Source organism: Triturus cristatus, chromosome 8 (assembly GCF_964204655.1).
Source record: "Triturus cristatus chromosome 8, aTriCri1.1, whole genome shotgun sequence".
In the NCBI taxonomy this organism is placed as follows: domain Eukaryota; kingdom Metazoa; phylum Chordata; class Amphibia; order Caudata; family Salamandridae; genus Triturus; species Triturus cristatus.
The window spans coordinates 495,484,042-496,060,757 of record NC_140591.1 but is presented as its reverse complement, the minus strand read 5'-3'; positions in this window follow the sequence as shown (position 1 = coordinate 496,060,757).

The following is a 576,716-nucleotide window of genomic DNA, read 5'->3' as shown; positions in this document are numbered from 1 at the left end:
GGCTTGCACTTTGTCCCGGCATCTCAGAAGCGGCTTCAATAAATGAAAAAAGTTTTATCTGGCAAACACCTTACGCAGCAAAATAATGCATCCTCTCTCCCCGTTTGGCGTTCCAACTCAGGTGAGTGTCCTTTCAATACGGGGGGGCGCCGTGCTGTAGTTTCATACAGTACCAAGTTCTAGCAAGTCTGCGCGGAGCTCCAAACCGGGAGGGCGTGCCGGAAAGCGGTGCTTGCTATACCCCTATAACAAGGACTCCAATCCCCTAATTTTCCCCACAGAGAAAACGGGGCCGTCACATGCTCGGAGTTATCAGCTGCTTTTTATTTCAAAGATTCAAGCGCTCGAGTTAGATGTGAGATGACATGCTAGCAGACGCGTTTCAGCCTGTCGGCTTTCCTCCGTGCCATGTTCCATCAAGTGATTGTTGTTACACCTGGGGGCCGGTTTAAAAAAAGAGAATAGTCCACTCTGATTGGTGTTGAGTGTAAACCAGCCTCCCCAGTCACTTTAGCGCTGCTCCCACCTGGTCCATGTCGGGTTTTCATGCAATCCATAGCGAGTGAAAAATACAGTGAATCTTCACTCAAAAAGCCAAGTGGCTTCACAGTCCTGCTGGTGGTGGCTTGCAATTTGTCCCGGCATCTCAGAAGCAGGTTCAATAAATGAAAAAAAGTCTCATCTGGCAAACACCTTACGCAGCAAAATACTGCATCCTCTCTCCCCATTTGGCATTCCAACTCAGGTGAGTGTCCTTTCCATACGGGGTGGCGCCGCGCTGTAGTTTCATACAGTACCAAGTTCTAGCAAGTCTGCGCGGAGCTCCAAACCGGGAGGGCGTGCCTTAAAGCGGTGCTTGCTATACTGCTATAACAAAGACTCCAATCCCCTAATTTTCCCCACAGAGAAAACGGGGCCGACACATGCTGGCAGTTGTCAGATGCTTTTTATTTCAAAGATTCAAGCGCTCGAGTTAAATGTGAGATGAAACGCTAGGCAGACGCGTTTCAGCCGGTCGGCTTTTCTCAGTCCCATGTTCCATCAAGTGATTGTTGTTCCACCTGGGGGCCGGTTTAAAAAAAGAGAATAGTCCACTCTGATTGGTGTTGAGTGTAAACCAGCCTCCCCAGTCACTTTAGCGCTGCTCCCACCTGGTCCATGTCGGGTTTTCAAAATACTGCATCCTCTCTCCCCGTTTGGCGTTCCAACTCAGGTGAGTGTCCTTTCCATACGGGGGGGCGCAAACCGGGAGGGCGTGCCAGAAAGCGGTGCTTGCTATACCGCTATAATTGGCATTTAAAAAACCTTTGAAATTCACTGAAAAAACCATAGGTTTCAGGGGTGTTACAGTTAGGAATTGGCATTTAAAAAACCCTAGAAATTCACTGTAAAAAACATAGGTTTCAGGGGCGTTATAGTTAGCTGGACATTTCCCTCATACAAAACCCTAGAAATTCCCCCGTTATAGTTAGTTCGGCTAACTAAAACTCGCACCCCCGCAATGCACTACTGATGACGTCACATATTACATGACACATGACATGGACAGTGACATCACTGATGACATCACTGATGACATCTCAAATGACATCACCAGTAGATAATATATATATCTCTCTCTCTCTATATATATATATTATCTACTGGCGGTCGCCAGTAGATAGTTATAGTTAGGACCGTGTTTCCATAGGAAATCCGCAACATTCTATTTGGAATAACTTTTGCGTCGATTGACGAATCCTCGCGAAATTTTCAGAATAGGTGGGGCGCTCCGCTCCGCTCCTTCCCTGAAAGTCTCGGGGGGATTCGTCAAGCGGGGGCTGAGAAAAAGGGGGGGTCCCAAAACACGTTTTCCCCATGCATTTTCCCATAGGACCTTTAGTCCGCGCTACAGCCCGAACGGCTGAACAGAAAACCTTGAAATTTGGCAGAGAGGTAGTCCTCAGGTCAGGGATGTGCCTTTTGCAGGTCTGGTGTAAATCTGTTCAGTATTTTCTGAGAAAATAGCATTTAAAAGCATATATATATCTATAGGCGCGCACCGTGCGCGTACGGTAAGCGCACCCTGCCGTGCACGAGCGCAATTCTGATTGGTTGTTAGATCTTAGTAAACATTCGAATCAGTCGAAACCAGGAAGTGTCGGCCGCCATTTTGTCTCTCGCAGTCCGAGGGAGGTGAAAAATAAAGGTGGAGAACATCAAAAGGGGGCAGGGTGGACAGTTCCTGACCCCCTAGCCATTGTCAGGGGGTCCCCAAAGGACCCCCAAGGGCCATAAATGTTTTTAAAATTTTTACGAAGAATCGCAGAGTGCGCTTACCGTGCGGGCATGCTAGAAACGTGAAAATTATGCGAACGGCATAACGTGGCGCGGTACGTGCACGGTGAAAAACCTTAAAAAAAAAATAATTCAAGAATAATTACATAACTTAGCATTTAAAAAACCGTACAAATTCACTGAAAAAACCATAGGTTTCACACACGTTATAGTTAGGAATTAGCATTTAAAAAACCTTGCAAATTCACTTAAAAAACCATAGGTTTCACACATGTTATAGTTAGCTGGACATTTCCCTCGTAAAAAACCAATGAAATTCCTCCATTATAGTTAGTAAAGGGAACTATAACTCACGCGACCGCAATCCACTGCTGATGACGTCAGATATTACATCACTGATGGCATATGTGTCTTTCTGTAAAATAAATATTTATTAAATATGTATAGCTAAAGGTTAAAGGAAAGAAAAATGGGTAAATAAGTGAATAAATACAGTGATGTAATATCTGACGTCATCAGCAGTGGATTGCAGTCGTGTGAGTTATAGTTCCCTTTACTAACTATAACGGGGGAATTTCATTGGTTTTTTACGAGGGAAATGTTCAGCTAACTATAACGCCCCTGAAACCTATATCCTAAGTCCCGTGCACAAGCTTCACTGCGTTTGGCTGTCAACACTCCAAACCAGGAAGTGTTGGCAGTCATCTTCTAACTCGGTAGAAGTGAGTCACCAGAAAACAGAGAAACAAAGGTATAAAACAAGAGAAGGGGGCAGGGTACATGTACAGCCATGTCATGTCATCGCTGGACAATTTTTGAATCACAGCGTGCAAGACAAAAAGAAAGATAAGATGATGTGTCATGTGTCCAGCAAAGGAGAAAGAGAAACATAGAAAGAGTGAGAGAGAGGAAGACAAAGAAAGAGAGAAAGAGTGAGAGAGAGAAAGAGTGAGATACAAGGAAGAGAGAAAGAGAGAAACAGTGTGAGAGAGAGGAAGAGATAGAGAGAAAGAGTGAGAGAGAAGAAGAGAGACAGAAAGAGTGAGAGAGAGGAAAGAAAGAGTGAGAGAGAAGAAGATAGAGAAAGAGTGAGAGGAAGACAGAGAAAGAGTGAGAGAGAGAAAGAGTAAGATACAAGGAAAAGAGAGAGAGAGAAACAGTGTGAGAGAGAGGAAGAGAGAGAGAGAAAGAGTGAGAGAGAGGAAGAGAGAGAGAGAGAAAGAAAGAATGAGAGAAAGGAAGAGACAGAGAAAGAGAGAAAGTGTAAGAGAGAAAAAGGAACGATGGAGAGGGAGAGGGAGTGTTGACACTGGGGAAAATCTTCGCAGTTCACCTTTGTGCCACCGTTGTGTCTCCAACCACATGCCGGGACATGGTGCATGCTTAAGTTTAGTCATCTGAAAGATAGTATAGAATTAGTAATTGCAGAGTACATACAACTGCACACGCCTAATTCTCTGTTTCGGCAATGTGCACTAAGAATGCTGCAGCCCATCCACTCCCACTGCTCGGAGGTGTCTGTGTGCTCTTGTGCGCCCAGGCTGCTGCACACTATCCACTCCCAACGCCCAGAGGTGACTGCACACTGCAGGGGAAAGAAGCCTCTCTGCTCACCTTCTGCCACCGGCATGTGTGTAAGAGGGTGCACCATGTGTCGAAGCAACTTTCTCAGGTGTTGTCAGGATGGCCACGCATCATTGCAGGTTCTACACGCGTTCAGCTGTGGTGGTGTTGGGGGGGAGGTCGATTCGTAAATCACAGCCTGTTGGATAAAAAGCAAGATATGATTGTGCGTCATACGTCCATCAAAGGAGAGAGAGAGAGAGAAAGAAATAGTGAGAGGAAGACAGAGAGAAAATAAAGAAAGAGTGAGAGGAAGATAGTGGGAAATAGAGAAACAGTGGGAGTGAGAGGAAGAGAGAGAGAAAAAAAAGAAAGAGGGAGTGAGAGGAAGACAGGGAGAAAGAGTGAGAGAGATGAAGAGAGAGAGAAACAGTGAGAGAGAGGAAGAGAGAGAAAGAAAGAATGAGGTAGAGGAAGAGAGAGAGAGAAAGAGTGAGAGAAAGGAAGAGAGTGAGAGAGAGAAAGAGTGAGAGAGAAGAAGACAGAGAAAGATAGAAAGAGTGAGATACAAGGAAGAGAGAACGAGAGAAACAGTGTAATACAGGAAGAGAGAGACAAAAAGTGTGAGAGAGAGGAAGAGAGAGAGATAAAGACAGAGAGATAGGAAGAGAGAGAAAGAAAGAATGAGAGAGAGAGGAAGAGACAGAGAAAGACAGAAAGAGTGTGAGAGAGAGAAAGGAATAGATAAAGAGTGAGAGAGAGAGCAAGAGTGTGCGTGACAGAAAGGATGAGATGGAGAGGGAGAGTGAGTGTTGACACTGTGGAGAAAATCCACACAGCTCACCTTTCTGCCACCGGTGTGTCTCCAACCATATGCCGGTATATAGGGCAGCCTTCAAGCTTAGTCATCTGAAACATAGTATGGAATCAGTAATGGATGAGTACATACAACTGCGCATGCCTAAATCGCTGTCTCGCCTTTGTGTATCCAAGCTTTTGTACCCCATCCACTTCCACTGCCCAGAGGTGTCTACCCCCTGCTGTACACCCAGGCTGCTACACCCCATCCACTCCCACTGTCCATAGGTGTTTGCCCGCCTCTACACACCCAGGCTGCTGCACCCCATCGATTCCCACTGCCCAGAGGTGTATGACAGCCACTGCGCACCCAGGCTGCTGCACCCCATGCACTCCCACTGCCCGGAGGTGACTGCCTGCCGCTGTGTACCCAGCCTGCTGCACCCTATCCACTCCCGCTGCCCAGAGGTGACTGCCTGCCACTGCGCAAACAAGCCTCTCTGCTCACCTTCCGCCACTGGTGTGTGTCAAAGAGAGTCCACCACGTCTTGAAGAAACCTCCTCACCGATTGTGTACATGCGGCGCTGCATAGCTTACAATTCAGGTTGAGTGTTGATTGCAGGATGGCACGCATCATTGCAGGCCTGCTAGACAAAAAGCAAGACAAGATTGTGCGTCATGTGTCCATCAAAGGAGAGAGATAGAGAAAGAAAGAAAGAGTTAGAGGAAGACAGAGAGAAAAATAAAGAAAGAGTGAGAGGAATAAAGTGAGGAAGAGAGAAACAGTTAGAGTGAGAGGAAGAGAGAGAGAGAGAGAAAAAGAAAGAGTGAGAGGAAGACAGAGAGAAAGAGAGAAAGAGTGAGAGAGCCAAAGAGAGAGAGAAACAGTGAGAGAGAGGAAGAGAGAGGGAGAAAGAGTATGAGAAAGAGAAAGAGAGCAAGAAAGAGAGAAACAGTGTGAGAGGAAGAGAGAGACAAAGAGTGTGAAGGAGAGAAAGGAAGAGATGAAGAGGGACGGTGAGTGCTCATACTGTGGAAAAACCTCACAGCTCACCTTTACGCCACCGCTGTGTCTCCAACCATGTGTCGGGACCTAGTGGAGCCCTAAAGCTTCCACATCTGAAACATAGTACAGAATTAGTAATGGCAGAGTACGTACGACCGCGTACGCCTAAATCACTGTGCCTCCTTTGTGCATCCAGGCTGCAGCAACCCATCCACTCTCGCTGCCCAGACGTATTTGCCCACTGCTATGCACCCAGGCCTCACTGCTCACCTTTTCGTGGGCAGGGCACCCTCCATATCATGCAGCCGCGCTCTGCAAGCCTACAAGTCTTACATTTGATGCTGCGGCTTGGTTTTTCCATGGCAGAGGAGATACTAGTTCACCTATCATCATTGCAGCTTGCACAACCGCTCAGTCCTTGTGGTGCCACTAACTCAGTGACCAGTGAGGCCACACACGTGGCGGTAGGCCCCCCTGTTCGATGACTCAGGCCTACATGAGGTGTCTGGACCACCGGGACGGGCCATCACAGTGCATGTGGTGGGAACAACTCCAAAATGGCCCAGAGCACGAGCGCCCGGTCTTTTTTATTGGTAGAGTCACATGTCCTGTGACGCCTGTGCTGGATGGGTGTGGTGTGGGTGTATACTAGCCATGAGGGAGCGGCTGTGGCATACTGACAACTAGACCTGTGACCAGCAGATCGCTACAATGAAAATCTGGGCCATGTAGCATTGTTGTCCTTTCCTGTAAGCGTAAGCAGAGTGGGCCGGCCTGGCGTATGCCAGTCCTGCGTGAGGCTGTGAATAATGACTCTGGAGCTATGGGCATGGCTCCATCGTGAGCTGTATGAGAAATCAACTGATGTGGCACTGTTGGCATATTGGGCTAGATCACGCTCAATTGGGCTATATTTTTCCCGGTTGTGTGGTAAAATTTTGGTTTGTGCTAGTTGCCAGATTATAAATATATATACAGCGCTCCAGCAAAGTAGAATGTTATAGCACTTTATAAGACAAATATTTACTTGGCAGCCTCCTGCAACATTAATTCCAATACATTCACCGCCTGCTTGACGATGTACCTGCCCCTCCTTCCTTAAAGTAGCCATATTGGGCTACTTTGGGCTACTTTTGGTTGGCTTTGGGCTGGAGAATGCTTAGAAAATCTGGCAGTCACTGCGGGTGTTCTTGTTGTAGTACTTCCGTCACCTGGGTCGCAAGCGGCAACGTGTCACTCTGTGAGCCAAGTCCCACAACATGGCCATCATGGAAGGTACGGGGAATCACTGACCCTGCATTCATCCATAGTTCCACACAAGAAAGATGGTGGACATGACACATCTGTGTGGATGTGAACGAGTATTGCAGCTGTAGCAATACAGGGCCATGCAAAGCCCAAATTTTTTTGGGACATGGAGGGCAGCCAATTAGAGACAAGCTCGTTGTCGGAGTTAGGCTGCGCCAACATATGTACTTATACAATCACTCCGCCAATTCCCACGCACTTATAAATTCACTATACACTCTCCTTGCAGTACTCTAATCATCCAGTCTCAACATGTGTACTTGTACAATGACCAAGACAAAGTTACATAACCAAAGTTTTCTCCCACTGTCAAAGGTAAGTTGGTTGCATACGCTGTCCAGAGCACAATGTAATATGGTAGGGCCCAGGGGCAGCATGTTGCATACATAATGAACACACAGACACAGATAGATAGTGGAACTGGGTATGGGCACGTGCGCTCGACTCCTTTTTATTACCAGGGTCACATGTCCAGTGACTTCTGTGCTGGATGTGTGTGGGGTGAGTGTAAGCCAGCCCTCCAGGAATGGTTGGTGCTGGCAACAAGTACAACAGCAATCATTGGATCAGACACAGAGATTCAATCATAAAGGGTCAAGATATGTGCTGCACTAAGGTAGGGGCATCAGGTGTGAAATAATACACAAAAGATTCTATCGTAAAGGGTCCATGACTTGTGGTACACTGAGGTAGGGGCACCAGATGTGAAATTATGCACAAAATATTGTATCATAAAGGGTCCATGAGTTGTGCTGCATTGAGATAGAGGCATTAGAAGCATTCAGCATGTGTGCAGCCAGCGTTGATGTGTGGTCTGGGTGGGGCGCACTGGAAGCAATGTCTCTTGCCTACTGGACTGCGTCATCTGCAATTGCGACTCGATCTGAATAGTGAGCCCTGCAGTCCGCAATGTAGATGGAAGGCAGTAGTCAGCACAGACATCGAGGTATGCTTTTTGTCACTTCCTCTTGACTAAATCCGAGAACATAGAGTACAATTCTGTCTGTAATTAATAAATCATGTCTCAATGTAAGTTGTGAGCTCTGCTGACCACAGTGTAGGTAACAAAAGATGAAATATGTATGCAATACATTGTCGAAATGTGTAGGTTTTGGGGACGTTATATTTAGCTGCCTACAGGACTCTGAAATGAATGAATCAAGACTCAATTCGAACTGTGAGCTCTGCTGGCCACAGTGTAGACTGCCATTCAGTGTTCCTTTGGACTTGCAAGATGAATTTGGTCATTGTACTAAAGCTATAATTGATTTCAAAAAAGTTCTTGAAGCAAGGATATTATTTAGGTTTCAAAGACATTGTAGTTAGTTGCATACTGGACTCTGTAATTAATGAATCCAGACTCAATTTTAATTGTGAGCCCTGTTGACCACAGTGTAGGCAGGAGGCAGCGGTCCGCAAGAGCCCACAAGCAGGTGGCGTTGAGTTGAGCTGCACACTTAGTGGCACCTGACGCAACCAGCATGTGCGGAGCCTGCAATGATGCGTGGTCCGGGCGGGCCGCACTGGTAGCAATGTCTTTTGTCTAATTATTTCTGCCTTAATAAGGCTTTTTGGCGATGACTTGTGGTGCAGTGAGTTAGTGGCACCTGAAGCAACCAGATTGTGCGTACCCTGCGATGATGTGTGGTCCGGGCAGGCCGCACTGGTAGCAATGTCTTTTGTCTAATGAATTTTGCCACAGTAAGGCCATGTGGCAGTGACTTGTGGTGCACTGAGTTAGTGGCACCTGAAGCACTCAGCGTGTGCGTACCCTGCGATGATGCGTGGTCCCGGCGGGCTGCACTGGTAGCAATGTCTTTTGTCTAATGAATTCTGCCTTAATAAGGCTATGTGGTGATGACTTGTGGTGCAGTGAGTTAGTGGCACCTGAAGCAACCAGAGTGTGCGTACCCTGCGATGATGCATGGTCTGGGCGGGCCGCACCGGTTAGCATTGTCTCTTTTCTAATGAAATCTGCCTCAGTAAGGCCATGTGGCGATGACTTGTGGTGCACTGAGTTAGTGGTACCTCTGGCGCTCAGCGTATACGCAGCCTGCGATGATGCGTGGTCTGGGCGGGCCGCACTGGGAGCAATGTATCTTGCCTACTGGACCGCATCATCTGCAATCGCGACTCCATCTGAATTATGAGTCCTGCTGTTCGCAGTGTAGATCGAAAGCAGTAGTGTGTACAGAAGTAACTCTGCCGTGCTGTGCCGCTGTGTTCACAGGTGGCCTGTGTCGAGGAGGCCGCCGCTCTGGCAGACGCATTGGCCTTCACACAAGTGAACCATTCCCAGAGCCCCGGCCTAATTATTCACACTTCTATGCTGGAGTGGCATACGTTAGACCAGCCCACTGCCCTTCCGCTTACAGGGGACGATGGCACAGGTACATGACCGAGATCTTCCCCATTGCCGGAGATAACATGGCTGCGTCCACTGTCCACAACACTACAAGCATCAGCAGTATATGTACACATGGAGAGGTTTGTGCTCTGCATAGTGAGGTGTGTCCAGCACATCACCGCTACACTTGGTATTTCTTGCATTATTATTGGTGGGTGACTTGCGTCCTTCACACATGTTTGGTTGCCACATATCGCAACATTCAGCTATTGCGTGACTGAGGGGCCCTGCCGTTTTTGGACGGTTTGCTGTCCTGTTGTGCACTGCCTCGGTGGTAGTAGGGGGGGTGGACCGAGGGGGAGGTCCTGAGTGTGATGGCAGCGGGTTTTGTGGCCTTCTTGGGTGTGGGAGGTGCATGATCAGTAGCTCTATGACATGAGTTGGTCTTCAGATGTGATTCTGGGCTGGGCTCCCTTTCACACTGTAGGTAGTCGTCCTACTTTACACCAGAAAAAGGCAGATGTTACATTCCTACTGCTAACGCAACTCATCGCCTGCTTTATTATTATTATTAGCGTTACTTGTTGCTCTCATTTGTGGCGATTTTTTGGGGGGTAAGCTATTGCTGGAAAACTGGCGATATTGTCCGTTTTCACCAGGTCGAGAATAGAATGATAATTTAAAAACACTGAAAAAACTATAGCTTTAAGGAACATTATAATTGGAAATTAGGATTTAAAAAACCTTTGAAATTCACAAAAAAAAACATAGGTTTCAGGGACGTTATAGTTACAAATTATCATTTAAAAAACCTTTGAAATTCTCTGAAAAAACCATAGGTTTCAGGGACGTTATAGTTACAAATTAGCATATAAAAAACCTTAGAAATTCAATGAAAAAAACATAGGTTTCAGGGATGTTATAGTTAGTTGCACATTTCACTCGTACAAAACCATAGAAATTTGGCCATTATAGTTAGTTGAGCTAACTATAACTCACGCCCCCGCAATGCACTGATGATGACGTCACATATTACATCATTCATGACACGGTCAGTGACATCACTGATGACATCTCAAATGACATCACTGATGACATCAGCCACATGAAAATATGATGCACCTCCTCATACCTTCGTAAAACCTTTGATACACCCATTTTAAAATACAGACTACCATTTTTGAAATAATAGAGACACCAATGCCAGTTACTACGTATGCACGCACTGATTCCTAGGTCTACGCACGCATCCACTCATTCACCCATACAGTCACTCATACATGCAGTGACTCATCAATACAACACTATTATAGAAATTCATGCACCTATACAAACACTCACACACCGCCACTCATCCAGAGTTACTCACACATCTAGTTAGTCATGCAAAGAATCAATCACACTTCTATTTACTCAGCTATACAGTTATACACACACAACCTGACCTATTCATAGTGATACTAACATATACTTACTCTCTTATACAATCAATGATACAAGTACACACTCATCCATAGATCACTCTCACAATCACTGACTCTCATGTATAGTCATTTATGTACTCCAACTCTCTCATGCACTGCATTTTCCATATGTAGTTACTTGGACATGTACCACTGAGATGTCTATTCACTCACCAACACACTCATACACACACTCACCCACCCATACAGCTGTTTCCACATGCAGTCTTGAACCCATACACCCCGTGAATAAAGTACTTGCACATCTATGCACAAAGTCACACGCCTCCCACCCACCCACACACACACTCAGGCACCCATACAAATACTCAGGCAACCATTCAATTACCCATATAGACACTCATGTATCTACTCATCAACCAATGCAGCATCTTACACAGCAATAGACAGACTGATACAGACATTCACACAGTTTAGTCACTAACCCATGAATTCAGTAAGACACATTTATTCACTCACTTATACAGTCAGTCACGCACCTACTAAATCCTTTATCCACACACTTATACACCCACTCATTCTTCAATATACCTTGGCCAATATATTTATAAAACTTATTTAAACTTTACAGAAACACACAGTCACTGGATGATGTCATCAGTGATGTCATTTGAGATGTCATCAGTGATGTCACTGACCATGTCATGAATGATGTAATATGTGACATCATCAGCAGTGCATTGCGGGGGCTTGAGTTATAGTTAGCTCAACTAACTATAACGGCTGAACTTCTATGGTTTTGTACGAGTGAAATGTGCAACTAACTATAATGTCCCTGAAACCTATGTTTTTTTCAGTGAATATATATATATATTCACTGAAAAAACATAGGTTTCAGGGACGTTATAGTTAGTTGCACATTTCACTTGTACAAAACCATAGAAATTCGGCCGTTATATATATATAATATATATAATATATATATATATATTATAATATATATGAAATGAAATGAAACGGACATTTGTAGAGCGCATTGCTACCAGAAGGCCTCCCTATTGACTATTGGAACGGCTGGACGAGGCAGAATGATTAATTTAAAGGAATAGAAAGGTTTTGAGTTGTTTCCTGAAGGCACAATGACTAGACTCTTTTCGGAGGTGGAGCGGCAGGGTGTTGCAAAGTCTGCCTGCATTCAAGGAGATGAGTCTACCGCCACTTCGGGCTCGTTTGATTCTGGGGGTCTCGATGAAGTGGAGGTCATCCAAGCAAAGCTTTCTCCTTGCTTTGTATGGATGAATTATGGCCGAGATCAAGGGAGGGCCTATCCCCTGTAGTGATTTATGGACAATGCAAAGCGATTTAAAGCTAATTCGCTCTTTCACTGACAGCCAATGTAGGAGATGGAGGACGGGTTTTGCAGAAAGAAATGTGGGTGTTCCAGTCAACAGTCTGGCTGCATAGTTCTGGCTGAGCTGTAGTTTGCTGATTACTGAGGTAGGGGCTCCCAGATAGAGCACATTGCCATAATCCAATCTAGAAAGCAGAATAGACTGGACCATGATTTTCTTGGCTTGAGGAGGGAGCAGGGGAAGCACTTTCCTTGCCATTCTGATCAGGCCAAAGCAAATTGCTACTGTCTTGCTGGCCTGCGCTTGAAATGCCAGGTTGTGGTCTAGCCAGATGCCCAGACTCTTTATTTCGGGCTTAGGCGTTGGAACTCGCCCATGCATGCTGGCCATATGGTTCTGAGTGACGTGTTGTCAAAATTGCCCAGGATCATGAGCTCTGTCTTTTCTCCATTTAGTTTCAGGTGGGAAGACCCCATCCATTTCACGACGTCCATCAGACGTTCTTTCAGGCTCATGGAGTATTGTGTGGATTGATTTAGGGCTACGACTAGTTGGGTGTCGTCGACATAGGTGACCATATGGATCCCAAACGGGGCCACGATTGTGGCCAAAGGGACCATGTACGCGTTAAAATGCATAGGGCTCAGTGATGAGCCCTGTTGTACGCCACACCGGAGAGGCCGAGGTTTGGTGCTCATGCCCTCTTCAAAAACCTGAAATGAGCGTCCTTTCAGAAAGGAGCACAGCCATCTCAGGGCAGTTCCGACTACTCCCACATTGCCGAGACAGTGTATCAAGACCTGGTGATTCACCGTATCGAAGGCTGCGCTCAAATCCAAAAGTATGATGGCTGCCGCGCCTCCTGCATCTAGAATTTTCCTGTTTTTCTCTACAACCACCAGCAGAGCAGTATCCGTACTCTGCAGAGGCCACAAACCTATTTGAGATGGATGTAGCAGGTTGGAGGTTTCCAGGAAGTTGGAGAGGGTGTGGTTGACATCTTTTTTGGTGATTTTTGAGATCCCAGGTAGAAAAGAGATAGGGCGATAGTTGCCCAGATCTGCAGGATCAAGGTGTCGCTTCTTAAGAAGGGTCTTAACCATTGCTTCCTTCCAAAGTGGGGGGACTACTCCAGTGCTGAGTGAGGCGTTGATAGTATGGGTGATTATGGGTCCGATAATGGATGCAGCATTAATTAGGATGTTCATTAGAGCTGGGTCTCTTGGTAATCCGCTTTTTACTGTGGGCATAAGGGTCAGGAACATTTCCAGAGGGAGAGGGGGAAACTGTTCCAGACGGTGAATGGTGGCAGGGCAGTCTGCTGGGAAGCTCATCAGTACAGGGTCGATTTGATGGAGCGTTTTTATAATGTTCTGAATTTTATTATCATATAAAGCAGCCTGGTTTTCGGAGCTAGTTCCATAGGGGTCCATAGGAACGGGAGGAACTGGGCTTTTAAGGATCCTTTTTATGATGGAAAAGGTTTCTCTGGGGGAATTGGCGGCGAGCCAAATTCTTTCCTCGTAATAGGCTGCCTGAGCTTTCCTCTCTGTATTTGCGTACAGCCTTTCTATAGATAAGTTTGCTATCAGCTGCAAAGTCTTTCCTCCAACTCCTTTCTGAGATTTTACAGCTCTGTTTCAAAATACGCAATTCAGCTGAGTACCAAGGCGATCTAAGTGAGCCGTGCTTTTTAGTGATCCGGACTTTAGGGAGGACCTGATTCAATGAGTCATCTATCCAACTGCAGAAATTGTTATACATTGTGATTGGGCAGGGAGCCAACTGAGGTCTATTATTTTCCAGTTCATGGATCCAATTCTACTGGGGGAGCTTGGACCAGGGACGAATGAGGGTCAGAGAAGGATGGACTGGGGGGCAGGGGTATATATCTACATATCTTTGGCACCGTTTGACAAAGCTTTGTGACATTTTCAAAACTAATGGGGCTCTCCGATCAGCTCCTGTCCTGCGGGTTACGGAGTGATTTGTCAAGCGGAGGCCGAGAAAAAAGGGAGGTCCCAAAACACTTTTTCTCCAAGTTAATTTCCATAGGAAACATTAGACAAAGCTACAGCCCGAACTGCTGATCGGAATTACACCAAATTTATCAAAAAGGTAGCTCTTCATTCAGAAAGCTCTGGATCCACAAACCCTCTCGAGCACGAGCTTGATTCTGATCGGCTGCCAACATTCTAAATCAAAAAGTGTTGGCAGCCATCTTGTGATTTGGTTGAACTGAGTCACAAGAAAAAAGGTCATAATACAAGAAAAGGGGGCAGGGTAGAAACACCCTGACCCCCTAGGCCTAGTCATGAGTTCCCACAGGGATCCCCAGGGCCCAAAAAGCATAGGGTCTGCGAATCCGGCTGAAAATCAAAAAATAAAATGAAGCGCCGGCTCCCGCGCTTCGTTTGGTTTAAGACCCCGGGTGGAACAAGTCTCAGGGGAAATGCTTTACTGTGTAGCGGGGGGCTGTGGGGGCCCCCGCAGCCACCTCCCCAGGGCTTTGTTAATTATGTGTGGGGGCACACGGCCCACCCGCAGTCCGGGGGCCCGCATTTACCAGGGGCTTATACAAAAAAATGAATGGGGATGGCTTTACCCCCCCCCACACTACCTCTGGGACTGCCACCTCCCCAGGGCTTCAATTTATTAGGGGCAGGGGGCATAAGGGGCCCCACAAGCCCCATGGACAGCCGCCTCCTTGGGACTCTGTTAATTATGTGTAAGGGAATGCCACCTCCCCGGATCTTGTACAAAGAAGTGTGGGTGGGCTCCTTCAACTCCACGCTGCCCCTCGGACTGCCACTTTACTTTATTTAGGGCAGTGGGGCCTCATGGCTCCCCCAAGCCCCAGGGACTGCCACCTCCCTGGGGCCACTTGTAATACTAAACGCCACCTCCCCGGGGGTACCAACCGCCACCTCCCCCGGGCTACTTGTAATCCTAAGTGTGGGGGGCTAAAGCCCCCGCACACTTCCCTGTGGACCACCATTTCCCTGGGGCACTTATTATTCAAATATGGGGTCCGTTGCTGAACTCAGGCCCCGGGACCGCCACCTCCCTGGGGCACTTAATATTCAAATATGGGATCCTTTGCGGAACCCAGGCCCCGGGGACCGCCACCTCCCCGGGGCTTTAAATCAGTTGAGAGGGGGGCCATGCGGCCCCCATCCTGTAGCCTGGCGATCCCCAAGGCTGGCTCCAGCAATGTCCCAGTGTGCCTACCCCTGGCACATTGCAGTGTTCCCGCCCTGTCATTGCAAACTTTTGCTTCGCTTCATGGAAGCGAGAGCAGAAAAACTGCTCTTACTTCCATGAAGTGAAGCAGAATTGCTTTTGGACAAAGGGAACTGCATGTTTGCAGCTCCCCTTGTCCAAAAGCAATACCAGCTCCTGCAGGAGGTATGGAGCCGGCAGGCACCACAGGGGCACTGGGGCTCCCCTGCAGTCCCCAACATGAGGCCAGGCCCCGGGGGATGGGGTCCCTGGGGCCAAAAGAGAACCAGGAGGGGGGCCACTCAGTCCCCTCCCTTTTCCTTTTTTTTTTTAAACGGAAGGCCGACCCCGGGGATGGGGTCTCCGGGCCATAATTGGCCTCCTTGGGGGCAATAGGCATACCTGTTACCTCCGGTAAGGCCCACACAGTGGGATTGCTGAGAGGTGGACACAGGACACGCCCCCTTTCTTCACCACTCTGTAAATGCACCTTCTGGCAAGTTCTTGGTTGAAAATGAACTAAACTTTACTCCTGAGGGACTTTGGGGCCCAAGAAGCCCTCCTGGAACCTCCTGTAGGTCCTACACAGCAGAATTCATGAGCGCTGGTCGGATGCCCAGCCCCCTTTATCCACCACTCTGCAAACGTGACTACCAGTTAAAGAAGCATTTGTAATGTAATAGCTTTCGCATTTGCAAGAGTTAGAGCTATTGGCAGTGTAAATGTAAATATTTTTTACTAATGTTTTTGGGAGTGGAGTGGATTTAGGGTTGTGTGTAGTAGAATTATGTGGCATGTTGTGCAGTGAAATTATGTGGATAAAAGGTCTGTGGTGTTTACTGTATAGGCATTATGTAGAGTGGGCTTATGTGTTATGGAGAGTAATTATGTGGTATGGTAGTCTGTGTTGTGGAGTGATAACCTCAGGTTTAGTCTTCCTCATTGCCATAAAATCTAAACTATAAACTTAATGAGACAAAAACCACTGAGGAGCACTTCTGGACCTAGTCAGAGGTATGAGCAGGGCCACTGAAATTATGCGACTGTCTGGCTGCACCGACTTTTTTACAGTTATACATTTTCCGCATTTGCCACATAATCCATTATCAGCTGCATAATCAGCAGATTTGAACAAAAAACCTTGTTTCTAGCTTAAACGGATCAAACGTAACCAAAAATGCAGTGACAAGTGTTACAGCATGGGGGAAGGCCCTTTGCAAACCTAGACTGGTCACCTGTTTCCTATTGCTAAATGTGGGTGTTAAATTGGTACTAATGGTGTGCAAACCACTCTTCCTTCTTTCTGCACCTCGCTTGCCTCTTTCTGCCCCTCTGCTTTTTTCTGCACTTCTCTTTCTTCTTTCTGTACCACTCTTGCCTCTTTCTGCACCTCTGTTGGTTCTTTCTGCACTTCTCTTGCTTTTTTCTGCACCTCTCTTGCTTCTTCCTGCACCGCTCTTTCTTCATTCTGCACTGCTCTTGCCTCTTTCTGCAGTTCTCTTGCCTCTTTCTGTACCCCTCTTGCCTGTTTCTGCAACTCACTTGCCTCTTTCTGCACCTCTCTTGTCTGTTTCTGCACTTTTCTTGACTCTTTCCGTACCTCACTTACCTCTTTCTGCACTTCTCTTGCTTTATTCTGCACCTCTGTTGCCTTTTTCTGCACCTCACTTGCTTCTTTCTGTACCCGTCTTGCCTCTTTCTGTACCCCTTTTCCCTCTTGCTGTACCTCTCTTGCCTCTTTCTGCATCCCTCTTCCCTCTTTCTGCATCTCTCCTGCCTGTTTCTGCACTTCTCTTGTTTCTTTAAGCAACTCAATTGCCTCTTTCCTTACTTCTCTTGCTTCTTTCTACACCTCTGTTGCTTCTTTCAGCATGTCTGTTGCCTGTTTCTGCATTTCTCTTGCCTCTTTGTGCACCTCGGTTGCCTCTTTCTGCACTTCACTTGCTTCTTTCTGCACCCGTCTTGCCTCTTTTTGAACCCTGCTTCCCTCTTGTTGTACCTCTCTTGCCTCTTTCTGTACCCCTGTTCCCTCTTTCTGCACCTTTCCTGCCTGTTTCTGCACCTCCACTGCTTCTTTTAGCTCCTTTCTTACTCTTTCTGGACTTCTGCTGGCTCTTTATGCATTTTTCTTTCTTCTTTCTGCACCTTTCTTCCTTTTTCTGTACATGTCCTACCTACTATATCTCTTGCCTCCACAATTATCTGCTTATGATCCCATATATTACATCACTCTTAACATGATCAGTGACATCACTGATGACGTTTTTTAAATTCTATTTCCTAATTCTAATTCCTAACTATAATGCCCATGTAACCTTTGTTTTTTTCAGTGACTTTCTAACATGTTTTTAATTCTATTTTGGAACTATATGGTCACTGTATGGTTTTTTTTTCTGTAGGTACATATTGAACATTTCATCTGCATGGGTTACCACTTGTGTTATATTTGTCATCTATTTATTTAAAGAGTACTTTAATCATCATATTTCAAGACATTTTGGATTTTTAAGATAATATCGTGATTGCCAAGGACACTCTGTAAATACTGTGTGTTTTTGAGAAAGTGTAACCTAGGGTATGGCTGAGTTGTGGCGATTTGGACAAAGGGGGCATCACAATTGAATATAAACATAATATGACATAAATGACAGAAAAATGAAATAGATTGTGCACACCTATTTCTAAAAACCATTCCTAATCATGCAATTTCCAAGAACACCTTAACTGTATATCCTGCCTGAATTCCCAAAAATGTAACCGATCCACCATTCCGACCCATAGTGTCGGGATGTGAGTCTTTGTCTGAAGCTCTCGGCAAATATTCAGATGCATTCCTTCAACCTTTTGTGCAAACATGGCATATATATATTCAAGACACCACAGATTTTCTACTGTGATAGGTGATCTACCACTTGTAGGAAATGAAAAATGGTTTTTGTGCACCATTGACGTAGTATCGTTATATACATCCATACCACACTCAGAAGGCATTGAGGCAACAGAATGAGCACTCTAACAGCAACTGAAAATAGGAGCAAACCAAGTTCTTTCTGCTAGAAATGCTCCATTTTTGCCGACATCACAGTATATTTGAAAATAACTACAAGATTTACCTCCAACTAATTGGAACTTCGATGGGTAATGCTGGAGCTCCGGCATACGCAAATACTTTCATGGCCAAATTTGAGCACGATCATGATCTGTGTGATCCTCAGTGGAAGGAGAACACACTGTTCTTGTGTCGTTATATTGACAACATATTTTTACTGTGGAGAAACACAGAAGAAAATCTCCTGGAGTAAATCAGGAGATTCAATTCAAAGACCCTGCAGATTCAATTCACTATTACCATCAGTGAATCTGAGTTGTCATATTTGGACGTACAGATAGAATTGACAAAAAATGAAATTAAAACAACTGTTTTAAAAAAAAGAAACAGATAGAAATAATGCTCTACTTTTTCAAAGTTTCCATCCACGAGTCTTATTCACAATCTGCCCTACTCACAATTTTTAAGAACAAGGTGGATCTCTTCAAACTTGGAGTTGAGCAAACAAACACTGTCAGAACAGAAAGAAAAGTACTTGAAATGAGGTTACCCCACAGAACTACTGGAGGAACATGAATATCAGGCATTATCGACAGACAGAGATAAACTGTTAATGAAAAAATCGAAAGACTCCACTAATAGGATGGTGTTCCTATCCGCGTATTGCACAAAATCCAGGATGATCAAAAATATCATTTTAAAAAACGGTGGGACATGTTACAAGAAGAACCGGATTTCCGTGGTCTCTTTAACCAGAAACCTATCTGTGCATACACAAGGACACGGAATTTGAAGGAGATTTTGTCCAAAAACCTCAAGTGTTAAACCTGTCTACAGCACTAAAAAATGCCACAACTGTGAGCACTGCAATAATGTCATAACTGGAAATATCATAATACACCCACGGACAGGAGAAAAGATCAAGCTAAATCATTCATTTGATTGCAATGCAAATAACTTAATGTATGTCATAAAATACCTTTGTGATTTAATGTAAGTTGGGAAAACCAAAAACTGTAAGAAAAATTAAGGTCAGACTGTCTGAGCATAAAAGCAACATACGCAATAAATACATGAACTTGAATTTGTCCGCACACTGGTATTGAATACAGGCATTCTATAGCACAGATCAGGTTTTAAATTATCGAGGTTGTGAAAAAAACAGGGGACAGAGATAATACCAAAATATTACGTATTGGATTAAAAAATTAGACACACAAAATCCAAAAGAATTAAATGATAAATTGGAGATGGGATGTTTCCTGTAGGGGAATATCTCTTTCTTTAATTGATGAAGTCTTTTTTAGGAGTGGCCGCAAAATATTTCAGATTGTTAACACTGGCATTGAAAATAATTTTCTGCTTTCAAAACACCCCCATGACATGACTGCCAATCACACTTACTGACATCACATTTTGTGTTCATTCATCCACAAACAATTATGATGTCTGCTGTTCAATGCTATCAGTGCATACAGGATCATTGATTGCAGTAGGCCATTGTAGATCCAAACTGTGGAACATTGGTAGATGGTTGATGATTTGCAAATTCACCAAAGCGGTGACTGGAGTGTACTGGGTACGCCACATTGTGTGAGAATCGAGGCACACAATTTGTGACGGTGTGGTTAGCAGCGGGCACGATACAAATGAGGGGAATTGGGTGATTGTTGGTGTAATGTGCCAGGCCAGCAGTGTGGTTCATTGAGGTGTTAAGATAGCATTCATACTTACATCTATACAGTGGAATGCAGTAGTGACGTGATACATATTGCACGCAATGGGATTTTTACGGGACACAGTTTTCACTTCCTGAGCATGGAACGGCTTTCATGCAGGCATCTGCACACGAAATCGATGATGATGGTAAGCAATGGCAGTATGTGGGTTAGTGGAAATCTCTAGAGGGTAATATTGAATTGACACTAGATTTTAATGTTATAGTGATGGTGTCCGGAGGTGTTCGAAGGAGAAATTTAGACAGTACCAGACACTGTTACCATGGCGGGTGTAAAAAGTAGAATTGCATGTGTAACGAAGAGTGTGGCGTTTTAAGGTATGAGCAACTGAACCTATGAGTGGCTTAGACTTGTTAGTGGATTATGATAGATTCCTGATTCTAATTCAGGCTTCTTGTAGGTTGTTTTTTCAGACTGATTGTTGGTCCTCACCATAGTGTGTACAGTGGTATTGACGCAGTGAGTATATGTTGAGATGGATGCATGCGGTTTTAAAGTCTCACGGGTTGGTTGCTTCAAGTTAATACAGTGCACATCGAAAAACCGGGAGCCACACCAATTTAAGTAATATCACACAGAGACTTGTGACAGGGGGTCCAACAGACTTGACAGCAATACCTCTCTCTGCACATTCACTATTCTTCTCTACAGTTGTGTTTTCATGGAATTTGAAACGATCACCACGTAGGGAAGAATGTGTGATAACGCCAGACACCACAGTGATTTGAACACAATTTATGTATTTAAAAATGTATTGTTTTTTGGCCATTTTGTACATTACAACAAATTCTGTTTGTATTTCATATTTCCCCTGAAGAAGGGACACACAGTCCTGAAATGCATTGGGCGCAATGTATACTCTTCGAAAGTGTTTCTGCATATATGTTTTTTTGGTTACTGTCATGACTTTGTGTGATCGAACATGTATATATGAATGTACCATAATATTGTTTGCTGCTGAAGATAAGTGTTCGGTATATATAAAGAAAATACAGGAAATTGCAATTTGTAGAGTGATCAATTCAAAAGATATCTTGTCATATTGTGTTTATATTCAATTGTGATGCAGACCTTGTCTAAGTCGCTACAACTCCGCCACACTCAGAGTTATTGATTAAGTGACAGGCAGTGCCCAGAATTGTAGTACACAGATTGAATACAATTGTTGATCCAGCTTTTAACAATCTAGAAATAGGAGTGCACAATTTACTTCATTTTTATGAGAAAGTTTAAAACACATATATAGACATATTTTAGATAATGTTTCAGTGTAGCTGTTTAGTAAGATACTAATATGACTTTGGCCTTTGTATTAAGTCTGTCTGTCCAAAGTTTGTCTTAAGTTTGTCTTAAGACTGTCTTAAGTCTGTCTTAAGTCTGTCTTTAGTGAAACTGAAGACAAAATCCTAACTTTACTACAACTGAATGCCTTCTGTGAGTACCAAAATTAGTAAGTTTAGGGTTTTGTCTTAAGTTAGTTCTGTGAATTGGGCCCTATCACATTAGTAGTCACAAATACAAATGAAAAAGTGTAAAGCAGATATATAGACATACCTTACACAAAGCGTGAGTCTAGCTGTTTAGTAACATAGTGGTTTATCCTTATTTTAACCTCACATTTGTAAAAAAACAACAGTGTCAAGAAATAAATTTCAACATCGGAACTCACGATTAGAACATAACTACCGAACATACATCAAACTGCCTATTGTCACCCAAACTGATTTCGAAAATTGTGCTGGGTTTTAATTTTTTTAAAACTATTTCTACAATATAAAATGGCTTCAGGCAAACCAGATGAAGACCTACAACTGGTTGAAGCTGTTGAACACCAGCAGGACTCAGCTGCACATGAACAGTCTTCTGATGGAGAATCAGAAATGAACAAACAAAGCACATCTTGTTTTTCTCTATTATATCTGGTAAATCAAAAACCACAACTAAATTGGTGAGGTGCAGCAGACGTAAGAAGTCATTATCTCAGGTCAAAAAAATATTGATGTGGTGCAACAAGTATGTTGTACCAGTTGAAAACATACCAGAAGGATAAATCTAAAATTCCGCAGAGAAACAAAGGAGAGGTATCATCACTCTCCAGATCTTCAGCCCCTGCTCCTGAAAACAAAGTGTCAGCTTAAGTAGAGAGAAGATGCAGTGAAATGTCACCAGAACTAAAGCGTTTTGCTACCTTCTGCATGAACTATAACACCATTGTAACTGTGGATAGCCGTCTGTGGATGTAAGTTTGCAGAATGTGAAAAACCATCCTTGTTCATATTCATTCCTTTTTATTGCTGCAGTTCAATCACTATGAACAAATCTAAACAAGGAAAAATGTATTAAGCTTTCATTTCAAACATTATGCAACCAAAACATGATACAATGGTGAAGTAGAGAAGAAACTACTTAGATGCAAGGTGAGGCTCCTGGTATTATCGTACCTCCATTCAGCATTTATCTGTAGTAACATAATGTAATCCTGTAATGTTTTGTAAATTCCTTTACTCCAGGTAAAAAGAGGCTTTCCTTGTCAAAACTTGTTTTAGACAATACCCCTAATAGGCCAAATAATGTCTCAGAAACTCATAACTCATATACATGTCTACATAATACCACATTTTGTGATCCTAAATTCTCCTTAGAACTTAGGTTCTAGAAATAGAAGATACAAGTTTGTTAACTTTTTGCGTAGTCTTGATTTGAATGCCATTTTCCATATTATTGCACTCTGTCCATCCTCTTTGATATCTTTAACATATTGTGTAGTGTGAAATGGTTATATTAACTCCTTCATGTAATATGTTTGCTATAGTAGTGAAACTTCTTTCTGAAATGGAAAGGTGTCCAGTTGTAAAGTCTATAATTTCAGTTTCTAATTTAGTACCATACATGCTCCATCTTTGTAGCATGAGTATGACATATTTCCCATACGTTTGTAGTAACAACGTACAACTATATTCTAATCTGTAGTTTGGCCAGGTCATATCTTGATGGGTTTTTTCTGTTAGCTTTTTAAAGGCCACAGCTTTACAATCTGGTCAAGTAGAGGAATCATTCCAAATTAATTTCAGTTCTAGAGGTGAATTCACAATCATCACAATTATTGTTCCATTTATAACTCAAACCAAATACTTCATTGATATTCACATCCTCTTCCTCTAATGGTCCTAGCATTGCCATCAAAAATGCTTGAGCATCTTGCTGAACATCTTAACAAAATGCTAGTAATCCAGTACACTACTCTACCTTTTTTACCTTTCTACTGCTCTGTCGGTCGTAACATGCCTGTCTTTGGCTCCATACTATAGCCTAAAATTGAAGTACACTTTGGAAAAGAATTCACTCATGAACATTGAAATCTTGAAGGGGTTCTGGAATGGCAACTAGTACTAACTTGTTATGCACAGCTCTGGGAGGCATTTTATCAAATTATTTTTGCAACAGTACTTACATATAAATTACTGTGTGGACAAGATAAAGCGTTCCTCTACAATAAGTACACAGCAACATTTTCTCAGTTATCATCATTTTCCTTTTCACTTTATAAATACAAGTCAACAGTCTGTGTTTGAATCTTGTATCGGGTGTGCCGACTACATATACAAACAAACCTTGATTTTTAAGAGCACACTGTTAAGTTTTTTTGTTTCTTCTTCAAAGCTATCAACTATAATACCTGTGTCCTGTTCTGCAACTCCTCCTGTTATCAACTCTCAATATTTCATGGAGTCCTGTTCTGAACAAAAACAGAACTGTACATCATCACACACCTTTTGTACCTCTGCCACAGTGCCATAAAAAAACACTCTATTCATTTCTCCGAAACATAAAGCAGGGATTTTTACATAGTGCAACCTCCTAACTTATCTTAAGGTGCACAGCTTATATCCTGAAATAAAGGCAGGTGCTTTAGAGAAGCTTCTTTGATAAACAAGGTAGTGAATGTCCCTCCAAATGTGTTTGCTTTCTAATCTTGCAAGGATCCAATCCTTGTTAAGTACTTAATTTGTGTTTTAAACTTTGCCTTGGAAAGATATGTGGTAATTTTCTGAGTACATCAATTGATTACTGCAATGCCATTTGTATACAGTCGCTGACTACGCCTTCCCTATATCTCTTATGCAATAACTTGTTGTACATTTGTAGACACCATCACCTCTTTTGATATAGGAGGGCTATTTTTCATTTCATTACACCGTCCTTTTTCATCAAAAGCGTCAAATAATGTGCTATCCTGGAGATAGCTTTCTTTATTAAAGTAAGGCTCAATAGTAGAAGTATGTATTTATTTTTCTCCAGTAAATACTGTGCAAAAGTTATTTTCATTGACTAATCTTTTCTTTTGGTTTTGTCTCCTCATGTACAACACAATTTTGTCAAGAGTATTCATTCCATTTATAATCAAATTAAATAGCTTCCCCTTCAAAGCAAATGGCTTATCAATTACTCCCTCAACCTGTTCTTTTTGTTTCAGTGCCTCTCTACTTCTTCTATACTTCTTCATATTTTGCAGTAGATTTACAACCACTCTACTAAGAAGCATCCCAGCTTCGATTTCCTTCAACTGTTTCTTTCTCTTGGTTAAGGTGTGTCCATCTTTTTTACATTGTTTCCTCTTCTTGTGAAAATCATATTATCCACTCTTATCCTTTTTCCTAGTTTGGTGTTTACTTTTCATTATGTTGTAATTTTTGCAGCTGTCCATATATATTTTTAAGAAATGACTTTGTCCTCTTACCAGTGGCTCCTTTTCTTTCACCACTTTTTCTGCATTTTCCCTCTTTTGTGTCTCAGTTCTGCAGAGATATTTTAGTTGATTCTGTTGCTTTTTCCTCCAAACTTTGTTAGGCATTCAAACTGTCTGTAGTTATGTAGATATTATTCTATAAAAAAACGTGTATTTTAATTATTACTCTAGCCAGTTTATTTACTACTTTCCTACTGACTTATACATAATATTAAAACAGTGTTTATGTAATGTTGCAGTTTTAAATCTACAGATGGACCTAGCTATATAACTACATGCACATACTTCAATATATCAAACCCAAAGCAAAACACAAAACATTATTTTATTAGCTACCTTATAACATTATAGCACCCTCTCCTACAACAGAGCTGCACCATATTTCACTTCTCACTCATACATGGTGAAAGACCAGTTTACTTCTTCTGTAGTAAATTTTAAAATAAGCATCAAACAAAGTGTAGAAATGCATACAGTGCCTCAACACTGTTAATCTATAAAGACAACAAAAGAGCTATTTGTGTACCTCTCTACCACTGTGTCAGTGTTGTATTTAGTATCTCAGCACTTTTACTTTTGGGAAACGGTGCATATAATAATCTGCACATTAATCACCAACAGGGCATATAGCTCTCCAATTCTTCCGAGTCCATGAAAAGAGTGTGTAACAGCTTGTGTATATAATTCACCAGAAGACTCTAAAGACTTCATATTCCTCATTAAATCTTGTGAATACAAGTGTTTGTGTCTGAATACACGAATAATTGCTAGATGATTGAATAAGTACACAGAAAGTGCCTATGTGATTCCCTGAGGATACAGGTAGTATCTGGATGATTCCCTGAGTATGTGAGAACTCCATGGGTCATTCCATATCTGCAGAGTTACTGCCTGCGTGTTTGCATGAGAATGTCACTACTATCTGGGTGTTTGGATGAGTGTATGAGTGGTGCTTGAATGATTAGATAAGTGCATGACTAATGCCTCAATAATTCAATACATGCATATATTGTGGTTGGATGATTAAATAAGTGCAACTCTAGTGCCTGGATGATTACAGGAGTGCATGCAGAGTGTATAGGTGATTTATAGAGTGCATGGCTAGTCCATACATGATTGTTTAAGTGTATACATTGCACCTGGCAAATTGGATGAGTACATGAGTAGTGTTTTAGTGATTGGATGAGTACATGGCTGCTGCCCATGTATTTTTGGTTGAGTGAAAACGTAGTGCCTGTGTCTTTATATAAGTACATGGGTAGTGTCTGAATAATTGAATGTGTGCGTCAGTAGTGCCTGGCTGATTAGATGAGTGCATGATTAGTGTCTGAGGGATTGCATGAGTCCATTGTTAAAGCTTGAGTGATTGGATGAAAGCAAGTGTAGTACTGGGGTGATTATATTATTGCAACTGAATGAGTGCATAGGTACTGGATAGGTGATATGTTCACTGCAATGGTACTGCCTGTGTAATTAGAAGAGAACTTGGGTTGTGATTCTGTATTTTAATGAGGGCATGGGTTGTAAATAGGTGTTTGGATGGGTGCATGGGTTGTGCAAGGATGTTTGAATGAATGCATAGGTACAGCCTTGGTGATTGTAGAAGTGAATGGTTAGTGCCTGGGTGATTGGATGAATTATGGGCAGTACCTACATAGTTCAATGACTACATAATTAGTGATTGCAAGAGTGCATATTTAGTGTTTGGGTAATTAAATAAGTGTGCAGATAGTGCATGAGTGATTCTATTAATGCCTAAATAGTGGCTGGGTGATTGGATGAGAGTCTGAGTAGCGCCTGGCTTACTGTGAAAATACCGCCATTGCTGTTAGATACATAACAGTTGTGACTATAACTATGGCTTGTTGTGTAAGTCCTTCTGTCAGTATGAAACTACTTGTTTTAATGTATCTATCCTTTTCTACTGAGCTATGTGTGAGTAAACTCTCGATATCAAACTTGATATATGTTTGGATACATGGCTCTCTAGGAGTTTACATTGCTTGGTTACTCAGCGTGCACATGCATGAGTAACTTTCTAGAACTGAAAACAACAATTCTCACTTGGTCAATTAACAAAAACTTTTATTAATGACATACCTACATCATATTTTAAATATTTGTTTTGTCTTTAAAACATATATTTAACATTTCTCATAGGAAGAATACACACAGGTGAAGCTAGCACAAGAATGTTTAAGAGACATTATGCACTATTAACCATCCTCAATTTTAAACAAAGCATGTTTAAAGAAATGTACACTCTCGCCATATCCATTAAATTTTCAACAGGTGGAGAAGTGTGGCTCAATGATTAGAGCGGCAGACCCTGATGCAGAGGTCTAGCCCGGGACCAGAGTTCAATTCCCCGCCTCGGCGGGTCTTGGGCTAAAAAATTCCACGGACCTGATAATTCTCACCTCGGTGCCTATTCCAATCATGGAGTCCCACTCTGCAACTCTGGGCAATAGCTTGCTTAATCTCCACAACGGTCCCCACAACGCTAAGGATGCCTGGCCTCCACCTTGGGGGTGCCCAGGAGTGGACGCCTCACAGGGAAAGCCAGGATGGGTTCCACAGCGGTATTCGTACAAGCGCCTTGAGACCCTTGCGGGTGAGTAGTGCGCTATACAAGTATCAAATTTACATTTAACACAGCCTTATGGAACATAGATCACCATTTAAACGTATATGTGATTTCATAATCAATATATGTCTTCAGGCCATCTTTCCAAATTTTCATAATCAATATATGTCTTCAGGCCATCTTTCCAAATATATATAGTTCTCTACATCTTTAAGTAAACTCAAGAGTCTCATCGTACATATAACTATCTACAACCCGAAAAAACATATCTCACCATCTAAACATACTGTGATTAAGAGTACTACAATCCCCAGAATGCAAATAACATATATCTGTCTGTTCTGTATATAATGCTTAGACATTTAAAACATTGTCATTTTTAAAGGCATTGCTCATGGTAAGTTTCAGCAGTACTAAGGGGCATATCAACAAGGGCTTTATCTCTGCTTTTTTGTCTTTAAAAGCCAAAAAAGCAGAGATAAAACTAGCGCCCTATCAACAACAGGGTGCTAACACGCAAATTTGCATGTTAGCACCCTTTTACTCTACGCTTCCCCTTGCATCTCTAATGAGATGCAAAGGGGGCGTTCCTTAGTAAAATTATAGGAGAAATGTCGCTAAGCGACATTTCTCCTATTATCAAGAATGTTGCTAACCCTGTTAGAGACAAAAAAAGCAGCGCTAACCGCGGTTAACGCTGCTTTTTTACGTCTACTAATTTTCAGACTTAGCCATGATATCCTATGGAAGGAGGATATCATGGCTAAGTTTGCCTGTCCCTATCAACAAGCTAACGTGTGATTATCGCTGGGTTTCCAGCGATAATCTCACATTAGCCTGTTAGCGTGTAGATTTTTATCGCTATTGAGATAAGCGTTGCTAATAGCACGTTATCTCAGCGATAAAAATCCACGCTAGCCGGCGATAATTATGCCAGCGCTAAGTGCGCTTTGCGATAATTATCGCCGGTTGTTGTTGATATGCCCCATAATCCTTAAACGTGTTCCCTGTGCCACAAACAGTTCATCTGATATACATTTTTTCATATCACAGTGATACTCCTTTTTATCAAACTCCCATATACATCTTAATTTCTAATGTACATTTTTTAAATATATAAAAAGTTATATACATACCAGTGAATTAAGTTTGTAGATTAGATTGTTGTTTTAGCTCTTTCTGGATAGTTTTGACACTGTTAGGATTTGTATAAACTAAGCCCAAGAATGGCACACCACTCTTATGCAAAGCAACTGTGAAATGGAAACCTCTTCAACTTTCCACTCTGTGATCATGAGAGAGGTAGCAAATCAAATAATGTCTTTCATTTTAGACTACTCTATCTCCACTTGTAAATGGTTAGCATCTGTTACACCTTTCCCTCTCTTTCAAAAATAGATTGCTGTCTATGCATGTTTGCGATGTTTTTGCGATCATCGCAGAACCGTTTTGAAAAAACATGAGAGTCCAAACCGATATGTAGCTCCAGTTTTTTTAAATGTAAATACTGCACAAGAGTTTATTGCATACTCCTCAAATGGAAATTAAAGTTTATCATTACTTATATTGTGTTAAATTGCTCAACTTTCTAAAAAATGTTATGTCTCTTCAACACTTTTCGACCCCTATACACTCTTAGCGCAGTGAATCTATGAACCCAGTGGAACCAATAGGTCACTAGTTCAGAGCACATTCTAGGAGGAACATGCTACTTCCAAATGAAATACAGCAGGTGTGGTTTGCGCCACCGTTTCATAAGCATATCCATGTCTATATTACATTTCTTCTTTTAAACAACAGCCAATAATAGGCCTGCTAATGCATCCAACACATTACCTAAATGTATTGACTTAAAGGCTGAAAGCATTAAATTAAACATATATTTTTTTCTAAAAGAGAAAGCACCTCCATTTTAACTGCTTTTCATTTGGAAAAGTACCTAATTCAGCTCTAGCCTTGTCCTGACTGCTATTGCTCCTGCACTTCAAACTCCTTAGAGTGTTGATTGTTGGCCACATCTATTTCTATTGGCTAAAGAGGCTGCTAAAAAGACTTATTGACAAGGACTTGGGTCAACCGAATGTGGAACTTACTTGATTTGGCCGGACAGGGCTAACGCCTAAGCAGTTTCTGGCTTTAGTTAAAACCATTGTGGATTGCCGAGCTCCTCACCTCATGATTGTGCACTATGGCGGCAATGACTTAGGCACATTGACTGGGGTAGGACTGGAAATCCCAATGAATGATAGCTTTGCAGGACTAATGCAATGTTGGATTCCTTCCCCCCTCTCCCTCAAGAAATCCTTTTGACCCTGTTCTCTTGGGTGAAAAGTGGCTCACCCAGGTACCCGGCTCCCATGAACATTTTGGCAAAGGCGGTATTTACAGTCACCCCTGTTGTTGCAGATGTGATTAATTCCTCACTTAACACAGGAGTAGTGCCCCCTAAATGGAAAAGGGCAATGGTAAAGTCTTTGTTGAAAAAACCTAACCTGGACCCGGTGGAGTTAGGTAACTATCGCCCCATCTCCATCCTTCCTGGGATCGCCAAAGTGGCAGAGAAACATGTGAACTCTATACTTTCCAAATTTTTGGAATCTCATAGTGTTCTGCACCCCTCTTAGACCGGATTCCGTCCACGACAGAGCAGGGAGACCGCTCTGGTAGTTGTAGTAGAGGAAGGTAGAAAGATTGTGGACACTGGAGGGTCGGCAGCCATCATCCTTCTAGACCTAAGCGCAGCATTTGATACGGTAAACCATCGTACTCTTATCCACCGTCTCAAAAAAATCGGAATAGCTGGTACGGCCCTGAAATGGCTTTGTTCCTTTTTAGAGGGTCGCTCCTTTAAGGTCTTTGAAGGAGATGTGAGTTCACTACCTCAACCTCTGCTATGTGGCATCCCCCAAGGCTCGTCATTAAGCCCGACTCTTTTTAAATATATATATGGCCCCCTTGGCAGCAATCATTGCATCATTCGGAATTCAAATGGTAACCTACGCCAACGACACCCAATTAGTCGTGGCTCTTAACCAAGCAACCCACCAGACTAAGGCCCTTTTCTTATGCTTAACTGAGGTTTCTAAATGGATGAATGCCTCCCAGTTGAAGCTGAACGGGGATAAGACAGAGATTATGATTTTGGGCAACCCCGCCCCAGCTATATTGGAGTCCTTGTGGCCAGTATGCATGGGCCCTCTTCCAGTTTTTAAAACTGAAATAAAGAGCCTGGGCATCTGGCTCGATCAGGATCTGTCATTTAAGGTTCAGGCAAGAAAGACAGTGGCCACCTGTTTCGGCCTGCTCAGAATGGCTAGGAAAGTGCTTCCTCTTCTTCCTCCTCTAGCCAAGAAAGTCCTGGTCCAGTCCTTGATATTTTCAAGGATTGACTATGGCAATGCCCTTTTTTTAGGTGCCCCAGCAGCAGTCATGACTAAATTACAAAAGATTCAAAACTTTGCAGCCAGACTACTGCTGGGTGTAGCCAATCGTACCTCATCTAAACCATCCATTCGTTCACTGCATTGGCTGCCGGTGAAGGAAAGGGTACATTTTAAAGCCCTTTGTATTGTTCATAAATCCCTTCGAGGGAATGGTCCTCCATTATTGGTACCTATGATTCGCCCACATAAAGCTAACAGTAATCGACGATCCAATGACCTCCACTTGGTGTCGGCCCCTAAAGTCAAGAGGGCAAGAAGTGGTGGCCGTCTTTTTTATCTTAATGCAGCCAAACTCTGGAATGCACTGCCCCTCCAGTTACGGAGGGAACCTAACCACTTAGTCTTCCCAAGACAATTAAAAACCTTCCTGTTTCCCTAATCCTCCTCAGCCCTATCCGATCAGTCACGCTCAGCATTGGGAGGCCTCCGATTAGCCATGCGCTATTCAAATGTCCTTTCATTCATTCATTCATGTCACTTTCCCTCACAATATCTCAGTATACTGTAATAAATACAAAAGGCAAAAATGGGAGCAGTTGCGACTGCTACCTGGAAGCAGCAGTGGAACGGGTGGGGGGCAAGGGGCAGGGCGATCGGGTTAAAAATAAAAAAACGCTTACCTCCCTGCGGCTGCCTCTCCTGCCTCCTCTTCCTGGCTTCTTGGAAGAAATAGGAAGCAGGAGCACCAGGGCTTCCACGCTCCATGCAGCCAATCACAATGCTGAAATGCAGCACAGTGATTGGTCTGAGCACAGTGCCAGGGGCAGGAGGGGTGGGTATTTTCTCCATGCAGACTCTAATGCAGACTGCATGGAGAACAGGGAAAGTGTGCATGACGGTTTTGGGTGGCCCGAGATTGCTGGCCAAACATTCTTTGCACATTCAGGAGGTTTCTACCACTCCCACTGTGCTCTGCAGCCTCGCCCTGCCCCCTCAAGCAAGCTGCCGCAGCAGGAGATCAATATAAAATGAAAATAACATTACGTTATTATCATTTTATATTTTCCTTTCTTTAGCTGCTCCAAGGCAGTGGGGCGACACTCCTCCCCTTTAGCAAAAAAGGAAAATAGGTCTTAAAGATAGTTTTTAAAGAAACGTTTTAAAGAAACGCTTTAGCGGAGGAGCCGCCACTGAATGGTAGTAGTCAATTCCATTCAGTCCACAGATTGTCAAAGCCAAATTTTTTTTTAATAAACCTATTTCGCATTCATCAGAGACCATGACATGGGCTCAATCTATAACAACAACCTGTGTTTTAACATGCATGGAAGGTATAGAAATGAAGGAGTTCACTTTACAGATGAGGGCAACAGGGTGTTTCTAAGTAACCTAAGTAACCTGAAACTCTGCATTCCGATCGTATGTGTGACTGTGATATACACACAATCAACACAATGGTTCTTCTCAGAGCCACCCTAGTACCCAAAATATGTTTTTCTTTTTCAAAAGATCCCTTTTTTTAGTTGTTGGGAAACTTCACAACAACGTCACAATGGTCGTAAATAAATCGCAAAATTGCAAAAAAAAGCAGCCATTCAATAACCACCAGTCAAAGCAGAAATAATAACAAAAGATATCTCTTCTAAACATTGCTCTACACATTGCTCTACTATATACACGCTTCTTTAAAAACATGTTAAAACTCATGTTTTTTTTACTACGTATTTTTAAAACTATCTTTAAGACCGATTTTCCTTTTTTGTGGTTATTCAAGGCATCGCATTGACATCGTTAACCAAGACAAATGCACCTTTTTTATAAAATGTAAAACACATATATGCACACATTACAGTATTTTACACACTAGGGGTTTATTATTGTATTCTCTAAAGTTATGTTTTTCTTGTGAGTTTCTATAAAAACTATCTTTAAATCCTTTCTTCAATTTCTACGGTGACATCAGGAGTCGCGATGATGTCAGTGCCTGCGATAACTGAGGGTACGTCATAAAAATGCAAAGCAAAAGCAGGAATTCAATAGCCACCACCACATAAAAAAATTATAACTATATAATTTATTCTAACCATCACACTAGATAATTCGCTATCAAAATAGCTCTATAAAAACATGTATTAGTCTCGCAATAACTCTATTCCAGTGTGTATTCATGATTCACTGGTTAATGTGAGTGGTTGCATAAGTCTCCAAGTGGATCTGTGACTGGCTGCATGAGTCCTTTAGAAGGTCTATAAGTCTCTGAGTGGCTATATGAATGGGCACATGAGTCTCTGAGTGAGTTTGTGAGTAGGTAAAAAATTCTCTGACTAGGTATGTGAGTGGTTCAGTTAGTGTCTGAGGGCTTATGTGAATAGGTACATATTGTGACTAGATCTATGAATGGGTGCAAAAGTGTCCAAGCGGGTCTGTGAGTGGGTGTTTCACTCTTTGACTGGGTCTGTACCTGGGTGCATAAGTCTCTGAGTGGATCTTTGAGTGGTGCATCAATCTATCTAGTGGGTGTGTGAGTGGAAGCATAGGTCTCTCAGTGGGTATGTGAGTCAGTATGTGAGTGTCTGAGGGGGTCTGTGACTGGGTGCATGTGTCTTTGAGCTGTTCTGTGAGTAGTGTGGTAAATATTTAATTACCTGTACTATTTTTGATGCGGTAAAATCTAGTAAGAATAACTCAGTAAAATAAGAGGCAGAATCCGTGGTATTAGAGGTTCTGAAAGGCTTTATTCCTCTACAAAGGAATTATGATTCGAATCATAGGCATCATATTCCATCACCACGAGGGTTCAGGAAGGGAAGGCAATACATTATTGACAGGTAATCATATATATACGAAATAAATTGCAGTAAGACAGATGCAGGAGGCGTAACAGCTGATAAGACAGATAGGAATACACATACGTAACTAAAAAAGGCGTACATATAGGCGTAACTAGAAACGTCATTATACATGATGTCACAAGTGGGTGGATCCATAAGAGAATCCTGCAATGTCAGCAGAAATACTTGGCAGAGATGCGCGCGCAGCCGCATGACGTGTGATTGACGTGCAACTAGAGGGTGAAGGGGACTTGACATTTAGCTCTACATGTGGAGACAGAAGTCTGGGGGGTCAAGTCAACCTAAATCCCAAATCATATCTAATATCTTATGTTTAAAGAACTGTATTATCCAAAAGGAAAGGTCTCTCGGACGGAATCTATTCTATACTGACTGTTAGTGCGTGTACAAGCGTCTAAGTGTCTACATGAGATGCGAGGGGGCAGGAATCTTCCATGGTAACAGGGGCTATGAATTACTTGCATGAGGACAGTGAAGCCGGGCCCTTTGCTTGGTAGCAGGAAGAATGTTTACCTAAACTACTAGACAGGAATGCATTGGATGAGGAGCGGAGCAGATAATCTTGAAGGTGAAATACAGTTTTTGGCAGGCAACAGGCCGAGTCAGGCACCGTTAGCCGCGCAGGGAGTAGGACAAAGTTCATGGATACAGATGCAAGCTCAGACTGGAGCTGTCAAAGGTAGAAGGCAGGAAAAGGCTTGATGGCAGAAATCAGGGCCTACTCGCCTGAACTGCAAAATGGTGAAAGTGAACCACATAAAGTCGGTGGCCTTTCATACTTAGGAACGGAATATCTGACCCATTCATGGCGGATCTGAAAGAGGACATGTTAACGGTGGACGCACATGTGTTTGCGTCTTCATAACTGGAACTGGAGGGAACATACATGTACTTGTAGCATATACATGGAGCCGTTGGGGTCTAAGATAGGGGACATAACTGATCATAAAATTCATAGTTCCTCATTCCCTCCTTGTCCCCTACGGACCCTCAGGAGATATCGATCTTCATCAATCCATCAATCTGTTCATATAGCATCATTTGTTCTTCTTTCTTCTTCCGGGATCTTGAGCGAAAACTTGGATGTGGAATACACGATGTGGCACACAGACCACAAATCGCTGGCCCACATTGTAGACATAAGCAGCAACTGAATAGTATGAGAAAGCCAATACCTAGGAAGGATAGGATCCTCCATCCCCAGGCTGACAACACGCTCCAGAACCAACCGGACCAAGTCCAGGTGCCTGGACTCTGGTGTATCTGGCTTACAATCTTATGAAGGCGAGTTATGGCTTTATATACGGACGGCGAGTTTTCTGGTATGAAAACACAGCAACTTGATCCGATGACCCTACAAGCTCCGCCCCTATCGGCCAGGATAACGTCAAGGACAAGACGATTTTGAAGAACAACAATCCGCATCGCAGACTGCTCCTCTGTTAAGTTGCCTAAGGCGGAAGTAGTTTAATTTACTACTGCTTGAAGGGTTCCAGTTAATCTACGTATCAGCTTACTATTAGTGACTGTACCTATATAGGGAAAGAAACCTTTATTGAAATCTGTATATTGTTCCCATGCCGTTTCAGTGTAATCGACAATCGGGAGATCTCTCTGTTGTCTATTGTGTACTAAATGGGTATTTCTGTGATAATCAGGAGGGGCTAGGAAAACAGGTGGCAGAAGGAATGCGATGTAACAGGTACCATCCCAATCTAGAGGTAAACGTATATATGCAGTCTGGCCACATATGAAGTAGGAATGACGAGAAGCTCTAAATGTAGACTTGCCTTGATCATTGAATTCTACTACAGTGGTACATTTACTATGGCCCATGTGTATTGAACCATTCTTTCTTACACATAATTCACCTTTGACTGGAAATACTGACATAGCGGGCAAGATTGGTGTAGCTTCAGATTCAACATTCAGAATCATGAGGTTAAGTGTAAAATTACCTAATCCATATACTTCATTTTCTAGATCAGTACCTGTTCTTTTGGGAAGTCCCTTCTTGTTAGGATAACAGACTTTAAGTAAAACTAGGTTCAGGTTTCCCCATACCCAGTTGTCTTGATAAACTACTGAATTTGAATCTAGGGAATTAATCAAACTAAACCATGCTCCACAGGAGCCATTGTGTGTGAACGGATACGGAAAGAGAGGCAGAACTCCCTTATAGTTCTGATAGGGAGGGAGTCGGCCACATATCCAACAGTTGGTAGCATTGCTGGTCTGATGGGAATGATGTAGCATACTAATGAAAGTGTTGTTGCGCAGCGCAAATCTATAAGACAACTCATGCGGGGGTAATTCACTAAAAGAATGTTCAGCAGTAGCATTGTAAACACGCTTAGAAATAGGGTAATACATATGTAGCAATACACTGGTGATGATGATCAGAAGACTTAGAAAAAACAAAACTAATAATGTCACTATGCAGTGGCTACGAAGTGATTTACAATACGCATGCTTTTTAAGCTGTATCTGTCTATTTCTCTCTCTATTTCGGTCTAGAGGATACATGTCAGAGACAAATTCAACCGATTCACCTTGGAGAGGACTTAAACAATCAAATTGTCTGACTTGCTAGACCTTAGTTTCAGTTTATAGAGTTCGTTTTCCGTTTGTTCAACCAAGGGGAGCTTTGAATCAATCTGTGAAGGAATGCAGGGCTGAGTGTTCACATCGGACGGTAGTCCATAAAATTTCTTGATATGACTCGAGTGCAACCACCCTTTTCGTCCCTCGATCTTCACGGCTGTCCTTGTTGTTAGCAAGACGAGTTTGGGCGACTGCCACCTAGGCTCCAGCTGGGTCTTCCGGTCGAAATTCCTCACAAGAACCAGGTCACCTGGAACCACGTCATGGGGTTTCACCTCAGTGTTATCGGGAAAAGTTGCAGCTACCTGTGAACGACAAGATTGTAGTGCAGACATCAAGGAAGCCAGGTAATCTGTTAGCATATTACAGTCAACATCAGTGATTTTACGAGGTATAGGCGTCCCCCACATATTTGGTGGTCTACCAAAGATCACCTCATACGGGGATAGCCCTGTTCGAGAATGTGCTACCATTCTCATGTAAAAGAGTGCAACTGGTAAGGCTACTATCCAATCGACACCTTTTTCTCTACATACTTTGGACAATCTAATTTTCAGAGTTTGATTATGACGTTCCACGAGACCTGCTGCCTCGGGATGTCGGACACAGTGGAATTTCCATTGGTAACCTAATAAAAGTGAAACGTATTTCATCAGTTCGGATGAGAATGGCTGGCCGTTATCTGAGTATACAACACGTGGTAAACCGTACCGTGGGAAGAATTCTCGAACTAACTGTTTGGCAGTAGTAGGAGCAGTGTAATCTGAAACCGGGTAGGCTTCTGTCCAACGGGAAAGAGCACAGACAACTACGAGAACATATTTGAATCCTCGACATCGTTCCATCTGGATATAATCCATCTGGAGGACTTCAAAAGGGTGATCAGGAGGTTGAAATCCACCCTGTTCTACGGGAATACATTTACCTGGGTTAAATTGACAACATATCATACAGGTACGAACTTTTTGTTTAGCTGCTGCTCGTAAATGTTTGTTGAACCAAATGTGTTGAATGCTGTCTAGCATAGCTTTCTCTCCTAGGTGTGCTGGACTATGTATTGTGTTAATGATGACTTGAACCATAGAGTCGGGAAGAAACCATACAGATTTTTCCTTCGTCATCCATCCTTGATCCGTTTGGATCCCTCCTAATTCAGTCCATTTCTTTATTTCTTCTGGTGTAGCATGTGTCTGTATGTCAATTACATCAAAAGCGGGATCCTTAACTGTCATGCAATGTGTTGGTGTCGGGACTATTGTCTTTGTCATGTCAGTTGTGTGAGTTTGAGCAGTCTGTTTAGCTGTTCTGTCAGCTAGGTCATTACCCTGAGAAATGATATTGGTAACTTTCGTATGGGCTTTGCATTTCATAATCGATATTGCAGTAGGTAGATGTATTGCGTCTAATAAAGCTTGAATGAGAGGTCCGTGTTGGATGTGGGCACCGTGAGAAGTTAAATAACCTCTCTCTCGCCACAACACGCCGAAGTCATGGACGACTCCGAATGCATAACGTGAATCTGTGTATATGTTGACTTTCTTATTTGTGGCTTGGATACAGGCTTGTGTCAGAGCGATGAGCTCTGCTGCTTGAGCTGACAAAGTGTTAATACAATTTGTTTCGATGACTTCAGTGTCTGTTGTGACTGCATAAGCGGCCACTAACTCTCCTGTATTTGTTCTCATGCATGAACCATCTACATACAACGTCACGTCTGGATCTGACAATGGGATATCTGTCAAGTCTTGTCTGGGCTTCGTCGTGATAGTAATAACTTCAATACAATCATGTGCTAATGGGTCTGTTCCGTTTACTGGCAAAAGTGTAGCAGGATTTAATGTACTACAACGTCTGATTTCTATGTGTGGCTGAAACAATGTCAATTCATAACCAGTAAGTCTTGCTATAGTCAAGTGTTGTGTTTGCGTTCGGTTCAGAAGAACCTCTACTGCATGTGGTACTTGTACTGTCAATTGATGTCCTAATACTATGGCATCGCTTTGTCTAATTGCTAAAGCTGTTGCTGCCACTGATTTCAGGCACGCAGGAAGAGCTTGAGCTACAGGATCTAATGTACTAGAGAAATAAGCACATGGTTTGTGTGATTCTGCTTGTTCCTGAGTGAGTACTGACAAGGCAGTACCTTCGCGTTCTGTAACAAAGAGTGTAAAATGTTTATTGTAACATGGTGTTGCTAAAACAGGTGCTTGACATAAAGCTTTCTTTAAGCTTTCAAAGGCATGTGTATGTTCTTGAGTCCAAGGGAGGACAGTCGATGTGGCTGCCTCCTGTGTTGTCAACTGAATGAGTGGTTTTGCTAGAAATGCGTATTGAGGGATCCACTGCCTACAGTACGAAGTGAGGCCTATGAAAGCCTGCACCTCCTTTTGTGTCTTGGGTGGTGGCATGTTAGCAATTAACTGGATGCGGTCGGGTGTAAGCTGTCTTCCCTCCTTGGACAGCAAGTGCCCAAGATAAACAACTTGCTGGACACAGAATTGCAGCTTAGAAGGGGACACCTTGTGCCCCTTTTCGGCTAGAAATTGTAAAACCGTCAGTGAGGCTTTTTCACATTCAGGTTCGCTTCGAGCGGTGATCAGCAGATCATCGACATATTGAAGCAAGGCAGTGTTAACTGGCATGTGGATACTGTCAAGTTCTCGTTTTAGTGCTTGGCTATAGATGCTGGGGCTTTCTGTGAATCCTTGAGGTGCGCGTGTGAATTTAAAACTTTATCCATTTAAACTGAACCCGAACAAGTATTGACTTTCCGGATCTATTGGGACACTAAAGAAGGCATTCTTGAGGTCGATTACAGTAAAGAACGTTGCTCCTGAATCAATAGCTGTTAGTAATGAAGAGATATCCGGGACCACGGGGTATTGTGATACAATGCATTTATTTAATTCGCGCAGATCAATAACTAATCGATATACTGGCGGAGCTTTTGGATCCGTTCTTTTGAGAATCGGAATTATCGGGGAATTACATATATTTGAGTCGGTTTCCACAACCACTCCTTGTGCAATGAGCTCGTCAATGATTTGCAGTAAAGCCACTACAGCATCTGGTGGTAACTTGTATTGTCGCATTCGTGGTAGTACCACTCCTGTTTTTAGTGTGACTCGATATGGTGTAATGTTCATACAACCAACATCAGTGGGGCCTTGTGCCCATAAATGTGTAGGTAAATTCTGCAGCCGGTGATCCATGTCTCTGGACACGTAGTGACCTTTGAAGTCACGTAAAAATAATCTTACTCCTTCCGGAGAACAACATATTATAGCTCCTAGAGCCTTCAAAGTTTTTATACCTAACAGGTTTTCTGGACATGATTTAGTAAGCAATAGATCTGTAGTTCGTGTCAATGCACCAACCGTGAGTGGAAGGGGTTGCGATACTTCATTAATGATAGGCTTTCCTGAGAATCCAAGGGAAATATTCTGTGAGCCTGAGAGGGGTGCCCCTGGAACTTCACTGCGTCGTATAGTTGTTCTGCTTGCCCCTGTATCAAGTAAAAACTTTCTGTCTTGGCCTAATAGTTCACTATGTACATAAGGTCCCTCTTGATCTACAGGAACCTCGATAAGGGGTAAGCCAACTTCCCTCTCTAGGCTATTTCATGTGTATCGCTGATAATCGGGATAATCTGCTTGTGCATACTGGTACATCTGTTGTGTTTTTGCTTGTGTGGCAGCAATAGGCTGCTGCTGTGATGTGACTACGATCTGTTGTGGAGCTGCCTGTTGCGGAGCTGGCCTAGATTGTGCATGCTGAGGGATTTGTTGTTGGTTCTGATCCTGTCTAGGTGGACGTGGTCTCTCCTGGGTTTTACCTGTGGCGATATTATGTTTCAGAACTGCACAATCGTGTATATAATGACCAGACTGTTTACAATAGTTGCATGTCCCTTTTACAGGACCTGCGGAATCACCCTTGTTATGACCGTCAGCTGGGACTGACTGAGCCACAAGCATTTTCATTTTCGTGTCTTTCATACGTCTGTGTTCATGTTCTTGTTCCTCTCTAATTCTATTGTGGTGATATTGTAACATTTGTAACATCTGTGACGGGGTGTTACCTTGCCAGGTACTCTCGAATTTCAATACTCTATTCTTAACTTGGGGCAGGGAATTTTCAACTAATTTTGTCACAAACAGATGTGGGTATGACTCGCTACTTGCTTTTATGCCACTATTTATACCAAAACATTTTTCAAATCGGGAATAGTAATCACTAGTGTCTTCATCTTGCTTTTGTTTACAGGCTGAAATTGCACCCCAGTCTTCCTTTTTCGTACTTAATAAACGTGGCAGTACCTGCACTAGTAATCCTGGTAGTGCTGTAGTCTTTTCCCCAAGCCCTGAACCTGGAGCTCGGGCCTTTTCTTCAGTTTCTAACGCTGTCCAATCTATCTTTTGGTCTCCCACCTCCCAATCCTTTTCTTTGAGTTTTTCGTAGACACCAGCAGGCATTAGTACTTTTAATATTTTCATAATGTCAGGGTAGGTATACTCTCCCATGAGTAACATGTCTTTGATCTCACGGTGGAAACCCGCTGGGTCTTTGTCATGGCTAGGTACTACTTTCTTCATTTCTAATAATTCAATTTTAGTTATGGGCGTGTACAAAAACACTCGTTGGAAATTATCGTCATCAACTCTGATAGGGTGTACTTCGCGTAAGGGATTCTGTCTGTCCATGTAATACGTCGTTCTTTCCTTGATGGGAACTGAGACATGTTCTGGGCATACGAAAACAATATACTGGTTTCGAAATTCTAGAATTTCTTTAATTAAATCAGTACCTGAACCTCTCCATCTATTCGTGAGTAATTCTGTCAATATGTCAGGTAGGGGACCAGGATCGGAGTGTTGGCTTTTATATAATATAAGGAGGTGTTGTATCATGTATTTACCAGCTAAACGCTGTTCGTCTGGGGTAAGGTTCAAGAACGTGTGTGCTAGTACATTATCACTGTATTTTCCGGGACTGTCAGCCCATAGGACTGCTGACCTGGCTAATTCTTGTTCATCCATAGAATCGAGCATATGATACCCCCTTCGGTCTCGGAGTAATTTATCAGCAGCCTGGAATAAGTGTTCAGGAGACCTTATATTTAATATAGGGGTTTGGACATTTCTGTTACATTCTGGGCGTATCGGACGTATCGGATCATTAAAGCCTCTAGTATTATTACGGGGTCGTCCTCTACCTACATAAGCCATCGTTTCTAATTGTCCTGCGGCCATCTCTGATTCTTGCTCCACCTCTCCCTCTGATTCAGTTCTGTCTGCCTCTAATCTTTCTTTATGTATTCATTCTACTTCCTTGCGGATCTTTCGGTACATGGCGACTATACACGCCTGTCTATCATGTTTCCCCTCTGATATATTCTGACCCCATTTGGCGAGCTTCTGCATGGTATCATGATCTACCTCAGGCCTGTCTTGGTTCCTGATCACGCAGTTTATAAAAAAACGTAACAGTTGTCTCTGTACATCCACTTTCTGGTATTCCATGGCTTCGTTAATACTTTCAGGGCCTCGCCCTGATTGGACAAAGTGATATATATTGTCTAGATGCTCAACCATTCCTGGTATCGTCGTTAAATACATTGTAGCTCGTCGTATACGTAATGATGACAGTAGCAGTCTGTCCTGTTTACCAGGCACTGGATCATATCTACAATCCACAAGATGGTCTTTAAACATGTCGGAAGTTGCTAGTTGGGGTGTACGTTGGAGTGCTAAATCTCTAAGGGTCAATTTATTTCCTCGCGGCGGCGTGGCAAAAATGTCTGTCGTACCTCCTGTAGCACCGTCTGAGGTGCAGGGCAAGAAAGGATTTGTTGGATGTAAGATCGAAATTGTAGATGCGGGAAAAACGGTAGAAACGGACGGACCTGTGGGAATATGCGTAAGAGTTTGTTGTTGCGGGGATACAAACGGATGATCTTGGCGTTGAACACCATCGGTAAGCGGTGTGTGTGGTGTGGTATTAGCATATTCGGGAGCTACATCGTCTAAATAGGAGGAAAGGAAAACATCTTTTGCTGTTTTGGGATGTGCTTTGGGATGTGCTTTTATCGGGAGCAATGGAGGTGGCAAGTCTTTCGGTATTTCCGGGGTAGCCTTAGGTAACCCTTCGGCCAGAAGAGGATACATACCATTCATAAGGGTATTTCTTTGTCTGTCTACTTGTTCTGCTTTTACTCGGGTACCTTCCTCAACTAATATATTTTCTCGGGCTTTATTTGAATTCTCCTTACTTTTCTCTTTCTGTCTGAGCGCTTTTTCTGTACGTCTATATGATTCTTTACGCCATAATTCAATGGCATCTTTCTGTGACTGTCTGGCTTTATTTTTCCATAATTCTTCTTCTACTCTCATGATGCAATCTGCATCCCAGGTCCCAGCTGCGGGCCACCTCTGATTTTCTGGTAAATCCTTGGTGTAGTCCACCCATAAATCAAGAAATAATACGGCGTCTAGGCCATGCTTATGATACATAAAATACCCTGGAGTGTCCCTAGGTGGAATGGGAACAGCTTCTTCGAGTACCCCTTTTCTAGTTTTGATCTGTCTTAATTTCGAAAAGAGCGGCATTCTTAGACCTGGTTACTTAATCTTGAACACACTTAATACAATAAACCACAATAATGAACAGTCATTCACACCACAAAATGTAGAACGTATTAAACATTTAACATTTAACATTTAACGAACAATGATAACTAATAGGAAACTAGTTACTGGCATAATACTAACACTGGATGATACTTAATTTTATATACAAGACATACTAGATATACTGCTAAACAGTACAGATACACTGCTGAAACAGTGCAGACCGGATTTGTGTACCCAAACCCGTCTTGACCGGCACAAACTATGTGCACGTCTAAATGCCTCCCCGGCAACGGTACTCACCGGGTAGCACGGAACGGAAGGCCTCGGAACTGAACTGGACTGGACCGGACTGGACTCGACTCGACGCGGAACTTCGGAACCTGGTGGGCCTCTGTATACCTCGGATCTTGCTCTCTCAGCTAGGCTCTGGTCGGGATACTTCGCACTTCTCACCGCCTCGTCTGGGTGTTGATCGCAGCCTCAGTCACCCCCGCTTGGCCGGAGGGAGATACAGGAAATCCTGCGGGTACGCGTTGTTGTCCGTCCAGCTGTGCCAGGAGACCGGGCCTGCAACGCACCTCCGGCGCGTGAGATGAGAAAGTGTCCCTGTTCGGGCGCCAATTTATGTGGTAAATATTTAATTACCTGTACTATTTTTGATGCGGTAAAATCTAGTAAGAATAACTCAGTAAAATAAGAGGCAGAATCCGTGGTATTAGAGGTTCTGAAAGGCTTTATTCCTCTACAAAGGAATTATGATTCGAATCATAGGCATCATATTCCATCACCACGAGGGTTCAGGAAGGGAAGGCAATACATTATTGACAGGTAATCATATATATACGAAATAAATTGCAGTAAGACAGATGCAGGAGGCGTAACAGCTGATAAGACAGATAGGAATACACATACGTAACTAAAAAAGGCGTACATATAGGCGTAACTAGAAACGTCATTATACATGATGTCACAAGTGGGTGGATCCATAAGAGAATCCTGCAATGTCAGCAGAAATACTTGGCAGAGATGCGCGCGCAGCCGCATGACGTGTGATTGACGTGCAACTAGAGGGTGAAGGGGACTTGACATTTAGCTCTACATGTGGAGACAGAAGTCTGGGGGGTCAAGTCAACCTAAATCCCAAATCATATCTAATATCTTATGTTTAAAGAACTGTATTATCCAAAAGGAAAGGTCTCTCGGACGGAATCTATTCTATACTGACTGTTAGTGCGTGTACAAGCGTCTAAGTGTCTACATGAGATGCGAGGGGGCAGGAATCTTCCATGGTAACAGGGGCTATGAATTACTTGCATGAGGACAGTGAAGCCGGGCCCTTTGCTTGGTAGCAGGAAGAATGTTTACCTAAACTACTAGACAGGAATGCATTGGATGAGGAGCGGAGCAGATAATCTTGAAGGTGAAATACAGTTTTTGGCAGGCAACAGGCCGAGTCAGGCACCGTTAGCCGCGCAGGGAGTAGGACAAAGTTCATGGATACAGATGCAAGCTCAGACTGGAGCTGTCAAAGGTAGAAGGCAGGAAAAGGCTTGATGGCAGAAATCAGGGCCTACTCGCCTGAACTGCAAAATGGTGAAAGTGAACCACATAAAGTCGGTGGCCTTTCATACTTAGGAACGGAATATCTGACCCATTCATGGCGGATCTGAAAGAGGACATGTTAACGGTGGACGCACATGTGTTTGCGTCTTCATAACTGGAACTGGAGGGAACATACATGTACTTGTAGCATATACATGGAGCCGTTGGGGTCTAAGATAGGGGACATAACTGATCATAAAATTCATATTTCCTCAGTAGGTGCATCAATCTCTCAGTGCATGTGTGAGTTGAAACCTAAGCCTCTCATTGGGTTTATGAGTGGGTGTGTGAGTGTCTGAGTGGGTCTGTGAGTGAGTGTATGAGTCTCTGAGTGGGTCTGTGACTGGGTGTATAATTCTCTGACTATGTATGTGAGTGGGCACATGAGTCTCTGAAGGCTTACTACTCCCTTACCGGAGGATTTAGTTAAAATTTGCAGATCTGTCAAATCTGGCTCCCCTCGAGATCCTGCATCCCCAAAAAGGCTGAGTGACAGTCTGGAGACACTTGAACCCTACATCAGGCATCTGCTAGATGTCTCCTTTCGATCCAGTTCTATACCTGAGGACTGGAAGCAGGCTGTGGCGCTCCCCCTCCGCAAGAAGCCCAACATTGGCTCCGAGAAGCTAGACAATCTACGCCCCATTTCTCTGCTGCCTTATTTTTCTAAGGTAGCGGAGAAGGTGGTAGACAAGCAGCTAATGAAATATATGGAGGAAAGCAACCTTCTTCACCCCACCCAATTTGGGTTTCGGCCCCGTCATTCTACGGAGTCTGCCCTTCTTAGGGCTACCAAAACCCTCAGGCAGGGTGCTGACGAGGGACAAACCATGGCTTTGATCCTCTTAGACCTCAGCGCGGCGTTCGACACTGTAGCACATTCCATCTTGCTACAGTGTCTGAACAAAGGTGGAGTGAGAGGGGCAGCGTTGAAATGGATTTATTCATTTCTTGCAGGTCGAGGCTTCCAAGTGAGGCAAGGTGATCATTACTCTGAGCGTATTGCTTTGGACCAGGGAGTGCCACAGGGCTCGTCCTTGAGTCCTACACTTTTTCACCTCTATGTTGCCCCGATTGCCACCCTAGTAGAGAATCACGGCCTCCAAATGGTGTCTTACGCCGACGACACGCAGTTGGTGATCTCCCTGTCGCGTGCACCCGATCTTTCGGCGGACATCTTCAGAGCTTGCATGCAGGATCTAGCCGCCTGGATGTCCGCCAATTGTCTCAAGCTTAACGGAGGCAAGACCGAGGTGCTGGTTGTGGGGGGAGGCCGATCGGCATGGACGTCGGCATGGTGGCCACCATGCCTAGGTCCAACACCTATCCCGTGCCAGAAAGCAAAGAACTTGGGCATCTGGTTCGATACTGACCTGACCTTTGGCCCCCAGATCAATCGGGTGGTCGGTTCATGCTTCGGGACCCTCAAAAGTCTTAGGAAGGCACTGAAGTTTTTACCTGTAGGAGCTCGTCAAACCCTGGTGCATGCACTAGTCACATCGAAGATGGACTATGGCAATCTTCTCTATTTAGGGACTTTGGAGAAGAACTTGAGCCGCCTACAGGTCCTACAGAACGCCGCTGCCCGACTAGTGCTCAGATTACCTAGGAGAGCCGCATCCTCAGTGGCCCTCCGGTCTTGGCATTGGCTCCTGATTAAAAGCAGGGTAGAATTTAAAGCACTATGCACATGCCATCGGATCATCAACGAGAGGTCTCCTCTCCCTTTGAAAGGACTGCTGACGCCTTATGAGCCGTCCCGCTCCCTGAGATCTTCCGGCTCAGGACTGCTGGTTTTCCGGAAGGTGTCCAGAGCACGGATGGGCGGAAGATCTTTCAGGTACCTTGCAGCTTCTAGATGGAACACACTACCTACAGCATTGCAACTAGAACCATCAGTATCAATCTTTAGAGCCAAGGTTAAAACTGCACTATTTGAACAGTAGGGTATTCCTCCTTGTAGGTTCCAGTGAGTATCTGCTCTTTAGCGCGGGGACACGCCGCTGGGCGTCACCAAGCGCTTTATAAAAACCCCTAAATAGAAATAGAAATAGAAATGAGTACACACTTGGGTCTATGAATGAGTCTGTGACTGGGTGCATTAGTATCTGAGGGGGTATGTGAGTGGGTGTATAAGTGTCTGAGTGGATATATGAGTAGGTACATGAGTCTGTGACCAGCAAGGGTGTGTAAATAAATATAGATACTTTTTGTTATATATTTCAGTCATGATGTCCCTGCGATGGTACACGGGATGCCACGCTGATGGTCGCATCGTCATCACGAAAATCACGCATGATTAAAAAAATCAACTTAGGACACATAACTTGTGTCACTAGCACCCCTATTTCTCAAACATAGGGTCAGAGTACCTCCACCCTCTGACCCCTGATGTAAGCTTCACAGAAATATTCAGCCCCGTGAATCATTCCTGATCAAAATGGCGGGTGCAACTTTCTGTTCAGGTTGCTTCCAGCCAATCGGAGCATTCCCGCTTGTGCACGCATTTGCGATTGCCAGTAAACACGTAGCGATTTAACCGCAATCACACCAAACCCATTGCAAAGTATCCAGGGCCAGAGATATCATTCTATTGTTCAGATTTATTTTCACAAAATCTACTGAGCAGATTTGCACCAAATACCAAAAAGCACAATCTACGTGACAACACCAACCTTTCTGCTAAATTTGGTGTAGTTTCCATCCAGGGGATTGGGCTGTAGGTTCAACAACGTGTTCCTTTGGGAATTTACATTATAAATGCACTCTTAGTTTGTGCCCCCCTATTTCTCGGTCCCCACAGCACAGATCACCTTCAACTTTCCATGACACACAACACCTACTTTGACACTGGTTTGGGAAGATTTCATGAGGATTGGTCAGACGATACCAAAGTTACAGGTAAGTCAAAAAATGCTTTGACTATGGAAACTAGGTCCTAACTAGGCCTGGGTGGTAAATTTCGTTTTGCTGGTGGAATTTGGGTAATGGGTAATTTCGTGTTCCGCGGAGAACGCGGAATTTCTTGCTTGTTCGCGGTCTCAAAATGCGTGTTCGCAAGATATTCCCCCCGAGCACGCAAACAGCACTCGCGAACAGGAAAAAAGCATCAGGAACAAGCAATTCCGCGTGTTCGCGGAATTTCTGCGTGCTTGCGGAGATTTTTTACTGTTTCGCTGAGGTTTGCGTAGCGCAACTACGCAAATTCCGCCCACCCCTAGTCCTAACTATAACCAGGCCTGGGCGTAGTGGGCGTAGTGGGGCTACGTGAAGCAACACGTAGTGTGCCCAAATCTATGCACACTCGCACGCTCCGCATAGCCCCACTACGCGCTGCCCGCCTCCCACCCTCCTTTTAAAATAATATCAAGTATAATAAAAACATTAAATAGAATCACTTACCTGCAGCGCGGCGTCTCCGGGGCTCCCTCTTCCTCGTTCCCAACTTCTTTACACAAATGCGCATGCGTGGACGACCACGCATGCGCATTTCTCGCGAGAAATGCGCATGCACATGCGCGGGCATCCACGCAATGCATCGCCGTGCTTGATAATATGCCCCTCTGTAGGTGTATTCTTTGATTGCCACTGCCGGGTATTTGTCCCCTGGCTTGCAACTTCTTTGGCATTTGCAGACCCAATATGAAAATTCGAATGTAATGCACGCCTTAGCCAACGTTTTGAGAACGTAGATCTGGATTTCGATTGGCATGTGCCTGTTTTTAAAATAGAGAGAGAAAATGCATGAAATGTGTTAGTCCCGTAAGGATTTATTGTATACATTCTTCGTCCCCTTTCCGGCTTTTAGGAACATGGCCCATTTCTCTTTCAACAAGAAAAGTTAAATAATTATTTAAAAATGAAGCCAGACTCCAATTTCTACTTTTCTTGGATGCCATTAAAGGACAATGCTTAACGCAACAGCCACGGTCTCGAAGAATGGAAGGTATTATGGGCAAGAATGTGCTCTGGACCAGTGCCGCCAGAAATATCACTTCAGAGCACAGGAAAGAACAAGACCAGGTAAGTTGTCAATCTGCTTCGCTTTTCATGTCTCTACTTTTGAAGCGATTGGATTTGAAATGATGAAATGGACATGTTTTACATTTCATAAAATTCCTTCTTCATTATGCAACTTTGAGTTTTGGGCAGCAAATGCAACATTTCTTCTAGACAGGCATATGAACTCTGGTCTTTGAGTACCTTTTAGGATGCATCGGGAAGCCGATGTCGGACAGAACAATGATTACAAGTAAGTGACAGAAGGGGTGATGAAATCCTGTCCATTAAAATATTCGATAATAGTGAAATTTATATTTTGAAATGCTGCAGAGTACAATGCGATGCCACAACTTAATGAGACGGCACCTTTTGAGCTTCAAGTCTAGACCTTGAGTGATCTTTCAGCATCATGAATAACACCCAGGTAAAATCACAGAATAGATTAAACAAAAAATGATTCTGATCTACTCTTACAAATTGTGCCAGTCTTCACCAGGGCATGGATAATCTTAAGGAAGTATAAATCGTTGTCAGCGCAGAGCAGACAGAAGTTACAGTATGTCCCAGATCATATATGCCCTTTATGTTTCTGGGTGTTTGAATTTGTGAACGGTGCTGCTCGTGTTACATACACAGATCTGTGGCTGTAGTAGTTAAAAGAAGCAGGGATATTGGTGAAAGCTCGTAAGCAGTTCTGTATCTGCGACAATTTATAAATCAGTGATACATGTTTTAGCAATATTTGAATGAGTAGTTAATAAAATGAGTAGAAGTTCATGTTAGCGTAGCACCCTCCCCAGCTCGATAGCATGCAGATCACTTTGCCACTCACGCAGCTCTGTCGAGAACATCTTTATTCTTCAGAGTGCAACGGTCAACTAACTGTCCGCACTGCCTTGTGAATTTATTGACCACACCCAAACGATTATGTCATTATTCTATGGAGTCCATCAGAGACCAGAAGATTCCACACTGTACGCATTTACAAGACACTGCATCTCCTCCTCTGTGAAGTAAAAAGTACAAATATTACACATATACATCATAATTCCTCAATCAGTCCTCAAGATGCTTGCATCTGTCTTCCAGACCTAGTAGTGTGAGGTTGATAAGGCGGAGGAGTGGGGCGTCCTCCAGGCACTGAGGAGGCAAAGGTAGGCGTAGGAGGGACGTTGAGCGCTCACTACATGTCCTTCCCTTGTCACTACCCACGGGGTTTTAGTATCAAATGGAGCATCAGTCCTGCATTTCCATTTTTGTTTGACCAGGACTCGGTCTTCTTCTTTGAAAACCGTGTCCCGAGCACATCAGTGTTTATCAGCATAGGTCTTCATTCTGGACTTGGGCAAGGAATCCATCATACGGATCTGGTCCGCTTCTGCCAAACTATGAGTGGTCCATTGCTGCAATTTGATTCCCATGGCTCTCCCAAACATCAAGGTGGCAGGGATTTCACCTGTAGTGGAATGGTTAGTTTATCTATAGGCATGAAGTGCTGAACATAGAGCCACTTTGAGATCACTTCCTGAACTACTCTCTTTAGGGTTCCCATGAAGGGTTTGAAAATGCAGTTGGCCTGTGGCCAGAAAGGGGAAATTTTCTGATGTGTGACATTAATTTAATGTTAGTGAGAAACTCTTTAAATAGTGGGCCTATATCGGACTTAAGAATTGAGGGGGCACTCCATGTTGCAACAAGTCCATTCAATGTCCCTATGACTTTGTCATGTGTGGTTGACGACCAGTCTTCCACCAGGAACAATTATGAGTACTCATGAACTACTTCCATTCGATCATGTCCATTGTTAAGGGGTCAAAAGAAATCCATAGCGATCCCCTCCAACACCTGCTTTGGGAGGTCAGACATAATTAATGGATGCTGCACAGTTTTGGAAGACAAGCAGTTGTACAAATGACAGACCTTTAATTATCTTTCAATTCTTTTGTTAAGGTGAGGAAAGCACACTGGGCCTCGAAGAGCTCTCTTGATGGCGAGAATATCATGATGACCCTCATCGGCTAGTTCAATGACTTGTTGATAGAAACTCTCTGGAATGACAATTCTAGAACATCATAATATACTGCCTTCTTGAGTGACTGGGAGTTCCTCGCTTACATTTTTAACTTTTCTCATTCATAGTCATCAATAAGAGATCAAGTGTGTTTCTTCTAGGATTGCTGGACAATAGTGTCGTTGAGAACACACTGATCTCTATCTTTATTTGTAGCAGCAAGAATTTGCTCTACTGAAAGGGCTGAAGGTATGCTTAACTTGACTATAAAGTTAACATAGGCCTCAGCCACTTCAGACATTGTACTGTGATACTGTACTGGCACTTGTGATAAGTAGTCAGTGCGATTCTTATCTTTTCATGTGCCTATGCACAATAGTGCACTCAAGTTCAGTTAACTGTGCACTCATACTCTTGCAAATGCAACCCCATGTCTCGTAGCGAGGGGTCATCTTGGTTGATGGATTCCCAAAAATAGTAAGCAAAGCTTGGTGGTCAATGACAAGGATGAAGTGTTTTCTGTATAGAAACACATGGACGTGTTCGCAAGCCCACACCGCAGCACTTTCTTTCTCAGGTTGGGAATAAGCACGTTCAGTCTGTGGCAGACTCAGTTTCTCATACACCACTGTGTGCCTTTCTGCCTTGTCATGTCCACTGTGCTGAGCAAGGATTGCACCCAACCCCACTGAGCTAGCATGTACTACAAACGCAGTGTGACATTTTGAATCAAAATCGGCCATTTCAGTAGTGTTCTCAAATGCATGTTTGATTTTCTTAAAACTTTGGTTGCATTCAGGTGGACATAGCATTATTTTTTGTCAAGTCTCTCAATAAAGCTATAACTGTGGCAAAATCATGAATGTACATGGAACAGTAACTGGTCATGCTAAGAATGGATTCCAGCATGGTCAAACCTTGTGGACATTAAAGCTTGTACTGTAGCTTGATCTGTGGTCATACCTTTTTCAGAGAAAATATGTCCAAATAATTTGCGTTTTGTTTTGTGAAACTCACACTTTTTCTGCATTCAAATTGAGACTGACATCAGCCAACAAGCAGCATACTTGTGTAACGGCTTTGTTATGTTCCTTTTGATTGACCCCAAATATGAGTCCATCATCACTATAATTAAAAGCATGTATGACAGGCTGTATTATGCTGTGAATGACACCCCGAACAAGTTCTGCAGCTGACGATTCCCTAAAACATAGTCTTTTATATCTGAACAAACCAATATGGGTCAAAAAGGGGGTACTGTACCTGCAGTTTTCTTCTAGTTCAAGTTGATGATACTCCTTATTCAGATCAAGAAAAGACTTTGGCTCTGTTAAACTGTGTAATCATATCTTCAATATGTTGCCCAGGATGTTGTTCTCTCAATTGCCTTGTTAGCTTGGAGCATGTCAACACAGGTGCTCGAAGCACTTCCACTGTCCTTTTTTGGCACTACCACTAAGGGTGAAACTCATGGGGTCGGACCAGTAGAGCCTTCATTGATATCATGCTTTAACTGCTCTTCAAGTTCTTTCTCAACAGCTTCTTGTAACTGAAAAGCAATTCTACGATGTCTTTGAGCAACACGGAGAGTGTCCTCATTGATATGAAGCAACACTTCCATGTGCTTAAGCTTTCCTAGACCATGGAACAAATGACAAGAATTGACTTACTATGTCAGCATGTGTATTTATGTTAAAGTTGATGGAAATCAGATCAATGTCTGCAGCAGTACTGTAACTGAGTAAACACGCAATTGACAAAGTACCTTTAAAAACATGAATCGATGCTTGTATCTTCGTATTCTTGTGTCGATCGCAGGGTTGCTACAAATGATCCTTGACTGCGCAATGGTATTTAGGCACCCCATGTGTATACCTTTGCCTTCGAAGGTGTGAGACAGGGCATTAGTGACAGTTCATTGTACTTCTCAGCCCATATTATGTTTATTGATGCATCACTGTTGATGTTAAGAGGTATGAAACAAGCATTCACCTTTAGTGTGGTCTTGTGACTATGTACAAAAGAACATGGTTCTTTCCTGTGGCGATCTCACTTGGGCTTGGACTCTTCTTTGCATGAGGTCAAACCTATGCTCACGACATTTACCAGTGAACACCATCATCGCAGAGCCATCTTTTTCACTGTCTTTAAAAAATTACATTGAAGAACCTTCGGAAGATGAATTTGATGATGATCGACAAGTTTTCACTTGCCTCAATTATTGTCCCTGTTTGGTCTTGTGGGCGTGGCTAGTGGATTTCTGGAACTTTCTGGAGTCCCTTTTCTCTTCTCAATGGGATGTACTTGGTTTCTCTTTTGCTTTGCAAACCATTACAAAATAGTAATCTTTTCAGCGGACTTGCATACTTGTCAAAAGGCGGAACATTTACCTTTGTGTGGAAAGGAACATCTGTATCAAAAACACAATTTCCTTTTCTTCTGAGACGTCACTTTATAGTCCTCGACCTTGTGTCTCTGCTTACTTTTTATGAACATTGCTGATTCACCCTGGACCATTCCAGATTCCATATCATCAGCTTGTTGATCTGCATGTTCTGCTCTCACAGTTATAAGCACTCTTTCCAGACGGAGTGTCTCGCACAGCATACATCACCAGAACAAGTTTGAAAGGCAACCATTGATGACTCTGAGATGTATGGCTTCTTTATCATTTAATTCATTGAAGTTGCAATGCTTGGTGAGTGCCTCAAGTCTTTCAGCAAACTCATCCATCGTTTTCCCAGATTTCTGCCTGCCTTGGTTGAAGATGCACCTTCCATAGTTGACGTTTAGCATTGGATTGAACTTGATTCCTAATGCCGCCCTAATCTGATGGTAAGATGTTTCATCAACTTGTGGTATTTTCTTTATTGCTTCTTTCACTCTGTCACCTGCAAGGTTCTTTAAGTATTTCTTCTTGTCATCTTTTTCTTCTAGCGTGTTTATGAAATCATCACATGTTTGATCCAGACATTCCCTCTGACGCCAAAATTCCGCTTTTTGGAGGCATCAAATGGAAGCAGCAGTTTCGAGAAAATGGCAGCCTCATAGCCAGTTGAGGCCCTTACTGATGTTCAGAGTAGGGCCCTTTCTGATGCTGTTTGCTGCTTGGTGGGACCTGCTCCATTCATACCATTTCTAAGCCCCAGCTGCTGGCTTGCATCAACGTTGTTGCGGCCGATCTGATGTCGTATGGCCTTTTTTAATCTTTACAACAAACAAATGATGGACGGAATGCTGACAATGCAGACATTCTCCCCCAGTCAAGAGATCTGGGTTAAATCCATCGTTCTTTTGCCCACTACGCCACCCCAGTTTAGACATGGCCATATGCAAATCGGTCTTGACCCTGTGCCTCATGGGAACAGTCCAGCCCGAACTGCCAAGCCATGTCTTCCCTGGACCAGAATCAAGCATCCTAGGACCGGTTTCTGGCTATCAGCCGTCATCAGCCAGGATAGCTTGACTCCAGTGGGGTAGTGAGCACGGGTCCCACGTCTGGGAATACCCATCCCACTTAGGGCGAAAAGCGTTACAACAAACAAATGATGGACGGAATGCTGACAATGCAGACATTCTCCCCCAGTCAAGAGATCTGGGTTAAATCCATCGTTCTTTTGCCCACTACGCCACCCCAGTTTAGACATGGCCATATGCAAATCAGTCTTGACCCTGTGCCTCATGGGAACAGTCCAGCCCGAACTGCCAAGCCATGTCTTCCCTGGACCAGAATCAAGCATCCTAGGACCGGTTTCTGGCTATCAGCCGTCATCAGCCAGGATAGCTTGACTCCAGTGGCGTAGTGAGCACGGGTCCCACGTCTGGGAATACCCATCCCACTTAGGGCGAAAAGCGTTACAACAAACAAATGATGGACGGAATGCTGACAATGCAGACATTCTCCCCCAGTCAAGAGATCTGGGTTAAATCCATCGTTCTTTTGCCCACTACGCCACCCCAGTTTAGACATGGCCATATGCAAATCAGTCTTGACCCTGTGCCTCATGGGAACAGTCCAGCCCGAACTGCCAAGCCATGTCTTCCCTGGACCAGAATCAAGCATCCTAGGACCGGTTTCTGGCTGTCAGCCGTCATCAGCCAGGATAGCTTGACTCCAGTGGCGTAGTGAGCACGGGTCCCACGTCTGGGAATACCCATCCCACTTAGGGCGAAAAGCGTTACAACAAACAAATGATGGACGGAATGCTGACAATGCAGACATTCTCCCCCAGTCAAGAGATCTGGGTTAAATCCATCGTTCTTTTGCCCACTACGCCACCCCAGTTTAGACATGGCCATATGCAAATCAGTCTTGACCCTGTGCCTCATGGGAACAGTCCAGCCCGAACTGCCAAGCCATGTCTTCCCTGGACCAGAATCAAGCATCCTAGGACCGGTTTCTGGCTATCAGCCGTCATCAGCCAGGATAGCTTGACTCCAGTGGCGTAGTGAGCACGGGTCCCACGTCTGGGAATACCCATCCCACTTAGGGCGAAAAGCGTTACAACAAACAAATGATGGACAGAATGCTGACAATGCAGACATTCTCCCCCAGTCAAGAGATCTGGGTTAAATCCATCGTTCTTTTGCCCACTACGCCACCCCAGTTTAGACATGGCCATATGCAAATCAGTCTTGACACTGTGCCTCATGGGAACAGTCCAGCCCGAACTGCCAAGCCATGTCTTCCCTGGACCAGAATCAAGCATCTTAGGACCGGTTTCTGGCTATCAGCCGTCATCAGCCAGGATAGCTTGACTCCAGTGGCGTAGTGAGCACGGGTCCCACGTCTGGGAATACCCATCCCACTTAGGGCGAAAAGCGTTACAACAAACAAATGATGGACGGAATGCTGACAATGCAGACATTCTCCCCCAGTCAAGAGATCTGGGTTAAATCCATCGTTCTTTTGCCCACTACGCCACCCCAGTTTAGACATGGCCATATGCAAATCAGTCTTGACCCTGTGCCTCATGGGAACAGTCCAGCCCGAACTGCCAAGCCATGTCTTCCCTGGACCACAATCAAGCATCCTAGGACCGGTTTCTGGCTATCAGCCGTCATCAGCCAGGATAGCTTGACTCCAGTGGCGTAGTGAGCACGGGTCCCACGTCTGGGAATACCCATCCCACTTAGGGCGAAAAGCGTTACAAAAAACAAATGATGGACAGAATGCTGACAATGCAGACATTCTCCCCCAGTCAAGAGATCTGGGTTAAATCCATCGTTCTTTTGCCCACTACGCCACCCCAGTTTAGACATGGCCATATGCAAATCAGTCTTGACCCTGTGCCTCATGGGAACAGTCCAGCCCGAACTGCCAAGCCATGTCTTCCCTGGACCAGAATCAAGCATCCTAGGACCGGTTTCTGGCTATCAGCCGTCATCAGCCAGGATAGCTTGACTCCAGTGGCGTAGTGAGCACGGGTCCCACGTCTGGGAATACCCATCCCACTTAGGGCGAAAAGCGTTACAACAAACAAATGATGGACGGAATGCTGACAATGCAGACATTCTCCCCCAGTCAAGAGATCTGGGTTAAATCCATCGTTCTTTTGCCCACTACGCCACCCCAGTTTAGACATGGCCATATGCAAATCAGTCTTGACCCTGTGCCTCATGGGAACAGTCCAGCCCGAACTGCCAAGCCATGTCTTCCCTGGACCAGAATCAAGCATCCTAGGACCGGTTTCTGGCTATCAGCCGTCATCAGCCAGGATAGCTTGACTCCAGTGGCGATAACGATGGATTTAGGCCCAGATCTCTGTACTGGGGTGAATGTATGACATTGTTCTGCATTCTGTCCATCAATTGTTGTTTTTGCATTTGTCACCCCGAGTGGGAAGGGTATGCTCAGACGTGAGTCCCTTGCTCTCCATGCCACTGGAATCAAGCTATCCTCGCTGACGAGGGCTGAAAGCCCGAAACCGGTCCTAGGATGCTTGTTTCCAGTCCAGGGAGGACCTGGCTTGGCAATTCGGGCTGGACTGTTCCCATGGGGCACAGGGTCAAGACTGATTTGCATATGGCTGGGTTCAAACTGGAATGGCATGGTGAGCAAAAAAACGATGGATTTAGGCCCAGATCTCTGTACTGGGGTGAATGTATGACATTGTTCTGCATTCTGTCCATCAATTGTTGTTTTTGCATTTGTCACCCCGAGTGGGAAGGGTATGCTCAGACGTGAGTCCCTTGCTCTCCATGCCACTGGAATCAAGCTATCCTGGCTGACGAGGGCTGAAAGCCCGAAACCGGTCCTAGGATGCTTGTTTCCAGTCCAGGGAGGACCTGGCTTGGCAGTTCGGGCTGGACTGTTCCCATGGGGCACAGGGTCAAGACTGATTTGCATATGGCTGGGTTCAAACTGGAATGGCATGGTGAGCAAAAAAAGATGGATTTAGGCCCAGATCTCTGTACTGGGGTGAATGTATGACATTGTTCTGCATTCTGTTCATCAATTGTTGTTTTTGCATTTGTCACCCCGAGTGGGAAGGGTATGCTCAGACGTGAGTCCCTTGCTCTCCATGCCACTGGAATCAAGCTATCCTGGCTGATGAGGGCTGAAAGCCCGAAACCGGTCCTGGGATGCTTGTTTCCAGTCCAGGGAGGACCTGGCTTGGCAGTTCGGGCTGGACTGTTCCCATGGGGCACAGGGTCAAAACTGATTTGCATATGGCTGGGTTCAAACTGGAATGGCATGGTGAGCAAAAAAACGATGGATTTAGGCCCAGATCTCTGTACTGGGGTGAATGTATGACATTGTTCTGCATTCTGTCCATCAATTGTTGTTTTTGCATTTTTTAATCTTTGGCAGTGAGTAACTGTTTCATTTCCTGTACATGGTGATCACCACTCTCACCTTCTGCATCATTCCTGGGTTTCATTGCCTCTAGTATTTAGTGGTGCCTGGCTTATTCTGCTTTTAGTGTGCTTTTCTGCACCTAGCTATCGTGGCTTCTCAGTACCTGGTTGTCGCCGCCTTTGGCGTTATCGCACTGTATGTATGCTGGCTCTGTGTTATGTTGCTACGCATTACCTCTTCTTTTAAAATTACCAGCAGGTTCCGGGCTGACGGTGACTTAACTTCCTGTAGGACCTTTGCCTTCTTCAAAAGCCTTTCACTGGCTGTAGTACCAAATTGACTCCATATACTCCAACCATCTACTCATTCACTTTAACTGCTGCGCATGTGGTGCTCATGAGCAGTTTGCAGGACCCCGGCAAACCCGCAGGGAGAGAACTCTCATTACTTTGGGCTGCAAGTTCCCCAACTCGTCACCAGTTATAATGTCCACCACAGGCCAGTAGCATGCAAATGACTACGGCACACAGGTAGCTCTGTAGTGCAATTCTTCAGAGTGAAGCCGCTAACTCGCTGCATGCACTGCATCATGAACTTAATTAACCACAAACAGACACACCCAAAGGATTATGTCATTCTTCTATGGAGTCCATTAGGGACCATAATGGTCCAGCTATACATATTTACAAGATAATACAGTTAGTCCCACATCACACACCAAATTCCATTTTTATCTTTCCCTGTGGAGCTTTAAAAAGAACATTTTGAACACTTATAAGAAAATGCACAGCTTATGAAGTGGTAGGAAGGTGCATTGTACTTGCACAATATTTGATCTTTTATATTTATAGCCAGTCTCTTTATAGTGTCAGAATGAAAACCTTTTTTCAGTAGTGACTTGGGTGCAGGAGCTTTTGTATTTAATGGGTTATTGTTTCTTATACTTTGTTTAAATGTTTTCAGCCTTGAATCAGAACATAAACAAGGAAATGCTAATCAACAATTCCAACAGGCTTGCCCTTTTAATGCACATAGTTTTATTTGTGTTTATTGAACCTTTTAATGTGTACTTCTGTTAATTATAAAGTAGCTTTAGTGAAACTGAAAGTGACATTTTCGTTTACTTATATGATTGTTCACTTCTTGGATGTGCTTCCAATGTGACACAGGCTGTTGTTTTATGCTGTGTGGTGCAAACAAGAGATTTTGTTGTATAGCATTGCTGTTTTTGGGGTGTTAGTGCTGCTTTTAGTCAGCTTAAGCAGTGTTCTATAATTTCGCAACTACTGTTGTTACCTCCACTGTGACCTTCAATATTTATCTGTACTTGGAATTGAAAGCTTAGATGGAGCTGTTAGTTTGGAGCAAATTAGACATGAATTGCAATTGTCCCATTCTGTGTTGCTGCCTTAACCATGACCTTTACTGTTACTGTGTAAATGGTGTTGCAGCTGGCTTAGTGAAGGCTGTGTTGTTGCCTCTATTGTGAGCTGGATTGCTGTTTGAGGATGTAATAGGTGAGGCATAGATTTGTTATATACATGGAGGTATTGAATATTTATGTGCACGTTATAATGTTCTCAATGTGCTATGCATATTGTGCTAGGGACGCTGAACCCCATGGTGTCCCTTTATATCACTCTGTGATGTAGTAAGACTGTGATACCGGAAAATTGAAATGTAGGCTGCAGAACTGCACACACTGCAGAACTAAGACCCAATCCGACTTAGACAGCCACTGACCAGCAAATCAGTGGAGAAGGAGGGGAGGCACCTGTCCATGACTGTCAGTGTTAAATGAGCATGAGAAAGAACTCAAAGCACCAGTGACATAGAATAGTCGTGAATTTGAGGACATAAACTTTAATATGTTCTGTGAGACAATGGAAAGAGGTGTAAGATGAGCTTTGGGAAGGATAAAGCATTGAAAATAGGATTGTAAGCTGTAAAAAGGCCAGAAGAGCTGTGCTGACATCCTTACTGTATATAGGTTCTGAGTTATTGTATTTTCAATGGTAGAAAATGACAGCTTTTCTAACTCAGAACACTTTCAGATCAGGCGCACAATGGAGATTACATAGAATTTTAGATGGGTAACAATGAATTACAGGTATTTTTACTGAGGGCTTCTAAGTGACATCAAATAGACAACAAGCAAAGATCGAATTAAGTCACTCAGATCCCTGAGGTGGTAGTTTCGTTTTACCTATCCATAATTTTGTGTTATCCATTCCCTGCAAAATCATCTGCCTCTGCTTTCAACTGCAACATAATGGCAGAGGAGTAATCGTGGAGCCATGCATAACACCAGGGGTAGACGGAATTTGTGTAGTCGCGCTATGCAAAGCTCCGCAAAACGGTAAAAAATCTCCGCGAGCATGCAGGGTTCCGCGAACACGCAGAATTGCTTGTTCCGCCTGTTCGTGATGCTTTTTTCCTGTTTGCGAATGCTGTTTGCGTCCTCGGGTGAAAATATTTTGCGAACACACATTTTCAAAGCACAAACAAGCAAAACATTCCACGAAGCCGCGGATCGCGGAATGTTTGGCAATTCCGCGTTCTCCGCAGAACGCAAAATTACCCAAATTTCACAAATTGTGCGAGCGGAACGGAATTTACAGACCAGGCCTATTCATGACCAACACCAACCACCTTCCCTGTCTTCCTTCCCCTTCCCTTCCCCCTCATGCATCTGTGTTTTCTGTGCTTTCATTCAAAGAAGACAGAGCTGCATTCTCAGAAAGCCCTGTCAGCCTGGCCTGGAAGGACTTTATGATGTAGAAACTGTGGATAACCACATTTGTTATCAACTATTGCAACTATTGGAAACTGATATACATGATTGAGGTTCTTTGAGAGCTATACATAACATTGCAATGAATATTTTAGTATGGTTATTGATTTACATAGAGAGACAGGGATTCAGAATGATCAGGGCCCCCATTACCTAAGAATAAAAATTTGGTAGCAGAAATAGAATTACTGAACATCTGTCTATGGATCTGAACCCAACTAATTTATTTTTCTCTATTTTGTACACAAATAAATTGAGAGATTTGTTACTTTGAGCCAACAAAAACTTTCTACCTATATAAGAAAAGAGCTTAATATTTATTTAGGGCGAAGATAGGTTAATTTATGTTTATAAAGTGTATATATGAATGTATGTATGTGATGCTTTATTGTATAGTTCGACAAATCAAACACAATAAAGATATAGAACTATACATGACCTACAATAAGACAGCGCATTTCATAAATATAGAAGATTAGCATTTGCAACTAATCTATTTGCAAAGATATGCTTATAGTAAATTCCTAGCAAAACCAAAGGGGGTGATGGATGGAGTGTTGAACATTGCAAGCACTCACCCCCAGTCAACAGATCTGGGTCTAATACATCATCATTCTTTAGCTCACTCCGCCACCCCAGTTCATACATGGCCATGTGCAAATCAGTCTGACCCTATGCCTCATGGGAACAGTCCAGCCCGAACTGCCTAGCCATGTCTTTCCTGGACTGGAAACAAGCATTCTGGGACCGGTTTCTGGTTGATTAGCCATCATCAGCCAGGCTAGCTTGAATGCAGTGGCAAAGTGAGCAAGGGACCCACGTCTGGGCATACCCTGACAACTTAGAGCGAACAAAGCAAAATCAAAGCGGATGATGGACGGAGTGTTGAACATTGCAAGCACTCACCCCCAGTCAACTGATCTGGGTTTAATCCATCATCATTCTTTAGCTCACTCCGCCACCCCAGTTCAGACATGGCCCTATGCAAATCAGTCTTGACCCTGTTCCTTATAGAAATCCAGGCTTTGACAGGTGCTTTGTGTGGTAGGATCTTTGGGTATACACTCATGTCGAGCCGACAGTTGACTATTTGTCCAGGAGAGGCATGATGACTGAGATACCTTAATGTACCAAAATATCCAAAAAACATAACGGAAAAGTGTGATTTGATTTGAATTCATTTTGATACTATTTTGTTATGCTTTGTGTTTTTAGATACAATAAACTACATGTAGCATTGACATATATAGAATGAGTCCTCATTTTCAATCTAAACATTAATTGTTTGATAAAAAATGTGTAATTAAGTTAAGCAAATGTATGTTTTACTGCCAGTCTGAAAAGTATTTTCCATCCGGGGATTTTCTTGCACACAGATATAGATACCCAGTCTCCTGTGGAGTTACTGGGTTGACCTATTGCAGTTTGTTTAACCTTAAAAATAAATGGCACATTATTTACAAATTGTGCAGAAAATAAGGGTAACAATACAATTGTTTTGCAAGTGATTGTATTCTCATCTAAGTATATTATTGTGACATTCTTTTATGTGTTGCTATTGCCAAGACTGTTGTCAAGGCAATGACTACAAGTAAAATATAATTATATTCTATGTTCCCACTGGAGTTCTTTTAATCAGCACCCAGAGTCCTTTTTGAAGTGCACACACCGAACACACACCAAGAGAAACTTCGCTAAGTGCTCGTTTAAAGCGATCAGCAGCATGAATGCGTATTCCTCTTGGAGCGCGCCAGTACTGACTGATTGCTCTGAAAGTGATCTCGGGAGAATGGTGAGGGCACTCAGGGCAGTTCCAAGCAGAAACAGGCTGTCTGTTCCCCTTCATTTACCCAGGAACGGTGCCCTCAAGGGCTTTTCACAGAAGGTGGCTTTGGTACATGCTGCCTGCTCCGTATTTTGTGTCTGCTTGGTGGGGGGCGGGAAGGCTGTATTGTTATGCGAATAATTAAGTTGACACGCGACCGCACAGTATAGTTGCTGCTCTCCTGTAGACATGAGCAAGGTATCAACCCTACAGTAACACCATGGGGACTACAACTAGCACTGTGCTCGTATCTCATGCTGTTGCCATTTTTGTTCTAGTCTCTTAATTATAAAAGTGTAGCACCTCCTGGCCTGGAAGAAATTATAAACTAACTTTGGAAAGGGTCTATATTCATGTACTTAACTTTATAAGGACAAAAGTAGTGATTGCTTATCAGTGACTCTAGATAACCCTTTTTTTAATGCTTTGATAATACCAAGGGCAATTGCTTTACTTCACCGTTAACTCCTTAGGTGCAGTTCATGTTCTTAGATGTTGTGTTTCTGTTATTTTTTCATGTCATACAACCCTCTCACATAGTGCACACTGTGAACTAAGCCACCTCTAGGTGTTATAGCTGTCGAAATGTGTACACTACCAAGAGGAAAGAAAATGCAATGTTTACAGGCAATATGGTGAGGTTGTGTGTGTCTGTGTGTAGGATGTAGTAATGGAAGAGATGAAAGGAAGTACATACAGATAGATATAGTGAAAACAAGGTGATGAAAGGGAAAGATCATGCGTGATATGCAGACAGAGGGTTTCAGAAAGAAGCAGGAAGAACAAGCATTGGCAATGCCATTAGGTCACGCCTTTGAGTCCTATCAGCTCTGCCATTAACTTTTCATGCTTTACCGCATCAGCTGGATAGCAAAACAAAAGTGAAAATAAATGTGTTGCATCATTTTGTAAGTGTGCTTGCATCATCATGTATGCGTGTAAATAATATCAAAATGAAGGACCATGAAATCGCTTTTATTTAGAAAGCACAAGGAGTAGCAGCAATTTGCATCCCAGACCTCCCAAAAAACAACCTTAAAATAAAAGTTAAAATTTAAAAAATTATATGCAGAAGGTCAACAGAGGAGTGGTTGCAAGCACAAAACAATGGGGTATTGGTGGTGGAAAAGCAGGACACGGGGAGAGAAACACCAGGACAGTGAGATGCACGCAAGTGGGACACAGCAATAAGGAGAACGATGATATGGAAAGAAGCACACCGGAGATTGATAGCAAGAGGCAGGTGAAGGAAGGTACCAAGCAGATGGGAAAGAACAACATGGAGTGCATGAGGGGAGAAGCCCAATAGAAAGACAATTGGAAAAAAATGCTCTCTCTAGGAGTGCTTAAGCATAGAAAAAAATAATTGACTAAAATTTAGAAATGGAATGTCACAAGTAAAGAACTAGGCTACATGGGAGAGATAAACGCAAGATTGACAATTAAAGCGATCTGATAAGATTGGTCAGGATTTAAGCACACTGTAAGTCCTTGGCAAACTTGCAATATGTTGCTTTCAGCCAGACAGCTAACAGGTAGGCTGGACTGAAAAAGTACTAACTAGCCATCAAGTAAGAGACTGCAGAGAAAAGTGGTGTGAAAGAGTGAATAGGAAGACACTCTGAAGACCACTACCCTGTCCATAGCCCTTAGTGATGTCCAATGAAGTCTTATAATTTCAGAAACATCTTCAATTCTAATTACTTGATACTTCTAACAAGTATAAGCAAAGTTAAGAGGCCTAGCTTGTTTTTAGACACAGTTTGTTGTTTCATAATATGTCTGGATGCAAAAGGGAAAACTCGGAGACGGAACAAAGTACTGGTCACGTGGCAAGTACTGTGAAGAACATGATTTTAGCTACATGCCCCACACATTCCCTTTGCCGTCTTGCCACCAGGATTGACATGTCTGAGAATATTTGGAAGTATAAGTTCTGCTGTACCAAAATTATTTTTCTCAATAGCCTGAGATAAGATCTGTTCTTTAATTCTAGCATTTCCACAATTAACCAGAATCATGTGGGCTTATCTGGCATTTGAGGCTAGCTCTACGGGAACCCTATGGGCCTGAGCTTGGTGAAATCTCTCCCTTCTGGCAGCTTATCAAGCAACACTTATTTAGAAACCAAATCGGAGAACCATTTCTTTATGGACTGTCCTGACTGCTCATCCTCTGATACACCTATAAGTCTTAGATTGGTACGTCATGCTTTGTTTTCAACATCATCTATCTTAAACTTAAGATCTAATTCTGCTTGCATTCCGAAAAGGGCCACTGCAGTGACACAGTCAAAATGATGGAGCAAGAGTCGTGTCACATTTAATTACAGGGTTTCTTGGCCACAGTGTCCGCAGTCGGCAGCAACTGACACAACTAGCACTGACCAGAACCAAAGCCCCACACCACATTCCACATTCCAGGAATACATTTCTGGAATGTGGAATGTGTTAGCAGAGACGTTACCACAATATCTCCCTTCCTTACAAATGGTACAAAGAAACGCAATCAAAGCAATTACATTTTTAACGGCAGAGAACAAAAGAAACCAAGGCAAAAGAGCAAAATAATAAAACATAACAAGCAACAAAGTAAGAGAACTGATACTGTCTAGCCCTGCAAAGCATGCAGGGAAAAAATAGACTAATCATGAAACCTAATGGACCTAGTGATAGTACGAATACTATTCCTCTGTTTGAAAGATTGAGTAACTACAGTAGGAACAGTATCCCTGCAAGATTTAGAATGTGATATCCGAACCTTAGACTTATCACCTGAGGGACCTGAGACCCCAGCGTCAAACTTATAACCTGAAGGAACTGCACGATCCCTTTGTTCAGAGGATGTATTGTCTTAGTTCACCTTCACCACCCTGCTCCTGTTACACTATTCATCACCCACAGTGCGGACAGCATTTCTAGTGACAACTTCCACTCTGATAGGTGCAGTGAACTTAGACTTCCCTTTGGCAATATGAGTGGGATCTTTCACGCGCATCCAATCACCCACACAAATGTTAGGACTATTAGGTTTGACTTTGTGCACGGTATCATACAGGGCTTTCATTTTTGCTTGAAAAGTTTCAACTCTAGGTCTTACAATCTTATCCACACAAAATATTCAATAATTTTTTGTTTGACACTCTCTTCACCATGCAGGACATAACATTGATGCAGGCACATGCCCCCTCATGATTTTGAAAGGAGAAAAACCAGATAAAGCATTTGATCAAGTCAGGTGAGACCACAATATATCCTCCACAGCTTGGCACAACTCTACCTTGTTTTGCAAGGCCCACTGAATGCATTCCAACAGAGTACGGTTCATTTTTTTCTATGAGTACGTTAGCTTGGGGGTGATATAAAACTACACATTTGTGTCTTATGGCATTGCAGTCCAAGAAAGCTTTCATTTCTTTCGACACAAACTGGACTCCATTGTCAGAAACAATCTCCTTCGGACACCCCTCTCTTAAGAACAATTTTAAAAAAAATGTCTTAACACCTGAGGTGTTGTTTTTCTCTACAAACTTGATCTCCCACCATTTGCTAAAGTAATCTACAACAACAATGGCGACCCTAAACCTACATGGCAAAGTTCTGAAAGGACCAATAAAATCAATTCACAGTTTGGACCATACACTCTCAGGAAAACACAGAGGTTGGAGGGGCACAGCTTCAGTTTTGAGCCCTGTATCGCTGGTAGCACACATGACACATGTAAGAACACTTGCTAAGATTGTAGCATCGATCCCAGACCATCAATAATTGTCCATGGTCTTTCCCTTGGTGATGGTCTGTCTTAAATGATCCTCATGACCACAAAAAATGCTCTTATATTTCAACTCAACAAGGTGCACAAATTTGTCACATCGCACCAGCATCCATTTTTTCTTGATAGAAAGCTTGTCAGCAACTTTGAACTAAGCTTGCAAACCATAAGGCAACACTTTCTTCTTAAGCCATACCTCCATAACGAATTTCCTCCCACTTTCCAGTTCTTCATCCTTCACTAATTCATCAATCCACTCTTGTTCCGTGAAAGTGGTATCATGACACACAAGAATGCTTGCAATTAACCATTCCTCATAGTCTTCCTCTCCATTGTCTGGATAGGCAGAAACAATGAAAGGAGAACGAGATAAATAGTCCGCCCTCATGTTTTTCCCACCTGGGATCCACTCCCCATTGAAATTGTACTGTAACAGTTTTTAACGTAATCTAGCCAATCTGGGTGTATGATCTTTGATGACAGTACCCTCAAGAATGCTGACTAAAGGTTTGTGGTCAGTTCTGAGAGTAAACTTTCTCCTACAAATGAAACTTTTGAAGCATTCCCCTGCCCAACAAAAACCCAACTATTTCAATGACTGAGAATTATTTTTTATTTACACCCAAAGACCTGGACGCAAACCCAACCATCAATTCTGAAATTCCTTTTAGTTGAGCAATGGTGGCACCCAAACCATCATTGCTGGCATTTACAGTGATAATACACTCTCTGCGAGGATCAAATGGTGTTAAAAAACCGGCAGAAACAATGTAATTTTTAGTTTTTGAAATTCATCTTGGCACAAGTTGCCCCACTCAAAAGTTTTGTTCTTCTTTAAAAGTTCTCTCAAATGAACAAATTTTGCAGAAAGGTTTTTGATTAATTTTGCATGAAACTCACAAAGCCCCAGGAAGGACGCCACATATTCCTTCACTTGGGCGTAGGTGCTTTAGTAATACCTTCTGGCCTGGGTTCCACTTCTTTGTAGAAAAGGTGGAGGCTATTTACCGCTCTTTGCCTGGCTCATCTGTACCCCAGGAGAAGCTGAAATCCAGCCCGAAGACCTTTATGTCTTTGTGCTCTCTCCCAGAGCTATCAATGGAGGAGTTTAACAGAATTGCTGCGAAAGTCAAATCAGGCTCGCCAATGGACCCTCTTCGACCTGCCCAATTTAGAGAATCTGCGTTACTGTGTCTTCCTCCTCTACGTGACCTCGTCAATCTATCTCTGACGTCAGGTTCTGTTCCTGGCAGCTGAAAACAAGCCCAGGTGATGCCTATTTTAAAAAAAACCTGCCCTGTATCCATTAAAGCTAGAGAACTACCGTCCCATATCTCTTCTTCCGTGGGTGGCAAAGTTGACTGAGGCCCATGTCAATGCTATCCTGTCCACTCATCTCCACTCTGCTAATATTTTAGATCCTTCACAGAACGGCTTTCGATCTGGCCACAGTACTGAGACTGCCCTGCTTTTAATGGTCGATCATCTACGCACTCTGGTCGACTCCGGTCAAACGGCGGCTTTGGTGCTTTTGGATCTCAGCGCCGCGTTCGACACCGTCTCCCACGCCATTTTATTAAATCGTCTGGTTGAGGCTGGTGTCGACAACATGGCTCTTGAATGGTTTCGATCGTTTCTATCTGGTCGTACTTTTAGGGTTGTTACTCCTCCTTTTCAATCTAAACCCTATCCTATTGCACAGGGTGTTCCACAGGGGTCGGCTCTCAGCCCCACACTTTTCAATCTCTATGTGCTGCCGCTGTCTGCTGTCGCCAAGCGCTGGAACCTGACTATGGTGTCCAACGCTGACGACACGCAGCTGGCGGTTGCAATAAGTGGGGCTTCCGACCTTGAGGCTGCTAAGTTTCGTGAGGGAATTAGCTCAGTGGCCCGTTGGATGACTGATAACTGCCTACAATTGAATGCCAAAAAAACTGAGGTTCTCATTGTTGGCAGGCAGAGTCATCTCTGGGGCGATCATTGGTGGCCGTCTGAGCTTGATCCAACTCCTCTTCCTGTCACCGAGGTAAAAAATCTAGGGGTTTGGCTGGATTCAAAACTTAGTTTTGTCTCCCACACGAAGAAAACCGCTGCCATGTGTTTTGGGACTCTTCGTAGACTTAGACCCATTTTCAAATTTTTTGATGCTCCAACCAGCTTATTGTACAAGCCACAATCTTGTCTAGGTTGGATTATGCGAGTTCTCTTTTGCTGGGAGCCAATGTGGCCGAACTTTCCAGACTCCAACGTGTTCAAAACGCTGCCGCCAGGGCTCTGGTTGGTATGCCGAGATTTTGTTCGGCCAAAAAACCTATCCATAAACTTCACTGGCTCCCCGTTGTTCAGAGGATTCAGTTCAAATCTCTTTGTCTTTCGTTTAAAATCTTGAAGCATTCTTCTCCCCAGATATTGGATCATTTTATTTTACCGTATGTACCTCCATGGCCTCTAAGATCTTCAGGGCTTCACCTGGTCATAGTTCCGCGTTTTAAGAGGGCCAGGGCCGGTGGGCGCTCTTTTAGAGTACTTGCTGCTAGGCTATGGAACTCTCTTCCTGTTCATATCCGTGCCATTGATGAACTGATAGTCTTCAGGAAGGCCATCAAAACCTTCCTCTTTCCTTTGGACTTGTAAGAGCTGTTATGGCCGTGTTCCCTGATACTGCTTGTTGTCCGGTTTCTTTTGTCCATTATAGCGCCGGGACGCCCCTTTGCTGGGGCAGCTGTGAGCTCTACAAATCCGGATAACATAACATAACTTTTTCAGAGATTATGTGTCCCAAATATTCAATATTTTATTTCGCAAATTCTTATGTTTTTAGATTGGCTACAACTCCAAATTTTTGCAAGCTCTCCAAAACTGCATGCTTGTGTTTGTCATGACTGACAACATCTTCACCAGCAATGAGTATAACTTCTTGGAAATTCATAACCCCTTCAATCCCTTTCAAAACATTCTCAGGCACAAGTTGGAAAACGGAAGCAGCTGATGCCAAGCCAAAAGGCATTCTCTTGAACTGAAACATTCCAACTGACGACACAAAAGCCATAAGGTGTTGTGATGATTCATCAAGCTCAATCTGATGATAGGTGGATGACAGGTCTATTTTAGAGAATACCTTGGTGCCTGCAAAAGTGCTAATGATGTCATCTATATGGGGTAAGTGGTGGGAATATACCCAGATGGCTTTGTTGAAGCTCCTAAGGTCTTTGCAAACTCTCAATTGACCATTCTTTTTCTTGCTATCACCAAAGGAGATAACCACAGGGATGATTCAATGGGCTCAATCCCACCATCAACACACATTTGTTTGAGTATGTCTGCTAATCCATCACAAACACTGAATAGTACGTTCCTTAATATATGCTTGACTGAGGTGATGTCACTTTGGACCTTGAGTCTATGCTTGAATCTCCCTATTCTTCCCAACTTATCACCAAAAACTGTTCCAAACAAACTAGTCCACTTCCCCTTGGGGTAAACTTCACCAGGAAATTTGTCAGTTGGAAACCTATCAGTGACCAGAGCGACATGAACTTTCCTGCCAGCCCTTAGTGTCATCCTGAACAAACCCTGATGATACCATCCAAGAATATTCAAACCTTTCATGGCAAAATATACTTTACCAAAAATTGTTCTGGTTTAAAATTCAAATGACTCTCAATATACCCAGTCAGTTCAGTCTTCCTCCCATCATAAGTTACAGGATTTCTATCTGATGGGCGTACTTCCCTTTCTCCCCATACTTCCTGGAACAATTCATTATTCACCATCCTCATCCTGACACCGGAATCAATTAGTAGTCTCAACACCTTACAGTCAACAATAATATCTTCCTATGGATCAACACAATTGGATTTACCACCTTGGACAACCAGTACCAAGTCTTTCCCCATGATCTGTTCTTCCTCAGAGCTGTCATACAACTCACCGTCCGGTAAAGCGTTGACCTTATCCTTGGTTGACTGACAAACTTTAGCAAAATGCCCTACTTTACCACAGGTGCTGCACTTAGCATTCCTTGCTGGACATAGTCGACCATTTGGACCATGATTAGAAAACCCACTCCAGAAACACATTTTTGGGGGCTAAAGACTCTCACTTTAAACTCTTTCTTCTTGGTTGTATTCTTTAAATGGTCATTTTGTTTATTACTGCCATGTTCATTCACTACTGATATGTACTGGGTTCCCTATGCGTTAATTCTTTGCTAGACTTGCGAGACACCTCAATGCTTTTCACAACATCAATAGTCTCTGTTAAACTCGGATTTCTCATGGTTAGTAGTCTCTCCTGAACTTTTTTATCTCGACAGCTTACCACTAACTTCTTACGAATCAGTTGTGACTTAAAATTCCCAAGCTCACTTTGAGCGGATAGCATACGTAAATCTGCTACATACGGGTCAATGGATTCATCCTGCAGTTGCTCTCTTGTAAATAAATTGTGTTTGTTAACTATTAAACTGGGTTGTACATCAAATTGTTTTTCTAGGTTCTTCACAGCCAACTGGTACTCATCAATCTCATCATCATCCTCTTGCAATTGGAAGGGTGGCAAATGCTCATAAATGGATTGACCCTCAAAACCCAGATTATGTTCCAACAAACAAAAACCTTTTCCGTTCTAGGCAATACCTATTTCTTCCACTGGCTCCCAAGTATTTGGTGAAAGCCCTGTACCAATTACTCCAAGGAATGGGTGGGTCCCTAGTGATTGCAGGAAAGAAGGTGGAGCATTAGCACTTTGCATGGTGGAACACACTTTTAACGTACAAGTGTGATGTTAGATACAGAAATGAACTTTCTTTATGATGAGTTAAACATACTCAAAACTGTAATAACAAATAAGCTTGCTTGACTTGGAGATTTTTTACACTGTCTGTGTGTGAATCACAGATGTGGAAAAACAGCTGCATAAAATGTCCTCCAATTTCCCATAAAGGAGGCTGTACTACGTATGGTAGTCACGGATGCGCTGCTCTTTGCTCACTGAAGAAGCTGGACTGCTCGTGTGTGTCACAGATGTGCTCCTCTTCGCTCACAGTAAAACGTACAAAATGTGTGTGCATCACAGATGCTTCTTTAGATGGTGATCCGATAGGAACAATAGTGTGTTAGATGAGGACTGTCCCCAAAGCAATCTGGATGCCGTGCAGATGCTGGTTTCCTGGATCTGTATATGCTGTAAATTTGTACAAAGGAAAACTGCACCATACCAAGCCGCCGATGTTCCGTACATCACAGAGAGCCTTGGAGATACTGGTATGCTCCCCGCGCATGCGCTGTGACATCGAGACAGCAAAAGACAAAGGAGCTGAGTCGGGTAACGAACACACCGGAATGCTGGTCAGAATGCCAGGCACGCGTGGGGGATGTCCAACAGAAGTGCTCAAGCTTTTTTTTACAAAAATTGTGCTCACTCTAACTGCTGCTCTTTGACTTAAGCACAGCGTGCAATGAAAGTACATACACTATTTTGCACCCCCAGCCTTCAGCATACGCTCATGCCCCCAGTCTTAACTTAAATTCCCAAAACACTTTCTTTCATGCTAGCGAGAATTTTTCTTTCCAAAGTCAATGCGGCAGTTCCACAAACACACTCATGACTGGCCTGATCGTTTCTTTGCCCATGACGTTTCCTATTCGTTTTCTGCCTCCAGAAGTGAGTGGGTTCCTTACTGTGGCCAAAACATCGCCAAATTGTAGTGACACGGTCACAATGATGAGGCAAGAGTTGTGTCAAATTCAAGTGCAGGGTCCATTAGCCACAGTGTCCGCAGTCCAGCAGCAACTGTCACAATCAGCACTGACCTGAACCATAACCCCACACCACATTCCACATTCCAGGAATACAGTTCTGGAATATGTTAGCAGAGACATCACCACAGCCACATCCTGTTTTATGCTACTGCCCTCCAGCACTGAGACTTAATTCTACCTCTGACATCCGAGAGGAAAGTAGTTGGACTTTTTTAGTTTATCTGCCCCAGCAGCTTGTTAGTAGTTCTGTCGGCATCGTCCTGAGATATCTTCATCTCTCACAATTTCTTTAATATCTGACTGTCTTGATTGAAGTTGATACTGATTGACTGGAGCTTTTAAGGGGAGATCTAAGACTCTAGAGTGGCTTAATGTCAGACTTAATATTGGTTCTTTATCCGCTGTCTCCACAACCCCATCATTGCTCTCTTGTGCCATTTTCGTTTGAACCAGAGTCATTATTGTCACACTAGCTTTCATTCCTCACTTGATCCCTCCCAGCATAAAAAGGGGATATGAAAATTGTAATATTGTCCATCAATCTTCTGAGGTGCTTAAGCCTGTGACCGTAGCATTGGCAATGGGAGGGGAGGCGTCCAGGCTGGAGGCAGAGTCCATTTTATCCCCCGTTTTCTTTATGAAACTGTCAGGGAATGTATCGAGCTGAGCTACCTTCCTTTGCGTTTTACTGCTTTGATCCTTTGATTGCTGGTATTTCCCTTTATCTCCTATCAGTTTCTTACTGTGTGCATGGGCTTTCATTGAGGAATCCCTAGATAGGCGTTCCATTTATAGGTCCGACGGTAGTTTACTGAAAAAACACTGATATTAACAGAGACTGCTATTAGGTGGGGGGTTGACGCCTGATTTCTCAGGGGGCAAAATTGTCACGAAAGCAGGAGTTTGTGAGAGGAATGCCGGAGTAGGTCACAGATGAGCTGCAAGTTGTGCCAGTGCTACGCTGACCGCTTCTGACACACATCCGCTACCCCTCCACCTGGGTGATAGTTCCACCTCAGGCTGCTTTAACTTCCAGATACCTTGGTACTTCAACCAGGTTATAGAAATATTCAGATTTTCTGCCTCTCATAATCTCTGTGGTCCAAGCAGGCCTCCACAGATCCTGGCTTGGCACTTGGACCTCACTGATGGCCCCCTTTTCTTTTTTCCTTTTTTTTCCTTTGCTACCTTCTTTCTCCTGATTTGTCCTTTTCACCTTACTTCTTCCCTTCTCCTCACCCATCCTTTCTCCACCACTCAGGGGCCTGTTGAGTGTATCATTAAAGTAGCATGTGTCTGTTTGCATCTACTCACTGCTTTACAGGGAAATGGTGAGTTTGTGGACTTGCCTCCTTCTTTCTTTTTCCTCAGAATATTGGTGAGGCTCTGATCAGCCAATCCTCCTCTTAATTTGGTGCTAGTCCAATGCCTGAAATAGCTCCAAATCTACCAAACTGCACCAAATTGCTCCAAGCCCCTTTTTCTTTGGGTCACGTAACTATCTTTTCTCATTCTCATTCTTGTTTTACGTTCTCTTTCCCCTCCTCGAGAGTACAGCCACTGCTCATATGCTTATCGGCCTTAGTTCATTGTCTGTCTCCACTCACTTCTATTGTCAAGTGTGAGGAGACAGAAGCATAAAAGGCAGTCTCTCATTTCTGTATCTCTAAATACTGCTGCCCATGCTGTATTCAATACAGGTAGCCTCTCAACGGTCTCAGTCTCAGTTGATTGGGCCACACACCCCGCTAGCTCTGACCGCTTTCCATCTTGCAGACTCTCCCTAAAATTGACTCAGCCATGGACCATGACGGGTTTTCATGTGCCTTACTTTTTTTGGCGAGGGGAGAATGACACAGCCGAGAAGTGTGGAGCATGGGTAGGGGAGAGTAGAAAACAGTAGTGAAAAAGGGGGGAGCACAGAGGATTGACAAAGAAGCAGAAGAGAGAGACACCTGGTAAACACATGCACTCTCATGGAGTGCTTCACAAAAAGAAAAAAATTGTTTCTAAAAAGCTTACACTGGTGAAAGACTAGAAACAGCCAGTCAGAGAAGTAGTAAACAAGCTAAGTTTCAAGGCTAAGGACAAACAAAAGATGGGATGATAAAGCAAATTAAACCATCAAATAGAAATCAAGCAAATAATCAAGACAAAGCAGAAAGTCAATGCTAAACAGTGGGTGGAATTGTGTTTCAACTCAGCTCATGCCATATCCCCAAGAGGACTGCTTTGCTGTCTGGTAGGTCTTGGCCTAAACAACTACATGACATTATTTAATTGTATAGCTTTACATTTTTTGCAGTTCCGAGTAGTGCAGTTACTGGGAGGTGCAGCTAGTTTTCCTGGGAAGTTTGGGGTGTGTATTTCAGATTGAGAAGAGAGTTGTGGATATTAAGAGTAGGCCTGGGCGAAGCACTACGCTACGCTCGCGTAGTTTGCGAAGTTCGCGCTACTTCGCACTACGCGAACTGCACGTAGCACAGTGCGAACACGCGTAGCGTAGTGTTGCGTAGTGCTGCGGTCATTTTTTGCTTGCTCGCGGTCCTCAACGTCAAGTTGGCGACCGCGAGCAAGCAAAATGACATCCCGGCGAGACTTTTTCCTTGTTCGCGATCGCGAGCATGGAAAATAAACCTCCCGGCGAGATTCCCAACGCGAGGAGGTCAGGTTTCTCATTGCGAGGGGTCGCGTATGCTCGCGACCGCTCGCGATGAGAAACTACCAGTTCGCGTTGAGAAAGCTGCCGCTCAAATAAAAATCTACTCGAGCAGCAGAAAACTACAGCTCGCACTGTGCACGATGCCATTTTCAATGATTGCACAGTGCCGGTTGCTTGTCCGCACTGTGCAATCATTGAAAACAACATCTTGCACAGTGCGAACATGTTACTACGCAGTTCGCGAAGTGCTACGCGTAGCTCGCGTAGTGCGAACTTCACTTTGCGTAGCTTCGCGAAGTGCTACTTCGCGAACTACGCCCACCCTTAATTAAGAGCCACTATCGTTGGGAAGATAACGATACTCTGCAAACAGTGGCATATAGTTTCAGTGAAGATACTGCAGTAAGTGAGTGGTTCTGTGTTAAGCCTTGCCACTGTTTATATAGCCTGAAGCAAATGTGTACTATTAATAGTTAATTAACAAAGCACATATATTATTACATGTGCAAAATACATTTTAAAAAGCATATGTTTCATATTAGTGGCACTTCTTGGAAGGTAATATATAGAACTTGATCATTGGTCTTTGGAAACAGTGATTGAGTCACATAGAAATGTTGAGCACAGACTACTAGGCAGTGCTGTGCTTTGTGAGTATGTGCTACACCCTCATTTGATGCAGGTGATGAGTAAATGCCATGCAGGGGGAAATGAAGGTGCTGCAGCAATGGTGCAGGACTGGCTGATGAGAGTGCTCTCTAGCCCTCAAATGGAAACACATGCACAGTACTATTGTGGTGAGCAGGAAGTCTCTGTAGTGTAGGGAAACTGGGGTGTGAATGAGTTCAATAGTAGGGAGAAGGATGTTTGCAGGGAGTCTGGCTGAAGAAACCAGGCCCCCTCCTCTTTGCAGAGTCTGTCCAAAGTATACAGGGACAGCCATGAAAACTGTAACTGATTCAGGGATTATCCTCATGGAATTGGAAAAGCAGAGAAGTGGCAGGTGCAGCCTCTGGGTAAAGAGGGGAGATCCAGTGTAGGCAGAAGAGGATCTGGTATGTTGTGTATGTTGTTTGGAGTTTTGTGTTGTGTTTTATTGGCAAGAGGTCGGTCACACAGCTAAAGATCTTTGTAGTCAGACAAAAAAATATGTGTGCTTGGTAATCCTGCATTCATGAACTCTGAAGAATCAAAGGTAGGTCTCCTATTCAGAGACAGACAGCACACACACTAGTACTAAGATTGTGTTGGCTGGCAAATAGTGCAATAAACCTGAATTTAACTCTGCCCTTCCAATAAGGCTTTCACACATGTTCTCTTTTGGTATGCAGATGAGTATGGAGAAACTTGCTCGGTTCAAAATATTCATCATTTTCCTACCTGGTTTTGTTTATTTTGCATGGCAGTAGTGAAATACAAATAATGCATAGAAAGTCACATTATTTTGTATTTTTTCTAGTGCTTCCTGTGTTTTGTTTAGATATAGTCTGTAAATAAATGCTCACACTTTGATCATCACTCAGTTCTCTCCAGGAAATAGTTAGACTTTCAAGCTTGAGTAGAAGGGCAAATCTTTCTGTGCTCTGCTAGCAGAGGTAATGATGGGGCAATGGATCCTTGGGGTATGTACATTAACACAAATACCAGAGTACTGGTCTCATTCCATAAAAATAATCTACGTAGTACATGGTGAAAGTATAGAAGCCCCCAAGGTCTCTTTGTCCCCACCAACATCTCTGCTTGCTGCCAGTTGCAGATCTCTACATACTGTATCTCATGGTGCAGCAAAAAAATATGTGCTGTTCGTGCAAATGAAACATGCCAAACATGATTGTTTGAAAAGAAAGGGCTACCATCGTATTCAGTCAGATATGACACATGATTAACATCAGTTCCCTTTCTTTTAATCAATGTTTGGTGTTGCATGGAAACAAGTAGTAGATGCCTACTAAAGTAAGATGACTCGCACCTCTGAACTGTGTTATCATCCTATCAAGAAGGTAGAGCAAGTGAAGACACAAACTCCATCAACATAAGAACAGAGTAATTAGGTGAATTGTGCTTTGTTACCAGGGAGATCAAAAGCACTAATACCAGGCAGACCAAAGTTAACATGATTTTAACTGTGCCTGTACTTTCCTCATAAACCTGCGCTAGTAGAACAGCCATTAAACAAAGCAGACAGGCAGCAAAGATAAATAGTCAGCAGTGCAAAAGTAAGACAATAGCAGATATTCTCATTTTACCTTCATGGTGGCAATCACCATGTGGCTGCACTATTCTGGTGCCAGAGACCCTGGCAGAGTAGATAGAGTGCCCAAATTCCAGAAACAAAGAGGAAAAAGCAGCAAGTTTCAGTGTTGTCTGAACATAAGGTGCTTAACAGTCATGCACCCCATAACCTGTGCTTAATTTAAGCAGTTGGTTGCAAGTGGGGTCCACCAACATTCATTTTTGGGCGCAAGCACTTGCTTTCCCTCATTAGAATTTTGCCTGAGGGCAAGAGAGGGAAAAACACAATATGTGAAAAAAAAGAGGAAGGGGAAATCAAGGTTTACAAAACCTGCAAGAGGGAAATAACAGAGCAAGGCATGTTGGTTGGTGGATGGTAGGAGTCATAATAGCAAAGCTGAACTACTCAAATTCCAACACTTTTCCCAATGTAGTTTAGTTTGAAAAGGGAAGAGTAAATATAGTGTCCTCACGATCCAACATTTCTAACATTTTCCTCAAGGTGGTTAAATTAGAGGTAAAAAAAAGAAATATGACCCCACTATGCATGTCAAACACTTTCTCCAATATGGTTATGTTTTGAGTGGGAATAGTTAGTAAATCTGGGCTCCCCAGTGTTTCCCAATGTGGTTATGCTTGGAGTGAGAACAGTAAAACTATAGAACCCCCCCCCTCCAAAGTCCAACACTTTATTTATTTATGAAGTTTTGTATAGCAGATGGGTGTCAGAGCACTTCACACTTTGGAAGGGAAGGAAATAATAAAGGGAAAAACCAGTGTCAATTAAGAATGCAGGCAAGAACAATGACAAAGGGGGTAACAAGGAACATCACATTTAGCTAATACCATGGCATACTGGGAAAGGAAAAAACATTACTTAAAAGAGTATAGCAGATGACTCTGAGCTTCACAGGTGTTAGACCAATACTTGTGACCATTTAAGACAAGAACCTGTTCATTAGGATTATTTTTACTTCCTATTTGAAAGAAGCCATGGAGAAGATTCTGTGGACTTCCAGATCTTCGGGCGGAGCCGGAGAAATCTCGGTGCCTCATTCTCTTTTTGCGAAAAATCTGTGATTTCAAGAGGAAAGAGGATGCCCTTCTTGATAGTCTACCCCCACCAGTAAAATCTAGCTTTTGAGTCAGGTAACCAAAGGGTTTTGAAATGGAGGGCTTTGTGAGTCAAGCAGGCAATCTTTAGCTACATTCTTGCTTTGTAGTGCAACCAATTTAGAGATCTTAGGGCTGTGGATATGTGAGCATTTCTTTTTGTACCTGTAATCAATCGTGCAGCGGCATTCAAGGAACCCTTAGTGGGGCCAAGGTGTATTTTGGGAGGCCACAGAGCGTAGCACTGCCATTGTCTAGCCTTGGCAAAACAATTGCTTGAAGTCATCTTGTGGAAGGAATGGTTTGAAATTTCTAAGTATCCTCATCTGGTGGTTAGCACCCTTTCACACCTTACTAATGTGGTTCTTCATGTACAAGTGCATGTCCAGGGTGATTCCGAGAGATTTAGCTGAATCAGTAATGTGAGGAGAGCAGTTGAAGGCAGTGAGATGTTTCATCCAGAGGTCTATTTTGCGGGTGTGATTAGAAGGAGAAATGAGAAGGAATTATGTTTTAGAGGTGTTGACCAGGAGGTGGCTCTCAGTTAGCCAGTGTTGAGTATTCATCAGGGTAGAGTTGAGTGAAGTGAAGTCCTCAGAGGAAGTAATTGTGAGAAGTTAGCCTGGTATATGCTGTCCACTAATTAAAGTTGGCACCTTGCCACAAGTTCAAACAACCCTTATGGTGATTTAAGAGGTCAAAGATAACCTTAGAAAGCTATCCAAGTGGTAGCTGTGGAGAGCAGCCTTCAGGCTTAGTCTTGAAGGAATGTTGAGCAGCTTGTTTTACCAGAATGCAAACTTATAGTATTGGATAAATGAAAGAAGAACCACACAGTAGTTATAAAAATATGTATTCATTAATATAACACTCTCTAGTATGACATAGTATCTCCTACATGGAGATAATTACAAAGCACACAATACTGTAGCACAGAAACAATAGTAAATATCACTAATATACAGTGGGCTTCCGGGGGAGACCAAACCATATACTTAAATAGTAGTATAAGAACCACGACTCGAGTCAAGACAGTGTCTAGAGGTTGCAGAATCGCTGGGGCCCCAAGGAACCACCCAAGGTGAGTAAGTAGGGACCGCACAGAGGACAGGTGCAGTGTGGGAACACAGCTGTGTGCTCCGTTCAATTATATGAGGAAGTCACGGTTGAAGTTTTAAAGTTTAAGTACCCTTCCCAGAGGACTTCGAAGAAACCCTGTGGAAGTTAGGAGGTTGAAGAGCCACCCCACCTGGGGATGCCAAAGTACCAGAGTTACCTATCCAGGCAAGTTGGGTGCATAGTTCTGAAGTGGCTTCGGAAACCGCAGTTGATCTCAATGGAGGACTTCAAAGAAGAGTCACTGCTGGAAGGAAGAAAAGTGTTGGTTGGAATCCAAAGGTTGATTCTGGTCAAAGAGTACCCGAAAGCAGAGGGAACAGAGTCTGGGTCCCTCAGGAGTGATCAGGGGCTTGGTAGATGAATGCCCACCGACATTGGGTGCTTCAGGTACATTGAGGGGGTTCTTGACTCTGCAGCCACAGGGACCAGGAGACCTCGAGGACAACTAGGAGCCAGACATGAGATGTCCCATGAAGGATGTTGAGTGCTGGTGATCGGTGTCTGGTGGGAGCACCAACAAGCCGTGGCAAAGTCAACCCACATAGAAGGTCAAGGAAGGTTACGGTTTGGACCAGCAAGGTCCAGGAGACTCACAAAAGCAAGGGGAGTCAGGGCAGGAATGGAACAACCAGAGGAGCCCAAGAAAATCAAAGTTGATCCTCAAGTGGACTCACAGGCCGGAGGCACATGAGTCACAAGGGGACCTCGGGCGATTTCACCAAAAGGCAGCCCATGGAGCACTCGGTGTGAGGAGGCCAGTGTTCTTGGTAGGAAATAGTGCTAGAGGATGGGGCTACTGGGAGCCCAATGCACTTCCTCAGGAAATGCCAACAACCATATGCAACTGCAAATGAACACGGTGCACAGGGGTACAGGTATTGCAGACCCCAGGAGGTATTCTGGCCTCAAACTTGGTAAGAAGGCAGCTCAGACATCACTGGACATAGAAATCCACCTCCTGTGTTGCTGGACCCTTTGGAGTCTGCAGAGGAACTAGTCCTTCACCCCAAGGGAGATATCTTTGGTTGTCCTTGATGCTCCACAGGTCCTGAACAAAACCTGTATTATGCACATGCACAGACGATGCTTCTGACTGAGAGAGATACGAAGTCGGGCCCAAACGAAGTCCTACAAAGTCCAGAGTGTCTGGACGGTCAAAGTTCAGTGGTTTCTGGTTCAAAATCTTGTCCACATCGAATCTAGTGTCCTACAGCCACGTACATTTTTATGTACCCACGGGAGAGGGTTGGACAGATTCAGGGGAGGGTCTGGACAGTAGGGAGGTTACTCCCATTTCTTTTGTCCAGTTTTTTGCCAGAACAGGAGCCAATGACTCCCAGGACTGGTTTGAACTGGACTATGCACAGGGACACCAAATGTGCCCCTCATGCAGACTTTCTATCACGGGCAAGTGCACCCACCAAGCCCAAATACACTAAATCCTGTCAGAGAGGTGGTCACACCTCCCTGTGACAGGATGCCTATTGTTCCACCTTCCTCTGCTCAAGCTTGGCTCAGCAGCAGGAGGGCAGAAATGTGTCTCTGGTCGTGATCAACCATTTTGTGCTGCCCGGGACTAGAAGGCTGGTACCAGGAGCACCAGAGACCCAACGAAGCTCGCTTCTGAGGGGTGGAACCACACCTCCCACACGGTTACCGGTGTGGGGGTATGATTCCAGAATGTTTGACACCAAACATGATAGGGTTACTTTCAACCATTTTAGAGTTGGTCATCACGCCGTCGCATATGCCACTCTATATGTCGTAAATGGCTGCTGCACTAACAACCCGGGAGAATGGACTCCGTAGGCTGCAGGGGAATCCTACTCATGCAGTGGCACCCTCTCACTTAGAACCAAGCACCCTGTCTTCAGGATTGTTAATGCTTGCTATAGGGGTGACATAGGTTTTAAGTGTAGTGACACTTTGATATAGTAAACCTATATCTTAAGTAAGTGGTGCATTCACCATCTTACACAGGCTGCAATGGCAGGCCTGTAGTTCCATTTTGCATGGCCTCTCATTGGTGGCATAATACATGCTTCAGCCCATGGGAGGCCTCTAGGGTACCTATGCCCTGGGTACATGGTTAACATATACTAGGGCCTGACAAGGGTACCCCAGTATCCAATCTAGACTGTACCTAAGTACATAACATAACAGATTAGAGAGAAAGCACATAGACTGGGGTCCTGATTAGCAGGATCCCAGTCAGACTAGTCAAAAATGGTATCACATTTAGCAAAAAGTGGACGTAACAATAAGAAGTAGATCCAACTTTCCTACAGTGATTTTCAGGTAAGGTTGCGTGTCATCTGCATACATATGAAAAAGAATGTTCGTGGAGTTTAGTGCATCTGCTAACAGTTCCAAGAATATGTTAAAGAGTATGGGAGATAAGGCAGACCCTTGTGGGACCCCCATGGAGACTGTGAGGGCTGGGAGAGGGATTGATTCACCTTGACTCTTTGCTATCTGTTGTGAAGGAAGGACGAAAACCATTGCAATACCAGTCCAGAAAAGCCCATCCTGTGCTCAAGAATGGATAAGAGGTTGTCATGATTAACAGTGTTGAATGCAGAAGAAAGGTCAAGGAGGATTGGGAGGAAGGATTTGTTTTGGTCTAGCATTTTTAAAATGTCATCCGTAATGTGAGTACAGCACACATTCTGTGATTTGACCACTCCAAAAACAAGATTGATGTTGATCCAGGAGTTGGAAATTCTCTGTGTGAGTGCAAAGTTGCGATTGCATGCATTTTTCTAGGAGCTTAGCCAGAGTGGGGATGTTGGAGATAGGGCGGAAGTTGTTAAGTTCTGTTCTGTCTTCATTTTTTTTTTTTAGAATGGACATTCGGGGATCATGCCTTGTGACAATGAAGGGTTGGCAATCCTTGTCCAAAGGGGGATGAAGGCATCCTTAATTTCTTTGAAGACAGGCGGTGGCAGCGGGGTCGCTGAAGTGATTAGATGGGTTGCTACTAAGAAGGGTTTTGAAAATGTCCCTTTCCCTGAGGGGAGTAAAAGTACACCATGAGGCATCGTTCTTGGTGCTAAGACTAAGTGGCTCGAGCCTCTCAAAGTGAGCCGGAGGAGATGCAATCTCGTGGGATAAAAGAAGAGCCTTCTTAGATTCAAGATCAATACTGATGAGACTTGTTGGAGTGGGCAATGTTGAATTTGGAGTTGGAAAGACAATCTAGCCCCTACAATGACCAAACATTTCCCCGCCAATGTTCACCACTTTCTCCATTGTGACTACATTTGGAGTGTAAAGAAGAGATCTAACTCTCCAAGGTCTAACACTTTTTAGAAAGTGGTTATCTTTGGAGTAGGAATAATACATCTAACCCCTCCACAATCTAACACATACCCCAATGTGTTTCTATTTGGAATGGGAATAGTAATCACCTTCCCCCAAGTTTAACACTTTCTCCAATGTGGTGATGTTTGGAGAGGGAATAGTAAATCTAACCACTTTCCCCAAGTCTAACACATTCACCAACGTGGTAATATTGGAGTGGGAATAATAAATCTGCCCCTCCTGCCCCCAATATCTAAGACTTTCTTCAATGTAGTTAAGTTTGGAGTGGGAATAGTAATCCTGATACTATGAATGTCCAACACTTTCCCTAATGTGGCTACGTTTTGAATGAGAATAGTAAATGTATTACCGTCAAAGTGCATCACTTTCCCCAGTGTGGTTAAGTTTTCAGTGGGAATAGTAAATCTAGCTCCCTAAACACCAACACTTTCTTGAGTTTTCTTAGATTTGGAGTGGTAATAGTTATTTCTTCTCTTCTTGAAGGCCATAGACTGGATCATGAAGATATCCACAGCAAGGAGAAGAAATGGGATCCAGTGGACACCTTGGACACAGCTGGACTACCTGGACTTTGCAGATGAATTGACCTTGCTCTCTCAGACCCATAATCAGATGCAAGAGAAGACATCAGCACAACCTGAGGTTAATATCCACAGGGGAAAGACCAAGATCCTGATGGCCAGCATGGCCAGTACAGCTGAAGTCACTCTTGCAGATGATGCACTGAAAGAGATTGAGGCCTTCCTCTATCTGGGCAGTGCCATAGAGAAGCAGGGTGGAATAGACACCAAGGTCAAGGCAAGAATCTGCAGGACAAGAGATGCCTTCATTCAGCTAAAGAAGATCTAGGGCTCCAAGGACCAAACGCGGCAAACCTAGATAAAATCAGTCCTTCTGTCTGGAGCAGAATCTTAAAGGACAACAGTGACCAACACAAACAAAGTTCAGACCATCATCAACACTTGTTTGAGGAAAATCATCCAAATCCACTGACCAAGCACCATCAGTAACACTGACCTATTGCAGAAAACTTCCCAACTTCCTGCTCATGAAGAAATCATGAAAAGATGCTGGGGTTGGATGGGTCACACCCTCCACACGCCTGCATCTAAAACCTTCAGGCAAGCCCTGACCTAAAACCCTCAATGGAAAAGCAAAAGAGTAAGGCCAAGCTACACTTGGCACTGAGGCCTTGAGGCTGACTGCAAAGAGATGGGCTACACATGGAGTCAGATTGAAAGATAAGCCCAAAAAAGAGCTGGCTGGAGAGTCCTCGTTGATGGCTTATGCCCCAGAAGTGGTAGTAGGCATACTTAAGTAAGCAAGTTTCATCAAAATATATTTCCGCATTTCATATCACTTGTTGTCATTCACTTCTTTTTCAGGCTGTCTGGGCCTCATTCACAAAGGTATACTTACTCTTGGTATTACGTTTACTACTTTATTGTAATTCACAAACTATCTGCAGAGTTTTATGACTCTGCACTCACTATACTTATGTGTGTGAGTTCTCCACTCCAGTAAAGGCGCAGAACTCTGTACACATGAGTATAGGGAGTGTAGCATTGTAAAAATCATCATGTAGTTTGTGAATTGCATTTTGTAGTATGATTTGTAGTGCTACAAATCATACTACAAAGTGCAGTTCAGAAATCAGGATCTCAGTTTGGAAGAAATAGTCACTCTTTATCCTGCCCACCCCATCTATAACATTTTCCTTGGTTACCTCTCTCATTCAGACTATGCTCCCCATTTCTAAGAAACTCTACCTCTTCACTTAGGGCCTGATTATGAGTTTGGTGGGTCTGCGCCAGATCTGTCCTGCTTTTGCACTAGCAAACCTGTGGTCGAACAGCCCACCAGATAATAAGTGTAACTCATGTCTGGCGGGCATTTTTTGAACATTCCCAACACGGTGCCCTCAAAACCGTCTGAAAAGTCCATGCAGTACAGGAAGTGGGGTACATGCACACAGAGGTTGACCATGTTGTGCCCCCCTACATGCACCCTATAACATAGAGACACAAGAGGGCTATATAGGGCCCCGTTTGTTTCCTCTCTGCCAGGGAGCAGGAACTGCCATGAAAACCATGACGGAGAGGAAACTTGTAAAGTTCTTGGTGGGGCTGGTGATATCTCCTGACCGCTGCGACACTGGCGGCTGCAGCAGGGCAATGGTGGTCCAACCGCCCTAATTGTATAGGGTATTCAGGGACCGCCACCACCGTCGACCGCCAGACTCACAATTGAGCCCTTGGTCAAATCCTCCTCTCTCTCTAGCTCATATTCTGCCCTTTGTTTCTTGCAGGCCACCATTCCTATACCTCTTTATAATTTTGCAATTTGTCTACCCTCGTAATGATGGTTTAGTGGGGTCGGGGTACTAAATCCCCGATTCCCCATTTTTAGTTTTTAATACCAAGTGGCAGTTTGTAACATATGAAGGTTAGACTGGATTGCCACGTTTGGTTTTTAAATGCATATATATTTTCACTGATCAGTAGTTAGTAATAAGTGCCTCCCTGATTTCAGGGCGCAGGCCAGCTCTTCATCAAACTGAGATTTGAAGAGCATGGGGAGTCCTATGATGAAGCGTGACACCTAGTGGTGTGTGAGGACCTCCCGTCACATTTTTGTGTGTGTCTAGGAGCAGGCTGGTATGACATAAATACACTGCATAATGAAACAGATTAGAATATTTAATTTAAAAAATCACTCAGGTGGCTTTTTTGTGTTTAACAAAACCCTCATTAAATCACGGTTTTGTTTCTCCTCCTTCAGAAATTGAATTTGGTTAAATTCTGACAAGGTCCCAATGTTCATTGTTTTCCTGGCCTTAAATAACATATCCTTGTCAATCTTTAAATAAGGCTTCATTTGTAGTTTTCTCACAAAAAACAAAAGCGACCCATATGTCCTTGCGAACTGGGTAATGCTAAGAAGCAGAGACAATGTTCACAAGAAACTCATTTTTCAGTACAATGATTAGTTATCGCAGCAACGAATGTATCCTGCTTGACTGAAACTAAATAAACAGATATAGAATAAAGCCTTATTTCAATAAAGCATATCAATATTTAAATAGTTTTAATGCATTACAACCCACAGGACAAAATGTTTTCCTCCTCACTTTGGCCAAAGTGAGTGTTATTTATTTTTGCATAGCAGTTTTTTATACACAAAAAGAGCATAAGAAAGATGTTTCCTGTCTGTGTATATACATTATATACATTTGTATATTTGAAAGTGAATAGTAAACCCCAGTAAAATAACCATAACAGAACCCGCGATGCATGAAAAGCTCAATTGAAAACTTGTAGTGGTGGTTATTGGTACTTAAAAGAGGAGCCAATTGAAAATATAACACAATCAATACTTTAGAGACAACTATATGATTAGTTGAGGGCTCTCAATTTTTAAACGCCGACGACGTTTCGATTCTCACGTGGTACGGGATCTCTTCAGGACAAGAATTCTGGGGACTAAAGACAGGACAAGATTCAGTATAGTGAAAAGGGAGTACAAACTGTGGGCCAAGGGACAGAATATCAAGCAGGCTTACCAAGTGACTGAATCAGGATGCCTGAATAGTAATTTCCTTCTGGTATGTTGCCGGGTACTTCCACGGTAAGGATAATTAGTTCCTATCAATGACATGGTGGAATACAATTTACCACCTGCAGGAAACCAGTTTATAGTGGCTATTCCCAACATGTAGTGAAATTAACAGTGCAATATAATTGCAATTGATTTAGAGTCTGCAGTTAAATTATAAGGTGGTGTCAGGCATTGCGTGCTACTACATGAATAACCAATTGATTCAATTTCAGTAGAGACTCACCTTACTACTCAATTAGTAGGTGAGGTTCTGTTTTATTACCAAGAGGCATGAGGCATAGAACCGATAAGACACAAACCGCCAAGGAACTGAATCAAAAATAGTCAAGGTTAGAGTGGCAATCCGCTACAATGTCGGAATGCGGCTTGCTTACCTAATCTCTCGCCGAGAGATTAGGTAAACCAGCCAATCCCACATTCGGAAGCTAATTGTAGTATCATCCTTTGCCGCTCCACTTGCGAGCTGCATTCTGACATTGTAGCGGGTTGACGCCCTCAACTTGACCATTTTTGACAACCCAAACGATACTGCAACCCTCAGAGCCATCATGCGCAGCCCCAGTGGAGCGTGATCAGAATGCTTCAAAACAAGCCCTATCACCCACAGTCTGCACGTTGTCCAGCACATCATGAGCGGCCTTTTGTTCCTGTCCTTGCCTTTGTTCCCAACATCGGAAACAATATTTATACAGCTGTCGGCCATCTTCAATCGGTTTGGGAGCAGTACTTTATAGTGGCCCAGCGAGTCATTCATTGGTGACTCTCACACCATTCTCTTGTTACAATAATCTTTACAAGGAAGAAATCAACACCTGTGTGAATTATCCTTCTGGCGATTCTCATTCCTTTGCCTCTGCATTCATTAATTAAGGATTTGCACACCTTTGACTCTGTATCCTTTAAATAAACAGCTCACTGTAGTTTACAGCTTAAACAGCTCAAAGTAAAAAAAAAAAGGAAATCATCTTTATCCATAATCTTGTCATGCAGTCCCTTGGGGCTATCATGTCTCCTCTATTATTTCTTGCTTATCCAGGTCCTCTTTCCACAGAATTGGAAGATTGGGTATCTATATTTGAAACCTACCTATTGCATTTCTCGCAAGGAGGCCCTACTCTTAAATAACTTGGGCAAAGAGGGCCAACTCATATTTAAATATTTACCTTAAGCTACTCAGCCCAATGGAGACCCTATCAAAGATGTTCATCTTGAGGCAAAAAAAAAAGTTTGGAAGATAGATTTGCAAAGGAGGTCAATTTAGTTATGAATCGCTACATGTTCTACACTTATCAACAAGAAGAAAGTCAATTAAAAGATGACTTGGCTTCTACGCTGAGGAAGATTTCTCTGAAATGGAAATTTGCAGGCATGACTGATGAACTAATACGTGGCCAATTGATTGTCCATTGTAGTTGCAAGAAAACTCAAGAACGACTTTAGGCTGCAAAAAATACTTCACTCGAAGATGCTATTGACATTTCTAAAATGGTTGAAAAATCACAACGCTGTATGCAAGAAATGGATAAGAAAGGGGATAGTAACAATGATGAAGTTTCTACCATGGTCAAGTATGATTCTGAGGTAGCTACTGTCTTGAAGTCCGGTCGCAATGTGTCAAGACACAAACAACTTACTAAGCTTTGTTATAGGTGTGGTAGCACCTTCCATACTGCTGATTATCGTAGATGTTTGGCTGTGGATAACATTTGCAGGAAGTGTTGCCGTAAAGGGCAATTTGCAGCAGTATGTGAACAAATGGGCAAACCTAGAGGCGCTATGGTAGAAGACACTTAAATCGCTGCAGGACAAGAGGATAGAGTTTTGAGTGTAACTGAAACTGAATAAGAAATGGTTAAGAAAACTAGACCCAAGGCTGATTTTATTGTCAATGGGAAGGAAATACTACACATGGTCAATTCTGGCTCCATGTACACTATTATTCCCAGGGTGATGTCTGAGAAAGTGTGGTCAGAAGTGAGTTTGTCCCCTAAAGATGTTAATCCTGGGGGGCACCAAGGTAAAGTTATAGACTTGTTGGGTTACTTGACACCCACTATAAAGTTCAGTGGAAGAACAATAAAAGGGAAAGTTTATGTGGCAGAAGATGGGACACCTATTTTAGGTCGGATGCACCAATATGGCGTCCGAATTGTTGTTAATCCCAGAGCTCCAATTCAGGTTATAGCCATTGAAGACTTATGTTTGAAAGATATCTTAGAAGAAGCCAAGGAGGTTTTTAGAGAGCAGTTAGAATGCCTGGAAGGTTATATACAGAAATTCATATTGAAGCCTGATGCAGTGCCTGTACAACACAAACTATGTCAAATTCCTTTAGTAGCTCAAGTAGCTGTCAAAGAAATGCTCAAGGAAATCATTTTGTCTGGAGTGATAGAACCTGGTGAGAGTTCCATGTGGGTTTCTTCGGAGGTTATTACTGAAAATTCTGATGGTAAGCTCAGATTTTGTACTGATTTGAGGTCCTTGAACTGGAACATAGTAGTAGATGCCTATCCATTGCCGAACATAAATAGGCTTATTTTGACTTTGAGGTGTGGGACATATTTTTTCAAATTGGACTTAACCCCTTCGATGCTGCGCAGATTCCGCCGCTGTGCTGGCGGAATCTTGCGCGGGCGTGGTCATGACGGAATGGTTCCGTCATGAGCACAGCTCAACCGTGGGTCATGACGGAACCATTCCGTCATGAGCACCGAAGGGGTTAAAGAATGCTTATCACCAAATCAAACTGCATGATCAATCTAAATGCCTTACTGCATTCATTGTAATGGAGGGAATCTTTCAATGTACAAGGATGCCATTTGTGGTATGTTGAGCTGCAAACGTTTTTCAACGTATGATAAATGAGCTTTTCAAAGACATGTCCAATATTTTTTGTTTTCAAGATGACATTCTTGTCTTTGGTAGTACATGTTGATCAGCAGAACCTAGTACTCATATAAGCCTTGCAAAATATAAAAGAAGCGGGATTATCTCTCAGGTATGAGAAGTGCAAATTTCTGGTTGACTGGTGGATTATTTGGGTTAAGACATTTCTACTAAAGGGGTTAGACCTAAGCAAAATCTTTTGTTTGCCATTAAGTTAGCCTCCATACCTGATGATAAAGATAAATTGAGGTCTCATTTTGAGCCTCATTGAGTACTACTCAAAATTTGTGCAAGGGTTCTCTAAGAAAACTGAGGTGTTAAAGTTGTTGTTGAAAAATGGCTCTATTTTCAATTGAAAAGAACAACATCAACGTTGTTTTGATTTCATTAAGGAGGAAGTTTGTGGAGTGGGCATCTGCATTACTTTTGACACCACGCTGAAGTCTTTCCTTACTGTGGATGTTAGTGCTACTGGTCTTGGAGCTGTGCCTGCACAGCTCCGTAGAGGAAAGAGAAAACAGACATTTACCAAATGTGAGAGAAATTATTCCGTTATTGAATGGGAAATCCTAGCAGCAGCTTGGGGTTGTGAATATTTCAGAACATACTTGTGGGGTGCCAAGTTTCTCTTATGGTATGCCCACAAGCCCCTAACAAAAGTTCTGTTGCCAGGTGGAACAGACAAATGCTCAGCCAGGCTTGCTAGGTTGACTGCCGGTTTAGAAGAGTATTGCTGTAAGGTGTAACACATCCAAGGTTGGCAAAACATTCAAGCACATTGTTTATCAATGCTTTCCTCAGAATGGCAAAAGGTGAATGGACCTTCCATACTAAAGAAAGTAAATGAAGGAGTTGTTGCTTCTGTCCATGATGTGATGAATGTGGTAGACATGAAATCACGAAACAGGAGTGCCATAAGGAAATGGAGTTAGATCTCACCCTGTGCAATGTGAAGCGTGTTATATTGCACGGCAGTAGGAGAAAGAGTAATGTGTCTCTCTCTGTCAGGCTTTACTTGAAGGTCCTGGATGAATTATCTGTACATGAGGATGCTTTAGTGATGAGGGGTGAGTGGTTTATTCCTTCTCTGAGAAGCAAACTTATTGAGATAGTGTATGAAGGACATTTGGGTCAAACCAGAATAAAGAAAAGATTGAGAGTGGATTGGTGGTGGACTGGAATGGACACGGAAGTTGATCTGTGGGTCGATGGATATATTGTGTGCAAAGAGAGTGAGGAGCATTTGAATGTAGGGTCACTGGTTGATTCAGGACATATAGTTAATCCTGGGGGACCTTTGCATACCATCTGTTTTGATTTTATTGGTCCCATGCACAAAACTACAATGTGATTTGAGATTTGCTATAGTGCTGATTGACATATGTTCCAAATGGTTGATTGTGAGGCTCATGAAGGAAATCACCAGCAAATTGACAGTGAATGTGTTGAGAGGGGTTTAGTGTGAGGAAGGTACACCTTATGTAGTTGTTACTGATATTGGCAAGCAGTTGAAGCCTCTGGAAATTCAAGAATTTCTGGAGGCTGGTGGAATTTGGCAGATTCGTACTTCACTTTATAACCCCTAGGGGAATGTAATGGTGGAGAGGGCAGATCGGTTGGTCAAGTGTACCATCAAGATGGCGCTAGCTGGAGGAAGTGATGTGAGTGCGATGGTTTCCAAAATGTTGTGAGCGTATGCTCAAGTGTACATGGAGTGACTGGTAAAATACCTTTTGAGGTTATGCATGAGCGATTGCCTGGAACTAAATTAGTTCCCACTCGGATCAAGGAAATCGTACAGTGTTCTGGTGATAGACCTATGGTGTGTGGAGGCAATTCGCTTAATCGCATCTCTCAGGGCTTAGGTCTGGCAAGTGTGTGACTGGCTAATTCAAGTTGTAAGGGCAGTTTAGAGCCATTCTGTGGTATTTGAGACTGGTGAGAGATGGAACTATAGATGTGTTGCTTTGAAGTAGAATGGAGGAAAGTGTGATATCAGGGTGAAAAACAAAGTATCACCTTCCAACAGTGCCTTTATGTTGATGACAGATGGTGACTTAACCCCTCCTTCATGTGTGAGTGCAAATATGAGGATGTCTTCCCATGACAGAGGTGATGCTGATGTTGATGTTGCGCTCAGTGATGCATTGGTGATAGGATGAGGAGTATCAGAACTAATTTTCCCACCAGGGTATTTGGATAATTACGTGTGGTCTTAAAAATCCTACCATGTTAACTCACTATTCACTCCTGGAACTATTAATTGTCTTATTCCAACTCTGTTCCATAACAAATTTCAAATGATAATTTATGCCATTTTTGATTTATTACCTTGTTATTCTTTTTTCTTTTGTTCCCCTGTTTTGTTGTTCTGTAACCAATTGCTGTCTGGTTGTGGTAAGGAGAGGGGATGTGTTGTACTTGGTTTCTGCCATAATCTATCACCTTAGCAGTGTGGAACAGGGTCTCCACTCGGGTTCCATATTCCTGTTGTGGTGTTCCAAGAAAAATAGTTGAATACTGGCTGGCAAAGGTGGAGCAGCTATCCTGCTTCAGGGAGACACTGATCTTGAATAAACCTTACATTTCTTTCCTCAAGTCTTGCCTGTGTATTTAACTACACTACAAGATTTGTCAATGATTGGACCCAGTGACCACATTGCAAAGAAAAATTACCTATTTCAGTTCCTACCTGTGCCAGATGTCTCAAGCCCTCTGGCTCTACTACCAGCATAGTTACATCGTTCCTCATCATCCATACTGATCAAGCCTATGACTTGTTTTACTCACTTTTTCTTCATCTTTTCCTCCCTCTGAGTTTGTTGCCTCCTTACTAGTTTTGGAACGCTGTGGTATCCCAGTAGACCCATCATATGCATATTCCTTATTGAGCACGGCTGATGTAAATGTAAATGGTGAATTTTAACAGACATTTCAAAAATACTTACTACAAATCTTTGGAACACGATTGGTGCAGTTGATGCATGTTATGGCACAAATGGCAAGAAACTGACAAACACATACCTACGATCGTTTCTCTGAGCCTGCCCTCCAGGTTCACATTTTGGCTTCATATCTCTGACCCCTGTCCTATCCTTCATTATCATCTCTACACCTATAACGGTGGAAACAGTGCATCTATTAGTTACCTGCGGCTAAGACTAAACCAAGCGTTGCACCCATTACTTGTTTTTTTTAAGACACCATAAGTAAGAATGGTTACCCCAAGCATGGGCCTCTTAGTTCGCCGTGCCACAAGTCTCAAGGTGTTTTTCATTAATGAAGTCCAGCAAGCCCAAAACAAGTCTGTGACTACATGTGCTCCTTTATAAAGGGGATATAGCTTCGTAACATGGGTTGGACTGTTCCCATTGGGGTAGGGCCCAGACTGATTGCATAACGTTGATTCCTGTTAAAAGTCGCACAGTGAGTTAAAAACGATGGAATGGAATGCATGTCAGAGTGCTGATCAGTATCTGCAAAAAATGTAAGTGTTTTATCCATCACATTTTGTTTTCCCTATCTCTGCACACTTTACTACTGCAAATCAGTGGTAAAGTGCTGTGCTCTCCATTTAAATGCACTGACATTGGCATATATCTGAATGACACATTTCAATTTACTTACAAGTTCCTAATATATAGTTCTACATGTATCCATGGCCTGTACATACATTCTACTAGAGGGCTGCATCATTCATTGTGCCACCCACTACAGTGTTCAGTGAAAAGCATGCTTCAAAGCCTGCCAATGCAGCCTGGCTATACAGTTTTTAAACTGCTAAATTTACTGTCAAAATCACCCTTTTAACAAGTCTAAAACACTCTTCTAAATATTTATGTCACCCTAAAGGTAGGTATTATTTTTGATTTAAGGCAGGGTGCATGGTATGTAAACGTAAGGCAAGTAGGCATTAATGTTACACATCTTATGACTGTGAAAAACCTGCCAATTCCCGATTCACTGTAGCAAGCTTAGCAGCCTCACAGGAAGACATCAGATTACATAATAACAGCGTATAATTATAATTTCAGATTGGAAGCAGCTAAAAATATAACTGTAGGACTCATTTTAATAGTTATTCAAAATCCAACCTAATGGTGAAATCGAATTTTGGTCTACCATGTTGGAAAATGTACTTTTAGAAAAGTTACCTCTCCCTGCCTAAACCTCCAGAGGTATCTCTTTCACTATTCAACTGTCACCTGACTGCTGTTGACACCTCTGTGGTTACATGTGGATTGCTCCCAGACAGGATGGCCATGGGGGCTGCGACCATTGAGCAGTTAGATTCCAAAGAGGCCTAACCTGTCACAAACAGATGATCCTGACACCAGGCTTCCCCCTTCCTTTTTTCCATTAGTCTGCTTGGCTTCAAACCCAGTCAGCGGCAGAAGTGCCAAAGATCTGGTGTGGAGTGATCCCAAGGGAGGGTTTGCCCATAATCATGGGCACACCTCTGGGTGTGCCCTGGGAGTTCTAACAGAGGAAAGATTACTCCTGTAATTTTGGAGAGGGCCACTGTGTTAGTGTTTACTGTAAAACAAACAGGAAATGTTGTAAAAGTGGGTAGGGCTATCTCTGGGAACTCTTACCTCATTGGCTAGCGTGTGGCCAATGATTATCCCCAACGAAAGACAGGTTTGGGGCATAAATGTGGTATCCCCAGTCCCCTTCTCCGCATGCTCCTGGATCTGAGAAAAATTAAAAGAATCACTGCTCTGCAGTATGAATAGCCAGATGGGAGATGGGACCTGCTTGTCATGAAGTCAGAATCTCAGAAAATTACTCCAAGGGTCTGTTTTGCTGTTGTCCTGTTTAGGCTACTATAATCTTCCAAAATGTGTTTCTGTTTTCCAGTAAACCTGTCCCACCTGGACCTGACCTGATCTCCTCTGCTGGCCTCTGTGGGAGTGAGTCTTAACACCACAGTATTGTAATCAAGATTCTGGACCCTTGGCTTTGTTCAGAGTGCACTCTTCCCAGTCTAACTGAAAGCATCACAGGACTCATATCTAGTGTCAATGCAACTTCACCGGATCTGACACGAGAAGTACCTGATCAATGGCTCCCCAGCACTCTGAGCCGAACAACTTCTCTTCTATACATCAGCCAAATTTAAGGTATGCACTTCCAGGCCCTATGGACATTCCTTATTAGTATGTAAAAATACTTTATAAATATTCCCAAAATGAGCAGAATAGTGTGCACCATTTTAAGAATGGTTATGATCATACTGAGATTTGAAATGGGTCAGATATACATTCGACATTGTACGACAATGTATGTCTCTGAATTTCTAGTGAGCTTTTGTAAATAAATACATTCAATGCAATTTTTATCAAAAAATGTCTGTAGCACATCATGCACAAATCCTTCTCATCAGAAGCAAAAAGCAAAAAAACAGGATGATGCGAAGGAATAGATCAAAAAATCATTTTCAAAATGTGAAGGACACCATAAATTATTCCTTCACCACAAACTTATTTTTACGCAGAAATCAATCATTTATCTACCATATCATTGTTTGGACACAGTAATGTTTGGATAAGCTTTTTTTATCAATATTCAAAAAACAATTTCACACATTCATTTTACATATAATTGAATGAACATCCGTCCATTATACAAAACAAAAGAAAAAATACAGACATATACAAATATGGACTAAACGTCCATTCCTTATGTCCCTATACAATGGATGTTATCTCTATTATCATGAGCATTCCATTATTTCAAAATCGCCCCATTAGATAGTACTGTGAGGGTGAAAGTAATTACACCCTTGACGCACTTTATGAGTACTATGTATCTCTCAAATGCACCAATGATTTAGATTTGTCCGGGGCTCTTGATATTCAACAAAAGTCGACGCGTTTCAGCCCAACTTGCTTAGGGGCCTCATCAGGACTAGGGATTATAAGGAAATAACTCCTGGAACACCATCAATTGTGCCGTAGCGACAACAGAATCCATCCAAAGCTGTTAACCCAGAAAAATGGGCGATTCCTAAAGCGAGAAATCTATTGAGCAACTGAATAACGGGTCAAGTGAATACGCGCTGGACCAAATGTCTCCTATCGCTGTAAGCTCTTCCGATATTTCTTTACGGATCTTGTGAGCTAAGTAATCTCCTCGTGGAAGCTCCGGCTCTCCTAACGGTTCCACACAGGACTCATATCTAGTGTCAATGCAACTTCACCGGATCTGACACGAGAAGTACCTGATCAATGGCTCCCCAGCACTCTGAGCCGAACAACTTCTCTTCTATACATCAGCCAAATTTAAGGTATGCACTTCCAGGCCCTATGGACATTCCTTCTTAGTATGTAAAAATACTTTATAAATATTCCCAAAATGAGCAGAATAGTGTGCACCATTTTAAGAATGGTTATGATCATACTGAGATTTGAAATGGGTCAGATATACATTCGACATTGTACGACAATGTATGTCTCTGAATTTCTAGTGAGCTTTTGTAAATAAATACATTCAATGCAATTTTTATCAAAAAATGTCTGTAGCACATCATGCACAAATCCTTCTCATCAGCACGTACACAGACATCCACAAGATAATTTTGTGTGCGAAGAAGAAACTTTTGTTTTTCTGACATTTCTTTCGTAACAGCCCTTTGAAATAAGGCACAACCTGTTTGTAAGGTATGACTGCAACTCACACTAGGTATGTTTAGTCTCTATCTTGTTTTAATCAAGTACTGCTTGATCTTAAAGATTCACTAGTAGCTAAAGTGTGCCCCACATAATTGGTACTCTACTCAATGAGACTTGTATCCGGTACTACACAGTTTCTATTAGCGGAGCAGTAGCTTGAATGATATCATCAGTGATGTAATCAGTAATGCAATTAATAATGTTATTTGAGATGCCATCAGTGATGTCATCAATAATGTCATTTAACCTGTCATGAGTGATGTATCATGTGAAGTCATAAGTGGGGCAGGGCAGGGGTGGAAGTTATAGTTAGCTCAGTAAACTAAAACTTATGGGAATTCTAATGTTTTTTGGATTTCGTTTTTAGAATATTACAACACCTAACCATGACATCATTTTATCCTTTGGTTTATTCAGTGAATATATGTGTGTGTGTGTGTGTGTGTGTGTTCATAGTTAACGTTGTTACCATCACATGAGTGTTCCTGATGCGTTTTACCTTTCCTTTATATTTTTGTGTTATAGACAAAATTGCAAAGGTAATAATTCACGTTTCTCATCTGTATGCGTTGTGGAAACAAAATCTGACAAACCTTCTGTGCCCTGAAGCAAAACCAACAATGTGCTTGTTCCATCTTTATTATGCTTGAGTGCCCCAAGGGAAGAATTCTTTATTTGAGTCTCCCTGAGGTCACCCCTTGTGTGCACTGAAAGCAATGGGCATAAGTAAAACGCAGCAGAAACCTACAATTGTAAATATATGCAGAATTTTAATAGAAATTTACTTTGGCAACTACATTTGAACACTGAATTACTTTTTCAGTATTAAGACCTTGATTCATATTTTGCAGACGCGATTCCATGCCTGCTTGGAAACAGAAAGTCCGCGGCTCGGACAGAAAATATATTACCATTTTGAGAGTTAATTTAAAAACATGGACGCTATTTAAAATTCATTAGCTGGTTTGCAAACAGAGCTGGTGTCCAGCTGACAGTGTTTGATTGCAGTACTCTTGGTTTTGATATGAAATGCAGTGGGCGAATATTTGTTGTTTGGCAGGGTTGCAAATAAGTAAATAAACAGCAATGCAAGCTCATAGAAAAGTGGAAGAATGCAAAAATCTAAAAAGAACGGCTATTATCTTCGTAATACAGCAGTTCAATCCTCTGTATAACAAAGAAGTTTTCTTCACGCAAAATTTATAAGGAACTTGTATTCAATCACTTCACTGTTCAAAACCAATCTCCATGTGCATTCTATTCCAACTGGGCAATCACATATATGTGTAACTACTTGAATATGCTGTGTTTCTCCCCCAAAGCAGGGTAGATAGAACAAATCAGAACCAACTGTACCTCACAATTTAGAATTGTTCAATTGTAGATTTGGTATATATTAAATACACCATCCCAATTGAATTTCAAAATTATGCTAAATTTTTTGTCTCCCCTGTTTTATTAGCCTCCTTAAAATGACACCGTGCTGAGTTTGTCTTTCATATTATTCCACAATAATGTGAAGAATTAAAGTATTTTCCAAACTTTTTCAGAGAAAACTATAAAGGAATGAATTGAATGATGCAACAAAGACATTGTGCATGGTTTACATTAAAACACATGTGCATAGAGTACATTTTATTTTAAGCAACCAATTCTCAAGGATGTCAAGCTCGTTAGAAGCTGCTAGAGCATTCCCTTGTATAGCTAAAAATCTATCTTGGATAAGAATATGGTGTGGATTTGCAATTTTTGTCGACAGGTCAAATCTATGTTCTCAAAACGTGGAGTTTGTGACTGGAAATTGCAGAAAAAAAATCATAGAATTGGTATTTGCCAAAATGCCGTGTAGCACTTGTCATTGTAGAAATGTACAGATTGTTCAGTCTATTTACAACATTGTGAGCATGATTCACAAATTGCACAATGTGGTGCGATAAAACGTGCTGCAAAGTACTATTCACAAATGTTTCTTTTGTAGTAACTTACACTTTTGAGTTAGTTTACTACTTTCCTGCCTTCATAAACTGCACATTTATAGTAACTTACAATTTTGTAGTAATGTAACTATTGTTCTAACTTCCTACCTTCATTATGTTTCATGGCAGGGTGTTGCTGTACCAGTAGTTTGCCATGTGTAGTGCTGGACTCACTACACAAGTGTAAGTTACTACAAAAGTGCAGGTATGAATATCAAAAAGTAGTTAACGTACTCAAAAGTGTAAACCTACTCAAAAATGTAAGTTACCTGTGTGCATCAGACCCTACGTTTTTACTGCCCAACTGATAATCACAGGTCCCCACATCAAATTCAGAGTCAACTGTAAATGTGGGTGTATTGGTGAGTCCCTTAAGCTTTACTCAGAAAAGCCCCAAATTATTGTGTTAGTTTAAAAAGTATTTGTGCAATTATGCTGGTAAGAGAAAAAGGTTCCCAAATGTATGCATTGAATCACCGTCTTCTCTTTTATCTCTTCTGCAATACTAAGCCCTATCTCACCATAGCTACGAGCTTGACCCAGGCACCTTATCACTACTGGCTATTTGAAGTTCAAATTGTAGTAAATGAGGAAGAAAAGCGGGAGGGCGTATACATAGTTGTGTAGGATCCAGCATCCCACCATGAAGTAGTTAAACAATTCTTGATAATAATGTCTAAATATAAATCTAACAAACTTGGAATGCCAAACTTAGTAAAGTTCAGCTGCTCTTTTTACCAATATATAATCTGCAATTTGTGGTGCTCTGCTTATACTTACTACATGTAAGTTTAAGCAGTACAGCAGTAAATTTTGAAAGGTGCCCATCCCAAAAACTCCAATTTGTCAAAGCATCAAATGAGATGGAGTTTCTCACATAAAAACGGAGGCAATATGAAAGTAACCATTTACTCTAAGCGTACAACTGAGGATTGTATGCTTGGCTAATGATGATAACAGTTCATCAAAGAAACAAGTAACCATTTCCATTCAATGTCACCAGGGGACATATTATGGAATGTGCCCCAGGGGTGAAAGTGCATGTGAATCCCTAGGCCACATTGACATAGCCAAATGGACCGCAGACGCTTGCATAGTGCCTCCTATAGTAAAGATTGTAATGCCGGTACATGCAGGATGCTTTACTGTTTGCACTGTGAATACAGACCAGCTGCTTCAACAGCTGATATACTTTTCACTAATGTGATTACCCCAGGGGAGGCATGAGTTACAGCTTCCGTACGAACAGCACATCAATTGTAATATGGTGCAGTGCCTCAGTCAACGGAACCCACATAAAGTTGCACTATCGCACAGACAAGGGTAATGTACTCTGTACATTATACAAGCCTTGGGGTTGTTTTTGTGGCAGAAATACAGAATCTATGCAAATAGTAGCCTCTCATGTGAGCACTTCCATATTTTTTCATGAATAGCCTCATTTGACACGGCCTTTTTCAAACTGGCATGCGAAACAGCTTAAACTTTCCTAAAATAAGTCAAATGACTTGCATCTCAATTATTACAGCCAATAATAGTTGCCACTGGGAGTCGTGGCTTGATGCTGGACCGGAATGACCTTCACTTTGTGAGCACCGGTACGCCGACAGGAGGAAAATAGGCTGATACACACACATGTAGAATGTTCCATGAAGCTACAAGAATATTGTTGTTGAGGGAATGAGTACTGCCTCATAAGGTGCATCACAAAGGCTATTTAAAGCATATTTATTGACTGTAAGTTGGGAAATTCGGTGGGAACGTTAACAGGACAGCAGCACCCAACATTTTGTTCTTATTCCCACTTCAGAAGTCATCGTTGATGTTCTCACTCTCTCCCTTCATGGCACTGACATTCCAGTAAATCTAATGAGAAATTGATATTTTCATCCTGGTTACTTACTAAGTAACACTTGCATGATTGTATCTATTACAATGATGCAGGCGCTCTGAAGAGATGGTCACAACTGCCATTTTGACTTCAAATATAATAAAACCTTTGCAGTTGCTCCTATCTGTTACAGCATTTATAGAGGAATTATAGGGGCATGTGTTTCTTCACTCTCATTAAACTTTACATTGATACTATCAATTTTAGATGTATATCTGCATTCAACTGGAATTTTCTTTTTTTTCCCCAAAAATCCACTGGCTTCCACATACTCACCGCTTTTCAGCATTTGAATGTTGTGTGCAATTGGTTAATTTCTGTTAAGTTCCCTTTATGGGGAAGACTAGACACATTGAGCTTCATGTTAATACATCGCCAACCACCGTAGCATCTCTAAACACTTCTACCTCCTTCTCTGTATTGTATATGGAGTACACTGTGGGCACCGGACAAGATTTATGCTTGGTCTATTCTAATTTGGTTGGCGTTGTCTCCTCAACTACTGACAAAATGTTTGCCTAGCTCCTTTTAGTATCCAATGCCTTGTCTAATAAAAGAGTTAAAAAAGATCCAACTTCGCCCATCAAAATTGCTAATGCAATCTCAATGGTACTTCTTCTTGATGAAATCAGGGTGTTCAAGCCTCACATGGTGGACACTAATAAACAAACTCAACTATTGGACAATAAATGGTCCCTTTAGAGGACGGAGTTACACAACTGGAGCAGAAGGTTGAGGTTCTTGAAGATACTGCACAGTCTATACACATGTTACAATCTGATGAGTTTAAAAAAACAGGCTGAAGACATGGAGAATTGCAGCAGAAGTAATAATCTACACATTTACGGTCTGGATGAAGGAGTAGAATGCTTAGATCCCACGTCATTCTTTCAATCATTTCTTCCCAAAATCTTGTGTCTTCATCCAGCCCCTGTATTAAACTTCCAAAGGACACACTTGGCCATTACTCACAATTGTCAATATCTTCACGTAAGCCAAGAGGAGTTATTATTTATTTAGAATATCTAGAACTGCCCACGGTTATCAAAACAAATTGATAGTGGACAGAAGCAAGAAATTTCTTGACATGCAACCAGCTCTTTGCTTTCTAAATGCCAGCTTTGGTTTATTCCACCCTTGTTTATTCAAAGTAAATGAGAATAATAAGACAACTACTTATGAAGATCCTTCTCTTCTCCAGAACCTTATTGATAGACGCCTTTAGATTTAATGCTACTTGATTTTCCTGATTCTAATTGTTTGTTAATAGACTTTGTCAGATGCTTTAATTTGCTAGCACCTCTTACTAAATTGTTTCAATGCTTTATATTAAATGTTACCTACTTTATTGTTAATATTTTTTATTTACCTTTTTTTGTTTTTTCTGTGTGTCTGCAAAAATGCATGGATCTCATTCCATATGGTCTGGTTTTTCCCCCCTGTGTTGACTGCCTCGGAGTTTGGTTGTGTTTTTCCCCTTATTTGGATTCACCACCCTCAAGTATTTGTTTGTTGTAGAGGTATATTTCTTGTCATTACTCTCTTCAGGTTATCTGTTGCTCCGTCTTCACTCTTTTCTTCCATTTTCTTTTTATTGTTTTCACATTATCTTTCTTCCCTTTATTCCTTTGGACTCCTTTAAAACTCCTTATATTATCCTTGCATATTTTCTCATCATTGCTTTCTTTTCACATTTTTTAGTCTATTTACTTTGTTAATGCATTTGCAATGTTACCATTTTATACAAAAGTTTATAGATTTTTTACTACACCATAAATGTCTTTAAGAACTATCGCATGGAATATTAAAGGTTTGGGTACTCCTATAAAAATGTCAAAGAGTATTAATGCACCTCGCTAAACTAAAAGGTAACATAGCTTGCTGCCACAGAAATTGTCAAACTTAAAAAGCAATGGGTTGGACATATTATTTCTTCCCCTGGTTCAGGGAAGCCTACCAGAGTGGCTATACTCTGAAAAAAAGCCATAAATATTCAAATTATTTCCCAAGATTCAGATTCTTTGGGCAGGTGGGTTATTGCATCCCTTATTATCAATAAAATAACCGCAACAATATTCAACGTTTATGCACTCACACAGCTAGAATAATCTTTTTGGTCTGATTTTTATCTAAATTAATGAATCTCACTGATACTTATTTAATCTTTGGATTTGATTACAACAGTTATAGATCCTTTTATTGATCGCCATTCCAAATCCAAGCTCATCCCATCATCCATGCATTTACAATTCACCTCTACTATAAAAACAAAGAGCATTAAATTGAAGCGGTACCCAAAACTCCATGATCTCTTCTCTCTGTCATATATTTCGATATTACTTTACATTTATTTCCTGTATTTTAGCAATGATAATGTACCTACTTATTATTCATAGGATATTTGATCTTTTCCAATTTTTCTTTTCTGATTTAATAATGATCGTTATCTTTCAAACTTAAACATTTTAGTTGCCGCTGATTCTGATACTTCTAGGCAGTTTTTTCAAGCAGCCTGCTTGCCGGTTCAGACTCCACACAAATATACAGATTTGTTTAGGAAAAAGCTTTGACAATGGAGACAATATGCACACACATTTTTATTACAGGCTTGCATTTCATTTCATGTTCAGCACAACACAATATTTAAATGACCAATATTTGCCTTGTCACATTTCCTGATCAATTTTCATAAAAAAAAATTCTGTTGACAATAAACTTTTATTTTCTTCTTATCATATTACAAATATCTGTTGAAATAGCAGCTTGGCTTACCAAATATGATAGGATCTATGCTCTTCTTAGTGGGAATTAAGGACAGTGGAAAATGACAAAAGGTACTTCTGTTTTTAGGCAAATGTGCAAATGAAAATGCTTTGTGCAAGCTGCCACCATGCTCCAAATTGTGAAATAAAACAGGTGCCCCTATGCCCAAAAGGATTGTCTTCTTGAACAGTGGAGAAAGTACTGTGCATTTTCATAAAGTGGGTCATTTGAATGTCGCTCTGCCAGGGTCTGTCACAGACTACCCTGACATTTATGATGTGTCCTAAAGCCCTTCTTTAAATGCCAAACGTTCAGGATCACAGTGACATGTTGTACCAACAGTTATCACTGGATACGCTTTGAAAATGTGCAAGAGGTAGAAGGGTTTAGACTTACCAAAAAATGCATACAGATGCTGTTTCTGGAAGGTGGTGGTCACAATGCCTGTCACAGGCAGCATACATTGCTGACAGTCACCATGCAATCCTCCTGCTCCACTAGTACATCTGGCTTGTACTTTTTCTAGTGCTGTATGTTGTGAAAAAATACATGGTTCTCACATGAACTTTGAGTTTTAAGTGCATGTGTGCAGAGAGTGTACAAAGCATTTTTTGAAACAGTGTTTTTGGGTGATAAAAGACCATGAGTACTAACGTACATGAAATGAGTATGTAGTCACATGATATGGGTGTCATACATAGAAGAGCAATCAAGAATTGGCCCGACCCGTCCATTCTAGCAAGAGAAGAAACGGTGCACAAACCAGCATGCCAGCTGTGGTATAAGCAGTATGAGAAGAGAGACTACATGGAGCAGACTATGGAGCGACAGAAGCCCCTCAGGAACATTTGTTGAATCACATCATGCTAGGGTTAGGGGATGTTCAGAATAGAGCAGTGGGGTCTAAATGAAGGGTTCCAAGGGCAGAGGGCCCAGAACAAAGGAATGGGCTAGGCAAATGACGGTGAGGGAGAGGGTGACTCATCCAATTCCATTATGGGAAACAAGCTTGGTCGGCAGCCTGTTTGGCCTGGTGATTCATGGAAGGTAGGGGCAAATGAGTACATTTGGACCTATTCGGGTCCATAGGACCAGATTGAAAGGAGGAAGAGGAGAGGGCCCCAGGAGGAGTCACCAAGGTTCAGCAATGGGGACCATGTAGCTTTGAACAGTTCATCTTTATCTTGGAGTCAATAAATAATGTGCTCATTTTATGCTACTTTATAGATCTCAGTGAGCTAGTCATTGTGTGTAGGTATGAGTTGCGAGATCCACTGACAGATGGCTGTGGTCAAGACTATTGCCAAAAGTCGTTGTGTATGGGTGTTGAGATCAGGAAGTTCTGCAACATCTTGGAGCATAATCAGGGAATGCGTGGAGGGATGGGCAATCACAAAACTGAGAATGGTTCCTAGGCAGGATAACAATCGGGCAATCATGCAAGATATGCACAAATCACATTGAGGATGGGGGTATCTCCAGCATTTCAAGTGGGAAACAAGGCCCGCTGTTGTGAGTTTTTGAGGGGTCTAGTACAAGTTTTGGATAATTTTGAAGAGGCAGAACTTCATCCTAGCATCACTCACCCCTCCACCAAGTTCTGGCATCAGGTTTTTCCAGTCCTCGTCCCTGTATTGGAGGACTATAGCATTTTGCCCAGATGTGCCGTGAGAGATCACGAGACAACAGGAGTAGAGGTGGTCGAGCAACATGTTGTAAAGTCTAGACGCAACCACTTTGTAAGGCTCCCCAAAGGTACACGAATTGGCGGATGCCCTATGTACACAGTGTTGCAGTTGGGAGTTCACCCATAGCGGTGTGGGAGGGAAGTGAAGGTTGTCAGTTAGCCATTACGAACAATGTCCTCAAGGGTCAGCACCCCCTCTGTCTTCCAGCCAATCCATCTTAGGAGTCATCCCCTTACTTGTTCATCTGCATTATTTCACAAGGGGGCCTGTGCGTGGAGTTGGACAGTGCTACTTGTGAGTTTATGGGCATGGTTCCAGACCAGCACCATTGTTTGCACCATAGGATTAGGCAGTAGTGTAGTAGGTACTTTATGTGAGGAATGTTGAGGCCTGGGCCACTGCCTATTATGGGGTGTTCCAGGCGGACCCAGAAAGGGGGGTAAGGCCCCCCATGTCTCAGGTAGGAAAGTTGTGCTAGATGTAGGGTGTAATAGTAGAGTTCTATACAAGGCACACCCTGCCATCTGCATTTCCTGTGTGCTACCAATTTGGAGAAGGAATGTCGAGGTCTCACATCAACCCAAATAAAGAAAGGAATAGCCTGATCTATTAGCCTTAGGTTGGAGGTCCGGACAAGGAGGGGCTACATTCCGAGGACATATGTAAAATGGCGGACAACCACCATCTTGACCGCTTTTGTTCTCCTCCATAGCGATAGATTAAGGTGATTCCATTTGATGTATTCAAGGTTAGTTTTAGCAATGATGCGGTCAAGGATGACTTAGATCATATTGCCTAGACCCCTATTGACCAGGATACCAAAATATTCAAGGTGGTGTTTTTCCAATGAAATGGGAATCCAGTAATGGAAGCTTTCATCGTGATACAGTAAATCAGAAGTGCTTCACTTTTGTCCCAGTTGATTCTGCATCCTGAGATTCTAAGCAAAGGATGAGATAAGGGACAGTAAGCTCAGTATCAAGTTATCTAGGTCAGCAAGCATGTGCAGGATGTCATTTGCAAAGAGCATGATTTTGGCCACGCCATCATCCGTGGATATGGATTTAATCCGAGGTGTTTGCCGTATGACCACCGTCAGGGGTTCCAAGGCCACTAGGAGCAACAGGTGTCAGAGAGGCTACCCTTGCCTGGTTTCTATGTGGAATGGGAAGGTGGGTGATAAAAACCTGCCATAGTTGACCTGGGCTGTAGGCTCAGTTTAGTGCCACCGAATTTTAGAGATAAAGTCATCCCTAAAACCCAATTGACTGAGGTCCTTGAACATGTACCACCATTAAATACTGTTGAATGTCTTCTCAGCATTTAAAGAGAGGGATATAGTGGCTTCTGGACATCCTTAGAAAGCCTCAAGGGATCAGCTAGCATCTGGGGATGATTGTGGGAGGATCTGTCTGGGACAAATCCTATCTAGTTGTCAAGAATCAGACTTTCCGGACTCATTAGGATGTCCGGCGGACTCATATCCGCCCGACAACGACTCAGTCATGGGACCGACCGAAACCCGGTCGGGTGTCCTGACCACCCCATTAGGATGTGACTTAATTCCTATATTTCACTATGGGAGCATGCCTTATGGCTGTAAAGCGACCGTAAAGCATGATCCCAAAGTGAAATGGGAGGTGTAGTTCATCCCTGACACAAGGTGCAGGGATCAACAGAGGGCACAATAGGTACCCCACATGGAGGCCATGCACCAACACGCTTTCTGACATGGTTTTCAAAGCGCGCATTGTAATCTCAAGGGCGCAAAGAGATGCCCTTGAGATTACATGCCACATTCTGACTGGCGGATGGGACGTCCGAACCCATCCGAAGCCAGCGGGAAACACCAGCCGGTTTCCTTTCCAACCGCCTACGTCAAAATGAGGCGGTCGGAAAGAAAACCGACTTGCTCATTACGATGCGGCCCTAAAGGTTCAGAACAAACATTGGCGTGTTTATGGGCCATATCATAATTGGCCCCTTAGTATGACCTGCTTAAGTGGGATGGTCAACATACCCGCTATGATTTTTGTGTCAGTGTTTTGGAAGACATTTGGGTGGTAGCTGCTACATGTAAGTGGGTTTTTCTGAGGTTTCGGTAGGACTGTAATCACCACCTTATTTGATATACCTGATAACGAGCCAGTGCCCTCTTCTCTCTGGAGTACAACATGTGGTCCAAGTCATCTGCTTTCAGTCAGCTGAAGAATTCCCTGGGGAATCATCTTCGCCTGGACCTTATTACTGGGAGATGGATTGCGCAACCTCCTATATTGTAATATTACCCCTCTAGCAGGACCCTGCCCTCATCATTGAGACAGGGGAGATTAATGGTGGATAAGAAGGCAGCAATCTGGTCCATATAATCATGTGATTTCAGGACTGTAAAGCGAGGTGTAGAAGGTGTCAAATGTGTTGGCTGTGCCTTACAAGTTATGTACTAGGGTGCCTGAGGGGTCCCTGAAGGTAGGGATAGCCATTCTGGCTTCTCGTTGTCAAAGCTGGGCTGCCAGAAACCTGTGCGCCTTCTCCCCCTGTTCAAAGTGTTGGGTCTTCAGTTTATGTAGTGCGTATTCTGCCTTGGGATGTTTATACTAAGTTGAGGTCCATCGTTGCCTTTTCAAGCACACATTTGACAGCCACGGTTGGTGTTGCCATGTACTCTTGGGTGTACCTTCCGGTGTCGTGTTCTTATTGAAGTTGCTGTTGTGCCCGTTGTTTGTTGTCCAATGCAGTGTCCCTCATAAACTGACCTTGTAAGTTGGCTCTAGCCGCAGCCCATAAGGATTGGGCAGAGGACAGAGAGCCCGTTTTATCTGAAAGATACATGGGCATATGTGATTGAAGTATCTCATTTTATTGAGGCAACATTGAAGCACCAGGGTTTCTCGGTGGGGACCTGCAGGTTCAGATCCAGGTCAAAATGGGCTGGGGCATAGTCTGAGAGGAAGCCCTCTAGAATAGAGCTATATCGAGACATCAGCAAGATTGGACGCAACACAAGGTAGTAGTCTAGGTTTGTTTGGGTACAATGGACTGCTGAGAAGACTTATACGTTTTCGGCTGGAGGATGGCGAAGACGCCAGATATCACATAATCGATGATTGATGCATAGGTCTTGCGTTCAGTTAATGGCCTGTGGAAAGGAGTGAGATATGGGAGTTTTGGGCTAGTAGGAGCATAGACGGAACCCACCGCGAGTAACGTGGAGTCCTCTAGGAGGTTCACAAGAGTTTAGCGACCATTATAATCCTCCCACATCTGGACAACAGTATAGGGGAGGGCCTTGTAGATGAGAATGGCCATGCCGCTCTTCTGGGGAGAAGACGTTGAGGAGTGAGACCCAGTGCTAGCAGGGTCAAAGGTGGGCTTGTAACTATATGCAACCTTTCTCACCCAATCCCTCCAAAGTTTATCTCTATGCTAGTGGAGGGATAGGTCTCTCTTGTAGAAGGGCAATTACTGCTTTACGGGGGCAAGATAGGACAGAATCGTACTACATTAGATTTAGTTAGTGAACCCATTCACATTAAGTGATATAATGGTGAGGGGGCGGGTCACTATGGTGTCAGAGCAGACTTTGTGGTGGTGAGGGACTAGTGGTGGTATGGATGTGTGCTGTCTATTCCACCTGTGGGGAGAGGGAGGGTGATGCGTGTAATTGGGTGGGCCTGAGAATCTAGAGGGACTAAGGGGAGGGAGGGTGTGTAATGAGAGTAGTACAGGGAATACAAGATCAGAGGGAGAGGTATATGTTGTGTGCTGTGGTCGTGAACTATCAACTTCACGTCTAGACCTACCCCAGAGTCCTTATCCACCGTGGGGAACGGATGGCAGCCAACTGGAAGACAGAGGGTCAGTAAATGCCAAGCCCATAGGAGTATAAGCAGTCCGCTGCTTGGTGAGCACAGCAAGTGGGACCGGATGGGGGATAGCCAAGTGCACTAAGGAAGCCCAGTCTGTAAGGCAAAGGCTAGAATGGCTATGTGCAATTCTAGGGACGTCATAACATAGGCAGGGAGCCAGTGTATATGCAAGTTGGTTGAATCACCAGATCTTTGCAGACCAAGCAATGTGGCAGGTTAACATGGTCTAACAATGAAGAACTCTACGATAACCAGGCAGTAACCAAAACAAGTTTAATAGCAAGCTATTTTCATTGAATGCTCAAAAGTAGCAGGAGAGAGGAGAAATATGGAAAGTGTAATGTGTGCTGAAGAAAGACAATAGTGAGAGGAGAGGTGGCAGGCATGGTGATGTAGCCAAGGATAGAGCCAAAGGAATGGGAGAATCAAGGATCAGTAAACTTCATTCCCCCTCCTACCCTCATGAAAACCAGTTGTGGGGAAGAATTGCTGAATGCTATGTCAGTGGGGGGCACATAGTAAAGGTGACGACAAAGTGAGAGCAGGGGGCATGAGAGGGGATATCTCAGTAAAGGATTAGACCGACGACCTTGAGAGAGCAGTCAGCAGAGATTATTAGGATGCCGTGATGGAGGGCAGTCTGGGTTCCACCATGGGAGCTGTTCCAGACAGGAGCAATGAAGAAATCCTGACAGGGCTGTCAACAAGAGTGGCAGCTTCAAGGAACTGTAATGGACTTTGTGATTCCAGTGCCCACTGTGGTGATACCATGATGGACCAGGGCAAACCGGCTGAAGCAGTCTGTGTTTGTCCAGAGGGTATGAATCAAGGAAACAGTTGGGGATAACCCCTCTGCACCAGTGCCAGGACAGGTACTCAGTTTATCAGGGAAGAAGCATCCAAGTAGGTTGGGGCACTCCAGTTAAGCCCTAGAAGTCTATGGTTGTACTGGGGGTGCAGCCTCAGAGTCCTCACTTAATGCGGCCCTCCAGAGGATGAACAGGCCCAGTTGCACCCAGAAATGAGTCCTCCTGGCATTGGAAAAGACCACAGTAGGGCCTAGTAGGATTGGGTTCCCATGGGCCTGCAGCAACAGAGAATGCTACTGCGATTCCCAGTAGTGCTGCAGTACACCAGCTGCCTCCTGGTGAGCCACTGGTGGTAAGAAATGGCTGCAGTAAGGCTTCTATGCAAGCAGTAGGCCACTGTGAGTACAGGCCCCAGCTGTAGCAGTGTATTTGGCATGCTCAGCTGCCAGGATTTCAAATTCTCCAGTCTGAGTCGGGGGTCTTCATTAGGGTCCTCAAATGGGCAGCAGTAGACGCCCTAGGAGACAAGGAAGAGTCCCCATCATTTGGCTTGGGTCAAGTCAGCTGGAAAGATGATAGAGTTGCGCATCTTCCCCAGTGGTAGAAGAGTTCAGGAGAAAGCGGCCATCTTGGATGACGACAAGACTCCACCCCTATAAAATGCATTTTGATGCATTGGATGGTTCATTTGTCACTCTGCCAGGCTCTGTGACAAGCTATCCATAGTAGACATCTAAAGGCCTTCGTTAAATGTCCAGCATGCCGAATCTAAGTGATATAGATTTACAAATTGTCATCAATGGATACACTTTGATAGTGGGTCAGATGTAAAGATTTTAGGCCTTACTATGTTTGCATACAGTAGTGATCGCTGGTAGGAGGTTAACAAAATTTCTACAACCACATTTGGGGTAGACATTCAGCATGTGATCTGAGAGAGTATTAACACTCGTGTGTTCTAATGCATTCTCCTGTAATAAGAGTATGTACTCTATATATTGCAATTTCAAATGGCATGCCCAAAGGAAATGAGACAACAACTAGTTTGAGCTAGTTCATCCTTCTGTAATAGGAGTGTGCACCCATTATATTCTTACTTCCAGAGGTCATGCCCTAAAGGAAATGAGGCAACAACATGATAGCAATGCACATTGACCATAAGTATTTATTTTAAAACATTTATTTACCGATTTCTTATTTGAGATAATTATCAAATCGTAATTCAGTAATTTATATTTTGGAATATTTATCTGTCTCTATTTGGACTTGCAAATAATGAATCAATAATAGTGATTCAGAATTAGTCACAAATAGAGAATTGCTAATTTTGAATGTTGCACAGACTGCATTAGATGACTTGATAACTAGTAATCAGAAGGTAATCTACCTACTTCACATTGCATGCGTAGCACCTAGATGGCACACATCTTGAGGAGCAGAAGAAGATTGGTGAGTAATGAAAATGTCCGGGCAGCAAAAAGGCATGGATGATGGTAGGCGCAAATGAAAACAGAGGTTTTCACATATTGAGTTAGAGATTTAGGTTGAAGAATGTGGCTCTTACAATAAACAATTTCCCAAAAAATATTTAGGAGCAGATTTACAAGGAAAGTGACTCAGTGCGTGCCGCAAGCCATTTGAGTGTGCCGCACTGAGTCACTTTCAAAGCACAGGGATGCAACATATTTACAACAATACGTTGCATCTCTGTGCTTCCCCTTGCACTGGCACATAAACTGCTGCCTTGCGCCAGCACTGGCACCCTTGCACAATGGTGCAAGGATGCCTGCGTTGTGGGGAGATTGCTTAGGGTTTCCTTCCTGCACATAAACAGTCAGAAATAGCGTTTTTCAACTTCTATGTGTGCTGCACTAGCACACATAGTACTTGCAAAACATCATAATTTTACTGATTGTTTTTAAGTGCAGGAAGGGACACTTTCCTGTACATAAACAATCACCAGAGCTGGTTTCCCCTTTCTATGTGTGCTGTAGAATGCAGCACACATTGAAAGAGGAAGAAAACGAGGAGAAATGAATACATTTCTCCACGTTGCGCCTCCCTAAGTCTCCCCTGGGGAGGCGTAGCATTCAGACGCATTTCCAGATTGACGATTTCTTGCAAATCTGGAAATCTGGAAATGTGTCTGGTTCCATGGGTGTTCCGTGGAAAAACCCATAGCAGCACCCATGGAACGCCCCTTTCATGCAAAGTGCTACATGCAAAAGGGCCATATTTACAAGAACAGGAAAAGTCACGCAGGTTGACTTTTCATGTCTTTGTAAATATGGGGCACTAAAATGCGCCACCGGCGCATCACAAAAAGTGACGCACAGGTGGCGCAAGGGGCTCGTAAATCTGCCCCTTAAAGTGCTAGAGTCCACCAAAAACAAATATGCGTGAAAATACAAATGCTGTTGGTGACTCCAAGTGCACCATTGATGAAATACAAAAGCTCTGCTTTGACTTATGTTCTCATGCAAAAGAGAAGTTGACACAAAGAATGTCTGATGCTCGGTGTACAAGAGGTAGCTCATCCCTGCAAATCCAATGGAAGAAATGATAGAAAGCACTTTTTCATCGGAGGCAGTTTCCAGAATTAGAAACTTCAAGACGTCCTTCTTCCAATACAGGTTAGAAAGTATATTTTTTAAAAGCAAACACATTATTTAATGTTGGTTAAGTCCTGAAGTTTATTTAAATTTGCTAACATACAAAAACTACATACATGTACTAAATGTTACTTTTCCCTTTGTGAACCAACATTCAGAACTACAAATCACAAAATAAAATGCAATCTTAAAGTAATCACGTTTGTACCAAGAAGCATATTATCATTTTATTATAAAAATATAAATATGTGCTTACATGATTTCAAGTGTTGTACTTGTAATTAAAGTCAATCTGTTGTGTATGGCCTACACAGCAATGGTTTCTGGGTCATGTAGCATGAATAGTTTACTATAAATCAAAATATGTGATTTCTCAACAGAAAGCACTGCCTAACAAGACTGTTTGGAACACAAAGGTGAAATTGAGATATCCATTGATCATGATGAGGAAGGAATGGGCGAAACATTTGATGGCCAACAATTGAGCTCCAATGCCGGAACTGAAGAACATTCTGAATTAAGAGATGTAGTCCATGCACCAACTCAAACAAGTGCAGTTATGCACACTTTTAGCAATATTTTTTTTCCAACCAGGTGCATTCTGTGAAGCAGATTGACAGTGAATTGGAGAGCACATATAAGGTCTAAGGCAACCAAGTCCCTTAATTTAGTGTCAGAATTACAATCCGATAGAGTTGTTAAAAATAGTGAGAAGTATATATTGCAAGTTCAGAAACAGCAGCTAAGGGAAATATGTTATTTGTGTACAAAAATCAATTCCCTAGAGAAAACCATAACATCAGGTTCTGATATCATTTGTGATTCTCATGAAGCTATGTGTCAGAAATCAGTGCAATAACTACGACAGTATCCACACTGTGTGGATTAATAAATGCTGATAGATTTGATAGGCAAAATTGCTATAAGCAATGAACTAATGGACTACAAGGCTTTGGTAAATCTGTAGATCGCCTTGCGACTTCTATCTCAAAGTTCTGTGAATCTACAAATAGAACTTTGGTAATTTTTGCGGGGATGTGCCAAAGGGCTAGAACAAATAACCAATGTGTTAGATTAGATGGAAAATGCACATCTAGGAAGGGCTGATGGAGGTGGCATAGAAGAGAGTGAAGAGGCATACATCCACAGCAGTTTGTCTGTTCAAAAGCAGGGTATTTTAATGTCCAGTACTAGACAAACTCCAGATATGGATCAATGATGGAATATCGATGGACCAAATATCGACCTACAAGATTATCGAGTCTAGAATATCGATGGACAGAATATCGACATCCTATCTTTAAAAAAGTAAGTACAAAAATATCGAAACCCAAAAAATCGTTGTTTGAAATATCGTTGTATAAAATATCGTTTTTATTAATTGTCTTATAAATAATATAAAATTAAGTAAATACTAAATATAATTAATACAAACTAAGGGGCCTATTAAGATCATGGGCGGATCACCACCGCTGGGCCCCACCGCCGGCCTGGCGGTGGCGATCCGCCCGCCAAATGTCCCTGTGACACCCCCGTCATATTTGTATGGCGAGGGGCACCGCGGCAGACGGAAAGACTGTCCACCGCTTTTTTTGCCAGTCGGATTGCCGGCTGGGCAAAAAATGCAGGTAATATGGTGGCGGTGCCTTGCAGGCACCGCCATCCATATTATGATGCATGCAGAAAAAGGCCTTTAATCGCCGCCATGGAAAGGCAGGCGGTCTTTGACATTGGGGGCCTGTTGCGGGCCCCCAGGGTGTTGGGGGGTGCACTTCGGGAGTACCCCTTGTACCCCACTTCATTGGCATACACAAGGTGGCAGGCACAACATGCATATTGTGTATTGCGGCGGGTGCTGCCGACAGCACCACCCGCCGCAATGCATAAAATGCAGGTATGTCCGCCAGGGTGGCAGGCGCATCCTGATTGGCATAGCGGGACCTCCGCACCTCTGGTGGTCAGTCCCGTTTATCGTTACAGTGGTGGGCGGACAAAGTCTGCCCGCCATCATAATGGGCCCCATAGTTAGAATTTTTTTAAATGTTAATAATAAATAATAAATGTAACATTAAAAAAAATTAAACATACATATTAAAAATATACAAATATATATATATATTAACTTAATAATATTAATAAATAATTATTGTATTTAATTAAAATGTTAGAAACATAATAAACATTATAAATACATATAAATATACATAAACCTGTCATTTAAATATAAATATAATATATATATATATATATTATATATATATATAATAAATAAAAATATTTAAATTAATAATCATTTGTAAAAAAAATATTTTACACTGCATTAACTATAACAGTAAATAAAATGTTGGATAGCGTAGGGAATAAAATGACTATTCCCACTCCAGAGAGTGCAACAGTAGGGAATGTGTTGGATAGCGAAGGGGGATAATGTACTATTCCCACTCCAGCAATTGCAACAGTAGGGAAAGTGTTGGATAGCGGGGAGGAAAAATTTACTATTTCCACTCCTCGGGGTGTAACAGTAGGGAAAGTGTTGGATAGCAGAGGGGTTAAAATTATAATTCCCACTCCACTGAGTGCACCAGTAGTAAAAGTGTTGGATACCAGGTGGGTAAAAATTACTGTTTCCACTCCAGCGAGTGCAACAGTAGGGAAAGTGTTGGATAGTGAGTGGATAACAATTACTATTCCCACTCCAGTGAGTGCAACAGTAGGGAAAGTATTGGATGGCTGGGAGGTAAAAATGTATATTCTCACTCCAACAAGTGGAACAGTAGGGAAAGTGTTGGATAGCGGGTGGGTAAAAATTACTATTCCCACTCCAACGAATGGTACAGTAGGGAACATGGTGGATAGCAGAGGGGTAAACATTAATATTTCCACTCCAGTAATTGCAACAGTAGGGAAAGTGTTGGATAGCAGGGAGGTAAAAATGTATATTCCCACTCCAGCAAGTGCAACAGTAGGGAAAGTGTTGGATAGCGGGTGGGTAAAAATTAACATTCCCACTCCAGCCAATGCAACAGTAGGGAAAGTGTTGAATAGCGGGTGAGAATAATTTACTATTACTATTACTATCACAAGGTGTGTTTCTATTGCGATATTTGGGAGTGATATTTCAGCATTAGTGGTAGCAAAGCATACATTTTTGGGAAGGCTTTTATGCCTTCGTCAGAGTTCCAAAACTGATGCTTAGACTGTAACAGGCAAAGACATTTGCTATATTTTTAGAACAACTCAATGACTGTCAAACCTAAATATGTATACTTCTGCTATGTATTTGTATGTTATTGATGCACTGGTAATACTGCTTTAACGACCGGACAGTCTGCTCCCCTACCCTATCTCACTGTAACCCATCACTCCGGTACATTACACTGCACCTCTTTATATTTATTCATTTTACCACTTTCCAAATACTTTAAATTAAAAAAGAATCACTCAATAATGCACTGCTGAATGGATGTGTTGTGGATGTACAGCAAAAGGTTCTTGATATTCAGTTTATGTATTTTGGTAGGCTGCAAACAAAATAAATTCAGACAGTGAACTTAGAACAGAAAACACATTCAGTTTACCCCAGATTTTAGAAACACTTTGAAAGTATTTAAAATACAAAGGGCTGAAATTCCCACACATCTGTGTATGTTGTTGTTACAGTTAGTACAAAAAATAACATTAGATATAAATTAAAAAGATTCAAGCTAACAGAAGTAGTCATTGGTTTAAATAAGTGTGGCGGTTTGTAGCTAAAGATCTGTTTAATATAAGGGACTTGCAAGTGATATGCAACCCTCTGGGCAAAATGAATGACAACATTATGCCAATAAGATCTATTCTGAATGGAATGGAATTAGTATTAAACCATTTGCTGAAGAAAAATGCAACAAGAATGTGGACAAAAGCATAATAATTTGGACAGCAAATTCCTTTCAAGGATGTATCTGAATGCATCTAGAAATTGCAACGCTTCCCCCAAATAAATTGTTAAAAGGGCTAAAAAGGATGGTGGTCTATTTGCCCTTAGATCTGAAAGAAAAGATATACACACTAGGCATTTTTCAACAGATAGCAGGTCCAATTGTTGTTCCTATAAATGGTGTGCCAAGAAAGGATTACAAAAATATCAGGAACCAGTTAGTTTGAAAAATCCAAAATAGCTGTGCAATCATTAACAGAAAAAACAACTATTGTGCAAACATAGATATAAACATTATATTATCTGGAGTTGGGAGTCAAGGCACTACTCTTGCAGGACAGTTGGAAAGAATAGAAGAAAGAAGAAATATAGAGAAGCAATGGGAGGTATGATTGAAATGTACCAGATGCAACAAACATACACTGATATTTTAGGAGTGTAGGGCACATCAATGGACACTATGAGTTTCCTTATAGTGTTTCCTTTGGGATTAACAGGACAATGTGATGATTGTCCCATTGAAATATCTGCATCCGTCTGCCAAGCAATTTGTTTAGAGCAGATGCATACTACAGAAAGAGCATTGGATATATATTTTACCTTGTGTTTGAATGTAAGATCTGTAATGTCGCCTACTCAGTTGGCCACTTGCTAAATGTAAGTGTATGCTCTAGAAGCAGCCCTATGAGGAACCCACTCAAGGTGGCTAACCCCAATGAGCAGGCCTTTGGCTATGGTAGGTCACAATATATGTTGTTTTAGAGGGTACCAAGAATTCCACCTGCTCCTGCCACTTGAGTGCACTGCTAACACATACATTGTTGCTCCAACTTCTGTCTTCCAGGTCAACCATATTCTTTTAGATGTTCCAAATTTCCTGGCTACAGACCAGATCTTTGTATATCAGTTTCAAGTATTGATTTACATCCTCTACCCTATGGTTCAATTTATAAATATGGTCTGGAAAGTTAATATCTTAATTCTGATCCATTTCACCTGTGCAGCCATTTACCATCATTGCCTTTTAGGGAGCTAATTTAAATTTTAATTAAGATGAGTTTGCACATCAGGGTGTTCAGTGTAACTACCTCCATATCTAAGGTAGATATAGACGATGGGCCAGTCAATCCCTGCCACAGCCTCAAAGAACAGTGGTTGTCATAATGTCTTGGGACAAGACATATGAAGAACGCTTAATGAAAAGTTTCCCAGATTATCTTCCGCCATGTGCACTGTATGGGTCTTACAATGAAGGGAAAAACATCTATGATGTTCAAATGGGCAGGGTAGGTGTTGAGTAATATGCAATAGATACATGTGGTGCAAGCTTTCAAAGAGAATCAATGCATTGTTAGACTTATAATCTTGCTGAGGTGCCCCTAAATGGCCAGAAGTGGTGGGCCTTATTACTTATCATTAGGATGGTATGATACATTCTCCTGTGACACAGTGGCTTCAGTTGCTCATGGAAACATCTACCAAATCTTTTGAAAACATATTTTACTTCCTGTTTGCACATGTATAGATAGATCCCAGCCATTTATTGGTACCTGTCTGAGTTGATTTATGTGTTATATAATGACTTTGGGGCAATAGAAAAGCTGCTGCTTTCTCAGGTGAAGGCCATTCGCTACTGGAATTTCTCGCAAGACCCAGAGATATATTTCTAGGTGGATTTCAGTTCTCATCTCCAACAAGGAAGGCAGGAGGAATGGAGGTAGTATTCCAGTGCAGCACAACAGCTATTTACTAATTGTTCAGTGTGCCTCTCCCTTCCATGGAAAGTCTATCCTTTCTTCTGAAGGCTGCCTTGCAGTTCACTGGGGAAATGAACAGCAGTGGTCAATACAATACCACTGTCCTTCTGAACACCCACTGATCTTTGATTTTGGTCAGAGAGGCCACCAACAACTCATTAGTGGAAGAGTGAAAGGAAAGTCACAAGTGACGCAAAGATTTTTATCAGACGTCACAAGCATCTTTACTGTGTGCAAAGGAGTGAATAATACTTCTCAGGGTAAATCTCTGATAGCTTCTTAACTTTCTAACATCAAGTATATTAGCTCACCCCTGTGTTCTGGTGTTTCCATATTTGTAATAGTAAATACTAGCTTGGCATTTCAGGCTGGTCTGTTCCCTTGAGGAACACGGCCAAGACTGATTTGCATATGGCTGGGTCTGAACTGGGGTGGGGAAGTGAGCTAAAAAGCGATGATGGATTCAATCAGAAAAGTTAAAGCGCTCCGTCCATCATCTCCTTGTGTTTTTTTTGTTCACCCTAAGTTGGCAGGCTCTGCCCAGACATGGATCCCTTGCTCACTTTGCAAATGGACTCAAGCTAGCCTGGCTGATTAGGGGGTGTTACCCTGAAACCAGTCCCAGAATACTTGTTTCCGGTACAGAAAAGACCTGGCTTGGCAGTTCGGGCTGGACTGTTCCCATGAGGAACAGTGTTAAGACTGACATTAACAATTTACAGAAGTAGTAAAGGAAGAATGACACCTAAAAAAGAGGACATAAGCAAATACCCCCATCCCTCACAAAAAGAATACTCTGAGACATAATTATTTGCATTTTGTGCTAGCCAATCCATTCAACATGTATGACTACAGAGAGCTCCGGCATGAAATTAAAAGTGTGTCCACTGGAAACTTGCTTACCACTGCCAAGGTGTCAATAATAGAGGCCCAACTTGCCTGTTGTTGCTGATGTCCTGAAAGAAAACAGTTAAGGAACTAAATAATATATGCGATCCATTGCTTAGTTTAGAACAGAGTGCGTGCTGGTGCCATAGTCTGTTCAGAAGCCCATGGCCAGTGCATTTAAATGCCATCTGGTTGAATACCAAGGCTGCGTAGTCCTGAATTGACTGACCTTATGGCTCTTCCATTCACATTGGACATTCCCTTCCCCATTATTAATGCTCATGCAGGTTTTCGCCCTTTGTGACGGTTCATGCTTCCTTCCACTTTTTCCCCTCCCTTGCTGGCAGTCGACATCTGAGTGCTGGTGGGCCCCACAGCATCCACCGGGTCAAATTAAGTAAGCACATATGCAACCTCCAGAAAGCAGGAGATATAGACAACAGCAGAAACTTAGTAGCATATACCTACAACATGACAAGTATAACAGGTTTTGCAGTGGTGTGTGAATGTACTGTGGTGTATTGGACGTATTTTTATTCATAAATTATGTTTTCCTATTTTTTTGATCCATCAATAAAAATTGCAGAAATCATTTATGGAACATTGTACAAAACAAATATACCTGAAAGGGCAGATATTATTGAATAGATACAAAATATATTTAGAAAAATAAATTAGGATGTGGGTTTAAGGCCACAACATTTCTAGAACGTGGAAGAAAGGGCACAAGATATATAAGGATGATTTTTTTTCATTTGCAAAGATTGGACAAATCAGAAAGCACACATAGGGGTATATGTCCAAGAACTGCCACTAACTAACCCTGTTAGCGATGTAATTACAATACATCACTACATGGTGATAGTTTCCGGCAGCCCTGGTAAAAACTGCTGCTAACACTAGCGTGAAGGCAATACAAATTCTGACGTTAGTGAGCAAAAACTGACGAAAGGCCCATTAGCGACAAAAAGTCATGTTAATCAGCCAAACGTGACTTTTTTTGCCTCTAGAATCAAAAATAGCCTATACGTTCACCAGAAGACTGCCTGGTGCCACTTGGAGCTTGCAACGGTAGAGGCACTCCTGCACATCAACATAGGGAGGTCTGCATTGCATACCACGCGCCACCACTACACCTGGGTATCACATACCAGAGGATGTTGTGCTGGCCGGACGCATTGGAGGGGGAGGCCCCTGAGCTGCACCGAACGTGTGTGGTGGGAGCGCTGCAACTTCACGCCTAAGGGGGCCCTGTTGCATCACCTGCACCAGGAGGTTCCCCGGTGGACTTGGTGGTGACTGCTGTACTAAGGCTTTTGAAATCCCGCCTGGCTGAGGCACAGTTTTGGAGAAAGTACAGCGAATCGCGAAACAGTGTCAATGTCCAGGTGAGGAGAAGGTGGTACGTGTAGCAGAACGAGGCCCAGGGAGTCGAGTCGGGCCCAGGCCTAGAACCAGATTTCACTGTAAAAATTGTAGGACTCCACTGTGTCAGTACCTTACGCATGCCTAATGGCAGGCAAAAGAGTGACGCAGTGCCACAGGGATAGTATGCCTCCATGCATTGCTGGAGTTGCATCATGCTTGTGACATAACTGCAGCAATGCTTGACTTTAGCACTGACAGATACGTCAGGATTCCAGACATATCTGTCATTAATTGCGACATGGAGTACCATACAGTGAACACAGGGCATCCATGGTGTTATCATAGTGAAAAGTGTTGCAACGCTGTTTTGTCGCTGTGATGCAACACTTTTCATGAATAAAGCCCAGGAATGAGCCCTATCTTATTGATGGTGTGCATTCCTGCCGGATGTATGACGTTACAACGCATGCTATTACAACGCATACCTTTACATCGCATTTTTTACAACGCTAGTACTATTACAACGCATTACTTTACAACGAATTCTGTTACAACGGCAAACCTATTACAATACTGAAAAGTGCTGTTACAACGAAGTATATTGCAACGCATACCATTACAACGCGATTTTTTTTTTTTTAAAATAAAAAGTACAATAAAATCTGGCACGGGATGCAGGGAAATTAGGGGTTTTAGGGTGGGGAAGTGTATTAAAACGTGGAGAAGAACTGTACGTAAATCGACCAAAATGCAGTAACAAATTAATACTCGGGTATTAAAATTAATACTCGAGTATTAAAATCAATACTCATAATTCCCCATAAAAATCCGTTTTAAGTCATTTGTAAGTTTTTTAAATAATATGGAAAAAATAAATTACAGTACATACACATTTTTAACACTAAAAGATCGCAAACTAAGTAAAGTTACGAAAACATAACACACATACACATAGGCGCCATTTTAACCATCTCACTTATAAAACTTGTCCTACCACAGTTTCTATGTAAACAATACCAAAAGACATGTTCCAAAATGGATGCCAAAACGGAGCAAATGAATGAAAACAATATTTCTTTAAAAGCATTTTTAAAATATCATTTTCCACAGTAAAACTAAGCATTAAAAAAAACACAACGAACGCAGTTTTTAAAAAAATTAATAGTGACACACAGTAAAACTTATAAATACAAGTGAGACACCATTTTGCACTCAGTTGATTATCAACTAGCAGAGAGAGCAGACGTAATAACCTGACCCTCTGTCACCTGCACTGCGACCTCCTCAGAGAGAGAACGGAATTCACAACAGAGCAACTACTAGTAAGTTATTAATATATATGTAAACGATAGTTTTTAGAAAAATATCTTTTCTTAAACCACAAAAAAATTATTATCACTTAATAAAAAAAACTTAAGAAATGAACTGTTTCCAATATATTATCAATAAAATATAACACAAAATTAATACAAGTAATTTATTTCCCTCATCCAGAAAATCGGAAGATTTTAACATTCCACAGCAGCTCAACCTATTTGGACATCCCCACCACGTAAACGACTGACAAACTCAATTGTTTAGGTAAATGTAATTTTTGAGTCATGGTTTTACTTGTAAAAATTTTTTGTTAAAACTTCTTAAAGTCATGTATGCCAATGGTGTTTTTTTTTAATACTCAATCACACCGCATAAAAATCAAAATTTTCTTTTTATAACCAACGTTGACAAAGGAACAATTTTTTTTTTTTTTCTCCAACAGTGAACATCTTTTCCCAAAAACCTTTCAACCTGAAGCAAACATCAGGATAAAGTCACGTTATCAAAAAACCTACTAGATAAGGTATGTTTTCTTTTCAATTTTATTATAACGATACATTATTAATCCTTTCTTTTGCAATTATTCCTCCTGTATCGTACCTAATTTGAAAAATAAAGAATAGTTTTGAGAAACAATATTCAATTTCTTCTGTAGGAAAGAGCACCATCAGTGATATTTTTGTGTAGGGTAGGGGTACATATCTCTATTTCTAATACACTAATGTGTTTTAATTAGGACAGTATCATATAGTACTAGTTATATTGTATGTCTGTTTAATTTTAACGATACTCAAGTAGTACATTTCTACCCACCGTTAATTATCTTTTCATCGCCTTTTTTCCAGAACTGAAAAGTTTTTTTTTCTCAAAACTAAAAATTTGAGCCAACAAAGTAAAACATCCTCTACCACCTCATCCACAAAAGCGAATTCTCAAAAACAAGGTATTTTTTAACAGCACGGATTCTTTACCTTCAAAATATTTGACTAACTATCACATAGCTAAATTTCAAAGAAATAATCAATGTAATTATGATTACATTTTCAAATTTTAGATTTATATTTCATGTCTAAAGAATGGCTTTTCATTACGGAAATATTTATGTACAGCAACTTATATCACATGTGCAATTTTTGTGGAATAATTTTACTAAACACATTTCTCAACATCGTTCTGTTTTAAAATTTTTTTCTTTTTTCACTTTTCCAGACATTGATTTATCCATTCCCAAACAAATCACCTCAAAAATCTCTACACAAACCGACTCACCAATACCACCGAACAAAACTCTGCCAGAAAACCAATTCGCAAAAAAAGGTAATTTAGACCAACATTGTAAGTTGCAACAATTTTTAAAATGTACCATGCTGTAGAGGTAAAAATTTTCTTTTTCAAAATCTTGAAGGTGCAGCAGAAGGGTAAGTGTTGGATAGTGTAGGGGTATTAATTTACTATTCTAACTCCATGAAGGTACATCAGTAGGGAAAGTATTGGATAGTGTAGGGGTATCAATTTACTATTCTAACTCCAGGAAGGTGCATCAGTAGGGCAAGTGTGGGATAGTGTAGGGGTATTAATTTACTATTCTAACTCCAGGAAGGTGCAGCAGTAGGGAAAGTGTTGGATAGTGTTGGAGTATTAATTTACTATTCTAACTCCAGGAAGGTGCATCAGTAGGGAAAGTGTTGGATAGTGTAGGGGTATCAATTTACTATTCTAACTCCAGGAAGGTGCCTCAGTAGGGAAAGTGTGGGATAGTGTAGGGGTATTAATTTACTATTCTAACTCCAGTAAGGTGCATCAGTAGGGAAAGTGTTGGATAGTGTAGGGGTATCAATTTACTATTCTAACTCCAGTAAGGTGCATCAGTAGGGAAAGTATTGGATAGTGTAGGGGTATCAATTTACTATTCTAACTCCAGGAAGTTGCATCAGTAGGGAAAGTGTTGGATAGTGTTGGGGTATTAATTTACTATTCTAACTCCAGGAAGGTGCATCAGTAGGGAAAGTGTTGGATAGTGTAGGGGTATCAATTTACTATTCTAACTCCAGGAAGGTGCATCAGTAGGGAAAGTGTTGGATAGTGTAGGGGTAACAATTTACTATTCTAACTCCAGGAAGGTGCATCAGTTGGGAAAGTGTTGGATAGTGTAGGGGTATTAATTTACTATTCTAACTCCAGGAATGTGCATCAGTAGGGAAATTATTGGATAGTGTAGGGGTATCAATTTACTATTCTAACTCCAGGAAGGTGCAGCAGTAGGGCAAGTGTGGGATAGTGTAGGGGTATCAATTTACTATTCTAACTCCAGGAAGGTGCATCAGTAGGGAAAGTGTTGGATAGTGTAGGGGTATCAATTTACTATTGTAACTCCAGGAAGGTGCAGCTGTAGGGTAAGTGTTGGATAGTGTTGGAGTATTAATTTACTATACTAACTCCAGGAAGGTGCATCAGTAGGGCAAGTGTGGGATAGTGTAGGGGTATTAATCTACTATTCTAACTCCAGGAAGTTGCATCAGTAGGGAAAGTGTTGGATAGTGTTGGGGTATTAATTTACTATTCTAACTCCAGGAAGGTGCATCAGTAGGGAAAGTGTTGGATAGTGTAGGGGTATCAATTTACTATTCTAACTCCAGGAAGGTGCATCAGTAGGGAAAGTGTTGGATAGTGTAGGGGTAACAATTTACTATTCTAACTCCAGGAAGGTGCATCAGTTGGGAAAGTGTTGGATAGTGTAGGGGTATTAATTTACTATTCTAACTCCAGGAAGGTGCATCAGTAGGGAAATTATTGGATAGTGTAGGGGTATCAATTTACTATTCTAACTCCAGGAAGGTGCAGCAGTAGGGCAAGTGTGGGATAGTGTAGGGGTATCAATTTACTATTCTAACTCCAGGAAGGTGCATCAGTAGGGAAAGTGTTGGATAGTGTAGGGGTATCAATTTACTATTGTAACTCCAGGAAGGTGCAGCTGTAGGGTAAGTGTTGGATAGTGTTGGAGTATTAATTTACTATACTAACTCCAGGAAGGTGCATCAGTAGGGCAAGTGTGGGATAGTGTAGGGGTATTAATTTACTATTCTAACTCCAGGAAGGTGCAGCAGTAGGGTAAGTGTTGGATAGTGTTGGAGTATTAATTTACTATTCTAACTCCAGGAAGGTGCATCAGTAGGGAAAGTGTTGGATAGTGTAGGGGTATCAATTTACTATTCTAACTCCAGTAAGGTACAGCAGTAGGGAAAGTATTGGATAGTGTAGGGGTATCAATTTACTATTCTAACTCCAGGAAGTTGCATCAGTAGGGAAAGTGTTGGATAGTGTTGGGGTATTAATTTACTATTCTAACTCCAGGAAGGTGCATCAGTAGGGAAAGTGTTGGATAGTGTAGGGGTATCAATTTACTATTCTAACTCCAGGAAGGTGCATCAGTAGGGAAAGTGTTGGATAGTGTAGGGGTAATAATTTACTATTCTAACTCCTGGATGGTGCATCAGTTGGGAAAGTGTTGGATAGTGTAGGGGTATTAATTTACTATTCTAACTCCAGGAAGGTGCATCAGTAGGGAAAGTGTGGGATAGTGTAGGGGTATCAATTTACTAATCTAACTCCAGGAAGGTGCAGCAGTAGGGTAAGTGTTGGATAGTGTAGGGATAACAATTTGCTATTCTTAGTCCATGAAGATGCATCAGTATGCAAAAAAAAGGATTGAGTACATGTTATGTTTTGTATACAAATATTTAAAAATATCAAGCTAAATGTTTTATCTTTTCTCCTTTTTTCAGATAATGTCTAGCCTTGGAGAAGCCAACTTCATTAAATCAAGGAAGGGCAAAAATCTGTTAAACCATGGTGGATACATATATAGTAAGGAAAGAATAAGTTTAACTAGAAATCATTGGAGGTGCGTGCAATACTACACTACCCATTGCAGTGGCAGAGCGGTTACTGTTGATAATTTGGTTGTGAAAACCACAGAACATAACCACTCTGCCTCTGCAATGGATGTAGAAATCAGAGAGACAATTAATGAGATGAAAGCTATTGCAAGCACCTCCAATGATTCTACAGGATCCATTTTAAGGGAGGTTGCACAGCATGTCCCCAGTCATGTTGCTAGCAACATGCCTATAATACCCAATTTGAGAAGAATTATTCAGAGACAAAAGCAGGCAAGTAATATTCAATTGTCTACACCACATACATTCTCTGACATTAGAATACCTCATGATCTTTCTATTTCTTTTTCTGATGAACCTTTCCTTCTGCATGACAACGAAAACCCTCAGAAACGTATTTTAATTTTTAGTACCCCCCGTAACCTTGCTAAGTTAGAAAGTAGTGAAATTTGGATGATGGATGGGACGTTTAAAAGTACACCCCATCCTTTCACTCAAATTTACACTATACATGCTAAGATTAACAATAGTGTAATTCCCTTAGTGTATAGTTTGCTACCCGATAAGACTTCTGCAACATACACTGAACTTTTATCAGTGATTAAAAGTAAAACATCTGCAAGTCCTCGAAAAATAATAATCGATTTCGAATTGAGCATGATCAATGTGATCACCAAAACGTACACGGATACCCAAATTCAGGGATGTTTCTTCCATTTTTCGCAGGCATTTTGGCGTAAACTACAAAAAACATCCCTAGTTGCAGAATATTCTCGGGATAGCAAATTACAGTTTGAACTAAAAAAATTAACTGCACTTTGTTTTGTTCCTCCCGAAAGTGTGGACGAGTACTACACTGCAATTATAGAATCTGTTTATTATACGAGTAACGAGGAAAAATTGGCACCCATTCTAAATTATTTTGAGGACACATGGATTGGACACCTAAGCAGATCGGGTCGCAGGAGGAAGCCACGATTCCATGTGGAGTGGTGGAACTGCTACACGAGTTGTTTAGAGGGAGAGGCCAAAACAAACAATGCCATTGAGGGGTGGCATAACTCCTTCAATCATACAATTGGAAAACCACATCCTAACTTCTACTCATTTTTGGAAACTTTGAAGAAGGAGCAAAGTTTCCAAGAAATGAGAATAGCACAAACACTCGCAGGTAGTCTAAACCCACGAGTAACAGTCAAAACAAGGGAAATGTCTGAAAGACTATTGGCAATTTTACAACAGTTTTCGTTGTGTGTGGCTATAGACTACCTCGAAAATCTTTCTAACATTCTTTCTTTTTAAAACAATGAATTTGCTTACTTTCCTGCTTTGCTTAAAATTATAGTAATTACAATGATTCAATTGGCATACAAAGTTTTTTTTTTAAAAAAAATTTTTTTAAATTAACAAGTCGGGTTTTTTCCTTTTTTTCAAACAATTCTTCATTTCATCAAAAATAAACCAATGCTGCAAAATTTACTGTTCCATAGTATTCGAACGATTTATCATTAACAGTACGCCATTTTTCTAATTCTCGAAAAAATCCAATATAAATTCCGTCAAAACCAATCACCAAAACTCAATCCGAACAATAAAGTAGAAATAAAACCTTATTCCTTAATACACATTGCAGCTGAATTTTCATTTGTATTTCAATTTTAGATTTACTAAATATTATCGTACGCACAATTTTTGTACAAAGAAATGAAGATCGACAGTACATCTTTATCTTCTAAAACAAAGAAAACAACTGTCAGAACCGTAACTTTTTATTTAGAAAGAGTTACATACTTTTTTAAAATAACTAACTTAAATTCAGCGACCCGACATAGGCATGTATTAATGACATTAATGTGGACATGTTTAACAACTTTTAAAACATCTATTAGTTTTCCAGCAACCTCCCCTTATTCTTTCCTTACTATATATGTATCCCTTACAAAGGTTTAATCTACAATATCAACAGAAAATATATCCTACCTGGACGCAGATCAGCTTCCTGCTGCTTCCTCCTCCGATGCTCTGCAAAATGGCGTATTACGTCGACGCACACGCCCTTACGTCATCGCGTGCTTCTCTATTTATGGCGGACTACTTTTTTACATTCAACTGTAAATAAATGTTAATATATGTAAATAAAATATTTATATTTTGTTTAAAAAATAAAACTTACTTTGAAAAATTATTGAAAAATATGTTTTTTTTTTTCATGTTTTATAAATCAAATAAAATTGAGAAATAAATAATTGTTTCCTGTCATTATTTTTAATTAAGTTTTTAAATCTCCAATATTGTAATTTAATAAATGTAAAATTACTTAATATGTTCCTTACCTTGGCTCTATTATCTTTTCCTTTCAAAACTTCCTCTTACTTCACTTTCTGTACCTTCTTTTCTTGTTCCGCGGGCTGTATATGCTGAGGCTGCCAAAATAAATAAAGGACAAACACACTCATAGACTTCAATGGAAAACCGTGGGAAATAAATTCAAATAGTAAGTTATAATTGTTATTTCTGATTTCTAAATTTTAAAAAAGTGTATTTTGTATAATTATTAAAGTAAATATTTTTTAATGTTGATATTAATATTTTAAAAATATTATTAATTTATTAATATAATAAATTAATCATAAATACACTTCCTTTTTTTTATAAAAGGACACTTTCTTTTAAACATATAAATACTCTTGTATTTTCATATGTGATAAAAATACTCTAGTATTTAAAAATAGGTACTCAATCATTTTTCTATATCTTTAAATATTATATACTCTTTAATGTTTAAGAAAACTTATTTTTAAGTAGATAAATACTCAACATTTAAAATAAGTTTTTACTAAGTATCTATTTTTTATATTTTAAAACACTAAACTAAATGTTCAAATATTAAATTTTAAAAAACTCAAGTATTAAACATTTCTACATAATAAAATACACATGCATTAATATTTTGATTATCTACTCACTTTTTTATAACTACTACAGAAACTAAAAATACTAAAGTATTATTTTATCACCAAACAAACCAAACTTTTCTACTAGTCACAATACTCAAGTATTATTATTTATATAAACTACTCTCTTATTTCAAATCAATATTTCATTTTTTTAAATTATTTTAATACTCAAGTATTTATTTTACTGCTAACCAACCAAACATTTCTACCAGAAAAAATACTCAAGTATTTATTTTACTGCTAACCAATCAAACATTTCTTCCTGAAAAAATACTCAAGTATTTATTTTTGTATTAACTACTGCCCTTTTTTTAATTAGAATTGCTATATTTTTAAAAAAAAATACTCAAGTATTAATTTTAATGCTACCCAAGTAATAATATTTAGAAAAACAAACAAGATAAATATTTTGCAAAAAAAAATGCGTTGTAACAGTATATGCGTTGTAAAAGTACTTACAATATAACATCTTGCGTTGTAAACACATGCATTGTAAATACATGCGTTGTAAAAGCATTAACACAAAATGCGTTGTAAAGGTATACGCATTGTAAAGGTACTTACCATATAATGGAACGCGTTGTAAAAGCATGCGTTGTAAAAGTTTTAGCGTTGTAAAAAAAGCGTTGTAATAGCACAGCGTTGTAAAAGTTGCGTTGTAAAGGTAGTTCCCCATTCCTGCCCTGTAGTTTTGTTGCTTGGCAGTGCAGCAAAAATCCTTGCAGCGCTGTCCAGCACCAAAACCTTCTGAAATGAGGCCCCAAGTACTTGCACCATTTTTAAGACCAGCTATTTTCTGGTTTTAAAAAAACTGCCTCCAGCTGCAATTGGAGGCAGTTTTTTTGTTTTTGTACCATACAAGGGATTCCTTGTAAATATCGCAAAGTGGGGTAAGCTGCAGTTTTTGTACATGAACGCCTACCTTGCATTAGGCCTGGGCGGTAAAATCCGTTCTGTTCGCGGAATTTGCGGAATTTGCGTAATTTCGCGTTCCGCGGAGAAAGCGAAATTACCCAAAAATCTGCGTTCCGCGACTTCGCGAAATTTTTTGCTTGTTCGCGTTCTCAATATGCGTGTTCGCGAGATATTTGACCCCGAGCACGCAAACAGCGATCGCAAACAGGAAAAAAGTATCGCGAACAAGCAATTCCGCGTGTTCGCGGAATTTCTGCGTGTTCGCGGAGATTTTTTACCGTTTCGCGGAGATTTGCGTAACGCGATTACGCAAATTCCGCCCACCCCTACCTTGCATCTCATTTTCGTTAAGCCCTAACAGAAGTGGCGATCCTAAAAATTCACCTCAACGCCAGAAAACTGTTGCTGACTGCAATTAGCAGCAACTTGTAAATACAGTGATAAAAAAAGCAGCCGTAATGTCAAAAAAATAACGCTACAGCAGCGTTAACTCTTTGCACATATGCCCCAGAGTTCAAGAGGGTTGAACACTTGTCCTGGGTCATAAGATTATGTTATGTTATGTTATGTTATATGTTATGCTATGTTATGTTATATTATGTTATGTTAACAGGGATTGGGATTCTGCTGCATTGCGATGAGCATGTGTGAGAAAATGCCCTTTTTGTGTGGCGACTCCCATTTTTGCTGAATTATATTACTGGTTTTCATCCCAACACACAGGGACACTTCTGTACAGTGATCAATGTATGTGCTCTAACCCTTAAAACATGCAGAAATTGGCTAATCCCTTATTTAACGTTTTTATAGGCCATAGAATATGATGCATAAAATATACCCCTGGCATAAACAGTTAAATGTCACCCTTGAACTGCTGCACTAATTGTGCCATCCCCTACTGTGACAAAGAAAATATGCCTTTCGGTTTGCTTTGAAGCCTGACTGCTGCAGTCTAACCTTGCAGCCAGACCTCTCAAAATAACCATTTTGATGTGGAGAAACCTTCCTTTCAAATACTAAAGTCAACCCTCCTTTTTTGTGTAGCCCACACATTATGGAGCATAGTATTAAAATGATATATGTAGACATTCAAGGTCACCATGCCCCTCTAGCAATTTGCCTCAAAAACCTGCTTTCCCTATGAGGGACCTTGCTGGCCTATGAGAAAAATACAGTTCAGAATAAAACAATAATTCTTGGATTTGGATCCCTGTAGAAAATTAATTCAACCACTCTTTTTAATATTTATTAAAAGCCCAATTCAATGGTGAAGCTAGCTATTTGATATTCAATTAATATTTAGGAAAAGTAGCATCTTGAGGGGGCAGGAGGCAAAATGGCGACCGACTGACATCACCGTGAGGAAGCTCCGCTGAGTCTCTCCTAATGAAGCGGATTTGAGTTGCTGTAGATCACGCTCCTAATAGCAGTATTTGTGGGGGGGAAAAATTAAATAAACGGAATATAGGCCCCCAATGGTAAAGTGAAAACTGGAAGGAAAGTATGCTACCGGAGACCGAGATCGGGCAAAACCCACCTTTGTTGCTCATTGTTGCAATCTGTCTCGGCATAAAGGGCGCGGTGACCGCTCGGAATTCATGGATCAGCGTTGGCCTGCGTGATTCTCTCCCGGTACAGCTGGATAGCGGAAGGCTGGCAGGCAAGCGATCAGAACGCAGCGTGGAGCGGAGAAGACTGCACTGTGTTTCCTGGAACAAAGACGGCTACGGACAAAGGAGTGGAAGCCGCGTGGAGTTACATTGTTGCTTCAAGCGCACCAAAGGTATTTTTCGTCAATTGACGCACGTAAGGATGACCTGTAAGGGGGCGAGAGGTGGTAAGGGCAAGCCTGGACAGATACCCTTAAACTTAAACACTGTGCCGGCAAATACATCATCGGCACTCACGTGCATGGAAAAAAAATGATTTTGCGATTGCAAGCGGCAAAGGTGGGGGTGAAAAGGGTGAAAAGGGCGATGCTAGGAGCAAGGGCTTGCAGGAAAAGGTCTCAGCTTCTAGTTCTACGGGCAGGAGAAGCAACCTGCGCTCACTCAAAGAAGCTGATGGCTCACAACCCCTAATTTCTAGTAGCTTTGCGGTAGCAAGTGAATCCGTGATAAACGCATCGGGCGGCCCTACTGGTGATCTGGATACAAGAGAGGTGATGGGCCCAGATTTTCTCGCACCTGATGCACCATATGAAACCCCTGCTACCATCTCAGTGGCAGATGACAACCTCAATACCAATGACTCTATGACTAACAGTCACATTACTCCCCTTACTTTGACGAATAATTTAAATAGTTTGACTACTACCAATGTTACTATCGGTACTAAGGACAGTGGTGATCTTCCTCCATCTGCAACACATAATGCTTGTGCACTTATAGATCTGAATAAAAAAACACCAGATAATCAGGATAAGTTCTACTCGCTGACAGATGATTCTGAAATATCCAACATCAGTATTTCACTGTCAAGTGGGGAGGAAGGCAAAAAGTGGTATAGCAGCCCTAACACTGATGTCCAGAGAACTAAAATAGCCGCTAAAAAACTATTCAAAAAGAGAGGTAAAAATGGGGTACAAAGACATGATGACTTGTCGGAGAATGTGAGCGTGCGAGAGTTGAAATGGGATTATAACAATACCCCTCTTACATTAGTCCCAAAATCCTCCACAGCTACTGGGCTCACTCCAACCAACAACAATCCAACAAGCAGTGGCAGAGACAGCAGCAACACGGGAGATCACGGTGCCTCAAGCAATGAAATCACTTTGGCAGTTATTCTGCAGTCGATCCAAAGATTCCAGCATGAAGTCAAGGCTGACAATCGAAGATCCCGCATGGCGGCTTAAAAACGCCAAGGGGCAGTCAGTAAGGTCGGTAAAACCAGTGCCGATATAGCGGATCGGATGACTATGGTGGAAGGACGAACCGAACAGCTTGAAAAAGATGGGGCAACACTTCAAACACAGCATGATGAACAACATGGGGGGGTAAAGGATTTGATGTGGAGGAACAGGAAAACCGGCAGAGACGTAACAACCTTAGTTTCTTTGGAATTCCGGAAGGAATCGAAAAGGATGACCCCAGGAAATTTATGAACAACTTCCTAAAAGGGGCGTTCTCAGAAATACATTCATGGGACTTGGATCGGGAAATACAAAGAGCCCACAGATTTCCCTTGTTTCCTGGCAAACATACATCAATGTTTCTTCTGTGAATACCGAAAGTCTTCAAATTAGGATTTTTCTCAGTTTAGTAGTAGTATAGTTAGGACTCCTAACTTTAGGATTCCTAAATGCCTTCTGTGAATACCGAAAGTCTTAAAATTAGGATTTTTCTCAATTTAGTAGTAGTAAAGTTAGGACTCCTAACTTTAGGACTCCTAAATGCCTTCTGTGAATACCGAAAGTCTTAAAATTAGGATTTTTCTCAATTTAGTAGTAGTAAAGTTAGGACTCCTAACTTTAGGACTCCTAAATGCCTTCTGTGAATACCGAAAGCCTTAAAATTAGGATTTTTCTCAGTTTAGTAGTAGTAAAGTTAGGACTCCTAACTTTAGGACTCCTAAACTGAGAAAAATCCTAATTTTAAGACTTTCGGTATTCACAGAAGGCATTTAGGAGTCCAAAAGTTAGGACTCCTAACTTCTGTGAATACTGAAGTGAGTAAGTGTCTTCTGTGAATACCAAAATGAGTAAGTGCCTTCTGTGAATACGAAAATGGTAGTAAGTTTAGGATTTTGTCTTAAGTTAGTTCTGTGAATCGGGCCCGATTAATTTAGAGATTGGAAAATTCTTATCTACAATTTTACATAGTACAACAGTGCGATCCAGCGGGGTTATCCTACTAGGGGCTGTAGAGCCCGAAAATTCTAGTGTAGGACATGAACTTATTTGTATTGCAATGGCTGTCTTTAGGTTATGCATTGCCTCTGCATGGAGGGATATTGCCGCCCCCACTTTCCAACAATGGTTGTCCAGATTTCTTAATATAGCTAACATCGAAATTGCCATCTATAAACGCAAGGGCAGAAGGCGACGGAAAAGAGGCTTAAAAATATGGTCCCCATTAATAGAATGGCGCCAAACTGTAGGCCAGGAATGAGCTTTAAAGTTTAAAAGTATAACCAGTTTTTCCTCTCTTTGTGTTCTGATTATGTTGATTTTTGTTATATAACCGTATGTATAATTTTCTCTCCGGGTGGGAGGGGGATCGGGGGAAGGGTATAAAAAACAGCTCACTGTTAAAAATTGGTCTGAATAAAGATATATATTAAAAAAAAAGGAAAAGTTGCATCTGGAAAGATACCTTTTACTAGCCTGAAGCTCTTGCAGGTCAGTTTACCTAGCTGTCCAACAGCTGCCAATCAAGTGCTTGGCTTTAATGAGGCGTAAAAACTGTTCCCAATGCAGGGACAATGGGTTCGGAGTGAGGAGGTGTGTTATTCTCCTAGCAGGAAGAGTTGCTGGGTGGGACCAGGAATTATATTAACTTCAAATATGCTGCTCTGAAATATGTAAATGTCAGGTGACTTCTGGATAAGGCTCACCTTTGTCACCATACTCACAGTGACACCAAATCCAGTGGGATGAAAGCTACTGCCAGAACTATTTTTGAGTGACCACAGAGGAGGGGACTCCCTATTTCCCTGCATACCCTCTGTGTGGGCATCGGGCTCACACAAGGGAAGAGGGTTTTTTTCCATTTTAGATTTTGGGAATATGGTGCACTGTGGTATTCTTTGCAACAGGCAAGGCAGGAACTGCTATAAAAGTGGTTAAGAATGCCCCTGGGAACCATTCCTCATTGGTGAGGGTGAAGCCAAAAGTCATTCCAACCCACTATCTGGTGCCAGGTACAAACATGGCTCCCAAAGGCACCATGCTCAAAATACTCTCTGTAGAAGATTTACTACCACTTCTGTTATAGACCTGTGAGGAGACCTGAAGGGATAGACCTGCTCCAACATACACCAAGGATGAAGAAGTGGACTCAAATGGTCAATTGGTTGACCTCCTGTGTGGCTATAGGGATACAGAAAACTACAAGAGGTATTTTTCCTAAAGTGCCTAGCTGACCATTAGCAACTGGACCTGGAATGAACTCTGCTGTTGGCCTCTGACTTACACCCTGGAAGTCTCTCTCTGTGCTTCCTAGAGGATCCTGGGGACCCTAGAGGTCTACACATGTATTTTTGGGGGGCCCTAGAAGTTTACTCCAGGGCACACCAGACAGAGGTTTTGGAAAATTTTCAAAACATTTTCATTCAGAACTACAGTGGGAGCCAGCGAAAAAGTACCCAACTGGCAGTTTCACAGCTTTGTAATGTATTTTTAGCTTCATCCCACTTAGGGATCCCTGCACCTCGAAATAAAAAGACTAAGGACCTGATTACGATGCTGGCAGATGGGATATTCAGTCACAAATGAGACAGATATCCCGTCTGATGAATTACAAGTGCTATAGGAAATAATGGAATTGTAAATTGGCTGACGGGATATCCGTCACGTTTGTGATGGAGTAACCCTGTCTGCCAAGATCGTAATCAGGCCCTAAGACCCATTGTGCGTTGGGACCGAGAAAAGTTTGAGCAATACATCTATAAAGCTCCAGAGCGTCAGAGAAATCAATCTGCTTTAAGTATGCAGCCTTTAGTTCCATGGCAGCAGCTACAGTTTTAGCAGCAACCAGCAAGGGGAGAATTTATTTTTCGTCTGTAAAATCAACTAAGTCCCATTCTACGTTGGGACTGCAAGTCCTTTTTGACTTCAAGACCAATCCATTAGTTGTATTCGACCCAGGCTCCATTGCAGTTGGGCTGAAATTGTACCTTGATCCCATTCTGCTGCGACCAGTGATATACATTGGGCAGTTTATTTTTATTTTCACTTTTACCACTCAAGTCTTTAAATATTCATAGCTACGGGTACACATATTGGATTTTTGCCATTTCGGTATCATTTAGTGCATTACATTGCTCTCTTTTTTTAATAAATTATAGTGGGATTTGTAAAGTGTTGTGTCTTTGACCTTTTAACTGCTTTGATACTTCTAAATGATTTGATAAAATGTCTCAAATGTATGATTCTGTGCTCTGTTCTATACCTTCCAGGGGTTGTGCTGAACATTAAAATGTAGAAACCTTTTACCTTACCCAGCAGGCCTGTATTTTTACCACTTGTAGTAAACTATCATCCACCCCAACTATAATTAACTTTCTAACACTGGTGTTTAGCAGTGGGATCCAAAACGTGTGTTTTGCTGTGTCCCTCTGTTTTTAATTTGGAATTAAAAATCCATAAATTTAGTACCAAAGTTTTCTTTTTGAATTTTTAATTGACATAATATCTTTTATTGGGTCATGTGTGAGTTTTCTAAATTATTTTAGTCGAATATTTGTCCTTTTTTATAGAGCTGAGGAGACTGAGCAAGCAGAGAGGTTGAAGTTAAGCATGAACTCCAAGACGTCTGCCAGTTAAAGACCATCGTTATGGAGGATGAAGTGATTGTGAAAACCCAACAAGAGGAGGCAAATGATGTTCTTTCGCAAAGACGTTTCTCATGTGCACCTTCTAGGGTAGAAAGTGAGGGTATGCAAAGCCTGAACACCTCACAGCTAGCATCCCGCCAGATGGAGTACAATGACAAACAGCTAGAGAAGGATCATCCAGGCAAACTGATAACCCTAGAGGAATTGAGGATTATACTAGAGTAGAAGAAACTGGTCTTAGAACAGATGAGAGAAACCAGTCCTAGGATGCTTGTTGCCCTCAGTGTGCCGGGTATGCTCAGATATGGGTCCAGGGCTCACTGTGCCACTAGAATCAAGCTATCCTGGCTGATGAGGGGTGAAATCCCGAAACCGGTCCTAGGATTCTTGTTTCCAGTCGAGGGAGGACCTGGCTTGGCAGTTCGGGCTGGACCGTTCCCATGAGGCACAGGGTCAAGACTGATTTGCATATGGCCAGGTCTAAACTGGGTGGCATGGTGAGCAAAATAATGATGGATTTAACCCAGATCTCTTGACTGGGGGTGAATGCTTTGATTTGTTTTGCATTCCGTCCATCAATTGTGTGTCTTTTGCTTTCTAGAACAGAGGAAGGCCAGACTGGGACTGATGTGCAATGAATATGGTTGAAGCAATGATGAGGTGTATATAGGGAGGCCACACAACAGGCTATAGTGCCTAGTGTTCGTGGTCGAGGATGGCATAGATACATATTTTGTCTCCTATGAGAGCATTAAGAATGGATTAGTTGGATCAGCATCCATGGGGAGGCTTATTGCCTGGGTTAGTACCTGGGGAGTGATATACTCATGACTTTAGAGGATGTGGTAGATGGCACATACACCCAATTGAAGGTTGTCATAGTGCAAAGGTTTGGTCTTACACCTGAGAAGTACAAAAAGTCCAGAAACACCCACAAAATGTCATAGCAAACTTAGCCAGCTTTTTAGACAGCTCATTAAAAGCAACACAGGCTGGGTGAATATCAACATAGTAGATAATGATGCTGGGCTATATAATTTGATTAGGAAGGAGCCCATCTTGAGTAACTGTTCTTCAGAATTGCACCAGCATCTAATGTACTCCAAGCTGACTGAGCCCAGAAAGTTAAGAAGGGCTGCTGATTAATTATGAGAAGTCCAAGGCCCTGAACACAATCTTCTTGAAAGAAGTGCTATAGAATGAGAACATTCACTACTGTTTTGATCAACCTTGAAATACATCAACGATCTTGGGGTGAAGATTACCCAATCTCCTAAAGACCTATTTGACACCAATTATCCCTCGCTATTAGCTGCTATAAAATGAATAGGGATTGGAAGTAGGAGGGAAGCGGATGATTTCCTAGATCAAAGGATTAACACTCAAAATAAATGTTCTCTCTAGTCTTTTCCAACAGGATCTTTTTCTTTCGGTATATAGATTTTATTTAAAGCACATTTAGCAGGTTCTTTACATGTTTGATTGGAGCGGAAAAAAGATTAACATTTTCTCAGAAGCTCCTCCTCCAAGCAAAAAGGTGGGATTATCCATCCTAGCATTCTCCTTTACTAGGATATGGCCCAACTGAGCGCAGCCATAGAATGGCTTAAGGCAGAATCTGAAAAGAAAAATATCCATATGGACTATGTAATTCTTCACAGGCCTTTATGGTATGTAATTTGGATTGAGAATAAGTACACTGCCCATATGACTGTGTCAGTCAATTCCACAATGTGGGTTGGAAACAGATTTGGTGAGGCCAGGCCTTTTAGCATATCCCTCTCCCTACACCCTTATACACTTGAATGGAGAATTTAACTCCACACTAAAGCGTTCCAGCACTAGAGGAATGGAGTATGTAATATCTGCACTAATTTCCCTGATGTTCAACTGACCAAAAGGGAGCGCATGCCTTATGGGAAAATTTGGCAAGGCATTGCTCAGCCACCATCCATCAAACAACCACTCAAGACAAGTGAAATACTCTTCCCTAAATTAATAGGCACCAGAGGTAATATGTCAAACTGATGCAGGGTATTAGTTGCAAATAAGGCAACACTATTTTGGAGACACACTAAGGAAAAGGAACCAGTGCTGGATAGATAGGTCTCAGATAAGTAGTGGAAGGGAATTAGCAGGGACATTCATTAATCATTCACTTCTGTGGTAGGCAGAGACATTTCACTAATGCTAAGCCTATATGCTGGACGGGTTGTAAGGCTATAAGGATTTTTTTTAACAAATGGTGGCAATGTTCAAAATATGATCCTTTAGGAGAAGTTGTAAAACATATTTGGGGAAATATTGGGGTACCGAATTCCAACTTCCCCAGAAGTAATGCTCCTGGGTCATAAGCTGGATGCCCTTTAGCTTAGTGTATGTGGCACATGGTATTGCAATGTCTGAAGGCAGCAAAGCTAACTATGGAATTTAATTGGAAGAAAAACGTCCGCTCTCTGTGTGTTCATGGACTCTGATGCTTTTTAGCACTTGACAGGTTAACTTATTATATGGACAGGACATACTTGGAGTTTGAGGCTAAATGGAAGTCAGCATATTGAGACAATGTGCAGAGGTTTCCCTCATCATTTGGCTCCAGCACAATAGAGAGCGAGGGAGATTTTGACTGAGCATGATGGTATAATTGTCTTCTGTGTTGAAGGTGCCAAAACAGTTATGGTGCTGGGCTGTCAGGCAAGAATTGCAATGTTCAAATTGACTATTATAAGCAGGGCTGTTTTTACTTCTTATCAGTGTGGGTTGGGGTAGATATATTTGTTGGGGAAGGTAAATCCAGGTCATTTGGTATTCTTCTTGTATGTTGCTTCCTAATGCGTTCATCATTTAAATCTAAATGACATGTTTGTTTCTTTGAAAATGAATGTCAGAATAAGAATTTACTATTTTAGAATGACCTGTCCAGGAAAAAAGAGTTTTAGATGTCACTGGGAGATAACTAATTAACAATGCCTTTTCCCAATACGTAGCATTTCTGCACTTAGAAGATCCTTACTGCCCAACTCACCTATACACTGAAATGGAAATGTTTTCAGCCAGATGACTATAAGTGTTTTGAAGTGTTCAAGTTCTGAAAGGAGATAGCTGCAGCTGTTTGTTAACACAGCAGAGCATGGCCAGTATTAAGTCTGATGTCTCATACGGCATTCTGCATGGCTTTGTGTAGTGTAGGGCTGAAAATCATTATTTGTTGCAGGTTTGTGATAGAGTGCCAAACAGTCCTCTGTGGCAATTTAGTAGTGCCTTGTTGCATGATTGTGGGCATGTTATGAATATATCTGTGTGGGTAAGAACACAAAATATTTAATTTAATATAAAACTAGAAATATATTATACACTAAGAAAGAAATCTATTTCAGTTATTTCTGCAAAGGAAAACACATGAGGGAAAACATGCATGTAGAAAGGTTTCTTTCACAAAACAATGAATTGTGCATTCTCTTCAGCAGCTTTTAATGAATGTCAGTGCATGCAGGCTGAGGCCTAGTTATGCTAACTTGAGGCTAGTTATTTTAATTTTGGACTACTGATGTTAACCCAAACACATTGAGACAAGCATTTTTAATGATCAAAAACACTCTAACAACAGTGTTCATTTATCCTTTTCACAGAAAGAATTGTCTGGATTTTATGATTTTCCCTACTTATGCAGTGATCAAAGTAAGTAATCCAAGGAATGCGAAGAACTCTTCGTGATCCCAATCCACTTTGAAGCAAAACATTTTTTAAATTGGTTACATTTTGTCTAACATTAACGAGATGGATTTGTATTGAAGATTGGATCATTAGCAATAACATCATAAATAATGCATAGTAACATCAACATTTTTCGATTGCTTGGATTTAAGGTGAATGTTGTGACTTTCAGGCATTGATGTTCATATTTTGCAATGGGTTGTGTTTGGGTGTCTGTAGACGTCCTAATAAAGTTATGTGTAATCTAGATTTGATGAATTGTGGCTTCCAGGCTCAACTTCATTTCCCTGAAATATGGCATCTACAGGTTGTATAGACCTGGAAGAGCTCATCAACTATGAACTTATCCCACACCTACCATTCCAGTCCAAAGTAATGAAGAAAGAGATCAACAGGCAATTCTCTGCCTAGAACAGCACCACCTCCTGTACATAACTCAGTTAGTGTTGCACAGCAACCACAGCATGGAACTCACGGTCTGGCAGCAACAGATGATATCCGGACCATCATGGACAGAGGGGAACTGCCACTAACATCTTCCTTGACCTCTCAGCGACTATTGACATCATAACCCACAGCACCCACATCTCAAGACTTCATGACTCAGGAATTGAAGGATCCATCCACAACACAGTGAGTGAGAGTCCCCCCACACACCTCTAAACCCAAAATGCTCATCTGCGAGCCCCCAAGTACACGTCCTCAGTTCAACTCTATTCAAGGTGTATATGGCACCCCTAACCCACAATATAAGAGCTCTTGACATCAACATTGTTTCTTACGCCGACAACACACAGCTCATATGCTCCCTAACCAACAAGAACAACACCACCAGTACCAATGTTACAACCTATATGACCAACCTGGCCAACTGGATGAAAGAGGACTGCCTACAACTCAACACAGACAAAATGGAGCTCCTGATCTTTGAAAACAAGAACTTCCCATGGGACTCTTCCTGGTGGCCAGTGGAACTGGGACCCACGCCAGCCCCCACAGACCATGCCAGAAACCTCAATATCATTCTGAACGACAAACTCTTGATGACTCAACAGGTGAACGCATTGGGCTCATCCTGCTTCTTCATATTCAGAATGCTCCAAAAGATCTTAAATGGATGCCTACATACATGAGACGCATTGTTACCCAGGCCCATAGCCATCAGACTGGACTACGGCAACGCACTCTATGCTATCATCTCCATCCAGCTAACTCACCTACTAAAACACTGCCACCAGACTCCTCCTAAAGATCTCCTGAAACACTCACAGCATTTATGTCTCACAGAACTATACTGCTTACCCATCCAGAAACTATGCCAATTCAAACTGATCATCCACGCGTATAAAGTCCTTCTCCAAGCTGGACCTGTGTACCTCAATGATCGACTGCACCATCCAACCAGACATCTACGCTCAGCCGCACTGGCCCTTGCACACATCCCCTGCATCAGCCGAAGCTATCCAGGAGAATGCTCCTTCTCCTCCAACACCACCAAGAGCTGGAATGAAATCCTGCAACACCAGAACCACCGCTTCACTACTGAACTTCCACAAGAAACTGAAGATCTAGCTGTTCAAGTAGGAGCTTCACCCGACCTTCGCTTCTGCTCCAGAACCTGGACACCCTAACGGGTGATATGTTGCTTCATACAAATTGACATAACATAGCAAAACTGTTGGACTTGGCCCTTTTTGCAGGGTCATCCCTAAACTTTTTGCCTTCCTCCTGTATATTTTCTGACCTGTTGTTGGCTGTTTTATGACTCTGGGCACCTTACCACTGCTGACCAGTGCTAAGGTGCATATGCTCTCCCTATGGTAAAATGTATACATTGATTGGTGTCCATGTTTGGCTTATTCGGTTTACTATCAGCCCCTAGTAAAGTGCACCAGGAGTGCCAGGGCTTGTAAATGCGAATGCTGCTGGTGGGCCTGCAGCGCTGGTTGCGCCACCCACAGAAAGCGGCTTTGTAAAATGTGTCTAGGGTCTGCCACCGCAGACCCTGTGCACGGTCCGGGACCGTCGCGCTGACTGCGCAAGTGCCCCCACTTGCCAGTCCCTAAACCTTCCCTTACCTACATATTAGCCACCCCTCTGGTAGGCCCAAGGGCAGGGTGCATTGTAGGCATAAGGTAAGACATGCCCTGGTGTGTGTGGCATGTCTTAGTAGTGAATTACCGCCCTTCCCGTTCTTCACTATTGAAGGCTACCTGCTCTCCATAGGCCAGAATGGGCTGCTGGGATCACGCCAACGCTGTGACCCCAGTGGACTCAGAGAGCATGGTAGAGTGTCAAGTTTAGTATGCCTGAACTCAGGATAATAAAATACTTCTTGTAGTCAAGTTTATTTTAATATCCTGGGTTTGTAAATACTACTTTTAGAAAGTTAGTATTTACTGACCTGACCATCTCAGTCTGCCTCTGCTGTGTGTGTGTGTGTGTGTTCTGCCTAGCAACAGTAAGGAGCAGGGTGGGGGGATCCCCAGAGACAGGTTGGCTGCCAGGTGGTGGGTAGAGAGATCACACCAGGATGGGTGGGAGGAGTACACCTTGACTCTTGAATAGACCTGTGCTCTGCCACCACAAAGCCGGCGCCGCCCCCTGTGGGGCGGCTGATGTCTCTGCCCTGCTGCTGAAAGGAAAGAGCAGAGTCACCATAACAAAGTGCTCCAGAACTGGACTGAGCCAGGCCTAGGCCCCCTGGCGCTAAAGAACAAAAGAATCATGGTATAAAAGTAGGAGCCTGGCTCCTAAGAAATCAGAATCCTGTTTACCACAAAGAACCTCTGCCCGACTAGAAGGAGAAGGAGACGCTGGAGGAGCTGGCCTGCTGCCTGCCTTGCTGAGAAAGGAGAGGAAGAGACTATTGAAAAGACTTTGCTACTTTGTGCTTGAACATTCTCCAAGGGCTTGATCTGAGCTTGCCCCCTGAACTGAACCCCAGGACCAGTGGGTTCTCTGTGCTTCTTGCTCGTCCTCCAATTCGAGCCGTGTGTGCATCCCGCTGGAAAAGAGACTGCGCCCCTCATCGCCCCTCCTAGGGCCGTGACACTCAGGAGCTCGCCTGCCGCAACCCCGTGAGAGCCCCGCTCAGTCCGGAGCCGCTCTCTGTCCCCGGGCCAGGCCGCCTGCACCCCTCCCGCCGGAAGCCGTCCGACGACTGCGATCTACGCCGGGTCATCCAGCTGCACTGACTGTGCCCTGTGACCCCGCTTCGCTATCCCCGGACATCTCAGGCCGCGCCGCCCCCGCTGTGGAGACCCTCCTGCACCGCCGTGCCAAAGGGTCGCGGGCCGCGCCTGCCTACTTGCCCACACCTGCTGATTGAGGACCCAAGAACACTTCCCAAGCTGAGAGTCGCACCGACCTGTGCCGACTCTCCCCATCACGAAAGAAGTTCCAGTATCGGGCTCGGGGCCCGCAACGCCTTATTTCCCCGTTCGCAGGAGCCGATCTCTGTGAGTACTGGAACCACAAGTAACATTTGCGAAGAGACTACAAAGTCTCCATTTGAAGCTACGAACAAAGAACATTTGCCTGCTTTACAACCTGGTGGCCTAGCGAAAACGTTATTGGTCTTGTGATAAGTCTGCTGAGATATATATACCTTATTTTTACATAAAGAAACGTATTTTTATATATATCCAAGTCTGGTGTCCGTTTCTGGGGGGATTGATGTATTTACTGTGTGTATGATTGTAAGTGCTTAACCAACAACGCCTGAGGAATCGCCTTGGCTGCTCACGCCACGCACCTAGAGGGTGAGCAAGGGTCATTCAAAAGGGGTTATCCTGCGCCCTGACGTGGAGGAGAGGGTTCCTGCTTGACACAAGGGCAACCTTGCGCCAACCAGAGATCCCCGACTCTAACATTGTTGGCAGCGGGTGGGATTTCGGATTTGCATTTGTAATTTGCATACAGTGAATTATTAATCACCAGATAGTGAGAGCAGACCAAGTAACGCAGCCACAGGTTTTCATTTTTGAACTTTGTTGAGACATCTGCCATTACTGCAACCATGCCTGGCTCACTCTCCGCTGGAAGAGCACTCTCTGTGATTTCTGGAATGGATGAGGTGGATTGGGAGAGACTGAAAGGCTACAGTGTAAAATTCCGAGTTCCCCATGCTGGATTCAAGAGGAGGGTCCAGTACACCAAGGCGTTGAGAGCCTGGAAGGAGTCACGAGACCCACGGAACGCAGGGGACATCGTTCCACCCGACAACCTTGGGGAGCCCAGCAGAGTCCTGTCGCCAGAGGAGCTGTCAGACAGGGCAGCAGACAGGGCGCATGCAATGGAGATGGCAAAGTTGGCAGGACAAATGGAAATGGAGAAGCAGAAGTTGGCCTTGGAGGCACAACGACGCCAAATGGATCATGATCTAAAAATGAGGGAGTTGGATCGCAAGATCACGAGTTTAGACCGTTCTCCCTCTGGTGGCAGCAATATTGAGTTTTACAGTGCTGAGAGAGTAGTACGCACACCCAGAGATGTGGCGCCTGACTTGAAGGAGGGGGTTAACATACACCAGGAGGTTCAAGGGCATGAGGTAGCTCCAGTAGTGCGCAGTATCCCTGAAGGGAATAGGGTAACTGGCGCAGGGGTTCATGGTCCTAGTGGAGGGAGGGACACTCTACTGACTCAAGCTGAGAGGTACAGGGAGAGGTGTTCCCCCAAAATTGAAGTCCTGGTGGGTGAATGTGAAGACCGCCCAGAAGAGTGTGGGTTGTGGGACAGAGACAGTCCGATACTGTCTTGCCAGTCTCAGGAGAGTGGTGTGGAGTACGTGTGTGAGGCACTGGATGGTAAGGTGAAGGATAGTTTGGTTAACCCTGCTAGGGGGCTGTGTGATCCAATTGTGGGAGAGCATATTTTAAGTCCCTGTTTTCCAGAGCTATGCCAACACCTGTTGGAGAGTGAGTTCTCTGACCGCAGAGAACTCACATTGGAGGCAGACCTGTTGGTGGATTCCAGAGGGTCTGGAGAGGCATTGGGGAGTGACCCTGTGGGGAGTGGCTCAGGTATCTTCCAACCCAGAGTGGTGGAAGTGGTGCAGAGTAGCCCAGCTATGTCCCATGATAGTGGGAGGGGTGTAGGGACTCACGTCCTGTCTCAGTGGAGAAGGAGTGAGTGTGGGGCTGCGTGCCCCCAGGTGCCCGAAACCCAGTCTCAGAGCCTGGATGGTTCTTTAAGGGAACACCAGGCGGGGAGCCTAGGCTGTCCTGATGGGCCGCCCGTTGAGGGGGATCACCTAGTGTCTAGTGAGCTGGGAGTGTCTGTAAGCAGGCCTCCATCAGTTCTGGTGTCTGGCAGTACCGCTCCAGTTGGGAGGGTGCAGAGGTCCAGATTGAGGGGTGAGAGGGGGAAAGAGTCCCCAGTGGAAGAACCAGTGGGTCAGGGGCCAGCCAGAATGGCCGCGTCCCCCGTGAGTGACCATGGTGACACCACTTCTGGCCTGGGGGATCTTCAGGCACTGTCAGATGGACAGGGGTCGGGAGATCAGCGCCAGGCAGACTGTCACACGACACATGAGTTATGTGTCACCCTCAGGGGGGGCATGCGTGCTCCCCGGGAAGTTCTGGTGCGCCAGGCGAGCGTTCAACCGCATGGGTTGGTCCCAGGGTTGGGAAGCCAGGTTCAGGTGTTGTCTGAACTGGAGGGTGGGACTACTGTAATCAGTGTCCTTACCCATGTTGCTTCTGGGGGTACCACGCCAGTTGGGAGTGGGCAGTACTCTGGAAGGGGGTGCAGAGGGAGGGAGTCCTCGCCTCTGACCCCGGCTCAACTGAAGGGTTTAGACCCTAGGTTGGAGGGCCAGGTTCAGGGTGTCCCCCCTGACCTGGACGCCCAGTTGCAGGATAGAACACCTGAACTGGTGGGCGAATTGCGCAGGACACCTGCCCCAGGTGCCCTGGCAATTCTGGAAGGGGGTACCACTCCAGGTGGGAGGGTACAGAGCCCCAAGGAGAAGGACCGGGTGTGGGAGAAGCCACCCCAGTCTTGGGTCCAGCTGCCGGGTACAGTCCTGGGGCTGGTGGGTCAGTGCCAGGATGTCATACCTGACCTGACAAGGGGGAGAATGGACAAAGGGTGCCAAGCACCTGGGGCTACTGCCCCCCGCTCCCTGGTGCCACAGAGGATTGAGAGCCCTGAGAGGCATACGGCCTGGGTCTCATCCCTGCCTACTTTCAGTGGCCACTGTAGCATTTTGCTGTCTGTCTGTTGGGACACACCTGTGGGCCAGTTAAGGTTAGGTGCTGCACAGGTGGTGTCCACAGGTGAGGAGAAGGGTTCCCCATGGATTGGCTTGGTGGGCCCTGAGAGTATGGACAGAGGGAGTCCAATAGGTTCAGATTGGCGTAGAAATGGAGTCTGCCCCTGCAGTTGCGGGCCAGGTCCTTGTTCTATCGCCCCAAGCAGGGAAGACCATCACGGTGGTGATTGTTCTACCCTGCGTTTTGGCTGGAAGGGGGTTGTGTTGGACTTGGCCCTTTTTGCAGGGTCATCCCTAAACTTTTTGCCTTCCTCCTGTATATTTTCTGACCTGTTGTTGGCTGTTTTATGACTCTGGGCACCTTACCACTGCTGACCAGTGCTAAGGTGCATATGCTCTCCCTATGGTAAAATGTATACATTGATTGGTGTCCATGTTTGGCTTATTCGGTTTACTATCAGCCCCTAGTAAAGTGCACCAGGAGTGCCAGGGCTTGTAAATGCGAATGCTGCTGGTGGGCCTGCAGCGCTGGTTGCGCCACCCACAGAAAGCGGCTTTGTAAAATGTGTCTAGGGTCTGCCACCGCAGACCCTGTGCACGGTCCGGGACCGTCGCGCTGACTGTGCAAGTGCCCCCACTTGCCAGTCCCTAAACCTTCCCTTACCTACATATTAGCCACCCCTCTGGTAGGCCCAAGGGCAGGGTGCATTGTAGGCATAAGGTAAGACATGCCCTGGTGTGTGTGGCATGTCTTAGTAGTGAATTACCGCCCTTCCCGTTCTTCACTATTGAAGGCTACCTGCTCTCCATAGGCCAGAATGGGCTGCTGGGATCACGCCAACGCTGTGACCCCAGTGGACTCAGAGAGCATGGTAGAGTGTCAAGTTTAGTATGCCTGAACTCAGGATAATAAAATACTTCTTGTAGTCAAGTTTATTTTAATATCCTGGGTTTGTAAATACTACTTTTAGAAAGTTAGTATTTACTGACCTGACCATCTCAGTCCGCCTCTGCTGTGTGTGTGTGTGTGTGTTCTGCCTAGCAACAGTAAGGAGCAGGGTGGGGGGATCCCCAGAGACAGGTTGGCTGCCAGGTGGTGGGTAGAGAGATCACACCAGGATGGGTGGGAGGAGTACACCTTGACTCTTGAATAGACCTGTGCTCTGCCACCACAAAGCCGGCGCCGTCCCCTGTGGGGCGGCTGATGTCTCTGCCCTGCTGCTGAAAGGAAAGAGCAGAGTCACCATAACAAAGTGCTCCAGAACTGGACTGAGCCAGGCCTAGGCCCCCTGGCGCTAAAGAACAAAAGAATCATGGTATAAAAGTAGGAGCCTGGCTCCTAAGAAATCAGAATCCTGTTTACCACAAAGAACCTCTGCCCGACTAGAAGGAGACGCTGGAGGAGCTGGCCTGCTGCCTGCCTTGCTGAGAAAGGAGAGGAAGAGACTATTGAAAAGACTTTGCTACTTTGTGCTTGAACATTCTCCAAGGGCTTGATCTGAGCTTGCCCCCTGAACTGAACCCCAGGACCAGTGGGTTCTCTGTGCTTCTTGCTCGTCCTCCAATTCGAGCCGTGTGTGCATCCCGCTGGAAAAGAGACTGCGCCCCTCATCGCCCCTCCTAGGGCCGTGACACTCAGGAGCTCGCCTGCCGCAACCCCGTGAGAGCCCCGCTCCGTCCGGAGCCGCTCTCTGTCCCCGGGCCAGGCCGCCTGCACCCCTGTCACCGCCTGCCATTGGAGCGCGCTGAACGCGCTATCACCCCTCCCGCCGGAAGCCGTCCGACGACTGCGATCTACGCCGGGTCATCCAGCTGCACTGACTGTGCCCTGTGACCCCGCTTCGCTATCCCCGGACATCTCAGGCCGCGCCGCCCCCGCTGTGGAGACCCTCCTGCACCGCCGTGCCAAAGGGTCGCGGGCCGCGCCTGCCTACTTGCCCACACCTGCTGATTGAGGACCCAAGAACACTTCCCAAGCTGAGAGTCGCACCGACCTGTGCCGACTCTCCCCATCACGAAAGAAGTTCCAGTATCGGGCTCGGGGCCCGCAACGCCTTATTTCCCCGTTCGCAGGAGCCGATCTCTGTGAGTACTGGAACCACAAGTAACATTTGCGAAGAGACTACAAAGTCTCCATTTGAAGCTACGAACAAAGAACATTTGCCTGCTTTACAACCTGGTGGCCTAGCGAAAACGTTATTGGTCTTGTGATAAGTCTGCTGAGATATATATACCTTATTTTTACATAAAGAAACGTATTTTTATATATATCCAAGTCTGGTGTCCGTTTCTGGGGGGATTGATGTATTTACTGTGTGTATGATTGTAAGTGCTTAACCAACAACGCCTGAGGAATGGCCTTGGCTGCTCACGCCACGCACCTAGAGGGTGAGCAAGGGTCATTCAAAAGGGGTTATCCTGCACCCTGACGTGGAGGAGAGGGTTCCTGCTTGACACAAGGGCAACCTTGCGCCAACCAGAGATCCCCGACTCTAACAAAAACGCATATCTACATCCCCATATTAATTCTAAGTGATGGAGTAGCAATATTTTCAAGACTAAAGGTAATAGCCTTTACTTAGAAATTGATTGGAATTTAAATACTGCTAAAAATCTAGTACATAGAGTGCAGCAGATTAGTCTTTTTCTGGAATTTTTTTTACAAACCTACTTTTCAGTAGTTGTTCAAAGCAGCACTTATTAGATAATAACCAAATTACCAATAGTCAAAGGTTTACATCAATTATATTTCATCCTGCTACAATTTGGCTTTGTAGGAATCATTTCTTATTCCTTACTAATATTCCATTGTTTGGGTAGTGTGCTGTGTAGTCTATGCAAAAGCATTCACAGTTAGAGTGAAAAGAGGAGGTATATTTTTTCAGTTATGTGTGTGTTTATGCAGACGCTGGTATGGTCACCTGCAACCCTCAGAGTAATTATTGGTGCAGTATTCTAACAGGGGAAGTTCCTGTTTAGAATATAAAGAGGAAGAGAAGCAGTTTTCAAACACTCACTAAAGTAGACTAAAGTGACTACCTGTCATGATATCCCTAGTTTCAATGTAAAAAACATACTTGCTGATGTGAAGTTGAAGATTCTGCTTAGAAATGGACTACATTGAGAACAAGACTTCAGCATTAGCTCCACTCTTAAATGCTGGTTCCATTCTCAACAAAAACATTGCTACGTTCCTGGAGTGATGTCCAATCTGCTGACCAAGATGTAGAGCTGCATTTCTGACCTCACTGGCTTTGAAAGGTCCAACATTGATGTAAACAGTGGATAGCCCACATCTTCTCTCAAAAGAGGGTAACATCTGTGAGTACTGGCTATGTATTAGCATTTACTTGCATAGTCTGCATGCTGTTACGGACACATGCATTGCCAATTACTTCTGAGACGGATAATCACCTGTATGCTCGTTAGAATATAATCAGGTCTTACTGAATTAATAATTGATATATTGAAAAATGAATGAGTCATATACGAGGATGCTTAATTTGCCTTAGTCATTTTGTTTTGGGGTCACTCAATATGGAGAAGACTATTGCTGCAAAAAAGAAATGTGCACAAGTATATTTGCGTTTATTTTTCAAATTATTTGAAGTACATTGTTATTGCATTTAATTGACTCACATATATTTGCTGCCTATAATTGACTTCAATGTTCAATTTACTGAGGTAAAAATGATTTTGCAAGTACAGCAACTGTGAGAATAATGACTGTATTAGCATAAAAGTGTAGTGAAAACAGGTTTAAAAGTAAGATAATATCATTACACTGACAAAGATAAGACAAAATTACAGTTTATCAACAGCAATCAGCCAGCCTGTTTAGTGGAGTTATAGACAAGTAGCACAAGGTTGTAACAATGACTACATAATTGTCAAGAAATATGCTGTACAGGATCGGCAATTTGGAGTTGTTTACCTACTGACTGAACCGCTCTGCAGTCGACTCAAAGCACTTACAAGAACAAGAATGGATGAAGCTGCCGAAGGAGCCAGGAGTGCATGCACATAGCAAAGAGTTTCAAACTGTGTCCTTTATTGTACCAGGCACCAGAAGGGTGATTTTGGACGTTCCATAGATTCGAGTGGCTTTGCAAGGCATAAGTGGAAGTGCAGTACTGTAGCTGGAGCATTACCATAATTAGGAGCAGAATGAGACTGTGATGCAAGGTGAGTTGCAAAAGATCATGCACATGATACAATAGTGGCTGAAGATAAACTACAAATTGTTTGCTGCCAACATGTAATAAATCTCCAACGTGGTGAACTTTCAGCACAGTCGGAGGGAATGTTCACTGCATGGAAGGACTTTTCTGTCTGACGGGCCCGTGGAAATAAAGATAGTCTTGAAAGTATTAAGACAAAGCAAGTTCTTATTAGCCCTCTGCTAAGGATGTGACAAGGAGGCAACTTCTTTGAAGCAAAGTTGAACTTAAAGCCGCTTCAATATTTAGCATTTCCAATTGTTCGTTCTCAAGGATCCACTTTTACTCTGGTACTCAGAGACTATGCACAAAAATCTCCTTATGTACATTTCGTAGACGTTACTGTTTATAGGAAATGTGCGTTTTCTGCAGGTTCACCCTTTTTGCCTTTTTTGTGACGCTATTATTGCTGATTTTTGAAGTATGTGCATTTTACCCCTGCTAACCTGAACTAAAGTGCTCGGGTCCTTATTTAAAGAAGGTTAAATTGGCTTATTTCCATTTGACACACTTAACTTGTCTGTATGCCCCTGGTATATGATGTAGAAAATGCATCCAGGGACTGGAAGTTACACGCTACTTGTTGACTGCAGCACCAATTGTGCCAACACTTGAGTGACCCTACAAAACATGGCTTCCAGTTTACCATCGTAGCTTGACCGCTGCAGTGTAAAACCTATAGGTTGAGCTATCAAAATATCAATTTTGGGGGGAATTACCTCCCCTTTAAAATATTAATAAGTCATCCCTTTGTAGGTATTGTAGACCATAAGGTAGGTTTCATGGTATTTAAAAGTGGAACATGTAGAAAATGAATGTCACAATGTTCCTACAGTGACAAGGCCCTAAAATATATTTTCTCTATGGCAGGCCTGGCCATCCCATACAGAAACCATAGTATAGATTAAAATATTAATCATGTAACTAGGGTTTGGGACCAGCTAGGAAAAAAATATCCAGTCTTTTTAACATTTCTTAAAAACACAATTTAATGCTGGAGTTTGATTTTTAATAGATATTTGGAGAAAGTATTTTTTAGAGTTACCTTTTCCTTTACTGAAGTTCCTGGAGGCTGATTTACATTAGCTCTCTAGCTGCAGTCAATCAAGTATTTAACCTTAACGAGGTGTGAAGTTTCTTCGAGGAGCCACACAATTGACTTCTATGATTGACAGGCCAACCTGAATGGGCAAGGATGATTCACGTGAGCTCAGCTGGACATTCAAGATGAAGACTACTGCCCTTCGTAAATGCACTGCAGTGTCTAATCATAACTGAAATACCTGTCTGAGTCTCAAGTACAATGTTTGACCTCTTGAAAAGAATCAAACAGAAGCAGAACATAAATCTTGTGTACTGCCTGTTTTGTTGCTGAAGGACCCAACATTGTCTCTGTTTTTTGTTGTGAATAGGGGGCCTGATTCCACCTGAATGTGGGAAGATACAGGTAATTTCCATAGTGCCCTCCCCTATACATCCCCAGTTATTAGAGCCCAAGTTTATTGTGGCTGAAGGTTTTGGTCATCTTGGAATTTTCCTGACTCATTACATTTTGAATCTGTTTGTAGCAATGCAAAAAAGAACTACTGAAAAAGTAGGTAGGCTATGTCTCAGAATGTTGCATTGGTTAGGAAGTAACCAGAAGTTACCTTCACCCACAATGTAGTGACAGCTATAGATGTGGCATGCCAGCACATGCTATCAGAACACTTTCTGGACCTCTGGAAAATCAGCAGATGACTGTACCTGCTGTCTGTGACCAGATAAGAGCCCTAAAAGACTGGACCCACTTCCTCTTGTATCCAGGACAAAGAACAGGACCCCAAGGATCAATTGGCTGACCTTCTGTATGGCTTCAGCAACACAAAAATTTGCAAGAAGACTTTTCCCGGAAGTTCCCAACTAACCAGTAACAAATGGACTTGGACAAAACTTTACTGATGGCTACTGCCTGACATCCTGAGCGTCTTTACATGCCTTCCTCTGAGATCTTGTGGGCCTTATAAACAAACTAGTTTGGTTATTTGGCACCAGAAGAAAGCTTGGAAACTTTTGAAAACTAGTGCTACCGAGGTTCTCTGGCGCCCGTCGGGAAAAGTATCCAACGGCAGTTCCACATTGTGGAATTGAATTTGACCTTTGTACTTCAAGGAGGTATCTGTATCTCCAAAAACAATATAATTTCTCAGTCTCCTCCAGACTGGATCCATTATGGATCAAAAAAGTGATGAAGAGAGACTGAGGACCTAGTCCAAATGTTGGAAGGTCATAGTTAGTAAAAGTTCAGAATAAATCATAATTTGACAGATTAAAAATTAAGATTTACACAAAACCACTGACTCATTGTCAGTGAAATTGCTCTCCCCCTCGCAGCTCCACCATGAAGTGAGGCCTGCCCCTGCACTACCAAGTGTTGGTTTGAGGCCCTCCTCCACCTGCAGGTTTCTCTGTGCCTCATCCCTGGTGGTTCAGTGGACCTCTGTCTCCATGCTCTTGCTCTGCTTTTTCTCTCCTCTTTCACTCATTTTTCCCCTCACTTCTATCTCCCCCTTCACTCTCCTTCTGTGTCTTCCCTCTGTTTTTCACTCGTTTTTTACCCTCATCTCAATCTCCCCCTTTCACTCTCCTGTGTCCTCTGTGTCTTTCCTCCACTCTTTCTTGTTCTTTTGCTGCCTTATTTTCACTTTTCTCTCTCTTTTTCCCTTTTTCCTTTTGCCTTTTTCTTCCCATTTTTCCCCGCCGCTGATGCCCCCACGGCCCCTCCCCACCCAGCACGACCAGTGCGACCAGCCAAATCCAGCTCCTCTCCCCGCTCCCGCCTCCCAGCTGTCCAGCCCTCCCCGACCCCTACTTATTGGCGGCCGCTGCGGGGACAGGCGAGCAAGACCACTGACTCATTGTCAGTGAATTTGCTCTCCCTCCCTCGGAGCTCCACCATTAAGTGAGGCCTGCCCCTGCACTATCAAGTGTTGGTTTGAGGCCCTCCTCCACCCACAGGTTTCCCTGCACCTCATCCCTGGTGGTCCAGTGGACCTCTGTCTTCATTCACTTGCTCTGCTTTTTCTCTCCTCTTTCGCTCGTTTTTTTTTCTCACTTCTATCTTCCCCCTTCACTCTCCTTCTGGGTCTTTCCTCCATTTTCTGTCGTTTTCCCCTCATATCAAGCTCCCCCTTCGCTCTCCTTCTGTGTCTTCCCTCCGTTTTTCACTCATTCTTTACCCTCATCTCAATCTCCTCCTTTTACTCTCCTGTGTCCTCTGTGTCTTTAATCCACTCTTTCTTGCACTTTTTCTGTCGTTTTCCCCATTTCAAGCTCCCCCTTTCACTCTCTTTCTGTGTCTTTCCTCCGTTTTCACTCGTTTTTTACCCTCATCTCAATCTCCCCCTTTCACTCTCTGTCTTTCCTCCACTCTTTCTTGTATTTTTGCTGCCTTATTTGCACTTTTCTCTCTCTTTTTGCCTTTTTCCTTTTGCCTTTTTCAGCCTGTTTTTCCCCACCTCTGCTGCCCCACGCGGCCCATCCCCCCAGCACGACCAGTGCGCCCAGCCAAATCTAGCTCCCCTCCCTGCTCCCACCTCCCAGCTGTCCAGCCCTACCCGACCCCTAATTAATGGCGGCCCTTGCGCGCCCGCTGTGCAGCCGCGCCACCGGGGCACCAAAGGCAAGCCTGTCTACGTCCGTCCGCGACCCGAATGCAACCAGCGCCAGGAACCCTGGATCTCTGCACCGCCAACGCTACAACCCAGCGGCACTCCACGCTCTCAACCCAGGCCGCAGCAACAACTGCAAGCTAGCATCACCAGCCGACACTCACGGAAACTTCAGCTGTCACCGCTGCCGGCACACCTGCAGCACTGCCAAGACCACTGACCCAGCGCAATCCGCCCGCAAGAACACAACCAAACCGAAGACCCTGCAATGCATCCTCCTCAAAGTCCGATCCCTCCACAAACACGCCACTGAAATCTGGGACCTCCTCGACAGCACTATCCCGGACATAGCATTATTTACCGAAATCTGGACCAACACCACCTCGGGACCGGACATCGCCCTCGCCATTCCCTAGGATACAAGATTTCCAGGAAGGACCGCCCCACCCACCCGGTAGGAGGAATCACCATTGTCCACAAATCCACCCTCTGCCTGAGCACACTCCCCGACGAGTCCACAGACCTGATGGAACACTTTCACTTCAAGATACTGGCCAGCCCTACCTCCACCCTCCGAGGAACCCTCATCTACCGACCCCCTGGACCCCAAGGACTTTTCCAACTCCATCACGGACATCATCTCTCCGCATGCCATCGTGTCCACCAACTACACCCTACTGGGAGACCTCAACTTCCTCCTCGACAACCAACTGGACCCCAGCACCACATCCCTCCTGGACAACCTCCACAACATTGGACTCCACCAGATCGTGACCGAACCCACGCACTCAGAAGGACACACCCTCGACCCCCTCTTCACAACAGAACACTCCATCACCTTCAGCCACACCACCAAACTCCCATGGACTGACCATCAATGCATCCACTTCCCCTTCAGAACACCCACCATCCACAGACACCAGCACCTGCTCCCACGAAGAAACTGGACCAGAATCACCGAAGACCAGCTAACTTCATCACTCAGCAACTCCACCACAAACATCGCCGAAAACGACACCACCAACACCGCAGCCCAAACCCTGCACAGATGGCTCTCCGACAGCGCCAACACCATAGCCCCCCTCAAGAAAAACAACAACACCCGCGCCAAGAAAGCTAGATGGTTCACCACTGAACTTCGAGAGTTCAGACGCACTTTCTGCCGCCTCGAAAAGGCCTGGAGGAAAACCAAATCCACAGAAGCCCACAACAACTTCAGAGACGCCACCAACGCTCACCACCAACTCATCAGAAAAACGAGGAAAAAAGCGATTGAAGACAGAATCTCCACTCAGGCACACAACAGCAAAGAACTCTTCAACATCATCAAGGAGTTCGCCCAACCCACCAGCGAGTCCACCGACATCCCTCCCTCACAAGACCTCTGTAACAAACTCAGCACCTTTTTCCACCACAAAATCAAGAGCATCTACGACAACTTCGACGAAGACAACCAACACACTGAACCCTCACCAACCACCCCCGACACCCTGAAGCCAGCGATCGACAACTGAACATCCCTCACCACCGAAGACACACTGAAGACAATGAAGTCAATCCACTCCGAGGCCCCCATGGACCCATGCCCCCACCACATTTTCAACAGAGCCCCGACACCATCGCACCCATGCTCTGCCACACCATCACTGCTCCCTGGCAACTGCCTAATTCCCTGATGACTGAAAACACGCTGAGATCAACCCCCTCTTGAAGAAACCCTCGGTGGACCCCACCGACCTCAAAAACTACAGACCCATCTCCCTGCTCCTGTTCCCAGCGAAGGTCATCGAGAAAGCCATCAACAGCCAACTCACCACATTCATCGAAGAGCACAACATCCTCGACTCCTCCCAATCCGGCTTCAGAAAAAAACACAGTACGGAAACCGCCCTCCTCGCTGCAACAGACGACATCCATACCTTACTGGACAAAGGAGAAACAGCAGCCCTCATCCTCCTCGACCTCTCAGCGGCATTCGACACAGTCTCTCACCGTACCCTAATACCTAGACTCCACGATGCAGGGATCCAAGACAAGGCCCTCGACTGGATCCGCTGCTTCCTCTCCAGCAGAACACAGCGGGTCAGACTCCCCCCTTTCTTCTCAGACCCTACACCTACCACCTGCGGAGTCCCCTAGGGGTCCTCTCTCAGCCCTACGCTCTTCTACATCTACATATTTCCGCTCGCCCCTATCGTCAGAACCTACGGACTCAACATTGTGTCATACGCAGACGACACCCAACTCATCCTCTCCCTATCCAACGAACCCAACACCACCAGATACATCTTTCGAGAAGGCATGGAAGCCGTCGCCAAATGGATGAAAAACAGCTGCCTACAACTAAACACCAACAAAACGGAAGTACTCATCATGGGCCCAAACCCAGATGCCTGGAATGACAACTGGTGGCCCCCCGCCCTCGGAAGCCCACCTACCCCCACGGACCATGCACGCAACCTGGGAATCATCCTGGACTCAGAACTCAAAATGGACCACCAGATCAACTCCGTCTCGTCCTCCTGCTTCCACACCCTCCGCCTCCTACGTAAGACCTTCAAATGGATCCCCCTCAAACACAGAAACACCGTCACTCATGCCCTGGTCACCAGCAGGCTCGACTACGGCAATGCACTCCATGCCGGAATAAACAAAAACCTCACCTGCAAGCTACAGAACATCCAAAATGCCGCCGCAAGACTGGTCCTCAACCTGCCAAGACACTGCCACATCTCCCAGCACCTGCGAACACTCCACTGGCTCCCCATCGAAGCTAGAGTCACCTTCAAGATGCTAACCAATGCTCACAAGGCCCTCCATGACACCGGACCAGCATACCTGAACAGCCGACTCAAATTCCACTCACCCAAAAGGACCCTACGATCAGCCCAGCTCTCCTAGGCAGTGGTCCCCCGCACCAGAAAGATCAGATCGGGAGGCCGCTCATTCTCTTTCCTCGCGGCCAGAGCCTGGATTGACCTTCCGCTCCACCTCAGACAGATAACATCGCTCCCCGTCTTCGCAAGCAACCTCAAAACCTGGCTCTTCGACAGACCCCCTCCTCCTTGATGGACTGGAACCTGCGAACCCCCCCCCCACACCCCCAGTGCCTTGAGACCCTTACGGGTGAGTAGTCACGCTTAACAAGCACCTGATTTGATTTTGATTTGTAAAGTCAGATGTGAATGAACGGTCTGAATCAACAAGCCAGTAACAGACCCTTGATCATGTTGCAATGATGAAGAATATGTCGCAAACTGCAACCACAAGATGTTCTTTATTCATGTTTTCAGAAGATTTAACTAAACTGATCCTTCATAACTGAATTGCTACTTTACAAATTAGTCATGGAATTGTTTACCAGTATCTTGTGTGAATAAGCAATGCTAACATCAATTTCTAATTCCCTGAAGATTAAGAGCTGCATTTAGAGACTGGTGTGTGGAATGTCAGCTCACAAGACTAGCAGAGGATATAGGTTCCACTCCTATTATGAAGGATTGCTTGCAATATGTAGAAATCCCCTGCTGGCTGTTGGGGAGCTCTATGCCTTTACATGTGGTAAGGAGATTTCTCCAAGCGTTGTCATTTTCCTATCTGTTGGCTCTTTGGCTTGCATGGTTGTCCAGGGTAGGGAAAACAAGTGACATTGGCCCTGCATAAACAGTGTACACCAACAATCAAAGTTACCTAATGGCCTGTGGCAGACTGGCTATTAAGTCACAGGTTTTCAGGCAAGGCATCGGCTCAGAAGCCATAACAGAAATCTTTCAGCTTCCTCAAATCTAATGAGTGGGTGAACTGCAAGTTGAGTGGAATGATGCACTATTCTGTCAAATTCTAAATGACATCAAAAGTCATGTAGGGAGTCTAGGGTAGAAGTGTAATTACTAAAACAATAATGCAAAATTTAAGCATGTACACAGAAACTCAAACCAACCAAATCTAATTTGAGTCAGAGAGTTTCTGGTCAGTAAATAACTGCAAAGAGACAGAAGTCTACTCTCAAGTCAAATGTAAACCCTTCACCTGTCTACCTTCTATGTCAACAAGCACAATATGTTTTGCCCCAGCACGCATTCAGCAGGCTTTTGGTTACGCTCCTCCGAGCTATTAGCTTGCCTTTTTTAATCCACATTCTTCCCTGATCAATTTGAGTTTCTTAATTTTGTAAGGGTATTGGTCAACCATCTTTAATACTAAGGAAAGTTGTTTCTTTTTAGCTGCAATAGTTATTGTTTTACAACGCTCGATTCAGACTTACATAGAAATTGTAAAATGTGTATATTTTAATCACAGAACAAGAAATATAACAAATGCATATGTAAAATTATTTAAATTGCCCAAATAGACAACTATTGCATTTTTTTATACAAAACTCTTCCCGGCCACCATCTTAAATAAACAATATTACTGAAATTCCAGTTACAGTTATCTCAAGTAACTATAACTTGTGTCCCAAAGTAATATATCTCACGCCTTCACCATGCACAGTCTTGTCATCAATAACGTCATTTCAGATGTTGCAGTAATGTCACGTCATGAGCGACATAATATATGTGGCTATGAGCACTGCATATTGACATTGTGGTTTATAGCTACTTTAGGCCACCAGTTGAGACAACTATAACTGGCAAATTTCAGTGTTTTTTTCTTTCAAATTATGTGATTTAAGTTACATTTTCACCTGGCCATAACCTCTTGTTAGCTTTTGTTTTTTCAGTGAAACTGTAAGGTTCTTGGTGGTTTCCATTGTTGGGAAGCAAGATGGCTACAGCGTGATCACTGCAGCAGCTCCTCTCCCTCGTTCCGCTCCGTGCTCCGTCAAGCATAGCAGAGTACACTGACCTGTGGCTCGGGGACTCGCGGATTCCGTCCAGGGTTTCGTTTGGGTCTGACCCATCACCGCCCAGAGTTTACGTGGATGACCGGGCTGGGACTGAGCAGGCGATCTGAGATCATAACGCCGGCTGAGGCATTGGACTTTCCCATGCAGAGAAGCTGCAAGGGCGGTGGTGGGAAGCCGGTAGATGCGCTGGTGAGAGCAGTGAGATCACTGCGCTCTACCAGGTGGGTGTTGGCGAGAATTGCAGCTAAAGTGGGACATAGGTTGTCTCTGCAGAATTTCCGCATTACAACAAGCTACAATCTGTTTTTTGGTAGGATGCCGCCCAAATCGACAAAGCAAGTGAAAGAAGCTGTGAACAGAAACTTACCACAGACACATCTGTTTCAAGGAAACAGTCTGGACTCTCCCATTAGTACCAGTGCTTTGGCAGGTAAACCCAATGAGCCTCACAAAGCTAAAAAGCAAGTAGAGATAGGAGGGGTAGGGAGACGGAGGAATCAGAAGGAGCGCACAGTAGGGGCTGCCTCTGAAGGGGATAAGTCAAACACACTCTCTTTACCACCTCATCCTACTATTACTGATTTTTTTATAAAGACTGTAGATGGTACTCTGGAACATATAACAGAACCCCTTGGCAATCCAGAACCAGAGTTGGTTGTTCATAACCTGAGCGCAGATCCGGTGGATGTTATGGGTGAAAATCTTGTAAATATGGAAGCTCAGGATGAGACTGCCAGGAATAGTAAGGATGTCCAGAAAGAAAAGGAAACAGAACTTGGTGATAACAGGGAGGATGATAATGGAACTATGCCTGACCAGCAAACCTGCAGGCCAATATCTGACGGGGGCTTCCGGGGAGGTTGGAGATGACATATGTCCCGAAGAACTCTAGCAATAGGAGATATTATCTCTGATGGAACAGATAAGTTTTACTCACTTACTGAAGAGTCACTATCAGGTGCATGTGACTCAGACCATAGTGAGCTCGATGATAGCTTGTCCTCGTCAGGCTCCAGCACTCTGGAAGCACCGGAGACAGCACTGAAGTGACAGACATCTCGGACGAATCCTAAGAGAGCCAAAGGCCATCGCGAGATTCACATATATAAAGGAAGGTGTTCAGGTGGCCCTTGGTTTCAAGAGGGACTGCTCACACACAAGGATAACCGGCCAACAGTATCGATAACCGAACAGACGGTATCTCCCCCTGGTGCATCTCAGGCAAAGGGAATAACAGATATGAACTCTGCACTAAGTGTGATATTGGATGCTATAAAAGAACATTGTGCTGAGACTCTGGCAGAAGAAAAGAAGGCAAGACAGGCTTCTAAAAAACTGGAGGGGGTAGTACGGAAAGTTGGTAAAACCTCTGCAGAGATCGGGACGGAAGAACTATCTGGAAGAAAGAACAACGGTGGTTGAAAGGGAGCTGTCTGATGTTAAAGAAGATACTAAAACCCATGATGTTCAGCTCACCAATGCTATGTGGAAACTGAAAGACATGGAGAACCGTATGAGGAGGAATAACCTTCACTTCTTAGGGATAAAAGAAGGCTTGGAAGGGGAGGACATTCGTTCCTTCATCGTAAATCTCCTTAAAGAATCCTTCCCTGAGCTTCCAGGGTGGGAATGGGAACGGGAAGTCCAGAGGATCCACCGGATCCCCTTCACTAGATATGTAAACTCTTGTAGAGACCTAAACCAACCAAGGGCTATTTTAGTCTTCTTTGGTAATTACATGCTAAGGCAAGCTATTTTTGAAAAAGCCCGACCCGAAGCAGGACAGCAATATAAAGAGTCCTCTTTTTTTGTACGCCCAGATTTTTGTCATGTTACCGTAGAGCGCAGATGGCGACTTCGGCAACTGATTAAGCCCTTTCAGGATGCTGGGTTTGAGGTCTTTTTTCTAGCCCCTGCTAGGCTAAAGACGATTGTAAGAGGGGTGGTCAAGTTTTTTACCTCAGAAATCCACGCTAGAGAGTATCTAGATCAAACGCGGTTGGATAAAAGAAATGTCTGAGGTTTCAATGTATCTGTGGGGTTAAATTAAATACGATTTTTTTGTCATAAGGAAAAGGTCATATATATGTATATATGCAGTGGGGTTTCTCTTATTATTTGTTCCTTTTCTCTCCCTTTTTTTTTTTTCTATATGACGCTTTGGCTTGATTAAGTGCGGAGGGAGTCTTGGGACGAGGGGCGACGTGATGCTCTTTCCTGTCTCCATACACTCAGACCTTCCGTGTTCTGGCTGCTTCTAAGGGGAGGGGAGGGAGGGGGGGTTGGAGAAGGGGTGGTGAAGGAGATGGGGCGGGGGAGGCACGGCGGTATTGTGAAGTTCAAATTGCAGCAGTAGCATGAAGCTAATTATGGGTATCATTTTATGTAGTTACTAATGGTTAGAGAGCAGTTTGGAAGGAAGACTGTACATGGCGGTCTGCAGGACCAGTACAGTATTTGTATTAATTCAGATATGGTAATAATCGTGTTTTTTAATTATGGCTAATGTTAGAACTAGGGCTCTCCGGTTGGCAGAGGAAGGTACCTTTGACCAAATAGGGACCCTTGCTTCTAGTCAGGGTAAGGGGGTACACTCCCAAAATAACCCCTGCTCACCCCCTTGGTAGCTTGGCACGAGCAGACAGGCTTATCTCAGAGGCAGTGTGTAAAGCATTTGTGAACACATACAGTAACCCAGTGACAACACTACAGATGGACACCACACAAGTTGTAGTATAAAAAGAAGTATTTTTATATATACAAGACCACAAACAACAAAAATCTACAATACTGTACTTTAAAAATGGTAGAAATAGCTTAGTTCTCTTAAAATGTAAAATGCGACACTTTGAGTTCAATGTACCCTAAGATGCATAACGCTATTCAACGAAAGTGGTGCAGGGAAGGTGATACGTCGGATCCTTACACGCAAGAACGGTGATGCGTCAGGTCACTACTGAAGCGTAGGGGGTGCGTCAGTCCTTCTCTGCAAAGGGAAGGTGATGCGTCGGTTTCTTACTGCGCTTTCGTGGCGATACGACCCACAACGCCGTGATGCGATGAAGATCCGGTGCGATGAAACAAAGAAGGCATCTTCTTCTTGATGCGACAAGATGCGTGCATGCCCGACGGCAGTGCGGCGACTCAACGGTTCTTCTGAGCGGCGACAGGCCCTGCAGCATGCTTCCCGGTGATGTGGCGGCGTCTGATGCGACGTCGATCCTCTTCTCTAGCGATGCGAGGTGCTTCGGCAACGATGCGACAACTGCAGCTGTGACACGCTTTCCCAGCGAGGCGACAACAGCAGCTGTGGCTGCGACACTCTTCTCCGATGATGCGGCGGTGTCTGGCGCGACGTCAATCCTCTTCTCCAGCAAAGCGACAGCGGCAGTTTGGCGACACGCTTCTTCTTCATGTGTTGCGCTTCCAGCTCCTTGCGACATGCAGTCCCGCAGAAAACTCAACACAACTGCAGGCACTTCCAAAGAACTCTTGGGGGGCTGGTGGGTAATATCTGTTGTCCCTGAGACTTCAACAGGAGGCAAGCTCTTTCTCAAGCCCTTGGAGATACTTCACAAGTTGAATAAAGTGCACTCAAAGTTCATTTCTCCTCTCTTTGGCAGTGAGGCAACCACTGCAGGCCAATCGCTCAAGCTTAGGGATAGTCTATCCTCAGTCTCTCTGGTTCCTCTCCTCAGCAAAGGTTTCTTCTTGTTTCCCAAAAGTGATCTAAAGTTCTGGGATCTGGATCCTCCTTTTTATACACAGTTGCTCTTTGATCTCTGAAGGCAGAGAGACCTTTGCCTAGTCCAAACCAGCTCTGGTCAGTCCTGGAGCATTTTGCTAACAAGACTCCTTCTTTCCTTTCACAATGCAGGGCAGGGACATCAGACGCACCACAGGAGGTGGAGCCAGCATTGTGGAGGGAAGACACAGCCCTATTCAGGTCCCAGGTGCAACTTCTCCCACCCATCTACATGCAGATCTCTCTATTCAGCCCTGTGCTGACTCACCCTGTCTCCTGGAATCCCCCAGCCCCTGTCACTCAAACTCCATTCAAGGAATACACAACCTAGCAGAGGCAGGCTTGGATGGTTAGACAAGACAATACCTTCTTTCTAAAAGTGTTTTTTTCAAACACAGAATGTTAAAACCAACTTCACTAAAAGATGCATTTTATCATTCTGAGTTTAGGCATACTAAACTCAAATGTCTTCCTTGTTCCCTGAGTTAGTTAGGATTATAAGATGTAATAATCAAACTGCCCATTCTCGCCTATGGGGAACAGGTAGCCTTGCAATAGTGAAATACAAAAATGGCTGTAATTCACTATTAAGACATGCCACATACATCAGGGCTTGTCCTACCTTTTACCTACTATGCACCCTGCCCTTGGGCCTAACATAGGGGTGACTAATATGCAGAAAATGGAAGGTTCAGGGACTGGCAAGTGGGTGCACTTACCCAGTCAATATGGCAGTATCAGACTGCACACAGGCTCTGCATTGGCAGACCTGAGACACACTTTTACAGGCTGCTTCTGTGGGTGGCACAACCAGTGCTGCAAGCCCACCAGCAGCATTTGGTTTACAAGCCCTTGGCACACTCAGTGCACTGTGCTAGGGTCTGACAAGTAAACCAAATCAGCCAATCATGAAATCACTAATCCATACATCAATTTACTATAGGGAGAGAATATGCACTTTAGCACTGATCAGCAGTGGTAAAGTGCCCAGAGTCATAAAACCAACCAAAACAGGTCAGACAAAATACAGAAGGAAGGCAAAAAGTTCAGGGATGACCCTGCAAAAAGGGCCAAGTCCAACAGCTAAGGTTCATATTGCATCTATTAATATATGTGGGCTCAATGATATGGCTAAGAGGAGGAGAATCCAGGAAGATCTCAAGGTAATAAAGGCAGATATCTGTTGTCTGCAGGAGACCCACAATGTCAGGAATGATAGCAACCTACTTAATTCCCTGGGGCTGAAGGTAGCAGCTTATACCACACAAGATGTGAAGACTAAGGGAGTAGCACTTCTTATAAAAGGCAATGTTATCAACCCTGGTAGGAAAGCTGTTGATAGGAATGGTAGATGGGTATTATTTGAATGCAGGCATATAGCCGGCTCCTTCACATTATATACAGTCTATGCCCCTGTGCTAGATGACCCAGGGCTATTCTGTTTCTTGGCCAATTAATTACCAGCTCTGTTTGTGCTGTGTGGGGACCTGAATCTTAATGGGTTCAGAGACACTCCGGGAGCAATAGGAACTTCCAGTAAAGGGCGGAAGTCACATTCGATGAGGGTGTTTAAAAATCTTGTAATTGAAATTGGCTTGGTAGATCCTTGGCCTAAACTTAAAACTACGGAGCCCGGTTATACTTTTTATTCAGCTCCACATGGCAAGTTTGCTAGATTGGATTACTTTTTAACCTCGTCATATATACTCCAAGAGCCACGAATAGAGCTCTTCCCCAGAGTAGTGCTAGAGTTTTCAGTGAAAGGCATAAGAAAGGAGTATTCTAGATGGACTTTTGAGAGGGTTCTCCTTTCAGGTCAAAAATGTATTGAATATATGAAGGATTGGATCAGGTAATTCTTTGATAATAATAGTGATAGTGCCCCCCCCTGGTATGTTCTGGGATGCTTTTAAAGCGGCAGCGAGGGGTGAGATCCTGCAATACTGTATGAGTGAAGGAAAAAAAGAGACAGAACAGATTAAACAGTTTTATCAAAAGCTTGCCCGACTGGAAACAGAATTGTACAGTACCGTGTCTCGTGGTGGGGAGGTGGTTAGAATCCTGAGCTCACATTAATATTACTAAAGCCTGCCTGAATGATTTTATCGTTAAGAGACTCGCGGGAAAATACTTAGCCAAGAAACAGGAATTCTATGAATATAGTGAGACGGTGGGCAGATTACTGGCAATCAGGGCCAAACAGCAGGTGGCAGCAGGATATCTTGATAGGATTAGCACTCATTGGATGCTCCCTGTTCCTACCCAAAAGACTGTAGTCGAGGCACTTGTAACATCCCGACTGGACTATGGGCACATCCTCTTTTTGGGCGCTAATAGGGATGTGTTGCGTAAGCTTCAGGTGGTACAGAATTCTGCAGCGAGACTGCTCTGCAGAATCCCAAGAATGTCCCCTACCTCTAATGCCTAGAGAGACTTGCATTGGCTCAGGGTGGAAAATTGAACAAAATTTAAAGCCCTGAGCTATATGTTTAAGATCAAGACCGGCACTGCACCTAAATACCTGCAAAATTTGGTACGCCCCTATCAACCTTCTCATTTGCTACGCTCTTCTATTCAAGAAAAATTTCAGATTCCTAGGATCAAACTTGTAAGAATGGGTGGCCGCTCCTTTTCCTACCTCGGTCCGCTCCTGTGGAATTCTGTCCCCTCTTTGATTTGCAAAGAAACACTGTATTTATATTTTCACAAACAACTAAAAACTTGGCTGATTAATCAATCATCTTTATCTTTTTCAGAGGCTCCTTCCAGGCTTGCGCTGGGAAACCCTTTTTGGGTAGCTGTGTGCATTATAAAAATAAATTAACATAACATAACATAGGATTAGAAATATGCAGGGCATAGTCGTGACAGAGCCTGCCAATATTAGAGAGGCCTTTAGAGAATTTTATGAAGACCTGTACTCAGCTCCATCTTGTGATGGTTATCTGTCAAATTCTGAAGTACAGGAGTTTGAAGCGGTTGGAAGGGCTCCACAGGAGGAGGGTGCCCAGCTAGGGGCAGAGATTACACAGGAGGAACTATTTAATGCTCTTCAAGCCCTTCCATTGGGCAAGGCATCAGGAACTGACAGCATCCCTATAGAGTTCTCTAAAGTCTTCGTTAGTGATATCTATCGTCCTATGCTTAGTTTATTTCAGGAGATCAAGGAAGGGGCCTCACCACCGGGATCTTGGGGTATCACGAATATTGTCATCTTTTTATGGCAAAGATCCTACAAATTTAGGCTATAACGCTGTTAAACAGTGATGCTAAGCTTTATTCTAAGATCTTTGCCTCACGTTTGAACTCTGTGATTCACCATCTTGTTTCAGTATGGCAGCACGGTTTGATACAAGGAAGAGGGACAGTCGATCACGTTAGGAGGCTAATTACCCTCTTTGATGCTACCGAGATTGCTGCTAAACCTATGGGGGTAGCTTTTTTAGATGCAGAGAAGGCCTTTGACAGGGTGTCATGGAGTTTCCTATGGCAGACCCTCAAGGCTCAAGGCCTATGGGATTCATTTGTGAAAGCAGTACACGTCTTGTATGTCAACCCTGTAGCAAGATTACGAATTATGGGGGAAGAGACGGCTCCTTTTTCAATCGGCAGGGTAACGAGACAGGGTTGCCCTGCCTCTCCCCTACTGTTCGCCCTGTACCATGACCCCCTTCTTAGGCATCTGGAGGCCTCCACAGAAATTATTCTGGTTAGTTTGCAAGACGGGGACACCAAACTACTGGCCTACGCTGATGATGTGGCTATTATTTCATCTGACCCTGACCGTGCAATGTCAGCGGTTGAAAGTATTGCTGATAGCTTTTGGACTCAATCGTATTTTTTATGAAATAAAGCTAAAACGCAGATTGTGACAAATAGATTGTTACAGGTGTCGAGAATAGAACTGTGGAAAAAGCGGTTTACCTAGGCATTATCATCACGGCTAAGGTTGATGATATAGTGGATATAATATTACCACTATCATGGGGAAAATTAAAATTGATCTCCAATGATGGGATAATTTCAAACTGTCAATAGTAGGGAGATGTAATCTTATTAAAATGATGATACTGCCAAAACTTTTGTATATTTTCTGTGCGATTCCCTTGGAAATTCATAATTTTTGGTTTAAGCAAATAGAGAAGGAGGTAGCTAGGTTTCAGTGGTGCTACCAGAGGACCTGGAGAGCGAATGTACTCCTTTCCCTTCCAAGGGATAGAGGAGGATGGGGGATTCCGCCTATTAAGATATATTATTTAGCGGCTTCAGTCCAATATTATTGGCCTCTCTTTGGAGTGGAGGAAAAGGACAGGGGGGATCCTGGTCAAGTACCAACAATATATGAACTATTGATAGGCGCCCGGGCTAATGGCTGTCTTATGAAATTCTATGTGTACATTTGTCTTTTGAACCATATCTGACGTATTTCTCTACATCCTCATGGGGTTGGAAAAGCAAGTGCATGATCTTGTTATCAGTGCCCTTCTCCAACATCCTCCTCCATAACTTACCTCTGCCAACATTGTCGAATGCAGAACTGAAGGCAAGATGTAGGCCCCCCTTGACAAGCAAATATTTGCAGATCAGGAGATGGAGGTTCAGGCACTGATCTATTGCTCCCAATCCCTGCCTGTACCCATACTGTACTGCACTTAGAATAACCTTCTCAGTGGCCCAAGTCTCCTGACAACCTAGCAATATTCTGCCTAACACTTTAGCTGTCGAGTCTATCAGGAAGATTGGACAGTAGCAATGTGGGTTCCCTTGGACCCCTTTCTTGAATATGGGGACAATAATTTACATTCAAACATGACTTGGTGGGGTCAACAAGAATTGCACTGCACAGTGCATTTACTAAACGTGCGGCCCAGAGTACAAAGTTGCTTTTAAAAAGATCAATGGGGGTCCTATTTGGACCTGGGACGGTATTGCTTGGACACTGTTACACTGCTCAAATGAACTCTTTTGGTGCAATCAGTGGGAAGCCTTTGCCCCCAGAACTAGCTGGGCTTTCCACTGAGTTATTTGTCACATCTTCCAAAGTGTTTGATTTGTAAATCTTAGTGGAGTGAGTCACCCAGATATGAGATGTTATACTCACATCAATGCTAGTATTGAGGCTATTCTCAAAGAGGTGGGAATTCACTATTCTCCAGAATAGAGAAACATTGCTGGCAACACTCGCCTTCTGTAGTTGCTCACCGACCTCCTCTCTTATTGAGTCCTCCCTAGCCTTGTACATCATCCTTATATAGCTTTCTACATGATCTTGCTTCTTCACTATCTCTAGGTAACCTTTTTACCGCCCTTAATATGCTACTGTGTGCTTGCAAGCAGGGCCTGTCAAACCATTTCTTTTGCCTAGGGTTGCCCCATGGCTGTGGTGCTGTCAAACGATCTGCTACACCTATACAGATTTCACTATAGGCCCCCAGTTTAACTAGTCGTTTAGCTTCATACCCTAATTCGACCGTAAAGTGTTCCATACATCTCCAGACTAAAGATGTCATTAATTCCCCAGTGTAGATATTCTGCCATTTAAGGTGAATGTTTCTGTTCCTAGTATGCTCAACTTGGAGGACCATGTGGTTTTCCTGAGGTGAAGGCAAGCCAAAAAAATAGATTCATGACTAGCGGGATGTGATCGCCCATACAGCTTTGGGCAAAGATAGATACATTTTTGCGCCATTCTTTGGATATGGCAATAAAGTCAATCATGCTACCTGGACCCTTCCCCATAAAGTGCCCTGTCTAATAACCACCGACCAGTCTAAGAACAAGATTCTGACTTGTCATTACTCTTTTTAATGTGTTGCTACATGGATTATGTTCAAAATTAGAGTGGTCTGTGGTCGTTTTATCCCCCCAAGCCATGCACTAAATTATTAGAAATGGGCACAGTCGAAAATTTAAATCCCCTCTCTATAATATAACATGATCCCCCTTTAATCCATCTTAGACTCTACTAAGCACTAGATCAAGAGACTCCACTATTGAAAAGTTCCTGGCATTAAAATGCTTATGCTATATATTAATCAATACTATAAGTAGAGGCACAACAAGTAGCAGACAATGTTTCTGGAAATAAGATGAATTAAAAAGGTTTTGGTTATCTTGACCACCAAGACCACAGTAACAGTCCACTGCTATTGTGTCCAGATGTTGACGGATAGCCGGCATTGTGGCAGAATAGAACCTGTTATAATAATGCTACAATACCACGTCTCCCGTAAACAGACAATCTAGTAATCAGATATAATGTTAACCCAGTCAGCTTCATGCAGCTTGTTAGAAATGCCAGCAATATTCCAAAACAGCAAGTTCAGATCAGAAACGGCTATGGTGGTATGTGGTATGTTGCACATGAGGAGTAGAAACTCAAACTTGTACTGTAGAGGTAGATGTAGGGTGAAGACGGTGAGTCCTGGGATTGGGGCCTGCATCCATATGGCTTCTTCTAGCCCCATATGATTTCAGCCCAGATTGTTGTTTGCCTGAAACCTCCTTTCCTGCTTTAGACATTGGCGTATTGCAACCCTGTCAGTCAACCTCTGATATGGGGTAGAATTTCTTTTGAGTTGGGATGGTGAATTGCCTGGAAGCTAAAGGTATCGGGGGGGGGCAAAGTTAGGCAACATAATTGAAGTTGGCCTATTGATGTAGCCCAGGGGGACATCCTGTACGTTACACTTAGAGTGCTCAAAGCCAGACAACGTATGTAATATAAATCCCACCAGTTGTGCTCCACAGACATTGATGACTATGCAGTCCCCTTACTCCCTCAAAGGGCTATTCAATAGCTGCTATTGCCTATCTAGGACACCCTGCAGACAGCAATTGGATCTCTATAGAGCACATTGAATCTGAAGTTCTTAAGCGATGTACTCAGCCAGTAGGTGACTGAGTTCTTCAGTTGCAACTCATCTTCGATTTCGGTTGGTCATTAGAGGTGGAACAATTTTTATCATGACCATCAAGGAGCATGCCAAAGGTTGTTGCAAAATTGTAGGGCTCAGGATTACTTGAATAGCCACTGTTTTTATAGCAACTTAATGATCCCAGATGATATTTTAGAGCAGTGTTTTCCTAGTGAGCATTGCCTTTTTTCCTTTTCATCCTCAGGGATCCAACAGCATACTTACCAGAGTCCTTACCAAGTGTCTTGCCAGTATTCGATGTGCTCTCAGACATGATTTCCAGATTCCCCCCAAAATCACTTGGATTACTAGGTGCCAGACTATCAGCCCCCTTTGCGCCCCCCGGTGAGTGCTCTAAGACTGAATGAGCTGGCAATGTTTCTGTGGCAGGGTGTCCAGCTAGGGCCATTCACAGAGATTACTTAGTGGCTCCCAGTTTCCCTTCAATATTTCTATTTCAGAATGTATTGCACCCATTGCAGTAGACCGAAAGCTAGTATGGTGCCAAATGCAAGTCATTCTTTACTTGACACGGATAAAGCAGAGGATTTTCTCTTACGCATGGTCATCAGTAAGGTGATGCCATCCTTCGTGGTGTGGTGCATGATTGTGAGGTAAAGGGCCAAGAAAGGTGGCCCAGACTTGTACGGCCATAGATAGGCACAGACGGGCTTTTGAAGCATCCACCAGCACAATGAAATTAGGCCCCACCAGGCAGGAGCAATGAGCCTTGGGGCTTTGAGTCCTGCCCCACTGATCTCCACACAATGCGTCTTGTGCTGTGGGGAAGTGATGCGACTTTTGAAGTGACACCAGTGCAATTAATTTAGGCCCTGCATTGCAGGAGCAGGGCGCTCTGGGGCTTCGAGTCCTGCTCCACGGGTCTCCACCTTAGGTGGGTGTTTGATGTGCTTTGTGGCAATACAAATGGATATCAAAGTGCTTCATATATCAGACTATTAATGGTCCCAATATCCTTCTAACTGTCTTGGATTTCAAGGATTGCAGCATCTAATTTATCCTTAAACATGACTATTTGAACTGTCAGACTTAGGGTGGGCTTCCCCCAAACCTTTCTCCTTACTCCTACATATTTTTCTGATTTCTTTTTTGTTGGTTTTAAGACTCAGTTTACTTTATCACTGCTAACCAGTGCTGAAGTGTGTGTGCTCACTCCTTAAAAAATGGTAACATTTGCTTGTCCCCAGTTGTTATTTCTAATTTACTGATACTCCCCTAGTAGTGGTACTGCAGGTACCCAGACATGCAAATTAAATGTGACTAGTGGGTTTGCAGGTCTGATTGTTTCACGCACTTAAGTAGACTTGCAAAGCTGTCTCAGGCCTGCCATTGTAGCCTTTGTGTGCAGTGTTAAACTGCCATTTTAACTTGGCAAAATAGACCATATACCGTTTTCTAAGCTGAATCCAGTTTTCGGAGTGCAAAGCTTGAGTGCGTCGAAAAGGGAAATTGAAAACCCCTGAGATGTTATCATTCTCCAGAGAGTATTCTGTGTCTGCTAACTCTGTCATGTGAACCAGAGTAATCCAACAAATTGAAATAAAGTTGCATTCCTGCTGAACACAGGGCTCATTGGCTAATCATTACAACTATCCATTGTGTCAATTCTCTTTCAGGAGATGGTGTGATACACAGGTAAAAGCAGCTTCTATTTAACTCAGGCTTATAGGAGTATCAATATCATCTTAGAAAAGATTTTAGAATCCCTATCTAAAAGGACAATGCATCTGAAATTTTTCAGATTTATAGGATTAATTTTTTGAATATTGGATGCAATAATGAGCCTTCCCACAAATTAGGTATGGACCCTTAGTACAACACAATGGAATAAATAACTTTGACCAAAATTTGGAATCTTGTTTATACAAATTAGGTGAAACGTCTTGTTTCATTCCATTTACCTCCGGCATTATAGTGTTATATTTGAAGGTATCATGTTGCTTGCCTTTAAGCAATTCTCAATTTTTAACAGTTGTTGCTAGTCACAGTAAAGATTGATAGTATGATCAATCCAGCTGTTGGACAGCAATAGATTCACGCGGTATCTAGATGGTCCCAGTTCTAGTGTGGTAAGGAAGGAACAGAACTTTCCACAGTCTTTACTTTGAGTTACTGCCATTAAATGTAGGCAACTGGAATCAGTACATTTGTGTTTAAACTTCCAAAAGTATTTTAAATTAAATTTTTTATTGTTTTTCACTTCCGTTTTTTTTCTGACTTGATTAAAATATCTCAATTTTTAAAAAGTCCTGTCTTTTGAGTTTCATTCCTAAACTAAACAATTGCTTTAATTGGGGTACCAATATGACTCGACATTTAGTTTTACTACTAGATTCAAAACAACTGTTATCGAAGGTCAGAAAGTAAAATTAAAAGGTGGTTGATAACACTTCACATAATGACAATTATTGCTGTCCAACCTATAAAGAATAGAGATCTCCAACTTGTTCATTATAGCTGCATCACCCCTTCAATCTCTGAGGTAGTCACATTAATCTATAGATAGAGAGGAGATCATGGTTCATGCTCCACTCAATCAATTGAGGCACATGAATATTTTCTGGTCTAATTCCTATGCTATACAAGATAAACAGACAATATATTTTAATTTCATCCAAGGTATAGTTTAAGAGGACTACTTTATACCTGGTAAAATATGTGGGATTTGGCGGAATGGCTGATTGATCCACCCATTCCGCAAAGCCAACATATGTAATTCTATTAGAAATGGCTTAACATGATTATTAGGTCTGATGAATTTACTAGGAATTTGCGGAATAATACATGTTCAATGGGGACTTTTATATCTGAGCATTCACATATATTCAAGTTACAAACCATATTAAAGTCCTCCATCACAATAACTTTAATGTCCTCTGTAATCATTTGTTCTATTGCTGCCACTGATTTCTTCCCGGTTGCAATTCCTTTTGGGCCTTCTGAAGGAATCCACACAATTATTAAATATAGTTTTCTTTTTGTTCAAATACATCTCGTCCCATCAAATTCAATTCAGTGATTACGAATCCTGCAATTGGTGAATTGCATGAAACAGATAGCAATTTAATTGTTGTACTAATCAGAGTGGCCTGAACTCCTACTAGCTACTGCATGTGATAACATCTGATCCACTGGATTGATATCCCTCAAATCCCCAGAACGATAATTGTATGTAGTCTCTCTGAATCGTAACATCGTGAAGGGTTGTGCTTGTTCAGCGCACAGCCAAGCTCTTGTTCTTATGCACATTGTGCGTAGTCGGTCCATTATTTTAGAGAGCCCAGTTGCAAACCAGAAAGAAGCAAATCTTTCTAACTTTTTCCAAACTGTACTATCTGAAACTTAAGCTCCAACTAGCTAGCTCCCAGATTTGCGATATCTTTAGTGAAAATGTAACTTAAAGCTGACTTAATACAAATGCACTATTGGCTGCCTGAGTGAGAAATGTAATAAGACAGCGTTACTATTTATCACATCTCCAGAGGACAATACATATTCCTGATTGATGTTAACAAATGCCAGAGCACAAAAGCCTGGCCAATTATAAGGGACTAACCACATGGGAAAGGCTCATAGCAGTAAAAAGGACAGCATTAGTACTGCTTCTTTCAGATGCTCATCCCAATTGGGACTGGCATAAACCTCTCCCATTAATTCCCAGAGCCTGCCTAGACTCTTTGACTCCAGCCCCACCAGGACGGAGAGCCAGTTCTGATCATGACAGGGAGGAGGACTTTTAAATCTAAATAGGGGAGTGGCTACAGGCCTTGCTGCAGCTCCTCTGGCTGGAATACGGGTTCCACCATTTCTGGCCAGGGCATCTGGAACTACTTGTATTAAAGTGAAGAGGAAGTTTGGCAAAAGGAGGTGGGTATACAATGAGAAAGAAAACAGGATTCAGTAGTGAAAATTGTCTAATCACTAGCTAGTACACAGGATAAGACTGGCACCTCCCTGTCACTTCCTCGGATCTTTTCTGAACCATATAGGATCTGAAGGAAGAAGAATCAGCTGGAAGAAAAGGTCTCAAGGACTCATGACCCTGCTGAAGGAAGAGGTATCCATTATTCAAGGACTCAAATGTCCTACTGGCACCTACAAAGCAGAAACTACTCACTACCAGTCAGGTGATTGGCCTCCTATTTGCCTGCTCCAGGAACATTAAAAAAGCAGAAGGTCTCCTGACTCCAAGAAGGCCTAACTGACCACAAAGTACAGGACATGCCCTGGCTGGTTAGAGACTTGGTGCCTAGACAAAAGCCCAAAAGGGCTGGGGCAGTAGGATTGATCATAAAGAACTGATCTGTTGGAGAAAAGTGGGACTTAAAAATGTTTTCTACCTCTGGAGGACCAGGACAATGTGCTGATACCCAAGGAGGTAACACGCAGGAAGGAAATCAGGTTTGTTCCATCCAGCTTTTTTTGTCTGCACCGAAATACAGATTCATTGGGATCCCCTGTAATGACATTCAATTTCCTTGAGCCCTGCCCAGCTACAGCACCTAGCCTTGCATGGCTGGGAGACTTTGAGAACCCAAAAATTCAAAAGGTAAAATCTTTAACCGGAAGAGGCAATAAATCTCATAAAGAGGTGTTGCAATCTTGATAGTTACAAAATATAATTGTATCCCACTTGGGACTTTTGGTGCCAAAGGCAACAGCTTCAGCACTAGCTTATAAACAATGTATCAAATTTTGAGGGACTCTTGCTAGCCACAGACTGGATGATATCCCACTGGAGGATTTTAACTTCCATTCCAATTTGTTGGTAGTGCTTGAATTTTAAAAACACTTCTCTTGGGATTACCTGCTAATTTTGACATAGCTACCAGGTGAGCAGAAATTCTTTAAGAGCTGCTTAACTGCCTAATCATATTATCAGGCTTATTTACAGGCCCATTGCACTGCCAGTGGGTCACTTTTTTGGATGCACCGGCTGCACAGTGTGCCTGCCCATATTTACAAGGCCACATAAAGCCACTCTGTGTGGCTTTTCATGGCCTTGTAAATATGACCCCCTTTCATGCATTACACTGCGTGAAGGGGCATTCCATGAGTGTTGCTGTGGGTGTTCCATGTAACACCCATGGAACCCAACGCATTCCCAGATTTACAAGGTTTCGTAATCCTGGGAATGTGTCAAATTCATACACTTCCACAGAGGAGGCATAAGAGAGGTGCAAACATGAGAAATATCTTGTATTTCTTCTTGTTTTTCCTTTTTCTTTGTGTACTGCACACATAGAAGGCATAAAACAACTCTTGTGTCCGTTCCTGCACAAAAACAATCGCCCCTACAATGCAGGCACCCTTGCACCATAGTGCAAGAATGCCTGCTTTGGAGCATGGCAGCCCATGGTGTGCTAGCGCTGAGGAAAAGGCCTGGAATGTGCCGTATCCCTTAGATACAGCACATTCCTGCCCTTTTCTTTTGACTCACAGCAGCGCAACAGGAAGGCTTCCTGTGCTGCATGAGTCAAAATGTTGTAAATGAGGCCCTATGTTCAGTAAATTGGTAGGGCTTATCTCCTCCCAATTTATTAACCGCTTTTCGATAGCCTTCATAGCTTGGCAGTTATTCTATTACAATTATAAGTAAAGTTTCCTTTGTGTTTAAATTGAATAATGTACGAAACTCAAAGCGTGTGGTTTTTTCTTTCTCCATAGAGTTATTTCCTGTAAGAGCTTGAGTTTTTAATGTGTCTGCCTCAAGTTGTTAGCTCTCTATTCAGGAAGTATTGTGCCAGTAGTTTACAATTTATATAAAACAAAACAAGACAAGCAAGTTCTAAAAACAATATTGTCAAACTTCACATTATAAAGATTCATGATTGTCTCCTATCAAGCAGCCAAACGTGTTAATGACCTTATTAATCCAGGAAGAGCACTTGACACAATGAGCAGAAAAAATGTATTGCCATTCCTGACTCATAATCAAAAGTCGCCATATCATGGTCCAACATATACCCCTAACTGCTGCTTTGAAGCTTCAGTGCAGAAAATCCACTCACAATTGGGTATACAGGATGGGGTGAATGAGAAAGGATAATTAGACCGTAAAGTGCAGATAGAATGAATATATCATAGACCGTGAATTAGAAGAGAATTTCTGCTGAAAATGGCCAATGGAACCTCACCATGTCCCTTCTCTCCTTCTCTGCTCAGCTGGATGCCTGGAAGCTCCGGTACTGGATTCCCTACTCTGACAGTGACATGGGAAGGGGGGAAGGAGAAATGCTTAATCCACTAAATGGACCTCCTCTTCTCTGTCTCTCCTATACAACCTCATTCTATATTAATGAGTCCTTCTAAAGCCTCTTTTGAAATATCCCATCACTTTCATGCTGATAACACACGCATCCTGTTCTCCTGCTCAGCCTTCACAGATTCTACATGTGTCCCCGACTGAGAGCCTTACCTATCTCAGTAGCTCTCACATGACTCCATATTAATCCACGTTGTCATCATCCAGGCTCATGTCTGCAACAAAATGAGCCATGCCTATTGCCTAATCACCTTCAAACCCTCCCCCTAGGAAAAAAAAAATCTCTAACGTCAACTGCACATTCTTTGCATCTGTGCAATTCAATCCCCAGCAGAGGTGAAATACAATCAACAGTCTTGCTGGAGTCACTTTGTCTGCTGCAATATTTGCATAGTCTATGCCAACCCTGAGTGGCCTAGATTTACAAAATTTTGACAGCTTCCTAATTTGCTGCATTAGATAAGAGGGGAAACAAAGCACATAATCAAGTGGACAGAGCCACGTATGTCCTAATTTTAGCCTTCTACTCTCTTTCCCGGTGCTGGCAAAAGTCTGTCCCGCGTGGCGCACAGCCTGGCACCATGGCACAAAGGGGAGTGCCCCATTTTCCTCCGCGATTTATAAATCAATACGTTACAAGAACTACTTTAGAAATTAGATTTCTTATTTTACAATCACAACCTTTCACGTGCTAAGCATTATGGGACATTTTCTTCTTTTGGGGACAGTGCCTTACTAGCGTCTTCAATAACATGTTTTGCAGAATATTGTCCCACCGATGACTGCCTGCTTAATCTTCAAACATTGATCCTGCGTGCTGTTTTCACATCCACTTCATCATGGTCTTCAGATGATGAAGCTGATGTGCTCTGTGCTGCCGCAGGACGAGTTCCTATGTACAGTTTGGCCTTTGCATGCAAAAGATTACCCGACAAGCATTAGCTCTTCTAATAGATCTCTCAAGCCACAAACAAAAACAATGCAAGGCCCTAAAAAAAATACAAAAATAAAAAGAACCCTAGGCTATGGGCACCCAAGGAAAGGCATTAAAGCACACAGATTACATGGGAAAAATTATTTTAAAAACACCAAAATAGATAGGGAATTTTTAGATTTAGCACTGAACACGACTGCAAACACCTAATAAAAGTATGTTAGTCTGTGGGGTGCCTATTCTAAAACGTTGTTTGTCAAAATATATCTATTGGAGAATAAACGCTGGGGGGATCCATCGCTCCTTTGTATTCACTGTAAAGCTATGCATTGGAGTGGTTGTCTGTTGATAATTGCACAGTTGTTGGCATGAGTTTCCGAATGAAAGCTTTGACATCTTTTTTCTGGAATACATTTTCATAAATAATTTTGACTGCTGTATAAATTCGTGAGAGATTCTGGCTCAGATTCACTTGAGGCTTGTATTGGCGAAAAAGCAACAGAAAATGGGGAATGATGAACACTTTCCAGCAGAAAAGGTATTTTTTGCTAGAAATATACAATTTTCACAGTGCAAACATGCTTTGCAGTGTTTTTCTTTGCTACACATTAAGGGGCCATCCATCACTTGGGTGGATCGGCGCAAGCAAGCACACGTTTTGCATCCAAAACTACTGCTGGCTTGAAACATGCGGAAACAAAGGGATTTGTGCTTATTTCTAAAAAGAAACCTGACATATTACATGTATGATGCACCACACTGCACAAATCCAATGAATGGGATCCTTCTGAGTTTACCTTCACTTAGTGGTTTGTACTGAAATTGTATCCTTCCAGTACAAATCCTTCGCGAGGCAGTGCACACTCACCTTTGTGCCATGGTGCCAGGCTGTGCGCCGTCAAGGCAGACTTTTGCCAGCACTGGGAATGAGAGTAGAAGGCTAAAATAAGTACATGCATGGCTCTGTCCACGTGGTTCTGTGCTGTCAAGGTTGGCATCTACACAAAACTGACAGAGCACGCCAAAGCAGAGCACGCTAAGCTGTATCCAGAGAAAATGTTTTCTGTGCTGGAAAAGTTCTTTTTCTTGACACAAGACACATTTTGCACTGCTTTTAATAACTTTGTGTAAGGAGAAGTTACTAGAATAGATCAGCGATAACACCATAAGTTTTGATGCAATGCAAAATATATCAATGTAGCCAGAAGGGAGGTTGCATCAAAACTATGGGCCATATTATCAAGAAGGGCGATAACATTATCGCCGCTTTAACGGCAGGAAACTACCTCTAAAGCAGCGATAAGGGGCTTGATAATATGCCGCAGAGAATTCCCATAGAAGCCCAGGTTCTGGTGTCAAGGACATCAAACCTGGGCTTCTATTGGAATTCACAAGTGCATATTATCAAGCCCCTTATCGCCGCTTTAGCGGCAGTTTCCTGCAGCTAAACCGGCGATAATGTTATCGCCGTTCTTGATAATATAGCCCCTATGTCTTTCTTGAAGCAGGCAGAAATAAGGCACAATGTTTTAATTTCTCGAAGAAATGTATTGCATGTTTTCTGTAGTTCACAGCACACAGCTAATAGGTAAAAACCTTCTCAGTTTTGTCTAGACATCGGAATTTTAGTGTAAGACTATATGCTTCCACAAAAAACCCAGAACTAGACAGTGCATATTCAACTCTGCACAATACTGTGGGTCGCACAAGGAAGCTTCGATTGAGCACTAGTGCAGAGGATGAAAGCAGCATCAGGCCAAAGCTAGTAGATATGGCTCTGTCCCAGGTTTTCCCACTTGTTAACAGAATGGAGCAAATGTAGATGCTTGTGGCTTGCATGAAAATGAGTTTTTTTAAGTTTAATAAGCTTTATTAAGTCATAAAGAAATCAGTAGCATACAATAAAGGCCTAAAAAATAACAACATACAGGAACACTCATAAACAAAAGAGAATAGGCAAAATAATCATTGTAGAAAGCTATTTGCATTTTTTGGGATAATAAGGAAAAGGAAAGGGACGGGGAGGAAAAAGACAAAATATGCATATATTCATAATAAAAACCATTACATAAATGACAATGCTATACTCCTAAAAATTATAGAATAAAAATAAAATAAAAGGAAACAAGTAACTGTTGAGTGGAATTTCATTAACCCCTTCAGTGCCCATGACGAGCTGGACTCGTCATGGGCTGCGGTGGCGCTGTGCCCATGACGAGTCCAGCTCGTCATGAACCCCGCCCGCTAATGCAAAGCGCGGCACAGGGCGGGGAAAGGGGCGGGCATGCAAGGGGTTAAATATTTAGAAGGATAGGTAACATTGAAGAAAGAACAAAGAGGAAGGAATTTGATTTAAGGGGGTTGGAAATTTTCCGAACGAAAATGAGAAATATTGTTAATTGAGACCTTATTTAAATATGTAATTAATGGTAACCAAAAATCATCTCTATTTACATTTGCATTACATTGAGAGGCATAAGCAATATCTAACCTATGGTATTGACAAACAGTGTTCCACCATGGCTTAACTGAGAGTTTAGCCAAACATTTCCAATTAATGGTAATTTGTTGAAACGCTAGAGCCAACATAAGATCGAACAATCCTCGTTGATAGGAGGGCAGATAAATGGATTCAGACAAACTTCCCATAAAGAGAAGATCATTGGACATAGGTGTATGAATCTGAAAAATTCTTGAAAGACGATCCCAAATTTGCGTCTAAAAAGAAATAACAGGGGGACATGAAAAAAAGAGATGTGAGAAATCTGCTGATGGAAAATCACAGGTCCAACATTTCTTATTGTCTGTATGTGTGAAATTAGCTATGGAAATGGGAGTGAGATATAGTCTGTGGTATAAGAAGAACATAGATTGAGTAGTAGAGGCGGATCTTGAGATCCTCAACAACCGGGCCCAAATCTTATTCCATACATTCATGCTCCATTCAAAGCCTAAATCTGATTCCCAAGCAAGTTCCACCTTAGTTTTGTCTCGTTCTGGGTTTGTGGTGTAGAGGAATTTATAAATGAATGAAGCTTTTGGAATTAAAACTAATATTTTAAGAAGTGAATCTTGAGTAATGGGAACTTCATCTGAAGGAAGGGAGTAAAAAATAATGAGAAGTAATTCCATTAATATGGAAAATGTATGCAGGAAGGAACGAGGACATTTAAATGTAGTCTGAAAATCAGGAAAATCAGAAGGAGACGTTCCATCAAATAGATCGGTAACCCAGGTAATTCCTTTAGCTCTCCATGAGGCCCAGTACAGAGGCCTAATATTTATAGTGATGAGGCTATTATGCCATAAAGGAGAATGTAAAAAAGTATGTCTAGTTATAAGTTTTGACTGAAGATGAGGTTGTAGCAAAGAGCAGGTGTGTTAAAATAATGGGAGGGATGTGAGGGCATTTTTGGCAGTGAAAGAAATAACTTTCTTAGTCGAGAAAGGAGCAAACAGACATCGTTCAATGATGACCCATAGAGGAGTAAAGGGAGAGGATTCCATGTAAACCAATGAGATGCTTGCTTTAAGCTCAAAGCTTTATGATATAATCGGAAGTCTGGAAAATTTACCCCACCTATAAGTCTCGGTTTTCTCAGATGAAATAAAGAAATTCTGGATTTTTTGTTTTTCCATAGAAGTTTGGAAAGAAGAGAGTCGATTTGTTTAAAAAAAGTGACAGGGAAACGTAAAGGAATCATTGATAGATAATATAATTAAATAGGAGTAATCATCATCTTTATGGAGTCAAGACGACCCCACCAGGAGAGAAAGAGGGGATTCCAGGATGAGAAAAGCTTGAAGATACGATCTATAGCTATATTCATGTTCAATTTAACTGAGTTAGAAATAGAATTAGAAGACCAAATAATAAGATATTTAATTTTAGAACTGTTCCAGTGAAAACCAGTAGAATAAAATTGATGTTTAAAGCAAAATTTTGTAATTTGGGGAACTTCAGTTTTATCAGAATTGATCTTATATCCTGATACCGCTGAGAGAAATCAGCAATTTCTTGTAGTAATGAAGGAATAGCAGAATCTGGATTTGAAATGAAAAGCAAGATATCATCTGCATAAGCAGACAATTTCAGATGATAATCTCCATATGGGAATCAAAAAATAGAAGAATTTTGACAGAAACGGGTAAGAAAAGGTTCAAGTGAAAGAACAAACAAAAGAGGGGATAATGGACAACCTTGCCTAACTCCTCGATTTGGTGAAAAATACTGCGAGGATTGGTCCTTTACAGTGACAGAAGCAGAAGGGGTAGAGTAGAGAAGAGAAATAAGGGAGATGAATTTAGTACCAAAACCATGCCATCGAAGAGATTTAAAATAAAAAGGACCAATCTACCCTATCAAAGGCCTTTTCCGCGTCAATGGAAATCACCGCAAGGGGAAAAGATAAAGAAGGAGCTTTATTAAGAACATTAAAAATAGGGGTTAATTATCAGAAGTTAATCTACCTTTTACGAATCCACATTGTTCGGGAGCTATTAAATGGGGGAGGAAGGATTCTAGGCGCATAGCTAAAAGTTTGTCATAAATCTTATAATCTACATTTACCAGTGAGATGGGTCGATAATTTTTGCAAAATTTGGGATCTTTTCCTTCTTTATGAATAAGTCAAATAGAAGCTTCTAAAAAGGTACCGCTTGCTGCACCAGTAGAGCAAAAATGTTGGAAGAGATTACAACGTTTTGGCAGTAGCAAATTAGAAAAATGAAGATAGAATTCTACAGAGAAACCATCAGGGCCTGGGGATTTATTTTTCTTTAAAGATTTTAAGGAGGAGGAAATTTCCTGTGGTAAAATATCTGTGTCTAGAGAGGCAAAATCCAGGTCAGAGGAAGAGGGAGGAGGAATAGAACTGAGATAGTCAGTTATAATTGATTCAGTGGGAGGCGATTCAGGAGTGTATAAGGCACTATAACATTTTGTGAATTCAGCTAGTATATCTTTATCTTTGAAGAGGTGTTTGTCATCATTCGATTGAATAGACTCAATGAATATTTTCTCTTTTCAAGATTTTAAATAGTTAGCAAGAAGTGAGCCAGCTTTATTGTGACCATCATAGTATCTGGCACTACTACGGAGCATAGTAAAGGAGGCTTTATCAGTAGAAATGTTGTTAAATTCCCTCTTAGCTTTGATACATTGCTGTAGAGTAGAGTCTGAGGAAGAAGTGTAAAACTGATGTTCTAAGCGCTTAATGGAAGATAAAAGAGCTTTATGTTTACTAGTGGATTGTTTCTTTTTCATGAACACAAAATCAATACTAAACCCACGAGTGGTGGCTTTAAAACTATCCCATACCAAAACAGGAGACACAGTAGTATTTTCGTTAATAGAGAAGAATTCTTCAGCGACAGATATGAAAGAAGAGGAGAAGACTGGATCTTACAAAAGATAATTATTAAACCTCCACCTAGATATTTTGGAGTGAGGAGGAAGTAAGTCAAAGTCAACAATCACTGGAGCATGATCAGAAATCAAAATGGGCTCAATTGAGGATGAGATAAGGTTTTGAGCTAATGTCTTGGAAGGAAATATATAGTCAATCCGGGATAAGGAACCATGAGGGGGAGAGAAAAGGGAAAATTCTGATTGGTCTGGATTGCATAATCTCCAGGCATCAACCAATTGAGACTGTGTAATAGTGTTGAGAAATTGCTTGCGAATTTTGTGGGGAGAAAAACGTACCTGGGATTTGCGATCAAGAAAAGGGTCTAAGACTTTATTGCAGTCACCTCAAAGTATGAAAAATTCATCTTTATTTTGGAAATATTTATCCGTGACAGTAGGTCAAAAAGAGGAATCAGGTTGAGTTTGACCATACAGGTTAAATACAGTGAGAGGAATATTATTGACTAAAAGTTTAACTAGATTCCTCCTACCATCTGAATCGATATCTTGCATAACAACGGTACATTTCAATTTCTTATGACATAAAATGACAACCCCATTTTTCTTTGTGCTAGTAGGGGAAACCAATACTGAACCGACCCAACTACATTTAAGTTTGAGAGCTTCAGCCTCAGATAAATGGGTTTTTTGCAACAAAACTAAATCAGGTTTATATGAGGCTAAACGCGAAATAATTCTCTGCCTTTTTATTGGGTTATTAAAACCTTTTATGTTCCATGTGATAACTCTGAACGAAAAAAAATAATATTAGGTAAATAACAGTACAATATTAAGAAAAAATGCATAAAAATGTAGAATGAAAAATAAGCATTCAAAAATTGAAGAAGAATAAACGTAAGAAGCAAAATGATATAATATAGAATCAAGAAAGGAAACAAGAAAGGTGGAGAATAAAGAAGAGTTAAGAAAACAGCAAAATCTTGTGATAGGTGTAGGAAAAGGGATAAAAAACAGTAAGGAAAAAGAAGATAAGAGATGAAGTGTGGAGGATAAAACAAAGAAAGGAAAGAGAAGACTATATTTGTCACAGAACAAGAAAAGAAAGGAGGAGGGGGAAAAAGGAGAGATAGAGGAAAGGAAAGTGGAGACAGTACATATCCAAAAAGGATCACTGTGAAAACATACCTGAGAGGAACAAAGGGAGATAAAGCGGGGTGAGGACGACACATGACAAGACGGACCGCCCACACTCAAGACATCCGGATCGCATGGGAACGGGGGAGGAAAAGGATAAAAACCATAAAGGTTGATAAGACATAAACAAACCTGTAGATAAATATAAAGAAGATAATTAACATTGAAATAATACAAAACAAATAGTACATCTGGCAAATGTATGACAGGAAATATGGGAAGCATGAACCACTTATGCTATTTGAATGAATAACTTGTGGAAGAATGAAATGAACCGTATATAAAAACAATTCAAAGTCAATAGAGGAAGCAACTAAGAACGAAATCATGTAATGACTGTAAATGACAAAAAGATTAGAACATGAGGAATGCAGGAGAGTCAACCATTGGAAGAATCAGCAGTGTCCATGGCACTTCTAGTGTGAGAGTGAATACATTTTCCCAGGCGTTCCAATATCCAACATTTTATCTAATTTACAACAATAACAGCCAAGTCTCTGAAAGCTCTTTCTTCCCTTCTACTCCTTGCAAACACTATTAAAGTTTGGGTTAAACACATTGCTCCTGTGCTGTTTAGCAACTTGAAGGTCAGAGGATAGCTTCATATCAGTTTATCATAATTTACTGTCTACTTGTCCTTTGGACAAAACAATATTTAAAGCCTGCCCTTGCAAGAAATCTTGCTGTCTGGGGCGTCGGGTGATACAAATCACACACCCCTGTCAACAACAACATGCCCTGAGGCTACCCCTAGAAACGCGACCCCTCCCATTTCACACAGCCCTGATTGCAGTGCTCATTATAACCTTGTGTGGTGAGAAAAAATGGAACAGTGTTTTTAACTTCGTAGAAAATTTAACGGTTCAAATCCAGACAGACACTTTGCCGCCCTTTTTTTCTTTTACTTTTACTTTACACAAATCTCAATAGTTGGAATAGCCACAAATACAAAATGCTGTATTTTACTTTAGTAATAGCACTTAAGGCGCTGCAGCATCCCTCTCTCGCCCCCAATACATGGAAGCTGATTTGGCCACAAAGAAGTTTTAGAACTCTGGTTTGACACTGCACTGTTCTGTTCTATTTTGAAGAACAACACAGCCAGAATGTAATTTGGCCTCAGGTGCTGTGAGTTTCATTAATTTTCTTACGTGTACGACACATTTGTATGTTTTTTTAATTCAGTTCGAAAAAAAAGAAATATACAATATATAGGCTTAGTGTGATTTTCCTTCATTCTTCAGTTGCAAGGTTACGGTTTGATTATATTGATTCATTAAAAGTTTTAAGTGGTTAAATGACATACTAAATGTGTACTCAAATCTAGCAGAGCGTATTTGGCTGTTTCACGTGTCCTGTGCATTTGTAATATTGTGTGTAGTGCATTTTGTACAGTTGTGTTTATTAACCCCTTCGGTGATCATGACGAGCTCGTCATGGCACACAGTCGCCGTGTGCTCATGACGAGCCCAGCTCGTCATGACACCCACCCATGGGGGAAGCGCTGGCGCTCCCCCCGTGGGCGGCCGATCGGGGTTGTTTTCCCGGGGAAGGCAGGGGAAGACCTTCCCCTGCCACCCCCCGCCCCCCTCGCGTCATCAATGACGTCAGCCCGCCTCGGGTTCCCTTGGATCACCGACGCGCAGGAATCCATTTGCTTCCCTTGCGGCGGTGAACTAAGAGGTGAGTTTTGGGGATGGGGGGGATTTTCTTAAAAGAGACATCGAGGGAAAGGAAAGGGTTTTCCTTTCCCTCGATGTCTCTTTTGTGCATTCCTGATGCACAATCGTGCAATCGTGCAGCAGGAATGCCCACTAGACGCCAGGGATTAATATTTTTTTAAAATGGCCATGAATTTGTTGTTTGGGGAGAGCGGCCCCTTAGGCAAGTGTCGCTCCCCTTTTTGGGGGCAATGTAATTCAGGCTTTGTCTGCCCCCCTGGGGGGGCAGATTTTCTTTATTTAAAAAAAAAATGCCCACTGGACCACCAGGGAGTTTTTAGTGGGGAGTGGCCCCTTGGACAAGGGTCACTCCCCTTTGGTGGCTTATGATGTTGGCAGTCTGCCCCCATGAGGGGGCAGATTTCACCAGTTTGAGGTCGAGCATTCGAAGCCTCTTGTATATACTTTAGTATATACTTATATGTTTATATGGTTTGTGGGCTTTGGAGATCAGCCCTAGGCTTCCGATTAGGGACATTTTTTTTCTGATCAACTGACTCTATTCAACTTTCTTGATAGAAAACGACCAGCAGAGGTCAGTAAAATACCAGAATCACTTCAGCATTCTCTAGTTTTCAGTCCATAGAAATTGTCTTCCACGAGCATCCATAGACAATAATTTTTTTTTTAAATCTTGTATTTTCAGTGATATGACCACCGAAGGCCCAGATTTTATATTAAAAACAGAGCTTTGGACTATACCATATCTCGCTGAAAGGCAATATTTCTCCCCGTGTGTTCCAATGCTTGGCGTGTCACGCAGTTTGGTGCTTGCTTTCCCTCCATGTCAAAGAACAGCAGGCTAATGTGCTGCATAGCTAAGTACATATAAGGTCCCAAAGGCAAGACCAATTGCATTGTAAATGCTTGTTTAATGTAGGGCCCAATAGGCCACCAGGGAGTTATTTGTGGAGAGTGACCCCTTGGGCAAGGGTCACTTTCCTTTGGGGTCAATATTTGTGTCTGTGTCTTCCCTGCAGGGGGCCAGATCACCATGTTTTTTTAATTGGGCCCACTAGACCACCAGGGATTTTTTTGTGGGGCGTGGCCCCTTGGGCAAGGGTTGCTCCCATTTGGTAAGCATTAATTTGGCCGTTTCTGCCACCCTGAGGGGCAGATTGGCTGATTTGTTTTTTTGTAGGGCCACTAAGCCACCCGTTTTTTGTTTTTTTCAATGTTGGGGAGTGCCCCCTTGGACAAGGGTCACTCCCCTTTATGGGAGGATGATTGTCGTCATTTCTGCCCTCTTTGGGTGGCTGAATAGCAGTATGATTTTAGGCCCATCTGCCATCTAGGGGGGGCAGAAGCCACTAGACACCTGCTTTTTTATTAATATTTGTGTTTGGGAGTGGCCTCAAGGGCAAGGGTTGCTCCCCTTTTACGGGGGTGAATATTTTATTTATACTCTTAGGCCCACCTACCCCTTAGCTTGGCTGGTGGATTGTGTGTGGCTGGTGCATTATTTGCATATATGATTGCAATGTTTTATTCTCCTTTTCATTCTAGTGTAAAGCTTTTGATTCCTGTTTGCGATTTCGACAGTGGTGTTCTGCAGTTTTGCGCAGTGCATTTTTTTGGTAAGAAAAACATTTTTGTTGTATTTTCTCCAAATGAGTATTTTTGTCATGTATTGATGGATTGTTTTGTAAGTGGTGTCATAATGGCAGCTTATTTAGTTAGTGTTTTGTGCATGGAATTCTTTGCGATGTGTTTTGCATTGTCTGATGTGTAATTTTCTTTTCTCTTTCTTTTTTAGTGGGATATTGTTGATCCATACTGTGTCTGTGCAGAGTAGGTGGCGGTAAATTTATCTGCTTCTGGCAAGTGAGTGGTATCGTTTTTGAGCATATAGGTATTTCTGATAAAGGTGCATTTTGTTTATTGCTTATTTTACAAAGTGTTTGTTGGTGTTGACTTGTTTGACAAGTTACTGTTATTAGTAAGCAGTTTGGCTAGCCGAAGAATGACTGCTCGGCAGGTGGTTGGTATGCTTCTTGAATCTTCCTCTGAGCAAGATTATGAGACTGACAGTGCATCTGAGGGAGAGGAGGGATGGGAAGATTCAGGCAGTGAGTTTTCTCTCCACATGGAATCATCGGATGATGAAGGTACTCTCAGTGCAGATGAAGTGCATGTTTTAGAGGTGGACACTGCTGTGCCGATGATGCAAGAGGCATCTGGATTGCAGCCTGAGGCTGCTAGGCTTCCTACTGGAAGTGCTGGACTCTGGGTTGATCCAAACATGGTGCAGCTGGTGTTGCCTGCCTTTAGTGGTGATGCAGGGTGTAGAGTGGATTGTGAATTTTTTTGCCTATACAGTTTTTTCAGTTGTTTATGGATGATGTATTTTTGGGTGAGATGGTTGAGCAGACTAATTTGTATGATGAACAGATTTTGAGGGACAACAGTGGCAAACTTGGGCCCCACTCTAGAGCTACCCTGTGGACTCCCACAAATTTGGAAGAGATGAAGAAGTTTTTGGGTTTGACTTTATTGATGGGTTTGATAAGGAAGCCTTCAATGGCTTCATATTGGTTTACCATTCCCTTGATGGCAATGGCCATATTTCCTGCAGTTATGACTCGTGATTGGTATTTACTGTTGCTAGGGATTCTGCATTTTGTTGATATATCTTTGACGTTGCCACGAGATCACCCTGAATGTGACGGTCTTGTTCTTGATCACTTTGTAGATCGATTTTTAGAGATCTATACTCCAGGGAAAGAAATATCTATTGATGAGTCTTTGGTCTTGTTCAAGGGCCGTTTGGTTTTTAGGCAGTACATCCCTAGCAAGAGGGCACGCTATGGAATTAAGCTGTATATGTCGTCTGAGAGTAGGACAGGATATGTTTTTAATTTCCGTGTGTACACTGGTAGGGATTCCACTATTGACCCCCCTGGTTGTCCGTCCACTTTTGGAGTTTCTGAGAAAATTGTGTGGGATCTTGCTAGAGGACTGTTTAACAGAGGCCACCATTTGTACCTTGATAACTTCTACATTGCTGTGCAATTGTTTAAGGAATTGTTCAAAGTGGACACTTTTGCTTGTGGCACAATCCGCTCTAACCGTAAAGGTTATCCAAAAGAGCTTGTTTGCAGAAAACGTGAGAGGGGACAGTGCAGTTCCTTGTGTTGTGATGAACTACTAGCTGTGAAATTTGAGGACAGGAGGGATGTGTATATGCTGACTACCATCAATGATGAGAGTACTTCACCTGTGGCTGTTTGGGGTCAGATTTCTGAAGTGCGCAAACCTGAGTGCATTTTAGACTACAATAAGCACATGGGTGGTGCTGATAGAGTAGATCAGAGGTTGTAAGTAGGCCTGGGCTAAAAATCTGTTCCGCTCGCGGAAATTGCGATAATTTGACATTATCGCGTTCCGCGGAGAGCGCGAAGTTGTCAAAATTTCCGCAATCCGCATTTTACCGGAAATTTTTTGCTTGCTCGCGCTGTAAAATAATACATTCTTGCGTGCGGGCGATCGCCTTACCTGAATCCCCGTGTTCGCCAACAAGTTTTCCCGATCCGGTCGGGTTCTCCACGAGATGTTGGATTGTTGGTAGCCATTTGCGCTGTCTCGCGACAGTTCGCGCCCGCAGTAACATCATTCGTCGCGCGATCACGTCTTTCTTCTCGCGATCATGCACCACGAGACAAGTGAAAATAAGATGGCAGCACCCGCGAACGGGCGGGAAAAAAACTTCCGCATCTTCGCGATATTTTCGCGTGTTTGCGGAGATTTTTAACATTTTCGCGATAATTTGCGAAAGTGAATTTCGCAAATTCCGCCCACCCCTAGTTGTAAGCTTACACTGATATTCGTAAGGCTTACGTTTGGTATAAGAAGTTGGCCATCCATCTCTTTAATTTAGCAACTTTCAATACTTTTGTTGTGTTCAAGGAGTGTTCTCCTGCATCAAAGTTGACTTTTGTTCAGTTTCAGCAATCTGTGATAGGCAGCTTTGTTGTTGTGGAACAGGCAACTGTTCCTAGAGTTGGAGTGGTGGAGGATGTGGCTCGATTGAAATATCGCCACTTTTCTGATTTCATTCCTCCCACATCCTCAAAAGACTTTCTCACTAGGAGATGTAGAGTCTGTTGGCGAAGAGGTACTCGGATGGAGACTCGTATGTACTGCCCCGAGTGTCCATCTAACCCTGGGCTGTGTGTTCCTGCTTGTTTTAGAGCGTACCAAACGCAAAATAATTTTTGGGAGCTTCCATGAGTGGTAAAGTGAACTGCCTGGTCTGTATTCTTTAAAAAATGTGATTCTGTTTCAAGGTTGGCATTAGTGCAATGTATTTAGTTTCAGACTTTGTCTTAGTAGATTTGTATCTATTTGCAATTTGTTTGTGTTTTTATTTTTGTCTAAAAAAAATCCTAAATGTGATGGTGGTGTGCGTGGACTGGAGCTTGGCTGGCGGTGTGCGTGGACTGGTGCTTGGCTGGTGGTGTGCCTGGACTGGTGCTTGACTGGTGGTGTGTGTGAACTGGTGCTTGGCTGGTGGTGTGTGTGGACTGGCGCTTTGCTGATGGTATGCGTGGACTGGCGCTTGGCTGGCGGTGTGAAATTCTCACGCTGTAGAAACAAACAACTAATTATGTCAAAACTATATGGTTTTGCAAAGGGGGTCACTTGTGTTTTTGGCCCCGTGCTCGGCGGTCATCTAGGGAAAGGGACCAAACCCACATATTTTTGAAAAGTAGATACCTGGGGGCTTTTAGGGAGTTATGGCTTGCGTGGATCCCCCATCATTTCGTTACCCAGAATCCCCTGCAAACCTCAGTTTTACCTGAAAAAAATCACTTTTTTCACACATTTTTGTGTGGGAAAGTTGTGGCATCACCGGGCTCAATCAAATTTCCTACCACCCAGCGTTCCCCCAGGTCTCCCGGTAAAAATGGTGCCTCACTTGTGTGGGAGGCCCAAGTACCCGCGACAGGCAAGGGCCCAAAACGTAGTGAGGCGACATCGAAATTGCCTATCTCAAAACCACCTGGGTTTGCAAGGGGGGTCACCTGGGATTTTGGCTCAGTGCTCGGCAGCCATCTAGGGAAACCTACCAAACCCACACATTTCAGAAAACTAGACACCCGGGGGCTTCCAGGTAGGTATAGCTTGCGTGGATCCCTCAAAAATGTATAGTTTTGATAGGTTTCCCAAGGTGTCCACAGAGCTAGGGTTCAAAATCTACAGCTTGGAACTTTGACAAAAACTGGATTTTTTTCACTGCAAAATTGAGGTGTGTCCACGCTGCGTTTTGTGCCGTTTCCTGTCGCGGGCACTAGGTTGACCCACACAAGTGAGGTACCATTTGTCTCGGAAGACTTTGAAGAACGCAGGGTGGGTGGAAATTTGTGGATCCATGCAGATTCCAGAGCTTTCCACCACAGAAATGTGGGGAAAATGTATAGGTTTTCTACGTTTCCCTAGTGTTAAAAAACTACAGCTAGACACTTCGCAAAAAAGGGTAAATTTTTATTGTGAAAATGTGGTGTGTTCACGTTGGATTTTGAGCACTATGCCTACCCACACAATTGTGATGCATTTCTGCCTTCCAAATGAAAGACACTGTGTAAAAAAGAAGTCATTTTGAAAAATTACAGATAATTCTCATGCTAGTATGAGTATTCCCAATTTCGAAAATGTGTAAATATGTACTGTTTCTAAACTCTATAGTTTGTTCCCATTTCAGAAATACATAGGTGTATTTCATACCGATTTTTCCATGTATACATTTTCCCACAATAATTGCTATATACCCGGAACATAATAAAAAACCATTGCAAATTGCTGCTCAGTTTTTGACTCTGGGTTCGTCGGGTTCTTGGTGAACCTACAAGCCTTATATATCCCCACAACAAGGAAGGTCCAGAGGATGTAACGGTATATTGCTTTTAAAGAGCTGTCAAATGATTCATTCATGGTTTGATAATAACTGCAAAGCAGCAAAGTCCTTATTAATTGAGGCAATTAAATCTCCGTAAAGATCTTTAGTTAAATTAAGGAGACAGGAATATAAGCTGGTAAGAATGGGAAAGTAACAGATGGGAGAACATAAAAAATGCGCTGGGGAGTAGAAATCTCCGGGAATTTTGGGCAATTGTAAGAACTGGCAGCAGTAAGGGATTTACTGCCACAGAGCCGAATATTGCACCAGAAAGATGGATAGAGCACTTTGGGGTGCTGTACTCTAAGGAAAATGGAGAACTTAAAGATTTGTTCAGACTAGCGGTATCTACTCAAAGTCTAGATTAGTAGATATCCCGATAGCAACCATCTATAATGTAGAAATGGACATAAGAATTACATTGCTGGAGGTGGAAGGAGCAATAAGAAGACTCCCGACAGGAAAAGCCCCTGGCATAGATAAAATCCCGGGAGACCTTTACAAGGACCAGATAGAGATGTGGGCTGCGTATCTCTATATTCTGTTCAATGCCATACTGCAGGGCTCGCCCATGCCAGAAAGTTGGTTGGGAGCAGAAATCGTCCCTATATTTAAAAAGGGATGCCCATTAATCAGTCTGATCGATGTGAGTCAAAAACTGTTTGCCCGAATAATATTCAGACTTGGATGGAGGAATCGGAGATACTCAGCCCTTATCAAGCTGGCTTTCGGGAAAAGACATCAACTGTTGACCAACTCCTTAGATTGCAAATCCTGTACTGGAAGACTGTTAAGGTGGAGGGTGGCAGCCTCTACCTTATCTTTGTCGACCTTAAAACCGCTTTTGACTTGGTACCCCGGGACATCATGTGAGATATTCTGGCAGATATGGGGATACCATCCTATCTTTTAAATATCTTGAGGAGACTCCATACTGACAATTATGCACAGGTCAGAAGCGGAAAAAATGGTGTACTAAGTCCCAGGTTTGTGGTCAATAGGGGCTAATTTCTGGGACCCCTCCAGGGGAATCCACAAACCCTGGGTACCTTTACAATCCACTTGATGTTGGAAGAAAAGGACGCAAATTTGGCGTGGATACCTTATGTGGTCAAAAAGTTACAGGGGCCTAAGCGCGCACTGCCCCAAATAGCCCAAAAAAGGATTAGCACAAGGGGGTTAATCTTCAAATGTCGTGTTTGCTATACATGAAAACAAAACAGGATGGTATCAACATTTAAATTATTTTGGGCCATTGTCTCTACTTCTATGCATCCTGTCAAACATAAACCTCTTTATAGTCTGTTGTCAATTGTATTCTGTGCTGGTTGGGGCTTGACAGCTAGATCATTGTGTATTACCTTCATGTTAGAGAGCAAAAGGCACTGGTGTATGTTGGGAACATTATTTTAAGGGCTAAGGGATGCCAATTGGGGTAAGATATGCTTGGTTTATTCCAATTTACAATGCACTTGTGAGGGTAAATCCATTACTAGAGACTTGTCCCTCCTCCATCTCTCCTTTTACTCTGCCCAAGACTCATCTTACTACTTTGATCTCCCTAATAACCCTTTCTAGATTCTTCCCTCCTCTATCCCTCCCTCGACCCATCCCAAACCTCATTTTACTACTATGATCTTCTAAATAACACTTTCTAGGTGCTTCCCTTTTCTATCCCTCCATTATACCATTCAATGAAACTAACAGACTCATATGTCTATCGCTCAAATTAGCATATGTTTCCCTATATTCACCCACCACTAATTCTTTTTGAATTTCTGAGTAGCGTGCTGCTCACCGAAAAGTGCTTTGACGCCTCGTCAGGAGTGGAAGTGCTATATGAATATAATTGCAATGTTGGTCCAATATATTCTTTATGTGATAGATGTCTTCATAGTGGGCTTGTACCTCTGAGCTCTATAATGTCATGTATGCTTTGGCAACAAAATGTACATATATCAGTGGCGAATTCTCCAAATAATCTGAGCAAAAGAATTGAGAAGTGTGTAAGGTGCTGTACTGACTTTCTGTAAAAGATTGGTCCGGGCAGTTTAGGGTCAAGCCTGGGGAGTCACAAAATACAACAGAAGTAGATAGTCATGTCAGCATTACTTTAAAGTCAGACCTTTAATGGTCAGAAAAAGTTCATTATCTGCGGTTCCAAAAGTGATGACATCCAATTTCTTTTGCAGTTTTGCCTTGATTTTATTAAGGTATCCTTTCCAAGGAGCTCTAAACTAGCACTTTTGAAGTCAACCATCATATTACCAAGGTAGGAATTGAAATCGGGTTTTACATGTGGCTTTCAGCCGTGCCAGTTAAGAATGTGCGTTGAGCCAGTGAAGGAAGTGGGTGGAGCCAGGCTCCCTGCTGACGGGTCTCGCCGGCTCGCAGGACACAGAGGAAAGTCTGGAGCCTCGCATGCTCTCTACTGCTGTGTCCTCCCTGCTTCCCAGTTTTACCTGAGAGGAGAGGTCAATGTCTGTAGCTCACTGGGAGCTCCAGAATCCGGCTCAATTGTCAGTGAGGAAGATAAGCCCCAGTGATTGGGGCTGGCATGGCACACTCTTGGTGCCTGTTTGTTTGCACAGCTGCGGTGCCAGATTGCGGGCAACAGAAACGTGGGGGCACTCCAGTTTTGAATCAAGTGTGAAGTTGCACCCCTACCTCCTTTTTGCCTTACGTACGTTGTGTTGGCTGCATCAGCAGCTAGGGGGCCAGTTTACAGGCCTCAGATTAGGTGAGCCCTGACTCTTGGGAACAGAGGGCATTGCGGGGAAGCCCAAGACGGGCCCTGAGGAATGCCAGACGGCCTGGTGTTCTTCTCCAAGTTTCGGTTGGGCATACAGCCCGGAGGTGAGGGTGTATGCCTACGTGGGGCCTGAAATGTCTGCGAGGACGTACGGCACTACTGCAGAGAATGTTTTGCAGAACTTGCTATATTAGGAAGTGCTATGATGTTTATGTCTCATGATTTATGCCTAATATGTTTATGCCTAACTTGTGGTGCTAAGAGCACCTTTGCCAGTAGTTACTGGTTGGTTTCTCTAACTGTACAATTGTGAGTTCAAATGGTTAGGACAGTGGTCCAATTGGCCCTATAATGTACATAATCCACTGTAAAGTGATACCTAGTGCCAGGTGGCACAGTGTATATATGCGATTATGTTCTAATGTGTTCTATGGATAATACAAAGGCTATTTTTATATAACCTTGTGTGGAGTTTCTTTTGTGGTGTGCCTAGTGTGTCGTCACTGTGTGAGTGTATTGTGCAAATGCTTTACACATTTCCTCTGTGATAGGCCTGACTGCTCTGCCAAGCTACCAAGGGGGTGAGCAGAGGGTGTCTTCAGTGTGTAACTCACTTGCCCTGACTAGAGTGGTGGTTTCTGCCTGGCTTAGGCACATGCCCTAGCCAACCAGAAATCCCATTTCTAACTGCCCCAGATTTACAAAATCATGTAAACCTGGGAAAGCGCCAAATCTTTATGCCTCAAATATCTTGATTCCTCCTAGTTTTTGACTCGTTTTATGTGTACTGCATTCTGCAGCATACATAGAAAGAGGAAAATGTCTCTTGGGATTGTTTCTGTGCAGGAAGGTACCCCTTCCTGTACAAAAACAATCCTGCCAACAATACAGGCACCCTTGCAGCATGGTGCAAGGTTGCCTATATTGGCGCTAGGTAGCCGAAATGGAGCCAGCTCAAGAGGAAAGGACAGGAATGCACACTATTGCATAAAAATGGTGAATAACTGCCCTTTCACTTTGGTGTAGGGCAGCACAGCAAGATGACTTGCTGCACTACCCTACGCCATATCCTCATAAATGAGAGCCTGAGAGTGGCACTGCCTCATTGTGACCTGCCCAGAGACCTTATCTCCTCAAAGGCCACAGTGAAACACATGGCATGTTCCACTCCTCATGGCCTTTCTACATGGTACTAACATAACAGGTAATGTGCACTGATTGCATCTTGTCAGTGATGCCAACTCATCCTAACAGGACAGGAACTGATTACTAGAGACCAGCACCTCTGTCATAGCATACCTTTAAACAGATCTTCATATGTGAGTGCATCACAGTGATGCACACATCTGACCGTCTAACTGTCTTGGATCTCTGTTGTTGTTTCTGTGTGATAATCTCACCTCAATGGCCAGATCATGAAACTGAGTAAGGAAAATTCTGTTAAAGTAGGTACTGTGTTTTTTTATTGTTTATATACATCTGCATTCGAATGATACATTCACCATGTGAGCATATCACATATTCAACTTACAGTTCTCGACCTAGGACCAGATGTACAAAGGGATTTTACATTTGTAAACCTCCAAATCAGTAAATCAGAGACTTTGTGAATGCTAAAACCCTTTTAGCTATGTACAAAATGTATTTAGCAATTCGGAAATGTTTTTTCAAATAACTAGATGTTTTTAGAGATGGATACAAATAAAGTGTTTGTAAGGGGCATTCTGTAGTCATGCATCCGGTACTAAACCACACCCACTTGAATGATTGTCTTGTGTATAGAGAATGTTAAGTATATTAGACATAGAGATGGGCCTGACTCCCCACCTCCTACTTGCTGTATCCTATTATTTCTTCAACATCTTCTGATTGGCCAGAGCTAACTGCCTCCCACCACAGCCCGAAAATGCCAATGTGCCTGCTAGTTAGTGGTACACCTGAAAAAAATGGATACTTGACGTATTGTCTCCATCCAGAAATGGAGGCCAATGTCGTATCTGAGTAACCAGTTATTTGAAGCCAAATTAACACTTGTGTGTTTATTAGCTTAATTCTTTGACATGTACAATGTTAACATTTAAATTGGATTATACACCTGAGGGTTGGAGAAGCTGAATTGAGTTCTCCTAGATATATGATTTTAACTATCATCTCCTTGTGAGTACATAGCCTCACCTGCACATCTGATGTTTTCTTTCAGCTATAGGTCATGGACAAAATGACCTTTGGATATCTCATGATAATGAAGTAGCACAGGACTTATAGTTCTTGGGTATTTTTCAGCATGTCTGTCTTCCAATACATGTTTATGTGTGTTGCATTTCATTCAGGTACTGGAATTTTATGCTATCAGTTTATCCTTTTTTTTCTCATTCATTTTATTGGATAAGTTCATAATGATTGATTCATATATGTTATTTTCATTTGATAGTGCCTTCACATTCATAAAGTGACATTGGAACATAAAAAATCTGCATGAACTGTATCATGTTTGTGAAGACTACCAAATGGGTTTCCATGAACTATGCATTACAGATTGGATGAACTCACAGAGGTAGATAGACGTGAGGCACAGAACCTCTTTTGAGACTGCTGAGTGGGATTGATGACATAATACTTTCGCCCTATCAAAAGATAGTTAACTTATTCTGTGAGGGGCTCATCATGGATGGTTCAAGAGGGCGTAGTTGGCACAGTGGACTGGAAGATTTACTAATTTGTTTGAAGGTTTGACAAGTTCAGAGCTACAAATTTTGCTACACCCATTACCAAAGGGCAAAGGATAAAGGATAAAGGGACAAGCCTGTCAGACGTAAAGGCTTCTTCTGTAATGTGCTGTGGTGTTTTAATTGGAAAATGTTTTCTGTGAACTATTGTTTAAGTCACCTCACTAGAATTTGAGCCAGATAATCTGGTCAAGGGTACTAACGTCTATCTCAATAAGTTTAGTATAAATGTCGGTCAGTGTCCACATGGCAGGGTACTTAGGACAGGGAGAGCTTTAATAGAGAGGGAGAATTCAAAAATAATATTTTCTACCAAAGATGATTGTCGTATTGCAGCAATTTGTTTGCGCAGAGTCCTATGTTCACCTTCAACGTGGAATCTGGTGAGGACATTCTCTTTCCAGTTAGGGCTCACGTTCAGAAATGGCAGGTTTGAAATTATGATAAAATTGTTGTGAGAAGTTGGCCTGATATATGCTGCCCACTAGTTATAGTGGGCATCTTGTATCAGTCCAAACAACCCCTTATGGTGATAAGTTAAAGACAACCTTTATTGAAAGCTATCCTAGTGGTAGCTATGGAGACCAGCCTTCAGGCTAAATATTGAAGGAATGTAAAGCAGCTTGTTTTACCTGTCTATAATCTCTTGAATGATCAAATGAAAGGACAACCACGCCAGGTATATATATTTAAAATTATTATTATTATTATTATGGAGTTTTGTAGAGCGCATGGTTACGCACCCCGGCGTGTCCCCGCGCTAAGAGGAGAAGCAATAAGGCGGCCCGTGCAAGAAATCATACCAGTGCAGTGCGGAACAGATGCGTTTTTAGTGCTTTACGAAAACTGCTTTCTGAGGATTCAAGGCGCAGCTCCAACGGTAGTAGGTATTTAAGATAAAACACACCCCTCTAGTCTCTTTATGAGACTGGAGTTTGAAGTACTTAAGTTACAAGTCAGTATTCAACAGTAAAAGCACACATACACGTTTGGGCCATAGGGGCGTACCAAACCATATACCAATAAAGTGGTATAAGAACCACGACTGAACTAGACACAAGGCCAAGAGCCTGTAGAAGTGCTTGGACCACAAGGAACCACCCAAGGTAGTGACACAGGGGACCCACGGGGGACACGTGCAGTGTGAGAACACAGCCACAAATCGCCGTTTACTTCTATGGGGAAAGTCGCGGTTGGAAATTAAGAGTTTAAGGACACTTAGAGGATGACTACGAGCAAACCCTTTTGGACTTAGAGGTGTCTAGGGCCACCACCCATGGGAGCACAGGAGTACTCGAGTTACCTCACCCAGGGAAGCCGGGTGCATAGGTGTCAAATGGTGTTGGGTTGCGTCGCTGTTTTCAATGGAAGTTGCTCAGGAAGTGCTGCTGCCGTGAAGAGGAGAAGTGTCCGGAGAGATCCAGGCCTGGATCTAGGATGGAAGGAACCTGAAAGCAGAGGGGACAGAGTCTGGGTCACTTACCAGTGACCAAGGGCACAGTAGTCCAATGCACACAGATGTCGGGGGCTTCAGGTGATTTGATGGGTGTCTTGACTCTTCAGCCACGAGGTCCAGGAGGCATCATCGACAACCAGGAGCTGGATTCGAGCTGTTCCACAAAGTCTGTTGAGTGCTGCGGTATCAGTGATCAGATTGGACCCAACAAGTCTTGGCAACGGCATTTCACTTGGATACAGAGAAAGGACGTCGGTGCAGACCAGCAAGATCTGGGGGACTCACCCAGTGAGGGTAAGTCGGGGCATGTCTAGGAAAGCCCACTCAGAAGAGGAGTTGCCTTTGTGGGGACATACTAGCCAATGGGCTAGCGATCGCGAAGGAGCCTCAACCGGTCGCACTTGAAACCGGCCCACGGGTCACTCGTAGAGTGGAGGCCAGAAATCTTCAGTGCAGGATGTGCTCATGGATGGGGCTACTCAGTGCCCAAAGCACAACTTCGAGGAAGACCAGGAAGATGATGGATCAGCAAAAGATCACGGTGTCCAGGGGTCACAGTTCCACGTCACCCACAATAGCCATGGGCCTCAGCTTTGTTGTGGACTCAGGGTAGCCTCACGGAAGTCTGGAAATCCACCTTTGGGGATGCAGAGACTTCGGCGTCTGGCGGGAGCTTCAGAATTGCAGACTGGACAGTTACTTCTTTGGTGCCTGCCAAGCAGGGGAGTCACTCCTTGACCCCAAGGGAGATTTCTTCAGTCTTCTAGTTGAAATAGAACGTCGAAGGTCGAAGGTCAAGGATATATGTTGCAGAGTTTCGTCCAATCTAAAGTCTCAAGGACTGGGTTCCCATACTTATACTAAGTTTGGGGGTTGGACATACTCTAGGGACCCACCTATGGGAGTGTTTGGAAAGAGAGGTGGTTACACCCATTTCCTTTGTCCAGTTTCGCGCCAGAGCAGGAGCAGGTATCCCCTTCAACCGGTTTGAACTGGACTATGCACAGGGTGACCAAGTGTGCCCCCAGTGCAGGACTTCAAAGCACCAGAGAGTGCTCCCGCCCAGCCCCAGGACACATCTGCCTGTCTGGGTAGATGGTTACACCTCCCTGGGACAGGAAACCTATTGTCCAGGCCTCCCCTGCCATAGTTTTGGTCAGAAGCAGGAGGCCAGACCCGTGTCTGTGGCATCCATTTTGTGATGCCAGGGCTTTAGAAAGTCTTTACCGGGTATACCAGTGTGAACATGTCTCTGCCTCTAGAAGGGTGGAATGCTACCCCCACTGCCAGAACTGGCAGGGGGATAGTATTCCAAAGCGTTTGACACCAAACACGTCATGTTTCCGTGCAGCCAGTCCTAAGTTAGCATCTACCGCAAGGTTATAATGCACTTAAGAGTATATGGTCAGGCTGCACCACAAACAGCATCAGAGGAGGTACTCCGAACGCTGCAGAGGGGCTCTGCTCATGCAGGGGCACCCTCTCACATAAAAACCAAACACTCTGCCTTCAGGATTGTTAAGGCCTGCCCTAGGAGTGACTTATAGGTTTTATATGTGTGTGCAAGGGTAGTGATATAGGTAGCCTATACCGCAGTAAGGGGTGCAAGAACCACCTTACCCAGACTGCAGTAGCAGACCTGTGGTGTCATTTTGGAGTACTTCCCAGGGGTGGCAAAATACATGCTTCAGCCCCTGGTAGGCCTCTGAGGTACCTATGCCCTAGGTACATAGTATACCATATACTAGGGGCTTATAAGGCACGCCAGAATCCAATTAGAAATGTACCTAATGTACATGGAAACCATTTTAGAGAGGAAGCAGCTAGGCTGGGGTCCTGATTAGCAGGGCCACAGCCAGACTAAGGTCGAAAAACAGTGAAACACCAGCAAAATGTTGGGGTACCCATGTGAAGCAGATTCTACTCTCCCACAATTGTGGAGCTGCCCCAACCTTCAACCAGTGACAATAAAGTTTTTGTCAAACCATATGAAAATGTGTACTGTGTCATAGTCTCTTTAAATACTGGCACTGAACTCCTACTGTTCAACGTAATCCTGGAACCAATTGGTATTGATTAAGGTTTCAAAGTCTGACTCTGATATGTGTGGTATACTCATTTTTGGAGAAAATGACCAGCACTGTTTTTCCTTGAATGGAGGAAAGCTATTAAGAGTAGCTTGCCCTGATGTGTTTCTTCCAACATCAAACTTAGACTTTTGGATATATGGCAGCAGAGGAAACTTCAAATGCTAACGGTGACTGGACATTTTTCAGGTATTTACACTGTGTTACAATTGTTGAGCCATCAGGCCCATTCCAGTGCATCAAGACCATTCCACAGAGCATTATGGTGCTTGTCGCGAAACTTTCTGTTGGACAATTGCATGACCAGCGTACACCCATTTATGATATGCATGTAGTGACAGCATAGCATATAAAAGCATGAACATATACAGAGGCATGCAAGCCTTGCACAGTCTCAACATCAGCAATGTGTACACATTCACTATAACTTACAATGCTCACTCATATTGCCATTATGCTCACCCTGTCCCAGACAATTCTACTGTACCTCCATATGATCAAGGTGATGTGGTGCATCTCAAAGTGTATGGCACACCACGGGACAAGTGGAAGAGGAGGAGTACTGATTGTTGTGACCCATCCACTGTTACCAGTATTGCCATGAGCATGGGTCACTACATCCCCTCCAGCCATGCCAACACAACCAGCTTTGCCATCTATACTATTTATAGCTGAAGACCCACCCATTCAACTATGCCAGCCAGAGCAGGCAGCATTCCAAGGCCACACAATAGCGATATCAAAGATTTCCACCAGAAGATGATGCGTGTACCTCAGAAGCTGGAGAATCAAGGGGCCCGATTCACAGAACTACCTTAAGACAAAATCCTAAACTTACTACCATTTTGGTATTCACAGAAGACACTTACTCATTTTGGTATTCACAGAAGGCACTTACTCATTTCGGTATTCACAGAAGTTTGGAGTCCTAACTTTAGGACTCCTAAATGCCTTCTGTAAATACCGAAAGTCTTAAAATTAGGATTTTTCTCAGTTTAGTAGTAGTATAGTTAGGACTCCTAACTTTAGGACTCCTAAATGCCTTCTGTGAATACCGAAAGTCTTAAAATTAGGATTTTTCTCAATTTAGTAGTCCTAAATTTAGGACTCCTAAATGCCTTCTGTGAATACCGAAAGCCTTAAAATTAGGATTTTTCTCAGTTTAGTAGTTGTAAAGTTAGGAGTCCTAACCTTAGGACTCCTAAACTGAGAAAAATCCTAATTTTAAGGCTTTCGGTATTCACAGAAGGCATTTAGGAGTCCTAAAGTTAGGAGTCCTAAATTTAGGACTACTAAATTGAGAAAAATCCTAATTTTAAGAATTTCGGTATTCACAGAAGGCATTTAGGAGTCCTAAAGTTAGGAGTCCTAACTATACTACTACTAAACTGAGAAAAATCCTAATTTTAAGACTTTCGGTATTCACAGAAAGCATTTAGGAGTCCTAAAGTTAGGACTCCTAACTTCTGTGAATACCGAAATGAGTAAGTGCCTTCTGTGAATACCAAAATGTAAGTGCCTTCTGTGAATACCAAAATGGTAGTAAGTTTAGGATTTAGTCTTAAGTTAGTTCTGTGAATCGGGCCTACGGTTTCTTCAATAGTCATTGCTGTGAGTGCAGACAAAGCAATTAAAGCAATGTGTCTGCTTGGTGGAAATAGGGTACCCCCAAGGCCAATATTTCAAATAGATTCCTTTCACTAAAATGCAGTGTCAATTACTTGTCTGAGGTTGTCACCGCACTATGTGGGCCAGAGCACACAATAACAGATGCACCAAAATACCATCAACACCATATTATTCACTAACATTTTCATGTGACGATAGTATGTTTGTGGCTACCATTTTGGTTTGAAAGTGCAACCCTTGTCATCACTGGCATGGAGTGGTGTTCAGAAACCTGTGACTAAACAGGAACATATAGCTGCAAAAATAAACTTCGGTCATGAGCATTGCTTTCACCATTAATCATGTAGTTCCCCTAGAAAAGGATTGTTTGTCACATCTGTTGTGCGAGTCCTACCCTCTGCAGCTCTGTCGGCATCTTGGTCTGGTGTTGGTGGGTGAGGGAGGAATAATCATCCTCTGAATTGACATAATCCATGTCAATTCTGAGTCCTTTTCTAGTTTCAGCGTTCTGCAACATTGCACATGTGGCAATGATTCTGCAACATGTACCTTGGTCATACTGGAGTGCCCCTTCCCAGATTTGTACATATTTGAATCCCACTTTCAGTTTTCTAAATGTGTGCTCCGCCAATTGTCTTGTCTGTGTCTTAGCTTCATTGTTCCTGCATTTCCTCTGCGATTATGAATTTGTGCCCGGTGTCATTATCCATTGGATTGTGACTTAAGCAGTGTAACGTATATGTGGGTAAAACACAAGTTGGCATTGTGTTTGATATTCTTTGACTTGGGTCCTGCATTTACCCTGGTGTTGACTCACCTGAACAAGGAGTTTCCTAGTTCTCCTCATGCAAGCTGTCTTGCGGAGCTAAGAGCTGGAAAATATAATAGTCATACTGGCTTGCTGGCCTACATGTCACCTGTTGAGGGATGGGATACTCGACATTGGATACCATTAAATATTCATTATAAACAAACTACAGGGCAACCTGGTGTCCCTAGGAACCTGGGTAAATATATATTGAACTGAACGGTGGTTCCCTCAGAGTAAGCTAATAGCTGGCACTTCCTAGGCAACTATAATGAAGTAGTCTAGTAAGAGATCATTGCTTATAAAAGACCAATTGTTTAATAGTTATACACATACATACATGCACCTATATGTGCAGGCATTAGGCATATATATGAAATCCTAAATTAAGTACATACACATGTACAAAAAACATACAGTAGGTGCTGCAAGTGGGCAGCGCGGTGATAGCGACTAGTGAAGGATCGTGAACAATGGTGCGTTGTGCTACATGAACAAACAGAATTTTGACTTAAAGTTTTTAAGGAACCTGGGGGCATATGTATCAAACGATTTTGTATTCGCAAACGCTGTGAATCGCAAAAAAACAGCGTTTGCGAATACAAAATCGCAAAATGAGATGAATGAGGCATTTCAGCAGCGCATTCTTGAGGAATCGCTAATTTTGCAATTTCTTAAGTTTGCGTAAGCATTTAAGAAATCGCAAATTGCGATTCCTTAAATGCTATGTAACACGCACCCAAGTTCTGCGAATTCTCCTTAAGAAATCGCAAATTACCACCAACTTCAAGTTGGTTGTAATTTGCGATTTCTTTGAAAAATGCACTTTTTGGCATTTGTCAAAGTGCCATGTGGCGCACATACATGCCCTTAGGGCATGTATGTGCGCCATATGCACACACATGCTGATTTTAGGGGTGCATCAGGGTGTCATCATGACACCCTTGCACCTTTGAAAATATTCTCAATTTGCGATTAGCAAATAGCGATTCGCAAATAGAGAAAGACTTCCTATTCATTGCTATGGGCCTCCTGGCCCATAGGAATGAATGGGAAGGTATTCCTTAATTGCGATTTCGCAATTTGCTAATTGCAATTAAGGAATTTTAAGAATTTGCAAATTTTGTGCGAATTTTTAGATACATCCCGTTTTGCAATTCTTAAATAGCGATTCTCAAAAAATCGCTATATGAGAATCGCAAATGGAGATGTTGATACATATGCCCCCTGGACTCAAAATGACCCCCCGTCTTTTTTTGTTTCTGATCGTAAAGTAGTGCAAACGGAGCAGTTTTCATATTTAGGGGTGACCTTTGATCACAGATAATCCTGGTCCAATATAGTGATTAACCGAGGAATGATGCTAGAAAAGACCACTAATGCCATCTAATCATTTTCCCAAAAAGTTTGTCACAAGACATTTAGATACGGTTAAAAAAGTGTATGGAGCTAAATCAATCTCTGTAGCATCCTATGGTGCGGGAGTGTGGGGCTATACTAATGCAAAGGCTATACAAGCAATTGAAAATTAATTCCAGAAGAAAATGATGAGCCTTCCCACCAGTTGCTCTAATTATAACTTACATCACAAGCTGAAAATCCATCATATCACTGAGCAAATAAATGTAGCACCAATCCTCCTTTGACACTAAATTTGGAGCACAGATACAGTTAACCTCACACAACAAACCATTGTGGATTGTCTGATTTTAGATCATGTACAGAGTAAAATGTGGTTAACTTATGTCAAAAATACTCTTCACGCCTTGGACCTAGGAAATCTGTATTATTCACCAGAAAAAATGCTTGTCCATTTCGAAAAAAGCCTTAAAAGCCCGTTATATAAAATTCACGAACAAGGCCAGCTTAATTGCTCAATCCCTCAAACCCACGGTCCGAGAGTATCATGAGGGCCTAATGCTTGTTGAGGGGGTTCCATCATATTTGCACCTCGTAACAAACCCTCGTCACAGATTTATTTTATTAAGGTTTCGCCTTAATCTCATTCTATGCATGATGGGCTTTCCTTTCGGTTTATACTCTGTCTATGATCTTCCGTGTTGCCCATGTGACAGCTCCTAGATTCAATCCTATTTGCACGTTTTCTTTTTTTGTAATTTTCATCGTGAACACCGTAAGAGATTTTTAATTCCAATTATGCGCAAGTATAATTTTAGCCAATGTCGCCTGGCTCTATTTATTTTTATAAACGTTGCCCGACCCCCTTTTGTGTCGCCTCCTTTTTATGGCAGTCAATAAAAACTAGGAAAATGTCCATTTGCTGAGATGAATTGATCTTAAAAAAAATAATATTGTTTTGATAGTTTTTTTAACTGTTACCTCTTGTTTCTTAATTGTACATATATATATATGATGTTTTTCAGAAATTTTTATGATTAACTCAAATTAATCAAATAAAGTTAATTGAACTGACCATATAGGTTCCACCATTAGAAAGCATGCATATAAAGTCAACATATACACGTCAATGTTTTGACCCCTATAAATACACTTGTATTGGAGTCTTCATTGTAATCATAATTGTAGACACCTACAAATGTCAAATAACAGAAAATCAACTAATTATTAACCCTTAATAGACATTTTTAACCAGGGTTGGCCAGATAATACATAAACTGGAGCATTCTTACCTCTCAAATAAGGTCAAGTACATAAAAATGAGCTTCTTGATATTTATATGTAAATTTGTGGATCTAAAAGCAACCAAAAATATGCAAATAGTTGTTATTTCTATAAAACAATTTGGAAAGTTTTCAATCGTTCACAATTTGTGAATATGCTCTACACACCTTTAAAGAATACAACATTTTTTTTTTTTTTGCAATTGAATATTACTATTTGACGATTGCTTATTCGAAATGGTCTTCTTTTTCGTTCAGTACATCGCAGTGTGTTGTATTTGCGTTCAAAAATCAGTTTGTGACTGATATGCAATTCACTAAGGTTTCATACATCTTGCCTCATATACTTTAAAATCACTCAGCTCTGGGCACATCAAACTTCGCATAGCCGTTTACCAGATTCAAGTAAGTGGCTGCAAAAGGTAGTCAAATGCATTTCTAATAGAAAGGACACATTCTATTTTCATATTATAACTGTGTGCTATTAAAGGAAGAGTGCAATCTGCACTCGTCTCCTAATTTGACCTAACTCTAAAAGAGGTGGACATGCAATTTGTTGGTTGTTATAGATCAATTACCCACGAGCCAGGTAGGGTATTGTATGTTTAAATATTATTATTAAATGTTTAGACTTATCATAAAAAAGGGGAATAACCAGATCCATTCTAAAGGAGATGCCACATTTGAGTTGAAAACATGTTTTTTTTTAAACAAATTTTTATTGCCTTTTATACGTCATGTAACATACCCCTTGGGGGTGTCATTATACCGTAGACAGGACAAAGAATAAACATATCTGAAGCCTGGCCCCTTTCATACACGGTAACTATAATGATCACATTGCTGTCCCCTAGCAGTACACCATATATTAAAGATATACCCCCCTCCCCTTCCCCAAACAATAAGGCAACAAACCAAAACTTCCCCCGCCCCCCCTTCCCGCACTGCTGTCTCCCCTTGATTATTGTTCAGCTCTGTTAGTAGGCTCCCTGACACATGAGGCGTGGGTAGTGGTGCTGTGCCGGGATCTCCCATTGCAACCCCCTTCCTCTCCCGTGTGTGTCGATGCCGTGGAACGCTCCCACTCTCCTGTCTTCACTGAGTTACTCCACCCTAATCTGGACCCTGGGGGTGCTCTACATGTGGAAGCCTCTCTGGGTTGGAAGCCTCTGAGTCCCTGCCAAGAATTGTTAAATCTGCCATCAGCCCCTCCCATGCCTGGGCTCGTTCCAGTCTGCCCACTCCCCACTGTGCATTCTGAAGTAGGACCCTGCGCTCACAACCCACCCACTTCACCAGCTCACATCTCCATCTGAGGACATTGGCCCCCCCGGTTTCTTCCAGCTACTGGTTATTTCTCGTTTCGCCAGAATAAATGCCAGGTCCTGGAACCTAGCTGTGGTTTTGGTTTTAGCACAGTGTAGAAATAAGTGGAGCAGTATGTGGGCAGGCATGCAGGGGACCACCCTCTCCGTCACCCTCGCCCCCTGCTCCAGACACCTCGGGCATCTAGCGTCCGCGCCGTCAAAATAGCGGTCGATACGTTCTGGGGTTAAGTAAGCTTGGTAGAATATATAGAAGCTGATCAGGCTAAACCGGGCATTCCGAGATACTTTGGCAGTTCGCTCTAAAACATTGCCCCAGTCCCTGTCGTCTAGTGGCCTGCAAATATCGTTCCCCCATTTGTGTCTTAGTCTGTCCAGCGGTTGTGTGGAGTCCCATCCTATGACTCTATAGAGGCAAGCCACAGCCTTGATTGTTCCACCCGCCAGGCTCATGTATTCGCATGTGTAGTGTCGCGGTGGTTCCGTCGTCCCCGCACCCCAATGTCGTTTTATCGCTCCCGTGACTGCCAAATATAAGAGAAAATGCCCCTGTAGTATGTCCCAGTCAGCACTGAAGTCCTCAAAGGAGAGGAGCTCACTGTCCCGGAAAAGATCCCCAACCTTCGTCACTCCTACGTCAACCCAATCATCCAGGCCCCGCCATTGTCCTCCGTGGGGAAGGGCTTCCAACAGCAGCAACGCCATCTCTGGAGAATATGGGCGCTTTGTTTTGGTTTTCTGTAGGCATCTCCCCCAGCAACGGTGTATCATTTTGTGTTCATTACTGCTGACTTGTTGAGGCCTGATGATCCTTAGCAGGGTTCGGAACACAGCGGTTCTCTCCGGAGTGAAAGAAGGCACTTCCAAGTCCAGTTCCCTGCTTCCCGCCAACCATTTTGTAAACCTCTGCAGTTTTCCTGCTAAGTAGTTTGCCTCCATGTCAGGCAGCGCCATGCCGCCCCCAGTCTGGGCCGCTTTAACGTATCAATGGCTACCCGTCTGAGTCCTGCCCCCCATATAAAGGCCGATAAGCAGGAGTCCAGCTCTCGATACCTGGCCGCATAATATCCAAATTGGTAGAGTTACAAAGAAATAGAGCAGCCGAGGGAGAGCCACCATTTTAAGTAGTGAGATGCAACCCATCCCCCGGAAAGTCATAGTGTCTTTAAGCGAGCAGAGCGCCCTCCCTATATTGCCCTCCTTCATGTCCTCCACCATGTGGAATATGTGGAACCCCATATAGCGGCAGCAGCGGGTCTCCCATCTCAGGTTCTCCAATTTCAGAGGGGGCCTCGCGTCCCTCACCAAGGGGAATAGTTTAGACTTCAGCCAGTTCACTCGTAGCCTGGATAAGGAGCCGAAACGCTCCATCAAAGACTTTGCTCCCGGCAGGTCGTCCTCTGCGTCATTTAGGAATAGTAGGAGGTCATCCGCATATAGCACAACTTGGTGCCTTATCTCCCCCACCTGAATCCCCCGATACGCCACTCCAGACCTCGCTATGCAGGCTAGTGGCTCCACTGCCAAGGCAAGTAGCAGTGGGGACAGTGGACACCTGTGACGTGTCCCCCTCTCCACCCGATACTGTGCCGATATTGTGCATCCAGTGCGGACCCTCGCCACCGGGTCAGTATATAGTAACTGCACCCAGTGTATAAATCCCATTCCTAGGCCCATTTTGTTTAGTACTGCATACAAGAACCCCCATTCGAGGCTATCAAATGCCTTTTCCATGTCGATGGAGAACACCGCCCCTCTCTGTTTCGCCGCCGTCCCTAGTTCGATGATGGACAATAGTCGGCGAATATTTAGGGTTGTATTCCGGCGAGGTATAAAGCCTGCCTGGTCTTGGTGCACCAGAGGTACCATATAGGGGAGTAGGCGCGTCGTCAGTATTTTACTTAGAATTTTAAAGTCGAGATTGATCATCGACAATGGCCGATACGCTTCACACTCCAAGGGACACTTGTCGTGCCTGGTAGGTGGCCCCTCTCCTTTGCCTCTGCGTAGATCTCAACCAGCCTGAGGGTCAGTTTGTCTGCGTGTGCAGCATAGAACTCCTTATGGAGCCCATCTGTGCCTGGTGTTTTCCCTCTCGCCAGTGCCTTAATAGCTACACAAACTTCACGTTCTGAAATTTCGGCTCCCAGAAATTCCACATCTTCGTCTGTATCGGGAGGTCTGCCAGGTATTCCTCTACGTCCCCCTCCCCACAGGGCCCAGCACTCCTATAAAGTTTCTTGTTGTACCCGCAGAAACTGTCATTTATGTCGTCCTGCCGGGATAGATGTCGTCCTTCCGGTCCTGTCAATTCTAGGATTATGTACTCCCTACGGGTTGGGTTAGCGAGCCACGCCAGTAGTCTACCCACCTTGTCTCTCTCTGCGTGTGTTCTGTCCATGTATGCCCGGTAGTCAAAACACCTCAATCTCTCCTCCTGTACGGCCACCCCCTACTTTGCTTCGAGCAATTCCTGCCGGAGGTATGGATTGGTCGGGCGTCTGCGTTCCACCTCCCTCAACTCTCGATCTGCCCGTTCCACGTCTGTCAGTAGTGTACATCGCACCCCTATGGATAATGCGATGCAGCGCCCCCTAATCACTGCCTTAAAGGCCTCCCATTCAGTCACCCTGGAATCCGTGGAGTGTGCATTGTCCATAAAATATGTGGTGATTTGCTCCTTGATCTCGTGGTGGAACAGCTGGTCTTCAAGTGCCTCCGGCCTGAGGCGCCAGGTGGGGATGGGCAGTCGTTTGTGTCCCCATTGTAGTCAAACTAACAGAGGATTGGGTTCTGACACCGTTCAGGTGAGGTATTCGGCGTTGTGGAGTTGGGTATGTATGTCTTGGGGGCATAGGAAGGTATCCAGGCAGACGTGTAAGTCATGTACGTGGGAAAGGTGGGAGTACTCCCTGCCCAGTGGGTGCATCTGTCGCCATGAGTCCACCAGCCCCCAATGGGATTGCCATTCCCTAAACATCCAAGCTGTCCTATGAACTGGGGCATCTCGAAGCGCTGGGTGTGAGCGGTCCAGGGCTGGGTCTGCTATACAGTTAAAGTCGCCCCCCATGATGACTGACCCCATCAGATATGGAGCCAGTGACCCTGACAAATGCTCAAAGAATGTCCCTTGATCCGTATTCGGGCCGCAGATATTGATAAGTGTGATGTCCTACCCATCTAGGCATCCAGTGACCACCATATATCGGCCCTCTGGGTCCACTTTGTGGGTGGTGTGTTGGAAGGGGGCACCTGCCCTGATCCAAATCAGGACCACTCTGGCAAATGCAGAGTACGTGGTGTAATATGCCTGGCCTCTCCACCCACAGTGTAATGCCTCCCCCTCAGATGCTAGTGTGTCTCTTGCAGCATTGCTATGTGAACCCCCATCTATTCAGCTGTGAGAAGATTTTGTATCGTTTATGCATGGAGTGCATCCCCCGAATATTCGAGGATAGAAGATTATATTCCATCTGTGTGGGCATTATTAATTACCTCCGTTTGGCCTCCCTTACCCTTCCCGGTACCCGGCACCCAGTATCGTAAAATGAGAGCCTTAGCGCAATGGCCTGTGGCCCCATATAGGGGACGACAGCAGTGCCCCAAACTGAAACTAAGAAAACCATCCCAACTCCCCCACCCCAGGACAAGTGAAAACGTCTCCCCCATCCAAACCTTGCACTCTAGTGCCTGAACAGTCAAAGTTCGTGAGTGGTAACTAGGCCAATGTCTGCCTGGAGGACAGCCGTTCTCTCTGCCCCCTCGGATCCCCCCTCCCCAGTGTGTAGGTCTAGTTCAATTACAATAGGGAACCTCTTAACATTGCGTGGGGCGACACTAGCGCCACTTCCCACCTCCCAGCAATATAGTCCTAGTTGCCCGATCTGCCTGACATCAGGTCGTCTGCTGATCTGGGGGTTACGTGCGGCAGTGCCTGACTGGTGTCACCCACCGAGGTCGAGCTGGTCTCAGAGTCTGAGTCTCTCTGTTCCTCCCCGGAGTGCAGAGGAGCGTCCCGGGTGCCCACCGCGCTCAGGGAGGCCACCGCTGTGATCGCACTTGCTATGTCCCGGTGCGTTTCCTCCAGCGTCAGATGGTTCTTTGAGGTCGCTCCTTTGTCAGGGGAGCGTGTGAGTTCCTTTTCAACTAAATTTTTATCTTCCCTTCTCTGACCTCTGGGCCCCTGCTCCTCAATCCAATCCCAAACCTCCTGGGGAGTAGTGAAGAATGTAGTTCCCCCGGAGCGTACTATCGGGAGTCTAGCCGGGAATACCATGGAGTAGGATACCCCCATTTGGCACAATTTCTTTTTGTCCATGAGAAAGGACGCTCGTCGTTGTTGCACCTCCCTGGAAAAATCAGGGAAAATCCGGACAACGCTGTTGTACACTTTCAGTTGGCCTTTGAGGTGCGCCTGGCTCAGCAGCTCATGGTCTCTGTCTTTATAGAAGAGGAGGCGGGCCACCACCGGCCCCGGCGGCCTGCCCGGCTGCGGCACCCAGGCGGGAACTCTGTGTGCCGGTTCTAAGGCGAAGAACTGTGAGAAGCCATCTTCCGCCACAGCTGTGCGCAGCCAGCGCTCAAGGTATGCCACCATGTCATTTCCTTCAACTTTTTCGGGTAGGCCCTTGACCCTAATGTTGTTTCGGCGGGCCCTGTTTTCCGCATCCTCTGCACGTTGTTCGAGGAACAGGACCCTTTTTTCTATGTTTGTGACTTTGCGCGCAGTAGCAGCTACCGGTGGCCTCAGACTTTCTATCTCCTCCTCTGTGGCCGCAACCCAGTCAGGCAGTTTTCTGTGGTCTGTTCGTAGTAGGTCCAGGTCCTCCCGAATTATGTTGATCTTGGTCTCCACTGCAGTCTGCGATCTTTCTATAGCCTGCAGGATGTCATGGAGTGATAGCTCCTCTTGGGGTGTCACCCCTTGCTTTCTGGCCCCCGGGCATGAGCATGACTCCTCATTTTCACCACTCACTAACTCCTGATGCTTGGTGTCACGTTTCTTGGTGATCCGACCCATGGTGCCGTCGAAGTAGGTATTCACTGCCCCTGATGCGGGGATCAGTGGGGTGGGCCTGTGACCGGCTGGTGGTCGGCCCTGTGTTCAGTGCGCCTCCCTTGCTGTCCCTGGCTCCCAAATTTGTTACTGTGCGCCCTCCTGCTATGTATTGGGTAGGTGCAAGTCCTGTATCCTCACCTCTCTCGCACCGTCCGGCAGTGCGCTGCCGACTTGCTGATATCTCCTTCTCAGCGCCTCGAGCCCAATGTGTTCTCAGGGCCATGTTGGTCAGACTCCTCTTTTACCTCAGAATCTGCTACTGCTGACGGGGATAGGTTATTATGGCACCATGCATGAAGTCGCAGCCACCATTTTGAGTCCCCTCGCAGTTCCGTGGGCCAATATTCAGCTTAGCAGTGTCCCAACCCACCTACACAGGTGAACCCGGCCCTGCCGCTTTCCTCCAATGTGTAACTCTGCAATGATGGCAGCTGCACAGCCCTCCTATATGGCCCAATCTCTTGGCTTTAAGGTCACTGCGGCGGCCCCCGCCTAAGACTCCGTGGTTCTGGACCTGCGAGGGTCCCACCACCAGCTGCTTTATCGTGCCCGCTTCAATCTCTGAGGGCTGTGGGGGTCCGTGCTTCTACTAAACCAGTCCCAGCATGGGGCTCCCCACAGGTCTGGCCCGGCGCACCGCTGTTCCTTCATTTCAGTTGCCTCTCTCTGTCCACAGAATGTCACCAGGCGCCCGCCTGGGTTCCTCAATTCAGCCTGGGGAACTAGTCATGTGTCCAGCCTAGTCCACAGCTTTAGCGCTATACTCTGCCTCTGTGAAGTTCTCCCAGCACTACCTTCTATGCGCGGCGGCCATTTTGCAGCTCCTTACTTGTGCCCTCCGTGGCTCAGTTCTCTGGTAGTGTGCCCTCTCCGTTCCTCGCATCTGCCTATCAGGACATTCAGCGATCAGCCACATTCCTCAGCCTGCACAGCGTCCGCCCCAGTGCGCTACCGCCGCACAGCTTCCATTTTGACGAGCCTGCGGCTCCACACATCCACTCGCAGCTTACAGCTTAATTAGGGCATTTTCCCCCTGGCGTCCCGACTGCCCATATGCCCCAGTGGTTCCAACACCACATGAGCCAGTTTCTGGGCTTGGGGTCCCCCTCTATCGGGCAGGATGGTGCTGGAGAGAGGATCATCGGCGGGAGCTCCGATTCAGGCTCCCGTCTCCATCGGCGTCAGGCCATGCCCCCTTGAGCTGAAAACATGTTGATGTATTTTATTATTGCAATGCCGATGGAGTCTTTTAAAGGCACGTTAAGGGACTTGCTTTACAACGTGACTAACAATCAATAACTTTCTCTAAAAACACACATTCGCTAAAAAACATTTCATACAAATCCACACATGGCTACTCAAAAGAAAAACAGCACATTTGAGTTGGAAAGCATTGACGTATTTTTTTTGTTAAATTGGTTGGAAAGTGAGTTTTCTGCTTGTCACATCACCATTCACCCGTACACAGCGTATTGTTGAACAAAACTATTGCAAGCCCAATGTATGTTCCTGAAAAAAATTCTAAGCAAGAAAACTTCATAAGTGTGCTTTTATTTTGCCAGTAATCTACAAATGACCAAACTATGAGATTGCTAACGTAAAACAGCTGTCCTTATGAATTTCTCACAAATTACATTGAAATGTGATCCATAATTTCATTGAATGCTCGTGAGCGCTATTAACTGGCGATAATGAACGTCACCTAAGGCCCTTAGTAATTTTATTTTACATTTCCTTCTCTAATTATCCAGTATTCCCTATTTAAACTTTCTTCATGCCCTACCGTAAGGCTTTCCAAAAATACTAACAATGATAAATGAAACAATAGATTTTGGCACAATGGTAACCAGTGGGGACACCTGTAATTTAATGGGTTGTCTTCCAAATTAATTATTTCTGAATTATTTAATTGCTGTTTGTACCCAAAAATATTGCAAGACTGTAACGCTGAAAGCCGCTGGGCAGTTAAACATTCTCTGGTGAATGCACATAAATGTGCTCAATACTATGTAAATCCATGCATTTTGGTTGTCAGTAATTGCTAGATAAATTTTACACGACAATGCAATGTAAAGAGCCAAAATTGAGACCGTTTTCTTTTTTCTTCAACTGAGCTTAGTGTTCTAATTTTGATGAAAATAAGGAAAGCATGGTATACATATGCTTGCATAACGTAATCGTAATTGTGTTTGTGGAGGGAGATATATGTGTATCTCCCTCCACAGATGCCAATATTTCATCAAATGTAGATAGCTAAGATTAGCTAAGTTTGGTTAAACAAAAAGGAAAATAGTCTCACATTTGGCTCATTACATTAGAGAGTAGAATAATTCAACTGAATATTAATTTTAGACACAGCCAAGCAATATATTATCTAAGAGGCCCAGGGCTATCATATGTTTCTTTTTTGTTTTTTCACATCATATTGAATTTTTATTTATATATCGTTACATACCAATGAGGAGTTGTCAAAGCACTATTTTAGACAGGAGAAGGTTTAATCCCTGGACCCTTCTGGGAGGAAGAGTGTGCCTCTCATTTGTACCATAAGCAGCCAGGGGTGCAACACATGCCATTGCAGTACAAATGGCCCCAAACCCTCCAGAGGCCCACATTCTTTCAGCCCAAGACCATCTGTGAGATATGGGCGACTTGGGGCCCCTCATTACATTCTGCATGGGGGCCCCCATCATTTTGCGTTACGTTACTGTAAACATTGTATGATATCAAGCATGAGAAGAGAGTGTTGTTCTTATGTTTGGATGCTGCACCAATGTGAGAGTCTCAAGGGAAAAGAAGTGAGGTATAAGGCACTTAATATTAAGTGCAAGGGTGGGTAGCTGTGCCTACACAAGTGTGTACATGAAAGTGTGAGTATAAAGATATTTACGCATGCATATAAGTACTGTATTCATTGATGTCTCTGAATATTTAGGGGTAGATTTATGAGTCCCTTGCGCCTCATTTATGCCGCCGTTGCATCACTTTTGCGACACAGCGGCGGCGCAAATCCTGCACCATGCTGCGGGGTATTTACAACGTGACGCATCTGGCAGATGCGTCACGTTGTAAAGCCCTGCGCCACATGTAGGCGTTCTGGAGCAGGGGGGGGGCGTTCTGGCGCAGGAACGCCTCCTAAAAGTGGCTGAGTGAAATCTACAAGATTTCACTCAGTCACTTTTAAGGCCATGCTGCGTCAAAACCCTGCGCCTGCTTGAAGCAGGCGTAAGGATTGACGCAGCATGTTAGGGATAGGGCACCCCCGAGCCTTGCTGGAGCTGTGTTGCGCTTGCGACGCAACTCCAGCAATGCGCCGCCTTTCCGCCAGGAGATGCGTCACGCATCTGCCCATCCGAGTGCCACGATGCGCCGCATTATAAATGCGCCGCATCAATGGTGGCGCACGGGTGGGCAGATGCGTCGCAACTCTTCTGGCGCATCTCTGCTGATTAGCAGAGATGCGCCAGACGTCATAAATCTGCCCCTTAGTTTATATCAAATTACTATTTTAAACTTTAAAATGACAAATAGGATCAAGTGTAAATTTTGTTTGAATTCACTGATAGGGTGGTAGGGAAGAAACAAATCGAAATGGGTTATTATACAACCCGCCATTGTACTTGCTTTCATGGAGCCATTGAAAAACGAAGGCAAATATTTTGGCTAGGTACGATATAGGTTTTGCTGTTTCCTCCTCATTGTGGCACACATCAACTGGTAGTATTTGGTGGGCACCTTACTATTGATGCAAGAATGTCATTTGTCAATAATATTGCAAGAGAAATATTGTGATTTAAACCATGATGTGGACCAAATATATAAGGTATATTGGGTGCTTTATTCGTAGTATGCACTATCTAACCTTCTTGAATTAATGTTTATTTGCTTCATGATATTCCTTTTTTTGTGCTTGCAAATGTTTTTTTATTTAGTTTTGTGTTTCGGGTATTCAGTTATAGAATGTTTTAATAGTAGGTTTTTCAATTTTTCAGTGGGTTGTAGGGGGTTGTAGGGGAGTAGGGTGGGAAGTCATATTTAAATGTTTTATTTATTTTTTCAAATAGTTAATTGGTTATCTTAATATGTAAATTAGTTTATACTTTATATTCATTTTTAAAAGAGCAAAGTTAAAGTAAAACAATAAGACTAACAATAATAGTAATAATAATAACAACAATAATAATAATGCTAATAATAATAATAATAATAATAATAATAATAATAATAATAATAATAATAATAATAATAATAATTAACATTATAACTAATATGTACGCTTTTGAGTTTCAAATAACAATCTTTTTAATTTGTTATTGAGCTTTAACTGTAAACTGGTTGATTTGAAAATAATATGAATTAGTTTATTATTTTAAAGTAACATTTCTAATGGTGATTTTGTATTCCCAATTTATCACAATAATTGTGTTAATGTATACATGTATATGTAATCTTTATTTGGATGGGTTACTGGTTTTCTATGAAGGTAGGAAGGGGGTGGTTTTAAATATATACGTTTTGAAATGTGTTTTAGTTTTTCAGTAAATTGGGTATTTATATGTTAATTAGTAATGGTGTTATTAACATAGATACTTATTTATTTCTAATGTTATAATTTAAAATTGATATCTTTAATAATAATAGTGTTTACTATCGAAGTATAATATTTAATATTATTGTTACATTTGGAGGCCGATTCCGAGTTAGGTCCCTGTTTCCATAGGAAAACCGCAACATTCTATTTTGAATAACTTTGGCGCCGGTCGACGAATCCTCGCAAAATTTTCAAAATAGGTGGGGCGCTGCGCTCCGCTCCTACCCTGAAAGTCTCGGGGTGATTCGTCAAGCGGGGGCTGAGATAAAAGGGGGGTCCCAAAACGCGTTTTTCCCATGCATTTTTCCATAGGACCTTTAGACACAGCTACAGCCCGAACGGCTGAACAGAATTCCTTGAAATTTGGCAGAGAGGTAGCCATAAGGTCAAGGAAGTGCCTTTTGCAGGTCTGGTGTGAATCTGTTCAGTATTTCCTGAGAAAATAGCATTTAAAAGCATATATATATGTGGGCAGAGCCTAACCACACATCTCGTCCTGAGATCTGATTGGCTGTCAGCACTTCATCCAAGAAGTGTTGGCAGCCATCTTGGGACCAATATACATGATAGCACCTCATTAAAAAGCATTGCAGTTAATAGAAGGTTTTAAGACTTTAGTTACATTATAAATCATTTGTTGATGGTACCATACTCATTTTAGGAATTGTGGTATGTTCTAAGGTGATTTCACCATGTGAAAAAGCCTTCTGCTGGGATATCATGATTGAGAGAAAAATATTTACTCATGCTTTTACCACAGAGGTTTGGAAGGTGATCTATAAGCTAAACTGAGAGCTTATTTTCTGTAAATTCACATTATCTTTCTCAGTCATGTGAGAATGAAGTCTGACATTCTCAGTAAAACATGTACATCCAACAAGGGCAGAGACTGTCAGTTGATTCCTTTGTGTTCTACTGCAGCTTCCCAGAGTGTTCCAAAGAACTACTAGAGCGCTAACAGCCCTACTTATGATAAACGTATGGCACACCTGAAGCCATCTTGCTTGGATTAAAGTGGTAACTCTTAAAACATTTAATTTAAAAAGGAACAAAATGAGGGGGTTCATTTTTCCATAAAAAGTATGATTAGTGCTGCAGAAAGAAAAATTAGGGCACATTTTGAGTGACTTCTCAAATCCTCTTCTATTTCATTAAAAAATTCTGACATGCAGACTGAAACATGCATTTTCAATACCAGCAGCAGTTTTCCCTGGTGAGCAGTAGCTTTACCACAGTGATCTAATGAGCAAAAAGAGTGCTAACATTCTGAATTTATGGCAAATGTGTGACACATCTGAATGCCTTCTTGATGGAATCAAAGTAAAAAACTGAAAGTATTTCCTACTGAGGAGACTGCAGTAAATGAGGAAATTAGGAAACTTCATAACAAAGAAGTCTCCCAAGATGGCCACCAGAGACAAAAGAGCCCAAATGTAGCCCAAATATCACCCAGATGTAGCCCAAGTATAGCCCAATGACAGAATGTCCCAGAATGTTCTTAAAAACAACTAGAGCGCTTACTGTCTTCATTATGACAAAAGTATGGCACACCTGAAGCCATCTTGATTGGAATAAACTGGTAACACTTAAAACATTTAATTTAAAAAGGAACACAATGAGGGGGTTCATTTTGCCATAGAAATTATGATTAATGCTGAAGAAAGAAAATGAGGGCACATTTTGAGTGACTTCTCAAATCCTCTTCGATTTCATTAAAAAAGTCTGACATGCAGACTGAAACATGCACATTTAATACCAGGAGCAGTCTTCCATGGTGAACAGTAGTTTTACTACAGTGATCTAATGAGCAACTAGAGTGCTAACATTCAGAATGTATGGCAAATGTGTGACATATCTGAATACCTTCATGATGGAATCAAAGTAAAAAACTGAAAGCATTTCCTACTGAGGAGACTGCAGTACATGAGGAAATTAGGAAACTTCATAACAAATAAATCTCCCAAGATGGCCACCGGAGACAAAAGAGCCCAAATGTAGCCCAAAATCACCCAGATGGAGCCCAAATATAGCCCAATGACAGAAGTGTGCAAAACACTTATTATTTTGTGTTTTTGCAGTGTTATATAGTGCAGACTTGTCAGGTATTGGAGTGCTTTACATGAGCATTGGTTACATCACACAAGAACAAATTCATTTTGGTTGTAGACATGGGGAAACTAAGTGATTTGTCCAGAATCACAAAATGTCGAGCTGAAGCAGAAACATCAACCTGGTTCCCCAGTTGCAAAGTCTGCAGTTCTGGAAGTAACACCACATCCTCTCCCCTAAGTGCAACATTTAATCAAGTGGTCAACTGGATAAAAAAACATAAAGATAACAAATAATTTAAAAGTGCTTTGTCGGTATTTGAAAACTCAGAAAATATGTCCTTATTTTAGTCTTTTAGAGCACTAACCATAATTTTGATGCCAATAAGACCTTCTCATATATGTAATTTCTAAAGGAAATGCTCTAGGTATTACAGTTTTGATTACATCAAGATGATGTCAGGCGTTCCACACTTTTGTAATAAATATAGAATGTTAGCAATCCAGTTGTTCATTAGGGTACTGTTGAGAGGCAGAGGCCAGGGGCACGGACTCTGAAAATGGAAGGCAGGTAGGAGGGTGCAAAGGCAACAATTTAACCACACTGAGCAGGCAGGAAGGGCCGTGGAAGCACAACAGACTATGGAGGGCAGTGGAAAGGGGGGCAGGGGCAACAAACCAACAATACAGGACTTGCAAGAGAGGCTGTTGGAGGTCAAGGAAGCTAGGGGCGGTCCCCAGAGCCCCGGGAGCCACCACAGAACTGAGCAGGAGAGTGAGTCAGGGACAAAAGGGGCACCTTAATTTGAGCCGGGGTGCCTAGGAACGCTTGCTCCAAAAATGAAGAAAACAGACATATGAGACATGGAATTGGAGGCAGAATACAATGGCAGTTTAATGAGAAGATGCAACTTCAAAGAAACCGCAGAATAGAGACATAAAGTACAAAATACAGAATCCAGATAATCATACAGCTGTCATGATATTCTCTGTATCTCAATTAATGTACTGACAGAGAGAGAGAGAAAACACATCTATAAATTCATCATGAGAAACAAGTTACACCAAGGAAAATGTTACCTAGGAACACTCACGTTTACTCTTAGAGCAAGCATTCCTGCAATTACAATACAAAATCTTTTAAATGCAAAAGTAAAGAGAACAATGGTTAAACATAACATGACATTTCATATAGGTAAAATAGAATAAGATACTTCAAGCAAAGCAGAGCAAGACATTTTAAGCAGAGGAAGACAAGAGCTCCCAGCTCTTGGGGAAAACCTGCACAGCCTGTTAACCTACATACAGACGGCGAGGTAGTCCCTCGATATCTGTGGGTGCTCCCTTTTTATATCATTTTGTGGGCTCCTTTGCACGCTACATCTACCTACGTATGCTACCCAAAAGCTTCGTCTGCAGATTTTACCAGACATTTCGTCATTTACCCACTTAATGCTGACAATGGACTGGGTGAAAAGGTCAGTCTCTCAGGCCAATCGCTTATCGTAAGTTCCATAGAGCAAGCAGAAAATAATGGGTATTGTACGGGAATTCAATATATTCATGTATAAAATCTTCTCAGTTCTCCTAACTTGACGCTCTGCGGTTGCCACTTCCTTAAAAGCGGGAAACCTGCCCAGGAAGCAAGTACCAGTCCAGGATGCAGCCTACTGTATATCGACAGCTTCAGCGGGATGTTGAACTTTGATACCGAGCACGGAGCACTCGGGTAGGGTGGGGGCTACTAGTTTGGAGCAGAAGGCCTCGCTGACCTGCCTTCAGACTGCTATACACTAAAATTGCAGAGCTATGGTCAATTTAACAAAGAGGCCTACATATTGAACAGAAGGGCCTACACAGGGGTTTTATGCTGGCTGAGTGGTAAGGATGTCTCAGGATAATTATATAGCAACACAGGACCCGCTGGTCAATTTAATACGGCCTACAAATGCGGCTGGCAGGGCAAGGACAAGGGTCTCATACTTCAGGTGTGGACAGAACGGGCCAGGGGCCCCCTGTGATACAAAATCTACCCTCCTTCAAGGCTGTGGCAATGTAATAGACCATTGTGGGCAGAAGGAAGAGGCAATGGTAGTACAACCATACATGCCAACAGACCCGATTCAGCCAGGAAACGTCCAATGTTTTTAAGCTCAAATGGGCTTTATTTGACTGTCTCCTGTCTACAATATCCTCTTTTTCAATGTAACTCAAAGGGGAAAATCAATACCCCAGATTTTTTTCAAAATCTCCCTCTTACCAAGTTCAAAATGTTTGCAAGTATGGTACATTGGATCATGGAAGGAAATGGGATAGGGACATGGACTTGGATAACAGAGGACAGGAGGGACATGGAGAGGTGCACCAAACTGATCCTGCAGGGCAGGCATCAGGGTTTGCAGCAGCACAATACACCACACAGGGCATGCAGGACAGGAGTGCAGCACAACAATCCATAGAAAGCAAGAGGGAGGGGACAGGACCATGCACATGGACAACAGAGAACAGAGGGGCAAGAGGCAATGGTAGCTAGCTGACCATAATGGACAGACAAGAGAGAAAGCTGCAGCATAACAGAACATAAAGGGCAGGAGGGACGGATCAGGGGCATTACAATGGAACAGACAAGCCAGGAGGGAGGGAGTAGGGGTCTGCACATGTAAACAGAGGGCTGGGGGCAAGGGGGCAGGGCAGGAGCAGCAAGATAGCCATGGAGGTCAGGCAGGATGGGCACTAGAAGCAAGACACACCATGAAGAGCAACAGTGAGACTGTGATGGCATTCACACAGACCATGGAGGGAAGGTGGGAGGGGGTCAGGGGCAGCTAACTGACCACCCAGGGAAGGTGGGAGGGGCCATGGCAGCACAGAAGACCATGCATGGCAAGTGGGAGGGTTAGTGGCAGCACAATGGCTATGATGGGCAAGAAGGAGGGTGCAGGGGTATGCACAAAGGACGATGGAGGATAGAAGGGAGGGTCAGGACCTGTGCACAGACAAGAAAGTTCAGGGGAAGGGACCTCACAACAGACCACACGGGGCAGGCAGGAGGAGCAGTTGCAGCACAACAGACCAGGGAGGGCATAAGGGTGTGGCAGTGCAATGGACCATGTAGGACAGGAGGAAGAGGATAGGGGCATGGCATGTGGACAGGCAGGGTGGAGGTGGCAGGGACAGGTTACAGTCATCTGACAATGCTAGGCAGGTGGGAGGGGAGTGGCAGCTCAACAGAACACTCAGAGTAGATAGGAGTGGCAGGTCAATGGAACATGGTGGGCAAAAAGGATGGAGCAGGGGCATGCACAAAGACATCGGAGGGCAGGGGGAAGGAGAATAGGGGCAGCAAGCTAAGCACAGAGTTTAAGCAGGAGGTCAATGATGGGGCATAGAATTGGGCAATGGAGGGCAGGAGGAGTGGACTGGTACATCATACTAAATTGAGGGCAGTGGCAGCACATCAGACCATGCATGGCAGGAGGGAGGAGGCTAGTTTATGGATTCACACAACAGAGGATAGGGAGGAGGGGGATGGGGCAGCAAGCTAACTGTTCAGAGAAGGCGGGTATTAGGAACTTTATTGGTTTTAAAACATTGTGTCTGTGCGAACTACTTAAAATATGAACAAGTATGCAGCATAATCTCACTTTTATTCAGGAAGAAGAGGACGTTTGTGACTGTGACTCCGGGCTCACTTGGCAGAAACACCCCCTGACCCTCCACCCCCTATCGCAAAATGTAATGCCCGTGAAAAGGGTAGGTGAACACAGTGTTATATAGAACATAGTCCTGAGAGCACGATTGAAAATGAAAACTAGATATAGTGTATGGTATAAACTATGCACCAAAAAGTGTGATATAAGATGAACCGGGCGTGAAATATAATATGCAATACATTGTGCGCAATGACAGATTCATTGGAGAGCGCGAGATAGCACAGGCACTAGCGCGTGCTATGCGATATGCGCCTTGGAGCGTAATATGCACAGGGCAGTGTTGTGTAACCTAACTAGTCTCTAAAGTTGTAATATAAAATATGTGCTGGGGAGTGTAACGTTGCATATGCACTGTGACAAAGATATGGATCCCAGATTATAATATGTATGACATAGCACTGTGCGTTATAACATAGGCATCGAGGAAGGCACGTTAGATGGGGCAATATAACCCGTGCGAAGACAAGTGTGGCATGACATATTCACGGGGTGGTGTTACAGTGCACATGGGCTAGAGAGTGTCATAGCATATGCACTAGCTAGTGGAATACAACACAGAGGTGTGTGGCACTCGGCAGGCAATGGTGGGTGTAACACAGCATTGGGCTCTGTCAGGAGCGCGCTGTGACTCTCAAGTGATGTTCATCCCCTTTCCAGAGAGTAAAATAAAAAGTATTACACATCCGGCAGTGGATGTGTGTTTTATTAACCGTGAGGGGGGTTTCTTACATAGTTTTGGTCGAATTTTTGTCGAATCCTCTTTGAATGGCTTGGTGTGCATGTGTATTAAATGTGCCCGTCAATAGCTACCCATGTTTGTATAAATAAACGACAAGGGTGTCTACCGGCATTAGGCACGGTAGGGCATCAGACATGACAGAGCTTTACTAATGGTGTAAATACATTCCACGGGGATTCATTGCATGCATAGTCGCCTTTTAATGAATATCACGCAAATCGTCGTGGTGATAGGTACGTACGGTTTGTCCAGCATGTCCTAGGTGTGTCTATAAATATATATTTTTTAAAAATAATAAAAAACAGTGGCCGGCCCTGGGGATTGGGGTCAAAAATATATAATTAGGAGACAAGCCCTGGGGGATGGGGTCATCAGGGCCTATAAATTAGAATAAGAAGGGGAACCACACAGCCCCCTTCTTAAAAAATTAAAATAAATAAAAGACTGGCGTTGTGCCGGAGGCCATACCCCCTCCGTGCAGCACTCTGCAAACGCGCCCCCAATAGGCATCTCCAGTATGCGCCAGGGAGCAGCGCTGCAGACAGGTGTTCTGAGGCCAAGCCCCTATTTACACCTCTCTGCAACGCAGCTCTGTGGCGCTTACTGGAGGTACCTAGTGGTCTAGTTTGACCCTAGGGACCCTTAGGATTCAAGGGGACTTAATCTCTCAACTTAGAACAGCCACAGGGCGCGTTTACACAGTGGTGAAGGGAGGGGACGGGGCCTGAGGTGACGTGTGCAAACACGCACTATGGCACGTTTTAAATTGGGGATATAATTTCCCTTCAATACTGAGGGCCCCTGGGGGCTAACTAGCCAACCAAGTGCTTCCAGTAAGCACCACTGAGCTGCATTGCAGAGAGGTGGTCCAGGCCGTGCCACTTTTTACACCTCTCTGCAACGCAGCTCTGTGGCACTTACTGGAGGTACCTAGTGGGCTAGTTGGACCCTAGGGACCCTCAGGATTCAAATGAACTTAATCTCCCAACTAAAATTGGACACAGGGCGTGTTTACACAGTGGTGAAGGGAGGGGACGGGGCCTGAGTTAACGTGTACAAAAACGCCCTGTGGCCTGTTTTAAGAGGTAGTTTTAATCCCCATGCCCTATTATATACTAGGGGCTTACAGAGGAGGTCATGCTAATCACAGGGGGACCCCAACGCATAATGTTCCCTAGTGTATGTAGGTGTTTTCACTGTATTCTAAGTGTCTTTTAACATAGCACTGGCTCTAGGACTAGTTAGTCAGACTCAGTTACCACCAGTATCCGTCTGAAAAAGTTGAGGGTACAGGATGATTTTGCAACAAGGCTTCTTTCTGCTCTTCTTTTTGTTCTTTCTGCAGGTTATCCTTCTTCCTGCACTTATCTTCGTATTTGAGGACTTCTGTTGCTTCTTTCTGCACTTCTTTTGTTTCTTTCTGTGCATTTTTTCTTCTTTCTTCACATGTCCTAGGCATAGTTAGAAATTAGCATTTAAAAAACCTTTGAAATTCACATAAAAAACCATAGGTTTCAGGCACGTTATAGTTAGGAATTAGCATTTAAAAAACCTCAGAAATTCACTGAAAAAACCATAGTTTTCAGGGGTGTTATAGTTAGCTGGACTTTTCACTTGTACAAAACCATTGAAATTCCCCCGTTATAGTTAGTTCAGCTAACTATAACTCGCGCGCCCGCAATGCACTGCTGATGACGTCACATATTACATCACTTATGACATGGTCAGTGACATCACTTATGACATCACTGATGACATCTCAAATGACATCACTGATGACATCACTGATGACATCATCCTTGTGATAGAGTGGCAGACCTCCTCTCACCCTAATATAACCTTTGATACACACATTCAAAAATAGAGACTAAAATTTTCAAAACAATGGACATACCAATACCAGTTACAACAACCTCTTCAGTAATTCTAAGATCCACATACACATCCACTCATTCACCAACAGTCCTATACAGTCACTCAGACATGTACTCACTCATCATATGTACTCATACACCTATACATCCTGTTACACAATGCCACTCATCCATAGAGTTACTCACACACATAGTCACTCATGCTAATAAAGAATCAAACATACATTTACTTGCATATACAGTTATACACACACCACCACACTTACTTCTACGGAAACTTACACATACTTAGTCTTTTAAACAATCACTTATAGAAACACATACTTATTCATACAGCAACTCTTTCAATCTCTCACTCTCACATATACTCACATATATACACCAATAGTCACATATACTAGTTTAAAACATATGTAGTTACTCATAAAGACACTATTGAGACAGTCATTCACTCACTAACACACCCATACACACACTCATCCACCCATACAGTCCTGCACACATGCTGTGTTCAACACATACAAACAGTGAGTCACTCATTCATGCACCTATGCACTACGTAATACCCCCCACCGAACCATGCAGACACTCAGACTGATACTCAAAAAACCAACTAATAACCTATATAGACACCCATGTAGCTACTCACCAACCCATGCAGCCACTTATACACAAAGTGAGAGACTGATACAGATATTTACATATTTAAACATTACTCACTAAGCCATGTATTCACTATGATACACTTAATCAGTCAGTTACACAATCCATTTTTCAAAAACAAATCATCCATTTAGACACTTATATACCCATTTATTCTTCCATCGACCTTGAGATATACATATATAAAACATATTTAATTTTCAGAAAAACACACATTCACTGGATGATGTCATCAGTGATGTCATCAGTGATGTCATTTGAGATGTCATCAGTGATGTCATGAGTGATGTCACTGACCATGTCATGAGTGATGTAATATGTGACGTCATCAGCAGTGCATTGCGGGCGCGCGAGTTATAGTTAGCTGAACTAACTATAACGGGGGAATATCAATGGTTTTGTACAAGTGAAAAGTCCAGCTAACTATAACACCCCTGAAACCTATGGTTTTTTCAGTGAATATATATATATATATATATTGCCTACTGGCGGTCGCCAGTATGTAGTTATAGTTAGGACCACGTTTCCATAGGAAATCCGCAACATTCTATTTGGAATAACTTTTGCGCCGGTCGACGAATCCTTGCAAATTTTTCAAAATAGGTGGGGCGCTACGCTCCGCTCCTACCCTGGAAGTCTCGGGGGGATTCGTCAAGCGGGGGCTGAGATAAAAAGGGGGTCCCAAAACGCGTTTTTCCCATGGATTTTTCCATAGGACCTTTAGAACGAGCTACAGCCCGAACGGCTGAACAGAATTACTCAAAATTTGGCAGAGAGGTAGTCCCTAGGTCAAGGAAGTGCCTTTTGTAGGTTTGGTGTAAATCTGTTCAGTAGATTCTGAGAAAATAGCCTTTAAATCAATATATATATCTGAGCCCGCTTACGGTACGCTTACCGTACGCTTACGGTAAGCGTACGGTGGCGTGCGCGAGCGCGATTCTGATTGGCTCTTAGATCTTAGTAAACATTCGAATCGGCCGAAACCAGGAAGCGGCGGCCGCCATTTTCTGTGTTTCACTCTGAAAAAAAAAGAGTGAAAACAAGAAAAGGGGGCAATGAGGAGAGTTACAGACCCCCTAACATTTGTAAGGGGGTCAAAGAAGGACAGAAAAGTACAAAAAAAACATTTATTGATTTAAAAAAAAATCACGGGGTACGCGTACGGTAAGCGTACGGTAAAAAACAATAAAAATAAATAAATGAAATGCAGATTTAAGTGTTTAGATATTAGGGGGCTCTAAAAAGAGCCGTTGTGTTTATGAAGTCATTTTTTTAGTGGTACCTACAAGTAAGTACCGATGCAGAGTCTAAGGTTCAAGAGGAAGACTCTGTTCCCTTCATCATTGAAGTGCACACCATCTCCTCTATAAATGTTTTGCATGTCATAACGCAAGTTGTTGTGGTAAATGGCACCCATACCATAGTCACGGAGGAAAGCAGAAACAGATTTGTTGACGTGCTTTCTTGCTTTGTCAATCTGCGGACAGAAATGATTGGACCAGTTCCATTTTTGCCTTTGGCATATGTTGGAAAACACAAAGGCAGTTTTAGGGAAAAGTGAAAACAGTTGTGCAAAGGTGTCCTTCATAAGCATTTCCAGACCTACCCCAGTCAAAGTGCCTAGGTCATTGCCACCACAGTGCACTATTATGAGGTCAGGGTGTTGGATTTGAATGAAGGATTTCACCAATGGCATCAATTGGTGCCACTTTAACCCTCTCTGACCAATCCATTTAATGTCTACATTTGGCAAAGCAAGGTCTCTCACCATACCTGTTTTCTCTGCAAACTTTTCACTCCAGAAGACATAGCTGTGCCCTACAATCCACACTGTGAACATCTTCAAAGGAGAACTGGATGCACTCAGGAGGTGTCTTTCAGTAGAATGGCAATATGAAAAGAAAGACAGTTTGGAAATGGAGGCATACATATTTTTTTCAAAACAAAAAGAACTGATTGGCTGTTTCATACCATTCTAGAATAAAAACTAGGCTGTATGTGTCAATTGATAGAAGCATGTTTTGTATTGGTACAGAAAAATGTGTAACCAAAGAACAGTACTATGGATTTGCTGTTAGGTTTGAAAAGTCAAGCACTCTTGCTCTGTGGAATTGAAACATTGTTTGGCAAACTTCTGACCTAACTGCACACAGCAGTGTTCCATGAGCTGTTGCTATGGTAGCAGGCAGAAGTCAAGTTGGGGGATGGGTACTAGGCAGAAGTCAAGTTGGGGGAAGGGTACTTTTGGAAAAGGGTTGGTTTTCAACCAATAGAAATGTGTGATTACATTTGAAAAAAAGGGGGAAGCACTGAGATTTGAAACTTACAAGTATATGTGTGGAAAAATAGAGGGAAAGTTTGCCATTATCTGGTTCTGCTGAGAGGAGAGAGGTGAACACAACAGAGATCCTGGCTCTGATAATCTGCTGTTTGAGTGTCACATTTCTTTCACAACTAACTAATTTTAAAGGTGAGTTTACAGTTTGAGAGGGTATGTATGTGGTAACTTAAGAAATGAATAATTGAAATGGGAATTGTTTTTGTTGTAGTTACACATGGTGGTTTCATAATATGTCAGTCTGTAAAAGTGATTTACACTTGCCCCGAAAAAAAAAAGAGCAGTAAGTGTGCTTTCAAATTGGCAAAGAAATTTCGTTTTGGGACTAATGTGAAAACATGACTCTGTGTGCATAGAAGAATTATAGGCAGAGATTTATTGCGTCTTGCTCTGGTGATTTCACAGTTGCATTAGATGGAAAGGGGGAGCGAATTTTTGGGGGAAGAAGTAGAGTCTTAGCACACACCCATGTACTTGCCATGTATAGTCATGCACAGTATTTAGAAGCGAGTGGGGTTTTCAGGTTTAAGTCTGTAATGCAAATACATTCAGCATCACTAAGGCTGGTTCCCCTTGCTGGGGTGTAGGCAGTCACAGACAATACACATGGTGGTGGTCTGAAAAAAAAACAGCTTGGACATGTGCAATTAAATAAATCAAAAATAGTGGTTACATAATGTGTCAGTCTGTAAAAGTGATTTCAAATTGTAAAAAGAGATTTTCACTTGGCCCGAAAAAAAAAGAGCAGTCAGTGTGCTTTCAAAATGGCAAATAAATTTCGTTTTGGGACTAATGTGAAAACATGACTCTGTGTGCATAGAAGATTTATAGGCAGAGATTTATTGCATCTTGCTCTGGTGATTTCACAGTTGTATTAGATGGAAAGGGGGAGCGAATTTTTGGGGGAAGAAGCAGAGGCTTAGCACACACCCATGTGCTTGCCGTGTATAGTCATGCACAGTATTTAGAAGCCAGTGGGGTTTACAGGTTTAAGTCTGTAATGCAAATACATTCAGCATCACTAAGGCTGGTTGCCCTTGCTGGAGTGTAGGCAGACAAAGAGAATACACATGGTGGTGGTCTGAAAAAAAAACAGCTTGGACATGTGCAATTAAATACATTTTAAAAAAAGGTTTCATAATGTGTCAGTCTGTAAAAGTGATTTTCACTTGGCCCGAAAAAAAAAGAGCAGTAAGTGTGCTTTAAAAATGGCAAAGAAATTTCGTTTTGGGACTAATGTGAAAACATGACTCTGTGTGCATAGAGGAATTATAGGCCGAGATTTAATGCGTCTTGCTCTGGTGATTTCACAGTTGCATTAGATGGAAAGGGGGAGCGAATTTTTTGGGGAAGAAGCAGAGGCTTAGCACACACACCCATGTGCTTGCCGTGTATAGTCATGCACAGTATTTAGAAGCCAGTGGGGTTTTCAGGTTTAAGTCTGTAATGCAAATACATTCAGCATCACTAAGGCTGGTTGCCCTTGCTGGAGTGTAGGCAGTCACAGAGAATACACATGGTGGTGGTCTGAAAAAAAAACTGCTTGGACATGTGCATTTAAATAAATCAAAAAAAGTGGTTTCATAATGTGTCAGTCTGTAAAAGTGATTTTAAATTGTAAAAAGAGATTTTCACTTGGCCCGAAAAAAATAGAGCAGTAAGTGTGCTTTCAAATTGGCAAAGAAATTTCGTTTTGGGACTAAAGTGAAAACATGACTCTGTGTGCATAGAAGAATTATAGGCAGAAATGTATTGCGTCTTGCTCTGGTGATTTCACAGTTGCATTAGATGGAAAGGGGGAGCAAATTTTTTGGGGAAGAAGCAGAGGCTTAGCACACACCCATGTGCTTGCCGTGTATAGTCATGCACAGTATTTAGAAGCGAGTGGGGTTTTCAGGTTTCAGTCTGTAATGCAAATACATTCAGCATCACTAAGGCTGGTTGCCCTTGCTGGAGTGTAGGCAGACAAAGAGAATACACATGGTGGTGGTCTGAAAAAAAAACAGCTTGGACATGTGCAATTAAATAAATCTAAAAAAGTGGTTTCATAATGTGTCAGTCTGTAAAAGTCATTTCCAATTGTAAAAAGTGATTTTCACTTGGCCCGAAAAAAAAGAGCAGTCAGTGTGCTTTCAAATTGGCAAAGAAATTTCGTTTTGGGACTAATGTGAAAACATGACTCTGTGTGCATAGAAGAATTATAGGCAGAAATTTATTGCGTCTTGCTCTGGTGATTTCACAGTTGTATTAGATGGAAAGGGGGAGCGAATTTTTGGGGGAAGAAGCAGAGGCTTAGCACACACCCATGTGCTTGCCGTGTATAGTCATGCACAGTATTTAGAAGCCAGTGGGGTTTACAGGTTTAAGTCTGTAATGCAAATACATTCAGCAACACTAAGGCTGGTTGCCCTTGCTGGAGTGTAGGCAGACACAGAGAATACACATGGTGGTGGTCTGAAAAAAAAACAGCTTGGACATGTGCAATTAAATAAATCAAAAATAGTGGTTTCATAATGTGTCAGTCTGTAAAAGTCATTTCCAATTGTAAAAAGTGATTTTCACTTGGCCCGAAAAAAAAAAGAGCAGTCAGTGTGCTTTCAAAATGGCAAATAAATTTCGTTTTGGGACTAATGTGAAAACATGTCTCTGTGTGCATAGAAGAATTATAGGCAGAGATTTATTGCGTCTTGCTCTGGTGATTTCACAGTTGCATTAGATGGAAAGGGGGAGCGAATTTTTGGGGGAAGAAGCAGAGGCTTAGCACACACCCATGTGCTTGCCGTGTATAGTCATGCACAGTATTTAGAAGCCAGTGGGGTTTTCAGGTTTAAGTCTGTAATGCAAATACATTCAGCATCACTAAGGCTGGTTGCCCTTGCTGGAGTGTAGGCAATAATAATAATAATAATTGTAGTCTCTCAAGGACAATGTAATGTGATAAATGATTTTTAGTGTTTTTTTTAAAAAATAAAAAAGGTACGCTTACCGTACGCGTACGGTAAAAAAAAAATAAAAAAAAGTTTTTAAAAACATGTAAAAAAAAGATGAAAGATAAGGTTGGCTCTTAAAAGAACCGTTGTGTTCATGCAGGGACAGAGGAAAGGAAGCATGGGAAAATCATTCAAAGCTACAAATGTGCTGATCTATTTTGTTGTTCACTAGGGAAACACTGGTCTCCCTATGACAAATTAGACCTTTACAAAATGTGCAATGAATATCAACCTTCCGAAATCGAAGGTTCATTTCCAGAGGGCCAGCAAAAGGAGATTCTCCCCCCACAGATGAAGGGCTCACCTGACCTGCAGAAGAAGGAGTAAGCCCTGCAGATGATGGTCCAGGCTGAGCTGCTGTGGATGTACTGGCTCGTCTTTCTGAAGAGTTACCTCCAAAAAGATGACCATGTGTCCTTCTGTGTACATCCTGGAGGTGTCTCTTCATGGTGTGATTCCCAAAGGAATACTTCCTGTCAGGATTACCTCTAGAAAGTACACGCTCACACAGCCTGCAAGTAACTAAGGGTGCATTCACCTTTTGCTGGCCTTCAGGAAAAGTAAAATAATCCCAAACATAAGAGGGCTTTTGTTTCCTCGATCTCTGCCTCAAGACAGTGCTGCTGGTGCTAGCCTCACTCTCAGAAGGGCTCTGCTGTTCTGCCATCGTATCCCAAAGACAAACCAGCTCCTTCTCCCAAGGGATCACAAGCAGAAATGAGGGGAATGGGTGTGGTGTAGGAGAGTTCTAGAACTGAAAGTAGTTTCAACCAATCAAAAGTTGTGTTTCATGATCACATGACCTACCGTACGCTTACGGTACGCTTACGGTACGCTTACGGCAAAAAGTACGCATGCGCGTAAAAAAGACACGCGCTTGCGCGCATGCGCATAACAGTCACTCCCCGGCACTTCCGCGTAACGTGCGCGTGTGGCGTAAGCGCGCACGCGTCCCTCGCGCAGTACGCGCGGCTACGCAAAGTGCGTAACTATACGCAAGCAGCGTAGATAGATTACGGACGTTGCGTAAACCGTACGCTCACCGTGAGCTTACGGTACGCGTACTATAAAAAAAAAAAAAAAAAAAAAGAACTGGAAATAAATTTTACATGTTTATTTTAAAAAATATATTAAAAAAAAATATTTAAGGATTTTAAAAATTTAAGCATAGTCTTTATAAAAGGTAAGAAAATTAAATTAAAAATATGTTTGAAAAAAATGAAGAATAAAAAAAAAATTAGCATTTAAAAAACCTTGCAAATTCACTGAAAAAACCATGGGTTTTACACACGTTATAGTTAGGAATTAGCATTTAAAAAACCTTAGAAATTCACTGAAAAAACCATAGGTTTCACACACGTTATAGTTAGGAATTAGCATTTAAAAAACCTTAGAAATTCAGTGAAAAAACCATAGGTTTCACACATGTTATAGTTAGCTGGACATTTTACTCGTAAAAAACCAATGAAATTGCCCCGTTATAGTTAGTTCAGCTAACTATAACTCGCGCGCCCGCAATGCACTGCTGATGACGTCACATATTACATCACTCATGACATGGTCAGTGACATCACTCATGACATCACTGATGACATCTCAAATGACATCACTGATGACATCACTGATGACATCATCCAGTGAATGTGTGTTTTTCTGAAAATTAAATATGTTTTATATATGTATATCTCAAGGTCGATGGAAGAATAAATGGGTATATAAGTGTCTAAATGGATGGTTTTTTTTTGAAAAATTGATTGTGTAACTGACTGATTAAGTGTATCATAGTGAATACATGGTTTAGTGAGTAATGTTTAAACATATAAATATCTGTGACAGTCTCTCACTTTGTGTATAAGTGGCTGCATGGGTTGGTGAGTAGCTACATGGGTGTCTATATAGGTTATTAGTTGTTTTTTTGAGTATCAGTCTGAGTGTCTGCATGGTTCGGTGGGGGGTATTACGTAGTGCATAGGTGCATGAATGAGTGGCTCACTGATTGTATGTGTTGAAGACAGCATGTGTGCAGGACTGTATGGGTGGATGAGTGTGTGTATGGGTGTGTTAGTGAGTGAATGACTGTCTCAATAGTGTCTTTATGAGTAACTACATATGTTTTAAACTAGTATATGTGACTATTGGTGTATATATGTGAGTATATGTGAGAGGGAGAGATTGAAAGAGTTCCTGTATGAATAAGTATGTGTTTCTATAAGTGATTGTTTAAAAGACTAAGTATGTGTAAGTTTCCGTAGAAGTAAGTGTGGTGGTGTGTGTATAACTGTATATGCAAGTAAATGTATGTTTGATTCTTTATTAGCATGAGTGACTATGTGTGTGAGTAGCTCTATGGATGAGTGGCATTGTGTAACAGGATGTATAGGTGTATGAGTACATATGATGAGTGAGTACATGTTTGAGTGACTGTATAGGACTGTTGGTGAATGAGTGGATGTGTATGTGGATCTTAGAATTACTGAAGAGGTTGTTGTAACTGGTATTGGTATGTCCATTGTTTTGAACATTGTAGTTTCTATTTTTGAATGTGTGTATCAAAGGTTATATTAGGGTGAGAGGAGGTCTGCCACTCTATCACAAGGATGATGTCATCAGTGATGTCATCAGTGATGTAATTTGAGATGTCATCAGTGATGTCATGAGTGATGCCACTGACCATGTCATGAGTGATGTAATATGTGACGTCATCAGCAGTGCATTGCGGGCGCGCGAGTTATAGTTAGCTGAACTAACTATAACGGGGCAATTTCATTGGTTTTTTACGAGTAAAATGTCCAGCTAACTATAACATGTGTGAAACCTATGGTTTTTTCACTGAATTTCTAAGGTTTTTTAAATGCTAATTCCTAACTATAACGTGTGTGAAACCTATGGTTTTTTCAGTGAATATATATATATATATACACATATATGTGTGTGTATATATGTGTATATATTAATATATATATTATATATATATATTTTATTTTACCAATAATTTTAACATGTTCTGCATATTTCTCTTTTGAGTATTATTAACATTAGCATATCAATCTATATTTAGGCATGGGTAGAACGCCATATACTTCAGTGTCAGTGTATTCTTGCATCATTTCCAGCATTTCATGCTACACTTTTTAAACAAAATACCCAAACTTATTTCATCATGCAATGTTGCATAAGTCATATGCCTTTTGAGGGACTACTGGAGCATTACATATGAACAGAAACCCTAGTGGCTGTTGTTCGCATCACTTGCAATTATTTTCTACATTTAAGTGTGCAAAACATTCTCACGTCCACAATAGATATGAGGACGAACGAAATGCTAATGTTGTAGCTAAAAATGACAAACAACCTTTTGGTGTCATTTTTAGGGCATTTCCCACGAGTTGTGCAATACAAATTATTCAAATTTCACTCCAGTCTATTTAATTTATAATTTCTATTATATTATGTTTTTCTGCTAATAGTTTATAACTTTTTTCCAAAATGATTATCAATAAACTAATATTTGAACATTTCATAAAATTATTTAAATGGAGTTTAGGTATTGTGCATTGGTGTTAAGTTTTGTTTGTTGGTGGTGTGGAATAGTTTATGTTTGGTGATTTTTTTGAGGTAATGTCCATTCAGTGGATTCAAAATAATGTAGTTCTTGATTGTTTGGGACTAGGAGCATCCTATTGTTTACTATGTCATGAATTTGTCGGGTTTGCTTATATACTTTGGGTTTTGGTTGTATTAATGATAGCGTTATTTGTAGCTCTTTTCAACTTTGATATGTTTTCAGTGCTTTCATAATTTGGTAGATATTTGGTTGGCTTCATCCAAGAGTTCCTTAGAGGGAATGTTGCTATCTTTTTACACAAATGTTTTTTTTTGCGCTCGGACAAAGTGTTCTATTGTACATGTTCAATCAAAGAATTTGGAACTTTGATTAAGCACCTGTGGCCTGAGTAGTCCAATTGCCCAATCCAAGTGCCTACTAGAGCAGATTTATGTCCAATAGCCGGCGTTTGATGACTTATATAGGTGCTAAAAGCTTAATGTCATATGTAAATTGCCCATTGTTTGAATACTTAACGCTGACTTTTATTCATGGGCAAAAGCCCCACAAGGCTTGTTTAAACTTGATAGTGACAGCTTTGTAAGAATGCATAGGTGTAGACTTTTAGTATGTTTTATGTCTTGGCTTGTTTAAAGTGCATGACTTTTTGTGGAAAGAGGTTTCTTGTTATTTCTTTTCATTTGATTATTAGTTCTTGATTTGTTTGGCTTTGTTTTTTCAGGGAGCAGTGCCTAATTTAAGGGAACTGTAGTATTGAAGTAGTATAAGTGATTTTCCTTTGCTTCTGTTTATTATTGTATGCTTCCCATTTTCGCTTTTCTCTTCATTTTTCCTTTTGGGTAAATAAAGAAAGTAGACTATTTTATATATTTGGTTTTAGTTAGATTTTGCATTTATGTTATTTCTTCATTTTTATATTTATTATTTTGATAATAATTCCGTATTTTGAGTTATCTTTTTAATTTTTCATTTTAATAATTAACATTTTCTTTTTGCCTGTTGGTTTTATTCTGCATCAATTTTCAGGACAATTCTTTATTTCTTTATGTTTGGCATTCAATTTCCAGGTCTTTTTATTTGTATTGTGAAAATATACTTTAAAAATAAAATTAGGTGAGGTATTTAGCTTTTTCTAAAAAAAATTGATTCCATTTCAAGGTTATTGTTTCCTAAATTATTTTTGATTTACTGACTTTTGTAGATTCTGTAATGTTTTTTCTCATTTTCTCTGCTAAAATTGATTGTGGTAGACTTTCCCTAGTGCAGAGCAACAGTCTCCTGTAACTGTGGCTTGAAGTGCAATAGTTTGGTTTGTTGCCAATCAATCAATCAATCAATCTTTATTTCGCTTCATTTCTGTAGCAAAATAGCACAGAGAAAGATGGAAAATACACTACAGTCATAACAAAAATGCATACTTTCATGAGCTAAAACACAGTGCTGAAAAGAATTAGCAGCAATGGATTATAAAGTACATAATGAGCAGCTTAGTAAGGGATATTACATTTTCTTTATTTGAAAACCTGTCAAATGAATGAGGCCATTGCATAACTTACACAAGCGCTATGCAAGTTTTGTAAGAACAGCAACGACGGTCCACACTGTCTAAATTTGCATTGTTTCAAAATAGGTGTTAAAAATAGCTTTCTGGGAATATCATAGTGAACAAAAAAGCATAATATGCAAAATGGATTGAGCGTAAATTCCATCACGAGGTCACTGCCTCAAAATTTTTCATTTTTTCTATTTGTTAGCTGTTTTTGCTTAAAATGTGATTGGTTAAGGGTTTTTTTGTTTTGACCACACCGGGAAGAAAATAATAGTTTATATTATAATATATATTATATATAATTTTATATTATACTGCTTTCTTACTTATTTGTATTATTGTTGAATTATTTAACAATAACATTGTGGTCAATCATTTCTGTTTTACTATAATGTATTGATTATCTTTTTGTAGTTGTTTTATTTTGTTTGTTTTATGCATTGGGGTTTTATAAAGTCCACATTAAGGTTTTAGATCATTATGTAACAGCAGGTGATCAGTCATCTTGCGTCCTATCAGGGTGACTTAGGAATGGCAGATGAAAATTTCGAGAGATAACTGGAATGGTATGCTGCAAAATTCAAGATTTCTAAATGCGTGTTTAGACTAACATAAACATTGTGTTATTTGTAACAAGACTTGTGTGCCAGACACAAAAATGCAGACATATGCAGTCCCATTGTGTCTGGAGTTGACATTTCATGTGTATTTTAAGTGTGTGTGTGTGTGTATGTGCAGTGCATGTGTAGCACATGTAGTGTAATATGCATGTGTAGCACATGTAGTGTAATAGGAATCTGTATTGTGAGTCTGAGTGCTGGGATCAATGAGATCCTTCATGAATGCCCATGCTTTATCGTAGCTCAAGATGTAGAATGGCGAAAACTTCCCGTAACAGTGGAAATATTATGTCTGTATTCATTTGGTTGGAGGCAGGAGTCCCAGTCACTGAAGAAAAGAGCATGGAGACAGGGCTTTCTTGAAAAACTCCATTAGGTCCTTGTTAGCAAGAACGGCTGATTAGTTCTTCCTGTCACTGTACTTTGGTAGAGGTTAGGTATAAGCAATGAGGCTGTAGTTTCTTTTGTAAAAGGTGGAGAAGTTCCTAGAATTGCTCTCCTATCTGTCTCTGACTGCTACTTCAGGAAGACTGATGACAGCCAGTTGCATAGAACTCACACTTTGTTGTGCCTATTTTTTGGGTATTCAAGTCCTATTTCTAGATACTTGCAATTAACATCCTTACTTTGCACAAAGGCAACTTATTTATTGTAAGATTACCTAAAATCATTTACAAATACTGTGTCTGTTACTTCATAAAACATACATCTATTAATAAAAAAAGCTATAAAATTGCAAAACATGTGTGGCCCATATAAAGTTTAAAAACATCTAAAAGTGCAGCAGGAAATGATATGGGTGCAGCAGATAGTTTTTATATTTCATAGCAAATGCAGAAAGGCTGTGTCTGGAGAGAAACTTAAAATGACATTTCAAAGAGAACCAACCCAAGTCATTTCGGAAACCTCAGATAGTCAACCTGTATACCCTGTCTAGATGACATGTATAAAGGTGGGATAGAAACCACACCACTTTGTTCCAGTTCTAAGTTCTTTGTGTCCAAGGAAGAGGATTCTCCACAGATTACTCAAAGGAAATGTGTGTGACTATGGCTGGTGTCTGACTATCAGCCAGTCTCCCAGAAGAGACATCACCTGCACTTTCGGTTGGAGGAGAAGGGGGTCCACTTGGAAGTCTAAAGCTGCCTTCCTGCTGAGGAAGGGAAGTGTGCCTGACCCTATGAGATGAGAGACTGTCCAGGGGTAGAATGCCAATGTGCTCCTGGTATCGGAAAGACCAGAAAGAACAGTAGACTGTCCCAGAGTGTGCTAGGAGAGTCTTGATTGTGGAATGGGTCCATTGATATTCATAAATTTCTTTTATTGTATTTTACTGTATTTTGTTATAACATGTATGTGTTGCATGCTACTTATATGTAGGATGCTGATGCGCTTGCCTACATGAGCAGCATACTTGGCCAAGTAGGGTGTGTTGTTGGAGGGGTGTTTTCTGTAATTTCATCTAACATTGGCAGTGTTTCATGTTTTGCAGAATGACTACCACAGTGTGGTTATCGTGTTATGGGACACAACACTTAGCAGTGTGATGGGTTAGGGACTGTGACAGTTTTAGGTTTTTGGTAAGTTGGCAGCTGTTATCTGCAGTGCAGATCACGTTATGGCATTTATTATGATCACAGTTGACTAAGCTGTTTACTCTTTGGGGTGCGCCATTCTGAGATTTTGTTTATGTTTGTGTCCTGAGCAATTACAAGTTGAAGGGAGAGACGGTTAGGAGATAGACTGTGAAGAACTGTCAAGAAGGGTTTATGGTATACACTTTCCTGTGAGCTGCAGTGGTGTACGGAATTAGAGTCCTCCAATTGCCAGAAGTATGTGGCAGATCTCAGTTATTCCATGCTTATTCAAGTTTTTGATTTTAACATAAGGATTTATGCACTCCTCACTTTGGGCCATATGTAGGTAGCATCACATTTACCGATTCATAAATACCGAATTTTACCGATTCGGTATTTATGAATCGGTAAATGTGATGTAGGTAATAATTCGGTAAATTTTACCGAATCTGAAAAATTCGGTAATTATGAATCGGTATTTACCGATTCAGTAATGAGGCATACCTTCCCATTGATTCCTATGGGCCTGGAGGCCCATAGGAATCAATGGGAAGGTATGCCTCATTACCGATTCGGTAAATACCGATTCGGTAATGGGGGGAGCATATGCGAGGGTGGCAGGGTGTCACATTGACACCCTGTTGCACCCCTGAATCTTGCATGTGTGCACATGTGGCGCACATACATGCCCTAAGGGCATGTATGTCTGCCACATGGCACTCTTAAATCTGCAAAATATTACTTTTTGCAAGGTATTCGTTATTTATCACCAACCTGTATTTGGTGGTAAATAACGAATTCTTAATACTAATTTTCACTCTTTAGAGTGCTCCCTACATATGATTTCAGGATTCGGTATTTACCGAATCGGTATTTTACCGATTCGGTAATTTACCGAATCCTGAAATTATGCCTCCTACATCTCAAATAGCTAAATACCGGTCGGTAACGGGATATTTACCGAATTTCGGCCGTTACCGACCGGTATTTAGCTACCTACATGAGGCCCTTTGTACCTTCACAGGTTCAAATAAATTAGAGACCAGATGTTGTTGTTTCAAATCTAGATTCAGGGTGTGTTGCATGATTTCAATGAGTGTTTTAGAGGGGTTGGGCCAAAGATTTTCATTCCCTTGACCAGATGACAATGACAGAGTGATGCAAGGACTAGTGATCTACCCCTCTTAAGCAATACCTGACATACTTGATAGAGAAGGATTCAGAGAAACTTACGGTGTTGTCCAACAAGCAGTTACTTAAAATGTTTAACAAAAGGCTTAGAACAGCATGGTGCTGGGCCAAAAATTAAGAGGAACTCTACAAAGCATTTCCAAACCGGAGGGAAAAAACCAAGACAATTCCCTAGGGTCATAGGCAGGGCACAAGAGAAATAGAAATTGGGGTCCAAGGCAGGAACATAAGGATAAGGGACAGTTAAAGGGTCTTCCAAGACCAAAGTGATTACTTGTTATATGTGTCATAAGGAGGAGCACAGTAATAGGGAATGTCAGGCAAAAGAGTAATTTGCTGTTTATAGGTGAATGGACCTGTGAGGGCCCTGTTGCACTAGCAGCAAAGGACATTTGGAAAAATGTCCCAAAGTGACCATAATAACATCTATCCAAATAAAATAGGGTTTGTGTTGGATCCAAATATCAATGGGTGGAATGTTTCTTCCCCAAGCGAGACAAGTGCTTACAGGACTATGGTTAAAAGGAAGCATCTCAGACCCAAGGATATTCTCTCTGGTGCATTGGCACATATGTGGTACACAGTGGGGATGACACGGAGTGCCCAATTGTAAGAGCTGAAGCAGCAATCATTGACAAATCAGCCTTGATCAAAGTATGAGTGAGTAGAAAGGTGTTAGATTTCTCTTTGACAATGTTTTGCCCCTCCCTGGTTTAGTACCAGGAGAAGCCTACATGACTTGAATTCTGTCAGCTTTGCTTACCAGAGTAAAGGGTAACTATCAGTCTCAGGAAGAGACTGGGCCATTCCTAATTTACAAGAACTAGATAAAGGTAGTATGCAGATTAGAATAGACTCTGAGAAGGCACATGCCTTAGCATACATAGCCTCTGCTCCAGAGGGAGAGAAGGAAGAGTGCACCTGGTCTTAGAGTCTGGGTCACTGACAGGTGCAATGGGGCATATCAGCAAGCAGGCGATAAACCATTATTGCCGCTTTTGCGTCCGTTTTTGGACGAAAAGCGGCGATAATTTTATCGCCTTATCAGCAAAGTCACGCTATTGCGTGAAACCTTGCCTTATCACCTTTTTGCTTAACGCCCATCTTTGCATCTCTAATGAGATGCAAAGTGGGCATTCCTCCCCAGGATAACGGGAGAAATGTCGCTAAGCGACATTTCTCCTATTATCAAGCCTCACGCAAAGCAGCATAGCGACAAGAAAAGTAGCGATAACCTCTGTTATTGCTTCTTTCCTTACGCCTGCTTTGAAACTGACTTAGCCATGATATCCTATGGAAGGTGGATATCATGGCTAAGTATGTGAGGCCCTATCAGCAAGCTATCGCCAAAAGTTGTGTGATTATCCCTGGATTTCCAGCGATAATCGCACATTTGGCAGCTTGCGCTCTGAATTTTATCGCTTTGGAGATAAGCGTTGCTAATAGCATGCTATCTCCGCAATAGAATTCAGAGTTGGCCGGCGATAATTATCCTCACGCTAAGAGCGCTGAGCGATAATTATCACCGGCCCTTGCTGATATGCCCCATCGTTTCTTAGATGTTGGAGGATCTACTTGGGTGAAATGTCACCAGCCACATAAGTTTTTATGCCAATACTCTGTGCCTCCTATACAATAGGTTTCCAGATTGTACTTATTCTCTAGTGAAGGAATGTAGTAGCAGGTACTGGCAGCAGCTTATAAACTTTAAACAAACATTTGGAGGTATTGTCTCCAACTGGGAAGCTCACAACGCACACAAGATCACAATTGATACTCTTTCAAGCAGATGATTTATTAAAAGTTCTATTATTTTTTAAAGATTTGCAGCAGCATTTGATTCCACATTTCCTGCTTTCCCTTCTAACACATGCCCCTGTGAGACAACGATAGCAGGTCCATGCTATCAAAAACATTTGTTAAATTGTACCACAGCAGAACATTTTCAAATAAGATATAATAGTAAAAGTTAAGAGATAAACATCGAATGTGGTGATAGAGGGCTTAAACTTTGTTAGAAGGAGTCAAAATGGCTTTACTGCTTCAGTTTAACATCCAATAAAATCCAAAATAAAATTTTCGGGCTATCAGTATTTTTATAAAATGAAATGAATGAATGAATGAAAGACGTTTTATACAGCAGACAGCTACTACTATGACTGCCCCGGCGCTCACGTGATAGGCAAGCCTACTAATCTTGAACAAGCAGCTATGTCTTCAATCTTTTTTGAAAATGGTGATTGATTCCATTGAGCAGAGATCAAGAGGGAGCTTATTCCATGCTAACAGCCCAGGATAGGAAAAAGCATGCCTTCCTGCTCGTACTGGACTTTTCCCATGTTGAACAGGGTCTAGACTGATTTGCATCTGGCTGGTTCTAACCTGGCGTGGCGAAGCGAGCTAAAGAACGATGATGGATTAAACCCTGATCTGTGATAGGGGTGAGTGTCTGAAAAGTTTCATTACTCCATCCATCATCACCATGTGTTTGTTTCCTGCTCTGGCATGGCATATATTAGGTATCTTTACCAGTACCCTGTTGGCGGAAGGCAGGTTCCTAGTCGGGGAAATGGGAGTAAAAGCTGATTCTGGAGCACACGTAGAATGATGATCATGAATTAATGCTAATCATTATCTTAGTTGGAATATAGAAGCAAATAAACATGACTGCTTGCTAAAGAAGTAAAGGAGTGTGCCTGACCCGACAGGTGAAGAGACTGTGACAGGAGGAGAAGCGCAGCATGTTCAAGGTGTGGGAAGAGCCAGAAAGATAGGACGAGCCAGCAGCAGCCTGTGCGTGGAAGCAGACCCCTATCTCCCAAAATGCTTCTGATTGTGAACCACATCAAGTCTTCTACAAAAAGAAACCTGCAAAAGCAGAAATTCACTGTGGCTGAAAGACTGTTTATCGTTGCTGTGACTGGATCCCAAGTGCTCCTGTGGTAATGAGGTATTCACACAACTGCCTAGACCGCCTGCAAAGTTGAGTTAGCTCTAGAGAGGGTCCCCTGGACTGAGATCCACCAAAGGCTCCATGTCCCCAGAGATGCTTACACCATGGCCATGACTGCTCAAAATCTGCCCCCGATTGGAACCTCTGCATGTGTCTTGCCCCCTCCAAGATGCCAACTACCAAAAGCAAGTCACTGCAGTGTTGCAGAACGTGTGTGAATGAGAGACTGTGATGCAGGGGGAATCCTACTCAACTGCTACTGGGGGTTTCTGTGTGCGGCCGGGCTTGTGCTCCGCTGAGCACGCTTGTTGCTCCTTCACCCCTCCATCCTGCGACCGGCCGGGCTTGGCTCCGCCGGCCGGACTACACTTCCCAGCATCCCCTCACCCGGTGACGCTCCCGCCGACCAGCTTCCCGCGCCTGGAGGCGCTTAAAACATCGAACGGTGGCGAGGACTCTGTGTGCTGCTACTGGGGGTTTCTGTGTGCGGCCGGGCTTGTGCTCCGCTGAGCACGCTTGTTGCTCCTTCACCCCTCCATCCTGCGACCGGCCGGGCTTGGCTCCGCCGGCCGGACTACACTTCCCAGCATCCCCTCACCCGGTGACGCTCCCGCCGACCAGCTTCCCGCGCCTGGAGGCGCTTAAAACATCGAACGGTGGCGAGGACTCTGTGTGCTGCTACTGGGGGTTTCTGTGTGCGGCCGGGCTTGTGCTCCGCTGAGCACGCTTGTTGCTCCTTCACTCCTCCATCCTGCGACCGGCCGGGCTTGGCTCCGCCGGCCGGACTACACTTCCCAGCATCCCCTCACCCGGTGACGCTCCCGCCGACCAGCTTCCCGCGCCTGGAGGCGCTTAAAACATCGAACGGTAGCTCGTCCCGCGAGGACGCGCGCGGGGCGCGCCGGGCTAAGCCCGGGCAAAGGGCGGGCCGTCTGTGGCCGTCCGGGGCAGGACGAGGCTGGGCTGGGCCCCCCCCCTTGCATCGCCAAGCCGTACAGGTATTTACATAAACTATGGGGAAACGCATGATGAAGCCCACACCTGCTAATACTGCTACCCCTATCGAGCTGCCCTCATCGATTGATGTATTATTGGCTAATGCCCTTACCATGGTTACCAACGAGATTGCGGACACCGAACGTAGAATGTCCTTTGGACTTCCTACTACTACCTTGTCATGCTCCCAGTCCCTCAACGAATCTCCTACTTTGGGTCTCCCCCTCTCCCCTACAGTAACAGTTATTAAAACATCAGCCCAAACTGATATTGTAACCCCCATTACTGATACAACCAGCTTGGTGACTGTACCTGTAACTGTCCAACTAGCGGAATCCGCACCAGACAAAACAACACGTCCTATCACAACAACAAGGGAGAAACGTAAGAGAGGCCCAGTGAAATGTACCATAAACAAAAGGAAACAACCAAGTCACTGTAGAAACCAACCTACCCCACAAAGTTTATGGAACAAAAATAAAGGAAATGACTGTGAAATAGTGTTATCAGGCTCCATTGAGGACTTATCATCGCAACTTTCACAATCGGATGAAGGATCGGGAAGACCCACCGTCCCTGTCTGTAGACCAGAGTCTCCTGCCCGGGATAAGGGTATATGTGAGGTCTTTAGACCATGCGATGAGATTGACAATTCGGTCAGTACCCAGACCGAGCACACTGACCGTAATATCCAACCCAAAGTCAATGGTAACCTGATTGAAACTATCGTTGATACCATTTTTAAGCAAGTCGAAATTCAAAGCTAAGCAATTTAATCTTGTTTTTAAAAGATTGGACAAAATTGAAACCCTTGTAAAAAAAGAGGAAATTAAAAGGAAAGGCACTATGAGTATGGATGTCGCCCGGGGTGAAAAAATTATGAACAAATTAGAATCATTATGCAATGATCTGAGGGAGGGAGGTTTGGCCACTACTAATAACTCCGGCCACAGTAACACTAAAAGCTCAACAGCGGTTAAAGCCGTCCCATCTAGCAGTACTTTAACCAATATCCAACCCGCACTGACTAAGGGCCCAAATCATGATTCTTTTGGAGCAGCAGGAAGAGCTACTACTAATACCGTGAGCTCCGACGCTAATCCTACTATTACTCCATCAGTAACCCGAAAAGATAGGACAGGCAATAAACCGGAGAGTGTAAGCGCAAGTAGAGGTGCGACAGTAAGAAATAGCACCACTAAAAATTTAGGACCATCACTTCACTTACCCCCAGAAGCCTGCCCATATGTTCTTGTGCTAGCTGGTGTACCAGCCCTTAATGAAAACCAAAGTGAGTCATGGCAACAATTGCACAATAAATGCACTGATTGGCTGACTAAACATAAAGGGGCAAGATGGAACATATCTAATGAGATTATATCAACTCGTCGGGTAAGCTGGGTGGGCCCACAACACAAAAATATCAGTGGGGACTGCATAGTGATCAACTTCCGACACCCGAGCTCAGTAAGATTCTTTTTAGACACACACAATACCTATGCCAGTACATCGACTGCCATAACTCTTCACCCACTGGGCCATTTTTATAGGCCCCCACACAGAATATTCCAAACGGCCCCTAACACAATTCCTTTATTCAACAGATTCTCCGCTCTATCAGAATTAGGTAGCCTAGATTGACCACTATTAATTTCCTCCATTACACCGGATAAGGCTACTAGTACAATGCCTTTGGAAAGGGCAAAATTTATAAACACTCCTGAGCCCTGTCCAGATGGATTAATTTCACCCCTTGTAGTACGCCCCGACCTTCCCATTGCCCAGCCTTCTCGCACCACTATTCCACCAATTGATACTCTCAGTATCATTAGTTGGAACATTGCTGGGCTCTCAAGCAAGATGAAAATTAAAGAATGGGTTACATGGATAAGTCACTTTGATGTGGTAATGTTGCAGGAAACATGGTGTACATGTCCTCAATTACTGGAGGGTTTTTTCGCCCATAATCTTACTGCTTTGCCCTCCGTTTCGGGGCGACCAAGTGGTGGTTTATGCATCTGGGCAAAAGTTTCTAAAGGCGTGAAAATTGAACCTTTACATGTGGTCAGTAAACATCTGATAGCTGTGAAATATGTTGCAAGGTTAAGAATTTGTCTTATAAACTTTTATAATAATGATTTTATTAACCATCCAAATCCTACTTTTTTGGAACTGTTTAATTTTATTGATGAGGTTGCAAATGGGGAAAAGTTTGGCCAATTTGATGGCATTTGTGTTGGTGGAGACTTTAATGCCCACATCCACCATACATCCCTGCCCTGTAGACGAGGTGTCGAATTATTGGATTTATTACATAGCAGGGATTTAGATGATGTAATGAGCCTATGTGGATCCCCGAGGGAATTGAACCGGCCCCTACTTACATTGGCCGTGGTAGTTCAACTACGATTGATTATATGTTTACCTCTTCCCTCCTTAGTGAAGTGTTATTTAGTTCTGAGGTTGTTAGTAGCCCATATAGCGATCATCTGCACATAGTAATCCAACTTAAATCTATCAAAAAACCTATAGGCCCTTGTGAGACAGGAGCCCAAAATATCACTGTCTCTACAGACGGGCTCAGGATTGTCTGGAGAGGGATCGACAATCAAGAGATCCTATCTACTGTGATCAGGAATAATCCTCTGTTGATCTCCAAATGTTTAGCATTCGGTGGCCCCGACATAATTAAGTCTTTTTGTGATTTATGCATAGTTATAAAAAGGGCAATATCCAGACCGTCAAAAGAACACAATGTAACCGATCAAAGATGGTTTGACACTAATTGCTCGAGGGCCAATAGAGAACTCAGAAAGGCCTTGGCAGTTAAACCCCGAGATGTGTCCCTTGTCAGTTCACTACGCTTTAAATATAAACACGCACTAAAAGTTAGAACTGAGGAGCTTTTAACAAGCCACTGGGATAATCTAACGAAATCTGCTGCCCTAAAAGACTCAACCGGGTTTTGGAGAAACGTAAAGAACTTGAGAGCCCTGGGAAGCAACATCACCCCGATTAACTGCAATATCACAGGAGACTCATGGGTCACCCACTTTTCGAAATTATATGCGGAAGTTGGAGATCATACCGAGGATAATTTCCCAGATAGCACTATAGTTATAACACTAGAGGAGGTAGAGGAAGCTATTGGAAATAGTGCCGGTAACAAGGCACCAGGCCCGGATGGCCTGTCTATCGACCAGATTAAATCCAACATAAGCTTCTGGGCCCCCTTACTCTGTAATCTTTTTAACAACTTGAGTAAGAAATCTATCCCCCCGACTTGGTCCAGTAGTACTATTGTACCTATTTTCAAAAAGGGAAATAGGTTGGACCCGGGGTGTTATCGACCAATATCATTGATCGATAATACCCTGAAGGTCCTTGGCAGGGTCTTATTTGATAGAATTAGCACATGGGCAGATGACAACTCTATCATCCACCGCTGCCAGTTAGGCTTTAGGAGCAAACTTGGCACGGTAGAACAATGTCTGAACCTCAACCTTATAATGGCCAAATACACAAGAGCTAAACAATCCCCTCTGTATTTTGGGTTCATGGACCTAAGCTCAGCATTTGATTTTGTAAACCGTTCCCGCTTATGGTCCATTCTTTTAAACTACGGCTTAGATGAACCACTAGTCCACTTTTTGGCCAACCTCCATTGCAACCTGAAGGCCCGCGTCCGAATAAACAATGAAGGCGAGGTCTCAAACTAAATTTTAATAGGCAAGGGGGTCAGACAGGGCTGCGTTCTGGCCCCCTTGCTTTTTATATTATACATCAATGAATTAACCCACTCCTTATGTCACCTGACAAAAGACGTCCCTATGATTAATAAGAAACCAATCCCGGCGTTACTCTACGCGGATGATGCGGTACTTATAGGCCGCACCCCGAACGCCCTACGTATTTTAATTTCGGGATTCGTTGACTATATGTCTGACTTAGGTTTGTGCACTAATTTCAGTAAATCTTTTATAATGACCTGTGGTCCTAAAAACTATAAAATCCCAAAGATTGCGATAGGTCAAAACTCCTTAAAAAGCACTTGCACTTTCCCGTATTTAGGTCTGCTATTTTCTAATAGCGGCTCGTGGCAACCCCACGTTGCAATGGGGAGAAATAAACTCTCAAAATCGATCAACTCTGTTATCTCTCTCCGCCAACCGCGCCAGGCGGACGTAGTTCCCAGTCTATTACAAATTTATCGGAGCCAATGTCTCCCAACTGGCACATACGGGGCTGAAGTTTGGGGGTTTTCGAACTGTTCCGAACTACAGAGAGAAGAGAACAGATTTTGCCGGAAAATCTTGGGGGGAGTCATTAGTGCACCAACTACTGTATGCCATAATGAATTAAAACTACATTATGTTGAGGATTTCATAAGAGCCAGACCCGCACTGTTCTGGTTAAGGGTCTGGAAAAACCCGGCAGCTTCCCTGTCCCGCGAGATTATTATGGACTGTCTGAATTGCGAGAATGTCAACTTAATTCCTTGGATTAATGCGGTAGAAAAGAGCCTTATGAGTGTTAATTATGGTCATCTTTTTACATACCCCGACCAGATTGATGGCTCCCATAAAATTTAGTGAGAAGGGCACTCTATCAGCATTACCACATAGAGAGGGAAAGAGTAGATTCCGTGAAACCATCTACTATCAATTATTTACAAATCCAGGAATCATCCCTTGAATTCTCGACGTTACCTCAGCCCTATTTACGTAAAAAATTGGGCAGATGGAAGAGGACCCTACTCTTCAGATTCAGGGACAGGAGTATTATTAATCTTATCTGTTTTCCATTGGGCTACATTAAAAATCTGGAAAAATTAAATTGCCCATGTGACCACGGTGGAACCTAGAGTATGTTACACTTTATTTTTGGCTGTGGTTTTTACATGAAGTTTACAAGGCACTATTTGATCCCCTATTGTAGAAAACATGATTTGACCGACCTCAATCACGCTTATAGACATTTTTTAATGTTGGGATCTGACGAATTAATTTTTAGAGTTAGCAATTTTCTTAATGCCATTGTATGCTCACGCAGGTCCTTGAGAATTGATTAATTTTATACCAAGATATGCACTTTGCACTTTAAAAATATGATTTGCACTAAACCTAATGTGTTATAACGCATTTGTCTTGTTTTCATAATACCTATATTTATCCTTTGCTATACACTGCTATATATTGTATTTAAGGTGGTTCTATGCATTGTACAGTATAAAGGCCATTTGAGTTTTCATTGCTGTTTTTATAAATTATATTTGTAAATGACAAGTTGTGGCCCAAAATTGCAGTATCATATGTGTATTTTTCAAATTTACTTTGTGCTTTTATGGATGGTTTTTGAAATCCGAATAAAGTCTATTTAAATTGAATTGAATTACTCAATTAATTTCGACTTTTCCAATGCTCAAAGACAGAGAAACAAACTGAACAGTTGGTGCACGTACACCTTGGAGTTGGTTAAGTGACAGCATCGGTGCCTGGCCAGCAGTGCATTCCGATTAGATGTCAGGAATCACTATGGAACTCCATTAGAAGGGTTGAGGACAGAAGGGTGTTGCACTTAGACACAAACAGGATTTTAACCATATCCAATTGCACTGTGTAGTATTGTGTAATGCTGCATTGTTAAACTGCTTTCTTTTTTACTAGACTAGCACTATGTTGGACAACACCTTAGTTTATTGTTTGTTGAGTTGTTAGTTTTTGCGGCCAACATTTCCTCCCTGAGAAGCCTGCAAATGCTCACTCTAGATACTCTGAGAAAATAGTGTGAAATGTTTTGTACAAGGAGCACTTTGAAGGACCATACTGGTACAGAACCCAAGGCACCTCAGGCAAACGGCCTCAGCTACAACGGTTGGGTTCCAGTATCCCATATCTACCCGATGACTACTCCCCACACAACGAAAACGGTCTGGCAGACTGTGGCTTTGGAGAGAGGGATGCATGCTTTTTAGATCAGACCTACCAAGTTTCCCACTTCCATGTCTGACTTGCTGCTCCAGTCCAGATTTGTTCCTTTAACATATAGCCCTCTTTATCCCTTATTAAAAAAAGGTCTACAAGTCCCAGAATGCATAGAAACAACTGATCTGGAATAGCCAGACATGCATTAACCTGGGAAACCTGGCATCTATGTTTGCAAACAATATATTATGGGGCAGATTTACAATCCCCTTGCGCCACTTTTGCGTCACTTTTCCCATGTTAAATGTGACGCAAAAAAGGTTCAAGGGGCTTGTAAATGTGCCCCTATGTACGCATGAAGATCATGAATCGGAATGGCCGTGCCGCAACTGTGTGCTCTACACTATGCTTACACGCACGGTCTCTTCTATTTGGTCCCAGTTCGGGATATAAAAAAAAAGATGGCCTTATGTGCTAACTGCATCACAAAAGCCATTTCAATGGTTGAATTAAAAACGCTGAACTTTAAAGGTTCTGTACTGTTACTTTTATGAAGAGAAGCTGCTAATATTTCACTTCGAACTGCATTTAAATGTTTTTTTCCTGTTATGGGCACATGTGAAGCAGCTACCCATGTGCTCATAATTTAAAGAAGTGATTTAAATTCAGATGGCTGTGAATCAAAGCATCCCTTGTCACTATCCCATCCCTCCTGTATCTACATCATGGGTGGGAAAAGCTGCGGTGGAACAACAGGCGGTGCTTCCTGTGAACCGGCGCATCAACTGTTTTTTCCTATTACACAGCTGCGCATGCGCTGCACTGTGGGGGCTCGAATCGTAGGATCAAAATATGCCAATTCAAACCCCCTACTGTGAAGACACACTACCGAGATTGTCCCCTACCCCCCTCCTCGCAGAGCAAGCTGCATTTTAAAATCAGGTCATAAATATAAGAAAATAAACGTTTTCCACAAAAGCATGATGCTTGAGTAACAATAAAAGGGCAAAATCAGGTAAGAAAGCAAACACGGCCACAATAAATAGGACAAACCACACACTCATTCAATATCACACATGGACTCAATTGCCTCCAGTTCAATTTAATAATATTTTATTCAGATTATACAAATACTGGCTGACATTCGGAGAACCGAGTACAATTTAAAGCCCTGTGCTACATGTTTAAAATTAAAATTTGGAGAGACCCCTACATATTTGCAAAATCCAGTTCAGCATTACCATCCCTCTCGTCTTCTGCGCTCTGCCGAGCAGATTAGGTTTTGTGTCCCGAAATTTAGACTTGCTTGAATGCGTGGCCGGTCCTTTTCTTATTTAGGACCTACCCTGTGGAACTCTCTACCTATCTCACTACGGGGCATATTATCAAGCCAGGCGATACAATTATCGCCGCTTTAGCGGCAGAAAACTGCCGCTAAAACGGCGATAATGGGCTTGATAATATGCTCTATGGAATTCCAATTGAAGCCCATGTTAAATGTGAAGGACATCTAACATGGGCTTCAATTGGAATTCCATAGAGCATATTATCAAGCCAATTATCGCCATTTTAGCGGCAGTTTTCTGCCGCTAGAGCGGCAATAATTTTATCGCCTGGCTTGATAATATGCCCCCAAGTGAGGAAACCGTATATGGTGTATTCCGCAGAAGTTTGAAGGCTTGCCTCTTCCATTCTTAGATTCCTTCATGCTTGATCTTAGCTTTCCTACCGGGTTGGCGCCAGGAAACACCTTGGGGTAGCTGTGCGCCCTAAATTCAATTTAATAATAATAATCATAATAATAACAATAATAAAACAATAACCATTAGAAAAAAGCCATAAAAGATCACCGAATATGAATATGATAATAAAAAAGTCAAATAAGTTCTCCGGCGTTATATCGTTGCCACATTTGTGTACGTTAATATACATGGCCAGTAATTTTACTGTGAAAAGCCCCTAATTTAAAACGGTGAAACAAGCTGCAGCAGTGGGACTCTTCATTAGCACCAACTTCTTCCAAATGCCTTGAGCATTAAACAATAGAGCGACAACAGTAGTAGAGATTATTTAGCTGTCAAACCTCTGGTATTGTTCCCTTTTCATGTGAATTTCCCAGTAACGCCACTCCATAGCTTAGCCTGCAATGTAGTAACTGGCACCCTTTGCTCCTTCTTTTGAAGTAACTCAGTTGAGTTAGGCTATGCTGATTTCTCGTAAATATGTATCCAATATAACTAATGATACAGTCAGGGATTATTTTAGACCACAGTTTACTTGTCCTTTCAGGTAGCCTTTTTAAATCGAGTTATCATTTCCACCATCTGATTTGTGCTGTGTGCACTGTAGTGTTATGGGACATGGGCTCACATGCTAAGGAAATGATGACACAGACAGTGTGTATTGTACTCGAACTCTGCCTGGGTACCTGTGCTCGGGCCTTTTTATTGGCTGGGTCACCTGAGCGGTGTGGGGGTGTAAGGATAGCCCTCAAGGAGTGGCTGGCAATTATAGCAAATTGAACATTAGAATGTGTCCCGTAGGACAATACATTACTTCCAAATTTTATCGAAACAGAAAACAAAGCACAAGTCTGACCGATGGGAGTAAACATCAATAAAATGAACACCACATGTTCCATCACCCTCTCGAATTGATCAGTGGGGCAGCAGTGGACATGGAGCTGATGACACAGAGAGCAACAGGACCTTTTCGCTTTCATCCATTATTTAAGCTGAATGGTTCTGAATATGAATGCTGGCTTGTATATGTGCAAAGTACTCTAACCGCATGCCGGTGGAAGCATGTTGTTTGGTCTGCAGTTGCTCCACTCCGCTGATGTTGAGGATGATTGGTGGTGGGTCTACAAAGTTTGGAAAACAGGGTGTGTCATGAGCATGGTCGGAGTCCATTGTGAATGTTCACTACGGTTTTGCTTGATCGACTGAAGACAGTCTTGGCATTCTGTGACTTGTTGGGATCTCTATTTGACAGCTGTGCTACATCCTGGAATCCATTGGTGGAGCAACATCAAGTCCATCTCTCATGCTTGGGGGAGGTCCCTTTGGTGGGTTGTCACAGGAGTGCCAGTGGGCTGCGCTGGGGCTGCATGTGTGTCTATGTTGGAGGCAGCTGCAAAACCGCGGAGAAGCCACTGCCTAGTCGCTCGCACAAACCTTAGGGGTAGATGGGTCTAGGTAAAGACATGCTCTCGCTACCAGAATCCAGATTCAAGTCTGATGAGCAGGTAGTCATGGGAGCTTCTTGGCAGTTGGTATGGCAATGGTGTAGAACTCCAGTCTAATCATAAGATACTCCAGGTGTGGTAGGTATTGAAGCACTTGACATGAGATGTGTGATGGGATTCCCAGCAATGTGTTGAATCTGGACAACATGTGGTTACGACTTACCTTGGAGGCTTAAAGGTAATCTTTCCTGAGTCATCAACCACCGGGAGGTATGGTGGCCAGGGGTTCCCTTTCATCATTCATGGAGGAATCTGCATCCTTGTGCTTGGATATCTTGGGTGGCTGAGCCATCGGTGACTATATCTGGATAGACGCACTGAGAAGCGTGAAGCAGAGAGTCTGTTTGCGCATGCTTGTGGCTTACTCTCAGGTCTCCCACTGTGTGGTTGCCAGGTTGTTCTTGAGTCATGTCATCTTGGTAGCTTGCTTCCTGTGTGTCTGGATGCACTTCATCCACAGTTCAAATCTTCTTGAAGCTTGAACAGGCCCGGCCTCTCTTTACCTTCCGTCCTGAGCTTGGTCCATCATCAGGTTCATAGTGTAGGCCAGCAGTTCACACTTCCATCTTCTGAGCATTCATATTGTCGCTAGACCATACAGGTAAGACTTGTAATTGCTTAAGTCTCTTCTTCAAAGTGCATCGGCATGCACCTTCTTCAGGGTTGGCCAACAGAGCAGTGCAGTGGTCGACTGGCCACCGGTCTCAGGTGTTGGGCTCCGGTTTAGTGATGATCAGTGCAATTGCTGATCTGGTTCTCTTTTTCCTCTTGAATGCGGTGTAGTGTCCAGCCACATATCTTGTGCTCCCTCTTCAGGGACCTTCTTGAAGCTCCTACGCTGGGTGTTCCCTCTTCTGGGAAATGCTCCCACAGGCAGTAGGGAGCTTTGTTGGTGGCAGCATGCCTGTCTGGATTTGTGACTCTCATTGTGCCTGTAATGGGTCCATGAACAACTCAGTCTGATGGCAGTGCAAGGAGGACACTCCCTTAACAGTCTTTGGCCCACTGCAAGGCAGTTCTACTGCAGTGGAGATGTAGAGGCTCTCCTTCCAGCATCCGGGCCGCACAAGGTCTTTCTGCTTCTCTTGTCTCTATGAAGCACTGGTGGCACTAGGCATTTGTGTGTGTGGGGCCGATGGCAGGCAGCTTCTTACTTGTCATGTTGTGTGGAGCAGTGCCAGTTTTCTCGTCATGGCATCAGTGACAGCGTCTCTCTTGCAGGCACCTGGCAGGCAACCAGTCCCTTTCTGTAACTGGTATTGTCTCTTTAGGGATGCCCTCGGTTGACTTCCTGTATACCTACATCTTCCTTCCTAGTGGACCTCTTGGAGGACCTATCCTTCCCTCAGGGACATTCTTGGTTCTCCTCTCCCTGGGTGGAGGTCCACCTTTCTTCCTTCACCTCTTCTTAACTTGAGGGTGCTATGCTTGCCCAGCCACAGTGCTGGATCCTGCCTAGGTTCATGTGTGCTTGGCAGGGTTGGTCACTTTGTGTGACAATATCCTTGAAGGACCAACAATGGCCATGTGGTGCTGGTAAGCCAGCTGGTGCTGCTGTCTCCATGCAGGGGTGCCTTGTACATATGCCCTCTTGGCATTATCTGTGCTCTGGCAGTGGTGGGACGAGTGGACACTCTCAGTGCAGACTCTCTCTGCTGCTGCCTTTCATGCTCGTTCCTCTCTCTGGCTTCTTAGAGGGTGACCTGGCCGGCCTCCTGTGTGCATGCTGTTTTCTTGCAGTGGTGACCACTAGAAAAGCACACTGCTCATTCATTCATTAATCTTTATTCAGTTTAAAAAACCATAAAAGATACAAGATAAAACAATTCATGCATGTTAGGTAAGCAGAATTACAGTTAATCATTCCCTACTTCACCCTGAGGCAGTCATAATACATTTGTAAAATAAAATACAATACAAATGCTAAGCCTACTCTTCAGTACATTTAAAACAATACATTATTTAGTGTTAAACCTAATAGTCACCACATTGAAGTTTTGTATCATAGAAGGAAATAGGAGTTCTAGGCAGAGAATTAATAAAGATGCTGGGAAAGTACATATAGATACTTAAAACTTTCTATATCAATTCTGGGCAAAGAATAAAGTGCAAGTGAGGGAAAAGTGCATTTAGGTACTTAAAAACAGCACATATAAATTGCGACATTTAGATGTCAAAATCTTAACCATTTAAAAAGATTACAATGTAATGCCTTTTTCTTTCCGTAATAAGTTGATAGCAAATAAATACCTGCTAACACCAAAAACAATTTTCTGTGAAGTATCTGTTTTTAGAATTCTTGTCGCTTCCGAACAAGACCGGGTTCCCAAGTTCCGGCAAATAGGTTTGATCCAGTTTTGCCTTGGGATGACATATACTAGACAGACAAATAGTATATGGGAATCTTTTTCTACTGCATTTGGTTGGCACAAGGGGCAGTAGACATCACTATCATCGCCATTTTTTCATGCACATTTTGCTGTGTTAGAATGTACTTGTAAAACGCCATAGCGGAAGTTCATATACAGAGATTTTGCCAATTGAGGTTGGACTTCATCCAGATATTGCTCGAAAAGTGGGAGTGATTTTGTAAGGAGGGAATTGTAATGTCAGTCTGCCAATATCTGAAATGTGGGAGATACTATTTGCATGAATGCCCAAAATGTAGTTTTCAAAATCTTTTTTCAGGATGGTGTCAATGAGATGGGTGCTTCCCAATAATGGTTTAACCCTAGTTTGCAAAACCATGTGTGCATGTGCTTGACCCACTGGAGGCTAACACACTGATCAAGCCTTATGATCTCTTTTAACCCTTCTTTGTAACTTGTAAGCAGCCGCGGCCCGTGGAGGGAGTTCCGTGGGGCGGAAAGGCGGGGCGGGGGAGGGGCAGGGTGGGGGTACTAAAAACCGGAATATGGATAATTGGAGGTAAGTAAACAATTAAATAAATAAAACAAATTTCGTTGCACGCGCTGCATCGCATTTTGCTGCTTGTAAGTTCTTCGGTGGTCCACAAATGCACCCAGAATAGCAACAGTCTCAATATAGCCTGATGGTCTATACATTTTATATTCAAATCTATGGTAATAGGAATCACAGGTGTATGTGCAGGAAGATGTAACAACATCCTGAAAAACTTGTTTTCCTCCCCCACAAACATATTCCTGCTAGTAGCCCCCCAGAGATCTGGACCATAAAGGGTTGTGGATAGTGCCCTATATTTATAAACTTCAAGTGTTGGAGACGCGGCCTTGGTTACGCTATTTTGGTGATTTTTCAGTATTGGCAAGATATTTTGGAGCTAAATAGCCTTACTTTTCTGCAGGTGTGGGTACCAGGTCGATTTAGTATCTAATGTAATACCTAGGTAATTACATTTTTTGTGCTGTAACTGCCATATATTTGGTTTGCTAGAATGTATTTCAAAGCCCTTTGAGTCGCAATAATCACTAAATGAATCTAATAGATTTTGAAGACCCTTCAGGGTTTGTGATAGTAAAATAGTGTAATCAGCAATTAAAAGAGCCGGTACTGGCACCCATCCTAGCTTTGGTGATTCATGTCTGCACCCTAAAAGATGATTCGCAGCATCGTTTACGTATAGTGAGAAGAGGGTGGGTTCCAGCACACAGCCCTGCCTTACCCCCCTCCTTATAGAAATTGCCTCAGTAAGTTCTGCCCTGGGTGGGGAACAACCTTTACAACGCAACTTTTACAACGCACTACCTTTACAACGCATTTTTTACAACGCATAATCCTTTACAACGCATGACATTACAACGCATGACACTACAACGCATTTTTAAAAACTACCTTTACAACGCATTCCATTACAACGCATACTACCATTACAACGCATTCCATTACAACGCATAATATTACACTACACTATCCAACACTTACCCTACTGTTGCACCCCCTGGAGTTAGAATAGTAATTTTTACCCCTATACTATCCAACACTTACCCTACTGTTGAACCCCCTGGAGTTAGAATAGTAATTTTTACCCCTATACTATCCAACACTTACCCTACTGTTGCACCCCCTGGAGTTAGAATAGTAATTTTTACCCCTATACTATCCAACACTTACTCTACTGTTGCACCCCCTGGAGTTAGAATAGTAATTTTCACCCCTATACTATCCAACACTTACCCTACTGTTGCACCCCCTGGAGTTAGAATAGTAATTTTTACCCCTATACTATCCAACACTTACCCTACTGTTGCACCCCCTGGAGTTAGAATAGTAATTTTTACCCCTATACTATCCAACACTTACCCTACTGTTGCACCCCCTGGAGTTAGAATAGTAATTTTTACCCCTATACTATCCAACACTTACCCTACTGTTGCACCCCCTGGAGTTAGAATAGTAATTTTAACCCCTATACTATCCAACACTTACCCTACTGTTGCACCCCCTGGAGTTAGAAAAGTAATTTTAACCCCTATACTATCTAATACTTACCTTAAAAGCAATTTAATATTATGCGTTGTAATGGTATGCGTTGTAAAGGTAGTATGCGTTGTAATGGAAATGCGTTGTAAAGGTATTTTTTAAAAATGCGTTGTAGTGTCATGCGTTGTAATGTCATGCGTTGTAATGGATTATGCGTTGTAAAAAATGCGTTGTAAGTGCATGCGTTGTAAAAGTGTGCGTTGTAACGTCATACATCCGCCCTGGGTCCGCATCTAACTTTCGCATAGTTATCTTCATGCAACCTCACTATCTGTATGAGGATTTAATTGGGCACACATTGATTTTTGAGGGAACTCCAAAGCAAATCTCTGGGAATAAGGTCAAAAGCGGCCTTCAAATCTATAAAAGCTATGTACAAGTGGCCTTTCTTTAGGGTAGTGTATTTCCATCCTATACAGTGAAGTGTGAAGTCCTGGCCAATTGTACTGGTTCTATCTCTAAATCCAGTGTGATACTGAGATAAAATGTTATTCCCTCTATTCAGTCATTAGGTTTTGATAAAATCTGCTTAGCATAGATCATTTGTAGGGTGTCAGTTAGGCTTATTGCACACTGCTCTCTTCCCCTTCAGGGAGTGAGACAGCTTCTAATCCTCTGGTACCAATTTGTATCCTTTGCAGTATGGGAGATGCTGGTCACTCTCACTGTGGTAAGGCTGTGCTGGTACTTTATTGGGCATTGCCCTCCCTTGTGTTAGCTGTCCTGGTTGGACGCGTCAGCTGGGATCCTACTGCCTGGACCTCCCTCACAGATTCTGTTTGCTGCCTAGGGTGGGGTCGCGGGGGACTTCCGGTGCTGTTCAAAAGGCTGGAGCCAGGTGGCATTACAACTGCCTTTGCTCAAGCGACGACAGTCTTCCCTGTGAGGCTCAAGTTGCCTTGTCAGCTTTAAATATGGGCATCAGCAGCTGACTTAGTTCTGCGGGCTTTGCTTCTATTGCGAGCTCTTTGCAGACAACTGCAGCGGTGATGCTCTCTGATGGATGCAGTCACAGTGTGTCATGCTGTGTAGGAGGCGAGGATCTGTTCCTGCACTTGGTGAGTTTGTGTGAGGGTGTGATCGCCTTTTATTGTCTGATGCAGTGCTAACCGCTTACCTTCTTTCTTGGCTTCTGGTGTTGGGCGCTCGCCACCAGGGGGCGCATGGCATCTGTCAGCCGGTTTGGAGGCCTTCATGCATGGCAGCACGCTTTCCACTGGGCCGCAGCACTGTACTGATTAAGTTATGTGGGGGAGCCATGCAGCCTATTTGATGATGCTGGGCGATAGGGCCAGGCTGTCTTTCTTTGTTTTCAAATCTATCATTCCCTTTGGACCACTTTTTGTCAGTTGCATCCCAGAGTGCAGTGGGTTAGCACCAGGAGCCACTGCAAACACCTCCCATACTCTCACCCCTCTGCGATCACGTGCCAAGCAGAGGCTGGAACTACTGACTGGGGCTCTCAATGCTGGGGATTGGTCTGCTACACTGGTAGGTGTAGTCTAGTCTTGCTGAAGTTATGCAGGGGGTCACAGTTTTGGTGCAATCGCTTCTCCCCACGTGGGCCCGTCAGATGAGGGAGGGGTGAAGACTGCTTCAATGTCCCAGAAGCATGCCTCAAGAGTCGAGGGCACTCATGTCAGCTGTGATGGTGCGGCCCTAGTGGTTTAACCTCGCTGACCTCAGTCAGTGTCAGCGCAGTAGACTTGCCCAGGTAAGGGGTGCTGCCCCTTCGACAGAGAGGGCCACAGCAGTTGTCCTGGTGGTTGAGCAGCAGCATGCTTCCCGGCAAAGTTTACCTCGCTGCCTGAGACGTGCTGCCTGCCGGATGTACATTACAAATAATGGTGATACCCAAAAATCGTCAACAGACCTGGGTATAATGTGGGAATGAAAGAGTATTGGTCCGTAACTTATTTATGGAGAACTAAATTCAATTCTATCTAGTGTGTTGAATTTATCTTTAACACTAGTATTTAATAACATGTAGAGAACCACTACGTACCATGGATATATTTCAAAGACATACAATGAATATGAAACGGGAGCACCAAAACAAATGAATTAAAGTCTGTTTATTCTATATACTAGAATTAAATCACAATTATATATTTGATATAAGGTTGCAAAAAGGAAAAAGAAGGGGGAATGGACTTGTTTGTGGTGGGTAGGTGTAGGTGAAAGTCACTGGTTAAGAAGTACACAATTCAAATAGTTTCAACAACAAACTGGTAAAGCAGACCAGTGTAGAGAGATCTGTCCATTGTTAAACATTTTTTACAATACTTTTTTTCAGATTTATATGCATCAATGGAATGTTGGAAAATGGACAGGGGAAAGCGGGGAAAGGCGGCAGGCAGTGTCTGAGGAGGTAGCTGCTGAAGGTGCAGCGAGGATTTCTATGTTCAGATGTGCTCACTTTTTGGGAAAGTTGAAAATCTCCAGAGGGATGTGGAAGGGGACTGTAGCTGATGAGAGTTCCAGGAGGTCAGATACCACATTTGCAAATAACCGCTGAGCAGGATTTGTTGTTGCCAAGAAAAATGTAGTGAGAGTTCCTGCAAAGTCAGCCTGACCGGCATTGCACCTTGGACAGATAGACAAGCAGGTTGGTCCTAGTTTTCCCTCCGTTCTCAGAGCAGTTTTTAGTCAAAAAATGTCCAAGTCCCAAGTTTTTTATTTTTGCTATCAGGGCACCTTGAGCACCACCCCCAAGAGTTTAGGAATGGAGGGGCACCACTTTGGGGTTTAGGACTTACTCAGGCTGGGTCTAGGTGCCAGTTCAAGAAGATGGGAGCAAATTATTCCTCTGTGGCTCTGAAGAGTGGGAGAGGTGTGGCTCAGCAGCCAGAGCAGCTGACTCGGGATCAACGGGATCACCGTTCTATAGCCAGCGGCAGCTCAGCTCAGCACCATGTGAAAATGGACAATAGCTCACTTAATCTCCCCGACTGCCCCCAACGCCTTTAAACATTAAGTGGTGATATGTTCATGCTTGACAAATAAGGATTAATATTAAGAGGAGGCCATCAAACTAGCCCTTGGAGTCCGTCTGGTAGTCCAAGGTTCAAGTGATGAAGCAGGGTTCAAGTAGAAGAGCAGATCTCTGAGGGTTCAAAGCAGTCCTTCCAGGTTTAGCAAACCAGTCCTTCCAGGTTTACTAAAGCAGCTTTGTGGAGTACACAGCAGGCCACAGTAGCAGACAGGCCTCTGAGGGCCCTTCCACAGGTCCAGAAAGTGAAGTGAAGAGTGTGTTTGAGGGTTCCCTTTTTATACCTGTTACCTTCTTTGTAGTAGAACAGGTATCTAGAGGATTCTCATTGAAATCCTTGAAGTTTCCTGACTCCCGTGCCCTGGCTCCAATCTGGCTGTCTGAACAATTCAGTTGTGACAAGTAGTTTATGTGAAGGCAGGGCACAGCCTATTCTGTTCCAAGTGCATTTGTGCTCCTCCCCTCATACTCCCAGCAGATGGCCTATTCAGGTAATCTAAACCCTCTATTGTGCGGCTCTGTGGGAGGAATAAACAAAGTACAACCACCAACGACACCCAGTCATGTGACCTAGGATAGGATGCAGGCACCAAATAGCAAGGGCAGGAAAATTCCAACTTTATAAAGGAGGATTTTTTATTGCAATTTCAAAGACACCTTAGATGGAATGCTACCTGTTCCAGATCAAAGGTTAGCCCTTACTAAATGTAATAAGGCAACCCAATGCTATCCTATGGGACAGTTAGGCCTCACAGTAGTGGAAAATTAATTTAGTGGTTATTCACTATCAGTACATGTAAAACATAAGGTACATGTCCAACCTTTTAATTTCAATTCACCCTGCTCTGTGGGCTACCTAAGACCACCTTTGGGGTGACTTATATGTAAAAGAAGAAGAGTTTGACGCTTCACATGGGGGGTTATATTGCCAAGTTGAATTGACAGTTTCAAACTGCATTCAGGCTGCAATTGCAAGAGTGCAACAGGTTTTAATGTGCTATTTAAGTGGTGTGCACAATAAATGCTGCAGTACTACTAGTAACATTTAATATCTATGCTCTGCATATATGTTATACCACAGTACGCAGGACTTAAAAGTAAATTAAATATGCTAAACAGGTGTAAGAAAATTCTACCATGTTTAACGGAGGGAGTACAAGCACTTTAGCAGTGGCACAGTGCAAAGAGTCCGAAGGCCAACTAAAACAAATTCAGCACAAGTAGTTGTGAAGGCAACACATTTGGGGGTGACCCTGCAGAGAGGGCCATGTCCAACAACTGCCAAATCATGGCCGTAGTGACAAAGACATATAATTATACCAAGTTTTAATTGTGACATTTTCTATCAGATTAACACATTTGAAATCAATGAGAGAGAAACACCTGTAGAAAACGTTGAGGTACCTCTTTATGTTTAAAATGCCGTATGCCATATATGTGCACAGATGAAAGTGTTTTTTTATTTCAAGCCAAGGCATATAATCTTTTTGTTTCCAATAGAATCAGCTTATCCTTACCAACCAATGTATGTATATAGGAATGTAAAGGAATTTGTGTATTAAAAAATTATAAATCTATACGTGCTGTATGTCTCCAGATTTGGTCTTATAGAAGACTGGTAGTGTGGGTAACAGAGGGAATTGTACCACTGCGCCTTGGGAGAGAAACACACATGCAGAGCGTTACAGTATCCCTCTTTCAACAACGAGTGAGTTTTGGAACATTTCAGAGTTACATAATGATTAATAATCCACAAAGTCTTGGATGAGAGATACTGGGGCAAAGAAGTCAGTTAGTAGCTGATCTTCATGTGATGTTTGATAGTGCAAGGTACTGTGACAAAGGACAAATCAGCCTGTGTTTGTCTGCAAAAGAGACATCCATGGATTGAGTGGGTGACTGTCGGCATAAACCAATGTTCTTAAAATTGAGGTAGCTTATTTCAAGGATGGACAAGTTTTACACGAATGTTGACATACCATGCACTGTATTCAACCGAGAAACTGGCAACACAGTACCAGGAAGGAGAAAATAGTATCATGGTAAGACCATATTGATACATTTGTCCTATGACAAGGACATTTACATGGCATATGCAGACAAGTTCCATGTACGTGAGTGGTGAGCTACACTAACAACTATCAAAGTTGTACACTATTCAGGAGTGTGGATGTGACGGCATACTTAGCTATGGGATAATGATTTGCTGTGATAGTGTGCCTAGTTGGGGTCCACCCACAAAGGTGATTGTGCTTCAACATCTGCCGCCTGCAATGCAGCAATAAGTGGACTTTAGAAAGGAAGGTTAGACAGCATTAACAATAATATATTCATTCTTCACATTACAGAAAGCAGCGGAATGTGAGGGACATGTGTGGAATATTTACTAATAAATGAAGGGGGAGATGTTTGCTGCTAGAGGACCGTGAGACAGTTTCCTGTATGGAGATAGTTGGAACATATTTGTGTTCCACTTATTTAGCCTGACATTGGGATTGCCTGCAACAGACATACATCAAAGCTGGTCTGGGTGCATTGTGTGGAGGGTGCCTCATTGTAGGGGGTGAGAAAGTGATGGACACCAGATCCACAAGGAGACAGCCTTTGCCACCTCTAACCTGGCAAAAGTAACTTTACTTAACTTTGTCTCATTCATTTTTAAGTCTGGCATTAGCCAGACGCTTTGATTTTACTAAAACATGTATAATATACCTACATATATGAGCTTTTAGTCACGTCTCATCATCCATTGCTCTGTTGTTGTGCCATTCACATTTTGGCTCTGCTCTCTAAAGCATTTAGCATGGGGCAGTAGCTCAGTCTATTCAAGACACTGGTTAACTTCACTTTGAGCGACTGCATTTTATTCTCTCGCAAGGACCACATCCACACAATAGCTAGCTCCCTTCTGTGCCAGTGTTTTTGTTTTTAATTTATAATTACTTTACTGTGGCCTTTGTGTGTAGAGCCCAATGTGACAGCAGGATGCTTATGATGCACATTCCATCTATATCATATGCTATCTGCTGCCAATGATGTTGCAAATTGCTTTTGGAGTATTTTGCTTTTCTGTTTGTTGCTATTTCACAGTATACCAGATTTTGCCCATTTCAAATGGTTCTGTATTATGTTATCCTCTTTTTGATGTTTTCTTTTTCTCTTTTTTTCCTTCCTTCTCTCCTGATTTCTTTCTTTTTCTTTCTTTCTTTCTTTCTTTCTTTCTTTCTTTCTTTCTTTCTTTCTTTCTTTCTTTCTTTCTTTCTTTCTTTCTTTCTTTCTTTCTTTCTTTCTTTCTTTCTTTCTTTCTCTTTCTTTCTTTCACTTTCCTTCATTCATTTCTTCTTTCTTTCTTTCTTTTTCCTTTTTTCTTTTGTGTTTCCTTCATTCACTTTCTTTTTTAGACCCACAACTTTTTTGCCTGTAGCAAATAACTTTTTTTTTAGATTGATGAGGGCCTGGCATATTCCCAAACAATAACATTTTGCAAAAAGCATGACATAGCAAATCAAGAATTGCCAGAAGGCTGGCGTCCAACGCCAGAACAATTGTCTTGTCAATGCTTGTTTATATTCCATAGAGTGCGTTGCTCCACCCCAATAGCATTCACACAGTCAGTGACTTCTTGACACATGACCATCTTGACCAATCCACTAACTTTGTACAGAGGAAGACAGTACAGTTCCATGTAATGATCTACTATAAAATTAGCCATGTCTCCTCCTGCAATATTTGCAATCTGTGTGTGATTTTCATCAGGTAATGGCTGTTTTCCTTTTCTTAGTAATTAATATTTCTTCATACTCTAGTTGGGGCTCCAAATATACAATGGATAGACTAATGCTTGTTCAGTGAAGGCCTATAAAACGGCAGTAAAGTTACTATATGGCTCATTGTCCAGCATGTGCTTATCTCAGAGAGAATGACCTACATATTATATTTTTTTGCCCAGCTTATAACATAGCTCGGAAACATTGGCTCATTCCTCTCCTCAAAAATTTAGGTTTTATGAATTATTCTTCTGCATATAGAATCTTAAAAACAGATCTATCTGCCCCAACTGTATTCGCAGTCGCTAAATTCCTTACAGCAATGTGGTTTATCCGTAACCATTTTATCAAGCTTAACATGACTGCATGTATTCCTTGAATGTTTTTAATTGAATGTTTTAAGCTCTTCTAATTTCATCCATATGTAATCTTTCTTTTATTGTTGTACAAATTTATAACTGTATTTTGCTGCATTCTTTTATGGTCCAAGTGATCGAAATAAAGATTATGATGATGACTATAAGTGCCTTTACTGTTGTGGAGTCTGCATATGTGCCAGAGCCAATAATTGTGGGATACTGAGTACACGGTTCTATATACCACTCTCACCGTACATTTACGTTGTGTTAGATGTTATATGAAGGGACGTACGGTGCCATACCCTTCTCTTCTCTTTTCTTCTCTTCAATTGTGTCTCCGTGGAGTCATAGGTCTCATCATATCCTGATGAAGGAGGGTAGGGACATGTACTCCTACTACTGGACTTACGTTTCTTTGCGGGTTTGCTGAATTGCAGCCAGACAGAGATCTACACCTAGGCATAGATGTAAATCGACGTGCCTGGAAATCTTCACCCATAACTTTCTCTTTCTGATTCGCATCAATAATTTTTACTACATCACCAACTCTTCAAATTGTTTTTAAACTGCATTTTCACACGCAAAGCACGAAGCGACTCTAAGCAGGTTTGTTATGAGTTCAAAAGTGGAATGGATACGTTCCAGAAACACCGCATTTGTCATTTCGTTGTAGGGTGGGGAATTTCGACCAGCACAATATACTACAGACGTTCCAAGTGCTAATTCAGATTTGCACAAGATGTGTGTGAATTGTGTAAATATTTCACACAGTGTGATGAACTTATGGAAGGGTTTGACGTGCATGAAGTGATTTTTGTAAAACCAAGTGGAGTTTGAAATCCACTCTGATTATAATGCTATTTCAGTTTTTCTGAAATTTAAAGAACACAAGTCACAGTGCCTATTTTTTTAGCCCTTTATGCAGTTCAGACTGGAAATCCAGATATACTTTAATGATTGGCATGCCTCTATGAGCAGAGCATTCATTGTTTTAGCTTGCAAAAGGGAAACATAAATACTATTTACCCAGAGAAACTCAAACCATGCTTTCTTTGAATTCCTTGCTGAATATTTTCACTGAGAGGCCATACTCATAGGCTGGAGACTAATGTATGGGCAGTGTATGCAGTAAGTTCATATTCAAAATCAATCTCGCTTTTTTAATATGCCCTTTGCACATTTTATAAAGTGACTGTGTACTTGTATGGTGCCAATTAAGCTAAAAATATCGAAGTGCAGGCATTTGTGAAATAGGGATACAAAATGCACTGCGATTATATGGATCCCGTGTGAGTTTGATCAATTGCTGGTAAAAACTGTTTTAGTTTCATTCGTTTTCAGGAATAATCTTTGTATAACTGCTGTGTTGTTTTTTATACTTTTCTATCACACATTAACTGCTAAATAGTTGTGTTTTCATCAAGTCAATATATTCTTATTCTCATTAGGATGTTTGCAGATGAATCTCTATAGGGGTTTTCATTAGGAAGTCTCGCCTCAGGGGAAGAAATTGAGTTTAGAAGAATCAGCAAGGCAACATCTATGCATTTTGTTATGCATAACTTGTCATATCAGTTTCTCAATTCCAAAATCATAAGTTTGCTTTAAATAAAGCAGAAGAAACAACATGTGGTTTTCATAGATAACTGTGCCAGGGCAACTGTGTTAATTTTGAAAAGATATTTATAATTATTTTATGTTAATTGTTTCTGAAACAGAATCCACAAATGTGCAAGGTTTTATTCAATTATTGGACAAATAAACCAAATTACCCTTGTCAAAGTCACCGAGCAGATGATGTGGAAATTGTATTGCAGTGTGAATACATTGGAGCACTTCCCTTGATTCTACAATACTTTTCTTTTTTTGGATGTGGGTGGGAACTTTCACGGTATATTGCTGGGAATAACAGCTTTCATCAAAAACTGACCAATATATTCTACATCTTGGATAATACACGAGAGTAATCAGAAATGAAAACTGGGGTAGTGGCTGAATTTCTGTAGCTTTCATTTACATGCACAATATTAGCTAAGTAAATCAAAGCATTACAAAGAGGGAGAGGATAGGGAGAGGATGTGGTCTGATGACTAGACTGCCGACTTTGGTGTTGGGAAACCAATTTTCCAGCCTTGGGGTGGACTCCACATCCTGTGATACTGGGCAAATGACTTAATCTCCCCGTGCCTACCGAAAAATGAATGTGTCCCTGTGTAACGTAACCGGTGCTCATGTAAAGCATTCCAATACCTTTGGGTCGAGTTTGTGCTATAGAAATCTGCAACAAAAAAAAAGAATCGGTGCATGGAAAAGGCGGGTGTTCTTGTTCTGATGAGACTATAATGATATTTGAGGCAGAAATATATGTAGGAAGGTCCACTGGCATCACATCATATTCAGTCAACAACACAATATATGTTGGCGAAAATGCTATCTTTTTAGGGGCAGATTATCGGGCCAGGCGATAAAATTATCGCCGCTTTATCGGCAGAAAACTGCAGCTAAAACGGCGATAATGGGCTTGATAATATGCTCTATGTAATTCCAATTGAAGCCCATGTTAGATGTGAAGGACATCTAACATGGTCTTCAATTGGAATTCCATAGAGCATATTATCAAGCCCATTATCGCCGTTTTAGCTGCAGTTTTCGGCCGATAAATCTTAGAGTCTTGGCCTGCAGATGCCAGAAGTAGCAAATACATAATCAAGTTGTATAGTGGTCCCCGGTTTCATAGATAGGCCATATAAAAATTAGTTCAACCTATCATCATACCAATGTGCATAAACTTTGCTGGATATCCAACCAGAGTAGGATGGGGGAGTGCTGTCATATCTAAGACCTGTAGCATAGAAAAAAAATCCTTCCTTTAAAAACGAGGTAATTTTATCACTCGGTTTTACTTCTCTTTACAGAGATCTGTCCTATGTTGTTTTTCTACCAGCAGTAGATGAGGCTCTTTTCTACATATGGAGCCTTACACATGTCGGGATGTGTTTTTTTGTCCTCGTTTAATCACATAGTCTTTTTTACATTCTTGAAAGAAATCCTTTTGGGTCCACATTATTGGGACGAGACAAAAAAAGAACGGCTTCCAAAGAAATTGGGTGTCATACTTAAACAGAAAATTGAATTGTGTTTTAGATATTGTGGGAGAAATCAATTTATCCTGAAGAAGGTGACTTTAATTAATGGTTATCCACCGAAATGTGTCGATGCACTTATGACACTAAAACTGACAGGCAGTGAAGGATACCGTGGATAGTAATTACTTGAAGATACTCTGTGTAATGAGCAATGACTCAAAGAGATTTGTGGATGAAAAATACATATGTAATTGTTTACTGTACTCTCCCTGTCTGTATTTTATTTTTGATGTTTATGTATCTCTATAATGAAGTGTCTTTGATTGTGAATTAGGACAAAAAAAGAAAAATACCTTGCCAAGTGTTATAAAAGGTTTTTTTAATTACGCTTTTTTTAATGTAATTTTGAAACATATTGTGATAGTCCTTTTATACTTTCTGACACTTACATGAAATGTGATAAATGTCTTTTAGATTAGACATGTTGATTTATTTAAAAAATAAAGTGACCACTCATCAGATGCTTACTGACTGACATGGTGGGTTTACATTCTGACCGCCAAATTACAATGTTGGCAGTCGGAGTGTAAACCAGCTGCTCAATCCAACTCTGTTCCGAGGGGCTCAAGGAGCCCATCGGCCAGTGAGAAGGCTCAAGGAGCCCATCGCCCAATCGGAAGGGTCTAATAATCCCTAAAGGATGGTATTTCCGCCATCGGGATTATAATGGCACTTTCCGACAGCAGTTCACAGTCTGCCTTTCCAACATGAAACTGCTATCGTAAAAAGCCTTTGGGGCCCCCTAGCAGAGCCCCCTTCTCCCCTGGCCCTTCGGTTGTAAACCTTGGGGGCAACTATGGTGCCCCTTTTCACATCCCTTCACCGTGTGGCAGGCACTGTGAGGTGTCTGCCACACGGTGCAGGGATGTGAAAAAGCTTCAATATTTCAATGGGAGCTTGAGCTGCAGGCAGTTTCGGCCCACCACACAATCTCCCATTGAAAAATGGAAGTTTGCAACCGCACTGTGTGATGTCACATCCTAATTCGGTATGCAGAATTGGCGTCCTATAGTCGGGTGGTTCCCTCACCATAACGTCGGAATGAGGGCCAAAGTGTTGATTGCGAAAAAAGAGAGGGAAGTGTGTGTGAAATTTGACTTACAGGCACAAAGGGAAATCTTGTTTTGACTTGATAGCCAAGCCCGAGATAGCAAGGTTGCGATTTTATCCTGAACTTTGGTTTTTCTGATAGGACAACTATAGTCCTTTAGAATAAAAATAGCTTTGGGGGTTAAGGGGTAGTCATTGTAGGTACATTCCATACTGCATGTGCAATTGTAAATGCTAGTAACATCAACTTGACGGTTAAAAAGGCCCAATTAAGGATCAACTATTTCACAATTAAAAGTAGGGATCTTTCCTGTTGAAAAGGATTATTTAGACACGTTTGTCTGCAGGTTTAAAAGTTGCAGGAGTCAAGCTACACACTTGTGTCTGAAGCCTTGTTTCCTTTGTGAGCCTAGTGCTTACAGACAACATTTGCTGCGTCCACTGCTAACTTTCACATTTGTCATTGCCATTGGTATATATTTTGCATCAGTTATACAATAGCCATACTGGAGAGTTAGATATGCCAATTAGGAGTTAGCCTATTTCACCATGTTTTAAGGGCCAGAACACTGCCCCTGTGGACAGAGTTACAAAATCAGGAGGCACTTTCGCAAATGAAAGTATATTAGTTTGACAATACTGAAAGCATAGGGCCTCATTTGGTGTTTGTCATACAGGTATTCCCTCACAACCATGACAGATGTCCTATCGGCCGTATGACACTTATAATAAGGAGGAAGGTATATCTCTAAAATTAGTGAAGTAGTGCCTGCCGGTCAAACTCTAAATCAGGCCCTTGAACAGTAATACACTCTCTGAAAATACATAAAATCTAGCATTTGGACAAAATATCGAGATTTTAATATTGGGAGACAGAAAAATCAACGGAAAAAATTGTAGTGCAAAAATATCATAATGCAGGAATATCATTGTCAAGAATATAATTTGTTCAGGTAAGTAATATTGGTTATAAGAATGTTGTTATTGTTAATATGATATAGTTGTAAAAAATTTGGGGGCCTATGCATCAACCAAACGAATACCGATTGCTTAAAAGCGAGAATTAAGGAATCGCCATTAAGGAATCGGTAAATGGCATGCATCAACAGATTCGGTAAAATTTAGCGATTCCTTAAAAATCGCTAAATTTACCGATTTCTACATAGCGGGGCACGCAAACTCCCCCTAGCAAATAGCGAGTTCGGTAATACCGAATTAGCTAATAGCGAGTTCGGTAATACCGAGTTAGCTATTACCGAATCGGTATTAGCGAAATCGCAATTTGCCGCGTCGCTCCGGGAACGTGCAGATGACATCACCAACCAGGAAATACTGCTGCCCCACCCACATTGCCTCGACAGAGGAGCAGACAGGAGCTGGGAAGGAGGACTGCCTGTGCAGAGTGAGGCCACACCGACTCTGCAAATCCAAAGCCACACACATCATGGCGCAGGAAGTGCCATCCAGCGCAGAGTCTGCACGCAAACGAAAGCGTACATTTTCAGACAGGGAGCTCGAGTACCTAATCGAGGGAGTCTCCAGCAAACACGACCGCCTCTTTGGCAAGCTGTCCCTCAAGGTGCCTGAGCAGGAGAAGCGGCGCATATGGCTGCGCATCCGTGAGAGGGTGAATGCTGTTGGCGTCATGACCCGCAGCATCGACGACCTCAAAAAAAGGTGGTACGACCTGCGGAAGCGTGCCAAAGAGAGGATTGCGGAGAGGCTCCGGGAGGCGAGCAGGACTGGAGGCGGAGCATCCACAGCACCAGCCAACACAGCCCTGGAGGACCTTGTGGAAGGGACGATAGAGCGGGAAGCCGTCGTGGGGGTGACCCAGATGGACACGTCCGGCGCAGCCACAAGTGCCCAAGGTAAGATGCATGCATGTGCCCACACCCAGCATTGCGTAAATCCATTTCCATGCCCCCAGCCCGATCTCAGTGTGTCTGCAGCTCTGGCACAGACAGCTTAACACATGACACCAGTGCATCTTGGGAGTTGTAGTCTAGTCAGCCCAGTGTGCATGTACAGGCGTAAATCCAATGACCATACACCACATCAGTTGAACATGGATGGAGACTGTTCATGTAGTGGACCACAGAGGGAGATTAATGTGTACAACACTTGTAGTTGTAATTATCCCACTAACCATGCACTGTTTCACACACAGATGCATCACCTGGGGATTCGGACGACAGCAGCCAGCTGGTCATATCGGAAACACCCGTCGAGTCAGACCAGGAGACAGCGCAGGACGTGCATGCATCGCCAACACCTGCCACCCCAACAGCACCACCTCCACCAGCGCCACAAGCTACGGCACCTGCACCAGCGCCACAAGCAACGGCACCAGCCAAACAGGCTGCAGCTACTACAGCCTCAATAGCGCAGAGGCGCAGGTCCTAAGTTGCGCCCTTGCAGGAGATGGGAACACCCACCTCGCAATTGGCACCCAGGCAGAGCACATACACACCACCTGATGCACCACCTGGAGGTGCTAGACGCGCACGGCGGCACAGGGCTCGTCGCAGTTCCGTCTCCTCAGCCGAACAGGATGTCCCAACAACCTCTGCAATTGAGGAGAGGATGCTGCGTACACAGCGCATGCAGGGGCGACATGTGGCTAACATTAGCTGCAATATTGTGCGCCTTGCTAGGGAGATGCGCGCCATGACTGCAGCAGTCACGGACATGAGCAAGGCGGTCAGGGACATGACCACAGCGGTTGCAGAGGGCAATGCTCAGCTCAGGGAGGAGGTACATGAGCCCACCCGTGCCACGAGGGAGGGCCATGAGTGCCATAAGAGGAGTCACCGGCAGCAAATGTTGCGTAACTCCGCCGCTACCAAGGCCATCACACGGCACAGCAACAGCACCGCTGTGTTGGCACGCCGCTCAGTCGCCCTGCAGGTGGACCTTGGGCCCTTCTGCGGGGATGTCGCAAAGTCACTAGGACACATCACCACTGCTGTGGAACAACTTCAGAGCAGCACATGCAGTGCTGCTGCATTGGGAGGGGATGACACAAGTGAGGCTGCCTCCAGTGTCAGCAGCGTGTCACTGGCAGAGGCCAGCACCAGGCGCCGCAGTTTGCGTGCCTCCGCGGGGACAGGCCGTGGTAGGCATTGGATACACCTGAGCGGAGGCTTGGGGTACGTGGGAAGCGCCACTAGACAGTTGGACATGCATGCAGGACCATGGTGGGGCAACCATGGCCATCCAATCACTGTGTATGCACAGGCGTGACTTTAAGGCACATTTTATTTACAATGATGCAATTGGAGCATGATTTACAATGCTAGTTTTGTTGCACAATCCTCAGTGCTACTGTGCATTAAACAGTTGCACCCCAAACCAACTTGTAATGTCTCATTTCCCCATGTTTCAAAAATTATGTTGCATAATGTATGTCCGCCTCCTATGGCCCTCTGCTGTGTTTGGGATGTGTGCCTGTCGTCGTTGGGCGGGTGGTTGGTCAGCCCGGTGGTCATCATCCCTGTCCACCTCTATTGGTATCCCCCTTCTGGTGGCAATGTTGTGCAGCATTGCACATACAGCAATTATCCGACAGCATGTTTCTGGTTGGTATAACATGGCGCCGCCAGTCTTGTGGAGGATACGGAAGCGGCTCTTGAGAATCCCAAAAGTCCTCTCTATCACATTCCTCGTGCTGATGTGTGCAGCGTTGTAGCGATGTTCCTGCGGGGTTGCTGGATTTAAGTATGGGGTGAGTAAGTATTCCCGCAGGGCGTAGGCACTGTCACCTAGAAGATAGAAGCATAGACTTAGCATTGGTGATGTACATACATGTGTGGTGTTGGTGTGGGGAAGTGTATTTCTACGTACCTAGCAGGAGTCCCTCTCCAAATTCTCCGTTGATTAGTCGCCTGTGCATTCCACTGTTGCGGAAGATGTATGAGTCATGTGTGCTCCCCGGGAATTGTGCCACTAGGTCCGTTATGATGTTCTTGGCATCGCACACAACCTGCACGTTGATCGAGTGGTATGACTTGCGGTTCCGGAATATGTACTCATTTGCAGCTGGAGGGCAAATGGGGATATGCGTGCAGTCGATGCATCCAATCACATGTGGGAATTGTGCCACCTGGTAGAAAGCCTGTTTGGTGCGGTCCAACTGCTGTGGGGTTGTGGGGAAGCTGATGTGTGTGTGGAGCATTGTCAGCATGGCATCTAGGAATTTCCTGAAGAAGCGTGACAGTGCGCTTTGCGACACACCTCCGGCCACCGCAATTACACCCTGGAAACTCCCTGAGGCCAGTAGGTGCAGGCTGCATAGGACCTGAACGTGCGCAGGGATTGCATTTGTCCGGTGTGTCTGGTGCTGCAGCAATGGTTCCAGGTCTGCAATCAGGCGCATGATCATAGCGCGATTGAGGCGATACTTCTGGTACACCTCGTCCTCATTCTGCCCGAGCAAGGTTATGCGCAGTCTGAAAACTCGCTCCTGGACCCTTCTCCTGCGCTGTCCTGCTGCATTGATCCGCATCCTCCTTGCAAGCACGTAGAGGGCAGCCATTTTGTGGGAGCCAACAGGGTCTCCTGGGCCACCTTTAAGGGATTAGTGATTGCCTCAATCATTTGCACATGTAGGAAATTTTTTTTTTTTTTTTTTATTTTTTTTTTGTAAGTTTACCTCCAGGTTTTGATTCCCCTTATTTAGCTCTTGCAAAATAGCGATTTTAGGCATTTTCGTTATTAGCGAGTTTTGTTGCATTGGGGTGCGATTCGTTATTTGCTATTGGCACTTTCCGGGAGCTAATAGTGATTTCGGTAACTGCTAATTCGGTATTTAGCGATTCGGTAACTTAGCATTTTTGGTATTACCGATTCGGTATGTTAGCGGATATTTATTTAGCGATTCGTTATTTGCTCACGTTTTGGGTTGATGCATTGGGATTGGGGATTTGGGACTCGCTACCGGGAGCTAATAAGGAATCGGTATTTTACCGACTGGATTTTGGCTTGATGCATGAGGCTGATAGTTTTTAAATTAATTTAATGTGTTTTTGAAAAGACGTTAATTTTATGTGCTAATATTGTTTTAAATATAGTTTGCAATTTCAAGTGGTTTCAAAATTCTTATTTAATTTTTAAAAGGAAATTATAGTGTTGTAGTGGGGTGTTGGGCTTTTAGGGGGATAGGGTGGGAAGTTAATTAAGTGATAATCAGTTATTAACTAATTTATAATTTTAAGTAAGTATGTGTTTTATATTAATTATGTATATTATGCAATACTGATTTAATTAACTTATATTTTAGGTGGGCGATGTTATGTTTATAGGGATAGAGGATAGAAAGTTAATTATGTACTCGTTAATTACATACAATGTTTAATTTATTATTTAATTGGTCATTATGTAAATTTAGTGATAATTATATGTTACTTATATTTTAGTTGTGGGCTGCTGCATATGTAGAGTTGTTGAGTGGGAAGTAAATTAAGTAAATATCAATTAATAATTAATTATTAATTAATCAGAAACTGGCCATGGCCTAAGAATAAAAACATGAAGCAGGAATGTTAGATTACAAAATGTAATTTAATTTCATACTGAAATGTGAACAGAAGCTGTGCTGTTGGACACAGAAAGAAGGATGTGGGTGCATGTACACCTTTGCTATGCATGAAACGGGTCTTGTCAGCTACAATAGACATACTAGATTATGAAATCGTAATAACCTGATTTAGAGAAGTACAAGCATCTCTAAAAAGTGATCAGACGCTTTGGAGTTTTTCTGTTAGAGAGGACATCCGTAGATTGGCGAGGAAAATGTAAACACTTAAAGACTTCGGGGCAGATTTATGTTGCACTTGCGCCTCATTTACGCCGCCGTTGCGTCACTTTTGTGACGCAGCAGTGCCGCAAATCCTGCGCCATGGTGCGGGCCATTTACAAACGTGACGCATCTCCCAGATGCGTCACGTTGTAAAGCCCTGCGCCACATGTAGGCGTTCCAGGGCAGGTGGGGGCGTTCCGGCTCAGGAACGCCTCCTAAAAGTGGCTGAGTGAAATCTACAAGATTTCACTCAGTCACTTTTAGGCCCATGCTGCGTCAAAACCCTGCGCCTGCTTGAAGCAGGCATAAGGATTGACGCAGCATTGTACAGATAGGGCCCCCCAGATCATTGCTGGAGCTGCGTTGCGCTTGCGACGCAACTCCAGCAATGTGCCACTTTTCGGCACAGATGCGTCACGCATCTGTGCCGTTTTTGCCCCATGGTGCGCCGCATTATAAATGCGGTGCATCCATGGTGGCGCAGCTGTGGCGCATAATAACTGGCGCATCCCTGCTGATATGCAGGGATGCGCCAGTCGTCATAAATCTGCCCACCAGTTTATAAAATCTTCACCGCATGTACGTTTGCTGCATACCTGGAAAATAATACATTATGTGCATAAATAATATCCCAAATTAGAGCACTGGTATGTGGAAAGTGACTTCGCAGAAAATGGAGGCAGAGAGGTCTATAAACACCTGGAGACATCCTATTTTATGCTGTCAATTTTCTAATCTCCTAATCTACACTCTGATTTCTCTATGCCTGCCTCTCCACTGTAAGAGAGAAAGTGAGCCAGAGGCTGTAGACAAGGGCACACAGCAACCGTTCCCCCTCACTCCTCCTATTTCTCTGTGTTAACAGTCCCGGCCCGTGCAGGTAAGCGCGGTGGGGTACGATGGGGCGGGGTGGGGGTGTTGGAAGTGACAAATGATGGACTAGCAAAAATAAAATAAATAAATTAATAAAACCATTTACCTTGCCCCCGCCGCATCGTCGAGTAGGCGATGTAGGGAGCACAAGGTAAATGCTTTTATTTAAAAATGCTCTTGTTTAATTTATTTTCACTAGTCCATCGTTTGTCACTTCTACCGTCCCACCCCTGCCCCACCACGCTTACCTGCATGGGCAGCCACTGTGTGTTACTAGAGCCTCGGAAAAAAAGATTCATAGGATAAGTCTTCTCAGCTTCTCTCTCTCTCTGTGCTGCCAAATATAGAAAAGCAGTTTGGTGTGGCTCAAGGAGAATCAGGGGCTGACTACCGCCCACTTTCAAAGCTCTTTCTGTGCGTTCAGTGCTAGAGAAGTTTAGGCATGCACACACAGCAAACGCTGTGAAAGTAACTCAATATACAAATGTATAATGGGTTACTCCCAGGAGGCTGCTTTTTCTGTTAGGACATTTGGCGCTCATTGGTCAGAATGTTTAATGGTATTATAGCTTCCCATAGCGGGTCATACATTTGTGTTGCCTTCGGATTGAAGTTGGCCACTGTAAAGAATGAGAACACATTCTGTAGTAATATATTTATTTTGTCTAGCTAACATATCTACTTAAGTCTCTATTTAAAAAAAAAAAACTGCATAGGTCTGCAGATATACCTTTGTCATAGCACAGCACGTTTTAATGATTGCAGAAATGTGTTTATAAATTATCCTGGCAGAAGCTGTCTTGTGACTAGGTAGTGTAAAATGCTGCTTTTTAGTCTTATAAGTTGCTCCTGTCAGAGAATTGAAAGAAGGCAATGTTGACAGATGACACAGTGCCTAAGTAAACAGTGGATCAATATCCAAAAATGCTTTGTCTTTGAATTATGGTTAGGGTTGTGTAACACTACTCTGTGGCCTGGGATTATCAGAGCCAGCCAGTTCAAACGTCCATTACTATGATCTGTTGTTGGATAGTATGATGTCTTCACTGCTTACATGGGTTCCCTTTTTAGTATGTGTAACACCTCAGCCTGTTATCTGTTGAGTTCATTTTGATGTTGCTTATATGTCTTCTCCTGACTGTGCACCAGAATTCTGTGAGACATGTGCCCCACCTTTGTCCGTGCCTTATCATTGGATTGAAAGCTGTTGCTGTTGCTTATGCCCCTTGCATATTGTTATACCATTCACACCTTGCTGCAAAAGTGTGTTTCATCTCTCCTTATTGCTTCTACAGTTGGAAGGGTGGGCTTGCAGCCATCTTGGATTGGACTGGTTGTACTGTATAGCTACAAAAGGAGGAGCCATTTTGAAATAGGGCTGCACCAGCTTGCCTGCTTATTCATCTTTTTCTGTTCCAGTTGGAATGAGGTTGTTTTCTCTAATTTCTCATGGGCAATGCTGGCCATGCTCCACTCCTGACCTGCTGCTGCAGCATAATCATGTTGCATGTCTTGGTAGGACATCTCTTCCTTTGGAAGGTACTGACTGTTTGTGTCATAGCCTTCTGGAAGATCGTTTGGGGCAGGGCCTGGGTCTGTTATTCTATGGTCTCCTTTTGACCTTCCATGTTTTGGTTTCTTTTAGTCTCTGGGCTGTATCTTTGTGCCAAGGAGGGTGCCAAAGGTGCCTGTTCACTGCTCCAATTTTTTAACCTGTTTGTCTCTGACATCTTGTTGGTCTCCATGAGGGCACACTTACCTGCCTCTAGTGGCCTTCTCTCACTGTTGGCATCGCTTATGACCTAGTGGTGGAGTTCTTTGTCCCCCCCAGTCAGGGACTCAAGGCTCATGTCTCACTTTTGTATGGTCCTATGCTTATAAAAGATGTATTATGTTGCTACATGTTTCAAGGATCTCTCTAGCATATTATGTGTTCTTAGCTCTCATTTTGAGCCCTTTTGCTACCGATTCTCAGGTGAAAGGTATCCTACAGATATGAGGTGATTCTTCTTGTCTCCTAGATTCATAGGGTAATTGGACTTCTGTCTTCTTCCTGTAACATGGTATTTTGGCAGCTACAGTTGGTACTGGGGCATGGGAGTTTACTTTTCTTTTAGGGATACTCTTCCAGGCTGGCAGTCCATAGTTGCCCTTTGCCTGTCTACATCTCAGTCAGGAGGGACTGCTGGTTGAAGCTATCTTCTTGAGTTCTTAAGTGCCTTGGTCGTTTTCCATCTGAGTGTTGCCTGCAATGTTGTTGATTCTGCTTGCTCTTCCATTGCTGTGGCCTTGCCATCATCATGGCTTGCCCCTTTTTTTAGGGCACTCATCTTCTTGCAATATTCTTACTAACTATTGTAGTTGTCTGCAGATTTTATTAGTAACTACTGTTGCACATCCTATTGCTGCTCTCTTGGGATTGCTCTTACCATGTTGGTTTTCTGGAGTCCCTTCTTCTGGGATTTGGTTCTCAGTTCTCCTATTTGGGGGAACAAGTGTCCTATTTCCTCAGATCTTTTGTGACACAGAGGAGTTTGGCTTTGTCCTGTATTGCTTTGCTCCTTCTTTATATTTTTTGCTTCCAGGTGCCCTCACATGTTATCGAAGGTCTTAACCAACATTTTCAGTTTTTTCTCTTTTGTGAGCAACTGAGACCCTCTTCGCGATTACGGGGCCTTTGGGCCTTCTAATATTTATTTTTCACAATTTTCAAAAGCATTAGGCAGCAGAACAGGCCAACCAACTCACAGTAAGTCTGAACTTGAAGATCAGTCTCTGCTTATGTGGAAGGCAACAGCACCGAGCTCCTCTAGTGCTTGGGATGTAATAAGAGATGGTGGTCATTGGTGCCACCACAGAACATTAGCAAAGTGAAAGATGTCCTTGTCATAACAATCCCAAGGTCCCAACATTGCCTCACTCTGAAACCCTTCTTTCTCTCTGCCCAGTTCTCCAAACTTCTGCCAACCTCTTTGAAAAGGATCCCTAGTGAGGGTCAGCGGTTAAGGGTTTACATTGCAGCTGACACCTCAGAGCCCTCTTTCTTCCTCCACAGCAGACAGTCAAGAAGGAGTTAAGCAATTTGGGTCCAGATTTACAAAAGCATTACTTTTCCAATATAAACCCAATAAAAATTGTTCATGTGGGATTTGCTATCTAAGATATTAATGGATATTAACACAGAGTGGCGTATTGCACTGTCTTATATAACTTTGTATCAAGGGGCATTCAATGGATTGTGAATGGGCATTTCTGTACAACCAGCCATGGGTTATGTAACAATTCTCTATCTACAAGGAACTGCACATAGGTAGTTGCACCAAAATATCTCTAGGCAGGCCCAAAGAGGAGAAATGTTTTCATTTCTTGTAGTTTCTCACAAGTGGCAAAAGCCATAAAGCATAGGACTTGTACTAGAAGGGGCCCCTTCCAAAACAAAAGCTATGTTTCAGGTAAAGCACAATGGTACAAGAGTCTCTGCAATGGCACACAGCTATCTTAAATGTGCCAGTATAGGGAGAGATGAACTGTGCCACATATATCAGCTGCCTGCCTAGCTGAGTGAGCCCTGTGTCATCACTTGTACAAAGGACTACCAAACTGACTCCAAGGGCTAGTTAGATGGCCACCTGATCAGAGCCACAGGTACAGAAAAGGCTTCAACCATCTTGAACTCACACCTTGAGTCATAACCACTCAAACGGAACCCCTCTAGTCCTGGACCCTAGGTAATGGCGCTAAAGTGACCCAGATAGTCAAACTCTGTTCAGCACCAAAGGGTTTTATGACCTCCTAGTACTCTTGTTAGCTACAGCATGCTGCCTCGTCCCACTGGGGATTTTTGACTTCCAATAAAAAGAATAAGTCTGAGCCTAGAATCTTCACGATGACTTTATCCAGCAGCTCCATAATGGCTTGCAGCATTGCCCTGCTCAACTTTTCCTTCTCAGAACACTTTCTTCAAAATTTCCTTTAAGTCAGAAGGTAAGTGCTGACTGGGCCCAATCCACTTTTTAAATCAACTTGTGATCCATTGCAGTTGACGATATTTTTTTACTTTGAACCAGTCTTGGATGACTAGATGTCCGGGTTTGAACTTTGATCTTCCAGTTCCTATTTTTTTCCATAAACTTTTAAAAACAATCAAAACTCTAGTTTTACAGATTGTATTTTTGTTGTTTTTATGTCAAATAGTTTATTGAAATGTAGTCTATTTTTCAAAACTGGTTTGGGATTTTTCTTGGGTTGTGTTTTAACGTTATTGCTATTTGTGTGCTGCATACATTCTTTACACATTGCTGTAGTTAATGCTGACTGCTTTTGTGTCAGGCTACCGGAGATTAAGCACAGGTCAATATCCTGACCTATGTGGTTTACCCTGACAGGGATTATAGCTGTTGGTTGATAAGAGGTCAGCCTCCAATCAACCAACAAGTCAATTTCTCGTAGTGATTGAAGGGAGCATTTTGATCATTGAGAGATACAAACTGCCCAATATCTTGTATTTACATGTCTATAGTTCTAATGGCCTGGCTCCATATCTTCAAAAGAGCCCACCAATATTTCCTTCTAATTCTTCAGCCCAGCCTTTTAAAATAGTCTTTCTCCTCTTGTGTCTTATTGAGATACGGAGGTTCCAGCGCCTAAATCTTCTGCGTCCATGACTGTGCATAAAATGTGAAGGTATTACAGTTTACTGTTGGGAAGGATATACAGGTACTTTTATACTCCAGCCAGTATACAAGTATTTGCTGGTAGGAAGAGATCTATTTCTTTTGCCTTTTGTGTCATCCATTTGTTGCGTTTTATGTTGTGTGACTTTTATTTAGATCTTTTTTGATAACTTTACTTTTTTATAGGAACGTTGAATGTCACGCATTTTTGTTTCACATTTTCTTGCATGAGCACTTTGTTTGCTACTTTACCCTTCCAGGTACCCTTGAATCATGAGTGTGTATTCATCATTTGTTTTACAGATTCTTTTTTTATTGCTTTTGCCCTTATTGCCTTGTAATGCCCTTTTTTCTATACAAACACTTTTCACTGATCCGTTTCTTTTTATGATAATACATTAATTCAACAATAGATAAAAAAAGAAAAATGATAAATGTAATCCACATGCCCTGTTCATCCAGAATATGGTTATTAATGGAACAAACTTGGATGAAACATATTGAGGTATTTGTATTATATAATTAACTTACATTATACATATAACCCAACAAAAACAAGCAACACACATCTGTTGTTTACCTATTAACTCAATAACAGCCAAGGATTCTATATGTAAGTTTAATCGACAAAATACAACATTGTAATATGGATCTTCTTCAGTGTGCATTTATTATAGCAGGCATCAACTTAATACTTGAAAATATATCAATGAATGAACAAATGATAACATTTGTGGACCACAATAAGCTGCCTAAATAGGTATCCAGGCAGAGTAGAAAAACCAAGGCAAATATTTTCAACAATCATCAACTACTAGGAGGAAAACAACCCTGTGTTTTGCATTTTGTCTCTTTAGATTCTTCGTCTACCTACAGCAAGGGCAGGGGAAGTGTATTCCATAAATTAACAACCAAAGAGGCCAAGCTTTTTCCTCCCATTCTCTTTAGTTTAAAAGTAGGCAGCTAAAAAAGCATAGCATTTAATAGATGTCCTAGATCTAGCTGGGTTATAATGATGAAATCAATCTATTAGATAATTTGGCCCAACCTCATTATATATTTGGTGTACCAGAGTCATATATGTGTGAGTGTGGGTGTGTGTATATACATATGTGTGTGTGTGCATTCATCTGTGTGTATGTATGTGTGTGTATATATGTATATGTATATATATATATATAATATATATATATATATATTACCTACTGGCAGTCGCCAGTAGGTAGTTATAGTTAGGACCTATTTTCCATAGGAAATCCGCAACATTCTATTTGGAATAACGTTGGCGTCGATTGATGAATCTTCGCAAAAGTTTCCAAACTATAGGCCAGCTCCTGTCCGCTCCTATCCTGAAAATTTCACGGTGATTCATCAAGCGGGGACCGAGAAAAAAGGGGGGTCCCAAAACGCGTTTTCCCCATGCATTTTCCCATAGGACCTGTTGACGCAGCTACAGCCCGAAGTGCTGAACGGAATTACACCAAATTTGGCAAAGAGGTAATCCTCAGTTCAGACTCGTGCCTTTTGCTTAAATGGTGTAAATCCGGTCAGTAGTTCCTGAGAAAATCAAAAGTAAAATCACATATATATCTCGGCGGAGCCTAACCACACATCTCATCGTGAGATCTGATTGGCTGTCAGCACTTCATCCAAGAAGTGTTGGCAGCCATCTTGGGACCAATATACATGATAGCACCTCATTAAAAAGCATTGCAATTGATAGAAGGTTTTAAGACTTTAGTTACGTTATAAATCATTTGTTGATGGTACCATACTCATTTTAGGAATTGTGGTGTGTTCTAAGGTGATTTTACCATGTGAAAAAGCCTTCTGCTGTGATATCATGAATCATGTTTGAGAGAAAACTATTTTCTCATGATTTTCCCACAAAGGTTTGGAAGGTGATCTATAAGCTAAACTGAGAGCATATTTTCTGTAAATTCACATTATCTTTCTCAGTCATGTGAGAATGAAGTCTGATATTCTCAGTAAAACATGTACATCCAACAAGGGCAGAGACTGTCAGTTGATTCTTTTGTGTTCTACTGCAGCTTCCCAGAGTGTTCTAAAGAACAACTAGAGCGCTAACAGTCCTACTTATGACAAACGTATGGCGCACCTGCAGCCATCTTGGTTGGAATAAAGTGGTAACTCTTAAAACATTTAATTTAAAAAGGAACAAAATGAGGGGGTTCATTTTGCCATAGAAAGTATGATTAGTGCAGCAGAAAGAAAAATTAGGGCACATTTTGAGTGACTTCTCAAATCCTCTTCTATTTCATTAAAAAATTCTGACATGCAGACTGAAACATGCACTTTCAATACCAGCAGCAGACTTCCCTGGTGAGCAGTAGCTTTACTACAGTGATCAAATAAGCAACTAGAGTGCTAACATTCTGAATTTATGGCAAATGTGTCACACATCTGAATGCCTTCTTGATGGAATCAAAGTACAAAACTGAAAGTATGTACTACTGAGGAGACTGTAGTAAATGAGGAAATTAGGAAACATCATAACAAATAAGCCTCCCAAAATGGCCACTGGAGACAAAAGAGTCCAAATGTAGCCCAAATATCACCCAGATGTAGCCCAAGTATAGCCCAATGACAGAATGTCTCAGAGTGTTCTTAAGAACAACTAGAGCGCCTACTGTCTTACTTATGACAAGAGTATGGCACACCTGAAGCCATCTTGATTGGAATAAACTGGTAACACTTAAAACATTTAATTTAAAAAGGAACACAATGAGGGTGTTCATTTTGCCATAGAAATTATGATTAGTGCTGAAGAAAGGAAATTTAGGGCACATTTTGAGTGACTTCTCAAATCCTCTTCTATTTCATTAAAACATTCTGATATGCAGACTGAAACATGCACTTTTAATACCAGCAGCAGACTTCTGTGGTGAGCAGTAGCTTTACTACAGTGATCTAATGAGCAACTAGAGTGCTAACATTCAGAATTTATGGCAAATGTGTGACATATCTGAATACCTTCTTGATGGAATCAAAGTAAAAAACTGAAAGCATTTCCTACTGAGGAGACTGCAGTAAATAAGGAAATTAGGAAACATCATAACAAATAAATCTCCCAAGATGGCCACCAGAGACAAAAGAGCCCAAATGCAGCACAAATATCACCCAGATGTAGCCCACATGTAGCCCAATTACAGAAGTGTGCAAAACACTTTTTTTTGTGTATTTGTAGGTTTATATAGTGCAGACTTGTCAGGTATTGGAGTGCTTTACATGAGCATTGGTTACATCACACACGATCAAATTCATTTTGGTTGTAGACATGGGGAGATTAAGTGATTTGACCAGAATCACAGAATGTTGAGCTGATGCAGAAACTCCAACCTGGTTCCCCAGTTGCAAAGTCTGCAGCTCTGAAAGTAATACCACATCCTCTCCCCTAGGTGCAATATTTAATCAAGTGGTCAACTGGATAAAAAAACATAAAGATTACAAATAATTTAAAAGTTCTTTGTCACTATTTGAAAACTCAGAAAATATGTCCTTGTTTTAGTTTTTTAGAGCACTAACCATAATTTTGATGCAAATAAGACCCTCTCATATATGTAATTTCTAAAGGAAATACTCTAGGTATTACAGTTTTGATTACATCAAGATGACGTCAGGCGTTCCACACTTTTGTAATAAATATAGAATGTTAGCAATCTAGTTGTTCATTGGGATACTTTATGAGAGGCAGAGGCCAGGGGCACGGACTCTGAAAATTGAAGGCAGGTAGGAGAGTGCAGAGGCAACAATTTGACCACACTGGGCAGGCAGGAAGGGCGGTGGCAGCACAACAGACTATGGAAGGCAGTGGAAAGGGGGGCAGGGGCAACAAACCAACAATACAGGACTGGCAAGAGAGGCTGTGGCAATATAATAGACCATTGTGGGCAGAAGGAAGAGGCAGTGGTAGTACAACCATACATGCCACCAGACCCGTTTCAGCCAGGAAACGTCCAATGTTTTTAAGCTCAAATGGGCTTTATTTGATCTGTCTCCTGTCTACAATCTCCTCTTTTTCAATGTAACTCAAATGGGAAAATCAATACCCCAGTTTTTTTTCAAAATCTCCCTCTTACTAAGTTCGAAATGTTCGCAAGTATGGTACATTGGATCATGGTAGGCAGGAGGAATTGGGGTAGGGACATGGACTCGGATAACAGAGGACAGGAGGGACATGGAGAGGTGCACCAAACTGACCCTACAGGGCAGGCATCATGGTTTGCAGCAGCACAATACACCACACAGCGCATGCGGTACGGAAGTGCAGCACAACAATCTATAGAAAGCAATAGGGAGGGGACAGGACCATGCACATGGACAACAGAGAACAGAGGGGAAGAGGCAATGGTAGCTAGCTGACCATAATGGACAGACAGGAGAGAAAGCTGCAGCATAACAGACCATAAAGGGCAGGAGGGACGGATCAGGGGCATTACAATGGAACAGACAAGCCAGGAGGGAGGGAATAGGTGTCTGCACATGGAAACAGAGGGCTGGGGGCAAGGGGGAAGGGCAGGAGCAGCAAGATGACCATGGAGGTCAGGCAGGATGGGCCCTAGAAACAAGATACACCATTTAGAGCAACAATGAGACTATGATGGCATACACACAGACCATGGAGGGAAGGTGGGAGGGGGTCAGGGGCAGGTAGCTGACCACACAGGGAAGGTGGGAGGGGCCATGGCAGCACAGAAGACCATGCATGGCAAGCGGGAGGGTTAGTGGCAGCACAATGGCTATGATGGGCAAGAAGGAGGGTGCAGGGGCATGCACAAAGGACCATGGAGGATAAAAGGGAGGGTTAGGACCTGGGCACAGACAAGAGAGTTCAGGGGAAGGGGCCTCACAACAGACCGCGCGGGGCAGGCAGGAGGAGCAGTTGCAGCACAACAGACTAGGGAGGGCAGAAGGGTGTGGCAGTAAAATGGACCTTGGAGGACAGGAGGAAGGGGATAGGGGCGTGGCATGTGGACAGGTAGAGTGGAGGTGGCAGGGACAGGTTACAGTCATCTGACAATGCTAGGCAGGTGGGAGGGGAGTGGCAGCTCAACAGAACACTCAGAGTAGATAGGAGTGGCAGGTCCATGGAACATGGTGGGCAAAAAGGATGGAGTAGGGGCATGCACAAAGACATCGGAGGGCAGGGGGAAGGAGAATAGGGGCAGCAAGCTAAGCACAGAGGCTAAGCAGGAGGTCAATGATGGGCCATAGAATTGGGCAATGGAGGGCAGGAGGAGTGGACTGGTACATAATGCTAAATGGAGGGCAGTGGCAGCACATCAGACCATGCATGGCAGGAGGGAGGAGGCTAGTCCATGGATTCAGACAACAGAGGATAGGGAGGAGGTGGATGGGGAAGCAAGCTAACTGTTCAGAGAAGGTGGGTATTAGGAACTTTATTGTTTTTAAAATGTGTGTCTGTGCAAACTACTTAAAATATGAACAAGTATGCAGCATAATCTCACTTTTATTCAGGAAGAAGAGGACGTTTGTGACTGTGACTCCAGGCTCACATGCAGAAACACCCCCTGACCCTCCACCACCCATCGCAAAATGTAATGCCCATGAAAAGGGTAGGTGGACGCAGTGTTATATAGAACAGAGTCCTGAGAGCACGATTGAAAATGAAAACTAGATATAGTATATGGTATAAACTATGCACCAAAAAGTGTGATATAAGATGAACCGGGGCATGAAATATAATATGCAATACATTGTGCGCAATGACAGATTCATTGGAGAGCGCGAGATAGCACAGGCACTAGCGCGTGCTATGCGATATGTGCCTTGGAGTGTAATATGCACAGGGCAGTGTTGTGTAACCTAACTAGTCTCTAAAGTTGTAATATAAAATATGTGCTGGGGAGTGTAACGTTGCATATGCACTGTGATAAAGATATGGATTCCAGATTGTAATATGTATGGCATAGCGCTGTGCATTATAATATAGGCATCGAGGAAGGCACGTTAGGTGGGGCAATATAACCAGTGCAAAGGCAAGTGTGGCATGACATATTCACGGGGTGGTGTTACAGTGCACATGGGCTAGAGAGTGTCATAGCATACGCACTAGCTGGTAGAATACAACACAGAGGTGTGAGGCACTCGGCGGGCACTGGTGGGTGTAACACAGCATTGGGCTCAGCCAGGAGCACGCTGTGACTCTCAAGTGAGGTTTGTCTCCTTTCCAGAGAGTAAAATAAAAAGTATTACACATCCGGCGGTGGATGTGTATTTTATTAACCGTGAGGGGGGCTTCTTGCATAGTTTGGTCGAATTTTTGTCGAATCCCATTTGAATGGCTTGGTGTGCGTGTATATTAAATGTGCCTGTCAATAGCTACCCATGTTTGTATAAATAAACGATAAGGGTGTCTACTTGGAGAGTACCCACCAGCGGGAGTGCCGGGATTAGGCACGGTAGGGCGTCAGACACGTCAGAGCTTCACTAGCGGTGTAAATACATTCCATGTGGATTCATTCTATGCATAGTCGCGTTTTAATGAATATCACACAAATCGTCATGGTGATAGGTATGTACGGTTTGTCCAGCATGTCCTAGGTGTTTCTATAAATATATATTTTTTTAAAATAATAAAAAACAAAGGCCGTCCCCGGGGGATGGGGTCCCCGGGCCATAAGTGGCCTGAGGAGGGGGGCAAGGCAGCCCCCTCCTCAAGAATAAAAAAAAAAAAGGCCATGACCCGGGGGTTGGGGGCCCCGGGGCCGATTAAGGCCTTGGGAAGGCCAAATTTTTATTTTTCAACAAAAAAAATTAGGGTGAAGGCCCCGGGGGATGGGGTCCCTAGGGCCAGTAAATTAGAAAAAGAAGGGGGGCCACACAGCCCTCCTTCTTAAAAAAATAAAATAAATAAAAGACCGGCATCGCGCCGGAGGCCACGCCCTCTTCTTGCAGCACTCTGCAAACACGCCCCCTGGCCAGTTGTAAGTTGGGGAATTAATTCCACTTCAATACTGAGGGTCCCTGAGGGCCAACTAGCCCAACAGGTATCTCCAGTATGCGCCAGGGAGCTGCGTTGCAGACAGGTGTTTTGAGGCCACACCCCTTTTTACACCTCTATGCAATGCAGCTCTGTGGCGCTTACTGGAGGTACCTAGTGGGCTAGTTTGACCCTAGGGACCCTTAGGATTCAAGGGGACTTAATCTATCAACTTAGAACGGCCACAGGGCGCGTTTACACAGTGGTGAAGGGAGGGGACGGGGCCTGAGGTGACGTGTGCAAACACGCCCTGTGGCACGTTTTAAGTTGGGGAAATAACTCCCTTTCAATCCTGAGGAACCCTGGGGGCCAACTAGCCCACCAGGTGCTTCCAGTAAGCACCACTGCTCTGCGTTGCAGAGAGGTGGTGCAGGCCGTGCCCCTTTTTACACCTCTCTGCAATGGCGCCTACTGGACGTACCTAGTGGGCTATTTTGCCCCTAGGGATCCTCAGGATTCAAGGGAAGTTAATCTCCCAACTAAAAACGGCCAAAGGGCGTGTTTACACAGTGGGGAAGGGAGGGGACGGGCCTGAGGTGACATGTGTAAATAGGCCCTATGGCGCGTTTTAAGTTGGGGAAATAATTCCCCTTCAATCCTGAGGGCCCCTGGGGCCCAACTAGCCCACCAGGTGCTTCCAGTAAGCGCCACTGAGCTGCGTTGCAGAGAGGTGGTCTAGGCCGTGGCCCTTTTTACATCTCTCTGCAACGCAGCTCTGTGGCACTTACTGGAGGTACCTAGTGGTCTAGTTGGACCCTAGGGACCCTCAGGATTCAAGGGGACTTAATCTCCCAACTTAAAACGGCCACAGGTCGTGTTTACACAGTGGGGAAGTGAGGGGACGTGGCCTGAGGTGACGTGTGCAAACACGCCCTGTGGCGCGTTTTAAGAGGTAGTTTTAATCCCCTGCCCTATTATATACTAGGGGCTTACAGAGGAGGTCATGCTGATCACAGGGGGACCCCAACGCACAGTGTTCCCTAGTGTATGTAGGTGTTTTCACTGTATTCTGAGTGTCTTTTAACATAGCACTGGCTCTAGGACTGGTTAGTCAGACTCAGTCACCACCAGTATCCGTCTGAAAAAGTTGAGGGTACAGGATGATTTTGCAAAAAGGCTTCTTTCTGCTCTTCTGTTTGTTCTTTCTGCACGTTATCATTCTTCCTGCACTTTTCTTCGTCTTTGCTTCTTTCTGCATTTCTTTTTTTTCTTTCTGTGCGTTTTTTCTTCTTTCTTCACATGTCCTATCTCTGTAGGCATAGTTAGAAATTAGCATTTAAAAAACCTTTGAAATTCACTGAAAAAAACATAGGTTTCAGGCATGTTATAGTTAGGAATTAGCATTTAAAAAACCTTAGAATTTCACTGAAAAAAACGTAGGTTTCAGGGGCGTTATAGTTAGCTGGACTTTTCACTCGTACAAAACCATTGAAATTCCCCCGTTATAGTTAGTTCAGCTAACTATAACTCGCCTGCCCGCAATACACTGCTGATGACATCACATATTACATCGCTCATGACATGGTCAGTGACATCACTCATGACATCACTGATGACATCTCAAATGACATCACTGATGACATCATCCTTGTGATAGAGTGGCAGACCTCCTCTCCCCCTAATATAACCTTTGATACACACATTCAAAAATAGAAACTAAAATTTTCAAAACAATGGACATACCAATATCAGTTACAACAACCTATTCAGTAATTCTAAGATCCACATACACATCCACTCATTCACCAACAGTCCTATACAGTCACTCATACATGTACTCACTCATCATATGTACTCATACACATATACATACTGTTACACAATGCCACTCATCCATAGAGTTACTCACACACATAGTCACTCATGCTAATAAAGAATCAAACATCCATTTATTTGCTTATACAGTTATATTGACCCACAAAGTGAGGGAAAGAACGTGTCTTGCCTCTTGTTGCCCTCACACACCCCAAGAGGTGTCATGCTTCATCATCGGGCAGTTGCTCCTCGTTGGGCCGGCGCTGCAATCCCCAACGGGTCCCCCGAAGGGTCACTTTAGCGGAGATCTTTTGAGACATGCCGGATGGTGCATGTGGGTATGTGGGTTCAAAAAAAAGGGTAGCAAAGTGCGTGCATAGTGATTTAAAACTGACCAAGGGTAGCCTGAAAAAGTTATAGTGGATAGCATCACCCTTGTCAGAATAAAAGCTCATAATTAGAGTATAATCCCAGGGGGCACATTTGTGCCTCGGTATCATAGAAATGGTCAACATGTTTCACGCCTCTGTTGCCATAAACGGTTGTTGGCGCTTCTTCAGGACCAGGATTAAAAAGTGTAGTGAAGTGCACGTGAGGAAATATTAAAAAATGGATAAATACCCGTAATACATGTCAGGGCGGGCCATTGTACTGCTCCTGATGCTTAATGCAACATAGTGTGCCACTGCTGTGTGCACCACATAACAATGCCAAGAAAAGAAGTAAACAGCACGAGACCAAACAGGAGTAAAGTTTCCCCTAATTAGCCACGAGACATGTAAGGAAGGCTCAGGGCTGTAATGCGGTGGGCCAAAATTGTCAGGGGGGCCAAACTGTGGGGAGGATGAATACCAACCTACACCATAATACATTGTATAATCACACCTAGGGTACCCTTAACCACACCAAATCCCCAAAAGAGTCATAAACCTTCATGATAGAAAACTAAACATATCTCGAGATGTCCTTACCTCCCAAATAAATTGCACTCGCTCCAAAGACTGTGGGCGATAGACGCCCGCACCATGCCGGGCTACTAAAACAGACATTACAAAAGAGTCTATAAAGATGATAAGTATACATCCAAAAGTACGAGCATAATGCTCAAAGTAGTTGACTATGTCGCCTTTCCTCATCGTCCATTGTCTTACTCACAAATGTAACAAGTGCCAAAGCCCGTGCACCTATCGCGTCCCGCCGCCAGCCAGGTATGCAGTAAAGGCTGCGGGACGGAAGATTTTTAAAAAAGCATAGGTGCCTGGGCGTGCTCTAGTTCCGGTGTGTTCCTCTGTCCCAATTGGGGATGGCGCATGCGTGCAAACTGGACCCAGTGCGCATGCGTGACCGGGGAATACTAATCCCCAGCGCATCGGCATCCCGAGTGGAGACTTATTAACAAGGCAATATGTAGGAATACGTTAAACCACAACCCAGTGTCCAAGTAGCGGTGTACACCGGGGAAGTGTGTGCTTCTATGTAAACTGGAAAATACACTGAATGATAAGGGAACCCTCTTGGCACAGTCTCGTCTCAGCGACTAATGTCAACCATATAAATTCCCAATATTAATGGTGACTTATTAAACAGGGTATTATACCCAAACCTAACAGGTGTGAAAATACCAAATAAAAGGAAATCTTGTTGTTATTAAAGGAGGTAGGTAGATGAGAAAGAGGGGGAGGGACGGCCACCAACATTCATACACCATAAGTAAGTTCCTGTAGTGTATCCCTGAAGGCCTCCCATCCTGGTGATAACAAGGACTCGTGTGGAAAAAGAGATGAAAAATAGAAGGGATAGTAAAGATAATTGATAAAGATCTCCGCTAAAGTGACCCTTTTTTATCTTTAAGCACATGGGTGTTTGTCTGCTCCCTACTGTTGGAACAGTGTCCTTCTATTTTTGTTTTGTGTAATTTTGGGAGCATGGACACTGGACCATTAACTGGCTCTCAGGTCCCCCCTTTTCTTTTTGATAGTATACAGTTATACACACACCACCACACTTACTTCTACAGAAACTTACACATACTTAGTCTTTTAACCCCTTCAGCGTGGCGCAGATTACCGCACTGTGCTGAAGGTTCCTTGCGCGGGCGGGGCCGTGACGGAGTGGTTCCGTGATGCGCATAGCGCAACCGACGCGCATGACGGATCCGCTCCGTCACTCGCATCGAAGGGGTTAAACAATCACTTATAGAAACACATACTTATTCATTCAGGAACTCTTTCAATCTCTCACTCTCACATATACTCACTTATATACACCAATAGTCACATATACTAGTTTAAAACATATGTAGTTACTCATAAAGACACTATTGAGAAAGTCATTCACTCACTAACACACCCATGCACACACTCATCCACCCATACAGTCCTGCACACATGCTGTCTTCAACACATACAAACAGTGAGTCACTCATTCATTCACCTATGCACTACGTAATACCCCCCACCGAACCATACAGACACTCAGACACTCATACTGATACACACAAAACCAACTAATAACTTATAAAGACACTCATGTAGCTACTCACCAACCCATGCAGCCACATATACACAAAGTGAGAGAGTGATACAGATATTTACATATTTAAACATTACTAACTAAGCCATGTATTCACTAAGATACACTTAATCAGTCAGTTATACAATCAATTTTTCAAAAACAAATCATCCATTTAGACACTTATATACCCATGTATTCTTCCGTCGACCTTGAGATATACATATATAAAACATATGTAAATTTCAGAAAAACACACATTCACTGGATGATGTCATCAGTGATGTCATCAGTGATGTGATTTGAGATGTCATCAGTGATGTCATGAGTGATGTCACTGACCATGTCATGAGTGATGTAATATGTGACGTCATCAGCAGTGCATTGCCGGCGCGCGAGTATAGTTAGCTGAACTAACTATAACAGGGGAATTTCAATGGTTTTGTATGAGTGAAAAGTCCAGCTAACTATAACGCCCCTGAAACCTATGGTTTTTTCAGTGAATTTCTAAGGTTTTTTAAATGCTGATTCCTAACTATAACGTGCCTGAATCCTATGGTTTTTTCAGTGAATATATATATGCATATATATATTCACTGAAAAAAACACGGGTTTCAGGGACGTTATAGTTAGGAATTAGATTTTAAAACACCTTGGAGAAATCACTGGGAAAAACATTTTACTCATACAAAACTAGAGAAATTCAGCTGTTATAGTTAGCTGAATTAAAACTCCTGCCCCCTCAATGCACTGCTGATGACGTCACATATTACATCACTCATGCCATGGTCAGTGACGTCACTGATGACATCACTGATGACATCTCAAAAGATAACATCATCCAGTGATTGATGACCTCATCCTGTGAGTCTGGGTGTTTCTAAAATGTTTAAGAATGTTATATAAATATATATATATACACCAAGGTGTATTGAAGAATGGGTCTATGAGTGTCTGTATGGATGATTCAGTTGGTGTGTGACTTACTATATAAGTGAGTGATTATACGTGTTTCAGTGAATGTATGGTTGAGTGACTAATCTGTGTGAATGTCTGTATCAGTCTGACTGTTTGGGAGTAAGTGGCTGCATGGGTTGGTGAATAGCTACATGAGTGCTATATGGGTTATTGATTGGTTGTCTGAGTACCTGTATGGGTTCCTGAGTGTCTGTGTGGGTGGGTTGGGGGTGTGACTCCAAGCATAGTGGGTGATTCACTGGGTGTATGGGTTCATGAGTGTGTCTGCGAGGGGCTGTATGGGTGAATAAGTGTGCGTATGGCTGTGTCAGTGAGTGAATGGATGTCTCAATGTGATATGGGTGAGTAACTGCAAATGTGAAAGGCAGTATATGTGAGTGTTGTCACTGATGATATCATCTATGGGCATATGAGAGGATGGGTAGGTGCGGCTACATGTGGCTTTCGCCAAAACCATTTTGACGATAAGCACCCCCTTTCTTGACCTAAGGGGACTAACTGTAAGTTCTTTGATATTAGATCACTACAGCGATCAAACTCTAGGAGCCCATCACAAACATATTACTTTCTACTATTTTCTCTCTTTCTTTGTTCCTGAAGAAGCACCAGGAATCTCCTCCTGAGACCATCAAGGGTGCGAAACATGCCTACCTAATTAATATAAAACTTTATTTACACAAATTTATGTTATAACTACGTAGGGCCATTACAACCCTTCAGCAGCCACAGCTCGTTGGTTTCTTACTCATGGCAGAGGAATCCATTCATTAAATGTATGCAGCATAGATATCCTGTAGTCATTTTCAGACTCACTCACCACTTCACGAGCACTACCTCGCACTCGTCATATGGTGAATAATCAAAGGTTCTCAGTTAAAGCAACCCTTCGGGGGACCTGTAGGGCATTGCAGCACCGGCCCAATGAGGAGCAATCACCCTATGATAAAGCATGACATCCATTGGGATCTGTGAGGGAAACACGTAAAAGTCACATTGACTTCTCATTCTATTCTCTAGACTGACATTTTTTCTGCTTTTAGGAACCGTGACCTATTGTGTTGGTTCATACATTACTTGGGAGCATGGGCACTCAATCTTTATTACCTCCTTGTAACCCCTCCTCTGATGACATCATCATATAATCTCGGATGCACCTACTCACACCCCTATATAATCTTTCATACACCCATTACAAATTTCAGACTACAAATCTCAAAACCATAGACACACCATTACCAGTACATACATACCCACTCACTGATTCATAGGTCTACACACATATCCTCTCACTCACACATACAGGCACTCATTCTCCCAGTCACTCACAATACAGCCACTGATATATCCACTCATACACCCACACAGACACTCACACACCACACTCACCCATAGAGTTACCCACACTCCTAGTCAGTCACCTAAAGTGTCAATCACACTGCCATTTACTCACCTATATAGTTATGCACACACCACCTCACTTATTCATACAGATACTGACACATGCTTACTCTCTTATACAATCACTGACACAGGCACACACTCATCCATACAGCCACTCTCACAATCAATCACTCTCACGTAGAGTCACCTATATACTCCAACACTAATATATACTGCCTTTCACATATGCAGTTACTCACCCATATACCACTGAGACATCTGAAGGGTGGAGCCTAAGGCTGATCAGATTTGTCGGAGCACTTTCAATTACAGCAGTGGGCCAATTTAATCAGCCCGTGGCACTAAATGGGTTAATCATGATGAGGATCATTTTAGTGTGTTTCGGCAAATTCAATGGCTTAGACCCCATAAAGAAATCTACTGCTCTCAAACCATCCTCGTAGTGTACAATCAATGTGGTTAATGTGCACAGCGGCAGCCAGCAGTTGTGAATGAATAATATATATACATCACTGATGACATCTCAAATGACATCACGGATAACATCACTAATGACATCTCAAAAGGCATCACTGAGGACATCATCCTGTGATTGTGGGTGTTTTCTAAAACTTACTAAGTGCTAAACATATAAACTAAGGTAAGTGGCTGTGGGAGTGCCTATTTGAGTGGGTGAATGAGTATGTGCGTGGTCTATAGAAGAGTGAATGGGCAAGTGACAGAATGTATACAGAATGAGTGGTGCATGAGTTCTTCAATGGTGTAGAAGTGGGTGTATGAGGCAGAGAGTGGCTGTGTGATTATCTGTATGGGGAATGAAAAGGTGAATGAGTAGTTGTATGGGTATGTGAATGGGTGTTTCAGTGGCTGTGAATGATGAATACAAGGGTGCATGAATGGTTGTGCGGATGAAATTGCAGGTAAATAAGTGTTTGTATGGGTGTGTGAGAGGGTACATGGGTGGCTGTATAGGTACATGAATGATTGTGTAAGTGGGCATGTGGGTGGCTGTATGGGTGAGTGAATAGATTTGTGAGTGGGTGTATGAATGAGCAAGTGAGAGTCATAGAGGTTGTATGGGGCACTATGTGTTTGTCTCAGTGACTATATAGGTGAGTGAGTAAGTGTTTTAATATATATATGAGTAAGTGAATGGGCGAGTGAATAACTGCAAGGGTGAGTGAGTAGGTGTGTGAGTATGAATATGGGTGACTTATTCAGTGTGTAAAGTGGCTGTATGGGTGTATGAATAGGTGTGTAGGTGGCTGTTGGACCTGGCCCTTTTGGCAGGTTCACCCCTAAACTTTTTTCAATTATCCTGGCCTTTTTCCCTATGTAGTGTTAGTAGTTTTAGACCTCTAGGCACTTTAGCACTGTGTCCCAGTGTAAAGTGCATGCGATCTGTGTTACATGTAGTGAGACTGGCCTGCCCTCCCATAGGAATGCATGGGGGATATGTGTGTCCATGGTAGTTCCTGATGTGAGAGGAGTGCAGGGGCGAGTTTGGTATATGCGAACTCGTGAGAATAAATGCTACGCAAGGATGTGCGTGGATTTATTATAACTATAGGAGAAGTGCCACTTCTAGAGGTTGGCATGTCTGTGTGCTGCATGATGTGAATTGCCTGTCTGGAGTTTGAGTGACAGGGCTGGGGAATTCCAGGAGCCAGGGTGAGTCTGCCCGGTGGTGAATGGCGAGATCTGCATGTAGAGGGGAGGGAGGAGTTGCACCTGGGACCTGAATAGGGCTGGGCCCTCCCTCCACAATGCTGGCCCCACCTCCCGTGGTGCGTCTGATGTCCCTTGCCTGTCCAGTGAATAGAAGAGAAGGACTGAGCAAAACAAAGTGCTCAAGTGCCCCTGAACCAGTTGTATCTGGTTCTCCCCTTGCCTGTGCTGTGTCACAAAGGGGAATGTGTGTATAAAAGAAGGGGCTGTGACCCCAAGAAGATGTTCTTGTTCTGGTTCTTGACTTGAAACTACCAGGGGCGTGCTGCTGCTGGGGCCCAGGGGAAGGCTTGCCTCCCTGGGCCCTGCCCAGCCCCTGGATGCCTGGAGGACTTCTTCCTGGGACCCTTCTGCTTGGCCTCTTTGTTTCCGGGACCCTACAAGGACTTTGCCTACACTTGGATCCAGGACCTCTTTCTGCCTCTAGCGCCCTGGGAGCGCTTTATTTTTGTTTTCCCCATGAGAAGGGGGAAGGCGTGGGTTCTGGGCAGCGCTGAGCTGCCGTCTTTGTCCCCAGAGGGAATCCCCAGCGTAGGGATTACCCCGTAATGACTGCTGAGCGGGAGCCCACCCCGCTGATCCATCGTGTTTGCCAGTGCCCAGCCCGCTTATTAATTTTGATTAGGAGGGAGCGCACCCCTCATTGTCCACCTATGCTGTGGTTTCGCTGCAGGTGCCCACCCAGCGTTCTTGGTGATGTGACCGCATTATGGCCGCACACTGTAGTTAATGGAAGGCGGGTGCCCACCCCGCATTCCAGCGCTGCGGCCCGAGCCGCCAGAGGGATCTGTCCGGGCTGCAGCCCAGCGCCACCTGGAAGAGGAACAAGGCTCTGCGTCCCGTGGGCGGGGCTTCCGCAAAGGAGGAGGGAAGCCCCGCGAGTGAGAAGGGATCGCTGCTGATGTGAAGAAGAGGCTGCCCCCACCATGCACCGAGAGCGAGAGAGTCCCCGAGGAGCGGGGGCTACCAGTGCATGCTGCAAGGGGGAAGCCTGAGCACCGGTGCCGGAAGAGAAGTCCTGTGAAGTCCCGGGTCCCCGGAGGGGGCCCGGGTGAAGAAAGAAGTGACGGAGCCTCCAGGATCCACGGTGAAGTCCCGGTCCCAGGAGGGGGACTGGGCTAGGAGGAGCACACGCAAAGAGAGAGCCTCCCCCTACCAGAGCCGGTGAGTAGGGCTCTGGGGGGTGCGACGGCTCATGGGTATTGTGGTGCCCTTGGGGCACAGAGTCAGAGCAGCCCCGTCTACCAGCGGGTCGCTCCAACGGGGGCCTGATTTGGTTAAGAGCCCTGTGTGGCTCCGACGTGGGGGCCAGTTCTCTTTAGGACATGATTTTGTTTTAGGAGCCAGCCTGCTCCACCGTGGCCATAATTGTTTCAAGGGCCAGAGGGGCCCGCGTTTGCTCCACCATGTACACAGATGTTCACAGCGCCAGTGCGCTCCACGTTTTGGTGGCAAGTTCTTTTTCTTGATTGTGGCCTAATTATTTCAGGAGCCAGTGTGCTCCATGGGACATGTTTATTTTCAGAGCCTGATGGCTCCAACGGTTGGCACATTTATTTTAAGGGCCAGTGAGAGCCCATGCCGCATTTTGACTTTCACAGCTGCCCAGCAAGTAGTGGGCAGCTGCACCGTTTAGGTCTTTCTTTTGCTTTGGGGTACATGCCTGAGTTAGGAGTGAGATGCACTCCTTTACCCCTGACATTCACAGCTGCGCAGCACTTAGTGCCAGCTGCAACGTTTAGGTTTTGCGCAGTGGCGCACCCTTGACCTTCGCTGCCTAGGCAGCAGCCCTGACTCTCGGGACATAGGCCCCTGTTTGTGATGGCCAGTTGCACAAGGGGGGATTGTTAGATGTGTAGGGCGTCAGGCCCTAATGTGATTGATGTTCATGTGATTATGCCTACTGTGAGTTATGATTAGGATGTTAGTGTCTAATGCGTTAGACTTTGAATGTGAGTGTGGTGCTAGGAAGTGTTATTCATTTAGTATGATTTACGCTCCTGTGTTGATACCTCTAGATGTGCGTTATGGTTATGAGGTTGGTTTGCATATAATGTTTTATGCTTGTGAAAGTTAATCCCTAAGATGAGTTATGCTTAGGAGGTTAGGGTCTAATGTGTTTAGACTTGTGAGAGAATTCTATAATGTGGTTATGCTGATGAGGTTGGCGTACAATGCGTTTGGAACCTAATGTAAGTCTGAGCCTGATGTAGTTGATGTTACAGGCTGATGCTAAGTGCCGTAATTACCAGTAGTACTGGTTGTGTTCTATGTTTATGTTAAATTCTACCGTTACTAAGTTCACTTTGTGATGGTTCTGACAGTGGTCCAGGTGGCCCTGTCATGTGTACATAATCCCTTGTAAATATTGCCCCGTGCCAGTTGGCACAGTGTATAATATGTGCATACTACTCTAATGTATTATGATAAAACAAAGGCTATTTTTTATATACATAACCTTGTGTGGAGTTTCCTTTGTGGTGGGCCTGGGATGTTGTTGCTGTGTGCGTGCGCAAATGCTTCACACATTGTCTCCGGGATAAGCCTGACTGATTGTGCCAAGCTACCAAGGGGGTGAGCAGGGGTTATCTTTGGCGTGTAACTTCCTTGCCCTGACTAAAATGGTGGTTTCTGCCTGGCTTTGGCACCCGCCTTAGCCAGCCAGAAATCCCATTTCTAACAGTGGCATATAACTGAATGAGTGCATGTGTGAGTGCCTGTATTGGTCAGTGAGTAGGGGTAGGAGTGGCTGTATATGTGAGTTATTGGTTGCGCTAGTGTGTGTATGAATGAGTTGATGTATGAGTGGCTCTATGGATCAGTAAGTAGGTGTGTAAGTGTTTGTATGGGTCTGTGAATGGGTATGTCAGTGGTTGTGTGGAAGGGAAGGGGGAGTGGGAGTGGGTATATGAGATGTTATATGGGGGTGTAAGTAGGTGTGTGAACGATTCTGTGGAAGATGTTGTTAGAGTCGGGGATCTCTGGTTGGCGCAAGGTTGCCCTTGTGTCAAGCAGGAACCCTCTCCTCCACGTCAGGGCGCAGGATAACCCCTCGCGAATGACCCTTGCTCACCCTCTAGGTGGGTGGCGTGAGCAGCCAAGGCGATTCCTCAGGCGTTGTTGGTTAAGCACTTACAATCATACACACAGTAAATACATCAATCCCCCCAGAAACGGACACCAGACTTGGATATATATAAAAATACGCTTCTTTATGTAAAAATAGGTATATATATCTCAGCAGACTTATCACAAGACCAATAACGTTTTCGCTAGGCCACCAGGTTGTAAAGCAGGCACATTTTCTTTGTTCGTAGTCTCAAATAGATTCTTTGCAGTCTCTTGCAAATGTTACTTGTGGTTCCAGTACTCACAGAGATCGGCTCCTGCGAACGGGGAAATAAGGCGTTGCGGGCCCCGAGCCCGATACTGGAACCTCCTTAGTGATGTGGAGAGTCGGCACAGGTCGGTGCGACTCTCAGCTTAAGAAGTGGTCTTGGGTCCTCGATCAGCGGGTGTGGGCAGGTAGGCAGGCGCGGCCAGCGACCCTCAGCACGGCGGTGCAGGGGGGTCTCCACAGCGGGGGCGGCGCGGCCTGAGATGTCCGGGGATAGCGAAGCGGGGTCACAGGGCACAGTCAGTGCAGCTGGATGACCCGGCGTAGATCACAGTCGTCGGACGGCTTCCAGTGGCAGGCGGTGACAGGGGCGCAGGCTGCCTAGCCCGGGGACAGAGAGCGGCTCCGGAGCTCTCACGGGGTTGCGGCAGGCGAGCTCCTGAGTGTCACGGCCCTAGGAGGGGCGATGAGGGGCGCAGTCTCTTTTCCAGCGGGATGCACACACGGCTCGAATCGGAGGACGAGCAAAAGCACAGAGAACCCACTGGTCCTGGGGTTCAGTTCAGGGGGCAAGCTCAGATCAAGCCCTTGGAGAATGTTTCAAGCACAAACCAGCAAAGTCTTTTCAGTAGTCTCTTCCTCTCCTTTCTCAGCAAGGCAAGCAGCAGGCCAGCTCCTCCAGCGTCTCCTTCTCCTTCTAGTCGGGCAGAGGTTCTTTGTGGTAAAACAGGATTCTGATTTCTTAGGAGCCAGGCTCCTTCTTTTATACCATGACTCTTTTGTTCTTTAGCGCCAGGGGGCCTAGGCCTGGCTCAGTCCAGTTCTGGAGCACTTTGTTATGGTGACTCTGCTCTTTCCTTTCAGCAGCAGGGCAGAGACATCAGCCGCCCCACAGGGGGCGGCGCCAGCTTTGTGGTGGCAGAGCACAGGTCTATTCAAGAGTCAAGGTGTACTCCTCCCACCCATCCTGGTGTCATCTCCCTACCCACCACCTGGCAGCCAACCTGTCTCTGGGGATCCCCCCACCCTGCTCCTTACTGTTGCTAGGCAGAACACACACACACAGCAGAGGTGGACTGAGATGGTCAGGTCAGTAAATACTAACTTTCTAAAAGTAGTATTTACAAACCCAGGATATTAAAATAAACTTGACTACAAGAAGTATTTTATTATTCTGAGTTCAGGCATACCAAACTTGACACTCTATCATGCTCTCTGAGTCCACTGGGGTCACAGCGTTGGCGTGATCCCAGCAACCCAGTCTGGCCTATGGAGAGCAGGTAGCCTTCAATAGTGAAAAACGGAAAGGGCTGTAATTCACTACTAAGACATGCCACACACATCAGGGCATGTCCTACCTTATGCCTACAATGCACCCTGCCCTTGGGCCTACCAGAGGGGTGGCTAATATGTAGGTAAGGGAAGGTTTTAGGGACTGGCAAGTGGGGGCACTTGCGCAGTCAGCGCGACGGTCCCGGACCGCGCACAGGGTCTGCGGTGGCAGACCCTAGACACATTTTACAAGGCCGCTTCCTGTGGGTGGCGCAACCAGCGCTGCAAGCCCACCAGCAGCATTGGCATTCACAAGCCCTGGCACCCCTGGTGCACTTTACTGGGGACTGACAGTGGATCCAATAAACCAATCATGAACATCAATTACAGGTACACTTTACCTAGGGAGCACTTGCACTGCGGCACGGATTAGCCGTGGCGCAGTGCCCTGAGCGGACAACACCAGCAAAACAATCGAGGCACACCATCAAAAAGTGGAAGGGAAACTCACGCCAAGGTGCCAGGTCTAACACGTGTCCCCTCCAGCTGAAAGGTGGGGAGAACTACCCTTGCCCGGGGGTTCCTCGTCACTAAGGCGGAAATACCTGGACAGACCGTCAGCGTTGGCGTGATCTGTACCAGGACGGTGTTCCACCGTAAAGTCCATACCCTGTAGGGAGATGGACCACCTCAACAGCTTCGGGTTCTCACCCCTCATTTGCATCAACCATCTGAGGGGCCTGTGGTCCGTCTGAACCCGGAAGTGAGACCCAAACAAGTAGGGTCTTAGCTTCTTCAGCGCCCAGACCACAGCAAATGCTTCTCGCTCTATTGCACTCCACCTACTTTCCCGTGGAAGTAACCTCCTACTGATGAAGGCTACGGGTTGGTCCCAGCCCTCCTCAGTCATCTGTGAGAGAACAGCCCCTACACCATGCTCTGAAGCGTCTGTCTGCACTAGGAATTCCTTGGAGAAGTCGGGGGCCAAGAGCACGGGCGCCGTGCACATGGCAGTCTTCAGGGTGTCGAAAGCTTTCTGACAGGTGTCAGTCCAAATCACGTTCCTGGGCTGCTTCTTGGAAGTCAGCTCTGTCAAGGGGGCAACAATCGTTCCATAGCCCTTGACAAACCTCCTGTAGTACCCAGTGAGCCCCAGGAAGGCCCTCACTGCGGTCTGCGTCTTGGGGGGTTCCCAAGCCAGGATGGTCTCAATTTTGGGTTGCAAGGGTGCCACCTTGCCACTCCCCACTTGGTGTCCCAAGTACACCACGGAACCCTGCCCGATCTGGCACTTGCTTGCCTTGATCGTGAGGCCTGCTCGGCGCAGAGCCATCAACACTTCCCAGAGGTGGCGCAGGTGTTCGGGCCAGGTGGCACTGAACACTGCGATGTCATCCAGGTAGGCGGCACTGAACGCATCCAGCCCAACCAGTACCTGGTTGACCAACCTCTGAAAGGTGGCAGGGGCATTCTTCATCCCAAATGGCATGACTCGGAACTGGAAGTGCCCATCTGGTGTAGAGAATGCGGACCTCTCTTTGGCCCCATCGGTCAAGGCGATCTGCCAGTACCCAGATGTTAAATCGAACGTGCTGAGGAACCGGGCAGCCCCCAGCCGATCAATGAGCTCATCAGCTCTGGGGATGGGGTGCGCGTCAGTCTTCGTTACTGAATTGAGTCCTCTGTAGTCCACACAGAACCGGAGTTCAGGTGTGGCTCCCGGCGCAGCAGCTTTGGGGACCAAGACCACGGGGCTGGACCAAGGACTGCTGGAGGACTCAACCACCCCTAGCGCAAGCATTTTGGAGACCTCCTCCTTGATGCAAGCTCGGACCCTGTCAGTTACCCTGTAAGCCTTGTGCTTCACGGGTAAACTGTCTCCTGTGTCCACATCATGGACGCACCAATCTGTGACACCAGGAACCAGGGAGAACCTATCTGAAAACTGCCCCAGCAAGTGGCGGCAATCTTCCTGTTGTTCGGGCGTCAGGGTGGGTGAGAGGTTAACTCCATCCACTGACCCATCTTTCTCAGAGGCCACTAAGAGGTCAGGAAGAGGCTCGGTCTCCTCTTCCATTCCATCATCAGTGGCCAGCAGCATGCCCACTTCGGTCCTCTCTAAGTGGGGCTTAAGGCGGTTAACATGTAGGACCCTCAAAGGGTTCTTGGGAGACCGCATGTCCACCAAGTAGGTGATAGGACTTTTGCGCTCCACAACCTCAAATGGACCTGTCCACTTATCCTGAAGTGCACAAGGCTCCACTGGGGCCAAGACCCACACCTTTTGTCCTGGTTGAAGCTCTACCAGAGTGGCATTCCGGTCGTACCACCGCTTCATCTCCTCCTGGCTGGCTTCCAGATTTGCCTCAGCAAGTTGCCTGAAACGCCGAGTCTGGTTTTGGAAGGCCAGCATGTAACTGTATACATTCTGGGGAGGTTTCCTGGGAGATTGCTCCCAGCCTTCCTTTACCAAACTCAGAGGTCCTCTTACCGGGTGACCATACAGAAGCTCAAAGGGGCTGAATCCTAGAGACTTCTGTGGCACCTCTCGGTAAGCGAAGAGCAGGCATGGCAAGAGGACGTCCCACTTACGCCTCATTGGACCGTCCAGGCCCATGATCATGCCTTTGAGGGTTCGGTTGAATCGCTCAACCAACCCATTTCCTTGGGGGTGGTTTGGAGTGGTGAACTTGTAAGTTACCCCACACTCCTTCCACAGGGATTTCATATACGTGGATATGAAATTGGTCCCCCTGTCGCTCACCACCTCTAGAGGGAATCCCACTCGGGAGAAAATTCCCATCAGTGCCCGTCCCACCACGGGGGCCGTCACTGTCCTCAGAGGGATGGCTTCAGGGTACCGGGTGGCATGGTCCACCAAGACCAGGATGAACCTGTTGCCCAGGGCCGTCTTGGGGTCCAGAGGCCCCACAATATCAATACCCACTCGTTGGAATGGCGTACCGACCACAGGGAAAGGTTGCAGAGGAGCCTTGTGCTTCCCTCCGCTCTTACCACTTGCCTGGCAAGTCTGACAGGTTCGGCAGTAGGAATCTGAATTCTTGTGCATTTGGGGCCAGTAAAAGTGGGTGACAAGCCTGTCATAGGTCTGGTCCATCCCCAAATGTCCTGCTAACGGCACATCATGAGCCAGCCCCAGTAGGAAGGTTCTGAACTTCTGGGGTACCACCAGCACACGGGCTGACCCAGGTTCAGCAGCCTTAGGCTCGGAATACAGGAGGTCACTCTCCCAGTACATGTAGTGTGTTTTGGCCTGAACACCATTGGCCTGGTCTGCAGCCTGCTGCCGCATACCCACGAGAGAAGGGCATTCTTTCTGCTCCCTGCAGAATTCCTCCCTGGAGGGACCTCCTTCTTGCTGCCAATGGGTCAGCTCAGGCAAGTCTCCCAGTTCGGCAATCTGTTCCCCGGTAGGCTCCAGAGCATCCCCCTCAGGGTCTACTTCCTCCTGGGCCGTGGGAACTTCGGGAGCCGGTTTCCCGCGCCTCCTGCGCCTTCTCCCTAAGGCCGGTTCCTGGACCTCTAACCTCAGGCTCCAGGACCCTCTCAACACCCCTACTGGCTGCCATGGACCGGGTGGTCACGCACGCCCAGTCGGGTAGACCCACCATCCTCAGATGCGTGGTCTTCTCCACCTTTTCCCAAGGGGAGCTCTCCAGGTCGTTCCCTAGCAGACAGTCTACGGGCATGTCAGTTCTCACAGCGACTTGTAGAGTACCAGAGACCTCACCCCACTCAAAGGGAACTTGAGCCATTGGACAACGACTCTCTATGTTGTCAGCATTGACAACCCTACAGTAGGCATTGGGTACAATCTGCTCTTGAGACACCAGGTGTTTCCTCACTGAGGTCACGCTGGCCCCTGTATCTCTAAGAGCCTCAACCTTCTTTCCATTGATGGTCACTACTTGCCCATATTTCTTAGTGTTAGAGGGCAAGTAAGTTTCGGGGACCATCTCACTGTCTCCTAGCGAGACTAGGGTCATCTGCCCGGGACCCCCACCCTCCTGGACTGCTACCTCCTCCCCAAAGTTAACACTAGCTACTTGCCGGGGTGGAGCACCAGTGGGTGCGGTCTTACCAAACAGGCGACACTTAGGATCAGAGGCAATGTGACCCGGGTCACCACACCTATAACAATTGAAGGGCCCCTTTGGAACAGGTCTACCTGTCGGGGCCCCGTTCTGCTGCGGGGGTGGGGGAGGCTGAGAACCCTTCTGCTGGTTCCCTTGGGAATTACTTTGGGGGCCTTTTTGGAACCCCTTCTGTTTACCCCTGTCCCCCCCACTCTTCTGCTGGGGACCCTGCCCACCTTTGGCGGAGTTTCCCACTTGACCCTTGTGGACCCTGGTGCTGAGCCAGCGGTCCGCCTCCTCAGCAAGCTTCCTCGGGTTGAACAGCTTGCTATCAATCAGGTGCTGGCGTAGCTCAGGAAAACATTGACTGGACAAGTGCTCCCATGCAATTAAATCAAGCAGCCCTTGATAATCATTCACTTTGCTACCCTTCACCCAACCATCCAGTGCTCTGCAGAAAAAGGTCACATACTCCACATACGTACTCTCAGGGATCTTCTTCATCTCCCTGAACCGCTGTCTATATAGCTCAGGAGTTAACCCATACCTGTTCATTAAAGCTTCCTTCATATGGGGGTATGAGGCTTGGAGATCTAAGGGTAAATCTAACAGTGTGTCACGCCCTTCAGCAAGGAACCTTCCCCACAACCCCGCTCCCCAGTCTTTCTCAGGGACCCGGTGTGAAGACATGGCCACCCCGTAGGCTCTAAACCACTGCCCTATGTCATCCTTTCTAAAATACTCCTTTACTACATCTTTGGGGATGTACACCTTGGACTCTACCTGCACCGGTGGAGTGCTGCCACCAGAAGGAGCGGTGTCCAAACTTTTCGCCTTCAGCTCCAACTCCTTCAATCTTATATCATGATCCATTTGGCGTTGTTGTGCCTCCAGGGCCAACTTCTGCTTCTCCATTTCCATTTGTCCTGCCAATTTTGCCATCTCCATTGCATGCGCCCTGTCTGCTGCCCGGTCTGCCAGCTCCTCTGGCGACCGGACTCTGCTGGGCTCCTCAAGGTTGTCGGGTGGAACAATGTCCCCCGCATTCCATGGGTCTCTTGACTCCTTCCAGGCTCTCAGCGCCTTGGCGTACTGGGTCCTCCTCTTGAATCCAGCATGGGGGACTCGGAATTTTACACTGTAGCCTTTCAATTGCTCCATCGAGTAGCCTTCCAGTCTCTCCCAATCCACCTCATCTATTCCAGAAATCACAGAGAGCGCTCTTCCAGCAGAGAGTGAGCCAGGCATGGTTGCAGTAATGGCAGATGTCTCAACAAAGTTCAAAAAATGAAAACCTGTGGCTACGTTATTTGGTCTGCTCTCACTATCTGGTGATTAATAATTCACTGTATGCAATTTACAAGTGCAAATCCGAAATCCCAGCCGCTGCCAACAATGTTAGAGTCGGGGATCTCTGGTTGGCGCAAGGTTGCCCTTGTGTCAAGCAGGAACCCTCTCCTCCACGTCAGGGCGCAGGATAACCCCTCGCGAATGACCCTTGCTCACCCTCTAGGTGCGTGGCGTGAGCAGCCAAGGCGATTCCTCAGGCGTTGTTGGTTAAGCACTTACAATCATACACACAGTAAATACATCAATCCCCCCAGAAACGGACACCAGACTTGGATATATATAAAAATACGCTTCTTTATGTAAAAATAGGTATATATATCTCAGCAGACTTATCACAAGACCAATAACGTTTTCGCTAGGCCACCAGGTTGTAAAGCAGGCAAATGTTCTTTGTTCGTAGTCTCAAATAGATTCTTTGCAGTCTCTTGCAAATGTTACTTGTGGTTCCAGTACTCACAGAGATCGGCTCCTGCGAACGGGGAAATAAGGCGTTGCGGGCCCCGAGCCCGATACTGGAACCTCCTTAGTGATGTGGAGAGTCGGCACAGGTCGGTGCGACTCTCAGCTTAAGAAGTGGTCTTGGGTCCTCGATCAGCGGGTGTGGGCAGGTAGGCAGGCGCGGCCAGCGACCCTCAGCACGGCGGTGCAGGGGGGTCTCCACAGCGGGGGCGGCGCGGCCTGAGATGTCTGGGGATAGCGAAGCGGGGTCACAGGGCATAGTCAGTGCAGCTGGATGACCCGGCGTAGATCACAGTCGTCGGACGGCTTCCGGCGGGAGGGGTGATAGCGCGTTCAGCGCGCTCCAGTGGCAGGCGGTGACAGGGGTGCAGGCGGCCTAGCCCGGGGACAGAGAGCGGCTCCGGACGGAGCGGGGCTCTCACGGGGTTGCGGCAGGCGAGCTCCTGAGTGTCACGGCCCTAGGAGGGGCGATGAGGGGCGCAGTCTCTTTTCCAGAGGGATGCACACACGGCTCGAATCGGAGGACGAGCAAAAGCACAGAGAACCCACTGGTCCTGGGGTTCAGTTCAGGGGGCAAGCTCAGATCAAGCCCTTGGAGAATGTTTCAAGCACAAAGCAGCAAAGTCTTTTCAGTAGTCTCTTCCTCTCCTTTCTCAGCAAGGCAAGCAGCAGGCCAGCTCCTCCAGCGTCTCCTTCTCCTTCTAGTCGGGCAGAGGTTCTTTGTGGTAAAACAGGATTCTGATTTCTTAGGAGCCAGGCTCCTTCTTTTATACCATGATTCTTTTGTTCTTTAGCGCCAGGGGGCCTAGGCCTGGCTCAGTCCAGTTCTGGAGCACTTTGTTATGGTGACTCTGCTCTTTCCTTTCAGCAGCAGGGCAGAGACATCAGCCGCCCCACAGGGGGCGGCGCCGGCTTTGTGGTGGCAGAGCACAGGTCTATTCAAGAGTCAAGGTGTACTCCTCCCACCCATCCAGGTGTCATCTCCCTACCCACCACCTGGCAGCCAACCTGTCTCTGGGGATCCCCCCACCCTGCTCCTTACTGTTGCTAGGCAGAACACACACACACAGCAGAGGTGGACTGAGATGGTCAGGTCAGTAAATACTAACTTTCTAAAAGTAGTATTTACAAACCCAGGATATTAAAATAAACTTGACTACAAGAAGTATTTTATTATTCTGAGTTCAGGCATACCAAACTTGACACTCTACCATGCTCTCTGAGTCCACTGGGGTCACAGCGTTGGCGTGATCCCAGCAGCCCAGTCTGGCCTATGGAGAGCAGGTAGCCTTCAATAGTGAAAAATGGAAAGGGCTGTAATTCACTACGAAGACATGCCACACACATCAGGGCATGTCCTACCTTATGCCTACAATGCACCCTGCCCTTGGGCCTACCAGAGGGGTGGCTAATATGTAGGTAAGGGAAGGTTTTAGGGACTGGCAAGTGGGGGCACTTGCGCAGTCAGCGCGACGGTCCCGGACCGCGCACAGGGTCTGCGGTGGCAGACCCTAGACACATTGTACAAGGCCGCTTCCTGTGGGTGGCGCAACCAGCGCTGCAAGCCCACCAGCAGCATTGGCATTCACAAGCCCTGGCACCCCTGGTGCACTTTACTGGGGACTGACAGTGGATCCAATAAACCAATCATGAACATCAATTACAGGTACACTTTACCTAGGGAGCACTTGCACTGCGGCACGGATTAGCCGTGGCGCAGTGCCCTGAGCGGACAACACCAGCAAAACAATTGAGGCACACCATCAAAAAGTGGAAGGGAAACTCACGCCAAGGTGCCAGGTCTAACACATGTCATCAGTGATGTAAGTTGAGATGTCATCAGTGATGTCATGAGTGATGTCACTGACCATGTTATGAGTGATGTAATATGTAAGGTCATAAGCAGTGCATTGCAGGGGCATACTATATAATTAAACAACAAAAATCCAACATACACAGTTAAAAATATGACTTCAAAAAGGTTTCAAGAACTTGTACCATAGAAATCTATGGATGCCTGACTTTTCACAAAAGTGCCTGTAGATGCAACAAAAGTTCCCAAGCCAAACAGCTGCAGCGTTGGAAAACAAAGAGATGCAACACTTCTGTGACTCTGAGGAGGCATTGCAACAGCCCCGCTGAATGCAGCGGATGGGTTACATCGAGTCCGGTCTGTAGGGGGAGCAATGCGTCAAGTCTTCGTGCCGGTTCCGGTTCGCAAGTGATGCATCAGGAAAGCGTCTCGAACAGGTACAATGCGTAGATCTTCGGGATGCGACAGCGATCAATGCGGTGGCATTGAGCAGTGCGGCATTAGTCCTCTTCATCTGCGATCCCTCGATGTGTCCATTCTAGCAGCGGTGACAGGCGCTGCAACGATCTTCGCAGCGCATGGTGATGCGATGGAAATCTTATCGTGCCGTCGAGATGCGCTGGTGAAACGTGCCGCAAGAAGAGCAATGTGACGGGTTCTGCAGTTCTTTTCACGCTTCTTCTTCTTCCAACTCCTAAACAGCAGCAAACAACCTCCAAAGGCCCTACAACTGGGTCAGGCACTCTCGGCAGGTCAGAACTCAGCCAGCAGAGTTCAGGGGAGCTGGGGGTAAAGTCCTTTTTTTCCTGGGACTTCAAAACAGGAGGCCAGCTCTCCTCAATCCCTTGGAGATCTTCTTCAAGCAGGGGACACAGCACACAGCAAAGTCCTTCTCCTTTCCTTGGCAGAATAGCAACTGTAGGTTAGCCCCAGAACACACAGCAAGGGCAGTCCTTCTCTTCAGTTTCTCTAGCTCCTCTCCTCGGCAAAGGTTCCTCTTGAATTCCAGGATGAACTAAAGTTCAGGGGTTTCAGCTCTCATATTTATACCCCAAAAGTCTTTGTTCTTCTAGGTGTAAGGGGTCTTGGACCCAGTCTAAACCAGTTCTGGGTGCACTCTGCCACTCTGCCAGTGCACAACTTCTTCCTTTGTTAGTGTGGGCCAGGGCCATCAGACACACCACAGGTGGTGGAGCCAGCACTGTGGAAGGCAGGTACAGCCCTATTCAGGCCCAGGTGCTACTCTTCCCACCACTTCAAATGCAAATTGGCCCATTCAGCCTAGTGCTGACTCACCCATACTCCTGGAGCCACCCCAGCTCCTGTCACTCTCAAGCCAGCAGTCAATCCACAAACAGGCAGAGGCACACAGAAAGGTTGAACAAGAAAATAGCCACTTTCTAAAAGTGCTATTTTCAAACACAGAATTTAAAAACCATCCTTCCTAAAAGATGTGTTATAAAATTCTGAGTTCAAGAATACCAGACTCTAATTTCTTATCTTACTCCTATGGGAAGATATGCTTGTAAAATTGTTACACAGCATTCCCCATTCCGTCCTATGGGCAAGTTAGCTTTTCAAAAGTGAAAAACAAAATGGGCAGTATTTCACTATCAGGACCTGTTACACACCCCAGTATATGTCCTACCTTTCACATACACTGCACCCTGCCCAAGGGGGTACCTTGGGCCTAACTTAGGGGTGTCCTATATGTATGAAAAGGGAAGGGTAAGGCCTGGCAAGTGGGTGCACTGGCCAGGTCAACATGGCAGTTAACAAACTGCGCACAGGCACTGTGGTGGCAGGCCTGAGGCATCTTTTCAGAGCTACTTATGTGGGTGGTACAATCAGTGCTGCAAGCCCACTAGTAGCATTTGAGATGCCAGCCCTGGCACACTCAGTGCACTTTACTAGGGACCTACTGGTAAGACAAATGTGCCAATCATGGACAACCAATCACAGTAACAATTTACACAGAGAGCATTTGCACTTTATCACTGATCAGCAGTGGTAAAATGCCCAGAGTTCTACAGCCAACAACAACAGATCAGGAAACAATAGGAGGAAGAAGCAAAAGAGTTTGGGGATAACCTTGCAAAAAGGGCCATTTTTAACAGGCATCCTGAAAAATACTTTGGACCCTGCCACTTACATGATATATTTGACTTATTAAGCACTACACTAGGGTGCCGATTACGATCCGGTAAAAACCGGGTACGAACCGTCGGTCGGAGCGTTTTCTCCGTCCGACTCGTACCCGGTCGTAAAACTTTACAAACATGGAATTACGATTCGCACGGAAACACCATTTCCGTACGAGTCGTACAAAACATCGACCGACGAAAATATACATACGAATGTGATCCGGGAATGCTGCGACGTGACGTCGGGACGTATTCAGGCAGCGTTTCACGACCCAGGAAGTACGATTCGAACCGACAGCAGTCCGGACGGCAATATTTTCACGGCACCCAAAAAGTGCCGGAAAAGCGAAGTACGGTGCGAAACGACCAGAGTAGGTGGCCCGGTACGCGCCGTACCCCCCCCAGCCCCCGTATGTACGCGCCGACCCCCCCCAGCCCCCGTATGTACGCGCCGACCCCCCCAGCCCCCGTACATTCGAGTCGTACACTGTCAGGACCAGCAGAGCAGGCGCAACAGTGATCCCCAAGCTAAAAGGAGTAAGACTGGAATCTAAGATGGCCGCCGCTGTTGGAACGCTTGGGCAGCAAGTTAGCGCTCTAGCGTTCCAGGACAATCAATAGGATCCAGGTGTCAGCCCGGTGGAGAGGCGCACTTCACCGGAGTCGTGAGGAGAGAGAGTCGTAGTTTGTGCCATTCGTCTGAGAGGAGAATTCGACGTCAAGTTTTGAGAGGAGAATAAGTCCAAGTTTCCAGAGCACTAAGTAAGACTGTTCCGTAACTCCCCTCGGAGTATACTAGTGAGAGTTACTTACCTGCAAGAGAGAACTTAGCGGAGAAAGACGAACTCATGTTTATCTCGTTATACTAGAATAATCTGTCATAGAATCCGTACCTGTTTCTGAAGAGAAGTTTGTGAGGAGAATTCATATTATCAGTACCTGTTTCTGAAGAGAAGTTTGTGAGGAGAATTTTCAGTAACCACGAGAAATGTAAATCTTATGTACCTCAGTAAAAAGTCCAGTCAGCAGTCGGAGAAGGAACTCGACTTTCAACCCACAGGGATTTGCCTTGAACTGAGATTACCTCAGGGTAGTGAAATAGTAGAGCAGAGCGCAAATCAATGTAGTGGGGCAGAACCCTTCAGAGTAGCGATAAAAGACTCCCAAGAAGCCTCTTAGGAATCCTTCCAGTTGAGCAACTTCACGAGGAGGAATAAGAAACGAAAAGACATGGTAGCAGTACTCATTAAGTAGAAGAAGAAGAAGTACTCCCCAACAGAATCCAGTTAGAGGCGCCGTCAGTGGTATTTAGGGTAAGCGAGTCAGCAGTAGCAAGAAATAAAAGCCAAGTAGAGGGAGAGAGTAGGAAAACTAAGAAAGATCATTTGTATTGCAGAAAACCTACACCACAAGGCGACACACCACCACACAACAGAAGAGGAGCATCGGTCACAAACGTTAGGGTGGGTATAACCTAAGAAAGGTCACTTAGGGCGTAGTAGAGAAGAGATTAGAGTAGGGCGCAAATTAATTATTATTTATTTTCCTCACAGTACGTCCGCTTCTACCACAGCAGTGGAAGATAAGAAGAGCGACAACACACAAGAAAGAAAAAGACGTAGTGACTGTCTCTTCTCTGTCCAATTCCCCTTTCCCCCCACCGGTTCACTTGGGCTTACTTGTATCAATCGACGAGTGGCCCAGAGAGCTGGGAAGGGGCGTTGGGAACTTTCTGCTCCCGAGCGAAACCGAAGAGCACTGAGTCTGACAGAGTGAAGTGCCCACGTTTTTTATTCGCTCTTGAGCAGAATGGCTGAAAGTTTGGACTTGAAAAAATTAGGAGAGGTTTTAGAAGGAATCCAAAGAGAGTTAATTTCCGTTAGGGAGGAGAATAGGGAATTGCGAAAAGAAACCACAGATTTAAACTTAAAAATGAGTGGCATAGCCTCGGACCCGAGTTTTAGGTACCCAGTTAATTCAGAAGGAACTACCAGTGAGTCTTCAGGCACTCAGCCTAAAGTAACGACACAAGTAATCCATTCCTTGTCACCTGTAATTCCCTTGGCGCCCCCAGAGCGTTTTAGTGGAGACCCCCAGAAGGCACAGGTATTTTTGACCCAATGCACGTTACATTTTATGTGTCGTCCGGCATTATTTCCTGATGCGCAGTCTAGAGTGGCCTTCATATTGTCGTACTTAAGTGGAGATGCGGCGTCATGGTCAATGCCTCTGGTCACCTGCAACGCTCCATTGTTATACGATCTGGATGAATTCAAGAAAGAATTCCTTCGCATTTTTGACAGAAGAAGAGTATCCCAGGCCACAGACAATGAACTATTGGAAATTAGACAGGGAAGCAGAGACCTAGTAGCTTACTTGGCTCAATTTAATAAGTTGGTGGTTGAAACGGAATGGCCAGACAACAAGAGAGCTGCTGTGTTTTATCGAGGCCTAAAGGACGAGTTGAAGGACGCATTAGCACAAGTACCCAATCGACCCACGGAGATATCCGCATTGATCGATCTAGTTTTAGAAATTGACTTCCGTCAAGGAGAGAGAAGAGGAGAAAGGAGGCGAGATTATCGTCCAAGTGTGCCTCGGTTTGATCGGGTGAGAACAGAAGGCAGTAAGGAAGGTGACGTTGCCCGTGGGGGAGAGCCCATGCAGATTGGGACAATCCGAGGTCCACTTACCAAGGAGGAGAAGGAAAGAAGGAGGCTGAACAAGCAATGTTTATATTGTGGAGGATCTGGGCATTTTGTTCGGGATTGCCAGAAGAAGCCCAAGCAGAAGCCGGCGGGAAACGCCTCGCACCACCAGTAAGCGGAGTTGGACTGGTGGTTGCAGATGAAGAAACAGCTCCAAATGCGCATACCCTGGCGAATACCTTGCAGTCAGCAGCTCCGCACTTAATCTTAATGATGACGCTACGTTACCGAGAACAAACGTTACGGCGAGTCGCAGTGATGTTAGACTCGGGAGCAACCGGCAACTTCTGTGACCTGAAGTTCGCGGAAAAGATTGGATTGAGGGCCATCAAGAAGGAAAGAAGTGAGGCTGTTCGAGCAGTAGATGGCACGAATCTTTCATCTGGACCCATAGTGAGTCATACTGAAGTCGTGGAGTTGGAATCTGAAGAAGGTCATCGAGAAGATATCCAATTCAATTTGATTGATGCGCCGCAGTTCCAACTAATCCTGGGGTTACCTTGGCTGACCGAACACAACCCTACAATAGATTGGGGAGCTCGAACGGTGTCCTTGAACTCCGAGTATTGCAAGGAGCATTGTTATTTGGGAGGTCCCGGACATCCAGAAAAAACCCAGGCCCTTCTTTTAAGTGAAGGAAAATCCACAATCTGTGTGATCAACACCGTAGAACTACCAGAGGAATATGAAGAGTACCAAGATGTATTTAGTGAAATGGAGGCGGAAAGACTCCCTCCGCATCGAAGCTTCGATTGCAAGATAGAATTGGAACCCGGATCCAATCTTCCATGCAGTAGAATCTATGCTCTAACTGAGAAGGAGGATGAGCACTTGAAAGAGTATCTGCACAAATATCTGGAGAACGGTTTCATAAGACCGTCACAGTCCCCCGTGTCGTCGCCACTCTTTTTTATTCCAAAAAAGAGTGGGGAATTAAGAACCTGCATTGACTACAGGGCAATAAACAGAATAACGGTGAAGAATCGGTATCCCTTGCCCTTAATTTCTGTATTACTGGATCAGGTGAAGGAAGCAAAAATCTATACAAAATTAGACTTGAGAGGGGCCTACCACCTGGTCCGAATATGGGAAGGGGATGAGTGGAAGACGGCATTTCGGACAAAACATGGCCTATTTGAATATCAAGTGATGCTGTATGGCCTATGTAATGCCCCAGCAGCTTTTCAGCATTTCATCAATGATGTTTTGAAGGAGTTTATCGATCGGCATGCATTGGTGTATATAGATGACATCCTCATTTATTCGAACAATGTGGAAGAGCATGAAGAACATGTCAAGAAGGTGTTGCGGAAACTGCGAGAGCACCGTCTTTATGTCAAGCTGGAAAAATGCGCCTTTGGGGTATCATCCGTGGAATTCTTGGGTTTTGTGCTCGCCCCCAGTGGGGTGACTATGGACGAGAGTAAAATCAAGGCAGTGCTGGAGTGGGAATCTCCGAAGTCCGTGAAGGAAATCCAAAGCTTTATCGGATTTGCAAATTTTTACAGGAGGTTTATTCAAAATTTCTCTCAGAAGTTAATTCCAATGACAAGGCTGCTAAGGAAGGGCGTCAAATTTGAGTGGTCAGAGGAGGCAGAAGAGTCATTCAAACAGTTAAAAAGAGATTTTACTTCCGCCCCAATTCTATTGCATCCAGATCCATCAGAGCCATTTTTTGTAGAGACAGATGCCTCCAATTGGGCCTTGGGAGGAGTGCTATCACAGAGACACAAATCAACTGGTCAACTGCACCCAGTGGCCTATCGTTCGAGGAAGTTGACGGCACCAGAAGTTAATTATACCATCACGGAGAAGGAGTTGTTGGCCATCAAGGATGCCTTCAAAGACTGGAGACACTACTTGATGGGGGCCAGACACGTGGTGACCGTCTACACGGATCACCGAAATCTGAAATTCTTGAAGTCTGCGAGAACTTTGACACCAAGGCAATTGAGATGGTCATTATATTTTGCGGATTATGACTTCATAATTACTTACCGTCCAGGGGCTCAGAATGGTAAGGCGGATGCCCTATCTAGGAGGGGAACTGAAGAAGTCATGGAGGAGGTTAAGGATCAGACCATCATCCCTTCCGAGAAAATAATTGGAGCAGTTTTGCGAGAATCACAGGACAAGAAGAAGCAATTCTCTATGACCCAAGAGGAACTGGAAGAATGGGTGAGAGAAGATTCTGGTCGAGAGGTTCGGGAAGGCTTACCATATCATCATGGGGTCCTTTACTTGCCGACAACCGAAATGCAGCAACAGGCTTTGAAGGAAAGTCACGATGATCTGTTGGCAGGCCATAAAGGAATAACTAAGACTGAAGATCTTGTGAGGCGACGTTTTTGGTGGCCCAGTTTGGCAAAGGATGTGCGACAATATGTGGCCACTTGTGACATTTGCGCTAGAGGAAAGCCGGAAAGACAAGCTCCGCAAGGGTTACTGCAACCTTTGCCTACACCACCACACCCATGGCACACGATAACCTTGGATTTAATAGTAGATTTACCATCCAGTAAAGGTTATGATACTATTTTGGTGTGTGTAGACGCATTTACTAAGATGGCACATTTTGTACCATTGAAGGGAGTACCCACGGCAGTAATTCTGGCGCATGCCTTTAGCCAACACATAGTTCGAGCCCATGGCATACCCAGAGTGGTGATATCCGATAGGGGATCCCAATTTTTATCCCATTTCTGGAAGGCCTTCACTAAAAAATTAAGTATTGACTCTAGGTACACGACTAGTTATCACCCAGAGACAGATGGCCAAACGGAGCGCACAAACCAGGAGTTAGAGCAGTATCTAAGACTCTGCTTATTAGAACAGGAAGGAGACTGGCCGGATTATTTGTGGGCAGCGGAGTTTGCCCACAATAATGCAAAAAACATGTCCACAGGTTATTCCCCCTTTTATTTAAATACAGGAAGACATCCCCATCAAGCTGTAGATTTTCAAGAGGTAGATGTTCCAGCAGTAACAAATTTAGTTGATCACATGACAAGAGTGCATTCACTAGCCACAGACAATTTAACCAAGGCAAAGGCGACTTACAAATTCTATTCTGATAAAAGAAGAAGGAAGGAACCTGACTTACTAGTTGGAGAAAAGGTTTGGCTAAACACAAAGAACCTTAGGCTCAAGGGGGTTAGGAAGTTCCAACCCAGATTTATAGGGCCATATGAAATTGAGAAAAAACTAAGTACTGTAAACTATCAGTTGAAGTTACCCAAAGGATTGCGGGTGCATCCCGTTTTTCATGTCTCCTTATTGAAAAAGGTTTCAAGAGGCCTACGAGTTAAAATCCCCCCAAAACCAATCCAAACGGAATTGGGGGAAGAATTTGAGGTACAGCGAGTTTTGGATTCCAAGATACGAAATGGCCAAATGTACTATTTATTGGATTGGAAAGGTTATGGGCCCGAAGAAAGAGCGTGGGAAGTTTCTTCAAACATCCATGCTCCTCGTCTGATTAGGGAATTTCACAGGAGGTTTCCTAATAAGCCCAGGGTGGGAGGACGCCCTTTGAGAGGGGGTACTGTCAGGACCAGCAGAGCAGGCGCAACAGTGATCCCCAAGCTAAAAGGAGTAAGACTGGAATCTAAGATGGCCGCCGCTGTTGGAACGCTTGGGCAGCAAGTTAGCGCTCTAGCGTTCCAGGACAATCAATAGGATCCAGGTGTCAGCCCGGTGGAGAGGCGCACTTCACCGGAGTCGTGAGGAGAGAGAGTCGTAGTTTGTGCCATTCGTCTGAGAGGAGAATTCGACGTCAAGTTTTGAGAGGAGAATAAGTCCAAGTTTCCAGAGCACTAAGTAAGACTGTTCCGTAACTCCCCTCGGAGTATACTAGTGAGAGTTACTTACCTGCAAGAGAGAACTTAGCGGAGAAAGACGAACTCATGTTTATCTCGTTATACTAGAATAATCTGTCATAGAATCCGTACCTGTTTCTGAAGAGAAGTTTGTGAGGAGAATTCATATTATCAGTACCTGTTTCTGAAGAGAAGTTTGTGAGGAGAATTTTCAGTAACCACGAGAAATGTAAATCTTATGTACCTCAGTAAAAAGTCCAGTCAGCAGTCGGAGAAGGAACTCGACTTTCAACCCACAGGGATTTGCCTTGAACTGAGATTACCTCAGGGTAGTGAAATAGTAGAGCAGAGCGCAAATCAATGTAGTGGGGCAGAACCCTTCAGAGTAGCGATAAAAGACTCCCAAGAAGCCTCTTAGGAATCCTTCCAGTTGAGCAACTTCACGAGGAGGAATAAGAAACGAAAAGACATGGTAGCAGTACTCATTAAGTAGAAGAAGAAGAAGTACTCCCCAACAGAATCCAGTTAGAGGCGCCGTCAGTGGTATTTAGGGTAAGCGAGTCAGCAGTAGCAAGAAATAAAAGCCAAGTAGAGGGAGAGAGTAGGAAAACTAAGAAAGATCATTTGTATTGCAGAAAACCTACACCACAAGGCGACACACCACCACACAACAGAAGAGGAGCATCGGTCACAAACGTTAGGGTGGGTATAACCTAAGAAAGGTCACTTAGGGCGTAGTAGAGAAGAGATTAAAGTAGGGCGCAAATTAATTATTATTTATTTTCCTCACAGTACGTCCGCTTCTACCACAGCAGTGGAAGATAAGAAGAGCGACAACACACAAGAAAGAAAAAGACGTAGTGACTGTCTCTTCTCTGTCCAATTCCCCTTTCCCCCCACCGGTTCACTTGGGCTTACTTGTATCAATCGACGAGTGGCCCAGAGAGCTGGGAAGGGGCGTTGGGAACTTTCTGCTCCCGAGCGAAACCGAAGAGCACTGAGTCTGACATACACCCCCAGCCCCCGTACGTTCGAGTCGTACCCCCACCCGTGAATGTACACCCCTGTACGTGTCGTACTCCCCCGTGTATGTACACCCCTGTACGTGTCGAACCCCCATGTATGTACACCGCTGTACGTTCGAGTCGTACCCCCACCCGTGTATGTACACCCCTGTAGCGTAGCGCTGGGGGTACGCACCGTACATACACGGGTGAGGGTACGACTCGAACGTACAGGAGTGTACATACACGGGGGAGTACGACACGTACAGGGGTGTACATACACGGATGGGGGTACGACTCGAACGTACAGGGGTGTACATACACGGGGGAGTACGACACGTACAGGGGTGTACATACACGGGTGGGGGTACGACTCGAACGTACAGGGGTGTACATACACGGGGGAGTACAACACGTAGAGGGGTGTACATACACGGGTGGGGGTGTACATACATGGGGGGTACGACTCGAACGTACGGGGGCTGGGGGGGTGTTGGGCGCGTATGCGGGCACATGTCTCCATGTTTGCTATGGGTGTTCGGTGCGAACGGTGTTTTTTCCATACGGTTGTAACATCGGACGCACGGGATGGATCGTGATTCCGCGGTCGGACTTCACTTTTCACGTTTGTTCGGTAAATCGTCCGTGGACGTGTCGGACACATTTTCCAACCCGAGGACGTGTGGGGAATTCTTCCCAATGCGATTCGTATGGTCTTTTTCCCATGCGAATCGTAATTGGCAGTTTGTACGGCACTTGTACGATTCGTATGGTAAAAAGACCGGATACGAGTCGTACGGGGAATTTTTTTACCGGATCGTAATCGGCACCCAATTGCCTTGTTGGAGGGAGGGCTTTTACAGCAGCTAAAGACTACTTTTATCCATATGCATCACGTAGTCATTACTGTAACAGCTGCAGCTGTGCAGCCACGCACTAGGGATTTTGTATCATCTGAAGTCCTTTGCTCTGATCTGAAAGTTGGAAATTTCATTGCACAGCCACCAAGCAGCAGTCCTGAGTGGCACTAAGTATCTGTCAGGAAGTTTATATTGCTGCACTAGGCCTCGTTTATTACCATGTTTAAAATAAACTTCTTAATGTATGCCCTTGGTGAAGCTCACAAAGTTCAAAAAAGAAAATGCAGCAGATAATTGTCTTTTCAACTTTGCACACACCAATACATGACTCACTTTGTAATTCAGAAAAGCATGCCGGCATCTTAAATAGCCAAAGACCATTATGCACAGGACTGCACTTTGTCTAATATTCGTCTAGATGTTTATTTATAATGGCAATATCAATGCAATAGAACATTCAAAAAAGGTATGTATTCGAAAAACCCAAAATAATAGGTGTTCTTTCTGGTTAACACATATATGATCCCCATATGTTAATTGCATAGGAAAGTATAACCCAAAAACTAGCTATTCTGCACAGATATCTTTACAAACTCACCTTGAAAGAGGGAAATGAGATGCTAACGAAAACATTTCCTTACTTTTTCTTCAAAACCCATTTTTTATGGGTGAAAACCTTTCACGTTAAAGATGCATCAATGGATATTTTTTCTTAGCAGCTCAATATTTCCTCAGGATATGTTTTAGATTCATTAGCCTCCATACTTCCGATCTCTTCAGTCCTGTCTGACCCAACACATATTACATATTTGTAAATTGGCCTTGTGATTGTTTCAATACTCCTTACAAGGGTTGCTAGCTAATCTCCATGAAGATTGTCTTTTCAATTTCCTGCTGTAAGTGTGCTTTTACAGTCAGACACAGATAATTCATTACCAATAAAGAGGCAATCAGAAGAAAATAAATAACCTTTTAATGTTCTGCTTGTTAGAGTAGACGTGCTTGCATTTGTCAAAATATGCAACCAGAACGTGCTAAATATGAAGTTTCTATTGATTTGTTCTCCATTCTCAGAACGAGCTTGAGCATAGGAAAGGGTACAGAAATTCTACTAAAGTGAATGGAAAAGGAATGCTCAGTTTATTTATGAAGATGATGTATTTCACTTGATTTAAATTAATTCATTCTTTCAGCAGCTGCTGTTAGACAAAATGAAAAATATATTTTATCTTTTTTTAATTCTTTGATTGAGAGTTGTTTGATTTCACTATTTACATTACCTCTCTGTCAATACAACCCTCATTGTTTGTTAGAGTTTGTTGCTGATTTTATGACTCTGCAAACTGATGTCCGCTGCCAACTCTAAATGCTCTGATCACTAGAAACATGTGAAATTGGTATCACTAATCAACATACTAAACTTAGCTATTTGTCCTTAGTATATGGAACACAGCTTAGCCAGTGCCCGTGACTTAAATGTCACTAGTGGACTGCAGCACTCATTGTCCCACCACAAAAGTAACAATGCAAAACATGACTACATTCCTGCCATATATAACTTGCTTGTGCATGTTTTGACAGCAGACTGCAAATTCAACACAAAACCTCCTTTTAAATAATAATAAGTAACATCTAAGTAGGCCTTACATGCCTATAAGGTAGAGTGCCTGATATTTAAAAGTAGGACATGTACAAGTTTAATGTTAAACATGTCCTACAATGACAATGGCCTAAAAGCAATTTTCACTGTTGCAGGGTTAGCTGCTTCATAGGAAAGCATTGGGTTGCATTAATACATTCATTAAGGCCATCTCTGCATAGGACCCAGGTAAAAGGTTAATTAATAGAACTTTTAAAATATTTATTACCAATTCAATTCATTGATGGAGTTGAATTTGAAACAACTATTTTACAAAATGTACTTTTAAAACTGTTACCTTTAATCTGCTTAAACCATTTAGAAGCCCATTTGCCTGAGCTTTCAATTGTCTCTCAGCGGCTGCCCAGCCCCTTGCTTATCTTCAAATGATTCATATCCTGTCACTGGCAGATATAGCTCAGACCTGGGTCTTCCCCCTCTATTGATTTAGTAGCCGTGGAGAGGTGCTGCCCTAAGAACTGTTTTTGAATGACCACAGGAGAGAGTTTTCTCATTTCCCTGGCCACACCTCTAGGGTGGGAACAGGAACTCTGCATAAGGGAATAAAGGTTCTGACTTGTTGGATTTAGGCAGAATGGGACTGATAGAATGTGGTCTTCTCTGAATGCTCAACCCCAAATATTTGCCTTGCTCTTCAGCTGTTCGCGCTGATCTTCCGGCCGCTCAGGTAGAAATTCTACCCGAACGGCAGCTCGAGCTCGCCCACTTACTGTTCACAAGGACATAAACTCTGCGTCACTACTTGGAGCAGAGTTTTCTACACTCTGTGAGCTCCACTGGCATAACGAAAGTTGAGGCGGCCCCCTGCAAGGTACATGGAGGGGCCCCCACTCCAGTGTGAATCCGGAGGTCTCAGTATTGACTACTGTGTAGAGGGGGCCCCCTGCCGCTTGGGGCCCTCCCGCGGCAGATGCAGGGGCCTGTGTTATTCCATTGGCAAGCTCCACGGTGCGCAACATGCAGAAAAGTCCACAAACTCCGCGAAAGGTGCGGAGTTCACCAGCCAAGCCTATTTTTAACAAGGTGTGAAATTTGTTTGTGTGGTGTTTATTCTGTTCCATTGTTTGAGGTGTTGCACGGATCCTTTACACATTGCCTCTTAAGTTAAGCCTGACTGCTCTGTGCCAAGCTACCAGAGGGTGAGCAAAGGTTAATTTAGGGTGTCTTATCCTGGCTAGGATTGTGGTTCCTGCTTGGCCAGGGTTTGTACCCCAGTCAACCAGGAACCCAATTTCTAACAGGGACAGTCTGGGTTTGTTTGCAATAGGACACACATGAACTGCAGGAAAAGTGGGTAGGTTTACCCCAGGGAACTTTATTTTTCTTTTGGTTAGAGAGGGTTAGAGAGGGTGGGAGTCACTTCCACCCACAGGTTAGTGCCAGGCATAACTGCGGCACTCATGGGTACATTCTCCAGAACACTACAGGATCTGTAGAAGACAGAAGAAGGAATGCACCTGCTGTGGTGATCTGTGACAACACATTTAAGAGTCGGGTCTGCCCCCACTTTTACCCAGGCCTAAGTTGTGGACTCCAATGGTCAGCTGGCTGACCCCCTGTTAAGCTACTGAGACACAAAAGCTGCAAGAATCCCACTTTACTGGAAGAGCTCAGCTGACCAGTTTCCACTGGACCTGCCCTGGACCCTGCTGATGGCTTCTGCTAGAGTGATCCCTGATCCCCATGGGCTGTGCCTTATTTCCTAAAATACTTGGTTGGTGTCAGAGTGCACTTCTCCTGCCTAACCCTAAAACCTGAGACTTACATTTTTCAAAGCTTTTTGCCTGGAGGATCAACAGAAGACCGGGATAAATACTACCAAGCCAATCCAACAAAGGTTGTTGCCACTGGGTGAAAGTTTCAGATTGCTCCTACTTGAAACTTTTCCACAGCAATAAATATGTTTCAGCATGACATCGCAGAGTGGCTATCTATCATCATGAATCCCGGTGTGGCTACAGCTTTCTGCCTTGCCCAGCTGGAGGTATCTGAGCTTCAACAAAGTGAATAATTCCAAGGTATAAATCTTCAACATGAAAAAGTGCCAAAAGTATCCGCTCAGCGACTGACCTTCTATGGGGGCAAATTTTTAGCTTTGTCAAGGGCTTCCCCAAGACTCTGACCTTCTTCAACCCTCTACAGACAAACCTTTCTTCAACACAAGTCTGCATCTTTGCCCCGCAGAAGAATCACCCTTCTCTGAAATTTTCTAAGTACAATGGCAACTCTTTCATCAGGCCAACCTGGTCCCTGTGTACAACCCGCTTGTTATCGTTGTCGGCCTTAAAACATATTTTATCCTGGTATAGCATGACCAATTGTCTGCAGATGGTGTTTTGTGTTTTTTGGCATGAATTTTATTTAAAACTCAAAAAAAGTCATAACCCTGATCCCCTTATTGGATTATTGTCATTTTAGTGTCATTTTGTTCCTTAAAATAATCTCTATGTTTATAAATTGAAGCAGCATTTGTATTGCGTGTTTCAAACTTTTTAACTGTTTTGGTACTTCTAAATGCTTTGCACATTTTCTCAAGTTCAGCCTGTCTGCTCTGTGTCATACCTACCATGGTTTGAGCTCTGGTTAAACTTACTGAACGTTTTACTGGGCCTAAAATAAATGTTACTGTTGTTACTTTTGTTGAACTACCATCCACCTTTTTTAATAATGCACTTTCTCACACAGATGACATAAAATAACATAATATATAATCAATAAAATTACATATGCCTCACAAAAACAGAATTCACCATCTCAATAAGATGAACTAGAGTGCTCCTTTGATTCTCCTCTGCCAATGCAGCATTTTTATCACTGTGTTCTACAAACCAAACAACCCCGCATACCACCTTCACAGCATAACCTATTAAATCAATATAAAAAGATGTCCACAAACACTGGAAATTATGGAGAACCAAACCAAAACTCCTTCTTCTGTGATTGGTAAAAGAAGACTTTCTTATCTGCACTAGGAGAACATTGTTTCAGTTCTGATGAAGAGTTTCCACAAGGGCTGGTCTAACCTTGCCTGGGTTGGTATGCAGCAGACCCTTCGTACAGGAAAATAGACACTCTGTGTCAGGGCCATGGCTCATGTTGGCTATGGACTCAGAGCAGAGTCTGAATGAAACGATTGGTCATCCTATGTGTTTTGCCTGTGTACAGCAAGAGAGCACAGTGGGAAGTTGATTGCAGTGAAGGCAGCTGGGGACAATAAGGGACCACAAGCCTCGTAATCCAGGGTACCAGAAGGACTGGGCTTGTCTTTGCCCTTCTGTGCCTGTATATGCCCAGAGGAGGCCGGGTTATCCCCTTGGCATTTGCAGGTCACTCCTGGTTTGGCTGTTGTGTGTGTATACCAATACCAATATGTATTCCAATATGTGAAAGAGGATGTTGCTGGAAACATCCATGAAGTCTTTTACATCTAAGAAAAGGACCAGTTTGGCAACTAATGGTAATTGTTCAATGGAGATTGACTTTTTGATAAAGGAGGATGAATAAATGCTAAAGTGTAAACCTCAATCTAAACCTCCTTCTGAATCTCTTCCCTCTCAACTCTTGGTATTAAGGAGTATCGAAAATCTTTGGCCAAAATGGTAACTAAAAACACAGGGAAAAGTGACAAAGTTATTGGGACACAGTCTTGCAAACAATAGGGACTGAGAAACAGCTATGTTTTCACTGAAGCTCTATATATCATGCCCATTACAGAGTCTCGGTTGACTCGTCCCCCTGACACATTTAGTGTACCCTGTCATAATTGGTATGCACCTTCAGGCAATGCTGAGCCTGTTGATGGTTGTGAGCTGACTCCCCTTGGTGGTCATATTGTACAAAGCTAGTTCTCCCCTGATCTGATTCAGGCCTTAACAAAGACAGTTGCCGATCTCAAGGATCCACTTAAACACTTGAAAGTACAGATTTATTCCTTAATGGAGCTACATCATGTGATAATTCCCTCACTTCATCAAATGCCTTCTGGTAGTGTGCATTCATTGTGTACAGAATGTTTGGCTACCCATTATGTCAGTTCAGTTTCTGGCCATCTTCTCTGGCCACTTGTATTAGCCCGGAACCTCATATACCTATCGACCTGCAGCCGTTAAAGCAGAGAATGGAAAGTTATGGTAATGCTGATGGGCTCCATAACAATTTTCCTCCTATCTTAACTCCTCTTGTGAGATCTGAGCCTAGGAATTCAAGTACTGAGAACTAAACCCATGACTTGCACATTAGACCAAGGACAAAGAATGTAGCACCTGTTCAATCCTATAATAACATTGGTGCTTCTCCTGCTACTTTAATTCCTTTTTCCTCATGGGATTATAGGCCTGGAAACTACATGCATAATGTTCCTAAGCCGCTACAAGGGGCGAGAGAAGACCAATAGTCATTGATCAAATAAAGCCATTCACTGAATACACAATGTTCGGAAATGCCTATCAGTTATCCGACAGGTAATTGTTGGGGTGAAACGATGTACTCCACCGGAGGGTGAGCTAGAAAATGTTGAGACAATGTAGGTCATCCATGGTTTGGCAGATAGACATTGCTTTGGACGTTTGCTTTTGTTGCCTCATGACAACAAATATCTGTCTCAAGCTCAATGCTCATCATTTTCTAAATGGAGGTGAACAGAGCATTCCTTAGCATAAGGGCCTAGGACATACCGAGGTGTCACTGTTATCACCCCTAGCAAATCCACTTGCTACTAATACTCCTCCTAGGATGTACCCAGAAGTGTGGAATTTACTTTCATGGAACATTGCCGGCCTAAAATCCAAAGTGGCTGAACAGTCCTGGTTGGGGGGTTTATTGATTAATTTGGTGTTTGTTTATTGCAAGAAACCTGGTGTATAGAGCTTATATACAGAACAGAGGTTACAACCTTCCATTGTCTAGTTACATCACAGAGCAAAGGTAGGCCTGCCAGTGAAACAATAACAAATTACTTGGGCAAATACCATGCTAGCCTGCACGATTAGGAGGCTTAAGAGAAACACATTATGGGGTTGCCTTTGAATGGGGATGGCACTCTTTCCACATCTACAATGTTTGTTAAGCTAATTTTATTAAGTTTTTTATGTCTTCATATAATAAACATGCCAATACATTGAGTCCTTATACTCGTTTACTGCTATTAGCAATCTATTTCCTTGTGCAGAGTCTGTCCGATTATCCATTATCTCTTCCTGTATTACCTGAAAGTCTACATTGTGTTGAGAATGAACACAGGGAACAAAAAGCAAGAACAACTTCTTTATAAAATTCAACCCTCCCTTCTTCCCTGAACCCTCCCCTCTCCCATAAGCCCATACCCCAAGAACAGTGTTTGCATTATTCCTTCTGCTCATAGGTGGGGGTGAGGGATTGTGCAAGCAGATCAAAACTGTATCAAGGAAGGGAGGTGAAGGTAAACAATAATGAAAAAAGGGCAAAACTAGTAACCTGGATAAATCAGGGTCCCGGGTGACTTGGAGATGCAAATCTTATTCTGGAGTAAATTCTAACACTGAAAGGATTTCTGCTTATATCTGGAACAGGTGTAGTGTTCTAACCCGCGTGGGATATGTAGTCAACAGGAGACCCCTAGATATATAGCTGACCAGTGGCCCCCAAGCATATTCAAAGTTTTTAAACTTGTCTTTGTAAATGTCACTCATCTGTTCCATTTTGAGAGCCTGCCATAGCCAAGCATGCCATTGAGTAAGGGCTGGAGCTTCTTTCTTTTTCCGAGAGACTGCTATTGCTGTTTTAGTCACCCCTAGGCAGAGCCATAATATGGCCTGATCTGCTGTTGTTTGGTGTTTCAGACCCGGGTCTCGGAGACCCAGCAGCGCCAAATTAGGGGAGTCTGGAACGGATAACCTAATATCTCTTCAATTTTAACCAGGATTTCAATCCAGTAGGGCTGAATTGTTGGGCAATCCCACCATATGTGGTGGAAGTCGCCCAGAAGGCCACAACCTCTCCAGCAAAGATCAGATGTTTTAGGAAATATCTTCTTCAATTTCGTAGGGTATAGATACCAGTCATATGGTATCTTATAGTGAGCCTCATGTAGAGCCAGGGAGTGGATATGACATTATATACCCTTCCATAGGGCTTTCCATTGCGTATCTGTGATGTCCTGGCCTAGTGTGCGTTCCCAAAATTCGAGATGCCGTGGGCGCCTAGATGGGAGTGTGTGCAGCAGTAGGGAATAAAGGAAAGAGGTGGCCCCTTTTACTGAGCTGGCCCCCTTCACATAGCATTCTAGTGTCATAAGTTCTCTTCTCTCCCCTTCTATAATCCCGGTTTTCAGGACCCAACAACGTAATTGGAGATAGCAAAAGTATTCTGTGTTGGGCAGGTGGAAGTCCCTTTAACAGTTCTAAAATGTTAAAATATCCCAGTTATGGAAAATGTCAGCTAAGGTGAGACAACCTCCCTCTCTCCATGCGTCGAATGGACCCGGCCCTAATGCTGTGGGAAAGTGGGGTTGTAATGTATGGGGTTTAATGGTGAGGAGAAAGAAGTCTATTCAGTCTGTTTTTGAACGTTGTCCCAGTTTTTAAGGGTTGTTTTAGTCGGGGTGCTTATGTAGGCATTAGCCGATCAATCCGACTTTGGTTTCCAAAGTAGATCCCATATCACCCTTTCCGTGACCGCCAATCAATGTGTAGCCAGTTTTTATCTGACTCACATTGGGACCATTCCTCTATGACTCAGAGTTGTGCTGCTTTGGAGTAGAGGGTCAGATCAGGCATCGCCAGCCCTATCTCATCAGTGGGCTTCCGACGAAGGGCAAGCAGTAGTCTCATTTTTTTGTTCTGCTATACACATTTCCTTAACAGTGTGTGGACTCCCCGTGGGAAGTCACCCTCAAGCTCAATGGGCAAGCTCTGGAATAAGTGCAAGAATTTCAGGAGAACTACCATCTTGACGGCATGAATTCTGCCCATCCAAGAGAGATGTAGTGGAGCCCACCGATTAAGGTCGGCCCGGATCCGGCACAGGAGAGGGGCGTAATTAGCTGCAAATAGCCCTGGGATTTTGGGGGTCAACTTCATTCCTAGATATGTTAATTCTCTCTTGGCTCATTGGAAAGGAGTTGAAGCCACCAGGTCTCCCATTTCTGCTTCCAGTGGTGTCAAGTTAAGAAGAAAAAATTTAGGCAGGTTAATACGCAGGCCAGCAGCTCCCTCAAAGCACTTCAGCTCTTCCCGGAGCGCCTTGAAGGATCGTCGCATGTCCGATAGGGTCAGTAGGATATCATAGGCGAACAGGGAAACTTTATGTTCATCCAAGCCAAAACTTACCCCCCTGATCCCCTGGTTTTCTCTGAGCCTAGCGGCTAATGGATCAATGCTGAGTGCAAAAAGGAGAAGGGATAGGGGGCACCCTGTCTTGTTCCCTTTCCCAGAAAAAAAGGATCGGAAGCCACTCCATTAACCAGGACTCTAGCATTTGAGGCTGCAAAGTTGGCTGTTATCATGTTTATTAATGTATCGCAGAAGCGGAACTGCTGAAGGGTCTGAAAGAGAATGCGCCAGTCAACCCGATCAAACGCCTTCTCGTCATCTAAGCCCAGGAGAACTGCGGGAATCTGTTTTTTAGTAGTTTTTTCTAGTAGGTGTATCACTCTGCGTACATTGTATCTATATGTATCAGATTTGGGTATCACAGTAATAAGTGCTTCACTCATGGTGTGTGTTACCTGTTTGGTGTTCGCTATGTGGTTAAAAAGGGGAGTCAGTTGGGGGATTAATTCTGCGCTAAAAGTTTTGTAAAACTGTGTTGTGAGGCCGTCACGTCCCTGCAACTTATGCAGTTTCATCCCCCCTAGCACCTGCTGTACCTCTTCCTCCGTTATAGCTTCCTTCAAATATTAATTCTGGGTTGGTGTTAGTTAGGGGAGTTTCACTGCACTGAGGTAGTACGGTTGAGCCTGAGTGTTGGGTTGGTCAGCGGTATAAAGTGTGCTATAAAAATCCCTAAATAAACTTGCCTTTACTGAGTCTGTGCACCCACGGAATCCTGTGTATTTCCAATTTAGTCCTTTTCTCTCTTTACTTGTAATTGTCAAGCCAAATGTGCCCCCACTTTATTACCCTTTCTGTTGTTCTCTATTTATTAAGAGAGGCCATTAGTGTTAGGTATTGGCCTCTGATCAGGGCTTTAAACGCATCCAAATTGTTTACCGGTGTCCGGGGGGTCATTTAATTGAAATTATTCCCTGATTGATGTGCGTAACACGTCGCACAGCTTTCTCTCTCTTGCTACTGCATTGGGGAAGAACTATCTCCTAAATTTCAGTTCAGATCAAGCCCATTCCAGGGTAACCTGTACTGGAGCATGGTCAGAGATAACAATTGGGTGCATGGTAGCTTTTCGAAAATGGCTGTTTGGTACTTGACTCATGAAAATGTAGTCGAGTCTTGAATAGGTGCGGTGGGTGTGGGAGAAAAAGGTGTAATCCCTACTTTCTGGGTGTGCTTCCCTCCAAGTGTCTATGAGCACCAGTTCCTGAATGTTCTGTTTCATATTCTTGGGGAAGCTACTTGTGTGATCTCTGTGTGGGTGTGTGCTGTCAATCTCAGAGTGCCAGGTAAGGTTGAAATCTCCCATCAGGATTGTGTCTCCCTCAGCAAAGTCCCCCAGGAGGGACAGGGTGTTGTGAATGAAGACCTCCTGATTAATGTTGGGTGCATATATCGCTGCAATTGTACAAAGCCTTCCCCGCGCTTGGCCTTTCTCCCCTCCCTATCAGTCTTGTAATCTTCTCGTTGGAACTCGAGGGAGGAGAGGATTGTGGTTTGCAGCGGAGGAGGATTTATAGATCAGTGGGTATGTCTTGTGTTTTAATCTGTGATCTTACGATCTCTTAAGGTGGGTCTCCTGGAGAGCCACCACATCACAGTGTTGGTCTGTAAGGTATTTCCAGATCTTCTGGCATTTGAAGGAGGCGTTCATTCCTCTAACTTTCCATGACAACGTAGTGATCACCATTGTGACTGTGTGTACCTAATCACAAGCCGTTGTTGGCCCCCCTCTGTCTGCATGGCCCACTCCTTCCCCTCTAACTGTCTCCACCCATGTCACATCCCTCCATGTTGCTCGCTTGTGTGTTTCCGCTGCCAAGGTCTGTGTAGTGAGGATAGATCTTAAAACAAGTGTTGGTTCTTCGTGTTTAGTCTTTTTGGTCTGCTCCACTATCGTGTTTCGGGATCTCGATCCTAGGGTGGTTTAGTGTTCATAACGACCTGAATTTTGCTGTAGGTATAGTCAGTGGTCTCCTGTTGTTCAAAGTTGAAATTACGGAGTGGGATGTCAACGTCACTCTGTGGGACTTTAAAGAAGTTTATGCCGGTTTCTGGTGTAATATCATAGGCGCAGTATCACTCAGGTTACGTCAGGAGGGCCATGTTTTTTCTGTGACCTGGGGGGCCGGTGGTCTTGCCATTGATTTCTTGTCCCAGCGCCAGAAGGAGTGCCCTCTTGATGGCTGTTGTTATTCTTCTTGTGGTCAGTCTCCGGGGCTGGGAGGCCCAACAGTGCAAATGCTTCCTTAACTTCAGTTATATGATGCGCCTTGTTTTGATATTTAAACCCTAGTCCAAAGGGGTAGTTCCAGCGGTATCTAAGGTTATCAAGACTGAGTTTCTCCGTGACAGGCCTGAGTTGTTGGTGGCACGCCAGTGTAGCTGGCACTACATCCTGATATAGCTTGCAGGACATTCCTTGAAACCGCACCGTGTCCATTTTCCTGGAGGCTTGCAGTATGGCCTTTCTGGACTTGAATGACTGTAGTTTTTCCAGGATATCTCTTGGTTGACGTTTCTCCCCTTGGTTTGGCCTCCCCACCCTGTGGACTCATTATATCTTGACTTTGGTTGCTGCCCCTCCCTGGGTTTAAGTAAATAGACATGTGACAAAGACCTCGAGGTATGGTCCTTTTGCACATTCTTCAAGGTTGCGGATTTGTATGTTTTTACGCCTCAACCTGTTCACCAAGTCCTCATTTTTCAGGAACATTGCTTGTAGTTGAGTTTGGAGTACCCTCATGGTTGATGATAATTTTCCGTTCGGCGTTTGAAATTTTCTGTTTTGGTTTCTATGTCTATTACCCTGGTGCCCACTGAGTCAACATCTTGCTGTATAGTAGTTAGTCTGCCACTGAGATCAGCCCAAAGCGCGTCCAGGGACTGGGCCATATCCGCCTTTAGCTCCTCCCTTAGTTCCTGTTTAAATTCTCTTAGGGAAGCAAGGAGGTCCTCCTTAGATAGCACCGTGGCGTTCTCCCCTTCTGTGGGTACTTGTAGGACTTTAGCAGTTGTGGGAGTGAAGTAAGAGTAGACTCCTAATTGCTCTGTTGTTTTCTGGCATAGAGGAGCCCTTCAACACCACTGTGCCAGTTTTACAGGTTTCTGACATCTCACCAGGCTTGGAGTCGATGGGACCCCATTCTCACCTTGCTCGCATGTATTGGATGTTTCTTTCTGCTTGTGAGAGTCTTGTGTGGAGTCAGTCTAAGACTCTCCCAGTTGGACTCACAATTGCTCCTCTCCTCTGATTCCTCAGTCCTTTGCGAATCTGCTTTCCCCACTTCATATTCCCACCGGTTCCCCATGGTTCCAATTAGCAAACTGCACTGCATTTTCTCCGGCGACAGAAGCAGAGCCCGTTGTTGTGATCCAGGGGTAAGCGTGTGTAAAGGTGCCCAGAAAAGGTGTCTGCCACAGTACTGTAGTTTTTTTATGTTCTAGGGCACTGTCTTGTGTCTCATACTGGCCCGTGTACTATGCTTGTCAAGGAGTTTCTTGACCGGGCGCTATTTTGAGGTCAGGCAAGAGACACCCATGTCGGAACTCCGCTTTGAATCCTGTTGGTGGAGCTTATCAAAGTTACCGGTTTCCCCACACTGTTATAGGTGCTGCGCCACCTCCACGATTACTGACGGGTCATTTGGAGTTCTCACTAATTCTCCCCCATGAAGGCGCGCTGCCTTATTGCCAGCAGACCACCCTCACTCACCTCCATCACAGGTAGGGTCGCTTGGGGCCTTGCGGGGCTCCACAGGGTAAAGGCTGCCCCCGGTCATGCATCGATGTTCCTGGCACTGGGCGTTTTCAGCAGGATTTGCGTGGGTCCTTCCCCTACGGCTGCAGAACGTCCTCCGTACTGGCCCTAGGCCACACCAGCCCTTCTTCTATCGGTCACCAACTGAACATTTCCTGCTGCTCTACAGTGTTCTAACTCTGACACTTTGTATATGATGAAACCCAGTGGGGCACAGATTTAAATCCTGCATCTCTACTTAATCTTCATGAAGACATACTGAACAGACTTCAGGTATTCTTAACTAAGGGTGAAACAAAAGCATGTAAACAAACCCCACAATGCTCTTCAGTCAGCGGCCATTGCAGACTTTAATTAGCCTGAACAAAGCTGGAAATAGACTCAAAATATCATGGACCATAGAGAATTACAAAGACGCCCCGACCTGGGCCAAAACTAACCGGGAATGTGGGGTGTAGAAGATTCAGTGGAAACAGCCAGGCTAGGAGATAATAAATCGTTCTGGAGTATAGTGGCTCATGGTAGGTGACATTCTGTTTCTCTTATCGACTACCTTTTGCAACCAGAGCTGTGGGTGTAACATTTTAAGAAGGTGTATGCCGTCACCACACCCAAATCTATAACCTCAAGGTCCGCCTCATCTGATTTAAATGACAATCCAATGTTTTTTTGCTGGAAAATATTCTTGAGGCATTAAATATGATATCTCTACAGAAAGCACCTGGCCTTGATTATGCCCCCTGGGACTTGTATGCATCAGCACCTCTTGCTTGGGGGCCCAATCTTTACCTGTTATTTTGATTTTTGGAAGGTGGTCTGTTATCTAGATCTTAGCAGGGAGAGACGATCCCTGCAATTAAAGAACCATCAGCCTATTTGATGCTTTACAGGAATTATTTTGTCTTCTTGTATGGGGGAATTGTCAGAGTGGGCTCATGCGAACTGTATACTCTCCGGTCTGCAGGCAGGTTTTTGAAAAACATCAGTACAGTAAACCAAATTCTCCATTTTTGTAGTAAGTTTTGGAAACATATAACACTGGATTAGGGCCACCTTTATGTGGTTTTTGTTGATTTGAGATCAGAAATCTACCCAATTCCCAGGACAAACTCTGGGAAGTGTACATGCAAATTTAGCTCCCTGATAATCTCCTGGTAGTCTTAATAAGATTGCATGCTTCCAAATTAGCACAAGTAAGATATGGAAACAAAGGTCAGCTAACTGACCCCTTTAGGATTGAGACAGGCATGTGTCAGGGGTGTGTCTTGGCACCAACCTTGTTCACACTGTACATTAATGTTTTTAAAAAAGTCTTAGATTTCCCTGGCACTGATGGCCCGAAACTGAGATCTCATAAAATTCCTACTCTTCTGTTTGCTGATGACAGACTTTTAATATTTAAGGGCCACATATATAAAGCTATATTCCTGTTGCCAAAAGGACCGTTTGTGACAGAAAACATGCATTTTGTGATGTACAAAGCCCAAATTGCAATTGGATAACATGTTACCCAATCGCAATTTGGGTTTTGCAAGTCGGTATTAGGAGGGAGCATGTTAATGTCGTCCCTCCCTAATACTGAATCACAAGCGTATGTACGAATGTTTTGCAACCGGAATGCGGTCACAAAACATTCACTTTTTAACACCAATTTGGCTTTGGTGCTAAAGCATTGTTTTGCATGCAAAAATGTCTTTTTAGAGCAGGCAGTGGTCTCACATTTTTATTTTTGAATCACATCCCATTTTCCTTTAAGGAAAATTGGCTGCATTTAAACAAAAACAGTTGCTTTATTGAACACAAATGCAGACATGGTGGTCTGTTGTCTCCAGCACGCCACCAACCCTCTGTTTTTTAGCAATTCCAATGAGTCTCAGATTGCGACCTTCCTCCTGAATATTAATGAGGTTGGTAATTTGCGACTCACTGGGAAACGCAAATGAAACTCAATGGAGTTTCGTACATTTGGAATTGCGATTACCAAATTGTTATTTGAATGAAAGAGCAATTAGGAACTCGCAAATTCAAATGTTAGTACATGTGGTTTTAAAACTCCCTGCGGTCTGTAGGTGATAGTGGACCTTTATCATAACTTTCCTAGTGACTGGAACTAAGCATCAACATGAATTTTTGGTTTTCAAACCTTATAAAGTGGTGAGGGGGAATATTTTGGTGCAGGGGGTTCATTTGGAGTTTGTATATTTGGGAGTCTATTTCACAAACAAACTCACATGGTCTGCGCAAATCAGTAAGAGTACCTTGAAGCTCCAGTAGGAGGCTGGTGTTTTAATCAAAATATGGAAGAAAACACAGACCAGATCATTAGCACCTGTAGTGGAGATTTACAATATAAAAGTTAAAAGCACAGCTTTGTGTGGGTCGGTAATATGGGGACATGTGAAGGCTGATGAACTAGACTCTAAACAGGTTCATTAGGAGTCCTTCAAATTTTATGCAGAATACTCCTCGTCTTTCTCAATTTTTAGATGTTAATATCTATCCGATCAATCATAGTTTGATAGTCAGACCATAGTTGTATTGGTACAGGTTCTGGTCCACAGAGGAGTTGAAGCCATATAGACTACCCTAGAAGGTACTTCTCAGGTTTAATGGTTATGAGAAGATTCCTTGCCTTGCCTTTATCAAAGCTATGTTTTATGAGATTGGCTTGCCCTCTTATTTGGAGGCTCTTGATTAAGTTAGTCTAGTCGATTGGTCATAGAGCACTTTAAGGACTCCCTAAGGATGTGGGAACTGAAGAGAGTGCAGTCAGGAAGTTTTACAGACACTGTTTTAGATTATAAAATAATGCCTGTTCATAAATTGCTTCTTGATTTCATCCCTGGGTATCTAGGAAAGCAAATGTACCTCAAATGGAGATATGGCATTTTCCCTGTAAACAGCTTCTGCATAAAATGGGGTGAGAAAAGTTGCAGTTCTAGTATGTGCCCTTCTTGTAAATTAGAGGAAGAAACTGCACCATTTTTAGTTTTTGCAATGCTTACTCACACCCACGTGGGAAATGGCTAAAACCAGTGTGCAAGCTTTTGGGTTTTAGTCAATTAAGAGTGTTGCGATTAGACACCAGGGAAGTGGTTGTTGTTGAGTGGCCAAATTTGTTCATGCAGCCTGGCTTATTTGTAATCGCATTGGCTGCCTACTGATTGAGGAAAGGGCTCCTACTAGTACTATATGACTGTACCCTGGACTACTCAAGGACTTTAAATCTGCATCCCGAAAAAAACTACATTTAATGCTAATAGGGTAGGTGGTTGGAGATGCAGTGGGGCTTCGCCAGTTTTCTGTTGCAGATTGTTGTCCTGGAAACGTTATCTGCACAAAGGATCTGTTTTTTTTATTCACAGGTTTAATTGCACATTTGCACTTTATAGTTTTTGTGTGATGGTATTTCTGTGTAACATGTTTTAGATTTTCATATTTGTACTTATTATTTGAGATCCAGCAAACGCTGGTAACTATATTGATTGTTTTTATTGTGGTCTTATGGGTTTTATGTCCAAAATAAAGTAATTGAACTGAACTGTAATTTAATGCAAGGTTATGCTTGATAATTCCTCTTGTTGTGGCAAAGCAAGAAGCTGTTTACCCCAGCATTAAACTCAATATTTCGAATTTTTACTGTAAAGCTTATACCTAAATTAGCATGTGGGTTAGTTGCTTTTTCCCAGTGTAATGAATGAAGTGTTGTAGCTACAGACATGTTTGGGTTCCCAAGGGAACATCGAAAGCATAAACACACTTAGAATTCAGGACCAGATGCACTACATTTTTTGTAGTATAAAGCAGTTATAAATTGCAGCACATATTTTTGGGACCTGAAACTTATTTTGGAAACTAACCAATGTACTAATATGATAGGAGCATATCAACAAGGGCTTTATCTCTGCTTTTTTGGCTTTAAAAGCCAAAAAAGGAGAGATAAAACTAGCGCCCTATCATCAACAGGGTGCTAACATGCAAATTTGCATGTTAGCACCCTTTTACTCTACGCTTCCCCTTGCATCTCTAATGAGATGCAAAGGGGGCGTTCCAGAGTAAAATAATAGGAGAAATGTCACTAAGCGACATTTCTCCTATTATCAAGAATGTCGCTAACCCTGTTAGAGACAAAAAAAGCAGCGCTAACCGCGTTTAACGCTTCTTTTTTACGTCTGGTATTTTTCTGACTTAGCCATGATATCCTATGGAAGGAGGATATCATGGCTAAGTTTGCCTGTCCCTATCAACAAGGTAACGTGAGATTATCGCTGGGTTTCCAGCGATAATCTCACGTTAGCCTGTTAGCGTGAGGATTTTTATCGCTATTGAGATAAGCGTTGCTAATAGCATGCTATCTCAGCGATAAAAATTCACGCTAGCCGGCGATAATTATCCTAGCGCTAAGTGCGCTTAGAGATAATTATCGCCGGTTGTTGTTGATATGCCCCTTGGTTAGCAAAAATAGGTATTCAGAGTGAGTCGTAATTCCACCCACTGAAATACTATTCATTCAATTCAATTGGTCAAATTCACAGCGGTGGATGCATGCAAAACTCAGCAGAACACCATGTCTGTCAATAAAGAAAACTTTTAAGGCAACACAATATCTTTACAAGAAATGGAGCAACTTAAAAAAAATAGTGTTTTTTTCAAATTGATACATAAGGTAACGATTTGCCATTTGAAAGAGACGCCCAAAAGACCTTTTCCAAATTGCAGTAATTATTCAATTTTCATAACTTTTAAAATGTGTTTACTACGTAAGAAATATCTCATTTGCAGTTGAAAACCCTTTGATTTTGCAAATTGTGTGCAACTGCAAAATAGGTGAGTACCTTTGGCATTTTATTTAAAAGCCAAACCTGTTTTCTTGAATCTAAAGGTCTTTTGGGAATGCTTCAAAACCAGAAAGGTTCCTCATATGCATCTAAGATCTTAAAACCTAGATTTACAAACAATTTATGATATACAATTTGAAAGTGGTGGCTTGGGGAGCGGCGCACACCCAATACTGGTGCAATTGAAAGTCCGTAATTAGATGCATATTGTGAGAAGTTGGCCTGTTATATGCTGTCCACTAGTTATAGGGGCCACTTTGTACCAGTCCAAACAACCCTTATTAATGAATAGGTTTAAAGACAACCTTTATTGAAAGCTATCCTAGTGGTAGCTATGGAGAGCAGCCTTCAGGTTAAGTCTTGAAGGAATGTAAAGCAGCTTGGTTTACCAGATTATACCCTATTGAGTTACTAAATGAAAGGAGAACCACATAAGGTATATATATAAAATATATGTATTTATTTCTAAACACTCTCTACTAACCTCTTTATGAAGTTAGAGAGCAAGGCACACAATCATACAGTTATTAAACAACAGTAAATAGCCCAATATACAATGGGCCCCAGGGAGAGACCAAACCATATATAAAGAAAGTGGTATAAGAACCACAAATTGACTAGACACAGTGCCTAGAGCACGTAAAATCGCGGGGACCCCAAGGAACCACCCAATGCAGTGACACAGGAGACCCACGGGGGACGTGTGCAGTGTGAGAACACAGCCGCAAGCCCCGTGCTATTTTATGGGAAAGTTACCGTTGGAATTTTAAAGGTTTAGGACATTTATGAGAGGACTTTGAGCAAGCCCTTTAGACTTAGGGGGTTCTAGGGCCAACATTCACTGGAGCACCGGAGTACTCGAGTTATCTCACCCAGGGAAGCCAGGTGCATAGGTGTAAAATGGTGTTGGGAATCGTCGTTGATTTCAAAGGTGGCCTACTGCAAAGTGCTGCTGCCAGAAAGAAGAAAAGTGTCCGGTGTGATCCAAGCCTGGATCAAAGATCAGAAGAACCTGAAAGCAGAGGGGACAGAGTCTGGGTCACTTGCCAGTGACCAGGGACATGATAGACGAATGCCCACCGATGTCGGGTGCTTCAGGTGCTAAGAGGTGAAGCTTGACTCTGCAGCCACGAGGACCAGGAGGTATTGACGATGACCAGGAGCTGCAATCAAGCTGGTCCACAAAGGATGTTGAGTGCTGCGTTGTCTGTGCTCGGATTGAACACAACAAGCCTTGCCAACAGCAACCCACGCAGGTAGAGAAAAGATGCTTTGGTGCAGACCAGCAATGTCCTGGGGACTCCCCAAGCGATGGAGAGTCATGGCACGCCTGGAGCATCCAGGTAAGCCCAATCAGGGTTAGAGTTGCCTTCACAGGGACCCACCAGTCGACGGACCAGGGATCGCAAAGGGACCTCGAGAGGAATCACACAATACCAGCCCATGGGACACTCGGTGAGTGTAGGCCAGTATTCCGTTTGAGCTAGACTATGCACAGGGACACCAAATGTGCCCCCAGTACAGACCTCAAAGTACTCTTGGAGTGCACCCGCCCAGCCCCAATACACTAAAGCCTGTCTGGGAGGTGGTCACACCTCCCTGTGACAGGAAACCTATTGTCCAGGCCTCCCCTGCCAGAGTTTCATCCAGCAGCAGAAGGGCAGACTCATGTATGTGGCTGGCAGCATCCATTTTGTGATGCCAGGGCTCTGTTAGCTGGTACCGGGTATACCGGTGCTGTCATGGTTCTCCCTAGAAGTGTGGGATCATACTCTCACACCAGTTACTGGTATGATTCCAAGGTGTTAGACACCAAACACAACATGTTTCCATGCAGCCATTCCAAAGTTATTATTTATGGTTTGGTTATAATGCACTTAAGAGTATATTGTTTGGCTGCATCAACAACAATCCCGGAATAAAGGTTCTGAAGGCTGCAGAGGGGCTCTGCTTATGCACAGGCACCTTCTCACATAAAACCCAGCACCCTGCCTTCAGGATTGGTAAGGCCTGCCATAGGGGTGACTGATAGGTTTATATGTGCAGTGATATGGAGAGACATAGTGAAGTAAGGGGTGCATGCACCACCTTACACAGGCTGATGTATCAGTCCTGTTGTGTCATTTTGGAAGGCTTCCCAAGGGTGGCATAATACATGCTGCAGCCCCTCATAGGCCTCTGGGGTACCTATGTTCTGGGTACATAGTATACCATATACTAGGGACTTATAAGTGTACCACAGAATCCAATCTGGAGTGTATCTAAAGTACTGGTTATCAATTTAGAGAGGAAGCAGCTAGGCTGGGGTCCTGGTTAGCAGGGCCCCAGCCAGACTAAAGTCGAAAAACAATGAAACATCAGCAAAAAGTGGGGGTAACTATAAGAAGCAGATCCTCCTCACCGACACATATATATTACAAACGGTGCTCAGGAGTATGGAGAGCCAACCAATCATCCCCAAATGGAAAATAAACCTCTCCTCAAATGTGCAAACTGACTCCAAGCACTCAAAATCAAAAAACTAGTATAGTTGTATGTTGCAAAGTCCAATGCCTTTTATTCAGAGATCCAAAATATCTGTGGAATCATAGTTCACCATACATGTCATTCCTTGACATTACTACAGCTCCTTGCCAACACGTGTTTCGTCCGTTATATACAACTAGACTTCATCAGGGCTGAAACATAAAACAATGGTATCATAAGGAATGTGGGGAATGATGGGATCTAAAATTAAACCCATCTCCAGCCATGCACTGTAGTTCGGTTCCACGTGACATTGTGGTTGTTAATTATTAGTCATTCATATTATCTGGAAGGTATAGATACCTCTGTACAACACAGAAAGTTAGAAAAGATAAAGTGAAATCAAAAAAGCCTGAAAATCCATAAGTATTGGTCACCTGTATGTGCTCAGTCATTGTAAAAGCTTGTGTATTCCCAAATATGTCCCATAGTTATAAGTGGTTAGTACATGCCAGTATGTTTTGGCCATAAGTAAAGGCCAAGTAAAAAGTTTGCGCTCACCAAATCTGTATTCTTCTATCGTCCTATTAAGTTAGAAAAAGATAGTTGTAGTTTTTTGCGACGCATTCAAGTGTGTGGAAGAATTCAGTAAGTCACTTTGCTTACAAAGCACATGTCATTTGGTATTTAAGTATGTGGTTATTAAATACCACACTTACCATAGCCACATCAGTCGGGGAATATTTAAGAGTAAGGCAACTATATTGCCATTCCACAAATCAGAAATAAGATAAGGGGTATAAGTCACAGCATACGATCCCTTAAATTGGGGACCAAGTAACATGTGACTAGACCTAACTGCACTCGACACTGTTGTGTAAATTATATGGTTCTGACTAAGTCGTATAATCCAAAGAATAGAAACCAAACACACACGTGAGGACACGAGACACATATTAAATTAAGATGCCCAATAGGTGTAAGCTCCACCACCCGACTGTTACATCAAATAGTGGCGGGTTCGCCCCCGTAGTAACAAACCGGTCGAGACCAAGTTAAAACGCCCAGGAGGGTGGGCATGTATGCCGGGTAACCCTTAACTTTCTGCAGCACCCATGTATTGCTATCTGACTATCCGCAGTCAAAATGTGGCGGGTTCGCCCCGTAGAATCAAACCGGGTGTAATTAAGTAGAAGCACCCGAGAGTATGGACATGCATACCGGGTAACCCTTAACTTCCTACAGCACCCATGCATGGTTATCTCACTGACTATCCACAAATACACAGTGTCCATGCAGTTAAGAATTCCGGCCCTTACTGATCGTTTAGGTGCTCCAGTCGTGTGCGGTCTTTGTGGCATTTTGCGTAAGCAACAAACCTTTTCGGCCTTTAAATACATATCATAGTTCAAACCACGAGTCTTACCCCATATCCATGGCGGACATCTTAATGTATGCAAATATTGTAAAATGCTTCAACTTTATGATAGTAACCTAAAGTAACACGAAGATGTGCAATTCACTGCTTTGTGATTCTTTGCATCAATGGGTTATTCTGTGTGTAGTGCATGAGCACCCATGGAACCTCCAGTGGTGTTTGATGATGTGCACCAAAATGATGGCTGTGCAGCATGGAGAAAAGTTCGCATTTCTCCTAATTTTTCACACTTTGAAAGCGTGCTGCATTGTACAGCACACATACAGGGAGGGAAAAGCCCTAAATCACAGCTGTCATGGAAGGGACATCTTTCAGCACAAAATGTATTCTTCACAAATCTTAGACACCCTTGCACTATGGCGCAAGGGTGTCTGTATTGTCCCAAGGCGGAGTGAAGTGCACCAGCACAGGCAGAGAGCAGAACAGCACCATATATTGGTAGATAAGGGGCTGTTCTGCTCTCTGATATGTTATGTTATGTTATGTTATGGTATGTTATGTTATGTTATGTTAGTAGTGTTTTATAAAGCGCTCGTTCACCGGATTGGTTTCTTGGCGCTGGATCAAGGAAATGCCAGAGAGATGGATAGTTCAATTGTAGGCCTAACAATACAACCAAGTTTTCAGCATTTTTCTGAATTTAAGTAGGTCAGTAGTGGACCTGATTTCCAGAGGGATAGAATTCCATAGCTTAAGGGCCAGGGTAGCAAACCTGGCACCTCCTTGTCGCTTTAATTTGAAAGTGGGGATTGCTCATAGCTGAAGGTGAGCTGAGCGAAGGATTCGTGAGGGGGTGTATTTAGAAATGAGGCTCTCTATGAATCCAGGACCCTGGCCATGCAGTGACTTGAATAACAAGCAACACATTTTAAAAGCACATAATTGGGGCATAGGAAGCCAGTGCAATTCCCTCAAAAGCGGGAAGCCTGATGCCACCTAGGTTGCCGGTATATCAGTCTAACCACCTGGTTCTGGACTATCTGTAGCCGTTTCATAAAACCAGCTGGTAATCCAAGGTAGATTGCATTAGAGTAGTCGAGCCGCGATAGAACCATGGCCATTACAACCTGCACCAGCGCGGATTGAGTTAGCATACTGCTTATCTTTCTGATTTTTCGCAACTGGTGAGTACAAGACAATATAACAGAACCCACTTGCCTTTTTAGGGACAGTTTGTTTGAAATCGTAACTCCAAGGCTCCTAGCAGAAGAGGAGGGAGTGGGAGATGGGCCCAATTCTCCTGGCCAGTAGTGAGAACCCCAGAATTTCTGGCTGCTGCCTGTCAAGACTAGTTCAGTTTTTCCTGGGTTTAGTTTCAGATGATTTCTGTCCATCCAGTGACTAATGAACTGCATGGTTGACTGAAAGTCCGAGACTGATAGGGGTGAATTATCAATGGTGAAGAGTAGCTGTAGGTCATCAGCATAGTTTAAAGTAACCAATTTTCTTTCCTTCAGTGACCTGATCAGTGGTAGGAGATAAAGGTTGAATAAAAGAGGAGAGAGCGAGGATCCTTGTGGCACCCCGCTCATGGTACTTTGCTTAGGCGACCCAAACTGAGCCAGGCAAACGGCCTGGGAGCGATCTTCCAGATAGGAGCAAATCCAGCTTAGAGCCGGCCCCCTGGATGCCCACGTCCTTGACACGGTCCACCAAGATACCATGGTCGACCGTGTCAAAAGCCGCGGACAAGTCCAGCAGCACCTGTTGCTGTCTGTCAAGCGAACACAGTACAGAAACTTTACTTGCTGTGCTGCGTTGCACAACTTCTTGATAAATCTGTGCCCTAATTTGGCAGGAAATAACACAAAAAGCCAGATTTATCAAACCTGTGCACTCTTTTGCCTCAAGGAGACATCCTATGGTGGTGCATGTGCTTTCCAGTGCCACCGTCCATGGTTTTTGATGCTTTTCCTATCTACCCAGTTATAAACAGGGCTATGGGCCAAAACAACTTGCCTAATTTAAATAGGAGCAAAGTAAGAGAAAAATTTAATTTTCTCCAACTTTTTCCAATGTGCCTATGTGCTACACTGTACAGCACATGTGTTTAGTTAGTCTGAGCATAGTGTTTTGTACTGAAAAGGCTTCCTTTCCAGTATGAATCTTAAGGTATATTCCCTCACACACCTTTACAGTATTGCAAATAGCAGCCAGAAAGTGTGCCAGTACATAGAGCTGTACAATATCTTTGTAGATATGTTTCTGTTCTGCTCTCCCTGTTTCTAGAATTGCTATGACATTATGCATGAAAAATAATACGTTTGGTCATATGTGTCATCTATGTAAACCTCTGACAGGTTTATTTAGAAAAGTAATTGTGCAATCTTTAGTTGCTGGAGCCCAGCGACAAACTCTTGCAGCCAGTTCAATTCAAACACTTGATGATAAAACAAGCCAGAAAACTTTTATTAGTGGCAGACCAGGCCAGAGCTCAAAACACGAAGCAAGCTTGAATAATTATGCAATTGTATGACTCATTTCCTACAGAGAAATATTTGAATTTTCCTATGCCATTCTAAAAAAAATACAAGGGGGCAGATTTACTGAGGTTTTGCATTGGGTTAGTTCGCATTTAATGCGCAGCCCAGACATAAAATCATTGTTGGTATTCACTAAGCTACGCAAAGCCAATTTGTGTGCTATAGTCAATACAAAGTAATGCTGCCTTGCATTACCTTGCATTGGGAAGGGGTTCCAAGGATGGACCATGGGGGTCACCATACATCCACCCTATATTTTAGTGCATACCCAGATTTATTAAAGCTTGGTTTGCTTCAAAATGGTACACCTTTCCCAAAGAAGAATAACAAGGAGAAATATCTTTATTTTTCCTATTTCCACATGTGTTGCATTCTGCAGCACACACAGAAAGAGTAAAATTCTTCGTAAGATTGTTTTCTTGCAGAAAGGTGCCCCTTCCCACACAAACACATTCCTAACTGTAAGCTAGGCACCCTTGCCTTAACCCCTTCAGTGCCCATGACGAGCTGGACTCGTCATGGGCCGCGGTGGCGCTGTGCCCATGACGAGTCCAGCTCGTCATAGACCCCGCCCGCTAATTCAACGGCCGGCACAGGGCGGGGAAAGGGGCGGGCACTGAAGGGGTTAAGGTGCAAGGTTGCCTGTATTGGCTTTGGCCAACCCACTTTGCGTCAGGGCAAGGAGAGAGTAGAAATGTTCCATATCTTTCTTGCGGTAGCTATTTGGCTTGCTCCTCCTGCTTTCATAAAGCCTGGAATGTTGAAGTCACTGCTACCCAGGATCTGTAATAGTCAGGGATTGACCGATGAGCCTAAAACCTTATTGCAGCCTAACTTTAATCATGTTGTTATTAGGAAATGCAGAGACTCTGGGGCATATCAACAAGGGTTTATCTCTGCTTTTTTGGCTTTAAAAGCCAAAAAAGCAGAGATAAAACTAGCGCCCTATCAACAACAGGGTGCTAACACGCAAATTTGCATGTTAGCACCCTTTTACTCTACGCTTCCCCTTGCATCTCTAATGAGATGCAAAGGGGGCGTTCCAGAGTAAAATAATAGGAGAAATGTCGCTAAGCGACATTTCTCCTATTGTCAAGAATGTCGCTAACCCTGTTAGAGACAAAAAAAGCAGCGGTAACCGCGGTTAACGCTGCTTTTTTACGTCTGCTAATTTTCAGACTTAGCCATGATATCCTATGGAAGGAGGATATCATGGCTAAGTTTGCCTGTCTCTATCAACAAGGTAACGTGTGATTATCGCTGGGTTTCCAGCGATAATCTCACGTTAGCCTGTTAGCGTGTAGATTTTTATCGCTATTGAGATAAGCGTTGCTAATAGCACGCTATCTCAGCGATAAAAATTCACGCTAGCCGGCGATAATTATCCTCACGCTAAGAGCGCTGAGCGATAATTATCGCCGGTTGTTGTTGATATGCCCCCTAGTGCTCACCTGTGTAGCTGGCGATAACGCGCAATTTACCTAATGTTTTTTCAATTTTATGGATCTTGTGAAGAGCACATTTTTATAATTGTATCCTTTCTCTGAGAAGTCTGCTTGCTTGACCGTGCGACTCATTTCTTTTAGTTTCTGTAATAAGGGCTACGCCTTTTTGGTGACTGCTTTTGAGTTTTTGTTCATTCGTTATGTGCAATGGTTAATAATTGATCATGAAATAAACTTTTATGAATAATGAACTGACACTGGAAGGAAAAAAAAATGCAACGTAACATATGCACAAGCACTTTGATCGTGCATTACCTCCTCCGCAAATCTGCTTTCCTAATCCGAAATAAGTTGTTTGCACCAAGCACTGATTTATTTACCATTAAAGACATGTATTAGTGGCAGTCAAAAATGTTTTGTGATCCGGCCTGTAATGCAGAAAGCAAAAGGGGGGGAGAGACAGAAAATGGCTGGGATAGTGCAGAGCTGTCAGAATAAGGAGAGGAAGTAGAGGTTCCGATAGCAGCTTAAAAAAAATTTAAAGAAAAAAGAAATGTTTCTTGACATTACTGCATGCTTTGTACATATGCGTAATTTATAAATTTACACATTTGTCCTCCTCACCAGCTATAAAAAAAAATTAAAGACTGCAATTTCAAAATGCAAGAGTCCATATTCGTACTTTTGAATTTGAGACATGTTTCCATTGTTAGCACTGAAACGACTGCTGCTGTCGGTTTTACACAGAGCTGTGGACATGTTACAAACTGCGCTGCACCAAAAGCATTGGTATAGTATATTTAATATACTTGAAGCTTAGCTATAGATACACTCTTTATTTCTGTATTACCTGCTTAACGCTTTACAATTGAATGCAAATGATGAACATCCCAAATGTATTTCTTTAATATCATTTCTTCTGTAGAGTGAGCTTACATGTGTTCAAGGGGGTCTCTCTGTGACAATCATAATCACGCCACCTGCTTCCTCTCTGGGCTCGCCATTAGCAACTGAAGAAAGATTCATCCGCTGATGGTTATTGTGGTCTCTTGTGTGTTTGCCTCCCCTCCCTAGCTCACAATGAAGACTTGCACACTGATGGGAGCAATGAAAGCGTCATGGAAGATTCACTTGGAGGCCTCCTCAGGATATCCGGAAAGGCAGCTGTATATACTGATAGAGACAGATACCAAAAATCTGCTCATCACTATTAGAAAGTTCCCTAAAGCAAAGCGAATCAGTCAGATCAGATATGCACTGTAGGAAGTGATGGCAAGTATCTCATTCAGATTGGGTCTCCCTTCAAAACTGTAGCTGTCATGTTGCGTTTTGTCACATTATGCAGAGCTTCACCCGTTTACAAGATGCCACATGAGCAGCAAATCTAAGTTCCAAGAGACAAAATAGGAATATGCAAATTGACGGATTATGTGTCCTACTTCCAAGCAATTAACCGTACAACTTCATGAACTGACTAAAGGGTAAGAAATATACTTGCTTGGACATTAACATGCATTGCAGAGGAGTGGCATCTAGTGTTTACAAACAGCATTTCCCCCAAAAATATTGTAAAATATAAATGTAAATATTGTAGCAACTTTATTACCACAAACACTATTAATAATTTATTATGAACACCGTTACTACTACTCTCACTTTCATTACTACAACGACTATGACTGCTAATACTATCATAGTACTACTATTGCACTACTACTACCACTGCTAATAATAATAATAACAAAAATAATAATAAGAAACAGTACCACCTCTACTCCCATATGTACTGCTACTCCTATTACTATGTTTGCTAGTTCCGAATACTCAGTCAATGAAAAATCAACATATCATAGTTAATATTATTAGTTGTAATCGTAATAGTACACATAGTAATTGTACGATAAGCAGTATTAGAACATTGGAATGTGGAGCACTCCATTGTAGACAATGGAGTGCTCCATGCTTCTACGGGCAGGTAAAGGCCCGCAGAGCAACATTCCAATGTTTTACAAAAGCCTCTCGAAGCTCGAGGGGATTTAAATCCCCTCGAGCTTCGAGAAGCCTTTGTTTAATTTATTAGAACATTCTGCCCTCTAGTGGCAGAATGTTCTAATAGCCTTATAGCCCTTCGTAGCAGGGCTATACCGCTATTAAAGTCCCGCTGCTTTTGTTAAAGTCCCTAGCCTTCGGCTCGGGCCTGTAACGCTGCAGCGGGCCTTTAATAGCCGGTATAGCCCGCTACTGTGGGCTATAATGCTATATTAGAACATTGGAATGTTGGTAACTCCATTGAAAACAATGGAGTGTTCTGGGCTTATAATGGCTGGTATAAGCCCGGAGCTCCAACATTCCAATGTTTCTTTGTTCACAGCTCTGGCTGTGAACAAAGGCTTCAGGGAGCACAGAGGGGATTTCAATCCCCTCGCGCTTCGAGAAGCCTTTGTTTAATTTATTAGAACATTCTGCCCTCTAGTGGCAGAATGTTCTAATAGCCTTATAGCCCTTCGTAGCAGAGCTATACCGGCAATTAAAGTCCCGCTGCTTTGTTAAAGTCCCTCGCCTTCGGCTCGGGCCTTTAACGCTGCAGCGGGCCTTTAATAGCCAGTATAGCCCGCTACGGCAGGCTATAAGGCTATAGTAATAGTCTTATTGATAATAGCAATAGTGTCACTATTATTATTGTTGTTAATACTAAAGTACTGCTTTACTCTATTACTATTTTAATAACTACGTACCACCACCACTGTTACTAGAATTGCTACTTCTACTACTGCTACTACTAATATTACTACTACTACTATTACTACTACTACTACTAATAATAATAATAATAATAATAATAATTATTATGATAAGGATGTAGATAACAAATATATAATTGGTTATTTATTGAGAAGCATTTTATTTAGTAAACTCTTCCAGGATAATTTATTAAGGGGGAAGAGCATGATTATTTGACGATGATGGTGAAGGTCATCATCTTTATCATCCTACTGTTGATATGGAAAAAGTTGATGCTAATATGGAAAATGATACATTCATTTATAAGAACGAAATCGCATCTCTATTAAAATCATCACCGGTTGTGAATTTCACATCAACCCAGAATCGCAGATGTGTAGTCAGGCAAGCACTAAGACCTAGGCCCGAGGTCATTGATTGATAGGTCACAGGTGGGGAGGCACGCAGCCAGCAGACAAACGCATGAACAGTAAACCTTACATCAATCCCACAAATAGGAACAGTGACTATCAAGGTCCCATTTTGAACCTGATTAATGAAAATGTCAGACATGATTTTCACCATGACAACGGATTCAGGCCCAAATCAATATTCTGAACACAAATCGCAAATGAAGCAATAGATGTCTTCGAGAAAGGGGTAGTCAAGGAACTAGATAAACTGTCTAGACACAAGAATTACAATAAAAGCAATGTATCCAAGGCCCAAATGACAGCTTTAAAAACCCTTAAAAAAGATGATAACATTGTGATAAAAAAATCGGATATGGGGGCAGTATTGTTGTTTTGTCAAGGGAGATGTATATTAAGGAGGGTCGTACACAATCGAATGACAACAGCAAATATGAGAGAAGCACTAAAAACAACTATGACTGCCAATAAAAAATACCAAGATCAGTTAGAAGAATGGAAAGAAAGGGGATTACTGGAACTGGAAGAGTTCAATTTCCTTAAATGCAAATATCCAAAATTACCAGCCCTATTCCTTCTTCCAAAACCCCATAAAATAAGGACAAATCCCCCGGGAAGACTGATTGTGTCTTCCAGGGGGAGTTGCCTCGAGAATGCCTCCAGGTATGTAGATTTTTATTTACAGCCATTAGTTCAAAACCTCCCCTCGTATCTGAAAGACTCAGGTGACTTTTTACGACTCATTGACAGAATTCACTGGCACCCGGGCTGTTTACTGATGAGTCTAGACGTAAACAGCCTTTACACTAGCATCCCGCACGAGATGGGAATCAGGGCATGCAGACACTTCCTTGGAGCAAGGTCACTTTCTTTTCTATGCCACACAGAAATGATTTTAGACATGATTTACACTTGTCTCATACAGAATTTTTTTCTTTTTGATGGACTCATTTACCGTCAAACCCTCGGTACAGCGATGGGCGCTTGCTTTGCCATCAGTTTTGCAGGTCTGTACCTGGGCTGGTGGGAGGAGCAAGTGGTCAGAGACAGACCAATACAAGACACACGTCAAAGCTTGGGCTAGATACATAGACAAAATTGTTTGTGTATGGGATGGCAGTGCTGAGGAAGCCAAGGAATTTGTCAATACACTGAATGCAAACACTTTGAACCTGACGTTCACTAGCCATGTTGACAATGAAATGATTGAATTCCTTGACCTTACAGTCAAGATTAAGGATAACAAATTGACAACAGCTCTCTTTAGGAAAGAGACAGCTGGAAACAGCCTGCTGCATGCGCACAGTTGCCACCCAGCTAGTCTCATCAGAAGTATCCCCTTGGGTGAGCTTCTCCGAGCCAAACGCAACTGCAGCACCAAGGAAGACTACAATAAAGAGAGCATGATAATGTGGGAGAGATTCAAAGATAGAGGGTACACCTCCAAGTGTATCAAAAATGCTCTTCTAGAAGTGGATAAAAGAGATAGAAGTGACTTAATTAGAGAAAAGAAAAAAGTGGCGGAAGAAACAAGAAAGAGTGAGGCAGTTTGGTTCATAACCAGTTACAACAGACAATCCTGGGAGATCAGAGAGGCCCTTAGCAAATACTGGGGGGTCTTGAAACCTGACAATGTAAATGTAAATGTAAATGTCAAGGTACTTATAGAGCGCACTGTCACCAGACGGCCACCTTGCGGTGTCGCCTTTGCGGTTTCCTGGCGCTGATACTCATACCGCTGTGGAACCCCTCCTGGCTTTCCCTGTGAAGTGTCCACTCCTGGGCACCCCCAGGGTGAAGCCAGGCATCCTTAGCGCTGTTGGGGCCGGTGTGGAGGCTAAGCAAGCTATTGCCCAGAGTTGCAGCGTGGGGCCCGTGATTAGAATAGGCACCGAGGCGAGAATAGACAGGTCCAAGGAAATTGAGCCCGAGCCCCGCCGAGGTGGGAATCGAACCCTGTTCCCTGGCCAGAACTCTGCTTCAGGGTCTGCCGCTCTAACCATTGAGCCACACTCCTCCACATTTAGCTAGGTCCAATGACCTAGCTAAATGTATAGAAGACTACCTACAAATAATGTACCGCAAGTCCAAGTCCCTGAAAGACACGGTGTGCACAGCACTTATTACTCATGAGACAAAGAAAAGCAGTGTACAAGGGTTTTTCACCTGTGGCAGGTGCAAGACCTGTAAATATAGTGCCAATGCGAAAGAAATTAATTTGTCTCCCCATTGCAGACCATTCAAAATCTTGAAACACTATTCATGCAATACTGAATTTGTTGTTTATGCCCTCAGATGCCCCTGCGATAAATGCTACATTGGCAGCACCATACATAACGCCAAAAAACGCATGTTGGAGCACCTGAGGGCAATAAAGAACCATGACAAGCAATATCCTGTCGCAAGACACTTTGCGGCCCACCATAATGGGAACAACACCCTACTTTCATTTTGTGTCTTGGACAATGTCCCAACGAGGGAAAGAGGTGGCGATAGAGTCCAAGAATGCAACCAGAATGACACAATTGTGATGAAGCACTGTCAATACATCTGGCTAAGGGTGCATTACCTTACCCCTAAGTGTTATTGGAATTGATTAATGCTGCTTAGCTGTTAGAACATTTAAAATTCATGAATGTTTTTTAATCCTCGCTCCTTGGTTAAATATTGCTGTAGTGTATGTAAATAAGGTTGAATTAGTCATATGGTTTCTCACCTAATATTATGTTATTATTTCACAGGTTCATGACAAGTTGCATAGGAGAGTTGAATGCAAGACTTATTTTTGTGATCAAACAACAAGATGTCTATGTGACTATGTCACAGATCAAGTCCTCTCCCAGTTGAACAAGACCTGTTGACCTGCCAAGAATAGACCGAATGGCGTCTAGCTACTTCATGCATTATGACGACTTCTCATTGGATTCAAGTGAACCTGAGCTGCCACCACTGCCTCTCCCTTTACTTTTTCTGGTCCTCTGGATGGCTTTGGCACCTATCTTTTTCCTACTTCCAAATGGACACAATCGTCAAGAATGCTCTGCAGTTAAACTTGTGAACTTGGTTCTGAAACCACATGCACCATTGCACCGTGAACTACGGGACTTGTTACAATAGTTTCAGTTCTGGAAGGAATAGTATGGGACACGGTATTGTATGATGTGTATGGTCCAACTGAATTTTACAATATCCATATCTGTTTAAAATTTCTTTAAATTATATCATCACCTTTCTCTGATGATTGGGACATTGAAACTGTGATTAATTTGCTTGCATATCTAGAGTAATCAGCAGAATTTTCTAATGATGAATTGTATGTTGGTGCATCAAATTCTGGCAACAAATTTTGTTATCAACATTATGGTCACCATGTCTTACACAAAGCTAGTATCCCACATGCTGTTTATAATTATACTCAATGAGAACACTGCCCAACACTGCCTAAAGGTAGTTCAAAAACATTTGCACAAAAATGTGCTTATTTTTCTGGTTTTGACACATCAGACCCAGTCTCTTATTATTGTAGGCTTGCACCTACACCTGCAAGGAAAAATAAGCTAACAAAAACCAAGCTGATATACTCTGCTTCCTTTATCTCCCAACTGTCTGTACAGGGTTTCGACTTTTAGAAAGACACCATAGACACAAAATCTGTCTGGGGGACAAAAGACGGGCCGGTTCAGGGAACTGAGGCCTTATTTAGAGTGTGCCTCATACCACATCAAATGATTTTCTAGAATAAAACAGTGCAACAAACGTCCTGTTTTGGGGTGACAAAACTGAAAGATTTGAACACACCTTGTATTCCTGTATTCTCATGCTTTGGGAATTGGCAGCATCTAACATAGTTTAGTGAGGATTAACTAGATACCATGATACGCAATGTTTTTTTTCAATTCATCAGATCCCAATTTGAAAGGGTGGTTGGTTTGGCCTGTGGACACAAATGTATGCCAATCTAGATTCCTGGGTAACACTGAAGGGTTTAGGATCAATAGGCCTGAAAGTGGCCCTTTCTGCACATCAACATTTACCACTGCAGCGCAGACACCCTAACAACATGGCACAAGGGTTGCTGTGATGGCGCAAGTCAATTTTTGAAGAAACAGCACTTAGGGACAAGCAGTGGTGTGTCATATGTTTGTGCATACAGCACATTCCTGGATTTTAATACATTTGGAGCACCATGTTACCAGGTTTATTGTAACACTGTGCTCCGCTAGATTATGGTATGTATGCCCTGTAGTTAGTACATGAAAGCACCATATCTTGACAACTATGCGCATGGCTGCTATTACAATGTGTGTTAATATAGGCCTGACTTTAAGACTTGCAACAGTGCCTAATGCAAACATTTGTGCTTAAGACACATGACTGTTCACTTGTCATTGTTTCTGCACATGAATGGCTTATTGACATGCTCCTTGTGTTGCTACTATGTCACTTTTAATAAGAGAATAATTGAGGCACAGGCAGTGGCGAGGGCTTGTGAATAAGCCCATGAGTACCTGGGCGGGTACCGTTTGACCTGCACACAGGGGATTATTTACAAGCCCCTTGTGTTTCCGGAACAGCTGCACTTGGTCCTGGCTGCTCCAGTCTGCACTCAAGATTTTCCCCCTTAGCGGCATATTTGTAAGTTCATTTTTCCCGCTAGATGCTCAAAAGTGAATTTAGGCTGACTAGCGTGATCTTTCTTTCTGCTAACTGGCTGGCTGGCCCTTTTTTCATGCTAAAATGTAGTTCTCTTACGCCTTGCCGCTAGTGTTAGGATCATTTTTCCTGGCTGCTAGCTTATCCTAATGCCACATAGCGCCGTATTCTAAATACATCGTAAACACGGTATTAGGATTTGGCAAATGGCAGCTGTAAAAAAATTGTCGATAAGCAGTGTGAAATCTGCTTAGCGACAATTCTTCTAAATATGCCCCAAAGTGACTAGCAGAGTTAGTATCACTCTAGGGACCAAAGATGAATAAGATTTTCTGTTTCAACATCCAATCAAGATCCTTCCCAGACATATCGGCCTATCAGCGGATGTCGACATCATTTTGTGAGCGTTAATTCATGTGTGGTCCAAAAGAATCTGCTTATTGTCATCCCCGAGGAAGACATAATGTGCTCACTGTACATGTGCAATCTCAAACCACGCCAGGTGACCAGATAGCCCACCTGTTCCAAAATTGTGTATTTTTCGGCATCAGTCTGTCAAGCCTTGTGCAATTCTTTTAGACGTGTTTGTGTGTGGGTTATATATTTACTGAATTTTTCCTACTGTTTGGGCTGTGTGATAGAGAGGATCAAGTTCTTTGCTTCATTACAGGTGCAAATTCCATACATATGGAACAGTGGTTTTAACAAAGTGCGTCATGCTTGCAACAGTGTTTGGCAGCAACAAAGTAGGTGGTTGAAGGGCTCAAGCTAATTGGTGAAAACTCTGCAGCTAACAATTTTTGATAGAGAGGACCATTTGGAATTTAATGACTTTATCTGTAAACCCATTAGCCTCACAACCATTATTTGTTTGAGTCAGATTTTCCGGAGGGGACTGGAAAGGTATGACTGCGGGCCGAGGAGATTTGGCTGCCTGACTGTGTCAACAGATTTTTCAAAAGCATGTAATGACCAGGAGTCCTTGAGTTAGTCCAAGTCACCTGTTTTTGAGAATATCCTCATCTGTGTTTTAAAAATAGTTTTTACAGTCGCGTGCAAAATATTAAACCTTTTTAGTTTTATTTGTTCAATCTGAAGAGAGATGGTTGCTCTTTGGCCCAGGATTACCCCACTAGCCTGAATTCCAGCCTGATCAGGCACCAGCGCATGGATGATGGTAGTCTGTAGACCCATTAGTAGGCATCGAGCTGGAATTTTCCCATGACTTGGGCAAATTGGCCTGGGAATACTTCATGGACGTAATTGATCATTGGGAGGTGGGTGTGCCTATTACATGTCTGATTGGCTCGGTAGAGGAACTTTCAAGAGATTTGTTCAATTGGCATATTCTGAAAATTTTACAGATTCCGACTTTACCTCCAGGTACCTTAGATGAGCTTTAGCTCCCCCCTTTAACAACAATCACACCCCTAGATAGTTATATGAGTCAACACGTTTGAGGTTTGGATCTTCCCAAATCTAAGCATGGCTTGTCAGACTTAACAATGGAGGGAACACCCCAGGTTTAAAAAATGTAATTTAATGTCCCAATGTCTTTGTCAAGTATGGCTATTGATAGGTCTTCCACTAGGGGATTTGTGAGTACTCATTAATGACTACCCACACTTGCTTCGGAAGATCAGACATAAGTAGTGGATGCTGTGTTGTTGTGGGAGATAAGCTGTTACACAAAAGACAAGCCTTTAATTATCTTTCAACTCTTTCATTAAGGCGAGGAAACCACACACTGTCTCAGAGAGCTCTCTTAGTAGCGACAATACCATGATAACCCTTGTGTGCCAGTTCAGTTACTTGCTGCCTCAGACTGTAATGAAAATTCTTGAACCTCGTATTATAATGCCTTCTTGAGGAACAGAAGGTTCCTCTCACATTTTTGAATTTTTGTCATCCGTGAGAGGTCGAGTATGTTTCCTCCGGGATTGCTGTGGAATAATGCCCTTGAGGGCAAGCATATCTTGATTGGTGTTCATAGCAGCAAGAATTTGTGCCACAGATATAGCTGCAGGCATGCTTGACAGGCAATAGGCAATTTTAGCTGCTGTTTGAGCTTGTCATATTAGCTTTTTCCTGTTGTTTGGGCAATACAATAGATGTTGTTGATTGGACTGTTCATGACCTTGATTAGGAAAGAAATTTGCTGTCTGTCCATTCCACTACGCATATTGAGATGTAATAGGTAATTCTGGGATTCCCCGAACAACTCTTTCAGGGTGAGCTGGTGCTGAGTGGCTTGGTGCAGTGGATACAGAGTGGTGAATTGTTATCAGGTTTTTCATTAACTTTCTGGGGCGCTGCCTTTGCCTTGAAAATAGGGTACATAGAAACTTTTTTTGCAGATTTATAGCGCAAACTCGACCCGAAGATATTGGAGCGCTTTCCATGAGCCAGTTACGTTACACAAGGACACATTCATTTTTTTTGTAGGCATGGGGGGATTAAATGATTTGCCCAGAATCAAAGGATGTGGAGTCGACCCTGAGGCTTGAACCTTGGTCTCCCAGCTCTAGCCGTGAGACCACATCGTCTCCTCCTTGCACACAAAGCGTATCCAGTTGCCGGATTACCTGGTTAACTGGAAAGTACCTGAGCTGCCATATTCAGTGAATAGGCTTAAACGGCGCTGTGGAGCTTTTGGAACTTGATATCCTAGCAGGAGTATAAAGGGCTATAAGAGTTGGTCACTGCTGTGGCTTCTTGTTCCACACCTCCACATGCCAAACCTTGAGGGAGAAATTCCTGTAAGGCTCAGACATCTCCATGTGTGCTGTGGCGCCACATTAAGCTTCATGCTTAGTGCTTCAAACTTGTAAGCTGTGTATCCTGAATAGGTTGAATAGATTTCCCTGTGGCTGCTCGCAGTCTTTCGTGTGTTCAGCATGAAGTGCAGCAAGATTAAAGAGGGAGAGGCAGTATGCCCAGTGCAGCCACTGCATTAGAAGGCTTGGTGGATACAGACAGCAGGTTGCTGCTGCTGTGGCTGGACATAGTCCCGTTATGTTACTTTCCGGTGGTGCCTGTCTGTGAGTGAGATGACATACAGAGCCACAAGCGACACCTAGACCTCTCTGCGGGTCCCCCTCTCTGCGATGGAATCTAATGCTGCAACTCTTGCAGCTCTCACTGATCACCCGGGTCTTTCTCAAGCATTGCTGAAGAAAGTGGTTGGTGAGTTGCTTCAGACAGTGCAGCTGTTTCACTTCCACTTGTCACTGTTGTGCTGGCCATGAAGGAGTAGAAAGTAAGCGTGGTCATTGAGTGGCTTGTGGAGCAGATGGGCAGGTGCAGAAGTGGGTAAATCCTTGTTGGAGCGTTGACTTTCCTCTGTTAATTGGTCATTGTTAGGCCGTTATTAGGCCACTAGTAGCTGACCGCTAATGGAGCTGCTGACCACCAGCCAACCGCAAGAAGAGAAGAGCAACTGTGTCCCCTCCTGTACCCCACACTACACCTTGTAGAGATGAGCTTGCCACAAAGCCACAGAAGGCCAAGACAAGTGGGAGGGTGAATTGGGATATCTTCTGTTGGTGCCTCTTGCCTCACACCAGCAGTGGCTGCAGGGTTGTGGGGGCTATTAAATGGTGGTGTAGGCCCCCTTGCTGTGCACAGCTCTCCCACACTTGGCTCTTGGCGGTTAGACAACAGACTTCCGGCATCTGACATCAGCAAGCAGCGTATCCAATTTCCTCACAAGCACAGTGTTTTGTCAGACTGTCACACATTTGTTCATCAAAAGACACCTCTGAATTCAGAAATAGACAAAAAGACTTGAAAAATCACTGAGATTTGTTCAGACTGATATGTAGAGAGTGTAATAAGTATAATGCACAAAGTACAAGATAAAATCCACAGTGGAGAACCTCAAAGAATGAAAATCTAATTTGTTAAAATTTGCATCCACTTAAAAGTATGGGAACCTATAGTTTTTATCAACAAAAATGTATTGCAGTCTTAATATGGATTATTTTTCATAAGAGTGGAACAAATGAATATTATAAATAAGAACTCATCAGAATTAAACTATGAACTATAATATATTTCTACATGTATTAGGTTGCCCGCACAAGCTGTGATATGCAAGGACATGTAGTTGATGTCATTCAGAAGTTATAAAACTTAAAAAAGCAAAATCACTAGTGAACCACAGTAGTAATAAAACTGTGGATAGAATATTGGGCACATATTATTAGAGAAGATGAAATGCAAATGACATATTCTGTGAAAAACAAATAATATTAGTCATTGGCTTAACACTGCATTCGGAATTTCAAAGTGAGCAGACATAACAATTTGGCATGCTTATACTAGGAAGCAGAAAGATCGATGCATTTGAGGAAAAAAATATATTTTATTTTGCAAGAATATGTGTGAAACACTTGCAAAGTATTAATAACTCCACCATGAACTTCCGATGTTAATTATTGTGCATGTATGATTGTTAATTTGAAGAGTAAGATTTTTAGCACTCAATGCCCATAAATCTAAGCGTTATTTATTTAGGGGCAGATTTATGTTAGACTTGTGACACTTTTACACCACCGTTGCATCACTTCTGTGACGCAGCGGCGGCGTAAACCCTGCACCACGTTGCGCCCTATTTACATCGTGACGCATCTATGGAGATGCGTCACGGTGTAAAGCCCTGCGCTACATTAAGCCTGCGTCAGGTTTAATGTATGCAGGGTGGGCGTTCCAGCGGAAACAGCCTCGGAAAAGCGACGCAGTGAAATCTACAAGATTTCACTCAGTCACTTTTCCGACGCTGCTGCGTCAAAACCTTGCGCCTGCTTGGAGTTTCGTCGTGCTTGCGACACGACTCCAGCAATGCGCCGCCCTTATGCCATCAGATGCGTCACTCATCTGTTTATCCTTGCGCCACGATGTGCTGCATTGTAAATGCGGCGCATCTGTGGTGGCGCAAGGGTAAACTTGCGTGACGCATCTTTCCTGGCGCATCCCTGCTGATTTGCAGGGATGCGCCTTAGTGTTTTATACAGCGCAAACGTGGCCCATTAGGGTAAGAGTGCTTTACAGCAAGTTATTTACAAGATTCGGGACATGCGATCATGAGAACACTGTGGAGAGATAATGAGCTTTTTACAAAGAGCAGGAATAGGCAATCATGAGTACACTTGGGGGAGATAAAACAAACATTAGCAGGAGCAGAGGAGGACTGCACAACACCAACCCCTGCCCATTAAAGTGACAATGAGATGAGAATGAAGTAGAATGGTAGGCAACGACCATGAAATAAAAATCGCATGGATTACATCTATGTAATCAAGATCAGCTAACACTGGTAGAGTTCAAGTACAGAGCAATAGCAAATCACTGGGCTGCTTGAAACAAAGATGCCCTATGATAGTTTAATGTAGGAATTTGCACATTAGGAAAGTCTTCACTTTCTTTTTGAATCTTGACAGAGATGGTATTCTTCAGATTTTGGGCGCAGAGAGTTCCAGATTCTGGGTGCAGCCCCAGAGAAAGCTCTGTTTCATGTGTTATTCTTCCGGAAGAGGGGTGGTTTCAGTGCAAAATCCTGGCACATGGGAAGTGCCTGCCTCCTCTGGAAACCAAGATTTTCGCAGCAAGTTAAGCAGGAGAATTAGAGTGTAACACTTTGTGAGTGATACAGGCCAATGTGAGTTGGATTCTGGCTTCATATGGAAGCCAGTTCAGTGCCTTCAGGTGCAGTGAGATGTGGTCGAATTTGTTTGAGCCTCTGAGGAGTCTTGTGGCTGAGTTTAGACAGGCTTTTAGGGGAGCTGTTGAGCTCTTGGATAGGCCAAAGAAGGTTGAGCATCTGTATTCGATCCTAGAGATAACTAATGCCTCTAATGCCATTTTGAGTTCTGATGTATCTAGGAATGGTTTTAGCTTTCTCAGGTAGCTTAGGTGAAATGTGGTAGAGGGGAAGGGGAGGATAGATTACGATTAACAAAGAATCTTTGGGAGCTGTTCTGTAGGAAGGATTTACACCATTCGAGAACGGCTCACCTCAGTCCCATCCGATTTTCCAGATGTTCTAGTAGCTTCTCATGATTTACTGTGTTGAACGCCGATGATAGATACAAAAGAATTAAGAGACATGTTTTGCCTTGGTCTAAAGCTTGAAGGGAATCATCTAGTATATGGAGAATAGTAGTTTCAGTACTGTGATCTGGCCTGAAACCAGATTGGCATTCGTCTAGCAGGTTGAATGTGGTGATGTGTTGACTAAGTTGTTGTTGCACACATTTCTCAAGTACTTTTGCTAGTTGAGGAAATTAGATATTGGTCTGAAATTGTCTGGTTCAGCAGGATTCAGTGTGGGTTTTTTTTTTTAAATGGAGAAGACTTGACCAGCTTTTAGATAGTCAGATATGGGCCCTTACATTAGGGAAGCGTCAATTATTGTGGTCCAGATGGGTATGATAAACTGGTCAACTGCGGATAAGCATTATGATCTATGTCTCTCACGATGATTTGGCGGACGTTAGTGTGGAGGTAATTGGGAGCCGAAATTTCTGATCCCAGCCATATAAAATATCCTGCACCAAATTCCATCTATTCCAAATATTGTCCAGAATTGTCCTGCGAATAAAGGGCCCTGAGACAAATCAACTTACATCTTCCTTCTGCTCAGAGTAAACAGAACATATCAACAGGAGAGTGGTGGGGGCTGAGAGAGTAGAGTGGGGCATTTTGGCAGCACAGGGACAGTAAGTGGGGACATTGTCTGCTCTCTATATTATAGTCTGTGTAGGAGGGGTAGGATTATAGGGCCATAAATCCCTCGGCATTGACGGCTGCCCAGGGCTGTCAATGATTGGATGGGGGCATGGGGCATGCAGTCCTTGGCACTGCCATTGGTGCATACCTGTCTATGCCATGTAAAGAAAAGGGAGATTGAAAGTAGATTGTGACTGGTGCCCTGGTAAGGGGATGAGGGGGGAGAGTGTTTAAGGCCCTGAGTGGGAGGACCACTGTATGTTACCTTGTGGACTGCAGGGGTTGGGCAAGGTCCATCTATAGTCCAGCTTGCAGTCCCTATCACAGTAGTGGTGTCACCTGGTGCACATCACACATGGCACAACTGGGCCTAGAATTCATCTGTGTAGAGTTTGCATACAGAGATTACCAGATCGAGAGTTTGTGAACCTTGTAATTCTGGACCCAGAGAAAATGTGTCTCAGAGTTACCACTCCAGAGGAAATGCTGCTTTTCATAATGAAGATCTAAGGGAACATTTGTGAATAGGACCTTGTGAAATTCAGTTACAGATATACTGCTAAAAGGACAGATTTTGAGGATAAGTGAACTAATGCTTCCACTCTAGTAATCTGTGTGTTGACCTCATGGTCACAGGTTGAAGTGCTGTGGATGCACACAGCCTGACATGCTTTTAAGGCTGATAAAATGAATGCCATTGACTTGTATTCGAATAAACATCTGATATTTCAGTGCCAAGGCGCTCAAGTGGTGAATGTGGTTTACAAATATACAAATTATGTTATTGCAGTTTTATGCTTAACCTACTAATATCTCCAGATGTAATTGCCTTGATAAATTAGGAATCCAGTGTCAAATCCAAAAAGAAGAAGGCGTGCATGCAGGTTTCTTATTCAACTTATTTTTGCACTGTTTTATTCATTTTTGACCTACCCGTGTATGTACTTGTGTTGTGTCAGCTAGTTTCCCTCAAATGTTTTTATTTAATTTACTTTAATTCTAAGGTCCCATTCTGTTACCTGTGCTGGGCAAGTATCTAGATGCCAAGGTCTGCATACATGTAACCACTTTGTGGCCTCATACTTTACCTCAACCACATCTCTGATTGTTTGATCACAACGGTAGGACAGTGCTGAGTCATTTATGAAAGGTTGATCTTACCTCTGTCGGCACTCAACATTCTAGGACCACATTGTTAGTTACACCCTGAAGCAATAGGTATTCATTGACATGTGAACACACATGACAAATTAGTATGTCACAAGTTGTGCAGTAGTTGTGCAGGGATTTGCCCTTTAGCATCCTCACAGACTTCTCTGTACTCCAAGGCTGCTGTCACCCTCCCGATGTTTACTGCCACATGTCCTTTTCTGAACATGTGCTGCATATGTGTATAAACCACAACTCACTTGTACCCCAAGACAAACAATGCATGAGCAGAATAACATCCATTCCTGAGCACTATACCGGGCACCGTGCAATCCACTTCTATCTTGTGCTATTCTTGCCTGAACTGCCCCCAATATGGCTGAAGAGAGGCCTGTGACAACTTGAACCTTTAAGGAAGAAGAGGTATACATATTTGGGTAAGGGGACCTCTAAGGATTCTCTTGCCTGTATGGGGGCTCAGGAGCCAGCTGTCAAAAAGTTAATGCATAGTGAGCTCCCACATTATCACTAAAAGATACACTGTGTTGAGGATTTCCACCTGAATAGCCAAGGAAGAATAGAGGTGTTGTAAGAACATCTGTCATTGGTCCAAGATTAAACCAGTGTTGATAAGGGGCCTTGAGGGACCACTCCTCACTATTTGAAATGCCACTACAAGCTCACTCAGCTGTAGAAGGGTTGTGGAGACGACTTGGACAGACCTCCTTGTACAGTTCAGAATTTGCTATCAATTACCAAGAATAACAAAGTATGTTTTATGCAGGTTAAGGTCATATGAGATCTCCAATTCTATTACATAGGGTCGTGGACAGTGCTGGAGCAATGTGACACATTAGCAGATTGCTCCTCCTGCGCCGACCTCAGAAAATGCTCTATAACATTAAATAAAAAGCAGTCAAACTCACATAAAAAGCACTACGAATCTATCGGACCTTGTCTGGTGTACCTGAAGATGCCAAACGTCCACACGAGACGGGTCACTGCCTGCATATGTAGCACACTGGATGAATAATATAATTGTTCTTCCTTTTCTTTTCCTTTTGCATTTTTCTTTACACAATATTACAAGAGTATTTTCTAAATAGAAATATATATTGAGTGACTATTATGAATTGAATACCCTGTTACCAACCTTATTAACGTTCACATTGTTTCTGTGACAGACGACCTTATTACTAATTGGTGCACACTCTTGGTAATCTATTGATGTTCTATTTCCTAAGTGGCAGGACGAATTTCTAACAAAACGTATTTTTACTCAGATTTTTTAAAAATGATTTTTGCCTTGCTTCCTCCTTCTCCTGATGAGATATGTGTCCTTATGCCACTGGAGCTCTATACGTATGCTGCAGCCACATGCTTACGACTTATATATGTTTTCTAATCAGTTGATATGTATATATTGTAGTACTGTGGCTAGGTTTATGCCTTACAAATGTGTGGTTTTAGGTACAAATCTATACTATGCTATGCTAAAATGCTTTGTTAAAACGTTGCAATTTGTTCTGTTTGGATATTGTGGGCAAAAGTAAACAACTTTGTATTAGGGGTGGGGGCTAAAATCCGCTCTGCTGGCAGAGTTTGCAGAGTTTTTCTCACTCCACGTTATGCTTGTAACGCAGAGTTCTGGTAAAATTTCAACAAACACCGCGTTGCAGAGTTTTTTCTCATGATCGGCTCACCAACATTAAGTTGGTGGGAAAGAGTGAGAATCTGCACCCCCATGAGTGATTTTCAGGTGCTAGAACGGCACTCGGCAAGATTTTCTTAATGCAGGCGGTCCTGGCAAGTCACAGCCATTCGTGATGACAAAGCTGCTGCTCAAGAAGACAGCAAGGAAGCAGCACCCTCTGACCCTCGCATGCCGTTCACACTGATTTTGCAGCGTGGAACCAACTCCCGGCGCTAAATACTAACTCCTAGGAATTCTGCGGAGTGTAAGTCCACAAGTTCCACCCGCCCCCACTATATATATCCATTTCTTCCAGGTGCAAGCAAGACGTATAGCTAAAAAGTCAAATCAAAACCTTTTTGTTTGACTGAAAAAACACAAACTAGTACCCATATAGACCTGAGATATAATCAGTGATACCATTAATAATGTGATTTTACATGTCATGAGTGATGTAATATGTGAGATAATCAGCTGCACATCATGATGATGCTAATATAAATTAGGTTAGTTAAGTACAACTGGTGGATTACAGAGGTATTTTGTTTTTTTAACATTAATTTTAATATTATTATAAATCCTATGTATAGCTCCAATTGAACTGTGTATTTTTCTGTGGATTTCTAAAGTTTCTTTAATGTAAGGTAAAATCTGAGTACCTTACCAACGTATAGTTCAACTTTGACCTTATTTTTTTCAGTGAATTTCTAGGGATTATTTTAGCATACTGAAAGATCTTACATAAAATCTAAGATCTTAGCTGACATACTCTAATATATGGTACGTGTACTTTTTTTCCAGTTCTGTGGTATTCTTGCAAGACCACGCAGGGAGGCTGCACTGGGTCCTGTGGGAGTATCGCAGGAGTGGTGGCACGTTAAAGCAAGATATTTTGATAAGCACCCTTGTACCATATTTTTTTGTAGAACAAGGGGCTGGGTCCCAAAGACCTCAAAATGTTGACCATAACCTTTCTGTTCTTATTGTTTCCTGTCAATCAAATCGCTCAGCCATGCTCAGAGAGCACTACATTTTGAACTTTAATTTCTCAAAAACGGCTGAACTGATTTACACCAAATCACAAGAAGTGCACTTTCTGAGTAAAGATCCAGCCTTCAGCCAAAATTGGTGTAATTCGGTTTGCTTTTTTCAGCATCGCTGTCTAAATGTCCTATGGAAAATTGCATGGGGAAAATGCATTTTGGACGCTACCCTTTTTTGTTGGCCCCTGCTTGACAGATCAGCCTAAAACTATCCAGGAAGGAGCAGAGGTAGATGAACATTATTTGGATGCTTCTCCATTTAATAGCCTGTCCCTCATGTTCCTCACACATTTACTACTAAAACTACCTATTTGTGCAGTGATCTCTGCACACAAGGCAGAGATCTCTACATAGAAAAATAGGAGAGGTGCAGGTCTGCATCTGTAGAATTGTAGCACTAGTAAATGTCCTACTAAAGTGCAATTTTCGAAAATGTCCCAAATATCCAAAAAAGGGAGCCTGCCAACCCAAGACCCTGGGGCTTGACCAAAAGATGGCGAGAAATACTGTTATAAACTAAAGATAAATCCTTTGTGCAGTGCCGTGCATAGAGGTTACTGATTCTGAGGACTGAACCTTACAACTCTTTCGAGATATTGTTCAAGCCACCCTACCTGGAAGTTTAGCTGTGTTGGTAATCATCTTGGAACTCAAATTGATATATTGTTCAAGCCACCCTAACCAGAAGGGTAGCTGTGTTGGAAATCATCTTGGAGCTCAATAACAATCTGATCAAATATAGGTCACCATAGCCCTTTGCATGCCTATGCAAAGTTAACACGAATTGATGAGTGATCAAAACAGTTGAAGTCAGGACCCACAACCCGAAAGTCAACAAGACAGGTAACTTTAATTATACAGGAGCATTTCCACATCTGATGATGGCTAGTGTCTTGAAAGAGAAGGAGAGAGAGCAGAGAGAGAGAAAGACAAGGTGAATGAGAGTGAAAGAGGGAGAAGGAAAGGAGAGAGAGAAAAGATAGAGAGAGGGAGAGAAAAAAAAGAGAGCAAAAGGGAGAAAGAGATAGCCAGTATATATGATACTATACCAAAACGAGCCTTGGATCTGCACCTGCGCGCCATGAGAGGTACTTCACCTGTTTTAATTACATTTTGGCAGTCCACGCGGCACCCCTTTACACTGACCTGCTCCCTGCTGACGAGAGGCAACTACCTCGAAACACGTGTCCAGGGATGGCTAATGCAACACATACTTTTCTTCATACATCGTGGCATAGGCGTACTCGCCGTCGCCACTACATCTACCACAGTTCCTTGGGGCAAAGTGCTGGTGTGACGAGCAGAGTGCGACCAACTTTTGAATCATTTATTATGGCTCCCTTGAGCCAACGGGCTGACGAGCCTTGGATCTGCACCTGCGCGCCATGAGAGGTACTTCACCTGTTTTAATTACATGTTGGCAGTCCACGCGGCACCCCTTTACACTGACCTGCTCCCTGCTGACGAGAGGCAACTACCTCGAAACACGTGTAAAGGGATGGCTAATGAAACACATACTTTTCTTCATACATCGTGGCATAGGCGTACTCACCGTCGCCACTACATCTACCACAGTTCCTTGGGGCAACTTGCTGGTGTGACGAGCAGAGTGCGACCAACTTTTGAATCATTTATTACGGCTCCCTTGAGCCAACGGGCTGACGAGCCTTGGATCTGCACCTGCGCGCCATGAGAGGTACTTCACCTTTTTTAATTACATTTTGGCAGTCCACGTGGCACCCCTTTACACTGACCTGCTCCCTGCTGACGAGAGGCAACTACCTCGAAACACGTGTCCAGGGATGGCTGAAGCAACACATACTTTTCTTCATACATCGTGGCATAGGCGTACTCGCCGTCCCCCACTATATCTACCACAGTTCTTTGGGGCAACTTGCTGGTGTGACGAGCAGAGTGCGACCAACTTTTGAATCATACTATACCAAAATACGTTGTAGAGCTGAATTTGGATGAAAATGTATCAGATGCATTAGGAAAGAGCTGAAAAGATGGTTTACCGCAAAATTCTGCTTCTATTGGAACCAATCTGTTGCTTCTAAAAAATTATTATTTTACAGCTGATAGAGCTGTAAATGTGGTGTAAATGGCCCTAATTTAACATAATTCCAGGTCTTCTGGGAAAAAAAAGAGTAATGTAGTTGTCAGATAGTGAATGGTAAAACCATGAATGCACTGAAGTAAGATGCACATCTATTAAAACTGAAGCTTGGTCTCTAAATTCAACCAGTAGGGGTATTTCCTAACCTTCGAGGGCAGGCCATAGTGTCTATGATCTGCCGCTTCTGAGCAAGTTGATTGCTGAACCCGAACTATAGAGAGTTTGCATGGTTTGATCTTGAATTAAGGAACACCTCCATCACTTTGTCTCTAATTTCAGGTGGGATGAGAATTAGTTTCTCAAGAGAATGAATCAGAAAGAAGATTCATTCTAAGATTGGTCTTATTCATGTGTGATCTGACACTACTGGTACCTTTTAATTTTTTAACCTCTTTGTTGTCTGCTGGTGAAATCACTTGCTTCACCAAACGTTGAATCGTGTGATGCATTTTGTATATTCTCATTTGATTCCGGTGGTTAGAATGATGCTTTCTGTAATAATAATGTTAAGCTATAATGTCTTCACTGGGAGGCATTGGCTAATATCATTGACAAAGTAAAACAGTTGTTCAAATTGTTACTTCGGTCCCTGCAGAATGTGGGTGCAGTTTTCACAATTTTGAAATTCTAGTCACCACCCCTTCTGACATGCAGGAGAGGAAGGATAGTAGTAATAAAAAGAAATGGAAACAGGGGTATCCTGTTGGACCCCAAAGTCCAACTCACCTGCTGAGACATGATCAGAGCACAATTTGACCTTAGGGTGGTGATTACTTAGAAAGGAGATGAAACATGTTCCCCATGGGCTTCTGCTTCCGTCATTGAGGGAAGCTGTAAGTGAGCAGAGAGCGGTGAGTGGTGTCAAATGGTGCAGGGAGTTTCAGCAGTTCCAGGACTGCTAGATGTAATTCATGATTACATTTTGCGGATTCGTTCTCCTCCAACAAGATTTGCACATGCAAGTAGCCCTAACGAGGAACATGTATGAAAGAATGTCGTCTTGAAATATGAATGTAATTTTATAAGTAATACCTATCTGCCTTTCATTTAGAGCATGGTATTCTGGGAACGACTCTCATCCAGTCAGCCATCTTTTGTCAATGAAGTGCAATTGCTCTTAAATTTCATTGACAATGTAAGGAGGATCGAGCTTATTAAGCATGTATAATGAATTACACTTGACACATGTTATTGAATGGCCAAGAAGCACTTGCCATATTCCCAATGGCAGTCTGACTTTTCACTTTAATGTTTTAGTTGAACACTGTTATTTCCAGTTCGAAGACTATGTTTTTCAACGAAGTTTTACATAGAATTAACTCCATAAAAACATGTACAGCTATTTGAGAAAATATATATTTTTAAAGGGGCTAATCACAAATATTCTCTAATCAATTACGGCTAGTGCTACTAGAATGGTTATATATGCCAACAATCCTTATTTCTTTGCAACATTGGTCCCAATTTTGGTTATTTTTGCCAAGGATGTGATTTTATGTATGCACATCTTGGCGCCTATTAAGCTCTAGAAGACAATGGGGTCCATAATGCTTGGCAACAAAATATTACATTAGAGGGGAAGAAAGGGATCCTTTAGGAACGGATACATTAGGATGGAAAGAAGGACGGACCACAGCTAGGCTTGTGTACTTTGAGGCGAGGGCGCAATTTGAATAGTTTTTCTTTACTAAGAGTTCCATTTATTTTATTTGAAAGCGTTTTCTCACCCTCTTCATAGTGCCCTAGAGATGTATGTTGTGTACGCAAACAAAAATGTTTCCCAGCAATAATAATGTTACTTCTGAAAGACTTAATAAAGCTTTTTTCCACCATATATGATATCATAATTGTGTTGAGTAAGACTTTAGTGGGCGTTTTGTAAATTAAGTGGGTTTACTTAAAGATATATGTTGGATAAAAAGAATGTTGCAGCTTGTAATCGTTTTATCGCTTTATCATCTGTGTGACCTTACATACAAAAAGTGTAGATTACAGGGTTTTAACAAAAAAACGTTCTGTAGGAATCAAAAATGCAATACATCGAATGCCCTATTTAAGCTGATGCTAAACATGCATAAACTGATGAGTCAAGCAACGAAAACATCATTGTCTTGTCTACCACATACAATTATCTTACAATAACTTAGACTACACAAGGTTAGTGGACAGGATAATTTGATGTCCAATGAGCCATGCTCATTTACTTCATTCTATACCACGGTCTCCTTTTCCAAATGTGTTTGCACCTGCACACATTTACTGCTTTAGGAATAGAAAGACGTGTTTGTAAAACTTAGCTATGTATGCCCCCCTGCTTGGATGTGTTTCTATTTGACATATTTGAAATACTAGATAGATCACTGTCCCACCTGCGTTTTATCACTTCAAGCAAGCTTTAAAACAAGTAATTAAAATCATGACATTAATATTTATGACGGAGCAATGTATCTCTTCATGAAACGATTCAGTGAATGAATAGTTGTATTTGCGTCAGTTACTTAGATTTGATACAATTAATCACAATAAATCGGTTAAAAGTAAGATCAAATAAGAGCATGTAAGCATCAACCCGAGAATAGTGCCAGTCTGTCAAATTTGACTATGTGGCAAAACGGAGTAAAATAAGTAAATATAAATGTATTCAAGTCCTTCGCAGACTGATTGCACTACAAATGATGTTAACAAATTCCCCAAAGCATGCCAAGTATGTGGGAGGAGTGGTGGTGGTCATTCAAAATTCCAGCTCATCGTTGCAAGTGAAGACCCCATTCAACTTAAACATTAGTTTTAATAAAGTGTGACGTGCTGTTAGTAACTCTGGGCAGCAGCATAGCAGGTGAATCATGGACTATTTTCTGTACTTGCAGAATCTACAAGGCCTGCTACAGGATTTGGCTGTCCACTCTGGTCGGAACTTGTTGATTAGAAGGACCATGAGTCGCACTCTAAGAATGCAGTGCCTAGTCTCTTTGCCTAATGCCATCTTTAAGTACGGTTACAATGTTGTTTCCCCATATGATTGTGTAATTGGGGTAGAGTATATGATGGAATGTACAGTTACTAAGTAGGCCTTGCTCGAAATGTTTCCTCAAAATTGACTTTATCCCCGAATAAGGAACAGTGAGGGCCGTCAGCGTGTCCATAATAATATCTAGGTCTCGAACCGCCTTCTTAAGATATGGGTTGGTCGAGGAGGTAAAAATCACTTGAAGAGCCTTTTTTAAAGTGTATGGTTTGGCTTCTTGCATGGTGTACTTCTATTTTAGGTTGGCGGCAGCCTTACCTTCAAGAACCTGGCCATTCAGGCCAAACTCCAAGTGAAGTAGTGAGTGGCGGATGTATTTTGGGTGGTGGAACATCCTCCTAAAGGCATTGCAGCATGACATCCATTATTGGAGAAAATGGCCCCAGATAAGCGTGTTGGTCATAGGAGACGCTGGGTAGCAACTTTGCTTGTGTGACTAGCTAGATGGCCTCTGCTGATGGTGAGTATAGTTGATAGCATAATCTACATAAGGCAAATGTGACTGCCTGGGCTTGCCTGGTGTAGGCCTTAAGATGTATGCTTGGCTTGCCTGTGTCTATAAACCTGACATCAAGATAGATATTCTTGAATGTTTAGGAGATTGATTGATTGCCCAGCCCACATCTTAGATTTCTCTTGTTCTCGTAGCTGCCAAAAATCATCGCTTTTGTTTTTTCTGGATAGTCCACCAACTTGTTTGCAATGTTGTAAGTATAGAGCTCGTTAAGGGTACACTACAGTTCCACTCTTGTATGATCCAAAATGAGCAAATTATCAGCATATTGGATCTAGGAAGCCTAACAGAGCCTATCTTTGTTGGAATTGTGTTTGCCTCTGCCAGTGTATGCCTCATGTCTGCGGTGTAAAGATTAAGCAGCATAGAGGCCAGAACACACCCTTGCATTAGGCCCCATGTGGTTGAGATTTTTTGGGGGTTGAATTATCAGTGCCGGTCTTAACACAGGAAGTTAATTAGGAAGGTGCAAGATTTGACCAAAGTTTATTGCAGTGAACACCGTCAAAAGCGACAGAGTAGTCCACAAAGCACAGAAATAGAAGGGAGCAGAGACAAAAGGGAAGCAATGTAGGCAAAATGTGACAAGTTGGCAATGTATCAATGGTGGAGGAGTGCTGTCTGAATCCAGTTTGATAAAATGGCATGATACTTGCTTCAGCCACCTAGGCCTCAAGCTAGTGGAGTAGGATTTTTGTGTAGTGTTTAGCCTCTATGTCCAGTGACACATTTAGCAGACAGTTTCCTGGGATGACTTTACTCACCATTTATTTATTGGATGGAGGATAGATCCCTTCAGGGACTGCAGTACCTCTGCAGAATGAAAACAGTCCTCATACAAGGGGGTGAGCAAGTCATCCAAGAAGTCTATGTCTGACTTGAAAAGTGCACTCAGTAGGTCATTGGGACCCGGAGTCCTATTGGTTAACATGGTCTTGATGGCTTTATAGATAGAGTCTCTATTGTTGAGCTTGCACCTTTTTTTCTCTTCTTCAGTCCCAGTGAGAGAATCGAGACCTGTGTATTAGTTCTGGGCATGTTCTACCCAATTCAATGTTGCTAGGCCGTTCCCTCTGACAATAGATTTATTGTTTAGTGTGTTGGTGTAAGGTCAGAACTTGCCTTTATTACGGAGGGACAGAAGGGAATGTAAATTATCCATTGTGATTCCACATATTTTGCCTTTGACATCCATACCAGGGTGCAATAGACTTTCCTTTTGTTGCTCGGCTCCTGAAGAGCACCCTGATTTGTTTTATCCCATGCTGTATCTTCTGGCAGTAGCATTAAGAGCAGATTTACTTAACCTTAAATCAGTAGTATACCACAGTACTTTCTGAGATTCAAGTTCCTTAACGATTAGTGGGTGATAGTTTCTTTGGCCCTACTGGTTGCGAAACTCAAAGTCTGGGATTCAGTCCCAGAGTTGGCATGAATTATTTTCAATTACTTCTTTTAGATGTCAAATTAATCTAAACTTGTCTTTTCCTACTTTAGTCTCATTGCCAGTGTGGTGTTTTCTACTCATGTAGGCACGTTTATTGTATTTAGTTGATTATACTTGTGAAACTCAAGATCAAAATGTATTGTATCTGGATAGTGATTGCTTTCTAAGTGTTACGTTACAATGTAAGATTTACATTTGGCCAGTAGTGAGGCACTTGCAAAGGTGCAATCCAGCATAGTATTGCATCTGAATGAATATATGGATATACTGCCAATTTTATTGCTGGTTTGAGTGGAATGCATGGAGGTAAACTCATGGGTTTTTAACCAGGCTGGTATGTCCCCCACCAAAAAGCAGCTATTGTGACACAGATCTGTTAAGTTGTCTGAATTTTGTATATATAAGTCACCTGTTATTATGACCTCATCGGTGGGAAATCTGCAAACTAAGTCAATGAGGTCTGAGCAGTGGGATGAGATAATGGAATTTCTGCTACTTTTGTGGGTGGTTAAGTATAAGTTAATTAACAAAATTGGTTTGACCCTCTTTTTGAGTTTACACAACTTTAAATGTGGCTGCAAGAAAGAATGGACAATCCTTGTCAACTATGGCAGTGTTTAGCTTATCAATGTGGATATATACATTGCAAGGCCACCTGATGAGCATTCAAAGTGATTTGTTTTAGAAGCCAGTTTGTGAAAACTATGAAAGCCAGCAATCAGGACGGGGGGCAGCATCCATGTTTCCTGCAGGCAAAGGAGATCAGCCTCCTTGACTAATTTGCATACCTCATCCTGAGTCTGAATCTGCCTTAAGCCACCTACATTCCAGGAAATCATGGTGGAGTTGGACCTACGGAGAACAAGCTTTTATTGGAAATGCTATGAACAGTTATTGGGCTTGGCTGATAGTGTCGCTGTAATCCAACCCCAGTCCGCATCTGCCTTTGTGGTTGAGTAGGTTTAGACTATGTGTTTTGCTTTCTGTTTCTTATTCAGGCTCTGCTGAATCAGGGGATTTCTCAGACAACTGAGATTTGCGGCACAATTTCCTCCCTAAAAATACTTGAGGCTGATTTCCATTTGAATGAAAAACAACTGCTATTAAAAATGTGGGAGTATTTTTCTGGTTGGATAGGTCGTATATCAATGCCCCATTGTACAAAAGTGTTTTTTTCACTAAGAACTTAGATAGCAATTGATAGGGTTCTCAAAGTGACAATCCTAGATTCTATGTCTGGGGCTAAAGGAAGTTTGCCAACCTGGATTCTAAGAATATCTTTTGTTTGATGTTGACACAGAAATGGAATGTATTGCAGAAGACAAAGGATGTTTGCCCTCTTCAAAGAGTCATTCTGTCCTCTCAATATTGGAGTGAAGATACTTTTCCATGAAGTTTGTGGGTACTCTCACCTCGGGTTGAGTGTTGCCTTTGTAGATGGTTCTAGATTTGGGCTACCTGCAATTACAGGATTGTTTGGGGTATTGTTGCAGGATCCATTCATATTGTGGCGCATTGGGGATGCTCCACTGGCAACCATATCTGGTGTTTCTTGAGGAATGTTTAAGCAATTTGTGGCAGCAAGATCATTGACAGGCCTTGTCACACTAATCAGCATGTGCTGATAAACATATCTACTGAATAGTGACCTGTGAGGTAAAGACCCTATCAGCAAACCTGTGTTCTTGCCTGATTTAGTTGCTGGTGAATGTGAGGGTCATCCGCTGGGGAGATCTTGTAATTTCCGAGCTGGGCAGGTGCATGTCATGGGCCCATCAGCTTGAAGGTATGCACTAAGCTTGGTTTCCAGTTTGTGTCAAATAACCCTGAAGTTCTAATTTGTGGACTGTCAGGTTAGGACTTTGTTGCCCTTGGTGACACAAGGGCAATGTACTCCTTAAGTCAGATTTACCAAGTCACACAAGGCCACCTTGCGTGTCCCTGAGTGGCTTGGTAAATCTAGAGTAATTCAAGGCAGCACAAGTTACTGCCTTCCATTAATCTGCACAGGAAAGGCATTACATGTGTGGAAAATAGCTTTTCCCCAGACATTCACCCATGTATTGTGGCTGGTAAGCCTGGGAATGCATCGGAATGTGTACAACTTCCATATAAAGGCACAAAAAGGAGACATTCAATTATTTCTTCCTGTTGTTTCCTATTTCTAAGTTTGCTGCATTTTGCAGCACAATTACAAATAGGAAAATGCTTCTAAGGTTTTCTGCACAAAAATAGTCCTGCTTGCAACACAGGCAACATGGCACAAGAGTGCTTGCACTGGCGCTATGCATCCACAAGTGCATCAGCGCAAGGAGAGAGCAGGTAATTTCCATATCTTAATAGATATGGATACTTTCTGCCCTCTCTATTTGACGCAGTGCAGCAAGTTGTCTTGTTGCATTGCACTGTGTCAAACTTTGATTAAACTGGGCACTGATTCATTGGCAAAGTGCCACAATAGCACAACACAGAGTTAACACAGATTGGCGAAGGCTACTAGATTTTGAACAGTTTTTACAAAGTGTGTTAAACTTGATGATAAGCAAAGATGATGATGAAATCTGTTTCAGATTGTAGGAGCAAGCACTGTCAGAGAATAACTACATCAACAATGACATTAAAAACGTAGAATAGCCAGCAGACAGAGACCCTCAGATCACAGACTATATCTTGGCATATATAGTTTGCCATAATCTTTCTGCAAACAATTTCAAAGTGTAAAAAAACAACTTTCCCAATAATGTGCGAGTTATAAACAAGGTTGAGGAACCATTGAAGAATGGCAGCAGAATGTGATGTCAAAGTCACAGTTCCTAGAGATCAAATATGGAGAAGTAAAATTGATCCTTTGCAGACAATGAAAGAGAATGACGATTCTCCAATTATTATGCAGAGAGAATCTTGATTTCATTAAAGACATTCGGAGGCTATCATTATGCAAATACTTTTATTTGCTGCCCAACATGCAGCCCTTTAAAGAATGTTATTACATCATAAACAAAGGAACATTAACCGCTTCGCTGCTAGGCCTTTTCCCCTCCTGTGCTAAGCCCTTTTTGGGCTATTTGAGGTAGTGCGCGCTTAGGCCCCTGTAACTTTTTGACCACATTAGGTATCCACGCCAAATTTGCGTCCTTTTCTTCCAACATCTTGGGGATTCTAAAGGTACCCAGGGTTTGTGGATTCTCCTAGAGGGGTCACAGAAATTAGTCAAAATACAGCAATTTTTTTTTTTTTTTGTGAAAAATGTGAAAAATTGGCTGCAAATGAAAGCTTCTGGGTTTTTCTCTGCAAATGGTATCAAAAAAGGGTTTGTGAGGCTGAAATCACAATTTCTCCAGCTTTTAGGGAATGACAGACTTTTGTTAGAAAACCAACATTTTTTACACAGTTTTGGCATTTTTCTGGGACATACCCTATTTTTGCTATTTTTTGTGCTTTCAACCTCCTTCCAGTTAACGGTAAAAAAGGGTAACAAAACAATAATGGATCCTGGAAAGCTATACATTTTTGAAAAGTAGACAAAATTCTGAATTCAGCAAGGGGTCATTTGCGTAGATCCATCAAGGTTTCTTTATAGAAATTTACAGGCAAATATAGGAGAAATTAAAAATTTGTTGAAAAAAGCAGCCTCTTGAGTCAACGTTTTTACCTGTAACTTCTTCGAATTATGACATCTCTTTGAAAGCAATGTACCGTTACATCCGGTAGACCTTCCTGGTTGTGGGGACATATAGGACTTGTAGGTTCATCAAGAGCCCAACGAACCCAGAGTAGAAAAATGAGCAGCATTTTGTAATGTTTTTTTTTTTTGGTCCGGGTATATAGCAATTATTGTGGGAAAATGTATACTTGGAAAAATCGGTATGAAAGTCACCTATGTATTTCTGAAATGGGAACAAATTACAGAGTTCAGAAACAGTGCATATTTGCACATTTTCGAAATTGGGAATACTCATATTTGCATGACAATTATTGGTCATTTTTCAAAATGACTTTTTTTTTACACAATGTCTTTCATTTGGAAGGGAGAAATGCATCAAAAATCAACAGGTAATAACAGTTGCTTTACAAATTTGAACTACCCTAAGTCTCCCGAGAAAAATGGTACCTCACTTGTGTGGGTAGGCATAGTGCCCACGACAGGAAGTGGCTCAAAACCTAAGGTGAACACACCACATTTTCACACTGAAAATTTACACTTTTTTTGCAAAGAGTCTAGCTGTAGTTTTTGAACCCTAGCCCTGCCGGCACCTAGGGAAACCTAGCAAACCTATACATTTTTGAAAACTAGACACCCAGGGGAATCCAGGATGGGGTGACTTGACTGCCTCCCACCATGGTCTGTTACCCAGAATCCCTTGCAAACGTAAAAAATTGACAAAAAAAACACATTTTCCCCACATTTCTGTGATGGAAAGTTCTGGAATCTGCGTGGATCCACAAATTTCTACCCACCCCGCGTTCCCCAAAGTCCTACGAGAAAAATGGTACCTCACTTGTGCGGGTCGGCCTAGTGCCCGCGACAGGAAACGGCACAAAACGCAACGTGGTTTTGGAGTGAAAAATGACCCTTTTTTTGGCAAAGTGACTAGCTGTAGATTTTGTACCCTAGCCCTGCCGGCACCTAGGGAAACCTAGCAAACCTATACATTTCTGAAAACTAGACACACAGGGGAATCCAGGATGGGGTGACTTGACTGCCTCCCATCATGGTCTGTTACCCAGAATCCCTAGCAAACGTAAAAAATTGACAAAAAAAACACATTTTCCCCACATTTCTGTGATGGAAAGTTCTGGAATCTGCGTGGATCCACAAATTTCCACCCACCCCGCGTTCCCCAAAGTCCTACAAGAAAAATGGTACCTCACTTGTGCGGGTCGGCCTAGTGCCCGCGACAGGAAACGGCGCAAAACGCAACGTGGTTTTGGAGTGAAAAATGACCCTTTTTTTGGCAAAGTGACTAGCTGTAGATTTTGTACCCTAGCCCTGCCGGCACCTAGGGAAACCTAGCAAACCTATACATTTTTGAAAACTAGACACCCAGGGGAATCCAGGATGGGGTGACTTGACTGCCTCCCACCATGGTCTGTTACCCAGAATCCCTTGCAAACGTAAAAAATTGACAAAAAAAACACATTTTCCCCACATTTCTGTGATGGAAAGTTCTGGAATCTGCGTGGATCCACAAATTTCTACCCACCCCGCGTTCCCCAAAGTCCTACGAGAAAAATGGTACCTCACTTGTGCGGGTCGGCCTAGTGCCCGCGACAGGAAACGGCACAAAACGCAACGTGGTTTTGGAGTGAAAAATGACCCTTTTTTTGGCAAAGTGACTAGCTGTAGATTTTGTACCCTAGCCCTGCCGGCACCTAGGGAAACCTAGCAAACCTATACATTTCTGAAAACTAGACACACAGGGGAATCCAGGATGGGGTGACTTGACTGCCTCCCATCATGGTCTGTTACCCAGAATCCCTAGCAAACGTAAAAAATTGACAAAAAAAACACATTTTCCCCACATTTCTGTGATGGAAAGTTCTGGAATCTGCGTGGATCCACAAATTTCCACCCACCCCGCGTTCCCCAAAGTCCTACAAGAAAAATGGTACCTCACTTGTGCGGGTCGGCCTAGTGCCCGCGACAGGAAACGGCGCAAAACGCAACGTGGTTTTGGAGTGAAAAATGACCCTTTTTTTGGCAAAGTGACTAGCTGTAGATTTTGTACCCTAGCCCTGCCGGCACCTAGGGAAACCTAGCAAACCTATACATTTCTGAAAACTAGACACCCAGGGGAATCCAGGATGGGGTGACTTGACTGCCTCCCACCATGGTCTGTTACCCAGAATCCCTTGCAAAAGTAAAAAATTGAAAAAAAAAACACATTTTCCCCACATTTCTGTGATGGAAAGTTCTGGAATCTGCGTGGATCCAAAAATTTCCACCCACCCCGCGTTCCCCAAAGTCCTACGAGAAAAATGGTACCTCACTTGTGCGGGTCGGCCTAGTGCCCGCGACAGGAAACGGCGCAAAACGCAACGTGGTTTTGGAGTGAAAAATGACCCTTTTTTTGGCAAAGTGACTAGCTGTAGATTCTGTACCCTAGCCCTGCCGGCACCTAGGGAAACCTAGCAAACCTATACATTTCTGAAAACTAGACACCCAGGGGAATCCAGGATGGGGTGACTTGACTGCCTCCCACCATGGTTTGTTACCCAGAATCCCTTGCAAACGTAAAAAATTGAAAAAAAACCCACATTTTCCCCACATTTCTGTGATGGAAAGTTCTGGAATCTGCGTGGATCCACAAATTTCCACCCACCCCGCGTTCCCCAAAGTCCTACGAGAAAAATGGTACCTCACTTGTGCGGGTTGGCCTAGTGCCCGCGACAGGAAACGGCGCAAAACGCAACGTGGTTTTGGAGTGAAAAATGACCCTTTTTTTGGCAAAGTGACTAGCTGTAGATTTTGTACCCTAGCCCTGCCGGCACCTAGGGAAACCTAGCAAACCTATACATTTCTGAAAACTAGACACCCAGGGGAATCCAGGATGGGGTGACTTGACTGCCTCCCACCATGGTCTGTTACCCAGAATCCCTTGCAAACGTAAAAAATTGACAAAAAAAACACATTTTCCCCACATTTCTGTGATGGAAAGTTCTGGAATCTGCGTGGATCCACAAATTTCCACCCACCCCGCGTTCCCCAAAGTCCTACGAGAAAAATGGTACCTCACTTGTGCGGGTCGGCCTAGTGCCCGCGACAGGAAACGGCGCAAAACGCAACGTGGTTTTGGAGTGAAAAATGACCCTTTTTTTGGCAAAGTGACTAGCTGTAGATTTTGTACCCTAGCCCTGCCGGCACCTAGGGAAACCTAGCAAACCTATACATTTCTGAAAACTAGACACCCAGGGGAATCCAGGATGGGGTGACTTGACTGCCTCCCACCATGGTCTGTTACCCAGAATCCCTTGCAAACGTAAAAAATTGAAAAAAAAAACACATTTTCCCCACATTTCTGTGATGGAAAGTTCTGGAATCTGCGTGGATCCACAAATTTCCACCCACCCCGCGTTCCCCAAAGTCCTACGAGAAAAATGGTACCTCACTTGTGCGGGTCGGCCTAGTGCCCGCGACAGGAAACGGCGCAAAACGCAACGTGGTTTTGGAGTGAAAAATGACCCTTTTTTTGGCAAAGTGACTAGCTGTAGATTTTGTACCCTAGCCCTGCCGGCACCTAGGGAAACCTAGCAAACTTATACATTTTTGAAAACTAGACACCCAGGGGAATCCAGGATGGGGTGACTTGACTGCCTCCCACCATGGTCTGTTACCCAGAATCCCTTGCAAACGTAAAAAATTGAAAAAAAAAACACATTTTCCCCACATTTCTGTGATGGAAAGTTCTGGAATCTGCGTGGATCCACAAATTTCCACCCACCCCGCGTTCCCCAAAGTCCTACGAGAAAAATGGTACCTCACTTGTGCGGGTCGGCCTAGTGCCCGCGACAGGAAACGGCGCAAAACGCAACGTGGTTTTGGAGTGAAAAATGACCCTTTTTTTGGCAAAGTGACTAGCTGTAGATTTTGTACCCTAGCCCTGCCGGCACCTAGGGAAACCTAGCAAACCTATACATTTCTGAAAACTAGACACCCAGGGAAATCCAGGATGGGGTGACTTGACTGCCTCCCACCATGGTCTGTTACCCAGAATCCCTTGCAAACGTAAAAAATTGACAAAAAAAAACACATTTTCCCCACATTTCTGTGATGGAAAGTTCTGGAATCTGCGTGGATCCACAAATTTCCACCCACCCCGCGTTCCCCAAAGTCCTACGAGAAAAATGGTACCTCACTTGTGCGGGTCGGCCTAGTGCCCGCGACAAGAAACGGCGCAAAACGCAATGTGGTTTTGGAGTGAAAAATGACCCTTTTTTTGGCAAAGTGACTAGCTGTAGATTTTGTACCCTAGCCCTGCCGGCACCTAGGGAAACCTAGCAAACCTATACATTTCTGAAAACTAGACACCCGGCGGTTTCCAGGGAGATATGGCTTGCGTGGATCCCCCAACGTTTCCTTACCCAGAATCCCCTGCAAACCTCAATTTTTGCTCAAAAAATCACTTTTTTCACACATTTTGGGGTGGGAAAGTAGTGGCATCACCGGGCTCACACAAATTTACCACCACCCAGCGTTCCCCCAGGTCTCCCGGTAAAAATGGTGCCTCACTTGTGTGGGAGGCCCAAGTACCCGCGGCAGGCAAGGGCCCCAAAGGTAGTGAGGCCACCTCAAGATGGCCTATCGCCAAACCACCTGGTTTTGCAAGGGGGGTCACTTTGGTTTTTGGCCCGGTGCGCGGCGGCCATCTAGGGAAACCTACCAAACCCAGGCATTTTTGAAAACTAGACACCCGGCGGCTTCCAGGGAGGTATGGCTTGCGTGGATCCCCCAACGTTTCCTTACCCAGAATCCCCTGCAAACCTCAATTTTTGCTCAAAAAATCACTTTTTTCACACATTTTGGGGTGGGAAAGTAGTGGCATCACCGGGCTCACACAAATTTACCACCACCCAGCGTTCCCCCAGGTCTCCCGGTAAAAATGGTGCCTCACTTGTGTGGGAGGCCCAAGTACCCGCGGCAGGCAAGGGCCCCAAAGGTAGTGAGGCCACCTCAAGATGGCCTATCGCCAAACCACCTGGTTTTGCAAGGGGGGTCACTTTGGTTTTTGGCCCGGTGCGCGGCGGCCATCTAGGGAAACCTACCAAACCCAGGCATTTTTGAAAACTAGACACCCGGCGGCTTCCAGGGAGGTATGGCTTGCGTGGATCCCCCAACGTTTCCTTACCCAGAATCCCCTGCAAACCTCAATTTTTGCTCAAAAAATCACTTTTTTCACACATTTTGGGGTGGGAAAGTAGTGGCATCACCGGGCTCACACAAATTTACCACCACCCAGCGTTCCCCCAGGTCTCCCGGTAAAAATGGTGCCTCACTTGTGTGGGAGGCCCAAGTACCCGCGGCAGGCAAGGGCCCCAAATGTAGTGAGGCCACCTCAAGATGGCCTATCGCCAAACCACCTGGTTTTGCAAGGGGGGTCACTTTGGTTTTTGGCCCGGTGCGCGGCGGCCATCTAGGGAAACCTACCAAACCCAGGCATTTTTGAAAACTAGACACCCGGCGGCTTCCAGGGAGGTATGGCTTGCGTGGATCCCCCAACGTTTCCTTACCCAGAATCCCCTGCAAACCTCAATTTTTGCTCAAAAAATCACTTTTTTCACACATTTTGGGGTGGGAAAGTAGTGGCATCACCGGGCTCACACAAATTTACCACCACCCAGCGTTCCCCCAGGTCTCCCGGTAAAAATGGTGCCTCACTTGTGTGGGAGGCCCAAGTACCCGCGGCAGGCAAGGGCCCCAAAGGTAGTGAGGCCACCTCAAGATGGCCTATCGCCAAACCACCTGGTTTTGCAAGGGGGGTCACTTTGGTTTTTGGCCCGGTGCGCGGCGGCCATCTAAGGAAACCTACCAAACCCAGGCATTTTTGAAAACTAGACACCCGGCGGCTTCCAGGGAGGTATGGCTTGCGTGGATCCCCCAACGTTTCCTTACCCAGAATCCCCTGCAAACCTAAATTTTTGCTCAAAAAATCACTTTTTTCACACATTTTGGGGTGGGAAAGTAGTGGCATCACCGGGCTCACACAAATTTACCACCACCCAGCGTTCCCCCAGGTCTCCCGGTAAAAATGGTGCCTCACTTGTGTGGGAGGCCCAAGTACCCGAGGCAGGCAAGGGCCCCAAAGGTAGTGAGGCCACCTCAAGATGGCATATCGCCAAACCACCTGGTTTTGCAAGGGGGGTCACTTTGGTTTTTGGCCCGGTGCGCGGCGGCCATCTAGGGAAACCTACCAAACCCAGGCATTTTTGAAAACTAGACACCCGGCGGCTTCCAGGGAGGTATGGCTTGCGTGGATCCCCCAACGTTTCCTTACCCAGAATCCCCTGCAAACCTCAATTTTTGCTCAAAAAATCACTTTTTTCACACATTTTGGGGTGGGAAAGTAGTGGCATCACCGGGCTCACACAAATTTACCACCACCCAGCGTTCCCCCAGGTCTCCCGGTAAAAATGGTGCCTCACTTGTGTGGGAGGCCCAAGTACCCGCGGCAGGCAAGGGCCCCAAAGGTAGTGAGGCCACCTCAAGATGGCCTATCGCCAAACCACCTGGTTTTGCAAGGGGGGTCACTTTGGTTTTTGGCCCGGTGCGCGGCGGCCATCTAGGGAAACCTACCAAACCCAGGCATTTTTGAAAACTAGACACCCGGCGGCTTCCAGGGAGGTATGGCTTGCGTGGATCCCCCAACGTTTCCTTACCCAGAATCCCCTGCAAACCTCAATTTTTGCTCAAAAAATCACTTTTTTCACACATTTTGGGGTGGGAAAGTAGTGGCATCACCGGGCTCACACAAATTTACCACCACCCAGCGTTCCCCCAGGTCTCCCGGTAAAAATGGTGCCTCACTTGTGTGGGAGGCCCAAGTACCCGCGGCAGGCAAGGGCCCCAAAGGTAGTGAGGCCACCTCAAGATGGCCTATCGCCAAACCACCTGGTTTTGCAAGGGGGGTCACTTTGGTTTTTGGCCCGGTGCGCGGCGGCCATCTAGGGAAACCTACCAAACCCAGGCATTTTTGAAAACTAGACACCCGGCGGCTTCCAGGGAGGTATGGCTTGCGTGGATCCCCCAACGTTTCCTTACCCAGAATCCCCTGCAAACCTCAATTTTTGCTCAAAAAATCACTTTTTTCACACATTTTGGGGTGGGAAAGTAGTGGCATCACCGGGCTCACACAAATTTACCACCACCCAGCGTTCCCCCAGGTCTCCCGGTAAAAATGGTGCCTCACTTGTGTGGGAGGCCCAAGTACCCGCGGCAGGCAAGTGCCCCAAAGGTAGTGAGGCCACCTCAAGATGGCCTATCGCCAAGCCACCTGGTTTTGCAAGGGGGGTCACTTTGGTTTTTGGCCCGGTGCGCGGCGGCCATCTAGGGAAACCTACCAAACCCAGGCATTTTTGAAAACTAGACACCCGGCGGCTTCCAGGGAGGTATGGCTTGCGTGGATCCCCCAACGTTTCCTTACCCAGAATCCCCTGCAAACCTAAATTTTTGCTCAAAAAATCACTTTTTTCACACATTTTTGGGTGGGAAAGTAGTGGCATCACCGGGCTCACACAAATTTACCACCACCCAGCGTTCCCCCAGGTCTCCCGGTAAAAATGGTGCCTCACTTGTGTGGGAGGCCCAAGTACCCGCGGCAGGCAAGGGCCCCAAAGGTAGTGAGGCCACCTCAAGATGGCCTATCGCCAAACCACCTGGTTTTGCAAGGGGGGTCACTTTGGTTTTTGGCCCGGTGCGCGGCGGCCATCTAGGGAAACCTACCAAACCCAGGCATTTTTGAAAACTAGACACCCGGCGGCTTCCAGGGAGGTATGGCTTGCGTGGATCCCCCAACGTTTCCTTACCCAGAATCCCCTGCAAACCTCAATTTTTGCTCAAAAAATCACTTTTTTCACACATTTTGGGGTGGGAAAGTAGTGGCATCTCCGGGCTCACACAAATTTACCACCACCCAGCGTTCCCCCAGGTCTCCCGGTAAAAATGGTGCCTCACTTGTGTGGGAGGCCCAAGTACCCGCGGCAGGCAAGGGCCCCAAAGGTAGTGAGGCCACCTCAAGATGGCCTATCGCCAAACCACCTGGTTTTGCAAGGGGGGTCACTTTGTTTTCTGGCCCGGTGCGCGGCAGCCATCTAGGGAAACCTACCAAACCCAGGCATTTTTGAAAACTAGACACCCGGCGGCTTCCAGGGAGGTATGGCTTGCGTGGATCCCCCAACGTTTCCTTACCCAGAATCCCCTGCAAACCTCAATTTTTGCTCAAAAAATCACTTTTTTCACACATTTTGGGGTGGGAAAGTAGTGGCATCTCCGGGCTCACACAAATTTACCACCACCCAGCGTTCCCCCAGGTCTCCCGGTAAAAATGGTGCCTCACTTGTGTGGGAGGCCCAAGTACCCGCGGCAGGCAAGGGCCCCAAAGGTAGTGAGGCCACCTCAAGATGGCCTATCGCCAAACCACCTGGTTTTGCAAGGGGGGTCACTTTGGTTTTTGGCCCGGTGCGCGGCGGCCATCTAGGGAAACCTACCAAACCCAGGCATTTTTGAAAACTAGACACCCGGCGGCTTCCAGGGAGGTATGGCTTGCGTGGATCCCCCAACGTTTCCTTACCCAGAATCCCCTGCAAACCTCAATTTTTGCTCAAAAAATCACTTTTTTCACACATTTTGGGGTGGGAAAGTAGTGGCATCTCCGGGCTCACACAAATTTACCACCACCCAGCGTTCCCCCAGGTCTCCCGGTAAAAATGGTGCCTCACTTGTGTGGGAGGCCCAAGTACCCGCGGCAGGCAAGGGCCCCAAAGGTAGTGAGGCCACCTCAAGATGGCCTATTGCCAAACCACCTGGTTTTGCAAGGGGGGTCACTTTGGTTTTTGGCCCGGTGCGCGGCGGCCATCTAGGGAAACCTACCAAACCCAGGCATTTTTGAAAACTAGACACCCGGCGGCTTCCAGGGAGGTATGGCTTGCGTGGATCCCCCAACGTTTCCTTACCCAGAATCCCCTGCAAACCTCAATTTTTGCTCAAAAAATCACTTTTTTCACACATTTTGGGGTGGGAAAGTAGTGGCATCACCGGGCTCACACAAATTTACCACCACCCAGCGTTCCCCCAGGTCTCCCGGTAAAAATGGTGCCTCACTTGTGTGGGAGGCCCAAGTACCCGCGGCAGGCAAGGACAACAAACGTAGTGAGGCGACATTTGGGATAGGCAATGTTGATGTTGCCTCACTACGTTTGGGGCCCTTGCCTGCCGCGGGTACTTGGGCCTCCCACACAAGTGAGGCACCATTTTTACCGGGAGACCTGGGGGAACGCTGGGTGGTGGTAAATTTGTGTGAGCCCGGTGATGCCACTACTTTCCCACCCCAAAATGTGTGAAAAAAGTGATTTTTTGAGCAAAAATTGAGGTTTGCAGGGGATTCTGGGTAGGGAAACGTTGGGGGATCCACGCAAGCCATACCTCCCTGGAAGCCGCCGGGTGTCTAGTTTTCAAAAATGCCTGGGTTTGGTAGGTTTCCCTAGATGGCCGCCGCGCACCGGGCCAAAAACCAAAGTGACCCCCCTTGCAAAACCAGGTGGCTTGGCGATAGGCCATCTTGAGGTGGCCTCACTACCTTTGGGGCCCTTGCCTGCCGCGGGTACTTGGGCCTCCCACACAAGTGAGGCACCATTTTTACCGGGAGACCTGGGGGAACGCTGGGTGGTGGTAAATTTGTGTGAGCCCAGTGATGCCACTACTTTCCCACCCCAAAATGTGTGAAAAAAGTGATTTTTTGAGCAAAAATTGAGGTTTGCAGGGGATTCTGGGTAAGGAAACGTTGGGGGATCCACGCAAGCCATACCTCTCTGGAAGCCGCCGGGTGTCTAGTTTTCAAAAATGCCTGGGTTTGGTAGGTTTCCCTAGATGGCCGCCGCGCACCGGGCCAAAAACCAAAGTGACCCCCCTTGCAAAACCAGGTGGTTTGGCGATAGGCCATCTTGAGGTGGCCTCACTACCTTTGGGGCCCTTGCCTGCCGTGGGTACTTGGGCCTCCCACACAAGTGAGGCACCATTTTTACCGGGAGACCTGGGGGAACGCTGGGTGGTGGTAAATTTGTGTGAGCCCGGTGATGCCACTACTTTCCCACCCCAAAATGTGTGAAAAAAGTGATTTTTTGAGCAAAAATTGAGGTTTGCAGGGGATTCTGGGTAGGGAAACGTTGGGGGATCCACGCAAGCCATACCTCCCTGGAAGCCGCCGGGTGTCTAGTTTTCAAAAATGCCTGGGTTTGGTAGGTTTCCCTAGATGGCCACCGCGCACCGGGCCAAAAACCAAAGTGACCCCCCTTGCAAAACCAGGTGGCTTGGCGATAGGCCATCTTGAGGTGGCCTCACTACCTTTGGGGCCCTTGCCTGCCGCGGGTACTTGGGCCTCCCACACAAGTGAGGCACCATTTTTACCGGGAGACCTGGGGGAACACTGGGTGGTGGTAAATTTGTGTGAGCCCGGAGATGCCACTACTTTCCCACCCCAAAATGTGTGAAAAAAGTCATTTTTTGAGCAAAAATTGAGGTTTGCAGGGGATTCTGGGTAAGGAAACGTTGGGGGATCCACGCAAGCCATACCTCCCTGGAAGCCGCCGGGTGTCTAGTTTTCAAAAATGCCTGGGTTTGGTAGGTTTCCCTAGATGGCCGCCGCGCACCGGGCCAAAAACCAAAGTGACCCCCCTTGCAAAACCAGGTGGTTTGGTGATAGGCCATCTTGAGGTGGCCTCACTACCTTTGGGGCCCTTGCCTGCCGCGGGTACTTGGGCCTCCCACACAAGTGAGGCACCATTTTTACCGGGAGACCTGGGGGAACGCTGGGTGGTGGTAAATTTGTGTGAGCCCGGTGATGCCACTACTTTCCCACCCCAAAATGTGTGAAAAAAGTGATTTTTTTAGCAAAAATTGAGGTTTGCAGGGGATTCTGGGTAGGGAAACGTTGGGGGATCCACGCAAGCCATACCTCCCTGGAAGCCGCTGCGTGTCTAGTTTTCAAAAATGCCTGGGTTTGGTAGGTTTCCCTAGATGGCCGCCGCGCACCGGGCCAAAAACCAAAGTGACCCCCCTTGCAAAACCAGGTGGCTTGGCGATAGGCCATCTTGAGGTGGCCTCACTACCTTTGGGGCCCTTGCCTGCCGCGGGTACTTGGGCCTCCCACACAAGTGAGGCACCATTTTTACCGGGAGACCTGGGGGAACGCTGGGTGGTGGTAAATTTGTGTGAGCCCGGTGATGCCACTACTTTCCCACCCCAAAATGTGTGAAAAAAGTGATTTTTTGAGCAAAAATTGAGGTTTGCAGGGGATTCTGGGTAAGGAAACGTTGGGGGATCCACGCAAGCCATACCTCCCTGGAAGCCGCCGGGTGTCTAGTTTTCAAAAATGCCTGGGTTTGGTAGGTTTCCCTAGATGGCCGCCGCGCACCGGGCCAAAAACCAAAGTGACCCCCCTTGCAAAACCAGGTGGCTTGGCGATAGGCCATCTTGAGGTGGCCTCACTACCTTTGGGGCCCTTGCCTGCCGCGGGTACTTGGGCCTCCCACACAAGTGAGGCACCATTTTTACCGGGAGACCTGGGGGAACGCTGGGTGGTGGTAAATTTGTGTGAGCCCGGTGATGCCACTACTTTCCCACCCCAAAATGTGTGAAAAAAGTGATTTTTTGAGCAAAAATTGAGGTTTGCAGGGGATTCTGGGTAAGGACACGTTGGGGGATCCACGCAAGCCATACCTCCCTGGAAGCCGCCGGGTGTCTAGTTTTCAAAAATGCCTGGGTTTGGTAGGTTTCCCTAGATGGCCGCCGCGCACCGGGCCAAAAACCAAAGTGACCCCCCTTGCAAAACCAGGTGGCTTGGCGATAGGCCATCTTGAGGTGGCCTCACTACCTTTGGGGCCCTTGCCTGCCGCGGGTACTTGGGCCTCCCACACAAGTGAGGCACCATTTTTACCGGGAGACCTGGGGGAACGCTGGGTGGTGGTAAATTTGTGTGAGCCCGGTGATGCCACTACTTTCCCACCCCAAAATGTGTGAAAAAAGTGATTTTTTGAGCAAAAATTGAGGTTTGCAGGGGATTCTGGGTAAGGAAACGTTGGGGGATCCACGCAAGCCATACCTCCCTGGAAGCCGCCGGGTGTCTAGTTTTCAAAAATGCCTGGGTTTGGTAGGTTTCCCTAGATGGCCGCCACGCACCGGGCCAAAAACCAAAGTGACCCCCCTTGCAAAACCAGGTGGTTTGGCGATAGGCCATCTTGAGGTGGCCTCACTACCTTTGGGGCCCTTGCCTGCCGCGGGTACTTGGGCCTCCCACACAAGTGAGGCACCATTTTTACCGGGAGACCTGGGGGAACGCTGGGTGGTGGTAAATTTGTGTGAGCCTGGTGATGCCACTACTTTCCCACCCCAAAATGTGTGAAAAAAGTGATTTTTTGAGCAAAAATTGAGGTTTGCAGGGGATTCTGGGTAAGGAAACGTTAGGGGATCCACGCAAGCCATACCTCCCTGGAAGCCGCCGGGTGTCTAGTTTTCAAAAATGCCTGGGTTTGGTAGGTTTCCCTAGATGGCCGCCGCGCACCGGGCCAAAAACCAAAGTGACCCCCTTGCAAAACCAGGTGGTTTGGCGATAGGCCATCTTGAGGTGGCCTCACTACCTTTGGGGCCCTTGCCTGCCGCGGGTACTTGGGCCTCCCACACAAGTGAGGCACCATTTTTACCGGGAGACCTGGGGGAACGCTGGGTGGTGGTAAATTTGTGTGAGCCCGGTGATGCCACTACTTTCCCACCCCAAAATGTGTGAAAAAAGTGATTTTTGGAGCAAAAATTGAGGTTTGCAGGGGATTCTGGGTAAGAAAACGTTGGGGGATCCACGCAAGCCATACCTCCCTGGAAGCCGCCGAGTGTCTACTTTTCAGAAATGCGTGGGTTGGAAAGGTTTCCCTAGATGGCCGCCGAGCCCTGGGCAAAAAACAAAAGTAACCCCCCTTGCATAACCAGATTACCAATTGTTAATACAGCGTGAGAATTTAGGAATAATACTGCAAAGAAAATGTGGCAGACAATTTGAGGTTTACAGGACAATGGGGATAAAAAATATTTTTCAAATCACTAGAGAGACATCACCATGAACTCCCAAAGGTTTTCGACAATATCTACAGTTGGTGGGTTATTCTTACATGGAAAGTGTACCTTGGCAGAGAAACAAAAAACAAAGATTCCTGCACAACCATCTATTCCTCAAACACACACACATACTGGTTGGATTTGGCACGAGGGCAAGTCATGGTTCAGTGTATTAAATTTTATTAACAAGAGATTTCACAAAAATGAAATGCACTGTCAATAATTAAATTCACAAAAAACCAAACCAATGACTTGCAGCTCGTGAGCTGTAAAGCCAAGTCAAGGCACCAACCGCTTTACAGGCCATTCACACACCTTTCATACGTGATACAAACAAGACCATTCGCACCACCAGGTACAAAAGCAACACAGTACAAAAATCACCAAAAAGGGACAAGGTACACCCTGCTTCAGAAAGACAAATATTACTGCACAGTCATCTAACCCGCAAGCACACGCACATACTGGTTGGATTTGGCACGAGGGTGAGTGATGGTTCAGTAGATAAAATTGTATTACCAAGTGATTTCACAAAAAATGAAATGCACTGGTAATAATTGAAAGGGCAAGAAACTGAACCATTGACTCACAGCTCGTGAGCTGTAAAGCCACGACAAGGCACCAACCTCTTTACAGGCCATTCATACACCTTTCATACGTGTGAGACATACAAAACCATTCACACCGCCAGCCGCGGGCCCATCACATAACAAAACTCACACCGGCACACAGCGCCATTCAAGGGCCCATCACTTTCACACGCCCACAATCCAGACACAGCAACTACACAGGCTGAAGGATTGCGTGGAGTGGCACTCAGCTAGCAGTGTGTGTAGTGACCAGCAGAAAGTCACTACTCACACACAGCCAGCCAAGAACCGGTCGACACACACCGCTAGCCAAACGCCAGTCCACGCACACCGCTAGCCAAGCGCCAGTCCAGGCACACCGCCATCCAATCGCCAGTCCAGGCACACCGGCAGCCAATCGCCAATCCACCTACACCGCCAGCCAAGCTCCAGTCCACGGACACCACCAGACAAGCACCATTCCACGCACACCGCCAGCCAAGCTCCAGTCCACACACACCACCAGACAAGCTCCAGTCCACGGACACCACCAGCCAAGCTCCAGTCCACGGACACCACCAGCCAAACACCAGTCCGCACACACCACCAGTCCACACACACTGCCAACCAAGTACCAGTCCACGCACAGCGCCAGCCAAGCACCATTCCACGCACACCACCAGCCAAGCACCATTCCACGCACACCGCCAGCCAAGCACCATTCCACGCACACCACCAGCCACGCACCAGTCCACGCACACCGCCAGCCAAGCACCATTCCACGCACACCACCAGCCACGCACCAGTCCACGCACACCGCCAGTCCATGCACACCGCCAGTCCACGCACACCGTCAGCCAAGCACCATTCCACGCACACCACCAACCAAGTGCCAGTCCACACACACCAACAGCCAAGCGCAAGCCTACACACACCGCCATCACATTTTGGATTTTTTTAGAAAAAAATAAAAACACAAACAAATTGCAAATAGATACAAATCTTCTAACAGAAAATCAGCAACTAAATACATTGCACTAACACCAACATTGAAACAGAATCAAATTATCCAAAGAATACAGACCAGCCAGTTCACTTTACCACTCAAGAATCCTCCCAAAAAATTTTTCGCGTGTGGTACGCTCTAAAACAAGCAGAGAGACACAGTGCAGGATGAGAGGGACAATCGGGGCAGTACATACGACTCTCCTTCCGCAAACCTCTTCGCCAACAGACTCTACATCTCCTACTGGGAAAATCTTTTGCGGGTGTGGGAGGAATGTGATCTGGAAAGTGGCGTTCTTTCAATCTAGCAACATCCTCCACCAGTCCAACTCTAGGAACACTTGCCTGTTCCACTACAACAAGGCTGCCTATTACAGACTCCTGAAACTTAACAAAAGTCATCTTTGACTCAGGGCAAGAATCCTGGAACACAACAAAAGCATTAAACATTGCCAAGTGGAAAAGATGGATAGCCAACTTCTTGTACCAAATGTAAGCCTTACGAAGAGCAGTGTAAGGTTCCAACCTCTGATCTACTCTGTCAACACCACCCATGTACCTATTATAGTCTAAAACACATACAGGTTTGCGCGCTTCAGCGACCTGACCCCAAACAGTCACAGGTGCAGTGCTTTCATCATGGATGGAAGTCAGCATGTAGACATCTCTCCTGTCTGTAAACTTCACAGCAAGAAGCTCCTGGCAACGCAACGCACTGCACTGTCCCCGCACAAGCTTTTGACAAACAAGTTCTTTCGGAAAACCTTTACGGTTACAGCGGACTGTGCCACAAGCAAAAGTGTCAACTTTGGCCAATTCCCTGAACAACCGTACACCAGTGTAGAAGTTATCTACATATAAATGGTGGCCTTTGTTAAAAAATCCTCTTCCAAGTTCCCAAACAATTTTCTCAGTCACTCCAAAAGTGGACGGACAACCAGGGAGGTTAAACCTAGATTCCTTACCGGTGTACACCCTGAAATTAGAGACATATCCAGTCCTACTGTCACACAGCATATACAGCTTTATTCCATAGCGTGCCCTCTTACTAGGAATGTATTGCCTAAAAACCAAGCGGCCCTTGAACAACACCAAAGACTCATCCACTGCAATTTCTCTACCAGGGGCATAAATCTCAGAAAATCGATCAACAAAGTGATCAAGGACAGGCCTAATCTTAAAAAGACGGTCACAATCAGGGTGATCTCGTGGCAACGCTAAACCATTATCTACAAAGTGCATCATCCGAAGCAGAAGCAAATACCTGTCACGACTCATGACTGCCGGAAAAATAGACGTTGCCATCAAGGGACTGCTAGACCAATATGAAGCCAATGATGGCTTCCTTAGCAAGCCCATCAAAAAAGTTAAACCCAAGAACTTCTTCATCTCTTCAACATTTGTGGGAGTCCACCGGGTAGCTCTAGAGTGTGGCTTAAGACTGGCACTGTTGTCCCTCAAAAACTGTTCGGCATACAAATTAGTCTGCTCAACAATCTCTGCCAAAAACACATCGTCCATAAACAACTGAAAAAAATTTACAGGCAAAAAGTTCTCGGTATTCACTCTAGACCCTGGAACACCAGTAAACTCAGGAAATTCCGGCTGCACCATGCCAGGGGCAACCCAGAGGTCATCACTTTCAACGGGAAGACTTGCAGCCCCAGCCTGCAGCCCAGATGTCTCTTGCCGCACTACACCAACGGAAAGGCTTGCAGCCCCAGCCTGCAGCCCAGATGCCTCTTGCCGCACTACACCAACGGGAAGCCTTGCAGTCCCAGCCTGCAGCCCAGATGTCTTTTGCCGCACTACACCAACGGGAAGCCTTGCAGCCGCAGGCTGCAGCCCAGATGCCTCTTGCCGCACTATCGGCACATCAGTCTCCTCCTCTAACACAGGCACTTCATCCGCGCTAAGAGTATCTTCATCATCCGATGACCCCATACGGAGAGAAAACTCACTGCCAGAATCGTCCCCTGCCCCCTCTCCCTCAGAAGCAGAGTCAGTCTCTGACCCAATATCAGAGGAAGACTCAAACAGCAAACCAACAACCTGCTGAGCAGTCATCCTGCGGCTAGCCATTATACCTACTAAGATGGAAGACTGCACAAACAAGTCAACAACAACCAACAATGTGCAAACCAAGTAAGTAAAGAAATGTGTACCTTATATCAATAAGATCAATGTACTCAAAAACTATACAATCCAAAATCAAAAGAGACAGCTACACTCACCAGAAACAAACTCTGCAGTGACACAGCAAAGACCAACGATATCAAACTAGAAAGAAGAAAAAAAAACAAATTACTCACAAGACAACAAAATACACATCATGCACCAATGCAAAAAGTTTTTGAAACTCAAAAACCAAACATACTGCTATTATTACACCATTTGCAAAAAAAAACAGGCAGAGAAATCAAACACATTTGCATTGTACAAAAAAACAGTCTCTTACCAAACTACACAAACAGCAAAACCACCAGAACCAAAACGTCACCGTGAACAGAAGAAAAGCCTTCACCTAGAACAAAAAAGTAAACAAAAAAAACATTACAATTGGAAATCACAAAACATATAACAATAAACATTATAACATGCCATGTCACTACCCAAATGGTCAATCGGTTTGTGTGCCAGGTCAGGCAGAAAACAGCAGGAAAAAAAAGGCTATTCAGTCCCGGGGCAGGTGAGCCAAATACATATAACAAATTGCACCCTGGAAGCGAGGGGTCACTTCTATTTCTAATTGAACTAATTCCCTGGTCTCTAGTGGGCTTTTCTGCCTCCAATGGGAGCAGAAACGGCAAAAAAATAAAACCGATCTGCCCACAGAGGGGGCAGAAAAGTCTTCAAAACATTTAGGGGCCCAAGGAAGCGACCCTTGCCCAAGGGGTCGCTTCCTACAATAATATTTATATCCCTGGTGTCTAGTGGGCTTTTCTGCCCCCCCCCCAAAGAGCAGAAACGGACAGAAAGACGACCAATCTGCCCCCAGGGGGGGCAGAAAAGTATTCTAAAAAATTAGGCCGCAAAGGAAGCGACCCTTGCCCAAGGGGTCGCTTCCTACATAAAGAAAAAGACATCCCTGGTGTCTAGTGGGCTTTTCTGCCCCCCCTGGGGGCAGAAACGGGCAGAAAGACGACCGATCTGCCCCCAGGGGGGGCAGAAAAGTCTCCTAATCACTTTACCACCCTAGGAAGCGGCCCTTGCCCAAGGGGTCGCTTCCTACATAACGAAATAGACATCCCTGGTGTCTAGTGGGCTTTTCTGCCCCCCCTAGGGGGAGAAACGGGCAGAAAGAAGACCGATCTGCCCCCAGGGGGGGCAGAAAAGTCTTCAAATTATTTGGCCCCCCAAGGAAGCGACCCTTGCCTAAGGGGTCGCTTCCTACATAGCATAAACAATATCCCTGGTGTCTAGTGGGCTTTTCTGCCCCCCCCTGGGGGCAGAAACGCGCAGAAAGCGGACCGATCTGCCCCCAGGGGGGGCAGAAAAGACTTCCACAAAATTTGCCCCCAAGGAAGCGACCCTTGCCCAAGGGGTCGCTTCCTACATAGTAAAAACAACATCCCTGGTGACTAGTGGGCTTTTCTGCCCCCCCTGGGGGCAGAAACGCGCAGAAAGCGGGCCGATCTGCCCCCAGGGGGGGCAGAAAAGACTTTGCCACAGTTTCGTGCCCAAGGAAGCGACCCTTGCCTAAGGGGTCGCTTCCCAAACTCCAAATACAAAATCCCTGGGGTCTAGTGGGGCATCCCTACTCCACGATCGCGACGCTGTGCGCGATCGTGGAGCAGGAATGCCCTGTATTGAGACATCGGGGGAGAGGAAATACTCTTTCCTCTCCCCCGATGCCTCAATACTAGAGATTTCACCGCCGCGGCCCCCACCAGACGCCAAACACCTACCTCTGCTCCCCTCGGACGCGCTGGAAGAAATGGATTCCAGCGCGTCCAACGCTTCCTGATGACGCCGGCGCGCGCTGTGTGCGCTGACGTCATCAGAAAGCGTGGGGGGGCTCGGGGGGGGGTCGGGGGTGGCAGCGGAAGCTCTTCCGCTGCCACCCCCGTAAAGGGGGGCAAGATCGAGGCACAAGGGGGGGAGCGCCAGCGCTTCCCCCGGGGGCTGTCCTCATGACGGAACGGTTCCGTCATGAGCACAGCCCAACCGATGCTCATGACGGAACCGTTCCGTCATGAGCATCGAAGGGGTTAACAACATAACAAGTAGGTAGTCCCGGTAACGCTCATCCTCTTTTGTCTGCTGCCCTGACACAGCTAAGTACCTTTTTTACTCTGGTCTTTATTATCCATGATTATTGATAAAATACTCAATATTTTCAATGTCTTTCGGCTTATATACTGTATAGAGTCATGACGTTATATTGTTTATATTATAATCTGTATATTGTTATGATTTATTACCCTGCACATAACGCCATCCGCCAATTTACGGCGGATTTAACCCCGCTCTCTCACCTACTTTAGCTCTTTCGCAATACACCCACATGGTTGCTTCCATATCAACCTTAGCAGACAGTTAAGTTTCCAAAAATCAACTCTGTAGTTTGGAAACACCTATTTATTCGCCCCTTACGCTTTCAGGCCTTCAAGTTCAATGGGTTATATATATTTTAATTTAAACCTCTCACCTTTTTGAGGTTGCCGAAATGCCAACGCGCTCCCCCGTGTCTCGTTAGTCCTATACATCTCGAGACACGGGAGCGCATTCTCGCTCGGTTGCCAGCGTCTCCCTCGCGCTCAGGATGTAAATAACGTGTCTCCTCACGCCCTCCCCGAGCACGGAATATGCTCCTTCGTAGCGTCCTCTCCTCGCGCGACTTCTTCTTCCGGTCTCACAACTGAAAATAACGAGCCCGTCCTGACAGCGATCTTCAGACGCGAGGTTTGCTTGTAGTCTGGTGTCATATTTCTATTTCTGAAATGATCTTCAGATGCGAGGTCTGCTTGTACAATACTGGCATCTAGGGGCATATTTTTTCAAATGAAAACTTCTTTAATTCTATCTGGAGATTACCTATCTATCGAAAGCCTCTAACACTGAATATATACATTTTTTTCATCTCATTTTGGGGAGGCCAGCCCCCGACTACCTTAGGGTTTCCTTTAATTAATTAATTACTTACAAGATGGATTCAGATGGAAATCCTTCACAAGAAGGCCTGGATAATAACCTTAAGAGGCTAATAGATAAAGAATTGAAATTATCAATTAAGGAAGCAGTGGATGCTGCTCTCCTCAAAAGGAAAAGGCCTCCCCCTCATGACGAGATCTACTTCTCACTATCAGATGATGAATCGCCCTCCACCTCTGGGTCTCAATATAAGGGAAAAGCTTCCCAGAAAAGAAAGCATATTTCGCAGGCACCTATCAATGCCAACAGAGGCGGTAGCTCTCATGCTACAAGAGATTTTGGTGCCCATAGCGACACAATAGATAGACCTCAATTTCTTGAGGCAGAGAGAATGGGTGCCCATGGCGGCATGATAGAAAGCGGTACCCTCTACGGGACAAAAGATTATTTCAAAGATTATTATGACGAAACAACAGAATATGAGGATTTTGATGAGTTTGTACTTGACCCAAGGGATACCCCTGAAAACCTGGATGAGGACTTAGATAAAGCCTTAACATCCTCCCTCAGCGTTAAAGACCCACGCGGAGAGGAAATGTTTAATCCTACTACCATTCGCCACCCTCAAAGCACCGAATGGTGGCCTATGGACCACGTAGGTAAATATATTTCGAAATGGGTAAGAAAACCTCTTGACATCAATACACGAAATTTGTTGAGAAATGAATGTCCCAGACCCTCAACAGAGGATAAAATTTGTACCACACCTAATCTCGACCCAGACCTAATCTCCTTCCTTTTTAAATCGGGAAGAGACCCTAGAAAGGGAATTGAGAGATGCTTGAAACAAGCTCAAGATAAGCTTCTGGACACCATGGGCCCAATATCCAAAATCTTGGATATGACCGAACAAGCAAGAGCTAATAATACTCCTATCAATTCTGATCTTTTAAGAGGATGGGCGCAACGCGCAATATGCCTTATCGGCAATGCCAATGCCAACTTAATTACGGAAAGAAGAAAAGCGGTTCTCCTGAGAATGAACCCTAAATTGGCCGACCTCTCCTATAAAGAAGATTTGGGCGACACCAAAGGTTATTTATTTGGTGACAACTTTGTTAAATCACTGGGTAAATACGTGGCCACATTCAACGCTTTTAGCAGAGCATCTTGGGGAGCTCCAAACAGAGATATGTAGAACTGCAGATATCTTTTGATATCTGCTTAGAAAATGTGAGATTTGGGAGCAATGCTATCAATACTTTCATTTAGTACAAACCAGTTGAAGCAATCACCAAGTTCTAAAGACCCATGGAAAGATTTGTGTCCAGTCTGATCTATAATATCTTACAATTATATCACCATGACTGTAGCAGATCCCATCACAGGAGGTCAAAATGTTTGATGCAATAGGTTGTGGTTGCAGGCAAAGATTAGTTTCTTAGGGCCTCATGTAGGTAGCTAAATACCGGTCGGTAACGGACGAAATTCGGTAAATATCCCGTTACCGACCGGTATTTAGCTATTTGGGATGTAGGAGGCATAATTCAGGATTCGGTAAATTACCGAATCGGTAAAATACCGAATCGGTAAATACCGAATCCTGAATGTAGGGAGCACTCTAAAGAGTGCAAATTACTATTAAGAATTTGTTATTTACCACCAAATAAAGGTTGGTGATAAATAACGAATACCTTGCAAAACGCAATATTTTGCAGATGTAAGAGTGCCATCTGGCAGACATATATGCCCTTAGGGCATGTATGTGCGCCACATGTGCACACATGCAAGAACCAGGGGTGCAACAGGGTGTCAATGTGGCACCCTGCCACCCTTGTATATGCTCCCCCCATTACCGAATCGGTATTTACCGAATCGGTAATGGTGACTGGCTTCCCATTGATTCCTATGGGCCTACAGGCCCATAGGAATCAATGGGAAGGTATGCCCCATTACCGAATTGGTAAATACCGATTCATATTTACCGAATTTTTCCGATTCGGTAAAATTTACCGAATCATTACCTACATCACATTTACCAATTCATAAATACCGAATCGGTAAATTTCGGTATTTATGAATCGGTAAATGTGATGCTACCTACATATGGCCCTTAGTCTTATTCATGTAAAGGTCACACCAGTTGCTGCCCATCAAATGGTGTACCTCAACTTTGTTGAAAACAACATTTCATAGCACCAGTATATTCACCATGATGGATAAGGCCCTGTTTGATATGGGAATACATGCAGGAACAGAAGCTAAGGGTCTGATTAAAAAATAGCAGTATACCTTAGCGAACCCAAAAATCAAACTTAATTGGGTCAGATATGAATGACAGGATAGAGGAATCCTTGTCTGGTCAAAGGGAAATGAGGCAGGTCTTCTCTGGTCAGTACCAAAGATGCACTTTGAGAAGCAAATTTGTTTGACTGTGTCAAAAAGAACTTAATTTTATCATGGCTCCCCATGATTTAGGGATTTTGCATAGTAAATTAAAGTAAATGCAGCAAAAAGAGGTGGGCATAGTGCAAGAAAGTAGCAAGGTAGGGTTACCGAGAATTCTCCAATCAGTGCCTAGTGCACATGATAAGCAGGCACCTTACCACCACATCGTCCAACATTCTGAAATATGGTAACGCTATACCTGCAAAAGGAGTCTCCACTGAAAGAAAGAAGACTCAAGGTATCCTGACTCCTTTTGGTACCAAAGCACTGGAACTGTTCTCCAAGGGTCAGTTGCCTAAGCTTCTGTTTGCCTGCTCAAGCAATCTAAAAATCGGAAGGGGCCTTATTCAACAAGGTTCAGTTCATCAGAAAGGACTGAGGCCCAGATGTGCGGCCATTTTTTGCGGTCACAAATGGGCAATATGCCTGTTTACGACCACAAAATAGGTCTGGCCCATGTACAAGCCCTATTTTGCGAGTCGGTAACCTACTACCGACACGCAAAATAGGGTTTGTGACTTGCTATTAGGAAGGGGCGTTCCTAGGGTGTCCCTTCCTAATAGCAAGTGCCAATGGTATGTACCATTGTTTTGCAACCACAATTACGGTAGCAAAACACTCACAGTTTACCACCTACTTCAAGTAGGTGTTTAGCCACTCACAAACTAGAAGTGGTCCCTAGGGGATCCCTTCCCCTTTGTGACTGGCATTCAAAATATTTCCTACTCTTAAAAAATTAAACAGTAACGTTTAAGTATTCTTTTTTGAATGCATCTCATTTTCGTTTATGGAAAACGGACAAGGTGGTCTGCTGACCCCAGCAGGCCACCATCCATGGGAGGACTAGCCATTCCTAATGGGATTGCAAATAGCACTTGCCTCATGAATAATAATGAGGCAGACAATTTGCAACCCCATTAGGAATCTCAAACAGTGTCTGAGATACTGTGGTACATTCCTATTTGCGAGTTGCAAATTGTAAATCGCAAAACAGCACAATTTCAACTCGCAAATTATTAGGGTCATACATCTGGCCCTGAAACCAGTAGAGGACATGACTGGAGAGAAACATGGGGCACATTTAGTATTATTTCACACAAAGATATGGAGCATTTCTGCTCTTTCCTTGCATTGTGCTGCCTAGTGCCAATGCAGGAACCCTCACACCATAATGATAGGGTACCTACATTCTCGACAGGATTGTTTTTGTTCAGGAACGCATACCTTCCTGCACAAAAGCAATCCTTAGAGGATTAATCTACTTTTTATGTGTGCTGCAAACCCACTCACACACCCACATAACCACTTGCACAACCAGTCACAGACTCATACATCCACTCACACACCCACTCAATGACCTATGCAGCCACTCACATACTCACTCACTGATCTATACAACCAAACACACACCCACTCTGAAGTGTTACAGGTTACAGTTAGGAAATACAAAATTTAAAACCCTCAAAATTCAATGAAAAAAAGAAAGGTTCCAGAGACATTATATTTAGGAAATAGTATTAAAAAAACCTTAGTAATTCACTGAAAAAAATTATAGGTTACAGGGACTTTATAGTTAGAAAATAGAATTTAAAAAAACATATAAATTCACTGAAAAAAAAAAGATTACAGGGACATTATAGTTAGCCTCATATTTCACTCATACAAAACCATATAAATTCTGTAGTTCTAGTTACCTGAGCTAACTATAACTTATGTCCCCGCAATGCACGGCTTATGACCTCACATATTACATCACTCATGACATGGTCAGTGACATCACAGATGACATCTCAAATTATATCACTGATGATATCACCCACAGAATCACTCACACACCCACTCACTCATTCATACAGCCACTCACGTAATCACTCTCTCACCCAAATAGATAGTCATGCAATCATTCACTCATGCATTCAACCAGTCACACATCCAGACACTCATAATACAGCTCCTCACCAACATATTCATCTATATAACAAATCACACACCCATACAGCTACTTGTAACACCCACTTATTCACCTATACAGCAACTTATACACCCTCTCACACACCAATACAGCCTCTCAACACATCCACTCACTCACCCATACAACCATTTACATACTCACTCAAACACTTATGCAACTACTTACATACCCATCTCACATCTGCTCTCTCACACATGAACCCATTCACACAGTCACTCTATAATTCAGCCACTCACACACCAAATCACTTAAACCAATACCTACTAAAACAGCCACTCACTCACACATACAGCCACTCACACATCCATTCACCCACCCATACAGCTAGTCACATAGCCAGTCACTCCCCTTACAGCCACTGACTCACCTACTCACTCACCAATACAGCCAATGACACAACCACTCACTCACCCAGATTGCTAATCACACACCCACTTATACACCCATGCAGCCACTTACACACCCACTCAAACACCGATACACCCACTCAGACACCCTCTCAAAAATAGGCACACATATAGACACAGCAAAACTGCCACTCACATAATATATGTAAGAAATGGTATCACTCACTAGTAGTACACAAAGTATACTAATTTAACTTTTGTGGTACTTTGGTATATATGTTTAAAACTCATATGTTTTTATAAAGCACTAACACTCACTGAATGATGCTAGCAGTGATGTCATTTGAGATGTCATCAGTGATGTCATCTGTGTTGTTACTGACCATGTCTTGAGTGATGTAATATATAAGGCCATAAGCAGTGCATTGCAAGAGTGTAAGTTATAGTTAGCTCAGGTAACGAACTGCTGAATTTCTATGTTTTTTTAAAAGTAAAATGTGATTCTAACTATAACGCCCCTGTAACATTTGTTTTTTCAGTGAATTTCTAAACTTTTTGAAATTCTATTTCCTAACTATAGCATCCCTGTTACCTTTGATTTTTCAGTGAAAACATAGGATTTTCTGTGTCATTTTTATTTAAATTAGATGAACATTGTATTTCAGCCATTACATATAAAATGGCATCTCTCAAATGCTGGCTCCTCTCAACACAGAAAAAATGAATTCATTTGTTTTGCACTTCTTAATACAATATCTTCCTGCTGTGCGAACCTGGATGAAAGTTTAGAAAGTGGATTAATTTGCTTGGTCTTCGTTAAATATGTTTTTCAAGACTCTGCTTTTCAAAATGCCCCCTCTCAATTAAGTTAACAATAAATTAATTGACTTGAAATATCAGTCTTGGGGAAATCTCTTTAAGAGTCAGGTATATTACATTGTGGAACCATTATAGCACATTTCAGTCTGTTCTAATTATTGTCACTGTTTGTATACAGGTTTTCCATCTGTTGGTGATCAAATAATTGATGATTTCATGGAAACCATTTCAACTCCATCTTGTTAACATTGCACTATTGCTAACTTACTGATTTCTAACAAATAGGTCCTTGAGGTGGGTTGCGACATTAACTTGTGAGATGGCAACATTTTAATAAAATTCTACTTTTGTTTTATAAAAACAATGGATGACCCTATGTCACACTTTTGTGGTGATTATATTTGTTAGAAGATATTCCTGCTATTGCATCAGCATGATTTCTATTAATTCATTATCATGATTAGAGCATCAATATTGTTCTTTTGTAAATTGAGTGGAGTATTGTTCAAAATATGCATAATCGTGAGTTTTAAAATTTGGCAATGCTAGACCCCCATCTGCAGTGGAGCAGTATCAAGCGTTAATCTGGGACAAGTGTTTGATTTTGTAATAAAAATGATAAAATCATGGACTATATCTCTAGGAAAAAGAGTTGCATATAGAATGCAGGTTGCAGCAGGGAAAAAACATTAAACATAGGCATTGCTATCATTTTAAATAAAGCTGCTCTACCAAGCCAAAACAGGCCTATAGTTTAATTGTTAGAGATCCTCTATATTATTTGAAACCTTAATACCAGCTAACATTTTGGGTGGTCATTATAACAGCTCTGAAGATCAAGACAATATTTTTTCCAATAATTCCAATAAACAATTACATAATAGTATTGTGGCTGTAATTTGCTTAGAGTGAAGAGTCCCTACTTGGACAGGGTGCAAACCACTACCAGCTAGATGCCCCCATTACTGACACCTTGAATCTATGGTCTATTTTTGTTTTGATGCTCAATGCATCTAAAAGCCATGTCCAAAGAACATAAATGTGTTTGCCACATTTTAATATATTATTATAAAATTAATCCCAGTTGTCTACCTGTGCTACTGGCATGCACCCTAAATGATTTGATAAAATGTAATGCAGACTGCCACATATGGGAAATAGGCAACCTGTAAAGGTACAATGGTAGAGGGCCACATGGGAGTGCGGCGTCAAGGATGTCTATAGAGACTGGTGTGTGGCAACTGACTGCAGTGCAAGGAAGCAAAGCACCTGTCTGTAGTACCCTTTGTTCAGTGTGGCTGGCTCCATGCCCCGGCTGGCTGAAAAATAAATGTTTATTGAGGATCCTTTATTGGACAAAGTTGTGCCACAATGTGAGTGGTAGACAATAAGCCATAGACACAGTAGTTGCTGTAGTAGACTGCTGGAGCTGGGGCATAGGCTTGGGCAGCATTTCCTGAGAGGAATAGATGCATCATACACATCCTGTGAGGTGTGATAACAAATCCATAATAAATGGTAAAGTTATATTATAAGATAGATATCTTTAAGGCACAAACAACTTCAAACGAGTTCTCTTACTGTCTGCCTCTGCATGGATTGATTGAGTTAAGTTGTTAGAGCTGCCTGAGAGCTGAAAAATTTGGATAGTTCTCTGAACTGTTGTTGAACAGAGTTCCACTTAATAGAGACTTCTTTAGTTAAGGCCTGGTGTGCCTGGATTTGCGCATACATTTAGGTACAATTAACAAGGCATTAATCTTGGCTTTAAAGTGTACTTAACAGAATGTAGAACAAGATGTATTCACTGAGAGAACCTAGGTGCACCTTAAAGAAATGCATGTGCATTCATCAGACCAATATGTAACACATCTGATCCTTAACTGGAAACTGCATTGTATGCACACCACTGGTCCCCATCATCAGAGATCATAAGCAAGACAAAATAGCATCACACACATCTGTGGGTTGTAATCAACTACAAACCTAGGAAGTCCACAAATCTCAACGTTCAACATACCACCTCCTATCCCAACATTATCCTATCCTATCCGATTATCCTATCCCAACATTAATTTCTTCACAAACCTAGATACAACAGAAATGTGATCCTTATAAATCTGAAGTTTGCCTTCATGTCTGCCTTTCATCGGAAACAATGCCTCATGTGAATCCTCTTCCTCCAAGGCTCTACTTTATTTTTCCCATTTGGCTTTTAGACTTACATGTGTATTGTTTATTAATTTCCTGCAAGTTAATGAGATAGATTGAGTCCCTCTACTTGGGTCATCAAATTATTCTCCAACAAGGTATAGTTAGGTAAATCATCACCTAATGCTATATCTTTACAGCATGGTTTATTTGAAGGTATTTAGAAAATATGCTCTTAGAATATCATTTTCTGGACTCAATTTAGGAAATGACAAGATGGCCCTTGGGCCATGAACATCCTTGTGACCCCTGGCACTGCCCTTGCGACCCCTGGCCTGAGAGGTGGAAAAATCATTGGCAAGATTGCAGAGACTGAGGTCTTCAACGTCCTTATTTTTGGCAATATAGAGATTCATAGTAGAACACCTGCACTTTTTTTTAGAGCTGCACTGAGATGGTCTGCGCTGTTCCTGTACAAAGTGTTGACCCAAATCACTGTTTTATGTTTTTTTCTTCTTTTCGTGGAGGTGGGCTGTGTTAATTGCCACAATATATATAGATTTTGGGTGCTGGGAGCCAACTCGGAGGCAGGACTTATTAACCACCTGAGCACTGCTTGCTTTCCTATTCAGGGCTTGAGTGCCACACATATGCACAATTAAAATCCCACAGTTACGGCTTTCCAACTGTGCCATTGTAGATTTAGGCTCCATGGTAGGCCAAGGAGGAGGAGGGTCCAGCCAGGTAGCACAAGCGAGGAGGTAAGAGCTGGCTGGGATGTGTGGATTGTCTCCAGACCTATCTGAGGTAGTGGACCCTGTGAATGTCGAAAAAAGCTGCTAATATAGGAGGCGCTAATATTGGTGCATTGAAAAGAGACATTTGAATGTTGAACTATAGTGATCATACCATTATTATGGTGCTTTATCGATGTCAGTTATTGCCATGCCATTAGGAATAAGGTTATGCGACCTCACTATCTGTGAATAGTCAGGGTCAAAGGTCGTAGTATGTTACTTCCTATGATGTTGTTAAGGTCAAAGTGTGTGTGATGTCACTTTTGCTACTTCTGGCATATTGGTGAATTGATGTCCATGACTTGGGCGCCATATATCTTAAACCTTAGATATATCTAACAGGGCCTGTTTCTGAAGCCCAGAAATCTCCCTAATATCTTTCATCTAGTTCGTTACACCGAGGAGTGTTTCATGGGATTAGAGCATGGAAAAGGGTACTAGAGAGATAAGCTAAAAAGAGAAGTAATCAAAGGTAATGGAGGCTTTTTGAACAGGAGGCCTAGAATGTCATTACTAAAAAACTGTACATTTGATACACAGTACATTTGCAACACAATAATTTTTTAGAATTGCACAAGCTAAAAGGAAGGATATTTTATGTCAGTCATTCACTGATTTATGTATGCATGGTTCGATATTTGCAAAACTAGAAACTAGCATAAATAAACTCAAATGTGCTTTTTACAATCTTTGTAGTTAGAATAGCCTTAACAGATGGAGTAAATGTAAGAGGGCCCTTAATAGGACAATGGTAAGTGTTTTTTCATCTGTGTGCAGCATTTTGCAACTAAGTTCCTTACATATTTATTGAAACGGGTTTTTTCAATCCAATTTCATAGTCTGAATAAAAGTAATCAATGCAGAATAAAATGCTAAAGACATAGCTAATCTGTAGTCATTAAATTGGAAACTGAATTTTAAATACATTTTAATGTGTCAAAAAATGCATCATCTGCAGAGAATATTGATAGTGTTAGAGCAAGTTGCAATTTCACATGCAGGTTAGAAATGTATAACTGCATTTGCCACTATTAGTGGTTTAAGCAACATTAGGTATTCTGGGAAAAGCAGAAGAGATACCAATATGAATTTGTGTTCAAAGAACCTTGACATAAAAAAAAAATCAAGTAACAAAGAAAACAAGTCCGTTATAGTTCTTTTCACATATTTGTGTTCTAAGAAAGGAACTAAGAACCCATATAAATAAAAATAATTGCAGAGAACATAACAGGTAGGTACAAATCAAGCAAATATAGTGCACAGTAATAGACTTGTCCCTAGAGAAGCCTTCACAAGCAGCCCATTCTTGCTAGCCCTCACTTTCTGCTCATGTTAGACTAAATCCCTTGGCAATTAATGACCCATTTGCAGATCCCTGAACAATCACAGGATTGACATGCAATTTATTGCCTTACCACAACAAGGTTGCTTGAGGCAAACGGTATTAATAAACAAAACTTCCTTCCATTTTTCACAAATCGTACCAGGACATAAAAAGTATATCCCAGTTTAACAAACAGGAACAGAACAGCTATTCATATCACATTCACAATTATTTTCAACAAACTATCCATAAACACCTATGCTCACACGCATACATTTAATACACGAAAATGATCAGAGAAACTGTATGTAAGCAATTTTTACAATTCATTCAAACTCATTTTTGAGGGGAAGCAGTGCGCTGCTCTAAGGATACGGTGCACAACACTATAAGATAATTCTGGTTTCTAAAAGAGGGCAGTGAAAAGCCGACATTCCAACATGCACTCAGTGGTTTCAGTAACCCAAAACCCATTATTTACAACATGTAATTATCTTAATAATCATTGCTAAAATCGTCAAGTGTATTATTTTATTTTAAACTCCATAGTTTACATAGTTTTACTTTAATATGCTGTTTTTACATTTTTCATAAATTATAATATTTACCTTAATTTGAACTACAATCACATTAGAGAAAAATCCTAAACCAAATGTGCTATTTCTGACATTAAGAGACGTTTTAATCAAGTCAGCAGTTCATGTTTTAGTAGAAACGTGAACTGCCAAACGTCCGTGGGCATTGGCGAAAATAATAGGCAGTCAGCATTATAGTGTTATAAAATCATCAGAGTATACCCATTTTGGTATGGTACCAGAATATCACAGAATAAAGATTGTCTGGCAAAAATATTGGGGTATATTCACAAGAACGTGTGATAAACATCACTAAAAAATTTAACGCAACTTCACACATCGCAGCCTATCGCGGGGAAATAACCCTGTGTCAACGTGGAATTCACAACAAGGCGGTACCCTGCGATAGTCTGCCAACACTGTGGACAATGTCCGCGATACAACCACCTCAACGGAGATAAAAACACAAACCACACCGCGAAAAAAAATGCGATGAGTCCATTCGCGATGAGGAAAGCAGGGATAAGCACCGCCAGGCCCGCGATACACACAGAAAACGGAAATAAGAACAATAAAATCCTAAAAAAAAAAAAATGAAAACAACAGCCAAGCACAATGGAGGCAACCCGACACATCAGATAACCCAACAAGCCCCATTGGTACCAAAACATTGCACATGGCAGGCCATCTTGGACAAGGTGAATGCAGCCGGAGAGAGGAGTAGGATAATGGAAGAAAACCAGAACCTCCGGAATGATGTGAAAGGCTCAAACAAGCAGAAACACGCCAACAATAAGAAGGCAGCAATGGTGGGAGTCCAGCGCCACACCAGGAGCTGGATGACATGGAGGAAATGGTGTCCACCACATCAGCCTGGAGATGGTGGCAGGACTCAGGGACCGCAAACTGCCCAAATCAATAGACACAACAGCAACAGGGACAGGAACAAGAAGGGACGGGGGGACGGGGGAGATGAGCACAATTGCACGCATGCACAATTAAGCACAGCACAACTGCAGACAAACCATGCCCAAGAGTAACAACACCAACCAGGAGCACAAGTCACACAACCCGCCAAAATCACACCACTGAACAAGCACAGAAGTGAAAAACACACTGCCTGAAAGGGAGAAGGGTGAGCCAAATCAGAGCTGAAGAGACATCTCACACACAATTCAGCACACACACATTGGAACCAGAGCACCCCAACATTGAACACAATGTTGTACAAACACCAACATCTACACAACCTAACACAGGACACAAGTGCACCCGCCTGTGGCCGGTAAACGGCCATACGCATCTGGCTCAGTATGAAACAGGGACATGATAATGCACAAGTACAAACCCACAGTCCTGATGGGGTGGCAATGCACGTATGGCAGGGAGCCAGAGAGTCCGTGACACACACATTGGCATACAAATCAAGACACAACACAGTTGGAAATAAGTGAAATTGTGGAAACTTTATTAACAAGTGCGTGTCAGTATGCCCAAGAGAAGTGCCACGATATGCAGACCAATGCTGCAGCATGTCGGCATGAGAAACATAAAAAGTGGCCATGTCCACCTCAGGGGTTTCCATCACCAACACAAGTCAGTGCCAGCCCGCCTTGGTTGTCCGCACCTGGATCATGAGTCCAGGCCAATGCAGCCATGTCCACTGTCGTCTTGGGGCATGTGACCAGATTCACAACATGCAACCAGGCCTCAGGACACGTGCAATGGGTCACATCAAGTTGTGGCTTCAGGTACCTTGTCACTCGTCCATGAACGCGACTGCAGCTGCGTAGGCCAACATCTCCAATGAGCGATCGTGGTCCACCACATCGGACATGTTGTCAACGTAATCCATCAACTGACCCAGACATATGTGCTAACTCCAACCACTGGACCCAATGTGCACCAAAGCCCAATCGGGTAGTGGCTCAATGTGCTCACTGCACACGACAACTTGTGCAATTTCCCAGGTCCAGTCTCCAGCCTGCATGCCAAACATCCATGCATGCCATAGACGGGCATCACGGTGACACTCCTGGTCGTGGGCCAACAGGGCGTGCACACACACACATCGTAACCCAGGTCAGCTACCTTTACGTTGGAGAGGCAGACATCCATGGACCACTCGAATATGCACGTGCGACAATGCAACACAGGTTGAAAGCAGGTGACGTTGGCAACGCGGAAGCTCAGCCGGTAAGTGATCTGCAGCACTGCCAACGGCAGTGCCTCCAGTACATGCAGCAAACGTGCACTGTACAGGTCCATGTGACCTGAGTCGAGCATGTGTCTGGGATGGTCTGCCATTGCATCAGTAGCTCTGCTTGAAGTGGCACTGGCTTGCCCAGCGCAACTCCTGTGGATGAAATGGTACAGCTTGGTGCAATGAGCAGCAGCTGTGTGCAATGGGTGCAGGCCTGGGGTGGGGCAGAAGTACGTGTGAAGGCCATTTCACACACGCTAACTACAACCAAGGACGTCTGCGTGTGGGATGTGTACATGCTGGGCTCATGTCAGGCAGTGCGTAGTGTGGGAATTGCATCTTCTCAGGGGGTGTGGGCAACATGCAAGTTCCTGCTCGGAGCTGCAGATGTGCTACCGCCTGATAGTTCAGACATAGGACCTTTCATCCCAACAGGGAATTCACCATGTGTATGAATACAGGAGATGGACAGGGGCCTGTCATGGGCGTGGTGGGATGTCTGCACCCTTTGGAATCATGGATGATGTGCCCAGCACGGGGCACATGAGTGGCCTCACTGTGTGTTATGTTGCCACACAGCTGCTCCTCCCTCCCATGAGTCCCCACACTTGTGTACGCTGCCTCTGTGGTGTTCCCAGGGGGGGGGGCTGTACAGGTCCTGGGGGTGGTGGCGGGCCTGGGGTGGTTGCAGTGGGTGTTGAGGCCCTCATGGGTATCGGTGCTGCATGATCATTGTCTCCATGGCATCTGTGGGTCTTCCAGTGTGGCTCTTGGCTGGGCTCCCTTTCGTGCTGCAGGTAGTCGTCCTGCTTAACACCAGCAAAAGTCAGGTGTTAAATACATGCGGCAACCGCGGCTTATCACATGTTTTTGACTCGCATCGCAGATCTGGCATTTCGTTGTGAAAGTGGTGTTGTGGTTTTTTCGTTTTTTTGCACGGGAACGCCTACTTTGCATCTCATTAGAGTTAGTTGGTGGTGTTCACCGTGGAGATGAATTTAGGGGCAGTTATTGCGGGAATACTGGCAATGTCTGCAGTTTGCACCAGCTTGTGAATGGGATGTTAGCTCTATCTCCACTTTTGATGAGTTAAGGTGGAGATAATTCAGAGATAAGTCCTTGTGAATATGCCCCATTGTGTCTTAAATATAATTTACAAAAATACCACGCATTTGAGTTTGTAATTGAAGATCTACAAATAATGGGACAATATATTTGTAAAGACATATAGGACACTATTTTATTTTATGTCAGACAATTTTTTGGGTAAAGATTTTCTAAAATGCAATCCATTTCTGGTATCTGACTTCACAACTTGGGCCAATCAACAAGCAATACTGTTATTTATGCCTCTTTCTATCTAGGAACTCATGGAAGGTAATGGGTTTTTTCAAAGGGTAGACTCACAGAAATCAGATTATTAACATTAGAGGTATAACCGTACCAATTTTATAAAACAATGATGGCATATTTACAAGGCCCCTGCACCACCCGAGCATCACTTTTTGTGATGCTCCAGTGGCGCAAAATGCTGGGCCATATTTACAAGGCCACAAAAAGCCACCCTGGTGGCTTTCCATTGGCCTTGTAAATATGGTCCCCTTTCACGCATTAATCTGTGTGAAAGGGCATTCATGGGTGTTGCTCTGGGTGTTCCCACTCAACACCCATTGATTCTGATACATTCCCAGATTTACCAGTTTACTTAAACCTGGGAATGCGTCAGATTCTCATGCCTCCCCAGGGTAGGGGTTAGAGTGGAGCATATACCCTTATTTCTCCTTGTTTTGTATTTTACAGCACACACAGAAGGAGGCAAATGCCATCAATGATTGTTTTTGTGCAGGAAGGTATTCCTTCCTGCACAAACAAAACCATTGCAGGCACCCTTGCACCATAGTGCAGGGGTGCCTGCATTGTCACTAGGCAGCCGCCAATTGTGGGCCAGTGTGAATGTAAGAAAAGGGATGCGTTGCATCTCTGTAAATATGATGCACTTTCCTAATGACACCGCTTGGCAAAGCAAAATGCTGCATCATTTTCTAGTAAATATCTCCCTATAATCTTGTTAGGTTACAACACAATTCACTGTGAGACTGTAACAAAAATGACCATTAGTTTAAAGAGAACTAAAACATAATTTTCTAGTAAATATCACCCTATAATCTTGTTAGGCTATAACACAATTCACTGAGAAACTGTAACAAAAATTACTATTAATTTAAACAGAACTAAACCACACTAATGCTAAGAATGAAACACAATAACAATTTATTGGACAAATGAGTTACTAATGCATTGAAGAAACCAGATATAATTTAAACATTTTAAGGTAAAAACCAGAAAGAAACAGCTGAGAAAAAATCAAAATCAATATTTTCAGAAGACAGGTACTGGTATAATTTGAGTCAGACCAGCAAAGAGCAAGGGTTTTGTAAGCCCTACGAGATGTACTGGTGAACACTTTTCCTTGAAACTCCTTTATTTTCCTTGTTTTTAGTTTCTTCCAAGCAATGCACAGTGCTGACACTAGCAAGGATCCCTCAACAACATATATGCTGGCATCGACTGTTGGAAATTACCATCTTTTGCATGGTGTGCCACCAGATATTTGCCTTGACTGTTTTTGCTGGTTTTTGACCACTGTGGGCTTTGCCCCTGCTAACCAGAGGAAGTGCCTGTGCTCCATCCTTTCAACAGGAGAAATTGGAATACCCCTAATAGGTATATTTACCTTACCTGGTAAGTCTCTAGTATATGGGACAAAGTATACCATGGGCTTTAATGTCACTAGTGCGCTATAGTACCCACTGTGCAACCTACATCAATGATAGTGCAAATATGGCTACAGGCCTACCATGTTTAGAAAGCCTGTGCAGATAAAAACTGCAAATTTGAACTGTTAAAATAACCCCTTTTGACAGGTCAAAACCTCTTTTTTAAATTTTGAGAAGTCATCACCTAATAGGCCTTCAAACTCATAAGGCAAGGTGCAAGGTATTTAAAAGTAGAGCATGTAGAAGCTAAATTTGACACATGTCCTTAGATTGAAAATGCCTCAAAAGCTATTTTCACTGTAGCAAGGCTGGTTGTTCCTTGGAAAAGCATTGAGGTGCAAAATTACATGTAATAATGCTATCTTCTTTTAGAAAACACCTACAAATGTAATTCTTTGACTTCTTGGAATATTTACAAGCCCAATTCATCGGTGATGTCAGATTTTTAATAAATAATTTGGAAAAGGTACTTTGAAAAAGCCATATGTTCCCTGCCTAAAGTCTCTTGAGACACATTGCATGAGCTCCATCTGTCATGTGCCAGTTAATTAGCCTCCTTGATGAGGTGTGAAAACTGCTCCCAGACTAGGACAACGGCCTAGGGTTAGGAGAATAGGTCTGAGTGAAGTTTGAACTACACCAGAGTAATTTTAGTAATTTCTCATTACTCTTTTGATGTGAAATGTCTGAAAATGACACAATTATGCCTGTTTGTGTATTGATGAGTAATTTGGCACAAACGTTCTACTTTAGGAGTACAGCAAACTTAGAGCGCGTGAGTGGCTGCTGTTGTTTGTGTTATGTTCCATTTAGCACTATTTCTGTAGCTCCAAATGCATCCTCCTGTAAATTGTAAATTTAATGATGCATTTTACACTATGAAAAGAGTGCCCATGAGTTATGCCCACCCCAAGTAGGGAGGTGGGTCTTTTCTCTCTGGCATGATGGCCATCTGGGCTGTGCCCAGGAACATGAATCAATTAAAAAAGGCCTACCCTGTCACAGGCAAATGTTAGTGGTCATCTGAACTGGGCTCTTCTTTGTTTCTATAGTCAGGCAGGCACCAATCGCAATGGGAGTGGAGCTGCCCCCAGAACTGGTTTAGCTCGACCACAGAGTAGGGGTTGCTGATTTGCCATGGCAACACCTCTGGGGTGTACACACAAGCTCTGCGCAGGCCAAAAGGGTCCTGTCAGCCTGGTATCAGGTAGAGAGCAGCACTGTGTGCAGTATTGCACACAGGAAATGCTGCAAAGGTGGGTAGAGTTACCCCTAAGAACTTTTATCCCTCTGGTTAAGGAGGAATTACCCCACCACCAGATTGGTGTTAGGCATAAATATGTCACCGACATTTCCTTCCTCAGGACACTTCCTGGACCTGTAGAACAGAAGAGGGCTGGACCCATGTTTGTGATCTGTGATCTAGGTGACTAGACCTGCTCTCCCTCTTGTACCTAGGAAAAATACATAAACTCCAAGGGCCACTAGGTGGACTGTATGAGAAACTAGCTACAAGAGGCCTATTCTGCAACTGCCCAGCTGACCATGTTAACTGGCTCTGCTCTGGACCCTTTTGATGGCCTCTGCTGGATTATGTCTTGAACCCCAAGTGCTGTTTCTAAGGTCCTGGACCCTTGAGTGGTGTTAAAATGTACTCCTCCTATTGTCTCCTGAAATGTGGAATTTAAACACTTTTTGGGCTTCAGAGGACCAGGAACAACCTGCCAAACTGACTCAACGGAGGTGCGTTGCAGCTGACCCAAAGATTCAGGTTGCTCTTGCTTGGAGCTTTACACAGCAGCCAATCCAATTCATTGGGAGCTCTTGGATAAGGTATCTGGACCTTGGAGCCCTCTTTTTCTACAGCTTGAAGCCTTGCCCTGCTGAGAGAAACCAAACTACAACAAAGTGACAAATCCTGAAGGTAGGAATCTTCTCTGGGGGAAGGTGTTACTTGTAGTGGGTATACCACATTCTCAATTAATACCTCAAGTTCATACAACAACCTCCTGCTTTGGCATTTAATTTTTGCACCAACAACTATGAGTGGGATAAAGATAGATCATACCCCAAGTTCTCTTCATATTTGGGATGAATTTTTTACCGCCCCCTGTCCCCTGTCCCTGGTCCCATGTTTTGAATTACTTCAGCTGGGCTAGATAGGAGTCCGGCAGGGCATCTTCAGGTATCACACAGCTTTTTTTGGCATTACTATAGAACTACAAGTGCCTGGTGAAAAATCTTCAAATGAGACACACTGACAATCATAATCCAGCTTTGTTGCTCCATTTGGAGTTGCTATGGTGCCTTAAACTAGTCCTTCATAAAACTAAATCCCAATACTGCTTGATTCTGTGAAGGTCAATTCTGTTGTCTCCTATAATTTCCAGGCAGTTTCCAGGTCTCTCTGTAACCAGGGCCCCCAAAGGCTCCAATTCTGTTGTCCTCCAATGAAACAGTTGTTTTTTCCAAACCGGGTGGAGCCTTTCCTCACTACTTTGTGTCCCTGAGGCATTAAGATAAGGCAAGCTAGTGGAGTCTTGGAGCTGTTCAAGTCGCTGGGTGTGCTCTTAAGGCTTCTTTTGCCAGGTGACCAAGAAGAATTATATTTTTTTGACGGGACTACATCATTGCATTTTGAGATTCTTCTCTGAGTTAGTGCTTTGTTTTCAGACAGCACAGCTCCGAAATAGAAAAAGGCAAACTGTGGTCACTGATTCCAGGCTGAATCTTGTGAAAATAAAACATTAACTCAAACAAAGTTGTGAAGATTGTTCATTGAAATATTAACATGAACTGAATTACTGATTCTTGATGAAATTGAATCTTTAAAGAGTTTTTTTTTAAAAAAAGAATCTTTTTTCAGTCACTATGAGCGTCATGTGTGATTGGGTAGAATAATTTGCAGAATTGTTGTAAATTGAAACAGCAATGTGATTAAGCATTCACTAAAGACATTAATGCTTTCCCTTTAGATCATGTTTTCTCCGTTATGTTGACCGAAGTTCGGACTCCATTTTGTATTATCATGCTGCCACGTGTTCGCCACGAGGAGAGTCCGACCTCTGTGTTAGTTGCTCTTGTAATCTGCCTAGTAACAGTTTATAAATAGCTCTCTTGTCCATCTGGTGCATGCCCAGACTTGACCACATCTGTTATAATTAGCCTTGCTTGACCATGTGTTTCGCGGGCTCAAGGAGTGTGTTGGCTCCGCCCATGTATTGATTCAGTATCGAGAATGACCATAAATGGTAATGTTCTTCGGCCTCATGTTGTATCCACCCACTTATGAGCCCCTCTATTGTGTATAAAAGGGGACTGTGTACGCAAGTTCTTTGTACTACTCCATGCAATACTGAAGGGTGTTGTGTGGATTGTAGGACCACCCTTAAGGGTTAATAAATGCTGTTTTTGTACTTTGCAGTTTCCGTGCCAACTTCCTTATAGATTCCGTTACAGGAGAGCGAACCCTTGTGCCTTGCGGGCCTAGCTGGGGCCTGTATTCATCAATTGGCGCCCGTCACGTGGGGCTCATCGGCGACTCGGATGCTCGAAGGACTGGTCGCGACGAAGGTGAGGAGTTTGGCCGGGGACGTGATCACTGCCAGCGGCGTCTTAGCCCTGGCATCCCGAGGTTTTTCTTCCTTCCCTTCCGAGCTGACCGTCTGGGTGGCGCCGGTCCTCGACTGAGACCTCTTCTGTCGGTCCTGCCGTGAGAGCCGTTTGGGCGATTGTGGAGCTTGGCAGTTGGAATCTGGACTCTTGATTGGTAAGAACCGTTGTACGGTACTTGCTCCGAGTTTTTGAAGCCTGGTTTGGCTATTTGAGTTTGATTGGTGATGACTAGTCATATTTTGAATTTGTCTTTGTGAAAATATATGCGTTGCAACACATATAGGCAGGTAATGTGGAGAGATTTCTCCGGAGCTGTGTAAACTTTGAACGGCGCAACGATTAAGTGCCATTTTTCTTTATAATATTGCATATTTTGCATTATTCCTAAGCATGCCTGCTTTTAGCGCACTCCGTAAGTGGTGCTGCTGCTTTGGTAACCGGTTGAACCTCGAGGAATCTGCTCCAGCTCCCCCAGAGGGGACTCCTAATAGGGATATGTACGTGAAGCATGGTCTTTCTTCCATAATGTACAGCACAGTATGGAGGAAATACACAAAGAAGGATCCTGAGTTGCGATGGCCTTTGTATGGATTGTTTGATATACGTAAGATTGAGTATGTGGAACAGTGTATGTGTAAGCGACGTGCTCGTCAGGATATGTTTGAGTGTGTGCGATTATGGGTGAAGGAAGTGCGTGAGCGAGAGAAGCGTGACAAAGCGCTGTTTGATAAAGAACAACGGAGGAATGATCATGTGCGAGCGCAGGAAGCGAAGCGTCGGGAGGACAAAGAGCAGACGGACAGACAAGAGAAAGAGCGTAGGCTACAAGTTTCGGGTCAATATGTTGTTCGGCAGCCACTTTATCCTGTCCTTAATAATCTTGATGATGATTTTTATTTGCTAGATCGCTCTCCGCCCCCTTATGTTGGCGCATCCGCTCCGCGGCCGCAAGATTCTGGCCCGGCTTCGGGTAAGGTAGACACACGGTCCATGTTATCGGCCGAGCATATGGCTGAGCTTCGGAAACTTTCCCTCCGTGCACTTAAGGGCAAGATGTCTCAGGAGGAGTTGTTCCATACTTGGGGGTCGTGGCAAGATAGAGAGAGGGTGTATTTTCTGTCTCATTTCGCTGAGGAAGTGATTGCTGCTTTCCGGAAATATTCTAGTATCTTTGAGCCTGCAGAAGTGACATCGGATGCTAAAGCGTTGCATGATGGTGTTTTTTCTCCCCCTAAGGCTCCTGATGCGGCTCGGCGGCTGTTCGCCTTGCGGGACGAGGTGCTGGCCCTTAGAGAGAAAGCACGCCAACAAACGGAGGAGGAGAAGCAGTCGGATTCGTTTACAGCAGGGGGCCACCCATCCACCTCCCAGTCAGATAAGGATGATGTAGTGCATGCTAAACCAATGCGAGAGGCGGCGCCTTTGTATGTTCCTCCTAAAGGAGCGGGGACTAGCTCGGACATTACCTCCGCCGATGCTAAGGGATATTTTGTGTATAATTGGGTTTATACTCCATGGCATAGGGCCGATGTTATGGCATTAAAGAATGCATTGCCTGACCCCCGCAAGAATCCAGCGGCCTTCTATGAAGAAGTTGAGGGGGCCTTGAATTCTTGCATTATGACCTTAGCGGATATAGACCTGTTCTTTGGCCTTATCCTACCGCCGGATACGTGGCGCTCTGTCCGACGGGTAGATGATGCAGTTGCCTTCAAGGCCCGGTGGTCTGAGCTTGAGGATGAAGACAGGGAGAGGAAGCCCGCACAGAAACCACCCCAGAATATTTTAGATCTCCCTGCTGCTATCGTGGCTAAGTTGAAAACAATTATCCCCCCTAAAAAGATTGACTGGAATATGTTAGCTGCATGTAAACAGAAAGTTGACGAGTCAGTTGCAGATTTCTTCACGCGCTTTGAAGAACCGTTTCATGACTTTAGTGGCCAGTCGCTTACTGACGAAACAGGCCGCCACCTTTTCGCGGACAAATATGTGGCTAATCTGCTACCGGCAGTTGCGGCCCGTTTAAAAGCGAGCGAGAGTTCTTGGTCCTCCGCGACACCGACGGCCCTTCTGACTATCGCTCAGTATTATGAGCGTCGGGAGCACGAGGCGAAGGGCCAGGAGGAGAAGAAATCGAAAGATCTCAAAACCAAGGTGATGTTAGCACAAGTATATGGCCCGCCCCGACGGGGTAATAATAGAGGAAGGGGCGGATCTTATGGTCCCCCTTCGGGCCGATCTGATTTGAATAGGAACCAGTGTGCGTATTGTAAGCAATCGGGCCATTGGGCCAGGGATTGCCCAGTGTTGCGTGCTTCGCGTCAGGGGCATACTCCGGGTGGCCCGAGAGGTAGAGGGGGTTCCTTGAACTTTAGAGGGAATTCTAACGATAATGTCCGTTTCGATACTGCTGGGCAGCACCGAGATAGCTCAAACGTTTTCGATCGCCAGCATCAGTATCACGTATCGGAGATCGATCGATCGGGATATCATGATTCTCAGCATGCATAGGAATGCGTTGGATGGGGGTCCGAATCAGTTGAGGTGCCGGTCGATCAGACGGGTCCTTATGTATCGGCTGAGGTTTTAGGTTCTACTGATCAGTTCCTAGTGGATACAGGAGCGACACGTAGTGCATTGTCTAGGTACTTCGTTCCGGGGGCTCCCCCATCCGGCTCAATGGTTACATCGGTAGGGTTTGACGGTACACTCTCCCGAAGCCCTCTTTCACAGCCCCTTACATTTAAGATTGATTCTTTTTCTGCGCCCTGTCCGTTTCTGCTTGCTCCGTATACACCGGATAACATTATGGGCCTTGATATGTTAAAGCACTTTAGGGCTACGATCCGCTGCTCCCCTGAGGGTGTGAGGGTGATCTTAAATGACAACTACCCCCGATCTGGGTGGATGTGTACGATATCAGAGGATGCGTTGTTGGCTACCCTCCCCCGTGCTTTATGGGCGACTTCGGACACAGATGTGGGACAAATGGTGATTCCTCCGGTCCACATTAGTGTCCAGGAGGGGGCGGTGTTACCACGCCTCCCGCAGTATCGTATTTCCCAGGAGGGCGAGGAGGCTCTCATACAGATTGTGCAAGATTTGATCGCAGTAGGAGTAGTGGAAGAAGTTCCCTATAATATCTGTAACAGTCCGATTCTCCCTATTCTGAAAAAGGACACGGATGCAAAGGTCTATCGGTTCATAATTGATTTGAGGGAAGTAAATAAGATCGTGATACCTCAGTACCCGGTGGTTTCCGATATCACGACATTGCTTACCTTGGTCCCGCCTACGGCGACCATGTTCTCAGTGATTGATTTGAAAAATGCCTTCTTTTCTATTCCCATTCACCCCGATAGCCGATTTCTTTTTGGGTTCACATTAAACAATAGATCTTATCGTTTTTGTAGAATTCCCCAGGGCTACACAGAAAGCCCTAGTATTTACAGTCAGGCTTTGAAGCGACAGTTGGATTCCTTTGTTTTACTCGAGGGGGTCGCCCTCATTCAATATGTCGATGACATCTTGTTGGCGGCTGACACCCTGGAGTTGTGTGAGAAAAGCACGTTATCCCTACTTTCCTTTTTAGCATCCCACAATCATAAGGTATCTAGGAAGAAATTGCAATTCTGTAGACCAAAGGTGACTTATTTAGGTCACCTTTTGTCTAAGGAGGGGCGTGCACTCACACCAGATCGTATCCAAGTAATTTTGGACACACCGAGACCATCCACGCAGAAGGATGTGCGTGCATTTTTGGGCCTTGTTTCTTTTTGTAGACAGTGGATATTGGGGTTTTCACACATAGCTAACCCATTACTAGCTCTCTTGACAAAAGACACGCCTATCCCAATCCCTTGGTCAGATGAGTGTGATGCTGCTTTTGAATAGGTTTCAGTATTGGCAATTATGTTGTTGTTTTGGTAGTAGTTTTATACATCAGGAAACTCATGATACAATGGTTGGTGTTCTCAGAGCAATGCACTTTAGTCATAAATATGGATGATGTAGTTATACACAGCATTCCTCATATGACATTTAACTTCCACTCGACTGTGGAATTTCCTGTGCCATTTATTTTTATCCAACTAAAGCTGTGTTTATTGACCATGGTAGAAGGAAGGCTGACTGGAATTAATGTGATTTAAGCATGTGGCCATGGGGTCAAGCATTATTCCCAGCAGTCAATTAATTAATCCTTTGAGCAGTCAGACCTGGATGCACAACATTTCTTCACTGAAGAGGAAAACCTATACAACAAGTCAAAGGAATTCAATACATACTCAATTTTTAAATAAAATACAAAAATAAAACTATACACAAATTGGCATTATCCAAAAATGCTGCTTACAGATAACACTGTATGTACAAAGCAAACAACATTGCCACAACAATGGACTGCAGATGAAGTGCAGAAATATGGCATGATGAAAAACACAAAACTAAAGAAAGAACTGTTCAAGACTAACCCACTAATGTTCACCTCCAATACTTGCATTGCCAAGTTGAGAAATCAACATCCTCCACCTCTGGTGATTCTGCATGCTCCTCATTTTGTAAAGGGGTAGAACAATGATGAGAAGGCAACTTTTGAACAGATGTCAATGCAGAATCACCAGAGAAGAAAATTTAGGACACAAGTGAGAAGTTGTATTAGTAAGTAGACTGACTGCAGCATGGGTCTGCTGACTATAGACAATGACACTCAGAGTGGTATTAAAAAAGTTCATCTTGCACTCAACGCCATGCTGGAATGGCTGGATAAGGAACTAATGTTCCCTAGCTGAATGATGATATCTTGTTTGAATGTTTGCTGAGCCTGATCTTGATTACTCTTCTCTTTTATCAATATACCGATATCTGCAAAGAAATCATCAATTCTATGAGCCAAGAATGGATGTCTGGAATTGCCCTTGCCATGCTCTTGTTAGTTTTGAGACACCTCTGGACTCAAAAGTGCTTCTTAAGGTCTTTGTCCCCAACCTAAATACAACCAACATCCACTGCTGAATCTTACCCACTTTTCAATCAATCAAAGTTCACTTCAGTATCCACAAATTGGTCTTCAGCACACCGGATATGTGCAGGATGCAAAGAAGGCTGGGTTTATGAAACTGCCCTTGCCAAGTCAGGAGGAGAATTGTTGAAAGTACCCAATATTTCTTAAAAGGTCTAATCATTCAAGGAGAGCAGGTAGGGGTCAAGGTCAGGAGATACATGACTGGCAGGCTGCAGCTCAGGAGATGGTTGTGCTACCTTTGAAACATAAAAGGCTTCAAATTAATATATTATTTGTACTTAAAAAGCCTAACAATGAAACAAAATAACAAAATAAAAGAAAAAAAAAGTATAAAACAATTTAAGGCTGAAAAGCATTTTAGCTAAATTACATACACAGGAGACATAATATCCTAAAATGTGTACATAAAACAAAGATATGTATAATACATCCAATAAATTCTGAAAAATATTTTACACAAAATGCATCACATTTTCGCAAAAACAGATTCTAGCAAATAATTAATATAAAATAGTGTAATGAATTACAAATGTATATGCTTCAAAGATGTTTTGATACATTCACAGGAAACAGAAAAAGGCAGTGAAACAAAAACATGAGGCAAATTAATAATCCAACAAATTATATGAAAAATTACAAAAAACTTACAACATTTAATGTTAAAAGAAATATAAAATGATAAGATTCAAATATTGTAAAGAAATGTCAAGTTGATACCACTAATTTAGACACCTAAAGGAAAAAAATAGTATTTTAAAAATGTATATTTAATAAATATACAAATAGAACATCCACAAACATATATGTAAATGAAACAATGCATACAAGGATGCAATATGATGATAGTTTTTATGCATTGATACATGAACAAACTTACAAAAAAACATGTGTACTCACAGACAACATCTCATAAACATTTAAACTCATGATACATGATACATTTTCCATTATCAATCAAAACTACACTCCATGTTCTATGTTAGCAATTGGGTTACTTGTTGACTCAGGTGTGAGGCCTGGTCATGCACCAACCGCAATCTTTGTCAGGGCAAATTCCAATTAACCTGTGTGCAACCCTCTGGTAGCTAGGCACAGAGCAGTATGACATAGCTTAGCAGCAATGTATAAACTATAAAGTATTTGTTCAATACTTCAAACAATAAAACAGTGATCCCACACCAGGTTAGAAAAATGTATCTTAATTTAATAAATAAAACAAGATCAAAATGACAAAAATCCATTTAGAAAAACTGTAAAGCATCACTTAGAAACACAGAGCAACAACAGTAGCTGCCTGGTCACGCTGGACCGGGTCAAAGTCAAAGGTTCATGCTGACCGTGATGCAGCATGGGTCAGACACAGTCTCAGATTAGTCCAGCTGAAGATTTCCCTTCTCAGGTTTTGTGCCAAGAATCCCATTTGCGTTGAAGAGGGTTGCGAGGAGCAAGGAGAATGTTGTTGGCGGCAGTCAGAATGGTGTCGGGAGTCGCGGATGGACGGGCCGGAGCTTCATGTTGGCAGTCCCCCTTATGATGCTGCTGTAACAAACAGAAACACTTGCGGTGGCTTGCTCTTATTTATCGGTGTGAGTAGCGTGGTTCAGGTGCGAAAGGGCTCATTTGCAAACAGCCCAAAAGCTTGAATTTAAGAGATCAAGAACCACATCAAGGGTCCAGGGCATGAAGGGCACCTCTTGGGGGTAATGAAATTGCATGAAGACAGGTCCAGGACCTGTTGGGGAGCCTGTTATATCCCTGAGGCTCGGATCAGGAGGCCAGCAGACTAGATGTTTGAGTCATCCTAGGTTCAAGATGGAGTTGGAGGCCTAGTTCTTTTTCCCCATGCAAGAGGGCAGCAGGCAGCAGGTCAGCACTGCACAGCACAGACGCAGTTCCTAGTAGAGCAGCAGTCCATCAGAGTGGCAGCCTTTGTAACATCACAATATCCTTCTACCTGGCACAGTATCCACAGGTCCAGAAGTATGCTGAAGTGGTGGTGTCCGAGGTCTTTCTCTTATACAATAATGCCCTGGTACTGGAAGGTGAGAGAAGCTTCTAGACAGTGGTTTTGAAGTGCATGGCATTCCCTGCCTTCTCTGCCCTGGCTCCACACTGTCTAAAATGACAATTCAGGGTTAATAGGCTTTTGTGGAGACAGGACACAGCCTATTCAGGTGAAAGTGAGAATTGGCCTAGCTCCTCCCTCTCATCCTGCCAATTGTGGCCTATCCAGTCACACCTAAGCTCCCATTTTGTGTGGGTGTCTAGGAGGAGTACACAAAGCCCAACTGCCAACTGCAGCCAGTCATATTACCAGAGACAGGCTGCGGGCTCCGAATTTCTAAGGCAAGAAAATGCCAACATTCTAAAAGGGGCATTTTCAGATTTGTAATTTAAATTCCAACTTCACCATAAGTTAGGACTTTAATTCAGGGTTCCAGAAACCAAGCATGAACCATTTATCTCTTCCCATCTGGAAACTACACTTATAAAATATAATTCGGCAAGTCCAATGTTATTCTATGAGATAGGCAGTGCAGTAGTGAAAATTTAATTTAAGAGTTTTTCACTACCAGGAAATGTAAAACTTAAAAAGTACATGCCCTGCTTTTTAAATGCATTGCAACCTACCCTTTGGGCTGTCCAGGACTACTCTGGGTGACATATGTATTAAAAAGGAAGGTTTCAGCCTTGCAAAACATTTCCTTTGCCAAGATGCAAGGGCAGTTTAAAGCTACTCATGGAAGCTCTACAATGTCAGGCCTAAGACATGTTTACAAAAACTACTTCATTGGGTGGCACAATCAGTGCTGCAGGCCCACTAGTAGTATTTAATTTACAGCCCCTTGGTACATATAGTATCACTTTACTAGTGACTTATAAGTAAATTAAATATTCCAATTGGGGATAAGCCAATGTTACCATGTTTTAGGGAGTGAGCACATGCACTTTAACACTGGTTAGCAGAACTTACCACTCATGTCAGGGTTAAGTGATTACACTCACTGTATAACCTTTGCTCATCCTTAGGTAGCATCATACTGAGCAGTCAGGCTTATCACAGAGGCAATGTGTAAAGCATTGGCACAGCACTCTCACACAATAAATACACTGAGCGTCACAAAAGAGACTTCACACGTGGTGTATGTAAATAAATATTGCATTCACCACACATTAATTCACACTATATGAACATCATGTGTTTCTGGCCACAAATAACACTGGGAAATATTGCCAGCAGTACTTGGCCAAACAGTGTTCAAATTACATCATTAATATGCACACTTAGGAAAAATCCTATTTTATCCCCCACCAGCACCCTTATGCAAAGTGATACGTTGTCAGAACTGGTCCTACCCTAGCAAATAACACAATTCAAATCCATTCATTTCTAGGGTGCAACCCAGGTCACAACAATATCAGGAATGTGTACACACAGGAATTTCTAGCACTTTTCAGCAGCACCGAGGGCCAAGGCCGCGCCGGTAAAACCAATGTCAGAACAGATTATTTGTTAGGTAATGAAAGAAACAAGTAAAACAACACGGCTGAGTGGTGCAACAATTAGCAGGTCGTTCTCATGCAGCACACTGTCCAACACTTACACAGAACCGTAACGTGGTGCAAAGGATATGGGCAAGTCCGTATGAAGCACACTTCGGCAGGTCAGTTGACAAGTTGAATAAGGACCCTCTGGCACAATCCCTCCTACAACTCTCAGTTACTTCCCACTACTCTGCCCACAGTTTTGAGCCAAAAACACCCACCCCTTACTATACCGGTTTAAGGCTGGAGTCACACTTAGTCAGGGGCTCTGGGAAGAAGGATGGAGAAACTATCAAGGTCACCAGGCAACAGTTGACAAATGAGGGGTTGGCTACCACTTAGGAAGTTTACCCAGTTTATGAGAAGAAGAAACTGGCTAGAGGCTGACCCAGTTAAATCAAGATGTCTCTCAAATCATCTTCCGGCACCAGCCCATTTTTGTGAAGCACAGGTGGGTCACACAGTCTCTCGAACCACTTCGGATTGCTCTCAGAAGTGTTCTTCAGTCCAGTCACTTACTCTCACCACCCAGGCCCAATCCCAGGTGAAAGTACCTTGCAACTTGGAATCATCGGGCCTGGTGAGGAGAGGGCAGTTGATTCAGAGCACTGAGTGCAAGACAGAACACTCGGTGAATGTGGGGTGCAACTGTTCCAGCATACCACAGGAAGCTCCACGATGCAGCATCCAGAGTCCTTAGACGCGGGCATGGTTTGGGGGATTCGCAAAAGACAATCCGGTCTCCAGGCACAAAACTTAGCTCCCCGCTTACAATGTGCTGCAGTAAGGATTTAGCAGATGAATTAGGTGCTTGAGAGGGCACCGCCCTCCAGGTGTAACACATAGACAGTGTAGGTTCCTCACTGGAGGTATTTGATGTCCCTGAGACCTCCACAAACAACAGGGGGCAAGCCAACAAGCCTTTGGAGAGCACACTTCAGGGCACCACACACCAGCAGGAAGTCAGGCCAGGCCAGCTACTGTTCAGGAAGGGTGCATGGTCCCTTCAAGTGGCAGTAATCCTCCTTGTGCACAACAGATCCCTCTGGCAGTCAGCACCACGCAGTCTTGGATTTCGGGTCCAACATCCCCACAAGTGTATCTTTGCCCTGATGAAGTATGGCACCAGTAATTATACTGTAATTTGCCTTTGAAGTAGGGAGTGGATCGGAGGGTTTCCCTTTCAACCACAGATTTCTCCCCAAAATGTCAGTCTTGTCTTTCATGAGGCCTTGAAATGCAGAACTTAATCTTTAGTGGGGCATGATCTGGCTTCCCAGAGGCCAAGTGTCAAACATCTGTCCCCAATCAATCCAGCAATGTCTTCAATTGATGTCTAACACTCCAGTTGCATGCTGAATGTTTATGGAGTCAAACTAAAAGGCACACAATGGGTTTTAGAGCAGAGAAATGCCCACTTTCTAGAAGTTGCAAAAAAGTAAAATACCTAGCTGACCATTTAATTTGGCTGTCAATTATTAAACAGACTAAGACCAAAATCACAAATAAGATGGTCTACATCATTTAATTATTTCTTGTTTGGAAATGTATTATACATGGCGGAGATGGGCAACACTTCACAATTTACACTATTTGACAATTAGATTAAATAAGTGAACAATAAACACAAATACAACAAATTCCATTAGTGATTTCACAAATGAAAACTTCACAAGTGCAAAATCAAGTGGAGACACAACATACATATATCAATTAAAAACATTACCAGTCAAGAAAAAAGACAATAAGGTACCCCATATAACCATCAAGACGTATTTAAATGGAACAAATTTGGGATACCGTCCCACAAGGGAAATTAGTTTTCATACAAAAGAGGATATATATTTTGAAACCATTATTCTCCTCAATTGCTATACACTTTTTATACAACAAACTGTTTGCTTGTTGGTGAAAATGTGCCAACGTGTTTTGAAACCCTTTTTATTTTAGGGCTTCTCTTCACGGCTGTGACTGAGGTCTTAAAAACAAACAAGAAAATAATTCTTATTTAAAAAAGGGTCTATTAAACTTAACATTGTCCCTTCTGTTTTCTCTGTTTAGAAAAGCAATGTGTACCTTTTTTTCCTTAAGAATTTTCCTCACAATTGGAAGGTGCCCAATTTATTCACGTTGTTGACCGTGAGGCCTGAAACATGAACAGGCCATAACAAAATTAGGAATAAAGTTATTTTTGTTTTTAAGAGCACAACTATATCATGGGAGTATGAAGTATTTAAGTATTTTCATTAACCGTTCGATTATTTAAAATCTTTACAGTAAAACCAGCTAAAATCAATGCCCACCCCCCATTCCTCCCCCTTCCTCAGCCATCCTTCTGCTGGGACCCCAATTTCCAAAAGCCAATCTCGTTACAAGATTCTTTTTGCCTTTAAACCGGGGGATGGTTTCATGTTACACCAATAAATCCATTGAAAATAATTATCTGTCTCTTCTTTGCTCATTGATGTTATTGCCGGTCCCTTATTGTCAGATAAACAGTCTCTGAGTTTCAAGAGCTAAGGATAGTGAATTTATTAAACTCGCTTCTAAGGCCTGTGTAATTAAATGGATAAACTTTGCCACTCTTACGAGAATATATGTTTTTGTTTCCGAAAGACACCAGTCTGACGCATCCTTACACGATCTGATGCCAGAGTCCCTTAATATAGGACAAAGCAGCCTTTGTCGTTCACTCATCAGTTTAGGGCAGCATAGTAAAAGGTGAAACCAGGATTTCCTGTGATAGTTACATAGCCGACAGGAGACTGCACCATCTTCTCGCACCCATACTGGGTTAAAATCCGAAATTCTAAGGGCCGTGAGCCTCATAAAAAGAATTTTCCTGCAAGCTTGGACCCCTAGTGCTTCCCGTAGGTACCGTTGAGCTTTCCCCAAAATATAGTATTCGTCTAGTGTCATTGTGATGGTATTATGGCGGAGTGCAGCTCAAAACCTTTTCGAACGAAATGGAGCGGACTTGCCGTTTCCTAGTATTTGACCAGGCCTTTTGCGAGATATCAGGTAGAGACAAACAATCAGGTTCAATATTTAGGATCCCTAGTGCTTTGCCCAACTTGATATGTCAGGGGGAGTCCTCTTCTCTAAAGATTATAGTGTTATTCGAGGCTTTGAGAACCCTGATGTAGTACTTAATTAGGTCCCTCTGAAGGGCCAATTCAGGTCTACAGAGTCCTAATTCCAATCGTAGCCTGGTATTCCTTGCATGCCTTGGTGCCTGTAACACATACTTGTGGGCTTTGACCTGAGCGGCTGCTAATAATTTGTCTAAAGCACCTGGGAATGCCAGGTGGCCATAGTTAATAGCTGGTTTTAATTTTGCCTTTAGCACCCTCAGGCATTGGCTTAAGCGTCTCAATGTTAGAATCACGCTGTTGGTTTTTGCAATTAGATGTTTTGTATGTCTTGCCGGAGTAACCCTCTCGAATTGCCTAACCCCAAGATAATTATAAGCTGCTGTTGTCCCAATTTGGTGGTCTCCCAGTTTCCAAGTAGCTTGTTTTTTGTGGGGATATCTACCAAATATCATTATCTTCGGTTGACTGTCAAGCAATTTTCCTTGTTGTACATTCCCAGCTCCTTTAAAGTTCTTTGAAGACCTACCCTGGTGTGATCCAACACTGCTGTGTCATCAGCATACTGGAGGATTGCCAGTCTCACCTTGCCTAGTCTAGAGGGAACTAGACTTACCTTTTTCAGGGCACTCTCCATGTCTGCTGTATAAAGATTAAATAATAGTGGGACCAGGATGCAAACCTGCTTCAGGCCATTGTTGGCATCAACTCTTGATGATAAGGCTATGGGGATTATCTTGACTTGAATCCAGGTCCCTTTATAAAGAGCTATGATTGCTTTCAAAAGCTTTGATGGAATCCCCCAGGCTGTCAGTTTTCCCCAAAGTCTGCCCCTATCAACTCTGTCAAAGGCTCTGCTATAGTCTATGAAACAGCAAAACAGCGGTGGATGCCAGTCTTTGACAGTTTGTTTGGAGAGGTAGGCCAGGGTCTTGATGTTGTCCATTGATGAGCTGTTTGCCCTGAAGCCGGCCTGATAGAATGGTAACATTTCGTTGTTATTTGCCCAAGCTGTAAACTCTTTCATTAGTAATTTTGCATAGGCTTTGCCTTCTACATCAAGAAGGGCCACTAGCCTATAGTTGGCCGGGTTGGAGTGATCACCTTTTTTATGGATGCGGAAAAGAACAGATCCTTTCCATGATTGTGGTATTATTGCCATTGAGTAAGCATGGTTGTATAGAGTGGTAAGAGTTGAGGCAAAAAATGCTTGAGCTGATTTAAATACCAGGGCTGAAATGCCATTAGGTCCTGGAGCCCTATCGTTTCACATTATCCTGATCACCCTTGTTGTTTCTGTTTCTGTGAAGCCGTTTCCCTCAAACGTCTTTAATCCTGCTTCCTGTTTGTTTGGAAAGGGGTTCCGTGTAATTACTTGTTTCTGAGAACTTCTTGGGAAGAGCATACTCGGCAGCTGGTAGGCCTCTGGTGTATAGTCCGTTTCAATACACTTCCCACTCGTTACTTACGATATTGTTCTCCTTGCTCCCAGACTGGGAGTTCAAGCGGTTGATGTATCTCCATAGTTTGCCATTGTTTCCTTTATCAGGGCAAATACTGTGAGTCATTTCTGTTCCATTTCCTTTCTTTTAACTCGCCTACTTTTTTCCTGTGGGCTGATATCAATGCGGATATGGGGACCTCTCCTGCCAATGTTCCTCTTTTCTTTTTTGCTCTAAGTGCCTTCATGAGAGCACATTTGCTTTGACTCAGGCACTTCGGTGCTCGTGACTTCTTAGGGGAGGAGACCTTGTTGGAAAACGTTTTTTTGCAGTGATTTATGCCCAGATTTTGCCAAAGATCATCTGTCAGAACTTACCAATGACCTATCACTGTCAGATGGGCCTCCCACAACCGGCGATCTTGCCACGTTGATGCCCGCTCCTGAATTTTAATTCCGAGTTTAGTTGACCATTTTATTCTTTTAAGTGCTCTAAAGTGCTCGTCTCCAGTGGGTTCGCCCATTACTTTCTGAAGTTCTGCAGATTCCACTCCGAGGTTGAATGTTGTGCATTGAGGCCTATGATCACTTTCCCCTCTATCGTCAACCGTGTAATCATTCAACTTATTAGTCAATTTCTCATTGGTTAGAATATAGTCAATGGTGGATATGTTCCTGAATGACGGTTTGGGACAACACATAGATGAGCATAGTTTCTTCATGTAGTGAGTTGAGTGAAGTTTGTCATTTTTAAGAAGAGAGAGCAGTGGGCCTGCCTTGTGCCCTTTATTTTGCTTGCCTGAGGCCCCTTCCAGTCATCTCAAGTTGAAGTCACCAGCAATAATGACATTATAGTGCTTATATTTGATTAACATTTCTTCCATTTTGGTAATGATTGATTCCATGCTAGCTAGTGTCAATGCCGGATTGATATAACAGTTTATTAATAGCAGGCTAAACGGCTGGCGCCTAGCCCTTAGCCCGGCAATTGTCATAGCTTGCAGGTCTGGAGCATGTACTCTTATTTCTGTGATTTTAAGTTTACGGGCATGACTTATAAAGATCGAGAGGACCCCAGAAGGAGGTCCAAAGATGTTTTTTTCTGTGGCATTTACCGGATGTTCATTGAAGTCTGCTATGGGGGTTGGTGTCATTGTCCATGTTTCTTGGCAGCATATAATATCCCTTTTGGCAAGGCAATCCAGTACTTCCTTATTCCCTGCATTTTTACTTAGCCCTGCAATATTCCATGAGTGAGAGTTAAATCTTGATGGAAGTCAATGTTAGGTAGTTGATGTTGATCGTCTCGCCCCGCCATTTTTCTTCCTGCACTGCCCAAAATTTGTCTTTGGCTAGGGAAACTGTTGCCAGTGATCTAATCTTATAGCCGAATGACCCATCAACACTCCTCGCAGATCATCTCTATAGGAGATTGGGATGTTTATTGGTGTACTTGGGCGTTCTAAAGCGTTTTGCCCAATCGTTTTCAATAGTGGTTTGTGCCCTTCAAAATTGATACGGCCCCCTGCTGTTGTAAATTAAAGCAGATCGTGATTAAGCCTTTACTGAAGACATTAATGCTTCCCTTTATCGTGTTCTCTCTAGTATGTTGACCGAAGTCTGGACTCCATTTTGTGTTGACATGCTGCCACGTGTTCGCCATGAGGAGAGTCCGACCTCTGTGTTAGTTGCTCTTGTAATCTGCCTAGCAACAGTTTATAAATAGCCCTCCTGTCCATCTGGCGCATGCTCAGAACTGACCACATCTGTTATAATTAGTTCTGCTTGACCATGTGTTTTCGCGGGCTCTAGGAGTGTGTTAGCTCCGCCCATGTATTGATTTAGAATCGGGAATGACCCTAAATGGTAATGTTCTTCGACTCCATGTGCTATCCACCCACTCATGAGCCCCTCTGTTGTGTATATAAGGGGACTGTGTATGTAAGTTCTTTGTGCTACTCCTCGCAATACTGAAGAGTGTTGTGTGGATTGTAGGACCACCCTTAAGGGTTAATAAACGTTGTCTTTGTACTTTGCAGTTTCCGTGCCAACTTCCTTGTAGATTTCGTTACAGAAGAGCGAACCCTTGTCTCTTGCGGGCCTAGCTGGGGCTTGTATTCATCAATTGGCGCCCGTCACGTGGGGCTCATCGGCGACTCGGATGCTCGAAGGACTGGTCGCGACGAAGGTGAGGAGTTTGGCCGGGGACGTGATCACTGCCAGCGGCGTCTTAGCCCTGGCATCCCGAGGTTTTTCTTCCTTCCCTTCCGAGCTGACCGTCTGGGTGGCGCCGGTCATCGACTGAGATCTCTTCTGTCGGTCCTGCCGTGAGAGCCGTTTGGGCGATTGTGGAGCTTGGCAGTTGGAACCTGGACTCTTGATTGGTAAGAACCGTTGTACGGTACTTGCTCCGAGTTTTGAAGCCTGGGTTGGCTATTTGAGTTTGATTTGTGATGACTAGTCATATTTTGAATTTGTCTTTGTGAAATATATGCGTTGCAACACATATAGGCAGGTAATGTGGAGAAATTTCTCCGGAGCTGTGTAAACTTGGAACGGCGCAACGATTAAGTGCCATTTTATTTGATAATACTGCATATTTTGCATTATTTTTAGCATGCCTGCTTTTAGCGCACTCCGTAAGTGGTGTTGCTGCTTTGGGAACCGGTTGAACCTCGAGGAATCTGCTCCAGCTCCCCCAGAGGGGACTCCTAATAGGGATATGTATGTGAAGCATGGTCTTTCTTCCATAATGTACAGCACATTGTGGAGGAAATATACCAGGAAGGATCCTGAGTTGCGATGGCCGTTGTATGGATCGTTTGATATGCGTAAGATTGAGTATGTGGAACAGTGTCTGTGTAAGCGTCGTGCTCGTCAGGATATGTTTGAGTGTGTGCGGTTATGGGTGAAGGAAGTGCGTGAGCGAGAGAAACGTGAGAAAGCGCTGTTTGATAAAGAGCAACGAAAGAATGATCATGTGCGAGCACAAGAAGCGAAGAGTCGGGAGGACAAAGAGCAGACGGAGAAACAAGAGAAAGAGCGTAGGCTCCAAGTTTCGGGTCAATATGTCGTTCGTCAGCCGCTTTATCCTGTCCTTAATAATCCAGATGATGATTTTTATCTACTAGATCGCTCTCCGCCTCCTTATGTTGGCGCATCTGCTCCACGGCCGCAAGATTCTGGCCCAGCTTCGGGTAAGGTAGACACGCGGTCCATGTTATCGGCCGAGAACATGGCTGACCTTCGGAAACTTTCCTTTCGTGCACTCAAGGGCAGGATGTCCATAGAGGACTTATTTCAAACTTGGGGGTCATGGCAAGATAGAGAGAGGGTGTATTTTCTGTCTCATTTTGCTGACGACGTAATTGCTGCTTTCCGAAAATATTCCGGTGTTTTTGAGCCTGCAGAGGTGACCTCGGAGGTTAAAGCATTACATGATGGTGTTTTTTCTCCCCCTAAGGCTCCAGAGGCGGCTCGACGACTGTTCGCCTTACGGGACGAAGTGCTGGCGCTTAGAGAGAAAGCACGTCAACGAGCTGAGGAGGAGCAGCAGGATTCGGTTGCAGCAGGGGGCCACTCATCCACCTCCCAGTCAGATAAGGATGTTGTAGTGCATGTTAAGCCAATGCGAGAAGCGGCGCCTTTGTACGTTCCTCCTAAAGGAGCGGGGACTAGTTCCGATATTAACTCCGCCGATGCTAAGGGGTATTTTGTGTATAACTGGGTTTATACCCCTTGGCATAGGGCCGATGTTATGGCATTAAAGAATGCATTGCCTGACCCCCGCAAGAATCCAGCGGCCTTCTATGAAGAAGTTGAGGGGGCCTTGAATTCTTGCATTATGACCGTAGCGGATATAGATCTGTTCTTTGGCCTTATTCTACCACCAGACACGTGGCGATCTGTCCGAAAGGTGGATGATATAGTTGCTTTTAAGGCCCGGTGGTCTGACCTTGAGGATGAGGATAGGGAGCGGAAGCCCGCACAGAAACCACCCCAGAATATTCTAGATCTTCCGGCTGCTATTGTCACTAAATTAAAAACAATAATTCCCCCTAAAAAGATTGATTGGAATATGTTGGCGGCGTGTAAGCAGAAGGTTGATGAGTCAGTGGCGGATTTCTTCACGCGCTTTGAAGAAACGTTCCATGACTTTAGTGGCCAGTCGCTTACCGATGACACAGGCCGCCACCTTTTCGCGGACAAATATGTGGCTAATCTGCTACCGGCAGTTGCGGCCCGGTTAAAAGCGAGTGAGAGTTCTTGGTCCTCCGCGACACCGACGGCCCTTCTGACCATCGCCCAGTATTATGAGCGTCAGGAGCAAGAGGCGAAGGGCCAGGAGGAGAAGAAGTCGAAAGATCTAAAAACAAAAGTAATGTTAGCACAAGTATATGGCCCGCCCCGCCGGGGTAATAATAATAATAGGGGAAGGGGCGGATCTTATGGTCCCCCTTCGGGCCGATCTGATTTGAATAAAAACCAATGTGCGTACTGTAAGCAGTTGGGCCATTGGGCCAGGGAGTGCCCAGCGTTGCATGCTTCACGGCAGGGGCACGCCCCGGGTGGCCAGAGAGGTAGAGGGGGCTTCTCGAACTTTAGAGGAAATTCTAATGATAATGTCCGCTTCGACACTGCGGGGCAGCACCGGGATAGCTCAAATGTGTTCGATCGTCAGCACCAGTATCATGTATCAGACGCCGATCATTCGGGATATCACGATTCTCAGCATGCATAGGAATGCGTTGGATGGGGGTCTGAAGCAGTTGAGGTGCCGGTCGATCAGACGGGTCCTTATGTATCGGCTGAGGTTTTAGGTTCTACTGATCAGTTCCTAGTGGATACAGGAGCGACACGTAGTGCATTGTCTAGGTACTTGGCTCCAGGGGCTCCCCCATCCGGCTCAATGGTTACATCGGTAGGGTTTGACGGTGCACTCTCCCGCAGCCCTCTTTCACAGCCCCTTGCATTTCAGGTTGATTGTTTCTCTGCACCCTGTTCGTTTTTGCTTGCCCCGTATACACCGGATAACATTATGGGCCTTGACATGTTAAAACACTTTAGGGCCACGATTCGCTGTTCCCCTGAGGGTGTGAGAGTGATTCTGAATGACAATTACCCCCGATCCGAGAGGATGTGTACGATCTCAGAGGAGGCTTTGTTGGCTACCCTCCCCCGCGCTTTATGGGCGACTTCGGACACGGATGTGGGACAAATGGTGATTCCTCCGGTCCACATTAGTGTCCAGGAGGGGGCGGTGCTGCCACGCCTCCCGCAGTATCGCATTTCCCAGGAGGGCGAGGAAGCTCTCATACAGATTGTGCAAGATTTGATCGCAGTAGGAGTAGTGGAAGAAGTTCCCTACAATATTTGTAACAGTCCGATTCTCCCTATTCTTAAAAAGGACACGGATGCAAAGGTTTACCGGTTCATTATTGATTTGAGGGAGGTTAACAAGATCGTGATACCTCAGTACCCGGTGGTTTCCGATATCACGACGTTGCTTACCTTGGTCCCGCCTACGGCGACCGTGTTCTCAGTGATTGATTTGAAAAATGCCTTCTTTTCTATTCCCATTCACCCTGATAGCCGATTTCTTTTTGGGTTCACATTAAACAATAGATCTTATCGCTTTTGTAGAATTCCCCAGGGCTACACAGAAAGCCCTAGTATTTACAGTCAGGCTTTGAAACGACAGTTGGATTCTTTTGCTTTACTCGAGGGGGTCGCCCTCATTCAATATGTCGATGACATCTTGTTGGCGGCTGACACCCTGGAGTTGTGCGAGAAAAGCACACTATCCTTACTTTCCTTTTTAGCCTCCCACAATCATAAGGTCTCTAGGAAGAAATTGCAATTCTGTAGACCAAAGGTGACTTATCTAGGTCACCTTTTGTCTAAGGAGGGGCGTGCACTCACACCAGACCGTATCCAAGTAATCTTGGACACACCGAGACCATCCACGCAGAAGGATGTGCGTGCATTTTTGGGTCTCGTTTCTTTTTGTAGACAGTGGATATTGGGGTTTTCACACACGGCTAAGCCATTACTAGCTCTCCTGACAAAAGATACGCCCATCCCAATCCCTTGGTCAGATGAGTGTGATGTTGCTTTTCAGCAATTGCGACAGGCCCTTTGTTCAGCACCAGTGTTAGGGACCCCTGATTATGCAAAACCCTTTTCGTTGTATGTGCATGAGAAAGATGGATGTGCGTTGTCAGTTTTAGTACAGATGCATGGTGATAAGCAACGCCCTTGTGCATACTTTTCGGCCGTACTTGATCCTGTCGCCCGAGCATTGCCGGGGTGTTTTCGCTCGGTTGCGGCGACAGCTGTGTCAATACGGCAGAGTGAAGGAATTGTGTTATCCCATAAACTGTTGGTGTTAGTCCCCCATGCTGTTGATGCCCTGCTTAACCAAACAAAGACGCAGCATTTGACCAGTGCCCGGTTAACGGGATATGAGTTGACGCTTTTGGCTCCTCATATTACGTTGAAAAGGTGCGTGACATTAAACCCGGCCACATTGTTGCCATACCCCGAGACCCAGCCGGAGGCACAGAAAGCGCATGATTGTATTCTTGTGACTGAGGAACAGACAAAGGGTCGTATCGATCTCCAGGATACGCCCTTTTCAGAGGTAGATGGAGAACTATGGGTAGATGGGTCATGTCTGAAGCTACCAGATGGTACGACTTCAGCAGCGTATGCAATTACCACGTTACAAACGATAGTGGAGACAGCACGCATACCACAGAAGTCAGCTCAAGCAGCAGAACTAATAGCGTTAACACGAGCATGTGAGCTCAGTACAGGATTGTGTGTGAATGTGTACACAGACAGCCGCTATGCCTTCGGAGTAGCACATGACTTCGGTCTACTCTGGAAGGAGAGAGGGTTTCTAACGTCACATGGGGTACAGATAATGCATGGAGAGTTAGTTCACAATCTTCTAACTGCATTGACATACCCGAAGAAAATTGCTATTGTTAAATGTAGCGCCCATAGGAAAGTAGTTGATAAAGTTGGAGAAGGGAATGCGTTAGCAGACCGAGTGGCACGGGAGACTGCGATGCAGCCGGGTGCTACTGCCATGTATGTAGTGAAATCACAGATGGAGAGGTGGCGTGATGCAAAGGAAGAAGTGCGGGAAATACAAAGAACCGCTTCTGATAAGGAGCGGGAGCAATGGGCTAGCGAGGGAGAGTTGGATGACGAGGGTTGCTGGAGAAATAAACAGATGGATAGATGGAAGTTACCCATGGCTTTCGTACAACCTATGGTTCAAATGGCACATGGGCTAGCACATGTTGGAGCTTCCGCAATTGTAAAATTGCTTACCCAAGTCTGGGAGCATCCAGAGATTGCTAGCGCAGCAAAGAGGGTGGTACAGACCTGTATGATCTGTCTGAAGTATAACCCAGGGAAAGGCACGCGAACTCCAGCAGGAGGATTTGCGACGCCCACTGCACCCTTTGAGGTTCTGCAGATGGATTACATCCAGCTCGAGCGCTGTAATAATTTGAAGTATGTTCTAGTAGTAGTGTGCGCCTTTAGTAAATGGGTTGAGGCGTACCCTGCGAAAGACAATACGGCAATGACTACAGCGAAGCTATTGCTGAAAGAGTTTTTCCCTCGATATGGCGTCTGTAGACTTCTGTGGAGTGATAATGGCCCTCACTTTGTAGCGGACGTTATAAAGTATGTCTTGAAGGGCCTAGGCATCACCCAGAAGTTCCACGCTGTGTTCCACCCCCAGTCTGCAGGACTAGTCGAGAAGTACAATGGTACACTGAAGCTTAAAATCGCCAAAATCCAAGCTTCGACATCTTTGACTTGGCCAGACGCCCTGCCACTGGCGTTATTGTCCATTAGGTCGGTGCCACACTCTCGAACCGGCCTTACACCCTATGAGATTGTGTTTGGACGCCCAATGAATATTTGGGGTCCACCGAGACCTAAGGCTGTGTATGATGTACCCTGTGTGATGATGAGTGATTATCTGGCACAGTTAACGGATAACTTGGTTTCTATTCATCAACAGGTCCGAGAGGCGCTCCCTGATCGGTCTACTGGCGAAGGACATGGTCTCCGGCCCGGAGATCAAGTGATGATCAAGGTCTTCGACAGGTCGAACAGTCTGGAGCCCCGATGGACCGGACCTGAGCAAGTTCTTCTTGCGACGAGGACGGCAGTGCGAGTCTCGAACAGGAAGAACTGGATCCATTCCCTGCACTGTCGGAAGGTGCCGCCCGGATTGGTGGAGTCTGCCGTGCTGACCGATCAACGAGAAGTCCTGGCAGCAGAGACAGGCCGTGCTGCAAAGCCAAACGACACTGAGGAGCTCTTTTCGGACCACACGACTTCTGGAGGAAGGCGATATCATCTGCGACCAAGGAAGTGAGATTTTCAAGTACCGGGACATACTGTCAGAACGGCCCTTGGGTTAGTGAAACGGAGAGCCGCTGTGGCAAGGGGGGGGGATCAGCCCTGCATTAGTGTAGTGACACCCGTCTTGGCCCGTTGGTGAAGAAATCAACCGCTGCCCAAGGGGAAGAGTTCTGACAGACTTTTTAGATTCAGGAAGATATTAGGGTATTGTTTCCTTTGACATGGAGAAGAAGAAAATCTTTTGTGCGATGGGGTTCATGCTAACAATAGCTATTGTTGGCATAACAACATGGTTTGTGGAGGAGGCCACCCCTGCTCGGAACACGCTTGTGCTGACAACTCCAGTGCCTGCGGAGCACTACTTTTATACATTGCCGTATCAAGAATTGAAGCATCGGCAGTCCTATTTAAATAACACTTTTATCCAGATGCTGCATCATACCCACGTTGCTACGAACGCTACGAACTGTTGGATATGTGGGATGATGCCAGCTCATCAGAAGAAAGGAGGTACGCCATTCATACCACTTCCTTTCTCTCACAATGGCTCTTGTAGAGCGTGGTACACTTTGTTGTTTGCTACTCGGAAGCCGACAGTGGGACGATTGCTGTTCAGACTTAATAAAGAATGTCATCAGGACAGAAATGGATACCCACAAGCGAATGGAACAATCTGGGAATGGGAAGAGTACCGACCGGACAATGAATCCATTCCCTATATCTTCACAAACACTAGAGACACTGTGGGGAAGGATAAGTTTGTAATCCAAGTGGCACAAGCCCAAGCGGACCTGTGTGTCCAGAGTGTGGGTTTTATTCCTGTTGGTGTCAGTGATTGTATAAAAGTATTAAATATTGACGGGCTGAACAACAGCACCTTCCTAGCATCTCATAATACCTACTTTGTGTGCGGGAATAAAGGTTATTACCGTTTGCCAGCTGGGTGGTCTGGGGTATGCTATGTATCATTCCTATTACCCCCTGTATTCCTAGCACCTGCATCGTATCATAAAAATCTGAAACTGCTGAATAATGTGACTGTAAATAGATATAAACGTACTTTATCTATTAATGAAGTAGATCAGACGGACACTAGCTTGCAACAGTATATTGATTTCAACTTGGGACTGTTCTTCTTTGTTGGAGCTGCTTTGAATAGTAGGAAAATCCGAAGATTAACGAGAGTGGTAGAAGCTGTGACTAATCAGACCGCTGCTGCTCTTGGGAATCTTACAGAAGAACTGCAAATCACCAGAATAGTTGCATTGCAGAATCGTATGGTATTGGATGTGATGTTAGCTGATCGAGGGGGAGCTTGTAAAATTATTGGAAGTAGCTGCTGTGTGTTTATCCCTGATCATACGCCATCTGTTTATAGTGCCATTAATAAGTTGCATAAAATAGCCGCCGAAATTCACACAGAAAACGGCACATGGTCCTTTTCTGGATGGTTTTGGGCGTTGGTTACTGCCTGGGGTTGGAAGGTTTTAACTGGTCTCTGTATCATCATAGCAATTCTGTTTTTTCTCTGTATGTGTATCCAATGTGGACCATTATGCTGTTCTGTATGCATTTCATTCTGCATTCCAGATAAGAAAGCTATTGCTGAAGTTGCTCGCCAGAAGGGTCTAGCTAAAGAGGTTAAAGGGATGATGATAATTGATATATATGATGATTATTCCTGGAAGCCAGATGTCTTCAGTAAATGCTGAAAGGGTCGTCTGTTGTAAATTAAAGCAGATCGTGATTAAGCCTTTACTGAAGACATTAATGCTTCCCTTTATCGTGTTCTCTCTAGTATGTTGACCGAAGTCTGGACTCCATTTTGTGTTGACATGCTGCCACGTGTTCGCCATGAGGAGAGTCCGACCTCTGTGTTAGTTGCTCTTGTAATCTGCCTAGCAACAGTTTATAAATAGCCCTCCTGTCCATCTGGCGCATGCTCAGAACTGACCACATCTGTTATAATTAGTTCTGCTTGACCATGTGTTTTCGCGGGCTCTAGGAGTGTGTTAGCTCCGCCCATGTATTGATTTAGAATCGGGAATGACCCTAAATGGTAATGTTCTTCGACTCCATGTGCTATCCACCCACTCATGAGCCCCTCTGTTGTGTATATAAGGGGACTGTGTATGTAAGTTCTTTGTGCTACTCCTCGCAATACTGAAGAGTGTTGTGTGGATTGTAGGACCACCCTTAAGGGTTAATAAACGTTGTCTTTGTACTTTGCAGTTTCCGTGCCAACTTCCTTGTAGATTTCGTTACAGAAGAGCGAACCCTTGTCTCTTGCGGGCCTAGCTGGGGCTTGTATTCATCACTGCCCCTCTTTATGAGGTATGAGGATGGATATTTTGGTTGAATGGGTTCTGTTACATCTATGCTAGTTGTTGAGCCGCGCCAAGGACTAACCGCTGGAGAGATTGTTCACTAAATCTCAAGAAAGTTGAGTCACCATGACTATCTCCATGTGTCCTTTTGAACTTTACCCACTCCATATTTTCCAAAGTGATCTGGGACAAGGACGTAACATGTCCAAAAAGTCGAAGGATGTTAGTTCTATTTAGGATGTCATAAGGGCCTTCCATATATCTGGCGGTGAGCACCGCCTCATATATTGTGGGAGTTCCCTTGGGGTGTTGTGTTTGAGTGGTCCCCCCAGAGCTCTGGCTACTTCGTCCCAGGCTTGGGGGGGGACTTGCTGGGAATTTGCCACTGTTGTTCACCATCAATCCCATTTTTACTTCCCGCCTGGCATTCTTTTTGCTTCTGCTCCATCAAGGAAAGTATGGTATGCTCCTTCGGGCCTTTGTAATCCTCTGGTATCAGTGGATAATGAGGCCTTATTTGTGTGCAGGCGTCCTCATTTCCCAGGCTGTCCCTGTATGAGGCCGTCTGGCCCGTGTTTGATGTTTTTCGGCATTGTCTTTGTCTTCCGGTATTCCCCGGGTCCTATTCTGCTGTTTAAAATTAAAGATTGGGTAAAGTGGCATTAAGTTGCTTTTCCCCTCAAGTCTGTGACTATTCAGCATTACTGGCAAGATTGATCTTCTTTTCAATTTCGATCTCTTCAGCTGTTTTTTCAGCTTTTTCTTTGCCCTCCTTGATAAGAGGGCTTCTGACCTTGCTCCTACTACCCCCTTGGTGGTCACCTTCAGCTCTTCTGCTTCCTTTGTGTCTTGACTTAGCGGTTCTCCTGGTTGGGGATACTAGGATCTTTGGGCTCCTGCTCTCATTCTCATAGACTTTTGATTCAGTGCTCGTAACTAGACTGTGTTTTCCTTTGAGTGCCGTTAAGTATTTGCCCCTTGCCATCGGTTCATGTGTTTCAGTCTCCCTTGCTCTTGGCTAAAGCTATTATGCCCCTTGATATTTCCAGCACCTCTGCCCACTTTTCTATTATTACATGAGCTTGTGTGGGCTATCCTGGTCTGATTGTGAATAATTGTTTCGTCCAATTTTGCCAGCTTATTGCTCTGGTTTGCTAGGCATTGGGATATTGATTTTAAAAGATCAACTTGGACCTCCATTTTTATTGATTGCTAAATCAGAGCCTTGGCTATTGACTTTTGTGCTTCACTGATGGTTTTCAAATGGGAGATATCTTCTTGGTATTCCTGGCCTATTAATAGCCTACCCCCCACTCGGTCTTTTGCCTCTTCCCCTTTCCCAATAACTTTTGGGGTGAGGTCCAAAGTCCTTTCTATTGATTGTTCTACATTTTGTAGAAAGGAATCGGTGAGGTCTCCTGTCTCGGGTGAATCGAGTTGTCGGCGGCCAGTAGATGAGGTAGTTTCAACTGATAGCGCAGGAGGGGTTCACGCTGATTCTTTGCCCTCATTGTCCTCGGCCATGTCCATGTCCTGAATGATGCCACTGAATCAGGGCTTCAGTCCATGAGAGGCTGTTTGCCACTCCAGTTGGCTTCCTGTCAAGTTCTGTGGATTTTGTTGGCTGCGGGTGCCCCCGGGGCTCAGTGTCATCGATCCTTTCAGAGCAGAGTTTACTAATCTCCCCTTCATTTACCACAGCCATGTTCCTTGCCCAAAAATGGAGTTTCTAGTGGGGGTTTAGGGATGGTTCGATGTGCTCCTGGCTGGGCTCCTGTGTTTGGGGTTGAGCACTATGGTCTCATCGACCCTTTCGAATGAATTGTCATGGGATGATGGGCTACAAGGTGCTGCGAAATAATGAGTGATGAGTCCCTGTTTGTGAGGATGTTGAGGAGAGCTCACTATTTTTGGCTCTGACACCTGCTTTTGGATCTGGGCCGTACTTCTTGTAACTCTTGTTGTGGGACATTTGTGTGTGCTTTCATCTGACTCCGTCCTCTTTTGACAATTCGGTTTCCCTTTGAACATTTTTCTTCCACTCCGAGTAGAGAGGGTATTGAGAATTTGTCACCCTTTATGTCGCTCTCTTCCTTATGTGCTCTGTGCACCCACAAGCTTCACAAGACCCCCCCCCCTACTGGCCCTTCAGTGTGAGACTAAGGTCACCATATTTTGCTGAAATTAATGCAACTTGCTTGTGGGCTTTGAGTTTCACTTGTTCTGATAGCTTGGGCTGTCAAGGGGCACTCTCTTGGGGGTAGCTGGGCTGCCTGGAACTTTCTGCTGCAATGATGACTAAGGCTCAGAACAGCACCAACAACACAATAGCTGTGCTTGAGGGCTGCACCTTTTTAGCCAGCAACATGCAAGTCCTCTTCCTCCTGAGCTTTTCAATAACCAGCATTGATGGTCTTAAGCCCACAGATATTAACCCCTTCAGCGCGGCGCGGATTTCCGCGCCACGCTGAAGGTTCTGAGCGCGGGCGGGGCCATGACGGAACGGTTCCGTCATAAGCACAGCCCAACCGACGTGCATGACGGAACCGTTCCGTCAAGCGCGTCGAAGGGGTTAAGAGCCTTTTATGATGTTTTTAGAGTTTTTTGCAGTTTTTGCAGTTTTACAGTTAGAGAAGTATGTTGTTAAAGTAGCAACAGCTTGCTGAGTTGCGCCACAGTGCTGTGCCAAGGAGCAGCATTGTTTGCCACAAGGGGACCTTGAGTTCCCCCCCAGAGGCCACTCTCCGTTGGCACACACGTTGGCACACGTTGGCACACGTTGGCACACACGGCCGCTCTCCACACTCACCAGGGTGTCAAAGGCAGGATGTCTCCCAGGATGTCTCTCAGCACCGGGCACCGAGCTCTGCATGTGGCTTCGAAATGGCTCCCAGAACCGCTAAAGTGACAAGGTAGCAAAGCGGCTGAGCTCCCACGCCTTTCCAGTCGGGACCAGCTCCTCGCGGGGGCCAGCTCCTTGCGAACGTTGCTGTGTTTGAGGGGCCGAAATGCCCCCTTCACTACGCTCCTCTCCGCTCACTCACGGGCTGCGCACTGCATGGTTCAGCTTGATGAAAATGTGGCCAAACAGAACTGAGCTACGGTCGTTTGCCCTTTGTCTGTCTCCCCTCCGATAGGGAGTCTAATGCGACTGGGGGGGGGGGCATCTGCCATAAATCGTGAATTGAGTATCGTGAGAGTCAGGTTGCTATCATCTGAAAAAGCAACAACACTTAATTACTAACATTCTATGTGTTGGGGGGACTTAAAATTATCTGCCACTAATAGCACTTACTTGGAAACCGAAAGTGCTTGGCCAGCCGTTGTAATCATATCTTTAAACACTACGGTACTGTAGACGCATTTCATTGTGCCACCATCAGTCTGAGCGTTTAATTTGCTCTATGACGAAGGAGGTATTTTTAAGTAGATAGGGCTTCAGCTCAAGATTCCAGGTTTATTTTATGTAAGCTTAAAACATAAGACTTGCTTCACATCAGCTTGTGCAAGTAGTGGGGCCCACTTCCTTTGGCAGTATGTAATCACTTTTTGATGTAAAGTTGAATGCTTTTCAAACGCGGTGCATCTGTCTGTGAAAATAATTACTGATGAAACAATTATGGGACGGTTTCATTTGAGAAACCCGATACATTGTTACGAATGTGCAAACTCATGTTTATTTTCATTTGTGCATCCTTTCCTCCTCAGCTACAGTCCATCAAACAGGGCAAATTCTGTTTGGTTTTAGTTATACCCTAGTAAAACAGACTTCCTGTTCTGGGCCTGTCAAATGGGAAGCTGCCTCAATGAATACTGGGACTTGTAGTATACTTACTCAGTGGGTTACTTTAGTGCACCTCTAACACACCATTGTGCATGTCGGTTTTTGAGGATACTTTAAATATGTTACCTAGTAACAACTCAGAATAATGTTATTTAAAATGTAAGAACACAGGCAGCCGTGACCGTGAAGTGCATAACACATTGTTATTTATGTCCTAGAAATTTTGGACATCTCGTTTAAACCAGATATTGCACTGTTAATTTTGAGAATAAGTTAGGATTCTTTTTGAAGAAGAGTTCTTTCCATATCCCCACATCTCGGTGCCTGTTTGACCACACTAAGAACAGTCCATTTGATGTCTCTGTCGCTGTGATTAGCTTGTATAAAGTGGCTTACCATGGGCTCTTTCATCACTTTTGTGCATATTCTAGATCTGTGCTGCACAATTCGCACTCTGATTTCCTGATTGGTTTTTCCGATATACAACTTGCCACAAGGACAGTTGATTCCTTATACAACATTCTTCGTTTTGCAATTGGTAAAAGGCTTATGGATCCATTTAATGTTATTATGTTCAAATGTGGATCCTTCGTAGGTAGTTTCGCATGAAACACATATGCCACATTTATGATGGCCTTCAATAGGTTTCAAATTCCATTGTGAGCGGAGTCTTCTTTTTGAGTTGCTGACGTACAGTCTGCTCTCACTAGTTGTTGGCCTATGCTAATTTCTTTCTTCATGGTGAAGAGAGGCCTTTCAAAGGGACATTCCAACTCCTGAAGCAAGTGCCAGTTTTTTAAAACAATTTGGCGGAATTTGTTGGTGTGTGGGCCAAAGGTCGACACACACACCATTTTAGTCATTGGTTCCTTGGCTCTTTTAGATAGTAGGCTTTCCCTCGGAGTAAACCACGCTCTCCGTTTTGCCTGTTTAAGTAGTATTTTGGGATAGCCTATTTCCTTCAGTTGATCACAGAGGGCTGTTGCATGGACTTCAAAATCCTACTTCCGTGAGTAATTTCTTCTGATCCTTAATAGCTGCCCATACAGTAAGTTATCCTGCAGGTTCCTAGGGTGGGAACTTTTGTAGTGGGGGATCGTATTCCTGTCTGTTGGTTTGCGATGTACCGTTATTCTTAGTTCTTCATTTAAGGGTACCACTTCTACGTCCAGGAACGTCAGAGAAGTCTTGCTCTTAGTTAAGGTGAATTTAATGTCAGCGTGTCTTGTGTTCAGCCAATCAAAGAAGTCAATTAGGCTTGATTCAGGCCCATCCCAAAGGCACCAAATGTCATCGACGTAATGATACCACTTAACCAGATGTTGTTTGTAAGGGTCATTTCCTAAGACACATTTTTCTTCAAAGCGGGCCATGAAGAAGACTGCCATTTCTAGAGCAAAGTGAAATTCCCATAGTGGTCCCTTTGGTTTTAATATAAAATGTATCTTCAAACTTAAAGCAGTTTTTCTTTAATGCAACAGATGTCAGTTGAAGGATGAACTCAGTGGGGAACTGATGTGGATGTTCCCGAGTATCCATGTATGATTCCAGCGCTTCAAATGCTTCTTCTTGGGGAATTTGTATATACAATGATACAACGTCGAATAAGACCTTCCACTTTGTTTATGAAGTCCATTGTGTCTCTCAAGTACTGAGGGACCTGTTGAAGGAAAGGTTTTAGGAAAATGTCAACATATCTAGAAGTGGCATTTCTAAGCTATTAATGGCAAATTCCCCTTTACCACCATAGAGAGTTTGTCATTGTAAATCAATGGACAGAAAACATGACGAGGCTGCTCCAGTGTAAGACACTATTTCAGCTTGTAATAATTTCAACCATTACCCCATGGTAACCTATGGAAAGAGCAAACCTTATAGGTAGTAACAAACATACATGGGTATTCTTCACTACCTGGGCAGGGAGCACACATGTGTACCTGCCCTGCCTTTCACCTACCACTTGCTTCACCCCTCAGGGCTTACCTTAGGGCTACTCTAGTGGTAGTGTAAGGTACCCTCAGGATTAGCCAGTGTTTTTGAAAGGCCAACCTGAGCATAAGTGCAAATGCGCACACACAAACCTGCAATGGCAGGCTTGAGACATGTTTAAAAACATCAGGTAAACACCACTTTCTAACATGTGTAGGAAGGGCGCACACACTTTCAAACTGTATTATAGTAGGAAAGGGCCCAGAGACCTAAGCCACAAAAAGAGAATCAGCAAAACTCCTGTGTTGTCCCATGGGAAGAGCAGACTTCCTAGGTAGGGAAATCCCACATGGGGGTTCTTCACTACCTGGGCAGGGAACACCCAGGTGTTCCTTCCCTGCTTTTCACCTATTATCTGCACCGCCCCTCAGGGCATAACCTAGGGGTGCTCTAGTGGTAGTTGGAGTCCCACTCAGGGTTGCCCAATGATTTAGAAAAGCCAACCTCAGCATGAGCACAACTGCGCAACCACAGGCCTCCAATGGCAGGCTTGATACATATCTGAAAGGCTATGCTGGTGGGTGGCACAATTAGTGGTGCGACCCACAGAACCTGCTATGGGTTTGTGGTGTCCGTTTTTTGCAGGGCACTCACAGGTACAAGACAAAAACCAATCAATAAGTACCCCTTCCTAATGTGCAGGAAGGGTGCACACACTTGCCCAGAGTCCTAAGGCCACAAAAATAGAGTCAGCAAAAACCAAGAGGAAACAAAGCAAAATGTTGCATGGAAATTCCCGTAAGAAGGGCCATGTCAACTTGTGCCAATTGTATCTGATAACTTTTTGAACTGGTTTATTGCAGAACAGAACATGGTGACACATATCTTATTGTTTGTGTCTTTCTATTGCCTCTAAAAGTGATTCCTGAGGTGTAACCATTCACTTTTTAAGGGATTCTTCAAGAATCAATTGAGATATGCTCTGTGGGACATTCTGTTTTTTTTTAAATTCCTAAGCATGTTTGAAATATTCCTCTTTTCTTGTTCATTTACTCCAGGCTCTTAAAAATGACAATAAGGTGAATTGTCACTGAGCCATTCATGAACAGTGTGTAACTCTCCCTGTTCCCCCTGCAGATAGAGAATACGTTGTTAATATAACATAGCCATATCAATATATTGGCACTGAAAGTATTATTGTAAAACACAGACTTTTCTTCAAACTCCTCCATGTATAGTAATACATTTCCTGCGCAAAAGGACAGCCCATGGCCCTCCCTTAGATTTTCAAGGTAATACTCCTGAGGTTCCGTGTAAGACGGGACGGCACTTTTTGAGTGGTGACGAATATGGACGAGTGTGGTATCTATGAACCGCAAATGACGAGTACAGTGGGTGTGCGAAGTTTCGCAATACACCCATGTATGGTTCGTCTCATTTTTGTGTTTGTTCATCTGAACCCTCGGGTTCCATTTTAGATACGACGTCCATTTTGTTTCTTGCCCTCAAGTAGCCAGCGAATGGGCTTTTGTCCGCTTCGTGACCCTGGGACTTCCAAGATAGTACGAAGGACACGTGTTTCTTTAAGGTGACTTTTACGATGAGGGGAATGACACGAGTAAGGCAGATGGCCCCGCTCGAGGCTCATCTTGCCGCTCCGGTCTATTGTTTCAGTCACGCATACATTAGACACGAGGTCTTTGATCCCTCTATCGAGTTTCCTTTATTGCCCTGACACTCTTTTCTAACCTGTTGTGCATCCTTGCTCTTTCCTTACATTCTGTTTTCCGTCCTTCCTTAATGTGTTTATGGTTGAGAGGAAATGTGTTTATTGCGGAGGGAATATGTTTTTACAGTTGGGAACCGGCAAGACTGTTGTGATTATGTTCCGGCCTCCTGAAACATGAACGCGACCCTTTTGAAGTTTATTGTGGGAACTGAGTTAAACCTTTGTTTGCCATACTGTCCTATGACAAAAATGTGTATAAAAGGAGCGACCCACTTCTACGAATTTGAAGCAGTCTCCGAGAACCTACACGCTGTGTACTTCTTGTGACCTCTGTATCCCTGCAGTAAATAAACGCTGATCTCTGACGTCGCTGGAAGTGTCCCGTGTCTCTGTGTTTTGTACGCCAGAACAGGTAACCCACGAAGGTTTCAGGTGTTGTTCCCTGGCACCGCTGGGCCCTAATAAAACCCAGTCCTTCAGTTGGCGCCCAACGTGGGGCGACATCAACGGTACCGGTCCAAAGCCCGACGATCGTGAGGAACTTCGTGTGAAATCTCCGAGGGAAGGTGCACCCCGCTTCATCGATCCAGTTGTCGAAATAAGTGGCCCGACGTCCTTTCCGCGAAGATCCCCGCCCCCTGACGGCTGCGACGGACCGATGCCCTGACTGTCGACCTGTTCGGTGCCTGGTGTAGTCCTTTGTACGGCGAGACGATTGACGGGCCTTCCTGGTGACGCCATTGTCCTCTCAGTTAAGTATTTGTGGGTCGCTCCCAGTGTTCCTTTGTTGTTTGCATGGTTCCATTGCATTTGTTGGTTCTTAGTTGTTGGTTCTTAGTTGTTGGGTTTTATTTGACGATTGCAATTGCCAAAAACCGAGGGTCTTGCATTTTTGCGAGGACATCGTAATTCGATAGCCCTTGAAGTTTGGATACTTGGTTAGTGTGCACGATGCCTGGCCGTAGTACTTTGTTTGGGTTTCTCAGATGTTGCAGCATGGATTCCCGGTTGGAGGATTCCTGCCCGATACCTCCGGTTGGAACTCCGGTTTATGAGCTCTATAGTCGCCATGGCGTGGGTCCTATCATATATAATGAATATTGGGTCCGTTACACTAAAAAGGATGGTGTCCTTAGTTGGCCACCTCATGGTAGTTTCGAGACTGCCATTTTAGATAACTTGGAAGCGAAATTATTTAAGAAGAAAGCTAGACCGGCCATGTTTGATTCCTTCCGGTTATGGCGGAAAGAGGCCAAGCAGAAAGAAATCAAACAGAATAAGAAAAATAAACGAGAAGGTGTCATTACGGTGATGCGTAATGCAGAACAATACCAGTTAGATAAAAACGAGAAGGAGCAAGAGGTTAGTGCTCGGCTTCACCATATGTCGGTGGACAAGTGTTACCCGACGCTACCTTCTGCGATTGATAAGACAGGAGAAGAATCAGTGGAAGATTCGCTTTTGTCTTACTTAATGAAATCACCACCTCCTTATGCTCCTGATGTTATGGGTCCCGTTAATCCCCCTCTTCTTCAACCTGCTGTTTTGGCGGCTGCTGGTCAGCCTGCCGTTCCTCCTGTACTTCCGAATCCCCTTGGGCCACAGATCGTACATCCCCTTGTTCAGGCTTCTCTCCCTGTTGCGCCTTTCCAAGTCCCTCCTCAGTCTATTGTTCCCGCTACTCCTGTTGCTGCATCTACCTCTACTGTTTCTGCTCCTATGGCTGCTACACCTTCGTCTTCTTCCTCCTCTCCTTCTGTTCGTAGTCGTCTCTTGACTGCTGTTGCTTCTCTTTATTCTCCGTTCTTTGGGCCGATACTTGGCTCAACTCTTTCAGATGTCGCTCAAAGACGCAGTCAGCTTCCCGATGATAGGGAACGTGAGACGTTGGTCAAGACTGCGCGTAGATGGATTCGCAATCCTGTTAGATACACCCCACGTGTAGTGTTCGAAACATTTTCTCAGTTTAATGCTCCCACGCAACGATTTGTGTTTGAAGAATTGTGTAAGGCATTAAAAGAGGAGTGGGACGATGATATGGCTGACGATCTACCACCTGAGGTTTCCGAGCTACAGCTGCGGTTTTCCGCGGGTGTCATTGTAGGCGATAAAGTTCGAGAGGCTCTGGAGCGCTTGCTATCCTTTCGGTGTACAGTGCAGCCACGTGCACTGTTTAAGGACGCGACTGCGGAATGGATGGCACAACCTGGTCAGTATCCAATGCGAGAAGTTCCCCCAGTGTGGATGCCAGGTGATGCTGCTGCTGTCCCTCCTGTCCCACCGCATTTCCAGAGAGTGTGGATACACCTCCCGTGGAAGCGATCGGAGGTGTTGCAAGTGAAGCAATCTCTACCAGATCCTCGTAAGAACCCTGCGGGTTATTATAAGGAGTTGTCCCAATTGGTGGATGCTACAGTTATGAACTTAGCTGATATTGATATGCTGTTCGGTAATGTGGTGCCTCAGCCGGTTTGGACGAAAATCCGTCATGAGAATCATGTCGCCGAGTTAGGCGGTGACTGGGCTGCCCTGACAGCGGCCGATGCCCGACAGGTCGGTGGGGCTAAACCTGAGCAGATTATTGCGGCTTTGCCCCAGAGGATAATTACCCTCATGAAGACGCTCATGCCAGCGATGCGCGTCAATTGGGATAAGTTATCAGCATGCAGGCAAAAGAAGGATGAAAGTGTGTCTGACTTCTTTACTAGGTTCGAAGAAGCATTCCTCGATCATAGTGGTCAGGACATGGGTTCTGAGGGTGGTCAGCGGTTGTTCGTTGACAAATTTGTATCGAATTTGTTGCCCGACTTGAGCAACAAACTAAAAAATTCTGAGAGTGCGTGGGCTGTTTCTACCACTGCCCAAATATTGGCTACGGCCCAATATTATGAGAATAGGGGAAAAGAGGAAAGTGAGCGTGCAGAGAAGAAAACTAAGGATCTCAAAACTAAGGTCTTGTTGCAGCAAGCTTATCCTCCGCGTTCAAATTTTAGTGATACGCAGCAGCCGACTAGATCGCAACCACAATTTTCTAGATCACAGTCGCGCAATGCTTCGCCTGCGCCTCGCTTTGTGCTAGGAGACAATCAGTGCGCATATTGTCGTGGGGAAGGCCATTTAAAGTTTAATTGTCCGGTTCTCCGTGACAAGGCTAATGGTGTGTCGGCTCGGGGAGGACGTGGTGGTCCTCAACAGGCTTCTCGCGGTAGAGGTCGCGGAGTTGCCCAGAACCAGACCGAACGCTTTGTGACGTCTTCGGATTCACAAAATTGTTTCGATCGACGCGAACCATTGTCCGGTCGGTCGGCACAGTATCATGTGGATGATCATTATGTTGAATATGATGTTGATACGGATGGTATCTACTAGGACAGCCATAGACAAAGGAAGGGAGAAGTATCAGTTCCGGTTGATCAGAGAGGGCCTTATGTTGCAGTAGCCACTTTGGGTGTTGTTGAGCCTTTTCTGTTGGACACTGGTGCAGCGAAAAGCTCCATCATGCATTCGAAACTCCCTGGCGCGCCTTTGTCTGGCTTAACGAATGTTTCCGTTGGATTTTCTGGCGCCCCTGTTAGCAATCCGGTCTCTAGCCCATTGCCCCTTACAATTGGATCTTACGAGCTGGAAGCTCCGTTGATTTTGACTACTGGTTGTGGTGAGAATCTTTTGGGCTTAGACCTGTTGAAGAGGTTACATGCAACTTTGTACTGTTCCCCTACGGGTGTGGAGCTCACGTTGGGTAAGAGCGTGATTTCCCCTATGTATTTGTCGCTCGACAAATTTCCCCCGGAATTGAGATCTCTTCCAGATTCCTTGTGGGCAACAGGTCCCAACGATGTGGGCCTGTTGGATATACCACCTTATGTTGTCCAACTAAAAATGGGTGCGCGTTTGCCGCGTATACCTCAGTACCGTATCTCCCTTGATGGTGAAAGGGCACTGTTAGCGATCATTTACGACTTGATCGGCAAGGGTGTCATTGAAGAGACACGAGGTAATGTGTGCAATAGTCCCGTGTTGCCTATTCTGAAACGAACGGATCCCTCCAAGCCTCCTGTGTACCGTTTGGTTATCGATTTGCGAGAGGTAAACAAAGTTGTCGTTCCGCAGTTTCCTGTGGTACCAGACATTACGGCTTTACTGACTCTGATTCCAGCCACTGCAACATGGTTCTCGGTCATCGATCTGAAGAATGCGTTCTTCAGCATTCCGATCGCTGAGGAAAGTAGAGACTTGTTCGGTTTCTCATTAGGTGGTCGTAGCTTCAGATTCAAACGCGCTCCACAGGGCTACTGTGAGAGTCCATCGATCTATAGTCAAGCTCTTAAAAGTCAGCTTGACGCCTTTGTGTTACCGGCTGGTGCAGCCTTGATTCAGTATGTTGATGATTTGTTAATTGCTGCTGACACTGAACAGCTTTGTCAATCTGCTACAGTGTCTTTGTTACAGCACCTTTGCGACTTACATCATAAGGTGTCACCTTCCAAACTACAATATTGTTGTCAAGAAGTTACCTACCTCGGTCACTTATTGTCAAAGGCGGGAAGAAGGTTGACCCCCGAACGAATTGCAGCAATTGCTCGAATGACTGTGCCGACAACCCAGAGAGATGTACGTGCCTTTTTAGGTATCACATCGTACTGCAGACAGTGGATCCCGAACTTTTCACTGTTAGCGAAACCATTGGTAGCTCTCACGTGCAAGGATGTTTCGACTCCTTTGCCTTGGACGGAGGAATGTCAGAAAAGTTTTTCTGAACTGCGTGATGCACTGTGTTCGGCTCCTGTGTTAGGTACTCCTGATTACAGTAAGCCTTTCACATTGTACGTCCATGAGAGGGACGGTTGTGCGTTGAGTGTTCTAACGCAACAATTTGGTGATAAGCAGCGTCCGTGTGCATATTTTTCCTCGACCTTAGATCCGGTAGCTAGAGCATTGCCAAGTTGCTTGAGGGCAACGGCAGCAGCTGCGGCGTCTATTAGGCAGTCCGCAGGTTTGGTCATGGACAATATGCTCATAGTAATGGTTCCGCATGCAGTTGATACGCTCTTGAATCGGACAAAGACTCAACATCTAACGAGTGCACGGTTGTCTGGGTATGAGCTTACCCTTTTGGCGAGTCATATACAAATTAAGCGCTGTAATGTACTGAATCCGGCGACATTGTTGCCGATTAATATGGAATCAGATAATGTACTGCCCCATGATTGCTATTTACGAACCGAGGAAGAAACAAAAGGTCGTGTGGACCTGAAAAACACTCCTTTGTCAGATCCCGATGGTTCTTTGTATGTGGATGGCTCTTGCTTTAAATTGCCGAATGGTGATGTAACGACTGCGTATGCTGTGGTGACATTGAGAACGGTTGTGGAGACTGCGAGATTGAACCAGAATTCAGCACAAGCGGCAGAATTAATCGCATTAACGAGAGCGTGCGCTCTGTCGAAAGGAAAGCGTGTGAATGTGTTTACCGATAGTCAGTATGCATTTGGTGTTGCGCACAACTTCGGAAGATTGTGGAGAGAAAGAGGATTTATGACATCGCATGGTACGAAGATCCAGCATGGGCAACTAGTGAATGATCTTTTGGATGCACTTACATTGCCTAAACAAGTGGCGATTGTGAAATGTAGTGCGCACCGGAAAGTGACGGATGATGTTGGTCGTGGTAATGCATTTGCGGATGAGGTTGCTAAAGAAACGGCTAGGAATCTTGCGACTCGAATGTATGTTGCGAATTCAGTGAGATGGCCGGAAGAGACTGGTATGTGTGAAAACACTGTCGAAAGTGTGAAGGAAATTCAGAATGGAGCTACTGAAGCTGAAAAGACAAAGTGGAAAGAAAGTACAGGGAAGTTGGATATGCATGGATGTTGGGTTGATCTGACGGAATGTCAGAGATGGATGCTTCCAGATGCATATGTGTTGGCTGTTGTGACGATGGCTCATGGGTTGTCACATATCAGTGCGAAAGGAATATGCAAGTTCTTGTCTCCTGTGTGGAGGAATGATGGTATTGCTAAGTGTGCCGAAAGAGTGGTTAAGAATTGTATGGTGTGTTTGATGCACAATCCCGGAAAAGGTACCCCCACTCCACCTGGTCATTTCGCTCCCCCTACCTGTCCCTTTGAGGTTATCCAGCTGGACTTCATCCATATGGAGAGATGCAACAACCTAAAGTATGTTTTGGTTGTGGTCTGCGCGTTCTCCAGATGGATCGAGGCCTATCCTCTTAAAGATAACACTGCCCTGTCCACAGCGAAAATCTTACTGAAAGAGTACTTCCCTAGGTATGGAATGCCGCGGACTGTGTGGTCGGATAATGGAAGTGAGTTTGTGGGAAGTGTAATGCAGAGTGTGTGTAAGGGCCTTGGAATTAAGCAGAAATTCCACAGTGCCAACCATCCTCAGGCAGCGGGTTTGGTTGAAGGATACAATGGTACCCTGAAGCTGAAACTCGCTAAGATTCAGGCTTCGACTGGTCTGTCATGGCCGGATGCCTTGCCTCTGGCTCTCCTATCAACCAGAGCGACGGTACACTCTCGAGTAGGGCTCAGCCCATATGAGATTGTGTTCGGTCGCCCTGCGAATATTTGGGGAGTCCCGAGACCTAGGGCTTTTGATAGTCTCGAATATCCAATGTTGATTGATTATTTGTATGATTTGACCACTAAACTACGATTAATTCATCAACAGGTCTTTGAAGCTCTACCGGCGCAGACAGAGGGTCCTGGACATCAGCTCCGGCCAGGTGACTGGGTTGTCACCCGCAACTTCGGCCGGAAGCGTAATCTGGAGCCAAGATTTGTTGGACCCCATCTAGTCTTATTGACGACGAGGACAGCGGTTCGACTGGAGGGCCGTAGACATTGGGTCCATGCCAGTCATACAAAGAAAGTACCGATTCCCTTACCAACCGACGGTTGGGTGAGAACTGGGATTCCGGCAGAAGAGACTGAGACTCCTTTGCGTTTCGTGCCATTCAGCAACGCTCAACTTGTGGAAGATTCGTTGTTGCCAAATCCACAAGTGGAGTCATCAATAGCAGAGAACCCAAGGTCCGACTCGTCATCTGCCTCATTGAACACTGCTGCGCCACCTGAACAATTGTTCGTAGAGCAAACTCAACCTGGAAGAAGTCGATACTTTCTTCGTCCAAGGAATTCAAGGACTAATAAAAATTGATAGTATAGTGGTTTTGACGTTACGAATATTATGTTAACAATTGTATCCTTTCTTCATAGGTTTTCGCGTTTTCCACTGCTAAGAGACTTGTAATAACCTTTAACCTCGCCATCTGGGTTACCGTAGGGCCGTGCGGGTACTTCTTTCTGTTTAGCAGGTTTCTGACGCTAGGTTGGTTACTTTTGTCGATTCCTGGGAACTCCTGGGGATTGATAATCGCTGCTCAGAACGAAGTGCGTCAAGAACGTCACGGACGGTTTGTAGAGGATGGCATTCTCGAAGTTGGTGGAAGAAGAAAGGGTATTGGCACAGAGATCAGAGTTATTAAGGGTCGCACGAACGAAATGTTTTTTGGTTCAGGTGTTCTTGTTATTCCTAACTGTATCTATGTTATTGGTGGGCGGAGTGTATTTTGGGGTATCGCAATTCATGCTTTCTGTTACACCTACCCTTTCTCCTAACCTAAGTTCCCTCACCACTGTTTCCCCACATTCTTTTCATCCTTTGCCTTAACACGAGCAGGTTAGACGTGCGGAATTCAGGAATAATTCCTTTGTTCAACTCCTACATCAGCATCAGTTAGTGGTGAATACTACGAATTGTTGGGTATGTGGGTTAATGCCACACACCATGGATAGGGGTATTCCGTACTTGGTCCTTCCGTACAGCTCCCAGGGTTCTGCTCGAGCATTTCAAACAATGTTTCGTAGCGCACTAGACTCCTACCCCAGTCGAGAGCCAAGATCTGTTAAGTCTGGTCCTGGTCCGTACCACAAGCCTCTGGCGATAGCCATAGCAGATCTGGACAGAGATGTTTTCGATGCATCACTCATTCCAGACGAAGAAGTGCAGGCCTATAAGGATCTGAGTGAGGCTGAGTATGGTACGTCAGTGGGAGATAGACAGTTGAAGAGCTCGTCCCCTATATGGATTGTACCGCACCTTGGAAATTTCTGCTTGCAAGGTTTGGGTCGGAATCCGAGAGCACAACTTGGGAACAGTGCTTGCACTGAAACGTATGTCCTACCAATGCTCTCCTCCCCTGTTTTTCTGACTGCCAAGGGCACCTATTTTGTGTGTTATGAGCGCGCATATACATGGTTACCCCGCGACTTCTCGGGTACCTGTTATATTGCGAATCTCTTACCTCCGACTTTCACAGTTGCTTCGGATTACCACAAAACTAGAGTTGTGAGAGGTGTAATTAGCAAAGAGGATACTGCTGGTCAAGAAGCAGGAGACTTCTTTAAGGGTTTCCTGCCGTTCTGGGGACCTATGGTCAATAGTAGGAACCTGAGACAGTTGACCCGAGTGGTAGAGTCGACTGCTAATATTACTGCAACTGCCCTTGGTAATCTAACAGCGGAACTACAGGCGGATAGACTCATGACGTTGCAGAACCGTATGGTTCTAGACGTGGTCCTTGCAGATCGAGGGGGTGTGTGTAAAATTATCCATTCTAGTTGTTGCATTTTCATCCCTGATAATGCTCCGACTGTATATCAAGCCATCTCGAAGTTGCATAAGATATCCGAGTCCATACACGTGGACGAAGGTAATTGGACGCTTCTAGGATGGTTTTGGGGTCTGATGTCAACTTGGGGTTGGAGTATTCTGATGATTGTAGGGGCTGTTGTAGCGCTTCTGTTCACGTGTTGTCTTTGTGTACAGTGTGGTCCTGCCTTATGTGGCCTATGTGCTACGACGTGTATAAGGAGACCATCCGTTACCAAGGAGACATTGCTGGATAGAATGCTGTTTCAACAGCATCTGAACGATCTGATGAATATCGATATAGATTCTGATCTAGACTAGTGCTTGCCTACATGAGGGCAAAAGGAGCGTCTGAGGTTCCGTGTAAGACGGGACGGCACTTTTTGAGTGGTGACGAATATGGACGAGTGTGGTATCTATGAACCGCAAATGACGAGTACAGTGGGTGTGCGAAGTTTCGCAATACACCCATGTATGGTTCGTCTCATTTTTGTGTTTGTTCATCTGAACCCTCGGGTTCCATTTTAGATACGACGTCCATTTTGTTTCTTGCCCTCAAGTAGCCAGCGAATGGGCTTTTGTCCGCTTCGTGACCCTGGGACTTCCAAGATAGTACGAAGGACACGTGTTTCTTTAAGGTGACTTTTACGATGAGGGGAATGACACGAGTAAGGCAGATGGCCCCGCTCGAGGCTCATCTTGCCGCTCCGGTCTATTGTTTCAGTCACGCATACATTAGACACGAGGTCTTTGATCCCTCTATCGAGTTTCCTTTATTGCCCTGACACTCTTTTCTAACCTGTTGTGCATCCTTGCTCTTTCCTTACATTCTGTTTTCCGTCCTTCCTTAATGTGTTTATGGTTGAGAGGAAATGTGTTTATTGCGGAGGGAATATGTTTTACAGTTGGGAACCGGCAAGACTGTTGTGATTATGTTCCGGCCTCCTGAAACATGAACGCGACCCTTTTGAAGTTTATTGTGGGAACTGAGTTAAACCTTTGTTTGCCATACTGTCCTATGACAAAAATGTGTATAAAAGGAGCGACCCACTTCTACGAATTTGAAGCAGTCTCCGAGAACCTACACGCTGTGTACTTCTTGTGACCTCTGTATCCCTGCAGTAAATAAACGCTGATCTCTGACGTCGCTGGAAGTGTCCCGTGTCTCTGTGTTTTGTACGCCAGAACAGGTAACCCACGAAGGTTTCAGGTGTTGTTCCCTGGCACCGCTGGGCCCTAATAAAACCCAGTCCTTCACTCCTCCCTCAACAATAAGTAATTCCTTGTAAAGACTAGTATAGCTAGTTTAATGATAAACTCTATGGAAACCTAAAAAAGTATCTGTCATTTGTCTAACTATAATTGAATCACTTCCCTGGCCTAATCCTGAGGGATGTTAGTATAAAAGGCCATGACATCTAATGCCACCCACAACTGACTTTGTGAATTAAATGATGTACCTTCAAATTGGTTGATAAAATCAGTGGTGTCTTGTGTGATTGATCAAGTAGTCTTCAAAAACACATATTTGAATAAGGGCTCCAAAATGGAGTTACATCCTGAAATTGTTGCTGGTAGTTTATGGGATCTTAATGAATTTTTGTAAGAAGCTAGAGGACCGGAGTCCTGTGGTTTCTATTAGTGAGCAACTCAGGTTTTATCTGTCCAAGCCATCAATTGCCCAAATGCCAGGAGAGGAGTAATTTCCTTGAGTAACTCTCCACCAGGATCTCTGTCTAGTTTGCAGTAGTGATTATCTTATCTGCATAACCCACCTGGGGTAGAGCTAACACTTGCCTACCCACACAGGCATCCCAGCAAGTGAATATCACCCTTATGGTCAACAAGGTAATGTGACATTTCCTGCCTCCAAAGTCAGGCTTCTTTCCACAAGTAAGGGCCAGCTCTGCCTGAAAGACAAGCAAGTATCAGAGGTCACTGACATCTTTTAGTGTCAGGAACCAGACCCTTAACAACTCACTATCCCGTTGGTCTCTTAGGCTTCTCAGAGTGGAGGGAGTGGGCTAAAAGCACAAGTTGCAGACACCTCCTTTCTACTTTCACTTCTACTATCTCAGAATCTGTATCCATTAGATTGAGCCTGTGACTTGCAGCCCAGGATTTGTAGGGTGAGCCGATAGTCCCTCTTAAGGTTGACACACTCTGTGTCTTGTAGAAGTCTGTCTAGCCCAGGTCCCCTGTCTCCTTATCCTTTGACAGTTCAAGCAGGTCAAAAGTAGCGATTCCAGTGCCAGTCTTGCAGCCCTCTCTTGTCAGATCAGGTAACCCCTGATCATCCTGTCCTCCTACTGTAGATGATATCCACCTCCTACTCCCTATTCTTATCGAGGGCCTCTGTTGCCTAACCTTCAGGACAGTATCCCCAGAGATCTGTATTTTATGGGCACTCTGTAAGTCCACCCTTCCCAGCTCTTTTTTTCTGTGGGAGGTCACTGCCAAAGATACAGGTTATCTCACTGAGCAGTGACAGAGACCCAATTCAATGTTAACCTGTGGAAGTACTTCCTAGAATCCCTGGGTTATCACCAACTTACCTTCTGGGTGCACCTCCGAGGTCAGGACTACTAGGGTCTCCTCTGGGTCACCCCTGTGGACTATCCACTTGAGCTAACCCTCTTTTCTTGGGACATAAGGAATCTGCCTTTTTGTTGCTTGGCTGCATGTATTTAAAACTCCTACACTTATAAAAGGGGTGTTTTCCCCCTGGATTTCCACTTCCTTGCTTTTCAGGAGTAGGTTGGATTTTTTTCCACTTTCAGATGTTTTGGGGCGCTAGGGAGTTTTCTTGCTGAGGCGTGTTGCTTCCCTCCTTTCCAGGGTGCTGGCGTGCCCCCATTCATGTGTTCGGCCTCCTTTGATTTTTTGGGTTACTTATTGCACAGCCACACATCAGCTGCCATTCCAAACTTCCAGAGATCAGACAGCTTGGAATCCAATGAATTTTGGTGTAACTGTGAAATTAGTCATGTTGTGCTCTATCACAATCAAATTGTAAACCTCATCACAAGTATCCATTGTGTTGCCATTCATACAGATCTCTGGTGCTTTCAATGAGGTATCTAAAAAATCTACCCAGGACGGGTGTGGTCCTTTTATGTGTATTAGAACTTCTTCCAGTACTCTTCAGATGTAAGCCCAAACATCTGCACTAGGACTCTTTCATGTATGTGCATGAGTCAGTTACCCTTCTTCTATAGTCAGGAGTGTATTGGTATCAGCTTCTACAAAAGGCTACCCATTGATGCTTGTCTACCCTCAACATTCTCAAAGCTCTTTCATCAGAGGTAAGCCATCTGTCAATGCCATCCCCCGCTATGAATCTAGGCAGAATACCATTTGGCTAATGAGAGGTGTGTGGCCCCTATAGCCACCTCACCATTGCTGCTACCATCTTAACTGGATATTAATGCTTGTCTGGCCTTGCTGTTTCTACGGCCAGATGCTTATAGTTGAAACTTCTTCTCCTCCAGAGACAGGGCAGCCAACCTGGTGTGGTGAACCCTCTCTAACTGTTTTTAATGGAACTCCATCTGCTACTCTGGAACCTGTGAGGAGCTTAGGCATTTGGCACACTCACTTTCTACCCTGAAAGATGCACATGGGAAGTTTCTTTGAGACAAAACATCAGCTGCTTTCCCTTTGGTTTCCTCAATCTCGTCATCAGTCTCCTCTGAGGTGTAGCTGACCGAACTCTTCCCAGGACTTAGGGGCCTTGCCATAGTCTGCCTTCCTGGATTTCAGGTCCATCTTTAGCTTCCTCACCTTACACAAAGCCTGTATCTCTGCCACAATAAAGCTAGCCAGGATAGCCGGATCCACTTTCATGTTCCCAAAATGGACTTAGGGTGCAAAAATGTGACTTAAATAATTTAGAAAATCAAACAAAAACAATTAAAAACCTTATGTCAATTACAAATAAAATGTCATTTTTTGCTGTTAATTAAATGTGCACATTTCTAATTTCAGCTTTTGAAATTGAGTTGCACTAGTAAAAACAAGTTCTGGATCCCACTGCTGAACAGCAATAACTAGTTACTGACTTTATTACTTGAGATGGACTACCGTCCATCCAGATTTACTCTAGCACATTAGGTATATTGATAATATATGTTTCCACTGTGCCCTACAGTGCTGCAAATTAGAGACTCACAGAACTACAGAGAAGCACTGCAAATCAGTGTAAAAAAGGTGTCGCTGGATAAGTTACAAGGAGCTATAACCATAAAACATTTCTGAATGAACCCTTCATTTTCTTCTCGGATGCTTCTTATATATAAAACTATACCAGTACACACTTTTAGTGAATAAAGTACTTTGACGTACAGAGATATATAATACAACATGATTTCCAATGGATTTCCAATCACAAAGTGAATTGTTAACAGGAATTGATTTTTTGATCTATTCTACTCAATGAATAGAAATATTTTAGTCACCTTGATACAGTTAAGCTCTCTGGGAAAAAGGTCTGTCTTCATCGAGAGTCCTATGTCAGAAGTGTTAGATAAAAAACTCTCAAAAGCTGCAAAATTTAAGTATAAAAATGCTGCAATCTTATTTACTAATCAACAATCCTACATTATGAAAGAAAAGCCATAGCCATATGTCCCATTTATATGGTTGTCAATCTTTATGGGAAAGTTGGATTATCAAATCACAGCTATCCATAGACTTGTTAATTTTAAAATGTAAAGCAAACATTAAGTTTTCTACTAAAAGTGGAAGGTGGCCATCATTTGCAGCAAGTTTAATCAAAGTGGGTTCAATATCTTAATAGTATAATAGTCAGTTATAGGACTAAATCCGTTACATAGATTTGAATAATGTAACGTTTATTCTGATATGATGCAGATTACTTTTTTCCTTCTAACTGTCCATTCCATGCTCCTCTGACATTGATCCTTGGGAAAACTAAAAAAGCATACATTATTATTTCATACAACAGACGTAGAAGAAGAATAATGTAGAAATGTTGCTAGGGTAAGTGCAGGTGGGAAAGATAAAGATGTAGGGATTAAAATATTTAAAAATAAAATGAAAATGCAAAAATAAACATCATGAATATGGTTAAAAAACAAGGACACACTTTTATACAGTGTAAGCAGGGTTAAACTCTAACCTGCAAACAATGATGAGTGTGAGAGTGCATACCTTCCCTTTACTCTTTAATTCATCCATGAAATTATGCATGGTTATTTTAGAGCGTGCAAACAGTTTTCTGAGAAAGTCCCAAGTCTCAGCTTAACTTTAAATCTATCGAAAAAGGGCAAATAATTTGCGCAGATTTTATTCACCAGTTTGGGAGGGATTGGATGTTGTAGAATTTTACAGTATATTTGAATTGAGCAGTAAGTGGAGTTGTTTTTTTCATGTTGCAGTGTCCCCTGAGGAAGAGCCAGCATGACTCAAAATGCATTGGGTATGACACAAAGAGCCTTCTTTGAAATATGGTACACCTCACGTGCTACTGTTTTAAGCCTGGCTGGGCAGCAGGAGGCAATTGAAACTGGTGAATAAAGTATTCAGGCGCAACCATTCTGTCTCTGTGGTGATTGAACATGAAAGAACATTGACAAACGACAGATAAATACATTTGGTATACTGTGATAAAAATGGCGAAGTTTGAAATAAGTGGTTTACCTTGAGGGATTATCCCCATTCAGCAGTGCAACAGTTGGGTGTGCAAATTATGTGCTCTCTTCTGGTAAACTCTAACCTACACCATCATCTTGCAAAAAGAAAACATAGCTTTTTCTGTGTAAGGCAGTGTCCTGGAATTTTTTTTTGCAGAGTTTTATAGAGCGTGAACTTGACCCGAATCCAATCAGGTATCAGAGCACTTTACTTAGCACCAGTTGCGTTACATGAGGACACACATTCATTTTTTGTTAGGCACGGGGAGATTAAGTGATTTGACCAGAATCACAGAATGTTCAGCGTCATTACCAAGACTCAAACCCAGTTCCCCAGGTCCGAGGTCGTGCGCCCTAGCCGTTAGGCCAACTCCTCTCCCCAATAATGCACAGAGCAGGAAAGTCACTCATTCATGCTCTCAACCTTGTCACAGGGGAAACAGGAGAGGCCAGGACTAATGCAGGGATCAATCATTGCATGGCCAATGTGTTGCTATAACATGTTAGATAAGCTGTTTTAGAAAGCATTGTAGTCTGAATCCAAAAAATGCATGTTTCTATACCTCCCACAATCTGCTACCAACCATGCAAAGAAAAATAGGTTGGTTAGGAGCAGGGCCAGGAGAAGGAAAGTTGCATAGAACAAAAAAGATATACAGGATATCACCACTTTGATTATCATCTATTAAATGAATGTCAAAATTATTCTGTACTACTATGCTTTTCTCACTACAGAAACAAGATGTGGCATTATAAGAATGTGCTCTGTAATTTCAAATTAACTTCAAAGTAAGTGTAGTTCATAAACTGCAATACAATACACACAAATGAGGATTATACATTTTACCTGACAATGAGCAATCACTTTCTCAACCTATAACGAAACTGAGTAGAATATCAGTGTCAAAGAGAAGTGTTATCAAAGTCTTTAAAGGAGTGAGGATTCTTTCCATTCCCCATGTGGAATGGCAAGGCGTACAAAATATTAGTTCACAATTATTAATTGATAGCCCCTGAAATATATTCTAAATCCTTGAATACAAATGGATTCCTGTAATTTTCTCTCAATCCAATTCAGTCTGTTTTTGAATCCAAAAGTATCACAAACAGTCCTCAAGGTTTTTCTCACCTCTGGAAATAAGGTCCTGGTTGGATCAACTGTATATCTTGGTTGCTTATCAAAGATGCTCTACATCACAAAGAACTTAAACACTGTGACTTTAAAATGCCCATCATTGCTTAAACAAACGTTAGGGAGTCTGTGGCTTTGTGGACATGTAGTTGTCTATCCTGAACTCAGGAGTCTCATGTAGCATTTCCAGAGACGATGTAAAGCCTCTTTCCAAGTGGTGCCAACACTCTGAACATACTGCCAGATGTTCCTGCTTCTGAATGGTTGCACCATGAGGCAGTTAGGAGTTCCACACTTCTGAGTTGGTCAACTGTGAAGAGGTAAGTCTAGTCCACAGATCTTGACATCTGTCTATGGTAGTCCTATTCCCAAGATGCAGCTTTCCTGGACCTGCCTGGCCATGGATGCAGAGGATGTTCTACAGACCTAAACATCTTACCCTTGATGTTCATGTGCCACAGAACCTACCATGGTGGAGATGATCTTTATTAGTCTCTCTGCTTTGACCCTTCATCACAAACCAATTCATAATTGACACTTCACTGACTGAGGATACTTGATCTTGTCTATACAAAATTCCAGGCAGGAGCCACAATTGTTTAGTGAGCCATTCCAGAAAATGCACACAACATCATTTGTGTCTGATGATATTTTAATCTGAGCAGTTGCATATCCAGGATATTGTTAAACCCTACCGATACTGATTTAATTCTGCAGCTACCAAAACAGCAATATGGCATTGAATGTATGTGTGTATGTTTGCTTTTTTCTACAGTACAAACAGGGTCAAAGAAAAGCATAAAGTGAACTAGTTATGGAAGAGGTAGCTGGGGTGTACACAGCCAATGCATTTTTCTACAGTGTTCTGTAAACAGGTGAGTATTTACTCTTTCCTAAATTGGACCACCAGTAGGATGATCCTGATAGATATTGAGATATTGTTGGAGACCATGTGTGAAGAGATGGAAAAGGCCTGCTGACTTGTTTTTCCTTTTCTACATTTCATATTCTGCAGTGTGACAGTATCCTGGCTGTGGGTGTGCTAAGATAAGTTGGGGTGCTGGTCATGATGACTCTGTAAATGATACATCTAGTTTTGAAGAGGGTGTGGTCTGGCAAGGGGTGTAACCTGAGTTCCATCAGGATGTGAGTGATGTGATCATATTTCCTATTTATAGGTTCCTAACTTTGTTCTGCTCTGAGTAGAAACAATCCATTATCTGTTGTAATTTATGACAGCTCTTTGAAACAAGCATACTGGTGATGTCCACATGAAAATATAGGCTTAACATGTGTTAAAATTAAGCTCATCCACTACTAAATATTTTCTGATGTAAAAAAGCACACTGAACCTACTGTTGGGATGTTTTGGTACCACATAGTTAGATTGTACCTCATACCTTGCTATCATGTACTTTACAGCACAAAGGTGATAACCTACAGTGCTAAACAAACACATAAGAATGATTAGTAATCCATTGGATACTGAATTTCACTGTTAGATACAGTGACTGTTTTCACTTTCATGTTTTTTTGAACCAGTCTTTCTGTGTCCAGCATGTCTATGGCTAGTTCTTTATGCCCATGCCAAGTTAGAGTGATAACGGTCTGTACAAGGATCAGAATTAAAGTTAGGGGCCCTGGGACACAGCACAACTGGAATACTCGATATGAAAAGCAACACGTTTTCCATATTGCCGGTGTGCATTGTCCTTAGCCAGTGCTATTTTTTTAGTAAATTGCATTCTACTTGTCTGGGATGTTAGTTTATACTTACAGCATGAGTAGCAAAACTACAAATCCCAGCATTCAAAGTATTACTGGCCAAAACTTATTGGTTTGTTGGAGGTGACCATTGTGACAAGCTCAAAGGGGAGATCTATATTCACAGGGGGAAGATAAACATATTCTGTTTATAACTTTTGTAACGCAAAGAGGGCAGAAATGAATTATTACATTTATTAGAGGGTAGACTACTTTTGGTAATAGACAGCATCTTTAAAATGTCCACTTGAGCAATCAAACGGGTGATCTTGTCCTTCAAATCAGATTTCTTTTCCAGGCATTACGTTCTCACATTTTTATTCATATCTATTTTTCTGTCCTCCGCTGGACATCCCTATCCATGAATATGCAATGACTGCAAATATTTTTATAATGTAAGAAACAAGAAAATCCACACGAACGATTTTTAAATAACAACAACAATGACATTTATAGAGCGCTCTACTCACCCGCAAGGGTCTCATGGCGCTGGGGGGGGGGAGGGGGGGTGGTGCTGCTACTGCTCGAAGAGCCAGGTCTTGAGGTGTTTCCTGAGGTTGCGATGGTCCTGGGTCAGTCGTAGGTGGGCGGGTAGGGAGTTCCATGTCTTGGGCGGCCAGGTAGGAGAAGGATATTCCTCTGGTGGTGGTTCTGCGAATCCGTGGGACGGTGGCGAGGGCGAGGCTGGAGGATCGGAGCTAGCGGGTGGGAGTGTAGAACGTGAGGCGGTTGTTGAGGTATGTGGGGCCCATGTCGTGGAGAGCCTTGTGTGCGTGGGTGAGGAGCCTGAATGTGATTCTCTTGCTGACGGGGAGCCAGTGCAGGTCTCTCAGGTGGGCGGAGATGAGGCTGTGGCGTAAATGGAATGCTGTGTTGGAAAAAAGGTGGCTATTTGTGCCTATCACAGAGAGCATACAATGTCGGTTTCATATCATATACATCATTTAAACATTAGCGATGTTTTTTTACACAGTACTTCGGCCTTTCACAGGTCTGCACCTGTAGGCTCAACAACTTTCTATTTAATTCCATGCTTGGCCTATTCTCTTGCTAGGATCTTAGCCCTCCTGTGGTACTCAAACTTGTAAGCCATTCTTCATACCCAGTTACAAATGATCTTCCTTTTCCATTAGTGTGAAAAGCATACTTTAAGAGAAAACCTTGAAAGACATGAGGATGTGTTCTGTGCAAAAATATCTTGAGTATGACTTTATAGACCATAATATTGCTCAATGTAAAATAAGAATATAAACCACTCATAAGTTGCATGTGAAAACTGACTTGCCTCTTAGTTCACTAATGGTATTGTCATCAAAGTGGGGCATGGGGGCATGAATGTTTCTCAGATCATCTTTAAAAATGTTTAATAAACACCTCTCAATGTTGTGATATAATCTGATGTACTAAGGTCAACGCTTGTCAAAGAAATATACTTTTATAATTTTGAAAACACTTTTTCATATTTTTACATAATGTTTGTTGCATAATTTCCATGGCAAAAGTTTACATAGCTCAACTCATGCCTTGGCTTGTAGAGGCAAGAGGGGCTCTTAGAGACAAGACAGATATTTAACTATGCACTCTTTGTTTATTTGTTGGTTCCTTAACCTCTACAACATTACTGTGTATAACAGTTACTTTTGAGTTCTCCCCTAATTCAGTATCTAGCTTTCTGCGGTTCTGGCTGGTTTCCACGGGTCTCAGAAAGATAACTATCCCTACTTATGGTTTCAATAAGACAGAGTTGTGTTTAAAGTTACCTGTGCATTTATTTAGCATATATTAAAACAAGCAAAGTTCAAATGTACAAATTATTCCAGTTACAACACTCTTGCTGAAGTACGTCTTTGTTTATTGCTAACTGGCATCATCTGTCCTCCACTCGTCACTCTGAATGCAGTGAATACTGTGACTGTCTTGGCTTCAGAAGCCACCCGCAGCATGAGCATAACTTCTTTGACCTCTATTGGTGTCAGCAGTCAGGGCTGAATGGCGCACTTTACACTCACAAAAGTGAGCATGCACACTGCTCAGCCATTCACTGCATGCAATGAGGCCTTCGCAGTGCCCCCACATGTGCTCGAGTAGGTTCTGCTGCTTGCAGTCAGACTCCTGCAGCTGAGGTGCGGATGGAGCTAACAGCAAGCCCCCATTGTTGTAAGAGCTTCTGTTGTCCTAGTAGGCAGCGGTGCTGGAACAATTTCAGACTGGTTGTGTTGCCATCGTTATTACGTCATGCCACTTACATTTATTAATAGATATCTCATATAAGAATTTATGAATCAAGTCAAACAGTATAGTATACTACTTATACAATGTTCTCCTAAAGGTTGACGGTGCAGTAAAAGTGATATATGGTGAATAAAAAGTGCATTTGTGCAATGTACAAAAATAGATAGGGACAATAGACTGTTTGATGTCAACACCAATGAAACGAGTGCTGATATCCACCATCAAATCCTTAAAAACACAGTCCACATATGTTTATTTGTCAAGGTTTTGACCTCTGCGCATAGGAATTTAGAGTAGGGTAATCATCAAGAAGCAAAATATATATCGGAGACATTTACAAGTAAAAGAGGCTTGTATCAGAACGTGTAAAAAATCCTTATAATAAAATATTTTATAACGACAGGTATCGTAAGACAATGTTACATGTCAAAGGATTGTGGCAGAAATTCCCACAATCAAGCACATGTCAGACAAAATATCCTGGAGCAACTTCAAAATGTATATCGGCATGCTGTCATGAAACACACCAATATTACTCAAAAGAGTAAACACTCATTACCAGTTGTAATGATAGGTATAATAAACCTTTGTTACATACTCAAAGATTGCGGGAAAAAGAACCTAATACATGTAAAAGTGCCACACATTACTTTCGAAGACAACTTCAAAAAATGGATTTGTTTGCACTGAAATGAAAATAAAGAAAAGTTCAATGATATGAAATTATGAGTTTGTTATCGTTATAATCTGTAAAGTGGTACTAGAACCTAACAGGGGGATCTCCCAGGTAAACCTGGATAAGTCAGTCTACCATATTCTCGAATAACATTGGGTTGCTGAAAGAGAAATACAGCTATGGAGTTTATTACATCAAAACGTTATCTGGTTATTTGCACATGGCATTAGATGTACCATTTTGAAAAGCGTGCCATATTGCTTCAAGAGAGCCCCCTTGGCGTGGTATCAGGACCAACATTCTGAATAAAAGGCAAGAGTTGAAGTGTATGCTTAAAAATAAATGCACAACTTACAATTCTGTATGCTGTCACAACATATATTTTGCCATCAGTCGATTGGCAAGCAGAAACAAAACAAAGGTAGAAGCCTTCCATCAAGATGCATTACTTATTCAGTTTCTAGTAACTGAAATGAAAAGGTGATAAAATTAAATACATTCCAATTCAAAGGCAGACCCGATCCAGTACTGCCAAATAATTCAGCACTTGCTTTCAAGTGTACGGTTAAAAATAAATGCACAACTTACAATTCTTTAGGTTGTTGCCACATATATTTTACTATCATTCGATTGCAAAGCATAACTCACCAAACCAGTATGTTAAGTTGATGCATTAGTCATTCAAAACAAAGCCAGAAGCCATCCGTCAAGATGCGTTTCTGTAAACTGAAACGAAAAGGTGAAAATATTAAATACATCTCAAGACAAAGGCAGACCTGGAAGTAGTACCACAAAAGATTTCAGCACTTACTGTTCATGGAAAGCAATGCCCATGCTCCGTCGCCTTAGATCCCAGCACGAATGCCCAAGGGCGCATATTATTTGTAGATGGCGTGCCTACTGTAGTGTGCACATTGAGACAATGGCAGTGCCCGTGAAATCCTCATTAGTGCAGCCAGGATCTAGCTGTTCATTGTGTGTATAAAAAATAAAATATAAAATTGTGAAACTATTATGTTGTTTATTGTAATTATGAAAAAGTTCTTATATGACGACGAAGAGCCATAGAATAAATACTATCATACCAGCTTTGAGTAAAGTTTGGTAGAAGTTAAGGTAAATTATCAAAATTCTCTCAGGTCTCTAAATATGACAAGAGACTAGAAATACAAAGTTGCAGAGAAGGAGAGACAACAACATTGTGTTTACAAAATATCTACATTATCACTTGGTGGAAGGACCTTTTCAGTTAACAGGACAACAACATTCCTGCAAATTATATTTATAAAAACAACTGCAATAAGAAACAGAAGAACAATTAAGCCTGTCTGTAAAATGTCAATATTTGTGGAATTTCACATTGTGCAAAAATGTCCAAAAAGTTCATACAAAGGTCAGTTGGACCAATGCCTGTATTTCAAAAATATTTTTATTTACATTCTCAAAGGGGAAGGGGTCGTTGTGGACCCCTTCCCCTTTGAGAATGTGTTCACACAAGTTTTAAACTGGCGGTAGTACTGTTCTGTGACCCGAATTCGAATGAAAAACAGTAATACATACCATACCGATTCGGTATTTGGAAGGGACAACTTAAACACACCCATTCCAAATACTGAATCGCAAATGCAAAATGCTGATAGGTAACAAGTTACCAAATCGCATTTGAGTTTTGTACTTTTGAAAAACAATTTTTCTGGTTGTAAGCAGCCCAATTCTGCGAATCGGGCTCTTTGCAATCAGAGAAGTGCTTTGTAGACCTGGCCCTTAGTAAATGTAAATCCAGTATTTGTAAAGCGCAAGCAATTACCCGAAGGTGTCAAGGCACAGGGGGCCATCAGGAAGATTAAGTGAGCTATTGCCTAGAGTCACATGGTGCTGGGCTGACCTGCCACCAGCGATCGAACCGTGAGCCCCCGTGTTCTGGCGCCATTCACCCTGCCCGCTGCGCCACACCTCTTCCCTTAGTTACTATAAAAGTGTAAATCACTACAAAAGTGTGGTTTGTGAATACTGAATGTAGTAAACTTATTCAAGAGTGCAAGTTACAACAAAAGTGTGGTTTGTGCATAGCACTTGGTAGTAAGCTATATATTATTACTGTAGTACTACAAAACATACTACTAAGTGCAGTTTGTGAATCAGGCCCTTTGCATTCCGCCTCCTTAAGAAAATTGAAGTTGACATGCACCAGATACTCAGTATTGCAAGGTCTCACAGCTCAATGCTTACACACATCCAAACACCCACCCATCTTTATATACCTAATAAAGCGCTAAAAATGCTACAGCACAGAGGGGTTGTTTCAAATGGCATTTTGGTGTACAAAAATGTACTCCTTTAGTAGTCTCTTACCTACTCTTGCATTTACTTTCAAATCAGCCCGAAACGTCCAGCTCCCTATTACTAAAAGTGCAAAGAGGGTACAGTAATTTTTATATTTGTTCTAAATGTTAAAATATATAACCTGGATTTTCTTATGTAACTTCCATTTTTGATGTTTTGAGACTAATTCACAAAGGCGTGTAAGAGTACTTCCATAAGTATCACCACAGTCCGTTTTTACATACTCCCAAATACCTTTATGAACAGGCCCCAAACTGACTAGTATTGTATTTACTCAGACTAAATTATTATGTAGTATAACTCAAGGCACAAGATATTATGTTGTAAATAAAAAAAAAATGTTACTACATTTTATTTTAAAAAAAAGAAGATTTCATACCTAATTTCTGCCATAATCATCCCGTAACTGGAGACGCTGGGACACTCCTGGGAGTAGCCATGTCTTTAATAAATACCTGTTAACATAACATAACATAACATACCAGTGAGAAACCTTTCACTAATGCTTCGTTATTTTCCCAGCTTATTGTAGAGAAATACTTCACAGACGTTTAAAAGTCCTTTGCAGTTCAAACTTATATAACGTTCCTGCATTTTCATGTTTTGTCACCTATACACTTATGGTGTTTTGTAAATCGTGATCATTCATTCAATCTGGAATATAACAACATTCCAGTGTCTCGTGCCAGGTGCATGTTTACCCTGGTCTTATCATTTTTGTTCCTTCCCATCACATTGACCTTGTGCTTAAGTTGTGCACTCTAGGAAGATGTCAGCATCTGTCACTGAAATAAATGCCGATACCTTTCCATTAGAAGCTGCTGAGGTGCTTCAAAGGAAATGTGCCCTGGGAGACCAGGCGTTTAATGTCTGCAGTGAGCTCAGCCTTTATTGACTCGGGAAACCTAAATGTCAAGTCCATTTCCAAACCCATATCCCAGATCACCACGTGCAATAATAGAGGGTGAGCTACAGCGTTTATAGACATACCTATATTATGGTCGAGCACATTCTATTAGTGCACGTAATTGCCGTGTGTTTTGATGCTCTGATACGATGCGGTTTCGGTGTTATGGCCAATATTATACCTGGTGAATGGAAATTCATTTAGAGAACGCTCTACATCGAAACCCAGTTCCATTATTTTAAGTTTAATAGAGTAGCTACTTGTTTATATTTAACTCATTATTTGTTGATGTATTTGTGGATTTTTCGAGCATAATATATGGGCTGATGGTGAAGGCGATATGGTGATTCCTCTCTGACAAATCTATTTTGTAGAGCATTTGCCAGTTTTATGTATTATTATTCTGTAGGTTTTATGCGGTACTGCTACATACAGCTTCATGGGGCATATCAGCAACAAGAAGCGATAATCATCGCTAAGCGCGTTTTAACTTAACGCCGGCTATCGCTGGATTTTATCGCAGAGATAGCGCGCTATCAGCAACGCTTATCTCCAATGCGATAGGAAATCCAGCGCTAGCGGAGAAAGAGTGTGATTATCGCTGGAAACCCAGCGATAACAGCTCAGCGATAGTCAAATCCTTGTTGATAGGGCAGGGTGGACTCATCCCTACAATCCACCTCCCATTGGATATAATGGGTAAGTCAGATTGAAAGCAGGTGTAAACAAAGCAGCGATAAGCGCGGTTAGCGCTATTATTATCGTCTCTACGCGGGTTTGCCGCCAGATTGCTGATAGGAGTAAGATGTGTTAGCTACATGTCTCATGTTATTTCAGTGAGGAACGCCTACTATGCATCTTATTAGCGTTGAGATGCTGGGCATTAAGGAAACAGGCGCTGAGGCATGGATTCACGCGATAGCGTTACCTTGCTGACCATGCTATAAAATTATCGACGCTTTTCGCCCGAAAACGAATGCTAAAGTGGCGATAATTTTATCGCGGTGCCTTGATAAGATGACCCTACATGTTTTACGCAGTTTTCATTGAGTATAGTACTACAGAGAGTGAGCTTTCTTTTATCCCTAACTCGTGATTGAACCTCTTTCTTGTCAATCTTAGTCACATGCTCGTTGTTGCATGGATTTCCTACCTTTTATGGAATTGCTCCAACTCTAAACCATTGCTCATCTACCCTTACTTTTGATGAGATATGTTATATAATCCACTGCTGAGATCATGGAACTCCTTTTTTTATTTTTCTGCTGTTGATGAGATATGTTATATAATCCACTGCTGAGATCATGGAACTCCTTTTTTTTATTTTTCTGCTGTAAATTTGCATTTCAAGTTAGTGCATGTCTTGGCTTTTTCTCTTTTTAATTCTCTTTCCTTTAGAACATATTCAAATACTTTTTCTCTTTATCTTCTCAAGCAGCCCATCTCTTACCTACCACCACCCATCCAGGTGCCTTTCCCTGGTGTGCCATAACTCTCCACTCCCATCCTCCTGCCAGATGCCCCTCCAATTGCGGGGTACTGCATGGCGGCCTGGGTGATTGCCTGGATCTTTTCATTCTGTACATTCCTGTGCTTCCTTTTACTTAATCACCTTCCTTCTGTCACCCCTCTCCTACACCTTGGCTGTGGATGATTTAGGTGTTGAGAATGCAAGACACTTAAAATCAGCTTGCAGTGGCAAAGCGAATAATGAGGACTAACGATGATAAACATATAGAAAAAATGATGTCTTTATATATAAAATAATGTCTTCTATACATTCAGGATGGCTGCAGCTTGAAACAGAAGTAAGCGGAAGCAACCAATAAATTGATAAAATGTTTATAGATGTGTGTCTGTGTGTGTGTGTGTGTATATATATATATATATATATATATTTCTCTGAGTATTATAATTCGCAAACCTGACCCGAATGATCAGGTATCAGAGCACTTTACCTTGAGCACCAGTTGCGTTATACAAGGACACATTCATTTTTGTTACTCACGGGGAGGTTGAGTGATTTGCCCAGAATCACAGGATGTTGAGCGCCCTAGACGAGACTCGAACTCGGTTCCCAAGATTTGAGGTCGACCGCCCTAGCCGTTAGGTCACATCTTCCCCCAATATATGTGTGTGTGTGTGTGTGCATGCGTGCGTGCATGCGTGTGTGTGTGTGTGTGAATGGACTTACACCAAATTTGGCAGGAAGGTGGATGTTGGTTCAAGGAAGTGCATTTTGCTGATTTGGTGTAAATCCGTTCAATAGTTGTTGAGAACATTACGTTTAAAATTATAGTGATATCTCTGGTCACTAAGTCTTCGCGAACAAAGATGAGCTCGTGCAGGGAAATGCACTGCTCTGATTGCCTGTCAACACTTCAACCAGGAAGCCATCTTGGGGCTCGGCTTCACCGAGTCCCCTCACAAAAGTGAAAATAAAGTAAACGGGAAAGGGTAGGAAGACCCGGACCCCCAAGCCATGGTCTTGGGGTCCCCCTTGGACCCCACCATGGCATAAACACATTTAAAAAAAAAGAAATTTGCTATGAAATCGCAATATTCACGAATTCACGGCAAAACAATTTAAAAAAAGAAGAAAGCATGGGTTCAATGGCCAGGTACCAGGGACATATGATTAATATAGGAGGGGGCCACATGGGCCCCCCCTCCTAGGCTTAACAGAGCCCTGGGGACCGCCACCTCCCCGGGGCACTTCACATAATAAATGCGGGCAGGTGCATGGGGCCGTCTGCAGCCCTGGGGACCGCCACCTCCCGGGGCTATTGAAACAATATTGAGGGCCTTTGGGATCTTCCCTGCCCCATGGACCACCACCTCCCCAGGGCTTTTTTCTATTATGTGGGGGGGGCTCAGGGACGCCCCTGCCCCAGGGACCGCCACATCCCTTGGGCTAGTTTACATTATATGGGGGGCATCATGGGTCCCTTTGCCCAGGGTACCTCCACTTCCCTGGAGCTAAAAGAAATGAATAATGATGTATGAGCCTTCCCACGCAGTCGCAGGGACCTCCACCTCCCTGGGGCACACATACACTAACAAAGGGGTTTTGTTGCGGTCCACCACGTCCCCTGGGCTGTACAAAAGATGGGAGGAAGGACACGCGGCCCCCCTCCTGGAGCCCTTCATGGCCCGGGGGGCTGCCACCAATCAAGCAATGTCCCGGGGTTCCTACCCCTGGGACATTGCAGTTTGTAATGGCTTGGCTGGAGCACTGCTCCCGCCAAGCCATAGAAAACACTGCTCTGTGTCATGGAAGGGAGAGCATTGAAAATGCTCTTGCTTCCATGAAGCGAAACAGAATTGCTTGCAGTTCCCTTGGTGCAAAAGAAATGGTGGCTCCCGCAGGAGGCGGGGAGCCGTCAGGGACTGCAGGGACCTTAAGACTCCCTGCATGGTCCCCAACTAGCTGGCCATGCCCCAGGGGATGTGGTCCGGGGCCCCCCTTCCCATTAAAAATAAAATGTGGAAGACCTGCCCCGGGAGTGGGGGTCTCCGGGGCCGAAATAGGCCTGGGGACGGGGGACTTAGTGGCCCCCTCTCAATGTTTTTTTAAAAATGGGCATGCCCCGGGGATGGGGGTCCCTGGGCTGAAATTGCCCTGGACGGGGGCCCCTCAGACCCGTTCCCCTTCAAATGAAAAAAATAATTAACAAAGGCCGGACCATGGGAGATACGAATAATAATGTAAAAACCATTAGGCCCTGTGGGATCAGGTCTCCCATGCCCAAAATGTTCCAGGGGAGGGGGGCATGCGTCCTCCCAACCTAAAAAAAATAAATACAAAAGAAAGCTGCAAATTAAGAGAGGGCCACCCCCATTCTCCACTACTCTGGAAATGCCTTCCTGGCGAGCTCCTGGTTAGGGGATTAAGTCCCCTAGGCTGCTGAGGGTCCTTAGGGGCCAAGAAGACCTCCTGTTACCTCCAGTAAGCCACACACAGTTGGATAGCTGAGAGATACTCAGAGGCCATGTCCATATCTCCACCACTCTGCAAACGTGCCTCTCGATGCACTGCTGGTGGGGGGATGATGTCCCTTTACCTCCTGAGGGCCTCAGGACTAAAGTAGAATTCTTCCCCCAGCAGCAGAGCACCAGAAGGTTCGTTTGCAGAGTGGTGGAGAAAGGGGGCTTGGCCTCTGATGACCTCTCAGCAATCTAGCTGTGTGGGTCTTACAGGTGGTACCAGGAGGCCTAGTTGGTCCCCAAGGACCCTAAAGAGTCAAGGGGACTTCATCCCCCAACCCGTCATGTGCCAGGAGGTGCGTTTGCAGAGTGGTGGAGAAAGGGGGTGTGGCTACCAAAATCCTCTCAGCAAACCCACTTGTTTCTGGTTCATGAAAGTCCTGGCTTGGCAGTTCGGGATGGATTGTTCCCATAAGGCGCAGGATTAAGACTGATCTGCATATAGTTGGGTCTGAACTGATGTGGCGAAGTGAGCTAAAGAATGGTGATGTATTCAACCCAGATCTGTGACTGGGGGTGAGTGTCTGAAATGTTTCAGCGCTCCGTCCATCATATCCTTGTGTTTGCTTTGTTCGCCCTAAGTTGGCAGGGAATGCCCAGACCTGGGTCCCGTGCTCACTTTGCCACTGTATTCAGACTAGCCTGGCTGATGTAGTGTGTTACTCAGAAATCGGTTCCAGGATGCTTGTTTCTGGTTCAGGGAAGACCTGGCTTGGCAGTTCAGGCTGGACTGTTCCCATGAGGCACAGGGTCAAGACTGATTTGCATATAGCTGGGTCTGAACTGAGGTGGCGAAGTAAGCTGAAGAATGATGATGGATTCGACCCAGATCTGTGACTGGGGGTGAGTGTCTGAAAAGTTTCAATGCTCCGTCCATCATCTCCTTGTGTTTGCTTTGTTTGCCCTAAGTTGACCGGGTATGCCCAGACGTGGGTCCCTTGGTCACTTTGCCACTGGATTCAAACTAGCCTGGCTGATGAAGGGTGTTACCCAGAAACCGGTCCCAGGATGCTTGTTTCCGGTACAGGGAAGACCTGGCTTGGCAATTCGGGCTGGACTGTTCCCATGAAGCACAGGGTCAAGATTGATTTGCATATAGCTGGGTCTGAACTGAGGTGGCGAAGTGAGCTAAAGAATGATGATGGATTCAACCAAGATCTGTGCCTGTGGGTGAGTGTCTGAAATGTTTCAAAGCTCCGTCCATCATCTCCTTGTGTTTGCTTTGTTTGCCCTAAGTAGGCAGGGCATGCCCAGATGTGGGTCCCTCGCTCACTTGGACACTGGATTCAAACCAGCCTGGCTCATGAAGGGTGTTACCCAGAAAATGGTCCCAGGATGCTTGTTTCCAGTTCAGGGAAGACCTGGCTTGGCAGTTCGTGCTGGACTGTTCCCATGAGGCACAGGGTCAAGACTGATTTGCATATAGCTTCGTCTGAACTGAGGTGGCGAAGTGAGCTAAAGAATGATGATGGATTCAACCCAGATCTGTGACTGGGGGTGAGTGTCTGACAAGTTTCAGCGCTCCATCCATCATCTCCTTGTGTTTGCTCTGTTCGCCCTAAGTTGGCAGGGTATGCCCAGATGTGGGTCCCTTGGTCACTTTGCTACTGGATTCAAACTAGCCTTGCTGATGAAGGGTGTTACCCAGAAACCGGTCCCAGTATGCTTGTTTCCGGTTCAGGGAAGACCTGGCTTGACAGTTCAGGCTGATTTTCATATTGCTGGGTCTGAACTGAGGCAGCGAAGTGAGATAAAGAATGATGATGAATTCAACCCAGATCTGTGACTGGGGGTGAGTGTCTGAAAAGTTTCAGCGCTCTGTCCATCATCTCCTTGTGTTTGCTTTGTTCTCTCTAAGTTGGCAGGGTACACCCAGATGTGGGTTCGCTCCTCACTTTGCCACTGGATTCAAACTAGCCTGGCTGATGAAGGGTGTTACCCAGAGCCAGTCCAAGGATGCTTGTTTCCAGGTCAGGGAATTTCTGGCTTGGCAGTTCGGGCTGTTCTGTCCCCATGAGGCACAAGGTCAAGACAGATTTGCATATAGCTGGGTCTGAACTGGGGTGGCGAAGTGAGCTAAAGAATGATTATGGATTCAACCCAGATCTGTGACTGGGGGTGAGTGTCTGAAAAGTTTCAGCGCTCCATCCATCATCTCCTTGTGTTTGCTCTGTTCGCCCTAAGTTGGCAGGGTACGCCCAGATGTGGGTTCGCTGCTCACTTTGCCACTGGATTCAAACTAGCCTGGCTGATGAAGGGTGTTACCAAGAAACCAGTCCAAGGATGCTTGTTTCCAGTTCAAGGAATTCCTGGCTTGGCAGTTTGGGCTGGACTGTTCCCATGAGGCACAGGGTCAAGACCAATTTGCATATAGCTGGGACTGAACTGAGGTGGCAAAGTGAGCTAAAGAATGATGATGGATTCAACCCAGATCTGTGACTGGGGGTGAGCGTCTGAAAAGTTTCAGCGCTCCGTCCATCATCTCCTTGTGTTTGCTTTAATTAAAATGGCCGCCATGTATAACATGAGCATCAGGACGTTCCAGACGTAGATTCCAAAATCAGTGCTCCACGTCAATGCAGCTATGCGCGTAGAATGTCATAGAACAGGAAATCAAGATGGTTGAGGGCTCGAGGCGAAATGGAATCTCTGAGTTTGAAAGAAGTGCTGGTTGCGTCTTACCGACGGCACTATCTACGGTTTCAAGCATCCCACAAAGGTAACCAAAAATAAAATAAAGTCAGACTCACAATTTGTATCAGGTAGATGTGCAACACCGTCTCGGCTCTCTGTGCGCCTTTAGTAGTTTCTCTCGCACTTAAATGCTCCTTGCGGTGTGTGGACTTCCACTTCTCCTCAACTTCACCCCAATCCTGGTACCAATAATGGGAGAGCTGTGAGGGGAAAAAGACTTGAATAGAAGCCTTGGTAGAATATGCAAAAGGCTTCTTTAATTCCAGTGCAAAGATCCCACGACGGCACAAACATCCGGATGCCACCGAGAACCTGCATTTACAAGTTCCGAGCATCATCTCAGGCATTCTTTCCGAGCGTGGAACCCAAATCAAAACAATACAGATACAATTAAAGGAACATCCATAAGTGTATGAATATATATAGTGCTTAAATACTACAACCAGTTAGCATAGGTGATAAATAAATGGGCTAAGTTCAAGCTTGGTATATATCTTCAGTCAAAAAACATAAACAAAACTGGTACATTCATTTGATGATGTCACCAGTTATACAATTTGAGATGTGATAAGTGGTGTCATATAGGATGTCAAGAATTATGTAATATGTAAGGTCATAAGCAATGTATGACACAAGTTATAATAACAAAAAAGAGGACTAACCCTTGATACTCAAAGTCAGAACCAGGGTACAATATAAGAGCAATAGTTATGTGGGTTTCCTTCAACCAGTTGTCTCTATTATGTATGCAGGACCTGCTGCTAATCAAATTCAGATACCAAATATTCTAAGCAATAATTAAGGTATTTTCAATTCAAAATACATTGTATTAGTATATATAGTAGAAGTGAAATATTAATAACATCCAATACTATTTACAGAGGTATGAGCCCACCAAAGGGCATGACCATATTTAATAACTGTTGGACTTGGCCCTCTCTGCAGGGGTGCTCCTAACTATTTCACCTTCATCCATATTATTTTTGCTGAATTTGTTCTTGTTGGCCTTAGGACTCTGTGCACTTTAACACTGCTAATCAGTGCTAAAGTGCTTGTGCTCTCTCTACACATGGTAAAATTGGCTTACACCTGATTGGAATATTTAATTTACTTATACGACCCTTGTAGAGTTGTATACCATATACCCAGAGCTGTGAATCAAGCGCTACTGGTGGGCTTGCAGCACTTATTGAGCCACTTAAGTAGGCCCTTAAAACATGTCCAAGGTCTGCCATTGCAGCCTAAACCCCGTGAAAATCCTTAAACAACCCTTTTATTACATATCCTTAAACTACCCTTTCATTACATATGTAGGTAGCCCATAGTGAAGGTGAAATGAATTTAAAGGTTAGACATTTAATTTCAAGTTTCTGTGTCCTGGAAGTGAAAAACCCCAAAACGTGTTTGTCAATACTGTGACACCTACCTGTTCCATTGACTGAAATTGGGTTGCTTTATTACATTTAGTGCTAACTTTTGATTAGGAACAGGTGAGCATGTTATGTTTGGTGTGTGTGAGGTAACTGAGAATACTCTTTAATGGTAAAGTCAGATTTAACCAAAAAATTCATTTGAAAATGCCACTTTTAGAAAGTTAACATTTTCCTGCCCATAACAATGTGTTATGTTTTATGATTTTTTAGACGTTTTGGGTTAGTAGAGCGGTAGGGTGGGAAATATTTAAAAATATATATATTTTTAATGCAATAGTTTCAAATGTTTGTTCTTATAAGTAAAGTAACACATTAATAGGTTATTAATTAATTATCATATTTTAATAATAATTGTTTAATACATTTTTTAATTCTAATTTCAAAACACAGTGGGGCGCATGCATCAAACAATTTTGCGATCGCAAACAGTGCAATTCGCAAAAATCAGCTGTTTGTGATTGCAAAGTGGCCTTTTGCAATTCAAGACAGATTTCCTAAATTGCGAATGCATTTAAGAAATCGCAAATTATGATTCCTTAAAGGCAATGCAAAAGCAATTTAAAATAGAAATTTCGCTATCCGGGTTCGCGAATTACCGAAAAATAAAACAGGTCAGTAATTTGTAAAAACTTTGAAAAATGCACTAAAGTGGATTTTTCATAGTTACATGTTACACACACACATGCCCTCGTGGCATGTGTGTGTGCAACATGGTTGCACATTACAATTTCAGGGGTGCAACAGGGTGTCCTTTTGACACTCTTGCACTCTTGAAATTGCATGCGCAATTTATGACTACCTAATGGGTACTCGCAAATTGCACATGCAATTCCCGTTCAATCCTATGGGCCTGTTGGCCATTAGGAATGAATGGGAAGCCATTCCTTAATTGCGACTCACAATTTGCGAGTCGCAATTAAGGAATGTTTCGGAATCGCTATTTTTTTTGCAATTCCTACATGCAGTCTCTTTTATTGTTATTAATGTATGTATTTGAATCAACATGTTGTTTTTAAATATTATTTTTTTACATTTTGTCAATTCTTAATTAATTTATTATTATAGTTTTTTAAAAATACATTTATTTTTGGTATGTGTTTCTTTTTATAAAATTTGAATTGTTTATGTATTTTTTTATTAGTTATTGTATGTTGTTATATGTTTAACATATCTTTTATTTTGGCCATTGGCTTTACAATGAAGTGGTTTGTGAATTTATTTTTCAGATAATTTTAAATAATTTGCTTTTACATTAATTGATATTTATGGTTTACAAAAATAATTTTTTGTAAAAACATATGTTATTGGTATAGTTTTAGCTATCATTTAACATGTACTAAGTTCCATAATGAAAATTGTAAATGATTCATACAATTAACAAAAAACAGAGGCAAGATGGTGACTGGGTTTTGGAATCGCTGTATCGGGAGACCCGAAATTCATAATTGTGCTTCACAATCTATGCCTGGGGACCCCTTCCTGGTGCCGAAGCAGGGTGTAGAGGCTGGCAGGGCACCATTGGACCTTTTTTTGCAGCATCTCACGAGTACAGAGAAGCCGCCTTGCAGGATGAGCCTATTCCGGCCTGTGCAGTCTGCAACCATGAGGGATGCCACGGGAGCGCTGGAGATGGTGTAGCGCACATCACCAGGTGAAGAACTCCAGCGCTGCCCCACTGGAGCAGAGGAACCACAGGACAGTCCACGCCCCTGCTTCACAGCTTCAGTGTGGTTTGCCGGGGGAGTGTGAAGCATTAGCAATCTGTACATTACACCGGAGGACAATGAGACCCGCCATTTGTGAGTACTACCTGGCGAGGGGGGTTTCGTGATTGGCTGAGACTGTTTCTTCCTCCTCACCTTTTGTCCTTGCCTCATCCCCTGTCCCCCAGCTATCACTGTGGATACACAGCTCAGAGTGACAGGGACTGCTCCCTGAGGCATGGATTATGGAGCGGAAGGTGCTATAAGCACACATACAGCACACAGAGTTGCTAGGAACACTCTCTGTGTCCAGCCTGGAGTTTGCATGAGAGCGAGCAGGGAGAGGGATCCCCGCCCTTTTCTACATTGCCTTTATACTTGAGCTGAATGCTGGAGAATGTTTGAGTCAGACCCTCATTCACCACTACAACTGAAGGTATCAAAAGTCTGTGGAGCCCTGTGTGCATTTGCAAATGTGGGCAGTGCCCTGACAGTGACAGGACGGCCTCTGCTTGACTGGATCCTGTGACGGGATGACGAACAAGGGGGGTAGAGGGAAATAAGAGCAGACCTTGCCCCTCCTCATTGAAGCCCTCATTGGAACAATGAGAACGCGTCTGTAGGGACAACATCATTACTGCTCATGCCCCTCTATTGCACAGAGAAAGGGGTGAGGTGTGGCCTGCAGCGGGACTAGCTGGTCTCACCATACAGCTGGAATGACAGATTCATGTGGATGATACAGTGTGCGTGCGATTGGAGTCCTGAGAGGCTAGCATTGAACATTACCTAAGGTGCAGCTTCCATTGGGTTCTGTGTTTCTTTGCTTTGTGAGACTGCTCATGCCACCCCATTGACCAGATCATATGTGTAGGGGGCCTGGCAGGTCCGGCACGGGTGATTGACTCCTCTAAGGCAACATCTGGAATAGCAGACCTGGATCACAGGATGCCCCACTGGGCCGTAGACGGTGCTTGGTTATGGGATGGAAAAGGAGGAGCGGGACACTAACAGCAGCGGATTCAGAATAGTGATATGCTGGGTGGCCCTGACTAGGACCTGCCACCTGACATGCCATCAACAGTGGCACAAACAGATCTCAAGCTCAACAAACTACTTGCAGCTATTGCAGATACGAGGGAAGATTGGCACACCAGAGTTGATGAAGTGGCGATCGAATTGGGACTACTGCGAAAGAACCAGCAAAAGTTTGTGGACTGCATCACAAATGCTGAGCACAAGATCATGGAGATTTGTCCGACCATGAAGGAACTAGAGGGTCAGGTTCGCACCCTGACCACAAAGATCCATGAACTGGAGACTCCGGCGGAGGACTCAGCGGGGTGCTTGTGCCATAATAATCTCTGAATAGTAGGCCTTGACGGTATTATAATTCCTCAGGGCTTGCTCGATGTTATCAGAAGTCTACCCTCAGGCAACACCAGGTAAGAGAGCTGTGATGGCACACACTATTAGTGTGGCCATGTGAGGGAAAGAGTGTTTGAGGAAGGAACAGCTGGGAGGGAGACCACAAAGCACTCATTACTGGACTTAAAACTAGGCCTGGGCGAAGCACTACGCTACGCTCGCGTAGTTTGCGAAGTTCGCGCTACTTCGCACTACGCGAACTACACGTAGCACAGTGCGAACACGCGTAGCGTAGTGTTGCGTAGTGCTGCGGTCATTTTTTGCTTGCTCGCGGTCCTCAACGTCAAGTTGGCGACCGCGAGCAAGCAAAATGACATCCCGGCGAGACTTTTTCCTTGTTCGCGATCGCGAGCATGGAAAATAAACCTCCTGGCGAGATTCCCAACGCGAGGAGGTCAGGTTTTTCATTGCGAGGGGTCGCGTATGCTCACGACCGCTCGCGTTGAGAAACTACCAGTTCGCGTTGAGAAAGCTGCCGCTCGAGTAAAAATCTACTCGAGCAGCAGAAAACTACAGCTCGCACTGTGCAAGATGCCATTTTCAATGATTGCACAGTGCCGGTTGCTTGTCCGTACTGTGCAATCATTGAAAACAACATCTTGCACAGTGCGAACATGTTACTACGCAGTTCGCGAAGTGCTACGCGTAGCTCGCGTAGTGCGAACTTCACTTTGCGTAGCTTCGCGAAGTGCTACTTCGCGAACTACGCCCACCCTTACTTAAAACTATACCCTATCCCTATAAACTCCCCCCAGCCTTGGTAATCACCGGTGTTTGTGGACTGTCCATCTTGCTGTACAATTGAGTATTGCCTTAAAGGGGAGAGAGCACAAACCATGATTAAAACGCACACATATGACTAATTCTACAGTTTTATTTTATGGAGGTGTGTGTGCTGTTCTGCCAGTATACCTAGCATACGCTACTCCATAGATGCTGTAGGATTGATTGCAAGTAAGTCTACAATAAAGGAGCAACAGCCGTTACTCTTGTATTTTATGGAGAAGATTTCCCAATTCACCTGCCCCTGCCAAAATGAGAAAACAATTATTCAGTTCCTTTTGTTATGCAGGACCAGTTTTGGTGAGAAAAACAGTAATTGCAAATGTACCAGGATTCTGTACAAAAAAGTCTCGATTGGTAGAATTCCTATGATCCAAAAATAAGCATGTACTATGCTGTTATAACAAAGATAGCGCCATCACGCTCCTACAATTAGAGATCTGACTGATCTCCCCAGGCTATGGTCATAGTCATGCCACCGCACTCCGCCAGTTTTGAGTTCTGCAGCAACCACTGATGAGCCGGAGAGAGCCACCGATGGGTGGTCAAAGAGAAGGACTGTCTGATCAGCCTGGACTTATTGTGTCTGAAGCTGGCAGTTATAGGCGAAATGGCAAGTGCGCAGGTCAGGGTGGGGCTCCAATTATACACAGGGCTCCTCCCAAGATGGCTGCCACTTGTGAAATCATGGGACATATAGTCCAGTCAGAACGAGGACAGGACACTGAGCAGGGTCCATAGGCACCCTGAAACCTGAAATAAAATAAAGAAACTGCCACAGAGTGCCAACCAAAGAAGGAACAAAACAATAGGCAGCACCTTATATGTTAATGTGTAGAGTGCACAGAGGGAGAGTGTTGTTACCATGTTGGAGTCAGCAGTGGTTGGCCCTTGCATAGCCCAAATGGGTTTTACCACATAGTGGGGCCTGATACATGTTCATCTCAGTCTACCTCCAGCCACCAGCAGTAACCATAACAGCGGTGACTGCTGGTGGGGTCCCCCATGCCTGTAGTAGCCCGTATCATGATGTATAGAGACAAGTACATCCTGTTACAAGCAGCCAGGGCAATAGCACCCCTCCATTATGAAAATTCATGGGTGTTTATCTTCCCCGACTATACCATGTTGGTGCAAAGCCATAGGGCTTCATTTCTGGGGGTGAAGTGCAAACTGAGACAGGTTGACCTTCACTATTCTCTCCTCTTCCCAGCCATGCTCAAAGTCATGGTCAGAAACTTCTTCACATTGCCAGAAGATGCTTGGGATTTGATGGAGCACTGTCAGTATGAGACTTCTGTCCCACCCTCGCCTGCACTATGTCAGCATATACCTAGGACTCCATGTTGCAGGAACCGAAAGGCTCATGGTGCTGAGTTCTGTGGAGCTCTGACCCAGAGAACAGGCTAAGGAGGAGTAAGCCCTGGCCCTGATGACAGCTGTTAAATTGTGGGTGGACTGCAGATCACCACCCCCCATACTTAAGAAGACATCTGACATCGAATCCACTCCTTTCACTGACAGTGTGACCTCCCTAGTTCTGCCAGTTTGCTCTGGAGAGCTCAGCCGTGACAGCTTTGTGATCCTCCATAACATTAACTGAGAAGTAATGGGTTTCACTGATGGACTTGGTTTATACAAAACTCGCAGTCTGGATATGAAGAGGACTGAGTATAATCTGGCTACCCCCACGTCTGTCTCCTGGATGATGCTAGTGTGCGCCATTGCTCACTTGGGAGAATCCCATCCATGAGAACGTTTTCTACTTGTTTGGTGATACCATATTCTGGGGTTGTCCTGGAAATTGAGTTTTAGGTTCTATTGTTACAGTTTGCGGGGTTGTGTGGTGTGCTGTCATACTCCTTTCCACAAAATATAGTTCCTGTACCCAAATGTGCGCTTCGCAGCTCTACGGCTTGCAGTTCTCCCAGGAACTCACCCTTATTCTGTGATATGAGATGGTTAAAGTTAACATATTCACATGGAATGTCGGTGGCATGGCACTACTTGAAAGAGACATGCAATCCAACAAAATCTTAGAATGTGATGGGAGGGGAAGATACTAGACTACAGAAGCGATGGTGAGTGCAATGTTTTTGTATCACGTATTCTGGATTTGCTCAAGCTGCTTTGGTCTCGGTCCATCCAGGGGACGTCTTCTGCCATATGGGAAGAGAGCTCAATCGGGAGGGATGTTATGTATTGGTTGAGGGACAAGTAAATGGCAGGGTGGCCCTTTTAGGAAGCATATACACCCCCAACATTGTTACGATTCTGTCCCAAGTCCAATACTCCTCAGGATTCGAGTGATGCTATAGGGGGTCCACCTCTCGACGTCCCCAACTCCTGCACTAATGGCACGGAAAGTTGGAGCAATCAAGCGAGGGAAGGGAAGGAAGGGAACAGCGGGGAGTAGAACCTGTCAAAGATAAAAACATACAGACACAGATGAAGTATTAAGGCATATAATGCTACACTCATCAATTCTCGCTAAGGACACCAATGCCTTCTATTTACTGTTAGACTTGTGGTTCTTATCCTATCTTTGCTAGCACCAAAATTGCACCATATTCATACCAACAAATACATCAGAACCAAGCCCATGCACCTCACAATTATACATGAACGTAGAACAGCGGGAAAATCCCACCCTCCTTGTCTTCTGGTGCCCCGTGAAGGAACTGTGTGGACGTTAGGTTCAACTAGAACCCCCCCTTAGTGCCTTACGAGTCCCGCAATGGCAAGTCTGAAGAGCCTCAGCAAGGCACGAGGTAAGGCAATATTCACATCCACGTGACCACTAATAACTACCGTATTAAATGGCTAGACGCTGGTCTGAGAAAGTCTGTAAAGTCTCCTAAGGAGTTTCACGTTAGTTCGTGCTATATGTCCATCGTGGTTGCTGCACAACTCCTTGGACCTAAGCACACTAATAGAAAGGAACACTTTACCCCAGCTCCCTCCTAATGGTCTTAGCTGAAGAGAGGAAAGTACGAGCAGGATTCCCGGCTGAGCGCCACAGGCAACAGCGCTCCCTGCTTCAGGATGTGCGGATGTGAAAAGCAGAGAGAGACTCACTGCCGAAGGCCTCCGGTCCGGGGAGGAGGATCTGGCGAGATATACCTGGATGGACCTCACTCTAGGTCCAGAAGCGCCGAATACGGCTCTGTCATCCAACGCTGTCTCCGGGGTAAACGACGGGCGCTCGCAACAGCTGACAGGCGGCCTTGAAGTGCACAGAAAAGCAGGCGGGGTCCGCGAAGCGACCGGCTGAGCGAGTTCTCTCACCGGTGGCGGGTAAACAATCCACGGCTCCTTTCTCGGTGCGGGGTCGAGAAACGGAACTTGCAAAATCAGGAATTACGCACATTGTCCTGTGTGCGTCACTGCTCTTTTGTGCTCGCAACTCCTCCCATTCGATCCTCTGGTATTCTGGGGATCGTAGGCAATGCAGTCGCGCGATGCCTGATCCCTGACAAACATAGTATAACCATTCTTCTTCTCAAATCTATCCAGAATGCTCACTAAATGGGCCCACATTATGTGGATAATTGGTGGAGACTTTAATAGTGTACTTGATCCATACATCGACCATTCACATCCACTACTGCCAACATCCCCAGTAGGGACATCTGCTTCTCCTCTTACTCAATGGCTACAACAATGTTTTTTATTGGACTGTTGGAGGTGGCTCTACCCTGACTCAAGAGAGTTCTCCTATTATTCCCCCTCGCACGACTTGCATGTTCGACTAGACCTGTTACTTTGTGACCCGGTTACCAGGTTTCTGGCAACTGGAGCGGAATATTTAGGGATGACCTTCTCTGATCCTAACCCTCTGCAGATACAATTAGAGTGGAGATCGCAGCGGCCACCAATCGCTACCTGACAGTTGCTGTGCTAGAAGATCAGGTTTTTCATTACTCGACCTACAAGTCCCTATCCCAATGTTTGTCAGAAAACTGGGGTACTTCTATTTCTAGGTTAATAGATTGGGAGGTGATGATGGTTTTCCTTAGGGGCTGATTACAATGGCCAGACTTTCCCTGGGGCATGTGGCCACAAATCAGGTAGATATGCATAATTCATTCATCGCACATATTCAACACATCCTTGCCTCTGTAACATTAACAGTAGTGACTCCATTGGACAGGGAAGAACTAATGCGCCTATCACCTTGCAGGAGATAAAGGAGGCCATAAGGGGAGCAGCGACCTACAAGACCTCAGGGCTAGAAGGGTTTCCTATCAAATTCTATAAGGCATACAAACACCATCTTTCTCCTAAGCTGCTTGAACTATACCAGTATGACCAGACAGAAGGTCAACTCCGGCCCAGGTTGCGCAAGCCATCTTAGTATCCCTTCCAAAGCCGGATAAGGACCAGTTGGAGCTTGACTCCTACCATCTGTTGTCTATGTTGGGGTCCAATTATAAGATTATGAGCACGGTCATAGCGTGCCAGCTATATCAACATATGAAGCGTCTGGTGCACCGGGACGAGACCAGCTTTCTACCTGGACGATCTGCCACCTGCACAGTGGAGCTTTCGTTGGTCCAGTGGTCATATGCTGTGCGCATGGTACTGAGCTTGGAGAAAGCCTTTGACAAGATGGATTGGGGATATTTGTTTGCGACCTTGACACCCTTTTGCATTATGGGAAGACTACACAGCATGGGAGAAAATTGCTCAGTGTATCCCACCACCTTTCTAAGTAAGCCGGGGATGTGGCAAGGTTGTCTGCTGTCCCCATTGCTTTTCACCTTGGCAATGGAGCCTTTGTCCCAGAGATTCCAGCAGTGAGGAGAGGCTTGGGATATCCCACTTAATGAAAAAGTCGACGTTGTCTCATTGTACATGGATGACCTACTAGTCTACATCCGGAACATCTGCGAGGGTATAAGAAGAATACAGGCCGTACTACAGGAGTTCGATGCTGCTTCTGGCCAAGCAGTAAACTGGGCTATGTCTAGCCTGTTTCCAGTAACGCTCATTGGTTCAAGGCAACACTTAAATGGATATGGGCAGAGGCTGTGGCTGCCAGGTGGAAGGAAGCTTGTGGACTGAGCAAATATCCCAGAGTTGCGGATTGGCAGGTGCTGTTAACATACTTACAAATATACGGTGATGGGCTGGCTGACTAGCACTGGAGCTCATACTTATAAACATATGCAATTCCATGTGGGTTTGGGACATCATGAACTCCTAATCCCACCTCTCTTTGCCCTTGATGTTATAGTGGGATAACACAGCGGTATCCACTGACGTCTGAGATGTAATGCTCAGCTTCAGTGAGAACAATCAATGTTGATTCAGGTTGGAAAGGACTTGTGCTAATGATTGTGGTTATACTGAATGGGTTGCTGCCAGCGCATGTTCCCATATGCTATGTTTTTATTCCATCATTACGGAAAGAGCCAAAGACTCCTACTGATTTCTGTTTGATGTAATGCCAACACTAGTTATGTTGTGAGCATACTGTCAATGTTAATGTACTTTGCTGATGTGACACGTTGAATGGCATTGTTGTTAAATGCAAATAATAATTGGTTAAAAAACAATAAATAGGTAGACTTGTGTTAATTTAATGATTAAACATAAATCATTGTTGCTTGTTTTCAGTTATATATTTTGTTACTTATAATTTGTATTATTATTATGTTTCTTATTTTATTTATTTACGTTATATGTTTTGCATTATGATCCTAAAGTTATTTAAAAAGTCATTATTATGGAAATGTATTTGTTTGTTTATTAATTTTCTTTCATAACGATTTTTTGTTGTTGTTTAACTTATACTTTAATTTTTAAACTCTTTATATTTCTTAAAACTATTTTATTAGTATGTGATCATTATTTTTGAGATTTTGGTTGATGTTATGGTCATGTTGTTATTGGTGAATATCCAACAATTTCTTTAGCCTGTAGAGCTTCAGAGTGATCATACAAAATGTGATCCTTTTCGAGGCCACACATTTCTCCAATATGTTTATATTTCAAGTGGGAATTGTGAACATGACCCCTTTACATCCCAATGTTTTACCTGTTGCAGTGTAGTTTGGAGTCGGAATAGTAAATGTAACTCCTTTATAGTACAATATTTTCTCCAATATGTTTAGGTTTGAAGATAAATAGTAAATCTGAACACTTATATACCAAAAACATTCTTCATGTGATGACATCTGCAGTAGGAATCGTAAATGGCACCCTTTTAGGATGTTAATGGATTTGTTATGGCTACTTTTTGGAATTACTATTTTTTGGCTTAAAAAACTATTTTGTTTGTGTTTCTGGGGAAATATTTTACTTTACAGTTTTTTCTTAGATTCATGTTTTTTGAGTTTGGACAGTAGATTTTTGATTAAGGACTTCAGTTACTCAATAATAAGTAATGCAGGTTTTTTGTTATTATGGTAATGTTGAGTGGGATCTTTGTGTTTTGATATTTCTTATTATTATGAGTTTTACTATTCAGTTTTTTGTGGTTTTTTGTGTTTGGGAATTTTTAAATTGAATGGTGTAGTGTGTTACGAATGTATGTTCCTTTTATGCTAATTGTACTTTCATATATATTTTTTTTAATTTTCTATTTTTTTTATTTATTTGAAAATAAAAATTAATTTATTTACTTTAATTATTTATTTCACAATGTTAAAAACTACTTTAATGCAATTTTAACTCAAAAAATGTTTGGATGTTAGATTTTGTGGCTTTAATTTAGTACTGTTTGTTTTATAGGATTTTATTTTTAAATATTGTGTGCTATTGACCATCGGTAGTGCATTCCTTGATTATTAGACAATAGCAGTGCCATGCTAGCTAGCAGTGTGCGCATCTAGGTTGTTTCCTTTGTGATTTCAGGTTTTATTTGTGTTAGGGATTGGGTAATCCTGATTTCTTGGTGGCTTCGCTCTTCTTTGAGGATTGCTATAAAGTGATGGAGAGTTGTGTGGCTCCTTCCGAAGTTTCATTGGAAGGAGTTGTGCTAGTCTTCAACAGCAATTTTTGCCTCTACTGCCTGTGACATTGTGGTATTCTATACACTCCAATGTATACAAACTTTGTTTGGCACCTGTATCTTGATCAGAGCAGGCACACAACTCTAATGACTTTGAAGGAGTCAAGAGGTCATTATTTTGTTAACATCGCTAATAGAAGGGCATATCTATAAATAACTCATTGGGGCATATTCTCAAGGACCTATTGCCAAATTAGTGACACTTTATCGCCGCCAGAGTGGCGATAAATCCATTGCACTATTCACAAGCTGGTGCTAAAAGCCGATAGCACCAGTTTTCCGGCGATAGCAGCCGCAAAAATCATCGCCACAGATGACACCGGCAACTAACGCTAATGAGATGCAGAGTAGGTGTTCCTGTGCAAAAAGCTGCAAAAACACCACTTCGCAACATTCTCAACGACCTGCCAGATCGGCGATAAGTTCACAAAACATGCAATGAGGCACGTTAGCAGCAGGGATTTAACACCTGCTCTGACCTGGTGTTAAGTCGGATGACACCCTGCACCATAAAGGGAGCCCAGCCCAGAGCCACACCTGAAGAACAACAGATGCCATGGAGCTACTCATCATGCATCTCGGAGCCCCAAGAGGGCAATAACACCCACCGCCACCACCCCCATGCCTGTCACCCCCCCAGCGGACCTTCAGAAAACACACCAGCCTCACACACTTAACACCAGAGGATGTCATTGCTCACTACAGGCTCAAAAGGACAACCATCCTACGCATCCTGTTCATCATTGCCCACAGGCTGGCGGCACCAACACAGCGGACAACCAACATCCCTCCACAGACAAAGCTGCTGGCTGTGCTGCACATGTTGGAATCTGGGAACTTCCAACCAACAACTGCCAGAGTCGGAGGAGTCTCACAGCCAGCCCTATCAAAGTTCTTCACACCTGTCTTGGATGCCATCAGCAGCTCGGTTCCCCAGTACCTTCCCTTCCCACACACTGCGCAGGAACAGCTGGAAACCTAGCAAGGCTTCTACACCATAGCTGCCTTCCCGCACGTGTTGGGGCAATCGACTGCACACATGTACTCCTCGTGCCCCCTGATGCAACTGCACACAATTACCGCAACAGGAAGCACATGCATTCCATCAATGTGCAGGCAATAGTGGACCACCGTGGAGTCTTCACCAATGTCGTTGCCAACTACCCAGCCAGTGTGCATGATTCCTTCATCTTCCGACAGTCCTTCATCAACCAGCGCTTTGAGGCTGGCACCTATGTGAATGCAGTGCTTGTTGGTAAGTACCAAATGAACACACCACACACTTCAACTCCACTATCATGCAACTCACAACTTTGGGAATGCACACGTTACAAACTCACATGCAACATGCCAAACAGCATGCCCACCTACCAGACATGACACCACAACTTACTGTGGTGACCTGGGCAAGTCATGTACACGAGCCATCAACTGCATGGCACCTCAGCCTCACAATAGCAGAATGAGGGGAGAGGAGGGAACCATGCATGTGTGAAGGAGGCAAGTGACCCATGAATGAGAATGTACACAATGCCAGGTGTGGCATGGCTTGAATGCACTGGCCAGACTGCAGTATGCAGACCACAGACATGCCCATGTCGACATATACTGCTGGTGTCTGAAGTGTAGTGAACAGTGGACGCAACCATGTTACCCCAGGCAGTGGGGAAGAGCGCGGAACGTAGCTTATCACGTCCCCCCCTGTAAGTGTGTGCAGAGTGGGCTGGCCTGGCGTACACCAGGCCAGCGTACGGGTGTGAATAAAAAGCCCGTAGCTCTGGGCATGGTTCTCTTCCAGAATGGCCAATGTGTCTGCCAGAGCGACGCCTCCCAGCATGTCATGAGGCCGACGCCATGAGCGGCAGTGCCTTCGCCATGTGCGCCTGCTGCACTCCAGGCCACAGGTCCTCAGACCCATCTTGCCCGCCCCTTCGCAACCAGGCCACACTGCTCATCTTCTGAAACCGGTGTGTGTCAAAGAGGGCCCACCACATGCCTGTGCAAGCTCCAAGCCTGAGGCCCGCGACCTTGGCAGCCTCCTCAGACCATCAATGTCCTCCCTGAGACAGGCCCGCAGCACTCCTTTCTCGTTGACGTACTCTGGAACTGAGTCTTGATTTTGCAATGGCAGAGTACACACTTTATGGCTGAGTTCATATCACTGTACTCCCTTCGATGTGGTGCCACCAACTCTGTGCATAGCATACGAAAGACAACTGTCTGTGGTCCCTTGCTGACTACTGCCTTCAGCCTACACTGCAGTCGAGTAGGTCACACATTTGGAACTGGGTCTTGATTTCTGTATGGCAGAGTTCATATCATTGTACACAAGGAGAGGAGTAAGAGAAAGACGTGGTTCAGTCCAGAGGAAAAAAGGATCCTCGTTACGAAGGTGATCGGACACTACTAACAACTGCACTGGTGCCACTAACTCTGCGCATCACAATCCAACGACACATGGCTGTGGGCCCATGCTGAGCGTCGCCTCCGGCCTACACTGCAGTCCTGTAGGTCACACATTTGGAACTGAGTCTTGGTTTGGCCATTGCAGAGTTTACATCATTGTAAAGGCATCATCGCAGACTGCATCCCCTTCCAGCTCTGGTACCACTGACTCTGTGCTCCAAAATTTATGGACACTCTCTGGTTGTACCTTGGTGGCGTATGAGTATATATCCTGGGGGCTGTCTTCATCATCATGTAGCTGATACTGACTTGGTGGTAAAAAGGAGTCTGTAGTATTCATCTCCTCCATATTGGCTGTTTCTGCTTGGTACTGCCCTCTGCATCATGCCCTGGAAGAACAGCTTCCACTGTCCCTCGAAACACTCCACGACACTCACCTTGGACATTGACATGGACCCGCTCAGCTCTCGTGGCCTACCATCCCTTGCGAGTGTGCCTGTGCCGGCCGCTCTGCATCTGGGTCCACTAACTCTGTGCAGCTCAAACATGGAACCTGTCTGATTGAATATTTCATGGCCTCTGGGTCGATGGCCTGGGGGTCCTCAACGCCATGTGTCTGTGGCCCTGTGTTGACCGCTGCCACCGGCCTCAAATGCGGTCCACTAGGGTTCACACATCAAATCGAGTCCTGACCTGCCCAGACCGAACCCGCCACCACTGCCAGGACAACCTTCAAACAACTACTGCCAGAGTTGGAAGAGTCCCACAGCCAGACTACCAGAGTTTCTCACACCTGTCATGGATGCCAGCATCAGCTTGATACCCTGCTCAGCTCTTCATGTGCCTCTGACTCAGTGTACCACAACTCATGGGCCCTTTCTGATTGAGTTTTGTGCTGTGGACAGCTCATGCAACAATGTCACCTCAGGCAGTGGGGAAGACCTGGGATGATGACGGGGAAGATGAGGCAGGTGTAACACACCCCACTGCATCTGCAGCAGAAATATCCCGAAGGGACACAGCCCTAGACAATCACTTAGCATGAGCACACTCAGAACTGGTGACCCAACATCAATGCACTTCGACTCACTGACCCATCTGATTGCATATTGGGTGACCTCTGTACTTGCTCTGGCTACCACCATGATGCTTCGCAGTTGTTTGTGTTATGTTGGTGTTTTCTGTTTCCACTTAAATAATGATCACTGTTCAAGTTGTTGCCAGCAGCAACCACTCTATGAGGGCTGGCTTACACTCACCCCACACCCATCCAGCACAGGCGTCACTGTACATGTGAACCTAGCAATAAAAGGGGCCGGGCGCACATGCCCGTAGCCAGTTCCGCAAACTATCTAAGTGGGTCAGTGTGGTCATTATGTATGCATTCGGGACACCAGGGCTCTGGACGTGGTTAAGTTATGGCCTTGCCAAGTGTTATGGCAGGGTTTTTGGCTTTATTTAGCAGTGATAATAGATCATTATTCTTGCTCGCATCTAGTATAGGCATTCTTAGCCTGTGTTGGCCCTTTTAAGCCCTTTTTCCAGACCTAGAAGAGGATAGCTGCTTAATATGCCTTTATTCTTGACTTTAACCTGTCTATTGCCTATTGGCTTTGACATATTAGACACATTGGTATGGTTTATGTAGGTATTCTGACAGAGCTGAGGGGCATTTATCCCTTTCAGGCCTACAGGCCTAGAGCTAGAGGGACTCCATCTTGATGAAGCTGAGAGGCTTTTCAGGGCAAAGGCAAAGTTTATAGTTATAACTGTTGTTCGCCCTAAGCGGACCGGAGAGAACCGGCCAGAGCTGAATCTAATCAGGAATTGTTCCCGGGCTCAGGTCTCTAGACGAAACAAGCAGACTGGTCACTGTGGGAGCGTCTAGCGCAAGGAGCCTGGTGCATGGGATTGGTGGGAAGAAGCTGCTGGCTGGAACTTTCCATGAGGAAACAGCATTCTATATTAGTGAAGTGCAGAGGCGGAGTCAGTCAGTCAGAGGGCAGTCGAGGAGAGAGTCCAGCAGAGAGGAGAGCAGTGGAGTGGAGTTGGCAGAGAGAGAGAGAGAGAGAGTTCAATCTGGAGAAGAGCTGAGTTGAATAGTGAGCTGGAACTGAAGGAAGCAGTCAGAAGCAGTTGCTTATCAGGAGGAGGTGTGAATAGCTGGAGTCTGAAGTAATGCCTTTTAGAAGAGATAGAGGAGAGCTTGTGGATTAACCTATGGGAGCAGATGGAATTGGACATTGGCGCAGAGACAAAGCGAATAAGATAGTAGAATGAACGGTGATCAGAGCGGCAGGAACCATTAAGAGTGAAGACGCAAGGTGGAGAGACAGTTCGTGTGGGGGAGAGGAGTCCAGAGACAGAGCGATCAGCGCAGAGGTGTACCCAAGAGTGCAGGAGAGAGAGAGAGCATGAGATGAGCCAAGGCACAGACGAGAGAGGAACCCAGATGACAGCTAGAACAAGACTTCACACTAATCAGGTGATATTGTTTTCATCACATTAGCTACACTTAATCTTTTCCCTTTCAGCGGAGTGTTCCTGTTATGTGTAATCCTTCTCTTTTAAGTAGTGTGTTCTACCTATAGCCTTTGTTAGATTTGTATTAATGTTTATATTACTGTAATAAATGACCCCCAGTTTATAACAAACTGGTGTGTAGCCCCTATTCTTGTTCACTGAAGGTAAATGAAGCTCCTAGGTGAGCACTAGGCGCGTGAATGGATGAGTAATCCCAATCAGGTAAGTGGTGATCACATAAATAGGGAGTGAGTGGACCTTTGATGCCAAGAGCAGGTAATACACAATAATCTGGACCCACATTCAAAGTTATTATTGTAGTTTCATCCCGAGTAGACAGCTGAGATAATATCCCAATATATATATATATATGTATAGGTGTTCATAGGAATGTGGTCGTCGTTGATATGCGGCGTTAATGAGAGCACTGGGGGGTCGAACCAGTGTGGATACCCACAAGATTGTGGCTTGAGTAAATGAGAGCACTAGGTAGTGGAACTAGTGTGTAAGTTTCGCAGGATCGCGAACGGTTTGGAAAAGGGAGCATTGGGTTCTGCAGGCCCGTGTGTAGCAGATCTGCCCTAGGGTAGAACGGTCTGGGTCAGGGTGGCCGCGAGACCAACTGATGTGAATAAGTGTGGTGTAGGGTATGGATATCCCTAGTAATCAGTGAGTATTCTTAGTATCCCTATAGATTTAGTGGTGTTCTTAATAATATGAGCTTGTATATTGCGAGTTCCCTATCCTCAGGTAGGTACCAGGTGCCTGGATATAGAGGAGTCCTGAGGACGGAAGGTGAGTACGTTTTGGCTGGGTCACAGGGGCCCCTGGGGGCTGATCCCATCTAAACAGAAAATCCAGCCATTACATTTTGGCGTAGTCGGACAGTTTACGAATCCTGTGTGACCTCCATGTGCTTAGATTGTTTTCCATGTGTTCTGAGGGAGTGCCCTGAACGCTAGTTCCATCTGGCGTAATGTTGCAGTTTATGTAGCCTGTTAGACCTATTGGCTTGAACAGTTGCAGCGTGAGGAGATTGTATTACATCATGGCATTTGGTTTATTCAGGGTGGAAGGAATGGTTTTCATCTTGGTGTTTAAACTGTCAGAGTTGAAGGATGACATTACATGAGGAAGCCAGTTACATCTATGTGATGGTCCACTTGTATAATTGTGTGTAAAAAATGCTTTTAAATTGCCCATTCAATTGCTTGCTGCATCTGCTTATGCTGTGCAATGTGAAATGTGTTCATTGTTCTATGATCTGTGGAGTTCTGTGAATATAGCTCCTTGTAAATATGACTTGTGAATAGCGCCATATTATTGTGCTTTGTGAGGTGCATGTTCTCATGTTGATCTGTTGTGTTCCTTGTGCATTGCGCCTTGGAAATGTTGTTTGTGAAAGGCTTGTCTTGTAAATATGGCTTGTGAATAGCGCCTTGTGGTCATGGCTTGGACAGGGCATGTTATCATTACGTTTGGCAGGAGAGAGCTGGATCTTTCTCGGGTGCTTGGGGATAACGTTTTTGAAAATATGTGTGTGTCATTTGTAAACGTGAAGAAATGTGCTAATGATTTTCCCATGTATAAATGGACGTTGGGAAATGTTTCTATTTGAGCTGCCAAAGGGTTAATATCTTGAGTTGAGATGGCAGCCTTTATTTTTTACATGCTGTCCACATGCATGGTTATCTGACCTGACTATAAAAGTCAGTGAATTATTTTAAGGATTTTTGATGGTTTGATTTTGACTTTTTTTTTTGGTTCCTTGGTCAGCCTACGTGCTTTGTCAGTTTCTTGACGGAAAGGTAACATCTTGTGTTTTGAGAAGGGTTCTGTTCATTTCACATTCCTTTTGAAATGCGTACGTATTTGTGTGGGTTCACCTTGGAACTGATGTGGTTATAAATCAACGTTACGGAGAAAGCTGTGTTCTTTTAAAATGAGTGAAATGTTAAAAGGATAGCCCGTTAGAGTGCACGCTACGAGCTGTTTTCTTTAATTATTTCTGTGAGGGGTTTCCATCTAGACAGGAATGTGTTAGTTTAATAATAATACATCTTGCCCGACTGTGCATGGTAACATGTGCTTTTAATTAGTGACTGGCAACTATTTGCCTCTGAAATGAAAATGTTACAATGAAAATGTATGTTTTTATAAATGTGAACTTAAATACAATGTTGAAATGTATCTGCATTTTATGTTGTTTTACAAATTATTTCTCTTTGACAAATGGACCCTAAATAAGTGAAATGTCTTGCCTTTAGCTGAATTAGTTAGACACAAGTCTTTTTAGAAACTGGAGCTTTTAAGTAGCAGTACATTGTAATAGAATTGTTTTTTTTTAAAATGCTACCTTTCGTTAGTTAGCACAATCAGGCCTGGGAACAAAACTTACAAGGAATTTGTTTGTCGACCTTGGCAGACCAGCTGGTTTGTGCAGACGAGTTTTTTTTTTTCTTCCGCTGCAGGCTCCGATCACGTCCCTGTTTCGTTATGATTGGCTATAATCCAATTTTCTTCCGCGGACGGCTTGTTTATATAAGGGCGGGAGACCTGGCTCTTCCTGGCTGTTGACGCAGGCGGCTTCATTGCCTGCTGATAAGGGACTCTTGCAGACTCTTGCCCTTGGAGTTAGTTAGTTGCAGTGGGCCTGGGCGGGCTTCTCTGATCAGGGAAATGGGAGGCTTGCAGTGCCCTGCTCCTGCTGTGAGATCATCATTTGGCAGTGATGTTAGGCCCCACTGAATGAACTTAAAAATTAAATTTTGAATGTTTTTAATTAATTAGGATATTTTCTTTTCGATAATGAAAGGCACCCGGGGTGCTTTTTAAATGGAAAATTTTATTTTACAAGAATAATGATACTTCTTCTCTTGTTTCTAGGATTGCTGCAGTTGGGGTGCGTGCGTGCGTGCGTCTGCCCACTCCCTTTATTTGTTTTAGCTTTTTATTTTCATGTTATTATTTTAGTTTATTGTTTTGGATGATGGAACCAGACCAGACCAGACCGGGTGATGGATGGCCGCATTGGAGGAAGTACCGAGGATGCAGGGTGGTGGCCTACACTGAAGAATTTGAACATTAAATAATCGCTTGGACAATCAGGCCCCACTTTTCAAGCAAAAAAAAAAAAAAAAACGTGTCACCTATTATGACTAAGTTATTTAATTCCCTGGCCTGCAATTTTGACATCACTACAAGCAGGCCCCACTTTTAAAAAAAATTTTGTCACCTATTATAGTTTTTCCAAATGAAGGACTTTTTTCACTGATGGTGCGCACATGTGTTTCACCGTGTGATTTGAAATGTTTTTTGTTACTGTTCTTATATTTTCACCTTGATTGATCGGTGGGTGGTTACCTTAAATTTGGATTGTTCTGGGTAGAGTGTCTTTTAGTATGATTATGTATTAATGTTTGCCCAGACCTTGCTATTGTATTTCTCGGATTTCACTTTAAAATGACAAATGTCAGCAGGTAGGCCTCATTTAGGCCTATTGTTATTTTCATCTCACATATTAGCACCTACACCAATAGTTTCATGAGTCATCATTGGCTTAAGTTGCCTATAGTACGTAAGGCTCATTTAGGCCCTTTCTTGTTCTCTCATTAGGAGTTGAAGCACATTTAGTTTTTAAGTTGACAATGGTAGGTAGGTCTCATTTAGCCTTAAGTTGTCCGAAGTAGGCCCATTTAGGCCCCTTGCTGTTTTCATTCAACACATAAGTCCCTACATCACTAGATTTCACCGGTTATCATTAGAAGTTGAGGAACATTTAGTTTGAGGATGCTTTGGTTAGTTTCTTTCGTTGTCAGATCCAATCTCAGATATTTTCAGCATTCGAGTCAAGGGTGCTTTGATTTGTTTTTAGGTTTCTATTCCCTACATTTGAGTTTCGGGTGGGATTTTCTTGAGTTGTCATTGTTTTTAGGGAGTTTTTTAGGTTTTGATTTGTTGATAGATTTTGTTGATGTTTGTTTATTTAGATGTTATTGTTTGTCAGGTGTTCGCAAGATAAGGATCTAAGGGTGGATGGCAGAGATATTTAGCAGTGATATAGATCTTAATCTTGCTCACATCTAGGATAGGTATTTTTAGCCTATGTTGGATAGATTATGTTGATGTTTGTTTAGATGGTTGTTGTTGTTTATAAATGCTCGCAAGATAAGGATCTAGGGTGCAATGTTATGGCAGGGTTTTTGGCTTTATTTAGCAGTGATAATAGATCATTATTCTTGCTCGCATCTAGTATAGGCATTCTTAGCCTGTGTTGGCCCTTTTAAGCCCTTTTTCCAGACCTAGAAGAGGATAGCTGCTTAATATGCCTTTATTCTTGACTTTAACCTGTCTATTGCCTATTGGCTTTGACATATTAGACACATTGGTATGGTTTATGTAGGTATTCTGACAGAGCTGAGGGGCATTTATCCCTTTCAGGCCTACAGGCCTAGAGCTAGAGGGACTCCATCTTGATGAAGCTGAGAGGCTTTTCAGGGCAAAGGCAAAGTTTATAGTTATAACTGTTGTTCGCCCTAAGCGGACCGGAGAGAACCGGCCAGAGCTGAATCTAATCAGGAATTGTTCCCGGGCTCAGGTCTCTAGACGAAACAAGCAGACTGGTCACTGTGGGAGCGTCTAGCGCAAGGAGCCTGGTGCATGGGATTGGTGGGAAGAAGCTGCTGGCTGGAACTTTCCATGAGGAAACAGCATTCTATATTAGTGAAGTGCAGAGGCGGAGTCAGTCAGTCAGAGGGCAGTCGAGGAGAGAGTCCAGCAGAGAGGAGAGCAGTGGAGTGGAGTTGGCAGAGAGAGAGAGAGAGAGAGTTCAATCTGGAGAAGAGCTGAGTTGAATAGTGAGCTGGAACTGAAGGAAGCAGTCAGAAGCAGTTGCTTATCAGGAGGAGGTGTGAATAGCTGGAGTCTGAAGTAATGCCTTTTAGAAGAGATAGAGGAGAGCTTGTGGATTAACCTATGGGAGCAGATGGAATTGGACATTGGCGCAGAGACAAAGCGAATAAGATAGTAGAATGAACGGTGATCAGAGCGGCAGGAACCATTAAGAGTGAAGACGCAAGGTGGAGAGACAGTTCGTGTGGGGGAGAGGAGTCCAGAGACAGAGCGATCAGCGCAGAGGTGTACCCAAGAGTGCAGGAGAGAGAGAGAGCATGAGATGAGCCAAGGCACAGACGAGAGAGGAACCCAGATGACAGCTAGAACAAGACTTCACACTAATCAGGTGATATTGTTTTCATCACATTAGCTACACTTAATCTTTTCCCTTTCAGCGGAGTGTTCCTGTTATGTGTAATCCTTCTCTTTTAAGTAGTGTGTTCTACCTATAGCCTTTGTTAGATTTGTATTAATGTTTATATTACTGTAATAAATGACCCCCAGTTTATAACAAACTGGTGTGTAGCCCCTATTCTTGTTCACTGAAGGTAAATGAAGCTCCTAGGTGAGCACTAGGCGCGTGAATGGATGAGTAATCCCAATCAGGTAAGTGGTGATCACATAAATAGGGAGTGAGTGGACCTTTGATGCCAAGAGCAGGTAATACACAATAATCTGGACCCACATTCAAAGTTATTATTGTAGTTTCATCCCGAGTAGACAGCTGAGATAATATCCCAATATATATATATATATGTATAGGTGTTCATAGGAATGTGGTCGTCGTTGATATGCGGCGTTAATGAGAGCACTGGGGGGTCGAACCAGTGTGGATACCCACAAGATTGTGGCTTGAGTAAATGAGAGCACTAGGTAGTGGAACTAGTGTGTAAGTTTCGCAGGATCGCGAACGGTTTGGAAAAGGGAGCATTGGGTTCTGCAGGCCCGTGTGTAGCAGATCTGCCCTAGGGTAGAACGGTCTGGGTCAGGGTGGCCGCGAGACCAACTGATGTGAATAAGTGTGGTGTAGGGTATGGATATCCCTAGTAATCAGTGAGTATTCTTAGTATCCCTATAGATTTAGTGGTGTTCTTAATAATATGAGCTTGTATATTGCGAGTTCCCTATCCTCAGGTAGGTACCAGGTGCCTGGATATAGAGGAGTCCTGAGGACGGAAGGTGAGTACGTTTTGGCTGGGTCACAGGGGCCCCTGGGGGCTGATCCCATCTAAACAGAAAATCCAGCCATTACACCAAGGCAGTAACTAATGCGTGTGTCTCTGTTGTAGTGTCGGCCCACACGTCACGCAATGGACAATGTTGCAATGTATCATGCTCCCCGAGTGTGGGCTCGGCCGAAAGGGAAAATGAGGAAGCGAAAGCGCGCTCGGGGTCTGGGATCATACATGCCAACTGTTGTGTGTGTCGCCATTACCGCAGAATGAGCCAAAGGTCTACCCTCAACCGCATCACGAGTTCAGTCAGCCATGAACTCCAGATCTGTTTCCGCCCAGTCCTTACCATAGGCCTACACACACATTGCCGCCCACCTTCAATGCACAACATCACAGTGTCGTAGTCAGGTTTTTGGACATGTGCAGACAGGCATAACAATGGTATGCCGTAGGATTGCAAGTGATGCAACCGCGCTGCGCACAGTAGTAAATAGGCTCGGGGGAGGAAGGAACAGCACTCATTTGCTAAAAGCAGTACATGTCAAACAGGAATCACATAGACACACATATCATGCACTAATGAACCAGTGAGCCTGCCAACACATCATGCTGAACCAACAATTGACTCATGTCTCTCTGCAGTGTCACAGGTGACCAAGGATATGCACTATGCCCTTGGATGATGACACCCCTCCAAGCCCTGAGCACACAGGCCCAGAGGCAGTACAATGCAGCCTACAACTGCACGAGGGGCATCATGGAATGCACATTTGGCGTGTTGAAGTCACGTTTCAGGTGCCTGGACATCACAGGTGGAAGGCTCCTGTACAGCCCAGACATTGTGTGCAAGATGATCGTTGTATGTTGTGTGTTGCACAACATATGTGTACACACCAATGCCCCATGGCAATACGTGCAAGATGAACCGGACGATGATGAGGAAGATGAGGCATGTGGACCACACCCCACTTTAGCTGCAGCAGGAATAGCCCGTAGGAACACCATCATTGACAATTTCTTCACATGAGCAAGTCACATTGTCACAGTTCTTAACAGACATGGGACAGTACAAAATGAGCACAGGCACATCATGTGCAAATACATTCGTTCAAACACACAATCCCTGAGTGCATGTCACTCCTGTGTACAGGCACATCACTCTGATAAGTGTAAGTGCAACATGTAGTGCTAACAATCTCTAAAATTTGGAATAGGTTTTGGGAGTGTCACTTCTGTACAGAGAGGCTGTTTGGGGTGTCACGTATTCGAAATGCCATTTCTGTGTTTCAGGGATAGTATGAAATCCCACACATAATCGTCTCACATGGGTCCCACTTAATTGCATTTTGGCTGTTATTTGTGACTTACAATTGACAACAGGGCTTCTTTTGGGGTCAGATATGTACCACCATGATTCAGGGATGCACCCTGTGACTCAAGTTCCACAACATGAGCAACATGGATGTAAGGGGGAATCACTGCCCCTACATTCGTACATGCTTTCATACTTGATTAATCATGGACATGACGCATCTGTGTGTATTGGAAGGTATTATTCACCCACAGTAGAGCGTTGAAGCTGTCTTAGTACTGGGCCATGCAGACAACACTTTACAATGTTGCCCTGTGGAGGGTAGCCAGAGTCCTATAGGAATTGACAAGTCACTGGGAAGGGAAAGAATCCAGTCTGCAGGCTGATTGCTGTGTCATTGTTTTGCAGATGATATGTGGCAGTCCCTGTCGAGGTTCAAGGTTAGTGTTGCTGGGTGTATCGGGGGACAGTGGAAGGTGTTATTCCAGGGCACGATGCAGAGAGTAGAACCAAGCAGTGCGAAGCGGAGATGAATGCTATTGCTTCCTAGTTACCACTGAGCCAGATTCATCCTAATCTTCAGCCCCCGACGTTTCATGTGCCTCACATGTGGGTGGTGGTGTTTGGTCTGCAGCAGTGTGTGACACTGACAAATCAGAGGCCGGAGATGTGGCTGTAGAAGTAGCAGCAGCATTCATCTGCGCAATGTCTTGTGGCATCACTCCCGTGATGAGGATCTGCAGGGTACGGAAACTCCCATCTACAGCTTTCTCGTGTGCAGCCGTGGAAGCCATTCTTTGCGCCTGCATCCGCTCCATGTTCTCCATGATCCTCCTCATGTTTCCCAAATCATGGATGATATCACTGTAGCCACTCTGACTGTTGTTGTCATCTTCGAGTCATGACCCAGGTGACGACAGCCATGGACTTTTGGAGGGCATGGGGCAGACTGTGGGTGACTCTTCGGGAGTGTAAGTGGTCTCTGATGGGACTTAGACACCCACGTATGGCATCGAGTGTGTCTGCCATGAGTTGGAACCCCAACAGCACCTGTTCAGCCAGCCCGCTCTGGCAGTCTAACACACGGCGTTGGAACGCCATGTGTTCTTCGGTGAGGTGCAAGGAGCCAGACGTGGTGGTGGATGCTTCCTGCTGTGTGGTCTGTGCAGGGGGTGGGCTCACCTCAATGGTGCTGGGCTGAGCTGCTACTGGAGGTGGGGTGCTGAGGGTGTCCATGAACAGTTGGAGTACGTCCAGGTCGATGTCCTGGTGCTTGTCTCCATCATCACTGACGTGATGTAGGGTCTGCTCTGCAGGAGGTGTTGATTGTCCCTCTGCAATGTAAAGGGGAGATGCAGTTTCACAGTGTGTTACATGTATGTTGATGCATTGGCGAAGTTTACATACAGACTTTAAGCCAATGTACATTGTGTCTTTTTGTGGTGAGTTGCCTATTTGCTGAGGGACAGTGGACATTTGTACGACATCAGGGATGTGAGGTTGTACTCTTACCTTGTCATCTCACAGTTTCCTGCTATGCCAGGAGTGATTGGCCATTTTGTACACTCATGCGGCACCAGTTGTTTCCTGTGTACTGTTGTGAAAGTGTTGCAGTTTGTACCACATTGTTGTCTATGTTGAGGTGCTCCTATTCTTATGTGTGTGTGCAGCATTGCGGGTCAGTCGCCCCTGCAGCTCTGATTTTGTGGCCCCTTATCCCTTTCAGGCAGTGTGCCTTTGCCTTCTATGCTTCTGCAGTGCTGAGATGTACCTGAATTGGTTGTTTAGGGCTCTTGGTCGAGTTGTGACTCTTGGGCGTGGTTTGTCCGCAGATGTATTGTTGACGTCAGGGGTTGTTTGTGCACGTGGATGTGTCAGAATGTGACCTGCTCCTTTCCGGATGTGGTCCACACTCAGCCACCTCAGTGTCGTGGAGTACACAATGTCATGATGATTGGCCTGCAGCCATGCTGATCGTCATGTAGTGTCACTTGCATTGTCAGAGTGGCTCATAAATAGGCATCTTTGCTGGGTTTCGCACGTGTGCATGTGTTGGTGGTGAGATTGGTGATGTGTGGTGTGGGACCCCTTTAGGGACATGGGATACGGGGGCCTACTTGGTGTTTGTGTGTGTGCTGCGGTGTGCCACGCGGATCAGGGACATGATCCAGAGTCATTGTGTGTGTGCAGTGTGCTCTACTTACTTGTGCATGTGTGCCATTGTGCCCATCTCCACCCGTCCCCACAATCCCTGGTCGGTACTCACCCTGTTGATGTTGTGTCAGGTCATGTTGAGCAGTGTCCGGATCCCCAATTCCTGGCACCGTATCCTGACTGATTACTGTGGCCAGCATTTTCTCCATGTCATCCAGCTCCTGGTGTACCGCTGGACCCCCACCTCCAATGAGCATGGCTGCTTTCAAGTTGGCATTGAGTTTCTTCTTGGTTTTGGCCTTCACATCATTCCAGCACCTCTTGACCTCTTTCTTCGTCCTCCTCAACGCTGCAACTGCATTCACAGGGTCCAAGATAGTTTGCCATATTTGCGTGTTTGTTGTCAATGACACGTTACCGGTGCCAAACCGTTGTTGGCAGTGTTCTATCACCTCCGTAACGATGATCCTGTTTCCTGTGGACTGAACCACATCTTCCTCTTCCTCTTCTCCTTGGCCTTCCCCGACCCCAAGGTTACTTGCTGGTCATCTGAGGGGCTTGTGGGGTTTGTGTTGTCCTCTGCACTCGGTCCGGGTGCATCCATGGTAATATGCAGTTTATTTTTTTGGGCCTTTTTTTTGTTTATTTGTTATAGTGCATTTTCCCGCATTCCGTGTGGGAATTGAGGGCCTCTCGCTGATTTTTGTAACACGATTGGCCACATCGCAACTTTTTTCGTGCTCCTGTTTTGCGTTTTTCCTGCATCGCGTTACTTTTAACGTGAGACTATCGCATGGTGCCGCCAGGTTGAGATTAGAATACAACGTTAACACTGCGTTATTTTCCTGAGATAGACTGCGATGTGCAAAGCTGCGTTAAGCAAATTTTGCGATAGTTATCACACGTTCTTGAGAATATCCGCCATTGTGTTTTATTAGTTCCTAAATTGAAGAATTGTTTTGCTTCAAATAGAACATTTGTATAGGAGTCAATACTTTTAAATGTGCCTCTACATTGCTTGGTTAAAGTTGTGATAGTAACTTTATATGCATGTGTGTTGATATATTTTTTAGGGTAGTAGTTGTTTACTCTTTGTTTGTCTACAATTAGGAAATTTTGGGGAATGTTAATGTTGTGATTCTTTCTGTGAATTAAATGACTTTGTCTGAATTGGGGGGGGGTGATTTAATCATCAACCAGTTTGTGATTTTCTTGATTGACGGGAAGCTGATAGCAGAGGCAAAATGGTCTATTATTCATTGTTTTAATGATCAAATAATATAAAATCTTTTTGAATATGTGTTTCAAGTTGTCTGGGATGCCTATGTCTTTGAATGTTCTTGTGACCTTTGTACTTTTCCATGCTACTCTTTTTGTTCTTGTGATTAGTCATTTAATGTTGGCTATTACTGGTGATTGTCCTGTTGCTTTCCCAGGAACTTGGGTTATGATATATTTTAATGTGCTTCCTGTAGATACAGAGGAATTGGTACAAGCTTCCCTTAGGCCATTTGGTACTTACATCTCAGTAATATTTGGAGGTTAGTTGTTTTCATTGGCATTATCGAATTTATAATTTATTGTTATTGCTCTGCTATAACATTCATTGCAGCAACATTTAGTGCACTTCCAATGTTTTTTTTTGTTAGTGCTACTTTCTTTGGTATAAGTGTTGTCCATGGAACTTGAAAGGAGCTTTCCTTTCTGGCATGTAATACATGTAGCAGTTGTGATATTTTGGGATCTCCGAGTTATAATAATATTGAAAGTACATGGTGTATAGTTAAATAATTAAAAATTTATATTTATTTGTGTTATATTTAATTGGTCTAATCTGTCTTCAAGAGAATTGGGCACTAGATGATTTTCCTATTGATGGCTTTCTGTCAATTTTTAATCCTGCATTACCTTTTGCTTGTGGGCGGGCAAGGGGAGATTTACCTAGCTTGACTTCCTTTAAGATTCCTCCCCATAAAGTTAAGTCCTTAGGATTTTCCCCTTGGTTGCAGATATTAATTCTGTCCAAGTTGGGCTCAGTTGATTTTTTTAAGTATTAACTTTTATCATAACTTCTTTGATCATCGTTGCTCCAAAGTTGTAGCTATGTTAGATGATAGGGTCACCAGCTTGAATTACAAAAATCGTCCATATTGCCTACTGTGGGCGGATGATTTTAATTGCACTTTATGTGAAGATAGTGGGTTGCGAGTGTGTGGTCCAGAAAACACAGATGGCTGATTATGACTTATTTCAAGACCTGCCTCTTCGACTGACCCGGACCTGCTCCCCCCTCCCCCCCAGCGCCTTGAGACCCTCAAGGGTGAGTAGCGCGCTCTATAACCCACTAATTGATTGATTGAAGCACTTCAACTATGGGGACGCATTAAATATTAAATATAAAAATATATTCAAAGGACTACCTGTTTGTGAGAGAGTGTGGTTCGGACCTTCTAAAGTCCTACATAACATTTATTTCGGGTAGAAAACATAGTATTATCAATTGTATATGGATTCCAAATGAATTCCGTTTTTGAGTCTCAGAATTAAAAACGATTCCCAACTGTATAAGTGATTATAACCCTCTTGCAATATTTTTTGAAGTAGACTAACCTAAAGTAGTGGACAATTTGGAAGTGACCCTACTTGCTTTTTGATGTAATAAAAGTCTCCGAATCAGATAGAATGCCATTCATCCTAAAATGTTTCTGGAGTCTAGTTTCTGTAAATGTAGGTGCAAGAAATAAGTGTCCATCTGCTGATATACCCCCTTTCTATAATGAAGGGTTTTGGTACTGTTGGTTTCTCAATTTCTCAATTGTTAACCTCGAAACGCAGCCCATACAACCCTCCCTCACAGCAATGGTTTAACGCAGCTTGTTCAAAAGTACATAAACTGTTGAAGGTAGCATTAAACTGTGTCCTGAAACTTAGGCAGAATTTTATTACAGCCTGCAAGGCTTATAAACCAGTTCTGAGGGACAGGAAGGCCAAACTTAGAGATCTTGCATTGTCCGGCCTATTAGTGGCAGGTAATTTGAGAGACACAAGACTTTTTTGGGAGGTCGTGGCCTATCCAATATTTACAAAAAGTCAACCTTCAAGATAGTTTCCGGCTGGGTCTTGGGTGGCGCATATTTAACAAGTATTTAAAACTTCCACCTCATCTTTTATACAGCAGGAAAATAAGGTACTTTCCATCAAATGCATGAAATTGGCCTTACAGTTTAGGTACCCTATCATCGTTACGGATTTTGGTGTGGCCATTAAGAACAGCCTTCGTGGAAAAGCTCTGAGTCCTGATGGATTCGTTTCAGACTTTTTTAGAGAAAATATTAACCTATGGGACCTTTTGCTTATTAATGTATTTAGAGCTACAATTTTTAGCCCTTTACCCCCACATGAGAAGAAGCTATTTTAGTTCCAATTTACAAAAAGGGAGATAGGAATAACCCAGCCTGATATCATCTAATATTTTATTGGACTCCACAGGAAGATTTTAGGCAGGGTTCTCTTACTGAGATTGGGGGACTGTGGCAATTCTAATAACATTCTCTCTGATTTGCAATATGGTTTCAGACAAGCCTCTGGTACAGGTGAACAATGTTTGAATTTTTCCATATTAATTGGCAGGTACAGCAGAACCATGACAGGTGCACTATATTTAGCATTTATCGACTTGTCATCTGCATTTGACACGTTCCAATTTATGAGCTATTCTTGAAAAGTTCAGGGTGGAAGTGGCTTTAATTACTCTCCTAAGACTTCTTCAATGGGATACATTGGCTAAGATTTGCTTTGAACATCGTTCATCTATTGTAATCAAGGAGTTCATCAGGTCTGTATTCTCTCACCCTTTTTATTTCCTATGTGTATAAATTGCCTTGAAGGCCATTTGCTACAGAAGAAATTAGATTTCCCTAAGCCGGGCAATCGATTTATCCTGACCCTTTTATATGCAAAGGATGCCCTCCTTATAGCTAGGACTGCAAGTAGCCTGCAGAGAACACTTGATGCTTTCGCTGAGTTTATGATCTCTCTAGACTTCAAGATTAACCATCTAACGTTTTCTATTTTGGTCTGTGGGCCAAAGGGAACCAAATCCAAGACCAGTTTTACAACTGTGCTCCTGTTTATAAGTAGAGAGTTTTAACTATTAAGGGTTGCCTTTTACTGCACGCTTAACTCGGGACTCACTGTTAACGCTGAGAGCTCAGCAATTGTCCAGATCAGTGGAAGACATCTTTTGTTTAACCCTGTATAAAGCCAAATGGTGCTTAATGTTACCTACAATGCAGGAGTGTGGTGGCACTGCAATTGTACCAGGCTTCAAAAAGTAGAAAACAGCTTTCTGTGTAGACTGTTTATGGTCCCTTTGGGTTCACCCACATTCATTCGCCCCGCTATTATAATGGCTCAAAAGCAGGCAATTCCCTGAGTTAAGTCTTTCTAAAATAATTCCTTCAGATTGCCTGGCCTTTATACAATTGACAATATTCCTTGGCTAGACTGCGGTCTTAGACTACTTTAACAATCCCAACTGAATACCCCCCTCGGCTAGAGCTACGATTATGAACAGAACACATTTCAACCGTAGGTGCCACTTACTACAATTATCCTCCATTCTTTATCACCTAATTATGTGATGGTATGTTATCTGACCCATGTAGAAAATGCCCAATACCGAGTTTATCTGACAAGGTTACAGCTGGGGTCCTTACATTTTCACTCAGCCTTTCCACAGCAAGGTGCATGGGTTTGAGCCTCTACTCATCAACTAGACGCCGGCCTTTTCTGTTGATTTTTTCTCAGTCAGACTTACAATCTACTGCTCTGGTGGCTTCTAATGCAGCAGTTTATGGCACATTTTCTTTCATTATTCATACACTTTTTATTTAGGAAATTGTTCTTATTGATAACTGTTTTTCATTCAATTTCCATTGGTAACATATTGGTTACATATCTATAGAAGGGTGCTTTTTATTTTCCTTTTACTATAGACATTTGTCGTTTCCCAAAACATCCAGTGCTCAACACTACCTGTTTCCTTCTACAGACAAAACATTTGACCTTCCATCGGTGTATTCATCAGACCATTTCCTTTATTAGAGACACAAAGTGGTATCAAGTTTGGGAATAACTGTCTTCTTTGAACTAGGAAATGACCTCGACATTAGGATCACTTCCTTAAATGTTCATGAACAGAGAAACAGGGTATATAATTTGGTAATCTTTGCATAAAATATATATCAAAAGGAAATACGCATTTTAATTTATTCAAGGACACCCAGTAACTGATAGTGGTCTTGAAATCCCAGCCTCCTCATAGTTAAGACATCATGATCAGCAATGTGCTAAAGCATTATTGCATTAGTGTACATTGCATATTAAAGCTTACTTCTCGAAACAGGTGCTGATAGTCACCAATACAATTTGAATGTTCATTTCTGTGTATAACAATTCTGAGTAGCACATATAAGAGTACAAGAAATAGTTCTAAGTGGAAATATATATATATAACTACAATAAATAATGTTTCTAATGCATACATGATATACAGGCCAGGTAGGGAAACATAATATATCAATGTACAAATAAAGATGTCAATATCCTGTTTCAGAATTAACCAGAGATATCTGAAAGTAGAAGTAAAAAAATGAATAATGTAATCATGTGGGTGCCGTATCTTCTTTTGAAAAACAGAATGTAAAAATGCATGCAGGATGGACTGATGGGGACCCGATATCATCATTTTCCTATCTCAATTGAACCACTAATTACTCATCAGTGTTCAAGCCATTATTACCACATGTACCCAAATTAATCTTGCATCTAGATTCAAGCTGGTGTGGTGGAGCTCTCTGTCCCCAGCTCCTGGTTTCTTGCTAACTGTATTAATCCATTGTCCACTGACCTTCTAGTGGACTTGCTCCTTTCATTGCGCAGCTTCGGCCAGCACCTACTGCTGCCCCTTTTGCTGCTGCTGACCACTGGTCAATACTTCGAGGCTCCTGCCTGCACCTCATCCCTGGTGGTCTAGTGTTACTGCTCTGCTGCTCGGTTGCCCCTCTGTCTCTCTTTTTGTGCTTTCAGCCTTTATTCACCTTTTTTTCCACTTTGTTTCTTCTTTTTTTGCTTTTTTCTTCTGCTGCCCTTGCCCCTGCCACTGTGATCCCCTGTAGCCCTGTCCCCCTCCAGTCACCCTGTCTTCACCACCCACGGGAACATCACCCAAAGCCACACCACTTAACTCCTCTGGACCGACCACCACTGTGTGCACTTCACCTTTGCCAACCCCACCGTGAACCACTGCCTTCACTGCCTTCCTCATCGCAGCAGGAGCAGGGCCACCAAGGAACACCTCACCATCTTCCCCAGCACTACCACACTGCTGACATCAGCAGATGCCAACACTTCAGCACAGAACCTCCCCCGATGGATCTCCAACTGCGCCAACACTCTGGCCCCCCTTAAGGGAGCCCCAATCAAGCAACAGTCCAAGAAAGCCAGCTGGTTCTCTCCTGCCCTCCATGAGACTAGACGTGCCTGCAGACGACTCGCGACGATATGGAGGAACAACAAAATCTCCAGAAACCCATGTAGCCATCAAAACTGTCATCAACGTACAGCACCACCACCTCAAAACCACAAAGAAAATGACCCTCCAAGACAGAATCAAAGCCAATGCACACAACTGCAAGGATTGCTTCACCATTGTCAAGGAGTTCGCCAGGCCCAACAGCAACACCACAAAAGTCCTACCCTCCCAAGACCTCTGGAACAAACTTCTTCCACCACAAGATCAGGCAGAACTATGTTAGCTTCGACACCCAAGACCCTGCCGCAATACCCATCACCACCTCACGCAACCACGTTGCACCCCAACAGACCCTGCTCAACTGGACACCATTTACCACAGAAGACACACTCAAGACCATGAAGAGCATCCACTCCATAGACCCATCGGACTCTTACCTGCATCACATCTTCCATAGAGCAGCCATTGCCCCAGAGCTTCGCTGCACCATCAACTGCTCCTTTGAAACCGCCACATTGCCTAATGACTGGAAACACACAGAGGTCAATCCTCTAGTGAAGAAGCCATCCACCAACCTGAAAGACCGTATGAACTGCAGACTTATCTCCCTCCTCCCCTTCCCAGCCAAGGTCATCGAGAAGGCCATCAATGCCCAGCTCTTAGAGTTTATCGAAAAAAAACACATCCTAGAGACAACTCTTAATCCAGCTTCCAAAGCAAACACAGTACCAAAACTGCTATCCTCACCACCACCGTCGACATTCACTCCCTCCTCAACCACTGCGAAACCACAGCCCTCATCCTACTAGACCTTTCAGACACCTTCGATACCATTTCCCACCGCACCCTAATCATGAGAAAACACAAGGCTGGCATCTGCAACAAGTCCCTTGGCTAGATCCACTCATTCCTCACTGGCTGAACAAAGTGAGTCAGTCTACCTCCATTCCTCTCAGACCCTACAGAGATCAGCTGCATAGTGCCCCAAAGCTCCTCCCTGAGCCGCACCTTTTTCGACATCTATTTAGCCCTTTTTGCAGCCATTGTCAGAAACCATGGAATCAACATCATCTCCTACGCCGATGACACCCAGCTGATCCTTACCCTGACCAATGAACCTACAACCACCAGAACCAACTTCGACAGCGGGATGAAGGCTGTGACTAACTGGATAAAAGATAACTGCTTCAAGCTCGATTCGGATAAGACTGAGTACTCATCCTAGGACGGCCCCATCAGCCTGGGATGACTCTTGGTGACCCACCACTCTGGGAATCCCTCCCACCCCCACGGGCCACACACACAACCTCGGCATCATACTGGACTCCTAACTCTCAATGATCTGCCAGATCAACACCGTATCCTCATCCTGTTTCCACACGCTCTGCCTACTCCTAAATACATTCAAATGGATCCCCACAGAATCCAGAAAGATGGTCACCCACACACTCGTCACCAGCAGACTAGACTACGGCAACGCACTCTACGCCAGTATCACCCAGAAACAGCTGGGGAAACTTCAGAACGTCCAAAACACCACAGCAAGACTGGTCCTCGACTTCCACTGCAGCAGCCACATCCCTCAACAACTCCATCAACTCCGCTGACAGCCAGCCAATAAGAGAATCACCTTCAAGATCCTCACACATGCCTACAATACTCTCGTTGACTCAGGACCAGCATAACAGAATCACCGCCTCTCTTTCCATTCACCTGCAAGACAGCTTTGTTCCATCCAACTTGTGCTGGCCACTGTCCCTCGGATCCACAAGACCTGAACTCAAGGAAGATCCTTCTCCTACCTCACCACCAAGACCTGGAACAGCCTGCCCCTCCACCTCAGGCAATCGCTCTCGCTGAATCAATTCAGGAAGGATCTAAAGACCTGGCTCTTTCACTGAACCACCATGCGCAGATGGATCAGCAGTCTCCTACCCTCAGCACCTTCAGACCCTTACTTGTGAATAGCAACGCTGTAAGAATTCCTGATTGATTAAATAGCAAAACGTAAGGCTACTATCACTAGCCGATATGTGGGTGATTGATGTACTGCCATAGATATGGTAAGACGTGGGTAGCCTACTACAAATAATGCTTGCTGATTTGGGGAAGATATTTAATTTATTAAAAATACACCAATCTAAGTTGTCAAGTGTCAAGTGTTTCTTCTGGAATTGTGGGCTCTCGGCTGCAGGGCATCTGTTACCATTCAAAACATAGGTCCTGGAGGGCTTGCAGGGTCATGGGCAGTCCCCTACACACATCTACCCCTCACATGTTGGAGATAGTAGAATAGCGAGCATATTCAGGAACACCTACCTTGGCTGCAGACCATTGGGCGATTCTTGCGCCATTCCCTGTCCTCTTTATCCCCACTCTTTCTCCTCGAACACTCATACTCCTGTGAGTGTACGGCATTCTTCCTTTTCCGGTCAGATGAGCCCCCTCCCTGTCACGTGGGAGACACATGTCTACCATCACCAGCCAATTGGCTTACTGGACTTTCCTTTGGGGTCATGGAGAGAAACCCTAATTGTTCACAGGCATCGGGGGGACCGGCAATCAGCCACGTGTACCCTTCTTCTTGGCTAAAGAAACCACTGGAGCAGTTTATCTTTGGATTTAACTACAGCGTCTAATGTGGCACTGCTTTACTACTCGTAAGAGGACCGCAGGAGCGGTGCCTTTTTTCTGTACAAACTGTCGAGCCGTCAATCCGCTGCGCTCACCATCCTGCCTCGCAGGTAATCGCAGGAGCGGTTACTTGTGGCTCCTGTTCGTGTGCTCGCAGCGCTATGCAGGGCACACTGCGCTTGCTTAGTGAGGACCACAGGAGCGGTACCTCAGGGACTACTCCCCTCCAGAGCACAGCATTTTCGCTGAGCTCACTCTTAGATACTGAGGAGAACTGCAGGAGTGGTTCCCTCGTGGATATCCATTTCTTCTTCTGCCGGATCCACCGGCTGTCATGATACCTCTGGTGAGCTGGACCCTCATCTACTCACCACCCTTCACCACCCTATGCAGATCCTGGTTTTATGCCCTATCAAGTTTAAGTCCACGCACCAGGATTGGTGATCCCTTTTTTTTCCTTAAAGACTACAGTTGTCCTTTCCAAAACAGTAGGTGCCTTTATTTATTAATAGGTTTATTAGGTTCAGTGCACTGTCCTTTCGGACTTTTAGGCTTATGTTATATATTATTTATCTCTTGTGGTAGCTATCTGAGACCAGCCGCAGGAGTGGTGTTGGTCACTCACTGGATCTCTCTCTGCATCTACTCCTTTCCTGCTTTGGGCACCTATCTTCTATGATGTGCAATAAGGGGAAGTCACCTACTCACTCCCTTTGCCTTCTCTGCATAATTGTCGGGAGAGTAGTTGCTCTTACCTAAAAAAAAGGGAAGGAACAGAGGAGGGTATACTAAGAAACTATACTGTTGTCTTCCAAGTGTTTCTGATTTTCCTGATGCTCATCTGTGTCCTGGGTATATTGTGTTTTTCCAGGGAATGGCACCACCTTCCATCTCAAAGAAGTGAGACCAACCCCATCCCGTGGACTGGTCCTTTTAGTGAGCGTGCCTGTAGCCCTCCAGAGTTGATGACTTCTCCCCAACTTTGTGGTATCCCTTCCACTTCCTTTTCCCCTTGGGACCAATCGTCCATGTTACGTACTTAGCATGGAGGGTAGGTCTGGGAGTGAGAGGGAGGACTATCTCCATTTCTGCGGCCCCTGCTTACAGGTTAGTGAATCTTGACAGCATGCACCATTGTATTCCCTATATTTAATTCCTAAATACTTCACTTGCTAACTAGACCTCAGTGCCAGTGTTCTAACCCTAAACAATAGATATGCTAAATTGGATACACCAAATTGGCAAGTACTGCCTCACTTATACATACCTAGAATATGATACCTAGGGCATGTAAGGGGGAAGGTTCATCCTGGACTGCAGCACTGTTTTTGCCACCTTGCACATGTCAAGGATAAAATGGACCCCAGCCTGCCACTACACACTGAAAGGGCAGTGTGTACACTGCTAGGCCTACTTTTCTATTACACCTAATGGGAAAGCCACCACTTCCGTTAAGGATATATGTAAGTTTCCCATATGGAAGGCCTTTGGAACCGTAGAGCAGGGAGATATATAATATTAAGAAGGGCATTTGATTTTCTGTATGTCTTAAGAGCAACACTCCCAAATTGTCGTACTACGGTGGAAAGGTTAGTAGCCCCATTGGCTAACACAGGGTTACTAACAGGCATCCCAGTCTGACCAACCGCTGACTGGGACTACCTAACAAGGTCTAGTAAGGTATAAAATTAATCATGGCATTAAATCTGACCTGGTGCACTGTCAGATTTAAAGCCCCCATTAAAGTGAGCAACTTTTAGAAAGTTGCCACTCTGCACTCCAGCTAGTCCAGTGGTCTCACAAAGACCTTGTCACACAGACAGATTTTTGACCTCCTGAGCAGACATTTGAACAACTCCCTGGCCCAGGATAAAAGGCAGTTGCTGCAGAGCCGAGGTGAGGCCTCCATTCCCAGGATGGCCAATCAGGGTGTTAGCCCAAAAGGTGAGCTTCAAAGGGTAAGCCACCATTGAAGTACCAACTGTGACAACACCACAGAGGAAGCTACCTTTTGTTCTTAGAGACAATTTGGAGACAGAGCCTGAGAGGGAAAGTCCATTCTCAAAATTGTTTTCTCATGGGTGTGTAGCCCACTTGTAGCCACACCTCTAAGGTGGGCTACCGTGCAACTGACAATCAAAGAAGGGTTGTGCCATTTTGAAAGGGGCAAGAATAGGGCACTCTGGGATAGCTAGAGTCCACACATTGCTGGAAAAACATCACTAGTTAGGAGTGGACCCAGTAGCCCATCGGCAAGTGAGTGTGAGGTCATCTCAGGGCTCTTTCCTGGGATAAATGTGGCACCCAGCCCCTCATATTACATTGAAATCAAAGAGAAGACCAACGAAGGACAGCCCAGCTGCCCCTAACCAGCACAAAGAGAATTTACACAGTAGAGAAGACTGCACATGCTTCACTTGTTGGCTAGTGAGATTTGAGCTGTGCCTGCGACTCCAGACTGGTGAAAAAGTTAGTTTCCTACCTTCGTCCAGAGCAGTGACTCCAAGGATCAGTTGGGTGATCCCCTGGAAGCAGCTCCAGGGAAACAAGAGCTGAAACAGCCCAAAACCACAAGTTGGTAGCACCATAGACGTTTTGCCGCTTCCAGTCTCCGGGCGCGCAAACTGACATATCCAAGATAGGCAAAGTTGCATCAATGTCTGCCAGCCCTGGCAGTGATATCAAGGCCTTGATTCATCATCCTCAAGGAACACAAACCCCACCTAAAGATTTTGACCCAGCTGTTGTGCAGGGAGACCAGTAGAGCAGCATTGTCTGGCTGAAAACTACAATGAGAAGGACTTTGAGTGACCTCGATCTCCGTGGCCAAAGTTGCCCCTCATCATCCATTGACCAAGGAACCACCATAGAGATACCCCCCTTGACAGTACCACAACCGGAGCATCCTTTCAGCATCTTTAGCCTGTATCATCAGCATCAGGACCACTCCATTGATGTCTATGGTAGTCGTCCTGTAAGTATCCTCGCTGGCCCCCTAGATCGATTTCTTGCCAGATTTGTCACTCAACCCAAGCTGGAGCATCTACATTAACTTTGTCAAACTTTTGACAAATGTAGAAACTCTTTGTTGATCAGTGCTTGTTTGAGGTTGCTTTTAAAAGTGATAACATCCTCTAAAATGTGTATCTTCTGAACCCCCTGGTGGAGTTTGATGATCAATGTCTCTAAAAATTCATAAACATATGATCTATGTTTATACATTTATGTTTCATCTCTTTATTGGTGTATGCATTTCTTATTCTGTTATTTGCTACATGCTTTACACTAATTTCCATTGCCAAGCTTTATTGTTCACATCCACAGCTGCCCAGTGTTGATCTAAGGTTAAGCAAACTATATTGACTACACATAGGACAGTATTTGCAAGTGTACTCCACAATAAGGCTCCACAGCCAGATCATATAGTACACCCAAATCCTCACAATCGTAATTTCATCCTGGATACTTGATAGTTGAGCAGTTGATGGAGTTTGTGCAGAGGACATAACACACTATGCAAATGTTACTGTTAAGTTTCTGTTGACCTGTTAAGCTTATTTAACACAACAGGGGCTTGAGGGTTAATTTTGACTAGACTAAGAGATCGGCATTGTACAAACACAGTTTCCCTATTTCATGCACAAGATGGCATCTGAAAGAGGCAAAACACGCAAGAAGTAGCCTGTGAATTGTTGGCAGATAATACAATGTATTTATTTGAAGGCAGAGTGCAAATATAACTTCCTAGGCAATTAACATGTTTTGTATATTGCTATTTAAAACGTGTCCAAGTAGTATAGCCAAAAACAGTATTTTTAAAAAATATCACATAAATGTTTATTGTTAATATGATTCTCACAGAATCACGGACAAAGTCAATAAAAAAGCAATTCAACAATGCATTTATACATAGTATAGACATTCAATGTATTCAACAACAATTAAAAGTAAAGACAAATCTGTGGCCATATGATCATCTTCTACGCGCGTTTCGGCGAAAAGTACGCCTTCGTCAGGAAATGCCACAATTCCTGTTGGTTGGAGAGAATGTATTTAAAAACATGATATTACATGACTAATTTTTTGTTTTTATATCTTTTACATAAAATTGGCTATAAACTATACACGGACACTTCACATACAGCGAGAATCTATTATTCTCACCCAAGGATAGAAAGAACAATGATATTAACATTTAAGATAATTGTACGTGAAAATGATAATGAATATCTTTCTGAGGTGTAAACAATGGAACGTCTAGCGATGGATGAAAAAAAGGAAAAAGGGGTGGGGGGGGGGGAAGAGAAGAAAAGAGGAGGTTGGGGAAAGGTTATGAGTTAAAGAAACAGAAGAAAGGGGAGAGGAGAGGAGAAAGAAAGAGTTAGAACAGAAGAAGAGACAAGCAGAAAGAAAGAAAGCTAGAAGAAGAGAAGAAAAGAACGAAAGTAAAAGAACAAAAGGGAAGAAAGAAGAAAATAGGAAAAGAGGGGAAGATGGAAAAGAAAGGAAAGACAAGAAATAAAGAAAAGTCCAATTGATAAAGAAGGAAGACAAACGAAAAAAGAAGAAAGAAAAAGAGAAAAGACAGAAAAAACAGAAAAAAGGGGGATGTGAGACTGGTTAATAAAGTAGGAGTGTGATGACAGATGTCGAACTAGTTAGTTATTGATGAACATCATTTAACATAAAAGGTCGCTCTACTGATAAACCCTGGAAAGATAAAGAGCAATGCTTACTTCAAGGTGTAGTCTAGCGAGTAGATAGCAGGTGAAGCAATTATCTGGAGGTAGTGTTTGACGGTCTGAAATGACCAAGAGACAAGATATAAGGAACTCAGTAATGATGTCCGCTAAAAGCTGTGTCACTAGGAGGAGTCTTCCAGTACCTGATAATTGATGTAATGCCTTTAACCATGGGGTTTCACAGTAAATGAAAAGAGCGTTGCCGGGTGTTACAGGTGGTGGTCATAAAGCCTGTAAAGATAATAGCATGCTGTTGTAGCGGTATAGAAGGAACTGTGTTGGCAACATCTAAAAGAGGGTTTTCTTATTAAAGATATATGGATGTACTTTGTATAAAATATAGTGGAAATACCTGTTCTATCTGCTAGAATGGAATTTCACATATGTCGATCAAAAGACTTGAATGAACGGAGTGTTCATTCATGGGTTCAAGATATATTCTTTGTGCAGCAAAACTATGGAGCGAAAAATCCAAAATATATAATTAGGATCAATGCGTGCTTATGATTGAGGGTTAATTTTGACTAGACTACAAGATCGGCATTGTACAAACACAGTTTCCCTATTTCATGCACAAGATGGCATCTGAAAGAGGCAAAACACGCAAGAAGTAGCCTGTGAATTGTTGGCAGATAATACAATGTATTTATTTGAAGGCAGTACTTCAGAACATTATCAAGTAACACAGGACTTAAACACAATTATTGACTTATTTGGTAAAACAGTCCAAAAATAAACTGGTTTTATGGTAACAGAGTCTCATGAACCTTGGTCCATATCTTTATATTCCTGTGGTGCATAGGCATCATACTTTGAGTATACTCACTTTAACTCTAAACAAAAGAAGGAAAGGCTGTACTGGACAAGGAACATCAGTGCCATTGGGTGAAATTCTTATCATCATTGGAAATCACGCAATGCAACAGCACCAAGTAAAGCTTCAATGCTCCTGATTACCAAACTCTCACATCCTTAGGGAATAGCATCTGCCATCATTCATGTTGAGCATAACTTTCCTTTTGGATAACTGCATCCATACTGGGCAATCAAGCTCTTCAGTAGCTCAGTTGAATCTTGCTATCTGAAGCTCACAATAACTTGAGGGGAATTATTTTCACAGATGCTTGGCATCTGGAACTTGTCACTATTTCAGACAAGCAGTCTAAGTATACTATCATATTTAGGAAGTGACTTTCAATCAATCAATCAATCAATCAATCAATCAATCAATCAATCAATCAATCAATCAGGGTACTTGTAAAGCGCGCTACTTACCCGTGAGGGTCCCAAGGTGCTGAGGGGTGGGTGCTGCTACTGCTCGAAGAGCCAGGTCTTGAGGAGTCTTCTGAAGGTGAGTAGGTCTTGGGTCTGTCGTAGGTGGGTTGGGAGGGTGTTCCAGGTTTTGGCGGCGAGGTAAGAGAAGGATCTGCCGCTGGCAGTCGTACGTTGGATGCGGGGGACATCTGCGAGGGCAAGGTTGGCGGAGCGGAGCTGGCGGGTGGGGGTGTAGAAGCTGAGTCTGCTGTTCAGGTAGGCTGGTCCGGCGTTGTGGAGTGCTTTGTGTGCATGGGTGAGGAGCTTGAAGGTGATCCTCTTGTCGATGGGGAGCCAGTGCAGGTCTCTCAGAACCGGGTGATGTGGCTGCAGCAGGGGGCGTTGACGATCAGTCGGGCGGAGGCATTTTGGATGCGTTGTAGTCCGCCATAGGTGTTTGGCTGGGATTCCTGCGTAGAGTGCGTTGCCATAGTCCAGTCTGCTGCTGACGAAGGCCTGTGTCACTGTTCTTCTTGTTTCGGTCGGGATCCATTTGTAGATCCGGCAGAGCAGGCGTAGAGTGTTGTAGCAGGAGGAGGAGATGGCGTTGACTTGCTTGGACATGGAGAGGGAAGAGTCAAGGATGAATCCTAGGTTGCGTGCGTGGTCGGTTGGTATCGGTGCTGTCCCAAGGGCAGTCGGCCACCAGGAGTCATCCCAGGCTGAGGGGGTGGGTCCGAGAATGAGGACCTCCGTCTTGTCCGAGTTCAGTTTCAGACGGCTGCTCCTCATCCAGTCGGCGATGGCCTTCATGCCCTCGTGAATGTTGGTTTTGGCGGTGTGAGGGTCTTTGGTGAGGGAGAGGATGAGCTGGGTGTTGCGGCATAGGAGATGATGTTGAAGTTGTGGTGGCGGGCCACTTGTGCGTGGGGGGCCATGTAGATGTTGAACAGCGTAGGGCTGAGGGATGAGCCCTGGGGGTAGCCGCTGATGATGTCGGTGGCTTCTGACCAGAAAGGTGGGAGGCGGATGCTCTGTGTTCTGCCGGAGAGGAAGGACGTGGTCCAGTCAAGGGTCTTCTCTTGGATTCCGGCTTCTTGGAGGCGTGTCTGTAGTGTACAGTGGCAGACCGTGTTGAATGCGGCTGACAGGTCCAGGAGGATGAGGGCTGATGTTTCGTCATTGTCCAGTTTGCGTCTGATGTCGTCTGTGGAGGCGATGAGGGCTGTCTCGGTGCTGTGGTTACATCTGAATTAGGATTGGGACGGGTCCAGGATGTTGTTGTCTTCGAGGTGGCGGGTCAGTTGAATGTTGATGATTTTCTCGATGACCTTTGTTGGGAACGGGAGCAGGGAGATGGGTCGGAAGTTCTTGAGGTCCGTGGGGTCCGCCTTGGGCTTTTTGAGGAGGGCGTTGATTTCAGCGTGCTTCCAGCTTTCCGGAAATGTCGCTTTTTCGAAGGAGATGTTGATGACCTTCCGTAGTTGGGGTGCGATGGCCGCGTCTGCTTTGTTGAATACGTGGTGTGGGCATGGGTCTGACGGAGATCCTGAGTGGATTGAGTTCATGATCTTGTGTGTCTCGTCGTCGTTGGTGTTGGCCCAGGAGGTCAGGCGGTTGGTGCGGTTGGTGATCGCGGGGCGGGAGGAGTCATGCATCGTTGGTGCGGTCGTGGAGTTGAAGCTGTCGTGGATGTCAGCGATCTTGCGGTGGAAGAAGTTGGCCAGTGAGTCGCACAGTTCTTGTGAGGGCGGGATGTCGTTGGCGCTGGCGTCGGGATTGGAGAGTTCTTTCACAATGCGGAAGAGCTCTTTGCTGTCCTGTGCATTATTATCCAGGCGGACTTGAGGGAGGATCTCTTGGCAAGTCTGATAAGGTGGTGATGTCTGCGGGTGGTTTCCTTGTGGGCTGCGTGGTTTTCTGGCGTTTGTTTGTGGAGCCATTTCTTCTCCAGCTTACGGCAGGCGCGTTTGGAGGTCAGGAGCTCGTCGGTGAACCAGGTGGCTCTCCTGCTGGCGTGGCTGTTGGATGGTCTCTTGAGTGGGGCGGGGGTGTTGGCGCAGACGTCGATCCACTGTCTGAGGTTGCGGGCTGTGGCATCGGGGCAGGTGGGGTTGATAGGTGGGTTCTGGGCGAGGGTGGTGGTCAGTTGGTCTTCGGTGACTTTGTTCCAGCAGCGGCGCGGCAGCTGTTGGGTGCGATGGTGCGTGGTTGGTTTTTTGAAGGTGAAGTGGATGCAGCGGTGGTCGGTCCAGTGGGGTTCGGAGGTGTGGTCAAAGGCGACGTAGGTGCTTGTAGAGAAGACGGCGTCCAGCGTGTGGCCTGCGGTGTGGGTGGGTGCGGTGAAGAGTTGTCTGAGGCCGAGGTTGGCGAGGTTTTCGTTCAGAGTGACGGAGTTGGCATCGTTGCTTTTCTCGAGGTGGAAATTCAGGTCCCTGAGGAGGATGTAGTCTGTGGAGGCGAATGCGTGGGTGCTGGTGAGGTCGGCGATGGAGTCACTGAACTGTGCTCGTGGTCCGGGGGGTCTGTAGATGAGGGTTCCTCTGAGGGTGGTGTTGAGGTCGGTGTGGATCCGGAAGTGCAGGTGTTCGGCAGTGTGCAGGTTGTCGTCTGCGTGGGTGGTGACCTTGAGGGTGGACTTGTAGACGATGGCTATTCCTCCTCCGATGCCATTGGCGCGGTCCCTGCGGGTGATCTTGTAGCCGTCCGGGATGGCTATGGCGATGTCGGGTGCAGAGGAGTCGTTCCAACAGGTCTCGGTGAGGAAGGCCACGTCTGGGGCGAAGGTGTCGAGCAGGTCCCAGAGCTCGACGGCATGTTTGCGTGCGGAGCGGGTTTTGAGTAGAATGCAGCGGAGGTGGTTGGGTCCAGTTCTTGGAGGTTTGGCGGCTCTGTCGCAGGTGAAGCTGCAGGTGTGGCAGGAGAAGGGTACGTGGGTCCGTTTCGGGGCAGGCTGGAAGCAGGTGTTGTGTCAGCCGGCATTGAGTGCGTGGAGGGAGTCAGCGTCGTATCTGAGTCTGGCGTCGTGGCGAGCGTGGGGTCCAGGGGTTCTGGCGCTGGGCGTGGTCCAGGCACGGACGGGCGCAGACGGGCTTGCCTTTGGCACGCCTTTGGCGCGCCGGCAGCGCACCCGCTGCGCGGCCTCCATAAGAGGGGCTGAGGGAGGGAGGGGGAGCTGGGAGGCGGGAGCGGGGTGGCGAATGGGATGCTCGGGGGCAGGGCTGCAGGGGAGCAGTGGCGGGAACCAGGCAGCGAGGGAAGGGGGCGGGGAAAAAAAAAGGCAGGAATCGGCAGGAATCGGCAGGAATCGGCAATCGGGCGAGCAGGGAGTGGGAGTCAGGATCAGGTAGCGGGCGAACCAGAGCGGCACTCAGGGGGGCAGCGCAGTGGCTGGGGAGCGGCCTAGCAGGGCAAGTATTTAAGTATTTGAATTATAAACAAAAAATTAACAACAGTTTAAAGGTATATCTAGAGTACAATTTCTCAGTATATTTAGATCAGTATTACTTGAAGCTATCAAACAGGATCCCTAAAGCACAAGATGCTTATAATATGTATGGTTGGTATGTTTAAAATAGAAATACAATTGACTTAATGTTAGATTATCTATAAATAACACATTTTATTTTAAAGTACAATGTTATATAAAGCTTAAACTAAGTTTGGCATTTATTAAAATAACGAAATTACTTTAAATTCATTTTATACATGATTTTTTATTATTGTGATACACAATAAAATATATGTTTCCACTTAGGTGTTTTTTAAAATGTATATCTAAGAAAAATAGTTTTAATGTATTGAACATATTTAAATGTTTAATTTAAAATTAGTTTATTAATAATGTAACATTTTTAATAATGTTACACACTAGAAATAAATATATACCATTAAATAACATTAAGATAAGATAAACATATTTTTTAAATTGTTTTCGGATATGAAACACTTTTACACTTTATCCTATATTTTCCAACAGGGAGATCTCCGCCTCAATTGCAGAGTACTCTACCAAGAGGACGGAATGTCAAAAATGGTTGAAAGTCTCTACTGATAGTAACTTTAGTGTTGTATATGATACATTTACTGACTGCACCAAATATATAACAGTGTGGGGACAAGCAAATCTACTCTTTTAAGTAACTTTACACTTGTAATTAGTGACTAGCCAAAAGTAGTAAAGTTACTCAAAGGTGTAAGGGTAAATTTACTTGCAGCAAATCTGCAAATGAAGATTTATCTTTGCGAATAGGCCCCGTTGTGTTATAAAGTATTTCAAAAGAATTGATAATTCAAGGATAGTAATTACTCTAATATAGCAAGGTCATACCATATTGATTCATGCTGTACTTTATTCCTACCCTGAAATGTATATTACATTCATCAAAAGTTAAAGTGTAACTACAGTTAAAATTAGCTATCATTGTATTAAAAGCGATACAAGGAGATATAGTTAGGACATTAAAATGTAATGAGTTAGGACATTAAAATGTAATGTAAGCTTTCATAAATGTGCAGTGTTCTACTTTATTAGAGAATCAGAGATATAGAAATAATTTCAATGTCTACTGATTCCAAAATATATGATTAGTACTAGTTGTAGTAGGATTCATGGGCACTAATAGTCTTACCTATTTCAGATCACCACTATAAGAAGTTGTAGTCCAGAGGAGATTCTTAATGGCTTTTTTTCCTAGAAGAGGGTGCAGCAGGTTCACAGCATTATGTATTTATTTTGAGTTTCATAGAGCAGTAGCTAGACCTGAAGAAATTAGAGTGCTTTACATTTTATACGAAAAAGATTTATCGAACAACATGTGAGGATTTGTGTGGGCCAAGAGAGCCAACAAAAGAGTATAGAACAGTACATCAGTAAGGAAGTAATATTAGTCACAAACGTATTTGGCAATTCAGCATGAAGGTAACAGCGTTAGTGACAGATAAGAGACTGAGCGAACCAGTCCACCACAACGAGGGATCCTGACGATGATGAAGATAATTTGTTATCAGTGTTATTTACAATTTTGGCAATAGATTTCTACTCCTCACAAGCTTCTTTCTTGGTAGGAGCCATTTTCCTGGGTGTCGTCTTAAGATCTTGTTGGTTAGCAGTAGTACTTAGCAGAGAGATCTCTACATTCCAGTGCCATCTAATTCACAAACTTGTGTCTGTCTATCACTCACTGATTTGCAGGCAGTAAAAAAATTGGAAGAATGTCACTCAAACGTATCCATTCTAGTGAATGCAATAGTGAATGCAATACAAGTTATCATAGCAGAAAACACTAATACATTTTTTTAACTTACTTTTAAACTGAGCAATTTGCTAGATAAGAACCACAAGAGGGGAACCAAGTTAATTGGAAATAGTGTGTGAAAACTGGATAATACGTTTTTTGTGGTATTATAGAGATTTCAAAACTTTCAGTCACAGAAATCTGAGGGTAACGCATGGTTTCAGTTAAAGTTAGGTGCTTGCATTGCACTGTGGGTACGAAACATAGCAGAATTGACACAAGTCACATAATTCTGGACTTCTCTGGTTGTCTAATTTTCATAAATGTTTGGGTTTAATAGATTTCCATGGGAAGCGACTGGCATGGGCCCAAATTCTGTAGCTACAGATATTGCCAAACAGGATTGTTTTTCACAACCAAAATGTGATTTCTCCATGTTGTGCTTTGGAGCTTTCACAGCTGTGGGGCTATTTCCAGGTCAAGTGGAGTTCTTTTTTTTATCAGAAGAAGAGCAGAAATGCTGGATGGCAGAATGTTTGTGGATCTCCTTAACTTTCCATCTCAGTAATGCGATAAAATTGCATGATTTTAGCCAATGTTTAAGGTTTGCTAGCCATTGAGAAATAGGAAAGTTAGTGGGATCAAAGCAGCTCACAACACCCTAGACTCATCGAGGTGTCTAGATGTCAGAAATATCTAGGTTTTGGTAAGTTTCCCGTGGTGCAGGACAGCTCGACTCCAAATCCCACATTTTTCTATCTCAATACAAAGGGTTGTTTTTCATGCCAAACATTTGATGTTTCCATGTCACGTTTTAGGGCTTCTCTTTTACAAGCAATATGCCCTTCCACAAAGAAAAGTGCTGGAACAAAGAATAGAGGAACATTTGTCATTACCTATTGAATGATAGTACGGGTAACCTCAAATTCAGAGATGTAGAAATAATCACTATATCTAAACTCAGAATCTTACGCACATTTCAAAAATGACTATATTTCCTTCACACTCATTTTTCATTCATTAAATTTTACCATATGAATATCTACATGGTCGGTACTCAATGAAACATCATTATAAGCTGCAAATAAGTTGTTTGCTTGGGGGATCACATAGTTTTGGACAAACCAAAAACAATATATATTTTAAGACCAGAGGGATTTATTGTACTTGAGGGTATACTAGTTTTGTAAATTGGCTTTCAGGGCAAACAATTACAGATTTAAACAAGATTACTAATTTCTATTTTTCCTACTTATTTTCATACTTTTTGCTTTAAACAATTTGCTGGTTTGGGAAATTTGGCGGTAGATTTGAACAACAAAACATGGGAAACATGGGCTACCACACAAAGCATTCAAAACCTGATTTACAAAATGCTTTTCTTTTATAAGGTTCCTAAAATCTGGGAGGTTGGTGCTCTTTACACAGCAAAACCTTTGTTGATGCAATTTGTTTGGGAGGAAAAGCACATGCTTTTTGTGCACAACACTTTTTTCCTACTTTTCCCATAATATCCAAGCTATTGGATATTTTCTCAATTCTCTCTATAGGCATCTACTACTAAAATATAATTGTTGCATAGGAAAGCACTTTTTGGTGTCAATTAAAAATTGTTACATCTTTCCAAACTTCTGCTCTCAAGGTGTAAAGGATGCAGTAATGGAACTATGCTGGACGTTGTTAGGGTTAAATGGGTGAAAAAGAGCCACACTGGCAGACATATTCCGCTATAGGAATACCCTAGATGGTCTGGTCAAATAACGTGTCATGCTGAACAACCACTGATGTGCCTCGGTGGTAGGCATATGAATATTGTTTCTACTCTCAGCTCTACCTACCTAGCACATACAAAATCTCAGCTACATACAAGAGGAGAGTTTCTACCCCTTCCACAAGCAAATATTGTGCACTGTGGCTATTACCTGCATTTGTTCTGCCATGAATTATCATTACTGTTGCTACTTTTTATTTGTCTTAAAAGGATAGATAAAAGGCTGGGCCACACCATAAGGTTACAGACATTCCTCTAAAGAGGATCTATTACCTCCCAAAACTATGCATTCTCTCTATTGAAGGCACATATCCAGGCACTGGGAAATCTCAAGAATATATTCACGCTACTTCTTAGTTAACATGAACACAAGATTTTGAAATCTTTTTTTCTGTTTATTTTTAGAGCGTAACTTTAGAGCACTAAAAAACAAAACAAAAGGGTCTAAAGAATACACATCTTTATAATATCATGTTTCAATCACCTTTTCTTTGTATTTTTGGAGGGCTTAAAAAACATATAATTGCAATAATTCCTTTGGATGGTGATCTTGTTGCTGTTTTTTGTAGGCATGCCCATGCGTGCCCTACTATGTCTACAGATGCTATCACCGTGTCATAACATTTTACTGATCACTGCAGACGTGATTGGCATGTGAGTCCACATATTAGAAGCCCTGTTGGGAGTAATACAGTTTGTGATCTTTTCTTGTCTCTTTGGCCTCCCTCAGGTGAATATATTATGAAATGTACTTTAAGTAATAATAATAATAACAATAAAAATAATAATAATAGGAAGGGTCACAAAACAACAGAAATAATGATAATGACAATAGTAATATTATGAATATTAGTATTGTAACAATAAGAAGAAGAAGAAGAAGAAGAAGAAGAAGAAGAAGAAGAAGAAGAAGAAGAAGAAGAAGAAGAACAATAACAATAATAACAATAATAATGAAAATAATAATAATATTACAAGTGATTGTATTTTTATTATTATTATAAACAGCCAAGGGAGTAAGAGATGAAAACTGGTACCATATGAATTCAATGTGACCTTTGCATGGTCCCTGCTTGTCGTGCACTGGGAAGGCTATGGAGACTCCCACACCTCCGCAGCTGTAGAGACCCAGGCCCCGCCCTCAGGAACAACTCAGCGCTGGCGTGCTGGGAGGAATGGCAGCAGTGTGCGGAGCTTCGTTATCAGCTCCGTGATTCTTGTCTGAGCCCAGAGATGGATAGATTATTGCGCGATTAACGCGCGATCCTGCAGGAGCATTTCCAACCGCGAATTCTCTGAAAATACATGGTTGAAATCGGAGGAGTGAAGCGCGAGGCGGTGAGGTGGCTGGGCTGTGAGGTAGGGGTGGGCGGAATTTGCGTAATTGCATTACGCAAATCTCCGCGAAACGGTAAAAAATCTCCGCGAACACGCAGAAATTTCGCGAACACGCGGAATTGCTTGTTCGCGATGCTTTTTTCCTGTTCACAATTGCTGTTTGCGTTCTCGGGGAGAAATATCTCGCGAACACGCATTTTCAGAACGCGAACAAGCAAAAATTTCGCGAAATCGCGGAAAGCAGACTTTTGAGCAATTTCGCGTTCTCCGCGGAGCGCGAAATTACGCAAATTACGCAAATTCCGCGAGCGGAACGGAATTTACCGCCCAGGCCTACTGTGAGGCTGTGAGGCTTTCCAATGGATAAAGGTACTGGGGACGCTGAGAGGGCACTGAGAGGTGCAAGAAAAGCTCTGGGATAAGAACGGAGAGTAAAACTGGAATAAGGAGGGGGGTGACTCTGCATTTCGAGTCCTTTTTTTTTTTCCTCTCTTTCTTTGGCAGTGGAACAAAAATAGCAGGACCAGTGCACTGTATTACAATATAACTGGGGATTAGTGTATTACTTCCGGAAATGGCCACTATTTGGCAAGACTGTCTATTGATGAGACTGTGACTAAAGAGTGATAAAAGTGTGAACAGAACAAGAAGCTCCAAAATTGCGTTAAGTTAACAAACAGAGGAAGCTGTCAAGCCTGTTGAATCTCTGTTTTTTCCAAGGAAGGGGCCTCAATATGGGGAATCATTGGAAGTTCCCCATTGGGTCAAATCATGCAGAAATAAATGGTGGACAAAAAGCAAAGACCCGGTCCACCCAAAGTAAAACAACTCTTACAACATTAATGGCGGAACGTCTACTGAGAGCAAGTCAGGGCTCAGGCAGAAGATCGAGCTCTGAGGATGAGGTGGGCGAGCCTGAGAGTGGCATCAATAAGGATATACCTCTGGTATCGGATGAAGCTACGAGCACATGCAAAATAAAAGAAAATGCCACAGTTTTTGGAGTAGACCTGGTACAGGGAAGCCCACCCTCCCTTACAGGGGCTACTAATCAGGTAGACGATCAAGTGGCCGAGGTAGAGTTAGGTCAAGATCAAGATTCTGTAAGGGATGAAATGACCAATATCAATTTAATGACAACAAAAGAATATCCCCTTTTTTCAAAAACTAAAATACCTCTCTTACCTCTCGCGCCCGCACTGACTCTTCGTGATGAATTTTTTCAAGAACCAGTATCAAAGCAAATACATCAGCAAGCACCACAGCCCCAGCCAGCGGCAGGATTACAAATAGAAGGCACATCGGATACTCAAATAGTGATTAGCCCATTATCTGTCTCACCACCTAACCAGCGAAATCAGTCAAAAAAAAGAATCCACTTAGTGGTCAGTCTCCTCCCTCGACTTTACTGCTGGAAAAAATCATCACTGTAGAAGATCAAGATCCTACAGAGGCAGCCGGTACGGGACCACCTGAGACCTTGCATTTGGACAATGGGGGTAGTTTCCAATGTGACATAAAATCTATGCTAAATCTCATCTTAGATGAGATTCGCGATATGAAAACGACCCAAGCAAATGAGATTGCAGCCCTGCACCATCAGCTGACAAAAATTGAAGAAGCTGTAGCTAGTCTTCCGGGCAGGTTGCAGGAGGCTGAGTCTAGAATATCCCAGCTTGAGGATCAGATGATGACGATTCAGCAACAAGCGGACGTGGCAAAAAAACAAACACTTAGGTGCCGATCATGATCGGTAAAAAATTTACCCGTACGACTCGTATCCGGTCTTTTTACCGTACGAATTGTACAAGTGCCGTACAAACTGCCAATTACGATTCGCATGGGAAAAAGACCATACGAATCGCATTGGGAATTATTCCCCACACGTCCTCGGGACGGAAAATGTGTCCGACACGTCCTCGGACGATTTACCGTACAAATGTGAAAAGTGAAGTCCGACCGAGGAATCACGATCCATCCCGTGCGTCCGATGTTACAACCGTATGGAAAAAACACCGTCCGCACCGAACACCCATAGCAACCATGGAGACATGTGCCCGCATACGCACCCAACACTCCCCCCAGCCACCTAACATTCAAGACGTACCCCCCGTGTATGTACACCCCCACCCGTGTATGTACACCCGTGTACGTGTTGTACCCCCCCGTGTATGTACACCCCTGTACATGTCGTACCCCCGTGTCTGTACACCCGTGTACGTGTCCTACCCCCCTGTATGTACATCCCTGTACGTGTTGTACCCCCCCTGTATGTACACCCGTGTACGTGTCGTACCCCCTCGTGTATGTAAACCTGTGTACGTGTCCTACCCCCGTGTACGTACACCTGTGTACGTGTTGTACCCCCTCGTGTATGTACACCCGTGTACGTGTCCTACCCCCCGTGTATGTACACCCCTGTACGTGTCGTACCCCCGTGTATGTACACCCCTGTACGTGCCGTACCCCCCGTGTATGTACACCCCTGTACCTGTCGTACCCCCGTGTCTGTACACCCGTGTACATGTCCTACCCCCCTGTATGTACACCCCTGTACGTGTCGTACCCCCCGTGTATGTACACCCCTGTGCGTGTCATACCCCCATGTACGTACACCCGTGTACATGTCGTACCCCCTCGTGTATGTACACCTGTGTACGTGTCCTACCCCCCGTGTATGTACACCCCTGTACGTGTCGTATCCCCCGTGTATGTACACCCCTGTACGTGCCGTACCCCGTGTATGTACACCCCTGTACGTGTCGTACCCCCGTGTCTGTACACCCGTGTACGTGTCGTACCCCCGTGTCTGTACACCCGTGTACGTGTCGTACCCCTACCCGTGTACGTACACCCCTGTACGTGTCGTACCCCCGTGTATGTACACCCCTGTACGTGTCGTACCCCCCCCTGTATGTACACCTGTGTACGTGTCGTACCCCCTTGTGTATGTACACCCGTGTACGTGTCCTACCCCCGTGTACGTACACCCGTGTACGTGTCGTACCCCCTCGTGTATGTACACCCGTGTACGTGTCCTACCCCCGTGTATGTACACCCCTGTACGTGTCGTACCCCCGTGTATGTACACCTCTGTACGTGCCGTACCCCCCGTGTATGTACACCCCTGTACGTGTCGTACCCCCGTGTCTGTACACCCGTGTATGTGTCCTACCCCTCGTGTATTTACACCCCTGTACGTGTCGTACCCCCGTGTATGTACACCCCTGTACGTGCAGTACCCCCGTGTCTGTACACCCGTGTACGTGTCCTACCCCCTCGTGTATTTACACCCCTGTACATGTCGTACCCCCACCCCGTGCATGCACACCCATGTACGTCAGAGTCGCACCCCCACCACAACCTCCCAAACACGGAGCGCACCCCAGGCCCCAACATCACAACCGCATGTACGAGTCGTACCAAGCCACACACAAGGACAGCACTGTACAACAAAATGGCCCATGTACACCCCGTACACACACTAAAAATGCACGTACACAACCAGGACAAACCAAAACAACACAAGAATACACCATTCGAATGGCACAAAGACACTAAACATGTCCAACAACCACTAAAACAACACATTCACTGACCTGAAACTGCCAAAAACAAACAGAGGCCCAAAACACCACCACTCCTTATAACACACCCACCCAAACTTCAAACACAGCCACACCCACCAATGGACCAATAAAAAGGGCCCACACACACAAACCATGAGCCTTTGCAACAGACTCACTGCTGCCAGACCCCACAGACAACCTACAGCACCAAGCTAGAAGCTTTACAACACCTTACACTTGCACACCTTCACACAACCACCTTCACAAACACCCCCTCAACACATTCACACACACACCTGCACAACCACACCCACACACCCACAACCATCCACACACAAACCCCCCACCATCCACACCCACACCCCTCACCATGCCCTCTAACAAGAATCCAAAGTTCAGTAACCGAGAGTTGGAGGTCCTTGTCGATGAAATCCTCAGAGTCGAGCCACACCTCTTTGGAACATTGGTCAGACAGACCAGCATGTAAAAAAAAACAGCCATGTGGCAGACCATCGTCGATGCTGTGAATGCTGTTGCGGACACCAGAAGGAACAAGCAGGAATGCCAAGCCAGGTGGTACGATCTGCGGAGGAGGGTCCGAGCCAAGATGACGGATGAACACAACCAGGCCAACGTCACTGGAGGAGGGCCGTCCCGCAGACCCGTACACTACCATCCCTGGGAGGAGAGGGTGATGGCCATACTGCCGGTGGAGGCAGTGGAGGGATTAGGAGGACTCCGAGACCCGGGTGAGTAAACAAACAAAGCACCTCACATGGGGGGAACGTCATCCACAACCAAACTCACAAACAGGCACGCAACCACCCCAAGCTATCGCATGACTCAACCACACTCCATGAACACGCACATGCCACTGGTGCCACCATGCCCCATGCACCCAGCTGGACAATGTCAAGTCACAGGCCACAGAAGACACCAACACATGACACGGTAACGCGGATGGCGGGAGGGTGGGCCCCAAAAATCACAGAGTGCAACTCAGAAGCAGACAACAATGCCCTCTGCCCATATGGCCTAGGTCACAGCCAGACAAACAGTGTGTCCCCACACAGGAAAGACTTGCCAGCAAATGGCGGACGCCTTGCATTAACACATGGGGGTGAAGGCACGTTTTTGCACATGACAGCAGCTAATGAACAGCCAAAACTGTGAAAGAGTGGCAGCACACACCACCACAGCAGCAGCGCAGACACAGACACTACACCCAATGGGTGCCTGGAGATCAGAAACAAACTCACAGCAACAATCCAAGGGCCATTCAAAGAACTGCTAACAGTGTGTGCCCAGGAAGCTGGGCTGAGGTGACAGAGGGTGACACACAGAGGGAGGGAGAGGGGGACAGAGAGGGAGGGAGACACAGGGAGGCGGAGAGAGGGAGGAGGCCGACACACAGAGGGAGGGAGAGGGGGACAGAGAGGGAGGGAGACACAGGAAGACGGACAGAGGGAGGAGGCTGACGCACAGAGGGAGGGAGAGGGGGACACAGAGGGAGGGAGAGGGGGACACAGAGGGAGGGAGACACAGGAAGACGGACAGAGGGAGGAGGCTGACACACAGAGGGAGGGAGAGGGGGACACAGAGGGAGGGAGAGGGGGACACAGAGGGAGGGAGACACAGGAAGACGGACAGAGGGAGGAGGCTGACACACAGAGGGAGGGAGAGGGGGACACAGAGGGAGGGAGACACAGGGAGAGCAAATCAGCCTTGTGGTGTGTGGGAATGTCTGCTCGTCAGCAGGTGGACTGCGTGCATGTAGACAAGGGTGGCCAGTGCCAGCACCCCCCCCTCTCCTCCATGACATGGCAAAACACAGGCCATGTCACAACCTGTGCATGAGCACAACGACAGCTACCTGCATCATTGAAGTGTGTGGAACAACTTCATGTGCCCACGCACAGTGCAACACGGAAGGCTCCAATGCACGGCTCGCCACACCTGCCCACTCCACTGCTGACTGCTGTCACACTTGACACAGCAAGTAAGACTGTGCCACACATAGTTAAAGGCGCCAAAGTGGTGCCCAAGGGACACACCCATGCACAAGTGCACTGTGAGTGGAATGCAAGACAGATCCTAATTCCCAGAGGAAATGTTCCAACTTTGAAACTGATGAAACATGGATGTTGCATGGACCAAAATTAACATTGTCTCTCTCACACACAGGTCAACCTCGTGGTTCACCCCCCAACACTGGGGGGGAAGACTCACAGGACCCGGCTCTGCGGGAGGCCGATCCCACCGGCAGCGACGACTCTCACCACTCTGTGGACGACCCCGACCAACCTGGCCCCTCTGGTGTCCAACGACCTGCAGCACCTGCGTCAGGTACAACGGGGCCAACCACCACCCCCACTCCTGCCACATCCCAGGAGACACCCAGGATCCCTGCCCCACCACCACAAAGCAGCCAGGCTGGCCAGGAGGGACACGGTGTCCCGGGCACCCAGGAGGAGGCAGGCGACAATGCCAATGCCACCCCTCAGGGGTCCCGGAGACCCGATGTGCCCACAAGGGCAGGCCAGGTGCAAGTGGGCAGGGGTGGTGGGAGTGGAGGACGGCGGAGGCGCCAGCCTGACCAGTTGGCTGGGGAACCGGTATTTTCCCATGTCCGAAACATCCTGGACACATACCGGCAGGACACTACGGGCATGGCCCAGGTTGTGTCCACCCTCAATGATATGAAGGGGACCCTCGATGAGATCAAAACCCAGCAGGCCCAGCAACATGCGGAGCAACATGCCTGTCTACTGCAACACCAACGGAGGATGGAGGACAGACAGGCTGAGCTCGTGACGGTGTTCACGGGAATTCACAGTACACTCCGTCGGATGGCCGACAACATGGGCAACCCTCCCTGTGCAAGAAGGCGTAGAACATCGCCACCCACAGGGAGGGATCAGGAGGAGGAGGAGGAAACATCCGATGGAGCATCCCAAACATCGTCACGGCCTGCTTCTGAGGGTCCCTGCAGGAGGGCGGGTCGTCCACGGAAAAGACCGTGAGGGTCGGCGCTACAGCACCATCTCCCAGGACACCTGGCCTGGCACCTGGCCCACTGGAGCAACAGCAGCACAGCATCAAAAGACATTCTCTGCCACATGGCCTTGCTGGTCACTGTCTGACCAATGTTGACAAAGACTGTGGCATGGACTCTGAGGATTTCCAATGGCAAGGACACCAACTCCCCTACTGAACTTTGGATTCCAAACACCCGGAAAGCCCCTCATGTCATACCCCCCTGAAGGACTGGGTTATTCTTAAGACCCAGCGGTGCCAGGGAACAACACCTGAAACCTTCGTGGGTTACCTGTTCTGGCGTACTAAACACAGAGACACGGGACACTTCCAGCGACGTCAGAGATCAGCGTTTATTTACTGCAGGGATACAGAGGTCACAAGAAGTACACAACGTGTAGGTTCTCGGAGACTGCTTCAAATTTGTAGAAGTGGATCGGTCCTTTTATACAAGTTTTTGCCATAGCACAGTATGGCGAACAAAGGTTACAACTCAGTTCCCACAATAAACTTCAAAAGGGTCGCGTTCATGTTTCAGGAGGCCGGAACACAATTACAACAGTCTTGCCGGTTCCCAACTGTAAAAACATATCTCCTCTGCAATAAACACATTTCATCCTAACCGTAAACACATTAAGAGGAAGGACGAAAAACAGATGCAAGGAAAGGACAAGGATGCACAACAGGTTAGAAAAGAATGTTAGGAGCAATAAAGGAAACTTGATAGAGGGATCAAAGACCTCGTGTCTAATGTATGCATGGCTGAAACAATAGACCGGCGCGGCAAGATGAGCCTCGAGCGGGGCCATCTGCCTTAGTCGTGTCATTTCCCTCATCGTAAAAGTCACCTCAAAGAAACACGTGTCCCTCGTGTAAGCTTGGGAGTCCCAGGGTCACGAGGCGGACAAAGTCCGTTTGCTGGCTACCTGAGGGCAAGAAACAAAATGGATGCTGTATCTAAAATGGAACCTGAGGGTTCGGATGAACAAACCCAAAAATAAGACGAACCATACGTGGTTGCATAGCGAAACTGCGTACACCCACTATACTCGTCATTTGCGGTTTGTAGATACCAAACTCATCCATATTCGTCACCACTCAAAAGTGCCGTCCCGTCTCACACGGAACCTCAGACGCTCCTTTTGCCCTCATGTAGGCAAGCACTAGTCAAGATCGGAATCTATTTCAATATTCATCAGATCGTTCAGCTGCTGCTGGAACATCATTCTATTCATCAACGTCTCCTTGGTAACAGATGGCTGCCTTATACACGTTGTAGCACATAGGCCACATAAGGCAGGACCACACTGTACACAAAGACAACACGTGAACAGAAACGTTACAACAACCCCTACGATCATTAGAATCTTCCAACCCCAGGTTGACATCAGGCCCCAAAACCATCCTAAGAGCGTCCAATTACCTTCGTCCACGTGTATGGACTCGGAAATCTTGTGCAACTTCGAGATGGCTTGGTAAACGGTTGGAGCATTGTCAGGAATAAAAATGCAACAACTCGAATGGATAACTTTACACACACCACCTCTATCTGCAAGAACAACGTCTAGAACCATACGGTTCTGCAACGTCATGAGTCTATCCGCCTGTAGTTCAGCTGTTAAATTACCAAGGGCATTTGCAGTAATATTAGCAGTCGACTCAACTACACGGGTCAACTGTCTTAGGTTCCTACTATTAACCATAGGTCCCCAAAACGGCAAGAAACCCTTAAAGAAGTCTCCTGCTTCTTGACCAGCAGTATCCTCTTTGCTAATAACGCCTCTCACGACTCTAGTTTTGTGGTAGTCTGAAGCAACCGTGAAAGTCGGTGGTAAAAGATTCGCAATATAACAGGTACCTGAAAAATCGCGGGGTAACCATGTATATGCGCGTTCATAACATACAAAATAGGTGCCCTTAGCAGTCAGAAAAACAGGGGAGGAGAGCATCGGTAGAACATACGTATCAGTGCAAGCACTGTTCCCAAGTTGTGCTCTCGGATTTCGACCCAGGCCTTTCAAGCAGAAATTACCAAGGTGTGGTACAATCCATATTGGGGACGAGCTCTTAAGCTGTCTATCACCCACTGACGTACTATACTCAGCCTCGCTCAGATCCTTATAGGCCTGCACTTCTTCATCTGGAATGAGTGATGCATCAAAAACATCTCTATCCAGATCCGCTATTGCTATCGCCAAAGGCTTGTGATACGGCCCAGGACCATAATTGACAGACCGTGGCTCTCGACTGGGGTAGGAATCTAGTGCACTACGGAACATAGTTTGGAATGCTCGAGCTGAACCCTGGGAGCTGTAAGGAAGGACCAAATACGGGATACCCCTATCCATGGTATGTGGCATTAACCCACATACCCAACAATTGGTAGTATTCACCACCAACTGATGCTGATGTAGGAGTTGAACAAAGGAATTATTCATGAATTCCGCACGTCTAACCTGCTCATGTTGAGGCAAAGGATGAAAGGAATGTGGGGAGACAGTGGTGAGGGAACTTAGTTTAGGAGAAAAGGTAGGTGAAACAGAAGGTAATCACAACGGTACTCCAAAATACACTCCACCCACCAATAACATAGATACGGTCAGGAACAGTAGAAACACCTGAAACAGAAAACATTTTGTTCGTACAACCCTCCATAGCTCTAATCTCTGCGCCGACATCCTTTCTACTTCCAACAGCTTAGAGAATGCCATCCTCTACAAACCGTCCGTGACGTACTTGACGCACTTCGTTCTGAGTAGCGATTATCAATCCCCAGGAGTTCCCAGAAATCGACAAAAGTAACCGACCTAACGTCAGAAACCTGCTAAACAGAAAGGAGTACCCGCACGGCCCTACGGTAACCCGGATGGAGAGGTTTCCTCGAAACGTTCAGTTTTATTACAAATCTCTTAGCAGTGGAAAAGCACATAAGAACTCAAAAAGAAAGGATATAATTGTCCATAATATTCGTAACATCAAAAAAAACAAATATACTACTAATTTTTATTAGTCCTTGAACGAAGAAAGTATCGACTTCTTCCAGGTCGAGTTTGCTCTACAAACAATTGTTCAGCTGGCGCAACAGTGTTCGATGAAGTGGACAACGAGTCAGACCTTGGGTTCTCTGCTACTGATGACTCCACATGTGGGTTTGGCAGTGACAAATCCTCCCCCACAAGTTGAGCGTCGCTAAACGGCACAAAGTGCAAAGGAGTCTCAGTTTCTGTGGCCGAAATCCCAGTCCTCACCCAACCGTCCGTTGGTAAGTGGATCGGTACCTTTTTTGTGTGGCTGGCATGGACCCAGTTCTTCCGGCCCTCCAGTCGAACCGCTGTCCTCGTTGTCAACAAAACTTGAAAGGGTCCGACGAATCTTGGCTCCAAGTTACGTTTCCGACCGAAATTTCGGGTAACAACCCAGTCCCCTGGCCGGAGCTGGTGTCCAGGACCCTCTGTCTGCGCCGGTAGAGCTTCAAAGACCTGTTGATGGAGTAACCGTAGTTTAGTGGTCAAATCATGCAGGTAATCAATTAACATTGGATACTCAAGACTATCAAAAGCCCTCGGCCTCGGGACTCCCCAAATATTCGCAGGGCGGCCGAACACAATCTCATATGGGCTAAGCCCTACTCGAGAGTGTACGGTCGCTCTGGTCGATAGGAGAGCCAGAGGCAAGGCATCAGGCCATGATAGACCAGTCGTAGCTTGAATCTTGGCGAGTTTTAGCTTCAGGGTACCATTGTACCCTTCAACTAAACCCGCTGCCTGAGGATGATTAGCACTATGGAATTTTTGACGAATTCCCAGGCCCTTACACACACTCTGCATTACACTTCCCACAAACTCGCTTCCATTATCCGACCACACGATCCGTGGCATTCCGTACCTAGGAAAGTACTCCTTCAGCAGGATTTTTGCTGTGGACAGGGCAGTATTATCTTTAAGAGGATAGGCCTCAATCCATCTGGAGAACGCGCAAACCACAACCAAAACATACTTCAGGTTATTGCATCTCTCCATATGGATAAAGTCCAGCTGGATAACCTCAAAGGGACAAGCAGGAGGAGCGAAATGACCAGGTGGAGTGGGGGTGCCCCTTCCGGGATTGTGCATCAAACACACCATACAATTCTTAACCACTCTCTCGGCACACTTAGCAATACCCTCATTCCTCCATACAGGGGACAAGAACTTACATATTCCTTTCGCACTAATATGTGACAACCCATGAGCCATCGTCACAACAGCTAATACGTACGCATCTGGTAACATCCACCTCTGACATTCCGTCAGGTCAACCCAACATCCATGCATATCCAATCTTCCTGTACTTTCTTTCCACTTGGTCTTTTCAGCTTTAGTAGCTTCGTTCTGAATTGCTTTCACACTCTCAACAGTATTTTCACACATACCAGTCTCCGTCGGCCACCTCACTGAACTCGTGACATACATTCGAGTCGCAAGATTCTTAGCCGTTTCCTTAGCAATCTCATCCGCAAACGCATTACCACGACCAACATCATCCGTCACTTTCCGATGTGCACTACATTTAACAATCACCACTTGTTTAGGCAATGTAAGTGCATCCAAAAGATCATTCACGAGCTGCCCGTGTTGGATCTTCGTACCATGCGATGTCATAAATCCTCTTTCTCTCCACAATCTTCCAAAATTATGCGCAACACCAAATGCGTACTGACTGTCAATAAACACATTTACTCGCTTTCCCTTCGACAGAACACACGCTCTTGTCAATGCAATTAACTCTGCCGCTTGTGCTGAATTCTGGTTCAATCTCGCAGTTTCCACAACCGTGCTCAACGTCACTACAGCATACGCGGTCGTCACATCGCCATTCGGCAATTTAAAACACGAGCCATCCACATACAAGGTACCATCGGGATCTGCCAAGGGAGTGTTTTTCAGGTCCACACGACCTTTTGTTTCTTCCTCAGTCCGTAAATAACAATCATGTGGCAGCACATCATCTGATTCCATATTAATCGGCAACAATGTCGCCGGATTCAGTACATTACAACGCTTGATCTGTATATGACTTGCCAAAAGGGTCAGCTCGTACCCAGACAACCTTGCACTCGTCAGATGTTGAGTCTTTGTCCGATTCAAGAGCGTATCAACTGCATGCGGAACCATCACTATGAGTATATTATCCATGACCAGACCTGCGGACTGCCGAATAGACGCCGCCGCTGCCGCTGTCGCCCTCAAGCAACTCGGCAACGCTCTAGCTACCGGGTCTAAGGTCGAGGAAAAATATGCACACGGACGCTGCTTACCACCAAATTGTTGCGTTAAAACACTCAACGCACAACCTTCCCTCTCGTGGACGTATAATGTGAAAGGCTTGCTGTAATCAGGAGTACCTAACACAGGAGCCGAACACAGTGCATCACGTAGTTCAGAAAAACTTTTCTGACATTCCTCCGTCCATGGCAAAGGAGTCGAAACGTCCTTGCACGTGAGAGCTACCAATGGCTTCGCTAACAGTGAAAAGTTCGGGATCCACTGTCTGCAGTATGACGTGATACCTAGAAAGGCACGCACATCTCTCTGAGTTGTTGGCACAGTCATTCGAGCAATTGCTGCAATTCTTTCAGGGGTCAACCTTCTTCCCGCCTTTGACAATAAGTGACCTAGATAGGTTACTTCTTGACAACAATATTGTAGTTTGGAAGGTGACACTTTATGATGTAAGTCACAAAGATGCTGCAACAGTGACACTGTAGCAGCTCTACAAAGCTGTTCAGTGTCAGCAGCTACCAACAGATCATCAACGTACTGAATCAAGGCCGCACCAGCCGGTAACACAAACGCATCAAGTTGACTCTTAAGAGCTTGGCTGTAGATTGATGGACTCTCACAGTAGCCCTGAGGTGCGCGTTTGAACCTAAAGCTGCGACCACCTAATGAGAAACCGAACAAGTCTCTGCTTTCCTCAGCAATCGGAATACTAAAGAACGCATTCTTCAGATCGATTACCGAGAACCATGATGCAGTGGCTGGAATCAGAGTCAGTAAAGCTGTAATGTCTGGCACCAGAGGAAACTGCGGAACAACAATTTTATTTACTTCCCGTAAGTCGATAACTAGACGGTACACGGGAGGCTTGGAGGGATAGGTTCGTTTCAAAATAGGCAACACAGGACTATTGCACACATTACCCCATGTCTCCTCAATAACATCTTTACCGATCAGATCGTAAATGATCGCTAATAGTGCCCGTTCACCATCAAGGGAAATACGATACTGGGGTATGCGCGGCAAGCGCGCACCAACTTTCAATTGAACAACATAAGGTGGTATATCCAGCAGGCCCACATCATTGGGACCTGTCGCCCACAAGGAGACCGGAAGAGAACTCAATTCCGGTGGGAGCTTATCGATCGATAAATACATAGGGGAAATCACGCTCTTACCCAATGTAAGCTCCACGCCCGTAGGAGAACAGTACAAAGTCGCATGTAACCTTTTCAACAAATCCAAGCCCAAAAGATTCTCACCACAACCAGTAGTCAAAATCAAAGGAGCTTCTAGCTCATGAGACCCAATTGTAAGGGGCAAGGGGCTTGAAACTGGATTGCTAACGGGGGCGCCAGAGAATCCAACGGAAACATTTGTTAAGCCAGACAAAGGCGCGCCAGGGAGTTTCGAATGCATGATGGAACTTTTTGCTGCACCAGTGTCCAACAGAAAAGGCTCAACGACGCCCAAAGTGGCTACTGCAACATAAGGCCCTCTCTGATCAACCGGAACTGATACTTCTCCCTTCCTTTGTCTATGGCTGTCCTAGTAGATACCGTCCGTATCAACATCACACTCAACGTAACAGTCATCCACATGATACTGTGCAGACCGACCGGACGATGGTTCGCGCCGATCGAAACAATTTTGCGAGTCCGAAGACGTGGCAAAACGTTCGGCCTGATTCTGGGTAACTCCACGACCTCTACCACGGGAAGCCTGTTGAGGACCACTACGACCTCCTCGAGCCGACACACCATTGTTCCTATCACGGAGAACCGGACAATCAAACTTCAGATGGCCCTCCCCACGACAATATGCGCATTGATTATATCCCAACACAAAGCGAGGTGCGGGAGAGGCATTTCGCGTCTGCGATCTGGAGAACTGTGATTGTGATCGATTTAGCTGCTGTGTATCACTGAAATTCGAGCGTGGAGGATAGGCTTGCTGCAATAAGACGTTGGTTTTAAGATCCTTCGTTTTCTTATCTGCACGCTCACTTTCCTCCTTTTCTCTATTTTCGTAATATTGGGCCGTAGCCAATATTTGAGCAGTGGTAGAAACAGCCCACGAACTCTCAGAATTCTTCAACTTGTTGCTAAGGTCGGGCAACAAGTTCGATACAAACTTATCGACGAACAGCCGCTGACCACCCTCGGAACCCATGTCCTGACCACTATGATCAACAAACGCTTCCTCAAATCTCGTAAAGAAATCAGAAACGCTTTCATCCTTCTTTTGCTTGCACGCAGATAATTTGTCCCAATTGACGCGCATCGCTGGCATAAGCGTTTTCATGAGAGTAATTATCCTCTGAGGCAAAGCCACAATAAGCTGTTCAGGCTTAGCGCCACCGACCTGCTGGGCGTCTACCGCCGTAAGGGCAGCCCAGTCACCGCCTAACTCGGCTACGTGATTCTCGTGACGAATTTTCGCCCAAATCGGCTGAGGCACCACATTGCCAAACAACATGTCAATATCGGCAAGGTTCATAACGGTAGCATCCACCAATTGGGACAGCTCCTTATAATAACCTGCAGGATTTTTACGGGGATCAGGCAAGGATTGCTTCACTTGTAAAACTTCCGATCGTTTCCAAGGGAGGTGTATCCACACTCTCTGGAAACGGCCTGGGACACGAGGGTTAGCAGCAGGATCACCGGGCATCCATACCGGGGGAACTTCCCGCATAGGATATTGACCAGGTTGTGCCATCCATTCTGCAGTCTCTTCCTTAAACAACGCACGAGGTTGCACTGTACATCGAAAGGATAACAAGCGTTCTAGAGCCTCTCGAACTTTGTCACCTACGATTACACCCGTGGCGAACCGATGCTGGAGCTCAGAAACCTCAGACGGTACATTATCAGCCACATCATCATCCCACTCCTCCTTCAACGATTTACACAGTTCCTCAAACACGAATCGCTGCATGGGCACATTAAACTGAGAAAACGTTTCAAACACTATACGTGAGGTGTATTTAACAGGATTACGAATCCATCTACGTGCCATTTTCACCAACGATTCACGTTCCCTACCATCAGGAAGCTGGCTGCGCCTTTGAGCGACATCTGAAAGAGTCGAGCCGAGTATCGGCCCAAAAAGCGGAGAATAAAGAGTAGCAACAGCAGTCAGGAGACGACTACGAACAGAAGGAGAAGAGGAAGAAGATGCAGGCACAGCAACAATAGGGGTGGAAACAGTAGAAGTAGACGCGGCAGCAGGAGTAGCGGGAACGACAGGCTGAGGAGGGACTTGGAAAGGCGCAGTAGGGAGAGAAACCGGAACAAGAGGATGTACGATCTGTGGCACAAGGGGATTTGGGAGAGCGGGAGGAACGGCGGGCTGACCAGCAGCCGCCAAAACAGCGGGTTGAGGAAGAGGTGGATGCACGGGACCCATAACATCGGGAGCATAGGGAGGTGGTGATTTCAACAGATAAGACAAGAGCGAATCCTCCATCGCTTCTTCTCCCGTCTTATCGATATTAGAAGGTAGCACCGGATAACATTTATCCACTGCCATATGATGAAGCCGAGCACTAACTTCCTGCTCTTTCTCGTCTTTGTCTAACTGATACTGTTCTGCATTTCGCATCACCGTAATAACACCTTCTCTTTTATTTTTCTTACTCTGTTTGATTTCTTTCTGCTTGGCCTCTTTCCGCCATAACCGGAAGGAATCAAACATGGCCGGCCTAGCTTTCTTTTTAAACAATTTAGCTTCCAAATTATCTAAAACGGCAGTTTCGAAACTACCATGAGATGGCCAACTAAGGACGCCATCATTTTTAGTGTAGCGGACCCAATATTCATTATATACGATAGGACCCACGCCATGATGACTATAGAGCTCGTAAATTGGAGTTCCAACCGGAGGTATCGAACATGAATCCTTCAGCCGGGAATCCATGCTGCAACATTTGAAAAACCCAAACAAAGTACTACGGCCAGGCATCGTGCACACTAACCGAGTATACAAACTTCAAGGGCTATCGAATTACGATGTCCTCGCAAAAATGCAAGACCCTCGGTTTTTGGCAATTGCAATCGTCAAATAAAACCCAACAACTAAGAACCACGAATGCTATGGAACCATGCAGACAACAAAGCAACACTGGGAGCGACCCACAAATACTTAACTGAAAGAACAATGGCGTCACCAGGAAGGCCCGTTGATCGTCTCGCCGTACAAAGGACTACGCCAGGCGCCAAAACAGGTCGACAGTCAGGGCATCGGTCCGTCGCAGCCGTCAGGAGGCGGGGATCTTCGCGGGAAAAGACGTCGGGCCACTTATTTCGACAACTGGATCGATGAAGCGGGGTGCACCTTCCCTCGGAGATTTCACACGAAGTTCCTCACGATCGTCGGGCTTTGGACCGGTACCGTTGATGTCGCCCTACGTGGGGCGCCAACTGAAGGACTGGGTTATTCTTAAGACCCAGCGGTGCCAGGGAACAACACCTGAAACCTTCGTGGGTTACCTGTTCTGGCGTACTAAACACAGAGACACGGGACACTTCCAGCGACGTCAGAGATCAGCGTTTATTTACTGCAGGGATACAGAGGTCACAAGAAGTACACAACGTGTAGGTTCTCGGAGACTGCTTCAAATTTGTAGAAGTGGATCGGTCCTTTTATACAAGTTTTTGCCATAGCATAGTATGGCGAACAAAGGTTACAACTCAGTTCCCACAATAAACTTCAAAAGGGTCGCGTTCATGTTTCAGGAGGCCGGAACACAATTACAACAGTATTGCCGGTTCCCAACTGTAAAAACATATCTCCTCTGCAATAAACACATTTCATCCTAATCGTAAACACATTAAGAGGAAGGACGAAAAACAGATGCAAGGAAAGGACAAGGATGCACAACAGGTTAGAAAAGAATGTTAGGAGCAATAAAGGAAACTTGATAGAGGGATCAAAGACCTCGTGTCTAATGTATGCATGGCTGAAACAATAGACCGGCGCGGCAAGATGAGCCTCGAGCGGGGCCATCTGCCTTAGTCGTGTCATTTCCCTCATCGTAAAAGTCACCTCAAAGAAACACCTGTCCCTCGTGTAAGCTTGGGAGTCCCAGGGTCACGAGGCGGACAAAGTCCGTTTGCTGGCTACCTGAGGGCAAGAAACAAAATGGATGCTGTATCTAAAATGGAACCCGAGGGTTCGGATGAACAAACCCAAAAATAAGACGAACCATACGTGGTTGCATAGCGAAACTGCGTACACCCACTATACTCGTCATTTGCGGTTCGTAGATACCAAACTCATCCATATTCGTCACCACTCAAAAGTGCCGTCCCGTCTCACACGGAACCTCACCCCCCACTAAAATAAAAAGTCACACCATGAAGAGAAGATGCCTGCTGGTTTCATTATTACCTTACATGTGTCTTGTAAACTCTAAACATGCCTGAGTTCTCTTTTGACTTCAACGATCCACACCCTGGGGCCTGAGTCTGGCACAGGACACACGGGTCACAGTGTATGAGGCAAGACAGACATGGAGCACCATACACACCCGTGATGGGCCCAACCAGCTGAGGGGGTGGCCGCACATCCGTGCTGACAGACATATTGAGTACAGCAACAGTCATGCGCAGAGGTCAGGGATCCTGTCCAGTGTCCTGGGGGGCACTCAGGTATGTGTAGACAGGTGGCAGAACCATGTCCTGCAAGCTTGAGTCCGGTGGATGCAGATAACGGGGGCCTGGCCAACGTTGGATGCATGGGGATGGCACATGTCTCAATACCCACACAGTCATGGACATCATGCACAAGACACACTCTCATCCCACACACACAGCTTGCATCTTGCTACTCGACACATAGGCACATAGCCACTATCACGGAAAACCATGCCAGACATGCCGGATGCACCGTGGCAACACACCAGCATTAACTGAGAAGAGGCACCTTGGAGGCATAGGGACACCTTTATTAGTCATGTATTCAGGATTGCAGAGGCAACTCGAAGTACACATGAACTGTTCATGTGTAGTAACATGTAGGCCCAACACTGGCACCCCCTTCTGCAGCACAAATGCGTGATAGCCATGGAACTGGCACACAAGTGTCGGCTAACAGCTAAACACCCCCAGCTTCTCACGGAGAGACTGCCATACACCATTGATCCGCTGATGTGGAAGTCCCACAGCATGTCAAGCCAATGCAAACCGTATGTGTCCGAGGGCAGTGTTACACACATTGATGCCATCATCACATTCCCCAATCCCATCACTGATGACTGTCAACAAGTCTGACCATCTATTCAGGTGTACCCAGCTGCATGTAATGTGTACCATGGTGATGCTACATGTCTGCAGAGGAACCAAACATCGACAGGGGCAGTGTGCATACATCGTGAACAACTGCAACACCCAATACACCTCTGATGCATCCCTTACCCTAAGGTGACTTCCAAACGTGTCCGTGCCTGTAACGCTGAGTCAGCACACGATGACGTGTCCATGAGGAATAGCAGTGCCACAACAATGCAACCAGCAGACGGCATGCGCAAGTACCTGGGGACACACAAGAAGTCAGCCACAAAAAGCACAGCCACTTGCATGTGCATGTACTCGACACATGTATGGATGACAATATGCTAGGTCACAATTATGACTGGGGAAATACAACCATCACTGGCACCATCACTCCAGTGACACACCCACACACACCTCTGACTCACGTGCCATACATGCAGGTGGAGACACACATCGCAACACATGCCACACGGGGACCAATGCGTGCACACTCAGACACTGGTACTCACCACTAAGCAAAGCATTCGCTTATGAGCCGAGTCCGGATGTCTTCTTGCGGCTCCACATCCTCCACATCACTAGCCCCATTGCCAAGCCCTTCGTCCTCCACGGGTGGATGATCCTGGTCATCTTGATCCAGGATGAGTGGCACAGCTCTCTCAACTGCCATGTTGTGCAGCATGCAGCAGACCATGAAGATTTTGCAGACCTTCGCCGGGGCATATGGGAGGGCGCCGCCGGTCTTGTGGAGGCATCGGAATCGGCTCTTCAGGAGGGCAAACGTCCTCTCTATCACTCGCCTTGTCCGGCCATGGGCGGTGTTGTAGCGGAGCTGGGCCGGCGTGATGGGGTTGCGGAGAGGTGTGATCAGCCATGGCATGTTGGGATAGCCAGCGTCCCCAACATGGAAAGCACATGGACATAAGCAGGACAGGAGAAGCGGTCGTGCTGGAAGTCTACGCAAAATACAGGACAGACAGACTGTACCCACCAACAACACATGCTCGTTCGTTGCGCAGCTGCGTCATCATTTCAGACACCCTGCTACCCCTCATGATGTAGGCATCGTGTGCTGATCCTGGAAAACGAGCACAGACATGTGAAATCACCATGTTGGACAGACACACCACAAGGGCATTGATGGAGTGGTAGTGCTTGCGATTCCGGTACGCTACCTCCTGTGCCTGTGGTGGTACCAAAGCAACATGTTTCCCATCTATGGACCCAATGTCATGGGGCATCCCTCCCAGGGCATAGAATCCACGCTTGACCCCAGTCAACTTTTCTGGGGTAGGAAAATGTATGAAGTCATCCAGGTGAATCAACATGGCCTCTAAGAAATCATGCAGCACATGGCAGAACATGCTCTGGGACATGCCACCAACATGAGCTATGGTATTTTGAAAGGTACCCGTGGCTAGAAAATGTAGGGCTGCCATTACCTTCAGCTTGGGTGTCAGTGCCGTAGGATACCTGTGCAGCGGTTGCAGGTGTGGTGCCAGTCTCGCCGTCAACTCCAGAATCAACCGTTTGGGGAAGCGGTAGCACCGGATACGATCATTCTCCCGCATGGCAGCCAAGTCCGGAATTGCTCGGGGAAGAGGCGGCACTCTGCAGTAATTTGGAAGTGACAAGGAAGAGTGAGTGCACCACAACAACAAATAATTTGTACTGAGCACATGTTAATCTGTCTATACACATATGCTACATACGGAGTCAGGTATGTGCCACATGCCCTGGACACGTATGGCTGGCAGGTGACACTCCTACCAAGACCCAGCTACACACAGAGATTCTGAACCTCCACATGCCATGGCATGGGATTAGCTGTGTCCCAGTGCAAGTGAACAGCCAGACGCAAGACAGGAGTGACATACATCCACACATCAGCAGACGTAGGTGATGATTGCAGAGACTGGTAGCGGAACACTAGAGCCACAGGTCACATGACATTACACTAGGACAGCCCACACACCTTGCCATGAAGGTGTACATGTCATGACTCACCCCACATTCATAGAGAGGATGCAGACATGTCCTTGTTACGCTACTCCGTGTCCCATGCATATATATGCACCTCACATCCGATACCACATGTGGCATGGTGTGCGGAACAGTGTGCAATGTCAATCTACACACAGACACATGTTGGTTGCTGCAACAGCTGCAGCTTTTTAGGGTGCTCCGACATCAACCTAATGGGAACCCCCCACACATACATGACATAGTCACATCGTGCACCGTGGGTAGTGACATGTCAGGTGTGGTAACCCCTGTACCGGGCATCAGGGGACACTTCTGTGTGTTGGTGTCCGTGCCATGCCAGTGACGCTCATCCCAAGTGTGCAGTACGACATGCACACATGTCAAAGGAGTCAAGGGCATGCCTGGCACACATTGCACCGACACACATAACATCTGTACACATCTCATCATACATCTGGTGCCTTCTCGACTCAGGAGTAATGTGCCACATCACAGCCTGTCACACCTGTGCCCCACACATGTAGTACTGCCCAGACAATGCCTTGATGTCCATCCATGGACAAGTATGTCAGCCCTATTCCTTCCTGTGTGCTGCCTGTCACCACTGTGATGTGTGAATACCACCGTACTGCTGCTAAGAGGGCCTGTGTACGTTCCCATATCACTATGGGAGTGCTGCCGTATGTGTACCCATAGTGATGGTGAGCGTAGAGGCATGTGTACGGTCAGCAAGTACGCATACATAAGAACACCCATAGTGGTACGGGCCGTACACGCGTGCGTACGTTCACTATCACTATGGGTGTCCTCGCGTATGCGTACTCGTAGTGGTACGGGCCGTACACACGCCTGTACGCTCACTATCACTACGGGTGTGCTCGCGTATGCGTACTCGTAGTGGTACGGGCCGTACACACGTGCGTACGCTCACTATCACTATGGGTGTGCTCGCGTATGCGTACTCCTTAGTGGTACGGCCCGTACACATGCCTGTACGCTCACTATCACTATGGGTGTGCTCGCGTATGCGTACTCGTAGTGGTACGGGCCGTACACACGCCTGTACGCTCACTATCACTATGGGTGTGCTCGCGTATGCGTACTCGTAGTGGTACGGGCCGTACACACGTGCGTACGCTCACTATCACTATGGGTGTGCTCGCATATGCGTACTCGTAGTGGTACGGGCCGTACACACGCCTGTACGCTCACTATCACTATGGGTGTGCTCGCTTATGCGTACTCGTAGTGGTACGGGCCGTACACACGCCTGTACGCTCACTATCACTATGGGTGTGCTCGCGTATGCGTACTCGTAGTGGTATGGGCCGTACACACGCCTGTACGCTCACTATCACTATGGGTGTGCTCGCGTATGGGTACCCATAGTGATAGTGAGCGTACAGGCATGTGTACGGTCAGCAAGTACGCATACACAAGAACACCCATAGTGGTACGGGCCGTACACGCGTGCGTACGTTCACTATCACTATGGGTGTCCTCGCGTATGCGTACTCGTAGTGGTACGGCCCGTACACACGCCTGTAGTGTACGCTCACTATCACTATGGGTGTGCTCACGTATGCGTACCCATAGTGATAGTGAGCGTACAGGCGTGTGTACGGGCCGTACCACTGCGAGTACGCATACGCGAGGACACCCATAGTGATAGTGAGCGTACAGGCGTGTGTATGGGCCGTACCACTGCGAGTATGCATACGCGAGGACACCCATAGTGATAGTGAACATACGCACGCGTGTACGGGCCGTTGCTATGCATTTGGGGTGCCCTAGGGGCCCGGAACGCACCGTACCTGTGGGTGAAGCTCAATTTTACATAGGGGACACATGAGGGACAAGTATTAACGCCTACATGCATGCTGGTTGTCATGGAGACCAAGTTTTAAGTTTGAATTTGTTCTGGAAGGTGCACAGCAGAAGTCAGTTGGAATGAATCTACTTTGTTGCAATGTGTTTTTGGGGTTGACATCATGCTGAAGAAAAAAACACAATAAGAACCCACTGACTGTGCTAGGTTTGAAGGGATTGGAGGAAACATAGGATGCAAATGTGAGTGACCAATCACTCTGTACTCCTGTGCATGAAACAGGACAGCAAGGCAGATATAAGGCAGCCAGGTCCCATGAGGGAGCACTTGCCTGCACATCTCTGTATTCCACGACCCAGCTGCTGCTACTGATTCCCTGGAACCATGTCAAGGTCTGTGGAGAGGTCACAGCCCTTCACCCTGGAGGAGAACATGGCTCTGCTGGATGTGATCCTCCCACAGTACCCCATGCTGTATGGGCGACCAGGGTATCAGGTGAGTGCAGAGCTACTAGCACAGACTGTGTCCCTTTTTTGTGACAGTGACTTCTGCCATTGTGTCCAGGTGTGACACACATGCTATGTACTGTAGGGGGGGTCCCAGGGGGGGGGGAATGCCTGATGTCTCCCAGCAGTGCCCAGAGTCAGGAGGGGTGGGTGCCTATCACTCACAGCAGTGCCCAGACGCAGGAGGGGTGTGTGCAGAGTCCTCCCAGCAGTGCCCAGAGACAGGAGGGGTGTGTGCAGAGTCCTCCCAGCAGTGCCCAGAGACAGGAGGGGTGTGTGCAGAGTCCTCCCAGCAGTGCCCAGAGACAGGAGGGGTGGGTGCCTATCACTCCCAGCAGTGCCCAGAGACAGGAGGGGTGGGTGCCTATCACTCCCAGCAGTGCCCAGAGGCAGGAGGGGTGTGTGCAGAGTCCTCCCTGCAGTGCCCAGAGACAGGAGGGGTGGGTGCCTATCACTCCCAGCAGTGCCCAGAGACAGGAGGGGTGGGTGCCTATCACTCCCAGCAGTGCCCAGAGGCAGGAGGGGTGTGTGCAGAGTCCTCCCTGCACTGCCCAGAGACAGGAGGGGTGGGTGCCTATCACTCCCAGCAGTGCCCAGAGACAGGAGGGGTGGGTGCCTATCACTCCCAGCAGTGCCCAGAGACAGGAGGGGTGGGTGCCTATCACTCCTAGCAGTGCCCAGAGGCAGGAGGGCTGTGTGCAGAGTCCTCCCTGCAGTGCCCAGAGACAGGAGGGGTGGGTGCCTATCACTCCCAGCAGTGCCCAGAGACAGGAGGGGTGGGTGCCTATCACTCCCAGCAGTGCCCAGAGGCAGGAGGGGTGTGCGCAGAGTCCTCCCTGCAGTGCCCAGAGACAGGAGGGGTGGGTGCCTATCACTCCCAGCAGTGCCCAGAGACAGGAGGGGTGGGTGCCTATCACTCCCAGCAGTGCCCAGAGGCAGGAGGGGTGTGTGCAGAGTCCTCCCTGCAGTGCCCAGAGACAGGAGGGGTGGGTGCCTATCACTCCCAGCAGTGCCCAGAGACAGGAGGGGTGGGTGCCTATCACTCCCAGCAGTGCCCAGAGACAGGAGGGGTGGGTGCCTATCACTCCCAGCAGTGCCCAGAGGCAGGAGGGGTGTGTGCAGAGTCCTCCCTGCAGTGCCCAGAGACAGAAGGGGTGGGTGCCTATCACTCCCAGCAGTGCCCAGAGACAGGAGGGGTGGGTGCCTATCACTCCCAGCAGTGCCCAGAGACAGGAGGGGTGGGTGCCTATCACTCCCAGCAGTGCCCAGAGGCAGGAGGGGTGTGTGCAGAGTCCTCCCAGCAGTGCCCAGAGTCAGGAGGGGTGGGTGTGATGCACAGTGTGAGCCTTGATAATTGATTGTGTCTTTGCCCTCATTCCACCTGTGTACTTTCACTGGCATGTACTGCTTTGGCCCTTCCCCAGAGGAGTATGTCCCTATGGCAAAGGTGCAATGCGTTGGCTGCATGACATGCCTTGTTGTAACCAGCTAATTTGTTCCCATATGTGTCTCTGTGACATGTTGCAGGTGTATTGATGTAGTGTCACTTGTTCATCCTCACAGGTAGGCGCCTCTGCCAAGGAGCAGATCTGGCTGACCGCCGTCACTGCCGTGAGGAGTGCGGATGGTCGGAGGCGGAGCCTGTCCCAGGTGAGGAAACGCTGGCAGGATATCCAGTGCTGGACGCGGAGGATCGCACGGGTTCTGCTGGGGGACTCACCTGAGAGCCATAAGAACCGCGGGCGCCGCGGTCTCTCCCACATCCACAAGCGTGTGCTGGCGGTGGTATTTCCAGACATGGACAGGTGCTTACAGGAGATGCAGCAGCAGGAAGGGGGTAGGTACATGTGTGTTTGTTGTGTTTCACCAGCATTTGTAAGTGCACTGTTCCATGGATGCACTGCCAGGGTTTAATGGTGCTGTGCAGATCCTGTTACCCACAGTATTGCAGTGCTCTCCTGCCTCCCTTCCCCTCCTTGCAATGTGTTCCCTGGTCTGTGTGAAGTCACTCCGACACAAGGTTATGTAGCCTGGCACCTTCTCCACGTGTACAATGCCTGCAGCATCATGTGTGGGGGTGGTGTGTAACAGGTTTTGGGACCTTGCCTGTGCCCTGTCCAGTTCTGGTCTTGTGGGTTCCATGTCAGTTGGCACTAATGCTGAGTCCAGACATGGGAGTTAGTCTCTCAAGTGTGAGGCCTTACAGCACGCATGTCCTATGTGGTGGCCTGTGACATGATGTGCATGAGTGTGCGGTACGCATAGTGCGGGGATGGTAGCGTGTGTTGCAGTCATTCCCATTCAGGAGCATGGAGTTGTGTGGCCACTACTGTCCCCAGGGGCATATTTTCCTAGGTATCATGTGTGTAATCCAAATATGTTGACAATCTCTGTGTCTACAGCATAGGTTGTGCTCTGTGCCATTGTCCCCTGGCCAAATGTATATTGACGTGAAATGTAGTACAAGTGTCCACTGTACAGACTGACCTGATTTTCCTTGTTCATACTCACGGTGGACATTGCCTGTGTGTCTTGTTACAATCATCTGATGATGCCCATTTGTACATGATTATTTGGACAGGCGCACCTTGGGTATTTTGTGTGCAACCTTGATTTGTTGCATCCCATGTGTATTTCACCCAGACTAAGGGATGTAAGTGCTTCCTGTGTCTCCAAATAATAGTCTCATGGAGGGGGTGGGTGGTGCGGGCATGGCCTTCATGTCACAACCTGACATCTCCTTGCTAGGACTGGCCAGTGTGTGATGTTTGTCTGGACATGCACTCAAGGTGCAGTGGGCCAGTCATGGTGGGCATGTTTTCAGTATGACCTATGCTGCATGTGCCTCTTGTTCCTGGATATGGTCCCTGCTCATCCCTATTTCCTGCCACGCTGTGTGGTGCATATGCAGTGCTGGATTGTCCCCAGGGCCTTGCTCCTCAGTCAAAATTCCATTCCATCTCATTTGCTATTGTGTCATGCTCTCCATAGTTTTTAGGTGGCATGGTGGGTCAAACAACTGTGTCTTGCATGCACTACATATGTACCTTGTCTTGTAGATGTAACTCTTCTTTTGTTTCAGGCTATGCACTGTGACCTATGTAGATTGGACTCATGTGACATATGTACACAGGTGTATGATTAATTTCTGTCTCTTTACCCTGCCCACAGCATCGTCGGAGGACACGGAGGGAGACATGGGCACAGACGGAGCAGAGGGACCGAGCACCAGTGCCAGCGGTGACATCGGGGCTGGCACATCAAGTGGGACTGAGGTGGAGGAGAGTGAACCCGGGGACCTGTCGACTGGCACAACAGAGTATGAAGCTGACGGGTCCGAGGATGATCTCTCCGAGTGGGCGGCAGCTGCACCAGCAGCTGACAGCGGCACTACATCTCGCCCCGCCCCCTCCATTGCCATCAGCCGCCTCCCACTTGCTCGTGTCCCTTCCCAACGTGCCCGGTCACCACATGTCTCCTTCCTGCCAGGCACCGCACCCTCTGCCCCTGTCTCCACTGCTGCCGCCAATGCCGAGTCTGTGGACATCCAGCGGCAGTTGCAGGTTGGTCAGGCTGCGATCCTTAATGTCCTCCATGGCCACAGCCAAGTGCTGCACAACATGGAGGCATACTTGGAGGGCATTCATTCATCGCAGGCTGACCAACGCAGCTTGCTGAGGTCGATAGACTCGACACTGACTGCATCAGTGGGTCTCCTGCAGCGCTACGTCCCACCCCCTACCCCTGCCCCATCCACACTTCCCACTCCCATGCCTGTCCCATGTACACCCAGACGTCAGCATGCACCCACCACAACACACACCAGCAGGGAAGGTCCACCGCACACCTCCTGACACGCACACACAGGGTGAAGTAGGCACACCCACTGGGTCGGGGGGCAAACGTGTGACACGCAGCCAGAGTGGGAGTCCGCATTCCACCCAATCCACTCCCTCCAAATCCCCTCCCCTCAGCTCTCCTGGCCACATCTCCCCCAAAGACTCCTTCATGGCCGCTCTGTCCCTGAGCCCCACAGTGACGCCACCATGCAAGCGGTCAAGGAAGTCCTCGGTCAGGGGGGTTGATTCCCCCCCCCTGTCTACACCCTCCCGCAGTGGCGCTGCGACCCATCCCTCTGACCCCCCCCCCCCCTCCTTGGGGCCTGTGGTTCCTTTGGGTGCAGGGGATTCCCTGTAGGACCTTGCAAAGGTGTGCAGCGAGATCCTGGCCTCCGCCTTTGGCCCTGCCCCACCCCCTGTGGTGGAGTCCTCCATCCCTGCACCCACGATGCCTACCCTTCACCCTCCTGTCCCTGCGGTGCCTGTTTCTTCCCCCCCACATGATGCCCTCACCCCTGTGGAAGACGACGGAATGTAACTGTGCAGGCAAGCTAGGGAACACGCATCCCACTGTGTCCCCCATCCAGCTGTGACTTCTGGACTGCCCAATGGGCTTTGTAAATATTGAACCTTATACGAACATACAATTTTTGATCATGCTGATTAAAGCCATTTTTGTTTCCTTTGAACACTACTGCTTTTCTGAAATTGCTGTTGGTGGGGCTGCTACATGATTTTGGGTGGTGATCATGTGTTGGTTGTGTGGGAAATGTAGTAGTGTGCTGGTCATAGGGGGGACCCTGGGATCTGTGTGCCATCACACGGTGTTTGCTAGGTTTCTGTGTTCATGTAAGCAGTTGCTGCATGGTGAAATTGTCCAAAGGTGTATTCCTTCCTCTGTGTACCCTGACATCTTCCCTGCAGGGTGTTCCCAATATTTAGCGCAGAGCTGTGTGTACATTAGCTGGGTGTGTGACGGACTCCTTCTACTTTGCACATGCATGCTGTGCGATGTCTCCACCTGCATCATTCGTGGCATTCTTGATAGTCATTGTACTTGTGTATGTGGACTATTGACATGACTTCATGTGGACATGTTTTCTTTTCTGCGCTATGCATGCGTATACTCCCAGCCTCGCACACATGTGGTTACATGTACTGCAGCGTCTTTGTGCACCTGACTAACATTTGTGGGCATGGTATCTGTGGCTACTCCACCCTTTGCGTTACATGGGAACTGCTGTAAGTGTTAGGCACCCACCCCTCTTGTGTCTGGGCACTGCTGGGAGCACTCTGCACACACCCCTCCTGACTCTGGGCACTGCTGGGCGGCCTCTGCACCCACCCCTCCTGACTCTGGGCACTGCTGGGAGGACTCTGCACCCACCCCTCCTGTCTCTGGGCACTGCTGGGAGGCCTCTGCACACACCCCTCCTGTCTCTGGGCACTGCTGGGAGGCCTCTGCACACACCCCTCCTGCCTCTGGGCACTGCTGTGAGTGATAGGCACACACCCCTCCTGACTCTGGGCACTGCTGGGAGTGATAGGCACACACCCCTCCTGACTCTGGGCACTGCTGGGAGGACTCTGCACCCACCCCTCCTGCCTCTGGGCCCAGCTGGGAGGACTCTGCACACACCCCTCCTGTGTCTGGGCACTGCTGGGAGCACTCTGCACACACCCCTCCTGAGTCTGGGCACTGCTGGGAGGCCTCTGCACACACCCCTCCTGTCTCTGGGCACTGCTGGGAGGACTCTGCACACACCCCTCCTGTCTCTGGGCACTGCTGGGAGTGATAGGCACCCACCCCTCCTGTCTCTGGGCACTGCTGGGAGTGATCGGCACCCACCCCTCCTGTCTCTGGGCACTGCTGGGAGGACTCTGCACCCACCCCTCCTGCCTCTGGGCCCAGCTGGGAGGACTCTGCACACACCCCTCCTGTGTCTGGGCACAGCTGGGAGCACTCTTCACACACCCCTCCTGTGTCTGTGCACTGCTGGGAGGCCTCTGCACACACCCCTCCTGTCTCTGGGCACTGCTGGGAGGACTCTGCACACACCCCTCCTGTCTCTGGGCACTGCTGGGAGGACTCTGCACACACCCCTCCTGTGTCTGGGCACTGCTGGGAGTGATAGGCACCCACCCCTCCTGTCTCTGGGCACTGCTGGGAGGACTCTGCACACACCCCTCCTGTCTCTGGGCACTGCTGGGAGGACTCTGCACCCACCCCTCCTGTCTCTGGGCACTGCTGGGAGGCCTCTGCACACACCCCTCCTGTCTCTGGGCACTGCTGTGAGGCCTCTGCACACACCCCTCCTGCCTCTGGGCACTGCTTTGAGTGATAGGCACACACCCCTCCTGACTCTGGGCACTGCTGGGAGTGATAGGCACACACCCCTCCTGCATCTGGGCACTGCTGGGAGGGCTCTGCACCCACCCCTCCTGCCTCTGGGCCCAGCGGGGAGGACTCTGCACACACCCCTCCTGTGTTTGGGCACTGCTGGGAGCACTCTGCACACACCCCTCCTGTGTCTGGGCACTGCTGGGAGGCCTCTGCACACACCCCTCCTGCCTCTGGGCACTGCTGTGAGTGATAGGCACACACCCCTCCTGACTCTGGGCACTGCTGGGAGTGATAGGCACACACCCCTCCTGCGTCTGGGCACTGCTGGGAGGACTCTGCACCCACCCCTCCTGCCTCTGGGCCCAGCTGGGAGGACTCTGCACACACCCCTCCTGTGTCTGGGCACTGCTGGGAGCACTCTGCACACACCCGTCCTGTGTCTGGGCACTGCTGGGAGGCCGCTGCACACACCCCTCCTGTCTCTGGGCACTGCTGGGAGGACTCTGCACACATCCCTCCTGTCTCTGGGCACTGCTGGGAGTGATAGGCACCCACCCCTCCTGTCTCTGGTCACTGCTGGGAGTGATAGGCACCCACCCCTCCTGTCTCTGGGCACTGCTGGGAGGACTCTGCACCCACCCCTCCTGCCTCTGGGCCCAGCTGGGAGGACTCTGCACACACCCCTCCTGTGTCTGGCCACAGCTGGGAGCACTCTGCACACACCCCTCCTGTGTCTGGGCACTGCTGGGAGGCCTCTGCACACACCCCTCCTGTCTCTGGGCACTGCTGGGAGGACTCTGCACACACCCCTCCTGTCTCTGGGCACTGCTGGGAGGACTCTGCACACACCCCTCCTGTGTCTGGGCACTGCTGGGAGTGATAGGCACCCACCCCTCCTGTCTCTGGGCACTGCTGGGAGGACTCTGCACACACCCCTCCTGTCTCTGGGCACTGCTGGGAGGACTCTGCACCCACCCCTCCTGTCTCTGGGCACTGCTGGGAGGCCTCTGCACACATCCCTCCTGTCTCTGGGCACTGCTGGGAGGCCTCTGCACACACCCCTCCTGCCTCTGGGCACTGCTTTGAGTGATAGGCACACACCCCTCCTGACTCTGGGCACTGCTGGGAGTGATAGGCACACACCCCTCCTGCGTCTGGGCACTGCTGGGAGGACTCTGCACCCACCCCTCCTGCCTCTGGGCCCAGCGGGGAGGACTTTGCACACACCCCTCCTGTGTTTGGGCACTGCTGGGAGCACTCTGCACACACCCCTCCTGTGTCTGGACACTGCTGGGAGGCCTCTGCACACACCCCTCCTGTCTCTGGGCACTGCTGGGAGGACTCTGCACCCACCCCTCCTGTCTCTGGGCACTGCTAGGAGTGATAGGCCCCCACCCCTCCTGTCTCAGGGCACTGCTGGGAGGACTCTGCACACACCCCTCCTGTCTCAGGGCACTGCTGGGAGGACTCTGCACACACCCCTCCTGTCTCAGGGCACTGCTGGGAGTGATAGGCCCCCACCCCTCCTGTCTCTGGGCACTGCTGGGAGGACTCTGCACACACCCCTCCTGTCTCTGGGCACTGCTGGGAGGCCTCCGCACACACCCCTCCTGCCTCTGGGCACTGCTGTGAGTGATAGGCACACACCCCTCCTGTCTCTGGGCACTGCTGGGAGGACTCTGCACACACCCCTCCTGTCTCTGGGCACTGCTGGGAGGACTCTGCACCCACCCCTCCTGTCTCTGGGCACTGCTGGGAGGCCTCTGCACACACCCCTCCTGTCTCTGGGCACTGCTGGGAGGCCTCTGCACACACCCCTCCTGCCTCTGGGCACTGCTGTGAGTGATAGGCACACACCCCTACTGACTCTGGGCACTGCTGGGAGTGATAGGCACACCCCCCCCCTGCGTCTGGGCACTGCTGGGAGGACTCTGCACCCACCCCTCCTGCCTCTGGGCCCAGCGGGGAGGACTCTGCACACACCCCTCCTGTGTTTGGGCACTGCTGGGAGCACTCTGCACACACCCCTCCTGTGTCTGGGCACTGCTGGGAGGCCTCTGCACACACCCCTCCTGTCTCTGGGCACTGCTGGGAGGACTCTGCACCCACCCCTCCTGACTCTGGGCACTGCTGGGAGGCCTCTGCACACACCCCTCCTGTCTCTGGGCACTGCTGGGAGGACTCTGCACCCACCCTTCCTGTCTCTGGGCACTGCTGGGAGGCCTCTGCACACACCCCTCCTGCCTCTGGGCACTGCTGTGAGTGATAGGCACACACCCCTCCTGACTCTGGGCACTGCTGGGAGTGATTGGCACACACCCCTCCTATTTAACAATATGTACGCTTTCTCCATACACGTGTGTGGGTTCGCTCCATGGGGGTACGGGTCGTACTTACACTGTTGGGGTGGGGGGTACGCTCCATGCATACGCGGGTGGGGGGACGTGTCGTACGTACAATGTTGGCATGGGGGTACGCTCTTTGCATATGCGGGGGGGATATGTGTCGTAATTACACTGTTGGGATAGGACGTACTCTCCATGCGTACGCGGGTGAGGGTATGGGTCGTACTTACACTGTTTGGGTGGGACGTACGCTCCATGCGTACGCGGGTGAGGGTACGGGTCGTACTTACACTGTTGGGGTTGGGGGTGCGCTCCATACGTACGCATGTGAGGGTACGGGTCGTACTTACACTGTTGGGGTGGGGGGTACGCTCCTTGCATACGCGGGTGGGGGTACGTGTCGTACTTACACTGTTGGGGTTGGGGGTACGCTCCATGCATATGGGGTGGGGGTACGGTCCGTACATATCCGTCCCCACGCTATGTGATGCTTGTGCGGGCCGTACCCAGGCCTTTGCCACGTGGGTACGAGCCGTCCCGCCATTGTTGGGGTAACGTAGGTGTGGGCGTGGTACGACTCGTACCCACGCTCTTAAGGCATGGGTACGGGACGTACCTGTCTGGTTGTGTTGCCGGTTCGCGTCGTCAAGAACTTCCGTTGTGGCGGTCGCTGGCTTAGCTGGACACGCCCCCACCCCCTCGTAGTGACCAGGGCCTGAGGGTCAGGTATGTCCAGGGCATGTGTGCTGTGTGACTTTGGTGGGGCTTTTGTGGCCTGCCCTGGTCCTGCCACCCCCCCCCCCCCTTTCCCCCCTCCCTTTGTTGTTCTGACCTTCTGCGGCGTCTGCGTCAGAACCTGTAGAGGAGGTCGACTGCTATGAGGGCCGGGATCACACGTAGGTTCGGGTCCATGTCTGTCCGTCGCGTACGGGTACTCCTTGTTCGCGTCGTCCTGTCTGTCCATCACATACCGGTACTCCTTGTTCGCGTCGTCCTGATTTTCCGGCAGTTTTTGGCAGCCGGAAAATATTCACCGTGCGGGATGACGTCGGTGCGAATCGTAATTCCTGGTTTGTGAATGGCAGGCTGCGTGCATCCCGACGTCACGTCGGCGCTTTCCTGGATCGCATTTGTACGTTTATTTTCGTCGGTCGGGGTTTTGTACGATTCGTACGGAAATGGTGTTTCCGTGCGAATTGTAATTCCATGTTTGTATATTTTGACGACCGGGTACGCGTCGGACGCAGAATATGCTCCGTCCGACGGTTCGTACCCGGTTTTTACAGGATCGTGATCGGCACCTTAGTCTAGAGACCAAAATCGAGGAATTGGAGAATCACTCCCGGCGCTCCAATCTGCGCCTAGTGGGGGTGCCAGAAGGCCGCGAGGGGACACAAATGCTTCAGTGGGTGGAGTCATTCATTAAAAACAGTGTTCTTTCAGGCTTCTCCGGTGACTTAACTATTACAAGAGCACACAGAGTTCCAGCTCAGCCATTCCCGAACTCGACATTACCCAGAACTATTCTTGTCAATTTTGCAGATTTTAGAATTAAGGAGCGGGTACTGTCTCAGGCTATACAAATGCGACAGATTTCAACTTCAGAAGTTCCTAGCTGCCGTATTTTTTCCGATATGTCTGCCACTGCAGCCCGCCGGCGAAAGGAATTTGTGAAACTTCTTTATTTGTTTAAAGCACAAGGAGCTCAGGTGTCTATAGCTCAACAGTCTAAATTACGTGTACTTGTGCAAGGCAAGTTTCATATGTTTGCAAATTTAGAAGAAGCTCAGGAACTTCTACAGAAAATTACTGTGAACAAATAGTGAGCAAAATTGTGATTATAGATAAATTCCTCTCATATATATATATATATATATATATTTTTTTTTCTCTTTTCCTTTTTTTTTTTTCTCCAAGGCACGTCTCTAGTATGAGTGGTGTTGGGCCTGGGATCACGCATGGTGCAACAACATGGCACCCAGATTGGATGCTAGTTCCTGGGAGCAGGCAGGGGGTATGGTGGGCAATTCCCCCTTTGCTGCGAGTCTTGGGGAGGGAGTTCAGGGTGGGGTGTCACAAGGGTTTGGTGAGGGTAAAAATTAACAAGAAAGCAGTATAGTTATTAGGACTAGGCTGTCGTCGTACCAGAATTATTGAGGAGATATCCGTATAAAGGATGTAATAATTGGTAGGATGGATTCTGTGCTGGAAAAAATCACTAGTGAGTTACGAAGATATCTAGTAGGGGTGGGCGGAATTTGCGGAATTAACCTCCGCAAATTATCGCGAGAATGCAGAAAATCTCCGCAAACACGCCGGAAATATCGCGAAGATGCGGAAGTGTTTTGCCGCCTGTTCGCGGTATTTTTTGCGTGTTCGCGGGTCGCCAACTTACCCATGCGGTCGCTCACGGGCGCGGCCATCTTGTTTTCACTTGTCCCGCCCTCTGGCGTTGTTTACTTCCTGTTCCGGGTCGCGCAATGCATGTTCGCGGTCGATATTTCCTGTTCGCGATCGCTTTTACTTGATCGCGTTGCTTTTTGCTTGCTCAGGGAGAAAATATCGCGCGAACTTGCGCACGTGGTCGCAACGGGCGCGGCCATCTTGTTTTCCACTCTATTGCATGGTTCTGGGGCCTGATTTTCAATCCTCCCTAAATCTTTTCAATCCTTTGTTTATAGCCACTTTTTTCGGATCTTTATTACTTATTATTTCTCTAACTATTTTCCTGCCTCTATATTTTTGGTTTTTGTGTACCTTTTTTTTTGTTTTTTAGCTACTTTTTCTCTTTGTATTGCCTGCTATTTATTTCCTTTACTCCTTTATTTATTTTACCTTTTCTTTCCCGCCCCGTCCCCAGAACCATGTCCAAGGGCAGGGCTGTTCGCAAGGGGCAGCCAGAGCCGCGACCGCCTTCCTTGCGGAAGGCGGCGCCCACAAGGGGTGCATGCACGGGCCTTATTTGGGGAGGCGGAGTTGGCTGCACTAATTTTCTTTGTGCAGCGCCACCTCCCCTCAACCCTGGCAGCAGGTGGCAGGCCTGGGTCCGGGTACGGCCTCCGGGAGCGTCGGCAGCGGTGGGGGAAGGTGCGCCGGGCAGTGTCTCGCATCTCTGGGGTCCGGCGCACCCAGGCACAGCTGACGCACCGGTGGTCCGACATCCTGGACCGTGAGCAGGACCTGCTGGACCTGCTAGGAGTGGAGGTCCCGGGGCTTGGTGAGTACCTATTTAATTATTACAACTTTGTGTCTGTTCTTCTGCTCTATGTTATATATTGCGAATATCTTTTTTTCCTTCCAACCAGATAGAATGTTGCTGCTTGCAATACATTCCAGGTTAATAACGTTTAAAAGTCTTCTGTGATTATGACACAGGTGCTCTTCTGCGCTACTACTAATCTTACTTGTTTGCAGCTTTGCGTTTGCGCTTGCTTAGCGTGATTCTTTACGAGTTTATTTTAGAGAAATTAAGTTACGTAATGCTACAGTGACTCATGTCCACTCCTTACTTTGTCCTGTCACTAATAGATAGGGGCGGATTGATACATAGGTTTAGGTACTTTGTATGAGCTTCTAATTGGTTAGTGGTATGCGTGATGCCCCCTCACTCAGTTACGTGACGTGCTGCTAGTACGCCAGTCTTTAGAACCTTTCTAGTTTGTTCAATGAGTGGAGGTAGGCTTTGCAGTTACTTAGCAGTAGCAGATGAGCATCAATCAAACCAAAATTGTGTATATACAAAAAATGTAGTCATGTTAATGTGTCCTCCATGATTGGATCATACACATTGTTGAGGAATACAGTCGAAATGCATACTTAATGTACAATTGGCATGCCTGGAATAGGTGGGCTAGGTTGGGTGGTAGGTTGTACTAATACTTAGGCTTACTTGTAACTTAGTTTTCTGGAATCAGAATGGAAGAATGGATTACTGTTGATAAATAGTAACTTAAGTAGTCGAACTGCGAATCCCCCGATATTACATGTTGACCAGATGAGATCGGTCAATGTAGTTATTGCAATTGTTTACATAAGTGTTTTTTGACCGTTGTTGAAAAAAATTGTATTTGCTTAAGTTGACACCATCCATCAATGTTTGTCTTTCTTATATCTTTCCTGTTCATCAGCACCCAGGGGCAGACGGGCAGGGACTGGGCAGTCGGCGGGACAGGAACACCACGAGGTGGACACCGCTGAGGGCTCCTCTGCTGGCCCCAGTAAGTCTTCTTGTTTTTAATAATATTTCTTATTCCATAACTTTTACTGCCCCATTTCTCCCGAACTATAGTGTGTTTCCAAATGCTATTTTTTTACCACCAATTATCCTTCGATCTGTACGGTTTCAAAAAGCTTATCCCTGCCTCCGCTATGATGACTGAGTACTACTACATACTATCAGTCTGTCTGTCTGTACTGTAGTAGCTAGTCTTGCCCAGTGCCACTCTTTGTGAAAGGTTGTAATATAAAACTCAGATTCACCAGTAGCTCGTACAATCCGTTGGGTCGTTGTCTTGTACTACTTTTTACTCTTGTTGATGTTTAGGCTTTGAAAATTCACAGCAACAGCCCTACCAGATTTCTTAATATTTTGATATGATACCCTATAGGACATACAACTGTTGTAGGGATCTTGCACATACATTTGCACCAGAAAATAGGATGTTGGTGATGGTAGGTTGGACCTTCCTTGCACACCTCAATCAGAAATTCCGCACCCACCACAATTCCACTGCTTGACTATAGTACTGTCTTGTCATACCTATTAGGTCTCGGAACCCTCCCCCCAAGACAACCAACAAGTAGACAACCCAGAACATTAACACACCCAACCTCTGTCGTGGAAGCAATTCACATGCACACCCTTACTTTAATTTGCTCAATCGTGTAAGTTAGTCCACTCCACACCAAATACCACAAAGTCTATGTAAGTTTAAAATTTTTATTTCAATTTGAGAAGGTCTGTACACTGTTATCTTAGCAGCACCAACCGGCAAATCAATAACATTAAAACAATATACATTGTTACACTTATACAGTTGGGAATTAAATCATGATAACTGAAGTGGTGGAAGGCAGCACCACCAACCCATAGCAATTTAGTTTATATACATTTATAAATGAAGATGTGAGTGAAGGGACCCCTCACCTCAGAAGAACCTAGTACTGGTAGTTGGTGCATCGTTCAGAAGCTCTGGTTCGTAGAAGCGAATCTTGCGTCTGTAATGCGAAAAAAGGAAATGGTGTGCGTTAGTATATTGCAACTTGCAAGCATTTCTCAGCCGTGCCAAAAAGTGTAGCATCTATGGATAAGCAATATGGACTAACAGTAACAGTAGTACACCAGTTCTTCCTAAAAAAGTGGCTTGTTAATGTTTGTTGACCGCCTGTACGCAGCGCGTAGACTAGACAGTAGCAGTGTGAGGCAGGTCATGTGGGCTCAAAGGTGTCTTAAGAAGCTGCAAGGTAAAGGTAACGTCACATGTGCATGGCTAGGGCTAATCAAGCAAATGCTACAATGATCATATAACTTAGTGTCTACTCTACTACTACCTGATTTGTACTAGTGATTTATGTTAGTATTAACTCATTTTTCAACCTTGCTACTGATCAATAGGGGGGAGGTGTATATGTTGCCTAATAAATGTGTAATGTTTTCTAGGAGCACTACCGACCACCATTGCTGGGGCCAGCGAAGGCGACGCAGAGGGCGAGGATGCGGCAGTTGCAGATAGCAACGGAGGGGGAGTGGCAGCACCAGTGGCAGGCGGTGGTAAGTTAGATTCATAATCTTTAACTATTGTTGAACTTGACAGCACACTCACTGCAAAGGTGTACTGTATGTATATGTATACTGTAAAGTTGTGAATTAGGTCCCCATTAGGATGGTGGGCGTATTGCCCCCGCCGGGCTGGCTGGAATTCACTGCCGTCACAGCAGGGGCAAACCTCCCGCCATCCCTGTAGAAAATATTCAGACATGTCTAGGCGGAAAAGGGTTCAATATGGCGGTGGTGTCTCTCTCACCACACCGGCAGCCCTATAATCTGCATTTTGGAATGCCTTTGCGTGGCGGCATTACCGTCCGCCACGGAAAGGCATGCACACATTGCAGAGTATGCTTGGGGGCCCCCATGGAGGGTACCTACCGATGCTATGGTACCCCCCGACTTTCAAAGCAAAACGTGACAGGCTCCGTGCGAGGCCCGTCATGTTGTGCTTGGAAAAGCAGCACAACATTTTAGCATTGCTTTCAGCAAAGCCAACCAGAATTTAAATTTAAAATAACAGGGTGCGCCCGCCACTGTGCCGGGCGCATCATCCTAATTAATTGTCCCCACGGGACCCCCACCCTTTTTAGCAGTCGGATGGCGGGCGGACAAAGTCCGCCCGCTATCCGATGTCGTAAGTAAGTATGAGTTCTTGGGGACGTTTGAAGAGTGAACTAGAAGACTAGAATTCCCTTTAATTGGTATAGGACTAGGAGCCAGAGTATTGAGTAACCAATGGCCTCATCTATCTGATTTCAACTCCGCTTTGAAAGTTTTATGGAGAAGAGCACCTGGTGCACTGTTCAACTAAAAAGTGTAAGACAGGTGGAAGGAAGAAGGACGGGCGACATTTAAAATGTTATGTACTACTGTGCTTTATTTTATAGTGCTACTCTACCATGCCACTATGTGTATAAATAATTACCTTGTCCTACTGTTTTATTAAGACTATATTTTACAATTGTCTTGTTTTTTTCTTTTTGATACACAGCTACTCCGAAAATCAACCGGAAGGAGTTGGCCGCCAAGGCACGGCGCCGGAAGCTGGAGGCAATCCAGCAGGAATACCGGCGGCTGGTGGTCCTAGCCGAGGAGGAGGAGGAGAGTGCAGCAGCAATTCAAGCCTCCTCCAGTGCCCCGGGCCCCAGCCACCGCCCTCCTGCGGTACGGCGCCACCGTCTGGCGGCTGCCCGCCGCCACCGTGCCATCTCCGGTGCCCCCCCCCCACTGTGGTTGCAACTGCCGCGGCCTTAGACGCCGCGTCGCCCATTTAGAGGACCAGATTCGTGTCCTCCTCCAGTCCCGCCCCACCAGTTAGTCCCTGTCACTGCCCCTTTTTTAATTCCTGTTTGTTTCCTCACTCGTTTGGGCGTTCTCTATTTCTATGGACAGTCGTTGGGGTTAGGGAGGGGGGTGGGTCAGCTTTTGTGGGTTTAGTTTATTTGTTAGGGTCAATTAAATATATTTTTCTATGTTACATGCAATGTTGTTAATGTTTTGTAGGTGGGGTAACTGTTTTACATCACACTGTTTCTTTGCTGGTGCATGGCCGCCCATAGCGTGTGTTTGATTTCAATAATTTGCTGACTGTATAAGACACAAACAGATAGATGCGACACACCTCACTCATTGACTGGTCCTACTATGCATTCTTTGGAGTGGTGTTTGAAACTGACATCATTGACAACATGTCCATTATTGATTCTGCCTCCCCCAAACTTCTCTCTTACCGGTGCTTGATGTTTATGTCCAACTGTGGCACAGCACTGGCTGCATGGTGAAGATGGTTTCCTTTTTCATACATGCCATGATTGGGGTGGTGGTGGTAGTATAGTAGTAGTATACACTGGCAGGGTGGCAGCATTTCCAAAAAAAGAAAAGGAGATAGTCAATCGCCTTTGAGAGACTGTTAGAGGAGTAGTTGAATGAAGTACATCACAGAATTTACCGAGCAACAATTATATGCTCAAATATTTGACAAAAAAACAGAATGCTGGATATTATGAGGATAGCCTACTAGACAGAGTTACAAACTATAGTTTTGTCGACTTGGCTATGCCTACAGTCTAACAGTTAGTGCTGTATATGAGGAATGACAACAAACAAATCAAATCAATGCCGGCAATTCATGCTGAGGTATATGTTCCTTTGTTAAATAAAATAACCTGTGAAATATCCTACTCATGGGTGGGCAAGCAGAAGAAGATCATCGCTCTGCATTGAAATTGAAGTAGTGTTGCTTTCACCACATCCGCCCCAGCAAGTGTGTGATTAAGTATTGGTGTACATTTAATTTAGTTACACCTCGACAATAAGTCACACAGCCCGGGGGAAGAGGGTTAGGGTCCGTTGATTGGATGGGAAGGGGGATTTTGGGAAAGGTTTGACATAGAAAAACAGTATGCATACATAGACAAACAAACGACAATCATTGAAGACTACCATACCATATCCATTCCATATGTTAAGGTATAAAAAAGGAAATGCATGCATGATGAGACCCGGATTACATACACTTCTATTTCTTGTTCTGTTCCGGCCTTAATACTTTAACAGATAGCAAATAGAAATTTTAAATATTGGTAGTGAAGAATCGTAAACACAGAGCAAACGTAATGATGATTGATAATAACAACTCCAAGAACACACTGTTGTAAAGAATGTATACAAGATATTAATCAAATTATTTAAAAGAAGTGAAAAGTGGATACTGTTACTGTCTTATCCTGGTCAAAAATGTGGACTGGTTTTTTGCATCTCGGCATTCCTCTTGCTCCTCTCGTCCATCAATCTTGGGTGTGTCGCCTCACCACTCGCCACTGCCCGGCTGGAATAAAAAGGTGATTAATTGGTAAGGTAATTAATATGCATTGTAATGTTTTACAAAGTTTTGGACAAGGCCCGGCCTGTAATTTTAGATTGAAAACCAAAGGGGATATTCAGAAAGAAAGTGAAAACAAATGCACAAGTGATGGTGTAGTGCAACAAGAACACTTTCCGAGGTGGCATGTATGCATATGCATCATCTCTACTGTAGTCTGTTTCCAGCATAGACCTTCAACAGTAACAGGAGAGATCAGGCCCACAGTGCTTACCATTAGCACATCCTACGTTAACACTTTAGAGTCCTTTTTTTTTTTCTCTCAAAGAGTTGGACAAACGCAAAGCACATTATCCATTCCAGACATAGCATTTTACAGTTAAAGTTAGTCAAATCAATGCACTGCAGTCATCCCACCGCTACACTCTATTCAACTTCTACACAGACATTTGGGTGTGCTGTGGTTGTTGTTGACGTGTTTACCTTTAGGCTTTTCCGTTTTATGCCACTCATGAAACATCCTCCTGACTTCATCATCAGCTCTGATACTTCTACTGACTGAAGATCGGCCTGCAGTACAAGTGTAATTTTTAGAACACAACAAGAGTAGAAATATAAATATTACTGACTTGAGTCATTCTTTATTGTGTACAGAAAGATAGATTAACACTAGTACACTTTGACATCATTCACTTTGTGCACAACAAACAACGCAAACACAAAGACCAATAGCTCAGAGTCAGGTGTCCAATGCATGCCATTAATTATCATCATTTATTACCTGTTACTTCTCATCTTAAGTTAACGGGCCGTCTCTTTCGCCATCATCATGACGGACGGTGCTGTTTAAGTCACAGTCATTTGCATTGCGCAGCAGATTGAGTGAGTCCCCTTCCTGTATTGAATTAAAAGCAATGTATCACCAAGATGCAGGAGAAGTACACATTTCTTGTTTGCCAGAAGAGGAAAATTAGTAATTACTAGTGTGTTCTGTAGAAAGTTGATTAGTGGCAGTGCACAATTACATCAATTCATGCGCAACACACCACAAAATCTACATCATTCAGTCTGCTATTCTGCGGCCAATGCATGGCATCAATCATTACCTGTTGCATCTCATCTCGTTAACGCTGCAGGCCGTCTCTTTCGCCATCATCATGATGGACGGTGCTGTTAAGTCACAGTCATTTGCATTGCGCAGATTGAGTGAGTGCCCTTCCTGTATTGAATTAAAAGCAATGTATCACCAAGATGCAGGAGAGAAGTACACATTTCTTGTTTGCCAGAAGAGGAAAATTAGTAATTACTAGTGTGTTCTGTAGAAAGTTGATTAGTGGCAGTGCATAATTACATCAATTCATGCGCAACACACCACAAAACAAAATCTACATCATTCAGTCTGCTATTCTGCGGCCAATGCATGGCATCAATCATTACCTGTTGCATCTCATCTCGTTAACGCTGCAGGCCGTCTCTTTCGCCATCATCATGATGGACGGTGCTGTTAAGTCACAGTCATTTGCATTGCGCAGCAGATTGAGTGAGTCCCCTTCCTGTATTGAATTAAAAGCAATGTATCACCAAGATGCAGGAGAGAAGTACACATTTCTTGTTTGCCAGAAGAGGAAAATTAGTGTGTTCTGTAGAATGTTGATTAGTGGCAGTGCACAATTACATCAATTCATTCATGCGCAACACACACAACAAAATCTACATCACTCAGTCTGCTTTTCTGCGGACAATGCATGGCATCAATCATTACCTGTTGCATCTTATTTCAGTTAATGGCCAGTCTCTCTCGGCTCTGAAGGAGGATAGCTATAGAAGTCATCAGATTCATGGTCCACTTGTTTTGGAAGGACGAGGAAAGTTTGAATTTGTTGTTACCATCATCCAATCATCATTCATGAGGGAAATGGAATTGACCAGGAGATGCAGTATGATCGAGCGGAGGAGCTGGATTCTGAGGACTGTAGTGTCAAATGGCAGACACCTGAAACTTGTATCTTAAATTAGAAGATTAGAAGACGGTGATAATGCATTGGTTGCTATTCACAAGTTTATAACCGGAACAACAGACACAAACAAAGGGGGAAAAAAGGGAGGAAGACAGTAAGTGCGAGCCTAATTGTCAGGGAAGTATAGCTCGTCCTCAAACTCTGGGGGATCTTCCAGTAGTAGGTAATCATCTGACACAATACTTCCGTCACCTGAGCCGCTGTCCTCATCTTCCTCTGTTGATTCATGCATTGTGTAATTCGGTGGTATGAAGTGCTGATTCATTTTGATCATTGTTAACCTCTCCACGTTTTTGGGAGATAGACTGGTCCTTCTCAAGGTTACAATGGAACCTGCAGCACTGAAAACACGTTCGGAAGAGACACTTGCGACAGGGCAAGCCAGATAGCTTATCGCCAGCCTGCTGAGCTGTGGCCATTCAGACCTTTTCCTATGCCAATACTGCACTGGGTTTTGATCAACGTACACCTCTGTTGGGTCGTCCAGATAGGCCTGGACCATCCGCTCAATGTTCAGGGTTGCTGCTGGTAAGCTTTTGTGCTGTTTTTTCTGTGCATCAGCACTGTGCTTAAAGCCCATCTTTACATACCAATCTGATAATGATTGTACTCGGCAGAATGATCCAGTTATTGTTTTTGTAGTCGATGGTGATGGTGAGTGTTGCGATTGTGAGCCAACCGCACTGCCCTCAGCCGACGAAGTTGCACTTGATTCTGCATGGCCTGCTTCAGTATCAGTACTTGTTGTGGGTTGATGTGGCGGGCTTTTAATTAGCAGCCCTTCGTTTTCAAACTTGATGGCTGCTTCAGCTATACAACTTTTGTAGCGGGCAACATCAGTGTCGGAAAAAGAAGGGAATAGTCCTAATTTTGCACGTGGATCCAGAATTGTGGCACAAATGTAATGGTCTTGTGACAAAATTTTATTTTGTATCCTTACATTTTCTGATAAGCGCCTGGATAAGCTCTCCACCAAGTCATGGGCTTGCCTTCTGTCCTCTACACCTTTGTAGGATTCAGACACATTATTCAGCTCATGCTCTAGCATTTGCAACAATGGGATCGCTTGGCCCATTGTACAGTCCTCCTTGCTGACTTCACGTGTGAAGACCTCAAAAGGAGACAGCATCTCAGTCAGGCATTGAATTAGGGTCCATTGCTCCCTCTGAAGGGTCATGCCTTTAACACTAGCATCACTGCTTCTGTACCAGACATAATCATTGAGTGACCTGTGCTGTTCGTACAGACGATCAAGCATGTAATACGTTGAGTTCCAACGTGTTGCCACCTCCTGGATGAGTGCCTTGACTGGCACCCTACGGTCACGTTGGATGATCCTCAGCTGCTTCCGAGCTTTAAAAGAATGGCTGAAATGAGTGCATATTCTTCGGCAGATGGACAGTAAATTGCTTACTATGGGTTCTTTTTTCAGAAAGTCTTGTACTATAATGTTTATGCAGTGTGCCAAACACGGAACCCTGAAATAGGAACCAAGTTCCATGGCCTTAAGTACATTACTGCCATTGTCTGTGGCAACAAAACCAATACCAAGCCCTCTGGGCTGCAGCCATTCTAAAACCTTGGTGCGAAACTCTTCTAAAATGTTTTCAGCCGTATGAGATTTCTCCATGGCGAACATGGCTACAGTTGCATGTTTCCGAGTACCTTCAAAAATCGCAGCTGTGTCAACAACACCTCGTGCAGATAGTTGATCTTTAACCCCCACAAAAGAGATCCAGTGTGCAGTGATACACATGTAATCTGTGGCTTGGCAACTGGTCCACATGTCTGTTGTCAGGTGGATATTGTGCACAGCACTCTTCTGCAAAGCTTGTCCAACCAATTCCAGCACATCATGATGTAGTGCCGGGACAGCAATTCTTGCGAAATAGGACCGGCTTGGAACTTTCCATTTCGGGCAGATGACAGACACAAATTCAAGGAAACCCACCCCTTCCACAAATGAAAAAGGAAGAAGGTCCAGCGCTAACATTTTAGCCAGCTTCGCATTGTACAATCGTGCCGTTGGGTGGTTGCGTTGGAACTGCCCCTCCAACCTAAACATGCTGTCAATGGTAGGCTGGCTTACTTTCCTTAGTGGTGCCATTAACCCACTAAGGCTCAACGACACAGATTGTCTCATTGAGGTACTCGCCGCCGGTCGCCTTGGTGTCTCACCCACACTCTGAGTATGGCTCTTACTGCGGTGCCACTCTGATGTTACTGAGGAGGATGTGGGCGTTACCACTGCAGTGACTGCACTACTGGAGACAGGGCTAGAAATGCCTCCCTGTTCTTCACCTGCCACCACAATAATATCGCTCCCTGATTCCTGACCAACTTCAAAGGGTTTAGTTTTCCTACTTTCTTTTAACTTAAGTAGGTGATCCTCCCACACAATAGTGTGGTGTGTTCTGAGATGACTTGCTTGTCCTCCGGTACCATAGTTTGTACCAAGCTTACCACGCCGAACACCTTGCCGACAAATTGCGCATATAGCAATGTTCTCCTCCTTGGCGCTAACAGAAAAGAAGTCCCAAACTGGGGAGGAGAACTTTCTGGCACTGCTGGATGTGCCACTTTCAACACCAGATGAACTTGAGGGGGTCCTTGAAAATATGTGACCCTGTCCACCTACACTGTGACTTTTACTACCACTTCCTACTGAGGTGGTTGAGCTGGATGTAGGTCCCTGCCGGGCCTTGGAAAATATGGCAGCTGGAGGTAGTGGTGGTGTAACCTGTGTTGGTGAGATCCGTGCTGCATCCCGCTCAGTAGCAGCCTTTCTGGATAGGGTTAGAATGTCGGTCTCCAATCCCTTTGGGGCGGGAGTAATGTGCGTGATGACTGGCTCGTCTTCATCAACATCATCACCCCCCTCTTCTACATCTACCTCCATAACTCTAAGTTTTTCTGGGACCTTCCTTTTCAGAAGCAATGTCTTGTGGCGTACTTCACTCTCAGACCGAGCTGGTGGGACCCAAGTGTCATCACGATCATCAGAAGCGGGGCTTGAAGAAGAAGATGATGGACTAAGCCTCCTTTTCCTTGCTGGTGGTCTGGAAGACAATAGATGTTCTGAAACAGTGGTTTGACTTCGCTCCGCTTTGTCTGCAGGAAGCTCGATTTCCTGAAATGCCCCTACGTCAGGAGCAACAACTACTATGGTGGGCTGCTGTGGCGGCTGCTGCTGTTCTGGTTGCGGCGGCTGCTGCTGCTGTTCTGGTTGCGGCGGCTGCTGCTGCTGGTCTGGTTGCGGCGGCTGCTGCTGCTGGTCTGGTTGCGGCGGCTGCTGCTGTTCTGGTTGCGGCGGCTGCTGCTGTTCTGGTTGCGGCGGCTGCTGCTGCTGTTCTGGTTGCGCCGGCTGCTGCTGCTGTTCTGGTTGCGCCGGCTGCTGCTGCTGTTCTGGTTGCGCCGGCTGCTGCTGCTGTTCTGGTTGCGCCGGCTGCTGCTGCTGTTCTTGTTGCGGCGGCTGCACACTGATCTGCTGAGTTTGCGCCTGCGTTGAACTTGATTGTGTACTACTTTGCGGTAATGACATTTCTTCAACATCGCTGCCCGTTAGTAGACTGGCTACCTCTGCGACAGTAAAGCCCTTGGGCCTAGGTTGGTGGGGTTGCTGGACCGCTGTGCTGCTCCCAGCTTGGTTCCCGGACAACGCTTTGGTGCCAAAAAAAACCTTGGCCGGCACACCACCAGTCGTGGTTAATGGCACTTCCTTTTTCTGTTCCTTCTTCTCACCAGCAACTTTCTTGGTACTGGACCTGGTACCTTTCTTTGGGGCCATCTTATTCCGACGTCAGGCAGGAGGCAGATGCACAACAAGTTCTGGTCACACGTGGGCGTGATGCGCAGCAGGACTTCTGTCTGGCTGGCAGTACAACGGGTAGCCAGGTGATGCCGATGACACCTCCTACTCTGTCTTTTGTGCACCTAAAAGCAAAGAAGACAGGAGAAGAACATCAGTGACATGTTGCATTTGTTTTTGTGGTTCAGTTACTTAGTACTGTACTAGTGCAAACAAAAGATAGTCTAGCCATTTATGAATTTTTTTTAACTAGAGCTATGTTAAACTACTAGTACTGTGTACAGCCACACTACACTCTCAGGAAGGTGATGTCTAAAAATTCAACAGATCACATAGAAAACACTTGATCAATAAAGCTGTGGCTACCTGCTCTGGTAGCAGTGGATGAAAGCAGGCCTGTTGGCAGACAAGGCCAGGCAAGCTTGCAGGCCTAGGCCTCAAAATGGCCACCAGCCACATGGCGAGCCCCAACAACATCAGCAAGGCCACCCCAAAATACACTCTTCCCCAACTCAATCCAATGCCATCCATGCCCAAAATGATGTCTAAAATCAACAGAACACACAGAAAACAGTAGATTACTAAAGCTGTGGCTACCTGCTCTGGTAGCAGTGGATGAAAGCAGGCCTGTTGGCAGACAAGGCCAGGCAAGCTTGCAGGCCTAGGCCTCAAAATGGCCACCAGCCACATGGCGAGCCCCAACAACATCAGCAAGGCCACCCCAAAATACACACTTCCCCAACTCAATCCAATGCCATCCATGCCCAAAATGATGTCTAAAATCAACAGAACACACAGAAAACAGTAGATTACTAAAGCTGTGGCTACCTGCTCTGGTAGCAGTGGATGAAAGCAGGCCTGCTGGCAGACAAGGCCAGGCAAGCTTGCAGGCCTAGGCCTCAAAATGGCCACCAGCCACATGGCGAGCCCCAACAACATCAGCAAGGCCACCCCAAAATACACACTTCCCCAACTCAATCCAATGCCATCCATGCCCAAAATGATGTCTAAAATCAACAGAACACACAGAAAACAGTAGATTACTAAAGCTGTGGCTACCTGCTCTGGTAGCAGTGGATGAAAGCAGGCCTGCTGGCAGACAAGGCCAGGCAAGCTTGCAGGCCTAGGCCTCAAAATGGCCACCAGCCACATGGCGAGCCCCAACAACATCAGCAAGGCCACCCCAAAATACACACTTCCCCAACTCAATCCAATGCCATCCATGCCCAAAATGATGTCTAAAATCAACAGAACACACAGAAAACAGTAGATTACTAAAGCTGTGGCTACCTGCTCTGGTAGCAGTGGATGAAAGCAGGCCTGTTGGCAGACAAGGCCAGGCAAGCTTGCAGGCCTAGGCCTCAAAATGGCCACCAGCCACATGGCGAGCCCCAACAACATCAGCAAGGCCACCCCAAAATACACACTTCCCCAACTCAATCCAATGCCATCCATGCCCAAAATGATGTCTAAAATCAGCAGAACACACAGAAAACAGTAGATTACTAAAGCTGTGGCTACCTGCTCTGGTAGCAGTGGATGAAAGCAGGCCTGCTGGCAGACAAGGCCAGGCAAGCTTGCAGGCCTAGGCCTCAAAATGGCCACCAGCCACATGGCGAGCCCCAACAACATCAGCAAGGCCACCCCAAAATACACACTTCCCCAACTCAATCCAATGCCATCCATGCCCAAAATGATGTCTAAAATCAACAGAACACACAGAAAACAGTAGATTACTAAAGCTGTGGCTACCTGCTCTGGTAGCAGTGGATGAAAGCAGGCCTGTTGGCAGACAAGGCCAGGCAAGCTTGCAGGCCTAGGCCTCAAAATGGCCACCAGCCACATGGCGAGCCCCAACAACATCAGCAAGGCCACCCCAAAATACACACTTCCCCAACTCAATCCAATGCCATCCATGCCCAAAATGATGTCTAAAATCAACAGAACACACAGAAAACAGTAGATTACTAAAGCTGTGGCTACCTGCTCTGGTAGCAGTGGATGAAAGCAGGCCTGCTGGCAGACAAGGCCAGGCAAGCTTGCAGGCCTAGGCCTCAAAATGGCCACCAGCCACATGGCGAGCCCCAACAACATCAGCAAGGCCACCCCAAAATACACACTTCCCCAACTCAATCCAATGCCATCCATGCCCAAAATGATGTCTAAAATCAACAGAACACACAGAAAACAGTAGATTACTAAAGCTGTGGCTACCTGCTCTGGTAGCAGTGGATGAAAGCAGGCCTGTTGGCAGACAAGGCCAGGCAAGCTTGCAGGCCTAGGCCTCAAAATGGCCACCAGCCACATGGCGAGCCCCAACAACATCAGCAAGGCCACCCCAAAATACACACTTCCCCAACTCAATCCAATGCCATCCATGCCCAAAATGATGTCTAAATTCAACAGAGCACACAGAAAACAGTAGATTACTAAAGCTGTGGCTACCTGCTCTGGTAGCAGTGGATGAAAGCAGGCCTGCTGGCAGACAAGGCCAGGCAAGCTTGCAGGCCTAGGCCTCAAAATGGCCACCAGCCACATGTCCAGGCCCAACAACATCAGCAAGGCCACCCCAAAAAACACACTTCCCCAACTCAATCCAATGCCATCCATGCCCTAAATGTGATTGAAAATGAAATATATTCAAAAAACAAAAGGAACAGTTGCTTCATCATGCACACACACACCCATGAGGCCATGCCCATGGCTAGCTCGGGCCTACTACTACAACCCACAAAATTAAAATAAATTAAAAAAAAAAAGGAATGATGATAATTAATTATCAAAAATAAATTGTAGTTACACAACAACTGCAATGCCCACAATCAAACACAACAACCACTTACTTGTAAAATATCCTATTCCAAAAATCCTGAAATCCAATTGCAATGATGCAGCAGACAAAAAGAGTGATCTTTCCAGCTCCAAATCCAAAGGCAGAATGAGCAGGAGATGGACAAAGCACTGGGAGGAGCCTGCTGGACAGGAACAGGAAGTTGGAGAATCTGTGTCACTTCCTCCCTCTCTCCACTTTGTAAAAAAAAAATGACTCCTGGAGTCCTTGCACAAAAAAGGAAAGCCAAATGTGAATGTAAGGAGTTCTTTTCATCCAAAATCAGTATTTGCAGATGGTTTCATGCTGCTAGAGCCGATATTCCTCTCCAAATTGTAAATTTTACGTTGTTGAGTTCTCCAGCTTCACATTACTTCCGCCGGCGTGTCGAAAACGATATGATCGCGTTCTCTTCTTTGTCCCTGTCGTGTTGGATATGACGTGTTCGCGGTCTCTTTCTCCTGTTCGCGTTCGATTTCATGTGCCCGCGTCCTCATTCTCTGGCTCGCGATGTAGAATGACATGTTCGAGATCTCAATCTTCTCATACTCGCGCGGTGTATGATCGCGAGAAGAAAGACCTGATCGCGCGACAAATGACGTGATCGCGTGAAAAATGACTTGAATGCGGCAGCGAACTCTCGCGAGACAGCGCAAAATGGCTACCAAAATCCAACATCTCGTGGAGAACGCGACCGGGTCAAGAAAACTTGTCGGAGAACGCAGGGATTCAGGTAAGGCGATCGCGCGCGCGCGAGAATGTATTGTTTTACAGCGCGAGCAAGAAAAAAATTATCGCTAAGCTGCGGAATGCGGAAATTTTGACATTTTCGAGCTTTCCGCGGAACGCGAGAATGCCAAAATATCGCAATTTCCGCGAACGGAACGGAATTTTGACACAGGCCTAATATCTAGGAGGGAATCAAAAATGAAATCAAAATTACAGCATATAAAAATTGTTACATGTAATGTTAATGGATTTTGGAATCCACGCAAAAGCTCAGCCTGTTTAAATTGGATTAATTCTCTTTCACCGGAAATTGTATTTCTTCAGGAAACCCATTTCAGTTCTGACACTCCGAAAATATCCCTTCCTAAGAAATACACACAAACTTATTTTTCATCTGCCAATTTAGCGGTAAGAGGAGTAGGGATTTTGGTCTCTAATTCACGGGATTGGCAGGTTAAAGAAGTACGACGGGATGGTAAAGGAAGATGGATTTGGGTAAAAGTAAAGTTGGATGAAATAGTCCTGAATTTGATTAATTATTATGGCCCAATAGATGATGATACGGCGGCCCTAGAGCAAATGTATCTGTTGATAGCACAAATGGAAGGTATATTAATTATTTATTCAGAATTTGGGACTGGATACATCCAATAAGGCGAAACGTCAGTTAAAGCCCAAAACCACAAAGTTAATAAATAGACTAACAGAAGATTTTTCTTTATCAGACCCCTGGAGGTTGGGGCATCTCGGACTTCAGCAGTTTACCTGCTATTCAGCTAGATTTAGATCAGCATCCCCTTTGGATTTCTTTTTAGTAGATCGATTGGTCACTAATGGGCTTACAGAAATACTTTCTAACTCTTTCTCAGACCACTCTTTAGTCTCATTTATATTAAGGCTAAGAATTACTCCGAAAAACAGGCCCAGGTGGCAGCTCAATAAATCTTTATTGCAAGACTCTACCTGGATAACAGAAACTAAAGTATTTATAAAGGAGTTTTTTCAGTTTAATAAAAATTCTGCATCTATGTTCATGGTATGGGAAGCATTTAAGGGGACCTTTAGAGGTCACACAATATCATATAAGGCTAGAATAAATAAACAAAGAAAAGAAAAGATTCAAGCATTACAGAAAGAAGTAGATAAAGCAAGACAAAATCTCGATTTATATACTACGGAGTCCACTTTTAGAGTTCATCAGCATGAATTAGCTAAAGTAAAGGAACAGCTGAAGGATTTTTTTTTATTGGAAGAGATATCTGGGAGTAGGGCTTGTCAACAGAAACTTTATGAAGAAAGTCAACAGATTGGGAGATTCTTAGCTTGGTCCACAAAAAGTCAGAAAGTGACCCAAATAATTCCCCAGGTAAAGAATCCCTCAACTGGGATACTAATTGACGATAAACAAGCTATTTCAGAGGTGTTTCTATCACATTTTAACCAAATTTATGTGGAAACACGGGGGGTAGATGTAGTAGATTTGTCGGGTTATTTTGAATTTTTGGATTTACCTCAGATACCCTCACATGGCTCTGAGATATTGAATAGCGTAATCGGGATTACGGAAATTCTAGCAGTATTAAAAAGTATGCCCAATGCTAAGGCGAGTGGTGCAGATGGAAACCCTGTTGAGGTTTTTAAGGTATTTCAGGAAGAAATCCTTCCTTTTCAGGTAAAATTGTTTAACCAGATAAAGGAGGGTTTGGATATCCCAAAAAGCTTTAAGGAATCTGTCCTAGTAATTTTTCTTAAAAAAGATAAAGATCCCAGTGATCCCAATTCTTATCGTCCAATAAGCCTATTAAATACGGATTATAAAATATTTATTAAAATGTGGGCAAAAACAATTGCCTCATCTGTACAACAGGTGGTACATGAGGACCAAAATGGTTTTATTCCGGGCCGATTGATGGCAGCTAATACATATTTCTTAACACAAGCCATTGATTACTTTTCCACCAATAAGTTGGAGGCGGTGGTCATGATGATGGATGCCAAAAAGGCTTTTGATTTGGTTGATTGGAGTGCTTTATTCCTTATTTTGGATAAATTTGGGTTTCCGTAATTTTTTTTAAGAATGTTAAAGGAACTCTATAGCTGTGCGGAAGCCAAGGTTGTTATAAATGGAAAAGAGGCCAGTAGGGTACAAATTAGGCGAGGCACACGTCAAGGCTGTCCTTTATCCCCCCTTTTGTTTTCCTTGTTTATTGAACCTTTGGCTGTCAGGCTGCGGAAGAGTTTGTTGATTTTGCCTCCAATTGAGGGGATGGCCAAAGTCAAACTCTATGCAGATGACATTATTTTATATCTGAAGGCCGGGGGATCTAATATTCAAAACGCACTGGATGAAATACAGAAATGTACGCAGGTGGGGGGTTACAAAGTAAACCAAGCAAAAACTGAAATCCTTCTTTTTAACTCCACTCTAGCGGATATTCCCGCTTCTATTGTCATAAGACCACCGCATCCAATTTGATATTTGGGGATATACGTTACACAGGATTTTAGTCAGTTGCTCCCCCTGAATTATAATAGAATGCTTATAAAAGTGAAATTTTTTGGGGACAAGTGGACTCTGCTTAATTTATCATTAATAGGATGAATTTCGATGATTAAGATGTCGATACTTCCATTGCTTATGTTTCTTTTCAGCAATCTTCCGCTGAAAATCCCGAGTTCCTATTTTAAGGAATTAGATCAAATGATTCGGAAATGTGTTTGGAATAACAAACATCCTCGAGTGAAATTTGCTACATTACAACTGGATGTAGCCTCAGGAGGTCTAGCTTTACCACATTTCTCCACATATTATCAGGCATCATTACTAGATTTGTTTTCTCAATTGGCTGTGGAAAATTCAGTATTTGATAATTTTATATTGGTACAGATGTTGAAAGAGAGTGCTATAAGGTTGCCGAATTTTTTACGACAGATCTTTTTCAAATTACGAGATATTTCAGCATTTCATGCTTTTAGTTCTATAGAGGACTGTGCTGCAGGTGGTCTCATACTATCCAGAGGCCTTTTTCAACAGTGGCAAGAATTGGGTTTTAATCGGCTTGGAAATTTCTTTAATCATGAGACATTAATAACTTGGGAAACAGTTTGGTTACAAACTAATTCTTTAACAACAGCCCTCTCTCTGAGCTTTTATCAGTTAGTTAATTTTCTTAAATTTAATTATGTACCATTGAATAAAATGTCAGAGCAAATTGTTAGGCAAATGGCGGATACAATGTTGGGGATAGGAGGCTGGTATCGGCTACTGCATCAAAAAGCCCATTCAGAAGAGATTCTGATAACAGAACTTCAAAAAATGTATTCAGAGACCGGCTGTAAGTTCAATATAAGGGAATGGCAACAACTTAATGAGTTAGCAAAAAAAGCACTTAGAGGGGCTAATTATAAAAGGATGAATTTTTTATCTAGATGGTGCGCCTATTACACACCTCTTAAATTGCATAAAATGTTCCCAACAAACCCAAACCAATGTTTTAGATGTAATATTCAGGATGAGCGTGGATGGGTACATATTTTTCATGAATGTACTAAGCTACGATTTTTGGGGGATGAGATCTTTGATAAGATCTCATCATCTCTGTCTTTGAATATTCAACCATCGGTTATGCTGGTCTTATTTGCTACTTCGGGGGAGGTGAAAGGACTTACTAAATATCAGCAGTATTTTATATTCATTGCCATAGCTGTGGCAAGATCATTAGTCCTACAAAATTGGGAAACAGATAAACAACCCAAGATCGACCATTGGCTTTATAAAATGAACAGAACTTTTAGGTTTGAGGAGGCCTATGTAAGAAGGGTAGGAGCAACCAAAAGATTTAGAGCTATCTGGCATGAATACTCTGTACAGGTTGAGAGGGAAGGAGAAAGATTTTAGAAAATAAGGTACTTTAGAGTCTCTAACCTTCGCACAACCAAATAAGCTAGGTCAGATTCACTATATTAGTATCATGCTGGTGATAGTAGAGGGGCAAGGTGACTAAAATCCAGTTTTAATATTATGCACTTTATTTGATAACTGCTGCTATGTTCCATCCTGCACTTTAAAAAGCTTCTATTTATTAGTTTTTTTATGATATCTTGTTTAAGAGCTGCTCTTATTAGCATTCTTGCACTTTGGATTATTGTATACCCCTTTATTTTTCAAATATAAGAGCCATGATACTTCTTGGCTGTTTTACTTAAGCTTCAAGTACTTGTACATTATTTAAGAACTGCCATTAATTATCTGAAGGTCTTTTATGGTATTAATGCTAGCTCGATATGATATTTTTATTATGAATTGTTGCTTTAAACTAGCCTTTGTATATATCTAATTAACTCACGCCATGCTAGTCTATATCCTTTTGGTCTGGAAATTGCACTCTCAATATCTATTTTTTCTGCTTTGATTTTTGGTTATAGTATAGTATATTAATTAGATAAAAGCTATTACTGATTAATTATGCGTAATCTAGATGATGTCATGTGTTTTGAATGCATAATTGTTGTTTTACTACTTTCTTGTTTAAATAAAAAATATTTTTAAAAAAAAAGAAGAAGAACAATAATAATGAAAATAATAATAATATTACAAGTGATTGTATTATTATTATTATTATTATAAACAGCCAAGGGAGTAAGAGATGAAAACTGGTACCATGTGAATTCAATGTGACCTTTGCATGGTCCCTGCCATGTAAGTTCCTGTCACGGACAGTAGACCTACCACAGAAGTTGTGAATACTTTTTACAGGTAGAATTGGGGAATGGAGTGTAGTAGGAATTTTGTGGATCCCAAGAGAGTCTATATTTTTCCCTCAGAGAATTGTCAGAAAAGCGTACAATTTAAGACAAACTTTGAGATTTGCAGAGCAATCTGCATAAGAAAACTTTAGTGACACATATAAGTCACAGAACCAATGATTCGTCCTAACCAACGTTGCTTTGCTTATTGATATCTGCCTCAAGATAAGAAACAGGCTAATTTCACATGGTTTTCCGCGGAAAAATGAGATTCAGGGAGACCCACATGAACTTACCAAACTTCAGATAAACTAGTTAGTTTCTGTAGATTTTGTGTTTTTAACAAGAACTTGTTTCTCCAGGGAGAACTTGGCACCAAATTTCTTTCAAATTTACTTGTACCAACTGTAAAATAAAAGCAATACGTAGCCGGTCCTTCTGTTTAATGTATTACATTGACCTGTATCACTACTGCTTGTACTGATACCAGATGTAGGCAACTATATTACATGGCTTTATCTGTCTTTACATAGATCGAAAGGACAGCTACAGGCAAATTTAGCGTAATTTGTGTTGGAGGGACAAATAGAGTAACTTTGGGACAATATATTTTTGGGATACTCATGTGTCCATTCTTAGGTCTTTCTTTCTGTCAATGGTACAAATAAAAAGAAATAGTCAATGGTGACAGGGAAAATTATTTACAGAGACTCGTTTTCAAATTGAAGCCTTACCAAGGAGATTGTATGCAAAGCTAAACAGGTGTAAATGTTAGTTTTTGAACCTGCTACCAATTGGAAATTACAGCTTATACGAAGGGGCAAATTTACATGAAAATGGTGCAGCGCGGTTCCGTAAGCAATTTCGCTTCACCGAACTGTGAAATTTTCAAAATGCTGGGATGCACTATATTAACAAGGATACAGCGCATCCCTGTGCTCACCCCTGTGCTGGCGCCAAAAAGGCTGCCTAGCGCCAACGCAGGGACCCTTGCACCATGGTAAAAGGGTAACTTTGTTGCAGGGATGGGTTTTATGAGCAGGAAGAGACACCTTCCTGCGCAAAACAATCATTAATTACATTTTGCTCCTTCTAAGGTGCCGATTCTGATCCTGGAAAAATTTTCCCCATACTAATCGTATCCGGATTTTTTTCCGTATGAATCGTACAAGTACCGTACAAACTGGCAAGTACGATTTGTATGGGAAAAAATCCATACGAATCGCATTGGGAAAATTCCCCCACACGTCCTCGGGTCGGAAAAAGTGTCCGACACGTCCCCGGACGATTATCCGTACGAATCGGAAAAATGAAGTCCGAGCGCGCAAGTACGATCTGTCCCGTCCGTCCGAATGTACACCCGTATGGAAAAAAGACCGTCCGGAGCGAACTTCAATACCAACCATGGAGACATGTGCCCGTATACGTACGAGACGTACCCCCACCCGTGTAGTGTATGTTCGAGTCGTACCCCCACCCATGTACCCCACCCATGTATGTACGAGACGTACCCCCACCCATGTAGTGTATGTACGAGTCGTACCCCCACCCGTGTACCGCCACCTGTGTATGTACGAGACGTACCCCCATCCGTGTATGTACGAGACGTACCCCCACCCGTGTATGTACGAGTCGTACCCCCACCCGTGTATGTACGAGACGTACGAGACGTACCCCCACCCGTGTATGTACGAGTCGTACCCCCACCCGTGTATGTACGAGACGTACCCCCACCCGTGTAGTGTATGTACGAGTCGTACACCCACCCGTGTACCCCCACCCGTGTATGTACGAGATGTACCCCCACCCGTGTATGTACGGTGCGGACCCCCAGCACTGGGGGTCCGCACCGTAGATACACGGGTGGGGGTACGTCTCCTACATACACGGGCGGTGGTACGTCTTGTACATACACGGGTGGGGGTACGACTCGTACATACACGGGTGGGGGTACGGCACGTACATCCACGGGGTCTGGGGGGGGTCCGGCGCGTACCGGGCCCCCAATTCCGCTCGCATCGCGCCGTACTTCGCTTTTCCAGCACTTTTTGGGTGCCGTAAAAATATTGCCGTCTGGACTGGTGTTGGTACGATTCGTACTTCCTGGTTCGTGAAATGCAGCCTGCATGCCACCCGACGTCACATTGGCGCTGTCCCGGATCACATTGGTATGTGTTTTTACAGTCGGTCGGTGTTTTTTCCGACTCGTACGGAAATGGTGTTTCCGTACGAATCGTACTTGCAAGTTTGTAGGGATATTTTACCGGGTACGAGTCGGACGGAGAAAACCCTCCGACCGACGGTTCGTACCCGGTTTTTCCAGGATCGGAATCGGCACCTAAGTGTGGTACAGAATGCAGCACACTTTGAAAGAGCAAAAGAATGTAGAGAAATAAAAGTATTTCTCCTTGTTGCGCCACTTTAACGCCTCTTTTTGAAAGGCATTCGTTTTTGGTGCTGCCTCAGATTTACAGACCCTTGTAAATCTGAAGCAGTGCCAAAATGACATGAGTGAATGCCCACAGCAACACATATTGTAAGC